This window comes from Odocoileus virginianus, chromosome X (genome assembly GCF_023699985.2).
Source record: "Odocoileus virginianus isolate 20LAN1187 ecotype Illinois chromosome X, Ovbor_1.2, whole genome shotgun sequence".
In the NCBI taxonomy this organism is placed as follows: domain Eukaryota; kingdom Metazoa; phylum Chordata; class Mammalia; order Artiodactyla; family Cervidae; genus Odocoileus; species Odocoileus virginianus.
The window spans coordinates 31409484-31986199 of record NC_069708.1 but is presented as its reverse complement, the minus strand read 5'-3'; the positions used below and the strand labels follow the sequence as shown (position 1 = coordinate 31986199).

Genomic DNA, 576716 nt, shown 5'->3' with positions numbered 1-576716 from the left:
TATTTATAAAGAGTTCAATAAATTACAAAGAGTTGCTAATACATCATTTAACTTTTACAACAACTGCAAGTTATGTTGGATGAGTATTATTAAAATCTCACTTGAGGAAACTGAAGCTCAAAGAGAAATTAAATTGACCTCAGATCACACTGATGGTGACAGAGCTGAGATTTCAAAGTTTTCCTCAATATATCCATAGTCCTCTGTGAAAGCAAAATCATGCTAGGATTGAGACTATGTATAAAATGTAAAAGGTCAGGCATCAATTGAGTTCAGTCACTCAGTTGTGTCTGACTCTTTACAATCCCATGGACTGCAGCACACCAGGCTTCCCTATCATCATCTCCCAGAGCTTGCTCAAACTCATGTCCATTGAGTCAGTGATGCCATCCAACCATCTCATCCTCTGGCATCCCCTTCTCCTCCTGCCTTCAATCTTTTCCAGCATCAGGGTCTTTTCTAATGAGTCGGCTCTTCGCATCAGGTGGCCAAAGTACTGGAGCTTCAGCTTCAGCATCAGTCCTTCCAATGAACATTCAGGACTGATTTCCTTTAGGATGGACTGGTTGAATCTCCTTGCAGTCCAACAGATTTTCAAGAGTCTCCTCCAACACCACAATTCAAAAGCACCAGTTCTTCAGCACTCAGCTTTCTTTATGGTCCAACCCTCACATACATACATGACTACTGGAAAAACCACAGCTCTGATTAGACAGACCTTTGTCAGCAAAGTAATGTCTCTGCTTCTTAATATGCTGTCTAGGTTGGTCATAGCTTTCCTTCCAAGGTGCAGGTGTCTTAAAATTTCATGGCTGCAGTCACCATCTGCAGTGATTTTGGAGCCCAAGAAAATAAAGTCTGTCACTGTTTCTACTGTTTCCCCATCTATTTGCCATGAAGTGATGGGACCAGATGCCATGATCTTCACTTTTTGAATGTTGAGTTTTAAGCCAGCTTTTTTCACTCTCCTCTTTCACTTTCATCAAGAGGCTCTTTAGTTCTTCTTCGCTTTCTGCCATAAGGGTGGTGTCATCTGCCTATCTGAGGTTACTGATAATGATATCAATAACCTCATTTACAGGCATACCTCAGAGATGTTGTGGGTTCAGTTTCAGACCACCAAAATAAAGTGAGTCACAAGAATTTTTGATTTCCAAAAGAAGGTAAAAGTTATGTTTATACTATACTATACACTGTGTGTGTGTGTGTTAGCCGCTCAGTCATGTCTGATTCTGCAACCTCATGACAGTAGCTCACCAGGCTCTTCTGTCCATGGAATTCTCCAGGCAAGAATACTGTAGTGGGTTGCCATTCCCTTCTCCAGGGGATTTTCCTTACTCAGGGATCAAACCCAGGTCTCCTGCATTTCATGCAGATTCTTTACCAACTGAGCCACCAGGGAAGCCCATACTGTACACTATACTGTGGTCTATTAAGTATGAAATATCATTATCTCTAAAGAAATAAGTCTGGTGTTGGTTTAGTCGCTAAGTCATATCTGACTCTTGCAACCCCATAGATGGTAGCCCACCAGGCTCCTGTGTCTATAGGATTTTCCAGGCAAGAATACTGGAGTGGGTTTCCTTTTCCTTCTCCAAGGGATCTTCCTGACCCAGGGATTGAACCCATGTCTCCTGCACTGCAGGCAGTTTCTTTACTGACTGAGCTAACAGGGAAGCCCCCAAAAGGCCAAAGAAATATGTATATACCTTATTTTAAAAGTAATGCTGTTGTAAAATGGCATCAATAGACTTGTTCGACACAGGGTTGACACAAACCTTCAATTTGTAAAAAACAAAATATCTGCAAAGCGCAATAAAGCAAAATGCACTAAAACAAGGTATGCCTGTAGTTGCTTTTGGAAAATCACAAGTTATAATGAAAAAAATCTTTCCAAAAGGAAATCATTTATGTCTAGAGAAATGCAAAAGTTATTCTTATCAGCTTCTCACTCCAGTTTGTTAAAGATACCAGTAATTATTAAAGTTATTTCCAAATTAATTACTTATGCAAAAGATTCACAAATTGTTTTATATATGATAAAGAGATGTTTATAAGTCACTCACGGGAAAGTAGGTTTCCACGATTTCAAAATTCAGAAATCCAATTATAATCCAAACCAAAAGGGTAGCAATGGAAAGAATAACAATAAAAGGAACAAAGTAGCCACTGAGTTTGTCTGCAAACTGCTGGATAGGAGCCTAGAATTAAAAAATAATAATAATGATATGTATGTGAAAGTCTCTTGTTTTGATAATGAATACAGAGTATGTGTAGTATTGAGCAGAAATATTTTAATAAACTCCATATTAATATAACTGGAATTAAACAAAGGAACCTATCAAAACTAGCCCAAGATTTATACTGAGTGGGCTTTAATGAAAATGCTTTCTGTTCCTAGGGAGTTAAGTTACCTTTGACGTTTGTGCCTCTTCTACAAGTTTGACAATTTGAGAAAGGGTTGTGTCTGCTCCAACATGGGTTGCACGGATAAGGAGTGACCCATTCTGGTTAATGGAACCAGCAATCACTGTGCTTCCAGATTTCTTTGCCACAGGCATTGCCTCTCCTATGTAAGGAAAAAAGATAGATTTAGGGAGCATAAGTAAATACTATCTTGAAATACACTATTATTTGTTAATTATCAAAAAATCATCTAGAAAGGAGATTCTTCCTTCATGCAACAGAATCTGGACAAACACCTAGGTGAAAATTGCCTGACTTTTTCCTTATACCAGTTCTGGGCCAAACCCCAGGGATATATATCTTAAACTAGAAAAACCTAATGTGCTAATTCTTTTGGTAAATACTTTTGGAACTCCACACTAGTCTTAGATCATTGGTTCTCAACCTGTTCCCAAGGAGCATTTATAAATGTAAGAGAGTTTTGTCTGTAATAACTATGGATGGGGCACAGGGTATTGCTACTCCAACCTAGTGGGTCAGGATCAGGGATACTAAATGTACCATAATGTACAGGATAGTCAGACGGAACTAAGAACTGTCCCATCCAAATGAGCAATAGCACCCCTACTGAGAAACGAAGAATCCTAAATTATTTTCACATGCAGTTCATAAGCTGAGACTCTTCTGGTACTATGATAAGGATTGAGGTAGGAAAAGTGTTAGTTTGGTTATACTTTGGACTGGCCTTAGTTATCTAAGATCTCTAAAACTACTCCAGGTCTATCCTCTTTAGAGCTGACCCTGATGTTGAAAACCTGGAGTCCTATCCCAGCTAACACTAGATGGGTCTTTAGGGCAGGAACTCAGGAAAATCTGCCAAAGTCTATTGGGCTCTACAGCAGGATATGACAACTTCTTCTGGTTATACATTCTAGTAATTAACAATCTTCTGTGAAAAAGAGCCTTCAGTAGCATAAGTAATATCACAAAGTAAATCTGCAGAAATTGATTCAATACGGTCTTAAAAAGAACTCATATTCTCTATGCTTATTATTTATTCAGTCCACAGTTTCTATGAAAAGCTCTTCACCTTTCATGTCTATTTTTAATAAATACTTTGGATTCACTTCACCTTAATGTCATGATCCTCTGAAAGAACATACCTGTGATGAGGGATTCATCTACCATAGAATGTCCTTCAATAACACGCCCATCTACTGGAAATTTGCCTCCTGGAACCACTTTAATAATGTCTCCACGTTGTACAAGTTCCACATCCACTTGCTCTTCACTATATATGAGTTAAAATAAAAAGCACTGTGAAAATCTGCTTTTTCCTCTGATCTTTCCATGCAAGCTTTATAGTTCACATCATGCTTGTGGCCCCATAACTGCTACCAATGGAAGTTAGAACCAACACTTAAGAACTACAATGTTAGTCAGTCCTTTTCATTGTTGGGGAATAGCTCAGTACCTGGCACAAAGTAGCACTCTAAATATTCATTGAATAGTCATTGAACAAATACATGAAAGCTTTAGAAATAAAGTAATAAGTTTTATTTAACAAAATAACTTATTTACACAATTTTATAAGGACAGAAATGAGAAATACAGAAGAATGAAATCTAATTGAGTCTTCAGCTCTAACTTTCAGTTTACAGGTAATAAAGGAGTTACAGAACAAGTTAAATGATTCCAGAAGGAAACAGAGACAAATGGACTGTGGGATATTTTCAGGGACAACTGACAGATGTGTCTTTAACAAGTTAAATGTATGGAGAGAGGGAGGAGCAGCAAGAAATGAGGGAGGGAGAACTAGAGAGAGGAGTCGTTCTAGATTAAAGCAAACATGTCAGGAGAAAGACAAATACTGTATGATGTGTGTGCATGTGTTCAGTTGTGTTCAATTCTTTGTGACCCCATGGCCTGTAGCTTGCCAGGCTCCTCTGTGCATGGGATTCTCTGGACAAGAATACTGGAGTAGGTAGCCATTTCCTTCTCCAGGGGATCTTCCTAACCTAGGGATCAAACCCACATCTCCTGTACTGGTTGTGCTGTGCTTATTCACTCAGTTGTGCCCAACTCCCTATGATCTTTACCACTGCACCACAAGTTTTTATACTGTATGATATCACTTATTATATATGTGCAATCTAAAAAATACAACAAACTAGTGAATATAATAAAAAAGAATCAGATTCACAGATACAGAGAACAAACTAGGGGTTATCAGTGGGGAGAGGGAAGGGTGAAGAGCAACAGAGGTAAGGGATTAAGAGGTACAAACCATTAGGTACAAAAAAACCTACAAGAATATATTGGTCAATATGGGGAATATAGCCAGTATTTTATAATAACTACAAATGGGGTATATAACCTTTTAAATTGTGAATCACTATACTATATACTTGCAACACATAATATCATACATCAACTATAACTCAAAAATAAAAAAAATACATGTTAGTCAAATGCAATAACACATGGACTTTGAATTCCATTTTAAACAAAGAAACTCAAAACATTTTGGAGACAACAGGAGAAATGTTAATAAGGACTGTGTATTAGACCATATTAAAGAATTATTGTTCATTTTCTTAGATGAATTATATTAAATTATATAAGAATATGTCTTTTTTTAAAGATACAACAGGAATATTGGCAGTAAAACCATATGACTGGGATTTACTTTAAAATTCTACTACAACAAAAGAAAGAAAGATCATACAGATGAAGTAAAGTGTGGCAAAATGTGAATAACTGTTAAATCCTGGAGAAAGATTATGTGGGTTCATTATACCCTGGTGTGTGCTCAGTCACCAAGTCATGTTTGACTCTTTGCGACCCCATGGACTATAGCCACCAGGCTCCTCGGTCCATGGAATTTTCCAGGCAAGAATAGTGGAGTGGGTTGCCATTTCCTACTCCAGTGGACCTTCCCAACCCAGGGATAGAACCCATGTCTCCTTCACTGCAGGCAGATTCTTTACCACTGAGCCACCAGTGAAGCCCCACCCTTCTCTCTACTTCTGTGTATATTCAATATCTTTCCTAAAAGTTAAAAAAGAGTAGGAATAATGAAGGTAAATACCTCAAGAGGATATTATCAGAGTCAAGAGTTACAATAGTTGCTTCTGTAGCTTGTAGTGAAATTAGTTTGGCAAGAGCCTCTGATGTTTTGCCCTATAAATTAAAACACACATGTAAACAATGCCAAGGAAGAAAAAAAGTCTTATGTAAAATAAAGACAATCTTTAACATTTACCTAAGAGACCACTTTAGGAATGTTAATTAATTCATATCAGAAGACGTCTGACTTCGAAAATAAAAAATACACAAAATATAAAATATATTAGGTATAATTCATAAAAAATATTGTAAATTAATGAGAAAAACATCAGAACCCAATATGTACAAAGGCAAAGAACATAATAAAGCAATTCATTTAAGAAGAAATATAATACCTGATGTGTAGAATAATGTTTATTCCTGATATTAATAGAAGAAATGAAAACTAAAGCCAACTCTATGATACCATTTAATACCTACTAACTTGGCAAAAATTTAGATAGGAATCAGTGCTGATGAAGTTGTAGTAAAACTACTTACATACTCTTGATGGCAAAAATTGTTAAGATTAATAGCATGAGCCATAGAAAAATTTATGTCCTTTAGCCATATCTTTTGTAATTTATCCTAAGATATTAATTCAACAGAAATAACTATTAAACATGAATCTGTTTGATGCAGGATTATCTAAAATTAAACACTGGAAACAATCTAACTTAGAACAAAAGCAGAATGGTTCAGTAAATTATAGCACAAAGACTTGAGAGAGTATTATTTAGAAATACTGAATAATTATCTAGACTGCAAAAATAGGGGAAAAACTTTAAAATGTAAAGGGTACAAAGTGGTATATATACCATATTTGCCACTCTGTAAAATATAAATGAATATGGAATAGGATTGGAAAGTTATTTCCATTATAGCATGGGACTGTGGGTGAATTTTTTTCCATCGTTATTTTAAATCTTGTGGTCACATCAATTTTTCCATTAATAATGTCATGTAAGTAAAATGTGCTTGTCTTGTGCTTGTGTTTAGTTTGCTCAGTCGTGTCCAACTCTTTCGACCCTTTGGACTGTAGCCCATCAGGCTCTTCTGTCCATGTGATTTCCCAGGCAAGAATACTGGAGTAGGTTGCTGTGCCCTCCTGCAGAGGATCTTCCTGACCCAGGGATCAAACCATTGGCAGGAAGATTCTTTACCACTGACCCACCAGGAAGCCCTCCAAAGGAATACTTAACCTAAAATACTGCTAAAATAAGAATATTTATTTTAGTACATGGTTAACAACATAAATCAATGTATACTTCCAATAATTGGTCTAGAAAATATCATAGTCATTTATCTACCCAAGATTTTTAACAAATGTCACCCTTTTTTACTTTACCTTTGCTACATGTTCCAGCCACCGGCCTAGTGCAATAAACACAAATAGCATAGGAGGTGTGTCAAAGAAAGTAACAGGGTTCACTTTGGCTCTCTCATACATTGCAACCAGAAGAATAACCAAAGAGTAAGCAAATGCAATGGTGGTTGCCAGCACAATCAGTACATCCATATTTGCAGTTTTATGCTTCAGTGCTTTGTAGGCCTGAATATAGAAGTGCCAGCCTCCAAAAAACTGTAATACAGAAACACTGATCAGTGCTATTTTAAAAAAAAGCTGAAATTCATGTTTATACCACAATAACTAAGATAAAGTATCAATGTTAACTTCCTTCGGCTTTTATCCAATCCATAAACAACCAAGGAGAATTTTGTTTTTTTAGCCACACCACGTGGCTTGTGGGAACCTTAGTTCCCCCATCAGGGATCGAACCCAGGCCATGGAGAAATTCCCCTAGGGCTTTTTTAAAGCTGAAACAAAAGTGTTTGTAGTTGAGCAGATACATGTGTGTAGGGATTCAAATTGCTGTAAAGCCCTTGGCAGCCTTCCTCTATGATTCAATGAATATCCCATAATATAAAGAAAGTCAAATGATTCTTGGATTTTTCTTTTGAAGCTAGCAAAAAACAAGAACTAGGGAAAGAATTATATTCTTTGACAATGATTCAGAATTCAACCCAATGGTACACCACAAGCTACTGGATCTGTCCACTGTTTTCATTAGAAATATAACTGAAAAGCTTATTTTTCACTAGTTAGAGAAACATAAAAGGATGTTTTAAAAATCATTATTGCTTTTTATGAGGATCAGAAAAAGGAATAAATCTATTAGAAGTGTTCCACAGGAAAAATCTATCTGAAAAGAAGAACTGAAAACATACAGAAAATAATGAACTTAAGTGCCATGGAAAAATAATAAAAATAATATCACTGTTATGATTATTTAATAGAATAAATAATAAATATGCTAAAATAAAATATATAATATAAAATAATTTTAATGAAAATATAAAGAAATAAAATAACATTTTATTATTATAACTTTAAATATGAAATTATACAGAGTGGCAGATATGAATGCCAAATTCATATCTAAATATGAATTGAACTCTTATTATTTGCTCTGTCGTTAAACAGTATCCTTTAGGGATTAAAATGCAATTCATATCTACTTTAACCCTCTGTTTAAAATTATTTTTGTAAAGCATCCAGCATAAAATGATCATACTTTCGGCCACTATTTGTCATACAGTTGAACATAGCCTCACCTACTAGTTTTGACTAGTTTTCATTATTAACAAATATACTTGCTAACATTTCACTTGCCTGTACAGGAACACACAATAAAAAAGATAGCAAATTCATAATGGACAATCCTGGCAGGATCTGGCGTTCCAGGAACATAGAAGAATGAATGCTGATCATTTCTTCTTGGCTCATGTTCTGATTATGGTGAAGACTTGCAAGATGGTGGTCCATAACCATCATATATATCATCAGTCCCATTACAGGTATACAGAAAAACAGGCTCACAAGAAAGGCCCGTCGCCATCTAATATAGAAAAGAAAGATCATTTAAGTAAACATCTAATGGTTAAAGATTCTGTGTACCATAGCAAAATATAACTTGTGACCAATTCCTACCCAGTGTAAGGATGCTACTGAAAAAATAACTGACGTGCTAACAGTATGTTAAATTTGTAAACATAAATCAAAATCTGTTTTTTACTGACACTCCAAAAGTACTTACTGTCTTATTTCTCGTTTATGATCTAGGTGGCTTGCTGACCGGTCCTTCTTGACCAAAGAAGCTTCAAAACCTAAGCTCTAAGGAAATTCATGAAAAACAATTATTTCTCTGAATGTATGAACATTATGTACAGAAATTTTAAGCTGTGGTATTGTCATTAAGAATAATTCAAGTGCAAATCACTATGGGGAATATAAAGATGAAGATGTGCTTCCTTCTCTTGCATGCTCAGTCGTGTCTGACTGTTTTGACGCCTCAGACTGTAGCCACCAGGCTCCTCTGTCCGTGGAACTCTTCAGGCCAGAATACTGGAGTGGGTTGCCATATCCTTCTCCATTCCTTCTCTTAATTATCTTTGTTTCTAGTCTTTCATCAAAGAAATAAATGTTTCCTCAATTCTAGTTAATATCTATCCTATTATTCTCAAACTATTGATTTAATTCAAGTGTAGTTGTCCTCAGTAGAGGTTCTTCTATCAAGAAGTAAACTAAAGCCTCTAATAAGTAATTTTGGAAAAAAGCAGAAATCTATTACTCAGTCTAGCTGACAGACTGTATGATGATCTAATAATGACAGAATTCAGCAGTAACATCATAAATCTAATACTTGGACAAGCACCTACTAGTACTGATGTATATTAATCAGTTTAATTTTACTTTTAATTTTGACATCTATCTATCCATCCATGCATCCCCGAGAGCACAGATAACTGAATGATAGGCCATAAAAGTTAGCACCATGCTAAACATATTATTCAAGGCTTTGCATATGTAGTCTTTACTCTTGTTCTAGCAGAAATAAATAACAAGAATGAAAATTTTCCTCAATAAAGTACTGAAAGAAAATTATACCTAAAAAATATTCATATGAACATAGACAGTAGCATACACTATATTTTCAGCTGCTAGGGAAAATGCTGCCTTCTTATATTTCTTGACTGTGTAGCACAGAGAAAAGAGCAAACATGAACACTGGAGTCAGGAAGATTAGGCTCAAATCCCTGGCATGACACTTACTAGCTTATGTGACTTCGGGGAAGTAACTTAACATTACATAACCTGAGTTTCCTCACCTACAAAATGAAGATGACAGTACTGTTGTGAGAATTAAATCAAGAGCTGAAGCTTTTCAATTTGCATAACTGGCACATAGAAGATACTCAATAATGCTAGTTTCACAAATATGTTAATGGTACTACTGTCCACATTAACAGGATCTTATCTAAATGATTAATATGCTTTTTAGGTCATTAGAACAACAATGCTACACTACACTGAAACAATACATGCTATACTTCACATGTATTACCATTTACGAGTTACTGAAGAATACAGGATGAATTTGTCACAATGAAAAAGGTTTGGTCTTTTATATTTCTTACTTTAACTAAGGTATCATTTGCTTTGACCTAACAAACAATATAGCATCTAGCAGGATGTTTCACTTTTATAATGATTAATATGAATTTTACTCAGAAGAAATTATACTTTACTTACATTTTCTAAACATTTTAAATGACCTGAGGTTCTACTTCAAGTCTGATCCTGATTAATACTATCAATGTGCCTTTAGCTAATTCCTCCTGACAAAGTCCAAAAAATAAAAAAATAAAATGGTAACATATGCTTATTAAATGTTGAGACAATTATTACCTATAAACAAAGGAATCAGATGTTTTTCATCATTTCTTTCTGATACAAACCAGAAGTGATCTGAGAGAGAGTCCTGACTGGATAGGTAAGAACATGGAAATGCAAAGTCTTGGCACTTACTTCAATTGTATGAATAATATCTCTGGGACCAATAATTTCTGGATCATATTTAATATGTGCTTTGTTGGTTGCCAGGGCCACAGAGCAGTAGAAGATGCCTCTGTGCTTTGTGAGGGTAGATTCTATTTTATGGACACAGGAGGCACATGTCATTCCTCTCACCTGTTAAAGACAAAGGCTTTGTTACTCAGAAATGCACTTATTTCCCTCCATTAAACGTGTTATTACTTTAAACTGAAAGAACTCCTGTAACACGGTATTAACACACAAAATCTTATCTGCACTATTAACATGCTTTAGATATGACCATTAGATCACTGTTTTTATATCACATTGAACAAAGATATGGTCTCAGCTACAAAAAGTTAAGGGATTCCCAGGTGGCGCTAGTGGTAAAAGAACCTGGTTGCCAATGCAGGAGACGAAAAAGATGCAGGTTTCATCCCTGGGTTGAGAAGATCCCCTGGAAAAGGAAATGGCACCTCACTCCAGTATTCTTGTCTGGAGAATCCCATGGACAGAGGAGCCTGGTGGGCTACAGTCCATGGGGTTGCAGAGAGTCAGACATAACTGAAATGACTTAGCAACAGGTTAAACAGAAGAGGATCTCATTAAAAGTCTCCCTCTTCCTGTTACACTCAGTGATAAAGGATTTGACAACTATCACTGTTTCTTGTATTCAGTGCCTTGTTTCCCTCTAAATTTTTCTCACCCTGCTCAGTTCAGCTCAATTCAGTGACGCAGTCGTGTCCAACTGTTTGAGCCCCATGGACTGCAGCATGCCAGGCTACCCTGTCCATCACCATCTCCGGGAGCTTATTCAAAGTCATGTCCATCGAGTCGGTGATGCCATCCAACCATCTCATCCTCTATTGTCCCCTTCTCCTCCTGCCTTCAATCTTTCCCAGCATCAGGGTCTTTTCAAATGAGTCAGCTCTTCCCATCAGGTGGCCAAAGTACTGGAGTTTCAGCTTCAGCATCAGTCCTTCCAATGAATATTCAGAACTCATTTCCTTTGGATGGACTGGTTGGATCTCCTTGTAGTCCAAGGGACTCTCAAGAGTCTTCACCAATACCACAGTTCAAATGCATCAATTCTTTGGTGCTCAGCTATCTCTATAGTCCAACTCTCACATCCACACATGACTATTGGAAAAACCATAGCTTTGAGTAGACGGACATTTGTTGGCAAAGTAATGTCTCTACTTTTTAATATGCTGTTTAGGTTGGTCATATCTTTTCTTCCAAGGAGCAAGCGTCTTTTAATTTCATGGGTGCAGTCACTATCTGCAGTGATTTTGGAGCCCAAGAAAATAAAGTCTCTCACCCCATCTATCTGCCCTGAAGTGATGGGACCAGATGCCATGACCTTAGTTTTTTGAATGTTGAGTTTTAAGCCAACTTTTTCTCTCTCCTCTTTCACTTTCATCAAGAGGCTCTTAAGTTCGTCTTCACTTTCTGCCATAAGGGTGGTGTGATCTGCATATCTGAGGTTATTGATATTTCCCCCAGCAATGTTGATTCCAGCTTATGCTTCATCCAGCCCAGCATTCCTGATGATGTACTCTGCATATAAGTTAAATAAGCAGGGTGACCATATACAGCCTTGATGTACTCCTTTTACTATTTGGAACCAGTCTGTTGTTCCATGTTCAGTTCTAACTGTTGCTTCTTGACCTGCATACAGATCTCTCAGGAGGCAGGTAAGATGGTTTGGTATTCCCATCTCTTTAAGAATTTTCCACAGTTTGCTGTGATTCACAAAGTCAAAGGCTTTAGCGTAGTCAATGAAGCAGAAGTAGATGTTTTTCTGTAATTCTCTTGCTTTTTTGATGATCCAACAAATGTTGGCAATTTGATCTCTGGTTGCTCTGTCTGTTCTAAATCCAGCTTGAACATCTGGAAGTTCAGGGTTCACATACTGTTGAAGCCTGACTTGGAGAATTTTGAGCATTACTTTGCTACCGTGTGAGATGAGTGCAAACGTGCGGTAGTTTGAGCATTCTTTGGCATTGCCTTTCTTTGGGATTGGAATGAAAACTGACTCTTTCCAGTCCTGTGGCCACTGCTGAGTTTTCCAAATTTGCTGGCATATTGACTGCAGCACTTTCACAGCATCATCTTTTAGGATTTGAAATAGCTCAACTGGAATTCCATCACCTCCACTAGTTTTGTTCATAGTGATGCTTCCTAAGGACCCCTTGACTTCGCATACCAGGATGTCTGGCTCTAGGTGAGTGATCATACCATCGTGAATATGTGGGTCGTGAAGATCTTTTTTGTATAGTTCTTCTGTGTATTCCTGTCACCTCTTCTTAATATCTTATGCTTCTGTTAGGTCCATACCATTTCTGCCCTTTATTGTACCCATCTTTGCATGAAACAGTCCCTTGGTATTTCTGATTTTCTTGAAGAGATCTCTAGTCTTTCCCATTCTATTGTTCTCGTCTACTTCTTTGCATTGATCGCTGAGGAAGGCTTTCTCATCTCTCCTTGCTATTCTTTGGAACTCTGCATTCAAATGGGTATATCTTTCCTTTTCTCCTTTGCTTTTCACTTCTCTTCCTTTCACAGCTATTTGTAAGGACTCCTCAGACAACCATTTTGCCTTTTGCATTTCTTTTCCATGGGGATGGTCTTGATCCCTGTCTCCTCTACAATGTTACAAACCTCCATCCATACTTCTTCAGGTACTCTGTCTATCAGATCTAATTCCTTGAAGCTGTTTGTCACTTCCACTGTAAGGGATTTGATTTAGGTCACACCTGAACGGTCTAATGGTTTTCCCTACTTTCTTCAATTTAAGTCTGAATTTGGCAATAAGGAGTTCATGATTTGAGCCACAGTCTGCTCCCAGTCTTGTTTTTGGTGACTGTATAGAGATTCTCCATCTTTCTGCAAAGAATATAATCAACCTGATTTCAGTATTGACCATCTGATGATGCCCATGTGCAGAGTCTCCTCTTGTGTTGTTAGAAGACGGTGCTTGCTATGACCAGTGCGTTTTCTTGGCAAAATTCTATTAGCCTTTGCCTTGCTGCATTTTGTACTCAAAGACCAAATTTGCCTGACACTCCAAGGTATCTCTTGACTTCCTACTTTTGCATTCCAGTCCCCTATAATGAAAAGGACATCTTTTTTTGGTGTTAGTTCTACAAAATCTTGTAGGTCATCACAGAACTGTTCAACTTCAGGTTCTTCAGCATTAGTGGTTGGGGCATAGACTTAGATTACTGTGATACTGAATGGTTTGCCTTGGAAATGAACAGAGTTCATTCTACCATTTTTGAGATTGCATCCATGTACTGCATTTCCCTGATGGCACAGAGGGTAAAGTATCTGCCTGTGATGCGGGAGACCCGGATTCGATCTCTGGGTCAGGAAGATCCCCTGGAGAAGGAAATGGCAACCTACCCCAGTATTCTCGCCTGCAGAATTCCATGGGTGGACGAGCCTGGTAGGTTACAGTCTATGGGGTCACAAAGAGTCGGACATGACTGAGTGACTTCACTTTCTTTTCTTTCACTGGATTTCAGACTCCTTTGTTGACTATGAGGGCTACTCCATTTCTTCTAAGGGATTCTTGCCCACAGTAGTAGACACAATGGTCATCTGAGTTATATTCACCCATTTCAGCCCATTTTAGTTCACTGATTCCTAAAATGTTGATGTTCACTCTTGCCATCTCCTGTTTGACCACTTTCAATTTACCTTGATTTATGGACCTTACATTCCAGGTTCCTATACAGCATTGTTCTTTACAGCATCGGAATTTACTTCCATCGCCAGTCACAATCACAACAGGGTGTTATTTTTGCTTTGGCTCCGTCTCTTCATTCTTTCTGGAGTTATTTCTACACTGTTCTCCAGTAGCATATTGGGCACCTGCTGGCCTGGGAAGTTCATCTTTCTGTTTCCTATCCTTTTGCATTTTCATGCTGTTCGTGGGGTTCTCAAGGCAACAATACTGAAGTGGTTTGCCATTTCCTTCTCCAGTGGACTACTCTGCTGAAGCATATGTATGTATGTAGACATGTATGTACATATATATGTATGTATGTTCATATGTATCCTCTAGTATTAATTCTAGGGAAGGTTAATAAATGACAAAAGTGTTCTACCTTTGTCCAAAAACATATTTTGCCCTATGTCTTGAGTAAAGTTACACTTCATTTACACATAAATTCTATAGTGGAAGGGTAGGACTGCTGGAATGACTGTGCAAGGAGTTCAGCAAATCCTTGACCCAAATGGCAATGATTAAACTGTGAAAGTTTAATCATTGGACAAAAGTTTCAAAAACCAACCACTGAAATATTATGAGAAATAACCAAAAGGAGTATACAACAACTTACAGAGTATTTATTCAAGAATATCTACTAAAAGAACATCATCAGTAGAAGAGGAAGGATTTCTGAAAATTCTCCCCTCCCTAAAAGCAATGAGAAAATCTGAAAAAGTTGTCACCACTAACTATTTCAGAAGTTAGAAAGTTGGTGGGAATGAAAATTGCTGCAGCCACTATGGAAAACAGGATGGATCTTCCTCAAAAACTAAAAATACAACTACCATATGATCCAGCAATTCCACTTTTGGGCACAAATCCAAAGAAAGCAAAAATACTAGTTCACAAAGATACATCTCAATGTTCACAGCAGCATTATTTACAATAGCCAAGATATGGAAGCAACCTAAGTTCCATCAGTAGATGAATGGATGAAGAAGATGTTGTATGTGTGTATATGTATACGCACACAGGAGAATACTACTCAACCACAAAAAGAATGAAAATTTGCCATTTGCAACAGTATGAATGGAGTTGGAGTGTATCATGCTTAGCAAAATAAGTCATACAGAGAAAGATGAATACTGCATCTTATCATGTATATGTGGAATCTAAAAAATAGAACAAATGAATATAATGAACAGGAACAGACTCATAGAGAACAAACTAGTGGTTATCAATGGGGAGAAAGTAGGGAAGAGGGACAATATAGGGGTAGGGATTAAAAGGTACAAACTACTATTTACAAAATAAGCTACAAGGATATAGCATAGGATACTTAGCATAGGATAAGGTACAGCATAGGATATAGAGCCAATATTTTACAATAACTTTAAACAGAATATAATCTGTAAGAATTCTGAATCACTATGCTGTATACCTGAAACTAATATAATATTGTAACTCAACTACACCTCAATTTTAAAAAACTGATTAAAAAAGAAATTTGGAAATTAAAAGCTTACAGCAATGCAGGAAGCATTTATTCAAGACAATCAGACAAATTCCAGTAAAACAGTAAGCTATGTGGCATTACAATTTACTGTATTCCCATCCCCTCTCCTCCAGCTCGGTGGTAGCTATGAAGACCAACAGGCCACAATCATGGTGAAAAACAGCATCAGGGAAGCCACTAGAGAGGAAAAAAAAAAGGACTGGCATGTCTTCAAAGTCTCATTCCCATAGAACTGTCATTATTTGACCTGTCTGATGGTTCTCTGAAATATTCCACTTGCAAAGCTGTCTGTCTGTCCCCAACGATAGTGCATACAAAAAGCCTTTTCCCCAGGAGAATTTGTCAAAACAACTAGGGGAAATTATTTAACCTTATGAGCCAATGGATAACAGCAGGGGAAAACAATAGACTAACAAAAGACCCTAAAAGGGAAAAAGCTGGGAAGGAAGATGTCCATAAGAATTCCAGCACATTCTTAGGAATCTAGAAGACCATGCACATGAATAAGGCTATGTACATGTCCAGGGCTGTGTGTATCTTCAGAAAAGAACTGAAAGAGCCCTAAGTTCTCACCTCAGGCTGACCTTTAGGCTCTGTAGGAGCAGGAATTGAAGGTTAAGGCGAAACTGACAACGGCTTGGCTGAGTGTTCAAGGCATGCCTCAACATTTACAAAGACCTCTTCAGCAAAGACTTGGATACTGCTTTTTCTTTTTTTTAAAAAATTCATTGATTTTTTTAATTGAAGGTAATTGCTTTACAGAATTTTGTTGATTTCTGTCAAACCTCAACATGAATCAGCCATAGGTATACATATATACCTACATGTCAGCTCCCTCTTGAACCTCCCTCCCATCTCCCTCCCCATCCCACCCCTCTAGGTTGATACAGAGACCCTGTTTGAGTCCCCTGAGACATATAGCAAATTCCCATTGGCCATCTATTTTACATACAGTAATGTAAGCTTCCATGTTACTCTCTCCATACATCTCACCCTCTCTCCTCCCCTCTCCCCATGTCAATAAGTCTGTTCTCTAGGTGTTTCTCCATTGCTGCCCTGCAAGTAAATTCTTCAGTACCATCTCTCTAGATTCCATATGTATGCATTAGTATATGCTATTTATTTTTCTCTTTCTGACTTATTTCACTCTGTATAATAGGCTCTAGGTTCATCCACCTCATTAGAACTAACTTAAATACATTCCTTTTTATGGCTGAGTAATATTCCATTGCGTATATGTGCCATAACTTCTTTATCCATTCATCTGTCAATTGACTTCTAGGTTGCTTCCATGTTCTAGTTATTGTAAACAGTGCTGCAATGAACACTGAGGTACAAGTGGTTTTTCAATTTTGGTTTCCTCAGGGTATATGCCTAGGAGTGGGATCGCTGCATCATATGGTGGTTTTATTCCTAAGGACTGGGATACTTATTGGTTCCAGATATTTAAGGAAATCACTGTGGAATTGTTAGTTGACTATTGAGATAACCAAACAGAGACTTCAGAGGACACACAGAACAGAGAACATTGACTTTATATAATCAGTTCAGAAATCACTAAACAAACAATAACAATGACAAATAACGACAAACAACAAGCCATAAGGCTAACAGCCAATCTTTCAACAGAAACTCTGCAGGCCAGAAAGTAGTGACAGGATATACTTAAAGTGATGAAAGGAAAAAAACCTACAACCAAGATTACTCTACCCAGCAAGAATCTCATTCAGATTCGAAGGAGAAATCAAAAGCTCTACAGACAAGCAAAAGCTAAGAGAATTCAGCAGCACCAATCCAGCTCTTCAACAAATGATAAAGGCCCTTCTCTAGACAGGAAACACAGAAAAGGCCTATAAAATCAAATCCAAAACAATAAAATAAATGTTAACAGTATCATACTTATCAATAATCACCTTGATATAAATGGATTAAATGCTCTAACCAAAAGACAAAGACTGGCCGAATGTATTAAAAAAAAATCCCTATATATATACTGTCTACCAGAGACTCACCTCAAACCTAGGGACAAATACAAACTGAAACTGAGGGGCTGAAAAAGCTATTTCATGCAGACAGAGATCAAAAGAAGGTGGGAGTAACAATAGTCATATCAGACAAAATAGGCTTTAAAATAAAGACCATCATAAGAGACAAAGAAGTGAAGTGGAAGTCTCTTAGTCGTGTCTGACTCTTTGCAACTCCATGGACGATACAGTTCATGGAATTCTCTAGGCCAGAATACTGGAGTGGGTAGCCTTTCCCTTCTCCAGGGGATCTTCCCAACCCAGGGATCAAAGCCAGGTCTCTCGCATTGCAGGCAGACTCTTTACCAGTTGAGCCACAAGGGAAGCCCAAGAATACTGGAGTGGGTAGCCAATCCCTTCTCCAGCAGATCTTCCTGACCCAAGAATTGAACCAGGGTCTCCTGCATTGCAGGCAGATTCTTTACCAACTAAGCTATCAGGGAAGCCCTAAGGATACTTCCCTGGTGGCTCAGACGGTAAAGCATCTGTCTATGATGTGGGTGACCCGGGTTCAATCCCTGGGTCAGGAAGATCTCCTGGAGAAGGAAATGGCAACCCACTCCAGTATTCTTGCCTGGAAAATCCCATGGATGGAGGAACTTAGCAGGCTACAGTCCATGGGGTCGCGAAGAGTTGGACACGACTGAGTGACTTCACTTTCATTTTCAAGGATGCTACATAATGATCAAGGGATCAACCCAAGAGGATATAACAATTATTAATATATATGCACCCAACATAGGAGTACCTCAACACACAAGGCAAATCCTAACTACTGTTAAAGGGGAAATTGACAGTAACACAATAATAGTGGGGGACTTTAATACCCCACTCACACCAATGGACAGGTCATCCAGACCAAAAATTAATAAGGAAACACAAGTTTTAAATGATACATTGGACCAGTTGGACCTAACTGATATCAACAGGGCATTTCACCCCCAAACAATGGATTTCACCTTTTCTCAGGCACACATGAAACACTCTCCAGGATAGATCACATCCTGGACCACAAATCAAGCCTTTGTAAATTTTTTAAAAACTGAAGTCATTTCAAGCACCTTTTCTGATCACAATGCTGTAAGATTAAAAATCAGCTACAGGGAAAAACTATAAAAAATACAAACACATGGAGGCTAAACAACATGCTTCTGAACAACCAACAGATCACTGAAGAAATCAAAAAGGAAATTAAAATATGCCTAGAAACAAATGACAATGTAAACACGACAACCCCAAATCTATGGGATTCAGTACAAGCAGTGCTAAGAGGGAAGTTCATAGCAGTACAAACCTACTTCAAGAAACAAGAGAGACATCAAATACACAACCTAACCTAACACCAAAAGCAACTAGAAGAAGATGAAAAATACCCCACCAAAGTTAGAAGAAGGAAAGGTATCATAAAGATCAGAGCAGAAATAAATGAAAAAGAAATGAAGAAGACCATAGCAAAGATCAATAAAACTAAAAGCTGGTTCTTTGAGAAGATAAACAAAATAGATAAACCATTAGCAAGATTCATCAAGTAAAAAAGGGAGAAGACTCAAATCAGTAAAATTAGAAATGAAAAAGGAGATGTTACAACAGACAACACAGAAATACAAAAGATCATAAGAGACTACTATAAGCAACCATATGCCAATAAAATGGACAACTTCAAAGAAATGGACAAATTCTTAGAAAAGTATAACCTTCCAAAACTGAACCAGGAAGAAATGGAAAATTTGAGCAGACCAATCACAAGCATAGAAATTGAAACTATAATGAAAAATCTTCCAACAAACAAAAGCCTAGGACCAGATGGCTTCACAGGTGAATTCTACCAAAAATTTACAGAAGAGCTAACACCTATCCTACTCAAACTCTTCCAGGAAACTGCAGAGGAAGGCAAACTCCCAAACTCATTCTATGAGGCCACCATCACCTTAATACCAAAACAAGACAAAGATGCCACAAAAAAAGAAAACTACGGGCCAATATCACTGATGAACATAGATGCAAAAATCCTCAACAAAATTCTAGCAAACAGAATCCAATAACATTAAAAAGACCATACATCATAATCAGGTGGGCTTTATTCCAGGAATGCAAGGATTCTTCAATATACGAAAATCAATCAATGTGATATACCATATAAACAAAAGATAAAAACCATAAGATTGTTTCAATAGATGCAGAGAAAGTCTTTGAAAAAATCCAACAGCCATTTATGATAAAAACTCTCCAGAAAGTAGACACAGAAGGAACATTCCTCAACATAATAAAAGCCACATACAACAAACTTATAGCAAACATTATCCTCAGTGGCAAAAAACTGAAAGCATTTCCTCTAAAACCAGGAACAAGACAAGGGTGCCCACTCTTAACATTACTTGCCTTTTGACTTTGTTTATGATGTTTTTCTCCAAACATGAAATTTTTATGTACCCGAATTTATCAATCTTGTCTTTTATGGATTTTATATGACACTTAAAAAGACTCTTCCTACTCTAGTATTATTTTTTAAATATTAAATTAGGTGTTATCATTAGGAAAAGCTAGGTAGAGGCTACAAGGAAATCCTCTGCACTATTTTTGCAACTTCTTTGCGATTTTAAAATTGTTTCCACAATGGACTGATGGACTAATGTATGATAAAACAGAGTAAAATGTTAATTGTAGAATACATGCAGTGTGTTTAAGAGTGTTCAACTGCACAATTCTTTTGACTTTTCCAATGTCTGAAATTTTTATAATAAAATATTGAAAAAAACTACGTCTTCTAGTAATTTCATGGTTCCATGTTTTTACATTCAAATTTTTGTCTGAGCTGGAACTTACTTTGGTACAAGGTTAAATTTTTTGTTTTAATTATTTAAGTTATACAAATAAAATATTTTCTGGGTTGGCAAAAATGTCATTTTAAACCAATATACCTTATACGTAGCTTTATGACTTTATTTATAAAATTTAAGTCTTTGATGCATCTAGAATTTATTCTTTTACATGTTACTAGGTAGGAATCATACTATATTTTTAAAGTTACTTTTCATTTATTCATTCAAACCCAATTCCTGTTTATTGGTTCTTAATAGAGATGATGATTATTTTTAACATTCTGCACTTGAAGGTCACCATTATCAATATCTTTCCAGTTTCCTTCATTTTCATTTTATGTTTTACTTTCCCAACATTTTAATTATTTCTGGATCTTTTTTCTGAATTCTTGCCAAGTTTTTCCTGTTAATTCTATTAACCACACAAACTTCTTACTTACAATAAGTTCCAAAACACCATCTCCTTCATCAGCATTTTCTATCACAATGGCTCCAAATCCAAGCTCTCGGATTAACTCGGCTATCACTGGGGGTTGTATGACAGCAGGGTTATACCTCACTTCTGCCTTGCCAGCCATCAGAGCCACAAGTACAGAATATATTCCTAGGAATATTGATAAGAAAAACAAGTCAAATAACATTTCTCATAAAAAGAGTAATCTTTTAAAAAAATATTTATTTATTTGACTGTGCCAGGTCTTAGTTGCAGCATGTGGGATCTAATTCCCTCACCAGGAATTGAACCCAAGTCACCTGAATTTACAGCATGTAGTGTTAGCCACTGGCCCACCAGGAAAGTTCCCAAGAATAAGTTTATAATAGTCTTCTTTTCATTTGACTGTGAAAGGGTTAAGTGAATCTGGAAAAAATTATTTCTTTACTTTTATACAATCTTGAACCCAAATAAAACTATTTGAAAACTAGGCCTCATTTAAAAAAATTTTTATTATGGAAAATTTCAAATACACACACACACTCAAGAGAGAACAACATAATAAACTCAATGTACCCATCTCTCAGCTTCAATAACTATCAGTAATACTGGGTTGCTCAGGAGAAGGCAATGGCACCCCACTCCAGTACTCTTGCCTGGAAAATCCCAGGGATGGGGGAGCCTGGTGGGCTGCCGTCTATGGGGTCGCACAGAGTCGGACACGACTGATGCGACTTAGCAACAGCAGCAGCAGCTCAGGTTTCATGTATATTCCTACCCACTCATCCCTACCCTCTACCCTGATTATTCTGAAGCAAATCCCAGATATCATATAATATGTAAAATTTTAAATATGTATCTCTAGAAGATAAAGACTCCTTTCCTTGGACTTCCCTGGTGGTCCAGTGGTTAAGAATCCACTTGCCAATGCAGAGGATATGGGTTCAATCTCTGATCCACAAGGATCCCATATGCTACAGGGCAACTAAGCCCATGTACCACAACTACTGAGCCTGCGAGCCTCACTACTGAAGCCTGTGTGCCTAGAGCCCGTGCTTCACAACAAGAGAGGCCACCACAATGAGAAGCCCTCGCACTGCAACTAGAGAGCAGCCCTGCTCACCACAACTAGAGAAAGGCCACACACAGCAAAAAATGAAAACCCAGCACAATCAAAATAAATAAATAACCTTTTTAAAAAGACTTTTTTCTTTTAAAAAATAATAATACCATTATCAAACCTAAAATAATTATTCAATATCATCAAACATCCAGGCAATATTCACATTTCCACAACTGTCTTAGAACTGTTTAACACTGTTTGAATTGTGATCCAAATATAAAGTATTTTTAGGAAATGAATATAAAGTATTTTCAGAAACCTGTAAGACAGAGTCCTAGAGAAAAGAACTCATTTACTTAGGAAATTAATGTAATTGTAGCAAAAAATCTAAGAATATACCAACATACACATTATAATATTATCAAATAACAGTCATTTCTCTCTCAAATTGTATTGCCTGACACACACTAATTGAAAATGCTCTTATTCCCACCCTCCAAAAAAAGTGCCACACGACTTAACAAAGCAGTTCATTTTATGGCAGTCATGCTGTTATCTGGTATCAGTATTTTGTTAACAACCACTCCACTTCTCTAGGTCAGCTACTGCTGTCACTTCAAGGAAGAAAATTAATTACATGCAGCAGAAATGGCAGTTCTTTCTAGGAATCTGTGGCACTTGGTTGCTACCTGACAGGGAATAGGAATCAACAGTCCATAGGTCAGCTCCGGGGTTTGATAAAAAGAAAAAAATATCCAAATACTAATTTAATAACAGTTTTTAATATGAAAATAAACTAATATAATCTAAGCTTTCTATATGAAATTGGTTACCAAAAAAGTACTCTTTTCTTTGGAGAAAAAAGGTAGTTATACACTGGGCTTTGTGAGTACCAAATAATTCAGAGGATTGGATCATAGGAAAGTATTGGTGATAAGATAAGGGTATAGGGAAAGGAAAAAAATCTTTTCACTTCAGTTGAATGTAATCTATAGCCAAAAAGAAACAGAAAAATCTGTTTTTTCAAGTTTCAAAAACATTTTATACTTATATAAATTATGGACAATTTTTAAAATTTTTACTTCAAAACACAATTAGAACTTTTTTCTATTCATTTTTAAAAATATAATTCAGGTGAAACTGAGGGAAGACCAGTGCCACTTAATTAAAAAAACAGAAGTGAATATAGGTACACTGTGAATGTTGACCCCAGCTAGGCCAAAGATATTTCTAACTAGGTTAAAAGGTGGTAAAGGAGCAGTAGAAAGTAATTGGAACAATCAGTTTTAGGGATTAAAAAAAAAATCTGTAATTGTTATCTGTAGTAGTCATTGCTTGTCTCATGAGAAAGGCTATATCTGAACTGCTCCTAAAATAGTTGGTTCTAAAGTTAAACAAGCCCCTTGGAAACTTCTTTTTGATTTCATTTTCTTGTAACCTTCCTCCTGCTCTTCTTAATCACTCAAACAAAGTATAATTTAGCCCAGACTGCATTCTAATTAGATATAATGCAAGATGAAATGAAGGATGTAAAAATGACAGAATGTGGACAAGGTAATATTGAACTTAAGATGGCTCTAGTATGTAACAATAAATTTTGTTACCATAATGTTCTGATCTTTACATATAAGGTGAGTCTACTAGCCACAGGTCTGTATTATTACTCTACATAATTTATTTCCCCAATAGTGATGATAAGCTTATACTAATCATATTTATTCAGCCCTTGTGACTATCAGTAAGATACCTAGGGCTAGGGCTACCTGAGTACCAAACCTATGACTTCAGGCTCATTAAACATAATCATCTATCTCTATGGTTAACAAATCTACTACACTATGCTGTGAAGTCCATTAATGTGAGTGCAAAATTAAAAGCTAAAACATCTGAGTGTGACTAAATAAAAAAACGTATTGCAGATTTTCTAAGAATTTGTAACCCAAAATGAAAACTTGTACACAATATTGAGCAACTTTTGAACACTTTTACTGCAAGCAAAGATCAGTGATCAAACTGCTGGAAGAGAACAAATCTAAAACTTGGCTTTGGTCCAGTGCTTGCCCTGGGTATAGTACTACTGAAACTCTGAAACTTACAGATTCTAGCTGTTAGTTTGTTTTTTTTTTTTTTTTAGTTCTACCAGTTTATTGCTACCAACCCATCTCCCTCCACCCTCGTGCACACATGCTCAGTCATGTAATCCCATGGACTTCAGCCCGCCAGACTCCTCTGTCCGTGGATTTTTCCAGGCAAGAATACTGGAGTGGGTTGCCATTTCCTTCTCCATAGCTGTTAGTTTTAAGCATAGCTTTATCAGAAAATTTAGTTTCTTAAAATCCACTGCAGACAAGGTCCATAAAGAATAGTAATCTTATGTGTTTCCTTCTGCTGCTGCTGCTGCTAAGTCACTTCAGTCGTGTCCAACTCTTTGCGATCCCATAGACGGCAGCCCACCAGGCTCCCCCATCCCTGGGATTCTCCAGGCAAAAACACTGGAGTGGGTTGCCATTTCCTTCTCCAATGCAGGAATGTGAAAAGTTAAAGTGAAGTCGCTCAGTTGTGTCCAACTCTTAGCGACCCCATGGACCCAGCCTACCAGGCTCCTCCCTCCATGGGATTTTCCAGGCAAGAGTACTGGAGTGGGATGTCATTGCCTTCTCCTTTCCTTCTGCTATTTGACTACAAATTTCACTGATATTAAAGTGCAGCCATGAGATAAATGAGACAAGAACTATATCTAAGGAAACAAAAACACTAACAAAAACTGGCTATCAGGAAGTCAAGGTTGTCCTGTAAATCACTGATAGTCTTTATGAGGCCTTGGCAAGAAAACTGGCTATCAGGAAGTCAAGGTTGTCCTGTAAATCACTGATAGTCTTTATGAGGCCTTGGCAAGAATCATAAACATGGTTACAAAACACATAAGAGGACAAAAAGGACAAAGTTCTCAAATTAGTACATAAAATAGCAAGTTTTAAGAGTGTCTTACCTTCTTCTCGTCTTAAATTCCGTTCAATGTTTGCTACACAGGAAGCACAAGTCATACCAGTGACCTGTATATAACACTTAGATGAAGTCTTTGGCTCCTCCTTGTCATGAATTGGTGTCATCATTTTGGTGTGAAATTCATTAGTTGAGGTCAAAAGTGGCATTTCTGATGAGGACTGAGCTATTACTACCAATGGCTCATTTGTATCTGGTGGACAGGGAAAGATTCGTTTCATTTGAGGTATTCTCCAGCTGCATCCTCATCACTTATCACAATCCACACCTCCTAGCACTGTCAACGCTGTTGCAGCTGCTGCTGCTAAGTGTGACCCCATAGACAGCAGCCTACCAGGCTCCTCTGTCCATGGGATTCTCTGGGCAAGAATAATGGAGTGGGTTGCCATTTCCTTCTCCAATGAATGCATGCATGCTAAGTCGCTTCAGTCATGTCCAACTCTGTGTGACTCCATGGACAGCAGCCCACCAGGCTCCTCTGTCCACGGGATTCTCCAGGCAAGAATACTGGAGTGGGTTGCCATTTCCTTCTCCAGGCACTGTCAATCCATTCCTTTAAAACTGTCATGGACCTAGCCCTGTGCAATGCTATCTTTACACTTTCCAGGAAGTGACTTCCAAGTTCAACACTGCCCATCCCAATTCTTGGGAAAATCGGAACTAGCTGAATAAACAGAACTTTATATCAAGATCTTCAAGCCCATTATCTCTACCCCAAACTCCAGTAGACAGTGGTTTATTAATAGAAAGCTCTTAGTTTTATAATGAATTTCTATCATTATGTTAATGATTTACATACTGGCAGTAAAGCAATTCGTGTAAGTGGGACAAAAAGCAATCTGCAAAACAGCAATGCAGTACAATGTCATTTAAAAATTGTTAGAGTGCATAGATGAGAACATGCATAAGGAAGCCTAGGAGGGTACATACCAAACTACTAGCAGAGGCTATTTCTGGGGAATGAGGTTATGGCAGGAATAGAATAACAGAAAGATGAACAAATTTCCTCTATAGACATTGCTGTATGTTTGAATTTTAACAATAATACATAGTGTTCTTTAAACTAAAATGTCTTTGGTGGACAATGGAAGAAGAGGCAAGGAGTAAGTCAGCAATAATCTTCATTTTTCACAAAGTATTCAGAGAATTTTTCTGTAGAACGTTTATGGACTGTGAAACAGTGGAAAGCATCTTTCATCCCAGAAGCTCCCCTGCAGTCTTAGCAGAGACTTAATTTATCCATTTCAGTATTAATTACCTCCCAAGAAGGGAGAAAGTATTCTTTTTAGGACATCCATGTACCTGCAAAAAAGCTAAAGATTTTCAACTCTACTGCAGAGATAAGGAGGAAAAGAAGTGATGTGGAAATTTCCACTAACGTGTTACTTCTTTCCCTTGGGCAAAAAACTGATTCAAGTCTATTTGGCTAGTCCATAGAGGAAATCCTGCATAGCAGAGCTAGTTTTTAGGATACTGAAAAAAGGCATCTTTCGAAGAAACTTTAACAAAAGTCTGACCACTTCCATAACAAAAGCCTGACTTCTCAAATCAGTTATAATAAAGGCTCTTAAATTTTGAAATAAAATCACGTGGGGGATCTTGTTAAAATGCAGATTCCTATTCAGTACATTGAGGGTGAGGCCTGAAATTCTGTTCCAATAAGCTTCCAAGTGATGGCAGTATTGCCAGTCTGGGTATAGCAAAGGACACTTTGAATAGCAAAGGATGAGATTCTCCTAATTCCAAAATTAGACAGTCTCTGATCTTATATGTGAATCAATTCAGAAAATGATATTCATTCAGATTATGAGAGTATTATTTAGAACAAAGAGGATAAAATTTACCAAACAGTACCAAAAATTCAAAAAGGAGGCTCATTTGCCCAAAGGAAATAGCTTTGGCTTGGGGGAAAAAAAAAACATTATTTTAGTCTAACCAGGAGCTTATTCATTCTATCATAATTATTATGAAGATTTAAAATTCTGAACTTGGACAGTGAAAAGAAAGATTATATTACCAATTACTTTAAGTCTTATTCCAGAGTAATTTAGTTATTTCAGGTACCAGAAGTAACCAAAACACCATCTGCAATTTCACACTCTAGAAGTACAGTACTGAGTTAAAATAAGTCATAGAGGTAACCCTTTTAGTTACAATGGCATGATTTCTCAACAAAGATTCACAAAATTGTGACCTTTATCCCAGTGAATGTGGCAAGAAGAGCAAATGCTTCCATCTTCCACAGAGGCAGTACAGGTGTTAAAAAGCCAGAGTAAATTAAATGGCTAGTTTCTTTAAATTGGCTTTTCTATAAACTGAAGCAACACTGCTACTGCTGCTAAGTCGCTTCAGTCGTGTCCGACTTCATGCGACCCCATAGACAGCAGCCCACCATGCTCCCCCGTCCCTGGGATTCTCCAGGCAAGAACACTGGAGTGGGTCGCCATTGCCTTCTCCAGTAGCAACACTACTTATGCATAAATTAATTCAAAAGAAGACTGACTCTCCTGCATGTGAGGCAACAATCAGAAAAGAATCCAAAAATTTCAAGAAATGGTTTCCAGTTTGATCCTCAAAACTGGCAGGTTTAGTCTAAAGCAATATGAATAAATATATAATCAGAAAATGGCTTAAAAACAACTATGCTTATGTTTAACTATAAACATCATGTCTGCAACTTACTCTCAAATGATTCAGAAAAAGATACGTGTGTGTGTATTGTGTGTTTGAATATATGTCTATCTGTTGATAGAGAAAAAGAATGATAAATGTGGCAACAGTATTAACAATGGAATCTGAGTAAAATTGGTAAACAGGAATTCTTTGTACTGTTCTTGCAGTTTTTCTCTAAGTTTGAAATTAAAGTTACAAAAAAGGAAAAGGAATTTAATCGAGTATTTCATTTGCTTTAATTGGTTAGTGAAGACAACTTCATATATTATATATCTTTTTATGATAACGATTATATTGGTGGTCATGATAAAAAGTACCTCCTATATTTCTCACTATTTCCTTTATTACCATTTATGGTCCACCCGGGACTGGTATGACATGAGGGTGAAATGCAATGATCCCTCTAAGTCTATAGGAACAGGTTTCAGAGTGGTAGACTATGAAACCTAGACCAGCATTGACACTAGCATTCAGAAAATGGGCAGCCACAATTCTGGTGGCATTTTAAACTCTGAATGATCTATAGCAGAAACACACAATGCAGTCAATTGATATCAACTTTTTACCCCAATAATATGGGTTACTGTAGTCACAATTCATAAGTTATTTTATGGTCACAATCACTTTGCCAAGGTTTTCTACCTTGGCTTTTAACATCATGGCTTTTAACATGTTTGTTATTGTTGCTGCTTAGTCACTAAGCCGTGTCTGACTCTCTTGCAACCCCACGAACTGTAGCCTACCAGGCTCCTCTGTCCATGGGGTTTCCCAGGCACGAATACTGGAGTGGGTTGCCATGCCCTCATCCAAAGGATCTTCCTGACCCTGGGATTGAACCTGTGTCTCTTGCACTTCAGGTGGATTCTTTACCGCTGAGCCACCGGGGAAGTCCAATGACATTGTCTAGAAATTATTCAACTTTTCCATTATATTCACAGCAAGAAATTTCATTTAGGGAATTTCCAGTTTAATTCAAGGCTAGATTCAATTCTAGTGCAAAACAAGTTCACATGGGCAAATTCCATTGGATATACATCTCTGGTTTCAGTTCAAGGTAAGAGCTACCAGAAAACAGGAAGACTTTGAGCCAGTTCTAGAGTCAGGTTAATTAGAATGCCTAAATTTGAAACTACAGCTTAAATTCTACTATTTATCTCTACTATTTTCATTTTATTTTTAAAAGTTTTTGTTTGCAATATAGTTGATTTACAATGTTATATCAGTTTCAAGTGTACAGTGTAGTGAATCAGCTATACATATACATATATCCACTCTTTTTAAGATTCTTTTCCCATATAGGCCATTATGGAGTATTGAGTAGAGTTCCCTGGGCTATTCAGCAGGTTCTTATTAGTTATCTGTTCTATATATAATAGTGTGTATATGTCAACCAAATCTCCCAATTTATCCCTCCTCGCCCTTATCTCCTGGTAACCGTAAGTTTGTTTTCTACATCTGAGGCTCTAATTTTTCCTTTAAAATAACATTTGCTTCTCCCATATTATATATACATAAATACATACAAATATACATATAACCCTGTCACAAAAAACTTAAAATACATAGGAAAGCACAATGAAAACAAATTATCATCTTTATCCTACCACTCACAAATTGTTCATATTCTACCAGGAATTTTATTCATACACATAAATAACATATACATGGCATAAATCCTTATACATGTGTTTATAAGATTTTGACCATATGACTTTTTCACTTGCTTTTTCATTTAACAAAATATCTCAAACACTTTCTCGTGGCATTAAGTATCTTCAACACCATAATTTTTATGGCTTCAGAGCATTTCCTCATATGGAGGTATCATGCTTTATTTAATGATTCTAGTTTCTATGTAATTATGTAAACATCTTTATGCATCCTTATATACGCTTCATATATGCTGCTGACATGTCATATTTCCAAAAAGTGGAACTGCAGTGCCTATTACTCATTTTTCACTGATAAAAGCCAAAAGAATTAGCAAAGTGTAAATAAAAGAACATTAGAAGAATCAAAGGACAAAATGATAATTACCTGACAAGGAAGCATCAAATCCCATGTTTTCTATTGCTTCTCTCAAGGTTTCTGGAGAGGTTAGTAAAGGATCATACTCAACAGTCCCTTTGCCATCGGCAAGTGATACTTGTATGGATTTTACACCTGCCTTTTTTGATATGACACCTTCAATAGACTGCACACAAGAATTACAAGTCATGCCATCAATGTTTATCACAGTTTCTTGAGTTAGAGGCTGGCTAACTACATTCAAAGGACTCTTTTGAAGAGACGAGCTGGAGGGAGAGTTTGAGGTACTCTCAATTTCACTCGCACTACTAACTCTATATTGTCCTTGTGATATGGCCTCTATTGCTTTTCTCAGTGTTTCTGGAGTGACTAAACTTGCATTGTACTTTACTATGGCAGATTTATTCTCTAAAGAAACTACTACACTGCTTACATGTTGGAGTGCAGATAAAGCACTTTCAATATTTGATACACATGATTTACAATGCATGCCATCTATGGTGAAAATGACTGTTGAATTACTGGTGTATGATGGACTCCTTTGCTGTGATCCTTCTGAGGATTTGACTGGTGTGTTCTTTAGACGTTCTATGTCAATAGCTCCCAATTTGAGGTATTTGGGCTGTTTTTTGATGAATGCTGTGAAGCCCACAACTTCAATCTGCTTTTTTATTTCCTCTGCTGTGATAAGATGAGGTTGATAAACAACAGTAGCTTCTTGATTGTCCAAGGAAACTAGTTAATAAAAAGAAAAATATTTAATTCAGTTATTCCTGGGCCACTTCAGAAAACATTCTGTAGACCAAATTAATACCACACATAATTGTTTCTCTCTCATTGTTGTTATTATCCTTTCTTAAAATAATTCTGTTCTTTTCATAATATGTTACTGATGTGGACTAGCAAAAAGCAAAATATGTGACCACTGTATCTGTGGTCTCCAAGTTTCTGCATGCCTGAATAGAAACAGAGGTCAAGAGGACCCTAGGCATGTTGTGTTAAGAACCCTGAACTCCATGAATGCCACCTTGGCTGCCTTTTATGCTAGTTCAAGATTCATGTAACTTTTAATTATAATCATTAACTTTACTTGACATTAATCCTGGGAATACACTGTTTCTCAGACTTCAATGAAGCAGTAACATTCTAGTCCCACGGATTCAAAACCCATGCTTAAAGGAAAATGCTAAAGTTAAAAGACCAAAACAGAAAACCAAGCCTTACAAAGCAATCAAACAAACAATATCAGTCATACTACCTTTAATTCGCTGAACACCTTGCAGTTTCCCAATTTTTCCTTCAATGGTGCTGGTACATGAATGGCAGGTCATCCCTTCCACCTTCATCTTCAGCATGACTTCACCTGGTTGAGCCATACTATAATCTTCACAAGTTCCTAACTTTTTCTCCAGAGTTCCAGTATCTAAACTGAGATCAGGAACCAGCTCTACTATCTGATTGGCATTCACTATAGAAGGGATTATTGTCACCAGTGCAGTTCTCTGCTGAGGGGAAATTTTAATATCTGTTACACCCTTGGTCTTGAGCAATGTGCTTTGGATATGGTCCCATGGCGGAACCAGTGAAGCAGTAACAGTCAGAAACACAGTTTCAGTTAAAACAGGGAGAGGCTTAGGATTATGGAGAAGAGCATCAAAGCCCATGTCATCAATAGCTTCCTGCAGGGTCTTTGGAGTTTGTAGTTTTGGGTCATAAATAATAGTTGCATTTTTTTCTTCCAGTGAAACCTTTTGGAAGGAAATTGCAGAAGTCATTTTAATTAAATTTCATAATATGGGACTTAAAATTATCAATCATCACACCACCGTCAAGAATGAAACAAATAATTAAATCAAATAGAGTTTCTTTATTAGTTCTCATCTTTCCTATTCTCTTTAGAAAGCAGCACATGTCTTGTGTACCTACAGGAATGGTAAAGCTCTATGTAGGTGTACTTGACTCAGGTAATGATCAGGCATTTGAAACGTGCTCAAACACACCCTAGAATTTCATAACAGAGAACAAACTACTCTTCATCTCCCTTCACAAAGTATTCCAACACTCAGCACTCTACCAATTCAAAAGATAATTTCAGGAAAGAGGATCAGCTACATAAAACAAATTGGAAGTCAAGTTTAAAGTTTTTAAAATGTTCAGTTAGGATAAACTTGTTGCAAGAAGAGGTATAAATATGCTGGTTTATGAAAGCAATATTCATAGGGTTTAGTAGCAATATTTCTATAACCTTCTAAGTCACTATAGTCTAGTATTACTTTTGTGCAAAATAAGAACATCTTTATCATTTTTCCTGACTTGATTATTAAAATAATGAGTGTATTCTTAAAGCTCAGCAACTGAATATAATTTAACTACTACCTGGACATCTTACCCTGCATCTTTTTGGGTAACACATGGATTATAAAGATTTATGAAGTAGTCATATACACACACAAATCTAGGTTAAGAGTCAGAAGATTTGAGCTCCAGGGTCAATTCTCCACTTATTAGTTAACCACACTCACTAGCTCTACCATCAGAAAAATGAAGGAATGTGCTCTATTCTCTTCCAGGGTTATTATAAGGATCATATGAGTAAACAGGAAAGAAGTTCTTTGAAGCAGTAAGTCATATAAAAGTAAACACTGAAAAACTAATATTTATCAAACACTTATTATATGTGCCAGGAACTAAGATTCTCATGATACAAAGATGATCATGACATAGTCACAGGGAGCAATGCTAGAACAGAGGACAGAGAAAAAGAACACCCATTCATCCCTGGGAATGTGTGTCAAAAAGGTTTCTTAGGGGAGATAATGCCTGAATGTTAAAGGAATAACAGAAATTAGCAAGGACATTTGAAGCAGGGAACTCATGACAAATGTAAACACAAAGGTAGAGAAAAATGAAAGGCTGCATAATTAGGCAACTGCTTTATCATGGGGGCTCTTGTATGCCAATAATCATTTGTACTTTATTCCATAGGTAATAGAGAGTCATGGAAAAGTTAAGCAGGGGAATGACATAGCTATATTTGCATTTAGAGAAGAATCATTTTGGAGTGATGTGGGTGATGGAACTGTGCTGTCCTGGCTTGGGGTAGTTAAATTAATCTAAGTGTGTTAGTCGCTCAGTCGTGTCCGACTCTTTGCGACCCCATGGATTGTAGCCCACCAGGCTCCTCTGTCCACGGGATTCTCCAGGCAAGAGTACTGGAGTGGGTTGCCATTTACTTCTCCAAATTAATCTATACATGTGTTAAAATTAACCAAACTTAAAACAAGCAAGCAAGCAAACAAACAAAACATTCATAGAACTGTACGTAGAAGTCAATTTGGGGGTATAATTTTAAAAACAAAAATGAAAAGATTAAAAAATTCAGTTCCTCAATTGCATTAGCCACATTTCTAGTGTTCAATGGCCAATGTGGCCGCCACAAGGGACAGAGTAAATACAGAACATTTTCATCATTACAGAATGTTCCATTGGACAGTACTGCTCTATGTATTACTCTACTTTTTCTGATCAAGTGCCAAACTTTTAAAAAAGGGAAGGGGATTTTCCCCCACTCACCCTGCCAAATTTCAATTTACCGAGGTACCCAATAAGGAAGTGCTCTGAAAATTAATTTTTAAAAGCAAAAATCACTTTATCACCCGATGATTTGCTACACTTTTTATTGCCATAGCCTGAACATAAAAAAACAAGGAAACTATGTATACAAAATACTATACAAAAAAGTTGTATTATCCTATGTTGTTTTCATGCTGTAAACCAGAAAGTTCAGTTCAGTTCAGTCGCTCAGTTGTGTCCGACTCTTTGCGACACTTCCTTATTTAGTAACTTCTATTTGTGTGTTTTAAAGCCAGGTCAACCATACCTAGCACAAAAAAATGTTCCCCTTTGGGATAACAGCACTTGACTTTTCCTCTGAATGTTAGATATCAGAGATTTTTCAAGCCAAAAGTCTCAAAGGAAACAAAAACAGGCAGCACCTTTGTGTAAGAGGAAATTCAGTGTTTATCACAGAACTATTCTGGATGCCAAATCCTTGAGCAGGAAGCTAAAATAGCACTTATTTATTTAACAAACATTTACTGAATACCCATTATGTGTTAGCTGCTAGGGATCCAATGGTGAGTAAAAGCAAGCACAGACTCCAAACAACTGGAAATTGCTGGGAGCAGTCTGTCTGATTCTGGATCTGTGCCACTCTCCCTGATCACCACCAACGCAAACCACCTTCGCCTATTCCCCACAGTGCTCCGAAGTTTCAACTGCTTGTTTTTCTTCTCAGAATCTTTCATTAGGAATCAATGTGGTTTGGTTTTGTTTTTTTCCCAGAGGAACTATGTTTCTATTTTATCAATAGTTCCCCTGAAAAGAAACATCCAAAAGTCTACAATCTATAAATGTGGCTCCTATGAAGGACTCAAGAGGGAGCACTGTTCACTATATTTAGATGAAGGTAGGAGTGAAAGAGAAGAAAAGAAACCAAGCATACCCTGTGGCCTCAACAGTATTAACAGTGGTGTAAACGATGCTGTCCATAGGTATTGTAAAGATCCATTATTTTAATGCATAAGGAGTTATTTGTCTACTGAAATGTCTAAAACATGAAATTCAAGCATCGTATACTTTATCTGTATGTAATTTCTGTATAATTTGCATAAATATAAAAAGGTTGCATCATCTATTCTCAAGCAAGAAACTTAAGACAAATCTAAGGGCTTAGGTTTCTTGAAAGACAGTTCTTTTGAGCTCTACCTTTCTATAAAAGGTGTTATAAAAACTGTGTTATTACCACTTCTTGGATTGTTATTAGTATATTTTCTTTTGTGTATTCCTTCTCATCTGATAATAAAAGGTGATCCAATTTCCTATCTGAAGGCTAGGACACTGAATAAATTGCCCAAGAAGCTCAGCAAGAAAATGAAAGAGCTAGAATTCAAATGTAGGTCTCTGTAACTCCAAAGTCCATACTCATTCCATTTATAAATGATGAAGCTAGATGATCTTTGATCTCCTTGAAAAACCAAAATTCTATGCCTGTGATTTGAGAGATTTGTGACTTAAAAATACCTGAAAAGTATGAAATATTTCTAGTGTGTGAACTAAATTTTAGTTCTATGTTTACTTTTCCCCTCTACATTTCATATCTTCTCAAAATAAAAAATGACTAAGAGAATGCATTTCTTTAGGATTTTAGCAAGATTTGACAATTAGTATATTCTAACATTTCCCCATTTTTAAAAGTCACTTTGGGAAAGGTACTTTGCTTTAGCACACTGAAATTCCCTTTTATCTCCCCAGGAGTTGATTGATACGTCCCCATAATAAATTCAGATTAGCATGCTACTAAGCCAATGGGGAAATCTTCAAATGGTTTAAAGCCTACTTTCTAACATTTTCCAAACAACTCAATATAGAGGGATTCAGAGGTTTTGCGGGAGCTTGAAACGATCCTGTCCTTCTACAGATACTAAACTCAGAAAAGTAAAATGATTCATCAATAATCTTGAATTTCTAATATGTCTGATTCTTCTTGCACAACATATTTTGCCAAATAAATATTATATAAAATACATAATAGGAATCCCATTTATATTACATATGTCTTAATACAAATTCTATCACTGTTTGCTGAAAAAAAATATACATATTTTAACTGAGTAACACTCTGATGTTTCAATAAAGGATACTGAAAATTAAAGTATAAGAGTATAAGAGGGAAAGCGGGGCGTTCGGCTTGTGAGCGGGAACTTCTCGGTCGCCCACAGAGAAAGAATGATTTTAAAATGGGTGATGTTGAGAAGGGCAAGAAGATTTTTGTTCAGAAGTGTGCCCAGTGCCATACTGTGGAAAAGGGAGGCAAGCACAAGACTGGGCCAAACCTCCATGGTCTGTTTGGACGAAAGACAGGTCAGGCTGCTGGATTCTCTTACACAGATGCCAACAAGAACAAAGGTATCACCTGGGGAGAGGAGACACTGATGGAGTACTTGGAGAATCCCAAGAAGTACATCCCTGGAACAAAGATGATCTTTGCTGGCGTTAAGAAGAAGGGAGAGAGGGAGGACTTGATAGCTTATCTCAAAAAAGCTACCAATGAGTTAATAGTTGGCCACTGCCTTATTTATTATGAAACAGAAGTGTCTCATGACTTTTTATGTGTTCCATATTTAAATTGATCTCATACACTAGAATTCAGATCATGAACAGCTGATGGAATAATTCTGTTGGACAGTCCTGTTTTAAATAAGATTGGTTTGTGGCTAAACGAATATGGTCAGCTTTTTTAATTTTGATAGTAATTCCAGTTCAACAAGTACTATCACTTTTCCCATTCTAAAGAGATGATTGAACTTGAATAAGGAATATTAAACTTTTTAGGGAGATGGTGCATTCCTTCTCAAACCCTGTAAGAGATTGGTTTTATATTTAGATTTCTATAACTGGTTATATTAATATATTTAAATACTAAAAAAGGTCCCTTCACTGTCTCATAGAACAGAGGAGGATTCACATGTGTTTGAAGTTGTGTTCATTAGCCTGTTAAGGCAAGGATTGAAAATACACTGACAAATTCCACTTTATCTTTTTGGTTTTATAAACTATGCCAATTTAATTAAAATTCTCTATCTAAAATTTAGCCTTTTACTTAATGAAAGACATTTTAGTGTGGTTTATGTATAGCATCAAATAAAGAGTATTTAGCACCTCAAAAAAAAAAGAGTATAAGAGGAAGGCATCAAGTTCTATTGATATTTATTCAATTTGACCAACCTAAATAAAAGTTAAAACTTAAAAACTTTATTTTTTTTCCATTTAATTTTATTAGTTGGAGGCTAATTACTTTACATTATTGTAGTGGTTTTTGTCATACACTGACATGAATCAGCCATGGATTTACATGTATTCCCCATCCCAATCCCCGCTCCCACCTCCCTCTACATCCGATTCCTCTGGGTCTTCCCAGTGCACCAGTCCCGAGCACTTGTCTCATGCATCCAACCTGGGCTGGTGATCTGTTTCACCCTAGATAATATACATGTTTCGATGCTGTTCTCTCGAAACATCCCATCCTCGCCTTCTCCCACAGAGTCCAAAAGTCTGTTCTATACATCTGTGTCTCTTTTTCTGTTTTGTATATAGGGTTATCGTTACCATCTTTCTAAATTCCATATATATGCGTTAGTATACTGTATTGGTCTTTATCTTTCTGGCTTACTTACTTCACTCTGTATAATGGGCTCCAGTTTCATCCATCTCATTAGAACTGATTCAAATGAATTCTTTTTAATGGCCAAGTAATATTCTATGGTGTATATGTACCACAGCTTCTTTATCCATTCATCTGCTGATGGGCATCTAGGCTGCTTCCATGTCCTGGCTATTATAAACAGAGCTGTGATGAACACTGGGGTGCATGTGTCTCTTTCAGATCTGGTTTCCTCGGTGTGTATGCCCAGGAGTGGGATTGCTGGGTCATATGGCAGTTCTATTTCCAGTTTTTTAAGAAATCTCCACATTGTTCTCCATAGCAGCTGTACTAGTTTGCCTTCCCACCAACAGTGTAAGAGGGTTCCCTTTTCTCCATACCCTCTCCAGCATTTATTGCTTGTAGACTTTTGGATAGCAGCCATCCTGACTGGCATGTAATGGTACCTCACTGTGGTTTTGATTTGCATTTCTCTGATAATGAGTGATGTTGAGCATCTTTTCATGTGTTTGTTAGCCATCTGTATGTCGTCTTTGGAGAAGTGTCTGTTTAGTTCTTTGGCCCATTTTTTGATTGGGTCATTTATTTTTCTGGAATTGAGCTGCAGGAGTTGCTTGTATATTTTTGAGATTAATCCTTTGTCTGTTGCTTCGTTTGCTATTATTTTCTCCCAATCTGAGGGCTGTCTTTTCACTTTGCTTATGGTTCCTTTGTAGTACAAAAGCTTTTAAGTTTCATTAGGTCCCATTTGTTTATTTTTGCTTTTATTTCCAATATTCTGGGAGGTGGGTCATAGAGGATCCTGCTGTGATTTATGTCAGAGAGGGTTTTGCCTATGTTCTCCTCTAGGAGTTTTATAGCTTCTGGTCTTACATTTAGATCTTTAATCCATTTTGAGTTTATTTTTGTGTATGGTGTTAGAAAGTGTTCTAGTTTCATTCTTTTACAAGTGGTTGACCAGTTTTCCCAGCACCACTTGTTAAAGAGGTTGTCTTTTTCCATTGTATATCCTTGCCTCCTTTGTCGAAGATAAGGTGTCCATAGGTTCGTGGATTTATCTCTGGGCTTTCTATTCTGTTCCATTGATCTATATTTCTGTCTTTGTGCCAGTACCATACTGTCTTGATGACTGTGGCTTTGTAGTATAGCCTGAAGTCAGGCAGGTTGATTCCTCCAGTTCCATTCTTCTTTCTCAAGATAACTTTGGCTCTTTGAGGTTTTTTGTATTTCCATACAAATTGTGAAATTATTTGTTCTAGTTCTGTGAAAAATACCATTGGTAGCTTGATAGCATTGCATTGAATCTATAGATTGCTTTGGGTAGTATGAACTAGCAAAAGACAATTTTTAGAGACTATGATAACAGCCCAAAACCACTCTAAAAATTCAAAAGTCAAACGTTTTAAAATGAAAAAGACATGGTTATTTTGTTAGTTTAAGTTGTCGTATAGTTTTTCTGTAAATTGAGTGTTTTTTCCAAATTTTCATTGCTAATTTCATTTTATTCAAAAATTATGTAACTACTGCATGATTATTCATTATAAAAATTTATATACAAAGAAAGGATATAGTAAAAGTCCCTCTTTACATGATTCTTCTACTGCTAGTTTTAAACCTTGGATTTGATATTTCTTTGATCCTTGGTTCAACTAAATCAGAAGCCTAAGCCTGTTTGAATAACCAATTCTACATCTTCATGGATGGCCATTTATTACCTAAGAATTTATATAAGGCAAAATGCCTATATTACTCTAATATAGCATTTGAAAAACAGAAATGTTCAATGCACTATCATCATTTGCCATACCAAATGTTAGAGGGAAAAAGTTACAACTAGAAATAAAGACGGATTTCTATACGCTGACAGGAAACAATAAGATGTATTTGCCAGGTGAAAAAAAGCAAGGTTAGAACAGTATGTATATAGTATGCTTCAGTTCAGTTCAGTCGCTCAGTCGTGTCCAACTCTTTGCGACCCCATGAACCACAGCATGCCAGGCCTCCCTGTCAATCACTAACTCCCGGAGCTTACCCAAACCCATGTCCATCGAGTCAGTGATGCTATCCAACCATCTCATTCTCTGTTGTCCCCATCTCCTCCTGTCCTCACACATATACACACACATATATACACAGTTAAACCTTAAACAACAAGGAGATGGGGTGGGGGCACCCACCTCATGTATAACTTTACATTTGGACCTCCATATCCTCAGTTCCACACCCTCAGATTCAACCAACCACAGATGTGTAGTACTAAAACACATATTTATTGAAAAAATGTGTATAAGTGGACCTGTGCAGTTCAAACCTAGGTTGTTATATCTAAGTATATAGATCTACAAATGTTACTCATCTTATATTCAGTCTATTTCTAGGAGAATTCATACATAGGAAACTGATAACTGGTTTCTTTTGGAAAGGGGATTTTACTCTGGACATATGTTACTTTTCCAATAATTAAAAAAAAATAGTTAATTTTAAGGGGAGCAAGGAATGTATTGATCCACAGGATGAATTTGGTAACTGCTAGCATCTAGATTGTTTTTTTTTTTTTTTTTTTTTTTGGCCACACTGTGCAGCTTGTGGGATCTTAGTTCCCTGGCCAGGGATTAAATCCAGGCCCTCAGCAGTGAGTGACGAGTCCTAACCACTGAATTGCCAGGGAATTACCTAAATGACCATTTTTGTAAAGGATAGTCTGTTAGGAAATGGACTGCAGCCTTTATCTAAGTAAAGGAAAAAGCACACAAAACGCAGTTAAGTTTCAAGGACAAAGTAATCTGTAAATAAGGCATTAGCCTTTAGAGCCATTTGGTGCTTATATCTAAATTTAATTTTACATTACCACTTTCAAAAAGGCCAATCTCAGAGAAAGACCTTCACATTATCTACCCATTTTATTTTCCTGCTGAACTGACCACTGGGGTGATTAAATAAAGCTTCAAGTTAATCTCTTTAAAGTCTACAGTCTTGGCAGAACAAGAGTATAACACTCATTTATAAACTTTGCAATTTAAGACATAATACCCAAACTATATTTAAATGCTGAAGCTGCCAAGGGGTATAATCATATTCATTCTATTTATTTCAAAGTTAGAGACTTCTTGATAATTCACTTGCCTTGAATCCTGTGAATTAAATCTCTAATCTGTTCCACTGCAACATTTTTTAAATAAAACAATCATACTCAATTTAACATCACAATTATATCAATTCATATCAGAGTTTTATTCCAAACACAACAAACAGCTCCTTGACTTAGTTGAAACGATGTCCTCTTGAAATCTGGTTTCTTAATTGACTACACATTAGTCTTAATTATAATCTCAGAAACTATGATCCAGAAATTTTAAACCTTAACAGTCTTTAAGAAGTGACCAATATTTATGTGTTAAGCTGCATTCTGACTCTAAATTATGTTCAGACAGGGACAATTTTCCATACAGTGCCTAGAAAGAGGTGAATCCACCTTTTGTGGCCTCTGAAATGTAACATCTGTACAGATGTAAATATTCTAAATGAGGCTGGATGCATGAGACAAGTGCTCGGGCCTGTGGCACTGGGAAGACCCAGAGGAATCGAGTGGAGAGGGAGGCGGGAGGGGGGATCGGGATGGGGAATACTTGTAAATCCATGGCTGATTCATGTCAATGTATGACAAAAACTACTACAATATTGTAAAGTAATTAGCCTCCAACTAATAAAAATAAATGAAAAACAAATAAATGAGTAACAAAATTACAAGTTATAAAGTTTTGAAACTTACCAAATACCATAAAATCCATTAAAGTAACTTTTTTATTAATAATACCTCCTACACCTGTATAATATTTTCTCTTTCTACATGTTTGGCTATATATGTACTCTGCTGCTTCATTTAACAGTGATTTTGTAAAATCATTTTATATGTGATTGTCAAATTTGGGAAAACTATCAAGTTTCTTTCATATAGGAGCAATAAGATCTCAGGGCATTTCAGAAGTTTACTTGTGCAGTGAACTAGTTTTAAATACTCTTTGAATTGATAACACTCATTTATCACTTTTACACTAGGCCCTACTCCTTTATGCCATGACCCTGGTGAGTTGGCATCATGAGTGGTAAGGACATTATTCTATCAGAATCTGTAGCACAAATTTCATTATACACAGAAGCAACTAAGAACCGTGTGTGTATATGTGCATGCACGCGCATGCGCACATGCATGCTCAGTCGTGTCTCACTCTTTGCGACCCCATGGACTGTAGCCTGCCCGGCTCCTCTGTCCATGAAATTCTCCAGGCAAGAATACTGGAGTGGGTAGCCATTCCCTCTCCATTCTCTTCTTCCTGACCCAGGGATCGAATCCATCTCTCTTGTGTCTCCTGTGTCTCCTGCATTGGCAGGAGGATTCTTTACCACTAGCACCACCTGGGAAGCCCTTTACAGCCAAATATTTTACTAACCCCAAACTAAACATATCCTCAATTCAACCTATTAATCAGATCTCCAAAATGCCTGTGGCACATACAATACTACCTACATAAAAGGGAAGTCTAAAAGAGGTGGGTCAAAGTGGAAGTAGACAATGGATTTAAAGGATTGTGGTTAAAATATTTTACTTTCACAAAAACATATAACCATGGGAACATTGCTATGATTCCTTCCAGGTCTTAGAAGGGGTCGATGCAAGTGGAAGGCTCTGAAACTTAAGCTTAGCTTCACCATAAACCTGTCTCTGGGCCTAGAAAACAACACTTAGTAATATACATTTTAAAGGAAGGAGAAAAGAAGAAGGATTACTAGTACACTCTGTATCATATGGGCTTCTGACTGTAGAGGCAGAGGTGGAAAAGGCAGAAAAAACATGTCTACCTTCATTTTTAGCAAACAAATTATGAATGTACTCAGCAAATTATAGCCTTAAATATCTGTCACTAGGATCCATATAAATCACTGTTGATAACACAAAGTGCTTTCATGTTATACTTCTGCTACTTTTCTTGTACAGCTTAATCCAACTTAAATGCATTTTTCTGACTTTCAGTTCAGTTCAGTCGCTCAGTCGTGTCTGACTCTCTGTGACCCCATGAATCACAGCACGCCAGGCCTCCCTGTCCATCGCCAACTCCCAGAGTTCACTCAAACTCATGTCCATCGAGTTGGTGATGCCATCCAGCCATCTCATCCTCTGTCATCCCCTTCTCTCCCTGCCCCCAATCCCTCCCAGCATCAGGATCTTTTCCAATGAGTCAACTCTTCGCATGAGGTGGCCAAAGTATTGGAGTTTCAGCTTCAGCATCAGTCCTTCCAATGAACTGATGCTGAAACTGAAACTCCAATACTTTAAATAGGTCATATTAAGCAGTGGTGAATGCAGTCAAGTGGAAGATGCAGCCTTATATATGAGTAGGGTGCAATAAGTCCCTAGGAGAAAATTTATACAGGAATGTACTTGCAAATGTCAAAAGAGAATCTCATCTTTTAGTTTTACATAGATAACTAGGAAAAATTTAATAATTTAAAACAGTTTGTCAGAGAGTTGAGGGTTTTGTAAAATGCATTAAGTTGTCAGGAGACAATAAGAACCTAAGTAATTTGAAGAAAAACTATGTGAACTAGTTTCTAGATGGTTAAAACAGCTTTACTGAAATTAGCACACACTTAATTAGTAAGACTTAGCTTCTATTCTGGCCCCTAGCAACAGCCATTTTAGCTCAAGTGGAGAAGTTTAATTGGTTTCACTTGAGGATAAATCAAGTACAGATGTCATACTTATTCACTGAAATTATTCATTTTTAAAGTTTTGGAAACGAAGGTTGCAGAGCTATTTTTGCCATCCTCTTTTCTAATCAGCAAATTGCAAAAATATCTCTCTGATTTTTGGACAGTTACAATTAGTGAAAAATTGCAAAATGTTTTTAGAAATTTGAGTATTCTGAATACAAACACTTTGGAGGAAACTTGTAGTAGAGTTAATAAAAGTTACCTGTTATCTCTCAGATTTTCCAATTTGGTTCTCTCCTCAAAACAAATTAAAGGCAGAAATTTCCTTAGGGTGGGGAGGAAGGGAGGAGGCAATGAGGAAGCCTCTAAGACTGTAGTTATGCCAAGGTAGATGGTAAATGGGGCTTCCCAGGTGGCATTAGTGGTAAAGAACCTGCCTGCCAATGCAGGAGACATAAGAGATGCTGGTTTGATTCTTGGGTCAGAAAGATCCCCTGAAGGAGGGCATAGCAACCCACTCCAGTATCCTTGCCTGGAGAATCAGAGGAAACCCCACATTTGGAGCATGTGAAAGTGAAAACTTCATATGTAAGTATTCACATGGATACCTATAGGACAGAAAACTCAACAGAAGGCATATTACACTGTAATATGTAAAGGAATATTTTCCTGCCACAACCATCAACATAAGTTTCATCTGACCAGAGTGTATAGTTTAGTAAGCAAATGAGAAACACTACTTTCTTCCCAAACAAATAGTAAAAGGGATACAGTTTACTTTGTCTTCTCTGGCCAAGATGAATATGAGATTCAGACATGGAAAAAAACACGTAGAGTTTCAGATATAGAAAATAACTGTCAACATATTGGCACCACAACATGTGGTGAAATTTTGTATCAAATTTCATGATGAATCACTATGTGCCAATTAGCCAATTTTTTGGTAATAAAAACAAGGTAAACTGAAGCTAATTTGCTTAAGATCTTATGAGATGCATGAATCACAGACAAGAACACTGTAAGGACAAGAAAGCATGAATCCCCTACTTCGCTGAAAAGCTAAAATCCATTTGAAATCTCTGAAGAATGGGTAAAAGCTTAATGTTTAGATTAAGATTAAAAGACAGAACTCCCATAAGTATTTGATGTGGAGATACACAAAACATTCTGGTTTCAATTTAATGATTTGAGCACTTAAAATATGTAATGAGTTTCTGATTATTAGAATCCATCAGATTCCTAATTCTAAATCCTGCAGTAAATCTGATGTCCAATTAGATAAAGCTCCCTTTAGAATATTTACATCTACTCTGGGCAGCATGTCTAAAATTTATCTTTTGCATATGGATCTGAACTAGTCAAAGAAAAACCTTTTTAGGACTGATGCAAGCTGATCAAATTCCAAAGCTGCATTAACTTTCTGTCATCATTGTAATGAACACTGAATAAAAGAAAAATTACAGAAATCTTCCAGTAAATAGAATCACCACCAGTATAAAGTTGCTTTAATGATTTGAAAGCTTGAACAATATATTAAAACAATAAGTATATTATACAAATGAAGACACAACTCAGTTAAAATTACACATTGACTCATTAAGCCCTGGCAATGAAAACAAACATGCTGAAGAGTCAGCAATTCACAGTATATTTAAGAAAAAGCATCCATATATTACCATCATTATAGTAGAAATCCCCAAACTTTTGGCAAGGAGGTATCGTTAATGTCCTTGGGCCCTCGGATACAAGTTGGAGAGAAATTGGTAAGAACAAGTGGGGAACCAAACTGAATGAAGCATGGGAAAGAGCACTGAAATTATGCTCCAAACAATGCTGAGAATTCTGAAGAGTGACAAGAAAAAAGGTGGACAGAGGGCAGCAAAAAGGCTTGAAAATGGCATGGAGATATACTAGGAATTTCCAATCCATTAGTCAGGGCTTTCCTGGTGACTCATATGGCAAAGAATCCTTCCACAGTATGGGAGACCTGGGTTTGATCCCTGGGTTGGGAAGATCCCCGGAGGAGGGCATGGCAACCCACTCCAGTATTCTTGCCTGGAGTATACCCATGGACAGAGGAGCCTGGCATGCTGCAGTCCATGGGGCTGCAAAGAATTGGACACTACTGAGCAACTAAGCACAGTCAGGGACCTCTACCTTAAACAAAGTACAACAGGCAGGAAGGCCCAGATCAAATCTTCAAAGCATCAGCAAAATACATGATCAAAATCAAATGATGCTGTCATGAAAATAAATAGCAAGGAATTCCATGGGTGACAGGTACAAGGAGATTCCTTGTACTTCTGTGTATGTTTGCAATTTTTCATTAAAAGTATTCTTTGACCAAGTTGGGCTTATCCTGGGAGTGCATGGCTAGTATAACATTTGAAAATCAATCAATGTAATTCACCATATTAACAGCCTTAAAGAAGAAAAACAATATGATCACCTCTAGATGCAGAAAAAGCACTTGAAAAAATTCAACATCTATTCATGATTACAAATAAAAGCTCTCAGAAAAGCAGGAAGAGGAAAGAATCTCCTTAACCTGATACAGGGCATCTACAAAACCCTACACTAACACAATACTTAAAGGTGAAGGACAATGTTTTCCTCTTAATCAGAACAAGACACAGATGTTCACTTTCATCACTCCTATTCAAAATCATAATGGAAGTTCTAGACAGAAAATGAATAAAAGACATACAGACTAGAAAGGAAAAAATAAAATTATTTTTATGCCCTGATGATATAATTGCTTATGTGGAAAATCTCAAAGAATCTCCAGAGAAGCTAACAGATTTAATGACAGTTTAGCAAAGTTCAGGATACAAAGTCAACATACAAAAACCAACTGCATTTCTGTATGTTTGTAATGAACAACTGAAACTGAAATTTTTAAAAAGTACCATTTAAACATCATTTAAAAACAGAAAATAATTAAGTTTAATAAAATATATGCAGGATCTGCACAATAAAAACTACAGATCCCTGATAAGGAATACCTAAATAAATGGAGAGTAATATCATGTGCAAAGGCTTGAATACTTAATATTATTAAGATGTTAATTCTATCCAAATAGATCTATAGAATCAACACAATCACAGTCAAAATCCAAGGCGATATTTTTGTAGAAACCTATATACTGATTCTAAAATTTATGTGTATATGGAAAGAAAATAGAATAGCCAAAACAATTCTGAAAAATAACAAAGTTGAGAAATTATACTACTTGATTTTAAGGTTCATTACAAAGCTACAATAATCAAGATTGTGTGATATTTACAGGACAGACACACAGATCAATGGACCAGAACAGAGTATACAGGAATATATCCATAAGTATATGGTAAATTGAGCTTCAACAAAGGTGCAAAGGCAATTCAATGGAGAAAAAATAAACTCTTCAACAAATAGAGATGCTTAGCAAACTAGATATCCATATTTAAGACAATTAACCTCAATTCATACCTCATAATGTATACAGATTAATTTAAAATGGATAATATATCTAAATGTAAAATCTTTTAGAAGATACAGGTGTAAAATCTTTGTGATCTTGGGTAAGGTCAAGATTTCTTAGCTGTGACACCAAAAGCATGCTCCGTAAAAAAAAAGTGGATAAATTAGAATTCGACAAAATTAAAAACTGCTGCTCTGGGAAAGACACTTTTAAAAGATTAAAAAGTCAACCCACGGACTGGGGAAAAAAATTGGAAGACGCATATCTAAGAGAAGACATATTCAGAATATATAGAAAATGATCAAAATTGAATAATAACAAAACATGCAGCTAAAAATTTCACAAGAGGTTTGACAGACATTTCACAAAGAAGGTATACAAATGCCTAAGAAGCACAAAAAAAGATACTCAATATCATTAGTCATTAAGGGAATGAGAATTGAGATACCACTACATACCCATGAGAATGTCTAAAACTAAAAGGACTGGTAATACAAAGTGTTGTAGAGAATGTGAGAAAAGTGGAATCCTCAAACATTGCTGGTGGGAACATAAAATAGCACAGCCCCTATGGTAAATTACTTGCCAGTGTCTCAAAAAGTTGAACATACACTTAACACGTGATAGAACAAATCTAATCCTAGGAATCTACCTAAGAGAAGTTAAAACTTATATCTACACAAAGACTTGGATGTGAACATTCAGAGCATTTTTCATAATCACAAAAGAAAGTGAAAACAGTCCAATGTCTCTCAATAGATGAATGGGTAAACAAACTTTGGTACATCCACACAAGAGAATAATGCCTCAGAAACAAAAAGGAAAGAGCCAGTGATACATGCAACAACATGGATGAATCTCAGATCCACAATGTTAAATCAAAGAAGCCAGGCTCAAAAGGCTACATATTATATGATTCCATTTATATGGCAGTTTTTAAAAATTAAAGCTATAGGAACAATAAAAAAATCAGTGCTTATGAGGCTCTAAAAGTAAAGGGGAATGATTTCAAAGTAGGTTACCAACTAGATTTAGTAAATGAAAATATAGGATAGACCCAGTTAAATTTAAATTTCAAACAAATGACAAATAATCTTTAATGTAAGTATAGCTCATGCAATACAATGGTTCTTAAACTGTGGTCCCAGGACCACAGCTTTAGTCAAGTTCTTAGGCCCCATTCAGATCTACTACTAAAACAGAAACTCTGGGTGTGGAACTCAGCAATCTATGTTTTACAAGCCTTACAGGTGATTCTCATGCTGTGGTTTGAGAAACACTGTTCACTATACCTGTCACTGGCAAAAAAGAACCATAAGAAGCTAATATGAAGAGAAAGGGGCACATTAGCCTGTTTGAAAATCAATTTACCATCATCAAATAATAACTGAAGAGCCAAAGGGTATACAATAGAGGTTCTCTGAGAAGGGACTCCAGGAGTGATCTCCAACTGAAGGTAATTTCATCCCTAGGCAACACTGGCAATGTCTGGAGACATTTTTGGTTGTCACAAGTGGAAGGAGAGGCTACTGGCATCTCATGGTTAGAGGCGAGGGATGTTGCTAAACATCCTTCAAAGCACTCTCCTAAGACAAAGAATTATCTGGCCCAAAATGTCAACAGTGTTGAAACTGAGAAAGTTGGACTTCATCAAAACATATTTTTAACCCCAAAGACTTTAAAAGATACTTTTATGAACATGGAAATAGAAAGATTAAAAATACAGTGACAAATAAAATACAATTCAAAGCATCTCATGCTAAAAATATTCGAATTATTCTGAGAAGAATTTATATAAAGAATAGTGACATAGAGCTAAAACAGCAATTTCGTGGTAGGAAGCAAGTCGATGATGAAAACACCAGGCTGCTTTTTTTTTTTTGGAAGTTATATGACAGAATAAATTGGAGATCACAAGTTTAAGAACCATATGCAAATTAAAATGCATCTGTAAATACTGTATGACCAGAAAACATTCTGGCCCAGGAATCATGGAACTTGAGTCCTAGTTTTATTTGGTATTAGGTAGCTGTGTAATTTAGCACAAATCACTTCCTTATCTGGGCTTCAGTCTGTCCATGTGTAAAATGAGGGGGTTAGACTACTTAAGTCATATCTAAGACCCCTTGCAGCTTTAACACACTATGCCTAGTCAAAAAAAATGAGCACAGGAAACATCCAAAGACATTTTTTTACAGGATATAGGGGGCATGGTATCATTTTGTTTCCTTTGAGGTAGTCCTGTGTTGACTTTGCTACTTTTGGCTTTTGTGTTTAAAAGGTGTTAAACAGGTGGAGGAGCCAAGATGGCGGAGGAATAGGATGGGGAGACCACTTTCTCTCCTACAAATTCATCAAAAGAATAACCGAATGCAGAGCAAACTTCACAAAACAACTTCTGATCGCTAGCTGAGGTCATCAGGCGCCCAGAAAAGCAACCCATTGTCTTCGAAAGGAGTCCTTTATTACTCCTCTACTACTCCTTAATCTTCATTTTCATTACACTATAACCTTACAAAAAAAAAAAAGAGAGAAGCCTTATTTTTAAACCAAACTTCATATATATTTCTAAAATTTTTTTGTGTGTTTTGGTTTTTGTTTTTAATATAGTATTTTTAAGAGTCTAACCTCTACTCTAGATTTTTAATCTTTGTTTTTCAGTATATGATATAAATTGTGGACATTTAAGAATCCAAGATTCAGTTTCCATTTTTATTCAGGAGTGTGTTGATTATTCTCTCCCAATCTTGACTCTCCATTTTCTACCTCAGAACACCTCTATTTCCTCCTTTCCCCTTCTCTTCCCAATCCAATTCTGTGAATCTTTGTGGGTGTCTGGGCTACAGAGACCACTCTGGGAACAGACAACTGCATAGATCTGTCTCTCTCCTCTTGAATCTCCCTTTTTCTCCTCCTGCTCATCTCTATCTCCCTCCTCCCTCTCCTCTTCTTCATGTAACTCTGTGAACCTCTCTGGGTGTCCCTAATGGGGGAGAATCTTTTCGCCATTAACCTAGAAGTTTTATTATCAGTGCTGTATGGTTGAAGAAGTCTTGAGACTATTGGAAGAATAAAACTGAAATCCAGAGGCAGCAGACTTAAGCCCAAAACCTGAGAACACCAGAAACCTCCTGACTACATGGAACATTAAGTAATAAGAGACCATCCAAAAGCCTCCATACCTACACTGAAACCAACCACCACCGAAGAGCCAATAAGTTTTAGAGCAAGACATACCACGCAAATTCTCCAGCAACGCAGGAACATAGCGCTGAATGTCAACATACAGGCTGCCCATGGTCACACCTAACACATAGACCCATCGCAAAACTCGTTACTGGGCACTCCATTGCACTCCAGAGAGAAGAAATCAAGTTCCACGCACCAGAACACCGACGCAAGCTTCCCTAACCAGGAAACCTTGACAAGCCAATCGTCCAACCCCACCCACTGGGTAAAACCTGCACAATAAAAAGGAACCTCAGACCTCCAAAATACAGAAAGCCCACTCCAGACACAGCAATCTAAACAAGATGAAAAGGCAGAGAAATACCCAACAGGTAAAGGAACATGAAAAATGCCCACCAAGTCAAACAAAAGAGGAGGAGATAGGGAATCTACCTGAAAAAGAATTTAGAATAATGATAATAAAAATGATCCAAAATCTTGAAAACAAAATGGAGTTACAGATAAATAGCCTGGAGACAAAGATTGAAAAGATGCAAGTAATGTTTAGTAAAGACCTAGAAGAAATAAAAAAAGAGTCAATTAAAAATGAATAATGCAATAAATGAGATCAAAAACATTCTGGAGGGAACCAAGAGTAGAATAACGGAGACAGAAGATAGGATAAGTGAAGTAGAAGATAAAATGGTGAAAATAAATGAAGCAGAGAGGAAAAAAGAAAAAAGAATCAAAAGAAATGAGGACAACCTCAGGGACCTGTGGGACAATGTGACACGCCCCAACATTCGAATCATAGGAGTCCCAGAAGAAGAAGACAAAAAGAAAGGCCATGAGAAAATACTTGAGGAGACAATAGCTGAAAACTTCCCTAAAATGGGGAAGGAAATAGCCACCCAAGTCCAAGAAACCCAGAGAGTCCCAAACAGGATAAACCCAAGGCAAAACACCCCAAGACACATATTAATCAAATTAACAAAGATCAAACACAAAGAACAAATATTAAAAGCAGCAAGGGAGAAACAACAAATAACACACAAAGGGATTCCCATAAGGATAACTGCTGATCTATCAATAGAAACCCTCCAGACCAGAAGGGAATGGCAGGACGTACTTAAAGTGATGAAAGAGAATAACCTACAACCCAGATTGCTGTACCCAGCAAGGATCTCATTCAGAAATGAAGGAGAATTCAAAAGCTTTACAGACAAGCAAAAGCTGAGAGAATTCAGCACCACCAAACCAGCTCTTCAACAAATGCTAAAGGATCTTCTCTAGACAGGAAGTGCAGAAAGGTTGTATAAACGGGAACCCAAAACAACAAAGTAAATGGCAATGGGACCACACCTATCAATAATTACCTTAAATGTAAATGGGTTGAATGCCCCAATCAAAAGACAAAGACTGGCTGAATGGATACAAAAACAAGACCCCTATATATGCTGTCTACAAGAGACCCACCTCAAAACAAGAGACACATACAGACTAAAAGTGAAGGGCTGGAAAAAAATATTTCACGCAAACGGAGACCAAGAGAAAGCAGGAGTCGCAATACTCATATCAGATAAAATAGACTTTCAAATAAAGGCTGTGAAAAGAGACAAAGAAGGACACTACATAATGATCAAAGGATCAATCCAAGAAGAAGATATAACAATTATAAATATATATGCACCCAACATAGGAGCACCGCAATATGTACGGCAAACGCTAACAGTATGAAAGAGGAAATTAATAGTAACACAATAATAGTGGGAGACTTTAATACCCCACTCACAACTATGGATAGATTAACTAAACAGAAAATTAACACGGAAACACAAACCTTAAATGAAACAATGGACCAGCTAGACCTAATTGATACCTATAGGACATTTAACCCTAAAACAATCAACTTCACCTTTTTCTCAAGTGCACACGGAACCTTCTCCAGAATAGATCACATCCTGGGCCATAAATCTGGTCTTGGAAAATTCAAAAAAATTGAAATCATTCCAGTCATCTTTTCTGACCACAGTGCAGTAAGATTAGATCTCAATTACAGGAAAAAAATTGTTAAAAATTCAAACATATGGAGGCTAAACAACACGCTTCTGAATAACCAACAAATCATAGAAGAAATCAAAAAAGAAATCAAAATATGCATAGAAATGAATGAAAATGAAAACACAACAACCCAAAACCTATGGGACACTGTAAAAGCAGTGCTAAGGGGAAGATTCATAGCATTACAGGCTTACATCAAGAAACAAGAAAAAAGCCAAATAAATAACCTAACTCTACATCTAAAGCAATTAGAGAAGGAAGAAATGAAGAACCCCAGGGTTAGTAGAAGGAAAGAAATCTTAAAAATTAGGGCAGAAATAAATGCAAAAGAAACTAAAGAGACCATAGCAAAAATAAACAAAGCTAAAAGCTGGTTTTTTGAAAAAATACACAGAATTGACAAACCATTAGCAAGACTCATTAAGAAACAAAGAGAGAAGAACCAAATTAACAAAATTAGAAATGAAAATGGAGAGATCACAACAGACAACACTGAAATACAAAGGATCATAAGAGACTACTACCAGGAGCTCTATGCCAATAAAATGGACAACTTGGAAGAAATGGAAAAATTCTTAGAAAAGTATAACTTTCCAAAACTGAACCAGGAAGAAATAGAAGATCTTAACAGAGCCATCACAAGCAAGGAAATCGAAATTGTAATCAGAAATCTTCCAGCAAACAAAAGCACAGACCAGATGGCTTCACAGCTGAATTCTACCAAAAATTTAGAGAAGAGCTAACACCTATCTTACTTAAACTCTTCCAGAAAATTGCAGAAGAAGGTAAACTTCCAAACTCATTCTATGAGGCCACCATCACCCTAATTCCAAAACCAGACAAACATGCCACAAAAAAAGAAAACTACAGGCCAATATCACTGATGAACATAGATGCAAAAATCCTTAACAAAATTCTAGCAAACAGAATCCAACAACATATTAAAAAAATCATACACCATGAACAAGTGAGCTTTATCCCAGGAATGCAAGGATTCTTTAATATCCGAAAATCAATCAATGTAATACACCACATTAACAAATTGAAAGATAAAAACCATATGATTATCTCAATAGATGCAGAAAAAGCCTTTGACAAAATTCAACACTCATTCATGATTAAAACTCTCCAGAAAGCAGGAATAGAAGGAACATACCTCAACATAATAAAAGCTATATATGACAAACCCACAGCAAGCATCACCCTCAATGGTGAAAAATTGAAAGCATTTCCCCTGAAATCAGGAACAAGACAAGGCTGCCCACTCTCACCACTACTATTCAACATAGTGTTGGAAGTTTTGGCCACAGCAATCAGAGCAGAAAAAGAAGTAAAAGGAATCCAGATAGGAAAAGAAGTGAAACTCTCTCTGTTTGCAGATGACATGAACCTCTACATAGAAAACCCTAAAGACTCTACCAGAAAATTACTAGAGCTAATCAATGAATATAGTAAAGTGGCAGGATATAAAATTAATGCTCAGAAATTCCTTGCATTCCTATACACTAATAATGAAAGATCAGAAAGAGCAATTAAGGAAATGATACCATTCACCATTGCAACAAAAAGAATAAAATACTTAGGAGTATATCTACCTAAAGAAACAAAAGACCTATACATAGAAAACTATAAAACACTGATGAAAGAAATCAAAGAGGACACAAACAGATGGAGAAACATACCGTGTTCATGGATTGGAAGAATCAATATTGTCAAAATGGCTATACTACCCAAAGCAATCTATAGATTCAATGCAATCCCTATCAAGCTACCAATGGTATTTTTCACAGAACTAGAACAAATAATTTCACAATTTGTATGGAAATACAAAAAACCTCGAATAGCTAAAGTAATCTTGAGAAAGAAGAATGGAACTGGAGGAATCAACCTGCCTGACTTCAGGCTCTACTACAAAGCCACAGTCATCAAGACAGTATGGTACTGGCACAAAGACAGAAATATAAATCAATGGAACAGAATAGAATGCCCAGAGATAAATCCACGAACCTATGGACACCTTATCTTTGACAAAGGAGGCAAGGATATACAATGGAAAAAAGACAACCTCTTTAACAAGTGGTGCTGGGAAAATTGGTCAACCACTTGTAAAAGAATGAAACTAGAACACTTTCTAACACCATACACAAAAATAAACTCAAAATGGATTAAAGATCTAAATGTAAGACCAGAAACTATAAAACTCCTAGAGGAGAATAGGCAATACACTCTCCGACATGAATCACAGCAGGATCCTCTATGACCCACCTCCCAGAATATTGGAAATAAAAGAAAAAATAAACAAATGGAACCTAATGAAACTTAAAAGCTTTTGCACAACAAAGGAAACTATAAGTAAGGTGAAAAGACAGCCCTCAGATTGGGAGAAAATAATAGCAAACAAAGCAACAGACAAAGGATTAATCTCAAAAATATACAAGCAACTCCTGCAGCTCAATTCCAGAAAAATAAATGACCCAATCAAAAAATGGGCCAAAGAACTAAACAGACATTTCTCCAAAGAAGACATACAGATGGCTAAAAAACACATGAAAAGATGCTCACCATCACTCATTATCAGAGAAATGCAAATCAAAACCACAATGAGGTACCATTACACGCCAGTCAGGATGGCTGCTATCCAAAAGTCTACAAGCAATAAATGCTGGAGAGGGTGTGGAGAAAAGGGAACCCTCTTACACTGTTGGTGGGAATGCAAACTAGTACAGCCACTATGGACAACAGTGTGGAGCTTTCTTAAAAAACTGGAATTAGAACTGCCATATGACCCAGCAATCCCACTCCTGGGCATACACACCGAGGAAACTAGATCTGAAAGAGACACGTGCACCCCAATGTTCATCGCAGCACTGTTTATAATAGCCTGGACATGGAAGCAACCTAGATGCCCATCAGCAGATGAATGGATAAGGAAGCTGTGGTACATATACACCATGGAATATTACTCGGCCGTTAAAAAGAATTCATTTCAATTAGTTCTAATGAGATGGATGAAACTGGAGCCCATTATACAGAGTGAAGTAAGCCAGAAAGATAAAGAACATTACAGCATACTAACGCATATATATGGAATTTAGAAAGATGGTAATGATAACCCTATATGCAAAACAGAAAAAGAGACACAGATGTACAGAACAGACTTTTGGACTCTGTGGGAGAAGGCGAGGGTGGGATGTTTTGAAAGAACAGCATGTATATTATCTATAGTGAAAGAGATCACCAGCCCAGGCTGGATGCATGAGACAAGTGCTCGGGCCTGGTGCACTGGGAAGACCCAGAGGAATCGGGTGGAGAGGGTGGTGGGAGGGGGGACCGGGATGGGGAATACATGTAAATCCATGGCTAATTCATTTCAATGTATGACAAAAACCACTGCAATGTTGTAAAGTAATTAGCCTCCAACTAATAAAAATAAATGGGAAAAAAAAAACAAAGCTTAGCTTTTCTTATTTATGTATAATAATTATAATAACAATTCATGTTCACTACAGAGAAACTAGAATATACAATAAATCACTCTTTTACACTAAGTAGGATTCTGAGATGAATTATAGCAGGAATGTGTTAAGATAGTCTAACAAAAGTCTATTTTAGTTTTGCAATTAAAAACTAAAGTGAAAATGTTTAGAAAATTAGTTACACTTTATATGCACGTTCTTAGGGAAGACTACATTATTACTAAACATACTGTCATGATATAAAAGAGAAAGAAACCCCATAATCCTTCCTTTGTGAACATGTATTTTAGTTCAATATGACATCAACAGTAACAAAAAATGCTGTTGTTGTTCAATCGATAAGTTGTGTCTGACTCTTTGCACACCAGGATTCACTGTCTTTCACTATCTTCCAGGGTTTGTTCAAACTCATATCAGCACCTATACTCACAAAATATAAACTGATACAACTATAACATCAAGACTCAATCTTCAGATGCTTTTAAATTTTAAAAATATATAATTTATTATTGTCTTTAACAAGAAAATAAGTTAATGGGCCAAAGAAAACTTACTCAGCTTCAAGGTTTGAAGTATGACAGTCTTTATGTCCTACATGTTAGTGTTTCTGCATCTATTTCAGTGTTAGAAGTATAATTTCCCAGAAGAATTCCAGTCAACAGCACTGATTTCCAAGGAATAACTTACTTTAATATGATGTACACCATTCAGTTTTCCAATGTGCTGTTCAATGGTCCAAACACAGGAACTACATGTCATTCCCTCAACAGAGATGGTGACAGAATTCACACTCATACTCAGATCCATTTTGATTTCTTCTTTACATTCCTATTAGAAACAATAAACTTATTAATATCAGCCATGGAAATAACCCTTCCTCTTACATGTACCCCAGTGTTCATTGCAGTGCTGTTTACAATAGCCAAGACATGGAAACAACCTAAATGTTCACCAACACATGAATGGATAAAGATGTAGTATATACAGTGGAATATTACTCAGCCATAAAAAAGAATGAACCAGGTCATTTGCAGCAACATGGATGGACCTAGAGATTATCATACAAAGTGAAATAAGTCAGACAGAGAAAGACAAATATCATAGGATATAATTTATATGTGGCATCTAAAAAATGATACAAATGAACTTATTTACAAAGCCAGAAGCAGACTCACAGACTTAGAGAAGGAACTTAGGGTTTTGGGGGGGAAGGTGGGAAGCAGGGATAGATTGGGAATTTGGGATTGTCACATATACACTACGATATTTAGGTCCAACAGGGACCTATTGTTTAGCACAGGGAGCTCTGCTTAACAGTCTGTAATAACCTAAACAGGAAAAGAATTTGAAAAAGAATAGATCCATGTATATGTATAACTCAATCACTTAGCTATACACCTGAAACTAACACAACATTGCTAATCAAGTATAATATAGAATAAAAACTTAAAAAACAACAAAATTTAAGTTAAAAGAAAAAGAAAAAATAATCCTTCAACATTCCCACCTGCTCAACTGAAAATATACTACTAATATAATACGGTTGGCATTCTTTTCTCTCACCTCATTTTACTCCCATCCCAGCTCTTTTAGGTTACCTATTCCCTTGATTTAGTGCTTTCTTCTCTTAGATATCTGCTTAGCTAACTTCTTCATCTCTTTCAAGTCTTTACTCAAATCTAATCTTCCTAACGAGCCTTACACTGACCACCTTGTTGAAAATTGCAACCTACATCCCTTCCACACAGACACATACTCTGATTCCCCTTATTTCTTCTGTCTTTTCTTCTCATTTTCATAGAACTTAAAACCTTCTAATAAGCTCCATAATTTACTTGCTATGTTTATTACTTATTATCTGTCTTCCTGTTGTTGTTTTAAAATATGTTCATGAATTCTTTGTCACTCCTTCGTTCAAGAGATCAAATTTAACACCTTTGAATGTGGCCTCAATTCAGTGACTTGCTTCCAAATCACTAGTGGAAGTGACAAGGTGTGATTTCCAAGATAAAAGGCACTGAAGTTGGGGGGGAAAATCATTGTGGCTTGCTCCTTGTCCTCTCTTTTCAATCACCCCATCTAGGGGAAGCCACCTACTATGTCATGAGGACACTCAAGCAGCGTTATGGAGAGGCTGACATGGTGAGAAACTGAGGCCTACAATCAATAACCAGCAAAGACCCTAAGGCCTCCTGCCAATAAACAGGTGAGTGAACTGTCTTGGAAGCTGATTCTTCAGACTCAGTTAAGTCTTTAGATGCCTGCAGCCTCAGCTGACATATAGACTTACAACCTCATGAGAGATCTTGGGCCAGAACCACCCATCTATACCACTCCCCAATTCATGACCCACAGAAACTGTCAGATAATAATTGTTGGTTTTTTTAAGCCACTAAATTTTGGAATAATGTTATACTGTAATAAACTCCTCACTAAAAATAACTCCTCACTAAAATGAAAATTCTATGAAGGCAGGAGTCTTTTTTTTTCCACTGATAATTAGTTTGAATCACATGAAATTTCCATTTTATTGATATAATTGATATTTAATGTATTAGTTATAAGTGTATAATACAATGATTTGATATGTGTATATATTGCAAAAGTACCACCAAAAGTTTAGTTAACATCCATCACCACACATAGTTACAATTTTTTCCTATGATAACTTTTAAGGTCTACTCTCTTAGTGACCTTCAAATATACAATAGAATATTTCTAACTATATTTACCATGCTGTACATTGTATCCTCAGGGCTTATTTATCTTATAGCTAGGAGTTTACATCTTTTAACCACCTTCATCCATTTCACCCACTCCCTACCCCCTACCTCTGGTAACCAACCCATCAATCTGTTCTCTGTGTCTATGAGTTCAGGTTTTTTCAGATTCCACATATAAGTGAGTTCATACAATATTTGTCTTTCTCTGTCTGACTTATTTCACTTAGCATAATGCCCTCAAGGTCCATCCATGTTATTACAAATGGCAGGATTTTCTTTTTATGGCTGAATAATATGTATATGTATATCACATTTTATCTATTCATCCATAGATGGACATTGGTTGTTTCCATGTGTTGACTGTTGCAAATAATGCTGCAATGAATATGGGGGTGCAAATATCTTTGAGATAGTGATTTCATTTCCCTTGGATAAACACCCAGGAGTTAGTAGATCATATGATAGTTCTGCTTATTAATTTTTTAGAACATCTATACTGTTTTCCATATCCATTTTTAAAGTGTAAAACTCTTCACAAAGCTGAAAGAAAAATTCAACACTAGCTGCATCTTTCTCAGTCTTAATTTCAACTAGCACTAATTATGGAACTGTACTTTATAGTGTGATTTGATCTGAAATAAACTATTTTTGTTATTTACTTTCAAAGTTAGAGCCAAAGTTATTCCAAATGCAACACTTAACAATTCAGTTATGTCCACTAATTCTTATGAAATTAGCATTAAATTATCAATTTTTACATAGATTATAATATCCATTCAACATAAAAGAATATAGTTTATCTAACTTTCATTTTTAATGACTTGAAACAGCCTTTATTCAAAGTAAAAAAAAAACAACAATCTCTAATGAACCACACTGCCAGTGATATTCACATTCTGGTAATCTATGACTTATAATCTATATGTAAAAATAAGCTGTCATCACCCTGAGAAACTTCATCTTCCTTCCTCTAGCTCAAGCAGCTGCTGTCAACAGGACAAAATCTGAATCTATGAATGAATGGTAAGTGGAATAGGGAAGAAGCAGTAGAAATGAGGGCTTCCCTGGTGGCTCAGTGATAAAGAACCCGCCTGCCAATGTGGGAGACGTGGGTTTGATCCCTGGGCCAGGAAGATGCCCTGAAGAAGGAAATGGCAACCCACTCCAGTACTCTTACCTGGGAAAGCCCACGGACAGAGGAGCCTGGCAAGTTACAGTCCACGAGGTCGCAAAAGTCTTGGACACAACTTAGCGACTAAACAACAACAGTAGAAATTTAGAGGAGCCAGAACTAGCTACTCCAGCTCAAGAAGTTCTTCATGCTGTCTGAATTCTCCATTGCATGAAATTTACAATTTAAATATTACTGTATTAATGAATAGCTTTCCTGTTTTCCAAAACTTTATTATGAAAAATTTCAACATGCATAAAAGCTGAAATAGTACAATGAACATCTACCTGTATATCCTCTGCATGAATTCAACAACTGCTAACATTTTGCTGTATTTGCTTTATTTTTCTAATCTAAGTTTTAGACATCATAATACTTCAGCATGCATTTCCAAAGAATTAAGGACTGCTGCATAACCACAATACTATGATCACAGCTAAGAAAACTAATCATTGTACATCCCTGAATACAAATTTTCTATGTAAACTGTCCCAAATGTCCCAAGAACATCTATTCAGTTCAGTTCAATTCACTCAGTCTTGTTCGACTCCTTGTGACCCCATGAACTGCAGCACGCCAGGCCTCCCTGTCCACTACCAACTCCCGGAGTTCACCCAAACCCATGTCTGTTGAGTTGGTGATGCCATCCAACCATCTCATCCTCTGTCGTCCCCTTCTCCTCATGCTCTCAATCTTTCCCAGCATCAGGGTCTTTTCCAATGAGTCAACTCTTTTCATGAGGTGGCCAAAGTATTGGAGTTTCAGCTTCAGCATCAGTCCTTCCAATGAATACCCAGGATTGATCTCCTTTAGGATGGACTGGTTGGATCTCCTTGCAGTCCAAGGGACTCTCAAGAGTCTTCTCCAACAACACAGTTCAAAAGCATCAATTCTTCTGCCCTCAGCTTTCTTTACAGCTTTTATATTTTTCCAAATCAGGATCCAGACAAGGTTCACACTCTGTATTTGGAAGTATCTCTTTTGTCTCATTTAATCTAGAACAGCCTCTCTCCCGTATATCTTTGCCGCTAAGTAACTTTTTGAAGAACCTAGGTCAGCTGTTGAGACATTGTATCCACTTTCTAAAATACAAGCTCCTCTTTGAGAGTTTAAGACACTGACAGCTGGAATTACATCTCCTAAAAACTGCTGCTGCTGCTGCTAAGTCACTTCAGTCCTGTCCGACACTGGGCAACCCCAGAGACGGCAACCCACCAGGCTCCCCTGTCCCTGGGATTCTCCAGGCAAGAACACTGGGGTGGGTTGCCATTTCCTTCTCCAATGCATGAAAGTGAAAAGTAAAAGTGAAGTCACTCAGTCGTGTCCAAGTCTTAGCGACCCCATGGACCACAGCCTACCAGGCTCCTCCGTCCATGGGACTTTTCAGGCAAGAGTACTGGAGTGGGGTGCCATTGCCTTCTCCATTCCTAAAAACTAGGTAAGATCAATTACTACAATAGAACAGAAGCCCAAATGAAACAGGAAAGGCAGGTAATTGTGAACAAAGAATTCTTGGGATGTAGGGAATTCGTAGGCCCAGGTTAAAAGTCCAAGGTGGGGTACTTAAGGCAAGCGTGAAGGCATTAGGGCTACCACTAGGGAAAGGGTCACTGGGAAGCACAAATATATATGAAAAGGTAACTAGAATAATGTCTAAAACAAACAGATATTATCAAAATTTTGCCTATCATTATTCTTTTCCTTAAAGAAGAATACGTTTCCTCTTGTAGCACATGGCTGCCTGCCTCTAGGTCAAAACAGTCACACTTAGTACCTATATGGCTCAAATATGTTATGGGTCAAAATAGAGCTTTTCAGGGCTCATTCAGGTATGTTACCAAAACTGACTAAAATTGTTTTATAAGAAACTGTCAAGTTCAAAAAACAGAACTGGTAACAAACTTCTGGAATACAATATACTCAGCATATGAAGGCTAGTTTACCTGGTTAGTTAGGAATGTAAAACTGAAATACAGTTTTATTTTGGGCTTTGTCTCAGGCCAAAGAGGAACTGATAGAGACTAGTTAAGCAGCAAAGCGCTTTTTAAAGTGACTGGATTATTTACCCTGGAAATATGTGTGTGTGTGTGTGTGTGTGTGTGTGTGTGTGTTAGTCACTCAGTCATGTCTGACTGACTCTGTGACCCTGAGGACTTTTCCTCGCCAGGCTCCTCTGTCCATGGGATTCTACAGACAAGAATACTTGAGTGTCAAGCCAATTCCTTCTCCAAGGGGTCTTCCTGACCCAGGGATCAAACCCAATCTTGCATTGCAAGCAGATTCTTAATCGTCTGAGCCACCAGGGGAGTCCCGGAAATATGTATTAGGGAGCAAAGAAATTCTGAGCATGAATGAAAATTACATTAATAACAGCCACTTTTCCCACTATATCCTAATTTAAGCATATCAAATCATCTATGAATAACATATATTTCCCCTGCCTTCATAATTACCTGCATTTTTCTCCAAAACTATATTTAAAGTGGGCCTTACACTCAAAACCTGACAAATTCCATCCCCTTCATACTATTTTATTTTTTCATATATTGTACATATATTTATACATAATATGTAACACACAACTCACTGATTTTGTAAATATATGCTATGCCCATCTTTTGAATTTTAAATGTCTCAAAGATAGATACAAAGTCAAGAACACCTTTTGTAACTCTCACTGCATTTAGCAAAATGACTCAGAAAACAAAGTAAGAGTATAAATAATTGCATACAGTGTCAGTATCAAAGAAACAAATCTGGCATGCAGCTATTAGTAATGAGGTGACTGAGAAAAAGAGCATCCAACAACATTGAGGGAAATAACTTCTAGTTATTAAAGTATTTTTAACCACTCCCTAAACACAGATGGTAATCACTATCAGTAATAACATTTTCTAAGAGGAAGAGTATTATGACTAGATCATCATCTCTGGTTTGGAAACAGAAACTGTAGAAGTTGAGTACAAACAAGCATTATATGTATGAAGTCTGAGGGCTCAAAACCACTTCTTAAAGCTGATCAAAGAAGGTCAAACATTAGTTTTAAATCCACCTAAAATAACGAGTCCTCATAATTTGAGAAAGGTGTCTGGGTTCTAAATAAATTATATGGTAAACTTAATTTTTTTGGATACAGCTCCACCTGGGTAATTTTTGATCACTGCAGTAATCAAGAAAATGCAAATTAAAACTACAATGAATATCATTTACACCCATCAGGTAGACAAAAATTTCAAAATCTGACAATACCAAAGTGTTAATGAGAATGTGGAGCAACAAGATCTCCCTTATTCAGCTGGGAGTGTAAATTAGTACAACTATTACAGAACATGGTTGGCAATATCTGGTAGAGTTAAAGATATGCATGTATTAGAACTCAACATTTTCACTCCTAAGCCTATTACCCTACAGAAAATCTCACACTGTGTAAGAAAACATGAAAAAAAATATTCACCGCGGGAAAAAAAAAAAAACTTTAGAAATAATCTAAATGTCTATTAACTGGAAAATAGAAAAATAAGTGGTGATATACATCATGAAGCATGACAGAGTAGTTAAAATGAATGAAGTAAAATAATGGTTCTCACTAGGAGAAGGGAGATTTCGCCATGAAAGGGACATCGGCAATGTCTGGAGACATTTTTGGTTATCACAACTGGGGTGGGGAATGGAGGGGAAAGTGCTACTGGGATACTGCTAAACTTCCTATAATGGACAAGAAAAGGCCTCACAACAAAGAAATAGCAACAAATGGCAACAAAACAGATTGAGAAACTGCAAACTAGGGCTATAAATAGCAACATGGAAAAATCTCATAAACATAGTTGAGGAAATAAAAAGTTTCAGAAGGATACAAAAGCCTAAAAGTGTAAAATAATACCAAATATTGGTTTTGCATACATTCATATATAGTAGTGTTAGTTAAAATATTAAAATATGCACGGGAATAATAAACTCCAAATTCAGAAGTTTGGGGAGGAGGGAAGGGATGCAATTGTAACACAAAGGGAAACTTCAACTATATATGTAATGTTTAATTTCTTAGGCTAAGGACAGGATACCCACATATGTTTCAGGGTTTCCTATACTCTTTGTAGGTCTAAGCTATTTCATTATAAGAATTTTTAAAAGGAAAATAAATGAATAAACTGGGAGGACATTGTGCTAAATGAAATAAACCAGACACGGAAAGACAAAAACTGCATGATCTCACTTACATGTGGAATCTAAAGTCTGAGTCTTAGAAGCAGAGACTAGAATTGTGGTTTTCAGGAGCTGGGGAGTTGGGGAAATTATGCAGGATGAATAAACTCTGGAAATCCAATACACAGCGTGATGACTACAGTTAATAATACTGTACTGTTTACTTGAAATTTGCTAAAAAGAGATTTTAATTGTTCTCAAAAACAACAAAAAAGGTAACTATGTGAGGTGATGGATATGATAATGAGCTTGATTGCAGTAATCATATCACAATGTATATCAAAGCATCACACTGTACAACTTAAATATAAACAGCTTCTATTTGTCAATTATACCTCAATAAAGATGGAGGAAGAAAGATTCTTTAAAAACACAGCCCACTTTAGGGGGAAATGAAGAAAAACTGTAGGGAATGTGCAGCAATTAAGAGAAAAGTTAACAAAATTGAAATAATTCAGTAAATGAGACTAATAATAAACTGAAACATATAAACAGACAAAAATTACCCAGTCTATTACACCAGGGCCATAAAAAATACCCCTATTTTGTTAAGCAAACTGATAATTTTTAGCTATGCAAACAACATTGAACTAGCTGTCTCCAGAGTATGTATTTCTAAATCAAATTTTTAATTTAGTTTTTTCCTATTTGCTTTTATTTAAAATATACTACCTCTAAATCGAAAACAAAAGGGAGAAAGTATTGGCTTCTTTATTATTTTATATAACACATCTTGTTTAACTTGCATGAACATTTAAAATGAACACATCTTACTTCTTAACTTGTTTTCAAAATATCAAGTGCCTAATCTCTTTCATCAGACAACTGTCATTATACAAACAGAAGACTAAGATTCCAGATGAAACAGGTGGAGTAGACAAATGTATATTTCAAAACATAGTTGTTCTACTCAATTGACGATTCCCAAAATTGACGCTAGTGATAAAGAACCCGCCTGCCAATGTAGGAGATGTAAGAGACGTGGGTTCGATGCCTGGGTCAGGAAGATCTCCTGGAGAAGGAAATGGCAACCCACTCCAGTATTCTGCCTGGAGAATCCCATGGAGAGAGGAGCCTGGCACACTACAGTCCATAGGGTCACAAAGAATTGGACACAACTAAAGCAACTTAGCATGGATGCACAAAAGATTAGGAGTCAGGAAAAAAAAAAAAGGAGTCAGGACTTCAGACATATTAGTTAAGGTCAAAAAAGATCAAAACATTCAAATTAGGAAAAGGCAATGTGCTCTGCTGGCTATTTTTGTGACTCCTAGATAAATCACTGCCTCTTAAAAAAGTGTTATTCTTTGTATAACTACAGATATTTCAGAGTCCTATAGCATTGCATAGTTGACAAAACATTCATATACATAATTTCACAACAATTCTGCAATATAAATAAGGTAGTAGCCTCCTTTTATTTTAAGGAAGCTAATACTCAGACTTCATTGTTGTTGTTCAGTCAATAAGTCATGTCTGACTCATTGCAACCTCATGGACTATAGCACGCCAGGCTTCCCTGTCCTTCACTATCTCCTGGAGTTTACTCAAACTCATGATCATTGAATCGATGATGCCATCCAACCATCTCATCTTCTGTTGCCCCCTTCCCCTCCTGTTGTCAATCTTTCCCAGCATCAGGGTCTTTTCCAATGAGCAGGCTCTTCACATCAGGTGCCTGAAGTAATGGAGCTTCAGCATCAGTCCTTCCAATGAATATTCAGGGTTGATTTCCTTTAGGATTGACTGGTTTGATCTCCTTGCAGTCCAAGGGGCTCTCAGGAGCTATCACCTCCTCCAGTGGATCATTTTGTCAGAACTCTCCACTATGACCTGTCCATCTTGGGTGGCCCTGCAACACATGGCTGATAGCTTCACTGAGTATACTCAGACTTACCTATGCTCATACAGGCAATACAAGCTAGAATCTAAAGCTAACAATAGCCTCAAAGGAATTAACTTAATAGGGTAACGTCTGCAAAAGGCATAAAAGAAAACCAGCCAAAGATGCTCCCATCTTTGGAGTTGAGGAAAATGCTTGAAAAAATAGTTACTCTGCAATGAACACAGGTGAGGGGACAAGTTACTCAGAAACTGAGAAACAGACCTCAAGTTACTATCTGCCTTTCTACCAGGAACTGAACATTTGCTGCCTTGTCAATAATAGACTAGAGAAAAATGTTTTTGGGTGAAACTTTTCTTGCCTCAGACAAGGCCATTTTTATCCCAGAAAAAGTAGAGGCAAATAGTTTTCAACAATCTGACATCGAAATGTGTCAACTATTTTTCAATCATATTATGGGTTAAATATGGTCTTGGTGCAGTGATCTAACTTAGATTCTAAGATTATTTAGTAGCTGAAATGCTTTTTTCCCCCATGAAAACAATCACCTGTTTCAAGCTTGTCAGATATAATCTGTAACTAAGTCATGGTCCACTTGTAATGCTATAGCTCTTTTTGCAAGGAAAAATCCATCTTCTAATTTTAGTTCTAAGACAAAACTGTGCCCCAAACCACTGATGAAAAAACATTAAATACCTATGAAAAAGAAAAACAACTGACAGTACTTAAACACTATATACAGTAAGTTGAAAAAGCACTTATTTTATATTTGCTATAACTGATTAAGAAAAAATAAACCATAAAATAAATGATAGAGGTTTGATGATGTTGAAAATGGCAATTCTGTTTGACTAAACTTTCCAAGTATGTCATGAATTTTATAAAAACCATCACTAAAAATGATAATAATGCTAACTACCCTACCACACATTAAAATGTTTTTAGAAGTTTTATTTTTTAAATTGGCTTATAACATTATATAAGTTTCATGTGTATAATATTACTAATGTCAGAACAAACAGGTTCTTGGTAACAGAACAGAAAGTACCAGAAACAGACATGTGTGTATATATAAGAATTTAGTATATAATAAGGGAAATATTCAAATTAATGCAGAAATAAGTGGTGTTGCCACAACATGCTAACCATGTGAGGTAAACATATTTAGACTCCATATCATTTCAAAATTAATTCTAAATGAATTAAAGACTAAACTGTAAAAAAAATTAATGCTATTAAAAAGTGGATAATAACAACAGCAACAACAAAACTTGGCATGGGAAGGCCTTTCTAAGCCTAAGCCAAAAGCAGATAGAAAAAATTTTTAAATTTAACTTTTATGAATTTTAAAACATTTCATGTGGCAAAAAAAAACCCATGTGTTGATTCATGTTGATGTTTGGCAGAAACCAACACAATTCTATAAAGCAATTATACTTCAATTAACAAAAAACAATTTTTAAAAAGTTTTAAAAAATAAAAGAAAAAATATCCATGTAAGCAAATTACAAAAATATATATGCATGGAGTTTCTTTCTGGGGTGATGTTCTGGAATTAGGTAGTAGTAATGATTGCACAAGTCTGCAAATACACTAAAAACCCCAGAATTACACATATAAAATTATACTGAATTTTATGACATGTAAATTATATTTCAAAAAAGCCCATATATGTAATATATGTCAGGCAATTAACAAAATAAGAGTTTTATAGGTTCTGGTTTTATGTTGAGGTCTTTAATCCATTTTGACTTTATTTTTGTGTATGGAGTTTGTGTATGTGTTTCATTTTGTGTATGTATTTCATTATATGTAGTTAACCAGTTTTACCAGTACCATTTGTTGAAAAGATTGTCTTTTCTCCATTGTATATTTTTGCCTCCTTTGTCAAAGATGCCCAAAGGTAAGTGGATTTATTTCCATGCTGTTTATCTTGTTCCACTTGTGCCAGTACCATAATGTCTTGATGACTGTGGCTTTGTAGTATAGTCTAAAGTTAGGAAAGTTCCATTCTTCTTTACCAAGATCGCTTTGGCAATTCAGGGTCTTCGGTGTTTCGATACAAATTGTGAAATTATTTTTTCTAGTTCTGTGAAGAATAGCATTGGTAGTTTAATAGGGATTGCATTGACTCTACAGATGGCTTTCAGTAGTATAGTCATTTTCACTACATTGATTCTTTCAATCCAAGAACATGGTATATCTGTCCATCTGTTTGTGTGGTCTTTGATTTCTAAACCTAAGACCAGAAACTATAAAACTCTTAGAGGAAAACAGAGGCAGAACACTCTCTGACATAAACCACTGAATTGATGCATTGATTTGTTCCCCACTGAAGACTCAAGGGGGACCCTCCACAGATTTTGGATATCTCCCCAGCCTCCATATATGAGATTCTCTATGACCCACCTCTGAGAGTAATGGAAATCAAAACAAAAATAAACAAATGGGACCTAATTAAACTTAAAAGCTTTTGCAGAACTAAGGAAACTATGGGCAAGGTGAAAAGACAACCCTCAGAATAGGAGAAAATAACAGCAAATGAAACAACTGACTAAGAATCTCCAAAATATACAAGCAGCTCATGCAACTCAATACCAGAAAAACAAACAACCCAGTTAAAAAAGTGGGCAGATCTAAACAGACATTCTCCAAAGAAGACATACTGACAGCTAATAAACACATGAAAAGATGCTCAACACTAGTCAATATTAGAGAAATTCAAATCTAAACTACAACGATCAGCCATTAAAAAGAATTCATTTGAATCAGTTCTAATGAGATGGATGAAACTGGAGCCCATTATACAGAGCGAAGTAAGCCAGAAAGATAAAGACCATTACAGTATACTAACACATATATATGGACTTTAGAAAGATGGTAACGATAACCCTATATGCAAAACAGAAAAGGAGACTCAGATGTATGGAACAGACTTGTGGACTCTGGGAGAAGGCGAGGGTGGGATGTTTCAGGAGAACAGCATTGAAACATGTATATTATCTAGGGTGAAACGGATAACCAGCTCAGGTTGGGTACATGAGACAAGTGCTCGGGCCTGGTGCACTGGGAAGACCCGGAGGGATCGGGTGGAGAGGGAGGTGGGAGGGGGGACTGGGATGGGGAGTACATGTAAATCCATGGCTGATTCATATCAATGTACAACAAAAACTACTGTAATGATGTAAAGTAATTAGCCTCCAACTAATAAAAATTTAAAAAAAAAAGAAAAAACATTTTCAACTAAAAAAAAAAAATAAACTACAACGAGATATCATCTCACACAGGTCAGAATGGCTATCATCAAAAAGTCTATAAACAATAAATGCTGGAGAGGGTGTGGAGAAAAGGGAACCCTCTTACACTGTTGGTGGTAATGCAAACTGATAAAGCCTCTATGGACAACAGTCTGGAGATTCCTTAAAAAAACTAGGAATAAAAATACCATATGACCCAGCAAACCCACCACTGAGCATATACCCTCAGGAAACCATAATTGAAAAAGACACACGTACCTCAATTTTCATTGAAGCACTATTTATAATAGCTAGGACATGGAAGCAATCTAGACATCCATCAACAGGTAAATGGATAAAGAAGCTTTGGTACATATACACAATGGAATGTGACTCAGACATAAAAAGGCATGCATTTGAGTCAGTTCTAATGAGGTGGATGGACCTAGGGCCTATTATACAGACGGAACTAAGTCAGAAAGAGAAAGACAAATATTGTATATTAATGCATATATATGGAATCTAGAAAGTCAGTATTGATGATCCTACTTGAAGGGAAGCAAAGGAGACATAGACATAAAGAACAGACTTTTACACACAGTGCAGGAAGGAAAGGGTGGGATGATTGTAGAGAATAGCACTGAAACATATACAATACCATATGTAAAACATACAATCAGTGGGAGTTTGCTGTGTGACACAGGGCATCCAAAGTCGTTGCTGTGTGACAACCAAAGGGGTGGGACAGGGAGGGAGGTGGCAGGGGGGTTCAAGAGGTTGGGGACATATGTATACCTATGGCTGATTTGTGTTGATACATGGCAAAAACCATCACAATCTGGTAAAGTAATTATCCTCTAATTCAAAATAAAATTAAAAAAAGGAAAAATAATATAAGAAATCTAAAATTCCAATAAACATATGAAACTATATTTGAAGTTATAAATTAAAACAACTAAGATACAATGTTTTCTACCTATTGGATTAGTAAAATGTGTCTATTACCATGTAGCTTAAATCAGCAAAATAGGAAACAACCTACATTTTTTTTTTACAGTAGGGCACTGGTTAAATAAACTCTAGTATATTCACACTTTTACAGATGGTTGTCATATTTTTGGCTACCCAGCATCCAAACACACACCCTAGGTTAAGGAAATCCCCTGCTGTGAGTGAGCGTCTTGGTGATAGGCAGTAGCACTGGGCCCTAACTACTGAAGCCAAAGTTTGGAGGAGGAGATATTCCTTTTCCCTTCATCCTTGAAGCTAAATAAGTCTAGATCTGAATGGGCAGATGCTTCTGCCCAGGCTTTTGAATTCTGAGAAAGTGACACAAATACACAATGATAATTTAAAAGAATTTGCAGCAGCTGCAGCAACACAGTCAAGATGCCAGCAGTGGTGGTCGCAGAAGTCCTGAGAAAGCTAGTGCCACTGCAGATGACTACCAGACTGTTGTGGGGACCGTGACCTTGGCTGTTTTAGCCTCCCTGGGCTTCTACCCATTTTTCCAAGCGTGGGTGATCATCTTTCCTGTTGACTCTATAAACAGTCTTAATAGCTTACCAATTAATTCCTTGTCTGGTTAAGTGAGTCAAGCTGCTTCATGTTGCTTGCCAGCAAAAACTCATCATAATACATGTATAATAAATACCATGTGGCCACTAAAAACAATGATGTAGATCTCCATTTACTGATGGGGAAAATACATTAATGTTCAGAATACATTAAGTAAGAAAAAGCAAATTTTCACTCTGCAAAAAGTTCTCTTAACCAACCATCAGTGGATTAACTGATAGTCTCCACTCTATCACTAAAATATTCAGATGCCCACAGCATGCTGAGGTGCGCTCCTTGTCCCACCAGCAGTGTGGACATGCTTAGTTTCAACTGTGTTTGTTCCCAAGCCTGTGTATGCCCACTGACCTTTCTTTAATGTGATTTAAATATTATGTAAACTGATGAAATGTGAGTATAAAAGAGTTATTATTTCTATGAAAACAAAGGTGAATGCTTCAGAAACATTCAATAAAGGTGAACAGTAACTGCCAAAATAGCTGTACATGAAGCAACTTTAACAGAATGGGGGGGGAGATCACAAAAATCTAAAAATTCTAAAAAGTCTCTACTTTCATGAAAGCAAACTAGAAACTGGAAATTTGGAAACCTGGAATGAAACAATATGGATGTGGCTATACTAGAAAGAAAAGGAAGATTTCAAAGGACCATATACAAACAAAACCCTTGGGCCTACATATAAATATTGGGGAATGAATGAATATATGTTCCAGGTTTTTACAAAATGAACAGGGTATATATACATAGTTAACACGGTTCCTTTCTTCAACTGACAAACCACTGGATGGTTTAGGAGTTTCCAACTTCTGTGAGGAAGTCTCTAGAATATACCACAGAACAAAGAGGAAAAAATACCTGATTCCATTTTGTCTCAGCCTTGACTAAAGCTTTTATAAATAGTTGAATAACAAGGTAGGTCTCAGAGTGTATATCCCTAACAAGGACATCACTGAAATTGAGACTTAAAGAATTTTCTTCCCATCATGAATGTCCTGTTTGTCCTCTAAAGACATGAAATGTTACAATTGTCTATTGCAATAGTTATGTCCACTACATTATGCTATTTTTTGTTTCCCACTCAGAATCCTCAGTGGAAGCCAGAGATGATTTTCCTCACATAGTTTTATATAGCATTTCTTTTTCCTCTACAAGTATTTATGGGCTTAGCAAAATTACTGTTTCCTGATAAAGGCAGATACTTTGTAAAAGTTTGTGTGTGTGTGTGTGTGTGTGTGTGATAAAATATACATAAAATTGATCGCTTTAACTATATTTTAAATTATAGTTGATTTACAATATATTAGTTTCAGGTAATACAGTAATTTTATATTTTCATAGAATATATTCCATATATCATAAAATATTATGTTCCCTGTGCTATACATTACATCTTTGTAACTTATTTACTTTAAAGCTAGTAGTCTGTGCCTCTTAGTCCCCTTCAGCTCTTTTGCCCCTCCTCCCACACTTCTCCCTCTGGTAGACATTAGTTTTTTCCCTGTATCTGTGTTATCTGTTTCTATTTGTTCATGTTTTTTATTTTTTGGATTCCAAATAAAATTAAAATAGACAATATCTGTCTTTCTCTCTGAATTATTTCACTAAGCATAATACACTCCATGTCCATCCATGTTGTCACAAATGCCAAAATTTCATTTTTAATGGCTGAGAAATATTCCATTTTGTGTGTGTGTGTGCGCGTCTTCAGTATCCATTCATCTGCTGATGGCCACTTGGGTTGCTTCAATATCTTTGCTAACTGCAAATAAAGTTGCAAAGAACAATGAGGTGCACATATATATATAGATATAGATAATTGGTGTTTTCATTTTCTTTGGATAAATACCTTGAAGTGGCACTGCTGGATCACATGGTAGTTCTATATTTTAAGGAACTTTTATATTGGTTTCTATAGTGGTTGTACCAACTTACATGCCCACCAGCAGTGTATGAAGGCCCCCTTTTCTCCACATCCTCGGCAATATTTATTTCTTGTCTTTTTGATGATAGCCATTATGACAGGTGTGAGGTGATATTTCATTGTGGTTTTGATTTCTGTGATGGTTAGTGATATTCAGCATCTTTTCATACATCTGTTGGCCATCTATATGTGTTCTTTGGGATGAAATGCCTATTCAGGTCCTCTGCCCATTTTTTAATCAAACTTTTTTAATATTGAGTTGTATGAGTTCCTTATATATTTTGGATTTAACTCATCAGACATATTGTTTGCAAATGTCTTCTCCCATTCAAGGTTGTCTCTTCATTTTGCTGATGGTTTCCTTTGCTGTGCAAAAGTTTTTAAGTCTGATTAACTCTCATGTTTAAATGCTTGCTTTTGTTTCTCTTGTCTGAGAAGACAGATGCAAAAACTATTCATAAGACCAATATCAAAGAGCATGCTGCCTATGTTTTCTTTTAGGAGTTCTATGGTTTCAGATGACACCATCCTTATGGCAAAAGGCAGAGGAATTACAGAACCTCTTGATGAAGCTGAAAAAGGAGAATGAAAAAGCTGGCTTAAAACTCAACACTGAAGAAACAAAGATCACAGCATCTGGTCCCATCACTTCATGGCAAATAGATGGGGAATAAATGGAAACAGTGACAGACTTTGTTTTCTTGGGCTCCAAAGTCACTGTGAATGATGACTACAGCCATGAAATTAAAAGACACTTGCTCCTTGGAAAAGCAGTGACAAACTAGACAGCATATTAAAACAGAGATATTACTTTGCCTACAAAGGTCCATATAGTAAAAGTGAAAGTTGCTCAGTCATGTCCAATACTTTGCAACCCCATGGACTATACAGTCCATGGAGTTCTCTAGGCCAGAATACTGGGGTGGGTAGCTGTATAGTCAAAGCTATGGTTTTTCCAGTAGTCATATACAGATGTGAAAGCTGGATAATAAAAAAGGCTGAGCACTAAAAAATTGATGCCTTCGAACTGTGGTGCTGGAGAAGATTTTTGAGAGCCCCTTGGACAGCAAGGAGATCAAACCAGTCAATCCTAAAGGAAATCAACCCTGAATGTTCATTGGAAGGACTGATTGCCGAAGCTGAAGCTCTAGTACTTTGGCCACCTGATGCAAAGAGCCAACTCACTGGAAAAGACCCTGATGCTGGGAAAGATTGAAGGCCAGAGGAGAAGGGGACGACAGATGGTTGGATGGCATCACCGACCCTTTAGATATGAGTTTGAGCTACCTCCAGGAGATGGTGAAGGACAGGGAAACCTGGCATGCTGCAGTCCATGGCATTGCAAACAGTTGGACACAACTGAGCGACTGAACAACAACAATGGTTTCAGATCTTACATTTAGGTCTTTAATCCATTTTGAGCTTATTTTTAAATATGATGTGAGGAAACGTTCAAGTTTCATTATTTTTATGCAGCTGTCAAACTTACCCACTACCACTTACTGAAGACACTATTTTTCCCCACTGTATATTCTTGTCTCCTTTGTCATAGATTAACTCACAACATAACTGTGGATTTATTTCTGGGCTGTCTATTCTGTTCTATTGACCTATGTGTCTTTTTGTGCCAGTACCATGCTGGTTTTGATTCCTGTAGCTTTGTAATATTCTCTGAAGTTAGGGAGTATGGTTTCACAGGTCTTTTCTGTTGTTTCTTTGGTTTTTATTTATTTCCACTCTTATCTTTATTATTTGCTTCCTTCTGACTTTTTGGCTTTGTTTGTTCTTCTTTTTCAAATTCCTTTAGAATTAGAGGGCTGGAGCCAGGTATGAGTCAGGGCCATTTTAACCATTTTTTAAGTATACAGTTCAGTGGCATTAAGTACATTCACACACTTGTGCAACCATCACCATCATCCATCTTCAGAACTTGCTCATGTTTGTAAACTAAAAATGTAAACACTAATTACCCACATCCCCTCTACCTACCCCCAGTCTACTTTCTGACTCTATTAATTTGACTACTCTGGTTTCCTCATATAAGTAGAATCATTTGTCCTTTTTTATCTGCTGTATTTCATTTAGCATCATATGTTAAAGGTTTATCCGTGTTGTATCACATGTCAGAATGTTATTCCTTTTTAAGGCTGAATAATATTGCATTGTATGTGTATACTATATTTTGTTTATCCACTCTTCTAATACAGCAGTCCCAAACCTTTTTGGCACTAAGGACAGGTTTCATGAAAGACAATTTTTCCACAGACCATGGGGCAGGGAATGGTTTGGGGATGATTTTAGTGCACTACATTTATTGTGCACTTTATTTCTAATCTAATTCAGTCACTGATCTGACAGGAGGTACTGGTCCACAACCCAGAGGTTGGGGACTCGTGCTCTAATAGACTTTTGCGTTGTTTCTACTTGTGTGCTATTGTGAATAATGCTGCTATAACCACTACTATAAATATACCTGTTCAGTTCCTTTATTTTAATTCTTTTGGCTATATACTCAGACTTGAAATTGCTGGATCATTTGGTAATTCCATAGCCAATTTTTTAAGGAATCACCATAATGTTTTCCACAGTGACTGTACCATTTTCATTTCTACCAACACAGGAGTTTCAATTTCTCTACATCCTTGCCAACACCTGTTGTTATTTTCTGCTTTTTAAAAAAAACAATGGGTGAGAAGTGGTAACACATTTCATTACATCTCAGAAATTTCAATAAAGAATTAGTGAAAAAAAAAGAATTTGTGAATAAGGGACTTCTCTAATGGTCCAGTACTCCACACTTCCAATGCAGGAGGTCTGGGGTTGACCCCTGGTCAGGGAAGTAGATCCCACATGCCACAACGAAGAGTTCACATGTCACAACCAAAAATCCTGCATGCTGCAATGAAGACTGAAGATCTTAAGTAGTGAAACTAAGACCAGGTGAAGCCAAATAAACAAATAAATGCTTTTTAAAAAGGAATTAGTGAATTAATGCTAAATTATGAAGTAGATAGAAAGCCATAATCTTTCATTATCAGCTATTTCTTTGTTATTTTATTTCATTTACAATGTATTCTAATACTATTTCTTAACAATTTCTCCTACATTCTGATTTCATGGCAAGAACTGGTTACAATACATACTTTTTAAAAAATATCTATTTATTTTTGGCTGCATCAAGTCTTAGTTGCAGCATGTGGGCTCTTCCTTGTGGCACTCAGACTTCTCTCTAGTTGTGGTGCATGGGTTCCAGAGTGCATGGGCTCTGTAGCTGTGGCACACAGGCTTAGCTGCCCCATGACATGTGGGATCTTAGTTCCCCAACCAGGCGTCAAACCTGTGTCCTCTGCATTGGAATGCAGATTCTTAACCTGAACTACCAGGGAATTCCCTACAATATATACTGTAAATGTGAAAGATTATGTTTCAATCCTATGTTATGAATGATTAGCTTAATAAATTAGTACAATAACTTGGGATGAATTCAAAGGGATCAGGATAAGAAGATGTGGGAATTTCCTGGTGGTGCAGTGCTTAAAACTCAGTGCTTTCACTGCTGTGGGCTGGGTTCAATCTCTGGTCAGGGAACTAAAATCCCTCGAGTTATGTGTCATGGCCCCCAAAACAGGAAGATGTAACAACTGGTCACTATTAAATGTTCTTGAATCAATGTGTGCTTATTTTTGTAGTGTATATAAAAAGAGAAAATGTTGCAAATTTCATTTACATCAGTTCTTCGGAAACCTAACTTTCAGATTTAAGCACATTTCTCTAAAGTTTTTCCTAAAGCTAGTAACAGTATACTAAAGGGTACAATATTGGGCTTTCAGCACTATAAATGAATAGCTAAATAATAATGAAGCAATACTAGGTACAATTACGAAAGCAAAGTAGACTGACCAGTGAAGAGGATGTGGGCAGTATCTAGAATCTAGGAACGTATTACTCTATCACCCTCCACAACTTCTTTGTTATATCCACTTTGGAAAGTATTAGCAGAAGGACTGAATTCTATCATTAAAAGTTACTTATTCAGGGACTTCCCTGGCAGTGTGGTGGTTAAGACTTCATGCTTGTACTACAGGGAGCATGAGTTCAAGATCCTGTATGCTGCACAGTGAAGTTATTTATTTAAATACTTGTTCTTGGGGCTTCCCTGGAGGCTCAGTGGTAAAGAATCCACCTGCCAATGCAGGAGACATGGGTTTGATCCTTGACCCAAGAAGATGCCACATTCCACAGAGCAACTAAACCCATGAGCCACAATTACTGAGCCCACGTGCCGAAACTACTGTAGCCCATGTGCTCTAGAGCCTGTGCTCCACAACAAGAGAAGCCACCAAAATGAGAAGCCCATACACAACGAAGAGTAGCCTTGAAATTAGAGAAAATTAGAGAAAATCCTGTGCAGCAATGAAGACTCAGCACAACCAAAGACAAATAAGTAAAATTATGAAACAAAAAAATACTTAAAAAAAATAAATATTTTTTCTCAACCCACCTATGCTTTGATATAAATGTCTCCCACAGAAGAATAAAATAATTTGTAACACATTTAGGGCCAATTAAATGCATGAAATCTCAGGAAAATTTAAGTAGGCAATTATACCTATTTTAAATTAGGCAAATGTATATAAACAGCAACCTAGTACTAGTTATTGCTATATGTGTTATAGTTATATAGTAAGTATTATTACTATACAATAAAAAGTCAGAGATTAATGGCATGAGCCAAAATCACATATACTTAGCCAAACACTGATCCAACATTAATCACTTTTTTGCTTCTCCATAGGGACTCCCAACTAGTGGCAGATACAGCTACAGCATATACATGTGCCTCTACTGTTTCCCCTCTTGCTTAGATGAAAATCATCTATTTCAAATATTCTAAATATGAACTAGGGAGAAAACCAGACTGGAAGGAGAGACACCCAAAGAAAGAGTAACCCAAAGCAGTTTTTCAATAAACACTTTTTTGTTATTGGGTGGATGGTCAGTTGACTTGCTGGATAGACAAACCAACTCTGAACTCTCCCATGAGATAAGAAAGATGAATGAGGGAAAGTGATTTCTTCTTAGTCAGAGGCCCAAATATGGTGGGAAACTACTAACATCCTGAGATATTTTCCAGATACTCTTTACCTTTCTTCTGACTGCAAAATGAAAAGGAACAAGTTTACCTTAACTCAGTAATCAATATTAGTTATCACTGATAGTGAAACAACCAGGCATTGTATGCCTTCTATGTACCACCTGTTAAAAGTATTCTCACCAAAAATCCTTAACTGACATTGGCAGTGAGAGGTAACCTAACCTAGTTACCTCTAATTTCCAATGTACAGGAAATAAGAGGGAATAAAGGATGAAGTTAGTGACAACATGAGGAAATAATCAGAAAATTCCAGAAGGTGGAGCAAGAGCAGCACTGTCCAATAGAACTTTCTGCAGTGTTGGAAATGTTCTGTATCTTTGCTGTCCAATGCAATGTGTCTATTGAGCACCTGAATTTTCCTAATCAAAAATGAGATGTACTATAAATGAAAATATATATACTGGATTTAAAAGATGTAGTAGAAAAAAAGAATGCAAACTATCTCAATAAGTATATATTGATTAAATATTGAAAGATAATAACTTGTATATAAAGTTAAATAAAATATATTATGAAAATTAATTTCCCATTTGCATTTATTTTTATTGTGGCTATTAGAAAAATTTAAGTTACATGTGTGGCTCACATTTCTATTGGACAGTGCTGTTCTAGATCACTGCACGTGCAGGCGTGCATGGGTGCATGATAAGTCACTTCGGTCAAGTCCGACTCTGTGCAACACTATGGACAGTAGCCCACCAGGCTCCTCTGTCAGTGGGATTCTCCAGGCAAGAATACTAGAGTGGGTTGCCATTTCCTCCTCCAGGGGATCTTTCCAAACCAGGGATCAAACCCACATCTCTTATGTCTCCTGAATTGACAGATGGGTTCTTTGCCACTAGCACCACCTGGGAAGCCCCTCTAGATCATTATTTTACCTTTGAAAGTTAGGCCTGTGATCCACTTGGAATTATGTTTTGTATATAATATGAGGTAGGAGTCCAGCTCATTTTCCCCATAAGGATACTGAATTGATCTACTACCATTTATTGAAAGAGATTTTGCTTACATATAATGTTCTTCTCAGTCTTTGGTATAAAGGTTACAGTTATTCAATAAAAAAAAGTTGTAAAATATTCATTATTTTTCAGCTCTCTAGAAAATTTGGTGTTAGATTGGTATTAGGGCTTTACTAACTGGAAGAATTCACTGAAGAAGCCACTTGGACCTTAAGTTTTCCTTGTAGAAAGGCTGTTATATCAGTTATTGCGAGAAGTGTATTAAAATCTCCAATTATAATTATAGACCCACAGTTCTGCCAATGTTTGTCTCATACATTTTAAGCTATAAAATTGGTTACATAAAAAGTTAAGAATATTATACCTATCTGTTGAATTAATCTTTTTATCATTATAAAGTATTCTCCAGTAGTATGGCCACACTAGTTATCTTTTGGAAGTATTTGCCTAAGATGTTTTTCATATCGTTATGTTCAACCTTTTTATGAATGACACACAATTTGTATGTTATGTCTCTGAATAGCATTTAGTTGGTTTTTTGAATCCTCATAAGTAATACTCTGAAATGTAATACTGGATCAATTTACATTTAATAAAATTACTAATATTTTAGGGTTTATATCTATCTCCTTGATAGTTTTCTAACTGGCTCAAGTATTGAGTCTTTTTTTCCTTTCTTGCTTTATTTTGCATTCATCAAGTATCTTTCATTATCTGCTTTTCCCATGTAATAGGGCTTCTTAGCACAACACAGCACACCCATGTAATAGCTTGATATGTTATAGTTGCTAAACATTACTCTCATAGTACCCAAGAGATTACAACATGTATCCTTGATTTACTACAGTCTACTTTAAATTCAAACTTTCATTCTCTGCCTACATAGTGTAAAAACTTTTTTTTTAATTTTTATTCATTTTTAATTTATTTTTGGCTGTGCTGGGTTTTCACTGATGTGCGCAGGCTTTCTCTAGTGGTACGGAGGCGTCTCATTGCAGTGGCTTCTCTTGTTGCAGAGCATGGGTTCTAAAATATGAGGGCTTCAGTAGCTGCAGCACCCGGGCTCAGTAGTTGTGGTCCATGGGCTCTAGAGTGTGCAGGCTCAGAAGTTGTAGCACAGGGGCCCAGGGGCCCCATGGCATGTGGAATTCCCCTGGACCAGGGATCAAACCCATGTCACCTGCACTGGCAGATGAATTCCCAACCACTGGACCACCAGGGAAGTCATGAAAAACCTTTAAAACATGTTAACTCCATTTAACATCCCCCCTCCATCAGGTTCTTATTGCTGCTATTAAAAAAAACTGCAATAAATGCAAATGTATTATCTTACAATTTTGAGGTCAGTAATCCAAAATAGGTCTCACTGGGTGAAGTAGAGCGAAGGGAGCAAAGTCCACCTTCACTCAGTGATCAATATTATCATGATAATGTCGTTTGCAGCAACATGGATGGACCTAGAGATTGTCATACTAAGTGAAATCAGTCAAAGAAAAACATCATATGAGATCGCTTATAGGTGAAATCTCTTGAGCAAGCTCCAGGAGTTTGTGATCGGCAGGGAAGACTAGCATGCTGCAATCCACAGGGTCGCAAAGAGCTGGACACAACTGAGTGACTGAACTGAACTGAACTGATAGGTGGAATCTTTTTTAAAAAAAGAAAAGGTACCAATGAACTTATCTACAAAACAGAGAGTTACAGATATACAAAACAAACTTATGGTTACTGGGGGTAACTGAGGGGGAGGGATAAATTGGGAGATTGGGGTTGACATATACACACTACTACATATAAAACAGATAACTAGTAAGGACCTGCTGTATAACACAGAACTCTACTCAATACTCTGTAATGGCCTGTATGGGAAAAGAATCTAAAAAAGAGTGTGTACACACACACACACACACACACACACACACACACACACACACACATAACTGATTCACTTTGCTATATACCTGACACTAACATAACATTGTAAAGCAACTATATGCCAATCAAATTTTTTAAATATTAGTATCATGCATATTATGCACCACCTATAGGACATTTTTGCCAAAAATCTTTTTTGTTGTTGTTGTTCAGTTGCTATGTCATGTCCCACTCTTTGTGACCCCATGGACTGCAGCATACCAGGCTTCCTGGTCCATCACTATCTCCTGGAGTTTGCTCAAATTCAAGTCTATTGAGTCAGTGATGCCATCCAACCATCTCATCCTCTGTCATCCCCTTCTCTTTCTGCCCTCAATCTTTCCCAGCATCAGGGTCTTTTCCAATGAGTTTGCTCTTCACATCAGGGGGCCAAAGTATTGGAGCTTCAGCATTAGTCTTTCCAATGAATATTCAGACCAATTTCCTTCAGGATTGACTGGTTTAATCTCCTTGCTGGAGATTAAGGGATCTTAACTCTCCAAAAATCTTTAACATGTTCCTAATCAAGCCTTTAGAGCTAACTTCTAATATACAGGAAATAATAGGAACTAAAGGATTTCATCTTGTAGTCAAGAGGGAAATGGAAAAAAATAAAGATATTGGCAGATTGTATCCATCTGGAGGCTCAAGGGGAGAATCCACCTCTCTGATTTTTCCAGCTGCCTACATTCCCTGAAGGTCATGGCATCTGGTTCCATCACTTCATGGCAAATAGATGAGGAAACAATGGAAACAGTGACAGACTTAATTTTCTTGGGCTCCAAAATCACTGCAGATTGTGACTGCAGCCATGAAATTAAGATGCTTGCTCCTTGGAAGAAAAGTTATGACTAACCTAGACAGTATATTAAAAAGCAGAGACATCACTTGGCTGACAAAGGTCCATCTAGTCAAAGTTACGGTTTTTGCGGTAGTCATGTATGGATGTGAGAATTGGACTATACAGAAAGCTGAGTGCCGAAGAATTGATGCTTTTGAACTGTGGTGTTGGAGAAGACTCAAGAGTCCCTTGGACTACAAGGAGATCAAACTACTCAATCCTGAAGGAAATCAGTCCTAAATGTTCACTGGAAGGACTCATGCTAAAGCTGAAGCTCCAATACTTTGGCCACCTGATGCAAAGAACTGACTCATTGGATAAGACCCTGATGCTGGGAAAGATTGAAGGCAGGAGGAGAAGGGGATGACAGAGGATGAGATAGTTGGATGGCATCGCTGACTTGATGGACATTAGCTTGAGCAAGCTCTGGGAGTTGGGGATGGACAGGGAAGCCTGGCATGCTATAGTCCATGGGGTCACAAAGAGTCAGACATGACTGAGCAAATGAACTGAACTGAACATTTCTTAAATACAGCCCCCAACTGCACAACTCTGACCTCAGCTTCTACCTGCACATCTCATCTGACTCTCCTGATATCCGTTTACTTTACAAGGACCCTTGTGATCACATTGGACCCAACCATATAATCAAGGATGCTTTCATCTCAAGATTCTCAAATCAATCACATCTGCAAAGTCCTTTTTACCTGTAAGGCAGTCACAGGTTTCAAGGATTCAGACATATACATCTCTGTGGGGCTATTATTCTGTGTACCACAACCCTCCTACATTTTGTGTTAGTGGTGGTGACACACATTTTAATTCAATATGTTTACAAATACTTCAGAAAGGAAAGCTCTACCTCTCAGAATGCCAACTAATGAGTGTAGACAAAATAATGAATTTAGAATAATCACCACTTGGTAAATGTCACAGTAATAACTGACTATGGAAGAAATCATTCATGAATGCTAATACTAGTGAACAAAAGTTTTATGAGAAAAAGGATACTTACACAATCACAAAGTATCACCCCACAAAATACTTAACAATTAGCAATAAATAAGTACAAAATACTCCTAAATTGGGCTTCTCTGGTGGCTCAGTGGTAAAGAGTCTGCCTGTGATGCAGGAGACACGGGTTCAATCCCTGGGTTGTGAAGATCTCCTGGAGAAGGAAATGGCAACCCACTCCAGTATTCTTGCCTGGAGAATCCCATGGACAGAGGAGCCTGGTGGGCTATAGTCCATGGGGTCGCAGAGAGTCAGACATGACTGAGCGACTAAACAACAACTCCTTAATTAACCTTATAGGAAATAAATCTTTTTTTAAAAGTTTATCATCACAAATTATCACAATTAATAAGACAAAATTGACATACCATGCTAACTCTATTCAAAAGAAAGCTAAGAGGTTATATTAATACATAAGTATATTTCAGAGCAAAGACTATAAAGCAGAGATAAAAGGCATTTCATAATGACAAAGGGACCAATTAATGAAGAGGACATAATAATTCTAAATGTTTATGCAACTAATGACAGCTTTGAAATTCATGAAGCAGTGAAAGAAATGCAAGGAGAAATAGAAAAAACCTACAAGTATAGTCAGACATCTCAATACCCCTTTCTTAATGATTGATGCACTTCCCTGGTGGCTCAGATGGTAAAGAATCTGCCTACAATGCAGGAGACCTGGGTTCAATTCCTGGTTCAGGAAGATCCCCTAGAGAAGGGAATGGCAACCCACTCCAGAATTCTTGCCTGGAGAATCCCATGGACAGAGGAGCCTGGCAGGCTGTATTCCATGGATCGCAAAGAGTCGAACACAACTGAGCAACTAACACTTATGTACTTACACTAAATGACTGATAAAACAAGTAGGCAGAAAGCCGAGGAGGACAGAGTAGATTTGATACACACTACCAACCAATTTCACCAGATTCACAAGCACAGAATAGTCCACCTAACATCAACGAATGATACTTTCTTCTTAAATTCAGAAAGAACATTAACCAAGACAGACCAAACTTTGAGTTACAGAATGCCACGCCATGTTAAGTAGCTTCAGTCATGTTCGATTCTTTGCAGCCGCATGGAATGGAGCTCGCCAGGCTTCCATGTCCATGGGAATCTGCAGGCAAGAATACTGGAGTGGGCTGCCATTTCCTTCTCCAGGAGATCTTTCTGTCCCAGGGATCAAACCCATGCCTCTTAAGTCTGCTGCATTGGCAGGTAGGTTCTTTACCACTAGATCCACCTGGGAAGCCTGAGTTTCAGAGTAAGTTTCACCAAATTCAAAAGGATGCAAGTCAAAGAAAGTATGTTCTCTGGCTACAATGGAATTCTAGCAGAAATAAAAAAACAGAAAGATTTCTAGAAAACCCATAATTATTTGGAAGCCAAATACACATAACTATGGTCAAAGACAAAATCAAAAAGGAAATCAGAAAGTATTTTGAACAGCATTAAAATGTGACATAGCAGAATCTGTACTACGACACTAAAGCAGTAGTTAGGGGAATTTTATAGTACTAAATGTTCATATGAGAAAAGAAAAAAGGTTTCAAATCAATGACCACAGGTATCACCTCCAAAATCTAGAAAAAGAAGAGCAGTTGAACCTAAAGTAAGCAGAAGGAAAAAAATAATAAAGATGACAACAAAAATCAACAAAAGAAAAAGAAGAAAAACAATAGAGAAAATAAATAAGTGCTGGTTCTTTGAGAAAATCACTAGACTTAACAAATCTCGCTCCAGACTTATAAGGGAAAATATGATGACAAAAATTACCATTATCAGAAACAGCAGAGGTGACATCATTACAGATTCTACAGACATGAAAAGAACATTAAGGAGTAGTATAAACAACTTTATGTCAATGAACTTAACATTTAAACAAAATGGACCACTTCACTAAAAGATTCAAGTGCATCCAAGAAGAAAAAAATAGGCTTAAAATTCCTAACCTATTAAAGGAATCTAAATTACAGTAAAAACAAAATTTACTTTATACGAAAAACTCCAGGCTCCAATAACTTCACAAGTAAACAGTACCAAACATTTAAGGAAGAAATCATGAACATCCTTCACAAACACTTACAGAAAAAAAGGAGAAGAGGGAAATACTTCCTAACTAAAGTCTATGAGCCAATGTTAGCCTGACACAAAAACAAGATAAATGTACCACAAGTAAAGAAAAGTACATACAAATATTGCAAGAATACAGACAGAAAAATCCTCAGAAAAATCCTAGTAATCCAAATCTAGAAATAAATAAAAAGGATTATGCACCATGATCAAGTAGAATTTGCAAGGTTGACTCAACATACAAAAATCAATCAATGGTATACACCATGGTATTAGAATAAAGGACAAAAAAAACAAACTATCTCAGTGGATGCAGAAAAGACATTTGACAAAGTTCAACAGACTTTCATGTTAAAAAAAATCTCAGAAAATGGAAAATTGAAAAACTGAAAGAAGTTCTTCAATCTGAAAAAGGGTATCTATGAAAAGTCTACAACTAACATCATACTTAACAGCAAAATACTAGAAAGCTTTTCCTCTAAGTCAGGAATAAGGCAAGGATGTTGAACCTTGCAGCTTCTAATTCATATAGTAAAGGAAGTCCTATCCATAGTAATTAGGTAGGGAGGGGTGCGGGGAGTGGGGAAGTCATCTAAGTTGAAAAAGGAAAAGTAAAATGATCTCTGTTTGCAGATGACATGATCTTATATCCCCAAAGACTCTACATCAAAAAAAAAGTTAGAGTTAATAAAGAATTCAGCAGTGTTTCAGGATATAAAGTCAACAGACAAAAATCAGTTGTGCTTCTGTACGCTGACAACAAACAATCTGAAAATTAACAATTCCATTTATAACAGCATTAAAAAGAATACTTAGGAATAAACTTAACCGAGGATATGAAAGATCAGAATACTGAAAACTACAAACCATTGCTAAAAAGAAATTAAAGTAGATGCCAAAAAATGGAAAGACATCCTGTGTTCATAGATTGGAAGACATAAAATTAAGATGCCAATACTATCCCCAACAATCTACAGATTCAATGCAATCCCTATCAAAACTCAAAGAATATTTTTTTGCAGAAACAGAAATAAACCCATCCTAAAATCTATATGGAATCTCAAGGGACCCCAAGTATCCAAAACAATCTTGAAAAAGAAAAAAATTAGAGGTCTCATAGTTCCTGGTTTTAAAATACATTACAGTGCTACAGTAATCAAAACAGTGTGGTACTGGCATAAAGATGAACATATAGACCAATGGAATAGAAGCCCAGAAACAAACCCTCTCATATAAGGTCAAATAATCTCCAACAAGGGTGCCAAGACCACTCAACGGATAAAGGACAGTGTCTTCAACAAAGGGCCTGGGAATACTGTATATCTACATACATAAGAATGAAGTTAAATCTCTACTTACATCATACAGTAAAATTAACTAAGAGTGGGTTAAAGACCTAAACTTAAGAGTGAACTCTATAAAACTCTTCAGAGAAAACATAGTAGGAAAGTTTCATGACACTGGATTTGGCAATGATTTCCTGGATAAGACAGCAAAAGCACAAGTAACAAAAGGAAAAATGGGTAATCTCAGTTCAGTTCAGTTGCTCAGTTATGTCCGACTCTTTGTGACCCCATGAATCGCAGCACACCAGGCTTCCCTGTCCATCACCAACTCCCGGAGTTTACCCAAACCCATGTCCATCAAGTCCGTGATGCCATCCAGCCATCTCATCCTCTGTTGTCCCCTTCTCTCCCTGCCCCCAATCCCTCCCAGCATCAGGGTCTTTTCCAATGAGTCAACTCTTCGCATGAGGTGGCCAAAGTATTGGAGTTTCAGCTTCAACTTCAGTCCTTCCAATGAACACCCAGGACTGATCTCCTTTAGGATGGACTGGTTGGATTTCCTTGCAGTCCAAGGGACTCTCAAGAGTCCTCTCCAACACCACCGTTCAAAAGCATCAATTCTTCGGCACTCAGCTTTCTTCACAGTCCAACTCTCACATCCATACATAACCACTGGAAAAACCATAGTCTTGACCAGATGGACCTTTGTTGGCAAAGCAGTGTCTCTGCTTTTTAATATGCTATCTAGGTTGATCATAACTTTCCTTCCAAGGAGTAAGCATCTTTTAATTTCATGGCTGCAATCACTATCTGCAGTGATTTTGGAGCCCCCAAAAATAAAGTCTGACACTGTTTCCATTGATTCCCCATCTATTTCCCATGAAGTGATGGGACCAGATGCCAATGAAAAACTTTCATGCATCAAAGGACACTATCAAGAGAGTGAAAAGACAACACCTACAATGGAAGAAAATATTTACAAAATAGTTATCAGATAAGAGATTGTATATTTAGAATATATAAACAAATGGTACAACTTAACAACAACAAAAAATCAGTTGAAAAATGGGCAAAGGACCTGAATAAACATTTCTCCAAAGATAAAGAGCAAAAAAATACATGAAAAGATTTCAACATTTCAGCCATCAGGGAAATGTAAATCAAAACCTCAAGGAGATACCACATCATACCTACTGAGGATGACTATAATTTTAAAAAAAAGCATTGGTGAAGATGTGGAGAAATTGGGACACTTGTGCATTGCTGGTAGGAATGTAAAATGGTGTACTTTAGCTGCTATATAGCACAGGAAGCTCAGCTCTGTGCTCTGTGATGACCTAGAGGAATGGGATGAGGTTGAGGTGGGAGAGAGGCTCAAGAGAGGAGGGATATATGTATACATATTGCTGATTCACATTGTTGTACAGCAGAAACTAACACAACATTGTAAAGCAATTATGCATGTGTGTTAAGTTGCTCAGTCGTGTCCGGCTCTTTGCAACCCCATGGACTGTAGCCCGCCAGGCTCCTCTGTCCATGAAAATCTCCAGGCAAGAATATTGGAGTGGGTTGCCATGCCCTTCTTCAATGGATCTTCCTGGCCCAGGGATCAAACCTGGGTCTCCTGAATTGCAGATAGATTCTTTACCATTTGAGCTAACTTGGAAGTCCAAAGCAATTATACTCCAATTAAAAATAACATAAATACTACAAAAAATAAAATGCATAATAAACTTGTATAATATATAATGCATATAATGTATAATAAACCATTCTAATAAATAAATTAAATTAAATAAGATACTGCACTCACTGCAGAAAAGTTTAGCAGCAGTTCCTCAAAAAGTTAAACATAGAATTACCATATGATCCAGAAATTCTGCTTCTAGGTCTATACCCGGAAGAACTGAAAGCAAGCACTCAAACAGATAATTGTATACCCAAGTGTTCTTTTTAGTGTTTAGCAATATAACAGGTAAAAATATTTCATTCTTTATGTGTTTCTTAGATTAATGAGGTTGGTTATCTTTTTATACATTTCTTAATCATCTACTTTTCTTCTCTTGTGTACTGATTATTTGACCATTTTTCTGTGTTTGTGTGTGGGTGGGAGGATATTCTAAATGAAAAACAAGCACTTTGAAAGTTCTTGATACATGCTGACAAATTTTAATAGCTAACATTTATGCTTTTATAATAAATCTGATTCACTCAGCATTTACTGAATTTTTACTCTACACAGGCATTAGAGGATATGGGAAGAAATAACCTGTGTCTTCAGGGATTTATAAATCAGAACTATTTTCCTATTAATACATACTAGTATAAGTTTGAATATCTCATCTTTTTTGACAAAAATGTTCATGATTGAAATGCAAAATCTAATAGGAAAAAGTTTTAGCATATATGAACATATCGGATGACCTTAGAGGTTGGAACTACTCATCAACATATCTTGAGGTTACAAGACTATAACTCATCATCAAAAAAACAAGAGATAATAAATCTTGGCAAGGACACAGAAAAGAGGGAACCCTTACGCATTGCTGGTAAGATGCAAACTGTTAAAGCCACTATGGACTATAATAGGAAAGTTTCTCAAAAAATTAAAAATAGAATTACCATATGATCTAGCAATTCCACTCTGGGTATATATCCACAGGAAATGAAATCACTGTGTCAAAAAGAGATCTGGACTTCCATGTTCACTGCAGCATTATTTATAATGGCCAAGTTACAGAAACAACCTAAGTGTCTATCAATAGATAAATGGATAAATAAAATGTGATACACACACACACACACACACACACACACACATATATTGGAATACTATTCCACCATAAAAAAGAAGGAAATCCTGTCATTTGGGACAACATGAATGGAACTTGGTCGCATTATGCTAAGTGAAATAAGTCAGAGAGAGAAAGATAAATACTGTATGTGGAATCTTAAAAAAAAAACAACAACTTAGAAAAAGACCAGAGCTGTGGTTACCAGAGGCAGGGAGTAAAGGGTAAGAAAATTGAATGAAGGTGGTCAAAAGGTACAAATTTACAGTTATAAGATAAATAAGGACTAGGGAATATAGTGTACAAATGATGATTATAGTTAACACTGCTGTATGATATATCTGAAAGTTGCTAAGAGAGTAAATCCTGAAAGCTCTCATCACAAGGAAAAAAATATTTTTCTTTTTTCTAGTATCTATATGAGGTGATGGATGTTATTAAACTTATTGTGATAATTATTTTGCAATATATGTAACTCAAGTCCTCATGCTATCCTCCTTAAACTTATACAATGCTGTACATGTATGATACCTCAATACACCTTTAAGAAGAAAGACTGCTAACTTCAGTCCACCTTATTATATCTATAAATTTATTTTAAATCACACCTCTTGATGGACGTAAAAGTCAGAATTAAATCTGTATCTGTTCTGGGCTTCCTTGGTGGTACAGTAGTTAAGAATCCACCTGCCAATGCAGGGGACATGGGTTCGATCTCTGGTCCAAGAAGATCCCACATGCCCATGTCCCACAGCTACTAAAGACCACGAACCCTGGAGCCTGTGCTCCACAAAGAGAAGCCACTGCAACCAGAAGCCCATTCACCACAATTAGGGAAAGCCCCCATGAAGCAACAAAGACCTAGCACAGCCAAAATTCAATAAATGAATCTTTTAAAAAATCTATATCTGTCCTTTAAAAAAAAATATATATATATATATAATTTGTAGCCTTAGAAATATAACAATATAGAATCACAGAAGTCTTAACAAAGGTCAGCAAATAAAATCTCTCAGGTGAAGGCAGTGTTATCACAGTTATACATATATATCACTGAAGAGAGAAGAATCTGTCCAATTTATGAAGTTTCAATGAAGACCACAAATCCCAGTGACTCACAATTTATCATTTCAGTGTCAACCTACAGAGATTATTTGGCAAATTATACTTCTACTGCCTTTTGGCTCTGTGATTTTATTGTGTAATGCTGGTCAATTTAGTGCATATGCCTACAGGGACTTAGGCCTATAAGCATAAAGTAAATAAACAGGTGTCCTAGCAGGTTGATGTTAAATAGAAGTGAACTAATCAGTTATCAGGTTAAAAAAGATGTATAAAGTAAAAAAAAATTAGACCACAATCAGGAATGACATAACTGTCCACAAAGCTAAGTCACCCTCACTGACAGACTTGAGCAGTGGCCTATTCAGGGAGATAACAGGTGAGAGGGCAGCGTAGGAAAGAGACAAGCCATCAGCCCAACACATTCTGAAATCTACCAGTTGGGATTTCTATATATGCACCTGAAAAGATGACCAATTCATACAAAATTCATGCATTCATTACTTCATTCCCACCATATGCAAGAAATGAGAGGATAAAGACTGCATGATTTCTTCCAACACCTACATTTTTTCTTACTGAGTGATCATAGTGTATGCTTACAATCCCTTTTATTTAACATATAATGTAATTATTAAGGGCTTCCCTTGTGGCTCAGCTGGTAAAGAATCTGCCTGCTATGCGGGAGACTGGGTTTGATCCCTGGCTTGGGAAGATCCCCTGGAGAAGGGAAAGGCTACCCACTCTAGTATTCTGGCCTGGAGAATTCCATGGACTGTGTAGTCCGTGAGGTTGTTATTAAATGAATAACGATATTAAATGGGGTAGTTATTAAACTACTTATTAACTTATTAATGTTATTCAATGAAAAAATGTTAAAACTAGCTAAAAATAATATTTGGGAAATATAAATTAGATATTAACTAAAACAGTAACATCATATATTTTGCTTATCATGGTGGCAAAAACTTAAAAGACCAATGTATCTATTCAATATGATCAAGGATGAGAAAAATGCTTTATCATCCTGTCAATCAAGTATAAAACACTATGGGACTTTCCTAGCGGTCCAACGATTAAAACTCCATGCTCCCACTGCAGTGGGCTCAGGTTCCATCCCTGGTCAGGGAACCAAGATCCCATATGCCGCACAGCACAATCAGAAGAAAAATATGTATAAATCACTATAGCTTTTTTTGGAGGGCAGTTTTGCAATGCCTATCAAGATTATCACATGAATATAACCCTTAGCCAAGCAATTTTACTTAAAAGACTATAATCTACAAAAATACGTACACAGATGTTCAAAGCTATAGGGTAAGCACACCTAAAATAGTTAAAACTTGGAGATTCTCTAAACATCAATAAAGAAATAGATTATGATGCATTCATTCTATAGAAGACTACAAAGCAGTTAAAGAGAATAAGCTAAATCTGCATATACTGACATGGAACCATATCCATAAATAGAAAAAGGTCTAGAAAGAGACAAACCATTAAAAGTGATTACCCATATTGTAAAGTAATTAACCTCCAACTAATAAAAATAAATGAAAAAAACAACAAAAAAAGTGATTACCCTTTGCGGGGATGACTTTCTGTTTTGTTTTGTTTTTAATTTATATACTTATAATTTCATTAAAATAAGCATGTATTACTTTAGTATTCAGAAAAAAGCTAAAATTAGCTAAACATACTTTCTTTGCTTCAACTGGATATATCTATTTTTTTCTAGAACTTTAGACATCTGCAGATAGTGTTTTTCCAAACACTAGAGGAAGCAGGTCACATACAGTTCCTGTTTTTGAAGACAAAAAAACGTTAAGGGTGACAAAGAAAAAGGAGACTGTACAAAATAAAGGAAGTGAGGGAAAGAACAGTAAAAGATGGTTGATAGAGAAGTGTGGGAAAAGGAATTCTTTTAGTGCTGGGCCTGAAAATAATGAACAGAATATAATGCTTTAACCTTAAATTAAAAAGAGAAGCAAAAAAGAAAAACTGAAAAATAGGTTTCTTCAGTCACAGACAGTGTAAACAGCAACAACAAATCTCACTACAATCAGTTTTAAAAGACTAGAAAAATCCAACTGATCAGGAAATTTTACATACTTTCAGAAAAAGACAAACAAACTAGTTACCAAACTGGTTGAGAATCTTTGGAATAGCAAGGAAAACACACAGAATGTTCTAATAATCTGACTTTAGGGATGGATTTGGGACAAAGCAATTTGCAAAATTTCCACAAGCAAAACGAATCGTTTTCTTCAATCCTAGTAATATCAACAGTCTATCAAATTAGAAATGAGACACATATAAATTAGTTAAGTCCCCTACACACTAACCTTCAAGTTGCAAACTTTCAAAGATATGAATCTGCATTCACATGTCCAATCACATTAGTTCATATGTATGGCATACATTGTCACATGCATGCGTCCTCTACAAGTCGTTGTCCTTTTGTGTACAAGCATGAGCTAGAGCAGCAAAAGGATGACTTCACTGAACTCCTTGCCATGCAACATGAGAAGCTTACTAATGAAGACATGATGAAATCAGAGACTGAGAGAAAGGATGAAGAGACACAACAGGAAGAAGAAGTAACTGAAGAAACAAACAGATTCACAGTGCAGGAAACGGCAAGATTTTCTTTATTTGAGGAGGCACTGTTAGTTTCTGAGGCACAGGACCCAAACGTTGCAGCAGCCATTCAGAATGCAAATCCAGTGCAACTATGTCATCTATGATGAGATAAAAAGAGCTACTACCCAGACATTACTGGATCATTTTTTCAAGAGGATAGATAGAATTGAATCCAGCAAGGAACCAGAAACTGTGCCATCTGCATTAGGCATGAATGAAATTGCAGCTTGCACTCCGTCCCCTACTGTTGACAATCCTTCAGCTCTACCATCTCCCACCTCCTCTCCTTCCTCCAGGAAGTAACTCTTCTTACTTGTTCACTTGATGCCAGCACCTGTATGCTAGGTTTTGTACTGTGCATGCATGCTAAGTCACTTCAGTCGTGTCTGACTCTGTGAGACCCCATGTACTGCAACCCGCCAGGCTCCTCTGTCCATGGTATTCTCCAGGCAAGAACACTGGAATGGATTGCCATGCCCTCCTCCAGGGGATCTTCCCAACCCAGGGATCAAACCCACGTCTCTTATGTCTCCTGCACTGGGAGACAGGTTCTTTACCACTGGCTCCACCTGGAAAGCCCTGTTGTACAGTACTACTGTATTTTTCAAGGTACTTACTGTAAGATTTAAAATGTTTTCCTTATTATTGTTTTTATGTATTATTTCTGTGAAAAGTACTATAAACCTACTACAGTACAGTACTATACACCAAGTGCATTAGTTGGGTACCTAGGTTAACTTCATTGGACTTAATTTTTTAATTGGACTTATGAACGCACTCTCAGAATGGAACTCATTCATATACAGGGGTCTTACTGTATTTATAAAACTCTATGAATAAGCAGTTACAGAAGGTTGCATGTTAAATGAAAATTTTGACATTAGGAGATAATATGGTGGTTTGATTTTGAGAGAATCTTTCATTTTTTAGGCTCAACAACAAATAACACCAATAAATCTGCCCTGGGCAAAATAATTTTAGAGGTTATACTGCCTTGGTAATTAAAACATTAGTCATTTCAACCTGCCTAAAAATGGTATCAATAAAACTAATAAAACACTTTTCTGAACATTCTCTCTACTCAAAATGCTGAAAGACCTGGATCTCTACCCTGTCACATCCTTCCTATTCTGAGACTTACAGGTTGACATTGTTCCCAGAGAAAAAAATTCTTTGTGCAATATACTATAAGCAAAGGAATGCAGTAATTTATTCTCATAACTTTTAAGGTATCTAATATAAATATATTTTATATTTAAAGTATATAGCATGTGATGTTAGTTCTCATGTCCAGTCAACAGAACTTTTAACGCAAATGGAAACAAGTGAAAATAACTTATTCCTGAATTACACTCTAAGGATACAAATGAACACTTTATTATTATTTTAGGAATCACGCAGACAGAGCAGACAGACATGTGGTGAGCACTAAAGGTGGAGTCAGGAAACACGGGGTCAAGAATAAATTATCTATGTGAATTTGGGGAAGTCATTTAATGCTCTCATAGTCTCAGTCTTTGCTCCAAAGGTTCCCAGACTTCAAGGTACTTAATTATCTAGGGGAGAATTTTTAAACTCTGGATTTCGAAGCTCTCCACCCAAAGATCTTATTCATTAGGAGAGAAATGATGTCAAACAATCTGCACTTTTAAACAAACACCTCTGAAGATTCTAACACAGTAACGCAGAGACTATACATTAACAAATACAGTCCTAAATAATATGGGAATGATAGCTACTTAACCTGTATCATAAAGTTGTTATTTGGATCTACTGAAAAAAGCAAGTAAAATAAGCAGATATGTTCATAAAAATGTATACATTTTATAGAAAATTTATGTGTATTAGATGAAACACTTGATTTCCTGAAATGTAACTCTAACTACAGAGTTTATTATGGTTTAGTTACTATAGAGAGGTATTAGTGAGTATAGTAGGATTAACAATTAAATATATCAAATCAATTGCTTATACACTGACAATGAAGTGAAAGTGAAAGTTGCTCAGTCATGTGTGACTCTTTGTGACCCCATGGACTGTACAGTCCATGGAATTCTCTAGGCCAGAATACTGGAATGGATAGCCTCTCCCTTCTCCAGGGGATCTTCCCAAGCCAGGGATTGAACCCAGGTCTCCCGCATAGCAGGATGATTCTTTAACAGCTGAGACACAAGGGAAGCCCAAGAATACTGGAGTGGGTAGCAGAACAATCAACTAGAAAGTAGAATGGTAAAAGATCTATTCATATAGCACTCTACATTTCCCTGAAGAAAATATTTTAAACACTCAGTAATAAGCTTAATAAGAAATATGTAGGAAGATATTGTTAAAAGAGGTTAATTCTATGCAAATTGGTCTATAAATTTAAGAGAGTCAGTGGAATTTTGAGGTGGGGAGAACCTTACACAATAACCCTAAGGTTCAAATGAAAGAATAAATATTTGAGGACACACTAATTTTGAAAGAGAGATAAGGAGGGTGTCTCTATATATACAACTTTATATCACTATATATAAAACAGTGACAGCATTTCAAGTAGGTGAATAAACAGTGGTTCACTTAACAAATGACCTTGGGACAATCAGTTACTCACTTTGAAAAAAAAACAGAAGTTAATTCTCTATATAATATACTTAAACTAAACTAAATTCTATATCAGGACTTCCCGGACAGTCCAGCAATTAAGACTCCACACTTCCACTGTAGAGGGTACAAGTTCAATTCCATGAATTTAGTGGAATACTGTACAGCCAGGAAGTTTAAATATTCTGACATACAAAGACAGTCAAGAGTACACTGAATAATAAGTCTTTGTTTTCAGAGGAGACACAGACAGACCAAAGTGTATGTTTGCATAAGAAAAAGCTTGAAAGACTATATAAAGTTATCTTGGAGAGTAGTAATACTAATAGTACTGTCTAACCACACTTAGGCAGATACTGTTAGAAGTACCAGGGCTTCCCTGATAGCTCAGCTGGTAAAGAATCCACCCGCAATGCAGGAGACCCTGGTTCGACTCCTGGATGGGGAAGATCCGCTGGAGAAGGGGTAGGCTGCCCACTCCTGTATGATTAGACAGACACACTTCTACACTGTTAGTGAAAGCATGAAATTATATTTTTCTGGAGGACAACTTGGCAGTATGTATCAAAAGTCTTTCAAAGTACTCACCACTTTTATACGCTGTTAGTGGCAGTATAAATGTGTACCACTTTTCTGGAGGGCAATTTGGCACTATTTACCAAAATTTAGAATGCACATGCGCTTTGATCTAGCAATTCCACTTCTAGGAATTTTATCTAGAAGGTAGGGACTAGGAATTTAATCTAGAAAATAGGTTCATAAAGATATATATACAAGAATACTCATTGAAGCACTGTTTATTATAGAACAGAACTGAAAACAACTTAAATGTTAACCAAAAAGGAAATAATTAAATAAAATACAGCACATCCACATGATGAAACATCATACAATCATTCTATAAAATGAGGTAGGTCTATATTTCTTCATACAAGATGAACAAGATATGTTAAATGAAACCTGCAAAGTGAAAAATAGTATATGTATAGTATAATCCCATGTGTGTAAACAGGAAAAAACAGAAATAGGTATTGCAAAGGCGTGAAAAAGCACTGAAGTGTTTTAGAATACACAAGAAAGTGCTAACACTTTCTCTGAGGAGGAGCTGGGAATTCAGAGCATTTTACTTTTTGCACCTTGTGACTTTTTATTATTATGAACATATATATTATTTTTGTTATGAAAAAGAAGCTTTCAGAAAAAGAAGATTTCCATTTATTTCCTTACAGTATATTCCTGAAAGCAGTACTGCCATGTCAGAGTGGTAGTTGTAAGGAAATAAATGGAAAGACAATTAGAGATACTGTATAAACATAAGAATACTCTTCACAATAAAAAACTGGATACAGGTTAAAAGACTAAAAAAAAATGAGGATTAGTAAAATAAATGGTGATCCATGTATTTAGTGGAATACTGTACAGCTAGGAACTTTAAATATTCTGACATAGAGAGACAGTCAATAGTATACTGAATAATAATTCTTTGTTTTCAAAGGAGACACAGACAGACCAAAGTGTACATTTGCACAGGAAAAAGTTTGGAAGACTATATAAAGTTATCTTGGAGAGTAGTAATACTGATAGTACTGTTATGATTTTTTGCTGTGCTTTATGAAGTTTTCTACAGTTAATATATTCTTTACTGAAAGAGAGTGACTGACAACACATGTGAGGTCAACCCCATGCCTGCCTGTGCTATGTGCTCAGTCATGTTTGACTCTTTGTGACCTCATGGACTACAGACCACCAGGTTCCTCTGTCCATGGAACTTTCTAGGCAAGAATACTGGAGTGGGTTGCCATTTCCTCCTCCAGGGGATCTTCCTGACCCAGGGATTGAATCTACGTCTCCTCTGTCTCCTGCATTGCAGGCAGATTCTTTATCCACTGAGCCATAGGAGAAGCACTGGTCAAACCCATAAATCCTAGGAATTAGACAATTCAATCCACAGCCCATGTATATTCTTCAAAGTTCAAATTCCACTTTGATTAATCCAATCCTGTTAGAATACTGGGCTATGTCTAGCTCTAGCAAGCTGTTTCACAAGGGTCATATGATTCCTGATGTTTATGAGAAGATTTTAATTTAAGCACTAAAACTAAATAAGCCTTTTGAAAATGTATGTTAAAATCTTGCTCTCTATAATATTTAAAATTTCAGGATACTTGTGAAAGAAAAGTACTTATCTCTTGTTAGCACCTTCCATCTTGGGCTGCCTAGAGCGCAAGATAAATGCTTTTCTGTAAGAGTCCAAGAAGCTCAAGTAGATATACTATGCTCACAAAATTTATCATTAACTTACACAAATGGTCTACTGAATGACCTAGCAGTGGTAAAAGTTTTTCTGGTATGATCAGTAAATACCAGTGAAGTGAAAAGGTTTTTTTGTTAATATATGATTTCCCATTTTTAATTGAAAAGGACATTTCTATGACTTTCTACATGACTTGAGAGTTAATAAAGTTACATTTACTTTCATTAATTGTAGTATATATGCTACCAACTTGACATACATCTTAAGGGAATAAATAGTTCCCTTTATTTCTTCAGAACAAATATTAACATTAACCAACAGCATGTCTATTGATTTGGTGAGAACTGGCAAGAAGGGTATGTGGGAGGGGTGGGAGGGAGAGAGAACCATTCCATTACTTCCAAACTTTTCTCATGCTGCTCCTATAAACACTTCCCTATATCCCCAAACCCTGGCACCCACTAATCTCTTTCCCTTCCTATAGTTTTGCTTTTTCAGATCATATAAATGGAATAAGACATTATGTAGCCTTTTAAATCTAGCTTCTTTCACTTAGCTAAATGCATTTTAAGATTCACCTGTGTTATCGCATGAATCAATAGGTAGTTCCTTTTTTATCATAGAGTAGTATTCCACAGTGTGGATATATAACAATCTGTTTATCCACCAGTTGAAATAACTGAGTCTTTTCCAATGTGGGGTGACTGATGCTGAATAATACTGCTATAAATATTCATGTCAGGTTTTTGTATGAACATAAGTTTTCAGTTCTCTTGGATAGATAGCTAGAAATAAGACTGCTGAGTCATATGATAGAAATACATTTAATTTCATAGGAAACTAACAAATTGTCTTCCAAAGTGGCACTAGCAATGTATGAAAGTTTCAGCTGCTCTGATTGCTAACCTTTGGTATTGTTGGTTTTGTTCTGACATTCTAATAGGTGCAATACAGTATCTCATTGTGATTTTTTTTAAACTTTATTTCTCAGAGCATTTTTTTTTCCTCAGAGCATTTTTATTTTTTTCATTTATTTTTGTCAGTTGGAGGCTAATTACTTTACAATATTGTAGTGGGTTTTGTCATACGTTGACATGAATCAGCCATGGAGTTACATGTATTCCCCATCCCAATCCCCCCTCCCACCTCCCTCTCCTCCCGATTCTTCCCTCAGAGCATGTTTATTTTTATTTTTTTTTCATTTATTTTTATTAGTTGGAGGCTAATTACTTTACAACATTGCAGAGGTTTCTGTCATACATTGAAATGAATTAGCCATGGATTTACATGTATTCCCCATCCCGGTCCCCCCTCCCACCTCCCTCTCCACCCGATCCCTCTGGGTCTTCCCAGTGCACCAGCCCCGAGCACTTGTCTCATGCATCCAACCTGGGCTGGTGATCTGTTTCACCCTAGATAATATACATGTTTCGATGCTGTTCTCTTGAAACATCCAACCCTCGCCTTCTCCCACAGAGTCCACAAGTCTGTTCTATACATCTGAGTCTCTTTTTCTGTATTGCATATAGGGTTATCGTTACCATCTTTCTAAATTCCATATATATGTGTTAGTATACTGTAATGGTCTTTATCTTTCTGGCTTACTTCACTCTGCATAATGGGCTCCAGTTTCATCCATCTCATTAGAACTGATTCAAATGAATTCTTTTTAATGGCTGAGTAATATTCCATGGTGTATATGCACCACAGCTTCCTTATCCATTCGCCTCAGAGCATTTTTAAATCAGATAAAAACTGAACAAAAAGTATAGAGATTTCCCATTTACTCCTTTCACCCCCACATGCAACCTTCCCCACTATGAACATCCTGAATCAGACTGGTATATTACAATCAACACTGTGATTTTAATTTGCATTTCTCTAATGATTTTAATTTTCATTTCTTTTATTTTTTATTTGTATATCTTCTAGGTGAGGTGTTTATTCAGATCTTTTGCCCATTGGATTCTCATTAGTTTTTTCTTTATAAATCATTTTGCCTTGCTTTTTTTAACATTTGTTTTTAATTGGAGGATAATTGCTTTAAAATATTGTGTTAGTTTCTGCCGTATGACTGTGAATCAACCATGAGTATACATATATCCCCTCCCTCTTGAGCCTCCCTCCCTCCCTCCCCCTATTGTTGACACTTAAGGGTTTTAAAATTTTATTCTGGATATAACTTTCTGTCAGAAATGTGATTTGCAAATATTTTATCCCAGTTTGTGACTTGAATTTTCACTTTCTTTCACAGTTTTTTTTACTTTAATAAAGTCCACATATCCATTTTTTCACTTATGGACTATACTTTGGGGATAATATAGATTTTTAATCACATTTCTTTATGTCTTTCTTTATATGAGTAATGTTTCTCCTAACTACCAGCCTCAGTCATAAAGTTGAGAACAAATAAAAACTGCCATCAATTTTGTTTAAATGGGTACAGAGTTTCAGTCTAGGAAGATATAAAAAGTTCCGGAGATGGATGGTGGTGATGGTGTCATAACAATGTGAATATATTTAATTTCAACAAACTGTACACTTAAAAATGGTTAAGTTGGGACTTCCCTGGTGGTCCAGCAGTTAAGACTCCGTGTTTCCACTACAGGGGGTGCAGTTTCAATCCCTGGTCAGGGAACTAAGATCTCACATGCCGAGTGGCCGAAAAGAAAAAAAAAAAATTATTAAGTTTTGTTTTATAATTTTACCATAATAAAAAGAAAAAACTGCCATCAAGCAACAGTATGTCAGGAAAGTATCTGTTCTACAGCTCATGGACACTGTATGGCAGTGGTGAACCAAGGTAATGGAACCAAAGCTTCACTTTACATGGATGATGAATGAGGGTCCATTTCCAGGATGAGAGGTAGCCAGCCAAAAGGGACATTGCCCAGCACTTTATAGAAATGTTCCCTCATTTAGTCCTCATACTTACAAGGAAGATACTACACTATGCTTATTTCACAATTAACAGAGCTGAGGCTTGGAAGGTAAAGTTGCCTATTCAAGTACAAGTCAGTAAATCAAGGAATGAAGATGAGAGAACAATCTGACCCCAGTGCTCTCACTCCAGACCATTCCCTTATACGGTTTCCAAATCCATGAAGAAAAAGTCTCTATTCAGCTTTTGTTTTTAGATATATGAAAGTCTTAGGAAATTACAAGTAATTTAACAGACATTCCTTGGGGATTGTTAACTGTAATTTCAATATATTGATTTCATAAGGTACACTGAAAAAAGAAAAGCTATCTGCTATCTTTTTTAAAAAATTAATTTATTTATTTTAATTGGAGGCTAATTACTTTACAATATTGTAGTGGGTTTTGCCATACATTGACATGAATCAGCCATGGATGTACATGTGTCCCCCACCCTGAACACCGCCTCCTACCTCTCTCCCCATCCCACCCCTCAGAGTCATCCCAGTGCACTGGCCCTGAGCACCCTGTCTCATACATCAAACCTGGACTGGTGATCTATTTCACTTATGGTAATATACATGTTTCAATGCTATTCTCTCAAATCATCCCACCCTTGCCTTCACCCAGAGTCCAAAAGTCTGTTCTTTACATCTGTGTCTCTTTTGCTGTCTCACATATAGGGTAATTGTTACCATCTTTCTAAATTCCATATATACGCATTAATATACTGTACTGGTGCTCTTCTTTCTGACTTACTTCATCCTGTATAATAGGCTCCAGTTTCATCCACCTCATTAGAACTGACTCAAATGTACTCTTTTTCATAGCTGAGTAATATTCCATTGTGTATATGCACCACAGCTTTCTTATCCATTTGTCTCCTGATGGATATCTAGGTGGCTTCAATGTCCTAACTACTGTACACAGTGCTGCCATGAACACTGGGGTACACATGTCTCTTTTTTTTTATCATTTAGTTTTAATTGGAGGGTAATTGCCTTACAATATTGTATTGGTTTCTGCCATACATCAGCATGAATCAGCCATAAGTATACATATGTCCCCTCCCTCTTGAACCTCCCTCCCCCCTCCCAGCCCATCCCACCCCTCTAGGCTGTCACAGAGCACCAGATTTGAGGGGAGCTCACATTTTAATGACTCAGTGGACTAGCCAATACCTAAGATCCTTGTCAATTTGTATTTTCTATGAACAATTCTTCTGGGTAATCTGTAGACATATCCCTCTCAACTCTTGCCCTCTGTCCCCCACCCCCGTCCAGCTCCGCTTACTTTCTCGATTTATCAAGTCACCAGGGACTTCTGCTTTGCCAAATTCAGTGAGCATTTCTCCTTCCCCTACTTAATGACATTGTAGAGCATCCCTTCCCCTAAACACTTTCTTCTCTGGCCTCTGGGATGCCCCCGCTCACCTTGTCAGGACTCCTCTTCTGTCTAAAGGCTGATGACTCTTTTTTTTTTTTTTTTTCATTTATTTTTATTAGTTGGAGGCTAATTACTTTACAATATTGCAGCGTTTTTTGCCATACATTGACATGAATCAGCCATGGATTTACATGTGTTCCCCATCCTGAACGCTCCTCCCACCTCCCTCCCCATCCCATCCCTTTGGGTCATCCTAGTGCACCAGCCCCGAGCACTTGTCTCATGCATCCAACCTGGACTGGCAATCTGTTTCACACTTGATAATATACATGTTTTGATGCTATTCTCTCAGATCATCCCACCCTTGCCTTCTCCCATATGACTCAGCAATCCCACTCCTGGGCATACACACCAAGAAAACCAGAACTGAAAGAGACACGTGTACCCCAATGTTCATCGCAGCACTGTTTATAATAGCCAGAACATGGAAGTAACCTAGATGCCCATCAGCAGACGAATGGATAAGAAAGCTATGGTACATATACACAATGGAATATTACTCAGCCATTAAAAAGAATACATTTGAATCAGTTCTAATGAGATGGGTAAAATGAGATGGGTAAAATGGAGATGTGAACACCAGACCACCTTATCTGCCTCTTGAGAAATCTGTATGCAGGTCAAGAAGCAATAGTTAGAACTAGACATGGAACAACAGACTGGTTCCAAATTGGGAAAGGAGTACAACAAGGCTGTATATGGTCACCCTGCTTATTTAACTTATATGCAGAGTACATCATGAGAAACGCTGGGCTGGATGAAGCACAAGTGGGAATCAAGATTGCTGGGAGAAATATCAATAACCTCAGATATGCAAATGACACCACCCTTATGGCAGAAAACAAAGAGGAACTGAAGATCCTCTTGATGAAAGTGAAAGATGAGAGTGAAAAACCTGGCTTAAAACTCAGCGTTCAAAAAACTAAGATCATGGCATCTGGTCCCATCACTTCATGGCAAATAGATGGGGAAACGGTGGAAACAGTGACAGAATTTATTTTCTTGGGCTCCAAAATCACTGCAGATGGTGACTGCAGCCATGAAATTAAAAGATGCTTTTTTCCTAAAAGAAAGTGTTGGGGATGATGGAGAGGGACTGGGGTAAGTTACCTACTGTGAGGTCAAAGCCTCTGTTCAGGTATCATCTTCCACACTAAAGAAAAAAGTCTGCTGGTCACTGTGGAATATCATTTAAATTCTAGAACTGCCTTTGGCAGCTAGGGAAGTCTCTGAATGCCACCTCTTTCCTCAGCTAACATTTATTGAGTGGTTACTATGAGTAGTACTTAGCATGTATTAACTCTGAGCCCTTACAATAACCTTGAGGTAAACAGTACAATTACTCCCATCTTACAAATGAGAAAACAAAGACACAAATATGTTAAGGAACTTTTTCAAGGTCACACAGCTAATAAGTAGCTAAGCCTGAATTTAAACTCAAAAAGTCTAGTTCTAGAGCCCAACCTTTTAGCAACTAGCTGGTTGTTTTTTTTTTTTTTTTTCATTGTAAAACACTGACATGTTAGTGTCTGGAATTCTTTTCTATAGGGTCATTTGTTTTTCAGAAGAATAATTCTCCAATCTCCTGCCTGGGAAGCATATATCAGGACATTAAATTTAAAACAAGGTGAGGGGAAGAGGCTAACCACTCAGTCTGAAGACTTCCACTCAATCTCCCTGTTCTCGGTCCTTTGTTTCAATGCCCTTCACCCTGCTCACTGTCCAAGAGTTCAAAGCCTGTCAGGTTCACTTAGGTCAGAGACTTTCCTCTGGGTCTCCTACCACTCAAGGTGGGTGGAAGTGGTGGGGGTGGGCAGGGGCAGGTGGATGGATCACCTTACTGCAGCATGAAAGGGAAGAGACCTAAGGGGTCCAATCCCATTCTGTCAGTTTTTAAAACATTTCCCTTATTTTCAGCCCTCGATCACCTCCTTACCTTTTAGGAAAAACCACTTACCTTCAAATTCTAAGCCTCTCATGTGTCCTGTGAGATAAAAGAACTCACTTCTCCAATGGAACAAGATAGAAAGCCCAGAGATAAACCCACACACCTATGGGCACCCTACCTCTGACAAAGGAAGTGAGAATATACAATGGGAAAAAGACTCTCTTCAGTAAGTGGTGCTAGGAAAACTGGACAACTACGTATAAAAGAATGAAATTAGAACACTTCTTAACACCATACACAAAGATAGACTCAAAATGAATTAAAGATCCCCAATTTTCATTGCAGCACTGTTTACAATAGCCAAGACATAGAAACAACCTAAATGTCCACTGACAGAAGAATGGATAAAGAAGACGTGGTACATATATACAATGGAATATTACTCAGCCATTGAAAACAATGAAATAATGCCATGTGCAACAACATGGATAAACCTGGAGATTATCACACTAAGTGAAGTAAGTCAGACAGAGAAAGACAAACAGCATATGGTATCACTTACATGCACAATGTTTTAAAAAATGACACAAACAAGTTTGTTTCCAGTGGCAGAGTCTGGGGAAGGGCTGGCAGGTGCCACATTGGGCAACAAAGGTGGCAAGAAGCCCCTGAATCAGCCCAAGAATCAAGCCATAGAGACAGACGAGGAAGATAAGGTATTCAAGCAGAAACAGAAGGAGGAGCAGAAGAAACTCAAGGTTAAAAGCCAAGGCTGTGGGGAAAAGTCCCCTGGCCATAGGTACAATTAAGAAATCTGGCAGCAAGTAAGCTGTTCCTTGTGCCTGAGGCAATGATGATGATCCTTAGTTTTATTCCTAATTAAATATCTGAATCCCGTGTCATAATATCTGTTGACACCTATAGCTAGAATGTAGTGTTGTCTTGGAATCCACTGTACATTTAAGAATAAACTTTTGGTACTTCCCTTGTGGTCCAGTGGCTAAGACTCCAGGCTCCCAATGCAGGGAGCCCAGGTTCAATCCCTGGTCAGGGAACTAGATCCCACATGCCACAACTAAGACTTGATACAGCCAAATAAGTAAGTATTTTTTTAAAAAAGAATAAACTTTTGTGCAAGAAATTTAAAAAACATGATACAAACAAGCTTACTTACAAAACAGAAGCAGACTCACAGAGTTTTTTGGCCATGCTGCATGGCATGCAGAACTTCCCCAACCAGGAATCAAATGCATGCCCCTGCACAGAAGTGTGGAATCTTAACCACTAGGCCACCAGAGAAGTTCAAGACTCACAGACTTAGAGAAGGCACTTATGGTTATTGGTAGAAGCTGGCATGGGGAGGGGGGGAGGTAGTAGCTTAGGAGTTTGGGATTGACATGTACACACTGCTATATTCAAAATGGATAACCAAAGACTTTCTTGGTGGGCCAGCAGTTAAGACTGTACTTCCAATGCAGGGAACATGGGATCAATCCCTGGTCAGGGAACTAATCCCACATGCCACGTAGTGTGGCAAAAAAAATTAATTAGTTAATTTAAAAAATAAATAAGATAACTAACAAGGACCTACCTACCTATTATATAGCACTGGGAACTCTGCTCAATATTCTGTAATAACCTAAATGGAAAAAGTATTTGAAAAAGAATAGATACATATATATCTGTAACTGAATCTCTTTGCTGTACACCTGAAACTAATACAACATTGTTAATCAACTCCAACAAAAAAAAATTTAATGGTAAATAATAATGAATTGAGTGCTTTATGTTCAAAAAGTAAAATAAAATAAAAGCTGCTCTAGGAGAGCAAAAATGTGCTTTACTACAAAGGAGCTTTTTTCCCCATTTTAAACAAGCAGTTTTCACAAAGTAGATGCTTCCCTTCAGTTAGTTAACTAATATAAAGGGGGTTTAGGAACTTGCCTGGTGGTCCAATGGTTCGGAGTCTGTCTGCCAATGCAGGCGACATGTGTTTGATTCCTGCTCTGGGAATATTCCATAGGCTGCAGGGCAACTAAGCCTGTGTGCCACAACTGATGAGCCCATGTGCCGCAACTACTGATGCCTGAGCGCTCTATGGCCCATGCTCTGCAACAAGAGAAGCCACCACAATGAGAAGCCTCAGAGCACTGCAACTGGATAAAGTCCACTTACAGCAATGAAAACCCAGTGAAGCCAAAAATTTAAATAAATAAATAAAAATAATTAAAGGGGGTTTACCTTCTTAATCCTTAAAAATCTGTGGGCCCATGCTCTGCAACAAGAGAAGCCACTGCAATGAGAAGCCTGTGCACCACAGTAAACAGTAGCCCCCATTCACCACAACTAGAGAAAGTATGCATGCAGCAATGAAGACCCAGCATAGTAAAAAATAAAAAGATTAATAATTAATTTTTTTAAGAAACCTAAATTCTAAATTATGGCTTAGTATATTCTGTTAGGTCTTTGAAATAAATTATTAAAGCACCTCTTCTCTTGCCTTATCTGCCCTTTTTTGCTACTTCTGATGAAGGGTTCATGTGCACAAACACACACAGACATATATATACACACACACATATATATATACACACATATATACATATATATACACATATATATATACACACATATACATACACATATATATATACACACACATATATATATACACACATACACATAAGACATAGATTGAACTTATTAACATCTTCCAGCTAAAAACTAATTCTGACAACACCTTTTTTTGAAAAAAGTATAGCTATGAATGCAGGACAGAAAGGGAATTGAACCCAGGCCGCGGCAGTGACAGCACCAAATCCTAACCACTAGACCACCAGGGAGTGTCTGATTCAATATTGGATCCACTTAACTCCTTGGGAAAAGTACGTGAAATAAAAGCTTTAGGCAATGCTTTATAATAAACTAGACTATCATTTTTCTCTCTCAGTAATTCCTCCGGTATCCTATTTATTCCATCTTTGCCTCCTCCTCCTGACTTACTACCAAGTGATCAGAATGTTATAAAATAACAGCTGAAAAGGAGGAAGAGTTTTAGGATCTCCCAACTGCTTGAACCTATAAATATTTATAAATATTTTGAAATTTACAGGATTGTTCCTGCATGCTAGCTGATTAAAGGGAGGGTATGTGCTTTCTTCACGTATCTCAGTGTCAGCCATGAAAAAGGATCTGATCCCCAATGCAGACTCTCCCAACAGTATTGCTGTTGGGAGCAATATGATGTGGGGGTTTCCTAAACCTTTGTAGAACCAAGTGACAAACTTTCTCTGGGTTTTAGCAACAGGTGAATTATGCATCTTTTTTCTTTTTAAAAAAACTATGTGTGTGTGTGTGTGTGTTAGTCAGTTGTGTCTGACTCTTTGCTACCCCATGGAATTCAGCAGGCAAGAACACTAGAGTGGGTTGTCATTCCCTTCTTCAGGGGACCTTCCCGATCCACGAAGAACAAACCTGGGTCTCCTGCACTGTAGGCAGAGTCCTTACCATCTGAGCCACCAGGGAAGCCCTTCTAAACTATACTGGCTTTTAAACTTACCCCAATAGCTGCTAAGACTGGGGCTTGATAATCTACCTGATGTCTCCCAAGATTCCAGCATCTAACACATGAAAAAACTCCCACAAATAAATCAGCAAAGCAAATAAGCACTGAGAATTAAGTAGCATTTTAAGGTTTACCAAAAACTCCAGAAGCAGGCTTTTGATTAAGAAACAAGTAGAGAAAAGACCTTTTAAAACACACAAACCAGTAAAAAATGCATAACGGGTCCCAGTTTCCATACTATTAGCTACCCCTTTGGGAATAAGTAGAATATTATAAATAGTGGTGTATTAGTTTCATAACATGAATCAAGTCAATGTTTCCAGAGCCACAAAAAATGTTGTCTTCTAAATGTGGTATCATTGATACTTTATTTTTTATCACTGAAATGAGCCATTGTCTTCTAGAATATACTCCACAGGTTGTAGAATACTGACATTAATGCATTCTTATCCACAAAAATGCAACAGAAAACTGACAATAATGCAAAAGATTCTTTTTGATAGGAATGTAAAAGAATATTGAATGTGGGGACTTCCCTGGTGGTCCAGTGGCTGAGACTTCGTGCTCCCAATGCAGAGGGCCTGAGTTTGATCACTGGTCAGGAAACTAGATCCCACACGCCACAACTAAAAGATCCTACATGCCACAACTAACACCCAGTGCAGCCACATAAATAAATAAATAAAAATAGTTTAAAAAGGAAAACTGAATGCAAAAGAATGATTTTTGCCCATGGAAAGTAAAGTTAGCTGTATTTGGCAAAATGTAATTGATTAGTACTATATGACTATTGACCAGTTTTTACATTTGTAAATTTTTTTTCTATGAACATATACCAAATATAAACATGTGATTCTTTTATTTCACCTTTGAACCAGTTATAACATCATACTGTTTCATTCATTAATTAGTGAGCTAAAAAATCTTGATAGGTAACTCCTTTTATACTTGCATAATATCAGGAATTTATCTTCTCTTTAAAAAGTTAGTTTTTAATAGTACTTTATAAAAACACTACATAATTTTTTTAAAAAGGCTACTGCCCAACAATGGAATATCATTCAGCCATAAGAAGGAATGAAATTCTCACATATACTGCATCATGAATGAAGCCTAAAGACATTATGCTAAGTGAAATAAGTCAGATACGATAGGACAAATATTGTAAGATGCCATTTATAAGAAGTACCTAGAAGAGGCAAATTCACAAAAACAGAAAGCAGAACAGAGCTTATAGGGGGTGGGAGGAGAAAGAATGAGAAGTTATTGTTTAATGGGTACAGACTTTCCACTCAGGATGATTAAAAAGTTCTGGAAATGGACAGAGACGACTGTTACACAACATTGTGAACATGATTAATGCCACTAAACTGTATACTTAAAATGGTTAAACTCATAAACATTACCTTACTTATATTTTACAGTAACAAAAAGAAAAAAAGCTCTTGCTCAGAAGAAAAATGATTAGGAACTGAATACAAATGAAAGGAAGGAGAAATTTTGAGAAATATCAAGAATTAGATAACATACTTGGTTACTGAATGAATGAAGGGGTAAGGAAAAAGAACAACTCTTTGAGTTTCTGGATAGAGAAGAGCAGCATTATTAACTTCCTTTTCCACATAGGGACACAAAGGCCCAGAAAAAGAAATTAATTTGTCAAAAGTCACAGGCTGTTAATAGCAAACCGGAACTTAACACACCGAACTCCTGACTCAAATTCTGTGCTCTTTCCACTAAAATGAGATGAGTGCAATTGTGCGGGAGTTTGAGCATTCTTTGGCATTGCTTTTTAGGGATTGGAATGAAAACTGACCTATTTTAGTCCTGTGGCCCCTGCTGAGTTTTCCAAAATTGCTGGCATATTGAGTGCAGCACTTTCACAGCATCATCTTTTAGGGTGTGAAATAGCTCAACTGGAATTTCATCACCTCCGCTAGCTTTGTTCATAGTGATGCTTCCTAAGGCCCACTTAAAGGATGTGAAGTCACACTCACTGGCTCTAGGTGAGTGATCACACCATCATGATTATCTGGGTCATAAAGATCTTTTTTGTACAGTTCTTCTGTGTATTCTTGCCACCTCTTCTGAATATCTTCTGCTTCTGTTAGGTCCCTACCATTTCTGTCCTTTATTGAGCCCATCTTTGCATGAAATGGTCCCTTGATATTTCTAATTTTCTTGAAGAGATCTCTAGTCTTTCCCTTTCTATTGTTTTCCTCTATTTCTTTGCACTGATCTCTGAGGAAGGCTTTCTTATCTCTCCTTGGTCTTCTTTGGAACTCTCCATTCAAATGGCTATATCTTTCCTTTTCTCCTTTGCTTTTGGCTTCTCTTCTTTTCACAGCTATTTGTAAGGCCTCCTCAGACAGCCATTTTGCTTTTTTGCATTTCTTTTTCTTGGGGATGATCTTGCTCCCTGTCTCCTGTCCAGTGTCATGAACCCCAATCCATAGTTCATCAGGCACTCTGTCTATCAGATCTAGTCCCTTAAATCTTTCTCACTTCCACTGTATAATCATTGGCTAAAAGCTCAACATTCAGAAAACTAAGATCACAGCATCCGGTCCCATCACTTAATGGGAAATAGATGGAGAAACAGTGGAAACAGTGGCAGACTATTTTGGGGGGCTCCAAAATCACTGCAGATGGTGACTGAAGCCATGAAATAAAAAGACGCTTACTCCTTGGAAGAAAAGTTATGACCAACCTAGACAGCATGTTAAAAAGCAGAGACATTACTTTGCCAACACAGGTCCGTCTAGTCAAGGCTATGGTTTTTCCAGTGGTCATGTATGGATGTGAGAGTTGGACTATAAGGAAAGCTAAGTGCTGAAGAACTGATGCTTTTGAACTGTGGTGTTGGAGAAGACTCTTGAGAGTCCCTTGAACTGCAAGGAGATTCAACCAGTCCATCCTAAAGGAGATCAGTCCTAAGTGTTCATTGGAAGGACTGATGCTGAAGCTGAAACTCCAATACGTTGGCCACCTGATGCAAAGAACTGGCTCCTGGGAAAAGACCCTGATGCTGGGAAAGATTGAAGGCGGGAGGAAAAGGGGACGACAGAGGATGAGATGGTTGGATGGCATCACCAACTCAATGGACATGAGTTTGAGGAAACTCCGGGAGTTGGTGTTGGACAGGGAGCCTTGGTGAGCTTCACTCCATGGGGTCACAAAGAGTCAGACACAACTGAGCAAGTGAAATGAACTGAACTGAACTCCACTAAAATGCAAAACATCAAGAAAGAACATTATCTTATATTTGAATATCACTTTATAATTTACAAAGTGTTTTTATATACATTATTTCACTCAATACTTATAACAACCTTGTAAGTTAGACAGGGAAGGTACTGTTTTACTGAGTACACTTACATAAACTGAGAAAAATGATGCAACTCCTTAAAATCCTCAAAGATCTAATTTCATCTGTTGGACTTCAGGAGACCCTTAAAGTGGGAAGTGGGACTACCACAGCTGTTTCACATAGTAAACACTGAGGGGAAAGGGGGAGTTTGGGTAGGTTTCGGGCCACCACATTGCATAACTCCATGTCACAATTTCTACAGATAACAATATGACTACTGACCATTCGAGTTGTGTAAGACAGTTGTATTGGATGAAATAAAGTAGGAGTCTCCAACCTGCAGATCAGGATCTGCTGGCAGATCTAGAAACCTTGCCTCATAGAGCTGCACCCTGGTTCCCAATAATGTCTTCTCTCTACTACTCTTCTTTCTGTCACATGTCCCAGCTGACTTCCCCAAAGTGAAGAGAACAGCACAACCAGCAACTAGTCAAGGACTACAATTTTGGTATCTGCCCTGATCTAAAGACTCAGATTAAAAGAAGTTCCTCTGTATAATAAGGTTGGAGATTACCATAATAAAAGACTGGGAAGAAACAAAAAAGATGGCCTTGTGTAATCATTCCTATTTGTCCAGTGGGGGAAAAAATTCTAGGAAGTGCCAGGATAATGCTGTTAAACCTTAGAACATCATCATACTTACATTAAATCTAAAGGTAATGAGAGAGAAAAGGCAGATCATAACAGGCATTCATTTGGTAATCCACTCATGCTTTAAGCCAACAAGAGAATACTAACACAGATTACAAACAAAACAATATTTAAGCTTCTGATCAAGTTGTGTTTAGGTACAACACAAAACTAGGACACAAATGGTCTAGCCAGATGCTTCATGTTGAAGATAATCAAAAATTGACCAGATGCTTCAAATGTAGAAGAGAGGGACTTCCCTGGTGCTTCTGTAGCTAAGATTCTGCACTCCCAATGCAGGGGGCCCGGGTTTAATCTTTGGTCAGGGAACTACATCGCACATGCTGCAAGTAAAGATCCCGCATGCCACAATGAAGATCAAGGGTCCCGTGTGCCACAACTAAGACTCAGCACAGCCAAATAAATAGAAAAATATATAAATATTTTCTAAATTGTTTAAGAAATGTAGAAGAGGACCTAAAACAAGCAATGGAAGACCTCAAATGGCCATGTGAATTATATGCAGCTAAGTTTCTCTTCCTCATGTTTGGACAAAGATAACACGCTATTCTTACAGAAACATAACTGAAAACAAAGGCTAGGCAAATGCACTCTATTTTGCTTGAAGTCATTTCTGAATGTTTTCTTCTAACCATCACAGAACATATTTCTTTCTCTTTCCTTGCCTAGCTTTCTTCTACTTCTCCTGACTTCTCCTTAGACTCCCCACTGGCACTTCATGTACACACTGCTCTCTCTATAGAGTTACCTATTGCTCCTAGGGTGACCCCAGCTGCTCTGTGTAAATACCATTTTACTGCCCATATAATTGTGTCACTAAGAAAATTTAATACAAAATGCTAAACTTAGGAAACAAAATGGAGATGGAATCAAATTGAGATAGTATGGCTCCAAAGTCCATGCTCCTGACTCTCTCCAAAATAAGTGTATCCAAAGGAATTTACCACAGTATCAGTATCAGTTCAGTCACTCAGTCATGTCCAACTTTTTGTGACCCCACAGACTGCAGCACACAAGACTTCCCTGTCCATCACCAACTCCCAGACTTTGCTCAAACTCATGTCTATCGAGTCAGTGATGCCATCCAACCATCTCATCCTCTGTCGTCCCCTTTTCCTCCCGCCTTCAATCTTTCCAAGCATCACAGTCTTTTCAAATGAGTCAGCTCTTCACATAATGTGGCCAAAGTATTGGAGTTTCAGCTCCAGCATTAGTCCTTCCAATGAACATTCAGGACTGATTTTCTCTAGGATTGACTGGTTGGATCTCCTTGCAGTCCAAGGGACTCTCAAGAGTCTTCTCCAACACCACAGTTCAAAAGTATCAATTCTTTGGCACTCAGCTTTCTTTATAGTACAACTCTCACATCCATACATGATTATTGGAAAAACCATAGCTTTGAGAAGCATTAACCCCACCATAGAGTCACCAAGCAGATGATGCACAAACTGCAGAACAATTATACCAAATAAATTTTTTCAGTGTTAAGAAAGTCCTAGGACCCACAACATATTTCCCAACCTGTGGATCTGGGAAGGGACTGAGAACCTCCAGGGAATTTGACTTTGTAGACCAATGGGGTTTGATTACAGAACTTACACAGGACTGGGGAAACAGACCCTTGGAGGGCTCAAACAAAACACTGTGTGTGCCAGGACCCAGGAGAAAGGTGCTGTGATTCCACAAGAGACTGACCCAGACCTGACTGTGAGAGTCCAGCAGTCTCCAGCAGAGGCGTGGGTCGGTGATGGCCTGCTGCAGGGTCAGGGGCACTGAGTGCAGCAGTGCATGCACAGGACCTTTTGAAGGAGGTTTCCATTATATTCATTACCTCCACCATAGTTTGGTCTCAGGTCAAACAACAGGGCCCATCTACAGAAAATTGGATTAAAGATTTACTGAGCATGGCCCCGCCCATCAGAACAACACCCCGTTTCCCCTACAGTCAGTCTCTACCAAAGCATTCAAAAGATGACTGTATTGGAAAAATCTTGTGTTCCTCTTGTGTTTCTCCTGTATTCTTACCCTGCTACCACACTCAACACTTCTGACACCAGACACGTGGAGATTTTTCCCCACAAAGCAATTCCCTGCAACACCAGCTAGGTGGCCTACAATTTAACTAAATTCTAACACTATCCACAAGGAAATGGAGACAGATCCCACAGGTTAAGGCCTCAGTCCCGCAAGACTGTTTTCACCCCACTTCCCATAGACTAAAATAGCTGTTCAGAGAGTTACAAAAGAATGCCCACATCTATCACATTCAATACTCCTCCCAGAAATAAAATCTCTACTACAATCAGGCAACTGCCCTCACTGCCATACAGTCCATGCTTGCCATTTCCACAACTCTGTTTAGACTGTCCCCTCACCTTCCACATGCTTAAATCCTATCACCTCACTCATCTGTAAACTCCACAAAAATGGGATCATATGTGTTACGTTCACTATCATATCCTAGCACCCTGTACATGATAGCTATTCAAAATAACTGAGTGAGCAAATGAACCAAAATACCACCTCTTTCATGAAAAACACTGTCCTAAACTCATATCCCATAGTAAAAGCCATAAATGATAAACCCACATCAAACATTATCCTCAATGGTGAAAAACTGAAAGCATTTCCCCTAAAGTCAGGAACAAGACAAGGATGTCTACTCTCACCACTACTATTCAACATAGTTTTGGAAGCTTAAGCCACAGCAATCGGAGAAGAAAAAGAAATAAAAGCAATAAAGACTGGAAACGAAGAAGTGAAACTCTGTTTGCAGATGACATGATTCTCTACATAGAAAACCCTAAAGACTCCACCAGAAAATTATTAGAGCTAATCAATGAATACAGTAAAGTTGCAGGATTTAAAATTAACACACAGAAATCCCTTGCATTCCTATACACTAACAATGAGAAAACAGAAAGAGAAATTAAGGAAACAATTCCATTCACCATTGCAACAAAAAGAATAAAATACTTAGGAATAAATCTACCTAAAGAAACAAAAGACCTATATATAGAAAACTTATATAAAACATTGGTCTTATATAAAAGACCTATATATAGAAAACACTGATGAAAGAAATCAAAGAGGACACAAATAGATGGAGAAACATACCATGTTCATGGATTAGAAGAATCAATATTGTGAAAATGACTATACTACCCAAAGCAATCTAGATTCAATGCAATCCCTATCAAGCTACCAATGGTATTTTTCACAGAACTAGAACAAATAATTTCACAATTTGTATAGAAATACAAAAAACCTCAAATAGCCAAAGAAATCTTGAAAAAGAAGAATGGAACTGGAGGAATCAACCTACCTGACTTCAGGCTATACTACAAAGCAACAGTCATCAAGCAACTGGCACAAAGACAGAAACATAGATCAATGGAATGAAATAGAAAGCCCAGAGATAAATCCACACACCTGTGGACACCTTATCTTTGACAAAGGAGGCAAGAATATACAATGGAGAGAAGACAATCTCTTTAACAAGTGGTGCTGGGAAAACTGGTCAACCACTCCTAAAAGAATGAAACTAGAACACTTTCTAACACCATACACAAAAATAAACTCAAAATGGATTAAAGACCTAAATGTAAGACCAGAAACTAAAACTCCTAGAGGAAAACATAGGCAAAACACTCTCTAACGTCAATCATAGCAGGATCCTCTACAACACACCTCCCAGAGTAATGGAAGTAAAAGCAAAAATAAACAAATGGGACCTAATAAACTTAAAAGTTTTTGCACAATGAAGGAAACTATAAGCAAGGTGAAAAGACAGCCTTCAGAATTGGAGAAAATAATAGCAAATGAAGCAATTGACAAAGAATTAATTTCAAAAATATACAAGTAACTCCTGCAGCTCAATTCCAGAAAAATAAGCAACCCAGTCAAAAAAATGGGCCAAAGAACTAAACAGACATTTCTCCAAAGAAGACATACAGATGACTAACACATGAAAAGATGCTCAACATCACTCATTATCAGAGAAATGCAAATCAAAACCAAAATGAGGTACCATCTCACGCCAGTCAGAATGGCTGCTATCAAAAAGTCTACAAATGATAAATGCTAGGGAGGGTGTGGAGAAAAAGGAACCCTCTTACACTGTTGGTGGGAATGCAAACTAGTATAACCACTATGGAGAACAGTGTGGAGATTCCTTAAAAAACTGGAAACAGAACTGCCATAGGACCCAGCAATCCCACTGCTGGGCATACACAGCGAGGAAACCAGAACTGAAAGAGACACATGTACCCCAATGTTCATCGCAGCATGGTTTACAATAGCCAGGACATGGAAGCAACCTAGATGTCCACTGGCAGATGAACAGATAAGAAAGCTGTGGTACATAAACACAATGGAATATTACTCAGCCATTAAAAAGAATGTATTTGAAACAGTTCTAATGAGGTGGATGAAACTGGAGCCTATTATACAGAGCAAAGTAAGTCAGAAAGAAAAACACCAATACAGTATATTAATGCATATATATGGAATTTAGAAAGACGGTAACAATGACCCTGTATGCAAGACAGCAAAAGAGACACAGATGTAAAGAACAGACTTTTGGACTCTGTGGGAGAAGGCGAGGGTGGGATGATTTGAGAGAAGAGCATTGAAACATGTACATTATCATATGTGAAACAGATCGCCAGCCCAGGTTTGATGCATGAGACAGGGTGTTCAGGGCTGGTGAACTGGGATGACCCAGAGGGATGGGATGGGGAGATAGGTGGGAGGGTCAGGATGGGGAACACATGCACACCCATGGCTGATTCATGTGAATCTATGGCAAGAACTACCACAATATTGTAAAGTAATTAGCCTCCAATTAAACTAAATTAAAAAAAAAACTCATATCCACTTTCTTATTGAATTCTGAATATCGTCAGAATCAGCATCACAGTTTTAGTACCTAATTTCTATGCAATTGTTTGGTATTAGACTTATTTCTTAACTACACATTCAATGTATATTTTATGCTTCTATGCATATCTCATAGGGTCTATATAAACACTAGACATACAACAATCACAAGTAACATTTATTCATTGGAGTCCTGATGTTTTTTATAAAAATTCAATTTATATACAACTTTGTAAGATAGCAGGTATTCTGCAGAGTAGGTTAGACATGCATAAAGCCTTTTCTGTTGCCTACATTTTATATTTCTGAAATCATTCAGCAGAAGTAAGGCTCACCATTTGGCAGAGAAATAATCTAGAAAATCTGATGTCCCAAAATCTGCAGCTCATTAATTGCACAAAGCAGATTGCTTTGAGTTTTCTTGGTGAAGAGGTACAAAAGGAGAATGAATATATCAGGGTGATTTGACTTGCTAGCTGTCGAGTTTTGAAATGCTATGCTTAGCATACTATAGGTAAACTGTAGGTTACTGTGCCCTCCCAATCTGAGTTCCCCATTTTCTGTGGCATAATTTAGAAATTAAATATCTCATTCAGATACTGACTAGTATGCTATTCCTCTAGTGCACCAAATTTATAGTACAGTAAAACTATCATTTAGGCCTTCCCAGGTGGCTCAGTGATAAAGAATCTGCCTGCCAACTGAGGAGACAGAGAGATACAGGTTTGATCCCTGGATCAGAAAGATCCCCTGGAGAAGGAAATGGCAACCCACTCCAGTATTCTTTTTTTTAATTAATTTATTTTTTAATTGAAGGATAATTGCTTTACAGAATTTTTGTTGTTTTCTGTCAAACCTCAACATGAATCAGCCATAGGTATACATATATCCCCTCCCTTTTGAACCTCCCTCCCATCTCCCTCCCCATTCCACCCCTCTAGGTTGATACACAGCCCTTGTCTGAGTTTCCTGAGGAATTTATTTGAAGGACAGCAATGGAGAAACAGACATAGAGAATAGCTTTATGGACATGGAGAGAGGGGAGGAGAGGATGAGATGTATGGAGAGAGTAACATGGAAACTTACACTCCAGTATTCTTGCCCAGAAAATCCCATGGACAGAAGAACCTGGTGGGCTACAGTCCATGGGGTTGCAAAGAGTGAAACACTACTTGGCAACTAAGCATCACACACTGAACTATAACTTACAATCTTATGTAAATGAGACAATATAATTTACAATTTTACAGTAAACCTATAATATACAATTTAGTGGTTGCTAAAAACATCCTAAAGACAATATATACATAAAGACAATTTCCTGGTTCCAAATAGGAAAAGGAGTACGTCAAGGCTGTATATTGTCACCCTGCTGATTTAACTTATATGCAGAGTACAATCATGAGAAATGCTGGGCTGGATGAAGCGCCATCTGGAATCAAGATTGCCGGGAGAAATATCAATAAACTCAGATATGCAGATGACACCACCTTTATGGCAAAGTGTACAAGAACTAAAGAGCCTCTTGATGAAGGTGAAAGAGGAGAGTGAAAAAGTTGGCTTAAAGTTCAACATTCAGAAAACAAAGATTATGGCATCCAGTCCCATCACTTCATGGCAAATAGATGGATAAACAGTGGAAACAGTGGCATACTTTATTTTGGGGGGGGGCTCTAAAATCACTGCAGATGGTGACTACAGCCATGAAATTAAAAGACTCTTGCTCTTTGGAAGAAAAGTTATGACCAACCTACACAGAATATTAAAAAGCAGAGACATTACTTTGCCAACAAAGGTCCATCTAGTCAAAGCTATAGTTTTTCCAGTAGTCATGTATGGATGTGGGAGTTGGACTATAAAGAAAGCTAAGCACTGAAGAATTGATGCTTTTGAACTGTGGTGTTGGAGAAGACTCTTGAGAGTCCCTTGGACTGCAAGGAAATCCAACCAGTCTATCCTAAAGAAAATCAGTCCTGAATATTCATTGGAAGGATTGATGCTGAAGCTGAAACTCCAATACTTTGGCCACCTGATGTGAAGAACTGGTTCACTGGAAAAGACCCTGTTGCTGGGAAAGATTGAAGGTGGGAGGAGAAGGGGACAACAGAGGATGAGATGGTTGGATGGCATCACCGACTCAATGGACATGAGTTTGAGTAAACTGCGGGAGTTGGTGATGGACAGGGAGGCCTGGCGTGCTGCAGTCCACGGGGTCACAAAGAGTCAGACACAACTGAGCGACTGAACTGAACTGAAAGACAATAACAATTACTAAACTTCCTTGTGTATTTACTACCTGCAAGGCACTGCTTAGGGTGTTACATGTATTAATTCATTGACAATCCTACCATTATTGTTGCTGTTTTAGAAATTTGAAGAAACTGAGGCACAAAAGTAAGAGACCAGTCCAAGGTCATATAAGCAGTAAACAGAGGAGCTGAAGTTCCAACCAAGGCAGTCTGGTCCTGAAGTCCCACTCTTAACTCGATATTCTACTGTCTCCCTCAAAAAGCAGATTACAGTACAATGGTTAAAAGTTTAACAGCCTTGAAATTATCAACAGAGTAATATCCAATAATCCACAAAAATGTAACTAGCAATGTCTCAATTTATGCTTGCTTATTAACTTTTATTATATGTTCTCTTAGTACAGTTTACATTCTAAGCATGTGATAAATATCAAAGTCTTGCCAAGTTCAAAGATGTGCTCACTGTAAAGATAAAAAAACACATAAACCATTTCTTTTCCTGAGAGACTCTGAGAATACAAATCAAATAAGACTAACACCATTTTAAGTATTAGGTTATTTAGCATATCTTTTAAAAATGTATAATTAGCCAAAAACAAAACTATGAGTCTTTACTTTTGGAATTTCATTTGAAAGTACTAAGGAAATTTTGAGCTAACAATAATTTTTAACCATCAAATCAGTTTGAGCATTCATACTTTCAAATAAGATAAATAAGTGTTTCCCTTTTTAGGATAAACAAGGAACTTAATTACAATAGACCTAATTTTGCTCAAATGTTATGTATTCTTTTTAAAATTTCCCTGGTGGTCCAGTGGTTAAGAATCTGCCTTCCAATGCAGGCAACTTAGGTTTCATCCCCGGTGGGGAACTAAGATCCTACATGCCACAGGGCAACTAAGTACCCGTGTCACAACTAGTGAACCCATGCCTGCAACAAGAAGCCCTTGTGCTGCAACTAGAGAGAAATCCTCAGGCACTCCAACTTGAGAAAGTCCGCATGTCGCAACGAAGAGCACATGTGACACAATGAAGACCCAGTACAGTAAAAAATAAAAATAATAATAATAATAAATTAAAAAACAGGGGTAGGAAGGAGGTTCAAGGGGAAGGGGACATATGTATACCTATGGTTGATTCACGTAGATGTATGGCAGAAACAGAAACAACACTGTAAAGCAATTATCCTCCAATTAAAAGTAAATTAAAAAAAGAATGCTAGGATCATAAAAACTTTTTTAAATAAATAAATAAGTATTTATTTATTTGGCTGCACCAGGTCTCTGTTGTGGCATGCACAAGGGATCTTTTAGTTATAGCATGCAAACAGTTGCAGCTTGTGGGACCTAGTTCCCTAAACAGGGATTGAACCTGGGACCCCTGCATTGGGAGTACAGAGTCGTAGCCACTGGACCACCAGAGAAGTCCCATCAAATATCTATGTATTTCTAAAAACTACAGTTCCTTTATGTTTGAAAAGAACATAGTTTCTGAAGCCAGACTGACTGGCTTTAAAGCTCATTTTAGCCACTTGCTAGGTCTAGGAATAAAATTTGGCCCTAAGAATGTGTCAACTTTTACCAAATTGCAAACAATAGACAAAGTAAAAGATAAATTTTTTTCCACAACAGAGGAACAGTTTGGGCTCCTTCACTTTGTTGTTATTGTTGTTCATTCTGAGCTTGTCCAACTCTGCAATCCCATGGACTGCAGCATGCCAGGCTTCCCTGTCCTTCACTATCTCCTGGATTTTGCTCAAATTCATGCCCTTGAGTCAGTAATACCATCTAATCATCTCATCCTCTGCCACCCCCTTCCCCCTTTGCCTTCAATCTTTCCTAGCATCAGGGTCTTTTCCAATGAGTCGGCTCTTCACATCAGGTAGCCAAAGTAATGGAGCTTCAACTTCAGTCCTTCCAATGAATATTCAGGGTTGATTTCCTTTAGGATTGACCAGTTTGATCTTGCAATCCACAGGATTCTCAAGAGCATTCTCCAGCACCACAATGTGAAAGATCAAATCTTTGGCACTCAGCCTTCTTTATGGTCCAACTCCCACATCCTTACATGACCACTGGAAAAACCACAGCTTTGACTATAGGGACGTTTGTCAGCAAAGTGACATCTCTGTTTTTTAATACACTGTCTAGGTTTGTTGTAGCTTTCCTTCCAAGGAGCAAGTCTTTTAATTTCATGGCTGCAGTCACTGTCTGCAGTGAAATTGGAGCCCAAGAAGATAAAATCTGTCACTGCTTCCACTTATCCCCCTTAACGTGCCATGAAGTCATGGGACCAGGTGCCACGATCTACGGTTTTTTAACATTGAGTCTTAAACAAGCTTTTTCACTCTCCTCTTTTACCCTCATCAAGAGACTCCTTAGTTCCTCTTCACTTTCTGCCATTAGAGTGGTATCATCTGCATATCTGAGCTTGTTGGTATTTTTCCTGGCAATACTGATTCCAGCTTGTGATTCATCCAGTCTGGAATTTTGCATAATGTACTCTGCATATAAGTTAAATAAGCAGGGTGACAATATACAGCCTTATCATACTCCTTTCCCAATTCTGAACCAGTCAGTTGTTCCATGTCTGGTTCTATTGGCTGCTTCTCAACTCACACACAGGTTTCTCAGGAGACAGGGAAGGGGGTCTGTTATTTCCTTCTCTTTAAGAATTCTCCACAGTTTGTTGTGACCCACACAGTCAAAGGCTTTAGCATTGTCAGTGAAGCAGAACTAGATGTTTTTCTGGAATTCTCTTACTTTCCCTATGATCCAACAAATGTTGGCAATTTGATCTCTGGTTCCTCTGCCTTTTCTGAATCCAGCTTGTACCCCTGGAAGTTCTCAGTTCACCTACTGTTGAAGCCTAGCTTGAACAATTTTGAGCATAACGATTGCTAGCATATGAAATTGGCACAACTGTATGATAGTTGGAACATTCTTTGGCATTGCCCTTCTTTGGGATTAGAATGAAAAGTGAACTTTTCCAGTCCTGTGGCCACTGCTGAGTTTCCCAAATTTGTTGACATACTGAGTGCAGCACTTTAACAGCATCATCTTTTAGGATTTTAAATAGCTCAGCTAGAATTCTATCACCTCTGCTAGCTTTGTTTGTAGTAGTTTTTCCTATGGTCCACCTGAATTCACATTTCAGCGTGTCTGGCTCTAAGCAAGTGACCAAATCATCGTGGTTAACCTGGTCAATAAGATCTTTTCTGTATAGTTCTTCTGAGTATTCTTGCTACCTCTTCTTAATCTCTTATGCTTCTGTTAGGTCCTTAACTGTTTCTGATCTTTATCACACTCATCCTTGCATGAAATGTCCCCTTTATATCTCCAGTTTTCTTAAGGAGATCTTTAAGTAAGTATTAGTCGCTCAGTCGTGCCCAACTCTTTGCAACCCCATGGACTGCAGCCCACCAGGCTCTGTCCATGAGATTCTCCAGGCAAGGATACTGGAGTGGGTTGCCATTTCCTTCTCCAGGGGATCTTCCCAACCCAGGGTTTGAACCCAGGTCTCCTGCACTGCAGGCAGATTCTTTACTGACTGAGCTACAAGGGAAGCCCAAGGAGATCTTTAGTCTTTCCCATTCTATTATTTTCCTCTATTTCTTTGCAGTGTTCATTTAAGAAGGGCTTCTTATCTCTCCCTGCTTTTCTCTGGAATTCTGCATTTAACTGGGTATATCTTTCCCTTTCTCCATTGCTTTTTGCTTCTCTTCTTTCCTCAGCTATTTGTAAAGCCTCCTCAGACAACCACTTTGCCTTCTTGCATTTCTTTTTCTTGGGGGTGGTTTTGAACACTGATTCTATATAGTGTTACGAACCTCCGTCCATAGTTCTTCAGGAATTTTGTCTACCAGATCTAATCCCTTGAATCTACTTGTCACCTCTACTGTATAAGCATAAGGGATTTGATTTAGGTCATACCCAAATGGTTAAGTGGTTTTCCCAACTTTCTTCAATGTAAGCCTGAACTCTGCAATAAGAAGCTCATTATCTGACCCACAGTCAGCTCCATGTCTTGTTTTTGCTGACTTTATAGAGTTTCTCCATCTTCAGCTACAAAGAATATAATCAATCTGATTTCAGTATTGACCATTTGGTGATGTCTGTGTGTAGAATCATCTCTTATGTTTCTGGAAAAGAGTGTTTGCTATGACCAGTGTGTTCTCTTGACAAAACTCTGCTAGCCTTTGCCATGCTTCACTCTGTACTCCGAGGCCAAACTTGCCTGTTATTCCAGGTACCTCTTGACTTCCTACTTCTGCATTCCAGTCCCCTATGATGAAAAGGACACCTTTTTTTGGGTGTTAGTTATAGAAGGTCTTGTAGGTTTTCATAGAACCAGTCAACATCAGCTTCTTTGGCATCAGAGGTTGGGACATAGACTTGGGATTACTGTGATGTTGGTTTGCCTCGAAAACAAACCGAGATCATTTTGTCGTTTTGGAGATTGCATTTAAGTACTGCATTTCAGATTGTTCTGCTGACTATGAGGGCTACTGAATTTCTTCTAAGGGTTTCTTGCCTATAGTAGTAGATACAATGGTCATCTGAATTAAATTCACCCATCCCCGTCCATTTTAGTTCACAGCTTCCTAAGATGTCGATGTTCACTCTTGGCATCTCCTGCTTGAAGATGTCCAATTTACCTTGATTCATGGACCTAATATTCCAGGTTTCTATGCAATATTGTTTATTCTTTATAGCATCAGACTTTACTTTCACCACCAGACACATCCACAGCTGAGTGTGATTTCCGTTTTGGCCCAGCCACTTCATTCTTTCTGGAGCTATTAGTAATTGCCCTCTGCTCTTCCTGTAGCATATTGGACACCTTCCAACCTCGGGAGCTTAGCTTCTGGTGTCATCATATCTTTTTGCCTTTTCATACTGTTGATGGGGTTCTCACAGCAAGAATACTGGAGTGGGTTGCCATTTCCTTCTCTAATAGACCCCATTTTATCAGAACTCTTCACTACAACCCATCTATCATAGGTGGCCCTACAGGGCATGACTCATAGCTTCAGTGAGTTACACAAGCCCCTTCGCCACCACAAGGTGGTGATCCATGAAGGGATCATTTATGCACAACAGAAAGAAAAAGTAAAGATTCAAAATCCCATGACTTATCATTTGCCCTAAAGTTAAGAAACAGGAATTCACAGGTTAGTTTTATGATAAACAAAGTGGACAAACTCTAAGGCAATCTTTTTTCTCTTACTGAGATATAGTTGATTTACAGTATTATGTAGGTTTCAGGTATTACAATATAGTGATTCACAACTTTTAAAGGTTATATTCCTTTATAGTTTTTATGAAATATTGGCTTTATTTCCTGAGTTGTACAATATATCCTTTATAGCTTCTTTATTTCATACGCAATTGTTTGCACTCTTAATGTCATACCTGTATCTTGCCCCTCCCTTCTCCCCTCTTCTCACTGGTAACCACTAGTTTGTTCTCTATTATCTATGAGTTTGTTTCTTTTTTGTTATATTCACTAGTTTGCTGTATTTTTCAGTTTCCACATATAAGTGATACCATACAGTATTTGTCTTTCTCTGTCTGACTTATTTCACTTAGCATAATACCCTCCAAGTCCATCTATGTTGTTGCAAATGGCAGGATTTCATCCTTTTTTTATGGCTGGGTAATATTCCACAGTGTGTGTGTGTGTGTGTGTGTAGTTGCTTTATCCATTTATCTGTTGATGGACGCTTAGGCTGCTTCAATATCTCAGCAATTGCAAACAATGCTACTATAAACATTGGGGTACACATATCTTTTCAAATCAGTCATTTTTGTTTTTTCAGGTATATACCCAGGAGTAGAACCGCCAGGTCATATAGTAGTTCTATTTTTAGTTTTTTGAGAAGCTTCTATACTGTTCTCACAGCGGCTGTACAAATTTGTATTCCCACCAACAGTGTATGAAGGTTTCCTTTTCTTCACATCCTCATTAGGCAATCTTAATCATACTGTGACAATCAAGGTCAAATATTAATTTATTCCTTTATCATCATACAATGAATTTAAGGCTTTAAAACAATCTGAAGGATACAAAGGATTTTATGACTAAAATAAATCCTATTATTACCTAATTAGAAACAAATGAGCAAGATAAAATACCTTGCTTTAGATGGACAATAATGACATATGACACCAATTTGATTGCTAATATTTAAAAAAAGGTATTTACAGTTATGATAAGTAATTATTACCAAGATACTATGGCTATAATTCTGGACTAAAAATTGATATTAAGAACTAACAGAAAAAAAAAGAACAGTAAAATGCTATAGTAAAATAAGAGAAAGCATTTATTGGTCAAAATGAAATCAGCTGTATACAAATAATTGAATATTAATATTACTGTTTTAATAATATTAATATACTTACCAATAATCAACACAATATACTTTCTATTTTAATACTATTATATTAATGATTAGTAGTTCAATTAGAATTCTTAGACCAAATAATTTTATCATTACCAAAAAAGTCATACACCTTTTTTCCCTACCATTTTAAGTGAAAGGATCAACAAAGGAAATTACATGTTGAACTCTTTAACAACTAAGCTCTCTTAAGCTTTGGTTAGCTCAATATCAACTCTTAGTATCCTAATGACCCTAAAGATCAGCTACAAATTTATCCTAAATACACCTGACAATTTTGTTTAGCAGGCTCTCCACTGTGAAATTCTTCCTTTCCATTCTTCTACCTTTGTTGACAGTGTTTTAGGTCTTAACAGAAACCCTCTTAATACCCTTTTCTCCTGAGTGGCAGGTAGCATGCTTCAAGTAAACATTCAGGAGTTGGGAAACAATTTTCTCCACATTTCCAAGAAATATACAGTGTTCTGCAAACTCAGGTGGGATCACGGGAAGGAAGTAATTCCAGTATTATTCCCTCCCTATCTGCTTTGGTTGTGACATCAAATCCACAAGCATATCAGGAGCAATTACAATATCAAACAAAACACTTTAATTGTTTAGAAACAAATTAACTAAGGTAAATAATTTCCACAAGATGTGGAATAACCCATTTATTCCAATTAGTATATTGTTAAAATGCTCTCCTGATTACAGGTCTGGAAAAATCTCCTGATTATAGGTCTGGAAAACTGAATGTCTACACTAGAGAACTATAAAGCAAAAATAGGTTAAAAAATTTAATCCTTCAGCCATAGCTGTATAATTCTAAACATAGATGGGCAACATGGGACAAAGCACAGGTAACTGGCTTACCTTATATTCATTTCCTTCAAAGATAGAAGTATCTGTGGAAACTGATGTAATCTACCAATATCAACACATTTGAGCCCACAAAGATGATGAAATCAATTTTCTAATAGTGCTAGAACATATTTGTGAAACCAGAAACACCTTACCCTTTCACTTTAATGCAACATATTCGAAAAGTATTGTGACACTATTTCTGCCATACTATCTCAGCAATTAAGTAAACAGATGATATGAAAGCCACCTGAAGACTGAGCTCTATAAATGAAACACATGGTTGCTGGGATAACAGACTGAACTGAAATAGGCCAATTGTCACCTGTTTCTCCCACCCTGCACCCTCATTGTGATTTACATCCTAAGAAAGATTTCTGTTTAAAAGCAAAACTGTAAAACCTTTAAAAGGTGAACTTCCCTTAAATAAAGATGAGTAGAAGAACTTTTGAGACAAAACCTCCAAATATTTTTCTCATTTATGCCAATGCCTGTATCATGACAGACAAATCTCTCCTCACAATTTACTTTCCCAACTGGCAAGAGAAAATTATTTTCACTCACTGGAATGTCAAAAGTCTAGATGAAAGTTTGCCATGCATTTTTAAATATGTAGATAAAAGCAGTTATAATGAGGAATTTATAAGAAAGAATATGTTGCCTTAGATCTCTCACAGAAGTAAAGCTTGTGGTATGTTCGGGTTATTTTTGCTTGCTCTTTTTGAACTCAAATTCAATGTAAACTCTCTCAAGGCCAGGTACTTTGTCCTGTTTCTTGTGTATACCCCTACCACACCCCACACCTCAATATTACCTAATTCAGTGTTCTGCACATATTCTCAATACAAAGCCATACTACTGTAGATGAAGAGGCTGTAATTAAAACAAATATCAGATGCTGGAAAAAAAAAGGCTTTTGAAACGATAGAAGAGTTGCTAGTGCTTAGGATAAACCTCAACATACACAACAAAAAGTGTCAAAGACAAAGATGCCACGGAGTACAACAAGGATAGAGAGTAGCTTTACTGGGGAGGGGACAGAATAAACAAAATGAAATGGAAACAAAAGTGTTCTCGCAGTTTAGTGCATACTCCCAGAACGAGACAAGAAGGAAGATATATAATTTCTTTACATTATTTCATTAACGATGATCAGTTCATGTGAATTCCAATACAGGGCGCAGATCTTGTATCATCAATTAATTAGGTAACATGGGCTATGGACGACCAGGACACTTCCTCAGGAGGGGACAAGAAAGCGACAGGGGGTCAGAACCTAATCTTCCCTCCTCTATACTCTGCTAAGGGACGTAAAACAAGACTGTAGTAAATTCCTGGCTTGTGAAGCAGAGAGAGTTTGGAAACACCCTCATATTAAAACAATATTGTCCCACTCAGTAGTACAAACAGTACAGAATACCCCTCTAATAGAAGGGGACTGATATAAGACTTACCTGTATTTTTTTCTGTCCTATGGTTAAACCTCCGGAGCTACGCAGCCGGTGGCGGCAACAAATCCACACGCGTGGACTCCGATCTCACACTCCGGCAGAAGTCACAGAAGCGGCGACGGCGACGGCAGCGGCGACCACCGCGACTGCGGCGGCAGCGCCAACTCCTCCCTCTGGTGCTTCTCTTGCTCCACCCCACGCCGCCAGGCCGCCGCTTGGACCCAACCCTCCCTCCCCTCGACTTCCGGTTGATGCCCCGACCGGAAGCAGCCAGCGAGGCGGAGGGACGCGTCACGTGAAAGGAGAAAAGCGCAGCAGAGAGGCAAGCGTCTCCCGCCCCCTACTGCTCTCGGGCTGACGCACAGCCTCGGTTGGAAGTTTTCCTTTTTGGTGCTGCGAGGCCTTTTCCCATTTCGCTAAGAACAAAACAACGCCCACCCGCCACCAAAATCCGTAGTTTCCTAACCTGAAGCCAAGAAATACTTTAGACCTTCTTATAAATCTTCCTCTAGGTAGTTCAGCCTCTCACAGCATGAAATTAACGTGCTCCTGTCTGATTGTGTAGTGTAACCCCGAATGTGAATGTCAGAACTATGAACTTATCCCTCCATTGAGAAATGATCTCTGTACGCGCTCTGGTTAGGCCTTGGGAAAACACGTTCTTTGCGCGAAGTGGAATTCGCTTTGCTTCACTCCCGTATTTCTCCAACAAAAAGGTGAACAGTTGTGCCTCAAAAGTTTAAAAAAAATCCATGGCTGGGGCTTGAAAAAGTGACGTTAGATTCTGAGTGCGAATACCACATGTATGTGAACTTGTACGGCCCAGGAAATTAAAGCTTTCTTGCAAAACAAATGCGGGGGACAAGGAGGGATCTGTTCCAGCTCAGCACCCAGCTGAGAAACCTTGTAAATGGATTCTGCCCTGCTTTTCTCCATGCCAATGTAGTCAGTCAGGCTGGGCGGCAGAGCCTTGGGTTTTGCTCTCCGAAGAAATCCGCTTGTCTTGGGCGGGCCGGAGAAAACCCAAACATTGGAGCAAAACCAGAAACAGAACCAGAACACACTATTTCCTTTTGAGGAAACTGGTGAAGTCACTAGTGGGCTTCCCTAGTATCTCCGCTGGTAAAGAATCCTTCTGCAACACAGGAGACCATGGTTTGATTCCTGGGTCGGGAAGATCCCCTGGAGAAGGGATAGGCTACCCACTCCAGTATTTTGGGGCTTCCCTGGTGGTTATGACGGTTAAGAATCCGCCTGCAATGCGGAAGACCTGGATTCGATCCCTGGGTTGGGAAAATATCCTGGAGGAGGGAATGGCAACCCACTCCAGTAGTCTTTGCTCGAGAATCCCCATGGACAGAGGAGCCTAGAGGGCTGCTATCCATGGGTTCGCAAAAGAGTTGGACACAACTGAGCGACTAAGCACAGCACACAGCAGTGAACTTACATGATTGTTAGCATTCAAGGAAAAGCTGTTTTATTCCCTGACATTGTATAGCAGTTGTCTAGAATTTATTCATCCTGCATAACTGAAACCTTATACCGATTGATTAGCAACTCCTCGTTTCCCTTAAGCTCTGACCCAGGCAACAACCATTCTATTCTCTGCTTGTAGGATTTTGACTATTTCAGGTTTCTCAGCTAAGTGGAACCATGTAGTAGTATATGTCCTTCTGTGACTGGTCTATTTCACTTACTGTTAAAAGTTCATCTATTAAAAAAAAAGTTCATCTATGTTGCCACATATTGCAGAACTTCCTTCTTTTTTAAAGTCTGAATACTATTCCATTGTGTGTGTGTGTGTGTGTGTGTGTATGCATTTTCTTTTTTCATTCATCTGTTGATGGGCATTTAAGTGCTTTCCACGTCTTGGCTGTTTCAAATAGTGCTGCAGTGATCATGGGTGTGCTAATATTTCTTCAGTTCTTTTGGAAAAGTACTCAGAAGTGGAATCAGGGGATCATATGGTAGTTCTATTAATTTTTGGAAGAACTTCCCTACTGTTTTCCTTAGCAGTTGCACTGACAATATATAAGGGTTCCACTTTCTCCATATCCTTGCAAACACATGCTTTCTTTTGGGGTTTTGTTGTTGTTGCTGTTCATAGCCATTCTAACATGTTTGAGGTGATATTGTGGTTTTGATTTGTATTTACCTGATGTTGAATATCTTTTCATATATTTGTTTGCCATTTGTGTATCTTTGAGAAATATCTAATCAAAGCTATAGCCGATTTTTAAATAGAGCTATTGCTCCCCCCCAAAAAAATATGGAGTTGTGGGAATTCATTATATATTTTTGAGCATAACCCTTATGAGATATATAGCTTGCAAATATTTTCTCCCAATCCTTAGATTGCCTTTTCACTCTGTTGTTTCCTTTGATATGCAGAAACCTTTTAGTTTGATATTCTCCAATCTGTTCATTTTTGCTTTTGCTTCTTACACTTTTGGTATCATATCCATAAAATCATTGTCAAGACCAATGTCATGCAGTTTTCCCCCATGTTTTCTTCTACAAGTGTTAATTACATTTAAGTCTTTAATTCATTTTGAGTTGATTTGTGTGTGCTGTGCATTCTCAGTCACTCAGTCATATCTGACTCTTTGAGACCCTGTGGACTGTAGGCCACCAGACTCCTCCTCTATGAGATTTTCCAGGCAAGAATACTGGAGTGGGTTGCTATTTCCTACTCCAGAGGATCTTCCTGATCAGGGATCGAACCCATGTCTCCTGCACCAGCAGGCAATTCTCTACCACTGTGCCACCTGGGAAGCACCTGTATGATGTTAAGATAAAGGCCCAAGTTCATTCTTTTGAGACTATCCATTCCCCATTGTGTATTTTTGTCACCCTAATTCGGTACAGTTGCAAGTTACAAAATCAATTATAAAAATCAGTTTCATTTTTATATTTTAACAATGAATCATCTCATTTGTTGATTGACAAAAAAACGTTTATGAGAGAAGGGAAAAAAAAATGAAGAGAATGGAGACAAATATGATGTCCGTTGACTGGAAGACTCAATATTGCTAAGATGTCAGTTCATCCCAAATTGATAGGTATATTTAATTAAATAACACTCTAAACACAGTCAACTGGGGGCTTCCCTGGTGGCTCAGTGGAAAAGAATATGCCTGCCAATGCAGGGGACACAAGTTTGATCCCTGGTCTGGGAAGATCCACATGCTGCAGAGCAACTAAGCCTGTGTGCCACAACCTTTGAGCCTGTGTTCTAGAGCCTAGGAACTGCAACTACTGAGCCCAAGTGTTGCTACTATTGAAGCCTGTGCACCTGAGAGCCCGAGATCCGCGTCAAGAGAAACCACCACAATGAAAAACCTGAGCACCACTAGAGAAAAGCCTGAGCAGCAATGAAGACCCAGCACAGCCAAAAATAAAAATAAATAAATAAATAAAATTTAAAAACAACACAGCCAAAAAAAAAAAACAACGTAGCCAACTGTGTGAAAAATGGTACAAATGACTTGAAAAAGAAACTATTTGGCAATTTTTCATATAATTAAACATACCCTACCATATGACTCAGCAATCCCATTCTTAAGTATTTATCAAAGATTAATAAAAATATACATCCACAAAAAATGTACAAAATGTTGTACAGAAAATGTTTAGTGACTTTATTTGTAATAGTCAGCAACTGGAAAAAGCCCAAACATCTATCAAAGGAAAATGGATAAATAAATGATGGTGTATTCAGACAATAAAAGGAAAATTTTAAGATGCATGCAATAGCATGCATGAATATCAAAAATATTGTATTGCATGAGGGAAGCCAGCAACAAAAGAGAACATGTGCTGTGATTCCATTTATATGAAGTTCAAAAAAGGCAAATAAACTGTGGTAATAAAAATCAGAAAAGAACAACAATAAACTATCTGAAAAGGGAATTAAAAATCCCATTTAAAATAGCATGAAAATATAAAACACTTAAGTAAACTTATGTAAGGAGTTGAAAGACCTTGTATACTGAAAACTTCAAGATACTGATGAAAGAAATTTGAAATACAAATAAATGGAAAGATATCCCCCAAAAAAGCTCAAAATTTTTTAATTCATAGCTTTTTTTTATTCATGCTTTTAGTTTCATAATTTTTACATGTGTGTTATTTGGAGTTGGGACAGAGATCTCACCTCACACTCCCTTCATATCACTGTTCTAAGCCCTCAACCACTTCCCCATTCATTCATCCATTTGCCCAAGATCTTAAAAATCTACAAAACTCCAAAGATGCAAAGAACATTAGAGTATCTATTACCCTGAGTTTAGACAGAATTGAGATGTCTAAAATGTAGCAATACAATAAATGAGTGGTACAGAAAGCATTTCAGAAAAAAATGTATTTTTTATTCCTGAATCTGTCATTTTAAAAAGCAGCCAAATGCTAAAATTTTTTAAACTATAAATATTAAAAGTAAAAGGGAGAGGCTCTGAGTTGCTAATTTTGAAGCAACATGTGGTCTTTTCATACTTTCTCTCATTAAACATCAGTCATAAGATGTTGGGGGAAAATAATCACAGGATTATTTATATTTTCATCTTGAACCACTTAACCCAGTTACCATAAACAGTATCAAGTTAAACAGTGTTGCAGAACTAAGTACACAAAATGGAAATATTATTGTAAAAGTGGCAAACAGTATCTGTATTTACATGTTTATAATAATTTTCATCCTGTTTCAAATCCCTGTTAAGCCTTGACAGGCAATACTTTAATAACTGCCAATAGAGCATATACTGAGGAAACCACAATTGAAAAAGACACATATACCCCAATGTTCACTACAGAACTATTTACAATAGCTAGGACATGGATGCAACCTAGATGTCCATAGACAGATGAACAGATAAAGAAGCTGTGGTACATATATGTATGATGGAGTATTACTCAGCCATAAAAAGGAACACATTTGAGTCAGTTCTAATGAGGTGGATGAACCTAGAGCCTATTATACAGAGTGAATTAAGTCAGAAAGAGAAAAACAAATATCATATGCTAACACATATATATGGCATCTAGAAAGATGGTACTGATGAACCGATTTGCTGGGCAGCAATGGAGATGCAGACATAGAGAACAGACTCATGTTCTGTTCTGGACAAGGGGGGAGGAGGAGAGGTTGGGACAAATGGAGAGTAGCATGGAAACATATACTCTACCATATGTAAAATAGCCAGCCAGTGGGAATTTGCTCTATGACTCCAGGAGCTCAAACTGGTGTTCTGTGACAACCTAGAGAAATGGGATGGGGTGGGAGGTGGGAGGGAGGTTCAAGAGGGAGGTGATATATGCATACATATGGCTGATTCATGTTGATGTATGGCAGAAATCAATACAATTATCCTTCAATTAAAAATAAATATTTTTTAAAAACTGCCCATAGATTTAAAACTTAGGCCTACTATTTATTTCAAAAAGGATCACTCTTTGTCTCTCTTCATGCGTGCTCAGTCACATTCGACTTTGTGACCCCATGGACTGCAGCCCACCAGGTTCCACTGTCCATGGGATTTTTCCCAGTAAGAATACTGGAGTGGGTTGCCATTTCCTCCTCCAGGGCATGTTCCTGACCCAGGGATCAAACCTGCATCTCCTGTGTCTCCTGCATTACAAGTAGATTCTTTTTTGTTGACCACTGAGGAAGCCCTTGACCCTCTACACCCATCCACATAAAAATTCACTTCAGGACTCTACCTCCCTGTGTATTCAATTGTAGTTGTCAATCAGTGTGCATAGCCTTAACTATTAAGATACAAATTCAGACCCAGAGAGATGGGATGGGGAGGGAGGTGGGAGGGGGGTTCAGGATGGTGAACACATGGAAATCCATGGCTGATTCAGGTCAATGTATGGCAAAAACCACTACAATATTGTAATTAGCCTCCAACTAATAAAAATAATTGGGAGAAAAATTACTGTATTAAACTGAGCTTTCAAATAGAAGGGACTGTCTTTAAGCACATCAGTTTTCCTGGCATTGAGCAGATAGTAGGTGTCCCCCAAATACTTATGAAGTGGTTATTGAAATCACCAGTAATGTTAAGTCACGAGGGTGAGAACTCAACATGTATCTCTACAACCACAGAATCTAGTTCTATGTAAGCTTAATTAAAATAGAATGTGTGCTAAAATAGTTTGAGTCTAAGAATGGCATTTATGACCTTCACCCTAATTTATCTAAATTCTTCAAACATTTTATAGGGGAACTAATTGGATAATCTTCACACAGAATGAGTGCATCTGTGAGAGAATAAATCTTTGAATACACTAAGAAAGCAGTAAGGTCAGAATACTGTGATAAGACAAATCAATTTAAACTACAGCTTCATTTCTGGTAGTGGCCATAGTAGTTTTATAACTACTCATCAGGCCAAGACTAAAAAGTTTTAAAAAGTATTTTCAAAGATGCCAACTACCACCACCAGACTTGATCACATAGGCAACACATGCTGGTAAAAGTCATACTATTTCTTTTTGCCTATTAGAATAGGTGACAATTATCACTTATCTGACAGAAGTGGTACTAATTATACTGAAAATTACATTAGAAACTCTCAGTGCTAACTTAGGAACAAAGGTTGAAACTTCCTTAGACATGTTTATTTTGCTTAATCATGTTGGTTACATGCATTTGAATACTTTTAACATTCTAAATATGACATGTTCAAATTTAATCAAACAGTGGCACTATATAGTTACTAATATTGGAATCTTTTATTAAAATGATATTCAAATAATTTTTCCTACTTACAACTTGAAATTACTGGCTTTGGTACATTTAATGAGAAAACAGGACATGTTGCCATAAGAGCAATTCTTTTAGTATTTCATCTATTAAGTAAACATTCTTCAAATGTTTGCTTAAATATAAATCCTTATCTGCATCAGGAAATTCTGGAGATTCCTAAAAGTCACTTATCTGATAACCTACATTATAAATGAATTTTAGAAATCTTTTAATTTAGCCAATGGGCTTCCCTGGTGGTTCAGTGGTAAACAATCCACTGCCAACACAGGAGATGCAGGTTCAGTCCCTGGGTTGATAAGGTCCCCTGGAGAAGGAAATGACAACCCACTTCAGTATTCTTGCCTGGGAAATCACATGGACAGAGGAACCTGGTGGGGTACAGTCCATGGGGTCATGAAAGAGTTGGATGCAACTTGGCAACTAAACAATTAAGCAATACAGATAGGTTACTCAACTCAAATTTCATTCTCTGCTTACCTGAGAACTATAAACAAACCACTACAAGAGGCTTACTTCACAGCCTTTGAACAAGGAGTAAAGCAGCACATAGTTTAAGATATTGTGCTTTATTCAGTTACTATCTTACACATAAAATCCAATGTTATAATGAACTCAGGACAATGCACAAATCCAGACGTTGGTATAATTACAGAAAGCCAACAGCAGAGGTCACTAATAGATAAGTGAAAGTAAAACCATATCTCACAGATCCTTCAATATCATGAACATCTCAAATAAATATGCTGAAAAGGTTATTAAGGTAAATGTACCAAGGGAGCCAAGGAGCTAGCTAGTCTTCAGACATCTTAGGAGTTCATTTAATAGGACCAGTTTTCTCATGGATCTGGTGACAACTTATATTCTCTTGGCAGGTGACTTAATGGCAATTCCAAATATAAACACAAACGAGACTAAAAAGTAGATATAACCAAGATATGGACACCAAATTTTGAACTCAAAAATGACCTAAAGTAACTCTGTGATAAGTTATTCATGAACTGTAATTTCAGCCTACCATAAAGTTGACTTCCAGGTTATAGCTAAACTTTCCTTTCAAACTACCTGAGACAGAAAAGCTATTCAAGAAGTTGTACAAACCCCCCTGCCCTGGCCCCTCACTCACCTGCACACAGAGGTGCCATCAGCCTGGCCTCCACCTCAGGCTCATGTCAGCAGGAAGGAGGCAGCATAGGGCATTAAAAAAATTGTACAGTGTTTTGACCTTAATATTAACACAAAGGTTAAATAAATAAAAGCAATCAAGCTTAGTTTCACTTACAAAAGAAACAAACCTACAATGAAGGTTTCAAGTATACTTTATTTTTTCAAACATGCCATATTTTAATGGGTACATAGTACTTTCACTTGGCATCAATTATGAGTTGATTTTGAAACAATTTATATTAAACCAGCTGGGATGATTACTGTTCTCTCCATTCCTTTGGGGTGACTCTGCCAACAGGCGATGGGTTCCACTCTATTCCAATTTGTGTTGCCGTCTGTAAGAATTAAAATGCTGTCAGTTATCAGTTATGTTTAAATCAGAGTCCATGCTCCCTTGGGAGATTATTTCCTAAAGTGGCAAAGGTATTCTGCTCTATAGGTTAAAAACACACAGTGCCCTCCATGTAGGCCAAACCTAATTGCTGTTCTAATTCTCTTGGGTAGTGCTGTTCAACAGAACTTCCAGAGATGACAGATATGTTCTGTCTCTGCACTGTCCAATACAGTAGCCACTAGCCATATATGGCTAGTGAGCAACTAAGATGTAGCTAGCATGACTGAGCAAGTACATTTTAAAGTTTTTTTTAATTAATTCATATTGATATTTCACGTTTCTATACTACCTCCTCAAAATATTGCTTCACTCAACCACAACTACCTAAGTACTGCCAAGGAAGACATGTGTAATATCCCTTCATCAAGGAGAACTTCACCTCCAAAAATGCCCGATAACACATTAGTTCAACATCTGTTTATTCTTCTAATTAAGTACACACTTATTTTAATAACATACCTAATTTCAGGAAGATCAAAACAAGAATGAAAAAGGCCTATTAATAAAGTGTCTTTAATTATTAAGGCAAGGGATATCTTTTAAAATCAATTTATATATTTATTATAGCTTCAAGACTCCTACTTGAACCAGCAAGTATGGTAACTGGTAAACAAGACTGGTAAATGTTAGATGTAAAAAACTAAAATATTCAGTTCCAAGGGTAGAATGCAGAAGACTGACTAAGCAAAGAAAGGTGACCCAAGATGGTGAAAACTCTGGAAACCATATAACAAAATGACTGATAGAACTAAGAATGTTTAATATCAAAGAGCAGATCCAGGAAACATAGAGATTTTCCAGTATCTAATGGCTGATACATGGAAATATGATCAGAATTTGTGTTGCAATGGAATGATGGGTAAAATGTGGAGGAGGCAGATTTTAACTCAATATAAGATCTTTTCAACAGCTACACAATATGGAAAAGACTGCCTTTTGATCCATAAGTAACTTGTTATTGGAAATGTTAAGAACAGATGATGATCTAATGCTCAATGCTGAGGAAAAACTCCTGCAATGAGTGGGTAATTACGTTAGAAAATCTCTAAAGCCCCTCCTAACTAGAAATGTACACAACTGTGTGAAAACATTTTGAATACATAAACTAAATGGCAATAAGAAAAATCTAAAACAGAGATTATCAGTCAATAGTACTTACATATACCCATACAGCAACACAGAAAGTGGCTCCACTAGCTAATACGGCATTACCATATTTGTCATGGAAATCAGGTGCCCGCTTCTGGTGGATCTGCCTTGCCACTGCTTGCTGAATGGTTTGAACTTCAAGAGAAAAAAAAGAATACAGGAGAATATCTACTAATTATCAGGAAAAGAGAACATTTGTAATTGATATTGCCACTTGCGAAAACCAAGGAAGTTACTCTATAGTATTATGAAGTATAATAAAATGTTAAAACATTGTAGCTAAAAGCAAAGTTGCATACTTTGAAATGCTTCACAAATAAGATGAATTGACAAATGGATAATATGTGATATAACAAATAGTGCAAAATGTTAGTTGCAGAATCTACATGCTGGGTATGTGGGTGTTCATTAGACAATTATTCCAACTTTTCAATATGTCTGAAATTTTCCCCAATACAATGTTGAGTGGGTAAAACAAAGAACAAGTGATGTCAGTAACATCCATGATAAATTGGTATTTGTATAATCCTTGAACTTGGCTCCTACTTCATTAATCTGAGTATTTATGATTTTGATTTTCACAAAAGTTTACTCAGCAGTGCTTAACAACTTGAAAAGTATAATACATAGACACTGTTCCCAGGTAACTTCCAGTCTAGAAAAGGCTATTATATACATAGACACAAACCATTATAATACAAGGAAGTAAAATGTTAGCTAAGCACTTTGAATAGCAGGTAGGATTTGGATATGCAGATATGGGAAAAGGAAATCTGAAAAAAACAGAAACAGAAAACCCAATGTACTATAAAACCAATCACGTTTGAAGGACAAGTTGTATAGATTAGTCCACGTGTGCTAAGTCGCTTCAATTGTGTCTGACTCTGCGACCCTATGGACTGTAACCCACCAGGCTCCTCGGTCCATGGGATTCTCCAGGCAAGAATACTGGAGTGGGTTGCCATGCCCTCCTCCCAGGGATCTTCCCGACCCAGGGATCGAACCTGCAGGTTTCCTATGTCTCCTGCATTGGCAGGCGGGTTCTTAAACACTAGCACCACCTGGGAAGCCCCTATACATTAGTAAGAGGACATGAAGCCACTTTTTTGGTAGAGCTAAGTTTCTGAGCAGAATGACAACATTAAAACTTTGCCATTACTGTTATTTTAGTAGAGTTTTCAAACTGCCTCTGGAGGCACTTGCGGGGCTTGGGAAAGAACGAAGACTAGAAAATGCTTATTTCCAGCTGCTTTTTTTCTTCCTTTCCAATCTAAGTAGCAGGTCCTTATTGTTTCAGAGCCTCAAAAAGTATTTGAGTATGCAGTGAAAATCGTATTAAATAGCAACGTTGCCCATTCATTAGCACTTATGAATATGGCTTCTATGTGATACAATGGGTTATTTCTAGAGTTATTTGACCATTTAATGGTTTCTTAAGGGCCTTACAGGTTTTTGTCACCTTTGGTTACATTTCGAATGGGCAAATCTACATTTCACAATATTCACAATAGAGCAGTTAAAAGTGAGCATGTGAATTCCGCATTGAAAGTAAAACCCCCAAACACCCTTCCCTGAGGTCCAAGGCCCCACCTTCTCAAAAGGCAAAGAAAATAAGATTACCAAACAGTTCTGCAACACCTCATGACCTCAACACTCACGTTAGACAAGCGGATTTCTTTAGACCTCTTCTCTGTGACAAAAAACGGTTCAGTTACCACCTATTGATAATTTTATATAAACGTCAACAACTCCATGAGGTAGGTATATTTACTAAGCCCCTATTTTACAAAAGAGGAAAATGAAGTTCAGAGACATTAAATTATTAGCCAAAGTGAAAGGGATAATAGACGTGGCTTTTGAAATATGAAAAACCAGTCAGGCAACTATTTTTTCGTTATTGTCAAAGGTGCTTCAGTGTTTCGTACACAATCTAGTAATACTTCTAAGGACTTTGAGTTGAAAATAAAAAGGTAGCTAAAGAACTAAATGGTAATTGCTTAAAGTCACTTTCATTGTAAAACTGTTCACGTTACTCAAGGTCACCTTCAGTGCAAATGAAGTATGGAAAAGACTTTACTTCTCCCATCTAGAGCATTATCAATACATAACTCTGGTTTCAAAATTTCCCTGTACTTATCTAACTTTTAGGTAAGAATAAAAACAACCACAATTATTCACTTAATAATCCACAAAGAACATAAAAGGTAAAGTGCTACCATTTAGCAGGTAGCAGCACTGCAATGAAACCAGGAACTGGATAAGAAGCTCTTTTGCGGGTAAATTGTATCCCCAAAGCTAAAATTTACGAAATTATTTAAGGAAAAAGAAGTGTTCACTGTGTCCCCCTTGAAATCGTAGGCTACCGAATAATGAAACAGAGCAGGGTTATGACTCCAGTAACAGAAATAGAGCTGGGAACCCAAACAGAAACGCTGTGCGATTAGGCTAATGCCAAGGACATCTTCCCAATTACTTAGGGTGAGGTGGGAGACCGAGCCTTTAGAATTACAAGGTCGGGCTGCAGATGAAAAGAAAGGTCAAGAGAGACCACGAGCAAAAATGGATAAAAGTTGGTTGGAAATGATCCGATCACAATTTTTGCTCACCTCTCAGACGACTTAGTGCGTTTTTGGCCAAGGGAAACATCCTGAGGTTGAACACAAAACGGCTGCAACTACAGCTGCTGGCCTCTATCAATTCGTCGTCTACTATCCTTGCAGACTCCTGAAAAACAAAATGGCTCTCGGCTGCGCTCTTTAAAGAGATTTGATGAAATCTCTCGCGAGACCTGTAAAAACCTATAGAATTTGCCCTCTTTACCGCACGCAAACGTACGCGCCTTTTGGGAAATGTAGTTTCGCGCTTCATAAATGACTCATTAGGGTATTTATTGAACAATGAGAAAATCGCTGGTCTTGAAGCCAGGTTTAGGGCTCTTTAGAGGAGAACTGAGACATTAATCTTAGACTAGTCATCAAACGCATAAACTTCAAGGTAGTGTTCAGAGGCTTGGGCTTGTATCTCGCTCCACACTAGCCAGTATTTTCAGTTCCCCCCAAACTTCCTTTGTTTCTTTAATTTTTTGTTTCCTAATACTACCTACTAATATTTTGAATTTTGAAATGATTTTAAGTTATGAGGGACGTTGCAAAAACAGTAAAAGGAATTCTTTTTATTTTTTTGACTTCAAGATAGTCTATCTTTATTTTTTTCCTTTTTTTTTTTTTTTTTTTGCCTTTTTTTTCCTATTCATCTCTATCACTCCACAATATTGCAGTGGCTTTTGCCACACACTGACACGAATCAGCCATGGATTTACATGTGTTCCTCATCCTGAACCCCCTTCCCACCTCCCTCCCCACCCCATCTCTCCTCCCTCCCCATCCCATCTCTCCTCCCTCCCCATCACATCGCTCTGGGTCATCCAAGTGCACCAGCCCTGAGCACTTGTCTCATGCATCCAACCTGGACTGGCAATCAGAAAACAGTAAAAGGAACTCTTAATATGTAGAACAATCTATGATAAAGCAAATTTAACAAATTGTTGATCATAGAGTCTTGGCCGTGTGTGTTCAGAATACAATTATTTCAATATTTCTGTATGTTTGGACATTTTCATAATAAAATATTATCAAAACCGTGTTTCTTATGTCTCTTGCATGGCAGGCAATTGCCACCTTTAGTCTCCTATAACTGAAGAGTTCCTCTGCTGTCTTTCATGGTATTAATTTTTTTTCTTAAGTTTCAGTTCAGTTCAGTCACTCAGTCGTGTCTGACTCCTTGTGACCCCATGGACTGCAGCACACCAGGCTCCCTATCCATCATCAATTCCCAGAGATTTCTTAAACTCATGTCCATGAAGTCGGTGATGCCATCCAACCATCTCATCCTCTGTCATCCCCTCCTGCCTTCAATCTTTTCCAGCATCAGGGTCTTTTCCAGTGAGTCAGTTCTTTGCATCAGGTGGCCAAAGTATTGGAGTTTCAGCTTCAGCATCAGTCCTTCCAATGAATATTCAGGACTGATTTCCTTTAGAATTGACTGGTTTGATCTCCTTGCAGTCCAAGGGACTCTCAGAGTCTTATCCAACACTACAGTTCAAAAGCATCAATTATTCGCTGCTCAGCCTTCTTTATGGTCCAACTCTCACATGCATACATGACTACTGGAAAAACCATAGCTTTGACTAGACAGACCTTTGTTGGCAAAGTAATGTCTCTGCTTTTTAGTATGCTGTGTCTAAGTTGGTCATAGCTTTTCTTCCACGGAGCAAGCGTCTTTGAATTTCATGACTGCAGTCGCCATGTGCAGTGATTCTGGAGTCCCCAGAAATAAAGTCTCTCATTGTTTCCATTGTTTCCCCATATATTTTCCATGAAGTGATGGGACTGGATGCCATGATCTTAGTTTTTGAATGTTGAGTTTTAAGCCAGTTTTTTCACTCTTCTCTTTCATTTTCATCAAGAGGCTCTGTAGTTCCTCTTCACCTTCACTTTCTGCCATAAGGGAGATGTCATCTACAAATCTGAGGTTATTGATGTTTCTCCCAGCAATCTTGATTCTAGCTTGTGCTTCACCCAGCCTGGCATTTCACATGATGTACCTTGGTGGCTCAGACGGTAAAGAAGCTGCCTGCAATGCAGGAGACACAAGTTTGATCCCTGGGTCAGGACGATGCCCTGCAGAAGATAATGGCAACCCACTCTAGTATTCTTGCCTAGAGAATTCCATGGACAGAGGAGCCTGGTGGGCTACAGTCGATGGGGTTGCAAAGAGTCGGACACGACTGAGCAACTAACACTTACTTACTCACTTACTCTGAATATAAGTTAAATAAGCAGCCTTGTCATTCTCCTTTCCCAGTTTGGAACCAGTCTGTTGTTCCATGTACAGTTCTAACTGTTGCTTCTTGACCTGCATACAGATTTCTCAGGAGGCAAGTAAGGTGATGTGGTATTCCCATCTCTTTAAGAATTTTCCGCAGTTTGTTGTGATTCACACAGCCAAAGGCTTTGGCATAGTCAATAAATCAGAAATAGATGTTTTTCTGGAACTCCCTTGCTTTTTCAATGATCCCTTGGATGTTGGCAATTTGACCTCTGGTTTCTCTGCCTTTTCTAAATCCAGCTTGAACACCTGGAAGTTCTCAGTGACATACTGTTGAAGCCTCACTTGAAGGATTTGGAGCATTACTTTGCTACCATGTGAGATGACTGCGATTGTATCATAGTTTGAACTTGCTTTGGCATTGCCTCTCTTTGGAATTAGAATGAAAACTGACTTTTTCCAGTCCTATGGCCACTGCAGAGTTTTCCAAATTTGCTGGCATGTTGAGTGCAGCACTTTAACAGCATTATTTTCTTACTATAGGTAAGCTTATTCTATTTTACATATGAAGGAAGTGAGTACTGTATCAAGATTAGGTAATTTTAAGCAACGGAACAGGTAATGGATCTTCTGACTCCACAAGTTTGTGCTCTGTAATATATTTGAAGAGTACAGGCCAGTTATTTTGTAAAAGTTCCCTCAACTTTTGTATACTTGATGTTTTGTAATTAGATTCAGTTAAGGCACTTCTAACAGAAATACTACATAACAAATGTGTTTTCTTAGGGTGTCTTACCAGTAAGTCTATATATAATATTCGTTTGTCTCATTTTTTTAATTTTAATTTTCTTTTTTTTTATTTTTGGCTGTGCTGGATCTTCATTGCTGTGCGTGGGCTTTAGTTTCCGCGACTGAGGTTGAATGGGGGCTACTCTGTAGTTGCGGTGCACATGCTTCTCATTGTGGTGCCTTCTCTTGTTGCAGAGGGCTCTAGGGCACTCAGGTTTCAGTCGTACAACACTGGCTTAGTTGTCCCGGGGCAAGCAAAATCTTCCCCAAGCAGGGATGGAACCCACGTCCTCTGCATTGGTAGGTGGGTACTTAACCACTGGACAACCTGGGAAGTCCTTGTCTAATTATTGATAATGCCAACTTTAATCATTTGGTCAAAAGTGTGGCCTCCAAGTTTCTATACTAAAAAGTTACTGTTTATCTCTTTCCAATTATTAAGTAATATGAGAATACATTGAGACTATGTGTATATCCTATTCTTTATCAAACTTCCACCCACTAGTTTTTGTATTCATTGATGATTTTTCATCCTGGATGAAGCACTATCTGGAATCAAGATTGCCAGGAGAAATATCAATAACCTCAGATACACAGATGACACCACCCTTATGGCAGAAAGCAAAGAACTAAAGAGCCTCTTGATGAAAGTGAAAGAGGAGAGCAAAAAAGTTGGCTTAAAGCTCAACATTCAGAAAACTAAGATCATGGCATCCAGTCCCATCACTTCATGGCAAATAGATGGGGAAACAATGGAAACAGTGAGAGACTATTTTCTTGGGCTCCAAAATCACTGCAGATGGTTACTGCAGCCATGAAATTCAAAGACGCTTGCTCCGTGGAAGAAAAGCTATGACCAACTTAGACACAGCATACTAAAAAGCAGAGACATTACTTTGCCAACAAAGGTCTGTCTAGTCAAAGCTATGGTTTTTCCAGTAGTCATGTATGGATGTGAGAGTTGGACTATAAAGAAAGCTGAGTGCCGAAGAATTGATGCTTTTGAACTGTGGTGTTGGAAAAGACTCTTCAGAGTCCCTTGCAGTGCAAGGAGATCAAACCAGTCAATCCTAAAGGAAATCAGTTCTGAATATTCATTGGAAGGACTGATGCTGAAGCTGAAACTCCAGTGCTTTGGCCACCTGATGCGAAGAACTGGCTCATTGGAAAAGACCCTGATGCTGGGAAAGCTTGAAGGTGGGAGGAGAAAGGGATGACAGAGGATGAGATGGTTGGATGGCATCACTGACTCGATGGACATGAGTTTGAGCAAGCTTCAGGAGTTGGGATCGACAGGGAAGCCTGGTGTGCTGCAGTCCACCGGGTCACAAAGAGTTGGACACGACTGAGTGACTGAACTGACCTGAACTGATGATTTTTGCCTAAAAGAATTATTAGTATGAAAGGTGCAAAATGATGATTTTTCTAACTCTATCATTCCTTCCATATTTAACACCAGGTATTCTCTTGTAAGGAGAAATTTTATCTTCTACCCTATTTATTTGTTTCTTATCAGTGTGGATTCATGGATTCCAAAGGTTATAATCTATTGCTATCATCATTTGTTTTAAGGCTCAGTAGTCTCAGATGTAGTCAGTAGGATTTCCTTCTGACTTATATAAGACATATTGCTTAAAATTGCTTAATCTTGATACTGTACTCACTTCCTTCATATGTAAAATGGAGAGAATAAGCTTATCTATAGTAAGGCTTATATGTCTTTTTTTTTAGGTCTCCATCATTTTATTTTTTGAGGATTTCTTTATTTTCTGACACAACGCTTATCTTGTACTTTCTTTACCCCAGAACTGGAATATATTTTCCTAAGGAGCCTTGATTTCTTTTAGGGATGGCATTTATCAACCTACATTTGGCATTAGGTTTGCTCATTTGTATTGGAGTGTCATTGCTTCTAGTCATTTCAGTGAACAGAGCTAGAAATATATGTTATGAATGATAAATTTATGGAAATACTGCCAATTCCAGTCCAACCCCCAGAAGTTCTTTTTCACTTTTCCTTATTTCATATTTGTATCTCCCTTCTTACACAGTGAGAATCCTAGCTCTCAACGTCAATGTTTTTACATATTACATTATATATATTTCCAGATTTGTTATATCACTACAAAAAACAAATCTACTTAGTAGAGTTTAAGATTTGCTTGCAGTTATTTTTTTTCTTTAGACTAATGGTATATAGTCAAAGTAGTGTGTTCACAAATTATTCAGATTAGTTCTATTTTCTTTAGTGCAGTTGTTTTTCTTCTGAAATAGAGTTGTGCTCTCTTTTTTCTGTTTTGTATTTAATTTCAGTTTTTTAACCCTTTCTTACTGATGTGATTTTTAAATGTTTAACTTATTTTTAATTATGGTAAAATATACATGACATAAAATTTACCCTTTTAACCTTTTTAAAGGATACAGTTCAGTGGTATTAAGTACATTCAGATTGTTGTATAACTATAACTACCATTCATCTCCAGAACTTTTTTCATCTTGCAAAACCACATGATTTGCTCTTATATTTTTATTTTAAAAACATTAACATTATTCCAAAGGTCAAAACTATACAAACTGGTATACTTAGAGAAGCGTCATTTCCTTCCTTAACTGTTCCACTCCATTTCCTCCAACTCCTGTAGAAAACCAATTTCATTAGTTTCTGATTTAAGCTTTCTGTGTTTCCTTTTGCGAAAATGGTTTAACATGTATATATTTTCTTATTTCGTCTTCTATTTCATACACATGTAGCATAACATGTACATACTTTTCCATTGGGCTTTTTCACTTTAACAATAGATCTTGAAAATCCATATCATTTACACAGTTCTTACTCATTTCTTTTCCTTACAGTTGTGAAAAACTCCAAGGTATTTATGTGCTATAGTCATTCTCCTACATTTAAATATTTAAGTGGTTTTGAGAATATTTCAATTACAAATAGTGCTGAAATGAATAATTTTGTGCACATATATCTTCTTCTTATTGGAGTAGATCCCCAAAAGTGGGATTGCTGAATCAAAGGATAAATGTATTAGATATGTTATCCTCCATTTTGTATCGCTACCAGCAATGATTGAGGGTGCCTGTTTCCTCATAGACTCAATGACAGCACATATTGAATTTTGCCAAAATGATAGTTGAGATTTCTCCGTGTACTTAAAAACCTTAATTTTTTATTTGTTAAACTTACATGCAGTAAATTTCACTCTTTTTTTAGTGTAATAATCTGAGTTCTGACAAATGCAAAGAGTATGTAACCACTCGAACAATTAAGGAGAGAAACGTTGCACCCTCACAAAAAATCTCCTTGTGTGACCCTTTTGTAGTCAATCCCTTTCCCACCTTCAGTCCCTGATAGCTACTGATCTGTTCACTTTCTAGAATGTCACATAAATGGAATGATATGGCATGTCCAAGTGTTTTTTTTTTTTTGTATTTTTCACATTATGTGTGTCTCTTAACGTTTTAATTTTTTTTCACCTCTCTATATCAAATGAAATCTCTTCAGAACCAGCTCTTTTCCCTTTCATGCCCATCTCTTTGTCTCTCCAGCTTAACGAAATTATTTTCCTCTCTGTGTGTGTATGTCCCATCAGGGTCTAAAAGAATGGTCATATGATATTCCAAAGCATGAAAATAAATCCAAATTACAGGCGATTGATTTTGTTGGTGGTTTTCCTCTTGAATATATTATTTTTCTTCAATAAAATCATTCCAGTTTTACAACTCACTATGATAAACAGAACTGGGACAAATAAATGGAAAGTTCTGCTATGTAGGATATTTGTTATTTTTTAGAAAAGGGATTTGGATATTTAAGACAACCGATTATGACACAAAAACTTTAAAAAGACGTAAGTGCTTTCTTACAACCTTAGTGTGGCATCCACCCCTCAAACAAACTAATGACAAGTAAGAAAAAAAAAAGCATTTGTTGTCTATAATCAAAATTTAACTCCTTGTTGGTGCCTGCCTCATACATCTAAAACATTGCCATGAATAAGCACTTTAGAAAATAACTTTTGACATCTGCTCTGTTCAGCACACGTGGCACCGTCTTAAAAAAAAAAATCTCCTTCAGCAATCTTGCTTTACCTTTCTTGCTTTTTTACCTTTTTTGGATTTGAAACACTTTGGAGGCCAAATGACGGGCTTGGGATTGGTGTCATCAATTATACGGCTGGGCAAAATTTTCTAGAATAGTACATGAAAGAGGTGGGTTTCTTTTTTTGAAATTAATTTAGTTTTTTCTTTATTTTTGGCTAGGCTGAGTCTTTGTGTCTGCCTCTCTGGGCGGGGGTGGTGAAACAGGCGGGGATCTAGGGCGCTTTCTCTGGTTGAGGGGAGCAGGGACTACTCTCTAATTGCGATGCCCGGTTTCTCATTATGGTGGCCTCTCTTGCTCTGGAGCACGGACTCTAGGGCCCGCCGGCTCAGTAGTTGTGGCCTGGGGCTTAGCTGCCCTCGCAGTATGTGGAATATTCCCAGATGGGGTAAAATCAAACCATGTCCCCTGGATTGGCAGGAGGATTCTTAACCACTGGACTACCAGTGAAGTCCGGTCGATTTCAAAGACTTCTAGAAGAAACTGAGGAGAAAAGATCCTGTTTTATCTCCAACACGGAAAAGCCGCAATGCTTCACAACTGCGCAGGCGCGTTTCAAGAGCCTACACCCGCCATCTTTACGTTTAATGAAAGGGGTGGTCCATCACCCTTAGCGGACCAATGTAAAACCTCCAGATTATCGTTTTTGTATTGGCTAACGGAGACCAATTAGAAGTGAGCCGTCTTTTAGCGGGCGTTTGGCAGTACAGCGTCGTGACGTTTTGTGAGGGGACTACCGACAGGGCTGAGCGGGGCCAATGAGAAGGGGAAAGGGGGCTGGTTTGCCTGTTCTCACGCCCAACCAACCCTCAGACCCAGCCCTAGGAAAGTTTCCCTTCTAGGCGGGAGAGAAGGCTAACATGGCAGCGCGTTGGTGGCGTTGGTTTGTCTCTGCAATCATGGCGGTGGCACTGCTGCTCGTTTTCGGGGTTCCCTCAGCCTCTGCCCAGAGAAAGAAGGAGGTGAGGACGCTGTTTCCAGCAACATGGGCTTTTCCGAACGAGAGGGGCTTGAGAGAATCTGTTTTGTTCTTCCCGATCCCTTTCCCCGCCAGTTCTGTGTCTTTGGTGGCTTCATTTCTGCCGTTTTTAGAATTGTGGGGTTCGCAAGAGAAGAAATCGTAACACTTTGTCTTCTGGGATTGTCGAGTCTGAGAGTGGGGCGGAGTAGGTGACAGCCTGGCTTCTGTAGGCCTGTGGATAAACAAAGCTACGAATTTTGACACTTCTTTGATTATGGGTCCCATCAGGTGGTGGAGGAAAGTTCGACTTTAGGTTCAAGGGGTAGAATATCTGACTCTGCTGTCAATAGATGTGACTTCCTTTTAGACGTGTAAGGACTATATATTATGTAGCATTTTCACTTCAGGAATGAGAGGATTAAACAGAAAAGTGGAGCTATGCCAAATTTTTTCATTGTCCAAAAAATTGATTGAAAGCAATTTCAGTTCAGTCACTCAGTCCTGTCCGACTCTTTGTGACCCCGTAGACTGCAGCATGCCAGGCTTCCCTGTCCATCACCAACTCCCGGAGCTTACTCAAACTCATGTTCATAGATTTGGTGATGCCATCCAACCATCTCATCCTTTGTTCTCCCCTTCTCCTCCTGCCTTCAATCTTTCCCAGCATCAGGATCTTTTCCACTGAGTCAGTTCTTCGCATCAGGTGGCAAAAGTATTGGAGTTTCAGCTTTAGCATCAGACCTTCCAATATTCAGGACTTATTTCCTTTAGGATGAATTGGTTGGATCTCCTTACCGTCCAAGGGACTCTCAAGAGTCTTCTACAAAACCACAGTTCAAAAGCATCATTTTTTACATGCTCAGCTTTCTTTATTTACCGGAGTGAAGTTCTTAAGCCATTTTCAACCATTTACCAAATATCAAGCGCGCCAGCCATTATTCTGGGAACTTAGTATACATGAGTGAACAAAACTAAGGTCCCTCCTTGTGGAATTTACTGGCTTTGACAAGTGGAGGAGATACAATGTTCTTTACTCACTGTTAAGCAATCCAAGGTGAGGATTTTTAACATTATTGTTTTGAAACATTTGTGACTTAGAGCTGTTTGCTCTTAAGAGCTTTACAAATTACTAGCAATTGTTTATGCGCTCTAATTTTATAAATGAGGAAACCTAAGGCCTAAGCTTACATGGTTAACCGTTGAAGAACAAAGACTAAGATCTTTGGTTAGTCTTATGCTATTTCCTGTACATTTTGTGCTTCCTTTTGTACACAATACCTGTGTGTGCGTGCCTGCTAAGTTGCTTTAGTCGTGTCCAACTCTTTGTGACCTCATGGACTGTAGCCCACCAGGCTCCTCTGTCCGTGGAATTCTCCAGGCAGGAATACTGGAGTGGGCTGCCATGCACTCCTCCAGGGGATCTTCCCCACCCAGGTTTTGGACCCCTCATCTCACATGCACTTTTAAAATGCCATTTAATCGGCTCAGATGCTTGTCAATTCGAACTGAATTTTAAAAGAATCTGCCTTCTCTGTTGCTGAATATTTGTCCTATGCCATAAAAAAGGTAGCATATTAAAACGAGTTACTTATTAGATTGGCAAAAAGTGAAGTTAAAAATATACAATATACAAAGTGTACAAAATGAGCAAGCTCCTATACTGGAGCTAGAAATCGAGGGGCTTTTTAAGGAGGATTCCAAGCCATTTTTTTATGTGGAAAACAAAATGTAGAGCAATACATAGTTTTATATTCTGGAGACCTTTTATGTTAAAAAAAGACTACAAGTTATGTATACATAGAAAGCTTTGTAAGAATATAGAACAGTGGCTACTCTGGATAGTTGGGATTGTTCATTAGGGGAACACCTACTTTTTACCTTGTATGCTGGTATTGTCTACATTTCTACAACCACCACTTGCCCTTTTTAAGTAAAAAAGTGTAGATTTTTAATAGCCAGTATTTCTACTAATTAAATTATTTATTCGTTTAACCTCCCACTAAACTAGAAGCAGAAGAGCCTAGCAGGGGATAAAATACATTTAAAAGGGATCAGCAATGAATTGTGCACTTTAAAATTGTTAACATGGTAGGTTTTATGTTATGTGAATTTTATCTCAATAAAATTTTTTAAGGAATCAGATTCTAACTCCCCTCTCACCATGCCCACTGTTCAAGACTGTTATTGCTCTTGCAGATTTATTGCCATAACTGTCTAACTGATCATCCTTGAACTCATCCTTCATAGTGTTGCCAGAGATGCTAAGGAGAAAAACTGAAAACCAAAAGGTTAAAAAAATGTATTTTGCAAAGTACAAAAGAACTTATATAATCTGTTTCTTCGCAGACTCATCTCAGTTCAAGCTCCTCCTTATACTGGCTGCAAGTCATGTGGGATCTCAGTTCCCTGACCGGGGATCGAACCTGGGCCCCATGAGTGAAAGCACTGAATCCAAACCTACGGGCTGCCAGGGAATTCCCTGGAAAAGATTGAATGCGCAAAGCATGCAGAAACATTAAAAAATGGTCTTAATAATGCTAGGATGGCAGATAGTTTTCCCTCTTTTCTCAGTTTTCAAAATATTGTGTAAAATTTTAAAGAGCATGTATGTTAATATAATCCAAGTGATCTTTAGCCAGTTACTCTGAGTCTCATTTTCCTTATCAGTAGAATGAGAAAATGCCTATTTATTTTCATATTGTGAAAATTAAAGGAGATAGAGCCTGTAAAGTGCCTAATGTAATATCTGGCATGTAGAAGACATTAGATGAATATTAGAAAATAAAATAATATTGTGTTCCTCTGCAGTATACATTTTTAAAAATTTATTTGGCTGTGTTGGTCTTAGTTGTGGCCTGTGGGATCTCTATTGCGTTATGTGGGATCTTTCATTGAGGCAAATGGACTCTAGTTGTGGGAGCTGGCTCAGTAGTTGCGGCGCATGGGGCCAGTTGCTCCACAGCATGTAGGATCTTAGTTCCCTAATCAGGGATCAAACCCACATCCCCTGCATTGCAAGGTGTATTCTTAATCACTGAACCACCAGGGAAATCCCAATATAAAATATTTTTCAATTGATCTTTTTGTGTCAAGATTTTATGAAGATTATTCAGAAAATAAAATTATCTGCATATTTTGACAAGGCAGGCAATACTGAAAAAACTTCTATATTCTCTGACATTGCTTTGAGAACTGATACATAAAAGTGTCACATGCACAAAATCCCAGCAATTCCTTAGAAAATACCTTATTAGCAAGAACCAAAGGCTCAATAGCATTGCAAAACAAGCAAATTGAGACATCCTCCATAAATAAAACATCTAGTGGAATATTTTAGCCCTATCCAGGAAATATGTAAACCGAGAATGGAGCAGATAGCATTTAAGGATTACAAATACTGTCTTCTCTGTTCACTGCCTTTCTCCTTCAGTCACTATCTGCCAAATATGTTTCCAGATCTGTTCAGTCTCACTCTTAATTTAAGGATAGAATTGGAAATTTATTCCTTAACCAGGAGTTTTTTAAACTAACATTTTTAGACTAGTGGATTATTAGGAAAGCTAAAAAACAGGAATTTTTATGAGTAAACCCTGATGGTCTAGAACACAGATACAATGAAGTAAGTTTTGAGTGAAAAGGAGGTGCATATTAGAGGAATTCAGACCAGTGATGCTTAGCTTTATTCTGAAATTTAAAAGTAATCTTAATGGCAGGATCAGAATTTAAATGATAGTGAATTCTTATATGCTATCTTTGATAAGTGATATTCAGTGATATGAGAATTTGTGATTGTTAAAGCTTAATCTACTTTGCTAGAGCTAATTGAGATATTATGCAAGGAAGTAGAATAAAATTAAACTGTCGTTACTGCAATTTCTTATACTCCTAAAAGTTCATCATACTTGATTATTACTAACAGGATTAGAGGTATTAATTGACTTCCTGTTAGTGGGATTAATTTACACATTTCAAGAGGAGAGAAAGACTTTAAGCTTACTTAACTTTGTTGGTATTATATTTTGAATGTGAATATTATCACTCTTCTTTTTATTTGAGTACTTTAAAGTAATGTACTCCAAGAAGGGGAGAAACAAATCTAATGTTTTTTCATAGTAAACTTTTGTTTTGAATAAATAGATCCAGTGCAAATTTTAAAACTGGATGGATATATTTTCTCAAATGTTTTTTTAAAACAATTAGTAGAAAAAGTATTTGAAATAGAGATGGTTCCAAATCAGTTACTACTTTGAGTTGCTGAGTTCAGTTGATAAATCTCTTACTTCATGTACTATCATCCTTAGAAAGTGAATTTCTTACTAATAACTCTAAAGTATTAACTAGTAAGTAGAAGGACCTGAAGGGCCCAGGTGACATTTTAACTGTTTATGTTTTAAATATATGTGTGTGTGTGTGTGTGTGTGTGTGTGTGTGTGTTTCTTCTTTTTTTTTTTTTTTTTTTTTGCTGTACTGAGTCTTCGTTGCTGCCTGGACTTTTTCTCAAGTTGTGGAGAGTGGGGGATACTCTCTAGTTGTGCTGTGTGGGCTTGTCATTGTGGTGGCTTCACATTACAGAGCACAGGCTCTAGGGTGCACAGGCTTCAGTAGTTGTGGCAAGTGGACTCACTAGTTACAGCTCCTGGACTCTAGAGCACAAGCTCAATAACTGTGGTGCACAGGCTTAGGTGCTTCCTGGCATGTGGGATCTTCCCCGACCAGAGATCAAACCCGTGCCTCCTGCATTGGCAGGATGGATTCTTTACCATTGAGCCACCAGGAAAGCCCCTTAACTGTTTACTTTTGATTATTATGACTTTGAAAGATAAAGGAATATCTAGAGAGTGATTAGTGGGACTTAATGTAGAGGCTATAGGAAAATGAAATTTTTGTTTCTGAGCCATAGCTTTCAGTAACAAAGAAAGGGCTCTTAACGATGGATGAGAGGCACCCCTAAGGAAGAAGTTTCTTCATTACTAGAGATTTACTCCAATGAAGAAAACTTTTAACTCAAATATTAAAAAAAGAGATATTCTTTTATAAAATCAAAAAAGATGAGAGGAGTAGCAAAAGAAGTGTCTAGGAATTATTAAGGCATTATATGTGTTATATTTGAGTTATCTTGACTATATCACATTCTTCAATCATTTCAGAAACATCATGTGGAGGTTTATTTTTAGGAATGGTGTATTTTTTCCTATTGTTTATAACTTAAATTGCTTAATGCTTGTTTAATTTGTGTATATAGTTGCATAAAAATTATATAACATGGGATCCTTGCTCATAAGAATTTTTTTAAAATATAAATTTATACATGTAAATCCATGGCTGATTCATGTCAGTGTATGGCAAAAAAAAAAAGTCATTCCAAAGCAGTAAAGATTGTAAAGAGCAGGAAAAAAATAAACAAAACAAAACAAAACAAAACAAAAAATAAAAAATAAAATATAAATTTATTTATTTTAATTGGAGGCTAATTACTTTACAATATTGTAGTGGTTTTGCCACACATTGACATGAATCTTCCACGGGTGTACATGTGTTTCCCATCCTGAACCCCCCTCCCACCTCCCTCGGGGCATCCCAGTGCACCAGCCCTGAGCACCCTGTCTCATGCATTGAACCTGGACTGGCAATTCATTTCACATACGATAATATACATGTTTCAATGCCATTCTCCCAAATCATCCCACCCTCGCCCTCTCCCACAGAGTCCAAAACACTGTTCTATACATCTGTGTCTCTTTTGCTGTCTCACATGTAGGGTTATCGTTACCATCTTTCTAAATTCCATATGTATGCGTTAGTATACTGTATCACTCTGTATAATAGGCTCCGGTTTCATCCATCTCATTAGAATTGATTCAAATGTATTCTTTTTAATGGCTGAGTAATATTCCACTGTGTATATGTACCACAGCTTTCTTATCCATTTGTCTGCTGATGGACATCTAGGTTGCTTCCATGTCCTGACTATTATAAATAGTGCTACGATGAACATTGGGGTACATGTGTCTCTTTCAATTCTGGTTTCCTTGGTGTGTATTCCCAGCAGTGGGATTGCTGGGTCATATGGCAGTTCTATTTCCAGCTTTTTAAGGAATCTCCACACTGTTCTCCATAGTGGCTGTACCTAGCTTCCATTCCCACCAACAGTGTAAGAGAGTTCCCTTTTCTCCACACCCTACCAGCATTTATTGCTTCTAGACCTTTGGATAGTAGCTATTCTGACTACCTCATTGTGGTTTTGATTTGCATTTCTCTGATAATGAGTGATGTTGAGCATCTTTTCTTGTGTTTGCTAGCCATCTGTATGTCTTCTTTGGAGAAATGTCTGTTTAGTTCTTTGGCCCATTTTTTGATTGGGTCATTTATTTTTCTGAAGTTGGGCTGCAGTAGCTGCTGGTATATTTTTGAGATTAATTCTTTGTCAGTTGCTTCGTTTGCTATTTTCTTCAATTCTGAAGGCTGTCTTTTCACCTTGCTTATAGTTTCCTTTGTTGTGCAAAAGCTTTTAAGTTTATTAGGTCCCATTTGTTTATTTTTGCTTTTATTTCCAATATTCCGGGAGGTGGGTCATAGAGGATCCTGCTGTGATTTATGTCAGAGAGTGTATTGCCTATGTTTTCCTCTAGGAGTTTTATAGTTTCTGGTCTTACGTTTAGATCTTTAATCCATTCTGAGTTTATTTTTGTGTATGGTGTTAGAACGTGTTCTAGTTTCATTCTTTTACGAGTGGTTGACCAGTTTTCCCAGCACCACTTGTTAAACAGATTGTCTTCTCTCCATTGTATATTCTTGCCTCCTTTGTCAAAGGTGTGTGGATTTATCCCTGGGCTTTCTATTTTGTTCCATTGATCTATATTTCTGTCTTTGTGCCAGTACCATACTGTCTTGATGACTTGCTCATAAGAATTAAAATGTGGAACAGCAGTATTGAAACTTTAATGCATACAGAATCACTTTGGGTACATGTTAAAACTCCATATTCTTGGAATCCACCAGAAGCTAAAGAACCGCCCCTCCCCCAGAAAGAAAATGGGAAATCACAGCCTTGATTAAAGACTTAAAGGCATCAGAGATGGTAAGTGATGTACTATCTCAGCCCTTAATGCCAGTTAAAAAAAAGACTAATAGGAACTGAAGTCTTATAGCAGCTTATTACCAGCTGATTGCAATTGTTGCTCCCAGACATTGTGACTGCAGCTAAATCCATTACACAGTCTGATGACAGGTGGTATACAGTCTTAGACATCACTAACACCTTCTTGTGCCATCTTACTGACATGTGAGGATCAAGCTCCATTCATATTCAGGTAGCAAGTCCTCCTATATATGTTTATAGTCTCCCCTGGGAATACCAAAGCTCTCCTGCCATTTGCTACTAGCTGGTGAGTCAGGGTTTAGCATAACTTCCTCTCCCCTGTCATGTTTATTTATTTATTTATTTTTCCCTTCCATGTTTAAAGCATTCACTATATGGATGATGCCTTGTTGGCAAATAAAAGCCTCAGTGTCAATGATTAATGATGGTGCTGTCTTACCACAGAGGTAGCCAGGAGCAGTAACTGATAAACCCAACAAAATTCAGAGGCCTGCTCACCAAGCAGTTTCTTAGAACTAAGTGAATGGATTTGTAACACTCAATTCCTATTGGGTTCATGGAAAAACATCTGTGTTTTTGGCCCACCAAACCACAGGAAACTCAGCACGTTACAGACGTATGTCTTACTCAGGCATGCTGCTAAGTCTTTTATATCAGCTAACCTACTAATCAGCATCCTTTGAGTGGGGCTTATGTAGATCTACTGAATCAGATTTACTGGAGGATGAAACCTAGAAGTCTGCACTTTTAATAGGCTCCTTTACACTAGGCACACTTTGAGAAACACAGGCCTAGGAAGTTTATTATCTGTCCTGCTAAGGGCTTGCTCCAGGAAGTTTTTACTTACTTTTATTACCAAATCTTTCTTTTATGTTGTGTTCTGATCAGCAATTAATAAAAATATTTTTGAATACATAATAAAATTATAAAAGCTTGAGCTGAGCTGTTAAAATCCTTTTCAGTTTAGAACAATGTTTCTCAATGAGGGAGTGGAGAATTTTACTTCCCAAGGATTACCTGGCAATGTCTAGAGACATTTTTGGTTGGTGGCAGCTGGTAAAATGGTATAGGCATCTAACAGGTAGAGGTCAGGAATGCTGCTTAATAAGCAATGTGCCAGACAGCTCCCCACAACAAAGAATTACCTGGTCCAACATGTTAGTAATGCTGCTATTGCTTGATTTAGAATGATCTGTTTGAATCCTAGCTTTGTGTCTTACTAACTGTGACACTTTGTTCAAGTTACTTAACCTCTCTGATCTTGTTTACTCAACATTTAAATGAAATAAAAATAGAGTATTTAACCTCACTGTGTTGTTGTAAGGATTTGTGACCCCATGGACTGTAGCCCGCCAGGCTCCTCCGTCCATGGAATTCACCAGGCAAGAATACTGGAGTGGTGGGTAGCCATTCCCTTCTCCAGGGGATCTTCCCAACCCAGGGATGGAATCTGGGTCTCCTGCATTGCAGGCAGATTCTTTACTTGTCTGAGCCACCAGGGAAGCCTCCCATTGAATTGAATATTCATTCTGTAAGGAGAGAAGTTGCTGCCTGACACATACATGGAAGGCATTCTAAATAGTAGCTTCTATTTTCTCAATAAAACCCATTCAAGATAGGCTTACCTTATGACATATTATATTTTTAAAGGTTAGATCATTGTGAATAAGGATTATAACTTTTAATTATCATGCTCCAAGCTATCTTTATGTGCTTTTTTGTAAAAGTTTAAAACTAGTTCATATTTTGTTGTGATCTGTCTTCAGTTCATTTTTCAAAAATGGACTCAGATCTGTACATCTGTGTCTCTTTTTCTGTTTTGCATATAGGGTTCTCATTACCATCTTTCTAAATTCCATATATATGTGTTAGTATGCTGTAATGTTCTTTATCTTTCTGGCTTACTTCACTCTGTATAATGGGCTCCAGTTTCATCCATCTCATTAGAACTGATTCAAATGAATTCTTTTTAATGGCTGAGTAATATTCCATGGTGTATATGTACCACAGTTTCCTTATCCATTCGTCTGCTGATGGGCATCTAGGTTGCTTCCATGTCCTGGCTATTATAAACAGTGCTGCGATGAACATTGGGGTGCACTTTTGGACTCTGTGGGAGAAGGCGAGGGTGGGATGTTTCGAGAGAACAGCATCGAAACATGTATATTATCTATAGTGAAACAGATCACCAGCCCAGGTTGGATGCATGAGACAAGTGCTTGGGCCTGGTGCACTGGGAAGACCCAGAGGGATTGGGTAGAGAGGGAGGTGGGAGGGAGGATCCGGATGGGGAATACATGTAAATCCATGGCTGATTCATGTCAATGTATGGCAAAAACCACTACAATATTGTAAAGTAATTAGCCTCTAACTAATAAAAATAAATGAAAAAAAAATGAACTCAGAAAGTAATTAATTGCCTCTGTATCAAGCAGTGCTTTGAGGTGATAATCCCATTTTGTTGTTGTTGTTGTTCAGTCGATGAGTTATGTCTGACTCTTTGGGAACCCACGGACTGCAACATGCCAGGCTCCTCTGTCCTCCACTATCCCCCGGAGTTTGCTCAAATTAATGTCTATTGAGTTGGTGATGCTATCTAACCATCTTATTCTCTGTTGCCCTCTTTTCCTTTTGACTTCAGTCTTTCCCAGCATCAGGGTTTCTTCCAGTGAGTCAGCTCTTTGCATCAGTTGGCAAAAGTATTGGAGTTTCAGCTTTGGCACCAGTCCTTCCAATGAATATTCAGGACTGATTTCCTTTAGGATTGACTGGTTTGATCTCCTTGCAGTCCAAGGGACTCTCAAGAGTCTTCTCCAGCACCACAGTTCAAAAGCATCAATTCTTTGGCACTCAGCCTTCTTTACAGACCAACTCTCACAACCATACACGACTACTGGAAAAAAACCATAGCTTTGACCAGATGGACCTTTGTTGGCAAAGTGATGTCTCTGCTTCTTAATACAGTCTAGGTTTTTCGTAACCTTTTTTCTAGGGAGCAAGCATCTTTTAATTTCATGGTGGCAGTCACCATCTGCAGTGATTTGAGAGCCAAAGAAAATAAAATCTGTCACTGCCTCCACTTTTCCCTTTCTATTTGCCATGAAGTGATGGGACCAGTTGCCATGATCTTATTTTTTTAATGTTGAGTTTCAATCCAGCTTTTTCACTCTTCTTTTACCCTCATCAAGAGGCTCTTTAGTTCTTCTTTGCTTTCTGCCATTAGGGTGGTATCATCTGCATATCTGAGGTTGTTGACATTTCTTCTGGCAGTCTTGATTACAGCTTGTGATTAATCTAGTCCAGCATTTGGCATGATGTACTCTGCATATAAGTTAAATAAGCAGGGTGACAATATACAGCCTTGACAAACTCCTTTTTCAATTTTGAAATAGTCAGTTTTTCCATGTCTGGTTCTAACTGTTGCTTCTTGACTGGCATACAGGTTTCTCAGGAGACAGGTAAGGTGGTCTGGTATTCCTATCTCTTGAAGAATTTTCCACAGTTTGTTAGATATGATCCATACAGTCAAAGGCTTTAGTGTAGTCGGTGAAGCAGAACTAGATGTTTTTTCTGGAATTTCTTTGCTTTCTCTATGATCCAACGAATGTTGGCAATTTGATCTCTGGTTCCTCTGCCTTTTTTAAACCTAACTTATACATCTGGAAGTTCTCAGTTCACCTCCTGTTGAAGCCTAGCTTGAATGATTTTGAGTATTACCTTGCTAGCATGTGAAATGAGTACAATTGTATGCTAGTTGGAACATCCTTTGGCATTGTCCTTCTTTGGGATTAGAATGAAAACTGACCTTTTCTAGTCCTGTGGCCACTGCTGAGTTTCCCAAATTTGCTGACATATTGAGTGCAGCACTTTGACAGGATCATCTTTTAGGATTTGAAATAGCTCAGCTGGAATTCCATCACCTCCACTAGCTTTGTTTGTACTAATGCTTCCTAAGGCCCACTTGACTTCACACTCCAGGTTATCCATCTCTAGGTGAGTGACCACACCATCGTGGTTATCTGGGTCATTAAGACCTTTCTTATGTAGTTCTTCAGAGTTTTAAAGTGTTTGTAATTCCTTTGAACTAATCTCTTCTACTTGGTAAGTTACTTAGGGATTGTAAAGCCAGATATCTGGTCTCTCCAGTCTGTTAATAAACAGAAAGAGGAATATCACAAAATTTTACACAGACCTATTTGAGACTTTGTTTAAGAAGACTCCACCTGTTTATCGCTAATTCAAAGCACATTTTTTTTATTGGAATGGTCATGTATTTATATGACTAAATAGAGATAGACAGACTATATGAAACTATATCTGCTGTTGCTTTACTTTTTCTTTTCTAAAATAGCTCCAAATAGCCAAATTATGTTTCAATTTGCTGGTAACTGTCAAATTTAATTTGAAATATAAAGAAATTGATGACTGCTTTAGAATATTGAATGTGTATTTTTAAACTGTGAACTAATATTGTTCTCTCAGCTAAGAGTATCATTAATTCTGTATCAAATAACAATTCATTTGTTTTGAAAAACTGAGTTTAATCTATGCAGCCTTATTTTAAATCAAATATCCTGTTCTTGACAATTTTTCATAACTAATTCTATTGTTGAACTAGACTCCACTTGTTCCTTATCCTGTCTGCCTTCTGTTTCACTCTCTTCCACTGTCTTTACCACCAACCTGTTTACTTTTTTAAAAAAATTGAAGTATAGTCGATTTACAATGTTGTGTTACTTTTAGGTGTACAGCACAGTGATTCAGTTATATATATATATATAGTATTCCTTTTCAGATTATTTTCCCTTGTAGGTTATTTTTTTTTCATTATCTAAATAAGCAGTGTAATTTATTTCCAAGTCACTTGCCTTGTGACTTATCTTTTTTTTTCATTTATTTTTATTAGTTGGAGGCTAATTACTTCACAACATTGCAGTGGGTTTTGTCATACATTGACATGAATCAGCCATGGAGTTACATGTATTCCCCATCCCGATCCCCCCTCCCACCTCCCTCTCCACCCTATTCCTCTGGGTCTTCCCAGTGCACCAGGCCGGAGCACTTGTCTCATGCATCCCACCTGGGCTGGTGATCTGTTTCACTACAGATAATATTCATGCTGTTCTCTCGAAACATCCCTCCCTCGCCTTCTCCCACAGAGTCCAAAAGTCTGTTCTGTACATCTGTGTCTCTTTTTCTGTTTTGCATATAGGGTTTCCCTTGTAGGTTATTACAAAATATTGAGGATAGTTCCTTGTGCTACAGAGTAGGTCCTTGTTGGTTATCTATTTTATACTATGTGTATGTTAATCTCAAATTCCTAATTTATCCCTCCCTCACAGCCTGTTTCCTTAGTATCATTCATTGTTCCACAAGTCTTGTTAATTATTTGTTATACCAGTCTTTTCTCTGTGGGCTTGTTAAAGACTATATTCATTTTTCCCCATGTGACATATTCATTTTGTGACTCCTACTGGAATTATCTTTTATCTGCTAAAAAACTATTTTCATTAAAATTTATTTATTTATTTTTTACTGTACTGGGTCTTCTCAAGTTGTCACAAGTGGGGACTACTCTCTCGTTGTGGTATACATTGCAGTGACTTCTCTTGTGGAGCATGAACTCTAGGCTGCACAGTTTTCACTAGTTGTGGTACATGGGTTTGCCCCATGGCATATGGAATCTTCCTGGACCAGGGGTCAAATCGAACATGTATCCCCTGCATTGCAGGCAAATTTTTAACCACTGGACCATCAGGGAAGTCCCAGCTGCAAAACTATCTTTCTGTGCTATCTTTCTCTATTGTTGATAAAAGTGTACTCATGAAATAAATATTTTTTTCAGTATTGGTTGAATTCAGACATGCTTTATTTTTTTTTAACAACTTAATTTTTTATTTCCCAAAATGTCATGAATAGATTCCTAATCCAGTAATTATAGACATAAATTATCGTTTTTTTTTTCATTTATTTTTATTAGTTGGAGGCTAATTACTTTACAGTATTGTAGTGGTTTTTGTCATACATTGACATGAATCAGCCATGGATTTACATGTACTCCCCATCCCGATCCCCCCTCCCACCTCCCTCTCCATCCGATTCCTCTGGGTCTTCCCGGTGCACCATACGATAACCCTATATGCAAAACAGAAAAAGAGACACAGATGTACAGAACAGACATGCTTTAAAGGTCAGTCAGTTCAGTTGCTCAGTCATGTGAGCAGTTGTGACCCCGATTCTTTGTCACCCCATGGACTGCAGCACACCAGGCTTCGCTGTCCATCACCAGCTCCTGGAGCTTTCTCAAACTCATGTCCATCAAGTCAGTGATGCCATCCAACCATCTCATTCTCTGTCATCCCCTTCTCCTCCTGGCTTCAATATTTCCCAGCATCAGGGTCTTTTCCCCATGAGTCAGTTCTCCGCATTGGGTGGCCAAAGCATTGGAGCTTCAGCTTCAGCCTCCGTCCTTCCAGTGAATATTCAGGACTGATTTACTTTAGCATTGACTGGTTTGATTTCCTTGCAGCCCAAGGGACTCTCAAGAGTCTTCTCCAACCACAGTTCAAAACCATCAGTTCTTCAGTGCTCAGCTTTCTTTATGGTCTAACTCTCACATCCATACATGACAACTCAAAAAACCATAGCTTTGACTAGATGGACCTCTGTCAGCACAGTAATGTCTCTGCTTTTTAATATACTGAAGAGACTTAGCATGCATACAGTGACGTCTGTCTTTCAAAGAGTGCTGTTTCTCTATTAGATTCCTGATCTACTTTCAGAGTGAAAAGGCACATCCTAACATCTGTTCCTTGATGATTGAGTTTAATGGGAAGGAATTGTTTTTACAGTGTGAATGCCAGTGCCCTCGCCAAAGTTTAGTGTAAATAATGGGAAATGTAATTGGTCAGATGCTTCTGAATAGTGAACCACTCCACAATTTACCAACCATTAACAAACATACCCCTGTCTTGTAAAGAAGAACAAAACCATGAATTAGCATTAACCCTGCACTGAGATTCTTGTCTTCTGCACTTCTTTTTTATCTTTTCCCTTCTTACTACTTTTGCAAAGTTTGAACATAAAGGTAGAGGTGAGAGGAATGATAAATGAATATGATTGCATTTATTTCCAACTGAAATTCTCATTGACTAACCATGCTTTTTCTCCATTGCCTCATGATGACTGACAAGCAAAATTTAGCTCTTTCTTTGTATAGACATACATTTTCATTTCTCTGAGATGTATGTTTGGGAATGCAGTTGCTGGATTATATGGTTAGTTCCCTGATAGCTCAGTTGGTAAGGAATCCACCTGCAATGCAGGAGACCCTGGTTTGATTCTGGGGTGGGGAAGATCCTCTGGAGAAGGGATAGTCTACCCACTCCAGTATTCTTGGGCTTCCCTTGTGGCTCAGCTGGTAAAGAATCCAACTGCAATGCAGGAGACCTGGGTTTGATCCCTGGGTTGGGATGATCCCTTGGAGAAGGAAATGGCTACCCACTCCAGTATTCTGGCCTGGAGAAATCCATGGATTGTATAGTCCATGGGGTCGCAAAGAATCAGACATGACTGAGCAACTTTCACTTTCACAAGTCACTTGCTTACTTTTTTAAAGAAACTGCCAAACTCTTTTTCAAAGACTGTACCATGGTATATTCCTACCACCAATGTAGAATAGAGAGCCAGTTTCTCTACATCCTTGCCAGCATTTGGTATTGTGGCTATATTTTATTTTAGTAACAGATGTGTATTGGTGGCTCATTGTGCCCTTAATTTGCATTTCAGTAATGACTGATGTTGAACATCTTTTTGTGTGTTTATTTGTCATCTGTAGATCATCTTTGATCTAGGTGTCTCTTGATGTCTTGCCTATTCTGTTTGTTTTTCTGAATTTTGATGGTGTTAAAATATATTCAAACTACTAATCTGTTTTAGGTGTGTAGTTTCAAAATATTTTCTCTCACTCTATAGCTTGTCTTCATATCCTCCTTACAGGGTCTTTCACAGAGCAAAAGTTTTTAAGTTTGATGAGGTCCAGTTTATCTTTTTTTTTTTTCTTTTTTGAATCATGCTTTTGTTGTCAAGTCTAAGAGCTCTTTGCATACACATTGATCCTGAATATTTTCTCCTAATTTTTAATAATTTTCATTTTTACATTTAATTTTGTGATCCATTTTTAAATTAATTTTTGTATAAGGTGTGAAGTTCAGTTTGAGGTTCTTATTTTTGACTATGGATATCCAGTTGTTTCAGTACCGTTTATTGAAAAGGCTGAGTTAATTTTGCACCTTTGGCTATAATTGTGTAGGTCTATTTCAAGGTCTTATTTCTGTTCCATTGATCTATGTATCTATCCTTTTATCAGTATAACCCTGCCTTGCTTACTGAAGCTGTATAATAAGCTTTAAAATTAGATAGAGTAGCTCTTCCCACTTTCTTTGGAATCATTGGCCAATGAAAATTTTTATGATTTTTATCTTATTTTATTTATTAGGAAATAGTAAGTCATGCACATAAAAATGTAGTATATGCTTAAATCTCATCATGAAATAATATAATTTTAAGAATAATTATCATCATCAGGCCCAAGTACCAATTTTAATTTTTAGTTCTCTTATATTTTTTGTGTACCTCTGCTTATTAGTCTTGGTTTTCAGTTGCCTAGTTAAAAGAAACTTTAAATTCCAAGTTGAGAGTATTAATGGCATGCTTTCTTTATCTTTTTTTTTTTTTAGATGGTGTTGTCTGAAAAGGTTAGTCAGCTGATGGAATGGACCAATAAAAGGCCTGTAATAAGAATGAATGGAGACAAGTTCCGTCGCCTTGTTAAAGCCCCACCGAGAAACTACTCCGTTATTGTCATGTTCACTGCTCTCCAACTTCATAGACAATGTGTCGTGTGCAAGTATGAACTTTCAACTACACTTTAAAAATTAAATAACTCAAAAGATTTTAACCATTTTTCAATCTCAGAAGAATGAGATTAGTTCAGTGGGTACATAAACAATTAATGTGTATACTTTCTTAGCATGTCTGTAGTAACACATAATGTGCTGTGCTTAGTTGCTAAGCCATGTCCAACTCTTTGTGACCCCATGAATTGCAGCTCACCAGGCTTCCCTGTCCATGGGGATTCTCCAGGCAAGAATACTGGAGTGGGTTGCCATCCCCTTCTCACTAACATATAATAGTATTACTCTTTTATAGTCTTTTTTTAAAGGTTTTGTTTATTTATTTATTTTGGCTGCAGTGGGTCTTCATTGTAGCTCAGCAGCTTTTCTCTATTTGTGGTGTGCAGGCTTGGTAGCCCTGAAGCCTGTAGCATCTTAGTTCCTTGACCAGGGGTCGAACCTGCATCCCCTGCATTGGAAGGGAGATTCTCAAGCACTGGACCACCAGGGAAGTCCCTAGTCTTTGTCCATATTAGTGGGGGAGGGACAAAAAGCAAGGATAAAGTATGATGGTAACCATCATAGAAATAACAGAAAATCTAAAAATAAAAAATTGATATCAAGTTATATAAATGCATGTCAATAGCATTGATGTAGTACTTATGTGCTCTTGTTTTATGACAACAGTCCCAGAAGTTATGTAAAACAAATATTCTTTCATTTTTGGAAGAAACAGTTTCCAGTGTTTTAAATGGTATAGCAAAAGCTAGAGATATTTATTAATGCAATAATGGTGACTATATCCAAAATTTGGAATTACAGGAGAACTTTTTTAGAAAACAAAGATTCATGATGTAGAGGTATTTCTTTTTTTCTAGATTATTTTGTAGTAATTTTAAACCTTAGAAATGGAGATTAATCTCACTTAAACTTTCATCAAACAATGCTTGTTTAATTTGATTTTATTATTTATGAATGCTTTTAGGAAAAAAGGTATTTCTTTAAACAAAAACATTATAGATAATTAAAAATAGTGGATACTAAAAAATAAAATAGCTTTTGCTTTTTGTTATTCATTTACTTATATTTTTAAATCATATATGTGGTCTGGGAAATCACTTTAAATGAAATGATACAGCTACCTTGTGAAAAACTAGTAAAATCTTGGGAGGTTTTCCAAGTTCTGATAGCCTGAGCCCATGTGAAGGAACAGACAGCCTTCTTTCAAAATGGTGTGTTATGCTTCCCCAAGCCTTTATAACTCTTCTTAAAGATTTCCTCCCCAGAGGTAGGAGATAGGCCAGGTATTTGGTCCCAGAGTGCTGTTCTTCTTTTTCAGGGATGGGATTATGCTGATATAAATTAAAAGTAGGTAGAAGAAGGAAAAAGAATAGTAAGCGTTAACTATGAATAAACTTAAATTCTACAGTTACTCATAATTCAGTCAGTTTACTCACTGACAATCATGAGTATACAAAAATGTCAGAAAACAAAGTCCTTCATAATTATGCATTAAATGCAAATTAATGGAATTCTTAATGTTTTAATAGTATATTTTTACAAAACCAAATTTTAAATTAGCTCACATTTTCCTAAACTCATTCAAATAATTAGAATTAAGCCACAGTAATTTGTATAATACTATGTAGTTGGTGCTCTTGGGATGAGAAGTATAAGAGTGCTTGGTCCCAGAGTGCTGTTCACTCTTATCTGGCTAGGGAAATGAGTTCCACATATGAAAATTTATCTGTCAGTATGACACAGTTTATGATTAAGTACTAAATGAATTGTGTACATAATAAATGCTACGGAATTTCAGGAAGGACATATAACAGGAATGGTTAGGTTTGGCCTAATAGAGAAGGTAGGACTTGTACTAGGGCTAGACAGATGGATCAGATTTACATGGCGGTAGGATATTCTGTTTAGAAGCAATGATGTGTGGAAAGGTACAAAGATAGGAGTAAAGTGCTGGAATTAAGAGATCCTGTTTGAGATTGAGTAATACCAACCTAGATAGCATATTAGAAGGCAGAGACACTACTTTGCTAACAAAGGTCTGTCTAGTCAAGGCTGTGGTTTTTCCAGTAGTCATGTATGGATGTGAGAGTTGGACCATAAAAAAGCTGATACCAAAGAATTGATGCTTTTGAACTGTGGTGTTGGAGAAGACTCTTGAGAGTCCTTTGGACTGCAAGGAGATCAAACCAGTCCATCCTAAAGGAAATCAGTCCTGAATATTCATTGAAAGGACAGATGCTGAAGCTGAAGCTCCAATACCTTGGCCACCTGATGCAAAGAACTGACTCATTTGAAAAGACCCTGATGCTGGGAAAGATTGAAGGTGGGAGGAGAAGGGGACAACAGAGGGTGAGATGGTTGGATGGCATCACCGACTCAATGGACGTGAGTTTGAGTAAACTCTGGGAGTTGTTGATGGACAGGGAGGCCTGGCGTGCTGCAGTCCATGGGGCTGCAAAGAGTTGGACATGATTGAGCGACTGAACTGACTGAAGGTTGTGTAAAAGCTAGATGCATTATTTGGAAATAGATGATAAAGGACCTTGAATAACCATTGAAAGAGCTTGGAGATTGTGTTCTGAAGGTAATAAAAAAGCAACAATGGTTTCTGAGAAGAGGAAGAGTATCAAGAAAGTGGTTATTTAGAAAGATTGATGTATATTGCAATGTTCAAGGATTGGAGGAGGAGAAAGTAGAGTTAAGAATTTTAATATCCAAATGTCAGATATTAAAGATCTAACTTTAGGTGACAGCAATGAAAATAAATGTGGAGGGATAGAATTAAAAGATAATCACATCCTGGAGAAGGAAATGGCTACACACTCTGGTATCTTGCCTGGGAAATCTCATGGACAGAGGAGCCTGGCAGGCTACAGTCCGTGGAGTCGCAAAGAGTCGGACATGACTTAGCGACTAAAACAACAAACAACAATTGGAAACTGTAGAATAAACTTTAAGGTTTACTTCACAATCATGTAAATTCCATTTTGAGGGGGAAAGCTATTTTCTTGTCTATTAGAATTCAGTGAAAATATTTTTTCTTATACTGTTACTCATCTTTTCACTTAATTTAATATTATGATTCCTATTTATGAAGTGAAAATGTATGCTACTATTAAATTCAAATTTAAGATAAACCAAAAAAAGATGATCACAGATGAGAAAATGTCAGATCTTAGAACTAAAAGCATATGGAAAATCAGGGAAAAGTAAAATATGGCTTGAGCTTTCAACTAATCTCAATTCTTTGTCTTTGAACTCTTAGAAGTAATTTAGCCTATTAAAAATTGTAGCTAGATTTTTTTTCCAGTGAATTTAGAAGGAGCTTTTTGATAAGAAACAGGCACAAAGTATGAAGCAGAGTCGGATAATCACTACTTCTTGTTGAAATCCCCAACTCTTGATATAAGATTTCTCTTATGCCAAAACAGTGGCTGTTTTCCAAGATTTGTCCTAACCCTATCAACAGAGCCTGACTTGCATTAGATTGCTTTTAAAAATGTTTTATATGTTATCTTTACCAATCCAATTGCATCCAGGCAAGCCGATGAAGAATTCCAGATCCTTGCAAACTCCTGGCGATATTCCAGTGCATTTACCAACAGGATATTTTTTGCTATGGTGGATTTTGATGAAGGCTCTGATGTATTTCAGATGGTAAGCTATTTGGTTATTCTGTTAAATAGAAATAGGTAAACTATATATAATGTGGAATACCTCTTTTTCAATGGCTGCAAGAAGTTAAATAGGACCTGTCTTATGTAAGATCTAGAGTAGTTAGTGAAATAAAAGCTGAACTTAAGCTAAATGTGACATATGCTGGTCAATACTAACTTATTAGAATGTGGAAATTGGGTAGAAATCATGTAAACTTTTGTATATTTTTTGGTGGTAAAATATAATTTAAAAAGTACCACTTTGTTTTTAAGTGAACAATTTATCAAGTAACTTTAATTCAGAACAAGAATCCCACTATTGTGTAATACTGTAGTTCTTGGTAAGAGCTAGGTACCTGTTTTTAACCTCTTGCTGCTTGTCTTAGTGGAAAAGCTCCTTCTTGTTCAACACTTAGCTTTTTCCTGTGCCCTGTATCCCATACCTACTGGCTGTACCAATCATGACCTCTCTTACCTGTTTTTTTTTTTAATTAAAACTATTCTTTGAGGAGCTTAAGGTTCACAGCAAAAATGAGAGGTAGATACAAAGGTTTCCTGTTATGTCTTATGCCTCTGCACATGAATAGCCTCTCCATTATCAACATCCCCCACCAGAGTGGTATGTTTGTTACAGTTGGTGAACCTCCATTAATACATCATAATCACCCAATGTGCATAGTTTATATTGTAGTTGACACTTGGTCTTGTACATTCTGCTGATTTGGACAAATATATAGTGAGATGTATCCATCAATATGTATTCATAAACAGTATTTTCACTGCCCTAAAATTCTCTATACTCTACTAATTCCTCCCTCCACACTAACCCTTGGTAATCACTGATCTTTTTGCTGTCTCCACAGTTTTGCCTTTTCCAGAATGTCATATACTTGGAATCATACAGTATGTAGACTTTTCAGATTGACTTCTTTCACTTAGTAATATGAATGTAAAGTTCCTCCATGTCTTTTCATGGCTTGATAGCTCATTTCTTTTAAGAGCTGAATAATTTCCCATTGTCTGGATATACCAGATTTTGTGTATTCATTCATGTACTGAAGAAATCTTGGTTACTTCCAAGTTTTAGCAGTTATGAATAAAACTGTTACAAACACCTGTATGCAGGTTTTTACGCAGACACAAGTTTTAACTCCTTTGCATAAATACCGAGGAGCACAATTGCTGGAATCATATAGTATGTTAAGGGCTTCCCTTGTAGCTCAGTCAGTAAAGAATCTGCCTGCAGTGCAGGAGACCTGAGTTCGATTCCTGGGTTGGGAAGATCCCCTGGAGAAGGAAATGGCAACCCACTCTGCTATTCTTGCCTGGAGAATCCCATGGACAGAGGAGCCTGGCAGGTTACATACAATCTATGGGGTCACAAGAGTCAGATACGACTGAGCAACTAAGCACAGCACACACATAGTAGGTTAAGTTTTGTAAGAAACTTCCAGACCATCTTCCAAATTGGCTGTACCATTTTGCATTCCCAAGAGCTGTGAACAAACGTTCCTCTTGCTCCACTTCCTCATTAGCACTTGGTGTTATCAGTGTTCTGCATTTTGACCATTCTAATTCCCAGGTAGCTCAGTGGTAAAGAGTTAACCTGCCAATGCAGAAAACATGGGTTTGATTCTTTTATCGGGAAGATCCCCTGAAGAAGGGAATGCAACCTATTCTAGTATTCTTCCCTGGGAAATCCCAGGGACAGAGGAGCCAGACAGGCTGCAGTCCATGGGATTGCAAAGTCAGACACGACTTAGCAACTAAAACAACAACAGTTGTGTAACAGTATCTCGTTGTAATCTGCATTTCTTTGATGACATATAATGTGGAGTATCTTTTCAACTGTTCATTTGCCATCTGTGTATCTTCCTTGGTGAAATGTCTGTTAAGGTCTTAGGCCTATATTTATTTATTTTTGGCTATGTTGGGTTTTCATTGCTAAACATGGGCTTTCTCCAGTTGCAGTGAGTGGGGGCTATTCTCTAGTTGTGGTGTACAGGCTTCACATTGCAGTGGCTCCTGTTTTTGTAAAGCATGGAATCTAAGGTACTCAGGCTTCAGTAGTTGTGGTTGGAGGGCTCCAGAATGCAGGCTCAGTAGTTGTGGTGCACAGGGTTTGTTCTTCCATGACATGTGGAATCTTCTTGGACCAGGCATCGAATCTCTGTCCCCTGCTTTGGCAGGCAGATTCTTTACTGCTGGACCACCAGAGAAGTACCCCATTTTTAAAATTGGGTTATTTGATCTCCTTGTTGAGTTTTAAGTCTGTGCCTTGTCATCTCACTCTCTTACTTTTTGTCTTTTGCACAGCAAAACTTTTAAATTTAATGAAGTACAACTTATCAGTTATTTCTATCATACATTGTGTCTTTGATATTGTATCTAAAAAATCATCACTATATCTGATGTCATCTATATTTTCTACTATGTTGTCTCTTGAGCTTTATATTTTGTCTTTTACTAAGGCCTTTGATCCATTTTGAGTTATTTTCTTTCTTCTATTTTTGACCATGCTTTGCAGCATGTGGGATCTTATTCCCCAACCAGGGATTCAACCCATGTCCCCTGCATTGGTCAGAGTCCTAATCACCAGACTGCCAGGGATGTCCCATTTTGAGTTATTTTTTGTGAACAGGATAAGGTCTGTGTCTAGCTTTTGTGGGGTTTTTTGGTCTGGTTTTTTTTTTTTTTTTTTGCTCATGGATATCTAGTTATTTTAACACCTTTTGTTAAAACTATACTTTCTCCATGTAATTGCTTTTTCTCTTTTGTTGACAATCAGATGACTATATGTGGTTATACTTCTGGGCTTTTTATTCTGTTCCTTTGGATACCACACTGTTTTGATTGTTGTTGTTCAGTTGCTAAGTCATGTCTCACTCTTTGCGACCCCATGAACTGCAGTACACCACGCTTCCCTGTCTTCACTGTCTCCTGGAGTTTGCTCATTTCTGTTAGTCATTTCACTTATTTATAGGCACATACACACATAAAATTGAATACATTGCTGCTATTATTTTGAACAAACTGTTATATGTTAGTTAATTAAGAATAAGAAAAACAAGTTTGTTTTTTTTGAAAAACAAGTTTTTATTTTACCTTCACTTATTCCCTCTTCAGTCCTTCTCTTTCTTTATGTAGATTCAAGTTTCCAACCTACCTTATTTCCCTTCTCCCTAAAGAACTTTTAACATTTCTTGCAAGGGATTCCCTCAAGCTTCGTTTGTCTGAAAGTCTTTATTTCTCCTTCACTTTTTTGGGGAAGAAGTTTATTTTTAAAAATTTTAACTGTGCTAGGTCTTCATTGCAGCACACAGGCTCTTTGTTGGGCATCGAGTTGCAGTGTGCGAGGGCTTCTCTAGTTGTGGCACATAGACTTTAGAGTGTGCAGGTTCAGTAGTTGGTGCACACAGGCTTAGTTGCCCCACAGCATGTGGGATCTTAGTTTCCCAACTAGGGATTGAACCTGGATCCCATGCATTGGAAGGTGGATTCTTAATCACTGGCCCACCAGGGAAGTCCCTCTCTTTCACTTTTGAAGAATAATTTCACAGGGTACATAATTCTTTAAGTTGGTGGTATTTTTTTCTCTCAACACTTTAAATATTTCACTCCACTTTCTTCCTGTTTGCATGGTTTCTGAAAAGAAGTTAGATGTAATTCTTATCTCTCTTACTTTATGGGCAAAGCATTTTATTCCTCTGATTTCTTTAAGAGTTTTTTCTTTATCTTTGATTTCTTTGAGTTAAATTATATGCATGGGTATAATGTTATTGGCATTTATCCACTTCTTATTCTTAGAGCTTCCTGAGTCTGTGATTTAGAGTCTGACATTACTTTGGGAAATTTCTCAGTCATTAATATTTCTTCTGTTCCTTTCTCTTTCTTCTGGTATTCCCATTATGTATATGTTACACCTTTTGTATACCCACAGTCCCTGGATATTCTGTTCTGTTTTGTTTTTGTCATTGTTCTCTTTACTTTTCAATTTTCAAGGATTCTATTGATAGATCCTCTAGCTCAGAGATTCCTCAGCCATGTCCTGTATACTGAGTCCATCAAAGGCATTCTTCATTTCTGTTACAGTGGTTTTAATCCCTGGTATTTCTTTTTGGTTCTTTGTAGGATTTCCATCTCTCTACTTATGTTATTTATCTGTTTTTGCTTGCTGTCTACTTTATCCTTTAGCCCTAGGGTTGCTTGACAACCCTTCTTAGAGTATACTTACTTATGGACAGAGCCAGTATCTTGTAGCTATTAGTGCTAAGCACATACTAGATGTTCAAGTAAATGTCAGACGAGTGGCTTAATGCTCCACTTTACGGTGTGTTACTGTGCTGGTCACATTCTAGTCTCACACGGTGCCGTAAATCAAAATCAGTGTGTTCATAAAACATACTGCAACCTAAAAGATTAGTGCATTTAGGCTTTTTTAGACCAAAGGAAACAGTTTTTAGAGTTTCAGAAATTGCTTTCTTATTCTCTACTATTGAAGCAAGGATTGTTTTGGAAATTAAAAATTGTAATTTCGTTTATTTTACCAAGATACACATAAAGTTTTCTTCTACATCAAATACCTTTTAAAATCAGTGTCCATTTTATTTTTTTTTTCTTCTTTCCATTTATTTTTATTAGTTGGAGGCTAATTACTTTACATCATTGCAGTGGTTTTTGTCATACATTGAAATGAATTAGCCATGGATTTACATGTATTCCCCATCCCGGTCCCCCCTCCCACCTCCCTCTCCACCCGATCCCTCTGGGTCTTCCCAGTGCACCAGGCCTGAGCACTTGTCTCATGCACCCAACCTGGGCTGGTGATCTGTTTCACCCTAGATAATATACATATTTCGATGCTGTTATCTTGAAACATCCCACCCTCGCCTTCTCCCAGAGTCCACAAGTCTGTTCTATACATCTGAGTCTCTTTTTCTGTTTTGCATATAGGGTTATCATTACCATCTTTCTAAATTCCATATATATGTGTTAGTATACTGTAATGGTCTTTATCTTTCTGGCTTACTTCACTCTGTATAATGGGCTCCAGTTTCATCCATCTCATTAGAACTGATTCAAATGAATTCTTTTTAATGGCTGAGTAATATTCCATGGTGTATATGTACCACAGCTTCCTCATCCATTCGTCTGCTGATGGGCATCTAGGTTGCTTCCATGTCCTGGTTATTATAAACAGTGCTGTGATGAACATTGGGTGCATGTGTCTCTTTCAAATCTGGTTTCCTCGGTGTGTATGCTCAGAAGTGGGATTGCTGGGTCATATGTCAGTTCTATTTCCAGCTTTTTAAGAAATCTCCACACTGTTTTCCATAGTGGCTGTACTAACTTGCATTCCCACCAACAGTGTAAGAGGGTTCCCTTTTCTCCACACCCTCTCCAGCATTTACTGCTTGTAGACTTTTGGATAGCAGCCATCCTGACTTGCGTGTAATGGTACCTCATTGTGGTTTTGATTTGCATTTCTCTGATAATGAGTGATGTTGAGCATCTTTTCATGTGTTTTTTAGCCATCTGTATGTCTTCTTTGGAGAAGTGTCTGTTTAGTTCTTTGGCCCATTTTTTGATTGGGTCATTTATTTTTCTGGAGTTGAGCTGGAGGAGTTGCTTGTATATTTTTGAGATTAATCCTTTGTCTGTTGCTTTGTTTGCTATTATTTTCTCCCAATCTGAGGGCTGTCTTTTCACCTTGCTTATAGTTTCCTTTGTTGTGCAAAAGCTTTTAAGTTTCATTAGGTCCCATTTGTTTATTTTTGCTTTTGTTACTAAAATTCTGGGATGTGGGTCATAGAGGATCCTGCTGTGATTTATGTCAGAGAGTGTTTTGCCTATGTTCTCCTCTAGGAGTTTTATAGTTTCTGGTCTTACATTTAGATCTTTAATCCATTTTGAGTTTATTTTCGCGTATGGTGTTAGAAAGTGTTCTAGTTTCATTCTTTTACAAGTGGTTGACCAGTTTTCCCAGCACCACTTGTTAAAGAGGTTGTCTTTTTTCCATTGTATATCCTTGCCTCCTTTGTCGAAGATAAGGTGACCATAGGTTCGTGGATTTAATCAGTGTCCATTTTAGAGCTATATTTAGAGTTAGTGGTGTAAGGATGGTAGTGTGTCCATCTGTGGAATAAATTCAAATCTTTCTCCAAAGAATGTTGTTATGTGCCACAGCATACAAAGGCCATGCATGGATAAAAAGTGATAACCTACCAAAAACCATACATCTATTTTGGCTCTTTAACATCTAAGGATTGTCAAAGCCTATAAGATTTAAAAACAAATTTTAATTGTGAGAAAATATGTGTGTGTGCATGCTAAGTTGCTTCAGTCGTGTTTGGCTCTCTGTGATCCTGTGGACTGCAGCCATTAAGCTCCTCTGTCCACGGGATTCACCAGGCAAGAATACTGGAGTGGGTTGCCATGTCCTCCTCCAGGGGATCTTCCCGACCCAGAGATTGAACCTGCGTCTCTTGTATCTCTGGTATTGGCAGGCAGGTTCTTTACCACTAGTGCTGAAATATACTATCTTAACCACTCTTGAATGTAGCTCAGTAGTGTTTAGTACATTCACATTTCTGTATAACCAATCTCCAGAACTCTTTTCACCTTGTACAATGAAACTGAAACTCTTTACACATCAAATAACTCTTATTCCCTCTTCCCTCAGCCCTTGGCAACTATCATTCTGCTTTCTGTCTCAGTGAATTTGACTGTTGTCACTACCTCATATAGGTGGAATCATACATACTTGTCTTTTTGTGACTGTCTTATTTAACTTAGTGTACTGTCCTTGAAGTTGATCCATGTTGCATGCATCCAAATTTTCTTGCTTTTGGGACTTCCCTGGTGTGTCCCAGGGACTTTCCCAGTGGCTAAGACTCCATGCCCCCAATGCAGGGAGACTGAGTTTGATCCCTGGTAGGTGAAGTAGATCTCACCTGCCGCAACTAAAACTCAGAGCAGCCAAATAAATAAATAAATATTTAAAAAAGTTTTTCCTTTCTTTGAAAGGCTGAATAATGTTACATTGTATGCATATACCACATTTTATTTATTCATTCATCTGTTGATGGACACGGGTTGCTTCCACCTTTTGGCTATTATGAATAATGCTGCTATCAACATAGGTATGCAGATATCTCTTCAAGACCCTGCTTTTAGTTCTTTTAGATTTAAACCCACAAGTGGAATTCCTAGATCATATGGTAGTTCTATTTTTCATTTTTGTAGTAACATTCATATTGTTTTCCATAGCAGCTGCACCATTTTGCATTATTTTTTATTTTTTGATGGTAGTTATCCTAATGAGTGTAAGATGGTGTCTCATTGTGGTTTTGATTTGTAATTCTTTAATGAATAGATGTAGAACATATTTTCATGTGCTTGTTGGCAGTTTGTGTATCTTTTTTGAGAAATGTCTATCCATATCCTTTGGCCATTTTTAAAAAAAATTTATTTATTTATTTTTAGTTATGATGGGTCTTCATTGCTTTGTATGGGCTTTATCTAGTTGCAGTGAATGGAGGCTACTCTTTGTTGTGGTGTGTGGATTTCTCATTGTGGTGCTTCTCGTTGCAGAGCACAGGCTCTAGGCACACAGGCTTTAGTAGTTGTAGCACATGGACTCAGTAGTTGTGGCTCCCCGGTTCTAGAGCACTGGCTCAATAGTTTTGGCTCATGGGCTTAGTTGCTCCGTGGCATGTGGAACTTCCCAGACCAGGGATCAAACCTGTGTTTCTTGCATTACAAGGCAAATTCTTATCTACTCTGCCACCAGGGCAGTCCCTTTGCCCAACTTTTTTTTTCCTGTGCCCAATTTTTAATGTGTGTTTTTTAGTTGTAGGAGTTCTTTATGTTGTCTCAATATTAGCCCCTTATCAGATATATTATTTTTTTCCCATTGCTTTTTCACTGTTGATTGTGTCTATACACTACAAGTTACTTTTAAAGAGCTGATTTGGTGTAAAGATGTTATATTAGTAATCATGGAAATACAAATTATAATAATGGTGTTATTATATAAATTATATATTATATAAATGTTATATGATTATATGTATTATATAAGTTAAATTATATATATTATATACATTGTTACAATATTTACCCATTAGATCAACTTTTGGCAAGAATGTGAGGAAACATAGCTTCCTGTGTTGCTGGGTAGGAGTATAAATTGGTACAGCCACTTTTGAAGGCATGTTGGCTCTATCTATCTTCATTTAAAATGTTTCTACTCTATGAACTAATTATTCCATTTCTAGAGAAACATTCTCACATATATACAGGAAAATAAGTACATGACTATTTCTTTTTTTGTGTGTGACTATTTCTTTTTGTGTGTGTGACTATTTCTTAAAACATCCTTTTTAATTGGGAAAAAACTGAATTGCCAACAATAGCATAATTATTTAATAAACTATGAGAGCATATATCTCAACCTCTCTCTCTCTCTCTCTCTCTCTCTCTCTCTCTCTCTCTATATATATATATATATATATATATATATATATATATATGCTGTGCTTAGTCACGCAGTCGTGTCCAACTCTTTGTGACCCCATGGACTGTAGCCCTCCAGGCTCCTCTGTCCATGGAGATTCTCCAGGCAAGAATACTGGAGTGGGTTGCTATGCCTTCCTCCAGGGGATCTTCCCAACCCAGGGATTGAACCCAGGTCTCCCGCATTGCAGGCGGATCCTTTACCATATGAGCCACCCATATATATATATGGCGCTTCCCTGGTGTGTATATATATACACATATACTGTTATGGATAGATCTCTCAAACATGGTTGAATAAAAAAAGCAAAATGAAATGCAGAATGTTTCAGTTAATATGATACCATTTTTTTAAAATAAGGCAGACACAAAACAATATTATGTTTTCTGTTGGTATATACACATGTATGTGAATAAATTCAGAAAGGTCTATAAATGGTAATAGTGGCTGGCAGAATGGACTGGAGTTGGTCTGTATAACCCTGTAATTTTTTGTTTTTAATTTCATACAGGAAATGGATTTCATATATTACATAGGTCTTTTAGACACATATGTATATATGTATGTTTTAAATCCAAAGGTGGTATAGTAGTGGCTGCTTATCCACAGGGGATACATTCTAAGACTCTGAAACTGCAAATAGTATAGAACCCTATATGTAACTTTTTTTTCCTATACATACATATGTACATACCTACTTATGATAAAATTTAACTTATAAATTAGGCACAGTAAGAGTATCAATAATAATAACAAAATAGAAGAATTAAAACAATATAGGCTCAGATGGTAAAGAAGGTGCCTGCAATGCAAGAGACCCAGGTTTGATCCCTTGGTTGGGAAAATCCCCTGGAGAAGGGAATGACAACCTACTCCAGTATTCTTGCCTGGGAAATCCCATGGATGGAGGAGCCTGATGGTCTACAGTCCACGGGGTCATAAAGTGTCTGGATGACTGAGCGACTACAGATTCACTGTAATGAAAGTTATGTGAGTGTGGTCTCTCTCACAATATATTATTATACAAATTTATCTTTTCTATCTTGATTAAGCACTTACCACTTACTGTAATTTTTGCAGTGGAACAGCAAAGTTAGCACAGATTTCTTTTCCTTTACGATTTCATGAATATAGCAACCTCAGCAAGTGATTTTTTTTTTCTGTCCTTATTGAGAGCTTTCACCTTTCCACTTAAAGGAAGCACTTTATGGCTTCTCTTTGGCATATCTGAATTTCCAACATCACTATTCTTGTGTTTTGGGGCATTATTAAGTAAAATAAGGGTTACTTGAATACAAGCATTGTGATATCACAACAGTTGATCTGAAAACCAAGACAGCTACTAAGTGACTAATGAGTGGGATATGCTGGACAAAGGGATCATTCACATCCTGGGTAAGATGGTGAGAGATTTCATCACACTGCTCAGAACGGCTGCAATTTAAAAATTTTGAATTGTTTATTTCTGGAATTCTCCATTTAGTATTTTTAGACTGCAGTTGACCACGGGTAACTTAAACTTTAGAAAGTGAAACTGTGGACAAGTGGGGACTACCATATAAATAAACAACTATTGAAGAGTTTGGTTTAAAATTTGGGAAGCACTTTGGCGGCATGAACACTACTCAGGGTCTGGTTCTTAGTTTTGCGGACTCAAACTGAATTTTTAACAGCGTAGCCAGAATTTATCTAGCTCTGCAGACTTTGTGTACACTCGCCAAACCATAAAAATCCATGGACATTGGTAACCAAAGAGCTAATTTTTAAATTCACTAATTCAGCATCTTTTACTGCCCAGAAAGCCAAACTAATCATATACCTAATCAGTATACCCTCTAAAACTACTTTTAGAAGGGTTACTCTTAAGTATAGAATCAAAGCAAGGGAGTGGGTTATTTTATTGGTTGATGTCTTCAAGTTATAGTTATTTTATAGAAGCCAATCTCTGTTAAAGGGTTACCTGCTGAGGGTACCTGAATGCTTGCATCTGTTGGTGAACATCTTTTCCCTGTTAACATTTTCTATTTTCTACAAGTATTATCACATCAGGAAAGATACAATGCAAATGAGTAGGTCATAGATCCTTTACCTTAGCAATTCCAGTGTTATCTTAAGAAAACCATGGTCTCATGACAGAGAAATGTTATGTTTATCACTAAATACTTATTAACTTTTTAGAATTGACTATTTCTGCCAGTTGGCTACCATTTTGTATTGGTTTTCCCTACAATAGAGCACTCTCTTACCCCGATCTTGTTTCCTCCACATTAAGAATGTGCTCTATTTGAAGCTTACCTAAGCTGCTGCTGCTGCTGCTAAGTCGCTTCAGTCGTGTCTAACTCTGTGCGACCCCATAGACGGCAGCCCACCAGGCTCCCCCGTCCCTGGGATTCTCCAGGCAAGAACACTGGAGTGGGTTGCCGTTTCCTTCTCCAATGCATGAAAGTGAAAAGTGAAAGTGAAGTCGCTCAGTCGTGTCTGACTCTTCGCGACCCCCGTGGACTGCAGCCTACCAGGCTTCTCCGTCCATGGGATTTTCCAGGCAAGAGTACTGGAGTGGGGTGCCATTGCCTTCTCCTCTTACCTAAGCTACATGAGACAATTTTAGTTCTCATAAATGTATTCTTTTTTTGCATAATCTCTGAACAGATTAAAGTAATTGTGGTATGGGAAATTTTCCATTTTAAAGGAGTAAAATGTAGGTTTCTTAGCTAGGAATTTATATTTTGTCAGTAAAGTGTACTAGTTAAGGTCACAAGCAGCCTTGGGTTTGACTCTTGGCTCCATAACTTACCACTTTCCTTAGATGAATCACTTAACCCACCTAAACCTGGGCTTATTTGTCTTTGTAAAATGCCTAAATTTCAAGATATTTGCTGTTAAGATTATTTTTTTGGTAATTTGTATTTTCATGAACTACTTTTTGTTCAGCTAAACATGAATTCAGCTCCAACTTTCATCAACTTTCCTGCAAAAGGGAAGCCCAAACGGGGTGATACATATGAGTTGCAGGTGCGTGGATTTTCAGCTGAGCAGATTGCCCGGTGGATTGCTGACAGAACTGATGTCAATGTAAGTTTCCTTGCTTTGTAGAAAGTTACTTTGTCATTATCCACTTATTCTTCTGGGAGGTCCTAATTGGTCTCGTCCTCATATCACTGAGATGGTGATAGTTTGTCAGTCCCTTTATAAGTAGCATTTAACAGAATCATCCTGATGAAAGAGTGATGTTAAAACATCCTCTATTACTTAGTCAACTCAGCATGGAAACCACTCTTTCATCCTTATTAAATCCATGGTGTATCTAGTTGTACTTGGCAAATACTTCTTAATCTAAAAGATGTATATGTGTGCTCAGTCGCTTCAGTCGTGTCCAGCTCTTTGCAGCACCATGGACTGTAGCCCGCCAGGCTCCCCTGCCCATGGGATTCTCCAGGCAGGAATACTGGAGTGGGTTGCTGTTTCCTCCTCCAGGGGATCTTTACAACCCAGGGTTCAAACCCTTGTCTCCTGCATCTCCTGCCTTGGCTGGTGGATTCTTTACCACTAGCGCCACCTGGAAAGTCCCTAAAAGATGTTATGTTGTGGTTAAAAAGAATATTGCATCCATTCCCTTTTAGGATACATTGTAGGCTATTTTAATAAGGATGAAAAGAAAAAGTGTGATTTTTCATGAAAGTAACCACACTAATTTTGATTGTTTTCATTTCAAATTATTTTGATCTATATACTTAATGAATAAATTTCATACTGTAAAATGTTTTTCTCTCCTTTTCATTAGATTAGAGTAATTAGACCCCCAAATTATGCTGGTCCCCTTATGTTGGGATTGCTTTTGGCTGTTATTGGTGGACTTGTGTATCTTCGAAGGAGCAATATGGAATTTCTCTTTAATAAAACTGGATGGGCTTTTGCGGCTCTGGTGAGTGAATGTTGGAAGAAAAATTGTTTAGATAAAACTTCTAATATTACATTGTTATGTGGCATTTTATTTATTTCTTACCTGTGGAAAAAGATTTTATGTATTGATATTTTTATTTTATACCTTAAAAACAGTTTGTTTCCTCCATTATCTCATTAGGATGGCAAGAACTTGAAGTAACTCCTTGTACCTAGTTTTTATTCAACCTGAAAGACTGTCACCCCTATGAAAATCTCCATTTTTTTAAACCATTCTTCTAAAAGGCTTTTCAGTATTCAATTTTAAACTTGTATCAATTTGTTTATAATTTTGAAACAGTGTTTTCCTTTCAAAGTAAATATTGATTCTTGTGATCCTTATGATGAAATATAAGCTTTTTGTCATTTATCTGGAAATTTTTTTTTCATATATTACTTGAGAGGATATATTTTTCATATACCTGTTAATCTAATTAAAATGGGACCATACCATATTATATGAGTATTTCGTTACTTTTTGTTTCCTAGTGTTTTGTGCTTGCTATGACATCTGGTCAAATGTGGAACCATATAAGAGGACCACCGTATGCTCATAAGAATCCCCACACGGGGCATGTGGTAAGGGAAGTCCAGGATTTCTTTACATTATATACCAAAGTTAACCTTAATGATTAATATCCTGTGAGATCAGTGCTAGTATATGAAGGAACTAGATTTAGTTTTGACTTTTGAATCGCTCTGTATTAATGAATTTTGATTGCTAAAAAGACTGTGCCATACTCTTAAACGGGGGAAGTTTTTTTTTTATCCCTTTTGGTGAGTTCTTTTGAGTAAGCTGGCTAAGAGTGAAAGTCAGTCTTCAGCTAAATAGAATAATTGATCAAGTACTTGATGATTTACTGTTTCTAGGCACTGTGCTAGGTATTATTAGATACAGTGATAAGAAAAATGTAGTCCCTGTTTTCATAGAGTTTATATTATTTTACCTCATGGTCTTGTACACTAAAATACTAGTTTTCTCATATATTCTGTTGTGGAAAACGTAGTATAAGTATAGTGAATAAATACAAATATATATAAGTATGAGTAAATAATAAATAACACAGAGATAGCTTTTATTTTAGTCAAACTTTTTACTGGTGAATTCTACAGATCCAATGTTTACATACATCAGATGAATTAATAATTTCATAGTGTTTTAAAATAGCCAATTTTAGGGTTACATTACCAAATTTTAACATTTATTTAAAGATTAAATTTTGTCTTCTTTTCCCCCAGAATTATATCCATGGAAGCAGCCAAGCTCAATTTGTAGCTGAAACACACATTGTTCTTCTGTTCAGTATCCTCTTTATAATAAGTTCTTGATGCCACATTTACTTTGTCTATTTTCTCACTTTCCAATATTTTCTCTGTAACATTTGGTTGAGGCTGCTGTCTTATTAATGCAAGTCATAATATCTTTGGAATTATATTACTGTGTCACTTGCCCTAGCCCAATCAACTGAAGACCTCTAGGGACAAACCTGCAGTCTGATAAAGCCAAGTTTATTGGATCATTGCTACAAGGGAGACTATAAATCAGAGGAATCATGGGGTTTCTTACCTAAGGAAAGATAGAGTTGTTATAGGACTTAGGAAAAGATGGTGCTTAGATGAAATGTAAATGAAGCAATGTTTTGATGAGCTCAAAGCAAAGCCAGGCTAAGTGTAAAGGAGTCAGTGTCAAGTCTGGACTGAGGTGGATCCAGGATTTTGTTTCCTGGAAACTACAAAGTTCAGATAAATGTACACTTTGTTTTCAGAAACTCCTTTTTTTTCATTTATTTTTATTAGTTGGAGGCTAATTACTTTACAATATTGTAGTGGTTTTTGCCATACATTGACATGAATCAGCCATGGATTTACATGTGTTCCCCATCCTGATCCCCCCTCCCATCTCCCTCCCCATCCCATCCCTTTGGGTCTTCCCAGTGCACCAGCCCTGAGCACTTGTCTCATGCATCCAACCTGGGCTGGTGATCTGTGAAACTCCTTTTTTGAAGCTCTGTCACTTTGGTTCTGAATTGAGGCTACTTAGAAATTGTACTTGTAGATCGTGTGACTTAAATCCTCCAGGTAAGAATGGAATATTTCCTTCTTACTGATGTAGTTCAAATCAGTTTATAATTTTAGATTACAGTGTTCCTCATTGAGTAGGAAAGCAGTAGTTACTCAAAGATGGAGTTTGTTTTGACATTTACAGCTGCAGTGTGTCTTAGGGAAAAATATTATTTCCCGTGAATTATGCAGCTACTTTATATGTGTGTTTTCCCGTCCTCTGTCCCATAGGACAGATTTTTACTTTCTCACATCTGAAAATAGATGTCTCTGTAAACTGCAAAGGTAGATAACAGTGATATGAGATAGGTAAGAGTATACATTTCTTAGTATTACTGAACATAGTTTACCTACCTGATTGCATAAGCAGTGACTCTGTGAAACAGATCAACAAGGTGAACAGATGTAATGTTCTTTTAAGTTGTGCGAACAGGCAAGGGGTCCTGGTATTGACATATTGTAATCAGTTGTAGCCCAGACGGTTAGAGAATCTGCCCAGTGACTTGATGGTAATGTCATTTGCCCTGCTTTGTGTCATCTGGATGGTTTAGAGGAATTCCAGTTTTTTGTAGTTATAGACATACTTTTCATACAGTTTAGCTTTTTAGTGTATTATAAGCATTTAATAAATTTTGTATGGCCTTCATAGTTATGAAATGCATGAGAATTACAGAAAAATAAGAAAATATAAGCAAGGAAAAGGAAAATAGTCACCATTATCAAATGTCCTCCAGGGGATCTTCCCAACCCAGGAATCAAACCCAGGTCTCTCGCATTATGGGCAGATTCTTTACTATCTGAGCCACCAGGAAAGTCCATAATGGATATATCATAATTCAGTTATTCTCTATTGGTGAATATTGCAAAAAATGTTTTCTTGCACATAAAAATAATTGATGGACTTCCCTGGCAGTTCAGTGGTTAAGACTCTATGCTTCCATTGCAGGGGGCACAGGCTTAATCCCTGACCAGGAAACTAAGAAATCTACATGCCTCACAGCACAGCCACCCCCCAATAGAGGGTAGGAAATACATATGTGCCAGAAATACATATGTACTATGCTATCCCTGGCAAGTCCTAATTATTGTTATGTATTATTTTTTTAAACTGCTATTTCAGTAGGAAAAGAAATTGTTTAAATATAATTTGGACAATAATAATCAAAGTAACTTAAACATTTCTTCACAATTCTATAATTATGTTTAATTTTATGCAAATATCTTTGTCTTTATCATCTATGATACACTTTATTTTACTGGCTCTTTTATTTTTATTTTTTATTGAGGTATCATTGATTTACAATATTGTGTTGGTTTCAGGTATACAGATAGTGATTCAGGTTTTTTTAGGTTATATTCCATTGTAGGTTATTACAGGATTTTGAATATAATTCCCTGTGCTATAAGTAAATCCTTGTTGCTTATCTATTTTATATATAGTAGCTTGTATTTGTTAATCCCATAGCCCTAATTTGTCCTTCCCTCCCTCTTCCCTTTCATAATCAAGTTTGTTTTCTATGCCTATGAGCCTGTTTCTGTTTCATACATGGATTTATATATATATATATAATGTACCATGCTCATGCTTAGTTGCTCAGTCATTTGTGACTCTTTTTGCGACCCCACGGACTGTAGTCCACCAGGCTCCTCTGTCCATGGGATTCTCCAGGCAGGAATACTGGATTGGGTAGCCAGTCCCTTCTCCAGAGGATCATCTTGGTCCAGAGATCGAACCTGGATCTCCTCCATTGCAGGCAGATTCTTTACTATCTGAGCCACCAGGGAAGCCCTATATACATATATATATATATATATACACCCATATATGTGCATATACTCCCTTCCCCCACATTTTGTGATTTTGATGTCCTGTTTTACATCTTCATGCTTATCCTTTTACTGTTCATTGTAGTTATAATCACTTTTACAATTTTTAAATTGTTTTTTAAATCCATATACTGGTTTATTTAAGTGATCTCTTTTTTTTAATTTAAGTGATCTTAAATCCTTCTATATATTTGCCTTTCCTAATGTGATTTTTTTCCCCTTTCCCATATATACTTGCTTCTTTTCTATTTAGAGAAGACATGTCAATATTTCTTTTAGGGTAGGTTTAGTATTGCTGAATTCTTTTAGTTTTCACTTGTCTGAGAAATTGTTTCTCTCTCCTTCCATTCTAAATGATAATCTTGCTGAGTATCGTACCCTAGGTTTCAGGTTTTTCCTTGACAGGACTTTGAATATATCATGCCACTCCCTTCTAGCAGTGTTTCTACAAAGAAATTAGCTAATAGCCTTATTGGCATTCTCTTGTAACTGACTCTCTTTTTCCCTCTTGCTGCCTTTAGAATCCTCTCTTTATCTAGTTCCTTGTTATAATGATCTGCATTTCTATCCATCATCTTTCTTAAATCAGTTCTTTTTATTACCACCTTTTTGAACTTGGGGTCTAGTAGACTGGTGAGATCTATTTCATTGTTTTTTCTTTCAGGGGATTTCTGTTGTTCTTTAATTGGAAGTAGTTCCTCTGCCTTTGTGTTTTTGGTTGGTTTTTTTTTTTTTTTTTTGGCCGCACTTGCTGTATGCAAGATCTTACTTCCCTAGCTAGGGATCAAACCTGTGCCCCCTGCAGTAGAAATTTGAAGTCTTAACCACTGGACTGCCAGGGAAGTCCCTGCCTTTACATTTTACCTTTCTTACCATTTTACCTGCCTTACCATTCTCTGTCTCTATGACTTCAGGAGAAAAAATTATCTAATGTGATTTTAAAGGGGTGTTTTTAAGTGGGAGCATCCCTGTATAGACTGTGTATGTCCAGTGTTTCTGCTGCAAGGTAGTTTTGGTATGGAAGCCAGCCACGTCTTCCCTCAGGGTGTGCTCGCCATTGTCCCCTTGATAGGGGATGTGATTGGCGTTGGAGTATCTGGAGCCTGGCTAGACTGAGGCGGAGCTTCCTCTCTGCTCTGTGGTTGTCACTGTCCTGTCAGGGATAGGGTCTGCTCCTCAGTTGCTGGAGTAGAAGCCCTGAAGTTCAGGTTCAATCAGGCTCTACTGCCCTTAAATGCATGCCCTGCCCCAAAAGAGGTGATTGCTGAAGCAAGTGAGGCCTGTGCAGTCACAGAGGACTTATATGCTGTCTGTGTAAGTGTCTATGGTTCCACTCAGAAGCAGCACAAGGTTGCGTCCCTTTGTTGTGTTTGTCCTAGATCTAGTGCAAGGCTGTGGTGAGGAATAGGCTGAGGACTGGGGCCTTGTTGCAGCAGGAATTGAGATGGCTGCACTGCCACAAGAGATCTGGGCTGCCTCTGTGGCAGTCATCTCCCAGGACCTGTCTGTCTCAGATCAAGGGCTAAGCTGGGGTGTGGAGTGGATGGAGGCTGAGCACAGCTGGGATAGAACCACTGTGTACACCCAGACCACACCCTCGGCCCTCCAGTCTGTCCTACATGAGTCCTGTCCCTGAGTCTCTCTGCCTGGTATTTCAGCACTTAGCTGCTGCCTGTCTTTGTAGTACCAACCCAGGCAAGCTGATATGTCTCTGTATAGTTAGGCCGAGTCTTTCCCCAGGTCTCACGCCAGGCTGTGGTGTGGAGTGAGCACAGCCAGTGTCTCCTCCGCCCCTTCAGTTTGGAGTTGTGGTGAGGTGGCAGACAGCAGCGCAAGGCTCTGTCCGCTCTGCCATCATGTGTGTACTCCTTGCAGGCAGAGTCTAGGCTCCTCTCGCCCTTTTGTCTGTCCCAGTGGATTTCCCAGAAGGCAAGGACTGGGATACTCAGATTGTGGCTCCACGTGATCACTCCCCAGAGTGAGGATCTGCCTTTGTGGACCTTCTCTTCCTTACAGATCCCTCTGAGATGGGTAGGTCCTAAGCTGACACTTTGCTGGTTACATGGAGATCTTTCTTGCAGTTTTGGTTGTATAGGATTTCTTCTACCAGTATCCAGTTAGTTTTCCATGAGAATTATTCCAGTATAGATGGTTTTTTGGCATGTGTGTTGGGGAGAGGTGAGCTCTACATTCTCCTTCCTACTCTGCCACCTTGTACCACAAATCTATTAGCTTGTTTAATAGCCTAGTTCCTGTTTGTTATGTAATAACACCTCCTCTATTTTCTATTCAGTTCTCTCAGGGTAAGATGATTATGTAAGTATTTATTGTTTGTATCCCCTACTAGAGTGTAAACTTGTTCAAGGAATGGTCTATATTTCCTCTAACTTTGTAACTCCAACTAATAGTGCCTGCCTATAATAGACAGTGTTAGTAAAAGTTTAAAGAGTCTATAAATGAAATAAAGCAATACATATGGAAGTGCATCATAGCTCTTGATAGCTAAGAACAACAGCACACAAAGACCTTGATGGTATAGTGTAAGATGGAAAGCTCTAGACCATGATACAGAAGCAAACCAGTCCAGAAACAAGTCTCGACCATTAATCAGAGTATCTATAGCCAGAGCCTTTAGAAATGATCAATCTTCATGCATGTGTGTGTATTAGTCACTCAGTTGTGTCCAACTCTTTGTGATGCCCACCAGGCTCCTCTGTCCATGGGGATTCTCCAGGCAAGAATACTAGAGTGGGTTGTCATGCCCTCCTCCAGGGGATCTTCCCAACCCAGTGATTGAACTCAGGTCTCCCACATTACAGGCAGATTCTTTACCAGCTGAGCCACCAGGGAAGCCCAAGAATACTGCAGTGGGTAGCTTATCCCTTCTCCAGGCCATCTTCCCAACCCAGGAATCCACCTGGGGTCTCCTGCATTGCAGGCAGATTCTTAACCAGCTGAGCTACCAGGGAAGCCCATCTTTATGCATACCTGCATATAGGTATGCAGAGGTGTATAATATACAGAATCCTAGTAAGGTGTATAATAAAGAATCCTAGTAAGAAAAAAAAAATCACTGGAGAAAACAACTTAGCTAAGCACAAAACCATGAATGAGTATCATCCCTAAAAAAGACTTAAAAAGAGTGTGTAAAATGGTAATGAAAGGATGAACAGACAAATTTAGAGCCAATTATAAATTCAGGCCTTATCTGAACACCTATTTTTCCCTTTCTGCTTAATTTTACCCACATGAGATAGCATACATTGTGCATGTGTATATGAATAATTAATATGAGCATTTTAAATTAATCTTTGTATTCACCAAACTCCAGAGTGAATCTCTCTTTTCTACTTGAACACATTCTATTTTGTTTCAGAATTTTATTTTTCTTATTTTACTGTTCAGCCAAGCCATGTACTACCTATTTGCAAGAGTATGTCTATTTTGTATTTATGTAGCTTCTATATTCGGAGAAGACAATGGCAACTCACTCCAGTTCTCTTGCCTGGAAAATCCCATGGACTGGAGGCGCCTGGTGGGCTGCAGTCCATGGGGTCGCGACGAGTTGGACACGACTGAGCGACTTCACTTTCACTTTTCACTTTCATGCATTGGAGAAGGAAATGGCAACCCACTCCAGTGTTCTTGCCTGGAGAATCCCAGGGACGGGGGAGCCTGGTGGGCTGCCGTCTATGGGGTCACACAGAGTCAGACACGACTGAAGTGACTTAGCAGCAGCAGCAGCAGCTTCTATATTAAGCTGAATAAAAGTGAAGTCATGGCTCATAGGATTCTCTTTTTTTTTAAAAATAGGACAATTTAAGTAGTTTAGTAGTAATTTGTGCTTTGAGGTTAATTGTTGAAATTCTAAAAAATATTTGCTAAGTTATTTTTCAAATAAAAGTTGCTGTTCTCTCTAAATGGTGTACATTTCAAATGTGTTCTTTTTCGGCAAGTAGTTGAAATATTCAAAATGGCTACTTAATTTATTTTAATGTATACAAAATTGACTCAGTAGTTGGAAGAATGTTTCAGAAGTTTATTTCAAAGTACAATTTTAGAGGAAAACTCATGTTTTATCTATAAGTTATAGTGGGACATTTGTTTAAAATATCAGTTTATTTGTACAAATTAAGTAATTTTCTAACCTTAATTTTTTATTACATCTTCATAGTAAATAATTGTCATACTATATAGGCACACAATTACTTGGTTATGGGGAGGATAAATTGGAAGATTGGGATTGGCATATACACACTACTATATATGAAATAGATAATAGGGACCTACTGTATAGCACTGTATGGGCTTCCCTGGTGGCTCAGCTGGTAAAGAATCTGCCTGCAATAAAAGGAGGCCTGGGTTTGATCTCTGGGTTGGGAAGACCCCCTGGAGAAGGGAAAGGCTACCCACTCCAGTATTCTGGCCTGGAGAATTCCATGGATTATATAGTCCACGGGGACACAAAGAGGTGGATGTGACTGAAGGACTTTCACTTTCACTGTATAGCACAGAGAGCTCTACTCAATGCCCTGTAGTGGCCTATATGGGAAAAAAGAATCTAAAAAAGAGTGGATATATGTATAACAGATTCACTTTGCTGCACACCTGAAACTAACACAACATTGTAAATCAGTTCTACCTGAATACAATTTTTTAAATGATTACTTAGTTATGATTTTTGTAATTGAATTGAAGGTTTATATATTCATTCTATATTATTCTAGGAATATTAAAGTTTGTGTTATTTCTCTCTGTGAATTTCTCCTTAAACAATTTTTCTAAGATGGTGGGGTTACCTTAGGAATGGTGCTTTTATGTGAAGCTGCTACATCTGACATGGATATTGGAAAGCGAAAGAGTAAGTCATATCATATGCCAAGATGTGGCAGTTCTGCCTTTATACAGAAAAAAGAATGTCCTCTTACTCACTTCTCCTCTTATATTATTTTACTTTACTATAGTAATATGTTCTCATTGTAGAAAATGTTGGGGGAAATAAGAGAATGAAACATTTGGAGGGAGAGTAACCCATTATTCCTCCATTGAAAAGCTAATAATTTTAACATTGTAGTACAAGTTTCTTCCATTTCTAAAAACATCTTTTCAGCTGTATGTATAATATTTTGAATCTTATACATCCCTTTTTAATTGGAGTTAAAATATTTCACTAATATTTTCCCACACATAATTTTTAATTTATTGTTTATGCTATTTATTTAACCAGTCTGATTTTGTTAAACATTTAGTTTTTTCCTTTTGTTATAATGAATAGTTATTTAGTGACTATTATGGTATAGATTAAACTTTATCCTCTTTTCATATTAATTCCTTAAAGTAGTATCACTGTATGGTCCTATGTATGAGTATTTTCAGTTATCTTGATGTTTTAAGCTGATGATGCAAATTCTTTACCCAAATGTTTAATAGTTTAGATTCCTACCAGTGGCATTTCAGTATGCTTGTTTTCACTGTAACTTTTTATCAACATTAGAGAACTTTATTAAAAATATGTATGTAAGTGTGTATTTGCTAATCAGATAAAAGGGAAATGTTATATTATTTTGTACTTCTTTGTTTATTATTGTAGTTGAATATTTTCTTACATGTTTATTGGCTGTTTTGTTTTCCTTTGTCTAAAATACCTTTTTGTCTTTTGCCATTTATGTATTAGAATGTTACACTTTTTCCTATTGGTTTGCATGGACTTTTTATTTATTAGAATATTCACATGCTGGTATTTGTTACAAAGAAATGCTAACAATGTAATTTACTTAACATGAAATCAGTTTGAGTTTTTATTTTATGGTTAAAGAGTTAAATGTCATCAAAATTAACCTAGGTTAATAAATCTATCTACTTTCTCCTTCTAGAAAAAAGGTGATATTGGATTTTAAATTTGGAAGATAATTTTTTTGTTGAAATGAATTTTTACATATTAGAAAAATAGAGCTAATGTAGCAATTTTTCATCCAGTCAATATACAACCTTTAATTCCTGACTTTTGAAAAAATGCCTATTTCAGTATTCATTTTTGGGGAAAGGCCATCTGGGTACTACTGCAATGCTGGGATTAATTTAAGTTGTAAAACATTTTGGTGACATATATTAAATTAGTCACAATTAGATCTATTTCTAAGATTCTAACCTAATGAAATGATCACAAATATTAATAGTAAATATTTCTTTAGCACTTATTATGTACCAAGAACTTTCCTAAGCACTTTTAGATATGTGAAAAAATTAGAATACAAATATATATTTGGAGTGAAGCTATATATACTTGTATATGTGCATTTGATTAGGAAGAAAAAAAGACTTCTACAAAGAGCATGTGTTAATACTCGTAAAAAATTGTTTAAGATTTTCATTCTGGACCCCTAATCATATTGTATGAAAATTGTAAAGGGAAAATGGATTATTCTCTAAATGTCAGTTCAATTCAGTCGCTCAGTCGTGTCCAACTCTTTGCGACCCCATGAACCGCAGCATGCCAGGCCTCCCTGTCCATCACCAACTCTTGGAGTCCACCCAAACTCATGCTCATTGTGTCGGTGATGCCATCCAACCATCTCATCCTCTGTCATCCCCTTCTCCTCCTGCCCCAATCTTTCCCAGCATCAGGGTCTTTTCAAATGAGTCAGCTCTTCACATCAGGTGGCCAAAGTATTGGAGTTTCAGCTTCAACATCAGTCCCTCCAATGAACACCCAGGACTGATCTCCTTTAGGATGGACTGGTTGGATCTCTTGGCAGTCCAAGGGACTCTCAAGAGTCTTCTCCAATACCACAGTTCAAAAGCATCAATTCTTCAGCGCTCAGCTTTCTTTATAGTCCAACTCTTACATCCATACATGACTAATGGAAAAACCATAGCCTTGACTAGACGAACCTTTGTTAGCAAAGTAATGTCTCTGCTTTTCGATATGCTGTTTAGGTTGTTCATAACTTTCCTTCCAAGGAGCAAGTATCTTTTAATTTCATGGCTGCAATCACAATCTGCAGTGATTTTGGAGCCCAAGAAAATAAAGCCTGTCAGTATTTCTATTGTTTCCCCATCTATTTGCCATAAAGTGATGGGGCCGAATGTTCTTCTGTGTATTCTTGCCACCTCTTGTTATCTTCTGCTTCTGTTAGGTCCATAAGGTTTCTGTCCTTTATTTTGCCCATCTTTACATGAAATGTTCCCTTGGTATCTCTAATTTTCTTTTTTATTATTATTTATTTTTTTCCTTTTATTTTTATTAGTTGGAGGCTAATTACTTTACAATATTGCAGTGGTTTTTGCCATACGTTGACATGAATCAGCCATGGATTTACATGTGTTCCCCATCCTGATCCCCTCTCCCACCTCCCTCCCCATCCCATCCCTCTGGGTCTTCCCAGTGCAGCAGTCCCGAGCACTTGTCTCATGCATCCAACCTGGGCTGGTGATCTGTTTCACCCTTGGTAATATACATGTTTCGATGCTGTTCTCTCAGAACATCCCACCCTCGCCTTCTCCCACAGAGTCCAAAAATCTGTTCTGTACATCTGTGTCTCTTTTTCTGTTTTGCATATAGGGTTATTGTTACCATCTTTCTAAATTCCATATATATGTGTTAGTATACTGTATTGGTCTTTATCTTTCTGGCTTACTTCACTCTGTATAATGGGCTCCAGTTTCATCCATCTCATTAGAACTGATTCAAATGAATTCTTTTTAATGGCTAAAAATATGGAACGCTTCACGAATTTGCGTGTCATTCTTGCGCAGGGGCCATGCTAATCTTCTCGTATCGTTCCAATTTTAGTATATGTGCTGCCGAAGCGAGCACTCTCTAATTTTCTTGAAGAGATCTCTAGTCTTTCCCATTCTGTTGTTTTCCTCTATTTCTTTGCATTGATCACTGAGGAAGGCTTTCTTAATCTCTCTTTGCTATTTGGAACTCTGCATTCAGATGGGTATATCTTTCCTTTTCTCCTTTTCTTTTAGCTTATCTTCTTTTCTCAGCTATTTGTAAGGCCTCCTCAGACAACCATTTTGCCTTTTTACATTTGTTTTTCTTGGGGATGGTCTTGATCACTGCCTCCTGTACAATGTCACGAACCTCTGTTCATAGTTCTTCAGGCACTGTCTATCAGATCTTATCCCTTAAATCTATTTCTTACATCCACTGTATAAATCGTAAGGGATTTGACTTACGTCATACCTGGATGGTCTAGTGGTTTTCCCTGCTTTCTTCAATTTAAGTCTGGATTTGGCAATAGGGAGTTCATGATCTGAGCCACAGTCAGCTCCCAGTCTTCTTTTTGCTGACTGTATAGAGCTTCTCCATCTTTGGCTGCAAAGAATACAGTCAATCTGATTTTGGTATTGACCATCTGGTGATGTCCATGTGTAGAGTTTTCTCTTGTGTTGTTGGAAGAGGGTGTTTGCTATAGCCAGTGCATTCTCTTGGCAAACCTCTTTTAGCCTTTGCTTTGTTTCATTTTGTACTCCAAGGCCAAACTTGCTTGTTACTCCAGGTATCTCTTGACTTCCCACTTTTGCATTCCAGTCCCCTATGATGAAAAGTACATCTTTTTTGGTATTAGTTCTAGAAGGTCTTGTAGGTCCTCATAAAACTGTTCAACTTCAGCTTCTTCAGCATTAGTGGTTGGGGCATAGACTTGGATTACTATGATACTGAATGGTTTATCTTGGAAATGAACAGAGATCATTCTTTCATTTTTGAGATTGCACCCAAGTACTGCATTTCGGACTTTTTTGTTGACTATGAGGGCTACTCCATTTCTTATACAGGACTCTTGCCCACAGTAGTAGATATAATGGTCATCTGAATTAAATTTGCCCATTCTGGTCCATTTTAGTTCACTTATTCCTAAAATGTCAATGTTCACTCTTGCCATCTCCTGTTTGACCACTTCCAATTTGCCTTGATTCATGGACCTAACATTCCAGGTTTCTATGCAATATTCTTTACAGCATCGGACTTTACTTCCATCACCAGTCACATCCACAACTGGAGTTGTTTTTGCTTTGGCTCAGTCTCTTCATTGTTTTTGGCGTTATTTCTCCACTCTTCTCCAGTAGCATATTGGGCACCTACCAACCTGGGGAGTTCATCTTTCAGTGTCATAATCTTTTTGTCTTATCATACTGTTTATGGGGTTCTCAAGGCAAGAATACTGCAGTGGTTTGTCATTTCCTTCTCCAGTGGACCACGTTTTGTCAGAACTCTCCACCATTACCCATCCGTCTTAGGTGGCCCTCCTTGGCACGGCTCATAGTATCATTGAGTTAGACAAGGCTGTGGTCCATGTGATCAGTTTGGTTAGTTTTCTGTGATTGTGATTTTCATTCTGTCTGTCATCTGATGAATAAGGATAAGAGGCTTATGGAAGCTTCCTGATGGGAGAGACTGACTGTGGGTGAAACTGGGTCTTGTTCTGATGTGTGGGGCCAGTAAATCTTTAATCAAGTTTTCTGTTGATGGGTGGGGCTGTGTTTCCTTACTGTTGTTTGAGGCCAAACTGTCAACTGTGTCTCTACTGGAAACTCCTGGACACTCACAGGCAAGTCTGATTCAGTCTCTTATGGGGACACTGCTTCTTTCTCCTGGCTCCTGGTGTGCACAAGGTTTTGTGTGTGTCTGCTCCATTATAGTGTAATAGAGAAAATTAAAGGTGAAGGCAGACTCCTGAAGATATAAGAATGGGAATGAAATTTGTTGTAGTTTAGATTTACCAGTAGATATAGCCCTTGCATTTTACTCTTAGAAGTGTAGCCTAAAATTTATGTTCTTACTCTACTATGTTTAACATGCTCATTTTACTCTCCTTTTATTTTTCTGCAGTAATGTGTGTGGCTGGTATTGGACTTGTTGTATTATTCTTCAGTTGGATGCTCTCAATTTTCAGATCTAAGTATCATGGATATCCATATAGGTATTATTTTTCATTTGTATAGTGATTACCTATGCTTTCAATGATTAGAATTGATGTGCTTTATAATTTTTTTTTACTTTACCTCCAGATTACTCTAGCTTCTGACATAGAGATAGGCTTTAATTTAGTTATGTTGCATATAGAAATTATAATAATTATGATATAGTGAATAAAACTATGTGATTTCTCAGGAAAATCATTCAGTACTATTCTGACATCACTTAATTTAACCTAGAAATCTATCAAACTCATAATGATTAGAACATTTTTTACTCTCGCACAGTTCCTTATTTGCATACGTTACATCTTTTTGAGGACAAGTTATTTTTTAATGTTTTTTCCAAAACTTCTCAGTCTACTTTTCAGGCTGTTTAGGTAGAATAAACAGAACATTTAAGTAGAATCCAATTTGTATACTGTAGAATAAGAAAGAGTGTTTAAGAAGGTCTAATTGACTTGAAATATTCATAGCGATCTCTAAAGCTCAGAGAAGAAATTATTCTCCTAGTTATAACTTCTTCATTTTATTCCGTTAATAGCCAAAAGAAATGTACCTGTACACAACAGGCAATATCATGAGTTAGTTTTATAATCTGAGTGCCATTTACTACAATTCTTGTTTTAATTCAACATTGCCCTGTTTTATAAAGGACCATGAATACTAAACGTAAAGTATATCAAGTGATATTTTTGAGACACAAATTCATTCTTCGTATTTTTAACAGAAGTTTTTAGTAGATAATTTTGAATAATTCCCTGGGTGGTTCATTATATTGTAACATTTCTAAATGTTTTTGATCAGTGAACAACTTAATCTCCTTTTGCATTTCTTGCAAACTTGTTTAATTCTAAAGATTAAAACCTACTAGAACTTTGATCCTTGACTAATAATCCTCCAGCTCTATACTTTTATTCTTCTGTCTATATGTATTTTAAAATAATTTATCCCCTATAGAATACTAACTGGGATGCAAGGGTAATCTTACCAGTACTTCTATTACTTATTTTATCACCATGGTTGATACAGTTATTAATTGGCATCTCTTCAGGAGATATTTTAATTTGAGGTTATGTCTACTTCCGTTTCTCGTAAGACTCCCTCAGCATCTCAGTGTCTCTTACTTTTTGTTATTGGTACTCAAAGTTTATTATACATGTACCCAGATGTTCTTTGATCTGATATGATAAAATCAAGATATTTATTAGAGGTAAAGACCACTTTTCTTTAAGATATTAATAGACTGGTATATATTTTTGTTTCAGCTTTCTGATGAGTTAAAAAGGATTCCGGAAATATGTAGACACTGGAGTAATGGAAATTGAAAAATGAAAAATAATGTGTGTGAAAAGAAGAATGCAATTTATGTATTTTGGATTACCTCTTTTTTTTCCAAGTGATTAAAATAGTTAATCATTTAACCAAAGAAGATGTATAGTGCCTTAACAAGCAATTTTCATGAAGTATTTGGATACGATTCTTCTCTTAACCTTCCCTTCCCAGTAAACTTTCTGGAACATTTAATTTAGTGGAATTTTATAAAAAATTTAAAACTACTACATTTTAATTAGAACAGGGTTCAAAACTGTGTTGCTTAACGTTTGGCCATGTGATTTTTTATCTTATCCAAAGGTAGTGGGGACTTGTGACCAGGTGTTCTTGCATATGCCTGTTACTAATAACAGCATCAGGAATCTATTCTAAGCTTTTCCATCATTGCATGGATGTGTATACTTCACACATCTTTCCTTTTGAGCAGAGAAATCATATATACTATGTGTCTTCTGAAAATGAAACACCATTCTTCAGCGTACACATCTAGACTTTAGAAAAAAATGACTAGCCAGTCCTCCTCCATCTTCCCTCCTGAAATATTGTGCAGACTCTGTTTCTTGGTAGCTGTAGACATTAAAAAGTATTCGTAAATACAGGATTATGATTTCTTCCTGAGTGTGGTTGGAAAGATTTCAGGCTCATTCCGTTTCCCTAATTTATTTAAGATGGGCCTCTCTCTAATAAAAATGTAGCTTAGTATTAAAATCAGTGTAAGTTTAGAATGGACTAAAATGTTCCTGCAACTCAGAGATTATCACTTATTTCATTTGTACCTAAGTGAAAAAAATGGATTTATCTGGCTAAATCAATTTCTGTATTACAGTGACAACATATTTTATTAACCCTTGTGGTTAGGAAAAGGACTCCCCTAGATTGGGAAAATAAAATCATGAAACATTAAATTGTTGCTTATGAATAGAAAGTAAATTTTTCTTGTAAACTGTTGTTTTCTTGCTATTATTTTAACATTTGTCCTCTCACATTATGTGGAGAAACAAAGTAATCATTTGAAGAAGTTCAGTTTGAATTTGATATTTTTTCTGTCAATGAAAATAACCATATGTGCTAACCAAATTTCTGTGAAGAATGAAAGTTGATGGTTATCAGTAGATATAGCTATAATCTTCTCCATGGCTGTAAAGAGTATCCAGAAATGCCACTATTATAGAAATATGCAAATTCTGGTTGTGAAAAAATTTTAAGAAACCTTAGAAGTATTATATTAAGATAATATTGTGACTGCCTACTACTATTTACCATCTAATAACTCTCCCTCATGGTCTAGAAATCTTACATAATAGACGTTTGAAGAAAGAGATGAATATAGTTACCTAAGAAGAAATGTTCTATGTGGGGCTTTTGGTTTGTTTTTTTTTTAAGTAGATTTGGTGGGTGAGGTGATATTTACTCTCTAGTGGAGCCCATTTTTGTTACTCTACTATAAACTGTGTGATTCTGGATTCCTTATCTGCTGTTTTTGTACTTGTCTCAGGCCAAATAAATTTATGCTGTGATTCTTATGAGACTTGTATGAATATGCCCTGATTTGTACAGACTAACCAGGGGAATATTACTGCCATGTAATCTATAGCTCCAGATACTTTGCAATGAGCATTGAAGAATGACAGTTCTTTGTATTTTTTGTGTCTCTCTTAAGAGCACATTCTTCTTTAAGGAGAGAAGTTGTGTTCTGGCTAAAATCTGTAGACAGCAGATTTACTATACTTAGAATAGTGTTACTTTTGTGGAAATGTTGAAAGTAGCTTTCATCTGAAGTGCCTTAAGTAGATTCTTAAATTTACTTTTCTAGTATTGATTTAAATATTATTTGTTATGCATTTTAAAATACTATTCAAACTTATACATTGTAGTGGCAAAGATAACCAAATGTCTGGCTGTTTGCTTTTTGATCATATCAATAAACTTTTACAATCTAAATTCTGAGTTTTTGGTTAACATCAAAAGGAGGGTTACTAACACTAACACTAAAATAGAAGTATAATATTAGAATATTCCATTTTGAAATTATAATTAAGATTACTATTGTCCTAATGGCAGTAAATTTGGTAGGCCAATTTACTTAGGCATTTCTCAATTTAAATACATTCTTCCAGGATTCTATTCATTATCCTTTATTAATGCTGTCACCCTCTAGATTAGTCAGAACAATCAAGATATGTAAATGAATGACTGTTTTCAATGGTTCATTACATTTTGTCCTAGTCAGTCAATATTGTGACTAGGTAAAGAATGGGAAAGACTAGAGATCTCTTCAAGAAAATTAGAGATACCAAGGGAACATTTCATGCAAAGATGGGTTCAATAAAGGACAGAGATGGTATGGACCTAACAGAAGCAGAAGATATTAAGAAGAGGTTGCAAGAATACACAGAAAAACTGTACAAAAAAGATCTTTACAACCCATATAATCACAAAGGTGTGATCATTCACACTCATCTAGAGCCAGACACCCTGGAATGTGAAGTCAGGTGGGCCTTAGGAAGCATCACTATGAACAAAGCTAGTGGAGGGGATGGAATTCCAGTTGAGCTATTTCAAATCCTTAAAGATAGAAAAAAAAAAAATCCTTAAAGATGATGCTGTGAAAGTGCTGCACTCAATATACCAGCACATTTGGAAAACTCAGCAGTGGCCACAGGATGGGAAAAGGTCAGTTTGCATTCCAATCCCGAAGAAAGGCAATGCCAAAGAATGCTCAAACTACCACACAATTGCACATCTCACATGCTAGTAAACTAATGCTCAAAATTCTCCAAGCCAGGCTTCAGCAATGCGTGAACTGTGAACTTCCAGATGTTCAAGCTGATTTTAGAAAAGGCAGAGGAACCAGAGATCAAATTGCCAACATCCGCTAGATCATTGAAAAAGCAAGAGAGTTCCAGAAAAACATCTATTTCTACTTTATTGACTATGCCAAAGCTTTTGACTGTGTGGATCACAATAAACTGTGGAAAACTCTGAAAGAGATGGGAATACCAGACCACCTGATCTGTCTCTTCAGAAACCTGTATGCAGGTCAGAAAGCAACAGTTAGAACTGGACATGGAACAACAGACTGGTTCCAAATAGGAAAAGGAGTATGTCAAGGCTGTATATTGTCACCCTGCTTATTTAACTTAAATGCAGAGTACATCATGAGAAACACTAGGCTGGAGGAAGCACAAGCTGGAATCAAGATTTCTGGGAGAAATATCAATAACCCCAGATATGCAGATGACACCACCCTTATGGCAGAAAGTGAAGAAGAAGTAAAGAGCCTCTTGATGAAAGTGAAAGAGGAGAGTGAAACAGTTGGCTTAAAGCTCAACATTCAGAAAACTAAGATCATGACATCCGGTCCCATCACTTCATGGCAAATAGATGGGGAAACAGTGGCTGACTTTATTTTTCTGGTCTCCAAAATCACTGCAGATGATGATTGCAGCCATGAAATTAAAAGACACTTGCTGCTTGGAAGGAAAGTTATGACCAACCTAGACAGCATATTGAAAAGCAGAGAGATTACTTTGCCAACAAAGGACTGTCTAGTCAAGGCTATGGTTTTTCCAATAGTCATGTATGGATGTGAGAGTTGGACTATAAAGAAAGCTGAGCACCAAAGAATTGATCCTTTTGAACTGTGGTGTTTGAGAAGACTCTTGAGAGTCCCCTGGACTGTAGGGAGATCCAACCAGTCCATCCTAAAGGAGATCAGTCCTGGGTGTTCATTGGAGGGACTGATGTTGAAGCTGAAACTCCAATACTTTGGCCACCTGATGTGAAGAGCTGACTCATTTGAAAAGACCCTGATGCTGGGAAAGATTGAGGGCCGGATGAGAAGGGAACAACAGAGGATGAGATGGTTGGATGGCATCACTGACACAATGGACGTGGGTTTGGGTGGACTCTGGGAGTTGGTGACGGACAGGGAGGCCTGGCTTGCTGCGGTTCATGGGGTCACAAAGAGTTGGACACAACTAAGCAGCTGAACTGAACTGAATTTCCTTTTGATACTAATTAATTTGAAACAGTTACCCAGACAGATTATCAGGTTATATAAGACTGGGCTGCATATATTTGCAAACATGGAGTAGAAACACTGGATAAAAAGTAAAGAAATCTGGCTTTTAAACAACTTTTATTCCTTACTTTGTTTCTGTCTAGCTCTGTGACCACAGGCAAGGCAGTGAACCTCTGGACCCATTTCTTTATTCTGATATGAGTGCATTGGATTAAATCACCTCAGTGTTACTTCTAGCACTGCTGTTCCATGATGTAAAATATTAAAGATGCATTTAAATCTGAATGGATATCATTTGTGATATTCAGGGTTGGTGTTGAATTAAATCAATTGAAATGTAGGATGTTTTGTAGTCAGATTTCTGAAGATGCTGTGAAATGCTTGTGGAGGCCATTAATACCTGAAAACTGTTTAATAATATGCACTGAAATGTTTTAGGAAGAATACACTTGAAACGGTTATGGTAATATCAGATCTTGATTTAAGTGGGCTCTATTAAATTTTGAGCAAGAATGAGATGAACAAGTGTAATAGTATGCGAATATTATAAAATATCAAAACTAAGGGGACCTTAGATACCATTCAATCACTACCTTCCTTTTGACTACTAAAGAATATGTGCTCTAGAGAGGTGAAATGATTTACTGAAGGTTATTCCACGGAAATGTCTACAGGTTTCCTATTTTGTTGCAAATCCCCTGTGGATTAAATTTCACTTCAGGTTGCAGATTATTCCCTGGTGAAATGGAAATCATAGTGAGTCTATCTTGATTGCTTCCTGATATCTAGATTGTTTGGACTTGGGGAAGGGGGAATGGGAGTTGTTTATAATTAAGAGTTTCAGTTTTGCAGGATGAAAAGAATTCTGAAGGTTGGTCATACAACAGTGTGAATAAACAATGGTACTGAACTGTGCATTTAAAAATGGTAAAGAAAGTATATGTTAGGTACGTTTTACCACAACTCAAAATGAAAACAAGTGCTAATGCCTTGGTGCCAACGTCACATTAACATATCCTTACTGACACCACTTTTCATTTGATCATTGTCCTGAAAATTGAGTACACCTGAATAGAGTGTTACTCTTGGTGGAAATGTTGGAGTATGGTCTTTAGGCTCTTTGTGTGACATTTTTAAGGACATACAGGTAAACTCTGCCTGCAGAATCAGTGATTAGTATGTTCCAATGAGTGCTCTTTAAACAATGACTTTCAACTGGAAAAAAAAAACTCACTAAGATATGTTGGCTCCACCAAAATATCCAGACTCAAATGATGCATTTGGTCTGAACCTTCCAATTTATTAACATCATGCCTGGCTGTAGCTCTGTGATCAGCAGTTGTACCTAGAGAACTTTGGGTCTGAAGTTCTTTTCATGATCTTCAAACAAATCCAAACAGCTCAAAAATTATAATTTCCAGGAAGAGTTTTATACTGCTCCTGTCTTCTTCAGTGCATCTCTGTTATCCTGTCTTGTAATCTGTCCCTCCCATAAACTGTAAGTTCCTTGGGAACAGAGGTGTTGTCTTTCTCATCTTTGTATGTTCCTTTTCAAAATACGTGTGGTAAATTTTCACTGATTGAATAAAGAAAAAAAAGCCTTTACTTTCAAGTTGTTTGCAGTCTTGTGGTGGAAACAAACATAAACAAATGTAATCCCAGTGGGGAAAATCTGTGTTGTATCATGGATACAGAGAAGGGTTAGATCACTTTTTTGAGGTTAAGAGGTAAAGGAAGGGAGAGGTTTAAGTACAAAAATGCCAAATTATTCTTATCAGTATAGTATCATTTTGTTGTTCAGTCACTAAGTCATGTGTGACTTAGCATGTCTCTCCCAAAGAGAGCACAGCAGACCTTGTTTCCAAGAAATTGTGTTTGTTTTGACCTGTCTGTGGGTTCCCTAACAAATGACACAGAGGCTTGCCTTAGTTTTGTCTAACTCCGAAGTCATTCAGGACAGGAAAGCAGCTGTTCACACAGTGTGTTCCTCAAAAATATTAAAAGACAAATGAACAAGCCACTGCTGCTCAGGGAAAAACATTGCTGTTGTGGTACATAATAGATGTGTCAAAAGTCTGGGAGCAAAAGCTGAGGAGAGACTTAAATTTGGGAAACAAAGCTTTGTATCCCCATAATAGGATGCATGCCCAGAATAAACTTGATAGTTCTATAAGCTTTCACCTCTAATATTTATGCTCAGTTCTAGCAGGAAGTGAAAGCTAAGGCAGAGTTGTAAGCAGACTGGCTGTGTTACAGGACTGTACCAAAACAGGGCCAATCTGCAAATACTGAAAGACATTTTTTTTGTTTTGCCTCCACATGTTTAAGGAAATCACTCTCATATCATTAGATGACTGCTAAGCTAGTGAAAGAGATTTCAATGTCCACATATGATGAAGAATACAGTCTTTACAAAAGCAGTTTAGGAAGTTCACTAAGCAAAACCTATAACTTGCAACGTGCAGAAACAATGGGAAAGGAGGAGAATCTGATTTCAAGCATTATCACATAATAATACTCAAAATGTCCAATTTTGAACAAGAAAAAATGAGATACATGAAGAAATAGGAAAGTATGGCATATTCACAGGGAAAAAAGGAAATTAATAAAAACTATACCTCAAGAAGCCAAGACAATCAATGGACATACAAGAGAAGTATTTTAAATCAGCTACCTGCAATCCCACTCCTGAGCATACACACCAAGGAAACCAGATCTGAAAGAGACACGTGTACCCCAATGTTCGTAGCAGCACTGTTTATAATAGCCAGGACATGGAAGCAACCTAGATGCCCATCAGCAGACTAGTGGATAAGGAAGCTGTGGTACATATACACTATGGAATATTACTCAGCCATTAAAAAGAATACATTTGAATCAGTTCTAATGAGATGGATGAAACTGGACCCCATTATACAGAGTGAAGTAAGCCAGAAAGAAAAACACCAATACAGTATACTAACACATATATATGGAATTTAATAAGTGGTAACGATAACCCTATATGCAGCACAGAAAAAGAGACACAGATGTATAGAACAGACTTGTGGACTCTGTGGGAGAAGGCGAGGGTGGGATGATCTGAGAGAATAGCATTGAAACATGTATATTATCAAGTGTGAAACAGTTTGCCAGCCCAGGTTGGATGCATGAGACAGTGCTCAGGGCTGGCGCACTGGGAAGACCCAGAGGGATGGGATGGGGAGGGAGGCGGGAGTGGGGATCAGGATGGGGAACACATGTAAATCCATGGCTGATTCATGTCAATGTATGGCAAAAACCACTACAATATTGTAAAGTAATTAGCCTCCAACTAATAAAAATAAATGAAAAAAAAAAATCAGCTACCTAAAATATGTTCAGAAAGCTAAAGCAAATCATGTCCAAAAAGCTAAAGGAAACAAGGCAAACAGTGTCTCATGAAACAGAATATCAATAAAGAAATAGAAATAACAGCAAAATGGTAATTATGTGAGGTAAGGATGTGTTAACCTTATTGTATTTCATAATATATATGTGTGTATCAAATAATCATGTTGTACACCTTAAACTTACACATTATCTGTCAGTTATATCAATAAAGCTGGAAAAAAGTAAAACACATTACTCGAGGTAAAAAGAGATATAAAAAATAGAAATTCTTGGTCTAAAAGATACATTAATGAAAAACAATTTACTGCTGTTGCTGCTGCTGCTAAGTCACTTCAGTCGTGTCTGACTCTCTGTGACCCCATAGACAGCAATCCACCAGGCTCCCCCATCCCTGGGATTCTCCAGGCAAGAACTCTGGAGTGGGTTGCCATTTCCTTCTCCAATGCATGAAAGTAAAAAGTGAAAGTGAAGTCGCTCAGTCGTGTCCGACTCTTCGCGACCCCATGGACTGCAGCCTACCAGGCTCCTCTGTCCATGGGATTTTCCAGGCAAGAGTACTGGAGTGGATTGCCATTGCCTTCTCCAAAACAATTTACTAGAGGGCTTCAAAAACACATTTATGCTGACAGAAGAAATAAATAGTGAACATGAGTATGAGTCAATTACAATTATCCTGTCAGAGAAACAGAATGAAAAAACGAGAATGAAGAAAATGGACAAAACCTAAGAGACCTGAGGGAGAACATCAAATACACCAATATACAAATAATTGAGAGTCCCAGCAGGAGAGGAGAGAGAGTAAAGGCAGAACGAAAAAAATGAAATGATGGCCAAAACCTTTCAAAATTTGATGGAAGACATGAATTTACACATCTAAGGAGTTCATCAATCTAAGTAAAATAAACACAGAGAAAGACGGAGAATCTTGAAAGTACCAAGGGAGAAGTGATTTTTCACTTAGACCCTCAAGATTAATAGCCAATTTCTCACATGAATAGCTGTTCAGCATCGCTAATTATTAGAGAAATGCAAGTGAAAACTACAATGAGATATCACCTCACACCAGTGAGAATGGCTATTAGCAAAAAATTCACAATAAATGCTGGAGAGGATATGGATAGAAGAGAACCTTTCTACACTGTTGGTGGGATTGTAAATTGGTACAGCCACTATGGAGAACAGTATGAAGGTTCCTTAAAAAACTAAGATAGAGCTACTATATGACCCTGCAATCCCACTCCTGGGCATATATCCAGAGAAAAACATGATCCTAAAGGATACATGCACCCCAATGTTCACTGCAGCACTGTTTACAATAGCCAAGACACAGAAACAACCTAAATGTCCATCGACAGAGGACTGCTAAAGAAGGTATTGTTCAGTTCAGTTCAGTCGCTCAGTCATGTCCGACTCTTTGCGATCCCATGAATCACAGCATGCCAGGCCTCCCTGTCCATCACCAACTCCCAGAGTCTACCCAAACCCATGCCCATCGAGTTGGTGATGCCATCCAGCCATCTCATCCTCTGTTGTCCCCTTCTCCTCATGCCCTCAATCATTCCCAGCATCAGGGTCTTTCCCAATGAGTCTACTCTTTGCATGAGGCGACCAAAGTATTGGAGTTTCAGCTTCAGCATCAGTTCTTCCAATGAACACCCAGGACTGATTTCCTTTAGGATGGACTTTGACTGGTTGGATCTCCTTGCAGTCCAAGGGACTCTCAAGAGTCTTCTCCAACACCATAGTTCAAAAGCATCAGTTTTTCGGTGCTCAGCTTTCTTCACAGTCCAACTCTCACATCCATACATGACCACTGGAAAAACCATAGCCTTGACCAGATGGACCTTTCTTGGCAAAGTAATATCTCTGCTTTTTAATATGCTGTCTAGGTTGGTCATAACTTTCCTTCCAAGGAGTAAGCGTCTTTTAATTTCATGGCTTCAGTCACCATCTGCAGTGATTTTGGAGCCCCCCCCCCAAAAAAAAATAAAGTCTGACACTGTTTCCGCTGTTTCCCTATCTATTTCCCATGAGGTGATGGGATATTGTACATATCTACAATGGAATATTATTGTTTTAGTAGCTAAGTCGTGTCTGACTCTTGTAGCCCACCTGGCTCCTCTGTCCCTGGGATTTCCCAGGCAAGAATACTGGAGTGGGTTGCCATTTCCCCCTTCAGGGGATCTTCCTGACCCAGGGATTGAACCCATGTCTCCTGCATTGGCAGGCAGATTCTTTATACTGAGCCACCAGAGAAGCCCAATGGAATATTACTCAGCCATTAGAAAGAATGAAATAATGCCATTTGCAGTAACATAGATGAACCTACCTAGGGATTGTCATACTGACTGAAGTAAGTCAGACAGAGAAGGAGAAATATCATATGACATCCCTTATATGTGGAATCTAGAAAGAAATGATATAAATGAACTTACAAAGCAGAAAGAGACTCACAGACTTAGAGAATGAATTTATGGTAACCAGTGGGACATATGAGGGGAAGGGATAGTTAGGGAGTTTGGGATGGACATGTACACACTGCTATATTTAAAATGGATGACCAACAAGGACCTACTTTATAGCATATGGGACTCTGATCAATGTTATGTGGCAGCCTGGATGGCAGGGAAGTTTGGGGGGAAATGGATACACGTATATATAAGGCCAAATCCCTCTTCTGTTCACCTAAAACTATCAGAACATGGTTAATCAGCTATAACTATATAAAATAAAATGTTTAAAGAAATAAAGATTAACAACCAATTTCTCATTAGAAACCAAGGAAGTCAGAAAGCAGAGAGATGACATATTTAAGGTGCTGAAAGAAAAAGATATTCTATATCTGGCATAATAATCTTTTTTAAAATATGTGTTTATTGACTGATTTGGCAACATTGGATTACAGTGGCGGCAGGAGAGATCATTGCATCGTGTGGATCTTTCACTGCAGCACAAGGACTTTCTAGTTGCCTTGCATGGGCTTCAGTAGTTACAGCACACAGGCTTAGTTGCTCCCCAACATGTGGTATCTTAGTTCCCCAACCAGGGATCAAACTTGCCTCCCCTGTATTGCAAGGTGGATTCTTAGTCACTGTACCCCTAGGGAAGTCCCTCCTTAACAATCTTTTAAAAATGAAAGAAAGAATTTCCCAGGTGGTCCAAGTGGTTATGACTCAGTGCTTCCACTGCAGAGTGCTTTGGTTTGCTCTCTGGTCTGAGAACTAAGATCCCACATGCCACAAGGTGCAGCCCTCAAATAAATAATTAAATGAAGGAAAAATGAAGACACTTACAGATAAAGAAAAGCTGAGAATGTTGATTTCCAGTAGATTTGTTCAACAAGACTTGTTAAAACAAAGCCTTCAGGCTGAAATTAAAAGCATACTAGACAGTAACTCAAAGCCATTTGAGGAAATAAAGGACACTGATACACAGGTAATTATAAAAGCCAATATTATTGAATTCTTGTTCAATAACTATATTCTTATATGATTTAAAAGAATGTGTATAAAACAAAAATTACAAATTAGTTAATGAACACACAAAGTTTAAAGACATAAGTTTGATGGTAACAACATAAAAGGGGAAAAATGGAGCTGTATGGGATCAGTTTTACACACTGTTGAAGTTAACCTGGCATTCATTCACACTAGATTGTATAAATTTCAGAGATTTACTGTAGTTCCCAGGACAATCACTATGAAAATAATGTAGAAGTATAAAGAAAAGGAAATGACAGAGGAATTAAAATGATGCACTCCAAAAAAAATCAATTAAATACAAAACTAAGACATAATGGAGGAACTGAAGAAGAGTATATATGACATATAGAAAACAAATAGCAAAATAGCAGAAGTTAGTTTTTCCTTATCACTAATTACTTAAATGTAGGACTTCCCTGGCGATCTAGTAGTTATGAATCTGCCTAGTAATTCAGGTTAGGGTTAGGGTTCAATTCCTGGTCTGGAAAGATTGTATATTCTGTGGGGCAACTAAGCCTGTGTGCCACAACTACTCAGCTCATGCTCTAGAGCCCACATGCTGCAGGTACTGAAGCCCATGTTCCTTAAAACCCTCACTCTGCAATGAGAAGCCACCGCAGTGAGAAGCCTGTGCACTGTAACTAGAGAGTAGTCCTCACTCACCACAACTAGAGAAAGCCCATGGGCAGCAACGAAGACCCAGTGCAGCCAAAAATAAATTTAACAACAAAACCCACTATCCAATATAGGCTGTCTACAAGACACTCTCATTTTTTTCTTCATTGAAGTATAGTTGCTATACAACATTAAATGTTGTTATTATTGTTGAGTCTCTAAGTCATGTCTGACTCTTTGTTACTCCGTGGACTGTGGCACACCAGGCTCCTCTGTCCTCCACTATCTCCTGGAGTTTGATCAAATTCATATCTTTTGAGTCGATGATGCTCTCTAACCATCTCATCCTCTACCACCCCCTTCTCTTTTTGTCTTCAATTCCTCCTAGCCTCAGGGTCTTTTCCAATGAGCCAGCTCTTTGTATCAGGTGGCCAAAGTATTGGAGCCTCAGCTTCAGCATCAGTCCTTCCAATGAATTTTCAGAGTGATCTCCTTTAGGATTGACTGGTTCGATCTTGCTGTCCAAGGGATTCTCCAGAGTATTCTCCAGCACCACAATTTGAAGGCATCAATTCTTCAGCACTCAGCCTTCTTTAATGGTCCAACTCTCACATCTGTACATCTGTACATGACTACTGGAAAAACCATAGCTTTGATTATATGGACTTTTTTTTTGTCATTGTGATGTCTCTGTTTCTTAAATCTGTCTACGTTTGTCACAGCTTTCCTTCCAAGGAGCAAGTGTCTTTTTATTTCATGGCTGCTCCACAGTGATTTTGGAGCCTAAGAAATTGAAATCTATCACTGCTTCCACTTTTTCCCCATCCATTTTCAATGAAGTGATGGGACTGGATGCCATGATCTTTATTTTTTAAATGCTGAGTTTCAAGCCAGCTTTTTCACTCTTCTCTCACCCTCATCAAGAGGCTCTTCAGTTCCTTTTCTCTTTCTGCCATTAGTGGTGTTATTTGCATATCTGAGGTTTTTGATGTTTCTCCTAGAAATCTTAATTTTAGCTTGTGATTCATTGAGTCTGACATTTCCCAATGATGTACTCTGCATATAAGTTAAATAAGCAGGGTAACAATATACAGCCTTATCATACTCCTTTCCCAATTTTGAACTAGTCAGTTGTTCCATGCCTGGTTCTAATGGTTGCTTCTTGACCCACATGCAGCTTTCTCAGAAGAAAGGCAAGGTCCTCTGGTATTCCCATCTCTATTACAGGTGTGTAGAATATAGTGATTCACAACTGTTAATGCTTATACTCTATTTATAGTTATTATAAAATATTTGCTATATTCCCCAAGTTGTAAGATATATTCTTGTAGCTTATTTTATACAGAATAGCTTATACCTCTTAATCCCCTAGCCTTGAAGTGCCCCTTTCAGCTTCTTTCTCCCCACTGGTAACCACTAGTTTGTTCTCTATATCTGTGAGAAGAGACTCTATTTATTTATTTTTCTAAACTTTAAACTTCCTATTAATGTTTTGTATTGGTGTATAGCCAATTAAAAATGTTGTGTTAGTTTCAGGTGAACAGCGAAGGGGCTCAGCCATACATATACAGGTGTTAGGGGAAGTACACTGACTGAAACCGCTCACCCTGGCCAGGCACCATAGTTACCATGTGCATGAGTTGTTTTATGACAGGAGGTCCTGGTAAGGAACATGGAACTAATAAGCCACCACCAACTGGAAGAGTTCAGGAAGTGTCAAAACATGACACCACGTATCCACCCACCTCTCAGAATCCTTCTCACTGGCGTCCATCTCGGCTGAGCAATGCGTGGGCCACCAGGAAGACCTCTGAATGAGAATGATTGGCCAAAGACAACCTGGAAACTAACCCCATCACCATAAAACCTGAGACTGTGGGCCATGTGGCAGAGCAGTTCTCCTGGGTTCCCTTAACCTACTGCTCTCTGCCTGGGTGCCCCTCCCCAATAAAATCTCTTGCTTTGTCAGCACATGTGTCTGCTTGGACAATTCATTTCTGAGTGAGTTTTTGGGCCCTGGAAGGGGGCCCCTTCCTGCAACAAATGTATCCATTCTTCCCCCAAATCCCTCTCCTATCCAGACTGCCACATAACATTGAACAGATTTGCACGTGCTATACGATAAGTCCTTTTGGGTTATCCATTTTAAATATAGCAGTGTGTACATGAGCTTCTCGAAGTCCATAATTATCCCTTCCTCCTTGCAACCATAAGTTCTTTTTCTAAGTCTGTGAGTAGAAGACTCACTTTATTTTTTAAATTAATTTATTTTTAATTGGAGGATAATTGCCATATATCAACATGAATTGGCTATCAGTATACGTATGTCCTCTCCCTTGAGACTCATTTTAGAGTCAGACACAAATAGATCAAAAATTAAAGGATGGAGAAAGATATTCCATGTAAAGTATAGTAACCAAAAGGAGCTTGTATAGCTGTAGATATCAGGAAAAATAGACTTTAAATCAAAAATTGTTATAAGCCCCCCAAATGACATTATATGTTGATTAAAGGGTCATTTCAGAAAAACAGTATGGTAATAATAAACAGAAATTTTAAAGACTGAGATCATACTAAATATCTTCCATGATTACAATGTAACAAAACCAGAAATTAATAACGAAAGAAAATTTGGAAAATTCATGAATATGTGGAAATTTAATAGTATAATATTAAACAATCAATGAGTCAAGAAGAAACCACAAAGGAAATTAGAAAATACTTTGAGATGAGTGAAAACAAGAACATACAAAAGCATGGAATACAGTGAAAGCATAACAGAGGGAAAATTATATCTGTAAATGCCTACATTAAAAATAAGAAAAATATCAAATCAATCTCAAACCAATAACCTAACATTACAGCTTCTAGAAAAGAGGACATAATTTGACACAAGTTAGCGACAGAACAACAACAAAGAAATTAAAAAACTATAGGTATAGTAGAAACTAGATATAGAAGATCTACAGAAGAAGTTATACCCAAATTTAGCAGAAGGAAAGAAATGCTAAAGATTAGATTAGAATGCAGATACACAAAATAGAGAAAAGAAAAACAACAGAGAAAATCAGCAGATGAAATACTAGCCTTTTTAAGACACCGACAAATTATTAAATTGCCTTAGGTTTAGATTCTTCATAAAATATTGAATAATTATTCAACTCCCATTGGTTTATGAGAAGGAAACGTTATTTCCTTTGGAGATATAAGATTAATCTTGTCTGGCATACTTCTTAAAATTGAGGTAAAACTGACATATGATATTAGCTTCAGGTGAACAATATGATTTGATATTTTGGGATATCATAAAATGACCACCACAATAAGTCTAATTAGTATCCATCAACATACATAGTTACCATTTCTTTTCATGTGATGAGAACTTTCAAGATTTACTCTTAGCAAGCTTCAAATATGCAATACAGTATTATGAACTATAGTCATCATGGTATACATTACATCCCCATTACTCATTTATTTTATAACTGGAAGTTTGTCCCTAGTTTACTTTTTTTTTTTCCATTTATTTTTATTAGTTGGAGGCTAATTACTTTACATCATTACAGTAGTTTTTGTTATACATTGAAATGAATTAGCCATGGATTTACATGTATTCCCCATCCCAGTCCCCCCTCCCACCTCCCTCTCCACCCTATCCCTCTGGGTCTTCCCAGTGCACCAGGCCCGAGCACTTGTCTCATGCACCCAACCTGGGCTGGTGATCTGTTTCACCCTAGATAATATACATGTTTCAATGCTGTTCTCTTGAAACATCCCACCCTCGCCTTCTCCCAGAGTCCACAAGTCTGTTCTATACATCTGAGTCTCTTTTTCTGTTTTGCATATAGGGTTATCGTTACCATCTTTCTAAAGTCCATATATATGTGTTAGTATACTGTAATGGTCTTTATCTTTCTGGCTTACTTCACTCTGTATAATGGGCTCCAGTTTCATCCATCTCATTAGAACTGATTCAAATGAATTCTTTTTAATGGCTGAGTAATATTCCATGGTGTATATGTACCACAGCTTCCTCATCCATTCGTCTGCTGATGGGCATCTGGGTTGCTTCCATGTCCTGGCTATTATAAACAGTGCTGCGATGAACATTGGGGTGCACGTGTCTCTTTCAGATCTGGTTTCCTTGGTGTGTATGCCCAGAAGTGGGATTGCTGGGTCATATGGCAGTTCTATTTCCAGTTTTTTAAGAAATCTCCACACTGTTTTCCATAGTGGCTGTACTAATTTGCATTCCCACCAACAGTGTAAGAGGGTTCCCTTTTCTCCACACCCTCTCCAGCATTTATTGCTTGTAGACTTTTGGATAGCAGCCATCCTGACTGGCGTATAATGGTACCTCATTGTGGTTTTGATTTGCATTTCTCTGATAATGAGTGATGTTGAGCATCTTTTCATGTGTTTGTTAGCCATCTGTATGTCTTCCTTGGAGAAATGTCTGTTGAGTTCTTTGGCCCATTTTTTGATTGGGTCATTTATTTTTCTGGAGTTGAGCTGGAGGAGTTGCTTGTATATTTTTGAGATTAATCCTTTGTCTGTTGCTTCATTTGCTATTATTTTCTCCCAATCTGAGGGCTGTCTTTTCACCTTGCTTATAGTTTCCTTTGTTGTGCAAAAGCTTTTAAGTTTCATTAGGTCCCATTTGTTTATTTTTGCTTTTATTTCTGAAATTCTGGGATGTGGGTCATAGAGGATCCTGCTGTGATTTATGTCGGAGAGTGTTTTGCCTATGTTCTCCTCTAGGAGTTTGATAGTTTCTGGTCTTACATTTAGATCTTTAATCCATTTTGAGTTTATTTTTGTGTATGGTGTTAGAAAGTGTTCTAGTTTCATTCTTTTACAGGTGGTTGACCAGTTTTCCCAGCACCACTTGTTAAAGAGGTTATCTTTTTTCCATTGTATATCCTTGCCTCCTTTGTCGAAGATAAGGTGACCATAGGTTCGTGGATTTATCTCTGGGCTTTCTATTCTGTTCCATTGATCTATATTTCTGTCTTTGTGCCAGTACCATACTGTCTTGATGACTGTGGCTTTGTAGTAGAGTCTGAAGTCAGGCAGATTGATTCCTCCAGTTCCATTCTTCTTTCTCAGGATTACTTTGGCTATTCGAGGTTTTTTGTATTTCCATACAAATTGTGAAATTATTTGTTCTAGTTCTGTGAAAAATACCGTTGGTAGTTTGATAGGGATTGCATTGAATCTATAGATTACTTTGGGTAGTATAGCCATTTTGACAATATTGATTCTTCCAATCCATGAACACGGTATATTTCTCCATCTGTTTGTGTCCTCTTTGATTTCTTTCATCAGTGTTTTATAGTTTTCTATGTATAGGTCTTTTGTTTCTTTAGGTAGATATACTCCTAAGTATTTTATTCTTTTTGTTGCAATGGTGAATGGTATTGTTTCCTTAATTTCTCTTTCTGTTTTCTCATTGTTAGTGTATAGGAATGCAAGAGATTTCTGTGTGTTAATTTTATATCCTGCAACTTTACTGTATTCATTGATTAGCTCTAGTAATTTTCTGGTAGAGTCTTTAGGGTTTTCTATGTAGAGGATCATGTCATCTGCAAACAGAGAGAGTTTCACTTCTTCTTTTCCTATCTGGATTCCTTTTACTTCTTTTTCTGCCCTGATTGCTGTGGCCAACACTTCCAAAACTATGTTGAATAGTAGTGGTGAGAGTGGGCACCCTTGTCTTGTTCCTGATTTCAGGGGAAATGCTTTCAATTTTTCACCATTGAGGGTGATGCTTGCTGTGGGTTTGTCATATATAGCTTTTATTATGTTGAGGTATGTTCCTTCTATTCCTGCTTTCTGGAGAGTTTTAATCATAAATGGATGTTGAATTTTGTCAAAGGCTTTTTCTGCATCTATTGAGATAATCATATGGTTTTTATCTTTCAATTTGTTAATGTGGTGTATTACATTGATTGACTTGCGGATATTAAAGAATCCTTGCATTCCTGGGATAAAGCCCACTTGGTCATGATGAATGATTTTTTTAATATGTTGTTGGATTCTGTTTGCTAGAATTTTGTTAAGGATTTTTGCATCTATGTTCATCAGTGATATTGGCCTGTAGTTTTCTTTTTTTGTGGCATCTTTGTCTGGTTTTGGAATTAGGGTGATGGTGGCCTCATAGAATGAGTTTGGAAGTTTACCTTCTTCTGCAATTTTCTGGAAGAGTTTGAGTAAGATAGGTGTTAGCTCTTCTCTAAATTTTTGGTAGAATTCAGCTGTGAAGCCATCTGGTCCTGGGCTTTTGTTTGCTGGAAGATTTCTGATTACAGTTTCGATTTCCTTGCTTGTGATGGGTTTGTTAAGATCTTCTATTTCTTCCTGGTTCAGTTTTGGAAAGTTATACTTCTCTAAGAACTTGTCCATTTCTTCCAAGTTGTCCATTTTATTGGCATAGAGCTGCTGGTAGTAGTCTCTTATGATCCTTTGTATTTCAGTGTTGTCTGTTGTGATCTCTCCATTTTCATTTCTAATTTTGTTAATTTGGTTCTTCTCCCTTTGTTTCTTAATGAGTCTTGCTAATGGTTTGTCAATTTTGTTTATTTTTTCAAAAAACCAGCTTTTAGCTTTGTTAATTTTTGCTATGATCTCTTTAGTTTCTTTTGCATTTATTTCTGCCCTAATTTTTAAGATTTCTTTCCTTCTACTAACCCTGGGGTTCTTCATTTCTTCTTCCTCTAGTTGCTTTAGGTGTAGAGTTAGGTTATTTATTTGACTTTTTTCTTGTTTCTTGAGGTAGGCCTGTAATGCTATGAATCTTCCCCTTAGCACTGCTTTTACAGTGTCCCATAGGTTTTGGGTTGTTGTGTTTTCATTTTCATTCATTTCTATGCATATTTTGATTTCTTTTTTGATTTCTTCTATGATTTGTTGGTTATTCAGAAGCGTGTTGTTTAGCCTCCATATGTTTGAATTTTTAATAATTTTTTTCCTGTAATTGAGATCTAATCTTACTGCACTGTGGTCAGAAAAGATGACTGGAATGATTTCAATCTTTTTGAATTTACCAAGACTAGATTTATGGCCCAGGATGTGATCTATTCTGGAGAAGGTTCCGTGTGCACTTGAGAAAAAGGTGAAGTTGATTGTTTTGGGGTGAAACGTCCTATAGATGTCAATTAGGTCTAGCTGGTCCATTGTGTCCGTTAAAGTTTGTGTTTCCTTGTTCATTTTCTGTTTAGTTGATCTATCCATAGTTGTGAGTGGGGTATTAAAGTCTCCTACTATTATTGTGTTACTATTAATTTCCTCTTTCATACTCGTTAGCGTTTGCCTTACATATTGCGGTGCTCCTATGTTGGGTGCATATATATTTATAATTGTTATATCTTCTTCTTGGATTGATCCTTTGATCATTATGTAGTGTCCATCTTTGTCTCTTTTCACAGACTTAATTTGAAAGTCTATTTTATCTGATATGAGTATTGCGACTCCTGCTTTCTTTTGGTCTCCGTTTGCGTGGAATATTTTTTTCCAGCCCTTCACTTTTAGTCTGTATGTGTCCCTTGCTTTGAGGTGGGTCTCTTGTAGACAGCATATATAGGGGTCTTGCTTTTGTATCCATTCAGCCAGCCTTTGTCTTTTGGTTGGGGCATTCAACCCATTTACATTTAAGGTAATTATTGATAGGTATGGTCCCGTTGCCATTTATTTTGTTGTTTGGGGTTCACGTTTACACCACCTTTCTGTGTTTCCTGTCTAGAGAAGATCCTTTAGTATTTGTTGAAGAGCTGGTTTGGTGGTGCTGAATTCTCTCAGCTTTTGCTTGTCTGTAAAGCTTTTGAGTTCTCCTTCATATCTGAATGAGATCCTTGCTGGGTAGAGTAATCTAGGTTGTAGGTTATTCTCTTTCATTACTTTAAGTATGTCCTGCCATTCCCTTCTGGCCTGAAGGGTTTCTATTGATAGATCAGCTGTTATCCTTATGGGAATCCCTTTGTGTGTTATTTGTTGTTTCTCCCTTGCTGCTTTTAATATTTGTTCTTTGTGTTTGATCTTTGTTAATTTGATTAATATGTGTCTTGGGGTGTTTCGCCTTGGGTTTATCCTGTTTGGGACTCTCTGGGTTTCTTGGACTTGGTTGGCTATTTCCTTCCCCATTTTAGGGAAGTTTTCAGCTATTATCTCCTCGAGTATCTTCTCATGGCCTTTCTTTTTGTCTTCTTCTTCTGGGACTCCTATGATTCGAATGTTGGGGCGTTTCACATTGTCCCAGAGGTCCCTGAGGTTGTCCTCATTTCTTTTGATTCTTTTTTCTTTTTTCCTCTCTGCTTCATTTATTTCCACCATTTTATCTTCTAACTCACTTATCCTATCTTCTGTCTCTGTTATTCTACTCATGGTTCCCTCCAGAGTGTTTTTGATCTCATTTATTTCATTATTAATTTTTAATTGACTTTTTTTTATTTCTTCTAGGTCCTTGTTAAACATTTCTTGCATCTTCTCAATCTTTGTCTCCAGGCTATTTATTTGTAACTCCATTTTGTTTTCAAGATTTTGGATCATTTTTATTATCATTATTCTAAATTCTTTTTCAGGTAGATTCCCTATTTCCTCCTCTTTTGTTTGACTTGGTGGGCTTTTTTCATGTTCCTTTAGCTGTTGGGTATTTCTCTGCCTTTTCATCATGTTTAGATTGCTGTGTCTGGAGTGGGCTTTCTGTATTCTTGTGGTCTGAGGTTCCTTTTTATTGTGGAGGTTTCACCCAGTGGGTGGGGTTGGACGATTGGTTTGTCAAGGTTTCCTGGTTAGGGAAGCTTGTGTCAGCGTTCTGGTGCGTGGAATTGGATTTCTTCTCTCTGGAGTGCAATGGAGTGTCCAGTAATGAGTTTTGCGATGGGTCTCTGTGTTAGGTGTGACTTTGGAGAGCCTGTATGTTGACACTCAGGTCTATGTTCCTGCGTTGCTAAAGAATTTGCGTGGTATGTCTTGTACTGGAGCTTATTGGCTCTTGGGTGGTGGTTGGTTTTGGTGTAGGTATGGAAGCTTTTGGATGGTCTCTTATTCCTTAATGTTCCGTGTAGTCAGGAGTTTTCTGGTTTTCTCAGGATTTGGGCTCAAGTCTCCTGCCTCTGGATTTCAGTTTTATTCTTCCAATAGTCTCAAGGCTTCTCCAACTATACAGCACTGATAATAAAACTTCTAGGTTAATGGTGAAAAGATTCTCCACCGTGAGAGACAATCAGAGAGGTTCACAGAGTTACATGAAGAATAGGAGAGGGAGGAAGGAGATAGAGGTGAGCAGGAGGAGAAAAAGGGGACTCAAGAGGAGAGAGACAGATCTACGCAGTTATCTGTTCCCAAAGTGTTCTCCGTAGCCCAGACACCCACAAAGATTCACAGAGTTGGATTGGGAAGAGAAGGGGAATGGAGGAAATAGAGGTGTTCTGAGGTAGAAAACAGAGAGTCAAAAGTGGGAGAGTATCACCACACTCCTGAATAGAAATGGGAACTGAATATTGGATTCTTAAATGACCAAAATTTATATCACATACTACTGAAAAACAAAGATTGAAAATCTAGTGTAGAGGTTAGACTCTTTGAAATACAATATTTAAAAACAAAAACACACACACAACAAAAAAATTTAGAACTGTATATGAAGTTCAGTTTAAAAATAGGGTTTCTCTCTCTCTTTTTTTTTTTTTTTGGCAAGGTTATAGTGAAATGAAAATGAAAGTTAAGGAATAATAGAGGAGTATTAGAGGACTCTAAAAGGAAATAGGAGAGAAAAACAAGAAAAAGAAAAAAGAAAAAAAAAAAAAGAAAAAAAAATTTTTTTTCCCTAATTAAAAAAATCGTAAAAATATATGAAAATGAAAGTTGAGGAGTAATGGGGGAGTAATAGGGAATTATAAAAGAAAATACAAGAGAAAAAATTAAAAAACAAAAACAAAAAAAAAGGGAAAGAAAAAAAAATTTTTTTTTTAATTAAAAAAAAAATATGTACATATATATCAAGGAATTTCTCTGAGGTTGTTGCGGTCAGCGTAGGTTCAGTTCAATTTCAGATAGCTCCTCTTTCCAGCTTACACTTCTCGATATCTGTAGGCCCCTTCCCGTGTAGTTGGTGTTACCTTCAGGGATTTTAATCTGTTGCACCGGTCCTTTCTGAAGCGGTTCCCTTTGTTTATTTGGCTTCTGTTTGCCGTCTCTTTGGTGTCTAATTTCCGCCCTGACACAGGCGGGCGGAGGTGATCTCTTATTTAGGTTCTCTAGTTCAGTTCAGTCCTGCTACGGGGAGGGCGGGGCGCTGCAGACAGATACCGCTCTGTGTGGATAGCACTCACCGTGTTCCGGCCACACTGGGTTTGCCCCACTCACGGGTGTCAGTGCTTTCGCCGTCTACACTGCTCAGGCTCCCGGCTGCTCTATATGGAGCGGGCCCTGCGTTGAGTGCGGTTCCAGTTTTCGGGTACTCCACAAAAGCGCAGATTCGGTTGCTCCTGCGTTTTGTGCCTTCCCCGGCCTGAGCGGTTCAGGCAGCCAGAGGCTTGGGCGTACTCTCCCGGGTGCAGCACGCCTTTTCCCTCCGCGGCGAGCGGCCCAGGCAGCCAGAGGCTTGGGCGCAATCTCCCGGGTATGGCGCGCTTTTTCCCTCCGCGGCCCCAGCGCGCACCACCAGTCGGGTCTCAGGAAGTCTTTAGCTAGAACCCGGAGGACTGTTTGCAGTGTGGGAGGGGGTGGCTTCTCAGGGGCTGAGTTTGCCCTTTTCCCCTCCCCCCTGCCTCCTACCTCCAGCGGGGATGGGCCGGCTCTTCTCTGGAGATTCTCAGTCCCTTTGTTTTGCGAACCGCCGGCAGTGTGTTTGGGCCAGTTAATTTTGTCCCTTGCTATCCCACAGTTTAAAAAAGCTCCCTCCGATTGCTCTCAGGGTCTTCGGGCCGGTCCTCACCCTAAGCAATGCCGCCCGCTCCTCTCCGTTCCGCCCCGCTTGTTGCTGGCGGGTACGGGCGTCTGGGGTACTTTTCTGCTGGGAGTTGCTTTTAGGCACATAATCTGTGGGCCTTGTTTAATTTTTCCTCCCAGTTAGAATGCCGAAAACTTCCCCCAGTCCCGCCAGTGAGAGGGTTTCCTGGTGATTGGAAACTTCCTCTATTAAGACTCCCTTCCTGGGACGGGTCTCTGTCCATAGCTCTTTTGACTCCCTTATTATCGTTTATATTTTGTCCTACCTCCCTTCGAAGACAATGGGCTGCTTTTCTGGGCGCCTGATGTCCTCTGCTAGTGATCAGAAGTTGTTTTGTGAAATTTGCTCAGCATTCAAATGTTCTTTCGATGAATTTGTAGGAGAGAAAGTGGTCTCTCCGTCCTATTCCTCAGCCATCTTCCCTAGTTTACTTTTAAATATTCTGTTCTTCCATATAATTTTCATAATGTGAATGGAGAGGTTATTTTAATTTATTTTATGTTAAAACAAAAAAAACCAAAAACCAAAAACTAGACAAGGAGCTTCCCTTGTGGCCCAGTGGTCAAGAATCTGCCTACCAATGCAGGAGACACATGTTCAATCCTTAGTCCTAGAAAATCCCACATGTCAAGAAGCAACTAAGCCCATGCCCCGCAACTACTGAGCCTATGGTATAAGTCACCGCAATAAGACTGCACACCACAACTAGAGAGTAACCCCTGCTGGCCACAGCTAGAGAAAAAGCCATGGAGCAATAAAAACCAAGCATAGCCAAAAATAAATAAATAATAAACTAGACATATCTATGAGAAAAAATGAATTTCTACTTTATGATTTTTAATTATATTCATTTTAAATGGAATGTATTTATCAAGAAGTTTTAGTTTTACAGGAAAACAGAGCTTTGTCACACATCACCTTACCCCCTCCCCCAGTTTCTCCTATTATTAGTTGAATTAGTGTGATATTCTTGTGATAACTGATAAACCTACACTGACACATCATTATCACCCAGAATCCATAAGTTACATTAGGGTTCACTCTTGGCATTGTACATTCTATGGGTGTGGACAAATGTATAATGACATGTATCTACTATTATAGTCAGTCAGTTCAGTTCAGTTGCTCAGTCATGCCCAACTCTTTGCGACCCCATGATTCACAGCACGCCAGGACTCCCTGTCCATCACCAACTCCCGGAGTTTACTCAAACTCATGTCCATTGAGTCAGTGATGCCATTCAACCATCTCATCCTCTGTCATCCCCTTCTCCTCTGCCTTCAATTTTTCCCAACATCAGTGTCTTTTCGAATGAGTCAGTTCTTTGCATCAGGTGGCCAAAGTATTGGAGTTTCAGCTTCAGCATCAGTCCTTCCAATGAATATTCAGGACTGATTTCCTTTAGGATGGACTGGTTGGATCTCCTTGCAGTCCAAGGGATTCTCAAGTGTCTTCTCCAACACCACAATTCAAAAGGATCAATTCTTCAGTATTCAGCTTTCTTTATAGTCCAACTCTCACATCCATACATGACTGCTGGGAAAACCATAGCCTTGACTAGACGGACCTTTGTTGGCAAAGTTATGTCTACTTTTTAATATGCTGTCTAGGTTGGTCATTACTTTCTTTCCAAGGAGTGAGCGTCTTTTAATTTCATGGCTGCAGTCACCATCTGCAGTGATTTTGGAGCCCCCCAAAATAAAGTCTCTCACTCTTTCCATTGTTTTCCCATCTATTTGCCACGAAGTGATGGGACCAGATGCCATGATCAAAGTTTTCTGAATGTTGAACTTTAAGCCAACTTTTTCACTCTCCTCTTTCACTTTCATCAAGGGGCTCTTTAGTTCTTCTTCACTTTCTGCCATAAGGGGGGTGTCATCTGCATATCTGGGGTTATTGATATTTCTCCCGGCAAACTTGATTCCAGCTTGTGCTTCATTCAACCCAGCGTTTCTCATGATGTAGTCTGCATATAAGTTAAATAAGCAGGGTGACAATATACAGTCTTGGCATACTCCTTTTCCTATTTGGAACCAGTCTGTTGTTCCATGTCCAGTTCTAACTGTTGCTTCCTGACCTGCATACAAATTTCTCAAAAGTCAGGTCAGGTAGTCTGGACCATCTCTTTAAGAATTTTCCACAGTTTGTTGTGATTCACACAGTCAAAGGCTTTGGCATAGCCAATAAAGCAGAAATAGATGTTTTTCTGGAACTTTCTTGCTTTTTCGATGATCCAGCGGATGTTGGCAATTTGATCTCTGGTTCCTCTGCCTTTTCCAAAACCAGCTTGAACATCTGGAAGTTCACTGTTCCCGTATTGTTTAAGCCTGGCTTGGAGCATTTTGTGTACGACTTAGCTACCATGTGAGATGACTACAATTGTGCGGTAGTTTGAGCATTCGTTGGCTTTGCCTTTCTTAGGGATTGGAATGAAAACTGACCTTTTCCAGTCCCATGGCCACTGCTGAGTTTTCCAAATATGCTGGTATATTGAGTGCAGCACTTTCACAGAATCATCTTTTATGATTTGAAATAGCTCAACTGGAATTCCATCCCCTCCACTAGCTTTGTTCATAGTGATGCTTCCTAAGGCCCACTTGACTTCACATTCCAGGATGTCTGGTTCTAGGTGAGTGATCATACCATTGTGACTATCTGTGTCATGAAGATCTTTTTTGTACAGTTCTTCTGTGTATTTGTGCCACCTCTTCTTAATGTTTTCTGCTTCTGTTAGGGCCATACCACTTCTGTCAGGTCCATACCACTTCTGTCCTTTATTGTGCCCATCTTTGCATGAAATGTTCCCTTGGTATCTCTTTTTTTTGTTTTGTTTTATTTTTTTTCACTTATTTTTATTAGTTGGAGGCTAATTACTTTACAATATTGCAGTGGTTTTTGTCATACATTGACATGAATTAGCCATGGATTTACATGTATTCCCCATCCCGATCCCCCCTCCCACCTCCCTCTCCACCCGATCCCTCTGGGTCTTCCCAGTGCACCAGGTCAGAGCACTTGTCTCATGCATCCAACCTGGGCTGGTGATCTGTTTCACCCTAGATAATATACATGTTTTGATGCTGTTCTCTTGAAACATCCAACCCTCGCCTTCTCCCACAGAGTCCAAAAGTCTGTTCTATACATCTGTGTCTCTTTTTCTGTTTTGCATATAGGGTTATCATTACCATCTTTCTAAATTCCATATATATGTGTTAGTATACTGTAATGGTCTTTATCTTTCTGGCTTACTTCACTCTGTATAATGGGCTCCAGTTTCATCCATCTCATTAAAACTGATTCAAATGAATTCTTTTTAATGGCTGAGTAATATTCCATGGTGTATATGTACCACAGCTTCCTTATCCATTTGTCTGCTGGGGGGCATCTAGGTTGCTTCCATGTCCTGGCTATGATAAACAGTGCTGCGATGAACATTGGGGTGCACGTGTCTCTTTCAGATCTGGTTTCCTCAGTGTATATGCCCAGAAGTGCTATTGCCGGGTCATATGGCAGTTCTATTTTCAGTTTTTTAAGAAATCACCACACTGTTCTCCATAGTGGCTGTACTAGTTTGCATTCCCACCAACAGTGTAAGAGGGTTCCCTTTTCTCCACACCCTCTCCAGCATTTATTGCTTGTAGACTTTTGGATAACAGCCATCCTGACTGGCGTGTAATGGTACCTCATTGTGGTTTTGATTTGCATTTCTCTGATAATGAGTGATGTTGAACATCTTTTCATGTGTTTTTTAGCCATCTGTATGTCTTCCTTGGAGAAATGTCTGTTGAGCTCTTTGGCCCATTTTTTGATTGGGTCATTTATTTTTCTGGAGTTGAGCTGGAGGAGTTGCTTGTATATTTTTGAGATTAATCCTTTGTCTGTTGCTTCATTTGCTATTATTTTCTCCCAATCTGTGGGCTGTCTTTTCACCTTGCTTATAGTTTCCTTTGTTGTGCAAAAGCTTTTAAGTTTCATTAGGTCCCATTTATTTTTGCTTTTATTTCTAATATTCTGGGATGTGGATCATAGAGGTTCCTGCTGTGATTTATGTCGGAGAGTGTTTTGCCTATGTTCTCCTCTAGGAGTTTGATAGTTTCTGGTCTTACATTTAGATCTTTAATCCATTTTGAGTTTATTTTTGTGTATGGTGTTAGAAAGTGTTCTAATTTCATTCTTTTACAGGCGGTTGACCAGTTTTCCCAGCACCACTTGTTAAAGAGGTTGTCTTTTTTCCATTGTATATCCTTGCCTCCTTTGTCGAAGATAAGGTGACCATAGGTTCGTGGATTTATCTTTGGGTTTTCTATTCTGTTCCATTGATCTATATTTCTGTCTTTGTGCCAGTACCATACTGTCTTGATGACTGTGGCTTTGTAGTAGAGTCTGAAGTTAGGCAGGTTGATTCCTCCAGTTCCATTCTTCTTTCTCAAGGTTACTTTGGCTATTCGAGGTTTTTTGTATTTCCATACAAATTGTGAAATTATTTGTTCTAGTTCTGTGAGAAATACCGTTGGTAGCTTGATAGGGATTGCATTGAATCTATAGAGTGTTTTGGGTAGTATAGCCATTTTGACAATATTGATTCTTCCAATCCATGAACACGGTATATTTCTCCATCTGTTTGTGTCTTCTTTGATTTCTTTCATCAGTGATTTATAGTTTTCCATGTATAGGTCTTTTGTTTCTTTAGGTAGATATACTCCTAAGTATTTTATTCTTTTTGTTGCAATGGTGAATGGTATCGTTTCCTTAATTTCTCTTTCTGTTTTTTCATTGTTTGTGTATAGGAATGCAAGAGATTTCTGTGTGTTAATTTTATATTCTGCAACTTTACTATATTCGTTGATTAGCTCTAGTAATTTTCTGGTAGAGTCTTTAGGGTTTTCTATGTAGAGGATCATGTCATCTGCAAACAGATAGAGTTTCACTTCTTCTTTTCTTATCTGGATTCCTTTTACTTCTTTTTCTGCCCTGATTGCTATGGCCAACACTTCCAAAACTATGTTGAATAGTAGTGGTGAGAGTGGGCACCCTTGTCTTGTTCCTGATTTCAGGGGAAATGCTTTCAATTTTTCACCATTGAGGGTGATGCTTGCTGTGGGTTTGTCATATATAGCTTTTATTATGTTGAGGTATGTTCCTTCTATCCCTTGGTATCTGTAATTTTCTTGAAGAGATCTCTAGTCTTTCCCAGTATATTGTTTTCCTCTATTTCTTTGCAATATAGTACTCTACCGAATATTTTCATTGCTCTGAAAATCCTCTGTGGTCTTCCTATTCATATATCCCTCCCCCAACAACCCCTGACAACCACTGATCTTTTTACCGTCTCCATACTTTTGCCTTTTCTAGAATATCAGATAGTTGGAATTATACAGTATATAGCCTTATTATTTTTTTGATAATTTTTATACAGTTAAAAATTGTTTAACTTTTATTTTTCATTCTTTTATTTGGCCATGCCCCAAGGCATGTAGGATCTTAATTTCCCCACCAAAGATCAACCCCATGCCCCCTGCAGTGTAAGCATGGAGTCTTAACTACCAGACTGCCAGTAATGTCCCAGTATACAGCCTTTCCAGATTGACTTCTTTCCCTTAGTAATAGGCTTTTAAGTTTCTTCCATGTATTTTCATTGCTTGATATCTAATTTCTTTCAGGACTGAATGATATACCACTGTATTGTTGCACCACAGCCTAGTGAAGGACCTCTTGGTTGCTTCCAGGTTTTGGCAACTATGAATAAAGTTGGTATAAACATCTGTGTGCAGGTTTTGGTCTGGATGTCAGTTTTCAATTCATTCATGCATTCATTCTCGCAAGTATGGGATCATATGGTAAAAGTATTTTTTTGTTGTTATTGTACTAGTTTTAGGCTCTTCATGACCTAAAATTTGTCTTACAGCAGTTAAAATAATCAAAAGGTCTGATCTGGAGAGGGCAAGGGGCACAGTCCTCAAATGTGACATTCTAACAGAATAGGGTTGATTGCCTAACCAACATCAGTCTCAGTAAAAGAAATCTTGAACTGATTATAGTGACAGTGCAGTGATCATAAGTCATTAAATATTTCCTGCAGACTGTGGTAACTCCAGTTCCACACAGGATCCATGGAAAAATCCAAGCAGGATTAAAGGCTGCTTATTGTTTCAAGCCAGTAGCATCTCAGGAGTCCATGTATCTGTCTTCAGGGCCATCCCAAAAGCATACCCAAGAGGCTCAAACAGCAAGTCTACTCAAGTAAGCTTCCCAAGCAGCTTTTCTGTGCATCTTGGCTGCTTCCAGATGATTAGCTGATGCTATTATGCCCCGGCCCACAATGATGATATCAGAGCCTCATTTGCCGATGACTTCTTGTGGGCTGTGGTACTGCTGGCCGAGATTATCACCTCCTGCTTCTAACTGAACTCCTGGAGTCAAGTGAAGAAATTCTGGTTTCATGCTTACTCGGGAGCCAGAAATAAAACCAACCACAAATTCAGAATGTTCTTCAGCCATTTTCACTGCTGCCTCCGTGTAGCTCCCAGTAGCCAGGGTACCAGCAGAGCTCATCTCTACAATAAGCAGGCATGCCCGGTGCAGCGGTAGGCCGACTTCTCCCAGGCCTTTCACAACTCCTGCGCCTGGCACGACATGAGCATTGACAAGATCTGCCCAGGAAGCTATTTTAAAGACCCCACCTTCATACTGCTCTTTCACTGTGTTTCCTATATCTGCAAATTTCCGGTCTTCAAATATTAGAAACTCATGGCGTTTCGCCAGAGTGGTTAATTCCTTCATCACATCCAGAGTAAAAATCATTCAAAATATCTACATGAGTCTTAAGCAAGCAGATTCTGGGTCCCAAAGCATCTGCTAGCTGCAGTAGCTCTCTGGACTCTGAGATATCAGCAAACAGGCACAGATTGGTCTCCTTCTTTTGCATAAGCCTGAGAAGCTTTGATGCAACCAGATGGATCCCAGGCAGCTCTGCACGTGCACCAAAACTTAGTTCTTTGGGTTCTTTCTTCAGAGAAGGGAGAGAACCATTAGGATTAGCTGCCACAAAAACATTCTCCTGAATAAATCTCTTCACTCTCTCCACCATCTCAGCATCAATTTTTTTTCTGCTGCTCAAGAATATCCAGCATTTTGGACAATGTACACACTGGGTGGAGACGAATCCCATGGGCCTGCAACTTGTCCTTGCCTCCCTGCTCTCTGTCCAGCATCAGTGACCTTCAAGCCTTCTTTCTGAAGAACCTCAGCAGTTTCCAAAACACTAGATCCGCTGGTGACATCTTCAATAATCAAACAGGTTTCTCCTGGATTAACAGCCCCTTCTATAAGCCGTTTAGTACCATAATCCTTTGTTTCTTTCCTTCTGATAAGCATTGGAATTTGGTGGGTTGAACAGATAACTGTAGCCAATGGTAAAGCTGTATAAGGTACTCCACACACAGTGTCAAAATTGATCCCTGCATTTTGGGCAGTTTGAAATAAAATTTCTGCAACCTGACTCAGAATACGCGGTCAAGACACGGTGCCCCGCAGATCGATGTACACGGGGGAAGAGAACCCACTCTTCAACATGAAGTTCCCAAACTTGAAAGCCTGCACGTCGTACAGACCCGTTACCAATGATCCCAAAGGGGCATCAGCCGCCGCCATCGTCCAGGTCTCCCAGCTCACTCCTAACTCCCGTAAAAGTATTTTTAACTTTAGTTTTAGTAAGAAACTTTCCAAAGTGGCTGCAACATTTTCCATGAATGGGAATTTCTGTTGCTCCATGTTGTCATTAGCTTTTGGTGTCATCAGTGTTTTGGAGTTTAGCCATTCTAATAACTGTGTAGTGGTATCACATTGTTCTTTTAATTTGCAATTCCCTAATGTTATATAATGTTGAGCATTTTTTCATAAGCTTTTTTGCTATCATTATATCTTTGATGAGGTGTCTCTTTGATTCTTTTGCCCATTTTAAAATTGGGTCTTTATTTGCTTACTGTTGAGTTGTAAGAGTTCTTAGTGTATTTTGTATACCAGTCCTTTATCAGATATGTTTTGCAAATATTTACTCCCAGTCTGTGGCTAATCTTTTAATTCTCTTAGCAGTGTCTTTTGTAGAGTAGAAGGTTTTAGTTATAATAAAGTCCAAGTTGCCAATTTTTCTTTCATGAATCATACTTTTCCTGTTTTATTTAAGAAGTCATTGCCAAACTCATGGTCATCTAGAGTTTCTAGTTTATCTTATAGACACTTGATAGTTTTGTGTTTTTAATTTAAATTTATTATCTACTTTGAGTTCATTCTTGTGAAATTTGTAAGGTCTGTGTCTGCACTCATTTTCTTTGCATATGAATGTTCAACTCCACTAGCTCCTTTTGCTGAAGACTGTTCTTTCTTCCACTCTGTTGCCTTTGGTCCTTTGTCATCTATCAGTTGACTCTAGTTGTGTGGAATTATTTCTAGGCTCTCTGTTCCTCCCTTGATCTATTTGTCTGTTCTTTTACCAATATCACACTGTCTTCATTTTCAAATAACATTCATTTTTTGAACAGGAAATATACTCATATGTAGTGATAAAATATAAAGATACAAAGAGCATATAGTGAAGTATAGTGAAGTTTCATCCTGTCCTGGTCCCCCTGCTCCCAGATTACCTTCCCTAGGTAATCACTATTATTAAGTATAATTTTCATTCTTTCAGAGTTATTTTGCTTCTTATCCTCTCTCACTGTCACTCTGTGGTTCTTTCTCTTCTTCTCACCTTCATACATGTGCTAAGTCACTTCAATCGTGTCCAACTCTTTGTGACCCTATGGACTGTAGCCCTCCAGGCTCCTCTGTCCATGGAATTCTCCAGGCAAGAATACTGGAGTGGGTTGCTGTGTCCTCCTCCAGGGGATCTTCCCGAGTGAGGGATCAAACCCACATCTCTTGTCTCCTGCATTGGCAGGCAGGTTCATTACCACTAGTGCTACCTGGGAAGCCCCCTCATTCTCTCTCCAACACAAGTATTAAAATACAGCTTTATGCAACTTGCTTTTTTTTAATTTAACAATATAACTAGAAAAAATCAGATGTATGTACATGTATATCTGCCTTTTTAAAAAAGTATTTTATTGTGGTTTAAAAATCATAGAATATTAAATTTACCATTTTAAGTGTAGCATTCGGCAGTGTTGAGTATACTTAGATTGTTGTGATCTCTAGGACTATTTAATCTTGAAAGATTGAAACATTATACCCATTAAAAACTAACACCCCACTCTCCTACCCATCTCCCCAATCCTTTTCAATCACCTTTCTACATTCTATTTATTTGATTTGACTATTTAAAATACTTCATATGGAACTTCCCTGGTGGTCCAGTGGTTAAGACTCCATGATTCCTCTGCAGGGGATGCTGGTTCAATCACTGCTTGAGGAGCTAAGATCCCACATGCCAAATAGTGTGGCAAAAAAATAAAATGAAAAAAAATTTAAATACTTCATATGAGTGGAATCACACAGTATTTGTCCTTTTATGACTGACATTTTGCTTAGCATAATATCATCTATGTATCATCTCAAGGTTCATCTATGTAGGGTATGAAAAAAATTTCCTTTTTAAGGCTGTATAATATTCCATTTTCTTTATCCATTCATCTGTCAATGTGCATTTGCACTGCTCACACCCCCTAACCATTGTGAATAATGCTACAGTGAACATCAGTGGGCATTTATCTCTTCAAGATCCTGTTGATTATTTTGGATATATACCCAGAAGTGAAATTGTTGGATCATATGGTAATCCACTTTTAAACTTTTTGAGGAGCCTCCATACTGTTTTCAATAACAGCTTCACCATTTTATATAAGCAGTAACAGTGCACAAGGAGGATCTTTTTACTACATCCTTACCAGCATTTTTTAAAGGAGTTTTGACTATACATACAAAATTTTTTATTTATTTGTTTTCACCTGGTCTTTTAGTTTCAGCATGTGAGACCCAGTTCTCTGACTAGAAACTGAACCTGGGTCCCCTGCATTGGGAACACAGAGTCCTAGCCACTATACTATCTGGGAAGTCCCTTGAATTTCTCTTATGATTAGTGGTGTTGAGCATATTTTCATGTTTGTTGGCCATTTGTATATCTTCTTTAGAAAACTGCCTATTCAATTACTTTGTTGTTCATTTGCCAAGTTGTGTCTGGCTCTTTGTGACCCCATGGACTAAAGCATGCCAGCTTCCCTGTCTCTCACCATCTCCTGGAGTTTGCCCAAGTTCATGTTCATTGCATCGGTGATTCCATCCAGCTATCTCATCCTTTATTGCCCTCTTCTTTGCTTTCAATCTTTCCCAGCATCAAGGTCTTTTCCAATAATTCGGCTGTTTGTATCAGATGGCCACGGTATTGGAGCTTCAGCTTCAGCATCAGTCCTTCCAATGAATATTCAGGGTTGACTTCCTTTGAGATCGACTGGTTTGGTCTCCTTGCAGTCCAAGGGACTCTGAAGAGTCTTCTTCAGCACCACAGTTCAAAAGCATCAGTTCTTCGGTGCTCTGCCTTCTTTATGGTCCAGCTCTCACAACCGTACATGACTACTGGAAAGACCACAGCCTTGACTATATGGACCTTTGTCTGCAAAGTGATGTCTTTGCTTTTTAACATACTGTCTAGGTTTGTCATAGCTTTCCTGCCAAGAATCAATCATCTCCTAATTTTTCATGGCTGCAGTCACCATTTGTAGTGATTTTAGAGCCCAAGAAGAGGAAACCTGTTATTGCTTCTACATTTTTCCCTTCTATTTGCTATGAAGAGGTGGGGCTGGATGCCATGATCTTAGTTTTTTTAATATTCAGTTTTAAGCTGGCTTTTTCATTCTCCTCCTTTACCCTCATCAAGAGGCTCTTTAGTTCCTCTTCACTTTCTGTTGTTAGAGTAGTATAATCTGCATATCTGAGTTTGTTGATATTTCTCCTGACAATCTTGATTCCAGCTTGTAACTCATCCAGCCCAGCATTTTTCATGATGTGCTCTGTGCATAAGTTGAATAAACAGGGTGACAATAAAAATAGCCTTGTTATACTCTTGTCAATCCTGAACCAGTTGTTCTATACAGGATTCAAGTTGTTGCTTCTTGACCCACACACAGGTTTCAGAGGAGACAGGTGAGATGGTCTGGTATTCCCATCTCTTTGTCTTTTGCTTCTCTTCTTTTCTCAGCTATTTGTAAGCCCTCCTCAGACAACCATTTTGCCTTCTTGCATTTCTTATTTTGGGGGTTGGTTTTGATCACTGCTTCCTGTACAGTGTTACAAACATGAAATTAAAAGATGCTAGCTCCTTGGAAGAAAAGCTATGACAAGCCTAGACAGCATATTAAAAAGCAGAGACATTACTTTACTGACAAAGGGCCATCTAGTCAAAGCGATGGTTTTTCCAGGAATCACGTATGGATGTGAGAGTTGGACCATAAAGAAACCTGAGTGCCAAAGAATTGATGCTTTTGAATTGTGGTGTTGGAGAGTCCTTTGGACAGCAAGAAGATCAAACCAGTCCATCCTGAAGGAAATCAGTCCTGAATATTCGTTGGAAGGACTGATGCTGAAGCTGAAGTTCTAATACTTTGGCCATCTAAAGTGAAGAACCGATTCATTGGAAAATACCCTGATGCTGGGAAAGATTGAAGGCAGGAGGAGAAGGGGATGACAGAAGATGAGATGGTTGGATGGCATCACTGACAGGAGTCTGAATAAGCTCCGGAAGTTGATGATGGACAGGGGAGCCTGGCATGCTGCAGTCCATGGAGTCGCAAAGAGTTGGACATGACTAAATGACTGATCTGAAATGATTCCTATCTCTTACTGAGCGTTCTCCACAGTTTGTCATGATCCACACAGTCATAACTTTACAAGGCTTTAGTGTAGTCAATGAAACAGAGGTAGATGTTTTTCTGGCATTCCCTTGCTTTCTCTATGATTCAGTGAATGTTGGCAATTTGATCTCTGATTTCTCTGCCTTTTCTAAAGCAAGGTTGGACATCTGAAAGTTCTCAGTCCACCTAATGCTGAAGCCTAGCATGTAGGATTTTGAACACAACCTTACCCGCATGGGAGATGGGTCAACTGTGCGGTGGTTTGAACATTTTTTAGTACTTCCCTTCTTGGGAATTGGGATTAGAACTGATCTTTTCCAGTCCTGTGGCCACTGCTGGGTTTTTCAAATTTGCTGACATATTGAGTGCAGCACTTTGATAGTATCATCTTTTAGGATTTTAAATAGCTCTGCTGGGATTCCATTGCCTTCATTAGCTTTATTGACAGCAGTGCTTCCTAAGGCCCACTTGACTTCACATTCCAGAATGTCTGGCTCTGCGTGAGTGACCACACCATCATAGTTAAACAGGTCATTAAGATTTTTTTTGTACAGTTCTTCTATGTATTCTCTCCATTTCTTCTTGATTTCTTCTGCTTTTATTATCTTTATTATCTTTACTGTTTCTGTCCTTTACTGGGCCCATCTTTGATTAAATGTTCCTTTGATATTTCCAATTTTCTTGAAGAGATCGCTAGTCTCCCTTTCTATTGTTTCCCTCTATTTCTTTGCATTGTTTATTGAAGAAGGCCTACTTGTCTTCCCTTGCTATTCTCAATTCCTTTGACCATATTTTTGAAAGTTTTTTAAAAACCACTTTATTGGATATGATTGACACAAAAGGCTGTATATATTTAATGTATACAAACTCAGTAAGTTTGGAGATAAATATACATCTGTGAGGCTACGATTAAAGCCATAAACTTATTCATCACCCATAAAAGTTTCCTTTTGTGTCTCCCACCCCACTTTGTTTTTAATTAAAAATGTTTTTGTGGCAAGAGCATGTAACTAAGATCTACCCTCTTAGCAAAATTTAAAGCATATAATACACTACCATTAACTATAGTCTTCTGAGGACTTAAAGTCTAATTCCACCCCCCCACATAAAAAACCACCAAATGTCCCTCTGGTCACATAAGCACTCTACAGCAATCCCAGGTAGTTGTGACTCAGAGAGCTGGGAACAATCAAAAGATTTGGTTGGCCAAAAGTGGATGACAAAAGAATATAAAAAGTTTAAAATGATAACCATCTATACAAAAAAAGAGATAAATTTGTGCATAGTGCTTCTTGCCTTTGCTCTACTTCCTGTACTGCTACATTTCCTCACATATTAAAAATGAAAGCATACATGTAGATGTATCTAGCACATGCCCAACAGAGTAGAAATTTAATAAATGTGAACTGCCCCAGCCCTGCCTTACCTCCTTCCCTTTACTCAGTGGATGATGAGTAGCTGCAAGTAATATTTAGGGTAGTTACAAAACTCTGTAAGCTCATCATAATGTCACTGTATCAATAAATTTCTTCCACCTTCACAAGTTCCAGCTAGAACAGAAAGGCACCAATCTAACTTACGTTATTGCTCATTTTGAACAGTAGAGATTAAAATGCACATAAATTATAATTCTTTGCTATAAGATCTCCACACTACCAGGAATAAAACAGTTATGTGTGCCTGTGTGCTCAGTCACTCCATTGTGTCTGATTCTTTGCAACCCCATGGACTGTAGCCTGCCAGGCTCCTCTGTCCATGGAATTTTCCAGGCAAGAATACTGGAGTGGGTTGCTTTTTCCTCCTCCATCCTTTGAACATTTAAAATTTTTTATTTGTTGTTATTGTTTAGTTGTAGAAGTTCCTTACATATGCTGAATATTAAACCCTTATTGCATATAGGATTTGCAAATATTTTCTTCCATTCTGTAGGTTGCCATTTCACACTGTTGATAGTTTCCTTTGATGTGTATAAATTTAAAAATCTGATATAGTCCCATTTATCTATTTTCCTTGTATTGCTTGTGTTTTGCTGTCACATTTAAGAAATCAGTTGCTGAATCTAATGACCTGAAGCTTCCCCCCTATGTTTTCTTTTAAGAATTTTACAAGTTTAAGTCTTTAAGCCATTTTGAGGTAATCTTTGTATATGTTTTAAGTTAAGGGTACTACCTCACTTTTTGCTACTGGGTATCTTATTTTCCCAGCACTGTTTATTGAAGAGACTGTCCTTTCTTAGTTGTGTAATCTTGGCACCTTAGTTGAAAATCACTTGGCTATACATGCAAGGGTTTATTTCAGGGCCTTCTTTTCTGTTCTGTTTTCGATATATTTATGCCAATACCACACTGTCTTGATTACTGCTGCTGGGTAGTAGTATGTTTTGAAACTGGGAAATGTATGGTCTCCAGTATTGCTCTTCTTTTTCAAAATCAAGTTGACTATTTATGTTGAGCTTCCATGTTAATTTTAGGGATTTATTTTTCTATTTCTGCAAAGAAAGACACTGAGATTGAATACAGATTTCATTAAATCTGTAGCTCTCTTTAGCTAGTGTGGACATTTTAATAACAGTATATCTTCCAATCCAGGAGCATGGGATGTCTTTCCATTCTTTTTATCTTTCTCTGAATTCTCTGATTTCTTTAAGCAATGTTTTATAGATTTCAGTGTGCAAGTCTTTCACCTCCTTGTTGACCTTATTCCTAAGTATTTTATCCTTTTTGATGCTATAGTAATCAAAATTGTTTTCTAAATTTCCGATTGGTTGTTTTCAGTGGATAGAAGCACAAGTGATTTTTGAAAGTTTTTTTATATAAAGGAGCTATGTGGTATTATGTTGTATGAATAGCATTGTTTATCTAGTACTCTACTGAGGACTATCTATGTTGTTTCTAAATCCTCAGTGTTACAAACAATGCTGCAATGAGTAGTCTTGTCAACATCTCATTTTTCACATGTAGACTGTATCTGTTAGATAAATTCCTAGAAGTTAAATTTCGGGATTAAAGGCTATATACATTGAAAAATTTCAAAGATATTGTCAAAGCATTATGATTTTGACATATAATAGTCAGGATTTGTGATGGTATTTAAAATTATGGGAGTATCTATTTTCTCATTTAATTTGCACTTTTAAAGATAATTTACCTTGTCTTCCTTCCAAAGCAAATAAACAAATTCACAAATTACACATTATGGCCAAGAGTCCAAGAAAGAGCTCTATGTTGATTTCTGTAGCGATTTAATGAAAAAATGTGAAAGAGATGTGTAGCAGTGAATTTCTTTCTAAAATACAGCTGAAGGAAACTCATTGAAAATCATCTATTGAGGGGGATGCTCCTATAAAAACATCAATACAATGTTGCTAGTCATCTTTTAATTGCAAAGATACTCTCTTTATGATTCACAGACAGTGAGTTATATTTTGAAAATTCTGTGATTATAATTTTGTTATTAAGGTATTTTCCATTTGTGGAATTTGTGATTAAAAGCTGCTTTTAGTGTTAAGTCTTATCCCCAAGAGCTCATTTTAAAAGTTGTATGCTGTCTTCTTTTTTTTTTTAACTAATGTATTTATCTTAATTGGAGTGTATGCTGTCTTCTAATGGAGTGAATCTTTTTTTCAAATTAACTGTATTTACCAATGAGGGAAATAAAACTTAAATAAATAAATTAAATTAAATTAGAGATACCAAGGGGACATTTCATGCAAAGATGGGCACAAAAAAAGGACAGAAACCTTATGGACCTAACAGAAGCAGAGATATTAAGAAGACATGGCAGGAATACACAGAAGAACTGTACAAAAAAAAAAATCTTCATGACCCAAATGACCACAATGGTATGATCACTCACCTAGCATCAGAAATCCTGGAGTGTGAAGTCAAGTGTCCTTTAGGAAGCATCAGTATGGACAAAGCTAGTGGAGGTGAAGGAATTCCCGTTGAGCTATGTCAAATCCTGAAAGATGATACTGTGAAAGGGCTGCACTCAATATGCCAGCAAATTTGGAAAACTCTCAAGTGACCACAGGACTGGAAAAGGTCAGTTTTCATTCCAACATAAAAAGGCAATGCCAAAGAATGTTCAAACTACCACACAGTTGCACTCATCTCACATGCTAACAAAGTAATGCTCAAAATTCCCCAAGCCAGGCTTCAACAGTTTGTGAACTGAGAACTTCCAGATGTTCAAGCTGGACTTAGAAAAGGCAGAGAAACCAGAGATCGAATTGCCAACATCCTTTGGATCATAGAAAAAGCAATAGAATTTCAGGAAAACATTTCTTCTGCTTCATTGATGCTAAAGTCTTTGACTGTGTGGATCACAACAAACTGTGGAAAATTCTTAAAGAGATGGGAATACCAGACCACCTTACTTGCCTCCTGAGAAATCTGTATGCAGGTCAATAAGCTACAGTTAGAATCAGAAATGGAACAATGGGCTGGTTCCATGGGAAAGGCGTATGTAAAGGCTGTATATTGTCATCTTGCTCATTTAACTTATATGCAGAGTACATCATGTGAAATGCCAGACTGGATGAGCCACAAGCTAGAATCAAGATTGCAGGCAGAAATATCAATAACCTCAGATATGCAGATGACACTACCTTTATGGGAGAAAGAGAAGAACTAGGAGCCTTTTGATGAAAGTGAAAGAGGAGAGTGAAAAAGTTGGCTTAAAACTCAACATTCCTAAAAAGAAGATCATGGCATCTGGTCCCATCACTTCTTGGCAAATAGATGGGAAAACAAAGTAAACATTTTCTTGGGCTCCAAAATCACTGCAGATGGTGACTGCAGCCATGAAATTAAGAGACACTTGCTCCTTGGAAAAAAAAAGTTATGACAAATCTAGACAGCATATTAAAAAGCAGAGACATTACTTTGACAGCAAAGTTCCATCTATTCCCAGCTATGGTTCTTTCAGTAGTCATGTATGGATGTGAGAATCAGACTATAAAGAAAGCTGAGCGCTGAAGAATTGATGCTTTTGAACTGTGGTGTTGGAGAAGCCTCTTGAAGATCCCTTGGACTGGAAGGAGATCAAACCAGTCAATCCTAAAGGAAATCAGTCCTGAATATTCATTGGAAGGACTGATGCTGAAGCTCCAATACTTTGGCCATCTGATGCGAAGAACTGACCATTGGAAAAGACCCTGATGCTGGGAAAGATTGAAGGCAGGAGGAGAAGGGGACAACAGAGAATGAGACAGTTGTATGGCATCACAGATTTGACGGACATGAGTTTGAGTAAGCTCCAGGAGTTGGTGACGGACAAGGAATCCTGGTATGCTGCAGTCCATGGGGTCACAGATTCGGACCCAACTGAACCACTGAACTGAACTGATAGTGCTGGGTGCTCAGACAGTAACTAATCTGACTGCAATGCTGGAGACCCAGGTTCTATCCCTGCATCAGGAGAATCCCCTGGAGAAGGATAAGGCAAGTACTCCAGTATTCTTGCCTAGAGAATTCCATGGACAGAGGAGACAGGCAGGCTAAAGTCCACGGGCTTGCAGAGTCCCACATGACCCAGGGACTAACACACATAGTGCTGGGTATATATTAAACGCTCAATAAACGTATGTTGTTGTTATTGTTTTGTCAATATGTCAGGGAAAAGAGGATGGATTAAAAAGCATTTTCACAATAAAGTCAAAATACGTCACTAGCACTTTCAAGTCAATGGGACTGAATTGGACCCCCTATGAAAAGGCGGAGGGGATCAAATGACGTAGAGCCCCTTAGCAACAGGCCCCCAAAGAAGGTGAATTTCTGTAGCCAATGAGAATCTGCACTGCAGATAAGGCAGCCAATGGACGACTGAAAGAGGAAGAGGGAGGACGCGCCAATTCTGCTGCCTGAGCCTCGGCCCAACAAAATGGCGGCGGCGGCGGCGTCGCTTTGTTTCCGCGGCTCCTGCGGCGGTGGCAGCGGTGCCGGCCTTTGAGCTGTGGGGAGGATCCAGCGCCAGATCTAGTGACGACTAAGGGTCCAGTGTATTTCTATCCTCACTGCACGCCGGGGAGCGCAGAGTGGCGCCCTACGGTCGCTGAATCCTACAGGGCGTAGAAGCGAAAACATGACTGCTGAGTCCATGAGGTAAAACACAACCCCGTCTTACGGGTCCCAGCTGTCTCGGCCTACGCGTTTTCTGAACCCGGTGTTTGGGAAAGCTTTGGCTTGGTGGGTTAGGCCTGTGTTTTGCTGAGCGGAAAGAGGCATCGTTTTCTCTTTAGGTGAGGAGGGTTCGGAAGTAGGCTCCAGCCCGGGGTGAGGGTGGAGGGGGTGTAGGGGTTGAGGGGGGGCGCGGCCTGGTTTGTCGGACGCTTTCTTAAGCCTCTCCAAACCCGCGGAGCTTAGTTGAATTCCTCTGTTTATTCTTCGCTGCCTGTGGAACTGAAACCCTCAAGTGGGAGGCGGTTTTTGGTATCCTGATAATTCTTTCTAATCTTTGGGCCTAGAAACCGCGTGGGGAAGAAGAGAGGGTAGGGGGTAGGCAGAAGCAGGGCGAGAGGTGGGAGGAGGGGGAGGGGCGGTGGGGAGGATGTGAGATCCTGGGAAGACTCAGTGGCGGTTGTACTGCTGGAGACGGGAATACCCCGGCCTTGCGGAATTTTATTTTTTTCTGCAAACCCTGGGGACAAGCCCATTTTGTGGGGTGAATGGGTGGGTCTTGCCAGTGTTCCTTCTCTACTCCAAATCCTGAAGCGTAGCCCTGGATTTATCTCGGAGGCAAAGGGATACTAACGCGGGGTTTTGCTTCCAGAGGACCCCAGTGTACTACTTTTTGTGTGGTCCAGCTTTAATGGGTGGTAAGTCAGTCATCAGATGTTTCTCCATTTTATGGGCAAATTTTGAGCAAAAATAATTAGGCCTTATTTTTGTTTATTTATTTATTCCAAGAGGGATGGGGAACACGTTAACTTGGTTTGATGGGAAGTAAGATGTATTCCAAGGAAGCAGTGCCTGGCAGGCCACCTCTTACTAATCAAGCACGTTTATATTAGGTTGAGGCTGCTTTTCTCTTGTGCTTCTAATTTGGCTTTTGATAGTGTCTAAAAATATGGGTTGTTAATATGAAATGTATATCACTTTTACATAGGTGAATGGCTTGCTTTTCAGGCAGGTTGATATTTGACTTTTCATCCCTTGTGAATGCAATAATTTTTTTACTGTTGTATTCTTGGCGCCTAATGGCAAAGTAAAATTATAGGGAGGATAGATCAGAAGTTCACATGTAGTTGGCAAAATGTGATTTTGAGTAACTATTAGGATCGTATATATTTACATATGTGTATATATATGTGTGTGTGTATCCACCATCTTAATAGTATACAGGTATGTATGTTTTTATTTCCTTGGTGTCTCAGATGGCAAAGCATCTGCCTACAGTGCGGTAGACCTGGGTTTGATCCCTGGGTCGGGAAGATCCTCTGGAGAAGGAAATGGCAACCCACTCCAGTACTCTTGCCTGGAAAATCACATGGACTGAAGAGCCTGGTAGGCTACAGTCCATGGGGTCGCAAAGAGTCGGACACGACTGAGCGACTTCTCTTTATCTTTGTATGTATGTTTTTGGGCTTCTCAGGTGGCGCTAGTTGTAAAGAACCTGTCTGCTAATGCAGGAGACATAAGAGACGCTGGTTCAATCCGTGGATGAGGAAGATCCCCTGGAGGAGGGCATGGCAACCCACTCCAGTATTCTTGGCTGGAGAATCCCATGGACAGAGGAGCCTGGTGGGCTACAGTCCAAAGGGTCGCAAGAGTCGGACACGACTGAAGCCACTTAGCACACACACATGCATGTATGTTTTTAGAGCATTTTAGCTAGTGTATAGAATTTGGGAATGAACCTATGATACTTATTATGTCTGTTTTCTGCATTAACAAGCAGGAGATGGAAGATGTTTTCCTTCCTTTGAGGGGAAAAAATGGACTTTAGTTCTCAGATTATAGATCCCTAGTTGTGTAAAGATTGTGGCTTTGTTTTCTGACTTTGTGTTCATTGTTCCAAGTGCAGTAAGCCTTTATTTAATTGATACTGGGCACATTAGAGGTACCCAGTACAACTTGTTGGCTAGTTATTATCAGGTAGCCATGTTGTTATACATGAAGGGTGTTAAATACGACCTTTAGATTTTACTAAATCTCACAAAGTCTGCATTTAAAACTGTAGATTGACCTTGGATTTTCTCCCTTTCTTTTAGGGTGAACAAATTAATTATGTATAAACATTGTGAATAGAATTATTTTATGCAAGGGTCAGTTTTTCTTATGGGCCTTGAATTTTTGTATATATTGGTGTAAGAATAATAATCCCAACTTAAATCAAGTGCTTATTGTTGACCTTTACCCGTGTAATTTTAATGAATTAAGTTTAATTTTAATTAATTTTCAAAACAGCTCTATGGAATAAGTACTTGGTGTTCCCCATTTTACAGACGAGGAAAGTGAGGCATAGAGAGAGCAAAGAAACTGATTAGTTATATAAATTCTAACTGATGGAGCTGAAATTGAACCCAGTCTTGACTCCAGAGCTTATGTTCTTAACCACAAGACATTAATACCTCCTTGAGCTACCAGAAAGAATGTGATTATGACCATTTTAATTTAGTTCAAGTATTACAATGGAAGAAGTTCATGTTAGCTGCTATTGTTATTTGTTGTAGGTCTTTGAGTTTGTAGGTGTTTATAATATTTTGCCTTTTATGTTCATATGAGATAGTAAGATAACTGAAACATTTAATTTCAGGAGAATCTTAAGCTATGTGAACCCCCCCCCCCCTGCAAAGAATACATATAATAGATAGAAAGAATTAGTTTTAAAAAGTGTGATGCTGTCTGATTATTTACTATGAAAGAACTCAAAGTGGGTGTTCATAACTGTCTCAGTCTGAAGTGTTATTCATCTCAAGTCATAATCATAGGTGAAGGATAATCTGACAGGTAAAGCTTGAGTGAGTTAAATCCATAATACCACTCTTTTAAAAAAAGACTTTTATTAGAGTATAGTTGATTTACAATGTTGTGTTAGTTTCAGGTGTACAGCAAAGTGAATCAATATCCATATACATATATCCACTCTTTTTTTAAGATTCTTTTCCCATATCAGCCATTACAGAGTATTGAGTAGAGTTCCCTGTTCCTTACAGCAGGTTCTTATTAGTTGTCTATTTTATATCTTAAATCATTCTTGATTTTCTTCTAATGTGAGGCAGAAATAATATGAACAATTCTATACATTGTCATTAATGTTATATTAGGGAATTGTTCCACATTTTTTCTTTAATAGAGCCTCTGTCTGGAACTTAAAAATAGGAGCAAAGATTAGTTTCTGATTTTTACTTATATTTTATAAAAAGGAACATTTCTGGGATTCTGTGGTGAAAAAGTAGCCAAAAGGCAAGAGGGAGGAACATGAATTGGTGATTTGGCTAAATCTTATGTTGGCCCTGTGTTCCTCCATTCAGTACTGGGGATTTCAGTCTGTGGTTGGTTGAATCCCAGGATGCAGAACTGAAGATATGGAGGGCTGACTATGGGACTTGAGCATCTTCAGATTTTGGTATCTGCGGTGGATCTTGGATCCAAGTTACCCACGTGGATACCGAAGGGCAAATAGACACTGAAAAATCAGTGGCTGGTCTTTAAAGTTTTTGTTACTGTTTTTAAAGTATTTTTTATTATTTGTTTTTGTTTTCAGTAAGATTGTTTCTTCAATTTTTTGGCCTGAAAAATCAGCCTCTGATTGACAGATAAACTTTCATTTATTTTCATGTAAAGATCTTGGAGATTTGATGGACTTGTCATTCTGAACTGTATGGTAATTTCTTACTTGAAAAGCTGAAAGCAGTATAACTAGTCTTAAATTTTAAAAAGTAGAAGTTGTCTAAATTGAGAGATGTTGAGAAAATGACTTAGAAAGTGTCTGTTATTGTGGTAGTCTACAGTGAGTTGCATACTAGCCTAAGTTTTGAAAAATGTTATCTGTGAAATATGTGCATTCCCACTGTGTGGAAAGCATTAAGCCAGGCCTGTGGCAGGGGAGTACATGCAAATTTTATAAAGGGTTTAAACAATTTTTAATTAATTTTTTATGAAGTATAGTTGCTTTACAATGTTGTGTTAGTTTCTAAGTGAATCAGTTATACATATATCCACTCTTTTTAAGATTTCTTTCCTATCTAGGTCACCATGGAGCATTGAGTAGTGTTCCCTGTGCTAATGAAAAGTATTGTAAATGTCAGCTCTTTGGTTATGTTATTGCTGGGTGTGAAAAGAAAGACATTTTTGATTTTAATCGTGGTCAGGCCACTTCCCATTATTGGCACCTCTTGGCATAGTTGATCATGAGCTTTCAGTTTTATATTGTATTTCTAGAGATAAGATAAGTGTAGTACTTAAAGGTATTTTTAGATAGATTTAGGTATGTGAAATAATTTTTTTGGTAAGAAATTGTGTTTATTTATGTGCCTATTTCACTTTTGAAATCTGAATAAGCTTACAGATTGGATGACAGAATGCAGGCAGTTCTTGGATTTGCATGAAGTCTGTTTTCTCCAGACCTTGAATGTTCTCTTGGACATTGGCAGAAGCTGTTCAGATGGGTTAAGCCATGGGAAATGAAATATAGATCATCCTTTAGGAATGCTGAATATAACAGGGCAGTAAAAGGAGTGTCTAAGTAGGATCTCTCTGCACATGGTCATAACAGTGGTTCTTACAAGACAATAGACTAAAAGCTCTTTGGGGATCTTTGTTAATTTTTAAGTGTTTCAGGAGTGTAAAGAGTTCCTGAGACTAGAACTGCTGGTTGTAGAGGAATGAATGCTTAACTCTGAGCCAAACCTGAGTTTTCTAGTTGCAGCTCTATTGCTCAACTGATTGTGAACAAGTCATGTATCCTTTCTAGGCCTCTGCTTTGTCATTTGCAGAATGAATTTGTACTAGATGGTCCATAAAGTTATTAAAAGTCCTATTTATGTTAGTGTCTATCATTTTTTGACTTTACCTTTTTTGGGGGTAGCGAGAAGTGATGAGGGAAAATATCTTTCTTGAATTTGTTTGCTTTAAAACTTACACAGTTAGGATGCAGGTGTTTTGTTGCTAATATAATGTCATATTATGATGTACACAAACATTGGAAAGGAAAAACGTTGCTAATTATTGTGGCTCAGATTGTTTTTATTTTGAAGGATTACTATATCTATTATTTTTCTGCTCTTTTCTGATTGGAGATGATACATCTGAAAAGACCTATATTCTAGTAAATTGTGCTTTTTGCTCTGCAAAATTGTCAATTTTGCTCTCTAGCCACTGTTTTCAGATTATGTTTCTGAGTTTTGGCTTCAAGTAGCCATTCTTGATATCAGTAGTCCAGTTTTCTTGTCAAGTGTTACATACAATATTTGTTTCAGAAATCATTGTATGGCAGTGGTATTCATGTGTATATACTCCATGCTCCATTTTTTTTTTGGAATGCTTTATTCATTGATCAAGTACGTGAGTATCAACTAGGTTCTGTTCTAGGCACTGTTCTAGCATATGCAAAGGGTAAAAGGCAAAATTCCTGCCTCCTTAAAGCATTTTTAATCTAAGGAGGGAAATAGTAAATAAACATTTACAGAGCAGTGCTAAAATGGAGGTCTGTTGGTTGTGCTAGGGATCAGAATGAAGAAAAGCCTAATTTGGGGGATGTCTAGCAAAATTTTGCAGAGGAGATGGTATCTGTATTGGGTCTTGAAGATAAGTTAGCAGTTAAGGGTCGACTATGAAAAAGGGCAGTCCAACAGGGGGATTAGTAGGGCTAAAGATTAGTCTTATTTTCTACAAAGCAGAGGAAATAAGATATGTTCACAAATAAATTTGAAGCAAGATATAAAGGGCTAAATGCTGTGTTGGGTAAAAACTAAGTTCCTGTGGGAGTTTAGAGTAGGAAGACATTTTTAATGGGGTCCAGGAAAGGCTTAGAGATAGTATTTCAATGTGCCCTTGGAGGATACATACACTTTTGACAAAGAAGACTGGAGAAGGATTTCAGATGTGAGGTATAGCAGCTCAAGCAAAGAAATGTTATGTATATTAGAGTTTTCTAACTGGAAGGAGGTCAACTTAGAATCTTTAACTCAATTCCTGGGCAAATAATTGTATAACCATTGGCAACTAGTATTTTTTTCCAGCTTTATTGAGATATAATTGACATACAGCATTGTGTAAATTTAAGGTATACAGTGTGATGATATGTTATGCATATATACTTTGAAGTGACTGCCACAATAATTACCTTTTTTAAAATTATTGTTGTGGAGAGAACATTTAAGATCTACTCTCTGGCAACTTTCAAGGATATAATACAGTGTTGTTATCTATAGTCACCATGCTATATGCTGTATATCAGATCTTTAGAACTTATTTATCTTATAGTGAAGTTTGTATGGTAACTTTTATGGCTCGATGATCTTGTAAAAGCTTGTGACTGAACCTGATAATTTTAGTTCAGCAGAGCTGTTAAAAGCATAACCCATTTTTCTTTAAGATGGTGTAGAATTTAATGCACAGATTTTGAATGACAAGCGTTCAAAATGTATCACTAGTTGTCTTTATTTTGGTCATTTGTCAGTTGACTTTTGGGTAACATTTGATTTCTAAAATCCAAAATCAAAAATTTTTTTTTTGTAATATTGGATTTATTTTGCTTATTTGAATGTATCAGTTATTTTTTGGTTTATTTGATAGCATTCCAAATTTAGCTCTGCTATAATGCTTGTTTTGGAAAAAAAAAGTGCATTTGTTCCAACAAGATTGATATATTGGGTATCAATTTGAGCATAAGACAAAATTTGTATTTGCTTATTCAGGATTTTGTTTACAAGGTCAAGGTTCAGCAAACTATGGCCACCACAAGGACCTGTTTTTGTAAATAAAGTTTTGTTGGAACACACCAAACTCATTTGTTTACATTGCCCTGTGGCTGTTTTTATAGCAGAGTCTCAGAATTGGATAGTTGCAACAGAGACCCAGTGACCCACAAAGCCTAAAATATTTACTCTCTGGCCCTTTATATAAAGTTTGCCCTAGGTGAATGCAGGAAGCTGGACCCAGCTGAACTGAGCTGCATTAAAATACATGCATATACAGGCACATGCCTCAGACCTCTATCAGCTACCTCAGTTCACCTCTTGTGTTATGAGCCACACCCATCCACATCTATTGTTACAATTTTCCATCCGATTTCAGATAACCCTCCTTCCATCACTTCACAATAATTCATGAGCTGCAACCCTTCTGATGCCCACTTCCACAAGCAAACTTCAGGTCTTTTTCAAGGTAAAGTGCCATATTTATTGTTGTACTGTGTATTTCTTAATCACTTAATGTGTGTAAACTGTAAAAATGTGCTACCATTTCTATTAGGTTTTTGTCTTTTTTAAAAAATGTGTCACCGATGACGTTTTTGGAGTATTGTGCTTCTAACCCCATTTTCCCCGAGTCCTATGGTGTTCATTGTATAATTTTGCATTACCTGGTGATTTTTAGGAGCTCATAATCATTGCAGAACTGACTAATTGTCATCCTGCAAAAAGTATTGATTCATTCCCCAAATATTTCTTGGACTGTGTGAAGTTTAAGTGAGTGTTAATGGACCCAAAACACTTAGGTTAGTGTGACATGATAATTACTCAAATATTAGTTGTTACTAATTACTATTACCATGTGTCAAGAACTGTTCTAAGTGCTGCTTATGTGAACAAGACAAGTTAAGGCTCCCCATGGAGCTTACATTATACTTTAAAAAAATCTGTACTAATTTGCATTTTGACTTGTAACTCCCCCCCTCAAAAAAGATGTTTTGGTGTTTTTATAAATGATATTTTAAAAATGTCTATCCATGGATCAAAGATACTTAAAATAACTTTCTAGTCAATATATTATTCATCTCATGTACTGTTTTATTGAATGATTTTTGAAATGTTTTTTATAACTGTAATCTTGGGTGATGAATTTGATCCTACCTGCAAGCAGATAAAGAATAATCATCGCCTTTTTACTCTATTTCAAAATTAAAGTTTCCCCCAAATAGGAGTATTCTCCTATATAACCTCATTATAGTTAGCGAAATTAGAAATTAACCTTGATACAATACTATTTCTGATCTACAGACCTTATTCACATTTTGCCAGTCGATTCTTAATGTCCTTCATAGTGAATTCACATTTTGCCAGTTTATTCTTAATGTCTGCCATAGTGAAAGACAACGGTTTCTTTTCTCTGGTCCAGGATCCAGTTCTGGAACAGGCATTGCGTTTTGTTTTCATGTTTCTTTAATCTTTTTTAATCTGGAGCAGTTGACTTTACCTTTTTATCCCTTTCTTTCCCATTTTTTGAAGAACACTGGCCAGTTAATTTGGGTTTGTCTGATGTTTCCTTGTGGCTGTGTATTTTGCTAGAAATAGTATGAAGCGATATGCTTTTCTTGGCACATTTTATCAGGGGGCACATCTTTGCTTTTACTATATTTTAAAATGTTTTTACTTTTAATACGAATATTATCAGCCCAATTTACAGATTTTAAAGTTAGTTTGGTTAATTTCTATAGAGTTAGAGATAATTTGCCCACCTCTTTATTTTTCTTGCCTTTCCCATTTCTAACTTTCCTCAGGTACCCCCAACATTCAAATCAAAACACCCTATTTATGAATTTTCACTGTGCTTTCTGAGTATCTACTAAAAATAAAGAATTAAGAATATGTCTCATATTAAAGTGACTGGACCTGTTAAGTATATGAAATAATACACTTCTCCTGAAGGCTGAATGTAGAGCATCCAAGAGAGCTTATTGAATATTCCAGTTTAGAGATATAAGAAAAATATTTGATGGTACTGAATGATTTGAGAGCTTTTAAAAAATACTCAACAAATCACTGTTCTTTTCTTTTAAGGAATCCCTCAGCAAGCATTATCATCATTTGTATAAACATTTATTATTCCTCTGTTCAAGGCAATTTGTTTTTTCTCATATGGAAAAAAAGAGATGAACTCAGACCAGTTTCCTCCTTTGAGGAGTTTATACTCCAGTAGTGAGTACTCTTGAGTTTTAAAGAAGAAATTATAAGGAGAATGTGTTGCTGTTAAAGAGAAGTAAAAGAATGTTCAGTGGGTAAAGAGGGGAAAGTGAACCTTCTTTGAGGTAAGAGTTGTGGTTAGATAAGATTGGGAAGTCATGTGTGAATTATTTTGCAGAAAGCTTCAAATTCTTGCTTAGGGGTTTGTACCTTATCCTTATATATAAATATGGGAAGCCTCTGAATGTTTTGAGCATCGGGGTGACAGAGATTTGAATCCGTGCTCAACTGTGCCAAATCTGTGGATTCTGCATCAGCAGATTTAAACAAACTCGATTGAAAGTATTTGGGGAAAAAATTCCAGAGTACCAAAGAGCAAAACTTGAATTTGAAACACATAGGCAATTACTTAGATACCATTTATATTATATTAAGTATTATAAGTAATCTAGATAAGATTTAAAGTATAGGAGAAGAAGATCATAGGCTATATGCAAATACTTTGCCATTTTATATAAGGGTCTTGAGCATCCTCAGATTTTGGTATGGGGAAGTCCTGGAACCAGTCCCCATAGTTACTGAGGAATGATTGTAAATTTAGGAGAATATTGTCATATACCTCTAATTCCCACCTCTTACCCTCCAAAATAATAGCACAAGCTAAGTATCAACTGAGACATTTTAGGTATGATAATATAGTAGTTTAGTACTTGAATTGAGGTAGAATGAACTTGGGCAAAGATGGGATTTCAAGGCAGATAATAATGACTTTTAGGTATACTTCCCCCCCTCCTTCCCCATTCCAAATATAATATTAAAAGATTTAAATAAGTTTTATTAGTTAAGTATTGCCATCCACTTAATACTGTTTTCCATGATTTGTCTCTGACATCTGAATTCTAAACATTGACCTGATTATTCTGGATGGGAGCTAGGGCTACATGACTTGAAGAATGAATTTTGGAATCAGGTCTGATTTTCTGACTTTCTGCCTGTAAAATCTAAACTTTTAAAAATTGTAACTTTTGCAGAGAGAGAGAATGCCAGTTCTCTCCTAAAGACACTTTTCTTGTAACCTCTCACAACAGAATAAAACTTTTTGCTTTGCTTTCTTGCTCTTACCACATTTTTTGCGTTCTATCTCCATTTGAAGACTCTGCCTTTGAGTGGGGATTGGATATGGCATATTGATGAAATGAACTCTATTAAATCACTGTGCCAAACAGAATGAAGCATTTCTTGAAGTTCCTTCTGGGAATTACTGATTTGGCCCACATGAATGTGGTTATTGTAATTAAAAATTTTTGAATGTTTCTTAGAGATCACCATTTATACATATTAAGGTAAAATGTAGGTCTTGTTCAAATGTTGCTGCTTTATTACTCACATTTGTAACTTTTATCTGCATTAGAGCATTTATATCTTTGTATTTAAAACAATAGGCTGTAATTTGTTCAGTCCTCTATTCTTTCTTGGACATTTTAGCATTTTAACCACTCAAGGGTGTATAATTTAGTGACATTAAATATAGTGTTGTGCAACCATCATTATCTAATTCCCAAACATTTCTTTTACCCCCCGCAAAGAAACCATGTGTCTGCCAATACTACTTCTCCATTCCCCTTGCAAACACTAATGTACTTTCTTTCTAGCTCAATGGATTTGGGTATTCTGAAGTTTTCATATAGAAGAGACCATACAATATGAAGATTTATCCATATTGAATCATGTATCAGCACTTAATTCCTTTTTTATGCCTGAATAATATTTTATTAGGATATCCTACATTTGTTTACCTGTTCATCAGTTGATGGGCCTTTAGATTGTTTTCACCTTTTGGATATTGTAAATAGTGCTACTGTGAATATTTCTGTATATGTTTTTATTTGGACTGTGTGTTCATATCTCTTGGGTATATGCCAAGGAGTAGAATTTGCTGAGCCATATGGCTACTCTCTGTTTAACTTACTGAGGAAAGTCAAACTATTTTCTACAGTGGCACATCTTAACATTTCCACCACAATGTATGAAAATTTTAATTTTGCCACATCCTTGGCAGCATGTGTTATTTTCTGTTTTATTTAAAAAACTATGGCCGCTATAATGGGTGATATATATTAAAGTGATATCTCACTGTGGTTTAGTTTATTTTTTTTTATTTAAGCAAGTTTATTTGGAATCTGTTTAAAAAGGTTTTGTTCTTGTTTAAAAAGACCAAACAGGTCAAGAAGCAACAGTTAAGAACTGAACATGGAACAACTGACTGGTTCAAAATTGGGCAAGGAGTACGTCAAGACTGTATATTGTCACCCTGCTTATTTGACTTATATGCAGAGTACATCATGCACAATGCCAGGCTGGATGAAGCACAAGCTGGAATCAAGATTGCCAGGAGAAATATCAACAACCTCAGATTTGCAGGTGATACCACCCTTATAGCAGAAAGTGAAGAAGAACTATAGGACTTCTTGATGAAGGTAAAAGATGAGAGTGAAAAAGCTGGCTTGAAACTCAACATTCAAAAAATGAAGATTATGGCATCCACTTCCATCACTTCTAGCAAATAGATGGTGAAACAATGGAAACAGTGACAGACTTTATTTTCTTGGGGTACAGAATCACTGTAAATGGTGACTGTAGCCATGAAATTAAAAGATGCTTGCTCCTTGGAAGAAAAGCTATGACAAGCCTAGACAGCATATTAAAAAGCAGAAACATCACTTTGCTGACAAAGGTCTGTATAGTCAAAGCTATGGTTTTTCCAGTAGTCTCGTATGGATATTAGAGTTGGACCATAAAGAAGGCTGAGTGCCAAAGAATTGATGCTTTTGAACTGTGTTGTTGGAGAAGACTCTTGAGAATCCCTTTGACTGCAAGGAGATGAAACCATTAATCCTAAAGGAAACCAACCTTGAATATTCATTGGAAGAACTGATGTGGAAGCTGAAGCTCCAGTACTTTGGCTATTTGATGTGGAGAACCAACTCATTGGAAGAGACCCTGATACTGGGAAAGTTTGAGGGCAGGAGGAGAAGGGGGTGACAGAGGACGAGGTGGCCTCACCGACTCAATGGACATGAATTTGAACAAACTCTGGGAGATGATGCAGGACAGGGAGGCCTGGTGTGCCACAGTTATGGCATTGCAAAGAGTCGGACATGACTTAGTGACTGAACTACAGACTACTCAATATAAAAAATAGATTCAACCAAGACATTTTCAGTATTAGATTATAAACTGTAAAATGTGATTAGGGACAGGCGATGAATATGATAAATAATTTCTACTAATAGTGAATGAAATTTACTATGTACTGTTTATTAACAGTTTTGTGGATTCTTCTACACATTTGCAAATATCTGTGCATTATGGGGAATAAAGAAAGCTCTGTCATAGCATAAAAGTCAGTATTTCTTAATGGTAAGAAATACTCTGTTAAAATCTTAACTCAATTCCATGCTTACTTTGGAAACTTATTCAGTCTCTGAATCTTGATGATTACCTTCTGAAAAATGGATGTTAAAAGTAGAAGAAATTGAATCAGTCAACATTAAACAAGATGCTATTTCCATTTTAAGTATTCAGTGATATTGATCAGGGCAAATGCCCTAAGGTGGAACATTAAAATTTTTTACAAGACTCTATCTTAGTAGGAGGGAAGGCCGTAGCAAATAACAGGGGCTAAGATCTTGTAGGATCTGCAAAAAAAAACCTCAAGATTTTGGCTTTATTTATTTAACTGTGATAAAATTAACAAACTGTACTATTTTAACCATTTTTAAGTGTACAATTTAGTGGCCTTACATAAATCACACTGTTGTACAAACATCACCACTGTTTTTCTCCAGATCTTTTCATCCCAAACTAAAAGTCCGTATGTATTAAACAATTCCCCAGTCCCCTCTCCCTTAAACCTTGGTACTACTGTTCTACTTTCTGTGTGAATTTGACTGTTCTTGATACCTCTGAATAAGTGGAATTGTACAATATTTGTCCTTTTTTGTTTGGTTTATTTCACTTAGCATAATGTCCTTAAGGTTTATCCATTTTGCAACGTGTATCAGAATTTCATTTCTTTTTAAGGCTGAATAATATTCCATTCATTATATGTATGTACCACATTTAGTTTTTATCTGTTTATATGTTGATAGGCATTTGGGATGTTTCTTATCTTTTGGCCATTGTGCATAGTGCTAAATGTAAACTGGTGTACAAATGTGTGTTTGAATCCCTGTTTTTAGTTCTTTCAGGCATATACCTTGAAGTGGATTTCTATCTTTAATCTCTTGGGGAACTAGTAAACTGTTTTTCTCTGTGGCTGCACTGTTTTACATTCCTACCTGCAATGTATAAGGGTTCTAATTTCTCTAGATTCTTTCCAAAAATGACTTCTATTTAAAAATTTTTTTGATAGCAGTCATCCTAATGGATGTGAAGTGTTTTCTCATTGTGGTTTTGCTTTGCATTTCCGTAATACAGATCATCTTTTGACATGTGCTTATTGGCCCTTTGTTTGTCTCCTTTGGACAAATGTCTATTGAAGTCTTCTGCACATTTTATGGTTTTTCTTTAGGTGTTCAGTCGCTCAGTCATGTCCAGCTCTTTGTGACCCCGTGGACTGCAGCACACCAGGCTTCCCTGTCCTTCACCATCTCCCGGAGCTTGCTCAAACTCACGTCCATTGAATCAGTGATACCATCCAACCATTGTGTTCTCTGTCGTCCCCTTCTCTTCCTGCCTTCAATCTTTCCTAGCATCGGGGTCTTCTCTAATGATAATTCTTGATAGTAACCCCTTGTTGTTTAGTCACTCAGTCAAACCCCATGGACTGCAGCATGCTAGGCTTCCCTGTGCTTCACTATCTCCTGGAGTTTCCTCAGACTCATGTCCATTGAGTTAATGATGCCATTCAACCATCTTATTGTGTGTCGCCCTCTTCTCCTGCCCTCAATCTTTCCCAGCATATAAGGGTCTTTTCCAGTGAGTCTCTTCCAATAACTCCTTATTAGATAGATAATTTATGAATGCTTTCCCCCGTTTTATGGTTTGCCTTTTCACTCTCTTGGTAGTGTTCTTTGATATACAAAAGTTTTGAATTTTAGTAAAGCCCAAGTTATCTATTTTTGCTTTTGTTGTGTGTTTTTGGTACTGTCCAAGAAATCATTGCCAAATCTAAAGTCATGAAGTTTTATCTCTCTGCTTTCTTCTTTTATTTTTAAAACTTCATTTATATAATTTTGGTTGCACTGGGTCTTTATTGCCACACACATGATTTCTCTGATTGTGGCTAGTGGGAACTACTGTCTAGTTGTGGTGTGCGGGCTTATCGTTGCAGTGGCTTCTCTTGTTGCAGAGCACAGGTCTAGGCACATGGGCTCAGTAGTTGTGGCACACTGGCCTAGTTGTTCCATGGCATGTGAAATTTTCCTGGGCTAGGGATCAAACTTGTGTTCCCTGCACTGACAGCCAAATTCTTATCCCCTGTAGCACCAAGGAAGTCCTTTGGAATGTTTTTGATTGTCAATTCAATTAGGGAGATTGACTAATTGCCCCCGCTCCCTCCATCTGCTGAATGCTGTCTTTGGCATTTAACCATGTAGTAACTTTTACCATTGTTGTTTATTTTGTAGTATAGCTCTGAGTTACACTGTGGTGTTCTTTTATTTCAGCCTAATGGACTCTGTAGCATGTCTTGAGGGCAGGTATGCTAGCAGTGAATTCACTCAGCTTTTGTTTTTTTGACACATTTCTTTTGCATTTTTCAAAGATACCTTTACTAGATATAGAATTCTTGGTTGACAGTTTTTTCCACAGCATGTGAAATATATTATCTCACTGTTCTCTCGTTTCCGTGGTATTTAACTATTTATGTTAATGAAAATCCTGTGTACTTATCATTCTCTTGTTGATTTCAAGCTTTTCTTTAGCTTTTGGCAGTTTAATTATGTTTTGTCTCAGTGTGGATCTGTGTTTATCCTACTTGGAGTTAATTGAGCTTTTTGGAATCCTGTATTTCATGAAATTTGGTAAGTTTTTGGCAATTATTTCTTTAAATATTCTTTCCATTCCTTTTTCTCTATCCTCTCCATCTGTGACTCTCATTATGAATGTGTTGGTAGGCCTGATGGTGTCTTAAAGGTCTCTCATGCTCTTTTCATTTTTCTTTATCCTATTTTGTTTCAGCATCTCATACTAGGTAATCTCAATGGGGCTGTGTGTAAGTTTACTGAATTTTTCTTCTATTCAGATCATCTGTTCAATCTCTATAGTGAGTTTTTCACTATTGTACTTTTTCAGTCCCACAATTTTATTTGGTTGTGTTTTGTAGTTATTTTTCTGAATATTCTTTCCTTGTTAAGACTTGTTTTCCTTTAATTTTTCTTTTCTTCTTCTTTTTTGCCATGCTGTGAGGTGTGGGGATCTTAGTTCCTTGAACAGGGTTTGAACCTGCACCCCTGCATTGGGAGTGTGGAGTCTTAACCATTGGGCTGCTAGGGAAGTCCCTCCTCTTTTTTTTTTTTTTTTTTTTGTTCATGGTTTTCTTTAACACTGTGAGCATATTTAGGACAGTTGTTTTAACATCTTTGCCTACTAATTCCAGCATCTGGGCTTCCTTAGGGGCAATTCTGTTACTGTCTTCTTTTTCCTCTGTGAATGGGCCGTACTTTCTTATTTCTTTGCATCCTTGTAACTTTTTGTTGAAAATGGACATTTTGAATATTGTAACATGGTGACTTTGGAAAACATTCTTCTCCACAGGATTTGTTCTTGCTATTTGTTATGGATTGTAGTTTTTGCTTAGGGAATTTTATAACCTATTTTTATTATGACTATTCTTTGTCACGTGTGGACACTGAAGTGTTTGTTCTGGTAGATTATTCATCATTAGTGGTTTGACTGAACTTTCCATAAATGCATCAAAGCAAAAAATACAGACAAACTACAAAAAAAAAAAAAAAAAAATAGCCCAAATCCAGACAAAACTACTCTCTCAGTCTTTGGAGATTGACTTGGTATTGGGGCACTTCTCAATGCTTGGCCATTTCATTTAAAACTCTTGCCTAGCCCTCCCTGCCTGATTGTGTGGAGGCTAAAGGTCAGCCATAGATGAACATTATGGCCTTCTGTCTTTTCTGAGCATGTGTCCAGCCCTGGGTGTGTGTGACCTTCCAAATTCCCTGGTATATATAGGAGTTTTTCAGAGTCCCCATTCCTTCCATGTATGTCTTTCTTTCTCCATCCAGCTTTTTCCTTCTCATCCTGTAATGTCTGTCTAGTGTCTGGCCCGCTTGTTATTCCTTGCCCCAGGTGGCTGTGGATAGTATATTTTCCTTTAAATGCTTTGTATAAAGGTTGCTCATCTCAGGAACTTGCTTCTCCTCCTGAGGTGGGTGAAAGAAAGGGAAACCACCAAACAGGTGAGAACACACAACTACCATTCTTTAAGAATAAGGTCCGTATTACTCCTTTTGACGTCTGCAGGTTGTGCTAGAATTGTAGGCCACTGTCTTCATGGCCACCACCTAGCTGAGAAGTGAGGCATGGTAGGTGCATAAAATAAAATACCACAGTGCTCTCATTTCAAAGCAGCTTTTTCTATTAAGTGCTCCCCTGGTGGTTGTAATGTTTCGATTACAAGATTCTAGAGTTCCAAAAAAGTTGATTCTGATGATAGTTTTTACCAGCATAATTGTTGCCATAGTAGAGGGACAGAATTTTGGAGTTACTCCACCATTGTGTATAATGTTGTTCTTGGTCTGTTTGTTTTAATCCCTATGCAATGGCACATTTTCTTTAAAATTAATTTTTTTTAATTGAAGTGTTGGGCTTCTCCAGTAGCTCAGTGGGTAAAGAATCTGCCTGCATTGCAGGAGACATAGGAGATGTGGGTTCGATCTCTCAGTCAGAAAGATCTCTGAGAGAAGGGAATGGAAACCCACTCCAGTATTCTTGCCTGGGAAATCCCATGGACAGAGGAGCCTGGTGGGCTCCAGCCTATGGGATTGAAAAAGATTTGAATACGACTGAGCATGAGCCAGGACAGATGGATAGTTGATTTATAGTGTTGTATTGGTTTCAGGTATATAACAAAATGATTCAGTTATCTATCTATATTTATTTTCAGATTCTTTTCCCATATGGGTAATTACAAAATATTGAGTGTAGTTCCCTGTGCTATAGTAGTGTGTATATATTAATCCCAGACTCCTAATTTATCCCTTCTGCCACATTTTCTTAATAAGTGTAGCTTTTTTGAAGTCTTGATATCTGCTAGGGCATGAATGCCCACATTGTTTGTACTATCTTGGTTGTTCTTGTATTGTTCCATGTTATGTATCTTTTTCTTGTATTTCTAAATGCTTTGATTGGTGTTTAATTCTATTTTGATAAACACTTTAAAGGCCTACTGTGAGCCAAGCATTGTTTTATATCAACATTTCTCAAACTTGGCATTATAGACATTTTGGTCCACATAATTATTTGTTGTGGGAGGCTGTCCTGTATGTGTTTTGACTCTCTGGCCTCTGCCAATAGATACCAGTAACAACATCCCCCACCCCACCCTCCACCAGTTGTGACAAGCAAAAAATGTTTAAAGATGTCAGATAGTCCTGTGGGAGGTGGTGGTATGGGGGTGACACAGTCCTCCCATTTGAGAACTGCTATTCTAGATGATAGGGATTCACAGATAATTAATACTGAGCTAAGGGGAGGCGTAAATGGCTGAAATACTCTGTGATATGGTTAAGTATGGATACGAACCAAGAAATGTGGAAGAACAGTAAAAATTGCCATGGAGTTGGGTCTTAAGGCTAGATAGTGATGTTACTTAGTAAGGGAGATGTTCTAGGTGGTAAGAAGTCTAGAGACTTGATAAAAGGGCCCTTACTTGAGCCTTGAGAGCAGAAAGAAATTGTGTGATTGGAGAGGATATCTGGAATGTAGACTTGAAGAAAAGGAAGGGAGTTGGGGTCAGATTTGAAAAGGCTTTTCATGCTATTCTGTTTAATTTTTTGTCTTTTCATTATAGAAAACCAAGAAATACTTTAAAGTCTTTAGAGTAATATGTTCAACTTTTTTGAAGCAACAATAATGAAATGATAAAAAGTGTATGGTGAATGTTAAACTCAAGAAGATAACACTAAAAAGGGAATGTTTGTACACTGTTGATTGGGATGTAAATTGGTGCAGCTACTATGGAAAACAGTGTTGGGCTTACTTGAAAACTGAAAATAGAACTATCATCCAGCAATTCCACCTTTGAGTATATATCTAGAAAAAAATAAGATGAAAGTGCACATCAGCAGACGGTTCGATTAAGAGGATATGTGTGTGTGCATGTGTGTGTGTGATGAAATATTACTCAACCATGTAAAATGTTGAAGTATGGCCATTTGCAGCAACTTGGATGGACTTACATAATATGATGCTAAGTGAAATAAGTCAGAGAAAGACAAATACTATATGATATGTTTATATGTGGAATCTAAAAAAATAATAATACAAACTAATGTATATAGCAAAAGAGAAAACAGATTTAAACAGAAAACAAACGAGTTGTTACCAGTTAGGAGTATGGGATTAACAGATACAAACTACAGTATTTAAAATAGATAACAAAGATATACTGTATATCCATTATCGTGTAATAATCTATAATTGAATATAATCTGCAGAACTACTGAATCACTATGCTGTGTACCCTAAACTAACACAGTATTGTAAATCAGCTGTTTGTTGTTGTTCAGTTGCTAAGTAGTGTCTGACTCTTTGCGACCCCATGGACTGTGGCATGCCAGGCTCCCCTGTCCTTCACTATCTCCCAGAGTTTGCTCAAATTCATGTCTGTTGAGTCAGTGATGCTATCTAACCATCTCATCCTCTGCTGCCCCCTTCTCCTTTTGCCTTCAGTTTTTCCCGGCATCAGAGTCTTTTCCAGTGAGTTGGCTCTTCCCATCATGAGGCCAAAGTATTGGAGCTTCAGTTTCAGCACTGGTCCTTCCAGTGAATATTTAGGGTTGATTTCCTTTAGGATTGACTGGTTTGATCTCTTTGCAGTCAAGGGAACTCTCAAGAATCTTCTCTAGCACCACAATTCGAAAGCGTCGGACACTCAGCCTTCTTTATGGTCCGACCCTCACAGCCATACATGACTACTGAAAAAACCATAGCAGCTTTGATTATGTAGACCTTTGTTGGCAAAATGATGTCTCTGCTATTCAATTTGATGTTTAGGGCTTCTAGGTGGCACTAGTGGTAAAGAACGCGCCTGCTGATGCAAGAGGTGTAAGAGACCTGGATTCAATCCCTGGGTCAGGAAGATCCCCTGGAGGAGGGCACAGTGACCCACTCTGCTATTCTTGCCTAGAGAATCCTATGGACAGAGGCGCCTGGCAGGCTACAGTCCATAGGGTCTCAGAGTCCAACATGACTGAAGTGATTTACCATGCATGTACAGGTTTGTCATAGCTTTTCTTCCAAGGAGTAAGTGTCTTTTAATTTCATGGCTGTAGTCATGGTCTGCAGTGATTTTGGAGCCTTAGAAAGTAAAAACTCACCATTTCAATTTTTTCCCCCTATTTGCCATGAAGTGATGGGACCAGATGCCATGATGCTAGTCTTTTAAATGTTGATTTTCAAGCTAGCTTTTTCACTCTCCTCTTTCACCCCCATCAAGAGGCTCTTTACTTACTCTTCACTTTCTGCCAGTAGAGTGGTATCATCTGCATATCTGAGATTGTTGATGCTTCTCCCAGCATCTTGATTCCAGCTTGTGATTCATCCAGCCCAGCATTTTGCATGATGTATTCTGCACAGAAGTTAAATAAGCTGGTGACAATATAAAGACTCATCATATTCATTTTCCAATTTTGAACCAGTTCACTGTTCCATGTCCAGTTCTAACTGTTGCTTCTTGACCCATATACAGGTTTCTCAGGAGACAGGTAAGGTGGTCTGGTATTCCCAACTCTTTAAGAATTTTCTACGGTTTGTTGTGACCCACACAGTCAAAGGCTTCAGTGTAGTCAATGAAGCAGAAGTAGATACTTTTCTGAAGCTCCCTTGCTTTCTCCATGATCCAATGAATGTTGGCAATTTGATCTTCTAGTTCCTCTGCCTCTTCAAAACCCAACTGGTACGTCTGGAAGTTCTTGGATCACATGCTGGTGAAGCCTGGCTTGAAGAATTTTGAGCATACCCTTGTTGGCATGGGAATGAGCACAGTTGTATGGTAGTTTGAAAATTCTTTGGCATTACCCTTATTTAGGATTGGAGTGAAAACTGACCTAGTCCAGTCCTGTGGCCACTGTTGAGTTTTCCAGATTTGCTTACATAATTGAGTGCAGCACTTTAACAGCATCCTTTTTAAGGATTTGAAATAGCTCAGCTGGAATTCCATCACCTCCACTAGCTTTTCATAGTAATACTTCCTAAGGCCCACTTGACTTCACACTGCAGGATGTCTGGCTCTAGGTGAGTGATCACACCATCATGGCTATCTGGGTCATTAAGTCCTTTTTTCTATATATGTATTCTGTATTATTCTGTGTATTCTTGCCACCTGTGTTTTTTTGCTATAAAAATAGTTTATTGGTTAAGAAGAATATTGTATTTGAGAAGTACCTTCCTTCTGGGATTTTCAGATAAATTTGCAGATATCATTTTATTCATCCACACAGCAGAAATTTTGGAAACCAGAAAAATGGAAAAAAGTATGGCTTTTTGTATATTTAACGCTGCACAACCAGCTCAACTATTTCCTCATTCTGGTGACTCTGAGAATACAAAGGAGTCATTTACTCTCTTCCCTTCTGGCATCACTCCACCTCTTGGGGAAATTTGTGGTAGGTGACTGTAGTTTCTTGGTCATATGATTCCTAGGGACAGGACGGGAATTCAGTGAGGGAGTTTAAAATGTTTCGGATAACTGTCAACATTCCATGGTTGCCACCTCTCTTTAATTTCTTCTGCTTCTGTTAGGTCCTTACTGTTTCTCTCCTTTATCATGCCCATCCTTGCATGAAATGTTCCCTGGATATCTCCAGTTTTCTTGAAGAGATTATCTAGTCTTTTCCATTCTCTTTTTTCCCTCTATTTCTTTGTATTATTTAAGAAGGCTTTCTTATCACTCCTTGCTATTCTCTGGAACTTTGCATTCAGTTGGGAAAGTCTTTCCCTTTCTCCCTTCCCTTTCACTTCTCTTCTTTCCTGAGTTATTTGTAAAGCCTTCTCAGACAACCACTTTGCCTTCTCACATTTCTTTTTCTTTGGGAAAATTTTGGTTGCCACCTCCTGTACAATGTTACGAACCTTCATCTATAGTTCCTTAGACCCTCTGTCTACCAGATCTAACCCCTTGAATGTGTTTTAGTCACCTCCACTGTGTAGTTGTAAGGGATTTGATTTAAGTGAAAAGTGAAAGTGAAGTCGCTCAATGGTGTCCGACTCTTTGCGATCCCATGGACTGTAGCCTACCAGACCCCTCCCTCCATGGGATTTTCCAGGCAAGAATACTGGAGTGGGTTGCCATTTCCTTCTCCAGGAGATCTTCCTGACCCAGGGATTGAACCCAGGTCTCCTACATTGTAAGCAGTTGCTTTACCATCTGAGCCATCAGGGAAGTCATACCTGAATTGCCTAGTGGTTTTCGCTACTTTGCAATAAGGAGCTCATGATCCGAGCCATTGTTAGCTCCAGTTCTTGTTTTTGCTGACTGTATAGAGCTTCTCCATCTTTGGCTGCAAAGAACATAGTCAGTCTGATTTTGATATTGACCATTTGGTGATGTCCATCTGAGAGTCATCTCTTGAGTTCTTGGAAAAGGGTGTTTGCTATGATAGCATGTTCTCTTGGTAAAACTCTGTTAGCCTTTGCCCTGCTTCACTTCACTCCAAGGCCAAACTTGACTGTTATTCTGAGTATCTCTTGACTTCCTACTTTTGTATTCCAATCTGCTGTGATGAAAAGGCATCATTTTTTGGTGTTAGTTCTAGAAGGTCTTGTAGTTCTTCATAGAACTGGTCAACTTTAGCTTCCTTGGCATTAGCGGTTGAGGCATAGACTTGGATTACTGTGATGTTTAATGGTTTGGCCTTGGAAACAAACAGATCATTTTGTTGTTTTGCAGATTGCATTTAAGTACTGTATTTCAGACTCTTCTACTCTTCTGCTGACTATGAGGGCTACTGCATTTCTTCTAAGGGATTCTTGCCCATAGCTGTAGATATAATAATGGTAATTTCAAACAAAAACTGAATTAAAAATGTTTATTTATTTGGTTGCATTGGGTCTTAATTGCCACATGCCAGCTCTCCGTTGTGGCACATGGATTTAGTTGTCCCAAGGCATGTGGGATCTTAGTTCCTAGATGAGGGATTGAACCCACATTCCCTGCATTGTGGATTCTTAACCACTGGACCACCAGAAATGTCCTGGTCATCTGAATTAAATTTGCCCATTACCTTTCCATTTTAATTCACTGATTCATAAGATATTGTTGTTCCATCTTGCCATCTTCTGCTTGACCACATCCAATTTACCTTACTTCATGTACTTAACATTCTATGTTCCTATGAAATATTGTTGTTAATAGCATGGGACTTTACTTTCACCACCAGACCCATCCATAACTGAACATAGTTTCCACTTTGGCTCAGTCATTTCATTCTTCATGGAGCTATTAGTAATTGCCCTCCACTCTTCCCCAGTAGCATACTGAACAGCTTCTGACTTGCGGGGCTCATCTTCCCATGTCATACTTTTTTCCCGTTTTAATACTGTTCATACGTGCCCTGAATGGTATGGCTCGTAGCTTCATTGAGTTAGGCAAGCCCCTTCACCACGACAAGACTGTGATCCATGAAGGAGAGATGGAGATAATAATATATATTTGAGGTGGTTCTGAGGATTAAATGAGATCATGCATAATAAGCATTTAGAAATAGCACTTGGGAAATAATAGATACTCAGTAACTGTTAGCTATGTTTTTTGTTTATATCAGCACGTGTGTATATTGATCATGCTTGAATCTTCTGTAGGAACACCTAGTGAGGTGTCAGGGCAAGGGACACTTAAATGAATGCCTTGGATGTGTTTATGAAGTGAATTCATAAATAAGCATTAATCCATTTTTAATTGTATATAACCAGAAATGAGGTTAAACTCCAGATTTCTTTCTGTTTTTACTACTGTTGTAAATACTTGTATACAAATTTGAGTCCTTATTGTCTACAGGCCACTATTCTAAGGTATGACCCTGAACTGGGTATTAAAGTAATAGTCTCTGTATATTTAACTTCTTTTATTCTGGACAGTTGCAAGCATATTCAAAAGGAAGAAAATAGAACCTTATAAGTACGTGATACCATCTTCAATAGTTATCATCTCATGGTACATGAATTAGTTGAACTTTCTATTTCTGTTTAATACATACTGACCTAAGTACCCCCTCACTGGATTAGTTTTAAACAAATTCTGGATGTCACATTATTGTATTGAAGTTTTTCTTAAAAAACTATACTATGATGTATTTACCTGAAACCAGCTAGTATTTGCAAAAGGACAAGTGGATGCTTTTTTCTTTTGATACTAATACAAAAATCAGGTTGCCTTCCTGACTTCTGTTAGGTGATAGTGTTTTAGATGTTTGGAGTTCATCCATACTTGACGTTTAGAAGCTAGTATACTCTCACATTATTAAGGTATAAAATTTTCAACATTTTCTTCTGAAATATTTTAGACTTTCAGGAATGATTTTACATATATTCACCACCTAGATTCTACCTTTAACATTTTACTACACTTGTTTTATCACATATTTTCCATGTATCTAACTCTCATGCAGCAATCCATCTTGTTTTTTTTACTCATTTCAAAGTAAATTCCAACAATTGGTATAATTGAAGTTCAATTTTTAAAGCTGTTTTTTCAACTTTTTTTTTCAGATTTCTTTTTGTGTAAACTTTATTTTTGTGAATGATCTGAAGTTCTGAATTGTGGCTGCTCATAGTCTCTGGTTTCAGTGCTTCTCATTTTGAACTGCTTTCATATACTGTGAACCTTTATTAGAATATTTAGGTTATGTACCAGTAATTCATATTTAACCAAAACTAAAGTAGCATGAATAATGAGAATTTGGCATATGTGTTTTCACTGGTCTTTAAAAAAATTTATTTTAGGAAATAATTGTGTGTCCCATTGTGGTACATTAAACTGATACGTAATTTTAGTTATCTCTTTTAAAATTTTCCATTTAACAGTTACTGTCAGGGTCAGATCCCCTGGAGGAGGGCACAGCAACCCACTGTAGTATACTTTCCTGGAGAATTGCCTGGGGTCACTGAGAGTTGGACATGACTCAAGTGACTGAGGGCCATAAGTCACTGTTTCAGTGTTTAGCTGTTTTTCTTTGATCTTGGTGTGTAAATATTGTTTGTTCTCCATATGACTACATGACTCGTGATAGAAAAATCTATTTACCACATTATTAACTTTTTGAATGCTCATAATAGCCATGTGGGGCTTCCTAGGTGGTGCAATGGCAAAGAATTCGCCTGCCAAAGATGCAGGGTATGCCGGTTTGATCCCTGCGTCGGGAAGATCCCTTGAAATAGGAAATGGCAACCCACTCCAGTGTTCTTGCCTGGAGAATTCCACAGACAGAGGAGCCTGGAGGGCTACAGTCCATGGATTTTCAAAGAGTTGGACACAACTGAACACACACTCAATAGCTATATAGTAAATGCTGTTGAGCAAATAAATGAGATGATTTTTTTTTAATAAATGAGATAATTTTGTCAATTCATACCTTAAATTTGTTGAAGTTTTTCTTGCCTTTTATTATCAAACTTACTGCATAAAGGACAGAAGTATGTTTTTGCTCTGTGTATATCAAAGTGAAGTATGACGTTTACATTCTAAATACTTCATTAGCATATTTCAGACTTAAGTGATTGAATGTAAATAGAAATAAGAAAAGAGAGTTTTGGAACATGCATATCCCAAATTAATTATAATTTGGAAACATTTCAGATAAGATTATAGTATGAACGAACACCTCTGCATCTATTACATTCCTTTATGAAATCTTCTGTCATGTTTGCTTCAGATTTCTTTTAAAAAAATAAAAACAAAAAACAGCCAAACAAGAAAAGAAATAAAACATCAAAGGTAGAGGTGAGGTCTCATGGAATTTTTAATACTTTTTACATAATATATATGTATACATACATGTAGATAAGTTTCTGCATATCCTTAACCAGAAAGATTATTTAGAATTTTTTAGCTTTATAGATTATTTAAGTGATAGGATATAGCATATATGATTTTTTTCCATTTATTTTTATTAGTTGGAGGCTAATTACTTTACAGTATTGTAGTGGTTTTTGTCATACATTGACATGAATCAGCTATGGATTTACATGTGTTCCCCATCCCGATCCCCCCTCCTACCTCCCACTCCATCCCATCCCTCTGGGTCTTCCCAGTGCACCAGCCCTGAGCACTTGTATCATGCATCCAACCTGGACTGGCGATCTGTTTCACACTTGATAATATACATGTTTTGATGCTGTTCTCTCAGAACATCCCACCCTCGCCTTCTCCCATAGAGTCCAAAAATCTGTTCTATACATCTGTGTCTCTTTTTCTGTCTTGCATGAAGGGTTATCATTACCATCTTTCTAAATTCCATATATATGTGCTAGTATACTGTATTGGTGTTTATCTTTCTGGCTTACTTCACTCTGTATAATGGGCTCCAGTTTCATCCATCTCATTAGAACTGATTCAAATGTATTATTTTTCATGGCTGAGTAATATTCCATTGTGTATATGTACCACAACTTTCTGGATGTAGCACATAGGATTTTGCAACTTTGTTTTTTTGGTTCAGTATTTTGGGGATTTTGAGGTAGCTTTAGATATACACTGTTCAGTATAATAGCCACTAACTGTCTGTGGCTATTGAGCACCTGAAATGTGGCCAGTGTGCATTGAGATGTGCTGGAAGTGTATTTGCACACAGGATTGAAGACTTATTATGAAAAAAAAAATCTCATTACTAATTATTTTATATTAATTATATATTGAAATGATAATTTGGATATATTGGACTAAATAAGATTAAAATTAATTTCACCTGCATTTTAAAAAATATGACTTCTGCTGCTAAGTCACTTCAGTTGTGTCTGATTCTGTGTGACCCCATAGACGGCAGCCCACCAGGCTCCTCTGTCCCTGGGATTCTCCAGGCAAGAACACTAGAGTGGTTTACCATTTCCTTTTCCAAAATGGCTTCTAGAAAATTTTAAAGTATATTTCTGGCTTATATTATATCTCTGTTGAACAGCACTGATCTAGATTGCTCGTTTTTCATTTCATTAGTTTTGAGTTGAATGGGTATACTACAATCTATCTGTATACCATTGGTAGATATTTAGAATGTTTTTCTAATTTGATACTATTAAAAAATGTTACTGAGAACATTCTTAAATCTTTCTCTGCACATGTGCTAGAGCTTCGTTAGGAGGTCAGTTCTATTTTTTTTTCTTTTCTTTTTTTTCCCCATTTATTTTTATTACTTGGAGGCTAATTACTTTACAATATTGTAGTGATTTTTGCCATACATTGACATGAATCAGCCATGGATTTACATGTGTTCCCCATCCTGAACCCCCTCCCACCTCCCTCCCCATCCCATCTCTCTGGTTCTATTTTTTATGAGATAATTGCCAAATTGGTATCCATAATGGTTTTACTAATTTACACTTCCACTGGCAATTTGAGAATTTTCTTATTCTATATTTCTGCATCCTGGCCAATGTGTTTTTATAGACAATTTTAGCTTAACCCTTAAATTAACAGCTTAAGCAAGCACTGGTAATTCTTTTAAGTTTCTCTTAGTGAATCTTTTGTAATAGTCAGTGCACATAGCCCTTTTTTCTGTACTACTTATGTTCTGAGTAAATAAAAATTGATTTTAAAATTTAGCAGCCTTAATACAGACCCTATTAGTAGGCAGCTACAGTTCTTGCAGCAAAAACATATCTATCTTTTTAAGTGCTGTTAGCTTGAGAAAAAGCTTCTGGCATCTTTCTTTACATGATGGGATACTATACTGACATTAAAAATTGTTTTAGAAAATAATAATGCAGAAGATTATTCACTGTATATTAATGGAAAGGAAAGGTTGCAAAACAGTAAAGTAACCATTCAATTTTGTTAAAAAAAAATACCCCAACATGTATGCTAACATTAGCTGACATTATATTGTGTACTTTGCACTTCTTTATATTCCATTTTCTCTAGTGGACTTATTAGGGACAGAGGATGTGGAGGGTGTCGACAACAATAAGCTAAAACTTCCATGCCTGGAATAATATTATAGGCTAGAGAGAGTGACTAAATGTGCTGTAATCGTTCCCATTTTAGATGTTAAATATCAGGCTTTCCTTAAGGTACAAATGGAGCCAAACTATATTATTCTTTATCTGTTGTTTTTTCAACATTAGAGAAACTTTTCCAAGAATTAGAAATTGTCGTTTAACTTCAGTAAGAAGTCTATTTGCATTTGATGTTTTCTACTCTTGGGGAAAGGAAATAGTGGAAAATGGATTAATCTTCAATCCTTTGGAATAAAGTTTAGACGGTTTGAGCTCTGGTCTCAGATTAGTTTCATTTGGAATTACCTGATAAAAGGTTAGATTTGGGTTCAAAGCCAGTTCTGTAACCTTTGAAAAGTTAGCAGCAACCAAGTTGTTTTTTTTCACTTATGCACTGAACATGGTAATACCTACATGAAAATCTTTATCAGCTATCAAGCATAGTGTAAACACTTAATAAAATTGAGTTGCTTTATCTCTTCCTTTTCTGTTTTTCAGAGTGGATGCGTTTAATAGCTGGAGACAGAATTGATTAGGTATCAATTTCATGAAAAGAACTATGAATAGTTTTGATGTACATATCAAAAAATAGAGAAGTTACCATGTAAGTTGATTCTGATTTTTCATACCTTCCCCCTCAGGTATCTATCACCTGGAGTATTGAGTTTATTACATTCTAACGATAAGCCAAACACTGTGTTTTCAAAGATGATCTCATCTGTTTATATATCTTTTGCTTCTGGAATGATAGCTTTGCTCCTGTAAGAAAGTTAATGCTATCCCAGACCTTAATCAGCAGTTAATAAAAACTCCTTTTAGCTAGTGCTTGCATTGTAGATTTTATCTGATTCCATTTTTATTGATTAGGAACATAAGCTATATACTTTATCTGGAGAGATTTTCTATGACTCCCCCAGAATTGAGTAGGGGTCCATAAACTAAATGATTGCCCTAGTAGGTTGTAAATGGATTTTGTTAAAGCACTGAATATTTAGTTATAGATACAGGAGTGTGTATGTGGCTTTGTCTTTTCTCAGAAAACCTAAATTTTGTTTTTCTCCTCTTTCCTCTTTACCAAAAGAGAAATGAAAATTTTATTTAAACTAAGTTTAAGTATTGTTTGCGTCATAATATATAGGGATATAGATTCACTCTGATTCAAGTTCTAGGGGAAAATAGGTTTTGTTACAATGGGCAAAGTAAAATGGCATTTCTGCTTTATCAGAGGATAGTTTGTATTTTATCCTATTTAAATCTAAATTCATTCCCTTTGGCTAAAATATGCTTCATCTTGATAAAAACCTTCCAAAGGTTTCTTCTTTTGAAAAATTTTAGTATGTTTTTGTTAGAAAATACTGTGATACTTGTACTTATTTTTCTGTTACAGTGAATAGAATATATTGAATTTAAATAGATGTACCTTGAGTGGAGTAAATTTAAGCTTTTCAAATATTTATGCATATTTCTCATCCTCAGTTCTTTATTTTCCCTTGATTCTGTATAAAAGCATTACAGTTTTCTCTTTTACTGCAGGAAACATCCATGGTTCAGTGTTTGCTTTCCAAGGTATCCATCAGGAAATTCCTGATTCTATAGCAAAATTTGATTTTCACAATAGAGGTTAGCAGGTATTGGAAACAAGGTTAAGAGATTTAACTCTGAAGGAACCTATATAAAAATTAGGTGGAAAATAATTACACATACTAGAGATTTAAAAGTATTAGGGAATTCACAGTTATAAGCATGTTTCCCCTTTCTTCCATAGATTATTCCTGGGAATTTAACAGCCTTTTTTTGCCATTAGAGTTTTAATTCCTTAAGGTCATGTCTTATGTATTTATTTTTTATTGCAGTACTAAGTACTCAGAATAAATATATTCAGCATTTGGTAAATATTATAAAATGAAATAAGTGAATCTTATTCCTCCTGAGTAAAAAGTGAAGTCTGACTTGATTTATGTTTAAAACTCTTTATGTCAGTTTGGGAAGAGTTTAAATGGAAGTTTTTTAGGCAAGAAGTATTTCTGAAGCTAACCTGAATTATCTTTGTACTTTTAATATATCTTGTTTTTGGACTCAAAAGAATGTCTTGTATTTTACTAGTGCCTTGTTTGTTGTAGTGCATTTTGGATACTGGTTTTCAGAAGAATAAAATTTGTTTTATAAGATGATTATTCTATGGTGTCAGTGATAGATATGACCTGTCATCTCATATACTTAATTTTTATATCCTTAGATTGCTGGGAGGCCTGAATGGTTTCTTGAGATGATATAAAAGAGATAATCTGTGTTATTTCCTGTTTCAGTATTTTTTGTACGCCTCCCCTTTTTTGGCAAAGTAACATTATATCTGGTACTGTGGGCAAGAATCCCTTAGAAAGAATGGAGTAGCCATCATAGTCAACAAAAGAGTCCAAAATGCAGTACTTGGATGCAATCTCAAAAACGACAGAATGATTTCTGTTCGTTTCCAAGGCAAACCATTCAGTATCACAGTAATCCAAGTCTATGCCCCCGACCAGTAATACTGAAGAAGTTGAAGTTGAATGGTTCTGTGAAGACCTACAAGACCTTCTAGAACTGACACCCAAAAAAGATGTCCTTTTCATTATAGGGGACTTGAATACAAAAGTAGAAAGTCAAGAAATACCTGGAATAACAGGCAAATTTGGCCTTGGAGTACAGAATGAAGCAGGGCAATGGCTGATAGAGTTTTGCCAAGAGAACGTGCTGGTCACAGCAAACACCCTCTTCCAAAAACGCAACAGAAGACTACACATAGACATCACCAGATGGTCAATACCAAAATCAGATTCATTATATTCTTTGCAGCCAAAGATGGAGAAACTCTATACAGTCAACAAAAACAAGACCAGGAGCTGACTGTGGCTCAGATCATGAACTCCTTCTTGCCAAATTCAAGATTTAAATTGAAGAAAGTAGTGAAAACCACTAGACCATTCAGGTATGAACTAAATCAGATCCCTTAGAATTATACAGTGGAAGTGAGAAATAGATTCAGGGGATTAGGTCTGATAGACAGAGTGCCAGAAGAACTATGGATGGAGGTTTGTGACATTGTACAGGAGGCAGTGATTAAGACCATCCCCAAGAAAAAGAAATATAAAAAGGCAAAATGGTTGTCTGAGGAGGCCTTACAAATAGCTGTGAAAAGAAGAGAAGCAAAAGGCAAAGGAGAAAAGGAAAGATATACCCATTTGAATGCAGAGTTCCAAAGAATAGCAAGGAGAGATAAGAAAGCCTTCCTCGGTGATCAGTGCAAAGAAATAGAGGAAAATAATAGAAAGGGAAAGACTAGAGATCTCTTCAAGAAAATAAGAGATACCAAGGGAACATTTCATGCAAAGATGGGCTCAAAAAATGACAGAAATGGTATGGACCTAACAGAAGCAGAAGATATTAAGAAATGGCAAGAATACACAGAAGAACTATACAAAAAAGATCTTCACAATTCAGATAATCACGACAGTGAGATCATCAACCTAGAGCCAGACATCCTGGAATGTGAAGTCAAGTGGGCCTTAGGAGCATCACTACAAACAAAGCTAGTGGAGATGATGGAATTCCAGTTGAGCTATTTCAAATCCCGGAAGATGATGCTGTGAAAATGCTGTGCTCAGTATGCAAGCAAATTTGGAAAACTCAGCATTGGCCACAGGACTGGAAAAGGTCAGTTTTCATTCCAGTCCCAAAGAAAGGCAATGCCAAAGAATGTTCAAAAACCACACAACTGCACTCATATCACATGCTGTCAAAGTAATGCTCAAAATTCTCCAAGCCAGACTTCAACAGTATGTGGACCATGAACTTCCTGATGTTCAAGCTGGATTTAGAAAAGGCAGAAGAACCAGAGATCAGATTGCCAACATCCGTTGAATCATAGAAAAAGCGAGAGAATTCCAGAAAAACATGTACTTCTGCTTTATTGGCTACTCCAAAGCCTTTGACTGTGTGGACCACAACAAACTGTGGAAAATTCTGAAAGAGATAGGAATACCAGACCACCTGACCTGCCTCTTGAGAAATCTTTATGCAGGTCAGAATGCAATAGTTAGAACTGGACATGGAACAACAGATCGGTTCCAGATAGGGAAAGGAGTATGTCAAGGCTGTCTGTTGTCACCCTGCTTATTTAACTTATATGCAGAGTACATCATGAGAAACACTAGGCTGGAGGAAGCACAAGCTGGAATCAAGATTGCTGGGAGAAATACCAGTAAGCTCACATATGCACATGACACCTTTATGGCAGAAAGCGAAGAAGAATTAAAGAGCCTCTTGATGAAAGTGAAAGAAGAGAGTGAAAAAGTTGAAAGCTCAACATTCAGAAAACTAAGATTGTGGCATCTGGTTCCATCACTTCATGGCAAATAGAAACAGTGGAAACATGGGAAACAGTGGAAACAGTGACAGACTTTATTTTTGGGGGCTCCAGAATCACTGCAGTGATGAAATTAAGACATTTGCTCCTTGGAAGAAAAGCTGTGACCAACCTAGACAGCATATTAAAAAGCAGAGACTGTTAGTTTCCCAGCAAAAGTCTGCCTAGTCAGGGCTATGGTTTTTCTAGTAGTCATGTGTAGATGTGAGAGTTGGACTGTAAAGAAAGCTGAGTGCTGAAGAATTGATGCTTTTGAACTATGGTGTTGGAGAGGAGTCTTGAGAGTCCCTTGGACTGCAAGGAGATCAAACCAGTCCGTCCTAAAGGATATCAGTCCTGAATATTCATCAGAAGGACTGATGCTGAAGCTGAATCTCTAATACGTTGGCCACCTATTGCAAAGAACTGACTCATTTGAAAAGACCCTGATGCTGGAAAAGATTGAAGGTGGGAGGAGCAGGTGACAACAGAGGATGAGATGGTTGGATGGCATCACCGAGTCTATGGACATGAGTTTGAGTAAGCTCCGGAGTTGGTGATGGACAGAGAAGCCTGGTGTGCTCTAGTCTATGGGGTCGCAGAGTCGGACATGACTGAGTGACTGAACTGAACTGAACAAGAGTGTGTTGTATTCCCAGACGTTTTTCAAGGATAAGATATTAATATTTCTGAAGCTTCAGGAGAAGCATGTGGCCTTAAAAAATCGATCTTTTAGAGGATACCTAGAGGAATGTCTGAAGAATTAAGAGGGAAGATAGCATTTAATTCCCTTATTTGTGGCACAAGATCTTTACCAGACTGTTTGATACATTGATCCTTCCTATGTCCCACTATAAAATTACTATTAAAAATTAATCTTAAATGGAAAGAATAATAAAATAATAAGATTCAGCTAGGATTCAAGACCAAAAATGTCTTATCATAGAGAATAGAGATTGTAAAACCATATTGTAAAACCTTGTGCTCTGTGTGTACATAAAGTATGGACGCTTGGTTTTTCTTCTTAATACTAAATGTGGAATTTTTCATAAAGCAGAGCTTCACGAAAGGCTTGATATTCTAGTGTGAGATCCTGGGTAGAGGAAACTTGTGCTTTTTCTACCTCATTTTTAATATAGTCAATCCTTGTTCACTGCTACTTGGCCTCAAAAGCACCAAAGTAATTATCTAGTTTGACAGATAATAGTTTAAAAAAGGTTGAGAGATTTATTTTAATTTCTGTTTCCATCCCATAGTTTCATAATCTGTGCTGAACCAAAAAATTCAAGCATTAACGGATTGATTACTTTGTAATCACTGCTTTTAAAGCTAAAGAAATCGAATTAATATCCTCAGATCATGTTAAAACTTCTAATGAGTCAGTTTTTTTCCTAGTTTTTGTTCAGGGTAAAAATTATATGAAAGGTCTAAATTCTAGTGCAATTCTGTCAGAAGATCTCTAAACAACTCAGTCAATGTCCAAGTCACTTTTTAAAAAATAACAAATTTATTGATATAAATCACATACCACAGTCCATTCATTTAAAGTGTACAGTTTGGTGGTTCTAGTGTACTGTCAGATCTGTATAGCCTTCACTACAATATTCATCACTTTAACAGAAATCCTCTACCAATTAGTAGTTACTCCTCGTTTTCCCTTATATCCCTACCCCAGTTCCTGTCAACCACTATTTTACTTTCTATCACTATGGATTTGTGTATTTTGAACATTTTCTATGAAAAGAACCATACAGGATGTGATCTTTCATGACTGAATACATTCATTTAGCATATTTTTAAGGTATATCCATATTGTAGTATGACTCAGAACTTTATTCATTAATATTGCTGAAAAATATTCATTTATTTAATGGATATTTGGTTTCTATTTTTTGGTTATTATGAATCATGCTGCTGTGAACAAATGCATATAAATTTTTGTATGTTTGACTTTCTGAGGAGCTGTCAAAACTTTTTCAGTTTTGTATTATTTCACAAATAGTATAGTGCTTATCTGTTTTATATTTACATCAGCAGTGTGTGAGGGTTCCAATGTTTCCACATCCTCACTAATAACCTCATAATATCTTTTAAATCTTTTAAATGATACCCATTCTTGTGGGTGTGAAGTAGTATCTTGTGTTTATTTTTACCGTGGTGAAGTATACGTATTATGATATTTATCATTTTAACCATTTGTAAATTTGCAGTTCAGTGGCATTACATTGACAATATGTAACAGCCACTACCATCTACCCAGAACTCCATCATTCCCCCAAAAAAGCTCTGTACCCATCTTGATACTGTCATTAATAAATGGTGCTGTGTCCATTGAATGTCTCCATGTGAAAGAAAGAAGGTGGAACTGTTACCTTACACCATATACAAATAAAAATGAAACAAATACCTAAATTTCAGAGCTAAAGCTGTAAAACTCTTAGAAAACTTAAGGGCCTTGAATTTGTCTATTCATTCCATTCAGTTGCTCAGTTGTATCTGACTCTTTGCGACCCCATGAACCGCAGCATGCCAGGCCTCCCTGTCCATCATCAACTGCCGGAGTCTATGCAAACCCATGTCCATTGAGTTGGTGATGCCATCCAACCATCTCATCCTCTGTTGTTCCCTTCTTCTCCTGCCCTCAATCATTCATGGCATCAGGGTCTTTTCTAATGAATCAGCTCTTCGCATCAGGTAGCCAAAGTATTGGAATTTCAGCTTTGATATCAGTCCTTCCAATGAACACCCAGGACTAATCTACTTTAGGATGGACTGGTTGGATCTCCTTGCAGTCCAAGAGATTCTCAGGAGTCTTCTCCAACACCACAGTTCAAAAGCATCAACTCTTCGGCACTCAGTTTTCTTTATAGTCCAACTCTCACATCCATACATGACTACTGTAAAAACCATAGCCTTGACTAGACGGACCTTGTGGACAAAGTAATGTCTCTGCTTTTTAATATGCTGTCTAGGTTGGTCATAACTTTCCTTCCAAGGAGTAAAGCATCTTTTAATTTCTTTGCTGCAGTCACCATCTGCAGTGATTTTAGAGCCCCCCAAAATAAAGTCAGCCACCATTTCCACTGTTTCCCCATCTATTTGCCATGAAGTGTTGGAACCAGATGCCATGATCTTAGTTCTCTGAATGTTGAGCTTTAAGCCAACTTTTTCACTCTCCTGTTTCACTTTCATCAAGGGGCTCTTTAGTTAGTCTTTACTTTCTGCTACAAGGGTGGTGTTATCTGCATATCTGAGGTTATTGATATTTCTCCTGGCAATCTTGATTCCAGCTTGTGCTTCCTCCAGCCCAGCATTTCTCATGATGTACTCTGCATATAAGTTAAATAAGCAGGGTGACATATACAGCCTTGACGTACTCCTTTTTCTATTTGGAGCCAGTCTGTTCTAACTGTTGCTTCCTGACCTGCATACAGGTTTCTCAAGAGGCAGGTCAGGTGGTCTGGTATTCCCATCTCCTTGAGAATTTTCTACAGTTTATTGTGATCCACACAGTCAAAGGCTTTGGCATAGTCAATAAAGCAGAACTACATGTTTTTCTGAAACTCACTTGCTTTTTCGATGATCCAGCGGATGTTGGCAATCTGATCTCTGATTCCTCTGCCTTTTCTAAATCCAGCTTGAACATCAGGAAGTTCACAGTCCACATACTGTTGAAACCTGGCTTGGAGAATTTTGAGCATTACTTTGATAGCATGTGAGATGAGTGCAGTTGTGTGGTAGTTTGAGCATTCTTTGGCATTGCCTTTCTTTGGGATTGGAATGAAAACTGACCTTTTCCAGTCCTGTGGTCACTGCTGAGTTTTCCAAATTTGATGGCATATTGAGCGCAGTATTTTCATAGCATCATGTTTTAGGATTTGAAATAGCTCAACTGGAATTCCATCACCTCCACTAGCTTTGTTCGTAGTGATGCTTCCTAAGGCCCACTTGACTTCACATTCCAGGATGTCTGGCTCTAGGTGAGTGTGAGTGATCACACCATCGTGATTATCTGGGTTGTGAAGATCTTTTTTGTACAGTCCTTCTGTGTATTCTTGCCACCTCTTCTTAGTATCTTCTGCTTCTGTTAGGTCCATACCATTTCTGTCCTTTATTGAGCCCATGTTTGCATGAAATGTTCCCTTGGTATCTCTTATTTTCTTGAAGAGATCTCTACCCTTTCCCACTCTATTGTTTTCCTCTAGTTCTTTGCATTGATCACTGAGGAAGGCTTTCTTATCTCTCCTTGCTATTCTTTGGAATTCTGCATTCAAATGGGTATATCTTTCCTTTTCTCCTTTGCTTTTCACTTCTCTTCTTTTCACAGATATTTGTAAGGCCTCCCCAGACAGTCATTTTGCTTTTTTGCATTTCCCTTTCTTGGGTATGGTCTTGATTCCTGCCTCCTGTACAGTGTCACAAACCTCTGTCCATAGTGTCCATAAGCTCTGTGTCTATCAGATCTAGCCCCTTAAATCTATTTCTTACTTCCAGTGTATAGTCATAAGGGATTTGATTTAGGTCATACCTGAATGGTCTAGTAGTTTTCCCTACTTTCTTCAATTTAAGTTTGAATATGGCAATAAGAAGTTTATGATCTGAGCCATAGTCAGATCCCAGTCTTGTTTTCACTGACTGTGTAGAGCTTGTCAGTGGTCTCTAAATAAGATGCTAAAAACAGAGGCAAGAAAAGAAAAATAGATAATACGGACCTCATTAAAATAAAAAATTTGTGTGTTAAACCACAGTCTCCAGAGTGAGAAGACAACCTACACAAAAAATGTTTGCAAATCATTTATTTGACAAGGGTTTGATATCCAGAATGTATAAAGAAATTTTACAACTCAGCAGCAAAAACATAATTCAATTAGAAAGTGTACCAAGAACTTGAATAGACATCCATTTACTTTAAAAAAAAAATGTGATAAAATACCCATAACATAAACCTTTTTAAAGTTTACATTTCAATAGTGTTATGTACATTTTTGCCATTTTTAGATTGTTGTGCAGCCAATCTCTAGATCTTTTTCATCTTGCAAAACTAATCCTCTATACCCTATAAAGAATAACTGCGTATTTCCCTTGGCTTTCCTTTTTTTATAGTCAGTGTCTTTAAAGTGGTGTTTTTAAGTATATATAAAGACAACATATATATTGGTCTTGGTTTAGTCAATTCTGACATCTGACTATATCCACCTCATGTTCTTGACATTCTCTGACTCTTAGTTTGTGAATTTAGATCATTCACATTTAAAGTGAATTTTGATGTAGTTGGTTTAATACCTGCCATGTTTATAACTTTGTTCATTGTGCTTGTTTTATTTTTTATCTTCTTTTTTGGCCTTTTGTTTTAATTGAACATTTATATGATTTCATTTTCTTTCCTCTTATAAATTATACTTCTTTCAACATTTTTATTGATTGCCTTATAGTTTGCAATATACATTTATAACTAGTCTAAGTTCATTTTTAAATAACACTATACCACTTCATGAGAAAGGCATGGCAGTCCATTCCAGTATTCTTGTGTGGAGAATCTAATGGACAGAGGAGCCTGACGGGCTACAGTTCATAGGGTCACAAAGAGTTGGATATGACTAAAGTGACTTAGCACACACGCATACCCCTTCACAAGTAGTGTAGATACCTTATAACAATATTCACAATTCCTTTTCTTATCCATAAGCTATAATCACCCAATGCATTTTTTGCTATTACTAGTTTGGACAGTTGACTATTAAGTCAGTTAAGGATAAGAAAAATGAAAGATGTTATTTTACCTTCACTTATTTCTTCTCTAATACTTTTCCTTTTTTTATGTAGGTGTGTACTTCTGACCTGTATAATTTTCTTTCTCTCTGGAGAACTTCTTTCAACATTTCTTGCAGGGAAAAGCTACTGTCAACAAATGCCTTTGGTTTTTGTTTGAGAAAGTCTATTTTTCTTTTACTTTTGAAGAATCATTTTACTGGATACACTAACCTAGCTTGGTGAGGTATTTCATTCTGCTGTCGTCCTGCTTGTATGGTTTTGGACAGCATGTAAGATCGAATGCTTATCCGTGATCCTCTATAGGTAATTTTTTTTTGTTGTTGGCTTTTTAAAAGATTTTTCTCTTTGGCTCTGTTTTTCTGCTGTTTGCATATGAGAAAACTAGATGTAGATATTTAGTATTTACACTGCTTGATATCCTTCTTCTCTGGTATCTGTCATTAATTTTGGAAGCTTTTCCACTGTTCTTTTATTTCAAACATTTCTTCTGCTATTTTCATTCTTGTCCTCTGTATTTCAATTACATTTATGTTACAACTTCTGTAATTGTCCTACAGTTATTAGTTTTTCTGTTCCCTTTTGTTATTTTTTCTCTTTAGATTTCAGTTCAAAAGGTTTATATTGACATATTATCCTCACTGATTGTCTCTTCAGTCTCATTGATTCTTTCATTGGCTGTGTCCATTAAAGGCATTCTTTCTTTTATAGTGTGTTGGATTTGTAGCATTTTCTTTTATTTATTTGAGTTTTCATCTGTGCTTACATTACACATCTATTCTTGCAAGCTGCTCACTTTATCCCTTAAGAATCCTTATTGTCCAGTTATAGTTATTTAAAATTTACCTATCTGATAATTTCAGAACTCTGTGTCTTCTCTGAGTCTGGTTCTAATGCTCTCTTTGTGACTTTAGATTGTGTTTTTTCTTGCCTTTTAGTATAATTTGTAATTTTTTGAAAGCTGTGTGCAATAAGAAATGAGGTAGTCAGGCTTTTAGTGTGAACTTTTATGTTAACATGGCAAGAAATGGGGCTGTGTTTAAAGTTTGCTGTAGCTGTTTGTGCCAGAGCCTTTAATTTCTTCTAGTTTCCTTGTTTTAGTTTTTTTTTTCTTCCCTTTTGTCTTTGGGTATTCTTAAGAATTCTTTTTTAAACAGAATTTGTATCTTATAGCTTTCCTATTTGTAATTCTAGTTTATTATATTGAATCCCAGGAGTTGGAGAGGGAAAGTGATATTATGAATCACGTTTTTTTTTTTTTTTTTAAAGTAGGCCCTTGTCCCTGGGCTGTGATCTTCAGAAATGTTTCTTAGGGTTTCCCCTCCCTACTTAGGTGAGGTAGGAAAGCTGGAGGAGGCTGAGGTTGTCTAATTGCTCTTCCTCCAGGTAGAGAACACTATGGTGTAGTAGTTTACCTTGAGAGCATGACTTTGTTAAAATGAGAATGTTCTGGGTGTATTTTAATATGGTTACTTTCCCCTCCTCCTACTTAAGGTGCAGTAGGATTTTTTTTCCCCTCAGATATTTCTCATGAAAACCTGAAAACCTTTTGGGACTCCTATAGGTAAGACCCAGGAAAGTATGCCTCCCATTCCAACTTGGAACCCAGGATTTTTTTTTTAAACTCTCAGGCTAATCCTTTTTGTCCTCTGGTAATTCATCAGTTACTGTTGAAGTGTTCTCACTTCAGATAAAATGTGATTTTCTGTATCTGCCTGTTTTCCATTTTTTTTCTTTCTTGGTGATTTGTTTTGTGTCCTTGGGCTTCCCTGGTGGCTCAGCAGTAAAGAATCTGCCTGCCAATGCATGAGACACAGATTCAATCCTCGGGTGGGGAAGATCTCCTGGGAAAGGAAATGGCAACCCACTCCAGTATTCTTGCTGGAAAATTCCATGGACAGAGAAGCCTGGCGGGGTACAGTCCATGTGGTTGCAAAAGAGACACAGTAACTAAACAACAGCAACCTGTGACCTCAGTTCTCTAATGGATCTAAGAAAACTTGCTGATTTTCAATTTATCTTTTTTCTTGTTATGAGTATAGTAGTGAGACTTCTAAGCTGCTTACTTTTTGTAGCTCACTGGTTCTTTTCTGTTTGTTTTTGGCTTTTTAAAATAAATGAACCCATGTGAAATAATGTAACTTGCTTTCCCGGATGCTCTCCTTTGTTTGAAATGCTTGTGTAACATCTTTCAGGGCTTGGTCTTTGTGAGAATCAGGTTCCAATTTCAATTGGAAGTTTTAGAAATTGAGTTTAAAATGATTTGTTTTTCTTACTGTTAGCACCTTATGTTTAATTGCTGCTGCATCCAAATAAGGATAGTATGGTAAGCTCAGTGGATTAATCATGCATAGTAAAACTAGAGAACTTAGGTAATTTAATGTATTCATAGTGTTTTTATTAAAAATTAAATGAAAAATTAATGAATATATGCAAAATAATAAAGCAATGAACAAAGATGAAAAATTTAGGGAAAGTATGCTATAGTAATTGAAGGTATCAATACTTTTGTAGACATCTTAGTTTACCCTTAGTCCTTTGAAATAGTCTGAGTTTTGAGAATTATCTATTAGCATAACTACTTTTCCTATTCATTAAGTTAATTAGTCACTATGCCTTCACTTCTCTTAAGGAATGCAGTATAGGGTGGGCTTTGATTAGAGATAGAATTCCTGATTTTCCATTACAAGTGCAAATTATTTAACTCACTTACTGCATTTATCAAATAAATGTCTTTTTTTTTTGGTATCCAACAGACTTTTTTACAAATGTTAAAAGCAATGACCTGGAGAGAGTCCTGTCTGTGGAATCACCAGTTAACAGGATGATTATCCTTTGGGGCCATAGGCATGGTGCTAGCCTCCACTTTTCTTTGTTTTGCTTTCTGGGGTTTGAGGATGGTGTAGTTTGCATGCACTGACAGGAAGAGACATAGAACTTTGAAGATCTGGAAGCATCAAGGAATGATCTGTAGGCCAAGTTGATCCATTCTTTTCTATTGGATAAATATTTTGGCTCCTAGTTTGTTACTCTCATGGTGTCCAAATCCACTAACATTTACTGATGTCAGTATATCTGGATGGCTCCTCTAGGTTCTGGTCATTCATATCAGTAGGAACAATATGTAGGCCAGTGTTCCCTCTGCAGAAGGTTTTGGTAACTGGCCTCTGAACTCTGATGGAATGAACTGAAGCTGCCAATTATTGGGCAGAAGGAAGCTGCTGGGAAATCTATACCATTTTTTTCCTATACAGACATTAACAGGTTGGCCTTCTGGGACACTGTGGATGGTTGGGTCTGTGGCAGTTCAGTAAAATTCTGGATACAAATCAAGGGGCCCAGGATACCCTCTGAACAGTGCCACAGAGTAGGAAGAAGGTAAGAGTCTAAACAGGAAGAGTGTTCATAACACCAGCCAATTTGATGTCAAACAGTATCATGCTCCAGGCGGTATTGCTGAACCACGAAGTGGTAACATTTCAGAAGTGCAGAAAATGCTACAGTACCACAGAGACATATAAATGGATATACAGGGAAAAGAACTCTCTCTTCTTTATGAGGCTGGATGAAGAAAATTATAAATGAAATATACATTGGAACCAAGTCTTAAGTTACATAGTCGTGTCTGACATTGCGACCCCATGGACTGTAGCCCATGGTTCCTCTGTCCATGGGATTTTTCAGGCAAGAATACTAGAGGGTTGCCATGTCTTTCTCCAGGGGATCTTCCCAACCCAGGCATCGAACCCATGTCATCTGTGTCTCCTGCATTATAGGCGGATTCTTTATCATCTGAACCACCACATAAGGCAGTGTCAGTGGTCTAAATTCTGATCATGAAATCTCTGCAGTCGGTATTCTATAAAAAGAGTCAGTGAGCAAAGACTACACTAAAATTGAGAAATTCATTAATTAAATAAAAACACCAGGATTCTATACCATAAAGATCAGGTCCATGAAGAATAAAGACGTTATACAAAACAATGTTGAGTGGTGCAGTCACCAACTTTCTGTAATAGTAGCTGTCAGTGACTACCACAGTCACCAGAAAGAGCATTAGGGCAACCAGCAACCAATGAAAGAAACTCTTCCAATCTGTTTCATGACTAGCAAATCAGAGGCAGTAGGTAAACCAAGAGCTACAATGAATGACCAGCCTAAGATAGCCCCAGCTGCTAATCTGATTATATTAATGGAAGTTTGTCCATATCCCAGCCAGTCATAACTATCAAGGTAGTGTACAAACAGAAACTTCTAGGAAGGAATGAATGCTGATAATGAGCAAAAGATGTCAGTGCTGAGAACCAAGAAGGCTAACATTTGATGCACATGCAGCCCAAACTTCTTACACACAGCCTTGTAAAAGTAAAGTGAAAGTGAAGTCGCTCAGTTGTGTCCGACTCTTTGTGACCCCACGGTTCCTCCATCCATGGGATTTTCCAGGCAAGAGTACTGTGAGTGGGTTGCCATTTCCTTCTCCAATAAGAATCTTAAAGATAAGCTGGGGAATATCCCCAAGCCTGAAACCCCTTCCCATAGATGAGGTAGTGTGTTGGTTCCCAGTATTTGAGTGTTTCATCACAGTCAGAGATGTTCTCTAGAGAGCAGCATGTAACCTTGTTGAGAGCAGATACTTGAGAGCAGTAGATCCTTCTGGTACCCAGACTTGTCCTGTTTTATTCCCATATGACCTGCACTCTAGGGTTTCTTCACTAACAAAATGAGACCTGAGCTGGGGCATCTGTTTAAGTCTGATGAAGATCCAATATCCACCCACCCTGGTGGAGAAGGAGCAGAACGAAGAGGCTGTGGGCCCTCCTAGCTGGAAGACTGGATCAGGCACAGCCCCTTATTTTACAGGCATAAGCACCTTTCTGAGCCTTGGTTCCCTGTAATAAAGTTTTCATGAAGTTTAAATCAGGCCAATGTGTATAAAACGGATGTTAAAATTTGTCATGGTTATGTAAGGAAACCCGAGACAGTGTGGGCTAAGAAAAATTCCACCATTTACCCTAACGTTTGATTTTCCAGTGATTGGTATTCATTGGCATAGTAGCAACCTGTTTGGACTTTTATCACATTTGAGAGTAAAATCAAGGCATACAAAGTTTATAGAAAATTAGGCTTTATTTTATATGTTTACATAGTTAATACTTGCCAACTGTTGAAAGGACTTCTTATAATTTTACTTGAATAAGGACATAAGTTAGAAGACATACTTGAATGAATGGTAAACTTGTAGTAAGTGAAGTGTGGAAAATCTGTTGGATTAGTGAAAAGTCAATTGTGAATTACTATTTAATTTAAAACCTATATCTCCATGCACTTAGGAGTAATGCAATGAATTTATTATATCACAAAAATGTAGAAGAAAAGGTATCACAATCTTATCATACAGGTAACATTAATTTTTTTAGTGTACTTTTTTGCAATATTTTTATTTATTTTGAAACATAGTTGTGGTTATACTTAATGTTCAGTTTTTTTTTAACATTGTAGCATGAAGTATTTTTTATGTTGTAATTGAACTTTTTGGAATTTTAATGGCTGGTATGATATTGTATGACTTAGGCATGACTGTTTAGCCATTATTATACATTTAAGTATTCATAGTTTTTCTGACTATTGTAAATAGCTCATAGATAAATGTGATTAAAGTTATTTCTTTAGAATTATTTTATTTGTGTAGATAAAAAAAGGCAGAATTATTCAAGAGAATATCAAAGACTTACTGCTAAGTTGTTTTCTAAATCCTTGTATTACCATTGGCTATATATGATAGTGTATATTTCATAGCATATTATTCTACAATGAATAGCATTTTCTGTTGAATATTTGATAAATTAAAAAGAGGTATTGCATTTAACACTTTTAAAAAATTTTATTTATTTATATTAATTTTTGGCTGTGCTAGGTCCTTGTTGCTGCTAGGGCTTTTCTCTAGTTGTGGTCAGTGCTTGGGTTTCTCCTTGGCTTCTCTTGTTGTGGAGTACGGGCTCTAGAGCACAGGCTCAGTAGTAGACGTAGCTGCTCTGGGGCATGTGGCATCCTCCCAGATCACGGATCCAACCTGTGTCTCCTACATTGGCAGGTGGACTCTTCACCACTGAGCCACCAGGGAAGCCCCATTTAACACTTTTTATAGCATCTAGTAAGTTGTACTGCCATGTTTATTTCTTTATGCATTTTGCTTACTTTTTAAAGGAAAATGTTAACAATTTTTTCAAATTTCTATAAGGGAAATGGAGCAAAGTATTATGTTTTGCATTGCTTTATTTATTTTTGTTAGCTATAAATACCTCTATCTACTAATCAAAGGAATGTTCCTGTTTTTTTCTTACTGAAGTATAGTTGATTTATAGCTTCCCTGGTGACTCAGTGGTAAAGAATCCACTTGCCATTGCAGGAGATGTGGGTTCAATCTCTGGGTTGGGAAGGTCCCCTGGAGAAGGAAGTGGCAATACACTCCATTATTCTTGCCTGGGTAATTCCATGGACAGAGGAGCCTGGCTGGCTACAGTCCATGCAAAAGTTGGACACAGCGACTAAACAACAACAACATAATTGATTTATAATGTTGTGCCAGTCTCTGCTGTACAACAAAGTGACTCAGTTATACTCATATGTACATGTTTTTTAAAAAGTTAATTAATTTGGCTGCTTCAGGTCTTAGTTGCAGCAGGTAGGATCTTTGTTGCATCATGCAGGATCTTTCCTTGTGGCATGTGGACTCAGTTGTGGCACACAGACTCAGTGGTTGTAACCTGTGGGCTCCAGAGTGTGCAGGCTTCAGTAGTTGTGGCACATGCATTCTCTAGTAGTGGCTCATGGTCTCTGTAGCACGTGGGCTTAGTAGTTTTGGTTTGTGGGCTTAGTTGCTCCCTGGCATGTGGGATCTTAGTTCCCTGACCAGGGATTGAACCTGTGTCCCCTGCATTGCAAGGTGAATTCTTAACCACTGGACCACCAAGGAGTCCATATACATGCTTTCAAAATGTTCTTTTCCATTATGGTTTGTGTCAGGAGATTGGATATAGTTCTTTCTGCTAAACAGTAGAATCTTGTTTATCCATTTTAAATGTAATAGTTTGCATCTACCAACCCCAAGTTCCCAGTGCATCCTTCTTACTCCCCCTCCCCCCAGCCTTGGCAACCAGAAGTCTGATGTCTGTGCCTTTGAGTCTGTTTCTGTTTTATAGATAGGTTCATTTGTGCCATATTTTAGATTCCTTATATAAGTGATATGATAAGGTATTGTCTTTCTCTTTGTGAATTCACTTAGTATGATCATCTCTACTTGCATCCATGTTGCTGCAAAAGGCATTAGTTTGTTCTCTTTTATGGCTAAGTAATATTCTGTTGTATATATGTACTGTGTCTTCTTTATTCATTCATGGGTCAGTGGACCTTTAGGTTGTTTCTGTGTTTTGACTATTGTAAATAGTGGTGCTATGAACATAGGGGTGCATGTATCTCTTTGAATTATAGTTTTGTCTGGGTATATGCCCAGGAGTGGGATTGCTGAATCATATGGTGATTTTAATTTTAATCTTCTGAGGGACTTCCATATTGTTTTCCATAGTGGCTGCACCAATTTACATTCCCACCAACAATGCAGAACAGTTCCCTTTTCTCCACACACTCTAGCATTTATTGTTTGTAGACATTTAATGATGGCCATTCTGACTGGTATGAGGTGATACCTCATTTTAGTTTTGATTTGCATTTCTCTAATAATTAGTGATATTGAACATCTTTTCATGTGCTGTTTGACCATCTTTGGAGAATGGCTATTAAGGGTTTCTGCCCATTTTTTAATTGGATAGTTTTTGTTGTTGAATTGTATGTGCTGTTTGTATATTTTGGAGGTTAAGCTCTTGTTGGTTTTATCAGTTGCAAATATTTTCTCCCATTCCATAGTTTTTTTTTTTTATTTTTTAAAAATAGTTTCTTTTGCTGTGTAAAAGCTGGTAGGTTTGACTAGGTCCCATTTGTTGATTTATTTTTTCTATTACCTTGGGAGACTTATATTTAAGTCTTTAGGCTATTTTGAATTTATTTTTGTGCACGGTGTGAGTGTGTTTTCTAAATTCATTGAAATACATGCAGCTATCCAACTTTCCTGGCAACACTTGCTGAAGAGATTTTTTTTCCCCCGTTTTATATTCTTGAATCCTTTGTCAAAGATTAATTGACCAAAAGTGTGTAGACTTCTGGGCTCTGTATTCTGTTATTTTGATTTGTACGTCTGGTTTTGTACCAATACACTGTTTTTTAAATTACTGTAGCTTTGTAGTATTGTCTGAACTCTGGGAGAGTTATGCCTCCTGTTTTGTTTTCATTCCTTAGGATTGATTTGGTGGTTTTGGGTCCTTTTTGGTTCCATATAAGTTTTTGGATTATGTATTCTAGTTCTGTGGAAAATGTCATGGGTAATTTGATAGAGATCACATTAAATATGTAAATTTCTTTGGCTAGTCTTGGCTATTTTAACAATATTAATTCTTCCAATCCAAAAGCATGGCATATCTTTCCATTTCACTTAATCCTCTTTAACTTTCTATATTAATGTTTTATAGTTCTCAATGTATAAATCTTTCACTTCGTTAAGTTTATTCCTAGATATTTTATTATTTTTTGTTGCAATTTTAAAGCAATTTTTTTAACCTTCTATTTCTGACATTTCATTGTTTGTGTAAAGAAATGCAAACAATTTCTGGATGTTAATCTTGTATCCTATTACTTAGCTGAGTTCATTTATTAGATCTAGTAGTTTTTGTGTGGAGTTGTTAGGGTTTTCTATATATTCTATTGTATCATCTTCATGTACTGACATTTTTACCTCTTCCCTTCCAAATTGGATACCTTTCATTTCTTGTCTGATTGCTGTGACTGAGATTTCCAATGCTATGTTGAATAGAAATGGGATCCTTGTCTTGTTCCAGATTTTAGCAGAAATGCATTTTGCTTTTCCCATTGCATATTGTATTGGCTGTGGGTTTGTCATAAATAGCTTTTATTATGTTGAGATATGTTCCCTATATACTCACTTTGCTAAGAGTTTTTTTCGTGAATGGATGTTGAAATTTGTCAAATGCTTTTTCTGCACTTAATTGAGATGATCATGTCATTTTTGACTCCAGATTTTTGTTAATATGGTGTATTACATTGACTGATTTGCATATGTTGAACCATCCTTGTGAACTTCAGATTAATCCCACATGGTCATGGTGTATGACCCTTTTTTTTTAAAAACAGGTTGTTTATTTATATTTATTTTTGACTGCACTGGATGTTTATTGCTGTACTTGAGCTTTCTCTAGTTATGCCAAGTAGAGAAACTCTTCTTGCGGTGTGCTGGCTTCTAATTGCGGTGGCTTCTCTTGTTGTAGAACACAGTCTCTAGGGCATGTGGGCTCAGCAGTTGTGGCATGTGGGTTCAGTAGTTGTGGCACATAGGCTTAGTTGTTCCGTGGCATGTGGAATCTTCCCAGACCAGGGATCAAGCCTGTGTCCCTTGCATTGACAGGCAGAGTGTTAATCACTGAACCTCCAGGGAAGTCTCTGTATGAGTTTTTTATGTGTTGTTGGATTCAGTTTGCTAATATTTGTTGAGAATTTTTTTCATCTAGATTCATAAAAAATATTGGCCTATAATTTTCTTTTTTGGTGGTGTCTTTGGTTTTGGAATCAGTGTGATGGTGACTTCATAGAAATATTTTGGTATTGTTTCCTCCCCTACAGTCTTTTTAGTAGAGTTTGAGAAGAATTGATATAAGTTTTTTGTTTATTTGGTAGAATTTGCCTGTAAAGCCGTCTGGTCCTGGACCTTTATTTGTAGGGGATTTTTTTTTTTAAATAGCAGATTCTGTTTCACTTCTAATTATTAGTCTGTTCAAATTATCTATTTCTTCCTGATTCAGTTTTGGTGGGCTGTATATTTCTAGAAAGTTGTCCATTTCTTCTGAGGTGTCAAATTAAATTTTTTTTCAGTTGCTTTTAATCTAAGTTTTTATTATATGTGGACTTCTTAACCCTTCTTGTTTATTAATTTTTGGCTCTGCTGGTTCATTGTTGCTGCTTGGGCTTTCCTCTAGTTGTGGTGATTGGTGGCTTCTCTTGTTGCCAAGTACAGGCTCTAGAGTGTGTGGGCTCAGTAGTTGCAGCTCCTGGGCTCTATAGCACAGGCTCAGTTGTTGTGGCACGTGGGGTTAGTTGCTCCACCACATGTAGAATCTTCCCAGATCAGGGATTGAACCTGTGCCTCTTCCATTGGTGGGTGGATTTGTTACCACTGAGCCACCACAGAAGCCATAACCCTTCTGTTTTGTAGAAAAAATTATTTATCTGCGCTGGCTCTTAATTGTGGTAGTAGGATCTTCAATCTTCATTTTTGGCATGAGAGATTTTTAGTTTTGACTTGTAAACTCTTTGTTGGAGCATGTGAACCCTTGCAGCCTGTGGGATGTAGTTCGCTGACCAGAGATTGAACCTGGGCTCCCTACATTGGGAGCACAGAGTCCTAGCTACTGGACCACTAGGGAAGTTCTTTGGTTGTCCAGTTTGTTGGCATATAATTATTCATAGTATTCTCTTATGTCTTTTTGTATTTCTGCAGTATCACTTGAGATTTCTCCTTTTTCATTCCTTATTTTATTTAGGTTCTCTCTCTTTTCTTCTTGGTGAGCCTAGAATCTTGTCAATTTTGTTTACTTTTTCAAAGAACTAGTCCTTGGTTTTATTGATTCTTTTCTATTTTTTAAATCTCTTTTTCTTATGTCCTGCCTGATCTTTATTATTTCCTTCTGTTGACTTCAGGTTTTGTTTGTTCTTCTTTTTCTAATTCTTTTAGGTGGTAGGTTAGGTTGTTTGTTTGAGATTTTTCTTGTGTTTTTGAGTAAGGCCTGTATTGCTATGAACTTCCCATTTCTTTTCCTCTGGTTGATTTCTAGTTTCGTTCTTTTGTGGTCAGACATGTGATTGAAATAATTTCTGTATTCTTAAATTTGTTGAGGTTAGTTTTGTGCCATAGTATGTGGGCAGTCTTAGAGCTTGTCCCATGTATTTTGAAAAGAATATGTATCTTGGGTTTCTTTTTGAATGTAGTGTCCTGAAAATATCAATTAAGTCTAAGTGTTCTGTTGTATCATTTAGGATCTCTGTTGCATATTTTCTGTCTATAGTATCTGTTTATTGATGTGTATGGGGTGTTAAAAGTTTCTTACTGTTATTCCCATCAGTTTCTCCCTTATGTTTGTTAGTATTTGTTTTATGTATTTGGGTGCTCCTGCATTATATGTATATATGTTGATGAGTACAAAACTCTTTTCTTGTATTGATCTTTTTATCATTATATGGTTTCCTTGTTTTTCTTTATAACAGTTGCTTTAAACTATATTTTGTCTGATATGAGTATTGCAACTCCCACTTACTTGTCATTTCTGTTTGCATGAAATATTTTTATTCATTCCTTCACTTTCAATCTGTGTATGTTCTTTGCCCTAAGGTGGCAGCATATTATAGGCTTTTTTTTATCCAGTCTACCACTCTATGTCTTTTGATAGGAGTGTTTAGTCCATTGAGATTTAAGGTAATTTTTGATACATATGTATTGCCATATTAAACCTTGTTTTCAAGTTGATTCTTTGTTTCTTTTGTTCCTGTTTTCTTTCCGTTTTTCTTTTTGTGGTTTGATGATTTCCTTTTGTCTTAATTCTTGTGTTCTCTTGTTTTTGGTTTTTGTGAATCTGCTGTATGTTTTCTTAATTTGTGGTTACCTTGTTTTTCAAGTATCTTAACTCCTTCCTGTATCTGCTTGCTTTAGACATATAGGTTAAACACATTCTGAAAAAAAGAATGTATTTTCTTACTCTTTCCCCACATTTTATTATTTTGATGTCCTTTTTTACATTTTCATGTTTATCCTGTTGCTCCTCCTTGTGTTTACCATTACTTTCACTAATAGGTTTTTTATTCTCTCTTTTTGATATATGTACTGGCTAATTTAAGTGATTTATTTTCAAATTTTTATTTCCTCCTTCTTATATCTTCTTTTCTATTTAGAGACGATCTTTCAATGTTTCTTTTAAGATAGATTTAGTATTTCTGTAGACTTTCGGTTTTTGCTTGTCTGAGAAATTCTTTATTCCCTACTGTTCTAAATGATTATCTTTCTTGTTTGGTAGAGTATTCTAGTTTGCAGGTTTTTCCCTTTCAAAACTTTGAATATATTTTACCAGTTCCTTCTGGCCTGCATTGTTTCTGTAGAGAAGTCCGTTGATAGCCTTAGGGGGATTCCCTTGTAAATACCTATGTTTTTCTCTTGCTGTCTTTAGAATTCTTTGTTTATCTTTAACTTTTGCCATTTTTATTATCATATGTATTGGTGTAGGTTTTTCGGATTCATTTGTTTGGGATCCTCTGTGCTTCCTATATCTGGATATCTGTTTCCTTTAGGTTTGGGGAATTTTCAGTCATAATTTCTTCAAATACATGTTCAATCTCCTTTTCTCTTTCTTCTTCTAGAAATCCTAGTATGCATAGATTGGGATGGTTTATATTATCCTACAGGTTTCTTATACTGCTTTCATTTTTTTTTTCATTTGACTTTCTGAATGTTATTTTGCTTTGGTGATTTCTATTATTATGTCTTTCAGGTCACTTATTCTTTCTTCTGCATTATTCATTGAATTATTCATTGCTTTTAGCTCAGTTTTCATCTCAGCAAATGAATTTTCTAATTTTTCTTGGTTCCTCTTTATACTTTCTAGCTCCTTTTCAGTAATTTGCATTTCTGTCGATAACCTTTCTTAATTCCTTCAGTATTTCCATTACCTCCATGTTTCCTGGAGGGTAGGGCCTGTGACATGCAGGATCTTAGTTACCTGACCAGGGATTAAAACGGTGCTCTCTGCATTGGGAGTGCAGAGTCTCAACCCCTGGATCACCAAGGAAATCCCATTACCTCCTATTAGACTGAAAAAGAATGTTTCATTGTTTGTTCCTTCTGGGGAATTTTCTTGGTCTTCAACTGAGAGTGGTTCATCTGCTTCTTCATCTTCCTTTTATTTATTTTATTCTGTGAGTTTAAGAGAAACAGTTATCTATTGTAGTCTTGGAGTGCTGTTACATGCTGGAGCATTCCTGTGTAGCTTTTTTGGCATGAGGGAAGTTTTTGGTTTGGATGTTGGCCACTTTTGCCATCTCTTTCCTCAACATGTGCTAGCCATTATCCCCTTGATAGAGGGTATGCAGGTGTGTTACCAATGCATGCTTCCAGGAAGGCATGGGCAGTGGTTGGCTCCCAGTTGTGGGATGCTTCGCAGCAGTGGTCTGTGTTTGCCTCTGGAGTCTGAGGTAAATCATGCCTACCTCCAGAGCTCATATAGGCCACCTGAGAGTTTCTCATCTGAGTTAAATTCACCCATTCCAGTCCATTTTAGTTCACTGATTCCAAGAATGTCGGCATTCACTCTTGCCATCTCCTGTTTGACCACTTCCAATTTGCCTTGATTCATGGACCTAACATTCCAGGTTCCTATGCAATATTGCTTTTTACAGCATCGGACCTTGCTTCTATCACCAGTCACATCCACAAATGGGTATTGTGTTTGCTTTGGCTCCATCCCTTCATTCTTTCTGGAGTTATTTCTCCACTGATCTTCAGTAGCATATTGGGCACCTACTGATCTGGGGAGTTCCTCTTTCAGTATCCTATCATTTTGCCTTTTCATACTGTTCATGGAGTTCTGAAGGCAAGAATACTGAAGTGGTTTGCCATTCCGTTCTCCAGTGGACCACATTCTGTCAGACCTCTCCAGCATGACTCGTCCGTCCTGGGTGGCCCCACACGGCATGGCCTAGTTTCATTGAGTTAGACAAGACTGTGGTCCATGTAATCAGATCAGCTAGTTTTCTGTGATTATGGTTTCAGGGTGTCTGCCCTTTGATGCCCTCTCGAAACACCTACTGTCTTACTTGGGTTTCGCTTACCTTGGACGTGGGCTATTTCTTCACGGCTGCTCCAGCAAGGTGCAGCCACTGCTCCTTACCTTGCACGAGAAGTATCTCTCAAGTCTGCCCCTCCTGACCTTGAACGTGGAATAGCTCCTCTTAGCCCTCTTGCTCCTGTACAGTCACCACTCCTTGGATGTGGGGTAGCTCCTCTCGGCCACGGCTCCTGACCTCAGCTTGGGGTAGCTCCTCTCGGCTGCCGCCCCTGACCCCGGATGTGGGGTAGCTACTCTCGGCAGTTCCTGCGCCGTGGCAACCTGGCACTCTCGGTCTCCACCCCTGACCTTGGGCGAGGGGTAGCTCCTCACGGCCGTGCTTCTGTGTGGTCCATTGCAGCTGGAATGGGTGAATTAAACTCAGATGACCATTACATCTGCTACTGTGGGCAGGAATCCCTTAGAAGAAATGGAGTAGCCATCATGGTCACCAAAAGAATCCGAAATGCAGTACTTGGATGCAATCTCAAAAATGACAGAATGATCTCTGTTTGTTTCCAAGGCAAACCATTCAATATCATGGTAATCCAAGTCTATGCCCCAACCAGTAACGCTGAAGAAGCTGAAGTTGAATGGTTCTATGAAGACTTACAAGACCTTTTAGAACTAACACCCAAAAAAGATGTCCTTTTCATTGTAGGGGACTGGAATGCAAAAGTAGGAAGTCAAGAAACACCTGGACTGACAGGCAAATTTGGCCTTGGAGTATGGAATAAAGCAGGGCAAAGGCTAATAGAGTTTTGCCAAGAGAATGCACTGGCCAAAGGAAACACCCTCTTCCAACAACACAAGAGAAGACTCTACACATGGACATCACCAGATGGTCAACACAAACATCAGATTTGATTATATTCTTTGCAGCCAAAATGGAGAAGCTCTATACAGTCATCAAAAACAAGACTAGGAGCTGACTGTGGCTCAGATCGTGAACTCCTTAATGCCAAATTCAGACTTAAATTGAAGAAAGTGGAGAAAACCACTAGACTGCTCAGATATGACCTAAATCAAATCCCTTATGACTATACAGTGGAAGTGAGAAATAGACTTAAGGGATAAGATCTGATAGACAAAGTGCGTGAAGAACTATGGGCGGAGATTCATGACACTGTATAGGAGACAGGAATCAAGACCATCCCCAAGAAAAAGAAATGCAAAAAAGCAAAATGACTGTCTGAGGACGCCTTACAAATAGCTGTGATACGAAGGGAAGTGAAAAGCAAAGGAGAAAAGGAAAGACATACCCATTTGAATGCAGAGTTCCAAAGAATAGCAAGGAGAGATAAGAAAGCATTCCTCAGCGATCAATGCAAAGAAATAGAGGAAAACAACAGAATGGGAAAGACTAGAGATCTCTTCAAGAAAATTAGAGATACCAAGGGAACTATTCATGCAAACATGGGCTCAATAAAGGACAGAAATGGTATGGACCTAACAGAAGCAGAAGATATTAAGAAGAGGTGGCAAGAATACACAGAAGGACTGTACAAAAAAGATCTTCACAACCTAGATAATAACGATGGTGTGATCACTCACCTAGAACCAGACATCCTGGAATATGAAGTCAAGTGGGCCTTAGAAAGCATCACTATGAACAAAGCTAGTGGAGGTGATAAAATTCCAGTTGAGCTATTTCAAATCCTGAAGGATGATGCTGTGAAAGTGTTGCAGTCAATATGTCAGCAAATTTGGAAAACTCAGCAGTGGCCACAGGACTGGAAAAGGTCCATTTTCATTCCAATCCCAAAGAAAGGCAATGCCAAAGAATGCTCAAACTGCCACACAATTGCACTCATCTCACACGCTAGTAAAGTAATGCTCAAAATTCTCCAAGCCAGGCTTCAGCAATACGTGAACTGAGAACATCCAGATGTTCAAGCGGGTTTTAGAAAAGTCAGAGGAACCAGAGATCAAATTGCCAACATCCACTGGATCTTCGAAAAAGCAAGAGAGTTACAGAAAAAACATCTATTTCTGCTTTATTGACTATGCCAAGTCTTCAACTGTGTGGATCACAATAAACTGTGGAAAATTCTGAAGGAGATGGGAATACCAGACCACCTGACCTGACTCTTGAGAAACCTGTATGCAAGTCAGGAAACAACAGTTAGAACTGGACATTGAGCAACAGACAGGTTCCAAATAGGAAAAGGAGTACGTCAAGGCTGTATATTGTCACCCTGCTTATTTAACTTATATGCAGAGTACATCCTGAGAAACGCTGGGCTGGAAGAAGCCCAAGCTGGAATGAAGATTGCCAGGAGAAATATCAATAACCTCAGATATGCAGATGACACCACCTTTATGGCAGAAAGTGAATAAGAGCTAAAGAGCATCTTGATGAATGTGAAAGAGAAGAGTGAAAAAGTTGGCTTAAAGCTCAACATTCAGAAAACTAAGATCATGGCATCTGGTCTCATCACCTCATGGGAAATAGATGGGGAAACAGTGGTAACAGTGTCAGACTTAATTTTTTTGGGCTCTAAAAATCACTGCAGATGGTGACTGCAGCCATGAAATTAAAAGACGCTTACTCCTTGGAAGGAAAGTTATGACCAACCTAGATAGCATATTAAAAAGCAGAGACATTACTTTGTCAACAAAGGTCCATCTGGTCAAGGCTATGGTTTTTCCAGTGGTCATGTATGGATGTGAGAGTTGGACTGTGAAGAAAGCTGAGCACCAAAACTTTGATGCTTTTGAACTGTGGTGTTGGAGAAGACTCTTGAGAGTCCCTTGGACTGCAAGGAGATCTAACCAGTCCATCATGAAGGAGATCAGTCCTGGGTGTTCATTGGAAGGACTGATGCTGAAGCTGAAACTCCAATACTTTGGCCACCTCATGTGAAGAGTTGACTCTTTGGAAAAGACCCTGATGCTGGGAGGGATTGAAGGCAGGAGGAGAAGGGAACGACAGAGGATGAGATGCTTAGATGGCATCACCGACTCGATGGGCATGAGTTTGAGTAAGCTCCGGGAATTTGTGATGGACCAGGAGGCCTGACATGCTGTGATTCATGGGGTCGCAAAGAATCAGACACGACTGAGCGACTGAACTGAAGTGACTAAGGTTCACATATTTGAAAGTTCACAACTCGAAGGTTCGTGTGTAGAGGATGTGCTGTATTAAATAATATTTCTTTCCATTTCTCACTTCACTCAGTATGATAATCTATAGGTCCATCTATGTTGCTGCAAATGGCATTATTTCATTCTTTTTATGGCTGAGTAATATTCCATTGTGTATCTGTACCGTATCTTCTGTATGTGTTCATCTGTTGATGGACAGTTAGATTGCTTCCATATCTTAGGTATTGTAAATCGTCTTGCTGTGAACATTATGGTTCATATATCTTTCCAAATTATCGAGTTTTTGTCTTTTCTAGATATATACCCAGGAGTGGGATTGTTGGATTGTGTGGTAATTTTAGTTTTGATTTTTGAAGGAACCTCCATACTGTTTTTTATAATGGCTGCACTAGTTTACATTCTCACCGTCAGTATAGGTGAGACCCACACCCTCTCTAGCATTTTTACTTGTGGATTTTTTGGTGATGGCCATTCTGATTGGTGTGAGGTTCGCTGTGGTTTTGATTTGCATTTCTCTAGTAATCAGTGATGTAGAGCATCTTTTCCTGTGCCTGTTGTCCATTTATTTTTTGAAGAAATGTCTTTTGGTCTTCTCATTTTTTCGATTGGGTATTTTTTTTTTTTACATTGAGTTGTAATCCTGTGTCAGTGACATTATGTGCAGATATTTCCTACTATTTCTAGGTTATCTTTTTCGTTTGTTCATGGCTTCCTTTGCTGTGTAAAAGCTTTTAAGTTTGATTAGGTCCCATTTATTTTTTTTTCAGAAGATTCTTTTATTGAAACTGGGTGATATTGATAAGGGGACAGTTCCAAAAAATTTTTTGGTCCATGAAAAAACACGTAATAATTCAGTTAATAAAAACAGTTATCTTCAACAGGGACACTGTAGGAGTGCTGAGCTTCCTTCTCATGGTTTCAGCCCCAGGGACAGAGGATGTCCAGTGTCACTCTGGGGAGAACTTTTCAGGGAGTGGGACAATAATGACAGGAAGGAGAAGATGAGAAAGTCCTGTTCTCCCCAGCGTGAAACAGGCAGGGATACAGGGCTGGGGGATGTGCTTGCAGGAGTCTGAGGTAGGGGTGGGGAAGCAGGGGCTTTGTCAGTTGTACAGGTTTACCACCCATGCTGAACAGAATTCCCCCTCTGTGCCCAGCTGTCTACCACCCTGCTGTGTTGAGTGTGTGAGCCTGGGATATGCTAACTTGAGGGTGATACAACCTGGAAGAATCTGAGACTCTCCTGGAAAGATATGAAACCATCTCAGTTCCAAGGGGCCAAGATTGCACAATAAGGTCCTGCTGCTACCTGAGGGGTCTGAAGCTTTGAGGGTGTAGGCTGGGGAGTCATAATCCTGTGAAGCAGGGAGAAGGGTTAGTCACAAACCCAAGTCAGAGCTCTCTCTAGCCCTAGGCGCTTTCACTCCTCAGTGCCCTAGAAGTCACCAGTGGGTGTCAACTGGGCAGACAAGGGACAGAAAGTCTGGGATGGCCCAGCGCTTTTACCTATTTGATTGCAGGCCTGTTTCTCCATGAAAGGATGGGGGAGGCAGGGTGGAGTAAATGAATGAGTCACACTTCCACGCAGGAAGGAACAGCCTCTGCTGGCAATGACAGCACTCTTGGTTAGGTCCCCAGGGCTCTGATAGGGTAAGGCAAGATTCCCCCACCTGAATGCCCTCGGTTAGGACAGACAGGAGGGAATCCTTAACAGCAGCTACAGGGAGTGTGCTGGGAGGGAGCAATATTACGAGAACAAACTCCAGTACTGGTGTGGGCCCTGCTCCGAGGGAGTAGAAAAGCACTGAGACAGCAGGCCAATCCAGAGGGCTGTGGACTGACCTGGGGCTCAGTGGAGCCCAAGAGCCAGGGTTCCTTTAGTGCTAGAGGGCAACAAGTGAAGGGAGAATTTGCTCCAAACCTGTGGAGGGAAGGAAGGAAATTGGATTCTGTTACCAGGAGAGCCAAGCTGAACTAGCTTATAGAGTGCCCCCAGGCCTGAGTTGTGGAGAAAGGGCTACAGCTCCTAACTCCTGGGTCTCTGAAGGGCAGGATCAGTGTAGTTGGTCTCCTTGAAGACCACTTGGCCTTAGGCCCAGTTCATTCACTGCACTAATTACCAAACTATGGGTTCTCTCTCTAATACTATCTAGAGGTCCTATGCAGACCAGGGGAGGGGAGAGACACATGGGAAATTTGTGGGGCAAAGGGAAGCTTGGGACAGGAAGGAATGGGGTGGGAGAAGAGGATAACCGCTGTCATGTGATACCCTCTTTATTCTGGTGTTCTCCTAGAACCGACAGCATCCCCTGGAAGGCCCCAGACAAGAGTATGAGGCACACAGCACAGGGCCCAAATAAAGAAATTAGTGCAGCCAAATCAGGGCTTTGTGGGCGAAGCCCTATGTATTTCAGATTCCCAGGGCTTGCTCAAATTTTTGTCATATCTGCTGTACCTTGGAGTAGAAATATTAGCACACAGCCTCCTGGACCCAAGGTTGGAAGTAGATCTCTGCTCAGTGTTCCTCCTCTGGGTTACCCACCACATCAGTCATGGTCTTGAGGTCCCAGCACTGGGACTGAAGCCAGTCATTGATGAAACCTTGAGGGTCTCTGGCAAAGCTCAGCAAGAACTCTTGCTGGGTCTTCAGCAGATTGATAGTTTCTGTTGGCTCATGGATCTTGTTGTCTAGAGTAGCAATCTCCTGCTTGCTAGCAGTAGACAGCAGAAAAGAATTCATCTGGGTCTTCAAGGTGTCATCCACTTTTACATCAGTGTCATAACAAGCTGTCTTTTTCTGATCATTTGGGTCAACACTGATGACATGATTAATGATGATGGGCTCAGGTGTCATAAGCAAGGCATGGAGCTGTTGGGGAACCTCTGAAAACTTCATAGAACTTTGAGAATCAAAGATCTGCTGGAGGTACTTGTCAGAGATGACAAACTCCCGCTCATGTTGGTCCTGGAGCTTGCGTGTCTTAATATATTGCCACAGTGCTTGAATGATCACTGGATGGGTCTGGGTGTGAATGCCCAGGAGCCAAGCCAGATAAGGGTCTAATTTAAACTGAGGAGGCTGGTAATTCAGTATCAGCAGGACAGTACACTGTACATTCACATCTCCTGGCTATTTCACCTGGAAACCATCCGTCTCCTGTGTAGTGGTGGTCCTGTGCCATTCTACCAGATGGTTGTCTGGTCCATACAAGTCTTTGTCCAGTTCGATTACTGAGGACTTAAAAGAAGAGAACATCCTCTTTTGTTTGGTGGCATCATATTTGGACAAGGCTGAATCCTCCAGGGACTGTCCTGAAGCTCCCGGGAAGCCACCGTCCCTTCCCCATCCTCAGCATCTGATTTAGCCAGATTGGAAGTGTTAGAAATGAAAATTCACAGCTTTTGTTTTTGCTGATGGGTCGTTTCAAGGCTTCCTGGATATCTAGCCGTTTGCTCACGATAGTCTGGTCCAATTTCCTTTCAAAAGCCAAGAGATCCATTTAATAGGATTCTGGTACCATTTCACGAATCCTTTGAGATAGAATTTTGTCAGTCATCATTTTTTTTGCACTGTGATTCCGATTTTGGAATGCCTTCTGCTGGACCTGCTGGATCTGCTGAGGCGCAGGTCTCTTGTGGGACTGGTCCATTCCTGAGCCAGGCCAGGTCAGACTGAAGGGTTCCCCCCATGGCCAGGGGGTCCCAAGGAGGGTCCCTGAGGTGTCATTTAGCTGTTTGGTAACATACCTGGTCTCGGATAGGCTGCTCTGGGCACCTAGGAGTGGAACAGCCCTTGACTCAGTGTTGGGTCTCTTTGCACCAGACTCCCCAGTGCCTTGCCCAGGCCCAGGGCAGCCACCATGCCCACCCCTCCCTGAGGCTCTGGTGCCCCTCTGGGAGCCACAGATTGGAAACCCACCCAGGCTGCCATCTTTCCCAGAGCTGCTGCTGAAGCTGCACAAAGAGCCAAACTGGAACTCTTATCTTTATTTCTATTGCTTTGGGAGACTGACTTAAGAAAACCTTAATATGATTTATGTCAGAGAATGTTTTGCCTATGCTTTCTTCTAGGAGTTTTATGGTGTCATGACTATGTTTAGGTCTTTAAACCATTCACTGATTTACATGAGGTTGTCTAGCTTTCCCATTGCCACTTGTTGGAGAGACTGACTTTTCTCCATTGTTTATTCTTGCTTTCTTTGTTGAAGATTATTTAACTGTAGATGTTTGAGTTTATTGTTGGGCTCTCTATTTTGTTCTGTTCTTCTATTTGTCTGTTTTTGTGCCAACGGCATGCTGTTTTATTACTGTAACTTTATTCTGTTGTCTGAAGTCTGGGAGGGTTATGCCTCTAGCTTTGTTCCTTTCCCTCAGGATTGCTTTGGCAGTTCTGGGGTCTTTTGTGGTTCTATATTAATCTTATGATTATTTGTTCTAGTTCTTTGAAAAATGTTATAGGTAGTTTGATAAGGATTGTATTAAGTCTATAGTTTGCTTTGGATAGTATGACCATTTTACCAATATTTATTCTTCCAGTCCAAGAGCCTGGGGTATCTTTCCATTTTTCTGAATCATCTTCAGTTTCCTTTTTCACTGTTTTATAGTTCTCAATGTATAGCTGTTTTACCTCATTGGTTAGGTTTATTCCTAGGTATTTTATGTTTTGGGGTTCTATTATACTATTTATTAAAATTCTTTTTATATTTATTTATTTATTTGGCTACACTGTGTGGTTTGCAGGAACTTAGCTTTTAGAACAGGTATTGAACCCAGGCCCCAGCAGTAAAAGCACCAAGTCCTAACCACTGGACCTCCAGGGAACTCCTTGGATGCTATTTTAAATGGGATTCTTTTTACTTTTCTCTTTATGAGATTTCATTGTTAGTATAAAGAAATGCAACATATTCTGTATATTAATCTTATATTCTTTTACCTTGCTAAATTCATTTATTAGTTAATAGTTTTTGTGTGGAGTCCTTAGGAATTTCTGTATAGTATGTCATATGCATATAGTCAGAGTTTTATCTTTCCCTTCCAATTTGAATATGTTTTCTTTCATTTTCTTTTTTGATTGCTGTACCTTTGCTCAGTTTTGAATTTGGTTGTTTGGTTTTTTTCCTAGTTGAATTGTAGGATTTCTTTATGTTTGCTGACTATCAGTACTATTCCTGATATATAATTTAGAATATTTTCTCCCGTTTTGTGGGTTGTCTTTTTGTTCTGTTGATAATAGCCTTTGATGCACAAGATGTTTTCATTTTGGTGAAATCCAGTTTATTTTTTTTGTTGTTGTTGTTGCCTGTGCTTTTGGTATCATATTCAAGAAAGCATAGCCAAGTCCGACATCCTAAAGATTCCCCTTCTATTTTCTATAAAGAGTTGAGTGGATGGTTTTAGCTACTCTTTTTAGGTCTTTGATGAATTTTGAGTTAATTTTTGTATGTGGTGTCAGGCAAGGGTCCAGTTCAATTTTTTACATGTGGATGTCCAGTTTTTTCCACATTGTCCTTTTCCTGTTCAATTGACCACATATATGCAAGGCTTTATTTCTAGGTTCTCTACTCCATTGTTCTATATGTTCTTCTGCCAGTACTACACTGTTTTGATTATATTAGCTCTGCAGTTAGATTTTTTTAAGTTTAAGTTTAGTTGATTTACTGTATTGTGTTTGTGTATATATATATGTTATATACATCAAAGTGATTCAGTTACGCATATATATTTTACACATTATGTTCCAGTATAAGTTATTGCATGATATTAAGTATAGTTCCCTGTGTTATATGGTAAATTCTATTGGTTTAGTAGTTAGTTTTGAAATTAGGAATTGTGAGTTCTTTAATTTTGTACTTTTCACAATTGTTTTGGCTATTCAAGATTCCTTGAGATTCCTCAAGAATTTTAGAATTGATTTTTCTGTTTCTGCAAAAATATGTTGTGATTTTGATAGGGGTTGAAAAGAATCTGTAGACCATTTGCCATCTTAAAAATATTTGTGCTTTTAACTTTTTCCAGCTGTGAAAAGACTGCTGTTTTGCAGCTTACCAGAAGTCTTTTACCTCCTTGGTTAAATTTATTCCTAAATATTTAATTCTTTCTGATGCTATTGTAAATGTAATTGTTTTCCCAGTTTCCATTTTGGATTGTTGGTTGTTAGTATAGAGAAATACAGCTGATTTTTGTGTGTGACTTTTGTATCCACCAGCTTTACAATTTGTTTATTAACTGTGTTAAGAATTTTTGTTGTGAATTCTTTTAAGATTTCCTACATGTAAGTTGTCATTTGTGAACAGAGATAAGTTTACTCTTCCTTTCCAGTTTGGATTATAATATGCTACTTTAAACAATTGTTAAGTGATCATGAAACCATTTTGTTAAGTGATCATGAAATCATTTACCTCAGATTGGGACTTGAACCCATTTGGATAGGACTCAAACCCAGCCAAAACCCATTGTACCTGGTTTCAGGGCCAAATAAAGCTCAGGTTCTTGATGTTTCATCACAGAAAGAATTCAGTGAGAGACAAAGTGATAGGTAAGAAATAGATTTATTCAGATTCAGAGAGAAGCATACTCCATAAACATAGTGTGGACCATTGCAGAGGGCTTGTGCAGCTGCAAAATGTGGTGTGGTTAGATTTTATAGGCTGGGTAATTTAATATGTTAGTGAGTGGGAGGGTTATTCCAACTATTTTTGGGAAGGGACGGAGATTTCCAGGATTTGGGGAACTGCCCAATCCTTGGTCTTTTAACAGTGCCTTGGAACTGTCATGGTACCTCTGGGTGTGTCATGTCACTACTGATTGAGGACCAAGGTCTAGTCTTTTCTGCTATTTGGTCCCACTTAATTCTAATCGACTTAAGTTATGTCCTTCAGTTCAGTCACTCAGTCATGTCCTACTCTTTGTGACCTCATAGACTGCAGCATGCCAGGCTTCACTGTCCATCACCAACTCCTAGAGCTTGCTCAAACTCATGTCCATTGAGTTGGTGATGCCATCCAACCATCTCGTCCTCTGTTGTCCCCTTCTACTCCCGCCTTCAATCTTTCCCAGCATCAGGGTCTTTTCAAATGAGTCAGTTCTTTGCAACAGGTGGACAACATATTAGAGCTTCAGCTTCAGCATCAGTCCTTCCAGTGAATATTCAGGACTGATTTCCATTAGGATTGACTGGTTTGATCTTCTTGCAGTCCAAGGGACTCTCAAGAGTCTTCTCCAACACCACAGTTCACAAGCATCAATTCTTCGGCACTGAGCTTTCTTTATAGTTCAGCTCTCACATCCATACATGACTACTGGGAAAACCATAACAGACTAGATGGACCTTTGTCAGCAAAGTAATGTCTCTGCTTTTTAATATTCTGTCTAGGTTGGTCATAGCTTTTCTTCCAAGGAGCAAGCATCTTTTAATTTCATGGCTGCAGTCACCATCTGCAATGATTTTGGAGCCCAAGATAATAAAGTCTCTCACTGTTTCCATTGTTTCCCCATTTATTTGCCATGAAGTGATGGGACCAGATGCCATGATCTTCATTTTTTGAATGTTGAATTTTAAGCCACTTTTTTCATTCTCCTCTTTTACTTTCATCAAGAGGCTCTTTAGTTCTTTGCTTTCTGCCATAAGGGTGGTGTCGTCTGTGTATATGAGATTATTGATATTTCTCTTAGCAATCTTGATTCTAGCTTATGCTTCATCCAGCCTGGCATTTCACATGATGTACTCTGCATATAAGTTAAATAAGCAGGGTGACAGTATACAGTCTTAACGTACTCCTTTCCCAATTTGGAACCAGTCTGTTGTTCTGTGTCCAGTTTTAAATGTTGCTCCTTGACCTGCATACAGATTTCTCATGAGTCATATAAGGTGGTCTGGTATTCCCATCTCTTTCAGAATTTTCTGTAGTTGTGATCCACACAGTCAAAGGCTTTGGAGTAGTCAATAAAGCAGAAGTAGATATTTTTCTGGAATTTTATTGCCTTTTGATGATCCAGTGGATGTTGTCAATTTGATCTCTGGTTCCTCTGACTTTTCTAAATCCAGCTTGAGCATCTGGAAGTTCATGGTTCATGTACTGTTGAAACCTGGCTTGGAGAATTTTGAGTATTACTTTGATAGCATGTGAGATGAGTGCAGTTGTATGTTTTTTGAACATTCTTTGGCATTGCCTTTCTTTGGAATTGGAATGAAAACTGACCTTTTCTAGTCCTGTGGCCACTGCTGAGTTTTCCAAATTTGCTGGCATAATGAGCACAGCACTTTCACAGCATCATCTTTTAGGATTTGAAATAGCTCAACTGGAATTCCATCACCTCCACTACCTTTGTTCATAGTGATGCTTACTAACGCCCACTTGACTTCACATTCCAGGATGTCTGGCACTAGGTGAGTGATCATACCATTGTGATCGTCTGGGTTGTGAAGATCTTTTTTGTATAGTTCTTCTGTGTATTCTTGCCACCTCTTCTTAATATCTTCTGCTTCTGTTAGGTCCATACCATTTCTGTCCTTTATTGTGCCCATTTGTGCATGAAATGGTCCCTTGGTATCTCTAACTTTCTTGAAGAGATCTCTAGTCTTTCCCATTCTGTTGTTTTCCTCTATTTCTTTACATTGACCACTGAGGAAGGCTTTCTTGCTATTTCTTGCTATTCTTTAGAATTCTGCATTCAAATGGGAATATCTTTCCTTTTCTCCTTTGCCTTTAGCTTCTCTTCTTTTCTCAGCTATTTGTAAGGCCTCTTCAGACAACCATTTTGCCTTTCTTTTTTTTAGGGGTGTTGTTGATCACTGCCTCTTGTACAATGTCATGATCCTTCGTCCATAGCTCTTCAGGTACTCTGTCTGTCAGATCTAATCCCTTGAATCTATTTCTTACTTCCACTGTATATTTGTAAGGGATTTGATTTAGGTCATACCTGAATGGTGTAGTGGACTATGTCATTCTTTCAAAAGTTGTGTCCTGAACCTTTCCCTCCTGTTACAAGCAGATATTTAATTACCAATGATTTGCTTATAGAGAGACCAGTTTTGGTCACTATATTCATGATTCAGTTCAGTTCAGTTCAGTTGCCTAGTCGTGTCCAACTCTTTGTGACACCATGAACCACAGCACGCCAGGCCTCCCTGTCCATCACCAACTCCCGGAGTCCATCCAAACCCCTGATGATGCCATCCAACCATCTCATCCTCTGTCTTCCCCTTCTCCTCTTACCTTCAATATTTCCCTGCATCAGGATCTTTTCCAGTGAGTCAGCTCTTTGCATCAGGTGGCCAAAGTATTGGAGTTTCAGCTTCAACATCAGTCCTACCAATGAACACCAGGACTGATCTCCTTCAGGATGGACTGGTTGGATCTCCTTGCAGTCAAGGGACTCTCAAGAGTCTTCTCCAACACCACAGTTCAAAACCATCAATTCTTTGATGTGCGGCTTTCTTTATAGTCCCACTGTTACATCCATACGTAACCACTGGAAAAACCATAGCCTTGACTAGATGGACCTTTGTTGACAAAGTAATGTCTCTGCTTTTTAATATGCTGTCTAGGTTGGTCATAACTTTCCTTCCAAGGAGTAAGTGTCTTTTAATTTCATGGCTGCAATCACCATCTGCAGTGATTTTGGATCCCAGAAAAATAAAGTCAACCACTCTTTCCACTGTTTCCACATCTATTAGCCATGAAGTGATGGAACCAGATGCCATGATCTTAGTTTTCTTAATGTTGAGCTTTCAGCCAACTTTTTCACTCTCCTCTTTCACTTTCATCAAGAGGCTCTTTAGTTCTTCAGTTTTTGCCATAAGGGTGCTGTCGTCTGCATATCGGAGGTTATTGATATTTCCAGATTTCAGACATACTGTGTGATCCGTTGCTGTGTTTTAAAGATAGCCTCTTATCTGTTGGAGCAAGTAGGTGAATGGGTGAAAATTAAAAATGAGAGTTTTGGTTTTTTTTGTGTGTTGTTTTTTGGCCAAACCATGAGGCTTGTTAGTTGCCTAACAAGGTATTGAACCTGAGCCCATGGCATTGTGAGCACAGAGTCCTAACCAGTGGACCACAGGGAATTCTCAAAATATAGTGTTAGATGTTTCCATTGTGAAATGCTAGGTAACACATACACAGAATCTTTCTTTCAACTACATGTAAATCTGTAAATATCTCAAAATGAAAAGTTTAATTTAAAAAAGGCTAGCTCCTTTACACATATGCTCATCCAGTTAATAATACAAAAATGGTGAAGCACTAGTAATTTTTAGATCTCCAGAGTTCCTCATGAAAAAAAAGTTGTAAAACATTCAAGGTAAAGAACATGGCCCATAGTTCAAAACACTGATATTAGAACTTAAAAATTTTCAGAAATTCAATCATGTATGATATGGTTATCTTACATTATTATCACTTTAGATTTTTATTTTGGTCTACTTGAATATAGGTAGATTAGATCTTACTGGTTATTTACATCAAGCCTGTTTTGTCAATTGTGTATTTGTAAGTATAAAGGGTGATCACATTCCTCTAAAATAGATTTTTAACTACTCTTTTTTTTTAAGGTTTATTTATTTATTTTTGATTGTGGTAAGTCTTTGTTGCTTTGAGGCTTTTTCTAGTTGTGGTGAGGGTGGGCTACTCTTAGTTGTAGTATGTGGGCTTCTCATTGTGGTGGCTTCTCTTGCTGTGGAACACAGGTTCTAGGGTGTGCAGGCTTCAGTAGTTGCAGCTCTTGGGCTCAGTGGTTGTGGCTTGCAGGCTCTGGAGTGCAGGCTCAGTGGTTGTGGTGCACAGGCTTAGCTGTTCCACAGCATGTGAAATCTTCCAAGACCAGGGATCAAACCTGTGTCCCCTGCATTGGCAGGCAAATTCTTACACATTGTGCCACCAGAAAAGTCCTTTACTCTTAGAGGATCACTTTAAAGATTTTTATCTAGGACCTTGAATGATACAATGTTTAGTACTGGTTGAGTAGGTTTCCCATTTTGGTGGAGGAGGAGTAGAATGACAACCACATCTGGATTTAATAAAAATAACTTAAAATAGTTTACAGTTATAACACTGATAAGTTAATGCATGCAGTTTTGCCTTAGGAAAAGATGTTTGTTTCAATTTACAAAAGGGTTGATAAGTACTATCTTTTTTTTTTCATTTGTATTTTTTGCACTTTTATTTATTTTTATTTTTATTGGAATATAGTTGCTTTATAATGTTGTGTTTCTACTGTACAGCAAAGTGAATCAGCTATACATATACATACAGCCCCTCATTTTTGGATTTTCTTCCCATTTAGGTCAACACAGAGCATTGAGTTTAGTTCCTGTGCTATACAGTAGGTTCTCATTAGTTACCTATTTTATATATAGTATTGATAGTTTATATACGTCAGTTCCAATCTCTCAATTCATCCCACCATCCTCTTCCCCCTTGGTATCCGTTTTGTTCTTTAAGTCTGTGTCTCTGTTTCTCCTTTTAAATAAGATTGTCTATACTATTTTTTTTTCAGATTACACGTATATGTGTTAATATGGTGTTTATATTTTTGACTTCACTCTGTAATGCTCTCTTAAATAGATTTCTGAACAATTTAAAAGATATTCAAGAAAATAAATCTTAAGGAATACTTTGGAATTTGTCAAAAACTTATTTTAGTGCACCTGGAAGTCTTTCATTATTCACCATACTTTACTCTATATGACATTTGTCTAATTCCAAAATTTACATCTGCCCTTGAAGAGAAAAATTTTCGAATGAATGGGCAAAATTTTTACCATTGGACTTCTGGCTGGTCTTGTAATTCAGGCTCTTCTGTCAATGGGATTCTCCAGGCAATAATACTGGAGTGGGTTGCCATTTCTTTCTACAGGGAATCTTCCCGAACCAGCAATTGAACCCGTGTCTCTTATGGCTCCTGCATTGACAGGCAGGTTCTTTACCCACTGAGCCATCAGGGAAACCCTAGTTTATAATATGACACAGATATGTTTATAGCTAAGAATGTTATCTTTCAGAAAACAAAAAAGTTCTCCTGATTGTGTCCTCTTGTTTTAATTTTTACATATAATTGTACTGTTAATGAGCTGTATTGATTTATCCATAGTCTTGACATTGTTCAGCTACAGCATGAATTTATGTGATAGCCGGTTTTGTGGTTGGATTGCTGTGAGTTCTAAGAATGAATAGGATAATCATCATTATGCTATATCATTTCTACATCATTTGCTATACTTCTTTCATTTCTAAAGTACAACTTTTTCAATGTTTGCTAATCTGTTGATGGAACAAGATGTAGAATGACATTGTGCCTTCTTGTCTTTTCTTCTGGTTCCATTCTCTAATTGAAGATTTAAGGACACTGAGTGACTTGATGATAGTATTTTTGGACATCTGACTCATTTCCAAAGAAAGGTTATGACAAAAATAGAAACCATACCCTTTTGGTATCTATATTCTAGAGTCAAGTTTGTTTAAAGATTTTTTTTAAAACAACCCTCTCCACCAACAACCGAATCTCACACAAGATCTCTAATTGCAGTATGCCTGTTACATTTAATTTCTTTTTCATTCCGTAAATATCTTGGATCTTCCCAAGCAAACATAGAAGAACGGTACAGAGGGGCCACTGGCTTTGGAGCCCAGCACCGTGCTTAAATCTGGGAGGTGTCTGGCCTATGAAGGCCTCACAGATATTACCTGATTTCTAGTGTTTTTTCTTTTTTTTAAGGTCTTTTATTTATTTATTTTTGGCTCTGCTGGGTCTTTGTTGCTGAGCCTTCTCTAGTTGTAGAGAGTAGGGGCTACTGTTTGTTGTGGTGGGCAGGCTTCTGGTTTCAGTGATTTCTTCTGTTGCAGAGCACAGGCTCTAGGCACAGGGCTTCAGTGGTTGTGGCATGTGGGCTCCGTAGTTGAGGCTCGAGGAGTCCAGAGAGCAGGCTTAGTAGTTGTGGTGCATGGGCTTAGTTACCCTGTGGCACATGGGATCTTCTTGGACTAGGGATCAAACCTGTGTCCCCTGTATTGCAAGGCAGATTCTTAACCAGTGGACCACCAGAGAAGCTACACCTTAGTGTTTTAATGTACATTCTTTTGATGATTAGTGAGATTGGAGTGCTTTTTCTCCCAATTTTTTTGTTACATAGTTATATTCCATTTAAAAAAAAATTTTGTCTTTTATTCATTTATATACTCATCGTGTCACTCAGTTGTGTCTGACTCGTGCGACCCCATGAGATTGGAGTACTTTTTCTCTCAGTTCTTTTTTTACATAGTTATATTCCATTTTTCTTAAAATTGTCTTTTATTCATTTATATGCTATTATTATTATTGGTCACACTGTATGGCTTATGAAATCTTAGTTCCCTGACCAAGAATGATGAATCCATGCCCTCTGCAGTGGAAGCCTGGAGTCCTAACCGTTGGACCATCAGGGATTCCCAGTGTTATTTAATATAATAAGAATCTATGGATTTTTTGGGGGAGATGCGTGCACAAGTTTTATGTCTTATGTTTTATTATATACATTCCTAAATCCCATCCTCTACTTTTTATTTTCCATTGAGGTAAAATTCACATAAAACACAATTTACCATTTAAAATCATTTTAGTATATAATTCAGTTAAAAAATTTTTTTTTTTACTAAATTCACAATATTGTACAACTGTTACACTTTCTAAAACTAGAATATTTTCATTGTCCCCAGAGATAACACATACCTCCCAATTTCCCTCTTCCTCCATCCCCTGGGCACCCACTAATCTACTTTCTTCCTCTGTAGATTTGCCTACTTGGACATTTTACATGTATAAATAGAATCATCGGAATTTGTGTCTACCTTTTTTATCATAAAGTTTCCAAGGTTCATCCATGTTTAGTATGTATGAATATTTCATTCCTTTTTATTGGGGTATAATATCCCATTGTTTATTTATCAGTTGATGGATATTTGGATACTTTTCACTTTTGGCTTTTATAAATATTCCTACTATGAACTTTGTATAGTTTTTTGAGCATGGGCATATGTTTTCATTCTCTTGGGTATATGTCTAAGAGTGGAATTGCTGACCACTAAAATGTTTTTCATACTGCCTGTCCCATTTTACATTCCCACCATCAGTGTATATGGGTTCCAATTTCTTTACATCCTTGCCAACCCTTTAGTTTTAAAATATAATTATCATATTCATCCTAATGAGTATAAAATAGTATCTCATTGTGGTTTTGATTTATATTTTGTTCTAATGACTAATAATCTTGAGCATTTTTTCATGTGCTTCCTGGCCATTTGTGTGTATTCTTCGCAGAATTGTATATCTAAGTTCTTTTTTTTAAATTGAAGTATAGTTGATATACCAGACCACCTGACCTGCCTCTTGAGAAACCTATATGCAGGTCAGGAAGCAACAGTGAGAACTGGACATGGAACAACAGACTGGTTCCAAATAGGAAAAGGAATACGTCAAGGCCGTATATTGTCACCCTGCTTGTTTAACTTATATGAAGAGTACATCATGAGAAACACTGGCCTGGAAGAAGCACAAGCTGGAATCAAGATTGTTGGGAGAAATATCAATAACGTCAGATATGCAGATGACACCATCCTTATGGCAGAAAGTGAAAAGAACTAAAAAGCCTCTTGATGAAAGTGAAAGAGGAGAGTGAAAAAGTTGGCTTAAAGTTCAACATTCAGAAAACTAAGATCATGGCATCTGGTCCCATCACTTCATGTGAAATAGATGGGGAGACAGTGGTAACAGTGTCAGACTTTATTTTTTTGGGCTCCAAAATCACTGCAGATGGTGATTGCAGCCATGAAATTAAAAGATGCTTACTCCTTGGAAGGAAAGTTATAACCAACCTAGATAGCATATTAAAAAGCAGAGATATTACATTGCCAACAGAGGTCTGTCTAGTCAAGGCTATGGTTTTTCCAGTGGTCATGTATGGATGTGATAGTTGGACGTTGAAGAAAGCTGAACACTGAAGAATTGATGCTTTTGAATTGTGGTGTTTGGGAAGACTCTTGAGAGTCCCTTGGACTGCAGGGAGATTCAACCAGTCCGTCCTAAAGGAGATCAGTCCTGGGTGTTCATTGGAAGAACTGATGCCGAGGCTGAAACTCCAGTACTTTGGCCACCTGGTGCAAAGAGTTGACTCATTGGAAAAGACCTGATGCTGGGAGGGATTGGGGGAGGAGGAGAAGGGGATGACAGAGGATGAGATGGCTGGATGGCATCACCGACTTGATGGACATGAGTTTGTGATGGACAGGGAGGCCTGGCGTGCTGCGATTCCTGTGGTCGCCTCAGACACGACTGAGCGACTGAACTGAACTGAATTGATGTACAATGTTGTATTAATTTCTGCTCTACAACAAAGTGGTTCAGTTATATATACATTCTTTAAAAAATATTCTTTTCCATTGTGATTTATCATAGAATATTGAATATAGTTCTCTTTGCTATACAGTAGGACCTTGTTGTTTATCCATTTTGTATATAAAAGCTTAAATCTGCTACCTCCAATTTCCCACTCTAGCCCTCCCCCTACTCCCCCACCCCATTTAGCAAACAACAGTCTGCTCTCTAGAGCTGATTCTGTTTCTAATAGGTTCATTTGTGTCATATTTTAGATTAAACATATGAATGATATGTGGTATTTGTCTTTCTGAGTTACTTCCCTAGAATGATAATCTCTAGTTGCATCCATGTTGCTGCAAATGGCATTTTTTCGTTCTTTTTATGGCTGAATGATAGTTCAGTGTGTGTGTGTGTGTGTACCACATCTTCTTTTTAAAATTTTTATTTATTTTTAATTGAAGGATAATTGCTTTACAATATTGTGTTGGTTTCCACCATACATCAACATGAATCAGCCATAGGTGTACATATGTCCCTCTCACTCTTGAACCTTCCCCCCACCTCCCACCCCATCCCACCCCTCTACGTTGTTTCGGAGTACCAGTTTGAGCTCCCTGAATCATACCTCAAATTTCCACTGGCTATCTAGTTTACATATGGTGATGTGTATAGATATACCACATCTTTATTCATCTGTCAGTAACCATTTAGGTTGTTTCCATGTTTTGGCTATTGTGAATAGGGTTGTTATGAACATTGTGGTGCATGTATCTTTTTGAATTATAGTTTTGTCAGGATAAATGCCCAGGTGTGGGATTGTTAGATCAAGTGGTAACTCTGTTAGAGTTTTCCATAGTGGCTGCACCAACTTACATTCCTACCAACAGTGTCGATGGGTACATTTTTCTCTACACCCTCTGTAGCATTTGTTATTTGTAGACTTTTTAATGATGATCTTTCTGACTGGTATGGTATTTTATTGTAGTTTTGGTTTGATTTCTCTAGTAATTAGAAATGTTGAACATCTTTTCTTGTGCCTGTTGCCCATCTGTATGCCGCCTTTGGAATACTGTCTGTTTAGGTCTCCTGCTCATTTTTTGATTGGGTTTTTTGTTTGTTGTTGAGTTGTTGTATAAAACCCATTTTACAGTTGGGTTTGTCTTTTTATTGTTCAATTTTAAGAAGTCTTTATATTATTAAAAGGATATATATTATATAAAATGATATTAATGCCTTTTCAGATAAATGATTTGAAAATAATTGTCCCCAGTTAAATGGGTTGTCTCTTCACTTTCTTGATGGTATCTTTTGATACACAGAGGATTTGAAGTTTTTGCATTTTATTTTATTTTAATTTTTTTGTGAAGTTTTTGCATTTTAAACTTTTATTCTTTTGTAACCCTGTTGGATTACAGATGTACCTATTATATAACTTAGTAGGATATACTGTAATAATACACTTGCATAAATATTTCCATGGCAATCTGTGAACTCTAAATCCCATTCTATGTTTTATTCATCTTTGTGTTTGTCATTTATAAAATTATTCTGTTCTAAGCAGAAAATAGTGTAATAAACAAAAAAGTACTGAAGGTTTCCAGAGAGTAAGTGCTCAGGAAATATATTTGAAAAATGAATGAATTATTCATTTACAATGAATTATTGTAAATGGTGTAAAGCAGAATCTCATATTATTAATATTTCCTTGAATTATACTTTTTTATTTTAAATATCTGTTTTATTCACATATAGAGTTTTTAATTTCTGTCATACAGCTCAGTGATTCAGTTATATATATATATATATAATATATATACACACACACATTCTTTTTCACATTATTTTCCATAATGGTTTATCACAGTCCTTGAATTATACTTTGTAGATAAGTGTACATGTAGAGTTTGTTACTCATGTTTTCATATCCTCAGTGAAATAAAATATATTTTAAATTTTATTTTGAGTACACATTCTTTCAGACCACTTACAGTGTAGATAGCTTTTCAGTTTACTAAACTATATATTTAATTCAATATATGACCTGGTAAATAAGGATATTCTTAAAACTTTTATTTTAACAGCGAAAGCAAGTTGAATACATTGGTGCAGAAGCTTCATGACTTTCTGGCACACTCATCAGAGGAATCTGAAGAAACAAGTTCTCCTCCAAGACTTGTGATGAACCAAAGCACAGGTAAATTGGAAAAAAGAATTGCAATATCTTCTAGTCTTATTTACCTTTTATTTTTAAGGAACTGAAGCTATTAAAGTTTTTAATAGCCCCTGTGTTTCTAGGAGTTAGATAATATCTGATATTATAGACTTTGATTCAGATAAGTAAAAAATGTGAGGTTTTGTGGTTTTAGGTGCTTAGAGAAGCATACACTGAAGATTTTATTTTTAATGGAAGTGTTTTATAGAAGTGGGTGATGAATGTTAACCTTAAAATAGATAGTAGTGGGAGCAGTACAGAAATATGTTATTCTAAAAGTTATTCATGTATTATAAGTTATATTTTTATGTTGTTTGTTAACTTTTCAGCATACATTTGGTCCATACATTTTTAAAATACAAAACAACGTCTTCTTCCTATGTCCCTTTTTCCTTTTTGAAAGTATCTTGTATCATGTGATGATTACCATCATTTGTTTTCAAGTTTTTAAGGGTAGGTGCATATAGAAGAGGTGAACATGCGCACAGGCATGCACACACACAAACATACATAGGCGTACTTGCACACGAACACACGTACATACAAACACATACATACAAACACAAACATACAAGAAGTATGGAGAGTGGTTGATCACAATGAAAAGTTCAACTGTATGTGTAATTAGAGTCCCAGAAGGAAAGAAGAGAGAGAATGGTTCAGAATCTGAGTTTGATGAGATACTCACTGAGCATTTCCTAAAAGTGAAGAAAGACATCATGTAGATTCATGAAACACTGTGAACCTCAAGCAGGATAAATGGAAAGAAAACTACAACTAAGAAAATCATAATAAACTCCTAAAGAACAAAAACCAAGAGAAAAATCTTAGGAGCAGCCGGAGGAAAACAGTCATTGCTTTTTTAATGTTGAATGTTTTTGAACAGTAACACTGATAGCTCATTTGACAACAGTAATGTTAGAAGCTGGATGATAAAGAAATGATTTATTTAAAGGGCCAAGTGAAATTAATTGCTAGCATAGTCTGCTCAGTGAAAACATCTTTCACAAGTGAAAGTGGATAAAGATAGAGGTGAGAACTTTAGACTTTTCCTGACAGTCCAGTGGTTAAGACTCTGCCCTTTTACTGTAGGGGGCACGGATTTGATGCCTGATCAGGGAATTAAGATTCAGCATGCCATGAGGCATGGCCAAAAAAAACCCCCAAAAAGTAAGAATGATGTCAGCATATGTACACTAGGGGAAATACCAAAGGGTTTTCTTAAATCAGAAGGAAAATAATTTGAAATGGTAGCATCAAAATACAGGAAGTTATGAATAACAATGGGATCGATAAATAAGTGGAAAAAATGAAATATGTACTTTTATCTAATCCACAATCTCTAGTCTTAATTCATAAATTGTCCAACAGTGTTTTGATAGGTAAGTCCCCTACCCTCCCAAGACCAGGATCCCATTGAAGAGCCCACAGTGTATATAAGTTATTTGGTCTTTAGCCTTTTCAAATCTCAAACAAGGTGGAACCATGACATTTTTCAAATGTTTAGATATATTATTTGGTGATGGTCCCTCAGTGTTCGTCTGATTAGTTATAAAATTAGATTGAGATTTTTGATTTTTGGCAGGATTGCCATGTAAGTGGTGTTATGTCCATACATCATATCACAAAGCACATGATGAAATTTCCTCCTTTATTGGTGGTGTTAACTTAGGTTATTTGGTTATGGCTGTTTTTCTAGATTAAACCACTGTAAAGTTATGATTTATTCTTTTGTACCCACCTAAAAAGTAATTTGTTGAAGATTACTTTGAAACTGCTTAGATATTCTTTTCATCATCAAAAATTAGCTTTTATGTTTTCTTTATTGTAAAGTATCACAAATTTGGCAGCTTAAGACAAGCCAAATTTATTATTTCACAGTTCTGTGGATCTGGAGTCCAGGTGGGCTTTGCTGAGCTCTGCTCAGGGAATCATAAGGGCTATGTCAAACTGATAGTAAGACTGTGTTCCTTTCTATAGAATCTGGAAGAATCATTCTCATGCTCATTCAGGTTGTTGGCAGAATTCAGTTCATTGTGGTTGTAGGTCTGAGGTACTCATTTCATGCTAACTATTGGCCAGGATCCTCTCAGCTCCTTAATTTCCTCTCACATGGCCCCTTCCAACTTTAAAGCCAGCAGTAGTGCATTGTGTCATTCTCATGCTTTGAGTTTCTCTGACTTAGCCTTTTGCTTGCTTCTTTTGCATCTTCTGCCATGAACTAGAGACATTTTTCTATTTTAAGGGACGCATGTGATTACATTAGGTCCCTTCCTGCTCACCTCTCCTAAATGAGCTCCCATTTTTTAAAGTCACCTGTGCCATTTTATGTAGCAAAACAATGGGAGTGTTATTTCCTCACATTCACAGGTTCTGGTGATTAGGGGCATGAAATCTTGGGGGCCATTCCTCGAAATTCTGCCTGTCACCACATCCATTTATGATTCTTGGCTCAATGGTATGTTACTATGATGGTTCAAAATGGTGATGTCCTATCATTACTTCTGTCTTTTCTGTAAGGGAGATGTTTACATTTCTATGGTCTCTATTTATTTGTTTATATTAGTGTATGCTAGCATTTTTTTTTCCGTGAACATTTTCTTACTGTCATTATTTTAATGTTCAAATTGTACCAATATTGGCTAGTAGGAACCCCTTTTGTATGGCTCTTGTAGACCTTTTCATAAGTCTTCATCAACCTTGAGCACTTTTCTTACTTTCTGCCCTCACAAGATGTTCATTGTTTACTTTGCACTGTCTGTTCCCCAGCCCTGGAGTCAGTTATTTCTCCAAGAAGTTCTGATTCCTTTTAGTGAGGTATAGTATTTAGAAAGCAATATATGGGTGTATGATGTGTTTATTGCTGTTAGGATGTCTTCGCTTCCAGGCTCGTTAGTAGGGAAAGCCAATATATGTGAAGAATTTCCATGTGTTGATATTGATACTTTTAGTTTTATTTGGACTGCAGACATCATTCTGATCATCCTCTTTTCATATTGTAACTTCTTACTGCAACAGAGAGAAAGGTGGTTCCCATTATCCTCAGTTTATGTACTCAAGTTGCTTAGTCTTCATTGTGTCTACAGTTTCAACTTTGCATGCTAAACTGTCACAATAAAGAAACCTAACTAGTGTTAAATACTTACTTAAAGTTCTGTCTTTAGAGTGAAATTATGTTGTCACAGTTCTAAATTCGGTAGTTAGTTAGTTGGGGAGTTTTGCTTCCAGTAGTGGCAGAGTAGCTCTTTTTGGATAAGCAGGTTATCTCCCACAGATACCAGTTATAAATTCTGGCCAAAATACTGAAAACAGTGATGAAGGAACTGATTAGTGACACAAACCAGACACACACTGGAATAGAATCAACATATGGAAGAAAGTATTTTTTGCACAATTCCCAATTGTTAAGCCTTTTTCCTTAGGAAAAGTGCCAGTTAGCTCCAGCAATGGAATTTCACACTTGGATAGCCCTCTTCTTCTGGATATGCTGTGTGAGCTTGCAGCCCTATTAATTATGATAGTCTCCTTGTGACTAAGGTTGAACGAGCATAAAACTCAGCATTTGGTCCAAGGTGGCAGTATAGGAAAACCATGATCTCACCTTCCCCCACAGACACACTGAATTTACAGCTATGTAAAGAGCAGTTCCTTCTACAGAAGAACTGAGGTGTGATTAAACAGCTTCTGCACAACAAACAGTACAAGTTCCACATACAGATTGATAGAGAAAGAGACACAGTACTGATGGGAACCCCACTTGAATGTGGTGTACAGCAATAGAGAGGGATCATTAAGGGGCCTGTGTGCACACTTGCCTGGCTGGGGCACAGAGATAAAAACAGTGGTTTAAAAGGGACCTAGACTATGCATGAAGGAAATACTCTTACTAACCCTACCTGGTTCAGTCGCTCAGTCGTGTCCAACTCTTTGTGACCACATGAATCGCAGCATGCCAGGCCTCCCTGTCCATCACAAACTCCCGGAGTTTACTGAAACTCATGTCCATCGAGTCGGTGATGCCATCTAGCCATCTCATCCTCTGTCATCCCCTTCTTCTTCTGCCACCAATCCCTCCCAGCATTAGGGTCTTTTCCAATACGTCAACTCTTCGCATGAGGTGGCCAAAGTATTGGAGTTTCAGCTTCCAGCATCAGTCCTTCCAATGAACACCCAGGACTGATCTCCTTTAGGATGGACTGCTTGGATCTCCTTGCATTCCAAGGGACTCACAAGAGTCTCCTCCAACACCACAGTTCAAAAGCATTAATTCTTCAGTGCTCAGCTTTCTTCACCGTCCAACTCTCACATCCATACATGACCACTGGAAAAACCATAGCCTTGACAAGATGGACCTTTGTTGGCAAACTAATGTCTCTGCTTTATAATATGCTATAACCCCTAGGTTGATTATAACTTTCCTTCCAAGGGGTAAGCATCTTTTAATTTCATGGCTGCAATCACCATCCACAGTGATTTTGGAGCCCCCAAAAATAAACTCTGACACTGTTTCCACTGTTCCCCATCTATTTCCCATGAAGTGATGGGACCAGATGCCATGATCTTAGTTTTCTGAATATTGAGCTTTAAGCCAACTTTTTCACTCTCCTCTTTCACTTTCATCAAGAGGCTTTTTAGTTCCTCTTCACTTTCTGCCATAAGGGTGGTGTCATCTGCATATCTGAGGTTATTGATATTTCTCTCAGCAATCTTGATTCCAGCTTGTGCTTCTTCCAGACCAGTGTTTCTCATGATGTACTCTTCATATAAGTTAAATAAGCAGGGTGACAATATACAGCCTTGAGGTACTCCTTTTCCTATTTGGAACCAGTCTGTTGTTCCATGTCCAGTTCTCACTGTTGCTTCCTGACCTGCATATAGGTTTCTTAAGAGGCAAGTCAGGTGGTCTGGTATTCCCATCTCTTTCAGAATTTTCCAGTTTATTGTGATCCACACAGTTGAAGGCTTTGGCATAGTCAATAAAGCAGAAATAGATGTTTTTCTGGAACTCTCTTCCTTTTTCAATGATCCAGCAGATGTTGGCAATTTGATCTCTGGTTCCTCTGCCTATTCTAAAACCAGCTTGAGCATCTGGAAGTTCACGGTTCAGGTATTGCTGAAGCCTGACTTGGAGAATTTTGAGCATTACTTTACTAGCTTGTGAGATGAATGCAATTGTGTGGTAGTTTGAGCATTCTTTGGCATTGTCTTTCTTTGGGATTGGAATGAAAACGGACCTTTTCCAGTCCTGTGGCCACTGCTGAGTTTTCCAAATTTGCTGGCATATTGAATGCAGCACTTTCACAGCATCGTCTTTCAGTATTTGAAATAGCTCAACTGGAATTTTATCACCTCCACTAGCTTTGTTTTTAGTGATGCTTCCTAAGGCCCACTTGTCTTCACATTCCAGGATGTCTGGCTCTAGGTGAGTGATCACACCATCATGATTATCTGGGTAGTGAAGATCTTTTTTGTACAGTTCTTCTGTGTATTCTTGCCACCTCTTCTTAATATCTTCTGCTTCTGTTAGAAGATTGATTGCATTCTTTGCAGCCAAGGATGGAGAAGCTCTATACAGTCAGCAAAAACAAGACCGGGAACTGACTGTGGCTCAGATCATGAACTCCTTATTGCCAAATTCAGACTTAAGTTGAAGAAAGTAGGGAAAACCACTAGACCATTCAGGTATGACCTAAGTCAAATCTCTTATGATTATACAGTAGAAGTGAGAAACATATTTAAGGGACTAGATCTGATAGACAGAGTACTTGATGAACTGTGGAGGGAGCTTTGTGACTTTGTACAGGAGACAGGGATCAAGACCATCCCCATGGAAAAGAAATGCAAAAAAGCAAAATGGCTGTCTGAGGAGCTGTGAAATAGCTTACAAACAACTTACAAATAGCTGTGAAAAGAAGAGAAGCCAAAAGCAAAGGAGAACAGGAAGGATATTCCCATTTGAATGCAGATTTCCAAAGAATAGGAAGGAGAGATAAGGAAGCCTTCCTCAGTGATCAGTGCAAAGAAATAGAGGAAAACAACAGAATGGGAAAGACTAGAGATCTCTTCAAGAAAATTAGAGATACCAAGGGAACATTTCATGCAAAGATGGGTCCAATAAAGGACAGAAATGGTATGGACCCTACCTAGAGTGTCTGCTAAATGCGCAGAGAACTGCTGGAAGTCTCTTCAGTGTTGAAGGTGCTCGAGAGCACCATTTTTGTGTTCTCCTGTCACCTTGATGAGATCTTCCCTCATAGCTCAATTGGTAAAGAATATGCCTGCAGTGCAGGAGACCTAGGTTCAATTCCTGGGTCAGGAAGATCCTCTGGAGAAGGAAATGACTACCTACTTCAGTATTCTTCCCTGGAGAATCCCATGGACAGAGGAGACTGGCAGGCTACAATCCATGGGATCGCAAGAGTTGGACACGACTTAGTGATTAAACCACCACCGTCACTTGATGAGATGAGTGGAATGTAGTCCAGGTTCTCTAGCTGGCCTGCCAAGGCACTTCAGCCTGCTCCTGGCCCACACAAGTTATAGCCATAGTGCCAAGGCAGCCCAAGTGTGCAGTACCCTAGGATCCCCCTGGCCTATGATATATTAGGCTTTAGCCAACCTGCCAAAACTGCCTGGTACATTCAGACTACACAGGAGATGCTCTTAGCAGAGATTATGCCTTCAAGACCAAGAGAGTTACCTGTTTTGCCAGATGTGTAGAATGAAACACAAAGTTAAACAGAATGGGGACAGAAGAGTATGTTCCAAATGAAAGAGCAAGATAATACTTCATAAAAAATCTTAACAAAATGGAGATAAGTAATTTATCTAGTAAAGAATTGAAAGAAATTGTCATAAAGGCTTACCAAACTGGGGAGAAGAATGGAGGAATAGAGTGAGAAGTTCAATGAAGAGTTCGAAAATATAAGAAAGAACCAATCAGTACTGAAGAACACAATAACTGAAATGACAAATAGAGGAAACTGATAGCAAATTAGATGATATAGTAGGACATATCAACCATCTGGACACACAGAATAGTGGAAATCACCCAATCAGAATAGGAAAAAAAGAGTTTTTAAGAATGAGAGTTTAAGGGAACTCTAGGACATCAGGAGTACTAACATTCTCATAGTAGGGGTAGGGGGATTGCAGATGGAGAAAAGAGGGAGAGAAGGAGACAGAGACTTACTTAAAGAAATGTTTGAAGACTTCTCTAATCTGGAAAATGAAACAGATATCTAGGTACAGGAAGCACAGAGTCCCAAAGAAAATGAACCCGTAAAGATCCACACCAAGACATGTATGTAAAATGGCAAAAGATGAAGACAGTTTTATGGACAGCAGGACAAAAACAACTAATCATATACAAGGAAAACCCCATAAGATTACCCGCTGATTTTTCAACAGAAACTGTGCAAGCCAGAATGGGGTGGCATGATATATTTAAAGTACTGAATGTAAAAAACTTCCAACCAAGGGTACTCTACCTGGCAAGTTTATCATTCAGAATTGAAGGAAAGATAGAGTTTCCCAGACAAGCACAAGATTAAAGGAGTTTAGCATCACTAAAATGGCCTACTAGAAATATTCAAGGTTCTTCTCGAGGTAGAAAAGCAAAAGCAGTAGCTTGTTGTTGTTCAGTCTATATGTCGATAAGTAGTGTCTGACTATTTGTGACTCATGGACTGCAGCATGCCAGGTTTCCCTGGCCTCCACTATCTCCCGGAGTTTGCTCAAACTCATGTCCATTAATGTCTAAACATCTCACCCTCTGCCACCTCTTTCTCCTTTTGCCTTCAATCATTCCGAGCATCAGGGTCTTTTCCAGTGAGTCGACTCTTCTCATCTGGTAGCCAAAATATTGGAGTTTCAGCTTCAGCATCAGTCCTTCCAATGAATATTCAGGGTTGATTTTCTTTAGGATTGACTGGTTTGATCTCCTTGCAGTCCAGGGGACTTTCAAAAGTCTTCTACGACATCACAGTTCCAAAGCATCAATTCTTCGGCACTCAGCCTTCTTTATTGTCCAATACTCACATCCATTCATGACTACTGGAAAAACCAAAGCTTTGGCTAGACGGACCTTTGTCAGCAAGGTAATGTCTCTGCTTTTTAATATGCTGTCTAAATTTGTCATAACTTTCCTTCCAAGGAGCAAGCAACTTTTAATTTTGTGGCTGCAGTCACTGTCAGCAGTGATTTTAGAGCCCAAGAAAATAAAATCTGTCACTGTTTCCACTTTTACCCCTTTTATTTGCCATGAAGTGATGGGAGAGATGCCATGATCTTAGTTTTTTGAATGCTGAGTTTCAAGCCAGCTTTATCACTCTCCTCTTTCACTTCCACCAAGAGGCTCTTTAATTCCTCCTCACTTTCTGCCATTAGTGTGGTATCATCTGCATATCCGAGGATGTTGATATTTCTCCTGGCAGTCTTGATTCCAGCTTGTGATTTATCTAGCCTGGTATTTCTCACGATGCACTCTGCATAGAAGTTAAATAAGTGGTGTGACAATATACATCTTTGTCACACTCCTTTCCCAGTTTTGAACCAGTTCATTGTTCTATGTCCAGTTCTTACTGCCACTTCTTGACGTACACGTAGGTTTCTCAGGAGATAGGTAAGGTGGTCTTGATATTCCCATCTCTTTAAGAATTTTCCAGAGTTTGTTGTTATCCACACAATCAAAGGCTTTAGCATAGTTAATGAAGCAGAAGTAGATGTTTTTCTGGAATTCCCTTCCTCTTTCTATGGTACAGCAAATGTTGGCGGTTTGGTCTCTGTTTCCTCTGCCTTTTCTAAACCCAGCTTCTCAATTCACATACAGCTGAAGCCTAACTTGAAGAATTTTGAGTGTAACCTTACTAGCATGTGAAATGAGTGCAATTGTATGGTAGTTGGAATATTCTTTTGCATTGCCCTTCTTTGGGATTGGAATGAAAACTGACCTTTTCCAGTCGTATGGCCATTGTTGAGGTTCCAAATTTGCTGGCATATTGTGTGTAGCACTTTAACTGCATCATCTTTTATGATATGAAATAGCTCTGCTGGAATTCCATCACCTATGCTAACTTTGTTCATAGTAATGCTTCCTAAGGCCCACTTGACTTCACCCTCCAGGATGTCTGGCACTAGGTGAGTGACCACCCCTTCTTGGTTATCCGGATCATTAAGACCTTTTTTGTATAGTTCTTCTGTGTATTCTTTGCCACCTCTTAGCTAGAAATAAGAAAATATATGAAAAAAAATCTCAGTGGTAAAGGTAAATATATAGTAATGACAGTGAATCAGCTACATATAAAGCTAGTAGGAAGGTTAAAAGACAAAAGTAATAAAATCAACTGTAAGTAAAATAAGTAGTTAAGAAATGCATAAAGTATAAAATTGTAAAACAATATCAGAAAAAAATTTGGAGGAGTAGTAAAAATGTACTTTTAGTATATATTTGAACTTAAGCAGCTATCAGCCTATATTAAATCATTATTTGTGTGTTTCAACCTGATAGTAACTGCAAACCCAAAACCTACTATAGATAAAAAATGAAGAGAGAAAGGAGCCCAAACATAAAGAAAATCATCAGACTGCAAGAGAAGAAAGGAACAGAGAACTATAAAAACAAGCAGAAAATAATAATATTGCAGTAAGTACATAGTTATCAATAACCACTTTAAATGAAAATTTACTAAATGCTCCAATCAAAATAGAGATGACTGAATGAATAGAAAAATAAGACCTATTTATATGCTGCCTATAAGAGACTCACTTCCAATCTAAAGATAGATTGATATTAAAGGGATGGAAAAGTACATTCCGTGCAAAAAGAAACAAGAAAGCTGAAGTAGTAAATAAAATGCTACAAAACGAGTGCATCAGGGAAGAACTCAAAGAGGAAACTCAAAAATACCTTGAGGCACATGAAAATGATAACACAACTTTCCAATATCTATGTCCGACTCTTTGTAACCCCATGGAATGTACTCTGCTAGGCTCCTCTGTCCCTGGGATTCTCCAGGCAAGGATACTGGAGCGGGTTCCCATGCCCTTCTCCAGGGGGTCTTCCCAGCCTAGGGATCGAACCCACATCTCTTACATCTCCTGCATTGGCAGGGGGGTTCTTTACCACTAGTGCCACCTGGAAAGTCCTCTCATATCTATGAGATGCAGCAAAAGCAGTTCTCAGAGGGATGATCATAGTGAAACAGGCCTACCTCACAAAACAAGAAAATTCTCAAATTAAAAAAAAAAACAGATCTGGTTTCCTCAGTATGTATGCCCAGAAGTGGTATTGCTGGGTCATATGGCAGTTCTATTTCCAGTTTTTTAAGAAATCTCCACACTGTTTTCCATAGTGGCTGTACTAGTTTGCATTCCCACCAACAGTGTAAGAGGGTTCCCTTTTCTCCACACCCTCTCCAGCATTTATTGCTTGTAGACTTTTGGATAGCAGCCATCCTGACTGGCGTGTAATGGTACCTCATTGTGGTTTTGATTTGCATATCTCTGATAATGAGTGATGTTGAGCATCTTTTCATGTGTTTGTTAGCCATCTGTATTTCTTCTTTGGAGAAATGTCTGTTTAGTTCTTTGGCCCATTTTTTGCTGTGGTACATATACACCATGGAATATTACTCAGCCATTAAAAAGAATTCATTTGAATCAGTTCTAATGAGATGGATGAAACTGGAGCCCATTATACAGAATGAAGTAAGCCAGAAAGATAAAGAACATTACAGCATACTAACACATATATATGGAATTTAGAAAGATGGCAATGATAACCCTATATGCAAAACAGAAAAAGAGACACAGATGTACAGAACAGACTTTTGGACTCTGTGGGAGAAGGCGAAGGTGGGATGTTTCAAAAGAACAGCATGTATATTATCTATAGTGAAACAGATCACCAGCCCAGGTTGGATGCATGAGACAAGTGCTCGGGCCTGGTGCACTGGGAAGACCCAGAGGAATCAGGTGGAGAGGGAGGTGGAGGGGGGATCGGGATGGGGAATACATGTAACTCCATGGCTGATTGATGTCAATGTATGACAAAGCCCACTGAAATGTTGTGAAGTAATTGGCCTCCAACTAATAAAAATAAATTAAAAAAATAAAAAACAACAACAAAACTTTATACTTAAAGGAGCTAGAAAAAGAACAAACAAGTCCAGGTTAACAATAAAGGTCAGACTGGAAATAATGAAACTGCTAGCTTGTCTTCTTCCTCTTATCAGGGTCTTTTGCAGAGTAAAAGTTTCAAGTTTTGAGAAAGTCCAATTTATAGATTTCCTTTTGAGGACATGCTTTTCTCCTATATAAAGGAACCAGAAAAAGAACAAGCCAAACTCTAGGTTACTAGAAAAACATAAACCATAAAGATCAGGGAAGAAATAAATGAAATAGAGACTGAAAAAATTCTAGAAAAGATCAGTGAAACTTATGAATGAGTTTTTTTAAAAAGATGAACAAAATTGAAAAATCTTTAGTGAGATCCATCATGATAAAAAGAGAGAGGGCCCAAGTAAATAAAATGAGAAGTGAAAGAGATTTATCAACTTGTATCATGCAAGGAATCATAACAGACTACTGTGCCAACAGTGGGGGCTCCCCCGGTGGTTTGGTGATAAAGAATCCACCTGCCAATGTAGGAGACGTGGGTTTAATCCCTGGGTTGGGAAGATCCAAGGAAGATCCAAGAGAAGGAAATGGCAACCCACTCCAGTGTTCTTGCCTGGAAAATTCCATGGGCAGAGGAGCCTGGCGGGGTATTGTCCATGGGGTCACAAAGAGTTAGACATGACTTAGCGACTGAGCACCCACCATGCCAACAATGGAGAACATCAAAGAAATGGACAAATTCCTAGAAACATACAATCTTTCAAGAATGAATCATGGAGAAATACAAAAATCTGACTGATTACTAATAAAATTCAATCGGTAATGAAAAAGCTTCCAACACGCAAAAGTAAAAAACCAGATTGCTTCATAGGTGAATTCTATCAAACATTAAAGAATAATTATACTCAACAATATTGCAGTAATTTTCTATGGTGACAGATGGTAACTAGCCTTGTAGTGGTGATCATTTTGTAACATATAAAATATTGAATCACTATGTTGTTCACCTAAAAAGAATACATTGTCAATTTTATGTCAAAATGAAAGAATTGAATGGAAATTTGCATTCTTGATGAGGCATAATGGAATTTAAGAGATCCCAGTAGGTTTTGTAAAATGGAGAAGGACATCCCACTTAGAAGAGAGCTACAGCTTGGGAGCTCCAGGACCTGCAAAAATTCTTGCCATATCTGCTTGTATTACAGGTGCAGGCCAGTTAGGGCTAAAAGAACAGAATAAAGCTTTCAGCTGCTTACACCAGAGGGTATATATTAATATTTTGGGGTTTGATCTCAGCTAAGTTAACTGTCTGCTTTTAATAGAATCATCAACTAGAATGGCATGCAGTGTTTTCACTATATCTTATAAAATGTCCAGTATCCAATCTGAAATACTGGATAGATATAAAGAGGAAACTGTGACCCATGCTGAAAAGGAAAGGCAATCAATAGACACAATCCACATGTCTTAAATTTTGAAATTAGCAAACAAGAATATTAAAAAGCAGCTATTGCAACTGTGCTTTAGTATAATAAAGAAAATACATTTGTTAAGAGTGGACAGGTAAAAAATCTCAGTACAAACATGGAAAATGTAAAAAAGGACCAATTTGAAATTCTAGAACTAAAAATGTAATTTCTGAATGATTGTACTTAACAGGAGATTAGAGATAGCTGTAGTAGCGTCAGTGAAGTTGATGTTATTCTAACAGAAATTATCCAATCTGAGAATAGAAAACATTGAAAAATTAAAAGCATACAGAACACTTGCTCTTCAGATCCTTTCCACAATTAATTTGTATCATTATCAATCAAATACATGTAAAGAATAAGAATGCTTAACAATAGAGAAAAAAATGTTGATAGAAACTCTCACTTGGCCCAGTGTTTTATAGTTTTTGTTGTAGTGATTTTGTTGTTATCCATATACAAATTTGTTATATTTTTACCAAATTACTTCATTTTGGGGGTGCTATTTTAAATTCCCTGGCTTTTAAATTTCAAGTTCTAATTGTTCATTGCAATAATCCAGTTATGTTTTTTATGTTGACCTTGTATTTTGTGAAGTTGCTTTAGGTAGCTTCTTTTTTATCTTTCAGATTTACTGAAGTTTTCTCCCTAATCTGGTTGTCTGCAAATAGGGTCATGTTATTTCTTACTTTCCACAGTATGGCTTTTAATTCCTTTTCTTGTCTCGTTATGCTGCGTAGGACTTTCTGTATTTTCTGTTACAATGTTGAAGAATGATAATAGACATCCTCTTGGTAGTTCTGATATTAGTGGGAAAGCATTGAACTATTTCACCATTAAGTATGATGGTTCCTTTATAAGATTTTTGTAAATATTCTATCAAGTTGAGAAAGTTCCCCTCCCCTAGCTTTCTAAGTTTTCTTTCCTAAAGTGATATTTTTACTGAGATAGATGTAGATTCACATGCAGTTGTAATATATGCACAGCCCTTTTGTACTTTGCCCAGTTTCTCATAATAGCAACGTTTTACAGAAGTATATTATCAGTTAGCCATGTTACTGATATCTACCAATATGACTCAGATTTCCTCAGTTTTATTGTACTTTTGTATTTGTGTTAAGTTCTACACAGTTTTATTACAAACGTGTTGGTTCATGTTTGCACCACCACAGTCAACCTGCAGATTTCTCATCTTGCCCTTTTGTAATCATGTTCAACTCTCTACCCATATTCCTACCTGTGCCTAATACCTGGAAATCACTAATTTATCCTCCATTTCTAAAATTTTTTTTCATTTGAAACATTTTCTATAAATGGAATCACATAGTTTGGGATCAGACATTTTGGGATTATGTTTTTTCACTTAGCATGATTTCCTTGGGATTCACCCAGGTCATTGCATGTGTCAATAGTTCTCTCCTTTTTATTGCAATGTAGTGTTCTATGGTATGGATATACTACATTTGGTTTAACCACTTACTTGTTAAAGGACATTTTGGATGACCCCAGACTTGGGCTATTACAAATGAGGGTGCTGATAAACATTTGTGTACAGGTTTTTGTGTCAGTGAAAATTTCATTCCTCTGGGATAAATGCTCAGGAGTGCAGTTGGTGGGTCATTATGATGGTTGTATTTTTTTAAGAACTCTCCTAAAACATTTTCCAGAGTGGCTATGCTGTTTTATAGTCTCACAGCAATTTAAGAATGATCCATTTTTCTGTATTCTCTCCAGCATTTGATTTTACCATTGTTTAAAAAAAATTAAAAAAGAAATTAGACCTTCTGATAGATACCTAGTTATAACTCAGTGTGGTTCTAATTTGCATTTCCCCAGTGACTAATAAAACTTTTAACACCATTATTGAGATAAAAATCACGAGTTTACAGTGTACAGTTCAGTAGTTTCTAATATGTTCACAGATACATGCAGCCATCATGACAAAAAATTTTATAATATTATTACCTGAAAAAGAAACCCCATATTCTTTAGTTATCACCTTCTACGAGCAGCCTTAATCAACCACTAATCTACTTTCTTATGGTTTTCCCTATTTCAGACTTTCTTATAAATGTCATTCTATTACATGTGGTATTTTGTGACTGACTTCTTTCATTTAGTATAAAGTGTTCAAGGTGTATTTATGTTGTAGTGTATATTAGAATTTCATTTCTTTTTATGACCAAATAACATTGTTTTATATAGATATATCACATTGGTTGTTTTGTTGATGGAAAATCTTGTTTCTACCTTTGGCTATTAGAATAGTGCTACTATGAACATTTGTGAACAAGTTTGTGTGTGGCTATATGTTTTCATTTCTCTTGGTTATGTACCTAGGGGTAGAATTGCTGAGTTATATGGTAACTCTGTTAAATCCTTTGAGGAAATATCAAACTGTTTCCCAAAGTGGCTACACCATTGCATGTTCTACCCAACAGTATATGAGGATTCTGATTTCTCTGCATCCATACCAACAGTGGTTGTTATCTGATTTTTTAATTTTAATTTTAGTCAACCTAGTACATGTGAAGTTGAGTCTTATGGTTTTGGTTTTCATTTTGCTTGATGGCTAGTGACATTGAGTATCTCTTCATGTACTTATTGGTAGTTTGAATATACTCCTTGGAGAATTATCTACTTAGATCCTTTGTTCAGTTTTTATTGGGTATTTTGTCTTTTTTATCATTGACTTATAAGGATTCTTTATATCTGCTATACTTCTATTATGACAAAATATATATAATGTAAAGTTTACTCTTTCAAACAGTTTTTAATATACAATTCTTTGGCATTAAGTACATTCACATTGATGTGTGTGTGTGAATCACTACCATCCATCTCCAGAACTTTTTCATATTCTCCAGCTGAAACTCTGTACCCTTTAAAGTCACTAACTTCCAAATCCCCTTTACCCGTAGTCCCTAGTGGCCACTATTGTACATTCTTTTTCTATGAATATGACTACTTTAGGAACCTCACATATGTGGAATCTACAGTATTTGTCCTCTTATGTCTGTCTTATTTTACTTGGCATAATGCCTTCAAAGTTATAGTCAGTGTTATAGCATGGATCAAAATTTTCTTCCCTTTTAAGACTGGATAGTATTCAGTTGTGTAGATGTATGTGTTTCTTTAATTTTATTGATGATTTCCTTTGAAGCACAAATGCTTTCAGTTTTGAAAATGTCGACTGTATCTATTTTTTTTGTTGTTGCTTATACTTATGGTGTCATGTCTAAGAATCTATTTCTAAATCTGGGGTCGCAAAGATTTACCTCAATATTTTCTTCTAAGAGTTTTATAGTTTGATGACTTTAGAGTTAATTTTTGTATGTGGTGTAAGACAGGTCTCCAACTTAAGGTTTTGCATGTGAATACATAGTTGTTCCAGTGCCATTTGTTGAAAAGACTATTTTCTCCCTATTGAATGGTTGTAGCATCCTGTTGAAAATCATTTGACCATAGGCATATGGGTTTATTTCTGAACTTTCAGATCTTTTCAACTGATTCTTATGTCTGTTTCTTTTGCCAGTATCACACTGTACTGATTATAGTTGTTTTACACTAAGTTTTAAAATTTCTAAGTGTGAGTCTTCCTATTTTGTTTTGACTATCCTGGGTTCATTTTAATTGTACATGAATTTTAGAATTAGCTTATCAGTTTCTACAAAGAAGCCAGTGGGATTCTGACATGGATTGCCTTTTTTAAAATTGTAGATTCATTTGGGGAGTATTGCCATCTTAATGCTGTTTTCTATTTAATGAACATGCATTGTTTTTGCCATTGATTTAAATCTTTAATTTATTTCAGTGATGTTTTGTACTTTTCAGAGTATAAGTTTTAAACTTCTGTAAGTTTTTTCCTAAGCATTCTATTCTTTTTGATGCTATTATAAATGGATTGTTTTCTTAATTTATTTTTCAGATCATTCTTTGCAAGTGTATAGGAATGTATTTGACTTTTGTTTATTTTTCTCATATCCTTCAATCTTTCTGAACTCTTTTATTAGTTCTAATATTTTTTAGTTGATTCCTTCCTTAGGACTTCTATATGCAAGATATATTGTCTTCAAAGATAAATAGTTCTCCCTCTTCCTTTTCAGTCTTGTGGCCTTTTATTTCTTTAACTCCTGGTTACTTGTTCTGGCTGAAATCTCCATTACAGTGTTGAATGGAAGTGCCAAGAGTGGATTTCCTTCTCTCATTCTGCCCTTAGGGGGAATGCATTCAGTCTTTTACCATTAAGTATGATGTTACCTGTAGGTATTTTGTAGGTAGTTGAGGAAGTTCCATTTGTTAAGTTTTTAATAATAAATTTTATTTTTTAGAGCACAGAAAAATTTAGGTGCACAGAAAAATTGAGTAGAATGTACAGAAATTTCTATTATGCATCCCCACACATGCACAGGCTCCCCCTTTGTAAATTTCCTGAACCACAGTTGTACATTTGTTACAGTTGATGAATCTACAGTGACAGTCATTATCATCCAAACCCATAGTTTGCATTAGATTTTACTCTTTGCGTTGTACATTCTAGGAATTTTGACAGATGTATAATGACATCTATCTATCATTATAGTATCATACAGGTTAGTTTAGCTGTGAAACTGTATACCCCAGATTGGGACTTGAAACCAATCCCACCTCAGATGGGACTCAAACCCAGTGGTGCCTCAGTTGGAACTTGGACCTACAGTCTCTGACTTAGGAGGAAACCTGAACCTTCCAAGCTGAAACCACATACCTGGTGTCAGAACTCAATGAAACTCAAGTTTTCTATGTCTCAGCACAGATGGAATTCAGCAAGAGGCAAAGTGATAGACAAGAACTAGATTTGTTAATATGTTTGTGAAGGGTACAAGCAGGCAGGCAAGAGGACTCTGCCCCCAGAACTTAGTGAGTCATATTTTTAAAATCAAAGGAAAAGTGAGGAGAGAGAGAAGACCACTTTCTTCTGCTTACTTTGTAAAGATGTTGCAGGAAAATGGGATACGAGAGGATGGTGACATCCCAGGTCTTGGGTGAGTTCCTGGGATGAGCTGCCAAGTGAGGGTCCTTGGCTTTGCGCAAGAAAGAATTCAAGAGTGAGCTGTAGTTAAGTGAAAGCAGGTTTATTGAGAGAGATACACATTCCATAGGCAGAATGGTGTCTGTCTCAGAAGGTGAGAGCGGCCCTGGGAGACCCTCCATTAGAGTGTGGTCCATCTCAGAAGTTGAGAGGCTATGGGGTGTGAGGGTGGTTTGTTTTTATGAGCTTGGTAATTTCATAGACTAACAAGATTATTCCAACTATTTTGGTGAAGGGTAGGATTTCTAGGAATTGAGCCATCATCATTTTTTGACCTTTTATGGTTAGCCTAAGAACTCTTATGATGCTTGTAGGTGTGTCATGTAGCATGCTAATACATTACAATGAATGTATAATGAGACTCAAGGTCTACTGGAAGTCAAGTCTTCCACCATCTAGGGCCTGGATAGTTCTTACCAGTTTTTACTGTATCCTCAATGGCAATGTCATTCATTTAATGGTTGTTTCCTGCCACCTTCCCTCCTGTCTCAACTTCACTGACACTAAAAATCCTCTGTTCCATTTTTCCATTCTCTCCCATCCCCCAAATCCTTGGCAACCATTGATCTTTTTACTGTCTCCATAGTTTTGTCTTTTCCCGAATGTCATGTAGTTGGACTCATACAGCATATAACTTTTTGAGATTGGCTTTTTTCACATCAGTCAGTTCAATTCAGCTGCTCAGTCATGTCTGACTCTTTATGACCCCATGAACCGCAGCACTCCAGGCCTCTGTCCATCACCAACTCCCGGAGTCCACCCAAACCCATATCCATCGAGTTGATGATGCCATCCAACCATCTCATCCTCTGTCATCCCCTTCTCCTCCTGCCCTCAATCTTTCCCAGCATCAAGGTCTTTTCAAATGAGTCAGCTCTTCGCATCAGGTGGCCAAAGTATTGGAGTTTTCAGCTTCAACATCAGTCTTTCCAGTGAACACCCAGGACTGATCTCTTTTAGGATGGACTGGTTGGATCTCCTTGCAGTCCAAAGGACTCTTTAAGAGTCTTCTCCAACACCACAGTTCAAAACCATCAATTCTTCAGTGCTCAGCTTTCTTTATAGTCCAACTCTCACATCCATACATGACCACTGGAAAACCATAGCCTTGACTAGACAGACCTTTGTTGGCAAAGTAATGTCTGTGCTTTTTAGTATGCTATCTAGGTTGGTCATAACTTTCCTTCCAAGGAGTAAGCATCTTTTAATTTCATGGCTGCAGTCACCATCTGCAGTGATTTTGGAGCCCAGAAAAATAAAGTCAGCCACTGTTTCCATTGTTTCCCCATCTATTTGCCATGAAGTGATGGGACTGGATGCCGTGATCTTAGTTTTTTCGCATAGTAATATACATTTAAAATTCCTCCATGTCTTTTCATGGCTTGGTAGCTCATTCCTTTTTAAAGCTGAATATTATTCCATTGTCTAGATGTACCACAGGTGGTTTATCCAATTCACCTTTTGAAGAATATCTTGGTGTTTTCACATTTTGGCAATTATGGAAAAAGCTACTTATGAAGGTGTTTATATAAATAAAAAATACTGATAAACATTATCAGTGTGCAGTTTTTTAAGCGGACTTTGTTTTCAGCTTATTAGATTTAATATTAAGGAATGTGATTGCTGGATCAGGTGGTAAGAGTTTGGTTAATTTTGTAAGATATTGCCAAAAGTGGGTAGATCATTTCACATTCCTACCAACAGTGAATAGTTACTGTTGTGCCACATCTGTACCAACATTTAGTGTTGTCATTATTCTGTATTTTGTCCATTGTAATAGGTGTAGAGTGTTATCTTACTGTTTTAATTTCTGATCCCCTAATGAGATATGATGATGTGGAGCATCTTTTCATATGCTCATTTGTCATTTATATATGTTCTTTGGTAAAATGTCTTCACGTCTTTTGCTTAGTTTTAATCATGTTATTTACTTTATTATTGTTGAGTTTTGAGTTTTTAAAATTTATTTTAGATAATAATTCTTCATTAGATCTATCTTTGGCAAGTATTTTCTCTCAGTCTGTAGCAGAAAGACATGTCTTATTCTTTTGAAGTTTGCTAGTATTTTATTAAGGGCTTTGGCATTTGTATTTATAAGTGGTATTGGTCTGTAGATTTCTTATGGTATCTTTTCTGGTTTGATATGATGCTGGTCTCACTGAATGAGTTGAGATGTATTTCCTCCGTTTTTATTAGAAGACTTTATGAAAAAATGGTGTTCTTTTTTTTTTTTTTTTTTTAATGTTTGGTGTAATTTGGTGGTTATACCATCTGGACTTTTGTTTTTCTTTGTGGGTAGATTTTTGATTACTAATTCAGCCCTTTCAGTTACAGATCTGTTCACGTTGTTTATTTATTCTTGTGTCAACTTCAGTAATTCATTTAGGTTATTTTTTGGCATACAATTGTTCATGATATTCCTTTATAATCTTTTAATTTCTTTAAGGTAAGTAGTAATATCTCCTCTTTAACTTCTCGTCTTGTGTCCTTTTTTCTTGGTCCATGTAGCCTAAGTTGCTTTTTTGTTTTTGTTTTTTTTCCATTTTTTCTCATCTTTTTAAAGAACTTATTTTGATTTCATTGATTTCCCTCTATTGTTTTTCTGTTCCCTGTTTTACTAGTTTCTTTTCTAATTTTTATTATTTTCTTCCCTCTGCTTTCTTTAGGTTTAATCTACTAAAGTCTTTACTGATAAAGGAAAATATATTGGGTTTGTCAAAAAGTTCATTTGGGTTTTTCTGGAAGATGTTATGGGAAAACCTGAATGAACTTTTTGGCCAACTCAATGCAATTAATTAATAGTGTGGTTTTATTTTTAGTAGAAGATGGAACTTAAGTTTTCTTTTAAGAGAAAATCTTTAAAAGGTTACAATAGGAAATGTTTTGATTACAAACTGCTCCTTTCAGAAACGCGGTTTTAAAAAGGGATTGGTGTGTCAAAAGGGTAATTATAGTCAGAAAACGTTTTTTAACCAAAGCAGTATATTAAAAATATTTTTACTGGAGTATAGTTGATAGAAAACTCTTATATTTTAATGTGAGTAAAGTGTTATCAATACTGCCATGCAACATAGATTGAAAAATGGGTTCATAGAATTGTAGGTATTGGTGTTCTGTTTGATAATGCACCAAAGAGATAAATAATGTTTTCATTTTTTGTCTTTTAAGATAAAGTCATTGGTTCTGGCAATAACTCTGATATGATGGAAAACAGCAGGGAAGAGGTAAGAATAACTTGGAGCATTTAAAAGATATTTATTACATACTACTAACCAACTAGAGTAGGTGTCATCAGTTTGCTTTTATTTAATATATGCTTGTGTTTGATTAGATATTTGAATGTTATTATATTGTAACAGTGATGACTCAAGGTGGTTGTTATGGGCATAAACTTATGGTTCTGAGATGTATATTCAGAATCTCTTCAGCATTATTATCAGAACCCGTCCTGAGGTCCTTCACCTGATGATGCCAGCCTACACTGTGTTTTAGGATTCTTTCTACCCAGTGTGAAAAATTGAATCCAATTAAAATATACTGTTTGGCATTGAAACGTATATTATCTAGGGTGAAACAGATCACCAGCCCAGGTTGGGTGCATGAGACAAGTGCTTGGGCCTGGTGCACTGGGAAGACCCAGAGGGATCGGGTGGAGAGGGAGGTGGGAGGGGGGACTGGGATGGGGAATACATGTAAAATCCATGGCTAATTCATTTCAATGTATGACAAAAACTACTGTAATGATGTAATTAGCCTCCAACTAATAAAAATAAATGGAAAAAAAAGGAAAAAAAATAAAATATACTGTTTGTATGGCAAAATGGAGGTAAATTTAGTATCTCTGAGAAAATTGTAGAAGGTACTCTGTGCCATGTATTAGGATAGAGAAAATGACACATTTTTAGATTCTTAAAACTGTCTATTGGGATCTGGTTACCTCTACATCTTTGTTTTGTCTTTGTCGGCATAGGCCAAGTTCATGGTACTGCAGTGTATCATCTTCTATTCCTCAAAATTCAAAAGTAATATTTTAACAAAAAGAGATAGTCTTAAATCAAGGAAACCTTGAGAGTAAATGAGAATTAGTTATTGATGTTCCTTTTAGAAAAATGTTTTAGGCATACAAATTACGTCTCATTCTACCATTATATTATAGATGTTGGTATAGGGAAATAATTGTAGGCATGTTTCTCAGTTTTACTAACTTATGTACTTATTTCTTGCATTTAGGGAGCTAGCTCTGCAGAAAAATCCAAATCATCAGGATCATCACGATCAAAGAGGTTGGTTGATACTGAAGGGAAAAAAGTTACTTTCTTTTTCAGGTTGTTTTATTTCCTTTTTATTAGAATAATCTGTTTTTTCCTAAACTTCAAGCAGTCTTGTTCTAAGTAAACTATTTTACACAAGCATATATATTTTAAAAAGGGCAGTGTAATATAATGAATCCTCTTGTATCTATCACTTTTAATTTTAACTAAAATTTTCCCAGGGGAGGATTTATTATGTACTAGTGGCCCTGGCAGTATATAGGTAATTCCTTTCAGATAATATATGTGCTTTAAAAAAAGGAGAAAAGGGGAAATGAAATGTTAAATGTTTCATGAGGCAATATGAGTTTTTTAGGGTTATACGAAATTGTCTAGGATGGGAAATGGTAGCCATAATAGTTATAAGGAAGTTATAAGAAGATCAAAGAGTGGTTAAAATACTTATCTGTGTTAAATTGTTAAAGTGAATTGTACATAAAGACTGAAATTACTTCCAAGCATAATGTAATGTGTATTATACTATGAAATATAGTTTTTATTAGAAGTTTGCAGTTTATTCTGTTGGATTTTGGTTTTTATTTTAAACTAGTGGAAATAAATATCTTTTAATAATCACAGTTTGCTTGTTATTAACTTATTCCCTAAGGTAGTGATTCTTAAATAAGAATTCCCCTCTAAATACTCTTTACTTTTTTTAGAATGTGCATGCCTTGGTCCTGCTCAAGACCTACTAAATTGTAATGTGGTATAGAGATGTATGCTTCCCTAGGTGATTTTGATATGTATCCCTATGTTAAGCAGGGATTAAGGGATTAAGCTGTTAAGAGCCACTGCTTAATCTAAACATGTTATTTATGTTATTTTGGTGTTTTTCAATTGTCAGAAATGTCTGTAATTCTATGGACTTAATTTTTTCATAGGAAACCTTCAATTGTAACAAAGTATGTAGAATCTGATGATGAAAAACCTTTGGATGAAACTGTAAATGAAGATGCTTCTAATGAAAATTCAGAAAATGATATTACTATGCAAAGCTTGCCAAAAGGTAAAGTGTATTAATTTTTCATATGAAGTTGAAGTTGAAAAATATCTTTAAATGTCATTACTATAAAATTAGAAATTGATTATTGTAAGCTGTGTGTCAAGCACCAAACCTGACATTTAAGTAGCAATGGTTTCGAAATGTATTAGTATGGTAATGATAATGTTTGTTCCTGAGGTTAAATATTTAGAATATATAGTCAGGTTTGAAAAGAAAACTTATTTTCTCTTTCCATTGGCTTTTAGTTTCCAAATTATACTTGAATGTGGAAGTTGGTTTAAATGTTTAGTATGTTAAGTTTTGGTTCAGTGAATTTTATTGTGCTTGCTTTACAGAAAAACATAATGAATGCTCTGAAAACGTCTTAAAAACATTTAAAGTCTAATTTATTCTTACTGCATTCTTAAATTCCCTAAGATTAAAAGTGAAGTTACCTGTTAAATTTGATTTAGGTATATTTCTTGTAATTATCCTTTTTAAAATGCCTTGTCACATTTCCTCACAACTGTTATGTTTCTAATCTTAAAAGTTGCATTGATTAGATTGGGGCCAGGGTAGGGGTGGGTAGGGGAGAAGCCAAATGAAAATCTTGGACTTTTCATATTTCAAGTCTAAGAGCAGTGTGATTACATGATGAGAGAATGACATGGGTCTTGGTAATTTCATGGTGTTTCAGAATCAAAAGTTTTGATTTGTTTCTTTATTGAATAATATGTTCAAGGCTCTTAGATTTTTCAGATTTGTTATCACTGATCATTTACAGCAATGTTTACTACTTTATTCTCTGTCTCTACTTATGTGTATGTGACACATATTTTGATTATGGAAGTTTAAGAAAATGATGAGTAGGAGGATAATATATTTCTTGACTAGGAAAAATTAGGAGTTACAATAGATAAGAAATGAATGAAGAAAATAAATGAATGAGAGGAGGAAGAAAGAAGAAAAATTGATGGGCCTACCATTTACTTGGCTTTGAAAATCATTTTATGTAATAGTTTTGGTGGCCTAAGGCAGAAACAGCTAACATGGCAGTCTGAGTTTCATAGGTAGTGATTCACTTTGGATTATTATATTCTCAGTGGTTGTTACTGCAAGTCCTTATGATGGCCACTGGGTGAGCTAAGAACTAGGAATTCCAATCTTTCTTTTAGTGATATTATATAAGGAAGAAAGTTAATATGGGATGTTACTAACCTGAACTAAGGGTAATTCTCTTCCACCAAACCAAAATAGACCTGTTTCATAAGGTCAAATTTGGTTGATTATCACTATTGTTATAATACTGAGTATGTATAAGTACTGGACTCTTAAAAAATTAACTCATTTAATTCTCAAAGCAATGCTGTAAGGTAGTTATTGTTTCTACTTGTAGAGATGAAGGAACAAATTCAGAGCTCAAGGAACTTTTTCAGCTTTAAATTGAGAAGCTAAGATTTGAACCCAGGTCTGCCTGAATCCAAAGCTAGTGAGTGCTCTTTCCACTCTGCTGCTTTGCTTTCATTTAGAGAAGAATCTTCAGAAAGAAATCTGTTTTTTTTCCCCCCAGTGTGTGTGTGTGGGGTGGGTGGGTGTTACCTGTAAATCTTTAGCTTTTTTCAAATGCCAGGGCTTCTCTGAGAGTATATATGTGAAATGGTTGTTGTGAATAAAGGTTTTTTTTTGTGTGTGTGGAAATTGCTTATATTTACCAGCTTGTAAAAAACTCAATCCTTTGTGCCCTATTTCCCCCCGTTTTTTCAGAGACTCAGAAATTCTTTTAACCTCGTTAAACCTCACTGCTGACTAACATAGACCTATGTTTCAGGGAAACAGCCCCTGACAACTACCAGGTTTTACAGTTCGCCCTCCATATCCGTGGGTTCTGCCTCTGCAGATTCAACCAATCTCAGATCAGAAATATTTGGGGAAGAAATTCTGGAAAGTTCCAAAAAGCAAAACTTGAGTTTTCATTTGGCAACTGTTTATATAGGGTTTACATTGTGTTAGGTAGTGTAAGTAATCTAGAGATGATTTAAAGTATACAGAAAGATGTGCATAGGTTATAGGCAAATACTATGATGCTATTTTATATAAAGGACTTGAGCATCCACGGATTTTGGTATCCCAGGGGGTCCTGGAACAAATCCCCCATGGATACTGAGGGACGACTATACTTTCTTAATTGTTGTCAGTAATACCCAGTTGGGCTTTTCTGGTGGCTCAGTGGTAAAGAATCTGCCTGCTAATGCAGGAGAAGTGGGTTCAATCCCTGGATCGGGAAGATCGCCTGGAGAAGAAGATGGCAACTCACTCCAGTATTCTTGCCTGGGAAATCCTATGGACAGAGGGGCCTGGTGGGCTACAGTCCTTGAGTTCACAAAAGAGTCAGACATGACTTAGCGACTAAACAACAATGCCTAATTACTAAGCCCAGCAATATAGGTAAAGTGAGACCTGGACCCTTTTTACCATGCCTCTGCTTTATTTGCTCTTGAGAGATTAAAATGAAAAATTAGCAACCTCTCTCCTCAGTTCACATGTTTTTTAGCTAAGAGAGTACATTGTTTCTAAAAGATTCCATAGGGACCAACAATTGACTTCATTCTGCAATTTATTGTTATAGCACTTGAGCTTAAGCACCTAAGGCAGTATTTGTTTAAAACTCTTTAGGGGGGAAAAAAACTCTTTAGGGACTTTCAGGGTACTGAAACTTTGACTTAACTATTTAGGAAATGGTACAGAATAGTACAGCAGTAATAGCAGAATATAAAACAACACTTAAGAATATTTTGCTGCCTTTATGGTTTGGCTTATGAGAAGAATAGGATGTCTTTAAAACTTTCTTTTCTGATCCTTTTATTTTTTAAACTGTAGAACTTAGTGTAGATATTCATAGTCAAAAAAGCTTTTGTGATAGGCAGTATAAAAATTGAGAACTGGGCTAAGGCTTTTTAACTTTATTCACACATTTCTGTTAACAAATCAGTTCATAATACTTCCCCCCTGACACACCATTTTTTATGAACTATATTCCAACAAGTAATTTGATTGTTGACACTTGGCCCTTTTACTATTTCCCTGTTTTATTTATTCTTGAGAGGTCCTTATATAAATATTGAAAGCTTGAAAGAAACAAAACTATGTTCCAGCAATGTTGGCTTTATCTGGAGTCTTGTACTTCACTTGCACATTTAATATGTGTAATGGTTTTTTAAATGAAATCATTCTAGGTACAGTGATTGTACAACCAGAGCCAGTGCTGAATGAAGACAAAGATGATTTTAAAGGGCCTGAATTTAGAAGCAGAAGTAAAATGAAAACTGAAAATCTCAAAAAACGCGGAGGTAAATACAAGTGAAAATGAAAACATGAGTTTAAATTGCTGTTTATGACCATATTGGAAAATCTGATGTGCTTACTAAAAATACCTCCACTTTTCTGCCCATTGTTTTTTAAAAGCACTACTTAAAAATAACTTCTGTTTCTTTCTGAGCTCTGAAGCAGAAAAGGTTAAACACCATTGATTAAAATACCTTTGCCTTCAGTGGCTATTAAGTTATCTCAAGAAGCTTAGTATTTCCTTCTTACACATGTTAGTTCTGTAATGCCAGAATACCATGTGTTTCCTCTCACCTGAAAGAATTTTAGATTTGGACAAAGTCTTGCACGTGGCCTTCAGATAACTTTATACATATCTAAAACATTGTTTCAGAGAGTGATGGACATCTGCATTAGTGTCACCTCGGGTACTTATATTAAAAATGCAGTTCCCTTGACTCCACTCATGACAATTTAGAATTTCTGGGGATGATGTCAAGACCCTGCTCCAGTTTGTTGTTATGTGTATTAAAGTCAGACATCTGTTGGTCTAAGGATATCAGTGTAGATATGAATAGGAAGGAGAAGGGAACTAGAGCTAGGAACCTCCCTTCATCTGTCTCAGTCACCTCTTCCTTTGTCTGTCCACCCTCACTTATACACACAACCATTGACTAGATCTGTAGAAAGTGAGCATGAGGAAGATTCATTTAAAAATTCACTACAGTGAAGTTTGTGTCATACTTGTTTGTGTGTGAGTTTAAAGTAGTGCCTGTATGTATTTTTTGGGCAGATTAACAGAGCCAGAATCCGTTATGGTAGAAAGAATCAATCTCTAAAAGATAGAAATGACACTAAATTTCTAAATAGAAGTGTAATGGAAGCCTGTCTGTTTAATATTTATCATTTTAATTGTGAAATTATAGAGTAGTTTTTATCTTGCTGACATTTTGTGTAGATTTTATTCCAGTGCTATATGATATCTTGGTGGTACCAGTAAATATATCTGTATATTATATTAGATGTGTGTATAATATATATGTAAATTTTCAGATTGAATTCATTAGGTTTAGAGATCAAGAACATGTAGTTTAGTCTTCTGTCCACCAGGGGGTGTTCTACCCCTTTCAAGCGTAAGGAAGATTTTTTTGAGAATAATTCATAGTTGGGAAATTGCCTTTGCAGCAACAGAGCTCACCAAAGCTGAGTAGTAGTCTTTAAAATAAGAGAATCAGCAAGTAGAAGATGATGATAAAGGACCAGCAGTAAGAGTTATTTTTTCTCATTTCTGATTATGGATCCTCTAGGAAGACAGATAACTAAGTATACTGCATTGTGTCAAAATTAATATCTAGTGGTGTCTTTTGGGGAGGGACTCTGGAGTAGTCAGTGCCTCAGATATGGATAATGGCTAAAAGGAGAATAAAAAAGAGCTACAATTATCGGGGAGGGTGTTTTTAGTGCTAATTTACTATGCTGCTGGTATTTGGTCTGAGCTGATATGTCTCTGGAACATTTTATTGAGTGTTCTGTGTAAGGATGTTTATATTGTGCTTAAGGGAATATGTGTGTTTATAGCTATATGATAGCTAAATCTTGTTAATTTTTGTCTTAATAATTTGCTACATCTTTAAGCTGTCGGAAATCACACAGGATTTTAACCGTGTTTACCTATATACACATGTATGGATGAACTAGTGATCTGAGGTACTGAACTGTTGGTTAATATTCAAACTCCCTAGGAAAGTTAGTTTTAAAATTGAAGTCTAATTTAGGAAACTGTCAAGAAGGTAAACTTTATACATAAAATAGTCTTATAATGATTTGAAACAAAATTAGACACAAAGATATTGACCATTTAAGGAGCCATTGTTTTTTTAAATACCATAGCTGATTTTGACATCCTTTCCCTAGTTTAGTTGTTAGAAAACATATTTTACATTTAATTTTTCTATATGACAGAATAATTCTCTCCTTAAGATTGATAAAATGTATTGAGGTCAGAAATGAAAATGCCTCTTTTCCATTTATATGCTGTATTATAACCATTATGATATTTCATAACTAAAAAAATAAAACATACATCCATAGAAGCAAGTATGTCTAGTGAAGTACCACCTAACTAGTTTACAATATTTGCTTCAGATCTCACTTAATAAAGTATTGGTTTATTCCTATTTCCTCTTTCTTTTGCACTTCAGGTTGTGATTATTTGAAGTTTGTGTGCATTTGTGCTGTTTCCATGCATGTTTTTATATTTTTTTTACCTAATTTTGCTCAAAAAGTATTTGTTTTTCATTAAAAAATATACAAAGTAGTAGATATCCTTTTGCAACAATTTTTATTCAACTTTGATTTTGAAATGTATTCATATCAGTAAATGTATAATCTGGTTTTTTACTTTTCACTGTTCTATAGAATTCAGTTATATAAGTAAAGCACTATTCATTTCCTAAATGTGAAATTATTTCTAATTTTTTGTTTTCAAATTTTTCCCAATTGCTAGTTAGTACTGCAATGAATATCCTTTATGATTCCTTATGCACATTTGGGGAAAATTCTCCATTGAATCACCTAGCTTTTTAAAATTCTTGAGTGATATATGTGCAAAAGCATAAAGAAGATGCTTAATAAATATTATCTAACACTGGATGAACATTTATACTCTAGCTTTTCATTACCTTGTCAGCTTATATGAATATAATTATTTGATATGAAAAAACACACTGTATATTTATTTGTGTTTCAAGTAAAAAATATATCAGTACTCACAATGAAATACTAATGCAGGATGGTATGATTTAAAATAAAATATAAGCAGCTTTATAGAGTGTGGTGGTGCCCTTATACTTTTGTTAACCTTTTCTAACTTCTGCAAGTAAAAATATTTGTGCTAATACTTGGGTCCCTGGTGCTTTGGACCTTAAAACTAAGAATAACACAAAATAGAAAATTAAAAGGTGAGAAATACATGTGTTGTTTTGTCTTTTTGTTAGGGATAGAGACAATTTTTTTCATTTTTTTTAAGTCTTATTCCCCCGCCCCCCCTTTTTTTTCCCTTCAGTGAATGCAGGCATTTTCACTGGCCTCTTTTGAGTCATATTCTACCATCTTATTTGGATAAGAGTTGTTTGCACATCAAGAGTCACCTGTAAAACTTTCAGTGCGTTAGGGATGGGGATGGCTGTCCCTGTTTTTAAAAGATTCTTTGTCTGATTCTAATTTTCAGTTCAGATTGTGAAGCACTGTGCAGAACTAGAGATGAGGGTGAGGCAGAAGTTCCCTTTATTCTTGTGTAGGTTGTCTTCAATCTGTTTTTCTGCAGAAACCGTGGCATGGGGCTCTGTCAAAATCCAGCCATTCTGAGGTTTTCCTGCCAACATAGATATACCTGCAAATCTTATTTGTCCATATTTGGAAATAGTGGACAGTGCTGATATGGACTTGACAATGGAGTAGATATAGAAAAAAGGCAGGTTAATGGGGATCGTGGATAGTATTGAAGGGACTCTGAGGAGGGAAATTGGTAATATAAAGTTATCAGGTTTTTACATACTTTTGAAAGGATCTATATAGACAATTCCATTTTGAGAATAAAAATTTTATGGCATACCTAACTTAAGTATAGGGTTCCAATAGAATCTATTTCATGTATTTCACTTGCTTCTCCATTCTTTAAGAACTGATGCTGAATTTATTTGTGAAGTAGTAGCAAAACGAAAAGAGCTCTTGACACCTATTTTTAGAACTTCGTTTATGGAATCTCTTCATGTTAAATCAAGTTGTTGTGAGAAATAGGGTTTGCATCTGTAAAAGGGAGCAAGTTAGCTCTGTAATTTGTCAAGGTTGTCATGTTTTTAGTAAGTCCATAAAATTATTAACCTTTTTATTTGTGTCTAAAATGTCATTTTCCCAAGGATTATGAAGTATTTAATTTTCAATTTGAATGTTGGGAAATGCTAACTAAAATATATATCTTTTTGCATGTGTGTCTATGTGTGAATAATGTTCACTCTTTTCTTCTAGAAGATGGGCTTCATGGGATTGTGAGCTGTACAGCTTGTGGACAACAGGTCAATCATTTTCAAAAAGATTCCATTTATAGACATCCTTCACTGCAAGTACTTATTTGTAAGGTATGTAATGATATGTTGATAATTCCACAGATATTTGAATGCTTAACATGCATTCAATGCTTTTTGATTTTGATGCACAGTGATGAAGATGGAAATGGTTTCTGCCATTGGAGGCCATATACTGTAGTGGGGAAGACAGCCATGAAAGGGCCAATAAGTGCTATGATAGGGGAGATACTGTGTACTTTAGGAACACATGAGAAGCCATTGTAATTTGGAGTTGGTATATAATGGAGATGATGCAGCTGATGTCTGAAATATAAATAGGAATTAGCTTGGTAAAGTGGGTTTGGTTCAGTATATTTTAGGCCAGAGGCAACATGATATTCAAAGACTCATAGGTGAGGGACAATGTGGTGTGTTGGAAAACTGCAGAGTACATGTGTGTGCACACATATGTTTTATTTTTTTTTCATTTATTTTTATTAGTTGGAGGCTAATTACTTTACAATATTGTAGTGGTTTTTGCCATAGATTGACACGAATCAGCCATGGATTTACATGTGTTCCCCATCCCGATCCCCCCTCCCGCCTCTCTCCCCATCCCATCCCTCTGGGTCTTCCCAGTGCACCAGCCCTGAGCACTTGTCTCATGCATCCAACCTGGGCTGGCGATCTGTTTCACTCTTGATAGTATACTTGTTTCAGTGCTATTCTCTCAGAACATCCCACCCTTGCCTTCTCCCACAGAGTCCAAAAGTCTGTTCTGTATATCTGTGTCTCTTTTTCTGTTTTGCATATAGGGTTAGTGTTACCATCTTTTTAAATTCCATATATATGTGTTAGTATACTGTATGGTGTTTATCTTTCTGGCTTACTTCACTCTGTATAATGGGCTCCAGTTTCATCCATCTCATTAGAACTGATTCAAATGAATTCTCTTTAATGGCTGAGTAATATTCCATGGTGTATATGTACCACAGCTTCCTTATCCATTTGTCTGCTGATGGGCATCTAGGTTGCTTCCCGCACATAACCTTCCCTGTTTACATACCCTGATTACTCAAATCTAAACTCTCCATTTAGAGCAGTGTTTTGACTTAATTTGGAGATCGTAGATTTAAAAAATATTTCATATGTATTGAAGATAATTTTAACAGTCTATGTAAACTTTTTTATAAGTAATACCTTGGAATTAATTTTAAATGTCTACTTTATCAAACATCATTTCCCCAACTCATATTATTGCTAAATTAATCCTGTAATAGTTTGTTTTCCAATAAAATATCTACTTGAATTGTAGGGGCAGACCAGACTTTCCTTAATCAGAGTTCCATTTGTAGATCTTGCATGAATTTTTGATAGATGTAGACCAACTTAAGCTAAATTTTATGCCTCTTAGTAATTTGTGTCCTTCCTTTCTTTGAATTCAGTTCAGTCAGGCTTCTAGTTTTAAACACCGACAGCTGAATTTTGCATCTATTGGGTTTGTAATGTGCATTCCTTTTTTCTTGTATATGTGATTGGTTTTTTTCAAAGGCCAGTCTGTTGAGCCCAGGTCAGTAATCAGTAGTTGTTATCAGTGGTCATGGAACATTCCCTTTTCTTTAGTTCCAGTGAGAAGGAATTTAAAGTCAGTCAGAAAAAAAAAAAATAAAGTCAGTCAGATTTGGATTTGAATACCAGTTTTGCCTTTGTAATTGTATGACTTTTGGAGATTTATTTACATATTAATGAATCAAAGCCTTTTCTCTCAAATTGGGCAGTAATACTGCCTATCTTACACAGTAGGTATTGGAGATTTAAAGATAAAATAGGGCGGAAAAGGATACTCTTGCTCAGCTCTACACACAATAGCTGTTTATATATGATGACTATTACATTAGTATTAAGTAACAACAAATCTAATACATTTTTATGTAGATCCTTGGTAGCTAGCCATATGAGATCAGAAATTTGCCTTACCAAAATCTTCTATCAATTTTTATATAAGGAACAGTGGTGCTTGATGATATGGAAGTCTGTTTTAATTTCTTGAGCTATTCCTGTGTCTCTAAAGTACTAGCTGGGGTGGCACAGTGTTTTTGCTTTGATTCTCTAAAACACACACACACACATATACATAGATACATTCCATTTAGTTTTTTAATGACTTAAAAGTGAAGTTTTTCTCCTTTATGAATGTTAAAAATTTTGAATAAATTTTCCCTCTCTCTCTTTTTTAATAGAATTGCTTTAAATATTACATGAGTGATGATATTAGCCGTGACTCAGATGGAATGGATGAACAGTGTAGGTAGGTAATAAATCAAGATGAACTAAAATTCAGTGTTGTCTACTTTTTGAGGGAAAATTCTTACATAGTCTGTTATTAAATCTTTTCTTTTTTTGTGGTATCATCATTGATATCTTTAATGGAAGGTTGTTCTTTTCCACATAGCCCTTGATTTATGTCTTAATTTTCTAACAAAGAATAAGTAAATGACCTAAATTACTTTGCTATTAAAATTGTTGGCAAGAAATTTTAATTGCTTTAATACTATAAAGATTTTAAAAGAGTTTCATTTTGGAATAATATTTTAATCTTTAAATAATTGCAGATGGTGTGCAGAAGGTGGAAACTTAATTTGTTGTGACTTTTGCCATAATGCCTTCTGTAAGAAGTGCATTCTTCGCAACCTTGGTCGAAAGGAGCTGTCTACAATAATGGATGAAAACAACCAATGGTATTGCTACATTTGTCACCCAGAGCCTTTGTTGGACTTGGTCACGGCGTGTAACAGCGTGTTTGAAAACTTAGAACAGTTGTTGCAACAAAATAAGAAGAAGATAAAAGTTGACAATGAAAAGAGTAGTAAAGTATATGATCATGCACCCAGATTTTCTCCAAAGAAGAACAGTCCAAATTGTAATGGAGAAGAAAAGAAGTTAGATGATTCATATTCTGGTTCTGTAACCTACTCTTACTCAGCACTAATTGTGCCCAAGGACATGATTAAGAAGACAAAAAAACTGATTGAGACTACTGCCAACATGAATTCCAGTTACGTTAAGTTTTTGAAGCAGGCAACAGATAATTCAGAAATCAATTCCGCTACAAAGTTACGTCAGCTTAAGGCTTTTAAGTCTGTGTTGGCTGATATCAAGAAAGCTCATCTTGCATTAGAAGAAGACTTGAATTCAGAGATTCACACTTTGGATGCTGTAAACAAAGAGAAAAATACCAAAGAGCATAAAGTCATAGATGCTAAGTCTGAAACAAAAGTAAGAAAAGGAGAAAAACCTTGTGTTTTGGAAAGGAAGGATATTTCAAAATCAGAAGGTAAACTGTCAAGAAAGCAGGTAGATAGTGAGCATGTGGGTCAGAGTGTTGCAGTAGAGGAACAAAGAGCACATAAAAATGCCAGTACTGAACATAAGAAATCTGATAAAAAAGAACCTCAGTATGAACCTACTAACACTTCCGAAGACTTAGACATGGATATTGTGTCTGTTCCTTCCTCAGTTCCAGAAGACATTTTTGAGAATCTTGAGACTGCTATGGAAGTTCAGAGTTCAGCAGATTATCAGGGAGATGGCAACAGTGGAACTGAGCAAGAACTGGAGACTTCTGTAAAATTAAATATTACTTCAAAAGACAACAGAGGAGGTATTAAATCAAAAACAACAGCTAAAGTAACAAAAGAATTATATGTTAAACTCACCCCTGTTTCCCTTTCTATTTCCCCAATTAAAGGTGCTGATTGTCAGGAAGTTCCACAAGATAAAGATAGCTATAAAAGTTCTTGTCTGAACCCTAAGCCAGAGAACTGTGAACTTGGACAGGAAAAGAATGATAATGAGCATTTGGCTAAAAGTGAAGTTCCGTTACTTTCAGAAGAATCTGATCTTCGAAGATCCCCGCGTGTAAAGACTACACCTTTGAGGCGACAGACAGAAAACAACCGTACAACATCTAATTCGGATGAAGAAAATAATGAAACACTTAAGGAGCAGCAAAAACTTTCGGTCCCAGTGAGAAAAAAGGATAAGCGGAATTCTTCTGACACTGCTATAGATAATCCTAAACCTAATAAATTGCCTAAATCTAAGCAGTCAGAGATTGTGGATCACATTTCAGATTCTGATGAAATGCTGGCAATCCTCAAAGACGTGCCCAGTATGAGTCACAGTTCTTCAGATACTGATATTAATGAACCTCATACAAATAATGAGAAGACTTTTTATTCAAAGATTCAAAGAGGGAAAGATGATAAAAGAAAAAGGAAACGAAAAAGTTCTACTTCTGGCTCAGATTTTGATATTAAGAAAGGTAAATCAGTTAAAAAGGCTATAATTTCTAAAAAGAAACGGCAAAACCAGTCTGAATCTTCTAATTATGACTCAGAATTAGAAAAAGAGATAAAGAGTATGAGTAAAATTGGGACTGCCAGAACAACCAAAAAAAGAGTTCCAAATAAAGAAGATTATGATTCTTCTGAAGATGAAAAACACAGCAAAAAAGGAATGGATGATCAAGGTCATAAAAGTTTGAGGACTGCACAGGAAGGATCATCTGATGATGCTGAAAGGAAACAAGAGAGAGAGAATTTCTCTTCAGCAGAAGGCACAGTTGATAAAGACAAGACCATCATGGAACTGAGAGATCGCCTCTCTAAGAAGCAGCAGCCCAATGTTTCCTTAGAGAGTGCTGATAAGCTTTGTTCTGGGAAAGAGGAGAGTTTTAATTCTTCAGAAGATAAAATGGTTGCTGAATCTAAAGGAAAGAGTAAGCACCAGCGAACCAGAATGGGTAAGAAAATACTGGGTGGCTTATGTGATGTTGCTGAGAAGTTCTCAGAGAAAGAACAGAGTGATGAATCCTCTGAAGATGATAACAAGCAGAGCAAAAAGGCAGTGGAAGAAAAAGAAAAGAAAACTGCAGACTTGAATAAAAAAGTAATTAAGATGGAACAAGAGTATGAATCATCATCTGATAGTACTGAGAAATTACCTGAGGGAGAAGAAATTTGTCACTTTCCTAAAAGCATAAAACAAAATAAGAGCTCAGCTGATGGGGAAAAGAAATGCAAAAAAATAAAAGATAAAGCTTCTAAAAAGAAGGGTGAATTATCTGATAATTCTGAGAAGTTACCAGGAAAAAGAGAAAGTTGTGACTCTTCAGAAGATAAGAGAAGTAAGAATGGAACATCCAGTAGAGAGAAGAAAAGGTTCAACTTGCCTGAAAAGAGTTCGAGGAAGAGACAGGATTGTTCATCATCTGATACTGAAAAATATTCCATGAAAGAAGATGGTTGTGATTTTTCTGATAAGAGACCAAAAAGAATAGAATTAAGGGAAAGAAGGAATTTAAATTCAAATAGAAATAGCAAGGAAGTACAAAGTGGCTCATCGTCTTCTGATGTTGAGGAAAGTTCTGAAGATAATAAAAACCTGAAGAAACAAAGAACTTCAGCTAAAAAGAAGGCAGGCAGTATGAAGGAGAAAATGAGAAACTCCCTGAGAACAAGCACCAAAAGAAAGCAGGCTGACATTACTTCCTCATCTTCTTCTGATATAGGAGATGATGATCAGAAATCTGTAGGTGAGGGGAGCAGTGATGAGCAGAAAATTAAGCCTGTGACTGAAAATTTAGTGCTGTCATCACATACTGGATTTTGTCAATCTTCAGGTATGGGAAAATAAATAGAAAATTTATACTTTTTCCCTGTTGAATAACTACATTGTTTATTTTCTCTGTAGTCAGTCAAATGCAAGGTTACTTATTCTGTAGGAAAACACCATTTAAAAATTCTTTAGAGATTTTCTAGAACCTCTTTCTCCAATTTTTTTTGTCACCATTGGGAGGTATTTGAAACATTATTAGTGTTCTGTGTCATGTGTACCAAATTTGTTGGGTAAATCTCTTTATTAATGTTTAATGCTTTTCTTTGGACTAATGAAAAGTAATTTATGAAGGAAAATCAGACTGTTGATAGTAGTTCAGTAGACATTTACTCATGTAATGGAGATGAGTGCTTGTTATGAGTATGACATGTTATGTGAAAGTTTTAACTGCTTTGCCGTGCATCTGACTTTTGTTGATTTTTTTAAATTTAATTGGAGGCTAATTACTTTACAATATTGTGGTGGTTTTTGCCATACATTCACATGAATCAGCCCTGACTTTTAAATTGGACACATTAACTTTGTGTCTATGAAATCCTCTGAAAAACTTAAATTTACTTTATTGAAACCCATTGCTGATGCTCATCATTTTTTTTCTAATAACATGAACAGATGTTTCCATTTTTAACATTAACAAAATAGAAAAAGAAAAAAATCCAGAAAGTAGATGGATTACTCTACCCTGATGAGATAGAGCACTAGGACAGTAAGGGTGTGGGTCAATGATACCCCTCAAAAAATTAAAAATATTTATCATTATGGCAGTTCTTAAAAAAAATAGTTGTATAATAAATGTATGCTTGTTGCTCATATTGTCTTTTTTTTTTAAGTCAATAAAACCTGTCAGTTAACCAAGGACACTTAAAGTTTATTTAAAAATTTTTGTAAAGGAGATTGCACTTACTATTGTGTTCCCAGCAGAACATATGAACATTTACATGTAAGAGGAATAAGCAGTTCAGATTAGATATTGCTGCCAAGTAAACTTTGGTACCACCTTACAAAATTTTAAATTTTGAGAACTTCTTAGATTTTTGAATTGCATATAAGATTGTGAACTTGTATTCAAAACATAATATAATAGTTGCTTTGATATCAATTCAATGTTTTGGTTATCAGGTTAGTCGAAAAAACTCTTATTAGGATTAGAATGTGAGAATAATAAATTGTGGTTAGTTACATAGAGTATTCTCATTTGCAAATTCTAGACTGTTAGACTAATCAAACTTTGTAAAATTGGTTTCCATGATAAAACAGCCTCCCTAGGGAATTCCGCATGTTTGATTTCAGATACTAATTTTCAACTCCCCAAATCTCACTGACACATATGAGGGTTTCTATGAGAATTATAATTCTCATACTTAGAACTGTTAATAACTATTTTAATAAATAATATATATTGATTAGCTCTTAATAAGAGATGGCAACATATGGCTACTACCCAAGAGGGTTCATTTCCCTTTTTTCATGTTTATATCCAGAAAAGCCTTGAGAATTTTGCACTTCAGGCAAGATGCCAGTTCCGCAACTGTTTGGTGGAATAAACTTTGTTGTTCAAATTTTCTTCAGTCTGGGTATTTCTTGGACTGATTTTACTTTTAGATGTAAAAAAGGAGGATAAATTTGCTAGGGAATGAACTCATCTAACAATTGGACTTTGTCAACTATACTTCAATAAAAAATTAAATAAAAATTGGACTTTATTGATAGAAATACTTAGAAAAAATATTCAAGGAATTGCAAATAAGCACTATGTTAAAAGCCCTGATTTCCAGGATAAGTTTGGGTGTGAGTCAATGATAAGTGGCATTCCTTAAGAATTTGCATGCTTGTATACAAAGCATGCTCAATTTATCTGTTCTCCTAATATATCCAACTTAATTCAGGTGACAATTTTTATGAGCTCTTAAAAAGCCTCCCCTGCTCCCATGAATTTAGAGGGTTCCAATTTATTCAGCAATAGTTGGGGGTCGATTACAGCATACAACATTTTCTAGTTGGTCTTGGGAATGGCATGACTAACCATGATAAGGAACATGGTCCTAGGAGATTGCAGTCCAATGAGCAAGATAGACATAGATAAGTCATTATTTAAAAAAAAAGAATACCAGGAGAAAGATGTAAAACTAAAATGAGTCTGTGTGATAAATAGTAGGTGAGCCAGTTATCCAAATATTGGAGGAAGACTTAAAAGAACAGGTAGTATTTGAACTCATATTTGAAGAATGGGTCAAATTTTCAAAGATGTGGTAAGGAGGAACAGCAGTAATATCACTAGTACTATTTAATTTGAGGATTGACCTGTTTGAATGAAGTATTTATGTCAGTTTGCTAAGGTTAATTGGGAGATTTACTTTTGCCTTTCTACAGTTAGCATATTTCTATCCTGAACCTGTAGGTGTCTGTGTTCCTTGTGAATTTTTTTCTTCAACATTTTCACCCAGTATTTTTTTAGGAAAAAATGTTAAATATACAGAAGGGTTTCTACTGTTAACATTGTGCTATATTTGCTTTATCACATACTTTAATTTATATATCCTATCTATCCATCAATGAACCTAACTTTTGCCCCCTGTTTTATTTATTTTGAAATAATTATAAATTCACAGGAAGTTGCAAGAAAGTGTACAGGAGGTCTTGGATGTCTTTCATTAATTTCCCTCCAATGGTATCAATCTTTCATAATTATAGTACAGTGTCATAACCAGGAAACTGATGATTTATTCAGATTTCATCAGTTTTACATGCATTCCTTCATGTGTGTGTATGTGTGGGTGTGTGTGTGTAAGTATAGTTCTGTGCAAAATTTGTATCATGTAGCTTTATAGCTACCACAGCAACCAGTATATTGAACTGTTTCATTACCACAAGTTTCTCTTGTGCTACCCCTATGCACACTTCCTTGCATATCCCTATTCTTAACCTGTGGCAACTGTTAATCTGATTTCCATCTCTGTAATTCTGTTATTTTGAGATGGAATCATGAAGTGTATAGCTTTTGAAATTGTCTTTCTTCACTCAGTGTAATTAATGCCCTTGAAATCTTTGATGCGTTTGAAAAGAAATGATAGAAATTAGCATAATTCTCCCTGATTACTTCAGCATATATAGTGTTAACTAGGGTACAATGTTTGTTTTTAAGTAAAAATTTACATACAATGAACTGTACAAATTTTTTAAATCTCTTTATGCTACTGCTGCTGCTGCTAAGTCGCTTCAGTCATGTCCGACTCTGTGCGACCCCATAGACGGCAGCCCTCCAGGCTCCTCTGTCCCTGGGATTCTCCAGGCAAGAACACTGGAGTGGGTTGCCATTTCCTTCTCCAATGCATGCATGCATGCTAAGTCGTTTCAGTCGTGTCCGACTCTGTGCGACCCCGTGGACAGCAACCCACTAGACTCCTCTGTCCACGGGATTCTTCAGGCAAGAATACTGGAGTGGGTTACCATTTCCTTCTCCTAATCACTTTATAGTTTTAATCAAAAGATAGAAATGTTACTTTTTGTAAGGAAATAAGTTTTACTGTATTTTAATATATCTCTAGGTGATTCTATTCATGAATACTGTATAAATTCAAGTATATTTTACAGTTACTTGGTATCACCAAGTATTGGTAGCATTTTAAAAAAATTCTTCAATGATACAGAAAAAGTTAGACATCTGTTAACTTTAAACGGGTCAGTACAAAGCCTACTTTAGTGAGAAACTTATGCTAATATGATGGTGAATGATAAAATATTTGTTACTAGGAAAGATGAGTTTTAAAATTCTTGTGCTGTGGGAAGAAACTTTGAAATATATAAGATCCAACTATTTATTATTTTGCTGCTGACACTTCTTAAATTCCCCATTGTACTTTTTTTATAAATTCTTTTTATTCATGTTTTGGATCGCAGAGTGTAGTTTAGGACTCACTAGTTATTTTAAAGTTTTTGACTTTCAGTTATATTTTACATGGTTTTACTTATGTAGATAATTTTAAGTACACTTTTGTTCCTTCAAGGAGACGAAGCCTTATCTAAATCAGTGCCTGTCACAGTGGATGATGACGACGATGACAATGATCCTGAAAATAGGTATGATTCCATCTGTAAGGATTTCAAAAAGATTATAACACACCCTAGGCATGGGCACAAAGAGCAGCATCGGAATTGCAAGCAGGTTGTACAAACCAGCAGTGCCAGCTTTAGAAAGACTCACTCACAGTCTTCCTCCAAGTTTCAAAGAAAGGCCAGAAAATGGGGAAAACTCAGAAACCTTAAGAGAAAATAAATACTAGCATAGGGTGTGTTATAAATACAGCACTGTCAATTTTTATGTCTCATGTAAACTGTGATAAGTTTTTGAGAATATTTTAATTTTGACAGATTATTTTTTAGTGAAAGTAAAACATGTCTCAAAAATTGGTGACAACAGAAATCTCTATCCTCAATATTTGATTATTGTTTTAAATTGCCATCCAATGTGGTGATCCTATTCATTAAAACCTGTTTAAAGTGGAAAAAAGGAGACTGCTCAGATGTTTAAGATTAAGAAATTGCTTTAAAAATAAGTATCTATTTGCACAGTGTCTAGACTGATTTAGATTTTAACAGTTTTTCAAATAAAATAGAAGTAGACAGTTTGATAGTGTTAACATTAATAATACTTAAAGAACAGGTTTAAATGTGAACATTGTAGTCTGTACAGATTGACTTAACTAAGGGATATCTGGGAGAAGAAAAAAAATAAAGTTACACCCATATCCTAGCAATGAGGAATAAAGTGAAGATATTAAAAAATTTATGTTTTTATATATCTTTTAAACCCTTCCTGAACTAGAAGATCCCCCACACTCATAATCTTCACCATGGAGACAATGTGGTGTAATGGATGGAATTTTGGAATAATGGGCATAAGAATATCTGGCTGCTAGTTCTGACTTTTTTGTGTGATCTTGGGCAAGTGATTTAACTACTCTTTGCCAAAATTTTCTGTTCTCTAAAATGAAAAGATTGGATGAAATGTTCTTTGATTAATTCTGGCACCAAAAATCTATGATAGGCTTGAGATTTTACTACAGAGTACTATATTAATCACCCATTTATTCCTAATAGTAAGCTCTAATAACTAAGAAACCATGAAGATAAACATTAATTTTTGTGTCATAATTTTGTAAGGAATTAACTGAATTATTAAATGCTATGGGGCCAGCTGTCACTATCATTCTGTTACATCTTGCTGATGCTGATAAGTTTTTCTATTTCAAAGATCAGCATTCTCCTAATTAATAGGACAGCATTTTTATTAAGGTGAATGAACAAAAATTTTTATTGTGTAGTTTTGAATAGAGCTTCAGTTCAGTAGCTCAGTCGTGTCTGACTCTTTGTGACCCCATGAACCGCAGTACTCCAGGTCTCCCTTGTCCATCACCAACTCCTGGAGTCCACCCAAACCCATGTCCATTTTTTGGAGCCCCCCAAAATAAAGTCAGCCACTGTTTCCACTGTTTCCCCATCTATTTGCCATGAAGTGATGGGACCGGATGCTATGATCTTAGTTTTCTGAATGTTGAGCTTTAAGCCAACTTTTTCACTCTCCTCTTTCACTTTCATCAAGAGGCTCTTTAGTTCTTATTCACTTTCTGCCATAAGGGTGGTGTCATCTGCATATCTGAAATTATTGATATTTCTCCCAGAAATCTTGATTCCAGCTTGTGCTTCTTCCAGCCCAGCGTTTCTTATGATGTACTCTGCATGTAAGTTAAATAAGCGGGGTGACAATATATAGCCTTGACATACCCTTTTCCCTATTTGGAACCAGTTGTTTTTCCATGTCCAGTTCTAACTGTTGCTTCCTGACCTGCATATAGGTTTCTCAAGAGGCAGGTCAAGTGGTCTGGTACTCCCATCTCTTTCAGAATTTTCCACAGTTTATTGTGATCCACATAGTCAAAGGCTTTGGCATAGTCAATAAAGGAGAAATAGATGTTTTTCTGGAACTCTCTTGCTTTTTCGATGATCCAGCAGATGTTGGCAATTTGATCTCTTGTTCCTCTGCCTTTTCTAAAACCAGCTTGAACATCTGGAAGTTCATGGTTCACGTATTGCTGAAGGCTGGCTTGGAGAATTTTGAGCATTACTTTGCTAGTGTGTGAGATAAGTGCATTTGTGCGGTAGTTTGAGCATTCTTTGGGATTGCCATTCTTTGGGATTGCCTTTCTTTGGGATTGGAATGAAAACTGACCTTTTCCAGTCCTGTGGCCACTGCTGAGTTTTCCAAATTTGCTGGCATATTGAGTGCAGCACTTTCACAGCATCATCTTTCAGGATTTGAAATAGCTCAACTGGAATTCCATCACGTCCATTAGCTTTGTTCTAATGGAGCTTAGTCACAGATAAACTCAGGTGCTATTACCTACTTATCTTTTGATTAAGCATATATATCCAGTTTTTTTTTTCAAATTTCATTAAATTTTATGTTACAGGTATTTAATTTTTTTTCTTTTAACATGCTTTAATTCCTCTTCATTTATTTATTTGTTTTCTTGTAAATTATATGGTCTCAAATGTTATTGAAAGGCTAATAATGTTTAAAACATTCTATATCCTAATTTACTTATGGTTTATGAACCTTAATTTCATATTTAACCATCAAATAAGTGTCATTAAGATGCAATAAATTTTTGTTGTAGAGTTTGTCAAAATATAATTTTATCTTTTAAGTTACTTGATCATATCTCTCTCTAACTGGCAGGTATTTATTGAAAGACATCTTTAATTCCATCTTTTATTTGTGTTTAAAAAAGTGCAACCATGTTGAGTACTTTTCAGAAAAATTTTATTTTGAGCATATTTTTCTTTATATCCAGTTTAGTGTGCTTTTATAAAATATGCCATTATTAGCTTGTTTCATATCCAGTATACCAAAGAGGTATGCAATACCCATGGGTTATCTAATGATGGGGATACAATACCTTTTTGAATTATTTTAGTATAGACAATGTACTTGAGCATATTTAAATATGCACTAAGCAACTTTTAAAACTTTGTTTTCAGATCGATAAAGTCTCGGAGTTATTTTTTACCTTTTACATTTTTGAGTAGGATGTATTTTAGTAGACAGCATATTGTAATGATGTATAAATTTGAACACAATTGTGTATAAATTTCATATGCTTTGCCTTTTTAGCTATATTGTAACACATTTTCACTGTTGATATTTATGGACAGGTAAATAGTGTATTAATGCAAATGGTTAATTATTTGGATGCAATAAATATCTGTAAAACTTTTTTCTTGTTCAAGCATTTAATTTTAATTATAATCCCTCTTTTCATTAGAGTTGAAAGAATTTGTTAGAACCAAGATATGCAAGCTACTTCATAGTCAACAAAGTTTTGATATTTCTGAAATTGCGGAAGTGAATACTTCATCATTCTTAAAACATATGTTCTTATATATAACATACAGATTTCATTTAATTTATCTTTTTCGTTTTAAAGTTACAGTAGGTTTTGAGGTAATTTAAAGAACTTAGTCATGTCCTGAATATTTTAGTAGGTGTGAATAAATAAGTTTGTTATTTTAGCATGCTATTATGTAGTATCACTTGTATTTGAAAGTAAATGTATGCTATTGTGAGATAGAATTGTCTAACTTGTAAAATAATATCTATTTAATTCCATTTAGTAAACAATGATAAAAATTACAGGTTGAGCAACAGTTTAACTTTTATTATACTTGTTTCAGCTTTGTAGAAAAAATATAAATAGACTAACTATATTTTGAATTTTGTATAGCAGAATTTACTTCAGATTTTATAACTTAGACTTTATATACTTTTTGAAAGGGAAAATGATATCCATTTGTCAGATTATTTAAATTATACACGTAATTTAAAGTCATTTATTTGAACGTGCCATTATGTTAATGTTGCCTTTCAATTATCTGTTATGTTATTCTTTCATTAAAAGGATATTTAATGTTGTTTATTTTAATACCTGCACTGTGGATTAGCCTCAGTCATAACATAGTAGTGTATTTAAGTTCAGTAGTGATGGTGTTGAGGATTATTAAATCAGGCTTTTCTTTAGAGGTTGCATGTTAAACTATCACCAAAGAATCCATTCCCCTCCAAAAGAATTATTTTCAGAATATTCTTTATTTGTATTTTTTTACAAGGTGTGGAAAATATTTAAAACTAAACTTTTAAAGGAAAAAAACTAGATTGTCAGAATTTTTCCTAAATCCACATTTTTTAAAATCCCAACTTTGCTTAAAATTGGGGCTTTTTATATGTATATCCTCTGCTGCCACACATATGTGTATATATATATACATATACATAAATATATATATGTATATATTTATAGTTGAAAAATGCTTAGTTAGGTCGACTAATACTGCATAGTTTTTCTCATAATTTCTGTCTCAGTGGGGCTAATTTTTTTCATAGAAGCAAAATTTGATGAGGAGATTGCTTAAAGAAATTGCCATTGTTAATAGAATTTCTGCTTCATTATTGTGGGACTATGTTGTAGCCCTAGATTTTCTAGTTATATCATTTGGTACTACTTTGCTTTTCAGATTGGAAAACATACAAAAGATTATTTTTTTTCCCTACTTGCTTGGTGTATTCTGTTGATGCAGGCTCTGTGCTATTAATCAAGCATATTTTTGGAAGTGATTAATGATTCCTGGATGTTTTTCATGCTAATAAAGATATTTGATGATTGTTTACTTAGTTTCAGCAAAGATTATTGACTTGAATATATGTCAAGTCCCTTTGACATATGACTTTGGTTTCCATTTTAAGCACGTTTACAAATGTTCATCTTCTGTATAAGTCTTTAGCTGTTCTCTACAAATTTGCTTAATCTGGAATAATTTTTTTCTGTGAATTTTTTTTCATAGTGCTCCTATTTGATTAGCAAGATTGCTTTAGTTTTCATTGAGCTTGATAAACAAAGATAGGTTTTAAATGAATATTTTACTTGTTTCATGTTTGAATAAGGGTTTTAAATATCTGGCAATTTTAAGGCAGTTTTTTTTTCAATTTGCTTTGTCTTTTCCAGTGCAGGTAAGTATTGTAAGTCAAGTATAATACAGGTGGTCTAGCCACTAGATAGAATCTATCTGAGATATAAACATTATGTTCAGCCTTTTTTTTCCTATTTTCTATTGTTTGGTGATATTGGGACTTTCAGAAAATGAGAAAAAGCTCCCATCCCCACTCCCCAAAAAAGAGAGAGTTTGAATTTTCTAGGGTGAGCACAAAAGGTTCATTTTTATGACTATATAGTCTTTGGATTTTGAAAATAAAATTAAGGCAAATTCTTTGTTTTTACTTTTCAAGTATTGAATATAAAAAATTGAACTAGTTCTTTAGTATGATCAAATTTCCTAAGTTAATATCAATGTTAATAAATTTCTTTTTTTTTTCCATTTATTTTTATTAGTTGGAGGCTAATTACTTTACATCATTACAGTAGTTTTTGTCATACATTGAAATGAATTAGCCATGGATTTACATGTATTCCCCCGTATTAAAATTTTATCTAAAATTGGCTTAGATTTTTATATAAAATCAGAGAATACACGTTTTGTAATTTGAGCCCATGTATAAATTATTAATAAACTTTGAGTTCTTAATTTCATACAGCTTTTATTTTTCTACTCCTAAGATTTTTTTAAAAAGTTAATTTGATACTAATTTTAAGTAAACGATGATGTTTTTCATTAAGTGCAAACATTATAGAACATGTGACTAAAATATTTCAAGCTGTTGTTTAGCTTTTTGGTTATTTAGTGACTTCGTCATTATTTCATCAATAGCACTCTCTTTAGGTATAAATCATTATGCCTTGGTTATATTTTTTTCATAGAAAGGGTCATATCAAGATACTGGGTTGGTCAAAAAGTTCATTCAGGTTTAACCCAGTATCACTTTTGGAGCCTTCTCTGGTTGTCCAGTGATTAGGACTCTGCTTCAACTGCAGTGGGGTTGGATTTGATCCAAGCCTAGCCAAATGGCCAAAAAATATATATATACTAATTTTGAACTAGAGTTTAAAAAAAATACTAATACAAATTTTGAAGATGAGGAATTCCTTTGTAGTTCTATGAAATGTTATATTTTATTCTCAACCCGAAGTATATAATATTTGTTAAAACAAAGCATCCCTCCATACGAGAGGGATATGTGTTCCTCACCCTGTTCTCACAAAAAATTTTTATTGTGAGAAATTTTATTTATTCAACATTTTTTGACTGTAGTCATTTGAATTGTTTTATAGATCAACCTTTTATATATGGTGTGTTGTTTTAGTATTGCATTTACTTAGACAGGTTTTTTTATCTCTAAAACTATAATCTTATTCAGAATTCTCTGTTTTAACTATTCTATTGTGATATTATGCACAGAATGTAAAAAAAATTAAATAATTTGTCACCTTTGTGTATGGATCCACAGTATTTTTGCCTTCTAAAAATGTGGTCTCATTTAGCAATTTTCTTCAACCCTATTTTCAGAATCTTTTGAAAGATAAGTCATAGACTGTTGGGGATATCTGAAATGGTCTATCAATATTTTAAAGATAGTGCATATGAGATAAAAGATGTTTACAACTCTTTTTAAAAAAATCTTTAAAAATGAAAGCTTGAATTCTTTCACATCTAAATATATAATCTTAAAATCAGTGAAATACAGATATCTTTAAAAATGTGACTTTAGTGTATTGCCCTAAGCACTCATTAATTAGCACGGTAGTAATGAATGAGTAGAGAATATAGGACTAACATAGTAAAATTAGTAGCAGATTGGGATTTAGGAGCTTAGGTTGTGCTTCTGGCTTTGCCACTAACTAGCTTTGTTTCTTTGGCCAAGTCATTTCCCCTTTTTAAGCCTGTTTCCTCATCTATGAAATGACAAACTTGGACTCTCAGGTCCTTTCTTCAGCTCTAACATTTTGTGTTGCTTTTGTAATGGCTGTTTCTCTAAAATTCCGTGGTACAAGAGATTCTCTTGATTATTCCTTTTTAAGAAACTCAGTGTTTTGAATAATCGATTTTTCTACCAGCCAAGAGGTGGTTTACTTTCTTTTCTTGTTTGAGTGCTGAAACAAGAGGCATTACTGATTTCCTTTCTAGGTAGGATCAGAATTACTAAAGGCTTTCTTGGCTCGCTCGCTCTCTGTGTGATTGCTCATTTGTCTTTGCATTGTTGGCCTCATTATTTTATTTTTGCTTTATTTTAGTAGCTGATGGTGCAAGGATAATAAGGCATTATCTTATCTTGGTGTTCATTATGTGATTTAGAAGACTTAGCTTGTTTGAGTTTGGGGTTTTATTATTTATTCTTTCATGCTACCAGTTCGATCATTGTTTGTGGGTTTTTACCCTCCTTTCCATATTGTTTTGCCTTCTTCCCCTCTCGTTTCCCTCCCTTTCAGGAAAATGGAGAAGTGGCTCCATTACTTCTGGCTCTGCCAGGTTTTCTGCCACAAGTGTGGCACAACTAGTGCCTCTGATGCTTCTGATAGAGTTGTGACTGCTTTGGATGCTATATCTGCCCCCAAGATGTAATGTCGAGCATTGAGATTCTAGGGGCAGTACCTTGTTGCCTGGATGATTTTCTCAGAAACATCCTGGAAAACCTCAAGAAAGGAAGCTTCAGAGCAAACAGAATCAACTAGGGATCATGACTATACATCTGTCACCTGCATTCTAGCACGGGTCCAGTTGAGACCTCCAAAATGATGCTTTCCCAGCCTGAGCTGGTTCTCAGGTGATGATGTCCTTGAAGTTTCTGTGGCCCGTGACTCAAGATTTAAGGTAGTGGAGTTTCCCTTAAAGAATCTCACTGCAGGCTTTGTAGATGAGACACATCTCACCTCAACATGTTTGAATACTCAGGTTGAAGGTCACCTTCAGCCCTTAGGTCCTTCAAATTAAGTTCTAACTTTGAGTTGTAGGTTATGTGATGGGCTAGTTGTATGATATATAAAGTCTTTGACCTATTGGACTAGAGCCATCAGCCATAATTTATGCAAAATAATTTTATTATTCTTTTTAGGGCTTAATGTATATGGCTATTCATTAGGCTTTCCTTTGCTCAAAAGGGCAAATCTAAAACATCTTAGTGAGGTAAAGCTTAGGGAATCTCCATTACTCTGTATAACTTTCAGTTTGGAGAAAAATGAGGATTCTCTGAAGTTTGTAAATTTTTTTGCTTCTGAAGTGTCCTTGATTGTTCTGCATATTATGACTTTATTGAAGGTTGTTGATTAATCAAGTAATTCTTCAGTGTGTGGATCTCATTTCATTTTCTATGATTTATTGTGTGATTCTTCAGTTGTATAGAATCTTACTATCTTACGTATTTCATATTTCTTAGTTTCTTCATGACAACTGAGAATTTTAGTATTTGTAAGTTTACATGTTTTGACTTTTCATTTAGTAGACTTCTTAGGAATCTAGAGTTTGAAAGAAGAAATATGTGGTTTCCTAAAATTAACAACCAAGTCTTTATAGATTATATGGAGTTTATGACATTTTTTTAAACTTGTAAATGCAAACTAAAATCAGGTGATTGAACTAACCTTTAGAGTAACTAAATTAATAATTATATTCTTGTTTGCTCTTATACCACTCAAATGGTGATATAAGATCTTGTAACTGCATGTAAACTGTTTTTCTATTTATAACCTAGTATCCAGTGCTTCATATTATATGTACACATATGTGCACATACACTTATTCATTCCAAATCTGTGGTTTTACTCAAATTGGCTTGAAAAAGTCTTTCCTTGTTCATGGGAAATGATGATGTGGTATGTATAAAAGATAATTATAGAGAGTTTTTCCAGAAGGATGCTTTAATTAATTTAAAGAGCCACCCTTTATTTTGAAACTGTTTCCTAATTCGTGGAGGATATGTCTGTACTTTACTTTATAAAATGATGAAATAAATGATATTTGGGTTTAATTTTTTTTCTTGGCGAAATGTAAGTTGTCCCCATTTTAAAAACCTTTACTGTGTACAGTCCAAACCATGTACAGTTAGCAAACCACTGGTGTAGAAATTTAAAGTTAGTCTCTCAGTTGTGTCCAACTCTCTGTGACCCCATGGACTGTAGCCCACCAGGCTCCTTGGTCCAAGGGATTTTCCAATCAAGAATAATGGAGTGGGTTGCCATTCCCCTCTGCAGGGAATCTTCCCAACCCAGGGGTTGAACCCAGGTCTCCTGTGTTGCAGATGGATTCTTTGCCATCTGAGCTACCAGTGCAACTCCAGTAGGATTTAAATTGGAATGATCTAATCACCATTTCATTAAAATGCAAATCAAGTTAGAAATCCTCAGAAAAGCTAATTTATCTGCGGTTTCCTCTTGCAATTTGTAGCTCTCTCTGTTGTCTAAATGTTCCTTATCTATCTGTTTAGGAAGGAAGGACTAAAGAGCATATCAGCATTTATGAAAGTGATTAGCTATTTTGTTTGCTTTAGTCTGTCTAGGTGCCTTTGCTATATATCTTTGAATATAAATTGCAATGAGCAATCTATCTTTCAAATAAAATTAAGAAAACATTAACATACATTAACACCTCCTACCATTGAATGAATTCTTTTTTTTTTCACTTATTTTTATTAGTTGGAGTTTAATTACTTTACAATATTGTAGTGGTTTTTGCCATACATTGACATGAATCAGCCATGGATTTACGTGTGTTCCCCATCCTGAACCCCCCTCTCACCTCCCTCCCCATCCCATCCCTCTGGATCTTCCCAGTGCACCAGCCCTGAGTGCTTGTCTCACGCATCCAACCTGGGCTGACGATCTGTTTCACACTTGATAATATACATGTTTCAATGCTATTCTCTCAGAACATCCCACCCTCGCCTTCTCCCAGAGTCCAAAAGTCTGTTCTGTACATCTGTGTCTCTGAATGAATTCTTGATTTAATGTGAGTTCATGTTAATAAATAAAAATAATTTCAAATCTAAAAATAAAAAAAATCTCCTAATTTCAGCTCCAAGATTTTGACTGAGCTAGAGTCATTCATGATTACAGAGTAGATGTTTATCCACATAGAAGCTAGTTCAGGGAAAACCAAGGATCATGTCAACTTTTGAGCCTTTTTATAAGGTATCCCTTTGTTATAGTGATTTATGAATTTATATCTAAAGGTGCAAATTACCTCATATTACACAAAAATTGCTTTTATCTTACACTTTTTGATAACATGAAAATTTATTAGGAATATATTTTAATTTAACATAAGATGGTATTAAATATTTTCTCATGCCTTGAGCAGTTTATTTTTTCATTGGCAAATTGGTCTTTGAGGAGCATCTGGAAAAATTTTGGTATGCTTTAGGCTAATGCATTATCTACTTTTTTGGAAAGTAAAAACTTTTTGATAGTAATTTGTTTTCTTTATGTACATAGTAAATAGCACTCTTGCCTCTTTTCTGCCCTAGTTTGAATATTATTAGGGATTTTTTATTGCTTTAGTATTTTAATATATGTTGTATACTTTCATTTGATTAGAAGAATTTATGCACTACATTGAAATTTAAGAGCCAAAAATGTTATTCACTAGTTTGAGGCACTGTTGCACAATAGTGGTTTATTACACACTGATTTTCTAAGAATATGTTTTACTGTTGAATAAATCCTTTCATGTGGAGTTTTGTGTTGAAATGCCATTTGTTTGAATGAACTGATTTACTATTGTGGGCCTGTCTGATACTGTAGTTGTCAGATGGTGGCAGCAGAGCAAGTATAGGATTGGAAGGATATCCAGCATGAAGTTGCAATTGGTGAAAATAGTAGAAACATCCCTGAGATTTTTCAGTATATTGTGAAATTGAACAGAACTGGGAGAAAATCAGTGCTAAGAGCATTTTCAAAAGTTTTCATTGGTACTTTAAATTAAAATAGACTTTGATAGACTTATATAATAAAAATCTTTTGGCACAATTATTTCTATTTTGATACATATAATTCCATTTGTTTTTAATTTGTAATACTTCACCACCAAATATATAGTTTTTATTGTCTTTTTACTCTCGAGAATTGCCAAGAAGATGCTTTTAGAAGAAATTAAAGCCAATCTTTCCTCCGATGAGGATGGATCTTCAGATGAGTCAGAAGAAGGGAAGAAAAGAACTGGAAAACACAATGAAGAAAACCTTGGAGATGAGGGTGAGTTCCCCAGAGAGAAGTATGAAGTGAAGTGAAGTGAAGTGGTAGTTGCAGTCTTGTCCAATTCTTTGTGACCCCGTGGACTGTAGCCTGCCAGGCTCCTCTGTCCATGGGATTCTCCAGGCAAGAATACTGGAGGGGGTTGCCATTTCCTTCTCCAGGGTCTTCCCAATCCAGGGATTGAACCCAGGTCTCCCACACTGCAGGCAGATTCTTTACTATCTGAGCCACCAGGGAAGCCAGAGAGAAGTATAGGATGTCATAATTTGGTTGTTTGACCAGTTCAGTCTTTGAAGACTGTCTAACCATGAAATCTCTTAATATACATGTTTGAAGTTTATTAAAATGTTTAAAACGTTGCTACCATTAATCCTTTTGAATATCTGGTAATAGCTGTGCAGATTTTGTCAGTCACTGCCAATAAACAGATGGTTTGCAAAGCAACATGTTTTTTATGTTTTAAAAATCTATATATGTATAATGGTGATATTTAATTACTACTTAATGATTGTAATAGATCAAGTGTAATGTATGAGATTGCTTGGTATCAACAATGGAACAAGGTAAGTATACAGCTCTGATCAGTTCCATAAGTCATGATAATTATCTACAAACAAAATACATAGTTGTACAGCATTTTAAAGGAAAAAAAGCTGAAGGTTTTAGTGATTTGTTTTCTCCATTTAGAAGTAAAAAATCAAGCCAATTCTGAATCAGATTCAGATTCTGAAGAATCTAAGAAGCCAAGATACAGACATAGGCTTTTGAGACATAAGCTGACTCTGAGTGATGGAGAATCTGGAGAAGAAAAAAAGATGAAGCCTAAAGAGCACAAAGAAGCCAAAGGCAGAAATAGAAGGAAAGGTAAGACATTTTAATTCTGATGGTGAACAACATACTGGTTCATACTGGTAAAGAGCATATCTGCTCCAATGATTGACCACCTATATTAGGTGAGTGTCTGCACACTGACAACAGCTATTCTGAGAGTGAAATAAAGAATTTAGAGTGGGAAGGTAACCCAGAAACTTGAGAGATGACAAAGAATATTTTTGACCTTTAGTAGTCATATACACTTAGATTAAAAAGATAAATATGACAATAAATAAAACATGCATTAAGGTCATGTGGAAGATATAAGACTGCCTGTAACTACAGGAAGAAATAATGCTTTCCTGAGGAAAGATAGAAAATATAGTTAATTTGGATAGATTTATGCAAGCTTATGTGTAAAACTTATATGTAGCCAGATTAAATTTTTATTACATTAAATTATGTGTCTTTCTGTACTAAGTCAGTTACATGTTTCCATCATGGTAAACATTGAGGATATAAAATAAATGAAGAAATCACTGTTTTATATGATAGTTTTCAACCTGGCTACACATGTAGATCACTTGGGGGATTTAAAAATATGCCTTCCTATAGCAGGCCTCCACCTCAAGCCAATTGAAGCATAATTGGTGGTGGTGGGAACCTAGGTATCCATGTGTATTAAAAGCATCTCTGAAATGATTTTGATATGTAGCCAGTTTTGGCAGTCACAGGTTTAATAAGAATTATTGACATTAGTGTTAATAAGAACTTGTAGTACCATAAGGGGTTGTCTTGTAAGGTATGGCATAAAGAGGAATTCTTTAGCTTTTTGGGGGGTTGGGGTTATCAACAGAGATGACTTGACAAAGATGGAGAGTTTCATCCAGCAGATAAAGTTCTAAATGGGGAGAAGGTAGATTTGTTGTTAAAATTTATTATATAAGCAGGGGAAAAGTTTTAAAAACCTCTGCAAATTGTTTAGCACATGGTGGAGGGGATGCAATTATTGTGATATAGCTGGAGTATAGAAGGGAGTAAGGAAAGGAACAGCAGGAAATTAGGCTGGACCAATAAGACAGAGATCAGATACTGTAGATCTTTGTAAGCCTGTTCCTCAAATTGGGGTACTTGACAGTACTCCTCATGGGTACATGAGGCTGTAGAGTAAATATGGTACATCTCTTTGGTGTGTTCATTTTACTTGAGAGTTGGTGGAGAACATTCTTATATTAAATAATATATATTGAGCAATTAAATGTGAAATTTTCCTGAGAATTTGGCTAACAAGAAGTTCAAAGAAAGTTTTTTCTTCTTTGGGACAGACTTTGAAGAATTTATTACCCAGTTCCTGTCAGGCAGATTAACTCTTTGTGCCACCAGGAATAAGAAAGCATTTTTGGAAATATCTGAGAAGTACATTGGCTTTATAGAGTGGAGAGCCATTGAAAAGTTAAAAAATTTTTTTTTATTTTAAAAATTATTTTCATATCATAGCTATCTGAGACATAATTTAAAAATCACACAGTTTACCTGCTTACAGTGTACAGTTTGTTTTTTAGTATATTCACAGAGAGGTGCCACTATTTAAAAAGCTATTTAAGGTGTGTGTGTGTGTGTGTGTGTGTATATATATATATAAATAAAAGCATGTATTTCATAAGTGGACAGCTTTTAGAAAAATTATTTATTTGGTTGCACTGGGTCTTAGTTGTGGCAAGCAGAGTTTTTTACTGGTTGCAGCATTTGAATTCTTAGTTGTGCCTTGTGGGATCTAGTACCCTGATCAGGGATAGAACCCAGGCCTCCTGCATTGGGAGCATGGAGTCTTAGCCACTGGACCATCAGGGAAGTCTCTGTAAGTGGAAATCTAGATGAACATGTTTGGCACCTAGATAAAGGCACAAAACATTGATTAGCAGCATTGAAGATTCATAACTTTAGTACAACCACTCACTATTCCATTGAAAGATTTCAACTAAGGATGTAATATGGTCAGATTCAGTTCAGTTCAGTTAAGTCGCTCAGTCATGTCCGACTCTTTGCAACTCCATGAATCGCAGCACACCAGGCCTCCCTGTCCATCACCAACTGCCGGAATTTACTCAAACTCATGCCCATCGAGTCGGTGATGCCATCCAGCCATCTCAACCTCTGTCGTCCCCTTCTCCTCCTGCCCCCAATCCCTCCCAGCATCAGGGTCTTTTCCAGTGAGTAAACTCTTCCCATGAGGTGGCCAAAGTATTGGAGTTTCAGCTTCAGCATCAGTCCTTCCAATGAACACCCAGGACTGATCTCCTTTAGGATGGACTGGTTGGATCTCCTTGCGGTCCAAGGGACTCTCAAGAATCTTCTCCAACACCACAGTTCAAAAGCATCAATTCTTAGGCACTCAGCTTTCTTCACAGTCCAACTCTCATATCCATACATGACTACTGGAAAAACCATATCCGTGACCAGATGGACCTTTTTTGGCAAAGTAATGTCTCTGCTTTTTAATATGCTATCTAGGTTGGTCATAACTTTCCTTCCAAGGAGTAAGCGTATTTTAATTTCATGGCTGCAGTCACCATCTGCAGTGATTTTGGAGCCCAAAAAAGTAAAGTCTGACACTGCTTCCACTGTTTCCCCATCTATTTCCCATGAAGTGATGGGACCAGATGCCATGATCTTAGTTTTCTGATTGTTGAGCTTTAAGCCAACTTTTTCACTCTCCTCTTTCACTTTCATCAAGAGGCCTTTTAGTTCCTCTTCACTTTCTGCCATAAGGGTGGTATCATCTGCATATCTGAGGTTATTGATAGTTGCCTGTTATTCTGTGAGACTGAGGGCTTTGATCCAATAACTGAGAGAAATATCAATAACCACAGATATGCAGATGATACCACCCTTATGGCAGAAAGTGCAGAGGAGCTAAAGAGCCTCTTGATGAAAGAGGAGAGTGAAAAAGCTCACTTAAAACTCAACATTCAAAAAACTAAGGTCATGGCATCCAGTTCCATCACTTCATGGCAAACAGATGGGGAAATGATGGAAACCATGACAGACTTTATTTTCTTGGACTCCAAAATCACTGCAGATGGTGACTGCAGTCATGAAATTAAATGACGCTTGCTTCTTGGAAGAAAAGCTATGACCAACGTAGATAGCATATTAAAAAGCAGAGACATTACTTTCCTGACAAAGGTCCATCTAGTCAAAGCTGTGGTTTTTCCAGTACATGTATGGATGTGAGAGTTGGACCATAAAGAAAGCTGAGCACTGGAGAATTGATGCTTTTGAATTGTGTTGTTGGAGAAGACTTTTGAGAGTCTGTTGGACTGCAAGGGGATCCAACCAGTCCATCTTAAAGGAAATCAGTCCTGAATATTCACTGGAAGGACTGATGATGAAGCTGAAACTCTAATACTTTGGCCACCTGATGTGAAGAACTGACTCATTGGAAAAGACCCTGATGCTGGGAAAGATTGAGGGCAGGAGGAGAAGGGGATGACAGAGGATGAGATGGTTGGATGGCATCACTGACTCGATGGACCTGAGTTTGAGCAAGCTATGGGAGTTGGTGATGGATAGGGAAGCCTGGCATGCTGCAGTCCATGGAGTTGCAAAGAGTCGGACATGACTGAGTGGCTGAACTGACCTGAAGGCTTTGAACCTATTTGGAGGATATTGCCATAGTTGATGTCAAGTTCAGTTGTCGTAGTATATGTATAATAATGAGATTACCCAGCAGAGCTGTAATGTTGTTCAAAAAGAAGGCTAGGGAAAGAATCTTGGAATCCTGAGCATTTAAAGGGCCATGGGAAAGTAGCTATCCATTAAAGAAGATGAGGAAGGTACCCCTTCCCCCCACACACATATACTTAATATGCCTTGGACATTTTCATGTAAACAAATAAATAATAGTACCTCATTTTGTGAATGCATTTTTCATAAATTTTTTTGCAACATGACTGCAAGCTGGTCTTTCAGATTCTATAAAGGAACTGAGTGATTTAACATATTAGGAAACAGCATGATTTCCTGTGCATCTTCAAAAGGAGAAATACTAATTTTGCCTTTGAGGCTTATTAGCTCAGTAATACAGAGCCGTTTACTATGCCAAATAGGACTTCCCAGGTGGCTCAGTGGTAAAGAACCCATCTGCCAAGCAGAAGACATGGGCTTGATCCCTGGGTTGGGAACATTCCCTGGAGAAGGAAATGGCAACCCACTCTAATATTCTTGCCTGGGAAATCCCATGGATGAAAGAGCCTGGTGGGTTACAGTCCATGGGTTTTCAAAGAGTAAGACACGACTTAGCAACTAAACAGTAGTGTTGGCAGCAGCTGTGGGCCAAATACATTTGAAATGTTTTATTGAAACCTAAGTTTTCTGTGACCTGTGTTTCCACTGTCCTTTTCTGTGGGTAACTTATAATCCAACTATTTTTTTGGTCTGTTTGTGTAGAAGGATGTAAACTAAAATTCCATCTTATTTATGTTTCTAATAAAGACTAATGTAATAGTGACTGATACTACATTTGGAATCACACCATTTTCCAAGTTTTGCAAACTCTTGTGTCTCTGTATTGTCTGGAAACTTATGATGGGCAATAGGGAAAAATCAGAAGCTAATAGCTTAATTATTAAATCGAGTGTAGCATGTCAACATTTTCACCTAAATTTGAAAAAGGTTGTAAAAGTTATTTTGGTGATAATTTCAAAAATGCAGTGATTGCCATTATAGTAGATTATATTAGGTTCATGTTATTTTTCTCATGTATTTAAATGATATTCAATTATGTAGGATAGTGCCCTTATACTTAAGGGTGAAGTGTCATGATATCAGCACTTAAAGGGTTCAGGGCAAAAAAGGATGTGCATATATTTAGACAGAAATAAAGCAAATGTGGTAAAGCAAATCCACTTTAAGTGGATTTAAGAGTAGGGATACAGGTGTTCATTTGGCGATTCTTTCAAATTTTTGGTAGGTGTGAAAATTTTCAAAATAACATTTGATGAAAAATTAATACTAGGCTTAAAATTGTATTTAATCACAGAATTTGTGTGTGCATGTGGACATCTTGTTCTCCCAAATTCCCAGTTGCTTAGCAGTTCTTCTTCCTTTTTTTTTTTTTTACAATATTTTTATTTATTTATCTGGTTGCAGCAGGTCTTACTTATGGCACCCAGGATCTTCGATCTTCCTTGCAGCATGTGAAATCTTTAGTTGTGGCATGTGAACTCTTAGTTGTGATATGTGGTATCTAGTTCCCTGACCAAAGTTGAACCTGGGCCCCCTGCATTGAAAGTGTGGCATCTTAGCCACTGGACCACCAGAGAACTCCTTTATTATTGTTTTTTGTTTGTTTGTTTTTTTACTGTGGCAAAATACACATAACATAATTTTTAACCATTTTTAACTGTTTGAAGCAATTCCATGGCAGTAATATATTTGCATTATTGGGCAACCATCAACACTGTCTGTCTCCAGAATTCTTTGATCATCCCAAACTGAAACTAAACAGTAACTCTTCACTCTCCTCTTCTTCCATAACCAATCTTTATATTATTTATGCTTGTCTGTATTTTTAAAGATAGACCAGACCTTTGATTTTTATGTCAGATCATAATAGATATTCTAAAAATATTTTATTTTGAAGTAATTTTAGATTTATAGAAATGTCACAAAAATACCCTTTACCTAGCTTTCCTAATTTAACACCTTATACTTATTATAGCACAATAATCAAAACCAGGAAATTAACATTGATACAATAATATTAATTCAGCCAGTGTTTGACAAACTACACCTGAGGGCTAAATCTAACTTTCATGTTTTTATAAATAGTTTTATTGGTACACTGTCATACTTACTCAGTTATTGCTTTCATGTGTTTACAGTGGCAAAGCTACATTGACCTTATAGCCGACAAAGTTGAAAATACCATCAGATCTCTGACCTCTGATGAAAACTGTAGATTTTATTTGGTTATCATTATTTTTCCCACTTGTGTTCTTTTTCCACTTTGGAATCCAGTCTAGGATCCCACATTGCATTCAGTTGTCTCCTTAATCTACTCCAGTCTGTGACAGTTCCTTTGTCTTTTCTTTCATGACCTTGACACTTTTGAGGAATATTGATCAGATATTTTCTAGAATGTCGATCTGTATGTATTTGTCTAGTGTTTTCTTGTGGTTAGATTTAGGTTATTAGACATTGTGACAAGAATACTGCAAAAGTTCTATTGAATCCGTCTTGGTGTGTTGTACTGAGTGTGTATGATGACAGTATGTTTCTTATTATTGGTATTGTTAACCTGATTAAGTTACTGAAGTTGGTATCTGCTGAGTTTTTCTACTGTTAAAAAAAACCCTATTTTTTGTTCATATTTAATAAATATCTTGTGGAGAGATACTTTGAGACAATGCAGATATTCCATTTCTCATCATACTTCTACCCACTAATTTTAGCATCCAACTGCCTAAGCAGTTTTTACTGTGTTGTATGTTTAAGTGGTGATTTCCAATTTCTTTCATTACTTCTAGGAAGAGTTGTTTCCCCCTATTTATCTGTTTATCACATTACTTATATTAATATGGACATATAGATGTTTTATTTTATTCTATGAGTTACAATCCACGTTTTCATTTTATTGCTCAGATTGTTCCAGCTTTGGTTGCTGGGAGCTTCTTCAAGTTGCGTCATCTATCCATTGAATATATCCCCATGTTTTTGAGCAATGCTTTACTTTCTGGTACTAGTCCAGGCTTATCTTGTATTTTCCCTGCCTGACTTCCTCTGACCAGAAAAAGACAGGTATTCTTCTGGGGTTTTAGATGCCTGTGTCTTAGTGGCAATTTTGGTACAGAAAAATAAAATTTTGGAGAGAAAAAATAAAATTGGGTATTCATCTTATTTTCTTGTGATAGGCAGGACTCAGCTGCCTTTTCCCAGTTCTGTGGCTAGAAATGAGGTTCTCCTAGAGTTTTGTAGTCAGTACCCTTGCATAATTTGCAATTCAGCTGGCCTTACTGTCAAAACCAGGAAAGGAGTGGGGAAAAAAACCCCATGACATTCATCCTCCCACACAATTTTATCAGGATCATTATTTAAGTTTTGATTTCAGTCCCCAATCTGCCTTCTCTTATTCCCTTTGCAGAGTCCTTAGGTTGCTTATTTATGTATTCTGTCCATAGTTTTTAGTTGTTATAAGTGGCAGAGTGTGTAATCACCCTTAATCCACCTTGGCCAGCCTACTTAGCTTGCTTAAAATAACTAGAATTCTTGTATTGACTGATAATTTTTCATTTTGTCAGTTTACATACAGTTAATATATTTTAATGTAGAATCATAACCATTCTTGGTTTTCATTTGGATTTTTATAAATACCAATTGAGTCATTAACTGGTCTAATCTGTATGATGTCATATGTACTAGAGATATTATTCTCATAATACTCTTAGATGTTAATGTGATGTTATTGACAAAGGGAATTGAATTTCTATTGGAAAGCATTTAATAACCTTTAATATTTTTTATTCAAGTGAGTAGTGAAGATTCTGAAGATTCTGATTTTCAGGAATCTGGAGTTAGTGAAGAAGTTAGTGAATCTGAAGATGAACAACGGCCCAGAACAAGGTAAGATTATTTTTTTAAAAATTTTAAGAATTAATAACCATGCTTCAAATTATTTGTAGAAAGTTTGCTGTTGTTAATAGTGATAGTCACTCAGTCATGTCAGACTCTTTGAGACCCCATGAACTGTAGCCCACCATGCTCCTCTGTCCATGAGATTCTCCAGACAACAATACTGGAGTGGGTTGCCATTCCATTCTCCAGGGGATCTTCCTCACCCAGGGACCGAACCTGGGTCTCCTGCATTGCAGGCGGATCCTTTATCGTCTGAGCCACCAGGGCATAGCAGTAAGTAAAATATTTAACATTTTGATTTGAAACTGTTAAAATCATTTAGAAATAATATATAAACATTATATATAGTTGAATTTTATGTTCTGAAGTAGGTGGACTTTCAGTGTGCAAAAACACCTTTTAAAAAAAAATTATTATATATTTGGCTGTATCAGGTCTTAGTTGCCGCATGCAGGATCTTCATTGCAGCATGCGAGATCTTTCCTTGCAATGTGCACAGGCGTCTCTTTAGTTATAACACATGAGCTGTAGAATGCACGGGCTCAGTAGTTGCCCTGTGGCATATGGGATCTTAGTTTCCTGATCAGGGACTGAACCCATGTTTCCTCCAGCCCCTGCCATTGGAAAGCAGATTCTTAATCACTGGACCACCATGGAACTGTGATTTTTCATTTCTGTGGTGGAAAATTGTAGTGTAGTAGTTATGAGGCTCTGTAGACCAACTGCCTCAATCTTAACTCCTAGCTTTACTATACTTCCTATTTGTACGAATACTCTGTGGTTCAGTTTCCTCATCTGTAAAAGAGGAAATTAACATTATTATTTTCCTTATTGATTATTGTGGGCATTAAATGAGATTAAAGGGTTTATAAAATAGTGCCTATTTTGTAGATAGTAAGTGCGCCATGAATGCTAAGTATTGTTCTTTCATAGCATTACTAAACACAACTTAGCCACGGAACAAAAACAACACTACTAGTATTCTATTAATTAACATGTGTTTGTTCTTTCAATATGCATAGATAACTCATCTAGATTACTAGCTGATTAAAATTTTGCTTCCTTATTATCATAGTATTTAATAATACTGACCATTCTAAGAAGATTTTTATTTCCTCTGGAATAATATGATACATATATCAATTTGTGTTTGTGTGTATGTGTATATGTAAATCTATATGGGTATTTGCATGTGTAAATTTTAAAACATTTGAGATTGTTTTAGATTAATAATTACCAGGTTGTGCCTGGAGTATATCAGAATATTGTACTTTTAGTTCAGTTCAGTCACTCAGTCGTGTCCAACTCTTTGCAACCCCATGAGCCACAGCACACCAGGCCTCCCTGTCGATCACCAACTCCCAGAGTCCACCCAAACCCATGTCCATCGAGTCAGTGATGCCATCCAGCCATCTCATCCTCTGTCGTCCCCTTCTCCTCCTGCCCTCAATCTTTCCCAGCATCAGGGTCTTTTCAGATGAGTTAGCTCTTCACATCAGGTGGCCAAAATATTGGAGTTTCAGCTTTAACATCAGTCCTTCCAATGAACACCCAGGACTGATCTCCTTTAGGATGGACTGGTTGGATCTCCTTGCAGTCCAAGGGACTCTCAAGATATTTCTACAACACCACAGTTCAAAAGCGTCAATTCTTCAGCACTCTGCTTTCTTTATAGTCCAACTCTCACATCCATACATGACCACTGGAAAAACCATAGCCTTGACTAGATGGATCTTTGTTGACAAAGTAATGCCTCTGCTTTTTAATATGCTGTCTAGTCAAGGCTATGGTTTTTCCAGTAGTCATGTATGGATGTGAGAGTTGGACTATAAAGAAAGCTGAGCACTGAAGAACTGATGCTTTTGAACTGTGGTGTTGGAGAAGACTCTTGAGAGTCCCTTGGACTGCAAGGAGATCCAACCAGTCCATCCTAAAGGAGATCAGTCCCGGGTGTTCTTTGGAAGGACTGATGTTGAAGCTGAAACTCCAACACTTTGGCCACCTCATGCAAAGAGTTGACTCATTGGAAAACACACTAATGCTGGGAGGGATTGGGGCAGGAGGAGAAGGGGATGACAGAGGATGAGATGGCTGGATGGCATCACCAACTCGATGGACATGGGTTTGGGTAGACTCCAGGAGTTGGTGATGGACAGGGAGGTCTGGCGTGCTGCGATTTATGGGGTTACAAAGAGTCAGACATGACTAAGCGACTGAACTGAACTGAACTGAGGTTGATCATAACTTTCCTTCCAAGGAGTAAGTGTCTTTTAATTTCATGGCTGCAGTCACCATCTGCAGTGATTTTGGAGCCCAGAAACATAAAGTCAGCCACTGTTTCCACTGTTTCCACATCCATTTGCCATGAAGTGATGGGACAGGATGCCATGGTCTTAGTTTTCTGAATGTTGAGCTTTAAGCCAACTTTTTCACTCTCTTCTTTCACTTTCATCAAGAGGCTCTTTAGATCTTATTCACTTTCTGCCATAAGGGTGATGTCATCTGCATATCTGAGGTTATTGATATTTCTCCCAGAAATCTTGATTCCAGCTTGTGCTTCTTCCAGCCAGTGTTTCTCATGATGTACTCTGCATATAAGTTAAATAAGCAGGGTGACAATATGCAGCCTTGACATACTCCTTTTCCTATTTGGAACCAGTTTGTTGTTTCATGTCCAGTTCTAACTGTTGCTTCCTGACCTTCATACAGGTTTCTCAAGAGGCAGGTCAGGTGGTCTGGTATTCCCATCTTTTTCAGAATTTTCCACAGTTTATTGTGAGCTACACAGTCAAAGGCTTTGGCATAGTCAATAAAGCAGAAATAGATGTTTTTCTGGAACTCTCTTGCTTTTTTGATGATCCAGTGGATGTTGGCAATTAAATCTCTGGTTCCTCTGCCTTTTCTAAAACCAGCTTGAGCATCTGGAAGTTCACGGTTCACGTATTGCTGAAGCCTGACTTGGAGAATTTTGAGCATTACTTTACTAGCGTGTGAGATGAGTGCAATTGTGTGGTAGTTTGAGCATTCTTTGGCATTGCCTTTATTTGGGATTGGAATGAAAACTGACCTTTTCCAGTCCTGTAGCCACTACTGAGTTTTCCAAATTTGCTGGCATGTTGAGAGAAGCACTTTTATAGCATTATCTTTCGGGATTTGAAATAGCTCAACTGGAATTCCATCACCTCCACTAGCTTTGTTCGTAGTGATGCTCCTAAGGCCCACTTGACTTCACATTCCAGGATGTCTGGCTCTAGGTGAGTGATCACACCATTGGGATTATCTGGATCGTGAAGATCTTTTTTTGTACAGTTCCTCTGTGTATTTTTGCCACCTCTTCTTAATATCTTCTGCTTCTGGTAGGTCCCTACCATTTCTGTCCTTTATTGAGCCCATCATTGCATGAAATATTCCCTTGGTATCTCTAATTTTCTTGAAGAGATCTCTAGTCTTTCCCATTGTATTGTTTTCCTCTATTTCTTTGCGTTGATCACTGAGAAAGACTTTGTTATCTCTCCTTGCTATTCTTTGGAACTCTGCATTCAAATGGGTATGTCTTTCCTTTTCTCCTTTGCTTTTCGCTTCCCTTCTTTCACAGCTATTTGTAAGGCGTCCTCAGACAGTCATTTTGCTTTTTTGCATTTCTTTTCCTTGGGGATGGTCTTGATTCCTGTCTCCTATACAGTGTCATGAACCTCCGTCCATAGTTCATGAGGCACTTTGTCTATCAGATCTTATCCCTTAAATTTATTTCTCACTTCCACTGTATAGTCATAAGGGATTTGATTTAGGTCATATCTGAATGGTCTAGTGGTTTTCTCCACTTTCTTCAATTTCAGTCTGAATTTGGCATTGAGCAGTTCATGATCTGAGCCACAGTCAGCTCCCGTCATTTTTTTGTTGGCTCTATATAGCTTCTCCATCTTTGGCTGCAAAGAATATAATCAGTCTTATTTCAGTATCAACCATCTGATGATGTCCATGTGTAGAGTCTTCTCTCGTGTTGTTGGAAGAGCGTGTTTGCTATGACCAGTGTGTTCTCTTGGCAGAACTCTATTAGCCTTTGCCCTGCTTCATTCCATACTCCAAGGCCAAATTTGCTTGTTACTCCAGGTGTTTCTTGTCTTCCTACTTTTGCATTCCCGTCCCCTATAATGAAAAGGACATCTTTTTTGGGTGTTAGTTCTAGAAGGTCTTGTAGGTCTTCTTAAAACTGTTCAACTTCAGCTTCTATAGCGTTAGTGGTCAGGGCATAGACTTAGTTTAACGTGATATTGAATGGTTTGCCTTGGAAACGAACAGAGATCATTCTGTCATTTTTGAGATTGCATCCAAGTACTGCATTTCGGACTCTTTTGTTCACCATGATGGTTACTCCCTTTCTTCTAAGGGATTCCTGCCTACAGTAGTAGATATAATGGTCATCTGAGTTAAATTCACCCATTCCAGTCCATCTTAGTTCGCTGATTCCTAGAATGCTGATGTTCACTCTTGACATCTCCTGTTTGACCACTTCCAATTTGCCTTGATTCATGGACCTGACATTCCAGGTTCCCATGCTATATTGCTCTTTACAGCATTGAACCTTGCTTCTATCACCAGCCCCATCCACAAATGGGTGTTCTTTTTGCTTTGGCTCCATCCCTTCATTCTTTCTGGAGTTATTTCTCCACTGATCTCCCATAGCATATTGGGCACCTATAGACCTGGGGAGTTCAGTTTTCAGTGTCCTATCTTTTTGCCTTTTCATACTGCTCATGGGGTTCTCAAGGCAAGAAAACTGAAGTGTTTTGCCATTCCCTTCTCCAAGTGGAACGCATTCTGTCAGACTTGTCCACCATGACCTATCCATCTTGGGTGGCCCCACACGGCATGGCTTAGTTTCATTGAGTTAGACAAGGCTGTGGTCTGTGTGATCAGATTGGTCTGTTGTCTGTGATTGTGTTTTCAGTCTGTCTGTCCTCTGATGCCTTCTTTCAGTGCCTACTGTCTTACGGGGGTTTGTCTTACCTTGGATGTGGAGTATCTCTTCACGGCTGCTCCAGCAAAGTGCAAAGAACTACGTTGCGTAGCTCCTCTCGGCTGCGCCTGTGTGCCGTCGCAGCTGCCGAGCTTTAGGGGAATATAAAATAACAATAGGATATAATGAGAATTTTAAAGAACTGAGATGGAATTCAGGTAACAGAAAATTCACTATTTCAAAATATAGAATATAGGGCATTTTTGGAATATTCACAAAGTTGTGCATCTACTACCAGTATCTAATTTCAGAACATTTCCATCATTCTAGAAAGAAACCCTATGGCCCTTGCTCATTTTCTGTTCTTCCTGCTTCTCATTCCCTGGCAGAAATGAATCTGCTCTGTGTATAGATTTGCCTATTCTGAGCATTCATATGAAAAGTTTTGTAAATATGTGTCTTTCTATGAATGGAATCTTTCAGGTAGCATGTTTTCAATTTTGATCCATGCTATAGCTTGTTTCAGTACTTAATTCCTTTTTAAAAAACTTTATAGAAATGTAGTATATTTACAGTGTTGTGTTAAATTCTGATATATAGCAAAGTGATTCAGTTATACATATTTATGTTGTTCTTTATATTCTTTCCATTATGGTGTATAAAAGAATGTTGAATATGGTTCCCTGTGCTATACAGTATGACCTTGTTTTTTATCCATCTGATGTATATATCTAAAATATATTTTATATATAGATATATGTATATATAATCCTTTGAGTCTGTTAATCTGAAACTCCCAATCCTTTTTTCCTTTACTCCTCCTTCCCCCTTGAGAACCAAAAATTTCTTCTGTCTGTGAGTCTGTTTCTGTTTCATAGATATGTTCATTTGTGTTGTATTCTAGATTCCATATATAAGTATGTATGATATTTATCTTTCTCTTTCTGACTTACTTCATTAGTATAATCTCTAGGTCCATTCAAGTTGCTGCTAATGGAATTATTTCATTCTTTTTATGACTAATATTCCATTGTGTACATGTGTAGCACATTTATCCATTCATCTGTCCATGGACATTTAGATTGTGTACATGTCTTGTCTGTTGTAAATCGTGCTGTTTTGAATATACAGGTGCGTGTATCTTTTTGAATTTTAGTTTTGTTTGAGTATATGCCCAGGAATGGAATTGTGGATCATTTGGTAACTCTACTTTTAGTATTTTGAGCACACTCCATACTGTTTTCTATTGTTCCAATTTATATTCTTACCAGCAGTGTATGAGGGTTCTCTTTTTTCCACCCCTTCTCTAGCATTTATTATTCATAGAATTTTTGATGATGACCATTCTGATGGTTGTGAGGTGGTACCTTATTGCAGTTTTGATTTGTGTTTCTCTAATTATTAATGAATATGTGATTATCTTTTCATGTGCTTTTTGGCTTTATGTCTTTGAAGAAATGTCTATTTAGATTTCCTGTCCATTTTCTTGATTTTGTTGTTGTTGTTGTTATTGAGATGCAGTGAGCTCTTTGTATGTTTTGAAGTTTAATCCCCTGTCAGTTGCACTGTTTCCAAATATTTTCTCTCATTTTGTGGGTTGTCTTCTCATTTTGTTTGTTGTTTCCTTTGCTGTTGAAAAACTTTTTGGTTTAATTAGGTCCCATTTGTTTATTTCTGTTTTTATTCTCATTACTCTATGAGGTAGATCCAAAAAGATATTTCTGTGATTTATGTCAAACAGAGTTCTGCATATGTTTTCCTTTAACAGTTTTATAGTGTCTGGTGTTACATTTAAGTCTTTAATCCGTTTTGAGTTTATTTTTTGTATGGTGCTATAGTGGAGAACGGAGGAGGCAATGGCACCCCACTCTAGTTCTCTTGCCTGGAAAATCTCATGGACAGAGGAGCCTGGTAGGCTGCAGTCCATGGGGTCGCGAAGAGTCAGACATGACTGAGCGACTTCACTTTCACTTTTCACTTTTATGCATTGGAGAAGGAAATGGCAACCCAGTCCAGTGTTCTTGCCAGGAGAATCCCAGGGATAGGGTCGCACAGAGTTGGACACGACTGAAGTGACTTAGCAGTAGCATAGTGGAGAAGGAAATGGCAACCCACTCCAATACTGTTGCCTGGAGAATCCCATGGACAGAGGAGCCTAGTAAGCTGCAGTCCATGGGGTCGCAAAGAGTCGGACACGACTTGGCAACTTCACTTCACTCACTTCATACTTTATCACTGGAGAAGGAAATGGCAACCCACTCTAGTATTCTTGCCTGGAGAGCCCTATGGACAAAGGAGCCTGGCTGGCCATGGTCCTTGGAGTCACAGAGAGTCATACAGGGATGAAAGACTAAGGATGCAAGGTGTTATAGAATGTTCTAATTTCATTTTTACATGTAGCTGTCTAGTTTTACCAGCACTATTCACTGAAAAGATTGTATTTTCTCCTTTGTATGTTGTTGCCTCCTTTGTCATAGGCTGACTGACCGACCATAAGTGCTTGAGTTTACTTCTGGGCTTTCTATTCTGTTCCATTCATCTATATTTCTGTTTTTGTGCCAGCAGCATACTGTTTTGATTACTGTAACTTTGTAGTATAGTCTGAAGCCAGGAAGCCTGATTCCTCTAGCTTTGTTTTTCTTTCTCAGTATCACTTTGGTTATTCGGGATCTTTTGTTTTTCTATACAAATTGTAAATTTTTTTATTATACTTCTATTAAAAATGCCATTGGTGATTTGATAGGGAGTGCATTGAATCTGTAGATTGACCTGAGTAGTATAATCACTTTGAAAATATTGATTCTTCCAATCCAAGATCACAGTATATCTTTCTATCTGTTTCTGTCATTTTTGATTTCTTACATCAATGTCTCTCATGATTTGCCAGTTACCTTTAGTGTTGTGTTTGGATTGCTTTTTCTTTTTTGTGTCTAAATCGTAGATTTTTAGTTTGTGGTTTCCATGAGGTTTTGGTACAGCAGTCTGTGTATTAACAGAATTGTTTTAAATTGCTGGCCTCTTAATTTCCAAGCATTTCCAATAACCTGCATTTGTACTCTTCTCATAATGCTGATTTGATACCATATTTGGGTGTGGATGATTTCCTACCTTTACTGTATATTTGCCTTTACCAGTGAGGCTTTCCATTTATAATTTTCTTGTTTCTGGTTGTTTCCTTTTCTGCTTAGAGAAGTTCCTTCAGCGTTTGTTATAAAGCTGGTTTCATTGTGTTGAATTCTCTTAGCTTTTGCTTGTCTGTAAAGCTTTTGATAGCTGTGTTGAATCTGAACGAGAGTCTTACTGGGTAAAATATTCTTGGTTGTATGTGTTTTCCTTTCATCACTTTAAATATATTGTGCCACTCCCTTCTGGCCAGAGAAGTATCTAATGAAAAATCAGCTGATGCCTTATTGGGATTCCACTGTACGTTATTTGTTGCTTTTCTGTTGTTGCCTTTAAAATTTTCTCTTTGTCTTTAATTTTTGTCAGTTTGAATTCTATGTGTCTCATTGTGTTCCTCCTTGGTTTCATACTACATGGGACTCTCTGCACTTCCTGGACTTGAGTGAGTGTTCCCTTTCCCATGTTAGGGGAGTTTTCAGCTCTTACCTCTTCTGATCTTTTCTCATGCCCTTTCTCTCTCCTTTGCCCTTCTGGGACTCATATAATGTGCAAGTTGGTACATTTAATATTGTCTCTAAGGTCTCTGAGACTGTCCTCCTTTCTTTTCATTCTTTTTTCTTTATTTGGTTCTGTAGCAGTGATTTACACCAAATTGTGTTTTAGCTCACTTATTTGTTCTTCTGCCTCGTTTATTCTGCTATTGATTCTTTTGAGTATATTTATTATTTTAGTTATTGTGTTGGTCATCTGTTTATTTCAATCTTGTAGCTCTTTGTTAAACTTCTCTTGTATCTTCTTGTTCTGTGTCTTCATTCTTGTTACAAGATCTTAGATCATCTTTACTATCTTTACTCTAATTTTTTTCAGATGCATTGCCTATCTCCAATTCACTTGTTCTTTTGGGGTTTTATCTTGTTTCTTAATGTGGAACATACTTCTCTGCCATCTCATATTGTCTAACTTTCTGTGTTTGTGTTCTCCATTTCACAGGCTGCAGAAATATAGTTCCTTTTGCTCTGGTGTCTGCTTCATGGTGGGTGAGGTTGGTCCAGGGACTTGTTCAGCTTTGCTGTTGGACGAGACTAGTGCCTGCCCACTGGTGGATGGAGCTTAACCTTGTCCCTCTGGTGGGGTGGACCATGTCAAGGGGTGTGTTTTAGAGTGGTTGTGTGCTAAGGAGGACTTTAAGCAGTCTGTCTGCTGATGACTGGGGCAGTGTTCTCATCTTGTTTGTTTGGCCTGAGGCATCTGAACATTGAAGCCTGCAGACTGTTGGGTGGGTCCAGGTGGTGTTTGCCCAAATGGCAACCTCTCGGGGAGCTCTTGCTGATGAACATTCCCTGCGGCCTCTGCCACCGGTGTTCTTGCCTCCTACAGTGAGCCACAGCTGATTCCTACTTCCTCAGTTGACCCTGAAATACTCACAGGTTTATCTGGCTCAGGCTCCTATGGAGTCACTGCTTTGCCTTGCAGCCCAGTGCATGTGAAACCACGTGTGCACCCTCCAAGAGTGGAATCTGTTTCCGCCCAGTCCTGTGGAGCTCTTATACCCAAGCTCCATTGGCCTTCAAAGCCAAATGTTATCCTCACGCTGATGAGCTTGACGAGGGTCTCAGAAGTCTCACTCCTGTGGGAAATCTTTTGTAATATAATTATTTTCTAGTTTGTGGGTCACCTTCCCTTTCATTATGGAATTTTATTATATGGTAAAAGCACCCCTTCTACTGTCTCAGTTGTGGCTTCTTTGTCTTTGGATGTAGAATATTTTTGTAGTTTCTAGTGTTTTTTTTTTTTTTGATGGTTATTCAGCAATTCATTGTGATTTTGATGTTTTCTTGAGAGGAGGTGAGCGCAAGTCCTTCTACTGTGCCATCTTGTCTCCTCCCTCATACCTAAATCCTAGAGTAAATTTCTAAAAATGACATTATTGGGTTAAAGTTAACACAGTTTTAGGACCTTTCATATATATTTTCACACTTATAGGAGTCAATATTTTCTTCCCCCAGCTGAATATGTAAATAGCCATTGTCTCACTGGTTCAGCAATAAAACAATGAGCAATCTGTTAATTAGAACACATGTTGGGGGAACTGCAATCCATTTGAGTTAATTTTTTTATGTCTTAAGATAGGGGTCCAGATTCACCCTTTTGCATATAGATATCAAGTAGTCTGAGTACTATTTGTGAAGACTGTTGTGCCTATTGATTGTCTTGACCATGTGGAAAATCAATTGACCATAAATGGTCAATTATTTAATTATTATTATTGTTATTTAATTATTATTTATTTCTGGGTTCTCATTTCTCTGCTGTTGATCTTCATGTCTGTCCTTTATGTAGGAACATATTGTCTTGATTAATGTAAGCTTATATACCAATTTCTAGCCACAGAAGTATTCACACTACAAATTGTTACTTTTTTTTTTACTTTGTGTGTGCTGATATGATGAAAATTGTATCTAACTTTTATAATCTATTTTTTAAAGAGATGGTGAATATTTTTCACATGTATATTGGCCAGTTATATTTCTGAAGGCGCTCCATCCATCTTACTATTCATATGCTACACCTCCCTCTTGAATAACTTAGAATGTTGATCACTGAATTTATTTTTTATTTTTTTGTTCACTGAATTTCATTTTTTTTCATTTATTTTTATTAGTTGGAGGCTAATTACTTTACAATATTGTAGTGGTTTTTGCCATACATTGATATGAGTCAGCCATGGATTTACATGTGTTCCCCATCCAGATCCCCCCTCCCATCTTCCTCCCCATCCCATCCCTCTGGGTTTTCCCAGTGCACCTGCCCTGAGCACTTGTCTCATGCATCCAACCTGGGCTGGCGATCTGTTTCACACTTGATAATATACATGTTTCGATGCTATTCTCTCAGATCATCCCCCCCTCGCCTTCTCCCATAGAGGCCAAAAGTCTGTTCTATACATCTGTGTCTCTTTTTCTGTCCTGCATATAGGGTTATCGTTACCATCTTTTTAAATTCCATATATATGCATTAGTATACTGTATTGGTGTTTATCTTTCTGGCTTACTTCACTCTGTATAATCGGCTCCAGTTTTATCCATCTCATTAGAACTGATTCAAATGAATTCTTTTTAATGGCTGAGTAATATTCCATTCTGTATATGTACCATAGCTTTCTTATCCACTTGTCTGCTGATGGGCATCTAGGTTGCTTCCATGTCCTGGCTGTTATAAACAGTGCTACGACGAACATTGGGGTACACGTGTCTCTTTTAGGTCTGGTTTCCTGGGTGTGTATGCCCAGGAGTGGGATTGCTGGGTCGTATGGCAATTCTATTGTTCACTGGATTTCAAATTAAGTGCTCTCCTTTGTGAACCCAGAGAAGATTTTTTGCTTTTTATTTTTTCCTTTATCATTTTATTAAAGAATGTATGCAAAGGTAAAGCAGTTCTAAAATAGTACATAATTCATGTAAGAAAGTTTACCATAAAGTATTTTATTTTGCATTTTAAATATTCTTTAGGTCTGCGAAGAAAGCAGAGTTGGAAGAAAATCAGAGAAGTTACAAACAGAAGAAGAAAAGGCGACGCATTAAGGTTCAAGAAGACTCATCCAGTGAAAACAAGGTAATAAATAATGAGATTTACTGTGTACTTGGATTTATCACTGGTATAGTAGACCATAATAAATATGTTATTACCTCATTTGCATTCTATTCATAAGTTGAATTCTACTAGTTTATTTACATTTTAAGCTTTGTGGAAGAATTGACTAATTATTAAATATATAAATATGCAGAAGTGTTTAATATATTTTCAATTTTTTTCTTTTCCTTCACTGAATTTGATGGAAAGTTTAAGCTTTCTAATTCATTATTTATATTCTTACGGCTATGGAACTGATATGAAGTGTTCTGTTTGATTACATAAAACATAATAACTCATTAAATGAATAAATTTCTTCTAGCAGTGAAATTAGTCAATTTCAGTTTCTTGTATATAAGCAGAATTATTTAGAGTACAAGTTCTCCATAATGTTTTATCAATTCTATTCTCTTTTAGAAGAGTTCATTTTTGTAATCACCCTTTTTACCATTTCTAGTGTACAATGCAATGGCCTTAATTACATTCATAATTAGGAACTCTGTGCCCATTAAACAGTAACTCCCAATCCCCGCCTATCTGCAGCTCCTTGGTGATGTCTAATTCTAATTTCTGTCCCTATAAATTTGCCTCTTTTAGGTATTTCATATAAATGAAGTCACACAATATTTGTCCTTTTTTTCTAACTTATTTCACTGATATAATGTTTTCAAGGGTCATCTACCTTTTAGCATATATCTGAATTTCTTTTCTTTTTAAGGCTGAATAATGTTCCAGTGTATGTATGATAACATGTTGTGTTTATCCATTCATCTATTGATGGACATTTGAATTCTTTCTACCTTTGGCTATTTAGTTCCAATTTTAGTATATGTGCTGCTGAAGCCAGCACACCTTTGGCAAATTAGAATAACATTGTTGTATACATGGTTATAGAAACGTCTTTTTGAGTCCCTGCTTTTCTTTTATGTGCATAATCTTTTTTTGCCACTTTTTTTTTTAACTGAAGGATAATTGCTTTAGAATTTTGTTACTTTCAGTCATACATCAACAGTAAGTCATGGGTGCACTCATGTCCCCTCCCTCCCATCACTCTCCCCTTCCCACCCTTCTAGATTTGTCACAGAGCCCCTGTTTGAGTTCCCATACAGGAAATTCCTGTTGGCTATCTATTTTACATATGGTATTGTAAATTTCCATGTTCCTCTCTCCATACATCCCACCCTCTTCCTCTTCCCCTACCCCCGTGTCCATAGATTTCTTCTCTTTTTCTGTTTCTCCATTGCTGCCCTGAAAATGAATTGATCAGTACCATCGTTCTAGATTCCATATCTATGCATCAGTGTACGACATTTATTTCTCTTTCTGACTTACTTCACCCTGTATGATAGACTCTAGGTTTGTCCACCTCATTAGAATTGACTTAACTGCATTCCTTTTTATGGCTGAGTAGTTTGTATATATGAACCCCAGCTTCTTTATCCATTCATCTTTTGATGGACATCTAGGTTGCTTTCATGTTCTAGCTATTGTAAACAGCACTGTAGTGAACATTTGAGTACATTGTCTTTTTCAATTTTGCTTTCCTCATGGTTTATGCCTAGTAGTGGGATTGCTGGGTTATATAGTGGAGATCCAACCAGTCCATCCTAAAGGAGATCAGTCCTGGGTGTTCATTGGAAGGACTGATGTTGAAACTGAAACTCCAATACTTTGGCCACCTGATGCAAAGAGCTGACTCATTTGAAAAGACCTTGATGCTGGGAAAGATTGAGGGCAGGAGGAGAAGGGGATGACAGAGGATGAGATGGTTGGATGGCATCACCGATTTGATGGACATGGGTTTGGGTGAACTCTGGAAGTTGGTGATGGACCGGGAGGCCTGGTGTGCTGCGGTTCATGGGGTCACAAAGAGTCGGACACTACTGAGCGAGTGAACTGAACTGAACTGAATAGTGGTTTTATTCGTAGTTTTTTAAGGAATCTCAGTACTGTCTTCCATAGTGACTGTATCAATTTACATTCCCACCAAGAGTACAAGAGGGTTCCCTTTTCTGTACACCCTTTCTAGCATTTATTGTTTGTAGACTTTTTGATGATACCATTCTTACCGCTGTGAGGTGATATCTCATTGTAGTTTTGATTTGCATTTCTCTAATAATGAGTGATGTTGAGCATTTTTTTCATGTATTTGTTAGCCATCTGTATGTCTTCTTTAGAGAAATGTCTGTTTAGGTCTTTTTCCTACTTTTTGATTGGGCTGTTTGTTTTTCTGGTGTTGAGTTGTATGAGCTGCTTCTGTATTTTGGAAATTAATTCTTTGTCAGTTGTTTTCTTTGCTATTATTTACTCCCATTCTTAGGGTTGTCTTTTCACCTTGTTTGTAGTTTCTTTTGCTATGCAAAAGCTTTTGAATTTAATTAGGTCCTGCTTGTTAATTTTTGTTTTTATTTCTATTACTCTAGGAGGTGGGTCATAGAAGATCTTGCTTTGATTTATGCCATCAAGTGTTCTGCCTATGTTTTCCTCTAAGAGTTTTATAGTTTGTGATCTTACATTTACATCTTTAATCCATTTTGAGTTTATCTTTTTGTATGGTATTAGAAAGTGTTCTAATTTCATTCTTTTGCATGTAGCTCTCCAGTTTTCCCAGCACCACTTATTGAAGAGGCTATATTTGCCCCATTGTATATTCTTGCCTGCTTTGTCAAAAATAAGGTACCCATAGGTTCATGGGATTGTCTCTGAGCTTTCTGTCTTTTTTTTTTATTTCTTTCTGTCTCTAGGCTTTCTATCTTCTCTCTTTTTCCATTGGTCTGTATTTCTGTTTTTGTGCCAGTACCATACTGTCTTGATGACTGTAGCTTTGTAGCATAGTCTGAAGTCGGGAAGGTTGATTCCTCCAGCTCCATTCTTCTTTCTCAAGCTGGCTTTGTCTATTCAGGGTCTTTTATATTTCCATATGAATTGTGAAATTTTTTGTTCTGTGAAAAATGTCATTGGTAATTTTATAGGGACTGCATTGAATCTGTAGATTGCATTTAGTGAAAGAAGTGAAAGTGTTAGTTGCTTAGTTGTCTCTGACTCTTTGTGACTCCATGAGCCTGCCAGGCTCCTCAGTCTATGGGATTCTCCAGGCAGGAATACTAGAGCGGGTTGCCATTCCCTTCTCCAGGGATCTTCCCAACCCAAGGATTGAACCCTAGTCTCCAACATTGCAGACAGATTCTTTACTGTTTGAGCCATGAGGGAAGCCCTTACATTTGATAGTATAGTCTTTTTCAGAATATTGATTCTTTCTACCCAGGAACATGTAATATCTCTCCATCTGTTTATGTCATCCTTGATTTCTTTCATCAGTGTCTTATAATTTCCCATATACAGTTCTTTTGTCTTCTTACATAGGTTTATTCCTAGATATTTTGTTCTTTTTGTTGCAATGGTGAATGGGGTTGATTCCTTAATTTCACTTTCTGATTTTTCATTGTTACTATATAGGAATGCAAGTGAGTCCCTGATTTTAATACTTTTGGTTGTAATCTGAGATGTGCAATTGCTTGATCACATGGTAATTCTATGTTTAACTTTTTGAGGGAGTTTACACTGTTTTCCCAATGCCCCAGCCTTCTAGTTTTTCCCCATCCTCACCAACACTTGTTATTTTGTTTTTTTTTATAGCTATCATAATGGCTGTGAGATTGTATCTCATTTGTGGTGTTGATTTAAATTTCCCTAATAAGAAGTGATGTTCAGTGTCATTTTATGTGCTTATTTGACATTTCTGTGTCTCCTTTGGAGAATTTGCTGTTCAGTCCTTTGCCCCCCTTTTAGAGTTCTGTTTGTAAAATTCTGTTCTATATTGCAAAGTATAATACTGAAGCTTTTCAGTATGTCATCTTCTACCTTTTCTTGGCATATTAATTGGAGTGAGAAATGGATAAATCAGAAAACTTTGTAGGATTAATGTTTTGATCATTTAAATTCCATAGAGCAATTCTGAAGAAGATAAAGAAGAAGATGAAGAAGATGATGAAGAAGAAGATGAAAATGATGATTCCAAGTCTCCTGGAAAAGGCAGAAAGAAAATTCGCAAGATTCTTAAAGATGATAAGCTAAGAACAGAAACACAAAATGCTCTTAAGGAAGAAGAAGAGAGGCGAAAACGTATTGCTGAGCGAGAGCGAGAGCGAGAGAAATTGAGAGAGGTAAACCACTTTTTATTTATAATTTCTTTTTAGTGTGTGACTTTCATAGATTCATAGATTATAGTTCAGTCATCCAAGAAAAGGATGTTGTAATCAACCAGAGATTTTTTGTAAGTTACTTTTTCCTATTGGCAGTATTTGATGCAACTTAAAAATTTTCATTAGGTACTATTAATAGAATTAGGTACATGGAAAGGATTTAGATTCTTGAATGATCACCAAAGTGATTGTTTTTTATTTGAGGTAGAGAAACATTAAAAAATTATTCCTTAAATCCATAAATGATTTCAATGTTTTGAATAAACTTTTCATTATGTAATAAAAGTCAAAGCTATGGTTTTTCCAGTAGTCGTGTATGGATGTGAGAGTTGGACCATAAAAAAGCTGAGTGCCAAAGAATTGATGCTTTTGAACTGTGGTGTTGGAGAAATCTCTTGAGAGTCCCTTGGACTGCTGGGAGATCAAATCAGTCCATCCTATAGGAAATCAGCCCTGAATGTTCATTGGAAGGACTGATGCTGAAGCTGAAACTCCAATATGTTGGCCACCTGATGCTAAGAACTGACTCATTTGAAAAGACCCTGATGCTGGGAAAGATTGCAGGCAGGAGGAGAAGGGGATGACAGAGGATGAGATGTTTGGATGGCATCACTGACTTGATGGACATGAGTTTGAGCAAGTTCTGGGAGTTGGTGATGGACAGGGAAGTCTGACATGCTTCAGTCCATGGGGTAGCAAAGAGTTGGACACGAGTGACTTAACTGAGCTGAACAGGCAAAAGGAATAGTATTATAAATCTCCATATGTACAATACCCACCTTCAATAATTACCAACATGTTCTGGAGAAGGAACTGGCAATCCACTACAGTATTCTTGCCTGCAAAGTTCCATGGACAGAGGAGCCTGGCAGGCTACAATCCATGACTTCTCAAAGAGTCAGACACGACTTAGTGACTATACAGCAAATGACAATTTAGCACCATTTTGTAGAAGGAAAAGCAAGGAAAGGGAGAAGAAAGATTATATTGGCACTGTGGGAGTGAGAGAGGAAGGAGCAAACAAAAATAAGCTGGAATTTTTACTGACACACATGTAAAACAGCTTGCTCTGATCTAGTCAGTGTGTTGCAGTTCAGTTACTGACTAGGGTCTATTTTTTATGACTTTCTGAGTGGCCAGAGCCAATCTTCATTTCTCATTGTGCTCAATTCATTTATTCAAGAATTATTATATATTAGTAATTGTGGGTCTTTATTTTGTTAAGTGGTACAGGAAGAAAAGACTAGATACATATTCATATTCAGGTGTTTTAATTCTTTGACCCAAAGCAGTTTGCCTAATCCTTCAAATCTCTTTACTCATGTGTGAAATAAGGCAAATTATATCTTCCTTATAGGTGTCATCAAAAGATTTAATGAAATAATACAGATTAAATATTTAGCACAATACCAGGCATATGGTAATAAAAAAATAATAGTAGATTTTAGATGATGATGATGATGATGTTATGTGGTTAGGGATTGCAAATAAGTAATTTAGTGAACTTTCAAAAAAAATTAGCAACATGTGACTAGTTTTTTTTCCATCTGTTCTCTGAACTGAACTGAACTGAACTGAACTTGTTCTGTTGCTCAGTCATGTCCGACTCTTTGCAACCCTATGGACTGCAGCCCACCAGATTTCCCTGTCCTTCACCATCTCCTGGAGCTTGGTCAAACTCATGTCCATTGAGTTAATGATGCCATCTAACCATCTTTTCCTCAGTCGTCCCCTTCTCCTGCCTTCTGTCTTTCCCAGCATCATGACTAGCTTTTTTTTTTTTTCATCTATTCTCTTGCCTTCACAATATTTTGGAGAAGTCTCAGAAATCATATCATTTTGATTATATATGGTTCAGAATATATTGTTGAAAGATAAGAACTTTTAAACATTACCACAGTATCATTATTACACTTAAACATTAACAATAATTTCATAATATCAAATGTCTAGTTAATATTAAAAATTCTTTCATTTACATCACAAGCATTATAGTGGTTTATAAAAATATTTGTTATGAATCAGTTACCTGAGAAAGTCTCACTGCATGTTGTGTTACATTTGGATACTTAGGTTCATCCTTAAGGTATTCCTACACTGTCTTGATTACTGTAACCTTATAGTAATTCTTAGAATGAGATACTGTAACTTCTACAACTTGGTTCCACATTTTTAGAGTTGTTTTGGTATACTCAGTTATTCACATTTCCATATGAATTTCAGTATTCTGTCAATTTTTAATAAGAATCTTCCTGGAACTTTTATGGGGATTTTGTTGGATCTCTAGTGACATCTTAACAGATTTTGTTTACAGTTATTTAAATACAGTATATTTCCCATTTATTTAGCTCTTCTTTGATTTCTCTTAGCAGCGTTTTATGGTTTTCATTGTACATAACTAGCACTTATTTTTCTAAATTTATCCTTAAGTAATCTATGTTTTCTGTTGTCACAGTAAATGAAATTTCAAATTTTTTAATGACCTTGCATTCTGTGAGCTTACTATATTCTCCTACTAGTTCTAGTTACCTTTTTAGTTGATTCCTAAGGATTTTCTACATATTCAATCATGTTGTCTATACATAAAACACCATCACCGCCAAAAGGATGGTTAATTTTTTCAAATGCATTTTAATGTATTTGTGGGATGATCTAGAAAATGTCTTGCACTGCTAGAATAAGCCTCACTGGTCATCGTATATTACTCTTTGTATGTATTGTTGTATTTCTTTTCTTATATTGTTTCACCAGGAGTTTTACCTCACTTTTAAGTAGGCATGTTGGGTTGTAAATTCCTTTACTTGTGTATCTTTCTGAGTTTTCTATTACAGTAATACTGTTCTCATGTAAAATGAAAAGGGAAATACTCCTGTCTCCTCTACTTATAAGTATTTTTATAAGATAGATGGTATTTCATTCTTAAATATTTGCTAGAATTCTCCAGTAAAGCTACTGCCCTGAGTTTTCTGAGTTTTTTTAAATTTTTAAACAGATTGTATTTAATAAGTTATTACTATTACTTTGATAAGTATAGGGCCATTTAGATGATCTGTTCTCTTTTGAGCTCTTTTGGTAAATTTTTCTTTGGAATATTTGTCCATTTCATTTAAGTAGTCAAATGTATTGGTTCAAATAAATTTGTTCATAATATTCCTTTTTTAGGTTTTGTTTTTTTGTAGACCCTGTTATGATAGCTCATCTTTCATTTCTGTCAATGATAATTTATCTTTTTTTTCTTGATTAGTCTCTTTAGAGGTTTAGAGATTTTGCTATCCTTTCAAAAACACCAGCTTTGGATTTAGTGATTTTTTTTCTTATTATTTCACCTTTTGCTATTTCATTGGTTTTCACTCTGATTTTGTGTTGTCACTTTTTCTCTGGGTATAGTTTGCTTTTTTTTATATAGCTATTTAAGGTGGCTTTTGGATGTTGATCCTTTTTTAATCTATAAATAATATAAAATTCCCCAGTGGGCATACTATTTTAAATGTTAAACTTTATGAACTTTGATGTTTTGTGTTTTGCTTTTACTCTCTTCAGATTTTTTTCTATTTTTCTTATGACCCAGAAAATGATGGTCCATGCAAATATTTTGCTTTTGTGGTGTGAAATATCCTATAAATTTCAGTTAGGTTATGTTGATTTATTACATTCACATCCTCTATATCCTTAATGATATTTTGTCTCATAGAGCAAAGTTGAGGTCTGCAAGTTTAATTGTCAGTTTGTCATTTTCTCATTGCACTTCTCTGTTTTTTCTCAAAGTTTGTTAAAGCTCTGCTAGGTACATCTACTTGTGGGATTATTATGTCTTTCTCATGAATTGACCCATTATCAGTATGCAATATCCCTTTTTAACACTGCTAATTTTTCATCTGAAATCTAATCTATTTGAGTATAGTGCAGTCACACCATCTTACTTTTCAAGCATTTTTCTATGAAAAGTCCCAACATACTGCTAGGTTTACAGAATTTCACAGTGATTTCCCATAAACTCATGTCCTACATTGTTCTGTTGATATTTTACAATACTTGGTTTATGACATTTCTATTTATCTACTAAGCTCTCTATCCTTCATTATATTTTAAGTCAGTTGCAAACATTATTTCACTTAACCTAAATGCTTTAGCTTGCATATTATTAATTAGAATGGATATTTATTTAAAATTTTTCTTCTTATGAAAAATTTATGTAGAGTGAAATGTACCCATCTTAAGTTTACATTTTGTTTTTGACATACTATGGAATTGGGAAATGTGTATATTTTCATGGTTTTCTTCACATTGCCTTTTTTTCTTTTTACTTAATATTTGGAGAGTGTTCTTTCCTCAGTAGGTTGTGTCTGCCCTTAACTGTGGCAAAACTTATCTGTTGAATGGACATATCACTGTCAACTTTGCCCTCCCCAAATCTTCTTTTGAGGTACAGTTAGGTTGTTTCAAAGTTTTCACTAAACTGGAGTATCCTGTTACATACTGGAATGACTTATTTTGTTTGTGCTTCTTTGGGTTATTTTAAAAATTTTTCTTATTATTTCAACTATTTTTAAGTACACAGGTAAGTGAAATACATGTTGTGTAATCATCATCACCATCCTTTTTTATGCCTTTTTCATCATTCCAAACAGAAACTCTGTACCCATTTAAAACTAGACCCCATCCCCCTTTCCCACTAGTCTCTTGTAATCTCTCTTCTACTTTCTGTCTCTTATGAATTTGCCTATTTATTTACCTCATATAAGTGGATTTATTCAATATTTGTCCTTTTGTCTTATTTCACATGACAGAATGTTTTAAGATTCATTCATGTTGTATCAAAGAATTTCATTTGTTTTTAAGGATGAACATTGCATTGTATGCATATACTACATTGTATTTATTCATTCATCTGTTTTTAAAAAATTGTGCTTTTTTAATTTTAAATTTGTTTATTCTTTATTTATTTTTATTTTTTTTTGTTTATTTTTTAATTGGAAGATAATTGCTTTACAGAATTGTGTTGGTTTCTGCCAGCCATTAACATAAATCACCGATAGATATACATATGTCCCCTCTCTTTTGAACCTCCTTCCCATCTCCTTCCACATTCCACCCTTCCTCAGTTTGAGTTTTCATAGTCATATAGCAAATTCCAATTGGCTGTCTGTTTTATATATGGTAATATAATTTTCCATGTTACTCTCTCCATACATACCACTCTATCCTCCCTGCCACCCTTGGTGGTCCATAAGTCTTTGTGTCTTTGTCTCCATTGCTGCCCTGCAAATAATTTCATCAGTACCATCTTTCTAGATTCCATATATATGCATTAGTATACAGTATTTGTTTTTCTCTTTCTGACTTACTTCACTCCACATAATAGGCTCTACATTCATCTACCTCATTAGAACTGACTCAAATGCATTCCTTCTTATGGCTGAGTAGTATTCTGTTGTATATATGAACCACAGCTTCTTTATCCATTCATCTGTTGACATCTGGATTTCTTCCATGTTCTAGCTATTGTAAACAGTGCTGTTCTAGCTATTGGGATACATGTATCTTTTTCAGTTTTGGTTTCCTCATGGTTTATGCCTAGTAGAGGGATTGCTGGTCATATGGTGGTTTTATTCCTAGTTTTCTAAGGAATCTCAATACTGTCTTATATAGTGGCTGTATCAATTTACATTCCCACCATGAGTGCAAGAGGGTTCCCTTTTCTCCATACCCTCTCCATCTGGGCTCACAGAATCCCTGGATTCCCTGTGTTATATAGCCACTTCCCACTAGCTATCTATTTTATACTTAATAATGCATATATGACAGTGCTACTTTCTTAATTTGTCCTACCTTCTTCTTCCCCTGCTGTGTGCACAAGTCCACTCTTTACATCTGGGTATTCATTCATCTGTTGACGGATATTTTAGGTTTCTTACACTTTCTGGCTGTTGGAATAATAGTGCTAGTAACATGGATGTATGAATATCTCTTCAAGTCCCTGCTTTCCGTGCTTCTGGGTATATATATACAAAAATGGAATGATGGAACATTGAGGAGTCATCACATCGTTTCCTCAACAGCTGCACCACTTTACATTTCCACCAGCAATGCATACAGGTTCCAATTTCTCTACATCTTTACAACATTTCTTTTCTTTTTCTTTTCCTTTCTTTCTCTTCTTTCTTACCTGTTCCTGCCCCCCACCCCATTTGTAATAGCCAACATTATGGAAGTGAAGTGGTATTTCATTTTTTTTAAGAAGTCAAGCTTTATTTGTGGCAAAATTAGGACTGCACCGAGGGAGGCAGCACCTCAGATAGCTCTGAGACACTGCTTTAAGAGGTAGTGGGGTAAGATGGTGAAGGGAAACTTCATGAAATCCAGCACTTATCTTACAAAAAGTTTTTCTGCTTTTCATGAGGAGATGATGTCACTATGAAGGGATTTATTGCTTTTCTAGATAAGAGGAGATGCAAGAATTTGGATAATTAAGGTTTTGATTTGCGTCTCCTTAATGACTAGTGATGTTGAGCATGTTTTCATGTGCGTATTGACCATTTGTACATCTTTGGAGAAATGTCTATTCAAATCCTTTGCACATTTAAAAATTGTGTTGTTTTTGTTATTGTTGTATTGTAGGGGTTCTATATATATTCTGGCTATCAATCTATTATCAGATATGTGATTTGCAAATATATTCCTCCATTTCGTGGATTATCTTTAATTCTGTTGATAAGTATCCCTTGCATAAAAGTTTGAAATTTTTATGAAATCCAGTTGATCTATTTTTTTCTTTCATTGCATGTGCTTTTTATGTTTTATTTAAGGCATCATTGCCAAATCCTGTGTCATAACAATTTCTTTCTTTGCCATTTTGTATAATTCTGTGTAATATGCACTGTTGAATTTTGTTTGCTCGTACTTTGTAGAATAATTTTGAGCCTATATTCACAGAGAATCTATAGTTTTCTTATAGTTGATCTTTTAAATTTTAAATTAGGGTAATGCTGGTCTCATTGAATGAATTAGAAAATATTCCCTCATCTTTAGTTTTCTAGAAGAGTTTGAGAAAAATTGGCATTATTATTATGTCTTCTTTGAAGAAATGTCTATTTAAGTCTTATGCCCATTTTTTGGCTGGGTTGTTTGTTTTCTGATGTTGAACTTCATGACCTGCTTGTATATTTTGGAGATTAATCCATTGTCAGTTGCTTCATTTGCAATTATTTTCTCCCATTTTGAGGATTGTCTTTTCATCTTGTTTATGGTTTCTGTTCAAAAGCTTTAAGTTTAATTAGGTTCCATTTGTTTATTTTTGTTTTTATTTCTATTACTCTAGGAAGTGGGTCATAGAAAGTCTTTTATTTATGTCAGAAAGTATTCTATGTTTTCCTCTAAGAGTTTTATATTTTGTGGTCTTATCTTTAGGTTTTTAATCCATTTTGAGTTTATCTTTGTGTATGATATTAGGAAGTGTTCTAATTTCATTCTTTTGCATGTAGCTGTCCAGTTTTCCCAGCACTACTTATTGAAGAGACTGTCTTTTCTCCATTGTATAGTCTTTCCTTCTTTGTCAAAGATAAGGTGCCCATAGGTGTACGGGTTTATATTTGGGCTTTCTATCTTGTTTCAATGGTCTATATTTCTATTTTTGTGTCAGTACCATACTGTATTGATGACTAGCTTTGTAGTATAGTCTGAGTTAGGAAGGTTGATTCCTTCAGCTGTATTCTTCTTTCTCAAGATTGCTTTGGCTATTCGGGTTCTTTTGTGTATCCACACGAATTTTGAAATTTTTTGTCCTGGTTTTGTGAAAATTGCCATTGGTAATTTGATAGGGATTGCATTGAATCTGTAAGTTGCTTTGGGTAATATAGTCATTTTCACAATGTTGATTCTTCCAATCCAGCAACATGGTATATCTCTCCATCTATTTGTGTAGTCTTTGATTTCTTTTAAAAATGTCTTATAGTGTTCTGTATATGCCTCTTTTTTGTCCTTGAAGCTCTATACAATCATCAAGAACAAGACCTGGAGCTGACTGACTCAGATCATGAGCTCCTTATAGCAAAATTCAGGCTCAAATTGAAGAAAGTAGGGAAAACCACTAAGCCATTCAAGTATGACTTAGATCAAATCCCTTTTGATTATACAGTGGAGATGATTTATAGATTTAAGGGGTTAGATTTGGTAGACAAGTGCCTGAAAATCCATTTTGGTTTTAGATTCATAACTTTGTACAGTAGGCAGTGCCAAGAAGACAAAGCATTTGTCTAAGGAGGCTTTAGAAATTGCTGAGGAAAGAAGAGAAGTGAAAGGCAAGGAAGAAAGGAGAAGATATACCCAACTGAATGCAGAGTTCCAGAGACTAGCAAGGAGAGGTAAGATCTTAAATGAACAATACAAAAAAAAAAAAAAATAGAGGAAAATAATAGAATGGAAAAGACTAGAGGTCTCTTCAAGAAAATTGGAAATATCAATGGACCATTTCATGGAAGGATGGGTACGATAAAGGACAGAAATGGTGACCTGACAGAAGCTGAAGAAATTAAGTAGAGGTGGCTGGAGTACACAGATGTATACAAAAATGGTATTAATGACCTGGATAACCACAGTGGTGTGGTCACTCACCTAGTGCCAGACGTCCTAGAGTGTGAAGTCAGATGGGCCTTAGGAAAAATGACTATGAGCAAAGCTATTGGAGGTGATGGATTTCCAGCTGAGTTATTTCAAATCATAAAAGATTATGCTGTTAAAGTGCTGTACTCAATATGCTGGCAAATTTGGAAAACTCAGCAGTGGCCACAGGACAGGAAAAGGTCAATTTTCTTTCCTGTCCCAAAGAATAGCAATGCAATAGAATGTTCAAACTACCATACATGCTGTCATTTCACATGCTAGTAAGTTTATGCTCAGAATCCTTCAAGCTAGGCTTCAACCGTATGTGAATCGAGAACTTCCATATGTACAAGCTGGGTTTAGAAGAGGCAGAGGAACCACACATCAAATTGCCAGCATTTGTTTGATTATGGGGAAAGCAAGGGAATTCCAGAAAAACATCTACTTCTGCTTCATTGACTACACTGAAGCCTTTGACTATGTGGATCACAACAAAGTCTGGAAATTTCTTGAAGAGATGGGAATACTAGACCACCTTACTTATCTCCTGAGAAACCTGTATGCAGGTAAGAAACCAAGTTAGAACCACATGTGGAACAATGAACAGGTTCAAAATTGGGAAAGGAGTATGAGAAGGATGTATATTGTCATCCTGCTTGCTTAACTTCTCTATAGAGTTACCTCATGGGAAATCCTGGGCTGGATGAATCCGAAGCTAAAATCAAGATTGCCAGGAGGAACATCAACAATGTCAGATATGCAGATGATACCACTGTAATGACAGAAAGTGAAGAGGACCTAAAGAGCCTCTAGATGAGGGTGAAACAGGAGCATGAAAAAGCTGGCTTAAAACTCATAAAAAAACTAAGATTATGGCATGTAGTCCCCTCACTTCATGGCAAATAGAAGGGGAAAAAGTGAAAGTAGTGACAGATTTTATTTTGGGGCGCTTCAGAATCACTGCTCCCAGTGACTGTAGCCATGAAATTAAAAGATGCTTGCTCCTTGGAAGGAAAGCTGTGACAAATCTAGACAAAGTATTAAAAATCAGAGACATCACTTTGCCAATAAAGATCCATAAATAAAAGCCATTATTTTCCAGTAGTCACTTACAGATGTGAAGGTTGAACCATAAAGAAGGCTGTGTGCTGAAGAATTGATGCTTTCACATTTTGGTGTTTGAAAAGATTCTTGAAATTCCTTGTACAGCAGGAAGATCAACCCAGTCAATCCGAAAGGAAATCAACCCTGAATATTCATTGGATGGATTGATGCTAAATCTAAAGATCAAGTACTTTGGCCACCCGGTGCAAAGAACTGATTTATTGGATAAGACCCTGATGCTCAGGAAGATTGAAAGCAAAAGGAGCAGGGGGCAGCAGAGTATGAGATGTTTAGATATTGTCACCAACTCAATGGACATTAATTTGGCCTAACTCCGGGAGATAGTAAAGGCAGAGCAGCCTGGCATGCTGCAGTCCATGGCATCTCAACAATTAGGACCCAGCTTACCCACTGAACAATAACAACAACAACAACAAAAGTGCCCTTTTTTTCCTTAAGTACATTCATTCCTAGGTATTTTATCTTTTTGTTTCAGTGGTGAATGGGATTGTTTCCTTAATTTCTTTCTGAGTTTTCATTGTTAGTGTATAGAAATGGAAGAGATTTCTATGTATTGATTTTGTATTTTGAATTTTTGTATTTTGTATTTCTATGTATTGATTTTGTATTTTGAATTTTTGTATTTTGTATTTCTGTGTATTGATTTTGTATTTTGAATTTTAATAAATTCATTGGTTAGCTTTAGTAATTTCCTGATAGCATCTTTAGGGTTTTCTATTTATAGTATAATATCATCTCAAAACAGTGAGGATTTTACTTCTTTTCTAATCCCTGAATTCCACAAGCTTTAGTATTCTATTTTTATTTTAATTTGAAGGTGTTTTCTAATGTCTCTTGTGATTTCTTATTTGACCTTTTTGTTATTTAAGAGTGTCGTGTTTAAATGATGCATATTTGCATTTTTCCCATTGTCTTTCTGTTACTGATTTCTAGTTTCTTTCCATTGTGATTGGAGATTTTAAGTTTTTATTTTATTTTTAATAAGTTAGTAAACTTTTTCATTTTATTTTTAATTTTATTTTATTGAAGTATTGTTAATTTTATGTTTTTAATGTTTTAAAATTTATTAAGGCTTGTTTTGTGCCCTATCATGTGGTCTGTCCTTAAGAAGTGTTGTGTGAAGTTGAGAAAATTTGTACTCTGCTGTTGTTGAATGGAGTGTTCTTTTTGATAGGACTTACTGGTTGACATTGTTGTTAAAGTTCTGTGTTTTCCTGTTGATCTTCAGTTGGCTTATTCTATGTATTACTGAAAGTAGGGTATTATGTCTCCAAACTGTTTTTTTAGAACAGTCTATTATTTCTCTTTTCAATTCTGTTAGTGTTTGCTTCATATAATTTGGGACTCTGATTTTGGTATATTTATCTTTATGATTGTTATATCTTCTTGGTAATCTATAGATATTTTCTTTGTAGTTAACATGGGATTAGATGTAAACTCCTAAAGTCATAATGTTATAGTTTGAATTTAATGAACTTAACTTTAATCATGCAGAACATATTGTAGTCTTATACAACCCCATTTCCCCTTGTATATAATTCATGCTACACATTTTGTTTTTATATATTTTATGCCCCAATAACATATAATTGTTCTGCCCGATGTCCGAATCCCTGAGCGGGAAGAGAGAACTTCCAAGACAATGCAATTTACAAAAAGGGAAGTTTTCTTACTGACTCGAGTCAGGGCTTTCTGCTGCAACCAACACAGTGGCGCAAGGTCAGAAAAGCCTTGAGCAGAGGCTGTTATCCAAATTTATAAGGTATGCATAAGCGGTTAGTAGCTGGCTTAAGCGGATTGGTTACATGTTTGCAAAGCAATTTTATTGGTACAAACTTTCACAGGCTTTTTCAAACCTGGGCATTCGCGGGCTTTTCAGCTCTTCCTTTGTTTCTTACTGGGCGCAAATTGGCTGGCTCCAGGTTACCTGATGGGGGTAGGGAATCTTATCATTTCGGGGGAAGCCAAAACTTAGGTCCAGGCCACCTGTCATGGTATTAACCCTGGCAGCCTCACAATAATTACTTTTTATGGTTTGTCTTTTAAATTCTATAGAAAGTAAACTTGGAGTTACAAACTAAAACGTCAATAATACTGGGTTTTGTGTTTGGCCATGTGTGTTTTCCATACATATGGATAGTTCTTTATCCATCTTTCAGTATTCTTTCATTTCAACCCTAAGGCTTCACTTTAGCATTTCTTGTTGCATAGGTCTATTTTTAATGAACTGTCTTGGTTTAAGAATGTATTAGTTTCTCCCTCTATTTTTAATATAAAATTCTCAGGTGACAGTTACTTTTTTTCAGTAGTTTAAAATATATCATTGCACTGCCTTTTGACCTTTAGGTTTCTGATGAGAAATAAACTGGTAATGTTATTGATGATCCCTGTTGTGACAGATCACTTCTCTCTTGATACTTTCAAGATTCTTTCTGTCTTTGTACTGTGAAGGTGTAGCTATAATGTGGTTAGTCTGAGTCTCTCAGTTTATCTCAGTTCAAGTTTGTTGTGTTTCTTGGATTTGTAGATCCTGGTCTTTACTCTAATTTGGGAGTTTTGGCCATTATTTCCTCAAATAACCTTTTGCCTGTATTTTTCTTCTCCTTTGACCCTCATAATGTGTATATTGGTCTACTTGATGATATCCCACAAGTCCCTTGGTCTCTCACTTTTCTTAATTCTGTTCTCTTTCTGCTACTTAGACATGATAATTTCAGTTGACTCCTTCAGGTTTAATGATTCTTCTTCCTGCTCGTATCTGAATCGTTTTTAAAGTTATTTCACTTTTTTCTTTTTCAGTTCCAGATTTTCTGTTTGGTTCTTGTTTGTAATTTCTACTTCTTTGTTGGTATTCCCATTTTGTATCTTTTCTTGATTTCTTTTAGATTGTGCCCAGTTTTGCTTTGTGTAATGAGTCCATTGTTGAGGACCTCTTAGGGATGTTTTCTGTTATTTTAATTTCTTCTTTTGAATTGGCCGTGTTTTTCTGTTTCCTTGTTTGGGTTGTGGGTTGTTTTTTTTAATTGCACATTGAGGGTTTAGTTATTATAATGTGATAACTCTGGAAGTTAAGTTCTCTCCCTTCCCAAGAATTTTTTTGTATTTTTTTCTTTAGTTGTTACTGTCTGATTGTTATGAGACTCTCCTCATTTATTTTTACAAAATTTGTTTATGGTTTTACATCATTACTGAATGCTCTTTTCCTTTCACCAGTGTTCTGTTAATGTTTTGAGAGAGAGTTCCTTGAATGCTGATTTCTTTCCAGTCTTTTTAGGTTAGCTCTGTACTGGGATACTTCTCTAGTACTTAACTAGGCTTACAATTAAGCTAAGGATCCCTCTGAGGTTAAAACTTGAGGTTTGCTCAGTTTTTTTTTTTCCTGGGGAAACATGGCTTTTTAAATTCTTCTGTATGTTTTGCTAGTTTCAAATTCCCTAAATTCCAAGAGTCTTATCCTAGCTTCTTTTCTGGGCCTTAGATGGTCAGTTGTATTTCTCCATGTATAATGTCTTGGCCCTGGCATCTGTGGGTTTACAGTTGCCTTGTAACTTTTTTTCTCTTTATGCATTTCCTTCTGTTTCTCCCATTAGAATTTAAGTTAGGTGAAATAGCAGTTAGAATTTTATGTAATTCCTTCAGTTATCCTCTGGCAGGTTAGAATAGTACAATAGAATAATACAATAATTAGCAAATAATTTTTACTGTACTCCCTCTGGTTTGAGGGAAGAAACTGTCCACAAGGCTACTGCTGCTTCAAGAATAAGACTATCACTTCACTAAGAGGTAGTGGGCTAGGAGCAAATAAAAATACTATAAAACTTTCCTACCAGTTTTAAAATGGCCTTTTCTTGACTGGTCATTTACTTGGTTGCTATAAACCTTTGACTGTTTTCCAGAACTCTGACAGTTGGTTCAGTTTCAGTTTTTTAAAGTTTTTTCCTTTTACATTTTTTTATATTTCTGTGTGAAAAAAGGAGCTTAGAGCTTGTTTTTTGTCATTTTGTTGACATCTTTTCACTTAGTTTTTGAACGTTATAATCCATGGGTATAGAATTCTAAGTTATTAACTTTTTCTTTCATCTGTGTAAAGATGTTGCTTCTTCATGACATGGTTGTTTGTTGTCTATTTTTGCCCCTCACCCACCCATGTGTACGTAATGTGTCCTTTTTTTCTTCCCATTTATTTTTATTAGTTGGAGGCTAATTACATCATTACAGTAGTTTTTGTCATACATTGAAATGAATTAGCCATGGATTTACACGTATTCCCCATCCCGGTCCCCCCTCCCACCTCCCTCTCCACCCGATCCCTCTGGGTCTTCCCAGTGCACCAGGCCCGAACACCTGTCTCATGCACCCAACCTGGGCTGGTGATCTGTTTCACCCTAGATAATATACATGTTTCAATGCTGTTCTCTTGAAACATCCCACCCTCGCCTTCTCCCAGAGTCCACAAGTCTGTTCTATACATCTGAGTCTCTTTTTCTGTTTTGCATATAGGGTTATCGTTACCATCTTTCTAAAGTCCATATATATGTGTTAGTATACTGTAATGGTCTTTATCTTTCTGGCTTACTTAGCTCTGTATAATGGGCTCCAGTTTCATCCATCTCATTAGAACTGATTCAAATGAATTCCTTTTAATGGCTGAGTAATATTCCATGGTGTATATATACCATAGCTTCCTCATCCATTCGTCTGCTGATGGGCATCTGGGTTGCTTCCATGTCCTGGCTATTATAAACAGTGCTGCGATGAACATTGGGGTGCACGTGTCTCTTTCAGATATGGTTTCCTTGGTGTGTATGCCCAGAAGTGGGATTGCTGGGTCATATGGCAGTTCTATTTCCAGTTTTTTAAGAAATCTCCACACTGTTTTCCATAGTGGCTGTACTAATTTGCATTCCCACCAACAGTGTAAGAGGGTTCCCTTTTCACCACACCCTCTCCAGCATTTATTGCTTGTAGACTTTTGGATAGCAGCCATCCTGACTGGCGTGTAATGGTACCTCATTGTGGTTTTGATTTGCATTTCTCTGATAATGAGTGATGTTGAGCATCTTTTCATGTGTTTGTTCGCCATCTGTATGTCTTCCTTGGAGAAATGTCTGTTTAGTTCTTTGGCCCATTTTTTGATTGGGTCATTTATTTTTCTGGAGTTGAGCTGGAGGAGTTGCTTGTATATTTTTGAGATTAATCCTTTGTCTGTTGCTTCATTTGCTATTATTTTCTCCCAATCTGTGGGCTGTCTTTTCACCTTGCTTATAGTTTCCTTTGTTGTGCAAAAGCTTTTAAGTTTCATTAGGTCCCATTTGTTTATTTTTGCTTTTATTTCTAAAATTCTGGGATGTGGGTCATAGAGGATCCTGCTGTGATTTATGTCGGAGAGTGTTTTGCCTATGTTCTCCTCTAGGAGTTTTATAGTTTCTGGTCTTACATTTAGATCTTTAATCCATTTTGAGTTTATTTTTGTGTATGGTGTAAAAAAGTGTTTTAGTTTCATTCTTTTACAGGTGGTTGACCAGTTTTCCCAGCACCACTTGTTAAAGAGGTTGTCTTTTTTCCATTGTATATCCTTGCCTCCATTGTCGAAGATAAGGTGACCATAGGTTCGTGGATTTATCTCTGGGTTTTGTATTCTGTTTCATTGATCTATATTTCTGTCTTTGTGCCAGTACCATACTATCTTGATGACTGTGGCTTTGTAGTAGAGCCTGAAGTCAGGCAGGTTAATTCCTCCAGTTCCATTCTTCTTTCTCAAGGTTCCTTTGGCTATTCCAGGTATTTTGTATTTCCATACAAATTGTGAAATTATTTGTTCTAGTTCTGTGAAAAATACCGTTGGTAGTTTGATAGGGATTGCATGGAATCTAGAGATTGCTTTGGGTTGCATAGCCATTTTGCCAATATTGATTCTTCCAATCCATGAACACGGTATATTTCTCCATCTGTTTGTGTCCTCTTTGATTTCTTTCATCAGTGTTTTATAGTTTTCTATGTATAGGTCTTTTGTTTATTTGGGTAGATATACTCCTAAGTATTTTATTCTTTTTGTTGCAATGGTGAATGGTATTGTTTCCTTAATTTCTCTTTCTGTTTTCTCATTGTTTGTGTATAGGAATGCAAGAGATTTCTGTGTGTTAATTTTATATCCTGCAACTTTACTGTATTCATTGATTAGCTCTAGTAATTTTCTGGTAGAGTCTTTAGGGTTTTCTATGTAGAGGATCATGTCATCTGCAAACAGAGAGAGTTTCACTTCTTCTTTTCCTATCTGGATTCCTTTTACTTCTTTTTCTGCCCTGATTGCTGTGGCCAACACTTCCAAAACTATGTTGAATAGTAGTGGTGAGAGTGGGCACCCTTGTCTTGTTCCTGATTTCAGGGGAAATGCTTTCAATTTTTCACCATTGAGGGTGATGCTTGCTGTGGGTTTGTCATATATAGCTTTTATTATGTTGAGGTATGTTCCTTCTATTCCTGCTTTCTGGAGAGTTTTAATCATAAATGGATGTTGAATTTTGTCAAAGGCTTTTTCTGCATCTATTGAGATAATCATATGGTTTTTATCTTTCAATTTGTTAATGTGGTGTATTACATTGATTGACTTGCGGATATTAAAGAATCCTTGCATTCCTGGGATAAAGCCCACTTGGTCATGATGAATGATTTTTTTAATATGTTGTTGGATTCTGTTTGCTAGAATTTTGTTAAGGATTTTTGCATCTATGTTCATCAGTGATATTTGCCTGTAGTTCTCTTTTCTTCGTGGCATCTTTGTCTGGTTTTGGAATTAGGGTGATGGTGGCCTCATAGAATGAGTTTGGAAGTTTGCCTTCTTCTGCAATTTTCTGGAAGAGTTTGAGTAAGATAGGTGTTAGCTCTTCTCTAAATTTTTGGTAGAATTCAGCTGTGAAGCCATCTGGTCCTGGGCTTTTGTTTGCTGGAAGATTTCTGATTACAGTTTCGATTTCCTTGCTTGTGATCGTTTTGTTAAGATCGTCTATTTCTTCCTGGTTCAGTTTTGGAAAGTTATACTTCTCTAAGAACTTGTCCATTTCTTCCAAGTTGTCCATTTTATTGGCATAGAGCTGCTGGTAGTAGTCTCTTATGATCCTTTGTATTTCAGTGTTGTCTGTTGTGATCTCTCCATTTTCATTTCTATTTTTGTTAATTTGGTTCTTCTCCCTTTGTTTCTTAATGAGTCTTGCTAATGGTTTGTCAATTTTGTTAATTTTTTCAAAAAACCAGCTTTTAGCTTTGTTAATTTTTGCTATGATCTCTTTAGTTTCTTTTGCATTTATTTCTGCCCTAATTTTTAAGATTTCTTTCCTTCTACTAACCCTGGGGTTCTTCATTTCTTCCTCCTCTAGTTGCTTTAGGTGTAGAGTTAGGTTATTTATTTGACTTTTTTCTTGTTTCTTGAGGTAGGCCTGTAATGCTATGAATCTTCCCCTTAGCACTGCTTTTACAGTGTCCCATAGGTTTTGGGTTGTTGTGTTTTCATTTTCATTCATTTCTATGCATGTTTTGATTTCTTTTTTGATTTCTTCTATGATTTGTTGGTTATTCAGAAGCGTGTTGTTTAGCCTCCATATGTTTGAATTTTTAATAATTTTTTCCTGTAATTGAGATCTAATCTTAACTGCACTGTGGTCAGAAAAGATGACTGGAATGATTTCAATTTTTTTGAATTTTCCAAGACCAGATTTATGGCCCAGGATGTGATCTATTCTGGAGAAGGTTCCGTGTGCACTTGAGAAAAAGGTGAAGTTGATTGTTTTGGGGTGAAACGTCCTATAGATGTCAATTAGGTCTAGCTGGTCCATTGTGTCCGTTAAAGTTTGTGTTTCCTTGTTCATTTTCTGTTTAGTTGATCTATCCATAGTTGTGAGTGGGGTATTAAAGTCTCCTACTATTATTGTGTTACTATTAATTTCCTCTTTCGTACTCGTTAGCGTTTGCCTTACATATTGCGCTGCTCCTATGTTGGGTGCATATATATTTATAATTGTTATATCTTCTTCTTGGATTGATCCTTTGATCATTATGTAGTGTCCATCTTGTCTCTTTTCACAGACTTAATTTGAAAGTCTATTTTATCTGATATGAGTATTGCGACTCCTGCTTTCTTTTGGTCTCCATTTGCGTGGAATATTTTTTTCCAGCCCTTCACTTTTAGTCTGTATGTGTCCCTTGCTTTGAGGTGGGTCTCTTGTAGACAGCATATATAGGGGTCTTGCTTTTGTATCCATTCAGCCAGTCTTTGTCTTTTTGTTGGGGCATTCAACCCATTTACATTTAAGGTAATTATTGATAGGTATGGTCCCGTTGCCATTTATTTTGTTGTTTGGGGTTCACGTTTATACCACCTTTCTGTGTTTCCTGTCTAGAGAAGATCCTTTAGTATTTGTTGAAGAGCTGGTTTGGTGGTGCTGAATTCTCTCAGCTTTTGCTTGTCTGTAAAGCTTTTGAGTTCTTCCTATCTGAATGAGATCCTTGCTGGGTAGAGTAATCTAGGTTGTAGGTTATTCTCTTTCATTACTTTAAGTGTGTCCTGCCATTCCTTTCTGGCCTGAAGGGTTTCTATTGATAGATCAGCTGTTATCCTTATGGGAATCCCTTTGTGTGTTATTTGTTGTTTCTCCCTTGCTGCTTTTAATATTTGTTCTTTGTGTTTGATCTTTGTTAATTTGATTAATATGTGTCTTGGGGTGTTTCGCCTTGGGTTTATCCTGTTTGGGACTCTCTGGGTTTCTTGGACTTGGTTGGCTATTTCCTTCCCCATTTTAGGGAAGTTTTCAGCTATTATCTCCTCGAGCATCTTCTCATGGCCTTTCTTTTTGTCTTCTTCTTCTGGGACTCCTATGATTCGAATGTTGGGGCGTTTCACATTGTCCCAGAGGTCCCTGAGGTTGTCCTCACTTCTTTTGATTCTTTTTTCTTTTTTCCTCTCTGCTTCATTTATTTCTAACATTTTATCTTCTAACTCACTTATCCTATCTTCTGTCTCTGTTATTCTACTCATGGTTCCCTCCAGAGTGTTTTTGATCTCATTTATTTCATTATTAATTTTTAATTGACTCTTTTTTATTTCTTCTAGGTCCTTGTTAAACATTTCTTGCATCTTCTCAATCTTTGTCTCCAGGCTATTTATTTGAAACTCCATTTTGTTTTCAAGATTTTGGATCATTTTTATTATCATTATTCTAAATTCTTTTTCAGGTAGATTCCCTATTTCCTCCTCTTTTGTTTGACTTGGTGGGCTTTTTTCATGTTCCTTTAACTGTTGGGTATTTCTCTGCCTTTTCATCTTGTTTAGATTGCTGTGTCTGGAGTGGGCTTTCTGTATTCTTGTGGCCTGAGGTTCCTTTTTATTGTGGAGGTTTCACCCAGTGGGTGGGGTTGAACGATTGGTTTGTCAAGGTTTCCTGGTTAGGGAAGCTTGTGTCAGCGTTCTGGTGCATGGAATTGGATTTCTTCTCTCTGGAGTGCAATGGAGTGTCCAGTAATGAGTTTTGCGATGGGTCTCTGTGTTAGGTGTGACGTTGGAGAGCCTGTATGTTGACACTCAGGTCTATGTTCCTGCGTTGCTAAAGAAATTGCGTGGTATGTCTTGTACTGGAGCTTATTGGCTCTTGGGTGGTGGTTGGTTTTGGTGTAGGTATGGAAGCTTTTGGATGGTCTCTTATTCCTTAATGTTCCGTGTAGTCAGGAGTTTTCTGGTTTTCTCAGGATTTGGGCTCAAGTCTCCTGCCTCTGGATTTCAGTTTTATTCTTCCAATAGTCTCAAGACTTCTCCAACTATACAGCACTGATAATAAAACTTCTAGATTAATGGTGAAAGATTTTCCACCGTGAGAGACAACCAGAGAGGTTCACAGAGTTACATGAAGAATAGGAGAGGGAGGAAGGAGATAGAGGTGAGCAGGAGGAGAAAAAGGGGACTCAAGAGGAGAGAGACAGATCTACGCAGTTATCTGTTCCCAAAGTGTTCTCCGTAGCCCAGACACCCACAAAGATTCACAGAGTTGGATTGGGAAGAGAAGGGGAATGGAGGAAATATTGGTGCTCTGAGGTAGAAAACAGAGAGTCAAAAGTGGGAGAGTATCACCACACTCCTGAGTAGAAATGGGAACTGAATATTGGATTCTGAAATGACCAAAATTTATATCACATACTACTGAAAAACAAAGATTGAAAATCTACTGTAGAGATTAGACTCTTTGAAATACAATATTTAAAAACAAAAACACAAAAAAGATTTAGAACTGTATATGAAGTTCGGTTTAAAAATAGGGTTTCTCTCTCTCTTTTTTTTTTTGGCAAGGTTATAGTGAAATGAAAATGAGGCCATTTTAGGGTTCTGCCCTCCACACCTTGCAAACAGAACAAGACATTCAGATAACTTTCCAGTTTGGCGTATGTCTTTGACATAGCAATATGAAGCTGGAATACATCCAAGCTAAAACACAATAAAAATTTGTTGAATACTTAGTCTGTGCCTGATACTTTGTATTCTTTGCCTCATTTAATCGCCACAGCAACCTCATAAGAGTTATTTATAAGCTTTCCTAGTTTCCACATGGACAAACTGAAGCTAAGAGAGTTTAAGTAAGTTGTTGAAATGGAGCTGGGATCTAAATGACCAGTGCTATTTATACTCTACCACATCTTGATTTGTATATAATTTTAGTTTTATCAAGGTAGTATATTACAAATTTGTGACTTGTTTAAATAATTTTTACATGTAATAATGATACTGTAGTTATGATTTTAAAAAGAGATAATGTCCTTTTAAAGAGATATTCTAAAACATTTACAGATGAAATAACATACTTGCTTGGGCTTACTTCAGAATCATTTATAGGCTCCGAGGAGTTGGAGAATGGGTGAGAGGCTGCCAGTGAAACAACTGGCCAGAGGTTGATAATTTTTGAAGCTGAATAATGGGTAATAGGGCTCATTATGCTATTCTATATACTTCTATTCATGTTTGAAAATGTCTATAGTGAGTATCAAATAATCAGTCATTCCTAGTTACAGTTCTAAATAAGGAAAAAAAGTACCAGTTAACATTTTATTCTTAAATATCATAATGTCCGTAGTTTAAAGTCATGGCTCTTTATTGATTTTCATGGAACCATAAACCTGTTCATACAAGCATTTTCTTTATTAAAGTATTAACACATAGTGGTTAAGTTCATGGACTCTGGAGCCTAGCCCTCTTGGTATAAGTCCTAGTGTTGTGTTACTTAAGCGTTGGTTGACCTTGTATAAGTTATTTAACTTCTCAGGCTCAGGGTTTTTTTTTTTTTTAATTTGTAAAGTGGCAATACTTGTACCTAGCTTATGCAGTTCTTGAGTATACTATGTAATGGATAGACATAGGGATGAGATAGCAAAAAACGTATTCAGACACAAATATTTGTATTTATGTATATGTATTTAAGTTTTCTTTCAAATAGTAAACTTGAGGTGATTGTTTCCCTTTTGCAATTAAAGGGTGTTATATATTCTTGTTATGCTTCTGATCCTTAGGTTCTCATACCAGTGTTTCTGAAATTTTTTCCCTTTCATAACACATATTTACAGTGGTTTTCAGCGGGAGCCTTGTGGAATCTTGGGTGGGACAGTTCTTGTTTGGGACTGTCTTCATGCACATTGTAAAACATTTATATTTACCTTCGCTACTGCCTGAATTAAGTACTAGTTATGACCAGCCAGTGTGGTAACCATAAGTTTCCTTGCACATTTTCACATGTCTTCTAGAAGAATAGAACCAGTCTATTTAGATTTTAATGGTGATGCCATGGATTAATTTAGAGTGCTCCTTTTCTCACATCTCTACCTATCACATGTTAAGGTGTTCAAGGTGAAAACCGATGAGCTATTAATAAATTACCAACGTTACCACAGTGATTTAGAAACTTGTAGAGGTTTTTTTTATTTTAGAAAACGTGTAAACTGGTGATCCATTCTGGTCTTACTGAACAAAAAATACTGGATTTTAGTATGGAAGTAGACATGTCTGTATTTTGGAAAACTTCCCTTAGTAAGATTCATATTCCACCATTGCTTAAAAGGTTTCTTTGAGCTTAACTATCTATAATTCCCTTTCTTGTAGGTGATAGAAATTGAAGATGCTTCACCGACTAAGTGTCCAATAACAACAAAGTTGGTTTTAGATGAAGATGAAGAAACCAAAGAACCTTTAGTGCAGGTTCATAGAAATATGGTTATCAAATTGAAACCACATCAAGTAGATGGTAAGAAACTATTAGATCGTTAAATTTTACCAATATTTGATGGCCCTAGTGTGCCTCACATTCTGCTAAGACCTGGAGTTACTTTTGCTGGTGAGCATAACAGATATGATCCCTGCCCTTATAAGCAAATGAGAAAGAACAAAATTGAACATTGCACAAAAAATGAGTTTTGTGAAACAGGAAGTGTGTGCCACTCACAAATGAGTATATATAGCAAGTAGATTTCACCTAATCTGCAATGGTTAGCTAAGGGCAGTGGTGTGGTAGGGAATGGTACAGTTAGCTAAAAGCCTTCTTTAGGAAATGCTTTTTCAAGTATTTTTGTTAATTATATTCCTTTATTGGTTTTGGAAAGATATCCAATTATCCCTATCCTCTGCTTTGTCCGAGTGGAATCAGTAAGTCAATTTTGAGTGTGTATGTGAATGAATTCATAAAGGAAATTCTACAGTTCCTACTCCTTAGGTAGCAAGCCCATTTCTTGTGCAGTTTTTAGTGTTGAATAAAGGGAGAAATGATAAAATAGCTCCTGAGGTCCGCCCCCCTCCCCCCAGCCCCGGATTGACTCAATAAACCTGAAAGTATATTTGATAGGGATCTGTTCTCTCTTTGGATAAATTTTCTATTAGATTATTTATCTGTCTCTTTGGACCATCCCAGGGAATGGATCAAAGGTCTGCTGTGATACCTGAGAGGACTGAAAGTCACCCTGTTGTGTGCCTGTGTTTTTTTCTAATAAACCTTAGGGGTTGGTGGAGGGGTTGTATGTAAAACAAATCTCATTTACGTTAAGAGATTTTTATCTCTCTCTTTTTAAAAAATTCTGTTTCTTAGAAGTTTTAGTTATGTTTTTGATGTATTTACGAAGGAAGATTTTTTAACTTGCACCTTTAAATTTGAACTTAAGAAAGTTATCATTTTTAGGTGTTCAGTTTATGTGGGATTGCTGCTGTGAATCTGTTAAAAAAACAAAGAAATCTCCAGGTTCAGGATGCATTCTTGCCCACTGCATGGGCCTTGGTAAAACTTTACAGGTAAGAACATGAAGGTATTCTGTTCTTGTGCATTCGTGAATTAAAAAATATATATTATGTTCTGTTAGGTTCCAGACACGGTTGTAGGGGCTAGAGATAAAGCAGTGAATAACAAAATTTCTCCCCCAAGAAGCTTATATTCTGGTGGGAGAGAGAGATTTTAATCAAATAAAATAAGAAATATGTACTTTCAGATAATGTTAAAGAAGCATAGAGAGGGAAAGTATCTTTTAGGAAGTGATGTTTGAACAGAGATCCTAATGAAGTGAAGCAGTGGGATTATAGGCATAGCCAGTAAAACTGCAAAGATTCTGAGGTGGAAATGAACTTCGTTTACAACTTTTTTTTTGTCGTGCTGTGTGGCTTCCAAGATCTTAGTTCCTCTATAAGGGATTGAACCAGTGTCCTCAGCGTGAAAGCACAGAGTCCTAACCAGGGGATTCCTGACTTTAATAGTCTGTGATCTTGTAGTAATGAGAACATAATGTATTTTCACTATTAAAATACTACATTTCTGAATGCAGGAAGTTGCAAGAAGACTGCAGGAGTTGTAGCAGAGGTGTGGAATTAGTGAAAAGATGTGTGTGTGTGTGTGTGTACCTATATAGATATACACACAAGGAAATGGCAACCCACTCCAGTACTCTTGCCTGGAGAATTCCATGGATGGAGGAGGCTGGTAGGCTACAGTCCATGGAGTTGCAAAGAATCAGACATGACTGAGCGACTTCACTTTCATATATATATATATATATAAAATTCCAAGTCATAAGACAGTAGATTCAGTGAGTCAGAACACTTTGCAGTGGAAAAATACTCTATGATATAATTCTCTTCTACATGGGAAGTAGTATTTTCTAAAGATCGTAGGAATGTTCTCTGGGGACTAGGGACTTAGTAGCTATTTTGCTGTGGTTATTATTTATTATATTCATATTATTATTACTGATCATAAAATCACGGAGCTTTAGAGTTGGAAGGACCTTATGTATCATCTAGTTGAATTTCCACCTTTTACATGTTATATCTCTTTCTCTGTACTTTTCCTGGTTTGGAAATTGTGACCTTTGCCTGCTTGCTTTATTGTTTAAACAGCAAAAAAAATCCCAACTATTGTAAGTTTACTCAATATATTTACTTTTTGAAGATATTTAAATGAAGGTGGCAACTTAATTTGTTTTCTTGTAGGTGGTAAGTTTTCTTCATACGGTTCTTTTGTGTGACAAATTGGATTTCAGCACAGCTTTAGTGGTTTGTCCTCTTAATACTGCTTTGAATTGGATGAATGAATTTGAGAAGTGGCAGGAGGGATTAAAAGATGATGAGAAGCTTGAGGTATATTTAAAATATTTTCTCTTATCAAAATAACTGCATAAAATTCATATAGTAAAAAATAAGATTTTTAATTGTCAGTGATGCATGTTTAAGTGGGGATATTTAGTATTTATGCATTCCTACCTTTAAAAATCTTTATTTTCCCACAAAAGGTCTCTGAATTAGCAACTGTGAAGCGTCCTCAAGAAAGAAGCTACATGCTACAGAGGTGGCAAGAAGATGGTGGTGTTATGATCATAGGCTATGAGATGTACAGAAATCTTGCTCAAGGAAGGAATGTGAAGAGTAGGAAACTTAAAGAAATATTTAACAAAGCATTGGTTGATCCAGGTAAGATATTGACAGACACTAAGATAACAAAGCAAGTTGAATGAAAATTGTGCTTATGTTTTATTTAACAAATACTAATTGACCAACTATTAAGTAGCTGGTTATTGTTTATCATTCAGGTTTTTGCTTTCTGTTTGTTTCTTAGTATAATTTCATTAAGATGAAATCACCCTTAATGTTGCCAGATGTTCAGAATTCACTTGCTGAGTCTGAAAGTGTTTGAGGTTAATAATGAGGTTAATAAGCAGTTAAAAATGTACCAGGTGTGTCACAATTGCAAATTCCTCTGACTGAATATTAGACAATCACAAGAGCTCTCTCCATTCTCTGAAAATAGTTCTTTATATTTCTTTTCCAACTTTATGTCATTAGAAGAATTGCTGCACTTTTTCCTTTTTTTAAATGGTCATCACTGTGGAAGGTTAATATTTGCAATGCTATTGACAGTATCCTCATGATGCAAGACCCAAATATTTAATTCTTATTTGTGACTTGGAAACGCAGCAAGTTGTACTGTCCCAGAGCCAATCAATATTTAGTTATTTGTATTCTGTACTTTTTTCTTTTTAAACTTTATCTTGTTATATCTAATTACTTTAAGACACTGTTGAGACTTTAGATGTTTGTTGAGAAAGTCTAATTTTTCACTGCCAAAATAATAGTATTATTTTGAATAGGATTGTTTGAGTAGAATAATTTGAATTTGAATAATAGAATTATTTGAATAGAATCCATGGCTTTGCCCCTTTTTAATTTTATTTTTAATTTATTTTTTCAGCTTATTGGGGTTTAATTAAGAAGTAAAATTGTAACAGTTAAAGTGTACAATGTAATGATTTGATACATGTATACATTGTGAAAGGGTAACCCCCTTTGTGTTACACATCCATTATCTCATGTAGTTTTCGTTTTCTTTTTGGTCATGACATTTACGCTCTACTCAGTTTCAGATTTCAGTTATATAGTGCGTTGTTATCAGCTATAGTCACATTGTTATCACCATGTTGTTTATACATTAGATCCTCAGACCTTATTCATTTTATAACTGAAAGTCTGTACTCTTTTGCCTTTTTTTAAAAAAGTAATGATGTAATCAACATGTACCAAACTAACTGCTATTGTAAATGTTAAGTTTGTCCTTTTCTCATGATTAAAATAGTTGTCTAAAAGTCCTGTGGTTGTTTTGTTGTCAGAGAGGTATACGCTAGTGAATAGTATTGCAGCGTATTTTTCAGAAGATTTCCTTGAAACAGTTTAAAACAAGTTTCAGATGTTTAATGTGATCATGAGGAAATAAAAAGAAATGAAAGCTTATAACATAATGAGTAATGTTTGTTTTTCTATGTAAGCTATTTAGTGACATTAAAAAAACATTATTTTGGAATTTTTGTTTGTTTGTTTACAGAAAAGTTGAAATGATAGTAAAGAAAGCTCCCGCTTATCCTGGACCCAAATCCCCCACTGTTCATCTTACATTACCATGGTAGATTTGTCAAAATTAAGGAATTGATATATTAGTAACTAGACTCCAAACCATATTTGAATTTTACCCGTTTACTATTACTGTCCACTTTCTGTTCCAGGATCCTATCCAGGGTACCACATAGCGTTTAATTGTCATGTCTCCACATTCTTCTCTGGTCTATGACAGTTTTAGTCTTTCTCTTATTTTCTGTTACCTTGTCAGTCTTGAGGAATGTTATTAAAGTATCCTGTAGGATGTTCACTAGTGTCTGTTGTTTCTCTTGTGATTAAACTGATGTTGTAGTGACAGTACACATGGAATATTGCCAAGCAGGTATACTCATCCGAGCATCGGTGTCTGAAGTTTGGGCTTGGTCACATAGACATGGTTGACCACTCTTGTGGGTCATCTTAGTTTCTAGTCCCTCCAGAAGTTGAGAAGATGCTACATGCCCAGAGCTGATCTCCCTTCAGCCCCATCACATTGTTAGCATAGACTATCTCTAATGTTTCCCAAGCCATCCAGATAAACAAATTTTTATCAAGTTAGACATTCCTGGAATTTAGAGGTTACTACCCTAGAGCTGGAGGCAAAGGCTAAACTCTTTTTTGGGCCACGTTAATCCTTTACTTCACTACATATATGTGTATATAGATAAAAATTAACCCTGTTTGAGGTGGTTATTTAAATAAAATGGGATCATACTATAGATTTTGAAACTCTCTTCCTTTTGTTTAGTAACATAATACATTTAACATATCTTTGAAGGATAGTACAAAGAAACGTACATCATTAATTTTAAGTTCTGCAACATTCCATCATAGCATAGTTTTATTAACCCCTTTGACCAAGCTTTTAAGTTGTTTCAATTTTCCACCATAATAAACAATGCTTCAGAGAATATTTCATGTATCTTGTGATACTTGTGGAAGTATATCTTTAGGATAAATTCCCAGAAGCTAAAATTTGGGTCAAGGGTGCAACATCTTTTACACTTTAGTAGATATTATGAAATTGTCTTCCACAATGTTTGATTAACAGCTTGTGAAAAGTGAAAGTGTTAGTCGCTGTGCTGTGTCCAACTCTTTGCAACCTCATGGACTATAGCCCACCAGGCTCCTCTGTCCATGGAATTCTCCAGGCAAGAATAGTGGAGTGGGCAGCCATTCCCTTCTCCAGGGGATTTTCCTGACCCAGGGATTGAACCCAGGTCTCCTGTATTGCAGGCAGATTCTTTACCATCTGATCCACCAAGGAAGCCCTGTTGATACTAGCTTAGACTTCCACAAAGAATGTATGAGTACCTACTTCACCACACCCTCATGAACACTTAATATTAGGTAGTAGTAATCATTTTAATCACTTGTATAAAAGATAATTTTTCTATTTAGAAAACTTTTTAGGATTCAAAATAAATAATAAGTAGTTTTTACATATAAAGCAAGATACATATTTTCATTTTTAGAAAGTTGATTAGTAATTTAAAAATAAATCTTATTATTCATGTAGCCCCATCTGAACATTGAATAGCAATTGTGTTATTTGATCCATCATACTGAAGCAGTTACTTCTGAAATCATGTAGAAGATGCATTCTCTGTAATGCCTAAAATATAGGGGATAATTCGACAATTGCTATTGTTTAAATCAGTGTTTAAGTAATTTATGTGTATATTAACCTGCAAGCAATTTGTGTTTATAGGATACTGTAGCCAAGAATGTATATGGTTATTTTCATAAAACAAATCATATGTATTTCTTTTGAAAGAGCCACTCTCTGGTATGAGATCTGTAGCTTGGAAAATGTTTTTCTCCCTACCTCCATACCCATGTAACAGTCAGTTTAGCTGTCCGTTATCAGTTAAAATTTTTCCCAGCAATGAGTACTAGTTATTTGAAGTAAGTCAAATGGGAAGTACTACTTGGTCTATTGTGATTTCTACAGTGTTTCTTTAAATGTAGCTTTTGAATTTGTCTTTTCACGTATATATAAGTTACTCTTAATCTCAAGTGATAGTTTAACTTATATTGTACTCTTATTCAGAGGCCCTTAAGTACCATCATAATAGTACTTTAATAAACTTAATACTGTTAGTATCACATTAACCAAATATAGCAGCAGATAAAATATAACTGTTCTTATCAGGATGTTGTTTCCACAGCATCTTTCCATAAGAGCAGCACTGTAAAGTGATTAGTTTTACTTAAATGGATTGTGCTTTTAATTTTATTATGTATTAAATGTTGTTTTTCTAGGACCTGACTTTGTTGTTTGTGATGAAGGCCATATTCTAAAAAATGAAGCATCTGCTGTTTCAAAAGCTATGAATTCTATACGATCAAGGAGGAGGATTATTTTAACGGGAACACCACTTCAAAATAACCTAATTGAGTGTGAGTCAATGTGTAAAAGAATGTATCCAGTTTTGGAGGAGTTACTGATAGGAACTTGGAAAGAAATGCTATGCTAAATGAAAGTTTTAGGAAGGTGGAGATTGGAGGAGAGTTGTGTTGAATTGATGTTAGGATACAGTTTGCTGAGGCTGAGGATAAATGATGTGAACCCAGAGAAGTGACTTGTGAGTTTCCCTCATTTTCATATGTGTGTGGTGACACTAAAGAGGGAACATGAGTTACTCAGCAAATAACAAATTGAAATATCCCATTGTAATCTGTTCTAATAGTTTTTTGTTATTTTTATGTTATTTCCATTCTCTTAGAATTTTTATAGTTACTGTTTTCTGTTTTATTATTTGAATACTGGCTATTGTTTCACTTTATCTTTCTTTACATTTATCTATAATATATATCTATATTTTATCTTTATTTTTGTCTGTCCCAGTTTTCCCCTTTGTTCTTGCCCCATTTATAGAATGTTGCCCTGTTTCACATTGTGGTTCTGTATAGCATAGGTCAACTATTTAGGACTTCTTGAACTAAATCAGTTAATTCAAAATTTGATCTAGTGGCTTATTACTTGATTTTATTATTTTGGTTCAGTATCTATGTTGTTTTCACAAGATACCCTTGCTGATCATAAAGTCATGGTTAGAATTACAGAGCGGTTGTTTTATACTCAATATCTATTAGAAAGACTAGTGAGTTAGAATAAAATGTTCTAGGTGTTGTTTTTCCTAAACATTCATTTCCTAGACAGTCTAGAATTTTGGATTGGGTTTTTTTTTTCATTTATTTTTATTAGTTGGAGGCTAATTACTTTACATCATTGTTGTTGGATTGGGTTTTATTTGAATTTCTCATCTGGTTTAGGTAATCCATTTCGAGATCAGACTGATAAACCAGTGTTTAGTCTACACTCAGTTTTGTGTTCTTTCTTTGTATCTTAATTCTAATGCTGCCATGGCATGCATTTTTGACATGAGCATTTTGTCAGAGAATTTTTCTCAGTTCTTTTAGCTATTACTGTTGTTAATGAACTAATATCTTCTTTCTTAGATCATTGCATGGTTAACTTTATCAAAGAAAATTTGCTTGGATCCATTAAGGAATTCAGGAATCGGTTTATAAATCCAATCCAAAATGGTCAGTGTGCAGATTCTACCATGGTAGATGTCAGAGTAATGAAAAAACGTGCTCACATTCTCTATGAAATGTTAGCTGGATGTGTTCAGGTACAAGTACATTCCACAGTAATAATATATTGTTACTTTGTTATATTGTAATCTCAAAATGTTTTCTGAATTTAAACTTGAATTATTTTGTGTTTCTGTCTCCTTCTTTCAGTAGTTTTAGAGTTAAATCTTCTTGCACTCTTTTCCAAAGTTTATTTAGTATTGCAATACAATGTTGTAAAGTAAAATAAATAAATAATTTTAAAAATTGCATTGAGAAGTTTAGAACATACTTGATTAATTCATTTGCTGGATGTGTAGCTTTATATGTTTATATGTTAATGTTTAGACTTTTCTCAATCTTAAGATAGGGGATATGTAAAAGGAACACAGCTATTATGATTAAGAAATTTCTGTGCTCACCAGATTTTATAGTATAGTATTCCAAACCTCATTTGTTTGAAATGGTTGTAGGAAAGGCACTTATGAATTATGAAAGAAGTAATCCTGAAGAAACAGTTTTGTTAATTCCAAGTACATACAATAATTTTAATGGACTAATAGTGTTCTTTACACATAGATCTTCAGTAAACCATTGTTAATGAGGAGATAAGTATGTAGAGACTGACCAAGCAGTTAATAGATCTCAGTTCTTTATTTTTATTAAGACACCAGCTATTAATGGATGCAACAGGTGAGATAGGCTATCCTTTGGACTGACTGTACTACCGTTATATAAGGTAAAGTCATTCTGTTTGTTCAGGTTACCCATAGGTACTAGCGGGTACTCTTATTTCTGTATTACTGCTACTACTTAGGTGGCATTTTTCTGATTTAGGTAGTCATTAGTATCTATCACATTAGTGTTCTTTCTTTTCTGTTCCTATGTTATATGGTTTTAAGAATGCCTATACATGGCTTATTTTCTCAATTGGACAAACATTCCCCCTGATGTTATATGTTATCCTCTGGCATGTTGGCACATTTTACCCAAAGGATAACCCAGACTGCATTGGACTTTGATTCATCCGTTTTACTGTATGATTAAAGCAATTTTTTTTTGCTAGCACTACCTACTGTATCCCCTCCCCACCTTTTTTTTCTTTTCTTTTTTTCTATATAGAGGAGACCATTTGAAAACCTAAATTGCTCACTTGGTAGTATGGCCACTTCAATTTAAAACCTGCCTGGTGTGTTGCAGTATCTTTTTACCAGTGAGTCATACTGTGTAGTCACATGAAATACATTAACTGCAATTAAATGGGATCATTGTGTGATTAAAGAGGGTAAATATATTTAAGTAAATGTTTTCTTATATGTCTGGTACCTTTTATTTGTGTGCACTTTTTAGTTGCAAGCAGTGATGATTCTTAGAGCAGTTAATTCCTGTCATATATTTAACTAATTTTCCTTCTGTTTATTATTAATTACAGAGGAAAGATTATACAGCATTAACAAAGTTTTTGCCTCCAAAGCATGAGTATGTTTTAGCTGTGAGAATGACTCCTATTCAGTGCAAACTCTATCAGTACTACTTAGATCACTTAACAGGTAACAAATACACTTAGTTTATTGTTTTTTTTCTTTCTTAAGACATTCTTTTTCTGAAGAATGCTGTCGTGGTAATTTTACCACATCAGTTGTTCTTCTGCAATTTGGATTTGCGTAAAATGGTATGTTTATATTGTAAAAACAAAAAATATTTCTAATTAAAAAACTAATATTCTCAAAATAAAACTAAGGAACAAACTAGTGAAAAAATATATAGAATATATCAATAATGCCTTAATTTGTAAAGAGCTTTTATTTCATAAAATATTATGTATTTGACTAAATTCATAAAAGAAGATACATAAAATTCCAGTGTATTATTAAAAATATTCAACCACATTAATAAAAGACCTATAAGTCAAACTCATGAAATTGCTTTTTTAGGTATCAAATTGACAAATGTTGAAGGGAAAAAAGGGCAAAATACAAAGCAGGGCACATATTATGTCCCAATGTTACAACAAAAGTACACAGAAATGCCTAAAATACACAAATATGTTAATAACAGGTTATTTTCAGAATGATTACATTATGAGGAACTTATACTTTTTTCCATGTGCTTTTTTAAAATTGTTGTTATTTTAAAATGCTTATTTTTTTATCTTTGACCATATTGGGTCTTAGCTGCGGCATATAATAGCTTTTGTTGGTGTACACAGGCTTCCCTTCACTTGTGGCACGTGAGTTCCAGAGCATGTGGGCTCTGTAGTTGCAGCATGCTGGCTTTTCTCTAGTTGTGGCTTGTGGGCTGAGTTGTCCCACAGCATGTGGGATCTTAGTTCCTGGACCAGGGATTGAACCCATTTCCCCTGCATTGAAGGCAGATCTTATCCACTTGGACTACCGGAAAAGTCACTCTATGTGCTTTTAAAACATACATCAGATAGATACTGTTTCATCATCAGTAAATTCAGGTGTTCGTATGTGTCTGTTTGTCCAAGGTTGTCATCATTCACAGAGCAAAACGTTAGTTTCTGTTTGGTCTGGAGTGAAATTTTTTACTTGTTGGTCACTTTATTCTGGTACCTTTACCCAGTTGATACGCCAGATTTATTTAGGGGCTATAGGTTAGAAGGCACTCTTCAGCCATTTTTGATACAAGAATTGATCAAAAAATAATAGAGAGTGGAGGTTTATACATACACATTACAGTGATGCTTCATATTAGTAATTAAAGTAACACTCTTTGTGACAGATAATTTCTGTTTTAGAAAATAGAATAATGATGATGGTCCTCAACAGTTGTTCTACTTTGGGGAAAACAGGTTTCTAATGTTTGTATTTTATAGAGATTTTTTGCTTTATTTTTAAAACGATTTTCTGACTGACTTTTGAAAGGAGATCATTTCTAATAAGGTGCACATTTTCATTTGTATATTAATCATAAGCTATTAGATTTATTGTACCATTTGGATTTGAATGACAAAAAGTGCAGACATCATTAAGTAACTAAATATAGTCATTCCAGTGAGAAAGAGAGAGAGGGATATTGAGACCTGTCTTTCTTTAATCTCTGAATAATAAAAGGTGCTAAATTTGGTCACTTAATATTTTCTCCAAAATATTTAAAATTTTGTCTCATTGTGGGGAATGTGCTGTTATAAAATATTAAAGAATCAGTTGTGTTTAATAACCAACAGCAAAATGTTAATAGCTCATTTATAGATATTAAAACATACTCATTCTAAGAGCAGTGCAATATTTAAGATTTAAGGGGACCTCATTTTTTATAACTTTAATTGTTAGGAGTAAATATCTAAAGTACTAACTGCTATAGCTTCTTAACTAAGAAAGGTATGGTTGTTAATTTATCTGGTACCATGAATCTTTCAGTCATGAGAATGTCTTGGAATTTCCCCCCTACTAAATGTGGTGTTTTATTTTCCTTAAAGTAGAATAACCTGAGTTAATAATCCCTTGGAAAAAACTTTCATAAAAGGCCAAATGGATTATATTAAAAGCTGCTTTATCTTGATTCTCACTAGGAACCATCAAAGTGTTTCTCCCAAAATGTCACCTATCTCACTTGCAATTAAAATCTTTGATACTTTATTGATTACATAGTCCAAAAATACTTTTGTTTCTTTATTTGACTCTTTTTATATTCAACTTAGCTTTAAGAAGTTCACATAATTTTTTTCTTTTAATACTAGCAACAATTTGATGGTAATTTTAGTAGTAGTAATTTATGGTATATTTAATATTAGCAGAATTAAAGTCATAAAAGACTAAATTTAATGAATTTCAAGAAAATTAATATCTTCGTAATTTTCCTTCATTCTCTAAAAAATGCAGTTCTTTTCTTTCCTTTTTACCATCAAATTCTCTGGTGACTCAGACAGTGAAGAATCTGCCTGCAGTGCGAGAGATGCAGGTTTGATTCCTGGGTCAGGAATTTTCCCTAGAGGAGGGCATGACAACCCACTCCAGTATTCTTGCCTGGAGAATTCCATGGACAGAAACCTGGTGGGCTGCAGTCCATTGTGTCACAAAGAGTCAGACACAACTGAGCAGCTAACACTTTCACTTTCCATCAGAAGTTTCTATTTATATGTAAGCCTCTGCCTTCAGTAAACACTTTAGGTTTTATACGTATGAATACTTAGTTTTAAAACAGCCTGATTTTTAGCTTAAATCACTGTTAAAATCCATACATTGTCTTAGGCATGCTGAAATGGAGCACATACAAAAACAGTCTACAGAATGGAAGAAAATATTTGTAAGTCATTTTCCTAAAAGGAATTAATATCCAGAACACATAAAGAACTCTTACAAATTCTGTGTGTGCATATGCTCATTTGCTTCAGTCATTTTTGACTCTTTTCGACCCTGTGCACTGTAGCCCACCAAACTCCTCTGTCCATGGGATTCTCCAGGCAAGAATACTAGAGGGTTGCCTTGCCCTCCTCCAGGGGATCTTCCTGTCCTAGGGATCCAACCTGTGTTTCTTATGTCTTCTGCATTGGCAAGCGAGTTCTTTACCCCTAGCGCCACCTGGGAAGCCCCTTACAACCTAACAACAACAAAAACCAAACCTAACAACAACAAAAACCAAACAAGTCAATTCAAAAACGGACATAGGGGTTTTCAATAGACGTTTCTCCAAAAAAGATATACAAGTGACTAACAAGCACATTAAAAGATGCTCTATATTATCACTAGTTATTCAAGAAATGCAAATAAAACCAAGAGATACCATATCACACCCAATAGGATGACTCTCAGATAAAGATAACAAGTATTGGAAGTGATACGGAGGAATTTGAACACTTGTGTAGCTGCTGTGACAAAAGTGTGGCAGTTGCTCAAAGGGTTGAGCAGAGAATTACCATGTGATACAGCAATTGTACTTCTAGGTAAAATTCTACTTTCAAAATAATTGAAAGCAAGAATTCAAAACAGATAGTTACCAATTCATGTTTATATAGCAGCATTATTTGTAATAGCCAAAAACATGGAGGCAATCAAAGTGTCCATCAAGTAATGAATAGATGAACAAAATATGATATATGCAAACAATGGAATATTACAATCTTTTAAAGAAATTCTGATGTGAATGGAACTTGGAGACATCATGTTAAGTAAAATGAGTCAGAAACAAAAGGGCAAATACTGTGTGATTACATTTAGAGTTGACTAGAAGAGTCAGATTCATTTAACCGGTACAGAGTTTCTGTTAACAATCATGGCAAAAGTTTTAGAAATGTAGAGTGCTGATGGTTGTACAATGTTTTGATTATACTTAATGCCACTGAATTGTACTCTTATAAATAGAGAAAAATAAAATCCTATTATCTTTAAAAATAAATGGATCTGTGTACTACACATTACAAGTTGATTCAGTGGTTCTGGAGTAGGGCTTAGGCAGCTGCATTTTTATAATTCCTCTGGGTGATTCTGATGTACCCTCTGCCTGAGAATCACTTCTCTAAATGTTGCTCAATATGATTAGCCATCAGGGAAATATAAATCAAAACCAGAACAAGATATAGCCATACCTTAGCCTCTTTAAGTGTTCAAGTGTAAAGAGACTCATTTATGTCTTTGTAGAAATAAAAGGACTATAAGAGAATGCTATCAAGAAATTAGATGCCTCATTTTCACAGCAATGATTTCTATCATACACAGTGGCAATACCTCTAATCAGACAAAATAGCGAGTACTGTATTTTTATGCTTTTTTATTCTTATTTCATATCATTACTGAATATACATCTTGTCCCTCATGGAGTTGTGAATTTAGATCTTTTAAAACTGTGGACAGAAAAATGTTATTGTTTAAATACCATTCTTTTAAAAGATCAACTTTGTTCTTTTGTGTTTTACCCCCTTGATAATTTTGTCATATTAGTGAAATGTACATTCATTTCATTTTTACTTCATTTTCATTTAAAAAATATATTGTTGAAGTTTCTCTGGGCAAAATAAATAATTTTTTCAACTTGAAAAACAACTTTTATAAATACTGGGTTTTTTACATAAGAGTTTTGCTTAAGTACTGTATATAGAGAGTGGCTTTATCTAAAGCAGGAATTTGTAATCTAGAGCACATGGATAGAATCTAGGACCTGAATAAGAAAATACTGCCTGTTTTCACTAACTTCTATCAAAAATATGGCATTTTTCTAGTTATTAATTCAGGCAATAAACCATAGTAGTATTAGTGATAACGGTGACTTTGTTACCAATAGAAATAAGAAATATTTCTACATATTATTGTTGTTACTGATATCTCAAACTTATTTACCTTTATCAGTACTTCAAAATTTCAGGCCATTGTTAAACTTACTACTATATTTGTTATTTAATGCATTAATAAGGTATGCATATCACTATACCACAAGTTTGTTTTTTTAACATTTTGATTATTTCTGTATGATGGCTTTCTTTTGTAATCCTGTTTATTTTATGTGTTTTGAAATAGTCTAAAAATGAGGGCCTATTAGCTTCTCTACAGGGCCAGAGTATTCTGATGCACAGATCAAGCTAAGGTCCTAATACAGAAACACCTTGGTTGAACTAGAGAATTCTTATGTCTTAACATTAGCTCTTTTTTTTTCCTTTTGATCAGGCGTAGGTAATAGCAGTGAAGGTGGAAGAGGAAAGGCAGGTGCAAAACTTTTCCAAGATTTTCAAATGTTAAGTAGAATCTGGACTCATCCATGGTGTTTGCAGCTGGACTACATTAGTAAAGAAAATAAGGTAAATTAACTAACCTAAAATTGATCAAAAGGTATCTGTAGTAAGTAGAATAACTTTGGAAAAAGGTTGATCTGTATAGACTTAATGTATATTCAGATTTCTTTTTCTTTGTGGTACAATTCAGCCTATTTTATTTCTAGTTAATTACTCTATGTTTCAGTGAATTGTGATTATGGAAGGAGTGTTAAATGTTCATCTTTTAAAAAAATTTTAGTGGCATATAGTTAGTTTACAATGTTGTGTTACTTTCTGTTGTATAGCAAAGTGAATCAGTTGTACGTATATCCACTCTTTTTTAGATTCTATTCCCATATAGGTCATTACTGAGTATTGAGTAGAGTTCCTTCTGCTAGACAGTAGGTCTTTACTATAGTATTGTGTACATGTCAATCCCAATCCCCTACCCCCTTCCTGATGGTAACCATAAGATTGTTTTCTACACCTGTGACTCTTATTTCTGTTGCTTAAATAAGTTCACTTGTACCCTTTTTTTAGATTCCACATACAAGCAATATACAATATCTGTCCTCCTCTGTCTGACTTACTTCACTCAGAATGATAATCTCTAGGTCCATCCATGTTGCTGCAAATGGCATCATTTCATTTTTTATGGCTGAATAATATCCATTGTATATATATATATATATATATATACCACATATTCTTTATCCATTTCTCTGTGAATGGACATTTAGGTTGCTTCCATGTCCTGGCTATTGTACACTTTTTGAATTACAGTTTTTTCCAGGTATATGCCCAGGACTGGGATTGCTAGACCATGTGGCAACTCTACTTTTAGTTTTTTAAGGAACCTCCATACTGTTCTCCATATTGGCTATACCAATTTACATTCCCATATTCCCTGGTGGCTCAGACAGTAAAGAATCCACCTGCAATGTGGGAGACCTGGGTTAGATCCCTGGGTTGGGAAGATCCCTTGGAGGAGGGCAACACCACCCACTCCAGTTTTCTTGCCTGGAGAATTCCCATGGATAGAGGAACCTGGCAGGCTACAGTCCATGAGGTCACAAAGAGTCAGACACGACTGAGCGACTAAGTACACACACACCAACAATATAAAGGGTTTGCCTTTCTCCACACCATCACTAGTATATATTGTTTGTAGAGTCTTGATGGTTGTCATTCTGACCAGTGTGAGATGGCACCTCACTGTTTTGTCTCTGGTTTCCTTTGCTTTGCAAAAGCTTTTTAAATTTTAATTAAGTCCCATTTGTTTATTTTTGTTTCTATCTTCATTACTCTCAGATGTGAGTCAAAAAAGATCTTGCTGCGATTTATGTCAGAGTGTTCTGCCTATGTTTTCCTATAAGGGTTTTATCATATCCAGCCTTATGTTTAAGTCTTTAATCCATTTTGAGTTCATTTTTGTGTATGGTGTTAGGAAATGTTCTAATTTCATTTTTACATATAGCTGTCCAGTTTTCCCGACACCACTTATTGAAGAGACTATCTTTTCTCAATTGTATATTCTTGTCTCTTCTCTCATAGATTAACATCTTTCATAACCATAGTAAAATAGTCAAAATTAAGAAATTCAAATAAGTACTAGTAACTAAACAATAGATGTTAATTGGATTTCATCAGTTTTTGTATTTACATCCTTTTTCTTTTCCATGAGTCAATCTAAGACTTCACGTTGCATTTATTAGTCATGTCTGTGATGTTTCCTTTATTTTTTCTAATATATTATAGTTCTTCAGTTCTTTCTTGTAACAGTGAATTTATCCTTAAATGAAACAGACATCATCATCATAATTTCCAGTATAAATTGAAATAAATTCTTAAAATGTTCATTTTTTTTTCCCTAGGGATATTTTGATGAAGACAGTATGGATGAATTTATAGCTTCAGATTCGGATGAAACCTCCATGAGTTTAAGCTCTGATGATTATACAAAGTAAATTGAATACTTTTTGTGCCCTGTGTTGACGTGTTTAAAATCCCAGCTTGCTGATTGTCTTCTAATAATTGGCACTTGTATTTTTCCTGTGTTTCCCTAATCATTTGGATTTGTTCTCTTTTTTAGAAAGAAAAAAGCAAAGGGGAAAAAGGGAAAAAAAGATAGTAGCTCAAGTGGAAGTGGCAGTGACAATGATGTTGAAGTGATTAAAGTCTGGAATTCAAGATCTCGAGGAGGTGGTGAAGGAAATGTGGATGAAACAGGAAACAATCCCTCAGTTTCTTTAAAACTGGAAGAAAGTGAGTCTAATAAATTTTGCATATATCATGGAACATTGATTTAGAAAATATCATGTCATTGTAAAGTCATGCTTCTTTCCAGTTATTAATTATCCTCACCAATGGGCTCAAAGGAATATCTTTCCACAATTGGTAAGCATCTAGGATAATCATATGCACATAATAGCAACAAATGTTTAATGAATGTTAAAGTAGAAGCAAACCATTGTGCTCTCTCTGGTATTTAAGAAGAAGGGAAAAAAGAAAAACTAACATTTATTTACACATATATGCCTAAATTCTATATTATTTTCACTCCATGTGTTAGCTAACTTAATTCTTGAACAGCCTCACAATATTGTTATATCTTTATAAATGATTGGTAGAAGAGGATTCAGACCTAGGTATATCCTATTTTAAACCCACCATGGTGATTTCACTTAACTACATATAAATAACTGTAAGCATTTCAGGTAATAAACTATGATTGTCATTCATTTTATACAGTAAAGCTAGTTTTGATGTTTTAGTCTTTTTCCTTTGTAATTCTTCATAATGTATATTTATTGACTATTTTAGATTTCCCTTGTATCAGGTACAGTTGTGTCATCTACTTCGCTTTCTCTTTCTTTCTTTCTCTTGTGCATGAGTATAAACTCAATGAAAGTCTTCCATTGAACTTCCCAGTGGCTTAAGTTCTCTTTACTCATATCTACATTTGAAGGATGAATACTCAGGCTCCACATTCTCCTAGAGCAGTCTGACTAGATGTTTAGAAACTCAAGTGCTAGGAACAGATAGCTGAATATTTAAAATATCTAGAGACACAACAGTATAAATAACTCTAAATATGTGGCATTTGTGAATCATGGAGCAAAGTATAGACCATCTGTGAAGAGAAGGGAGATGTGGCTGCCAGCTCAGTGAATGATCCTATGAACAGACAAGCTTAGCTGGTCTCAGGCCTGCAGCTGTACAAATTTGGTGATTCCCTGATAAACATTTCTCCCTCAGTACCTCCTTGGAATAGACAGATGGCAGCCTAACAACAGACCTTGGCTTACTTCTCTGAGAAATCAGAGGAGTAGTATAAATTAAATTACAAAATTTCTTTTCTTCTTATTTTTGAAATTTAGTTAATTTATTTATTTTTATTTTTGGTGACATTGGGTCTTAGTTGCGATGCCTGGGCTCTGTAGTTGTGGTGTACAGGCTTAGTTTCCCTGCAGCATGTAGGAACCTAGTTCCTTGATTAGGGCTTGAACCCATGTCCCCTGCACTGGGAGGTAGACTCCCAACCACTGGACCACCAGAGCAGTCCCTCTTTTCTTGTTTTTGTCCCCTGCTATCCCATAAAGACAGCTTAGCAGTGTTCATCTTCCAACTAGATTTAAAGTATATACTTAAAGGAATAGTTGGGCTTCCCTGGTGGCTCAAAGGTTAAAGTGCCTGCCTGCAATTTGGGAGACCTGGGTTCGATCCCTGGGTTGGGAAGATTCCCTGGAGAAGGAAATGGCAACCCACTGCCGTATTCTTGCCTGGAGAATCCCATGGACAGAGGAGCCTGGTGGGCTACCGTCCATGGGGTCACAAAGAGTCGGAAACGACTGAGCGACTTCACTTTCACTTTTCACTTTCTAAAGGAATGGTTAAAGTTTAATTTAAGATAGTGGGAATCTCCTGCTATTTTCTCCTCTGGTCTCCTGATCTGCATTTCACTTAAATTTTCCTTAGTCTCTCATCTCATAATTAGAAATAAATAGCTCATAGTTTATGTGTTCCTGGGAATGATTTTTCCTAAAATACTCTTGTTGAAGTTTTTCTTATAACTTATGGTTAAGAGAAAAGAGAGTAGACCAACCAGTATGTATCATACTGTGCTCTAAATCGGTTGCATAAAAGTATGTTGAGGTATAGATTCCTTCATCAGTTGGAAGTACAGATGGGGTCTAATGCAGCTGGGTTGCTTTCAGAAATGAGGAGCTTCTTCCAGTTTTCCTGTTGTGCTATTATAAGTATTAGGTTGGTATAAATGTAATTAATGGTTTCAGACAGTGATTTTTAAATTATTATAACAAGGCTCAAACATATTTTTATTAATCAAAATAGGAACCATTAAAATCAATGCAGTTTTGCCAACAAGAAGTAAGTTTCTTCCTGTAACATAAAGAATCCATGCTTCAGGATTCAACAATCTCTTGGAAAGCATTTTCTGCCTCCTGCTGGTTATGGAAGCATTTTCCCAGGAAAAAGTTGTTGAGATGCTTGAAGAAGTGATAGTCTGTTGGCAAGAAGTCAGATGAATGTGGTGGATGAGGGAGAAACCTCATAGCCCAGTTCATTCAACTTTTGAAGCATAGGTTGTGTGATGTGCGGTCGGGCATTGTCATGAAGAATTGGGACATTTCTGTTAATCAATGCTACCTGTAGGCATTGCAGTTTTCGGTGCAAGTGATAAACTTGCTGAGCATACTTCACAGGTGTAAATGGTTTCTTTGGTATTCAGAAAGCTGTAGTGGATCAGATGGGCAGTAGACTGCCAATCAGTAATCACGACATTTTTTTGGTGCAAGTTTGACTTTGGGAAGTGCTTTGGAGCTATTTCTTGGTCCAACTGCTGAGCTGGTTATCGTCAATTGTCATACAAAATCCAGTTTTTGTCCCATGTCACAATCTGTTCGATTAATGGTTCATTGTCATTGCATAGAATGAGAGAAGATGATGCTTCAAAATGATTTTTTTTTACTTTCGGTCAGCTCATGAGGCACCCACTTATCGAGCTTTTTCACCTTTCCAATTTGCTTCAAATGCTGAATGACCATAGAATGGTCGACAGTGAGTTCTTTGGCAACTTTTTACGTAGTTGAAAGAGGATTGGCTTCAGTGATCCTCTCAGTTGTTCGTTGTCAATTTCTGATGGCCAGCCACAGTGCTCATCATCTTCAAGGCTCTTGTCTCGTTTGCAAAACTTCTTGAACCACCACTGTACTGTACATTCATTATCAGTTCCTGGGCCAGATGTGTTGTTGATGTTGTGAGTTGTCTCCAATGCTTTATGACTCATTTTGAACTCAAATAAGAAAATCACTTGAATTTGCTTTTTGTCTAACATCATTTTCCTAGTCTAAAATAAATATAAAATAGTAAGTCATAACCCATTAGCAAAAAAGCATAAAGCAAGAAATGCACACAAAAATGATGACCACACTTATTTAGAATGTATTCCAGTATCAAAAGGCAAATTTCAACAATGCAAAAACCGCAATTACTTTTGTACCAACCTAATGTCACTTTCCATATTTGCTGAAATATGGAAAAGACTATAAAAGAACTGGAGCAAAGAGTAGGTTGCTACATGTTATGAACATAAACGCAGACAGGGAAAGCTGTGGGTTCCAAATGACAAACTTCACCTATTCCTCTAGTGTGTAGCTCTCTGTGGTCAAATAGAAGTCATTCATATATGGGTGTATTTCATTTTTTGCAGCTCTCTGCATGTATAGTTGATCAGAAACATTTTTTAGAACAAATAGATGATAAAAATCCATTTTTGTTCTTTAGATCTAGATCTATATAAGGCCGAGTAGATCACAGCATATGGTCATATATACCTTGTATATATCATTCATTTTTCTGCCATGCTTTGTGACTTGCAGGATCTTAGTTTCCAGACCAGGGATCCAACCTGGGCCCTGGCACTGAAAGTACCAAGTCCTAACCACTGGATTGCCAGGAAATTTCCCTCCAAAATCACTTTCTTATAGTAAATGTAAAACCTAAATTGTAAGTATTAAGGAACCAATGTGTTGCACCTGGAAATGGAAACGGATACTATTAATAAATAAGTAGGTGGCTGTAATTGACCTATCATTTTTCACTACATATTTCACTTTCCTTTAAAGAGTTGATATCTAATTCATTTGCATTAGCCTTCTGATCTTTCTGAGAAACAGGATCTTGAATAAGTCATTTAAGTTTACCTTACAGCATCTACATCTTTGTGTTTTAGTTTAGTATCATATTAGGATACTTTGTGAGGAGGAAATGACTGTATATAAACTACTTCAAAATATTTGAATTATTATTATTTCACAGCAAGCATACCTTGTTTTATTGTACTTCACAGATACAGTGTTTTTCACAAATTGAAGTTTGGTGGCAACTCTATGTTGAGCACATCTGTTGGCACCATTTTCCCAATAATATTTGTTCACTTTGTATCTGTGTGTCATATTTTGGTAATCTCACAATATTTCAAACTCTTTTGTTACTGTTATGTTTGTTATAGTGCTCTGTGATCAGTGATCTTTGATGTTAAAATTTTAATTGTTTTGGGGAGCCATGAGCCACACCCAGGTAAGATAGGCAACTTAATTGATAAATATTGTGCTGTTCAGGTTCTGACTGATCTACCCAATGGCCTTTCCCCTGTGTCTCTCCCTCTCCTCAGGTCTCCCTGTCCACTAAGACACAAAATATTGAAATCAGGCCAATTAATAACCCTACAATGGCCTCTAAATGTTCAAGTGAAAGAAAGACTCATTTGTGTCTCACTTTAAATAAAAAGCTAGAGATGATTAAGTTTAATGAGGAGGACATGTCAAAAGCCAAGATAAGCCAAAACTAGGCCTCTTGCACCAAACAGCTAGTAGCCAGGTTGTAAATTCAAATGCAAAGTTCTTGAAGGAAATTAAAAGTGCTACTCCAGTGAACACATGAATGATAAGAAAGTGAAACAGCCTTATTGCTGATATGGAGAAAGTTTTAGTGGTCTGGATAGAAGATCAAACCAACCACAACATTCTCTTAAGCTAAAAAGCCTAATCCAGGGCTTGACCCTAACTCTCTTCAATTGTAAGAAGCGTGAGAGAGGCAATGAAGCTGCAGCAGAGAAGTTTGGAGCTAGCAGAGGCTGGTTCAGAGGTTTAAGGAAAGAAGCCATCTTCATGACATAACAGGACAAGGTGAAGCAGCAAGTGGTGATGTAGAAACTGCAGCAAGTCATCCAGAGGATCTAGCTAAGATAATTCATGAAGGTGGCTGCACTAAACAACAGGCTTTCAGTGGAGACAAAATGGTGTTCTATTGGAAGAAGATGCCATCTAGGACTTTCATAGCTAGAGAGGAGAACTGAATTTCCAGCTTCAAAGTGCCAAAGAACAGGCTGACTCTTTATTAGGAGCTAATGCAGCTGGTGACTTCAAATTGAAGACAGTACATTCTGAAAATCTTAGGCCCCTTAAGAATTATGCTAAACCTACTCTGCCTGTGTTCTGTAAATGGAACAACAAAACCTGCATAACCTCACATCTGTTTTCAGCATCGTTTACTGAGTATTTTAAGCTCACTGTTGAGACCGACTGGTCAGAAAAAAAGATTCCTCTGAAAGTATTACTGCTCTTGGTCACCCAGGAGCTCTGATGGAGATGTACAATGAAATTAATGTTGTTTTCAAGCCTGCTAACACAGCATTCTTTCTGCAGCCCTTGGACCAGGGAGTCATTTCGACTCTCAAGTTTTATTATTTAAGGAGTACCCTTTGTAAGTCTTTAACTATCATAGATAGTGATTCCTCTGATGGATCTGGGCAGTCAGTTGAAAACCACCTGGAAAGGACTCACCATTCTAGGTACCATTAAGAACATTTGTGACTCATGGGAAGAGTCCAAAATATGAACATTAACAGGAGTTGGGAAGAAGTTGATTCCAACCTTCATGGATGCCTTTGAGGAGTTCAAGACTTGAGTGGAGGAAGTTACCGCTGATGTGGAAATATCATAGCAAGAGAACTAGAATTAGAATTGGAGCCTGAAGATGTGACTGAATTGCTGTAGTCTCATTATAAAACTTTAAGAGATGAAGAGTTGCTTCTTGTGGATGAGCAAAGAGAGTGGTTTCTTGAGATGGAGTATGCTCCTAATGAAGATGCTGTGAAGATGGTGGAAATGACAACAGAGACTTGAGAACCTTTCTTAAACTTAGTTGATAAATCCATGGCAGGGTTTGAGAGGATTGGCTCCAATTTTGAAAGAAGGTCTACTGTGAATAAAATGGTGTCATACGGCATCACATGCTACAAAGAGATCGTTCATGGAAGGAAGAGCTATTATTGATGCAGCAAACTTCATTTTTTAAGGAATTGCCACAGCCACCCCATTATCAGGAACCTGACTGTCAGCAGCCATCAACATGGAGGCAAGACTGTCCACCAGCCAGAGCAATTATGACTCGCTTCAGTGAGATGAAGGTTAGCATTTTTTAGCAGTAACTACTTTTAAGGTATGTGCATTGTTTTCTTAAGACATAATGGTATTGCATACTTATAGACTACAGTATAGTATATAAGGGCTTCCTAGGTGGAGCTAGTGGTAAAGAACCCATCTGCCAGTGCAGGAGACGTAAGAGATGCAGGTTCGATCCCTGGGTCAGGAAGATCCCCTAGAGGATGGCATGACAACTCACTCTAGTATTCTTGCCTGGAGAATCCCACAGATAGAGGAAGGAGCCTGGTGGGCTATGATCTATAGGTTTGCACAGAGTCAGACACGACTGAAGTGACTTAGCAAGCAAGCATAGTATATAAACATAACTTATAAGTGCTGGGAAACCATGAAGTCATGTGACTCACTTTATTGTGCCATTTGCTTTATTGTGATGGTCTGGAACTAAACATGCAATATCTCTGAGTTATGCACTTGTTTTCAGAGTAAGCTTTATCAGTGAGCATTTATATGTGAAAACATAAAGTAGATTGAGGAATACGGTGGCACAAGAACACCCTGTCTTTACCTACTCCCCTGAGCATACTGATCTACACCTACATATAGCACACTTCTTGAAGAAAATCTGAGGGCCCAATATGCTGGTGCTGCCAATAGAAGAACCACATAGAAACTAATAGGAAAGTCAGAGATACAGTATCCATGGGAATCTCTCCTCTTTCAGGATGATCTACAGTAGAAAGATATATTGCTGAGGCATCCAAATGCAGACACACTCGCTCTGGGACACAGTGAAAAAACTTTAAAGGCACCTAGAGTATATGTAAAGGGAATGTGTTTACTAACCCTGAAGTTGCTGCCAAAATGACAGGGAACTGCTGGAGGTCTGGCTTGGGTAGGAGGCACTGATGATCACAGTTGTCTGGAGTTGCCCCCCAGGACTCCTCCTGGCCTGTGACTGCTGTACCTCCAGCTGCCCCAAGGTAGCATACAGCCCAGCACTCTTCAGGGATTGTTCCTGGACCATGTCCTCTCCAGCTCCAGCTCTCCTTCTAAGGCAGCCTTATACACAGTATTTCCCAGGGGGCTGCCCCTGGACTGGGCCTGCTCCATGCTCTTTGGTCCCACCACTGGAGTATTGGGCGTAGTGTTCCCCAGGGATTAACCCCTGTTGGTGCCCACTGCAGCCCCAGCCAGCCTGCCAAAGCCTCTAGGCCCAAGTGGTCTACACAGGGAATGATCCCATATAAGGCCTTTTCAAGATTAGGAGAGGTAGTTGTTTCTCTTAATTTATAGAAATGTAAAGGAAATAAAAATAATGAGATACAGGAATGTGGTCCAAATGAAGGAACAAAATAAAACCCCAGGAAAAAACAAACCCCAGTGTTTACCTGATAAAAGATTTTAAAGAAAGAAACCGTGCTAATGGTGCTCACCAGACTCAGGAAAAGATTGGAGGAACTCATTGAAAGCTTTAACAAAGACTTAGAAAATACAAGAAAGAATCAATCAGAGCTCAATACTGAAACTGAAATGAAAAAGTTGCACTTTATGGAATCAGAAGCAGATGAGATGACATAAAGTGACAAGCAATCTGATAGATAAAATAGTAGAAATTATCCCCATAAGAATAGCAATAAGAAGGAAAGGATTTTTATGAGCCATCTGTGAAACATCAACCATATTCACATTATGTGGTTCCCAGTAGGAAAGAAAGTAACAAAAAACTTTCTTGAGAAATAATGGTGGAAAATATCCATACCGAGGGAGGGAAACAGATACCCAGGTATAGGAAACAGAGATCCCAAATAAGATGAACCCAAAGAGACTCATACCAAGGTACATCATATTTAAAATGGAAAAAGGTTAAGATAAAAAAGAGAATTTTAAAGACAAGAGAAAAACAACTAATCATATATCAATAGAAGGGAACTCCCATACCAAAATACATCATATTTAAAATGGCAAAAGTTTAAGATAAAAATAGAACTTTAAAGACAAGAGAAAAACAGCTAATCATATATCAATAGAAGGGGACTCCTATAAGCCTATAAGCTGATTTTAAAGCGGAAACTTTGCAGTCCAGAAGGGAGTGCCAGGATGTATTTAAAGTGCTGAAAGGATAAAAATTTACAATCAAGAATACTCTGCCTAGCAAGGTTATGATGCAGGCTTGAAGGGGGCAATAAAGAGTTTCTCAGACAAGCAAACAACTCTAAAGAAGTTCATAACTAGTAAACTGGCCTTAAATATTAAAGGGTAAAGGAAAAGGTCACAACTAGAAATAAAATATATGAAAGAAAAAAATCACTGGTGATGGAAAATAGATGGTAAAGGAATTAGATCAGTCACTTTAAAAAGCTAGTATGAAAGATCAAAGAAAAAGTAGTAAAAAGAATATCAGGTATAAGTAAATAGTTATGGGATACACAAAATAAAAAGAAATTAAATATAACAACAAAAAATAAAATGTGACAGGCAAGTGAAAATGGAGTGCTTTTTTTGGATTGATTGATTGACAGACTGGAAAGGAGGATTTAATGGTGGGCATGAACAAGCAGTGGAGAAGCCAAGGCTGTTGTGATTCTGTGACCTGCCATGTGTCCAGGGGGCCATAATTAATGATGTATTTGACCCCACAGCCAAGTGGGGTGAGTTGATTTTCTGCCACCATGTGTTCAAATTCACTGACTTTAAACTTAGTAAATCCTCACCTTTTGGACAGGTGAATCTTCTGTTGGCCAGAGAACTAGAACTTGGCCCTGTGTAGGGCCTCAGTCATGTGTTCCTTAGTCTTCAGCTTGGTGCTGATGGACATGATGACTTGACCAATGTGTACTGTGGCACTGTGTCCTGGGGTGTTCCAAAGGCACCCTACATACCTTCTTAGAGCTTGTCAGCCTCAGCACAGGACACTGTCTTGTTGATGCAGATGTTGTGGAAAGGTGATGTGTTTGGATGTGGAAACCATCTTTGACATAGCTTTTCACCATGTACTTAGCACAAGTAGGGGCAGCCTCCAGTGGAGAACTGCTGATACTCATCTGACACCATATGACCACAGAGTGGGAACTTTTGCCTCATGGTAACCACAAATCAAAAATAGCTACAATGGATACACAAAAAAATAAAAGAATCCAAATGTGAAACTAAAGAAATCCATCAAAAAACAAGGGAAGAAACAGAGTAAGACTGGAACAGAGAAGAACTGAAAACATAACCAGAAAACAAGTACCAAAATGGCAATAACTACATGCCTTCCATAATTATTTTAAATGTACATTGACTAAATGCTTTAATCAAAAGACATAGGGTAGCTGAATGGATAAAAAAGTATGACCCATCTATATGCTGCCTGTAGCAGACTCCTGAGATCTGAAGACACACATAAACCAAAAAAGAAGAGATTATAAAAATACTCCATGCAAATGGAAAAGTAAAGAATGCTGGAATAGTAATACTTATATCAGACAAATAGGCTTTAAAATAAAAACTATAAGAAAAGACAAGGAAGGGCATGCCATTGTGATAATGGGGTCAATCCAACAAGAGGATATAACATTTATAATTATTTATGTACTCAACATAGGAGTACCTAAATATATAAAGAAAATATTAATAGAAATAAAGGGAGAAATGTACAGTAATATAGTAATAGAGGACTTAATACCCCACTTACTTCAATGGATAGACCATCTAGACTCTAAATTGGTAAAGCACATATTTGGCAAGATGTATTTAATCGATATAGATCATTTCATTCAACAGCAGCAGAATACACATTCTTTTCAAGTATACATGGAATATTTCTCAAGACAGATCACATATTATGTCAAAAAACAAGCCTTAATAAATTTAAGAAGATTGGAATCATATCAAGCATCTTTTTATATCACAGTGGTATGAAACTAGAAGTCAAGTAGAAAAAGAAAACTAGAGAAAAACAGTAACATATGAAGGCTAAAAAACATGCTACTAAACAAGTAGTAGATCAACAAAGAAACCAAAGAGGAAACTAAAAAATGCATTGAGACAAATGGAAATGGAAACACAACATTACAAAATCTATGAGATGAAGCAAAAGCAATTCTAAGAGAGAAGTTCATAGTGGTACAGGCCTACTAGAAGAAATAAGAAAAATGTCAAATAAATCATGTAAATATACATTTAAAGGAACAAGAAAAAGGACAGGCAAAGCCCAGTGTTTGTGGAAGGAATGAAATAATGAAGCTTAGAGTGGAAAGAATGGAAATTGAGACCAAAAAAGTAAAATTAAATGAAATTTAGTGTTGTTTCTTTGAAAACATAAAGAAAATCAAACATTTAGCCAGACTTATAAAAAATGAGAGCCCAAATAAATTAGAAATGAAAAGAGAAGTTACAACCAACATCAACAAAATAAAAAGAATAACAAATTAGACAACCTAGGAGAAATGGATAAATTTCTAGAATTGCACAATCTACTAAGACTGAATCATGAAGAAATAGAAAATCTGAATAGACCTTATACTACTAACAATATTGAAACTATAGTTTAAAAACAAAAGTCCAGGTACAGATGGTTTCACAGGTGAATTTGTGGGTTCGATCGCTGGGTCGAGAAGATCCCATGAAGGAAGGCATGACAACCAACTCCAGTATTCTTGCCTGGAGAATCCCATGGATAGAGGAACCTGGTGGGCTACAGTCCATAGGGTCACAAAGAGCTGGGAGCGACTTAGAACACCGACAACAACAAATGGTAATTTTACGTTTTTTGTTTTTTGGTTTTTTTTTGAGGAACTTCCATTCTGTTCTCCCGTGACTAAAACAGTTTACATTCTTGAAACATCCCACCCCACCAACAGTGCAAGAGGTGTTCCTTTTCCTCCCATCGTCTCCAGCACTTACTGTTTATAGATTTTTTGATGATGACCATTCTGACTGGTGTGAGGTTGTACCTTATTGTCATTTTGATTTGCATTTCTCTAATAATTAGCACTGTTGAATTATCTTTTCATATGTCTATTGGACACATGTATTTCTTCTTTGGGAAAATGTCTATTTAGGTCTTCCACCCATTTTTTGATCGAATTGTTTTTCGATATTGAGCTCTATGAGCTATTTGTATAGTTCGGAGATTAATCCTTTGCAAAGAGCATTGGGGTGCATGTATCTTTCTGAATTAGTTTTCTCTGGATATATCCCCAGAAGTAGGATTTGAGAGCCATATGATAACTTTAGTTCTAAGTTTTTCAAGGAACATCCATACTGTGCTCCAACCCTGTTTACCAGGGCTTCCATGGTGACTCAGATGGTAAAGAATCTGTCTGCAGTGCAGGAGACCCCGGTTTGATTGCTGCATTGAAAAGATTCCCTGGAGAAGGGAATAACTACCCACTCCAGTACTCTTGCCTGGAGAATTCCATGGACAGAGGAGCTTGGCAGGCTGTTGTCCATGGGGTTGCGAAGAATCAGACATGACTGAGGGACTTATTGAACTTACATGCAGAGTACATCATGAGAAACGCTGGGCTGGATGAAGCACAAGCTGAAATCAAGATTGCCAGGAGCCTCTGCAAGTAAAGCCTGTTAAATCAATAACCTCATATGCAGATGACACCACCCTTATGGCAGAAAGTGAAGAAGAACTCAAGAGCCTCTTGATGAAAGTGAAAGAGGAGAGTGAAAAAGTTGGCTTAAAGCTCAACATTCAGAAAACAAAGGTCATGGCATCCGGTCCCATCACTTCATGGGAAATAGGTGGGGGAAACAGTGGAAACAGTATCAGACTTTAATTTTGGGGGCTCTAAAATCACTGCAGATGGTGATTACAGCCATGAAATTAAAAGACGCTTACTCCTTGGAAGGAAAGTTATGACCAACCTAGACAGCATATTAAAAAGCAGAGACATTACTTGGCCAACGAAGGTCCATCTAGTCAAGGCTATGGTTTTTCCAGTGGTCATGTATGGATGTGAGTTGGACGGTGAAGAAAGCTGAGCACCAAAGAATTGATGCTTTTGAACTGTGGTGTTGAAGACTCTTGAGAGTCCCTTGGACTGCAGGGAGATCCAACCAGTCTATCCTAAAGGAGATCAGTCCTGGGTGTTCATTGGAAGGACTGATGTTTGAAGCTGAAACTCCAATACTTTGGCCACCTGATGTGAAGAGTTGACTCATTGGAAAAGACCCTGATGCTGGGAGGGATTGGGGGCAGGAGGAGAAGGGGACGACAGAGGATGAGATGGCTGGATGGCATCACCAACTCAATGGACAGGAGTTTGAGTAAACTCCAGGAGTTTGTGATGGACAGGAAGGCCTGGTGTGCTGTGATTCATGGGGTCGCAAAGAGTTGGACACGACTGAGCAACTGAACTGAACTGAATTGAAGAAGTATCTCTGATTCTTTAGTTCTGGTAGTCTTTTACTTTGGGATACATTTTGAAGATAATGATGATGATGACTGATTGATAGGTGAATTTATAGCCTAATTCTTTGTCATTCTCTAGAATCAAAAATATCTGGTGTATATCTAATATGCTGATACCAGGAATCAAAAAATAAGCAAAGGGGCGTGGTCTTTCAGGGATGCTCAGTCTGGTGGGGAATGTTCTTCACTAGACTGGCAAATATGCTGCATTTCCGATAGAACCACTGAGTTTAGTAAGCATAGAAACACCTGTGCTACCAAAACGGGATGGAGAGAATATTCTTTAAGTTGCATTTAACAATAATCTACATTTCCAATGACTTCTCCCAATATTTATGTGTAGTAGAATTCTGGTATAAAATGAAGTTCTAAAGAGTAAAACAACTATAGTGTATCTTGCTGCAGATATGGTGTTTAAATATATATTTGTATTGCTTCAAGAAAGAGAGGTAAAAGTTTTACTTTCTATTTGTTTGTATTTCCTTTGTACCATACCTTGTAAGCATTTTTTGATAGCCAGGGTGGATATTTAGGATTGGCTTTGATTTATTAATTCACTGTTAATTGTCATATATGCCTATACAATACAAAATTATAACAGAAGGAATGATTATTCTGTGTCGTGATGAAGTAAGAATATTCTGCATATAATATCTATTTGTAGGTTTTAATTATATATTCAGGATAATTATTAACTGGAGTATCCCATGTTTTGGGGGCCAGTTTTAATTTTTTAGAGATTAAATATTGTCATTATATCCAATAGAATTAAAATTAGTATGAATCTGTTGTCTTTGCTCAGAAATTTTCACCTGTGCTAAGTTTTGAGACTTCTTATTTTCTGTCACGTTTGAACCAGCTTTTTAATTTAATTGTTGACACTTTTACCATATATAAATTGCCTTTATTAAATTTGGTAGCCATTGCTGAAGTTGTTTGCACATCTGTCGAAATGTAAAATTCCCAAAGGCACTGATTATTTGCCAGTTGTCTAATTGTAGAAAGGAATTTTAGTCAACATGTGCTTGATAAGCTATGTGTCAGGAGTCTTCCAAACCACCCCCAGGTTTGGGAACTCATAGGACTTTGCAGATACTCATATTCAGGACTATGGTTTATTACAGCAAAAGGGTGTAAAGCAAAATCAGGAAAGGGAAAAGGCATATATGGATCAAAGTCGAGAGGAAAACAGGCATAATCTTCCAAGAGTCCTCTTCTAGTGCAGTCACACTGGATGTACTAACTTCTGCAGCAGCATTTTATGGCAGTATGTGTGAAGTGTTGTCTACCAGAGGAGATCATTAAAAGCTAAGTACCCAGGGATTTTTACTGGGGACTGGTGACAACGCACCGTCTGCCTGGCTTTTAGCAAATACCAGACTCCTGGAACAAAAATAGGTATTTTTTTCCTAGAAGCCTAGGGCCAATGATCCCTTCTTTTTCAGGGAAAATTTTACATTAGTACAAGGGTCACTCTCTTAAGGAGGCTGTTCTAAGATGAAAGTTTTGTTGACTCTTGAAGGATAGTAAAATATGCATGGAAGTTTGTCAAGAAAAGAGGGAGGAATATAGTATAAGATACTCAAGTTAAGGCATAGAATCATATAAATATATGACACATTAGGTAGTAGTTTATTGTGGTTTAAATATAAATGCATAATGAGATCTGTAAAAGTAATGGAAATGCCAAAGAATGTTCAAACTACTGCACAATTGCACTCATTTCACATGCTTTCAAGGTAAAGCTCAAAATCCTCCAAGCTAGTCTTCAACAGTATGTGAACTGAGAACTTCCAAATGTACAAGCTGGATTTAGAAAAGGTGGAGGAACAGAGATCAAATTGCCAACATCCCTTGGATCATAGAATTAAGAGAATTCCAGAAAAACATCTATTTCTGCTTCATTGACTACTCTAAAGCCTTTGACTCTGTGGATCACAAAAACATGTGGGAAATTCTTAAGGAGATGGGGATACCAGATCACCTTACCTGTCTCCTGAGAAACCTGTATGCATGTCAAGAAGCAAAAACACCAGACATGGAACAACAGACTGGTTCCAAATTGGGAAAAGAGTACATCACGGGTGTATATTGTCACCTTGCTTATGTAACTTATATGCAGAGTACATCATGAGAAATGCTGGGCTGGATGAAGCACAAGCTGGCATCAGTATTGCTGGGAAAATATCAGTAACCTCAGATATGCAGATGACAGCACTCTTATGGCAGAAAGAGAAGAGAAACTAAAGAGCCTTTTGAAAAAGGTGAAAGAGAAGAGTGAAAAGGCTGGCTTAAAACTCAACATTCAGAAAACTAAGATCATGGCATCCAGTCTCATCACTGCATGGCAAATAGATGGGGAAACAATGGAAACAGCGACTGATTTTATTCTCTTGGGTTCCAAGATCACTGCGAATGGTGACTGTAGCCGTGAAATTAAAAGACTTCTTGGAAGAAAAGCTATGACAAACTTTGACAGCTTATTAAAAGGCAAAGACATCACTTTGCCAACAAAAGTCTGTATAGTTAAAGCTATGGTTTTTCCATTAGTCATGTATGGATGTGAGAGTTGGACCATAAAGAAGACTGAACGCCAAAGAACTGATGCTTTTGGAGTGTGGTGTTGGAGAAGACTCTTGAGAGTCCCTTGGACTGCAAGGAGATCCAACTAGTCAATTCAGAGGGAGATCAACCCTGAGTATTCATTGGGAGGCCTGTTGTGGAAGTGAAGCTCCAGTAGTTTGGCCACCTGATGTGAAGAAACAGCTTATCAGAAAAGACTCTGATGCTGGGAACGATTGAAAGCAGGAGGAGAAGGGGACGACAGAGGATGAGATGGTTGGATGGCATCACTGACTCAATGGACATGAGTTTGAGCAAGCTCCGGGAGATGGTAAAGGACAGGGAAACCTCGTGTGCTGCAGTGCATTGGGTTGCAAAGAGTTGGAGATGACTTAACGACTGAACAACAATAACAATGAAAGTAATGGAAATTACTAGGACCCAGACAAAAAGAAGAAACCGAATTTAAACAGTAAGGTCAAGAAGATATGATATGGAAGCTCTGGGCCTCCATGGGCTAGTCTTGAGAGTAACTTTGTTTTTTACCTATCCAGGGTAAGATTCAAGCCCTCTATGAGGTGGAGAGTTCTTAGAACTCAGATTAAAGCTGAATCTATTTAAAGGGTGTGTACTCCACAGAAGAATAGGATACAAAAAAATTTGCCCATCAATTCAAGGAGATGGCAAGAAATCTTATCTGTGTCACCCTGGGCTGAGTGTTTCAAAAGTAGTTCCCTTGGATTCATGATCATGGGCTTTCCCTCACATAGTTTATGGTTTCAATTTATATTATCTACATAGTCCAAAAATCTCAAGCTGAAATACTAACCTCAAAAGTAATTCTGGGTTGGTGATCCTCTTAGAAGACCTGACAGATGCAGATGCAGAATCACTGTGGAATTGTATGATGTTAACCCAGGCTTAACATAACCCATTCTGGTCCATTTTAGTTCACTGATTCCTAAAATATTGATGTTCACTGCTGTTTGCCCACTTCCAGTTTACCTTGATTCATGGAAACATTCCAGGTTTCTATGCAATAGAGTTCTTTGTAGCATTGGACTTTACTTCCATCACCAGTCACATCCATAACTGAGTGTTGTTTTTGCTTTGGCTCTGTCTCTTCATTCTTTCTGGAGTTCTCTACTTTTCTCCAGTAGCTTTTTGGGCACCTACTGACCTGGGGAGTTCATCTTTCAGTGTCCTATCTTTTTGCCTTTTTATACTATTCATGGGGTTCTCAAGGAAAGAATACTGAAGTGGTTTGCCATTTCCTTTTCCAGTGGACCACATTTTGTCAGAACTCTCCTTAATGACCTGTTCATCTTGGGTGGCCCTACACGGCATGGCTCATAGCTTCATTGAGTTAGACAAGGTTGTGGTCCATGTGATTAGTTTGGTTAGTTTTTTGTGATTGTGGTTTTCATTCTGTCTGCCCTTTGAGGGATATGGATAAGAGACTTATGGAAGCTTCCTGATGGGAGAGACTGACTGAGGGGGAAAATGCATCTTGTTCTGATAGGTGGAACTATGCTCAGTAAATCTTATATCCAATTTGCTGTTGATGGGCATAGCTGTGTTCCCTCCCTGTTGTTTGGCCTGAGGGAACTCCTGCCTCCACTCACAGGCATATCTGGCTCAGTTTCCCACTGGCCTGTAAAGTCAAATTCCCTGGGGGTTCTTGGTCCCTTTGCAAGATCTCCAGGTTGGGAAATCTCTTGTGGGTTGTAGAACTTTCTTAATAGTGGGAGAATTTCTTCGGTATAATTGTCCTGCAGTTTGTGTGTCCTTTTCTCGGCAGCTGTATGGTGGGGCTAGTGGCAACCTCCTCCTAGAGGGCTTATGTCACATTCTGTGTGACCCAGGTCTGCTGCAGCCAGAGCCCCTGTCCCCATGTCAGGCCACTGTTGACCCCTGCCTCCACAGGAGACACTCAAACACTCAAAGGCAGGTCTTACTCAGTCTCTGAGGGGCCTCTGGGTCCTGGTGCACTCAAGGGTTTGTTTGAGCCCTTCAAGTGTCTCTGGCGGATGTGGGGTCTGATTACACGTGATTTTGCCCCTCCTACTGTCTTGTTGGGGCTTCTCCTTTCTTCTTGGACGTGGGGTATCTTATTTTGGTGGGGTCCAACATTCTCCTGTCAATGGTTGTTCAGCACTGAATTGCAATTTTGGAGTTCTTGCAGGAAAAGATGAGCACCCATCCTTCTACCCTGCCATCTTGTTGTCAGGAAACTGGTAAAAGGTCAGTTTTCATTCCAATCCCAAAGAAAGGCAATGAGAAAGTATGTTCAGACTACTGCACAATTGCCCTCATCTCACACGCTAGCAAAGTAATGCTCAAAATTCTCCAAGTGAAGCTTCAATAGTACGTGAACTGAGAACTTCCAGATGTTCAAGCGAGATTTAGAAGAGGCCGAGGAACCAGAGATCAAATTGCCAACATTCGTTGAATCATAGAAAAGGCAAAAGAATTCCAGGAAAACATCTGCTTTATTGACTACGCCAAAGCCTCTGACTGTGTGGATAACAACAAACTGTGGAAAATTCTTAAAGAGATGGGAATACTGACCTTACCTGGCCCCTGTGAAATCAAGAAGCAGCGGTTGGAACCTGACATGGAACAACAGTTTGTTTCCAAATTGGGAAAAGAGTACATCACGGGTGTATATTGTCACCTTGCTTATTTAACTTATATGCAGAATACATCATGCAAAATGCTGGGCTGGAAGAAGCACAAGCTGGAATCAAGATTGCCCGCAGAAATACCAGTAACCTCAGATATGCAGATGATGCCACCCTTATGGTAGAAAGAAAAGAGGAACTGAAGAGCCTCTTGAAAGTGAAAGAGGAGAGTAGAAAAAGAGTAGAAAAACTCAACATTCAAAAAACCAAGATCATGCCATCTGGTCCCATCACTTCATGGCAAATAGACAGGGAAACAATGGAAACAGTGATAGACTATTTTCTTGGGCTCCAAAATCACTGCTGATGGTGACTGCAGCCATGAAATTAAAAGATGCTTGCTCCTTGGAAGGAAAGCTATGACTAATGTAGACAGCATGTTAACAAGCAGAGACGTTACTTTGCCAACAAAGGTCCATCTAGTCAAAGCTATAGTCCGTCCTATAGTCGTGTAGGGATGTGAGAGTTGAACCATAAAGAAAGCTGAGTGCTGAGGAATTGATGCTTTTGAACTGTGGTGTTGGGAGAAGCCTCTTGAGAGTCCCTTGGACTGCAAGGAGATAAACCAGTCAATCCTAAAGGAAACAGATCACCAGCCCAGGTTGGATGCATGAGACAAGTGCTCGGGCCTGGTGCACTGGGAAGACCCAGAGGGATGGGGTGGAGAGGGAGGTGGGAGGGGGGACCGGGATGGGGAATACATGTAAATCCATGGCTAATTCATTTCAATGTATGACAAAAACCACTGCAATGTTGTAAAGTAATTAGCCTCCAACTAATAAAAATAAATGGAAAAAAAAAATAAAGGAAATCAGCCCTGAATATCATTGGACGGACTAATGCTGAACCTGAAGCTCCAATACTTTGGCCACCTGATGTGAAGAGCTATATCATTGGAAAAGACCCTGATGCTGGGAAAGATTGAAAGCAGGAGAAGGGGACGACAGAGGATGTGATGTTTGGATGGCATCACCAACTCGATGGACGTAAGTTTGAGCAAGCTCCAGGAGTTGGTGATGGACAGAATATTCTGGCATGCTGCAGTCCATGGGGTTGCAAAGAGTTGGACATGACTAAGCGAGTGAACTGACTGAACTGAACCCAGGCTACCATGGATTCTCACCTATTCCAGCTACGTTGAAAGTGACATGACAGTAAAAAGTCATAGAATGCCTGAAGAAACAGTGAGCATTAGGAAAAGTTAGCAACAAAAGTTATTAGTTAACCTGACAAAGTTCACACAAAAATCAAACAGCATGATCAGAATATCAAGAACCTGAGATAGTAAACAATTTATAAAGTAGGATTGTTTAATGTCATATTTTATAAATCATAAGCATAACTTTATACCAGAAAATTTTAAACTTCCATGAGATATATACATTCTAGAAAAATAGAATACTGAGTGGTTTATTGCAGTTATTTCATAGTAAAAAGAACCTAAATGTCTGTGACCAGGAGAACTAAAAAATTATAGTATAGTCATGTAGTAGAATACTGTATATGGCAGAATTATTGAATCAGTCTCACTTTGAATGGAAAATGAAAACTATATTCAGTGAAAAAGTATATTCAGTATAAAAGTATGTATCTGTTCAGTTCAGTCGCTCAGTCATGTCTGATTCTTTGCAGCCCCATGGACTGCAGCACTCCAGGCCTCCCTGTCCATCACCAGCTCCCGGAGTTTACTCAAACTCATGTCCATCAAGTCAGTGATGCCATCTAACCATCTCATCCTCTGTCGTCCCCTTCTTCTCCTGCCTTCAATCTTTCCCAGCATCAGGGTCTTTTTCCAATGAGTTAGTTCTTTGCATCAGGTGGCCAAAGTAAAACTATACATGTATAATTACACATATGTACCATTTACACGTAGTTTAAAAACATGAAGTATAATATAGAGTTTGGTGACATACATTAGTGAAAACTTAAAAACATACACATAAAAAGTAACATGCACATATAAAATTTAGGGTTATTTACCTCTCAGAAAGAAGGGTGGCAAATAAGAGAATAGCATTGGGTAGGGTCATGTATTATGCTTCAACTGCATCAGAAGCAGATTTAACAAGTTTTAAAATTTGACAAAGATGCAATGTGTGAACACTATTGTTCTTTATATTCTATATACTTTTGTGAATATGTAGAATACTTTATAACAAACAATGTAAAAATTTAAAGTACTTTGCATTAAATGGTATCTGAGAAGGCACAGAAATGTGTTAAACCTGTACATTCTGTATTTGAAACTTAACTGTTTATCTTTCATAGGTTATTTTGTTACTTTCTTCTCATACCTTTTATATTCAAAGTTTATGGGGAAAATAAGAGCAAAATAATGTTTTCTTCTTTTTTTAAAGAGCAAAATGATTTAACATGAGTTGGTGATGCTGGGATCAGTCCTTGTTTGAGTTTTCCAGAATTCTAGCACAGTGAAAGTTTTCCTGCCCCTAAGATCTTTTCTCTCTTGATCTCCGAGTCAGTCTCTCTTCCCTTCTCTCCCTCTCTCTTTTGGTCTCTAGGTCTTTTTCTCCTGGTCCCTGTCTGTTAGGGTGTGCTTTGGGATTATACTGTCTCAGGGTCTGGGGGACTTAATTTCTTTCGATCTCTGTCTTTCTGAACCCTTCCCCCCACCCCAAATTCTGTTTCTCATACTTACACTTTCTCAGGGTCTGTCTCTTGCTTACTCTGTATTTGGAGGCCCTCCCCCATGTCTGGGTGCATATGTGTGTATTTTTATGTGCCTTTGTGTATGTCTGATTCTCTGTCTCTTTACTTCCTTTTCCCAGAGTCCTCTCTGCCTCACCTCCCCCACCTCTTGTCTTTCTCTTGGAGTGTAGATCTCTTTTTCTCCTATGGTTGTCTTTTTTCCTCTCTCTCGATACCAGTCTCTTTCTTTCTCAGTCTCTCCCTGAGTTGGTTGGTCTATATCTGTTTCTCTTAATCTCTTTCTTAATCCCACTCTGGAGTCTTTCAGTTTCTTCCCTTATTTGCCTACTTATTTATGTTTCATTTATTTTGTTTAGGTAAAGCTACTTCTTCTTCTAATCCAAGCAGCCCAGCTCCAGACTGGTACAAAGATTTTGTTACAGATGCTGATGCTGAGGTTTTAGAGCATTCTGGAAAAATGGTACTTCTCTTTGAAATTCTTCGAATGGCAGAGGAAATTGGGGATAAAGTGTAAGTTCTTTCCTATTTCCTATTTTTATTATATTAAACAAAATTTTGATAACCTTTTTATTGTTTGAACTACTTAAATCTGTTTTGTTTTCTTCCTTTTTAAAAATGTAATTTCTTGGTTAGTGTAGTAACAACTATCTTCCTTCTAAAGCCACTATTTCTGAGTGCATATTCTGGATGTTCCTTCAGTGCCGTTTTCCCCTTCTGGCTGTAGAATCTTGAACTTATTTCCTTGAACCAAGTGTCTAGTTGGTATTTATATTTCATCATTTTCAGAATCTTTTTTCAATCCATGCGGTGTGGTTTCTACACTGTTACTTTACTGAGATTTCCCCCACCTAAGTCACTTTGTTGTTGTTATTGTTTAGTTGCTAAGTTGTGTCTTGACTCTTTTGCCACCCCATAGACTATAACCACCTGGCTCCTCTGTCCATGGGATTTCCCAGGCAAGAATACTGGAGTGCATTGCCATTTCCTTCTCCAGTGGATCGTCCCAACCCAGGGATCCAACCTGCATCTCCTGCATTGGCAGGCGGATTCCTTACTGCTGAGCCACCAGGGAAGCCCCCAATGTCACCTGTTGACCTTCTAATTTCCAAATCTAGTGGATACCTCTCAGACTTTATTTCACCCCTTTTTGACTACTTTCTATAATTTCTCCATTGTTTTTTGTTCCTGTTTGTTTTACTTCTAGCATTTGTGCCCCTGTTCTCTTCCCTAGATTCCATCCCCCAATCTTATCTTTCATTTTATTATTTAAAAATGTGCTTTTAAAGTTTTGAACCACGCTTATCGTTTAGACTGTTATAAGGCCCTATATTCTGGTCATAAAATATTTTAAAAATATAATGCTTGTAATATAACATTTTTTTTGTTAAAAACTTTAAGCACTTTAACATAAGGCTAAAATAAAAAAATCTCCTATCTTAAAAAAATTTAATTTACTTTCTTTAACTTTCCTAGAAAGAGGTAGATTTCTGTTATATTTTCATACCACCTTTTAATATACTTCTACTCTACTCTTAGCACATTCTAATGTATTTATCTTTTTGCTGGATAGTGAGTTGTTTGAGTTAATAGTTAATTATAAAAATGTTGGTTTTTATTAACCACTGTACATGACACCAAGTAAAGTACTCACTGAAAGTTATTTTTGTTATATATTGCCACTTGCACAGAAACAAGTAGTTCAGATGAGGGAGGATGTTGGCATGGAATGGAATGGTAGTAGTGGAGATAAAAGAGTGTGTTTGGGGGTAGACAAACAATACTTGGTAGATTAAATGCAGGACAGTAAGATAGAGTAGTCAAACATGACTCCCAGGCTTTCCCCCTAAGTGCCTGTGAATTACATTGTTATTTACTAAAATGGAGAAGACTAAGGGAGAACTAAGTTTATTAGAGGTAGTAAAGAATTCTGCCGTGGTTTTGTTAAGTTTCTAAGGCATATTATATGTCCATGAGAGATGTCAAGTAGAAAGTAGATATTTGAGCTCCAAGTTCCTGAAGGTTCAGAAGAGACTGATGCTTTAGACATGCTCATGCTTTTTTTTTCTATTAACTTTTATAGTTTAAAGTTAATTTTTATTGGATACCAAATAAGAATTTTATGAGTGTATAGGAGATTTTTAGTAGTCTTTTAATTTCCTAACAAGGAATATCTTCTACCATGTTCATCATAGATGTTCTCCTAGCTTCTCCTGAGTAGAATATTTTCCATTTCAGAAGGCTCCCTAGAGTTGAATACTTCAAAGTGTTAGAAAATGTATGCTTATCTTTAGTTTGTACTGTATTCCTATAGCTATTTTCCCCTGGTCTAAAATAGAGTATATCTATTGCTTTTTAAAAATACTGTTAAATGATCATTTTTAGTTATTAATGCAAGTGATAAATGTTATCAACATTAAGACATAAAACTGTGCAATGGAATACCACTATTCTTTGTCCAGTGTTTCATTATGGAAATTTTCAAACATAACAAGCAGAAAGAATAAATAGAATACCTACATACCTGTCACCTAAAATCTATACTATATTTTATCATACTTTATTATATACCTATCTATCAATCCCTCTATCCATCTTATTTTCCTGATACTTTTCAAAGTAGGTTGCAGACATCACTACTACTATTTCAATTGTCTCCCCTTCAGATAATGACGGGTTTATCTCTTGTCACTGTAAGCTTTTTCTTCTCAGTTGATTGTTTTATTCTTTGTATGGCTTAATTTCAGTCCTGAATGGTCATGAATATGCTTCAGTTTTTTAGCACTCATCTCAAAATATTGTCACAGTAAACAAAACACTACAGCTGAGTTTTTATTAACACATAATTATAGTGAGTCTGATTATTATTTACTCTGGATCCTGTCATTCCATTCCTGCAATCTGATAGAATGGTTTTCCAACTTCGAAATAACATTATTGGTTCATATTGACTTATGGTCAGCTAAGACTTTTTTTTCTTTTAAAGAAAAACTTGTCAAATTAGATTCTTCTGTTCCCTGTTTATGCAGCTGAGGCTTAGACAGAAAGTTGTATTTTAGCATGTGAATGTCCAGTTTTGCCAAAACTATTGTTAAAAAGACTTCTTTCCATTGAGTTGCTTTTGCCTCTTTGTCAAAAACCAGTTAACTGTAGTGTGGCTTTATATCTGGATTATATTCTGTTCCATTGATTTGTGTTGGTTTCTTTGTCAGTACTATACTATTTTGATTATACTAGCTTTGTGTTGAAATCATGTAGAGTTATGCTTCCAACTTTTTTCCTTTCAAAATTGTTTTGGCTACTCTTTGTGCTTGGCTATCCATATAAACTTTAGAATCAGCTTGTTAATTTCTGCCAAAAAAGTCGTACTGAGGTTTTGATTAGAAATGTGTTGAGTTTGTTACTCTTTTAATCTATGAACACTGATTTGTTTTTCAGCCTTGTTTTCAGCCAATCTCTCATATCTCTGGACTTGATTGAAGATTTTCTTGAATTGGCTAGTAGGGAGAAGACAGAAGATAAAGATAAGCCTCTCATTTATAAAGGTGAGTTACATTTGTATATCATAATTTTTAAAATGTTCATTCAGACATATAAACATTTTAACAGTAGAAGAAGAAAATTACCTGGACTCACAACCCTAATATATATGTATTTTTTCTGCACTTTCTTTTTGTCCTTATCCCTATAAATATGGTCTTTGTTGCTGCTGTTGTAGCAAATGTTTTCTTTTTTAAACAGTGTTGTTGAGATATACTTCACATAACATGCAATTTACCTACTTAAGGTGTACAGTTCAATGGTTTTTTAGTATATTTTCAGAGTTGTGCAGCTATCACTGTAGTCAATTTTTGAACATATTAATCACCAAAGAAATACTGTACCCTTTAGCTATCACTCTGCTAACCTCCGTTCTACCACTTTACCTTTAAGCAATCACTAATCTACTTTCTCTTTATATAGATTGAGATTGACTTATTCTGGACCTTTCATATAAATAGAGTCATATAATATGTGGGTCTTTTGTGACTGACTTTCTTTCACATAGCATGTTTTTAAGGTTCATCCAAGTTGTAGCAAGTGTCACTGCTACATCCAAGTTGTAGCAAGTGTACAACCTTTTTTGACCTAATAATATTCTGTTTTATGGTTAATACCCACATTTTGATTATCCATTCATTAATTCATAGGTATTTGAGTTGTTTTATCTTTTTGGCTATTGTGAACAGTGCAGCTATGAATGTTTGTATACAGGTTTTTATTTCTTTAAAAATCTGTTTTTACTTGTTTGGGATATATTGGATAGTTACAAATGGAACTGTTGTGTAATATGCAATTCTAAGTTTAATGTATTGAAGATCGACCAAACTGTTTTCTATACTGACTGCACTCAAGAAGCATTGTACAAGGGTTCTCATTTCTCCACATCTTTATCAATGTTTGTTTTCTGTTGTTGAATTACAGCCATCCTAGTGGCTGTGAAATGGTATCTCATTGTGATTTTGATTTGTATTTCCTGACTCGATGGACATGAGTTTGAGTAAATTCCGGGAGTTGGTGACAGACAGGGAGGCCTGGCGTGCTGTGATTCATGGGGTCGCAAAGAGTCGGACACAACTGAGCGACTGAACTGACTGACTGAGTGACTAATGATTTTGACCGTTGTTTCATGGCCATTTGTATATCTTCTTTAGAAAAATGATTATTTGGGTCCTTTGCTCATTTGAAAGACCTTTTTTTAAAAAAAAAATTTTTTTTTAAAACATTCTGCTTAGGAGGCTGTTTTCAGATATATGCTTTGTAAATATTTTCTCCCATTCTTTGGGTTGTCTTTTCACTTTCTAGGTAGTATTTCATTTTGATGAAGTCCAATTTATATTTCTTTCTTTTGTTACTTATGCTTTTAGTGTCATATCTAAGAAACCATTGCCAAATCCAAGTTCATGAATATTTACTCCTGTGCTTCCTTCAAAGAATTATATAGTTTTAGCTTTTGATGCATTTAGCTTTGATGCATTAATTTTTATATATGCTATGAGGTTAAAGATCCAACTTCAGTCTTTTGCTGTGGCTATCCAGTTGTCAAACACTATTTACTGAGAAGACTGTTCTTTCTCCATTCATTGTTTCTGGGCACCCTTGTTGAAAATTAGTTGACCAAAGAGACAGATTTGTATTTTGACTCCCCAAGTTTTGTTCCATTTATCTATGTCAGTCCTCATGCCAGTAGCACACTGTTCTGATTACGTTTGCTTTGAAAGTAAGTTTTGAAAGTGTGATTCCTTCTATATTGTTTCTGTTCAACATTTTTTTGAGGGGGGCTATTCTGGATCCCTTGCAATTTCATATGAATTTTAGAATTAGCTTGTAAAGTTTACCAAAAAGTCAGTTTGAATTCTGATAGAAATTGCATTGAACTTGTAAGTTCATTTTAGGAAGTATTGCCTTCTTAACAATATTAAGTCTGCTGATCTATGAACATGGGATGTTTTAACATTTACTTAAGTCTTGAATTTCTTTCACCAATGTTTTATAGTTTTCACTGTATGCAGTTTGTATTTCTTATGTTAAATTTATTTTTTTCTTTTTGATATTATGAGTGGAATTGTGTTCTTTTAGTTTTGAATTTTCATTGCAAATGTATGAATTAAGTTTTGCGTATTAAATCATTTATTAGTTCTAGTAGTGTTTTGTGGATTTTAAAGGATTTTCCTTATGTAAGATCATGTCATCTGCAAATGATATACTTCTTCCTTTCCAATATGGATTACTTTTATTTCCTTTTCTTGACTATTTCCCTCGTTAGAACTTCTAGTACAGTGTTGAATTGATGTGACATAACCAGACATCCTTTTCTTGTTCCTAATCTTAGAGGGAAAGCATCTGATCTTTCACCATTCTGTATAATGTTATTTATATTTTTTAGTAGATAGCATTTATGATGTTGAGGAAATTCTCTTCTATTTCCAGTTTTTTGAGTGTGTTTTTCTTATCATGAATGTGTATTGAATATTGTCAAATGATTTCTTTGTTGTCTATTGAGATGATCATGTGGGATTTTTTTAATTAATTTGTTAATTTAAAATTTTTCTCTGGGAATAATTTATTCTTATATACCTTAAGATGTGGAGCTTCCCACTTGGCTCAGTGGTAAAAGAATCTGCCTGCAAATGCAGGAGATGTGGGTTGGGGAGATCCCCTGGAGGAGGAAGTGGCAACCCACTCCAGTATTCTTGCCTGGAAAATCCCAAGGACAGAGGAGCCAGGTGGGCTCCAATCCATGGGGTTGCAAAGAGTAGGACACCACTGAGTGACTGAGCATGCATACACCTTAAGATATATCCTAAGACTTTTAAACTTTTAATGTTATTTAAAAATTAAACAACTAAGGATTTCCCTGGTGGCACAGTGGATAAGAATTTGCCTGCCAATGCAGGGGACATGGATTTGATCCCTGGTCCTGGAAGATTCCACATGCTCTGGAGCAACTAAGCCCATGTACCACAACTACTGAACCTGCACTCTAGAGCCCACCAGCTGTGATTACCAAGCCTGTGTGCTACAACTACTAAAGCCTATGTGTCCTAGAGCCTGTGCTCCACAACAAGAGAAGCCACCACAATGAGAAGCCTGCATGCTGCAATGAAGTGTAGCTGCAACTATAGAAAGCCCACACAAAAGCAACAAAGACCCAGCACAGCCAAAAATAAAGAAACACATCCTATTTGTGGGAATCATTAATACAGTTAGATCATTTATTCCAGAAATCCTTAATATTTGAATCTTGTTTACAGTCCTTAGAACATAAACAAAATTTGACTTGATAAGACATACTTTGTTCCTTTGTTTGTTTTAGTCTAAATTCTCAAAGGAATGGATGTGTTAATTTTTCTAATGAAAATACAGTTGGTTTATAACTCTATTAATTTCAGGTTGGGTCTCTGATTTGGCAAGATCCCCTGGAGAAGGAAATGGCAGCCCACTCCAGTATTCTTGCCTGGAGAATTCCATGGACAGAGGAGCCTGGTAGGCGACAGCCCGTGGGTTCACAAAGAGTCAGCCACAACTGAGTGACTAACACTTACACTTTTATACAGCATAGTGATTCAGTAGTTTTGCAGATTACCCGCCACTAAAAGTTTTATAAAATAATGACTATTATTCCCTGTGCTATACAGTATATGCTTTTTAAAAAATCTATTTTATACATAGTAGTTGGTATCTTTTAATCGCTTACCTCTCTCTTACCCCTCTCCTCTGCTTCTCCCCCTTGGTAACCACTAGTTTGTTTTCTGTATCTCTGAGTCAGTTTCTGTTTTGTTATATACCTTTGTATGGGTAATTTTTTGTATTTTGCATGTAAGTGATACAGCATCTGTCTTTTCTCTATCTAAATTATTTCACTAAGTAGAATATTTCCTAGGTTCATCCATATTGCTGAAAATAGAAGAATCAAAAGTTATGACCAACCTAGATAGCATATTAAAAAGCAGAGACATTACTTTGCCAACAAAGGTCCGTCTGGTCAAGGCTATGGTTTTTCCAGTGGTCATGTATGGATGTGAGAGTTGGACTGTGAAGAAAGCTGAGCGCCGAAAAATTGATGCTTTTGGACTGTGGTGTTGGAGAAGACTCTTGAGAGTCCCTTGCACTGCAAAAGTTCCACCCAGTCCATCCTAAAGGAAATCAATCCTGAATATTCATTGGAAGGACTGATGCTGAAGCTGAAACTCCAATACTTTGGCCACCTGATTTGAAGAACTGACTCCTTGGAAAAGACCCTGATGCTGGGAGGGATTGGGGGCAGGAGGAGAAGGGGATGACAGAGGATAAGATGGCTGGATGGCATCACTGACTCGATGGACATGAGTTTGAGTAAGCTCCAGGAGTTGGTGATGGACAGGGGACCCTGGTAGTCCTGGGGTCCCAAAGCATCAGACATTACTGAGCAACTGAACTGAATAATAGTGATGTCAAACATATTTTAATGTCCCCGTCAGCTCGTACAGTTTCACTCATCTCCCATGATAGTAAGGTCATGCTTAAACTCTTGCATGCTAGGCATGAACCAAGAACTTCCAGGCATCCAAGCTAGGTTTAGAAAAGGCAGAGGAACCAGACATCAAATTGCCAACATTTGCTGGATCATAGAGAAAGCAAGGGAATTCTAGAAAAACTCTACCTCTCTTTTATCAACTACACTAAAGCCTTTGACTGTGTGGGTCATTTTAAACTGTGGAAAACTCTTAAAGAGATGGGAATACCAGACCATCTTACCTGTCTCCTGAGAAGCCTGTATGCAGGTCAAGAAGCAACAGTTAGAACCCTCTATGGAACAACAGATTAGTTCAGGATTGAGAAAGGAGTGTGACAGGGCTGTCTGTTTGTCACCATGTTTACTTAACCTATATGCTGAGCACATCATGAAGAATGCCTGGCTGGATGAAACACAAGCTGGAATCAAGATAGGCAGGAGAAACATCAACAACCTCAGATATACAGATGATACCACTATAATAGTAGAAAGCAGAGAGAAACTAAAGAACCTCTTGATGAGGGTGAAGGAGGAGAGTCAAAAACCTGGTTTAAAACTAAATATTAAAAAAGCTAAGATGATGGCATCCAGCCCCATTATCTTGTGGCAAATAGAAGGGAAAAAGGTGGAGGCAATGACAGATTTCCTCTTCTTGGGCTCTAAAATCAGTGCGGATGGTGACTGCAGCCATGAAATCAGAAGATGATTGCTTCTTGGCAGGAAAGCTGTAACAAACCTAGACAGCATGTTGAAAAGCAGAGACATTACTCTGCTGACAAAGGCCCATATAATCAAGGCTATGGTCTTCCCAGAGGTCACGTACGGTTGTGAAACATGGACTGTGAAGAAGGCAGAGGGCCAAAGAATTGATGCCTTCAAACTGTGGTGCTAGAGAAGACTCTTGAGATTCCATTGGCCAGCAAGGAGATCAAACCAGTCAATCTTAAACGAAATCAACCCGGAATACTGCTTGGAATGATTGATGCTGATGCTGAAGCTCCAGTATTTTGGTCATCTGATGCAAACAGCTGAGTCATTGAAAAAGTCTTTGATGCTGGGGAAGGTTTAGTGCAGAAAGAGAAGAGGGCATCAGAGGATGAGATGGCTGGATGGCATCACCATTTCAAAGGACGTGACCTTGGGGAAACTTCCAGAGATGGTGAGGGACAGGGAGGCCTCGAATGCTGCAATCCCTGGGGTTATAATGAGTTGGACATGACTGGTTGACTGAACTACAACAATGCCCATCTGTATGTCCTCTTTGGAAAAAATATCTGTTCAGGTCTCCCCGTTTTTTGAACTGTTTGTTGATATTTAGCTGTATGAACTGTTTGTATATTTTGGGTATTAACTCTTTGTTGGTCATATCGTTTGTGAATATTTTCTCCCTTTCCATGGATTTTCTTTTCATTTTGTTAGTGGTTTCCTTTGCAGTGCAAGAGCTTTTAAGTTTAATTAGGTCCCATTGATTTATTTTTGCTTTTATTTGTTTCACCTTAGTAGATCATAGAATGTTTTTTGGCACATAAATAAGTATTCAGTAATTATTTATTCAGTGAATGAATAAATACATTCTATGTCTTTGGTTTTTATCTGTTTAGTATCAACTTGTTAATAACAAAGGGGGAAACCTGGTCATTTTTAGACTTAATTAAAAAGAATTTTCATGCAGCTTAATTATATTCTTTTGAAAGTTTTATAGGATTCTAATCAGGGATGAAATTTACATGTAAGTGAAATAGCTTTGAGAGTACCTTTGCTGTTCAATATGTGTTAGAAGGAAATCTGTGGTGAATTGTACTAGTAATACAATGAGTTATCTCTTGAATAAAAATTTGTCTTGCTCTGCACATAGAGTATATATAAACAGCTCTTAAATGGCTAGCAAAAAATCTTTTACTACTAGGATAATATATATATATATATACATATCTTTTTGGTTTTTTTGTTGAATTTTCAGGTGAAGGGAAGTGGCTCAGAAACATTGACTATTACCGTTTAGATGGCTCTACAACTGCTCAGTCAAGGAAAAAATGGGCTGAAGAATTTAATGATGAAACTAATGTGAGGTAAGAAGCATTTTCTTAATGTATAATTTTTAAAAAATCATTCTAAATCTGCAGATAATAAAATTTACTCTTTTATTGTCTACTACTGTAATTTTTGACAAATACAAGATAAAGTCCAGATATAAAATGGTTTCATCATCCTTTAGGAAATTCACTCATGGGATCATGAAGTTTGTAGCTTTTTGAATCTTACTTTTTTCACATAGCAAAATACATTTGAGATTCATCCACATTACTGCATGTCAATAGTTAGTTCCTTTTTATTGTTGAGTTGTATTTCATTATAGTATTCTGTTGTGTGGGTATAAGGTTTGTTACCATAGTTTTCATTGTTTGAATGTGTTCATTGTATGGATGAGTGGTTTGTTTAACCACTTCTGTTCGAGAGACCTTGGAGTTGCTTCCAGGTTTTGAAATTAAAATTGAAGCTGTTTTAAAGATTCATGTGTAAGTTTTGTGTGACCGTAGATACTTGTCCAAGTGAAATGAAAATCTAGGAGTGCAGTTGCTGGGCTACATGGTAAATTTATTTTTAACTTTGTAGGAAACTGCCAAACAGTTTTCCGAAGTAACTGTATAGTTTCGCATTCCCACCAGCAGTGTATGAGAGTTCTAGTTGTTCTACGTCCTTGGTATTATATTTAAAAATAAAGATTTACCCATTCTAATAGGTGTGTAATGGAACCTTACATGGTTTTAATTTGCATTTCCCTAATGATAGTTGATGAGAAGCATTTTTTTTCATGTGTTTATCATCTTTGGAGACACAACTGTTAAAGTTAAGAAGGTATTCTTGATCTCTTTATTATAGGAACTTGAATAATATACTTCAAACCACTGTAGGTAGACGTTGTGTTATATATGTGTTACTGATGTTGCTTTTAACTGTTAGCAATTAATATACTTGAACTGAATTTGTAAAAGAAAAATATATGTGTATATGTACATATAAATATTTGCACACACACATGTGTGTGTATGAAAACATTGCCTTTAAGAAAGTAATGAAGAGATGGGGTTAGCTTTTCTTAAATTGTTTTGTATTGGAGTATAGCCATTTAACGGGGCTTCCCTAGTGGTTCATGTGGTAAAGAATCTGACTGCAATGTGGGAGATCCAGGTTCAATCCCTGCTTTGGGAATATCTCCTCAAGAAGGGAATGGCAACCCACTCCAGTATTCTTGCCTAGAGAATTCCATGTACAGAGAAGCCTGGTGAGCTACCTCTATGAGGTCTCAAAGAGTTGGACACAACTGAGCATCTAACACACTCACACATAGACGATTAACAGTGTTTCAAGTGGACAGCAAAGGGCCTGATGAGATTAGTTGAATGAAAGGATGGCTGAGATATGCCTTAATAAATGTTCTAAAGTTTGAGAGGTAGTATATTGTGTGTAAAACATGTTGTAATTTTAGCAGAGCCCTAAACTACGTGTGTGCGTGCTAAGTTGCTTCAGTCGTGTCTGACTCTTTGTGACCCTGTGGACTGTAGTTTGTCAGGCTCCTCTGTCCATGGGATTCTCCAGGCAAGAATACTGGAGTGGGTTGCCATGCCCTCCTCCAGGGTATCTTTCTGACCCAGAGATTGAACTTGCCAATCCTGCATTGCAGGCAGATTCATTGCAGGTAGCACACTGAGCTACCAGGGAAGCATGTCCTGAACTACACTAGGGTTATAACTAGGGAAATTCCAGTTAGACCATCAGTTCAGTTCAGGTCAGTCGCTCAGTTGTGTCCGACTCTTTGTGACCCCATGAATCGCAGCACACCAGGCCTCCCTGTCCATCACCAACTGCCGGAGTTTTTCTCAAACTCATGTCCATCGAGTCAGTGATGCCATCCAGCCATCTCATCCTCTGTCGTCCACTTCTCCTTCTGCCCCCAATCCCTCCCAGCATCAGGGTCTTTTCCAATGGGTCAGCTCTTCACCTGAGGTGGTCAAAGTACTGGAGTTTCAGCTTCAGCATCAGTCCTTCTAATGAACACCCAGGACTGATCTCCTTTAGGATGGACTGGTTGGATCTCCTTGCAGTCAAGGGATTCTCAAGAGTCTTCTCCAACACCACAGTTCAAAAGCATCAATTCTTTGGCGCTCAGCTTTCTTCACAGTCCAACTCTCACATCCATACATGACCACTGGAAAAATCATAGCCTTGACCAGATGGATCTTTGTTGGCAAAGTAATGTCTCTGCTTTTTAATATGCTATCTAGGTTGGTCATAACTTTCCTTCCAAGGAGTAAGTGTCTTTTAATTTCATGGTTGCAGTCACCATCTGCAGTGATTTTGGAGCCCCCAAAAATAAAGTCTGACACTGTTTCCACTGTTTCCCCATCTATTTGCCATGAAGTGATGGGTACCAGATGCCATGATCTTAGTTTTCTGAATTTTGAGCTTTAAACCAACTTTTTCACTCTCCTTCACCTTCATCAAGAGGCTTTTTAGTCCCTCTTCACTTTCTGCCATAAGGGTGGTATCATCTGCATATCTGAGGTTATTGATATTTCTCCCAGCAATCTTGATTCCAGCTTGTGCTTCTTCCAGCCCAGCGTTTTTCATGATGTACTCAGCATATAAGTTAAATAAGCAGGGTGACAACATACAGACTTGATGTACTTCTTTTCCTATTTGGAACATAGGAAAGAGTATATTTTTATTAGGTATTTAAAATCTATAGAGTCTGGAAAGCTTACAAAGGGATTGAGTACAGTAAAGTTATTTTTTAATGGTTATAAACTATATAAAGATAAATACATTTTTGTATTCTGTTTGCAGTGTTTTAAAAAGTTATTATTTGTGCATGAATGTGAAGAAAGAATTCTAACTGAGTAATCCTACTCTTGTCAAATTTAATCTGAACCTTTGACTTGTTCAGTTTCCCAAATTTGTAAATGTCATAATAGCATATGATTTGTCCCGTAAAAGTCATATTTGATAACTAGTAAGGTAACAATGTTGAAATATGGTTGGTGAGCAGTCACCTTGGCTTATTCACTAGCAAATTGAACCCCATAAACATCTGCCAGAAAGTGTCTCTGATTCAGATTCTTAATGTATGTGCATGTGTGTACATACACACATACATAACACACACACAAACACCCCATGGATTTGAGGGGTTACTCTTAAGTATCTAAATCTGTCTGGATTAAATTCACAAATGTGAAAGATTATGTCTGTTTTTCTACCTATCCATCTTCTATTTTCTCATGACTTGTTAATTTTCAGAAAATAAATATAATTTTGTTTATTGTTAAGCCATTAGACACTTTAAGATAAGCTTTAAAATTGTAACATAATGCCTTGTATGACCAGGAAGCACTTTTAACAGTCTCGGGGTCTTTGGTTAGCTTGATACTGTTTTTTTTTAACTTATTTATTTTATTTATATTTATTTATACTATTTAGAGTCAGAGGTACCCACAATGATAGAGAGGTACTGTGACCTATTTCTGCTAATGGGTACGTCTTGTAGTTGTTCAATTGCTCAATCATGTCCAACTCTTTGGTACCCCATGGACTGCAGCATGCCAGATTTCCCTATCCTTCACTATCTCCCAGAGTTTGCTCAGATTCATGTCCTCTGAGTCAGTGATGCCATCCAACCATCTCATCCTCTGTCGCCCCCTTCTCCTTTTGCCTTCAGTCTTTCCCAGCATCAGGGTCTTTTCCAACGAGTTGGCTGTTCTCTACTGTTGAGCTCATCTGTTGAGTTTTTGTTGTTGTTGTTGTTACTGTATTTTTCAGTTCTGAGATTTCCATTTTGTTCTTCTGAGTTGTGGTATAATTCCTAATTGTCCACCTGACTTCTTCTGATACTAATCCAATAGCAGGGGAGTGGGTTTTTCTTACAACCACTTGGTGGGAATGGATATCCTAGTTCCCTACAAGGTCTTCACTGACATTGCTGGATTGATGAGAGGACTTTGTTAACTCAAACTTATCTGACACTGTTTTGGCTATGCCTTGTTGCAATTAGGTGAGGATAGAAGCTTGGGCTTCCCACTCAGCCTTTAGTGACAAGGGTGAAGGTACACCACATTTTGTCTGTACTGTTTGACTGGAGTCGAATGATTGTTGTTGTAAAGTTTTCTCTCTTGCTGGTCTGCCCCTTTTTCGGTCCTTTTGCTAGAGAGCAGGCTTTTTGTGGAGATTTTGATAGCACCCACTGGTGTTTTCAGATCGCTTAGTTCTTTACCACTCAGTCTGGGATATACAAGGCAAAAAGAAAGCCTATGAATGTTGCTGCTATGTTATGTGTTAGGTCTCAAGCCCCTGTGCTTCCTTCTCACTTTTAAGAAACTTCTTGTTTGTTTTATATATAGTATCCAGGCGTTTTAGCTGTATTTATGGTGGGAAATAGGACTTCCCAGGTGGTACAGTGGTGATGAATCTGCCTGCCAATGCAGGAGACACAGGGTTGGGAAGATCTCCTGGAGTAGGAAATGGCAACCCACTGTAGTATTCTTGCCTGAGGAATTGCATGAACAGAGGAGCCTGGCAGGCTACATTCCATAGGGATTGCAAAGTTAGACATGACTGAGTGACTGAGTGTGCACTTGTGTGCACACACACACACACACACACACACGGTGAAGAATAGGGAACAACACGTCTATTTTATCTTTCCAGAATTAGAAGTCCAAAGATTACACTTTTTCAAGAATTTTATCTTTTAGTGAACATAGAGATTGCTTATGTTGTGTGTATGTCCAGAAGTGGGATTGATAGGTAATAGGTATGTGCATGTTCAGCTTTAGCTTATACTGCCAAAACATTTTTCCCTAATGGTTGTACCAGTTTACACTCCAGCTCGTAGAGTATGTGTTTCATTTTGTTATCTGTCCTAATCATTGCTTGATGTCAGTTTTCGTTAACCCATTGTCATAGATATATAGTGGTAAGACTTCATAGTCTTTTAAAAAGTATTTATTTATTTGGCTGCACCAGATCTTAGTTGTGGCATACAGTATCTTTCTTGTGTTATGCAGGATCTTTCATTGCATGGCATAAACTCAGTAGTTCCAGTTTGTGGGCTTAGTTGCCCTGCAGCATGTGGGATCTTAATTCCTGGACAAGGGATCGAACTTGCGTACCCTGCATTGCAAGGTGAATTTTAACTGCTGGACCACTAGGGAAGTCCCAAAGGTTCATAATCTTGATCTGTATTTTCCTGATAACTAATTCCAAGTAGTTTGTAGATTTAAATATTGAAATTAAAGCATAAAGGTTTTAAATGGCAATAGCACAGAGTATTTTCCTGATTTTGTAGTAAGAATTTTTTTGTAAATAGAACACACAAAGTACTGACCATAAAAGGGAAAACTGATAAATTGAGCATGATTAAAATTAAGAACTTATATTCATCAAAGGCATTTCATGCTAAAATGAAAAGGCAAACCATAAGCTAGGAGAAGCTATTTTCAATAAAAAGATTCAAAAAGGACTCTTATCCAGAATATGTAAAGAATTCTTAAAAATCAGAATACTAAACCAGACAAGCTCATTGTTAGATAAGCAAAAAGCCTGGAAAAGACTTTACAAAAGATAATATCCAAATGACCAATACACATAGAAAAATGTGATCATTTTTGTTAATCATCAGAGAATACAAGTTAAACACATATTTGTCAAAGATGCAAAAAAATGTTTCAATGAAGGGAAGATAAGCTTTTCAATAAATGGTGTTGAAACAATGGGGTATTCATAAGCTGAAAACAAACCTTGAACTAAGCCTAACCCCCATTCAAAAATCAAGTCAAAATGGATCCTAAATCTAAGTGTAAAAATTATATGTAAGAAAACATAGAAGAAAGTCTTCAGGAACTAAGATTAAGCAAAGATGTCTTAGCTGTGACACCGAAAGCATATAAGCCATTAAATAAAAAAATCAATGATTGAACAACCAAAATTAAAAACTTTTGTCTATGAGAGACTATGTGAAGAAGAGGAAAAGACAAGCCACCAACTTAGAGAAAATATTTGAAACTGCATATGTAACAAAAAACTCATATGTAGAATATATGAAGAATTATCTAAATGTAATGGTAAGAGAAGTTGTTTTTTTCAGTTAGAAAGTTAGTCAAGGACTTAAACATAAACGCTTCACTACAGAGAATCTATATCTGGCAAAAGAAAAGGAAAAAAACACAAGAAAAGATGTTCAACGTGACTAGCTAATGGGGAAATGCAAATTAAAACCAAAAGATACCATTTCATATCTATCAAAGTAACTAAAAATAAAAAAATAGTAGTACTTCCAAATGCTGGTGAGGTTGCAGAGAAACTGGATTTCTCCTGCAGTGCTGGTGAGAAAATGAAATGGCACACCCACTCTTCCTGAAAAATAGGTATTTTTTTTTTTTTAAACTAAACCATCAAACATTTACTTAAGCATAAAATCCTGCAGTCACAGTCTTGGAAATTTATGCCAGAGAAGTGAAAACTTTCTATGTGAAAATTTTCACATAGAAACCTATACACCTCTTTATTTGTGATAACCAAAAACTGGAAACAACCCAAGTGTCCTTTAACATGTGACTGGATAAACAAATTGTGATATGTCCATATAATGGAATACCGCTTAGCAGTGAAAAGAAATGAACTGTTGGTAATGATCCAGACAACAACTTGGATGGATCTTGAGGGTATTATGCTGAGTGAAAAATGCCAGTCTCAAAAAGTTACATATTATATGATTCCATTCATATGGTATTCTTGATGTGAGATAATTATAGTGATAAAGAGCCCGTTAGTGGTTGCCAGGGATTAGGGTTAAGGGGATAGTGTAAATACTAAGGGATAACATATGGGAGGTTTTTTGTGGTGATGGAATGGTTCTGATTCCTGCTTGTGGTAATGGTTATATGATTCTGCATATGTGATAAAATTTCATGGAGCTATACACCAAGCAATAAAAATACATATAAAAACTGGTGAAATCCAAATAAAGTCTGTGATTGAGTTCATAGTATTGTACCAGTACCCATGGCAGTTTCCTGTTTTTGACAACATATTGTAGCTATGTAAGTTGTTGCCATTTGGAAAAGCTGGATGAACCAGTACACAGGAACTCTTTGTACCACCTTTGCAAATTCTTGTGAATCGTTATCTATTTTTTAAAGGTTATACTTTATTAAAAGACAATACCATGAGTTATCTAAGATCTGAAACATTTGAATTCTCATACTCTGCTGGCAGGAATGTAAATTGGAATGACCACTTTGGAGAACTATTCAGTTTTAATAGTGCCATGTATATACCATGTGATCCAGCAGTTCTTAGGTATATACCTAAAAGTAATGCTTGCAGGTTTTTAACCAAATACATACAAAAACGGTTTATAGCAACACCATCCAAATATGGTTCATATTTTAATTGTGTCTTAGTGTGTACCTTAATACTAAGAAAATCTAAAAATATCCTGGTTAAGTTTAATTTAGTACGGGCTTACATATTCCAGACTGAATAATATTAAAGGTTAAAGAGTTGTAAAATAATTCTTGATACTGGTTCAGTCACTTGAATCTCTGTTTCTTTATTTTTCTTTTGAGGACAAAATTACACGTTTGCTTCCCACTTGTGTGCCTTTAAAAACCAAAATATGTCACTGACTGCATCTTTATCATGTAAATAAGTACCTCTATTATTGCAAACTAGACTGTATTACAATTGTTTATATGTCTTTTTTTTTTTTTTTTTTTTTGTAGTTAGTGGTCTCCTTTAGTGCAGTTACCAGATTTTTTTTCCATCTTTTGTATTCCGAGAGTAGTTCAGTACTTGGAATTGATAGCAGTTTGATAAACATGCTTATTAAACCCATTCAAATCTTCATTAGTGGATAGATTACCAAAGAGTTTTGAAGTTCTCTCCTCGGTTTTCTCGTCTTATGTGTGTGTGTTTTTAACTCGCATAGTCCATACTGTTTTATATGCTTGATCCTTTAGCTGGTGTGGAATAGATATAAGTAACTGAAGTAATTTTGGAGCAGCATTTGCCCATAAACTTTTAAGTATATCCACTAATTAAAGAAAGCACAGTTCATTCTCTGTAATGAGTATGTTTTATAGATAAGTATAAAGAAGAAAATAATGATCATCATCCTAGTGACCGGAGGTAACCACTGTTTTAGCGTTGTATGTATGTATGTATATGTTTTATTTTCTAATGCAGTTGCAGTTATACTTAATGAAGTTCCATATCCTGCTTTCCCCCCCCACATAACATAATATTGTAGCTTTCTTTCTTTCTTTCTTTCTTTCTTTCGGGCCACACCACATGGCATGCAGGAATTTTAGTTCCCCAGCCAGGGATCCAACCCATGCCCCCTCAATGGAAGCATGGAGTCTTAACCACTGGACAAGTCCCTATATTGTAGATTTTTATGGTAATGTACCTTGTTGAATAGCCAGAGTGTAAGTTAGTCTTCTGTATCATACACGTTTTTTCCCCCAAACTTATGCCCTTGTAAATAACACTGTGATGAACATATATTCTTGTATTTCTGGTAATTTCTATCATTTATATTCCTAGACATGGGATAGCTCCAAGATGATATAAAACATGACTAGTACTGCAATTCATCTTGTACCAGAATTTTTTTAATTATCAGTTTGTTCTTATTAGTTAAATTTTGAGCTTCTTTGCATTCTGGTTTATAATACTATACCTATAATAGGTATGAAATTTTAGTTACTAATTTTCTGTCATGAAATTGTAGAAAGCAAGGCTTGGTGTATAATGGCATTTTGTGGAGATTGTTGAGAGCCTTTCTCAGCTGTCAACAGTAAACAAATTGTATAGTCATCTAGTGAAATATTATGCAGCTACCAGGGCTGATGATTACTAAGAAATTTTAGAAAATGCTCATAATAAAAACTGTATATACAGATACTATATTATCTTGGCTGAATAAGACAAAAATATATACACTTAGAAAAAGAAACCTATAGGAAGTGTACTATGCTTTGAATGGAGGTTGTTTCTATGGAGTAGAATGGAATACTTTTTTTTTCTTTAAACTTGTTTATATATTTTTAAAATGTTATCTATGATCTTTTAAAATTAGATTTCTGTTTATATCAAATTAATATATTTACATATATAAAAATTAGTCTGTTGACCAACCTCTTCCAACTCATGACCTCCACACTCTGTAGATAACAGTTTCAACTCTTAGCGGTTCTTCTGATTAACATCAATAAAGCCATAAAATCTTATTTCATGTACTCTTTTATTCTATTTACATATATCATTTCTACAATTTAAGGTGGCAGTTTACTCATATGCATATACATACTTTTCCACATTCATTTTCTCAATACCCTTTTCCTTGGTATTTGCCTAAATCAGTTTGGAGTGTTTGCTTAGTTGTGACTATGTAAATATTCACAGTTAAGCCGTTTAAAATACTATGATTACTTTTCCTTTTTTTTCTGCACCTGTTCATTTTTGTTGAAGTAATGGTTTGTTTTTACCATTTGCTTAGTTTTCTTTGACTATTGCTAATTCATTCCCAAATTCTGTATAGAAATATAAATTATTATGTTCCAGTGTAGCAGGTAATCTATCAGTTTTGTTTACTTTTTTCTTGAGTACATTCTTCTTCCTTGAGCCCTCTGTCTTCTTGATCCTGTTTTTGTTACCTTGTTGTTGTTCAGTCGCTAAGTCATGGACAGCAGCACGCCAGGCTTCCCTGTCCTTCACTATTTCCCAGAGTTTGTGCAAACTCATGTCAGTGATGCCATCCAACCAACTCATCCTCTTGTCCCCTTTTCCTCCTGCCCTCAGTCTTTTCCAGCATCAGGGTCTCTTCCCGTCATGTGGCCAAAGTATTTGAGCTTCAGCTTTGGCATCAGTCCTTCTAATGAATATTCAGGGTTGATTTCCTTTAGAATTGACTGGTTTGATCTCCTTTTTGTCAAGGGGACTCTCAAGTGTCTTCTCCAGTACCACAGTTCAAAAGCATCAATTCTTTGGCACTCAGCCCTCTTTATGGTCCAACTCTCACATCTGTACCCTTCCCTGGTGGCTCAGATGGTAAAGAGTCTGCCTGCAATAGAGGAGGCCTGGGTTCAATCCCCAGGTCAGGAAGATCCCATTGAGAAGGGCATGGCAACCCACTCGAGTATCCTTGCCTGGAGAATCCCATGGATAGAGGAGCCTGGTAGGCTACAGTCCATGGGGTCGCAAAGAGTCAGACATGATTGAGCAATTAACACAACGGCAACTCACATCCATACATGACTACTGAAAAAACCATAGCTTTGATTATACAGAAGTTTGTCAGCAAAGTGATGTCTCTGGTTTTTAATGTGCTGTCTAGGTTTGTCATAGCTTTTCTTCCAAGGAGCAAGCGTCTTTTAATTTCATGGCTGCAGTGACTACCTTCTGTGATTTTTGAGCCCAAGAAAATAAAATCTGTCACTGTTTCCACCTTTTCCCCATCTATTTGCCCTGAAGTGATAGGACCAGATGCCATGTTCTGTGTTTTAAATGTTAAGTTTCAAGCCAGCTTCTTCACTCTCTTTCACCCTCATCAAGAGGCTCTTTAATTCCTCTTTGCTTTCTGCCATTAGAGTGGTATTATCTGCATACCTGAGGTTATTGATATTTCTCCTGGCAATCTTGATTCCAGCTTGTAATTAATCTAGCCCAGCATTTCATGTGATGTACTCTGCATATAAGTTAAATGATCAAGGTGACACTACACGGTCTTGACGTGCTCCTTTCCAAGTTTTGAACCAGTTCATTGTTCCATGTCCAGTTCTAACTGTTGCTTCTTCACCTGCATACAGGTTTCTCAGGAGGCAGGTAAGGTGGTCTAGTATTCCCATCTCTTTAGAATTTTCCACAGTTTGTTGTGATCCACACAATCAAAGGCTTTAGTGCAGTCAGTGAACCAGAAGTAGATGTTTTTCTGGAATTCTCTTGCTTTTTCTGTGATCCAGGCATTGTTGGCAATTTGATCTCTGGTTCCTTTGGCTTTTCTAAATCCATCTTGAACATCTGGAATTTCTTGGTTCAGGTACTGCTGAAGCCTAGCTTGAAGGATTTTGAGCATTACCTTGCTACCATGTGAAATGAGCACACTTGTACAGTAGTTTGAACATTCTTTGGCATTGCCTTTCTTTGGGGTTGGAATGAAAACTGATCTTTTTCAGTCCTGTGGCCATTGCTGAGTTTTCCAAATTTACTGACATATTGAGCACAGCACCTGTTACCTTATACCTTGCATCTATCTAACTTCTGTTTACGTTTGGTACATCATATTGCAATTGCAGGGCTTCCCTGGTGACTCAGTGGTAAAGAATCTGCCTGCCAATGCAGGAGATGTGAATTCGATCCCTGGTCTGGGAAGATCTCCTGGGGAAAGAAATGGCAACCCACTCCAGTTTTCTAGCCTAGAAAATTCCATCAACAGAGGAGCCTGGTGGGCCGAAGTCCATGGGGTTGCATAGAGTCAGATAGGACAGCTACTTAACAACAATTGTAATTATATATCAGCCATCCCTCCTACACTCAGCTCCTTGAGCAGTGTCCTTCATCTTGATATAGTTAATGCTCATAACACTACTGAACACATTTTTTGAGTTGTACATAAATTTTATCCATTTACTGAGAAATCTATAAATAAATATCTTGAATACATTGTAAACATGTGATTTCCATATTTATCTTTATTCCTACATCAGACTATCTCATTTTATAGCACTACAATTCTTTTGAGGCACATAAATCATAACTCCAACTCCTTAGACTTGTCCTTTTCTTCAGTAAGCAAATAATGAATTCTCTGAACTCATGATTGTTCAAAAAACTGCCTTAGGATTAAAAAGTCATACCATAAATAAAGTATCTGTGAATCCCTCATCTCTAAACATTTATTCTGTGTTTTCATTTTCAGAGGGCGATTATTTATCATTTCCACCAAAGCAGGATCTCTTGGAATTAATCTGGTAGCTGCTAATCGAGTGATCATATTTGATGCTTCTTGGAATCCATCTTATGACATCCAGAGTATATTCAGAGTTTATCGCTTTGGACAGACTAAACCTGTGTATGTATATAGGTTCTTAGCTCAGGTAGGCTTATAATTTATATTCTTTTTCATATTGAAAGGTTGGGTGAAACTGACAATATTTTTGAAATTCAGAATATACATGCATTGTAGAGAGGCAAACAAATTTGAAAATATCATTCCTGTTCTTAAAGCAATATAAGTTAATTTTGACCTCTCATGATTTTCTGTTTTATAGTTTGTCCATGTCTCTAATTTCTCAGATTGAGGTGAATTTGCATAGGTATACAGATTTAGCAATTTCATGCTAGTTTAAGAAAGTTAAACTTTTATAATTCATTTACTTACTATGCATAGAAAAGCCAGTAACTAAATCTAATTTGCCTCTAGATGTGTAGGTCAAATGATCATTGTTTTCAGTGGCACCAGATGCTCTCTTAGTTTGAAGACTGTGGTTATAATTAGATATATTAATATATATAAATTTATATATACATATAAAATTATAATTTATATTAATTATAAAAGAAATAATCAATGTATTATAATAACAAATAATCATTACAAGGAATATTTAATATTTCTAATCAAGAATATTAATTTCCTTTGAATGTAAACTCAGGTATTAAGAAACAGAAACTGATATTTAAGGCAAGTAAATGAAATCAAGAAGTAGATGCGGTTCAATGTTATACAGGTTTATAGAATCAAGTTGCCCTTTTAACTGTTACATCTTCTTTGGGAACAGATGCTACCTTCTCTACCATCCTTCAAATCTGGGCTTCTCAACCAGAGACAAGGTTTTATTGGTAGATCTTTGGTCATACATAAGAGTACATAATATAGTTGGTAAACTACACTGTAAACTCTTTCCTGTTATTTAGATTAAGACCTCCTTTCCATTCTACTTCAGAATGTTTTATAGAATATATAATAGATATGGCATTGTAGTTCATTTTTTGTCCTGAAGTTATAGAAAGTAAGACTTTACATAAAGTCAGTTTATAGTGATTGTTGAGAGCATGTTATATTCCACTGAAAAAGAATTAAACTGCCCTGTTGGATTCTTACATCAATAACCCCCTAAAATTTGATTTCATGTACTCTTTTATTCTGTTTACCTTGGTATCTGACTGCTCTCATTCTTTCACCAAGTACAGAAATATATAAAGCAATACATGAATGCATACTGGTCAGAAATTTTAGGATGATTACCAGTAATATAGTTTTATTTCTCATCAATATAAACTACTCTGAACAGGAAAAAAAAATCTCATGAATTAAGCAACATTGCTCATAAAATTTGCTTCATGGCAGTATATTGCTATCAAGTTTTGCTATTTCATATTAACCAATAACTATATTTCTTCTTGATTAAGTTTCATGTTTACAAAATTTGTGTATTGTGCATTCTTTTTTACGAAGGGAACCATGGAAGATAAGATTTATGATCGGCAAGTAACTAAGCAGTCACTGTCTTTTCGAGTTGTTGATCAGCAGCAAGTTGAACGTCATTTTACCATGAATGAGCTGACTGAACTTTATACTTTTGAGCCAGACTTACTAGATGACCCTAATTCAGAAAAGAAGAAGAAAAGGGATACTCCCATGCTGCCAAAGGTAAACGTCTTAGAATATTAGCTTTAAAAAAAAAGCTTAATATAAATCAAGGAAATTTTATTACTACTATGAAAGTTATTCATCTGAATAAGGCTATATTTCAGAATTCTTCAAAGAGAATAAAGTTGTATGTAAATGAGAGATCAGTTCTCCACATAGTACCACAAAAGATAGTGTAATCTGAAATACGTATTTTATGCCAAATAAAAAATTCAGCCCTGCAGAAAAGGATTTCTGAGTAGAAACCTTAAAGACATAGTATGGTTCTCTTTTAATAATCTCCAGTAGAGGGCATACATAATTTTAATAATTATATATGAGATTTAATTTTTTCTTCCTTAGCATTTTTTGTTGTCATATAGCAGTTAAGAACCAGCAAATAAGTGTCTCTTACTTGATATTTTTCACTGTCATAACACAAGACTTTCATACTTGGAAAAGATACCTCTCTCGTTTTATAGATGGAGAAACTTAGTGTCAGAGGCATTCAATGACTTGCCAAGCTCTCAGCTAATAAGTGACAAAGCCAGGAATAGTATCTACATCTTTCTTCTGGTCCATTGTTCTAATAAGAGCCTATTATACATAAGAGAAAACCTATTCTGATTATCTAAAATGTCATTTTAGGGGGGATTATAAGGGGAGGTTCTTTTCCTATTGTCTTGGTTTCGAATTTAAGCATGTAAAGTTCCATGTAGCTGTTAAGAGAATTGGGAAAGCAGCTAACAGGTTACAGTGTCACTTTACCAAAGTCACTTCAATCATTTGTAAAAAAAAATATTCAACAGTTTCTGAGTTCTTCATATGACTGGACCAGTTTCATTTAAAAAGGTAGTAGGAATAAATATTTCAAATGTTAATATAAATCAGTGATTTCTTCAGTTAATTCTCAGTGTTACATATGTCAGTTAAAGTAACATGAATATTAAGCATTTGGGAATATTTTAATGACCTTTGTCTATATTAGCAAATATTTTGTTTTTGTCTTTTTTTTTTGAATGGCCAAGTTGTGCAGCATGTGGGACCTTAGTTCCCCAACCAGAGATCGAACACATGCCCCCTGCAGTGGGATCATGGAGTCTTAACCACTGGACTGCCAGGGTAGTACCAGTATTTTGTTTTTCTAATCAGTGAGCTGTTTTTCCACTTAAAGTTCACTGATGGAGCATTTAGAAAAGAGTTTTTGTGACAGTCTCTATCAAATCTTTGATAATAGCTTAGGGCCTCATGGGCTTCCCTGGTGACTCAGGTGGTAACAAGTCCGCCTGCAATGCAGGAGACCCAGGTTCTGTTCCTGGGTCAGGAAGGTCCCCTGGAGAAGGGAATGGCAACCCACTCGAGTATTCTTGCCTGGAGAATCCCATGGACGGAGGAACCTGGCGGGCTACAGTCCATGCATGGGGTTGCAAAGAGTTGGACACTGCTGAGCGACTTTGACTTGACTTCACTTTGCTTAGGGCCACATGAAGGTTAAATCTGTCATTTTTATACTTTAAAGAATCATTTCAATTTCCATGTTATTGAATATTAAATTGATAGCAGTTTGGCTTCCTTTCTTAATTATATAACAGAATGTGAGTAGGGATCTTGAATAGTCTTTGGAAAATTTTCTGTGTACAAACAGGTTTGTATATCTTTAAAAACACACAAACTCAAATGGACTCATACCATACACACTCTTGAACTTGCTCTTTTCACCTAGATGTTTCTTGTAGCTCTTTCCATATTGGTACATATACCTCTACTTTAAAAAAAATTGCATAGTGATACTTGCCTTGTTTTATTTAACTCATATCCCTTTGCTATCAGGTACTTAATTTTGTGTGACAAAGAATATTCTTTTAAGGACTTGCACATATTTATGTTTATAATTTTAAAGATAGTGAAGTTTCCCTTTTCAGTTGACTTCATGTTTAATTAGCATTTTTCCTAAAATTACACTTAAACTTCAATTTTTTTGAGAAATAGCCCATAATTAGCAATATTTCTCATAGGAAGCCACCATTCCAATTTGCAAAGGGATAGTTGCTTTGAAGTTATTTGTTATGTGGTAAATTTCTGATTGTAGGAAATCTGTTTAATTTGATAAACATTTGCTGATAATTTGATGACTTTGAAGTACATGGGGAAGGGTGTATTTAAAAGAACAAGACAGGAAAGAAATGCTGTTTAATTGTTAGAGGATGTCTGGAAAGAAACCATCTGTTTTATAACTTGGCACTCTGAGTTGTGAAAGGTGTCATGTTTTTTCATCTAGATTTTACTTACTGTGTTTTGTTTTTAGCGCTATGACCCCTTGCCCAAGAAAAAAAAGTAATGCTACTTTAATGCAAAGTGCTTCAAGTCTCCCATGGCTCTTCCCAAGAGGAAAATAATTGTTAACTTACTGGGTTTCGTACTCTACTAAATAATTTTGTTCAGATTATTTTTCTTAGTCTAGCAGCAACTAAAAAGCTGATAGTGCTGTTTTCATTTTTCTAGAGGAGGAAATTAAGGCTTGGAGAGAATTATGTAACTTATCCAAGTTTACACACCTAATTAGTACTGAAGCTGGTCTTCAAGTCTGCCCAACTCGAAAACATATCCTTTAATCATTACACTTTATTGCCCCCAAATCAAGATTAAAAAGGAAGAGGACCTGGGATTCCCAGAATTGAATGATATTTAGAATGCTTTATTTTATTTTAAATAAAGCTGGATTTTAAAATATAGAGTGCTTTCTCAGTCAGTACCATTATGTCATGCAACTACTGTTAACATTGTATAATATAACCAGTTTAACTCATGGCTTGTGAAATTGTAAATTACTCAAATTTACATATATGGCCTTCAAGTTTACAAAGACTTTTCTCATGCATATTCATTATCTTGGGAAACTGAAGCTTAGAGAGTCTGTGATTACCTCAGGGTACATGGCCAATAAGTGTCAGAGCTAGAACTTGAACACAGTAGCTTTCAAATTATATTCCAAGGAGCTCCAGAAGATTTATAGAGGTGTTCCAGGGCTACCCTGTGGCTAAGCGAGTAGGGGAAGGCCAGACAGGCAGCACTCCAAGCCCTATGCCTCATTTCAGAGTCCCTCCCCTTTTATTGCTTTTATGTATTGGGCTGCAACATAAGATTTCATTTAAAGAGAGGATGTTTTTTAGTTTAAAAAAAGCTTTGGAAAAGTTTTTTTAAAAAACTGTACCATATTATGATGGCTTGCTATTCACAGCAACTAAGACTTGTCAGGAATCTGAAAGGAAATATGATAAGATGTATGTGTGATTTACCTGAAGGAAATGATAGTCTACTTGGGGAGAAAAAGTAACATTCTTAAAAGCAAAAGTGCTGATGTGACTGGTACTGAATGTATTTGGTTTAAAAATGAAGGGGAAAGCATTTGGGTAAAGTTTAATGGAAAAAAATTAGACTGATTGGCCTATAAATGATGGTTAATATTTAATTGCATTAGGTAAGAATAGGTATGTAATAAGAATATAGGATGAAACAATTGGGGTGAAAATAAAGGTAAGAATTTAAGTGCCAGACTCAAGATATGATGAAGAAATTGACCAGATGAGTTGAAATTGGATAGATAAATGTAGGGTCAGCTTATGGAGAACCATTAACGGAGGCATTTGGATTTAAAATATCATTCACTATAAGTTCATGGATGGGGCTTTGATATGATGAATGTGGCTTCTGGAAAGTCAGTGTGGCATTAAAATGCAGGATGAGGATGTATAATAGGGTGATGATTGTGGAGTTAGACATTTCAGGTAAATAAATGATGGAACTCAGTTACTGATGATCGACTGTAGCTTTTGGTAGACTGTGAAAAAGCTTTAACCTAAATAATGAAGCTTATTCATTAATTAGTTAACATCTTTGCAAGTATCTACAACATGCCAATTATTATGCTGGTTAGTAAGGATATATTGATAAATAAGACTAGGTTCCTGCTCCCAAGGAGCCTACAGTCTAATAAGCATTTTTCTGTCTGTTTGTTTAGTCACTGAGTCAATGTCTCTTTTGCAGCCCCGTGGACTATAGCCCGCCAGGCTCTTCTGTCCTTGGGATTTCCCAGGCAAGAATTCTGGAGTGGGTTGCCATTTCTTTCTCCAGGGAATCTTCCCAACCCAGAGATAGAACCCTCATCTCCTGCATTGCAATCTAATTCTTTACCACTGAGCCCCCAGGAAGCCCCTAATAAGCATATCTTCACAATAAAGAAAATATTTATTTATTATATATTGTATGTATATATATATATATTTATTTATATATTGGGGCTTCCCTGGTGACTTAGACGGTAAAGGGTCTGCCCACAATGCGGGAGACCTGGGTTCAATCCCTGGGTGGGAAAGATCCCCTGGAGAAGGAAATGGCAACCCACTCCAGTACTCTGGCCTGGAAAATCCCATGGACAGAGGAGTCCATGGGGTCGCAGAGAGTTGGACACAACTGAGCGACTTCACTTTCACAATAAAAATTATGGATCCTGTAATAGAAATCTGTATAGGCACCCTGTACAGGATGGAATATTCAGTTCTTTCTTGGAAAAGTTGGGGATGGGGAGTTGACATTAGGAGGACTTCAACTGATATTGAAAATAGACGTGTTAGCTGTTTGCATTGCTGTGAGGGCAAAAGATGAAGGCCCTTCAAGAGGATGAGCAGGAAAAAACAAACACGTGCATAAAACAGCATTGCAAGTTTCAGGAACATCAGGTAGTTAAAAATAAATGGAGTGTAAAGATAGAATAGTATAAAGTAAGGGTGGTCATGGGAAGAGGTGAGAGAAAAGACTGGAAAGGAGGATGGGAATCAGATCATAGAAGTTAAGAGAGTTTTGGACATTTTGTTACAGGCTGTGGGATCTATTTAATGATTCTTAACAAAAGACCAACATCAAATTTTCATTTAAGAAAAATCATTTTGAGTGTCAGTGTGCAGAATGGATTGGAGAAAAGAAAATGAATGTTAATGTGTAAAATGGATAGCTAATGGGAAGTTGTGGTATAACACACTGAGACCAGCCTGGTGCTCTGTGACAACCTAGAGCAGCAGGATGGGGTGGGAAGTGGGAGGGAGGTTCAAGAGGGAGGGGACATGTGTATACCTATGACTGATTCATGTTGAGTCATGGCAGAAACCGACATAACATTGTAAAGCAGTTATCCTCCAATTAAAAACAAATAAGTTTTAGAAAAAGAAAAAAAAAATGGTTGTTAAGATATTTGTTACCGTGCAATGATCCAGATGAGAGAGGTAATGCAGGCCTGAAGTAAGGTGGTAGCAGTGGGGGTAGAGAAGTACCAGGCATGATGTGGGTACTTAATAAATGTTAACTTTGTTCCATGGGCTTGTATTTTGAATTTCATTTAACTTTGTGCAGCACTGTTTGGTTTTCATTTCCTTTAACAGGATTTTTAAAATTAGTCCTATCTGAACTGGGTACAAGTAGGTGTTTTTTATATTTGCAGTAGTGTTTGAACCTGCTTTTATTAAAGACATTTCAAAGTTGGTTCCTATTATATTATAGTACAATTGCAAACACCTGTCTTTACATATATGTATTTTTTTAGGATGAAAGACTGCTAAAAATGATACATTTTCATTTCCCCTTCAAATTGCTATTATCTAACAAATGATTAAATTGCATGCCTTTTTGAGTTAACTTTTTTTTTGTCCTTCAGTAGCTCTGTAAGTGGTCACTTTCAACTTACTTGATATGGGATTATTACATCTCATTCTGCCTCATCATTTCCTCTTAAAGTCAATAATAACTCATTTTCTGTATTTCTGTTCTTGTATACTTTTACTTCTTCATTTTCTAATTAGATTTACTATTTCATTTTATTAACCACTAGATTTTTTCTTGTCTTTTTATCTCTGCAGTTCTTTAAAGGCAATAACTGTATTTTCTCCTTTCTTCTATAGTGAATAAAACAGTATTAATACAGTTTTATATGGTCCTTTTTGAAACTCTAGTCACCTTTATAGTGATATTTAACTGTATTTTTATAATTCCATATTGTTCCATATATCATTGAAAATCAGTGTTAGAATTTGCCTTAACTTTTGCAAGCAGTAAAAATGAAATGAAGCAGGTGTGTAAAGGGAGGAAAATTAGAACTTTAATTCATGTCTTCAGTTCTATATTCAATCAGCTATCTTAGTCAGCTCTGTTCATCACCTCATCCCATGGATTATATTCTGTTAAATACCCTGATTGATTTATTGCTGTTGTTGGTGCTGCTGCTTTTTCCTTTTTGAAATATAATGGTCTTGTAGTTCTGTGGAACCATTTTTAAAATATATTGATTTTAGAGTCTACTGTGTCATGTCTACCAATGCATTTCTTAAGTTGTTCAGAGTAATAGTGTTCCTCAGACATTTTGCAACTTCTTAATGATCCAAACTTATAAACCATTTAACACAAATTTCTAGTGATAAAGATTTATTCATATTCTTTTTTTAATTTATTTTTTAATTGGAGGAAAATTGTTTTACAATGCCGTGTTGATTGATTCTTAACTGTTTGTGTTTTGAATATCAAAGTAATATCTGACCTCTGTAAATTTTTTTTTTTGGTGGAACCTCCAGCCTCCTGGAGCAGACAATGGATTTATTTTTTTTTTCCATTTATTTTTATTAGTTGGAGGCTAATTACTTTACAATATTGTAGTGGTTTTTGCCATACAGTGACATGAATCAGCCTTGGATTTACATGTGTTCCCCATCCCGATCCCCCCTCCCACCTCCCTCCCCATCCCATCCCTCTGGGTCTTCCCAGTGCACCAGCCCCGAGCACTTGTCTCATGCATCCAACCTGGGCTGGTGGTCTGTTTCACCCTTGATAGTATACTTGTTTCAATGCTGTTCCCTCTGAACATCCCACCCTCGCCTTCTCCCACAGAGTCTAAAAGTCTGTTCTGTACATTTGTGTCTCTTTTTCTGTTTTGCATATAGGGTTATCATTCCCATCTTTTAAAATTCTTTTTAAATTAATATATGCATTAGTATACTATATTGGTCTTTATCTTTCTGGCTTACTTCACTCTGTATAATGGGCTCCAGTTTCACCCATCTCATTAGAACTGATTCAAATGCATTCTTTTTAATGGCTGAGTAATATTCCATTGTGTATATGTACCACAGCTTCCTTATCCATTCATCTGCTGATGGGCATCTAGGTTGCTTCCATGTCCTGGCTATTATAAACAGTGCTGTGATGAACATTGGGGTGCACGTGTCTCTTTCAGATCTAGTTTCCTCGGTGTGTATGCCCAGGAGTGGGATTGCTGGGTCATATGGCAGTTCTATTTCCAGTTTTTTAAGAAATCTCCACACTGTTCTCCATAGTGGCTGTACTAGTTTGCATTCCCACCAACAGTGTAAGAGGGTTCCCTTTTCTCCACACCCTGTCCAGCATTTATTGCTTGTAGACTTTTGGATAGCAGCCATCCTGACAGGCATGTAATGGTACCTCGTTGTGGTTTTGATTTGCATTTCTCTGATAATGAGTGATGTTGAGCATCTTTTCATGTGTTTGTTAGCCATCTGCATGTCTTCTTTGGAGAAATGTGTGTTTAGTTCTTTGGCCCATTTTTTGATTGGGTCATTTATTTTTCTGGAATTGAGCTACAGGAGCTGCTTGTATATTTTTGAGATTAATCCTTTGTTGCTTCATTTGCTATTATTTTCTCCCATTCTGAAGGCTGTCTTTTCACCTTGCTTATAGTTTCCTTTGTTGTGCAAAAGCTTTTAAGTTTAATTAGGTCCCATTTGTTTATTTTTGCTTTTATTTCCAATATTTAAATTTTTATTTAAATATTTAAATATTTCCAATATGTAAATTATATTAGGGGAAAGTACCTTTCCTTGTGATAAACTTATAAATTATATAGATATCAGAGATTAAAATTCTTGATTAAGGTCATATTTCATAATATGCTTCAGTGGGTATACAGCCTAAGCTCTGTACCCTTTATTAAGAAAACAAAAGACAGTAAAACTGGCATAGAAATTTTTTTGCACTTTCCTTTTCCAGTATTTACTACCTATATCTTTTTAAATATGGACTGCATGTTGATAATTATAGGGAAAATAAAATGGGGATTTAAAGTAAAGTACTGAAAGTGAGGCTTTACTTCCTCTATGCAGGTGTTGTATACAATTTTCTCCCTTTGTCTTTAGTCCTTTATTCAAGTTTTAATACCTCAAAGCATAGTTTGCTGAACAGAGATGTTTTTGTGTAGTTTTATCAGCCAGCAGATGGTAATATAAGGTTTTACCTTAGTCATTCCTAACATTAGAGAGAAATATACTCCATTAAAATAATTTGATATGAAGTATAAAATAGCTAATTAACTGATTTCAGGAACTTGCTTGCATTTACCCTTTGAGAATAAAGGTTCAAAAGGACCCATTTAATTGTAGAGCAAGTATTAGTAACCTGTAGCATATTAACCTCATGTTGGCATGTGAATGCAGTTTTTGTTGACATGTACCTCTATGGGATCTTCCCAGGTGGCACTAGTGGTAAAGAAGCCACCTGCCAATGCAGGAGACATAATGAGATGCAGGTTTGATCCCTGGGTGGGGAAGAGCCCCTGGAGGAGTGCATCATGGCAACCCACTCCAGTGTTCTTGTCTGGAGAATCCCATGGACAGAGGAGCCTTGTGGGCTACAGTCCATAGGTTTGCAAAGAGTCAGACACAACTGAAGCAACTTAGCATGTGTGCACATACCTCTAAGGAGCCATGTTCATAATTAGCATATATATGAGGTTTGATGTCATTGTCTCCTACTTTGCTGCCTCTTTGATCACAAGTGTAGTATGTTTATTATTTAATACAGCAAATTTTAATGTTTTTCCTATATTTGTATTTACTGGCATAAAATTATTATTCATCTGCATAAGAACAGACCACCAAAAATCATAATAAACTATAGAAAAATTGTTGTAATTTTACCATTTCTTTGTAGGCTGTAAGAGTCTTCTACTCAGTGTTTGCTGGGATAGTTGATGCCCAGTAAAAAGAGCAAACGGTTTAAGCCCTGTCCCTTTTGCAAGTAATGTGCCAATCACACTTTTTGGGTGTAATTTTAGGCAAGCTGCATGTTTTCCAAGCCTTGCTTCCCTTAAGAAAGTAAGAAAATAGTAGTACATGCCTCACAGAAGAGAGAATCTATGTAAAGCTCTCTGCCTAGCACATAGTAAGCGCTCAAATGTTAGCTGCTATTTTTGTTTCTATAATTGTCATTAATAATGCCATTAAACTGGTTCATTTTTCTGAAACAAGTATAGATGTAAATATTTGGAGTTTTAGAGGAGTCATATGAGATTTTGATCCTTAGAAGATTTAGCTTGACATATGACAGATCAGTAGAAGACTAAAACATTTAGAGAGCAGAGGCAATCTCAGCTAGACTGCAGAAGAGATGAGTATTTGAGGCTTTAACTCTCCTAGAGATCAGTTATAATCAAGAAGAGATTATATGATAATATTTAATTACTAAACACTGATAATCACTTCCCATAATGTTATCATGCATTTGACTACAAACTATTACTCTACCACTCAAGGATTTTTCCTCCTAAATAATACATACAACTTTAAAGGAATTGTCTACCTTATAGCCGGCTGTGATACCAGTGTAGTAGTAATTTTTAAAAATGAAGGGATGTTTCTAGTATTTTATTAATACAAACTACAAAATAAATACATGTTTATAGACCGATCTTTTTTTTAAAAAAAAAAAAACAGTGCTGCTTTGTATCTTACTTTGATTGTATCACCTTATAACACAAGAAAAACTTAAGGAGCTCAAGTCAACCAGCATTTTAGGGGAAACATTTGGATTTAAAGAGATCATGATACCAATGGTGTCTCTAAATGGCAACCTCCCTACTTTAGCAAGCTGTCTTACAAATCACTGCTAATGGAAACATCAACAACTTACTGGCACAGTTGAGGGTGGAATGTGAGATTCCATTGGAAGTGGAGGGTGGGGATTGGGGGCAAACTTCCAGAAATGTCTCCTTTTGAAGCACTAGAAATACCTACCACTATGGATCATGGAAATTCTGAAATTGAAAATACCAGGTTTGTATTTAGTAAATGTGAATTAAGTGGCATAACCTCTTTGGATTTATATACACATTAAAAGATACATCTCTTCTCTCCAGGTTATGTGCTTCTTACTAGCTTATGTGGTCAGGAATTGTATCATTGTATCTTTATCACTGTATCCCCGGTACCTGGCATAATACCTAGCACATAGCATGTATGCAATAAAAGTGTAACAATGAACAAATACATTTTTGTCCTAAAAGTAAGCTAAGGCAATGGTTGACATGCCTTGAACTAACCTGCATCAGAATCGCCTGACAGCTTGATAAAAATGCAGATTCCTGGCTTATCCAAGACTGACTGAATCAGGGACTTCCCTGGTGGTCCAGTGGTTAAGACTCTGTACTTCCACTGTAGGGGTACAGGTTCAATCCCTGGTGGGTGAACTATGATCCCACCTGCCATGTGACACATCTCTCCCTAACCACGCCATCACCACAAAAAAGCCAATGGTCAGACTTCCCTGGTAATACAGTGAATAAGAATCTGCCTTGCAATTCAAGTGACACTGGTTGGATCCCTGGTCGGGAAGATTACACATGCCTCAGGCAACTAGGCCCATGTGCTCTAGGGCCCATGAGCCACAACTATTGAAGCCTGTGTGCCTATGGCCTGTGCTCTGCAACAAGAGAAGCCACTGCAGTGAGAAGCCCGTGTACCACCGCTACAGAGTAGCCCAGGCTTACCACAACTAGAGAAAAGCCCACAGGCAGGCAGTGACTAGTGCAACCAAAAATAAATACTTTTTTTTTTAAGTCAATGATGAAGACTTACTAAATCAATTTCTGAGTGTTGGACCTGTATTTTTAACAAGGTCCACTGCTGTTGTGAGTACAAGGTATATAGGAGTATGGTTCACCAAGTTATTATCAGCTAAACTTAAGAATAATAAAGAACAGTAGCAAATGTTTATTTGAGTGTTTTTTATGCCAAGTACTACTTTTAATAAAAATTTGACTTTTATTATTGCTTCCAGTGTCAACTAAACATGGGAATTTGAAAATAGGTTGAGCACAATTTTTACGTAAATCATCAAAAACAAAGGCATTTTAATCTGACAGCTGGCATTTTTAAAAGTCATTCCTTCCCCTCCTACCGACTAAGGAAAAAGTCCTTCCACTACCAGATCAGGGGCAGTGTTTCTGAACTTGCGACATTTGCCCTTAATTTAGTTAAAAGTGAGAACAAATTAATTCACGGTTCCTTAATTCCAAACAAGGATGTGAAGCAGGCTGGTGACTATTTAATGCCTAGCTCTAGGTTGGAATTTTAAAAAATTAGGCAGAAGGTGGGTGTGTGTGCATCTAATCTGTCTTAAAGAGCCCGAGTTACTCCTAGCTTTCAGAAATTATGAAAGAAGTAAGTGAAAACAGAGTTTAAACCCTCTATTCATAGGATAAGAGCAGGGAGGGAGGAAGCTGACTTTCATTCACTTTCCCAAAATGTATTCTGTACCTATTATGTGCCAGGCACTGTTCAACATCCTGGGGCTACAGCAACACATAAAGCAGACAAAAAGCCCTGCTTTTATGAAGCTTCGATTGCAGTGTGAGTGGGGAGAGACAGATGACAAAGAAGGTATTAATAAATGCATATGGAGAAGGAAATGGCAGCCCACTCCAGTATTACTGCCTGGAGAATCCCGTGGACAGAGAAGCCTGGCATGCTACAGTCCATGGGGTCCCAAGAGACGGACACGACTTAGTGTCTAAACCACCACCAATAAATACATAAAATCTAAAGTATGATAGTGATCAATGCTATGAGAAGAAAAATAGGCACATGGTTCTGAAATGTGTATATTTGAGTGTATGTCAGAGTTTTTCTTTTTTATTGAAGTATAGTTGATTTACAATATTGTATTAGTTTCAGGTGCACAGAGTAGTGATTGAGATATATATATACACACAGACACACACACATATATATGCACACAAGCACATACATATACATATTCCTTTTCAGAATTTTTTCCCTTGTAGGGTAGATTATTATAAAATATTGAATATAGTTCCCTGTGATATACAGTAGATCCTTGTTGGTTACCTATTATGTGTATATGTTAAACCCAGTCTCCTAATTTATCTCTTCCCCGGTCCCCCTTTCCACTTTGGTAAACATAAGTTTGTTTTTTAAGTCTTTGAGTCTCTTTCTGTTTTGTAAATAAGTTCATTTATATCATTTTTTTTAGATTCCACAAATAAGTGATATATATTTGTCTTTCTCTTCCTGGTTTAGTTCACTTAGTATAATCTCTAGCTCCTTCCATGTTGCTGCAAATGGCATTACTTCATTCCTTTTATGGCTGAATAATATTCCTGTGTGTGTGTGTGTGACATCTTTATCCATTCATCTGTCAGTGAATGTTTAGGTTGTTTCCATGTCCTGGCTATTGTAAACAGTGCTGCAGTGAACATTAGGGTGTGTGTATCTTTTCGAATTATATGGATATATGCCCATGTTTTTCTCTTGATATATGCCCAGGAGTGGAATTGCAGGATCATATGACAGCTCCATTTTTAGTTTTTTAAGGAATATCCATACTGTTCTTCATAGGAACTGTACCAGTTTACATTCCTATCAACAGTGTAGGAGAGTTTCTTTTTCTCCACACCCTCTCCAGGATTTATTGTTTTTGCATTCTTTGATGATAGCCATTCTGACCAGTGTTAGGTGACACCTCATTGTAATTTTGATTTGCATTTTTCTAGTAATTAGCAGTGTTGAGCATCTTTTCATGTGCTTTTTGGCTATCTGTACATCTTCTTTGGAGATATGTTAATTTAGACCTTTTGCTTATTTTTTGATTGGGTTGTTTGTTTTTTTGATGTTGAGCTATATAAGCTGTTAGTATATTTTGGAGATTAATACCTTGTCAGTTGCATCATTTGCAAGTATTTTCATTTTGTATGTCATCTTTTCATTTTGTTTATGGTTTCCTTTGCTGTGCAAAAGCTTCTAAGTTTAATTAGGTCCCATTTGTTTATTTTCATTCTTATTTCATTGCTCTCAGAGACGAATCCAAAAAGATATTGCTGTGATTTCTGTCAAAGAGTGTCCTGCCTGCATTTTCCTCTAGGAGTTTTATAGCATCTGGTCTTAACATTTAAGCCATTAATCCATTTTGAGTGCATTGTACATGGTGTTAGACAATGTTCTAATTTCATTCTTTAAACACGTAGTTGTCCCGTTTTCCCAGCAGCGAGGTACGGTATTAAGGGCTTTACTAGCATTGAATTCTTAAAGCCATCCTACAAAGCTGGTAGAGTTTATTTCTGTTTATAGGTGATGAAATTATGACAGAGAGAGGTGGTTTCACCTGGATTTGATCTCAGTGTAGTGACTCTAGACCCCATATCCTTTAACTGCCACATTCTGCTATGCTATATATGTTACATAAGTAAACTTGTGAAAACTTAGTGAATTGGGGCACTCTACCTTGATAGGACATCACACTTTTTTTTCCTTTTTTATATCCAGCTTTTTTTCCATTGAGATATGATTGATATATAACATGTTAGTTTCAGATGTACAACATACTGATTTGATATATGTGTATACTGCAGAATGATCACTGCAATAAGTCTAGTTAACATCCATTAGTGCACACAGTTAGACTTTTTTGAAGAGAAGTTTTAAGATCTTCTCTCTTGCAACTTTCAAATATACAATACAGTATTACTAACTGTGTCCTTTTATACACTTCATGAGGCTCTCACGTCAAGTATACTGGGGTGGTTTGCCATTCGCTCCTCCATTGGATCACATTTTGCTAGAACTCTCCACCATGACTTGTTCATCTCCAGTGGCCCTACACCGTTCAGTTCAGTCTCTCACTCGTGTCCAACTCTTTGTGACCTCATGAATCGCAGCACGTCAGGCCTCCCTGTCTGTCACCAACTGCCAGAGTCTACCAAAACGCATGTCCATTGAGTCAGTGATGCCATCCAACCATCTCATCCTCTGTCATCCCCTATTCCTCCTGCCCTCAACCTTTCCCAGCATCAGGGTCTTTTCAGATGGGTCAGCTCTTTGCATCAGGTGGCCCAAGTATTAGAGTTTCAGCTTCAACATCAGTCCTTCCAATGAACACCCAGGACTGATCTCCTTTAGGATGGACTGGTTGGATCTCCTTGCAGTCCAAGGGACTCTCAAGAGTCTTCTCCAACACCACGGTTCAAAAGATTCAATTCTGTGGTGCTTAGCTTTCTTCACTCTCCAGCTCTCTCATCCATGCATGACTACTGGAAAAACCATAGCCTTGACTAGACGGACCTTTGTTGGCAAAGTAATGTCTCTGTTTTTTAATATGTTGTCTAGGTTGGTCATAACTTTCCTTCCAAGGAGTAAGTGTCTTTTAATTTCATGGCTGCATTCACCATCCACAGTGATTTTGGAGCCCAGAAAAATAAGGTCAGCCACTGTTTATTTTTTCCCATCTACCTGCCATGAAGTGAAGGAACCGGATGCCATGATCTTTGTTTTCTGAATGTTGAGCTTTAAGCCAACTTTTTCCACTCTCCTCTTTCACTTTCATTCAGAGGCTCTTTAGTTTTTCTTTACTTTCTGCCATAAGGGTGGTGTCATCTGCATATCTGAGGTTATTGATATTTCTCCTGGCAATCTTCATTCCAGCTTGTGCTTCCTCCAGCCCAGCATTTCTCATGATGTACTCCGCATATAAGTTAAATAAGCAGGGTGACAATAGTACAGCCTTGATGTACTCCTTTTCCTATTTGGAACCAGTCTGTTGTTCCATGTCCAGTTCTAACTGTTGCTTCCTGACCTTGCATACAGGTTTCTCAAGAGGCAGGTCAGGTGGTCTGCTATTCCCATCTCCTTCAGAATTTTCCAGTTTATTGTGATCCACACAGTCAAAGGCTTTGGCATAGTCAATAAAGCAGAAATAGATGTGTTTTCTGGAACTCTCTTGCTTTTTCTATGATCCAGTGGATGTTGGCAATTTGATCTCTGGTTCCTCTGCCTTTTCTAAAACCAGCTTGAATATCTGGAAGTTCATGGTTCATGTATTGCTGAAGCCTGGCTTGGAGAATTTTGAGCATTACCTTACTAACATGTGAGATGAGTGCAATTGTGCAGTAGTTTGAGCGTTCTTTGGCATTGCCTTTCTTTGGGATTGGAATGAAAACTGACCTTTTCCAGTCCTGTAGCCACTACTGAGTTTTCCAAATTTGCTGACATGTTGAGTGCAGCACTTTCACAGCATCATCTTTCAGGATTTGAAATAGCTCAACTGGAATTCCATCACCTCCACTAGCTTTGTTCGTAGTGATGCTTCCTAAGGCCCACTTGACTTCACATTCCAGGATGTCTGGCTCTAGGTGAGTGTGAGTGATCACACCATCATGATTATCTGGGTTGTGAAGATCTTTTTTGTACAGTTCTCTATATTCTTGCCACCTCTTCTTAATAGCCTCTGCTTCTGTTAGGTCCATACTATTTCTGCCCTTTATCAAGCCCATCTTTGCATGAAATATTCCCTTGGTATCTCTAATTTACTTGAGGAGATCTCTAGTCTTATCCCATTGTATTGTTTTCCTCTGTTTCTTTGCATTGATCGCTGAGGAAGGCTTTCTTTTCTCTCCTTGCTATTCTTTGGAACTCTGCATTCAAATTAGTATGTCATTCCTTTTCTCCTTTGATTTTGGCTTCTCTTCTTTTCACAGCTATTTGTAAGGCCTCCTCAGACAGCCATTTTGCTTTCTTGCATTTCTTTTTCTTGGGGATGGTCTTGATTCCTGTCTCCTGTACACTGTCACGCACCTCCGTCCATAGTTCATCAGACACTCTATCTATCATATCTAGTCCCTTAAATCTATTTCTCAGTTCAGTTCAGTTGCTCAGTCGTGTCCAATTCTTTGCGACCCCATGAATCACAGCACGCCAGGCCTCCCTGTCTGTCACCAACTGCCAGAGTCTACCAAAACCCATGTCAGTCGAGTCGGTGATGCCATCCAGCCATCTCATCCTCTGTCATCAACTTCTCCTCCTGCCCCTAATCCTTCCCAGCGTTAGGGTTTTTCCAATGAGTCAGCTTTTCACATGAGGTCGCCAAAGTATTGGAGTTTCAGCTTCAACATCAGTCCTTCCAATGAACACCCAGGACTGATCTCCTTTAGGATGGACTGGTTGGATCCCCTTGCAGTTCAAGGGACTCTCAAGAGTCTTCTCCAACACCACAGTTCAAAAGCATCAATTCTTCGGCACTCAGCTTTATTCACCATCCAACTCTCACATCCATACATGACCACTGGAAAAACTATAGCCTTCACTAGATGGACCATTGTTGGCAAAGTAATGTCTCTGCTTTTAGATATGCTGTCCAGGTTGGTCATAACTTTCCTTCCAAGGAGTAAGCGTCTTTTAATTTCATGCGTACAATCACCATCTGCAGTGGTTTTGGAGCCCAAAAAAATAAAGTCTGACACTGTTTCCCCATCTATTTGCCATGAAGTGATGGGTACCAGATGCCATGATCTTAGTTTTCTGAATGTTGAGCTTTAAGCCAGCTTTTTCACTCTCCACCTTCAGTTTCATCAAGAGGCTCTTTAATTCCTCTTCACTTTCTGCCATGAGGGTGGTGTTGTCTGCATATCTGAGGTTATTGATATTTCTCCCAGCAATCTTGATTTCAGCTTGTGCTTCTTCCAGCCAGTATTTCTCATGATGTATGCTGCATATAAGTTAAATAAGCAGGGTGACAATATATGGCCTTGATGTACTCCTTTTCCTATTTGGAACCAGTCTGTTGTTCCATGTCCAGTTCTAACTGTTGCTTCCTGACCTTGCATACAGGTTTCTCAAGAGGCAGGTCAGGTGGTCTGGTATTCCCATCTCTTTCAGAATTTTCCAGTTTGTTGTGATCCACACAGTCAAAGGCTTTGGCATAGTCAATAAAGCAGAAATAGATGTTTTTCTGGAACTCTCTTGCTTTTTCTATGATCCAGCGCATGTTGACAATTTGAGCTGTGGTTCCTTTGCCTTTTCTAAAACAAGCTTGAACATCTGGAAGTTCAGGGTTCATGTATTGCTGAAGCCTGGCTTGGAGAATTTTGAGCATTACCTTACTAGCATGTGAGATGAGTGCAGTTGTGTAGTAGTTTGAGCATTCTTTGGCATTGCCTTTCTTTGGGATTGGAATGAAGACTGACCTTTTCCAGTCCTGTAGCCACTACTGAGTTTTCCAAATTTGCTGACATGTTGACTGCAGCACTTTCACAGCATCATCTTTAAGGATTTGAAATAGCTCAACTGGAATTCCATCACCTCCACTGGCTTCCTAAGGCCCACTTGACTTCACATTCCAGGATGTCTGGCTCTAGGTGAGTGTGAGTGAATCACACCATCGTGATTATCTGGGTCATGAAGATCTTTTTTGTACAGTTCTTTGTGTATTCTTGCCACCTTTCTTAATATCTCCTGCTTCTGTTAGGTCCATACCGTTTCTGCCCTTTATCGAGCCCATCTTTGCATGAAACGTTCCCTTGGTATCTCTCATTTTCTTGAGGAGATCTCTAGTCTTTCCCATTCTTTTGTCTTTCTCTGTTTCTTTGCATTGATCGCTGAGGAAGGCTTTCTTATCTTTCCTTGCTATTCTTTGGAATCCTGCATTCAAATGGGTATATCTTTCCTTTTCCCCTTTGCTTTTCACTTCTCTTCTTTTCACAGCTATTTGCAAAGCCTCTTCAGAAAGCCATTTTGCTTTTTTGCATTTCTTTTTCTTGCGGATCATCTTGATCCCTGTCTCCTGTGCAATGTCAGGAACCTCTGTCCATAGTTCATCAGGCACTCTGTCTATCAGATCTAGTGCCTTAAATCTTTTTCTCACTTCCACTGTATAATTATAAGGGATTTGATTTAGGTCATACCTAAATGGTCTAGTGGTTTTTCCCACTTTCTTCAATTTCATTCCAAATTTGTCAATAAGGAGTTCATGATCTGAGCCACTGTCAGCTCCTGGTCTTGTTTTTGCTGACTCTTTAGAGCTTCTCCTTCTTTGGCTGCAAAAAATATAATCAATCTGATTTTGGTGTTGAACATCTGGTGATGTCCATGTGTAGAGTCTTCTCTTGTGTTGTTGGAAGAGGGTGTTTGCTATGACCAGTGCATTCTCTTAACATAACTCTATTAGCCTTTGCCCTGCTTCATTCTGTACTCCAAGGCCAAATTTGCCCATTAATCCAGGTATTTCTTGACTTCCTACTTTTGCATTCCAATCCCGTATAATGAAAAGGACATCTTTTTGGGGTGTTAGTTTTAGAAGTGCTTGTAGACAGCATGGCCCATTGTTTCATTGAGTTATGCAAGCCCCTTCGCCACAACAAGGCCGTGATCTTGATATTAATAGAGCTAGAGGATGAGATAGAATTTCAGTAGAGCTATTCAAAACCCTAAAGGATGATCCTATCAAGGTGTTGCATTCAGTGTGTCTGCAAATCTCGAAGACCCAGCTGTGGTCACAGGACTGGAAAAGATCAATCCTTATCCCAATTTCCAAGAAGGGTAATACTAAAGACTGCGCTAACCATCAGACAGCTGCACTCATCTCCCATGCTAGTAAGATCATGCTTAAAATCTTGTACGCTAGGCTTTAGCATTATATGAACCAAGAAATTCCAGATGTTCAAGCTGGGTTTAGAAAAGGTAGAGGAACTAGTGATCAAATTGCCAACATTTGCTGAATCATCGAGAAAGCAAGGGAATTCCAGCAAAACATCTGCCTGTCCTTCATTAACTACACTAAAGTCTTCGACTCTGTTGATCATAACAAACTGTGGAAGGCTCTTAAACAGATGGGAATTCCAGACCATCTTACCTCTCTCCAGAGAAACCTGTATGCCAGTCAAGAAGCAGCAGTTAAAATCCTGTATGGGGCAACTGATTGGTTCAAGATTGAGAAAGGGATAAGACAGGGCTGTCTGCTGTCACCCTATTTGTTTAACCTATATGCTGAGCACATCATGAGAAATGCCAGGGCGGATGAGTTACAAGCTGGGATCAAGATAGGTGGGAGAAACAACCAACAACCTCAGATATGCAGATGATACCACTCTAATGGCAGAAAGGAAAGAGGAATTAAAGAGCCTCTTGATTAGGTTGAAGGAGGAATGTGAAAGAGCTGGCTTAAAACTAAATATTAAAAAAACTAAGATCATGGCATCTGACCCCATTACTTCATGGCAAATAGAAGGGAAAAGGTGGAAGTAGTGACATATTTCCTCTTCTTGGGCTCTAAAATCACTGCAAATGGTGGCTGCAGCCCTGAAATCAGAACATGATTGTTTCTTGGCAGGAAAGGCACGACAAACCTAGACAGTATGTTGAAAAGCAAAGACATTACTCTGCCAACGAAAGTCGGTGTGGTCAAGGCTATGGTCTTTTCAGTGGTCACGTATGGTTGTGAGAGCTGGGCCATAAAGAAGGCAGAATGCCGAAGAATTGATGCCTTCGAACTGTGGTGCTGGAGAAGACTCCTGAGAGTCCCTTGGACAGCAAGGAGATCAAACTAGTCAATCTTAAGGGAAGTCAACCCTGAATACTCGTTGGAAAGATTGATGCTGAACCTGAAGCTCCAATATTTTGGTAATCTGATGAGAATAGCCGATTCATTGGAAAAGTTCTTGATGCTGGGGAGACTGAAGACAGAAGAAGAGGACATCAGAGGATGAGATGGCTGGATGGCATCACCGATCAATGGACATGAATTTGGGCAAACTTTGGGAGATGGTGAGGGACAGGGAGGCCTGGCATGCTGCAGTCTGTGGGGATGCAAAGAGTTGGACACCACTGGGCCACTGAACAACAGCAGCAACATTATTAACTGTGGCCAATACACTGTACAGTATATCACCAGAACTCACTCAGCTTATAAGTGTAAATTTGTACCCTTTGGCAAACATCTCTCCATTTCACATACACTTCAGCTTCTTGTAGCCATCACTCTACTCTGTTTCTATAATTTCAGCTTTTTTATATTCCACATATAAGTGAGGTTGTACAATAGTTTTCTTTCTCAGTATGACTTATTTCACTTAGCATAATGACTTCTCCATCCATCCATCTTGTTACAAATGGCAGGATTTCCTCTTTTTTTTTTTGTTCAGTAATATTCAATTGTGTGCACCATTGTATGTACCCATTTTCTTTATTCATTCATTCATGGATTATACTTAGGTTGTTTCCATGTCTTGGCTGTTAGAAGCAATGCTGCATTAAATTTGGATTTGCAAATATCTTTTTGAGTTAGTATTTTAGTTTTCTTTGGATAAATACCCAGGAGTGGAATTGCTGGATCATATATATGGTAGCTTTATTTTTAGTTTTTTCAGGACACTCCATACTGTTATCCATAGTGGTTGTACCAATTTACTTCCCACCAACAGTGCATTCCCTTTTCTCTACTTCTTCACCTTTCTTCTTAATCAATACTGTGAGTTTATGGAAAGGCATTTGCAGTGTTATAGAGGTGTGTAATATTGGAGAGTCTTGATTTTATCTTTTAGTTACTGCAAAATCCTAAAGTGGCACAGCTAATGCTAGTCTTCCTTAATTATCTTTGATGCTGAATATATTGATCTTCAGTTAAGGGCAAGAGCTCTCAGGCAAGACTGAGGTTTGAATCTTGACCATATCAAGTTACTTGACTTCTCTGTGCCTCATTTTCTTGATCTGTCATTCTGGGAAATTAGTATCCATTATAATAAAAAACTCATTCTCTCCATTTTTATTTGCCTCTCCTTCTGAGACTGTTATTACGCTTTTAGCTTCCATATCTTTTAGTTTTTCTTTTGCATTTCCTATTTCTTTATCCTTTCCTGCTTTCTTCTGGGAAAGTGTCAGTATGATCTCCTAGCTAAGTTAGCTGTACTTCTGCTACTTAAACTATCCATTGAGTTATTTATTTCAATGATTATTTTTTATCTGAAATACTTCATTTTTGACACTTTTAAGATATGTTTCATTTGAATTTCATATTGCTAATATCTTCCCTTATTTCCTTAAGTGCACCTATCATGCTTACTCTGAATTATTTTTTCAATAACTCTGCCTCAGGTGGCATATGATACCCATTTTGTCACGCTAGTGATGCTGTACACACACGTGTATCTCTCTAAGTTCCTGGACTATATGTTTCATTTTTCCTTCTGTAGTTTTTTTCTGCAGGTTGATTATCAGGAAGGGAACCAGCACCCCATGATGAATTACGACCTTAGAAATCTCATCAGTAATAAGGGGGTTAAAAATAGTGTGTACTTCATAGAGTTATTATGACTAATTAGATAATTCATATGAAGTTCTTAGAACAGCATCATCATGCATTTATGCATTCGGTTTAAGTTTTTAAAACATCTGTAGAGAGGTAACTTGGATTCAGACTCCATCTTAAGGAAACTGATTTGCTAAAATAGAGAGCTAACTAGGACTAAAATGTATACAGACCCATCTTTTCAACTTTTGTCTGTACCAGAATTCTGCCATATAGTCTACTGTTTCCCTTATCACAGAGAAAATATGTTTAAAAAGTTAATTAAAAATTATTCCTATTGTGAAATTTTCAAACCAGAAAAATGTAATGTGTACCCATATACCCATCACCTAGATTTAATTGTTAATATTTCACCACATGTGCCTCTATTTTTCTAAAATACTTTAAATTATAAGAATATATTTTGGTTGTAAATATTTTAGTGTACATCTAAATTATAATCACAATACCATAAAATTAATAATTCTTAATTTCCTAGCATCATCAAATGCCACATCCATATTAATATTCAGATTAACCCACTTGTCTTAAAAATGTTTATTACAATTTCTTTGTTCAAACCAGGATCCATTCAAGGTGTACAGCACTTGGTTGTGGTGTCTCTCTATATATTTCTTTAATTTAGTGTAGTCACCTTCCCTCCCTTCATTCTGGATTTATTCCCTAATGGTGAATTTGAATTTCTATATCTTATATAGTCTGTAAACTGAAAATTAGATCCAAAAGTTTTATTAGATTCATGGCAGATATTTTCTGGCAAGAATGTTTCATAGATGCTGTGTAAAATGAGATTAGTATTCTTTAAGAAAAAGATACAGCGAGTTATGGGGAAAAGGAAGTAATACATATCAAGTGCTTGTGCTATGTTCCTTTTAAAAACATAATCTCTTTTAATCCTTACAATAATCCTATGAGTTACAGGTGGTATTACCCCTTTGTAGTAAGGGAATTGGTTCTGAGAGATTACCCAGTTATTAAAGAGCAAAGTTAGAATTCCAAAAGAGGTTTCTTAGAAAACTAAGATGGAACTACCAGATGACCCACCAATTGTACTTTTGGGTATATATCCCCAAAAATGAAAATAGTAATTAAAAAAATATATGTGTACCTCAGTGTTCATAGCAGCATTACTTAAAATAGCCAAGATATGGAAGCAACCTAAGTGTTTATCAACAAGATGTGGTAAATTATATATACAATGGAATACTGCTCAGCCATAAAAAATGAAGTTTTGCCATTTGCAATAACATGGATGGACTTGAAGGCTATTTTGCTTAGTGTAATAAGTCAGCCAGAGAAAGACAAATACTGTAGGATGTCACTTATATGTGGAATCTAAAAATACACCAAGCTAGTGAATATAACAAAAAAGAAACAGACTCACAGATGTAGAAAATGAACTAGTGGTTACAAGTGAGGAGCTGGAAGGGAGGAGGGGCAAGATAAGGATAGGGGATTAAGAGGTACAAACTATTATGTATAAAATAAATAAGTTACAAAGATAAATTGTATAGCACAGGGAATATAGACAGTATTTTATCATTATAAATGGAGTATAACCTTTAAAAATTGTGAATCACTATGTTGCACACTTGAAACATATATAATATTGTATATCAGGTATACCACAATAATAATAATGAAATTAAAGTTCTTTTAAAGAAGGGAAAAAATTCAACAAGGTACTTTAAATAAGCATAAGAAATTTTACTAACAAATCACTTGCTCTTTGTACTTCAGTCTCTGGTAAAATAAGAGCAATAAGTTGATTTGATCCTCAAATAAATTGCTTTGGCTTATTATGCTTTCATTTTAGGTAATGAGAGGTATCCTTTAAGCATCAGCTAAAATTTATTTACATAGGTATATTCTTAGAACAGGTAATAACTTACTGGTCCTTCTATATACTCACTCTTTTTTTTTTCTTTTTTTTTGTATTCCCCATCCCTATCCCCCCTCCCACCTCCCTCTCCACCCTGATTCCTCTGGGACTTCCCAGTGCACCAGGCCTCACTCTTTTTTTTTTTTTCTGGTCCTTCTATAATTTTGACAGCCATATATCTAGAATTTTCTAGGACAATTCTGACATCAGATAATTTGTCTTGTTGATTTTGTCCAATGAATTTTTCATTAGAAAGACTTGGTTAAGGTGTAAAAACTACTCTCTGTGTATGGGAATACATTGTTAGTTTTTTAAATTGAAAGTCTGCTTTAGACCTTTAGAAAAGGTGTTGAAAATAAGAGAAAGTGGTAAATAAAACCTGATAAGAGTCTTTTCTTGATCCCAGTTAACTGACCAAGAAAAAAATATTAAAATCTTAGTTCCTCAGACACATTAGTCACATTTCAAGTTCTCAGAGGCTACATGTGACTAGTGGCTACCAAATCAGACAGTGCAGACACAGCACATTCCATCATTGCCCAGAATGCTGTTGGAGCAGTACTCTAGACCCTGTGATCTTTACTACTACATATAAAGCCTCCCAACTAACAAAGTTATATAACTCTGTGTGTGTGTAGACACACGCACAACACACACATATATGTTGTTGTTTAGTTGCTGGGTCATGTCTGACACTTTTGCGACCCCATGGACTGTAGCCCACCAGGCTCCTCTGTCCATGGGATTTTCCAGGCAAGAATACTGGAATGGGTTGCCGTTTCCTTCTTCAGGGGATCTTGCTGACCCAGGGATTGAACTCGTGTTGCTGACCCAGGGATTGAACTCGTGTCTCCTGCATTGTAGATAGATTCTTTACCACTATTCTGCCATTAAACTTTCCTCTAAAATTAAAAAGGCTGTCTTTTTTTTTTATCAAATCAGTTGATTCCTGCAAAATTATACTGATGTTTATACATAAAATGGTTGTAGAGAGAAACATGGTAAGCAAGGCTATATGTCCTCTCAGTTTTTTTTTTTTTTTTCGTTTTTATTTAGAGGAGTTCAGAAGGCTATAACTAACATGTTGACATGACAGTGATTGTGAATTACTATAGATACTTGAGTGCCACAGTATTTTAATATCCTAAAATATGTTATTGAGGTTGACTGGTTCAAATGTGTCTTGTAACACTTCCAGGAATAGGGACAGTGGAAAACTGAAACTGTATTACTTATAGAGGAATTAAGTAGGTAAATGTCTCTTCATTTACTGAGGTTTTCATGACTGAGGTTTTCAAATTTATTACTTTAGAACCTTAAAAGGAGTATAAATTGTGGGAGAGATTTGATCAGAATAAGAATCACTAGTTGATCTTATGTCATTTTTTAAACCATTTTAACTTTTACATTTTAATGTTTTCTTTCTTTAAATGTAATTTGAACTGCCAAAAAAGCTACTTTCCCTTCTATTTTCATATACCTTTTATAGCACACCTATGGTTGAGTTAGAGGATGTAACACTGTTAATAAACTAAAGAAATAATGTGAACTCCAGATTGTATAACATAAGAATTGAGTTCCAATTCAGGCTTTTCTTGGAAAGCTGCAACCTCTAGAAAGTCACTACAGTCATATAAAAATATAGAATGGCACTCTTTACCTCACAGTGAATGGCATATGTCATGTATAAGAATTGTAATGGATAACCAATTTTTAAGGGTTAAATGCAGTGGCAGCCCACTCCTGTACTCTTGCCTGGAAAATCCCATGGACGGAGGAGCCTGGTAGGCTGCGGTCCATGGAGTCACTAAGAGTCGGACACAACTGAGCGACTTCACTTTTACTTTTCACTTTCATGCATTGGAGAAGGAAATGGCAACCCACTCCATTGTTCTTGCCTAGAGAATCCCAGGGACGGGGGAGCCTGGTGGGCTGCTGTCTATGGGGTCGCATAGAGTCAAACATGACTGAAGTGACTTAGCAGCAGCAGTATCTAGTTCTTTAAATGTTAAATTGAGTATCAAACATTCTTATCGAAGGAAATTCTAGCTTTTAATCTCCACCAGTTCAATCCCTGGGTCGGGAAGATCCCCTCGAGAAGGAAATGGCGAAACATTCCAGTATCCTTGCCTGGAGAATCCCATGTACAGAGGAGCCTGGTGGGCTACAGTCCATGGCGTGATAAAGAGTTGGGCTCAACTGAGCAACTAAAAAGGACAAGGAAGTGTCAGTTTGGCAGGCCTGCCTTTTCTTTCATTGAAAGTTACAAGTTCTACAGTTGTCACTACCTTATTCTTACCTACAATTTGAGAATCTGGATTATATTTATAAATGCTCTTTGGCAAAGTTTATGTGCTCTTGACCTCAAATCTGATATGAGGTGGTATGTGAACTTCATTTAGTAGCTCTCTAGTTATTTTCAAATATGTTGCATTTTTTTTTCCCTTGAGTAGTTTGGGAAGAAATGGGCTTTAAATTTGAAAGTAGAAACTTTTTTGACTAGGAATATTGAGTTTCTTTATTAAGAATCTATACTTATTTAATAAAAGGAATTTTTTTAATAGCTTTTTGAGTGGGTCCTGTGGCACATAAGTATTCTAGTGATATTTCTAGATATTATAATACTCAAATTCAAAGTGATAGCAAGCGAAATATTTTGAAACATGGCAAACCCCTGCCTCCACCCCTAGGCAAAGCTTGTTTTTTTAAATTTTTATTTTCAAGGTTGAATTTCATAATTAATTAAATGGAAATTTTTGTCAGCTTGCCAAATACTTTAAACTTCTAAGTAATTAACTTAAACTTGTAGTTTAGCATTAATTTTCTTTTATTAATTGGACTAGTCATTTTAAAGCTCAAACTAATTTAGATTGTTAGCTAGAATATAGACCATGGTTTTCCCAGCTTATAAGTTTTTCACTTATTTAAGGAGAAACAAAGTTTAGACAAAGAAAAGTAAAGGTACACATTTGGATATAATTTAAACCTCATTTTGATGACTGTTGGCTGAGTGATTATAGATTCTGCTCCAGTATTATTTTCAATAATAGTGTTACTATAGCAACTAATATAAATGCATGGTTTAAGGGGGAAATAACAAAAAACCTCTCTCTGATCATATTGTATATTGGGATAAAATTTTTCTTTATTAGTTTTTATTACTTACACTAGACTTTGCAAAAATTTTTTTCCCAAAGAAATACTCTGAGGATTCTGTTGCAGATATTTTTGCCCTGTTCATTTCATCATCTATTTCTTGTGTTGACAGTATGCTGCAATTAATTTAAATGGGAAAGTTGTAGAAACAGTTTGTATCAGAAATCCTGTATCTTTTTTCTCTTACTGTGTCTTATACAACACTCTCGAAGAAAGATTTCTGCTTTCCTACTTCTGAAATGTATAAATGAATCTTGTTCCTTTAAAAGTCAGTTGGCTTACATGTAGTCTTTTCTTTGTTAAAATGAAAATAATGGTAAAGGTACTTGTCTAAGTCCCTGAGTATTGTTAGCATATTATTGTATGAACAAGTGGTTGATATACATTAAAATTTATCCATTAACCTATTTCATTGCAGATTTGGTAATAATTAAAAACTAGAAGTGGCATAAACACATAATAAACTCTTAAGAGAATAATTCAATAGATGCTAAAGTATATCTATATAACATACACAATTAAAACCAATGACTGTTTTGTATTTTGTGTAAAATAATGTTCATGGAAAGATATTAAGGCAGAGAAGTAGGTTTTAAAGTATAGTACAATCCCATTTTTATGTGAAAATTTATATACACACACGTGTGTAAAATGTAAATGTGTGGAGGGATATACACAAATGTTACTGGTAGTTATCTCTAGGTTTTATAACAGGAATTATAACATCATTTCCATTAAAATTTTTAAAAATTCTGAAAAGAAGGGAGTGTTGTGGCTAGTAAAAGGAATATGGTTATTTGGCTTGATGTTAGGAGGGAGGTAATGTTTTAGGAAAAGGGTCCAAAAGTTTTTAATGATACAAAAGTAAGTCACATGTACTTTACCTCTGATTTGTTGACATTTTAATTGACTGTGGGTCAAAATGAAAGTTATTGCATGGGTGGAAGCCGAATCATAATCTAACCATAATTAGGCAATCATGTTTGACTTAATAGCATAGATCTTAAATCTGGTGGGGAGAAGACATTTAAGGGTTTCAGAAGTGGGATTTCATAAAATGACTACCTCTGAAGATAAAATGGTAAAATAGTTCATATCAGGTTCAGGCTAAGCATGAACTGGCCTTTTATAAGTTTGTGTCTATGTATTGTTTTTATTTCAGCTTTTATATTTTCTTTTATTAAAAAATTAACATACTTGTTTTTAAAAACTTCAAAAAGAACAAAAGTGTTAAAAGTGAAAAAAATAGACCTACCTAAGTTTCTCCTTCCTCCTTTAGGGAATCCTTTAGGGAATTCTTTTTGAAAGAGAATAGATCTGGGAAATGGAGGAACCATGCCTCAAGAAAACAGTCATTCTTTACAGTGTGATAGAATGATCACTGGATAGGAGTCAGGAAATCTATCTTCTAATCCCAGCTAGTCTTTAGCTCTGTGATTGGAAAAAAAGTTACTTTGCCTCTCTGAACATCATTTTCTACCAATTTCAAGATGATAAGTTTGGACTTTGAAAATCAGGATACAGACACTTTTTAAAAAGGGTGTATATGAGCGTTGTTTGTGTGTTTGTATGTGCATGCATTTCTGGAAAGGCTTTTTCTCTAATCATAAAAAGTAGTTATTATATGAATCATGGCATTTATAATTGAGAAATAAATGCTATACTTAATTGACATAGTGTTAGTTTCCAGAGAATTGGGTATTTCATTTATTCCTGTTATTCTTATATCACCCTGTTACACGTAACTGTAGAGCATTTTATCCATGTTTAACTCACAGTCATAACTAGATTAAGTTATTATCCACTGTTACAGAGAGAAGCATACAGCTGAAAAATAAATTCGGTTTCTGCTGCTCTTTCCCTTAGGTTACTGTCTTAGAGAAATGAAGTGATTTTTGATTACAGTTCTTTTAAGAACATCACTTATTGTCAGACAGAAGTAAAATTGGGATTATCCATAGGACATTTCTGTCTTGTAATTTATTTGGTATTTTGTAGAACAGCTGACTTTCCTAATTATATTTGGCATGGTCACTTGCTAAAAATATTAGTCAGTGTTATCTGGTTTTATTACATACCTCTCTTCTGAGTCATGCTTGGGGTGGGGTGGGGTAACCATGGGAGACACACATCTAAGGAAGCATTATCTTTTAACAAAATTTAATTCAGATTGCCCTATCTCTCTGCCTGCCTGGTTAGTAACTCTGAACTTTGGAGATCTATCTAGTTGTGATAAACATGTTCTGTATGCCATAGGCCAGAGAAAGTCAGCTTTGATGGCAGATTTCTCTACTGGTACAGAAGAAAAATGTTTAGTTAACATTTTAAAAGAAATAAACCAAAAAATAAAGAACTAAATCTATTAGCATATATTCATTCCACCAGTAGACTTTCTTTCTTGAACCTTGTATGGTCTTTCAGTGTTTTCAACCAAAGAAATAGCACATGCATTCAAAATTAATTGCAAAATCTTAATTACAGATGTATCCATTAAAAAAATTCATTTTCTTTCATGAAATTATGAAGTGATTCTTTTGAGTGTTTATTGATGTGGCAAGATAAAAAGTTTGTTAACATAATACCAGGTATCAAAATGGTTGGAATTGGTGTCAGCATTTGCTGTTGTACAGAAAAAAAAAAAAAACTTAGGGCCTTATGAGTTGAATTTTTCATCTTGAGTTATATAACAAACATTTGAGCTCCTACCCTGTGCTGGATTGTATAGTCTAGATATGGTTGAAGATATAAAGACAAAATTCTTTGTAAGTATGGGCTTTGTCTATGCTAAAACTTAAGGAGGCATTAAGCATTATTGAATATAGGTTAAATTTAATGTGCTATATGCTTCCCTGTGCCTTCCTTTGACCAGTCATTATTTACATTCCTTCATTAAATTCACTCCGTTTAGAAAGTGTGTTCTAAGGAAACTTGCTGTTAGAAGCTGTGGAAAGTCCTTTTGCAAAGTGAATTAATTTGCCTTCTATATATCCAGGTTTTCATCTTTAATTTTAATAAACAGCTTCTGAATATTTAAAATTTTTTGTTAGCAAGTGACATATCCATGGTTCACTTTAACCCCCACCCTCCATGATCTCCATTTGTGTGTGTCTCTTTTATAATCATAATCATACAGCGCAGGAGTTTGGGGTTCTTACTGAGTATATAAGTGATTCCAAGTTTTAAGCTTTTTGTTTTTTAACCTTAAAAGACTGACATAAGACATCATGACTTTAAAAAAAAAGACACTTTGATAATAAAATGATAAATAATGTATATCAATTTAAATTTGATCCTAGGTCCTTATAGTGTAATTTATATTTGAGTTTCTTACAATTGAAATATAAGGACTGTATGTTCCAGTTAAACTGTTCTGTAGCTGTTTTGATTAATTTAGACTCGGTTTTTGTTCGTATAGTGGTTGGTAGCTAAAGGGATTATGAAAGTAAAGTTATTAAGGGACTTCCGTGGTGGTTCAGTGGCTAAGACTCTGGTGCTCCCAGTGTAGGGGGCTCAGGTTCAATCCCTGGTCTGGAAACTGGATCCCACATGCTGCAACTTAGAGTTCTCATGCTGCAGCTATAAAGATGCCACATGCTACAGCGAAGATCAAAGATCCTGCATTCTGCAACTAAGAGACCTGGTGCAGCAAAATAAATAAATACAGGTGTTAAATAGGTATGAACAGGAGTAGCCATGATTTTTAGCACAAGCATCTCTGAATTTAGCAGACTTATGTTAGCCTTTTTTTTAATCAACTCTGAAAAAAGCACAAAACAAAATGCATATGAAAAAATTAGAAAAATGTTGGAGGAAGAGAGCTTGAAAGATGAAAAGTAGCCATTAAAAATTAAACTCCTAAAACATGCTGTATAAATATGACATTCTTACATAAGAGGCTGGTATTGCATGTATTGTGAATGTTTTCTAGTTAATTTATCATATATATCAGAAATATGTATAGTAGCGTGAGTTTCTAGACTAACAGTAGGTCAAAGAACTATGGAAATATGATCAGAGGGAGAAAATAACTATTATTTCAACCCTTCTAAACAGGACACCATACTTGCAGAACTTCTTCAAATACATAAAGAACACATTGTAGGATATCATGAACATGATTCTCTTTTGGACCACAAAGAAGAAGAAGAGTTGACTGAAGAAGAAAGAAAAGCAGCTTGGGCTGAATATGAAGCAGAGAAGAAGGTAGTTCATCTGAAATGCTTTTTGTTGTTGTTTTTGTTGTTAGTCATTTAAAAGAACAGTGGAGGAAGAAAAGGGTCACATTTGGAACAGGTAATAATATACTGAATCTTCAGGAACAGAGTCCCCCAAGTTTGGGTGTCTGTTTATGGGCTTTGGCTGCCTTTGGTGGTAGACTCGAAGGAGAGGAGAGAAGAAAATGTTTGCCCTTAAAGAGTAGTAACCTCATTTCTGATTAGCACTTGCTAAATTGAGAGATTAGTGGGAAGCTGTATATTTAGCATCACTTAACTTCCATCAACACCCTTACTGTAGTAGCAGACATATAGGAACTTGAGTTTGGAGGTAGGGGTAAATGTTGCTTTAGCATGTGTACCAAACTCAAAGTTTTGACCAATTATCAGAACACAAAAATACTCTGTTATTGGACATTAATGTCAATCTCCAGCAGCAACTTTATTTAAAATAGTTCCACCTCTGTTTTAAATACCACCTCATTGAGCAAAAATGTGCCTGAGCATGGGAAACCTTATCCTAATACCTGAATCCTTTTTAAACTCCTAATTCATTGTACTAAACTTCTTTAACATTGTGATTTTAGGAGTCTCATCAGAATTCTCTGAGTTGCCCCATACTGTGGGAATTATCAGAAAAGAGTACACCTTTAGGGGTTAAAGCTTTCTATGTAATAAGATCTTGGTTTCAGATGAAAAGGGTGTTTTGTTTGTGTGTGAAGGAGTGTTAATAATTTCCTAGATCTGAGAATGTGGATTTTTTTCTCAACCAGTAGGTGATGTAGAATTTCAAGTTTTAAATCACAATGTGGAAAGTGCATAATTTTTTGTTTGTAGGGACTGACCATGCGTTTCAACATACCAACTGGGACCAATTTACCCCCTGTCAGTTTTAACTCTCAAACTCCTTATATTCCTTTCAATTTGGGAGCCCTATCAGCAATGAGTAATCAACAGCTGGAGGTAAGTTGTGAAGTACGAAAGTATTTTGCCTTGAATTAAAGGCAATTTCAAGTGCCTTGTTGTTGAGGGTTTCCTATGCAGGAATATCACATTCCCCAAAAGATTACCTCTGAATAGACCTAGAAATTTTTCTTTTATTTGTTGACCTTTTTGAACCAGCGTAGTTATAATAAAATGTGGTTTGTTCAGAGCACAAAGAAATCAGGCCTTGAATTAATATAGTTTGAATTATTTTAATTAAGAAACAATAGGGTAGCTGACTGGCTAGAGAAATAGCACTTTCTTCAGTTATAAAATATTTTGAATAAACAAATTATTTAGTGTTTGAAAGTGGGAGAAATACACACATTGATCTACATTCTGAAGTAGTGTAGATGCAACTTTAAGTATATGATAATGTATAGTATTATGAAATAATTTAAAAATAGGATCAATGATGAGTTAAATAAGAAAGACTAGGTTTTAATATACCAGTAATTAAATAATGTAATTGAATCTGTGATTTTCTTTTTAAAATGTGCTTATGGAGTCATTTAAATTATTAAATTATTGGCACAATAGAACCCAATTTTTATCTTCCTAACAAGGCCCTCACTGATGAGTTTTACTGCATTTTATTGATGCTGAATTTTGCTGTACTTTTCAATTACTTAAAGATTTTTAAGGCCACATGCTGTAGATTGTCAAGAGAAAGGCTCCCTATACTTTTAAAACTAAGCTGTCTTTTATGTGCCCTGATAAGGTTATTTCTTGCATTCTTCTAGGACCTCATTAATCAAGGAAGAGAAAAAGTTGTGGAAGCAACAAACAGTGTGACAGCAGTGAGGATTCAGCCTCTTGAAGATATAATTTCAGCTGTAGTAAGTTAATTGGCAATTGTCGTACACCAACTTGCAATTCTTATTCTCACCATTCATTCTGACTTTTGTTTTTTACTTCACTACTTCTGTGGGGGAAAGACCGTAATTCTTATAACTTGATTTACAACAGTAAAATACTAGTAGACTATATAATAGTGCCAAGCTATATATCTCAGTTTTATCTAGATGTTGGTACAAAAGAGAAATATAAAATCAAAGAATTGGAAAATCAGTTAATCATGGAAATGTATGTGTTGTTTATATAAACATATTTTGATTATTAGTTGCATGAATTAAATCCAAATAGTTTCTCTCCAGGCATAGCTAACCCTTGTACAACAGTGGACAGTTTAGTACCTTGCTTTTACATCATCATCTTCTTTAGAAGAGAGTAAAGGAAAAGGAGGAAAGAAAACTTTAAAAATCCTGAATATCTTTAAGGACTATAAATATTTTAAATTATTTTCTTCAATTCTACTGCAATAAGGAGTAAATAGAAATTTTTCTTCTAGTGGAAGGAAAACATGAACCTCTCAGAGGCCCAGGTACAGGCATTAGCATTAAGTAGACAAGCCAGCCAGGAGCTTGATGTCAAACGAAGAGAGGCAATCTACAATGACGTGTTGACAAAACAACAGATGGTAAGAATTCAGAGTATCTCTAGGTTATGTTTAATTTTCTTGAATTTATAATAATGAGTTTGTGTGACATCTATGTTGATATCTGTTCCCATATGTGGTTGGATGGATGGTCATTGGTTATTCCCAGAAGAAATTTTATTCATAAACCTAGTAATGTCAAATAAAGGTAATGTCTTTTGTTGCAAAGGAGCAACAGCTTCCCAAATGAATCTCCTTGAAGTTTACATAGCATCTCTTCCATATAATTTTACTTTTGTATATTCTGCACATCTAAAAAGGAATTTTTGCCAGACTTTTCTTACCACATTTACTATTTTTAAACAACTTTCACAAATAAGTATACTTTTTAATATATTTGAGATAACAAGTGGAGCTATAAATGATATATGACACAGGTTCCTACTAAATTATGTAATTCTTTGTAAGACTAACATATTCCAGAATCCTTGATTATCTTTGTTAGCATGGTTGTTTGGCAGCCATCTACCTTGCACTGGGAAATTTCAACTCTTGACACCAGGGAATCAATTTCTGTGGCATGAATTTTACTTAGAAAGCAGTGTAGAATTATGTGGTTTTAAATTATCTTAGGAAATCTGAGACATTCTAGGTAGGCAGGTAGGAATTACTCCCACTGCAAGTGCCTTTTCCCTTTGGTGTTTGTCACTAAAAGTGTTTATTTGTCTGTCATCATGTGAAATATTCAAAAGAAGGACAAAGAAAGAGACTTGATAAAAAAGTGCTGTAACTAATACTTGAGACTAATCACAGTGCAGGACAGGTTACTATAGCAACCAACTTAAATGCTGCTTGCACTACAATAGTCAAGTCATTAAGAGAATTTAGCCCTAAATGGTGTTACTAACTGGTTTCTACAGTAATGGTCCTGTGAATGCCATCAAATTAGTAATGGTGATAACAATAATATGTTTTTCTTTTGGTATGGTACCCCCTTAACAAATTGATTTTAACTCAAAATTTGATACTGCCTCTTTGGAGACAGGTCATGCACTTGTAACAGCTCCCTTTTCTCTCCTTAGTTAATCAGCTGTGTTCAACGAATACTTATGAACCGAAGGCTCCAGCAACAGTACAATCAGCAGCAGCAGCAGCAAATGACTTATCAACAAGCAACACTGGGTCACCTCATGATGCCAAAGCCTCCAAATTTAATCATGAATCCTTCTAACTACCAGCAGATTGATATGAGAGGAATGTATCAGTCCGTGGCTGGTGGTATGCAGCCACCACCATTACAACGTGCGCCACCCCCAATGAGAAGCAAAAATCCAGGACCCTCCCCAGGGAAATCAATGTGATTTTGCACTAAAAGCTTAAAAGATTGTTAAAATCATAGAAAGATCTTTTATTTTTTTAGGAATCAATGACTTAACAGAACTCAACTGTATAAATAGTTTGGTCCCCTTAAATGCCAATCTTCCATATTAGTTTTAAATTTTTTTTAATAGGGCATACCATTTCTTCCTGACATTTGTCAGTGATGTTGCCTAGAATCTTCTTACACACATTTGGTACAGAAGATCTTTCAAATTGTTTTCAGTGAAAACAAGTCCTTCCATAACAGTAACAACTCCACAGGTTTCCTCTCTAAATTTTTATGCCTGCTTTTAGTGACCATAAAATTGTCATAAATTATTGAATTTATGAAAGAATACTGATTTATATATTCATTCTTTACATATAAAAACACACAGCTGAGTTCTTAGAGTTGATTCCTCAAGTTATGGAATACTTTTGTACTTATCCATTTCTTGACTAAAGTGATTGAAATGGTTTTAATGTTCTTTTGACTGAAGTCTGAAACTGGGCTCCTGCTATATCATCTCTGTGACTGAAAGTTAGAAACTAAGGGTTGGTTATCTTTGACACAGAATTGTGTGCAATATTGTTAAATACTACTGCTCTAAAACTGGGAGGAGTCTTACAGTTATCTTAGCATTGTATAAACAGCCTTAAGTACAGCATAAGAAGAGAATTCTTTTTCTTCTTTAGTCTTTTCTGCCATTTTTATTTTCAGTTATATGTGCTGAAATAATTACTGGTAAAATTTCAGGGTCGTGGATTATCTTCCACACTTGAATTTTCTCTCTCCTGGCACTAATATAAGGCACATCTCTTAACTGCTTGGTGCCAGTGCTAGTGCTTCATCCTGTTGCTGGCAGTGGGATGTGGACTAACAAAATCAAGTTCTAGCATTTTAGGAAGTTAAGGATGACATTGTGGTTGTTAGCTTCACACCCTGTTTTATAAACAACATCAAAATGGCAGAACCATTGCTGACTTTAAGTTCACATGGGGAATATGCTTTAAAACAATTCCCAGTACTGTCAGTATTGTGAAGTAATTCCTCCTAAAGATAAGGATCACTGGCTTCTATGCGCTTCCTCTTCTTTTCTCTCATCAGTATGTTCTTTTTCCCCAACTGTATTTTCTTACATAAATTATGTTTTAAAGCTCAATTTTTTTTTTTAGTTTAGATCTGTGAGGCAATTTTCTAATCAAAATTCACCTAATGCCCTTTTATGAGGTTTTACATTGTTGTTTTTCTTAATCCAGGCTTGTAAAAATGACCTATATGCTTATTCATGTACAAATTTGGTTGCTTGAGTTTCTTAAAGAAAAAGATTGTTAGACTATGAGAGTCAACTCAACATGGCGAAACCATTTTTGAGATGGCGATGTAACATGTAGTGGAAATGGCTAACAAATTCCAAAAAAAAAAAAAGCTGGGTGGAGGATTTGCTTGAGGTATCACTGAGTTAGAATGTGTTTAACATTAGCTAAAACTGTTTTGAGTTGTTTGGACGATTAAGAGATGTCCACTTTTATCTTGAAAGAACTAGTGGTAGAACATTCAAGAGTACTAAGTTTGTCATATAGAATTTTGAGGTTTGGTGGATCCACCCTCCACCTTCCCATATTTGGATATTATGCCAGCCATATAATCAAACTTATTTCACTAGGGGGATGTGTTTTTACTTTAGAAGAAATGAAAAAGACAAGATTTATGAAATAAATATTTGAAGACAATATACTCTGGCCAGCTGTTATCAGTTGGTATTGCTAGAAGTCCAGAATATTTTAAACCTGATTTATTCAACCTGGGAACTTTCACCACGGTCTGATTACTTGCTCAAAGACATAGATGTCAAAATTTTAGGCAACCTTCTAAACCTTGAGTGAAATCATAAATGAAATTATTACTTAAAGAGTAATACATAGAAAGGTTAATTGGAAATAGTTTGGGATAAAACTTGGATCACTTTGCATACAATCTTCACTTGACATTTTAGCTACATAATATGTACTTTGAGTATAACATCAAGCTTTAACAAATATTTAAAGATAAAGTCATGTCAATAAGATACTAAAAGGCTCATTTTTATATTTGTTTTAGATGTTTTAAATAGTTGCAATGGCTTAAAAAAATGATGATTTAAAATGTTGCTTGTAATACAGTTTTGCCTGCTAAATTCTCCACATTTTGTAACCTGTTTTATTTCTTCGGGTGTAAAGCGTTTTTGCTTAGTATTGTGATATTGTATATGTTTTGTCCCAGTTGTATAGTAATGTTTCAGTCCATCATCCAGCTTTGGCTGCTGAAATCATACAGCTGTGAAGACTTGCCTTTGTTTCTGTTAGACTGCTTTTCAGTTCCGTATTGAGTATCTTAAGTACTGTAGAAAAGATGTCACTTCTTCCTTTAAGGCTGTTTTGTAATATATATAAGGACTGGAATTGTGTTTTTAAAGAAAAGCATTCAAGTATGACAATAATACTATCTGTGTTTTCACCATTCAAAGTGCTGTTTAGTAGTTGAAACTTAAACTATTTAATGTCATTTAATAAAGTGACCAAAATGTGTTGTGCTCTTTATTGCATTTTCACAGCTTTGAAAATCTGTGCACATAATGTTTCATAGAAAATGTATAGCTTTTTATGTGCTATTTAATGGTGGTTCTTTTGCACATTTAGTTATTTAATATTGGGAGGTCAAGGAGTTTGGTTTTTGAATCTGTTATATACTAAATTCTGTAAAAGGAGATCTTAAACCTCAAAAATAATTTACATACCAGGAAGCTTATGTGTGTTTGTTAGTTTTGGTTGTCTGTGTGTAATCCAGCACCATTTCTTGCTTCCCAACAGCTGTGTCACTCATTTAAGTGAAGCAGACCTACCACTCCACAGTTGATACAAAAGCTGCTTATCATCCTGAAGCACTAGCAGGTTGATGGAAATCATCACCTGGCCTCCAAAGAAGCTGAATATTTTGCAGTCTTCCCTTAGCTATGCCCATTCTCCCTCTAACATCATAAAATCAGATACATATTTCTGTACCCTAAACAAAACTTTCAAAACAGTTACATATCCCAGTAAAAATTTTCCTTTGAGGGTGGCATGTTGTGAGATGTTTTAACAGTAAAATAGGTCATCCTTTTACATGCTTATTTCACTAACAATTACATTCAGGTTATTCCCCACCATGTTTCACCAGACTTAGTCTCAGTGACTTTTGGCTATTTCCAAATCAAATCTAGCCTTAAAAGAGAGGAAAATTCTTCCACCATTGATTTTTTTGAAAAGTATATAATCTGTGCCAATCTAAAAGGAGTGACCAAGTTTCAGAAATGCTTTTTTGTCTGTGCAACATTTTATATATGCTGTTATATGGAAGTGAATAAAAATTAAAAATCCAAAATATATACTGTTTCTAAGCTTAATATCTGTCAGGAACCAAACTGCCCACATCACTCATGTTGGATCTAATAAAAGAATGGTCCTTCTTGCCCCTGCCGAAGAGTTTTACTCCTCAAGAGTATGTGCTGACGTAAAATTTCATTACATATACACTGCCACCCTCTCTTTGTAATAACCTTCCTGATATGTTGTGCCCACTTCACTAACTATGGGAATCACTCTTCCTCCCCTCACTAGGGATCTGATAGTGACCACTGCATACCTTCACCAAGGGAGGTGTGACAAGGAAAGCAGCATATCAACTGAGGCCTTTGTTAAAAACAATAAAGATAAAGCTTTAATTGAAGGAATGAAAGAATGAGACGGATCCTAAAATACTGAAGATCCTCTTAATATTCAGAACTGCCCAATATTTCAAGCAGTCTCTGCCCAGCAGCATTCTTCCACATTCTGCTCCTGAGCATTATGCCCTCACTTCTCCTCCCTGATAGAAACAGGGAGGGGGAGCTTGGCGCCAATCTCCTTTTAGACTTGGCTACCCCTCCTGCAGACCTCACATCAAATATGTGTTGATTTTCAATAAAGGTGAAGAAAGATGACATATGCAAGGATGGGGGTTTGTTTCAGGTATATGAGGAGAAAGTGTATGAAAAGGAACAAAGGTAGAGAAGGATCAGGAAGAGACTAAATTGGAGTGCATTGATGGAGGGTCTTGAAATCCTGAATGGGTAATTCAATACAGAGGATAACAAGGCATTGTGAGGCAGCTGATGTGTTCAAAGTAGCAGGTAAAGATAGTGATTTGGGCAGGGGTAATTTGAATGGTTTAGAACGTAACGTGAAGAAAGAGTGCAGACAGGAAGATAGATGATTAGGCATTCAGTGACCAGACTGCTAACAATTTTAAGGACAAAAGGCAAAATCATTAGAAGTTGTATAGAAGTGAACTTCTTAAATTGTGAGAAAAACCTTATTTCCTTTTACCCTTCCCCAAGGAGCCCGCTTTGTTCAGGATTTCTGACTTTACATGCAAAACTTTACTTACTCTTTGTTTACTTTCTCAAACCTAGTGGTAAATCCATAGTGGCGTTCCTGTTTCACAGTTTTTCATTACTCCTAATTATCCTGTATACATATTTGCAGAAAGTAAGTTTGGTCCATTTAACTAAGCTAAGTATATTTCTACTTTCTCAAGCTAATCTTCAAAGGGCTAAATCCATTCTTGTTACTTTTTCTTGAGACCCATCTAGTCCAAGGGCTAGTGTCTCTGTTGGTAATGTTACATTCACAAGCTTCCCTTTGTATTTTCAAAGTGCTTTGTGGTTATTATGTGTTAAACTGTATACCACATATGAGAAAAGTGAGGAGAATAACTACATTTTCCTCATGACAGTTAAGCTAAAAGACCAAATCTATTCCATTGAGGAGGCAGAAGATAAATTATAGTCAAATTATCTGAGTCTTTCATGTCTCATTTGGAAAATGGGACTATAATAATACCTTACTTTGTTGAATGCAGGAGACCCGACCAGGTGATTTCTTGAGGTCCTTTTCAGCTCTTAACGGTTTAGATGTGAGAAAACCACAGTTTGAAGCCAAAAGGCGATGTGTTTGTCTAAGGTTACACAGTAAGTTTGAACAGAATTAGAAATCCCTTTCCTTTAGCTAGCCCTCCCCCATTAAGCTATACCTTTTCTTTTCCTCTGTTTAGAAAAATGAGAGGTCTGACAGGCATTTTAATGACAAAGCAGGTAAGTCAAGTTGTAATTGGCTCTAATTACTACTTCTACAAGCTGTAACCTCCTTTATCTTTTGCCCAGGGGTACTCAGCATTGTTTCTTATTTCTTCTGGAACTCTGCAGAAAAGGAAAAAAACATGTTTAAGGATCTGATTCTTACAGCTTGGTTACTTGATTGAGTTATATACATGACAAAACATCAAGGTAAATATAAATCAGCTTTTGTTAAGTCAACTTTTAAGCAAATAATTGGTAGCCTCCCATTTGATTGTTCATAACTGTAAAGCCCAAATTAGGCCAATATTTAAATTGTCTGGTCTGGGTAAAGTTTATAGTAAGTAGAAGGCAATATTGTCTTCTATTGACTCTTATGTAACAACACATATGACATTTTTTGAGATGTAGGTTTTATAATGGTTTATTCTTGTGATGAAAACTACAAAAGCTAACAGAAGAGTGAAAGGGTGATTATTTTCTTTGTAGCTGCTTGTTCCTACATGCCAGTAGCAAAGCAGGTAGAAGCTTGTGCCTAGTTCGCTGAATACATTTCAATGGGGGAAAAAGTGGTTAATATAATCATTTGCAGTCTTGTTAGTTCATTCTCAGTTCTTGGTAGGTTTTCAATAATAAAACATGGAGGTTGGCCTTCAAAGGCTTTAGTGATACAGGCTTGCTTGGACCCTATCCTTAGCAAAGTAAACCTTTTATTATGTGTTTCTGCTCTCTCTTTGTATATCTTCCACACTCTACTAGATGTGCTAAGCTCAAACGTACCTGCCTGCAATTTTTTCCTCTTCTCCAAACTATCATTTAACTACCCATACATCCCTTTATATTCTGATACCTCAATGTGTGTGTGTATATGTGTGTGTGTGTACAGGAGGCTTATAGAATCACACAATGCTAGAGGTGGTACCGGTCTTAGAGACCCTGTAGACTATCCTTCTGTAGTCAGAAAATAAAGGTCCAGAGAGGAAAAGAGATACACAAGGGCACCTATATCTTCTAGTTTTCATTCCACTCTGTTCAGATGCCCCCTATTACACCGGTATCCCAATTAATTTTTTTTCAATCTGCCTGACCACAATAAGCAAATTTTCAGAATAATTGGTATTGAACTCAACTTTAAAATGAGAACCGTTTGTGGAAAATAGAGGGGTATGTGGACCAAAATGACAGGGAAACAAGTTCCTGTGTGGTAACTGGAAAATGGGATATTTATTTTTCTTTTTTCACGACACTCAGCACAGTTTAGACCAATAGATCTAGAAGCACTGTTCTGGTTTCTGGATCTTTGCGTCCTTCCGAGTCAAAGATGGAATAATTCAGCCTTCCTCAGACGAGGTAAGTTGATGTACCAAGTACTTCAAAAAAATGAGAAATGCTGCTGTATTCACAAGGAACAAAACAAAGCTCTGTGTTAGTGTAGTGATGTCTGTCAGGATAGGGGCAACTAATGATTATTGAGTATAGATATGTGCCAGAAGGATCATGAATAGTTTACATATTTCCAGAGAACTAAAACAGCAAAATGATTTTAATATGCTAGAATTTGGGGGTCTCGTTCTAGATTTATAAAGTTGTACAAGTTAGTTCACCTCACTGAATCTTCTTTTGCACAGCAATAAAGATTTATTGAATGCCTATTATGTGTCAGGCACTATGACTAGTCACTATCCTGTTTTACCGATGAGGAAATAGGTTTAAAATAATTAAATTATTCACTCAGTGTTACATGACTAACTGGAAGAGGCAGAATTTAAGAGCATGTATCTGATTCTGCTTTTGCCATTAAACAAGCTTGTTTTCAAGGTACTTCCTTCTGTGTCTCTTCAGTGGTGCCTAGAGAATTTGGCTTTATCCTCTCATTTCCTTCTGTGATCCAAATAGAAGTGTCTGAAAAATCCAGTGTGAGTACTTCGAAATATGTTTTAAGATACCCAAATTCATTTTTAATACAGTGGCTTCCTTACAAATTCTTTTAGGCACCAACTGAGAATCCTAAAGATAGAACTATTCTGAACTAAGTTTACTTTTCATTTTTTCCACCTGATAAAGTGTAGGTACTATTCAAGCAAGGCCTTAAATGAGCTAGAATATGGACATGTAGAGATAAAGGAGAAGGGTATCTCAGAGGAAACAGCAAACACAAACACGTGTAAGCAGCAAAGAACAGAATTCAGAATAGGATAGTTCTAGAAAATGCCGTGCTTCTGTACTTGTGCACAGAAGGTCAAAGTCTCATTTAAGCCAATAGTTTCTGTAATACATAAATAATAATAGTGTGGTAGGCTGAATAATGACCCCCTAAAGATGTTTACCTCCTAATCACAGAACCTGTGAATATGTTGTTACATGGCAAAGGAGAATTAAGATGACAGGAATTGTTTGCTAATCAACTGATCTTGAAATGTGAGAGTCTCCTGAATTATCTGGCGGGCCCAGTGTCATCACAAGTGTCCTTAAAAGTGGAAGAGGGAAGCAGAGGGAGAGTTACAGGCAGGTGTGACTAGAGGTTCAGAGAGATGCAGTGCTGCTGACTTTGAGGATGGAGGCAAGGGATGTGGGTAGCCTTTTCCCTGTTGGTGCTCGGAAAGGATAAGGAAAAGAATTCTTACCTAGAATTTCCAAAAGGGAATACAGCACCATGATTTTTAGCCCAGTGAGACCTGCATCAGACTTCTACCTACAGAAATGTAAGATAATAAACACATGTTGTAAACCACTAAATTAGTGGTGATTTGTTACAACAGAAATAGGAAAGTAATACCAATGGTTATTTGTGTGATTGCTTGATTAATGTCTTGCTCCCCTGCTAGATATGTGAGCTCTTTAAGGGCAGAACCCTGTATATTTTGCTCAATTTAATATCCTCAGCACCTGACACAGAAAAAGTGTGAGATAAATATTTGATGAATCAGTGTGTGAATATCTTGGTGATCATATATCATCTGAGAAAATTATGGCAATGTTAGTACTATCAAATTTTGTTTCCCTGTCCCTAAGTGTATATGCATGTCTATTTCTCTGCCTTTTGGTTTGGGTCTCTTTGTCTTTCTCCTTCCCCTTCTTTAGTCTCTTCTCTTTTCCTGACTTCTGTCCCTATTTCTTAGTTGGCCATAACAAAGGACTGAAATACACCTTGTAATTGTCTATTATGTTTATGGAATAAGATAATATTTTCTGTTTTTTTAAATTTTTAAATATTTATATATTTCTTCACTGTCAGATCTTAGTTGCAGCATGCTGGATCTTTCATTGCCACATGCAGGTTTCTCTCTAGTTGTGGCACACAGCCTTAGTGGTTGTGGTTCATGGGCTTAGATTGCCCTGTGGCATGTGGGATCTCAGTTCCCCGACCAGGGATGGAACACAAGTCCCCTGCATTAGAAGTCAGATTCCCAACCACTGGACCACCAAGGAAGTCCCTGTTTATGGTTTTTAAAAAGAAGTTATATAGTTTATTGCACTGAAAAAGATTGCTTTCCACGCAAGAGCCCCTTTAGATATTACCTATTTAATCAACATCAGTGGGTGAGTGATCCTTGAGAAGTTACTCATTTCTGACTTAGGCTGTTACATAGAAACCAGTGGCAGGAACATTCCACAAAGCTATGCCTTTGTGCCTACTGGTGGGAACTTGTTCCTTGATTGCATGGCCCACATTAGCCAGATATCACAAATTTCTCTCTTCTGAGAACATTTTGATACTGTCTGTTTAGAAGAAATTGAATCTTCTCTTAGGACCAGAGAAGTCTTTTTCCTGGTACTGGCCACTGAGTTTGATCACAAAGATGTTTAATGTTTGAATGCTATGCACTGGAATCCCAAGAAAGGCGCTGAGCCTATTGTTAACCCACAATGCTTAGCCTGTTCCATGAAGCAGAATGGCGTAAGGAACGGTGAGTATTTTGGTGAGAATGTTCATGAAATTTCTAGTGTTCAAGAACATTTAGGTAAATCTTCATTCCTCACATTGAAAGGACCTGTGCTTCTCAAACTTTAATGTATGTGCAAATCACCCAAGAAGCTCATTAAACTTTAGATTCTGATAGAGTAGGTATAGGGTAGGGTCCAAGAATTTGCATTTCTAACAAGCTAGCAGGTGGTGTTGATTTTGCTGGTTCAGGGACCACACTTTGAGGAACAAGAGGACTCTGAATTTAGGTCAGTCAGAGCCAGAGTATCTGCATTCTGCACAGGAGAATCAGAAGGTGATAATTTCTAGAACCAGAGCCTCAAGGAAGGTGTCTGAGCTCCGCATTCCTTTCAGATAAATGGAGAGTCTAGGTCTCTCATGTATTGGGCTCCCCAAAACCAGGGCTGGTGCAGAGTACAGTGAGTCTTGCCTTCTCTGGGTGTGTGTAGGGGGTTGAGGAAAATGAAGCAAACATATATTTGGGTAATTAACCCTAGCTACCTCAAACACAAAGCTCAAAAGCTTAGTCAAAGTACTTGCCTGACCACCATGTTGTATGTGAACACACATACCAAAATACATTTGAAAACTATTATTGGATGAATAGAAAAACCTCCAGAATGATGTACACCAGAATGTTAATGATGATACGAAATGAAGATAGTTGTTTTGTTTTCTTCTTTTTGTTAATCTTTATTTTCTGATTTTTCTGTAGCAAAAAAGTCTTCAAAAGATACTTTAAAAAAGCATATATATCACTTTTATGATAAGGAAAAAGGTTTTCCAAAATCAAAACAAACCTGATCATATCCTACATGTACCTTTTGCTTAAATAATAACAATATTTAACACTTATCAAGTAGTTACTATACTCTAATTGCTGTTCTAAGTTTTTTACAAACATTATCTCATTTATTACTTGCAAGAAATGCCTGAGATAGGTACTGTAATTTCCCCCATTTTTCCATTGAGAAAATTGAGGCAGAGAGAGGTTAACTGACTTGACATAAGTTTAAGTAAATGGCAAAGCCAGAATTTGAACCCAGGCACTGATTGCTACAGAGCCGGTGCTTTTTTTTTTTTTTTTCAAACACATGACTATATTTTAATAACACAACCAAAATACAAAGCACCATAGTAAAATTTTTAACATTTATAAGTTGCTTAACTGATGATATGCCTTGCAGTTTTGCAAATTCCTAGGTGTTTCTGATGTGTATACCACAGCTTGGTGAGACCTTGGCATTGTAAAGCTTTGATTATTGTTGTTTAGTTGCTAAGTCATGTCTCTCTTGTGACCCATAGACTGTAACTTGCCAGGCTCCTTGGTCCATGGGATTGTCCAGGCAGTATCAAACCCACGTCTACTGCTTGGCAGGTGGTTCCTTAACCACTGAACCACCTGGGAAGCCCAAAGCTTTGATTAGTCAGAACTTAATTAGAACCTTTAAAGGAATTTCTTTTGATACATGTTCCAGCTATCAGTTTATTTCTTCTCAGCTCAAATCCACCCTTCACTTCCCTGCTTTGTGGAACTAGACCCTATAAACATTTCTCCTTTGCAGCTGTCATGATGTTTCATCAGTAAAGAGCATTGGCGGACCACTGCAGGAGGAAAGTGCGTCTCATCTTTGTTCCGATGTGGCTTTCCTCCTGCTGCAGTACATGGCAGCCAGTGGGTGCCAGAATCCCAACCATACCCAACTCTCCAGCAAGTCTCACAGGAACCCCACGAGGTGATTTCTTGCTTCCCTACCCTGACTGTAGCACCTCAGTGAATTTCTCTACCATCCAATAGGTGACAACTATACCCTCTGCAATAAGGTCAGAATCTCAACCTTGGTAAGAGAAAGGGCTCTTTCACATTTGCTACTTTTGTATCATTTCTTTTTAGATTCTACATATAAGGGATGTCATATGATATTTCTCGCTTCTCTGTCTGACTTACTTCACTCAGTATGACACTCTCTAGGTCCATCCATGTTTAAAGCACCATAGTAAGTTGATGGCAATAGAATATGGTATTTCATTCATTTTGCATGACAAAAGGTTAACAAATGGTTATAAATGAGTTCTTAGAAACCATTAACAAAGACATTGATATACCAAGGGAAATGAAAAAAAAAAACAACACAAGGAAATGAAATAACACAAGTGATTAGTAAGGATTAAGCATATATGAAGATAACTGAGTTACCTGGGCTCTTAAACACTACCTTATATGACCTCCATTAGAGTACATGCATAGCATCTTTTTTAGACCTCAGAGTCTCTCCTACCTAAAAATAAGCACAAAGTATCTTTTATTTGCTTCTTTTTCAAGCCATGGCCTTATCTCTGTTCTCTTTTCTGCTAAACCTCTCAAAAGTGTGGTCTGTACTTGCTGCTTACAGTTCCCCTCACCCTTCTCTTCATTCCTTAGCTTCCTCAGCAATATGCTTTCTGCTCCTATTCCTCCACAGACGATACTTTCTTGACAGCAACCCATGATATCCTAAAAAGAAAAGACCACAACTCTATGTACTGGAGCTGCAACAAAGTTATGATCTCTAAATTCAGCTGCCTAGAAACCCTTCTAAGTGTCCCTAATCAGCTGCCTACTATCTTCCTCTCCAGGTTCAAGGAGATGACCTTGCTCCTAGTTCTCTTTGAATGACAAAAACATCAAGTCAAAAACCTCACAATCTCCTTTCCACCCAGTCCCCTTCACAAAATTACCTTTCCTTCCGCCTTCTCTTGAGTTTCAATGTCAGTGTCTCCCTTCTGCCAATAAATGTATTCTTCCACCTGTGCTAAGGAGCCAAGTTCCTCCCTCCTCCTTAGAGATTCGGCTCCATCCATCATCATCCCCTCTTTCTCCTATACCTTTGACCTCCAACTCCCCAACCCTGATCCCTTCCTAATGCTATAAAGTGCAGTAGCCTCTTAGTTTGTCTCCCCATCCATACAATACATCTTTCACACTGCAGTCAGAATGATGTTATTTAAACACAAATCTGATCATGTTACATTTCCTTAGGTTGCTTCCCACCATATAGCAGCAGCTCATATAATACATTCGCCATAAACTCCTAAAAGTTATCAAAACGGCCAGAAGACTTGGCCTTATTAGCCTAGGACTTCTGCCCTCCCCATCTATATTTGCCTTGAGGAATAGTGTGGGGAGAGGGGAAACGTGATTGCTTTCTCTGTCAGTTAGCTACAAGGTTTTGAGTCATTACTGTGCAGTCAATCACTGAGTGTGGGGACAAACAATAGACTTCTGGGCAAGAGGATAGCAGGCTACAAGAAAATAGGATTTCTCTCTGCTTTTTCAACCTCTATTATACTAGAGGCCCCCTCAAGTCAAGTTCATGAAAATTTCTTAGCACCTACTAAGTATTGTGTCAGGTATGATAAAAAAATTTATAGAGAACTTGCTGGTCTGGATCCTGGTATTAAGAAACTTGTGTATGTGTGTGTGTCCAACTTATGAAGTATCTTTGTGCCAGGCACTATCCTCGGTTATTTACACCCATATTGTCATTTAGTCCTATATTATTGCCACCTTTTTGTAGATGAGGAAACTGAGCCTTGCTAAAGGGTCACAGAAGAAGATTGTGGAACACACAGTTTGCAAATCCAAGTATGCCATCTGCAAAGCCCCTTCTTTTACTTTTATGGCTCTTCTTGCAACCCATTTGGGAAGATAGAGCTGATGATCCTGATATGAAGGGAGCACACTGGAGCAGTGTATGATCAGGTGGTAATTTGTGATACAAGTAAAGACAAAATGATGTGATACAAAGAGTCTAGGATTCATGTTCAGTAAATTATGGAGCCAGTTTTGATTCTGTCACTAATTAGGCATGTGCCCTTAAATATATTACCCTCTACAGGTGTCAGTCTTTTTTTTTTTAATAAAGAGGCTGAAGAAATGCAAATGGTTTTTAAGCAAATAGAAAGTCACTATCTGAGTCATAAAATGCAAATGAGCCAAACAAATATAATTTTCATTTTCACCAGGAAAATGCAAATCAAAACTACAGTGAGATACCATTTCACAACCACTAGGATTGCTACAATAAAGAAGATGGACAATAAAAGTGGTAGTGAAGATATGAACTGGAACCCCCACATTGTTGGTGGGAATGTAAACTGGCACAGGCTCTTTGAAAAAGTGTTTGGCAGTTTGTTGACCATGGTTGACCATAGATGTACCATATAACTCAGAAATTCTATTCCTAGGTATACACCCATGAGAAATGAAAACACATGTTTACAGAAAAACTTGTACACAAATGTTCATAGCAACATTATTCATAATAGTCCCAAAATTGAAAGAACCCAACTGTCCATCAACTGATTAATGGATAAACAAAATTGGTACATTCCATACAATGGAATACTATTTAGTTATAAAAAGAAATGCAGTATTCACACATCCTAAAATATGGATGAACCTTCAAAACATTGTTACATGAAAGAAGCCAGTCATAAAATACCACATATTCTATGATTCTGTTTATATGAAGTGTTCAAAATAGGAAAATACATAGGGATGAATTAGATTATGGTGTCACCAGAGGCTAGGAGGAGAAGGTAATGAGGATTTATTGCTTAAAGGTTTCAGAGTTTTTGTTTGGGGTGATGAAAAATTTCGGAAATAGATAGTGATGATGGTTCTATACATTGTAACTATAATTGTTGTTGTTTAGGTTAGTCGGACATGACTTAGCAGCTGAACAATAACAAAACTTGTTCAGTTGGTAAGTTGCATCTGACCTTTTGTGACCCCATGGACTGCAGCACACCAGGCATCCTTGTTCTTCAGTGTCACCCAGAATTTGCTGAAATTCATGTCCATTGAGTCACTGATGCCATCCAACCATCTCATCCTCTGTCATCCCCTTCTCCTCCTGCCCTCTATCTTTCTCAGAATCAGGGTCTTTTCCAATGAGTTGGCTGTTCATGTCAGGTGACCAAAGTATTGGAGCTTCAGCATCAGTCCTTCTAATGAATATTCAGCATTGCTTTCCTTTAGGATTGACTGGTTTCATCTCCTTGCTGTCCAATGGACTCTCAGGTGTCTGTCAAGTATCATAACTCTAAAGCATCAATTCTGTGGCACTCAGACTTCTTTATGGTCCAACTCTCAAATTCGTACATGACTACTGGAAAAACCAGAGCTTTGACTATATGGACCTCTGCTGGCAAAGTGACATCTCTGCTTTTTAATACTGTGTCTAGGTTTGTCATAGCTTTTCTTCCAAGAAGCAAGCATCTTTTAATTTTGTGTCTGTAGTCACCATCCACAGTGATTTTGGAGCCTCCCCAAAATAAAATCTGTTACTGTTTCCACTTTTTCCCTATTTATCTGCCATGAAGTGATAGAACCAGATGCCATGATTTTTGTTTTTTGAATGTTGAGTTTTAAGCCAGCTTTTTCACTCTCCTCTTTCACCCTCATCAAGAGACTCTTTAGTTCCTTTTTGCTTTCTGCCATTAGAGTGGTATCATCTGCATATCTGAGGTTGCTGATATTTCTCCCGGCCATCTTGATTCCAGCTTGTAATTCATCCAGCTCGGCATTTTGCATGATGTACTCTGCATATAAATTAAATAAGCAAGGTGACAATATACAGCCTTGAAGTACTGCTTTTCGAATTTTGAACCAGTCCATTGTTTCATGTCCAGTTCTAACTGTTGCTTCTTGACCTGCATACAGGTTTCTTGGGAGGCAGGTAGGGTGGTCTGGTATTCCCATCCCTTTAAGAATTTTTCACAGTTTGTTGTGATCCACACAATCAAAGGCTTTAGCTTAGTCAATGAAGCAGAAGTAGATGTTTTTCTGGTATTCCCTTGCTTTTTCTATGAGTCAATGGATGTTGGCAATTTTATCACTGGTTTCTCTGCCCTTTCTAAAAATCCAGCTTGTACATCTGGAAATTCTTGGTTCACGTACTGTTGAAGCTAACTTGAAGGATTTTTAGCATTACCTTGAGTGACTATAATTAATGCCCCAGAATTATACACTTTAAAATGGTTAAAATGGCAAAAAACATGTTTTCTTTAAAAGAAAAAAGGCCAAATTAAGCAATATTTAAAAAAAAAGATTTCTAGGAAGCCAGTACTAGATTGCTTGTTATTGTTGTTTAGTTGCTATTGTTGTTTATTGCTAAGTCGTATCTGACTCTTTTATGAGACCCCATGGACAGAGGGTAGGTCTTAGTAAAACATGAGGGAGGTTTATCTACAGAGACAGACCAGAGAGTACCTTATCTGGAACAGTCTGGAGCTGAGGGCTAGAGACAAATGAAGTTTCATAACATCTCACATGAACTAATTCAGTGATTCATGTTAAGAATCACTAGGCGACTTAAATATACAGATCAGTGATTCTCAAAGAGTAGTCTAAAGATTCTTGGGGGTTCATGAGGTCCTTTGTTTTGTAATTACAGATCTAGGAGAGGCCAGATTTACTCCCTATACTTCAGGCAAAATAACATATATTAATAGTTAACAGACTGAATGCAGAAGCAGATATAAGAATCCAGCTGTCTTCTATTAAGGCAGACATCAGAGAGGTTGGGGAAAATGTAAAATATTACCACTCACTAAGTTTTTGAGAATAATTTTTTCATAAAAATGTAATTTATGTTAATGGTTTGTTATTATTTTAAATGAAATAATAGATAATTAAAATTTATGAATTTTAATTTCTAATATGTTAAATACAAATAACTATAACCCACATAAATAAAGCTCTTTGAGATCCTCCATAGTTTTTAAATTTGTAAGGACTCCTCAGATCAAAAATTTTGAGAAACATTGATATAGATAACCAAGTCTTTCAGTTGGAAATTCTGATTTAGGAAATCCTATAGAGCCTAGAGTCTGTATTCTTAGACAATTATACCAGGTGCTTACCAGAGAAGTTTGGTTAACACTGAACCAAAATAAAGGTGTTTAGATATTGGGGATTTTTATGATGGGCTGTGGTGAATGCAAGATAGAATCAAGATTAAATGTATAAAAAGATATCAAGTAGGGAAATGTTGGTCTGTTTGAGGTCGATAAGACTATATTTATAGTGGAGTCATTTGATGACCCAATTTTCATAGCTTTATCTAGAAATGTTGGCAGTCCAGAAGCAGAAGCAGAGAAAGTGGGCACTTTAAGCTGAGTTGGATGGGGCTTTGGGTGTGGACTCTTCAAGTACATTTGTCTTAGTTATATGCATGATGTTCAGATTGTACATTGAAGAGGCTGTACCCTGAGTTTATATTGGAGGAGAGTTGAGGAATTTATTGGGTGTGAGTATAATAGCTTAAGGTGGGAGCCTGGAGAAACCTATAGAATATAGTGTTAGGTGGTTAGGATGGTATAATGGATTTTGGAAAGTTGGAGCATTTACAACTGGTATGATGACACAGGGAGATTGAAAACAGACAGGGCAAACATGCATCTGCCACCACAGGTTTATTAGGAGTCTCAGTATGTAGCATGTTAAAGAGGACTGGGATGGGGCTCACAGTGGACAACTATAAGGAATAGAAATGAAGATGAAGGGTTCTGGATATGTGGGACCCAGGTGATACCATTTATTCATGATATGGTCATGGGAACCTGTAGAAGGGAGGCTTCTGGGACCTCAGAATGCACTGCTAAAATATAACTAAAATAGAAGTTGGGTGAGGGCTGACAGATTCTGCTGGTTTGCTTCATACCAGGTGCATTAGATGGTGGAGTTTCCAAGTGGGTGCTCCCATTTTGTGTTCTTAGTAGGGTGCCAGCATTTGCACAGCATGGCTGTCTCATATACCTTACTTTTATGGTATTTGTCCTTTGTAAAATCCCAGCAGAATCATACATAGAGGGGATGGAGTGATACATATGTTCATTCAGAAATATGTCTTCAAATTAATACTACTGATAACAAATAATGAACTAAAGATAATAGCAATAGCTACCATTTATTGAACACTTACTATGCACCAGGAATTGTGCATAGTAAGCACTTTACACTTTCCATATATGGTCTTATTTAATCTTCACAGCAATTGCCCTTGAGCTTTTTTGTTGTTCAGTTGCTCAGTCCTGTCCAACTCTTTGTGACCCCATGGACTTCAGCACGCCAGGCTCCCCTGTCCTTCACTACCATCTAGGAGTTTGCTCAGATTCATGTCCATTGAGTTGGTGATGCTCTTATTTATCACAGCAACTGCCCTTGAGGTAGGTTCTATGATTATTTTCGTCTTACAGCTGAAGACCTTGTGGCTTATTACAATTTAGCAATATCATGTTCTTGTAGTTTTTTTTTTTATCATGCCTGACTCCTTCCTGACTCTGGGCTTCTACATATTCCTGTTCTCTCTGCCTGGAAAGCTATTCCTGCCCTCAACTAAGTTAACTCCTACTCATCCTTCAGAGCTCACCCTAAATATCATTTTTCAAGAAGCCTTCCCCCAACCCCGTTAATAAGTTGTCTGCCTTGGTATATACTCTCATAGCACCTTGTATTCCTTCTTTACAGAACTTATTACAATTTGTAGGTTTAACTTGTTTACATTTGTCTTATCGACTAGACCATGTGAGGAGGAGCATAACTACATCTGTCTTATTTACTGTAATGTTTCTGAAGATGTAAAAGTTCTTAATAAATACCAGTTGAATTAATGAATTTATTCAGGGTCAAAGAGGAAGTAAGGGAATCTGGATATAAAACAAGGTTGGTCTGACTTCAGGACCTGCAGAACAAGTTATTGTGTGTCTTTTGCTACATTGCCAATGATAAGGAACAGAGTTGACCCCATACTTCATCTGGGAATTGGAAAGAGATGTAGAGGGGCAATAGCTTGTGCTGGGTTGGAAGAGTGGAAAGAGACTATGAGGGTCAAGGAGAGAGTTGGCTCTGCAATTAACACCAGAGCCCTTGTGTAGAGGCCTATTAGAAAAGTCTTCCATTTTCTGTTTTGAGAACAGAAGGAGTTCTAGGAATGACAATCTAAATTATGTTCTGTTCCTCCTGCTAAACAAGTAAGTTGCTTAGATGACTGACCATGAATGTGTGTTTCCAAAACACAGTGTCTTTCCTCACTCGTCCCTTTTCCCCTAACCTTCCACATTCCTCCTCAACAGCTCCCTGTTCACGAAGTGCTGGGGAAAGGCAGTGTAGCTCCAGCTACTCCAGAGAGAAGGAAAGCAGCAGTCCCCAAAGATCAGTTGAAGAGTCAGGAGGAGGAAGGTGAAGCCTGTGCTCTAGGCAACTTGGACAAAGCCTGTGTCACTTGCGGTCCCACTAGAGCCTGGAACCTGAATTGGATTTCTATGTAGCCAGGGATGCAGTGGCAGAGCACTACAGTGACCTGAAGGTAATATAAACTTGGGTTATTTTATTATTTTAAGCCTTTGATTAAATTCCTTTGAAGAGGGAGTTACCTCTGATGGCTCTGATAAGCTCCTTGTGTCTGGACCTGGTGGGTTCAGTCTCTCATTGTTTCTTAACCATGAACAACATTTGGCTGTAGCAGTCGAGGTGAAAAGAGGGCTGCACAGGGAGGGGCAAGAGTCTTGTTGCCATCAGAAATGTTGTCAGGGCTGGTCCTGGGTTGAACTTTGTTCAGAGCCACTGGGCAGTGAAGCCCGCCCAGCTCCTCCCTCCCCTCACTCCCACCTCTCTGTCGCCAAACTTAAGTGTAGTGGTTCCTAACATTTGCGAGGAAACTTTGAGAACTAATGGAAGATTAAATGTATGTACACATAAAAATTTGCATACTATTCTGGAAGTTCAGGCCCAAAGGGCCTTCTGTGGACCTTTAAGGACCTTGTGAACTCCAAGTTTGGAACCTCTGGTGTACCGTCTTTTTCTTGGTCTGGAATAGCAGTTGTGTATAGAAGTTGTAGCATTCCTAGGTCTTATAACACTCTTTCTTGAAACATTACAGGTGCTTATGAGAAATCTGGGGGTCCCATGGAATATGTAGTTCATAAATAATGCCACCACATTCTGTCACTTGTATCTAACATTCACCTTGTTCCATGCAAATGATAAAATATCCTTGTCAAAAGTTTGTCTAGCCTCAGCTTAAGCACTTCCAATGACAGGGAATTCACTATCTTTCCTAAGATAGAGTCTAGTTTGTCACCCTGCATATTTAAGTGTACTGGAAACTTAATAGTTCAGATGATTGTTATATAATGCATTTGCTCTCTCTAGCCCGGCATTTGCATCATATACCTCTTTGCTAAAAGTTTCTGTGTCTTTGTCCATTCACTCATTTACTCATTCATTCTTTCAACCAACCATTTGTTTATTCAACAAACATTTCCTACATGTTTGTTTTGTTCCAGGAACACCCTAAACACTGGGAGGGGATGAAAAGAAATCATCTCTGTGCATGTTTCATCCAAAACCAGAGGTCCAGAGCTTATGACTCTACAATCCCCTCTAGGTTGGCACAAAATCCATTACTTTAACACTTAGGGGATATGGTGTCTTTAGCTGCCGATTGATCTAGTGGTACTAGGTCATCCATCTTATACTTTCATTTCCAGAATTTATCTTTTCCCTCTTTCTGACCAGGAGAACAGATGCCTGTTGACATTTTCTAGCAACGTGCCCTATTCATTGTTATTCCTAAAGTTCCAAGAATGCCTCCCATATGACCTCCTTCTGCATCTTGGGATCCTTCTGTTCTTTTGCCCTCTACTTCCACACAGAGGAAAAAGGTAAGTCCTGACCCTAGGATTTGGAATATTTTCCTTTTCATTACATTGGCATTTTCCTTGTAAATCCCACCCTGTAGTATGGTGCTTGTGGCCTTGCCAGGCCCATGTCAAGTGCCTTGCTAGAGTAATACTCACTCTACTCACAGGGAAGTGCCTGCTTCCTATTGGTTAAAACAGATCTCACTTATCTCACAAGCCCTCAGAAGTTGGGGCTATGTATCTAGGTAGCTGACCATAGAGAATATAGGTAAAATTTTGGCTTTAAAATAAAGGTGTGATGCACATTAAAAATGTGATAAAAAATGTCACACAGCTGATTTTTACCCTCTCCCAGAGACCTCTAGAGGTGGTGTTTCTTCCCTGTAGCCCAACACAGACATTGCCATCAGCCTCTTGGCTCTCCAAACCCTCCTGTTGGTTCTTCAAAGCGGGGCATTACCCCTTTTAGGAAACTTCCCCTACTTACCCTAGCCCTGTGAGATCTCTGCCTTGTTGGTTCCATTGGCAAGCACTCTAGTCTGTAATCACATACATGGTGCAACTTAGCACTTTCTATCATACAGCCTTATTTGCTCTTTCATATATGTATTCTCTTTCGAGTACTTAGATTTGAATGAACTTCTGTAGAGTTTATGGTTTTGACTTGAAGTGAGCTGCTATCTAAACTATTTGTTTCACCAATCAGTTGGGAAAATAGTAGATGTCACTGAGGAGCATCAGGAGAAACTATCCTAACTCCAAACCTGCTACCACCAGTACTTCATGGTGCCAGGGTGCCAATGAGACTTTTATTCCTTCGGTTCTTGTGTCCAGACAGCATTTACTTTGAAAATGCAAATAGCCCTATACTCCCACCTCAGTAATTATCAGTAAAGGGGTCAGGGATTTTAAAGCAAGATATCTAAGAGGCTGTTCTGAAGAAGGGAGAGCTCCAGGAATACCTTCCCCACTTCAACTACAGCTACTCTTCTTTTATGGACTGAAGTTATCCTAAAACTTCATGTATAAGTCATTCAGATACAAAAAGAATTCTTTCTGAAAATTATTCTTTTAGAGTACTCGGTTTCAAACTTTGTTGTGCACAGGAATCCTCTGGAAGGCTGTTAACATGCAGATAGCTGGGCCTCACCCCCAGAGATTCTGACTTGGCAGGTCTGGGGTTGCTGCTGCTGCTGCTGCTAAGTCACTTCAGTCATGGCTGACTCTGTGCGACCCCATAGACGGCAGCCCACCAGGCTCCGCTGTCCCTGGGATTCTCCAGGCAAGAACACTGAAGTGGGTTGCCATTTCCTTCTCCAGTGCATAAAAGTGAAAGTGAAGTTGCTCAGTCGTGTCCGACTCTTCGGGACCCCATGGACTGCAGCCTACCAGGCTCCTCCATCCATGGGATTTTCCAAGCAAGAGTACTGGAGTGGGTTGCCATTGCCTTCTCTGAGGTCTAGGGTAGGACCTGATAATTTCCATTTCTCACAAGGACCCAGATGATATTGCTGGTGAAAAGACCATATACTCTAAGAACTGTTGCTTTAGGAAAATGTGTTAACAGGTTCCCAGAACTCTCTAGGAGAAACACTGGAGGAGGATAGGGGTAGGGGTTTAGGGAGAGAGTGGGAGAACAACTCTGGAAGGGAAGGTTGACTGGTTCAAAAGATCATTGATTGCTGTTTATTTCAAATTACCTCATCTTCATATGTTAAGTAAGAAGCCACCAATTAGGGTTTCTGACCTTTGGGCTTTGGGCCCTAACCTAATTCCAAAGGAGGGTTTCTCTATGCTTAGTCCTAAGCACAAATGGGAGCTTCCATAAGAGCTAATGGTCCAGGCCTTTCTGAAGCTTTGATTCACCACTAAATGTAAAGTCACAGAACCAGAAAGAACTTCAGATGGGGCTCCTAGATAATGCTAGTATTGTAGATAGTGAGTCACCTAGGCTAGGCAGTGTGATGCCAACATTAAGAAATTCTAATGAGTAGCAAAAGAAGCCAACAAACCTTCTAATCTTACTAAGTGTACAAATCAATAGAGTTAGACAGTGGTTACAATATAAAGACAATTTTATTGCCAATAAAAGCCTTTGATAACTCATTTATCCTGTTTCAGTAGGACCTTATTCTTTCTGATGAAAATCCAGTCATAGCATCTCTCATTAAAAATAAAATTATTTTGAAATAAATAAATATATAAAATAAATAGCATATACATTTCATAAATAGTTTGTCTTTATGCACAGTATCCATGCTTACATTTTAATGTCATTTTCTTACAACCTACCCCATCTCCCACTTTCAACGTCAGGAAAACTGCATGTCAGGACAGATGATAAATCTGCAGAGCCAATACAGGAATGGCTTGCAGTAGGGCTGGAGCCCCAAGGATTTTCTTAATGAGACTTCTCCAAAGCTCTGTAGGTAGCATCTATGGCAGATTCCTTGGTCTTTCATTTACCCACTTTAAGGTATTTGGGTAGATTGTGGGGCAAGACACCTCTGGCCCTTGGTAGGGGGCCCCATTCTTTCTTGTGCCACCTCAGGGGAAAGAACATGAGTAAAGAAAAAAGTATATACAAGATTCCCTCTAGACCTCCCCATCCCCCCACACCCCTCCCCAAAATAACCCAACCTTGATATATACTTTTGAACAATGAAGGAACAGCTGGGTCGAGTTGAACAGTAAGTGCTTCTTTGTTATCTAAATTGATAGGAAAGAGGATTGAAAAGCTATGAGTATAGTGCTTCCAGGGACAACTGTGGCCGCAGAGTATATGGGTCACAGAGGTCACACTAGGGGTCTGTTACCTATAGCGGAAGAGGTCTCTGGACATGGTGGGCAACTTAGAAGGATCTACTGGCCTGGGTAAAAAGTGGGTGAATTTCTGGTGTCGTTTAGTCCGGTATCCCTCCCGGGGTGAGCCGTCTTTATTCAGGGCCACATAATACTGTCTCTCCGAGTCCGAGTGTTTGTACAAGGTGGAGGCATAGGTGTTGTACCAGTTTTCTTCAAACTGTTCCCGGAAAACACATTCACGTGTGAGTTTCTTCTGTGAGGGTGAGAAAATAAAGCAGAGCCCATTATATGACTATTTCTCCCATCCCAGCTTGCTGGTGGAGAAACTAAAATAATAAATAGCACATTTATATTAGAAAATTTCAGGCCTATCTCCCGGTATTACTGAGGCATCTTCTTCCCAAATACTATGAAACAGTCTTGTTTGTATTGCTTTCACCCTCTTTCATGAGCCATGCAAAAATGTTTCAGGTGAGATCTTTTCTGAAAGCAAGAGACTGGAAGAGATGGGCTCACCTGGCACTCTGAGCCTGAGAATTTCTGCCTCCCAATGCCAACTGACACCTCTGAGCTTTCTCCCTATTTAGGGCTAAAGATGTTCAAATCCATTGAGATTGCCGTCAACCACATCAACTGACAGGCAAAGGCCTCAGATCTATATAAAGCTCCATGGGAGGCGAGCTGTGATCTCTCCTAATGAAGGGTCTCAGGGCCTGTCAGTTGGAAAGCTCAGGAAAAAAATCTCCTTGAGAAGTTCCTCCAATCTGGCTACTTCAAGCTGGCAGCTCCTGGGTCTCTTGCCTCTATCCCTTCTCACACTTGATTCAGCCACAATACTACTTGCTGGGGTTGCCGATACTGAGTGCTGGGGACAGGCCTATCTCTTAGGTGTCAGAGAAGAATGTGCTCTGATTTCATGGGATGCAGGCAGCCAAAAAGTATGCTCTGTGACTCAAAAGCCAAAGCCAGGAGTTGGGATCCCCCAGAAGGGTTAAGATCAGCAAAGTCACTCACCATTCCCCAGCTCTGGGCTGGATTCCAGAATAGAGAACATGTGCTGCAGCCAATCCAGTCCTAGCTGGGGACTTAGGGCTGTCACCAGACCCTGGAATCCTCACTCTTCATTTGTTTGTTTGCTTCATTTGGCCTTTGGGATTCAGCTGAAGCAATTTGGACATCAAAGACTTTGTTCTTTATTTCAGAATCCTCAATCTCAAGGCCAGCTCTCACTGCCTATTTTTGTGCCAGCTAGTTGGCTACTCCTCTGAGTACCCATCACAAGTCAGATATACTCCTTGGGAGGGTTAATGCTTCAAACCCTTACCATCTACTGACAAACCAGTACAGCTTCCTATTATTATCAGATGAGCTGACACTCTAACGGAGAAGGCAGAAGCAAATATACCACAGAAAAGCTTCTGTTTTCATGGGGACTGAATGAGTGAGAGTGTTATGTAGCAAGTGTCTGGGCAGTCAAGAATTGACTAGAAGACACTAATCCTTTAAAGTTGACAAAAGTGCTTTTAAATGCTAGATAAATGTTTTGCCTTACATTATCCAAACACTGGTGGTAATAGCTTCTGAGAGAAAAACAAACAAACAAACAAACAACTTACCGACCCATAGAGTTCTCCTCGCTCGTTCATTCCTAAATACAGGCCAGAGTCCACTCCCCGGATGCTGATCAGCCCTACAGCCAGGCTGATAAACTCCAGAATTCCTAGAGCAAAACAGTGAATGCCATTTCCATCACTGATATCAAGCTAACAGAAAGCTGTCCGGGTGACATGAGCTGGTCTTTTATCCCCAACTGAAGGCCAGCACCATGTGCCTTTGGTGAATTACCTGATGAAACCATCTTTTGCAGCAAGGACGGAACCTCAGAGAAGAAACTGAGTCTCTCTGGGCCTCAGTCAGTCCATATGTAAAATGGGGGACAATCTCTGCCTCTACTCAACACTCTTAGGCATATAATAAGGAAGAGACTGTGAGAAGACTTTGGCTACAAAAGCTTCATAATTTCAAGGTACTGTTAAACGCCACCATTTCAAGAAATAGGAGGGCAGCTTTTGAAATGAAACAATGTGGCCAAGTTTCTGTATCTTCCCAAAGTCACTTTCTGATTCCCCAGAGCTCACAGCATTACCTTGCTGTCCTCTAGGCTGAACTTGTTTTGTACCCTCTTAGCTCCCATGTCCCTAAAGCCACATGAGGCTGTCAACTGCCTGTAGCTGACTCTAACAAAGGCCACACAGGCCACTCACTAAATTTGTTCCTCTGTCCTATGGCAGGAAGCAAAACTTGGCCTGGTGAGAGCTTTCTCCTCAAAAGTACTTTTGGCCAGTGCAGCTGCAGGCCGACAAGCCTGTCATTTTCCCCTTCTCTCTTGTGGATTTTAAATCTATCTATGGCAAAGAGTTGGCAGGTAGTATTAGACTTGATACTGATTTGAGATGTTGCAACTTTAAGGGGAAGAGGAAGATATTCAGAAATGTTCCTCTAGTTGACAAAGTTAGAGGTGAGGATTTGAAAACGTTTTCATTTACCCAGCAGTAGCAGGGGGGAAAAAAGACATTGAGTACTAAGAGGGAAAAAGGAACCAGAACTGAAATCCTGGGGATACTAATGACTTCACAATTTTGTTCTAACGTAACACATCTATTATATGGATACAGATGCAATGGTCAACTAGATTTCTTTTTGATATTCTCTAATCATGATTTTCAACATATAGGTTAAAACTTGATACAACTGACTCCAGAGGCATCCAAAAGTATGAAATGAGCTCATATCTGGCTGTCTTTCTTATCCAAAAATGTAATTCTTAAGGGTAGTAATATTCTATGAAATCTACACAGGGAGTAGGACTGATTCCTTAAAGATCTCCTTAAAAAAATTAAGTGGTCAATTTTGAAATCAGGTTCAAGAGTCCAGCGGGAAGTCTTCTGAAAAGCCCCAGTGATTCGGGCCAGTGGGTGGGTATTCAGGTATGGAAGCTTTTAGGGCACATACAGACCTTTTCAAAGAATGTAACTCTCTTCTGCTCCCACTGTACAGAACACTCAAAGCATAGCCTCTGGCCTCTAGCATTGACATCCTCCAAGTTTTATTCTCAGTCTGGTGGTTACTAACTCTCATAGCACATACACACACAAGAGTTTTGGAAAAGGAGATTGACACAAGATTGTAGGAGGGGAGGGGAAAATTACCTGGTGCCAAGTAGGGGTTAAGCAGATACTGATTTAGTGGGCCAAGACTTTTAGTTACACTGAACAGGGTTCTGATTTTGGTTCTGCCCTGTTTAACATTTTAATAAATGACTTATAAGAGGACATGGGGACTGTTTACCCTAGTTCCAGAAGACATACAGCTGAGAGGGTAACAATAAAAATCCAGAGATTTTAAGAGAATGGAAAAATGGGCTGACTCAAACAAAATAAGCTTTGATTAGAATAAATGTAAAGTCCTGCACTTTGGTCCAGAAACCAGTTAACCAAGATGTTTTGTGTTTGGAGTTGTGTTGAGGGAGGGTGAGCCTCAAGTATTAATCATGAATTTATCTATTTCTTTCTTTTTATTTCCATACTCCTCCTCCCTCCAGGAAGCTATGTATATTTTCTTGAAAACATTGGACTGTTGGACTACTCTTGTATTCCTGTGCATTTTTATTAACTATATCTTGGGATGGGGAGATGTGGCTTAGCAAAACATACACAACAGCAGCTTATGGAATCTGATTGAACAAGGTAAGCTCAGTATGGCTGAGTCACGAGATTTTAAAAAGATAATGTTAAGTTAGTCATGTAAAAATTAAAAATTACTAAAAAGCCAATAAACAAATAGAAAAAAGGAAATAAAAATTAATATGATTTAAGACTGTATTGATTGAGATCTAGTAACTGGCATAAGGGCAGGGGTTGCCCCATTCTACTCTGCCTCAGATCACAGTAAGAATGCAGTTTTGAATTCTACTGTGTTTAAAGAGGGCCACAGAAAGCCAGAAGGGTGTTCAAAGGAGAGTGGCCAGTATGGCCAGGAAATGAGAAGTCAGGTCATGATTCAGTTCTGGGTGATAAACATTGAGGGATACCAACCTGCTGGAGCCTTCAGTTCTTTGCTTTGCTTAGGCAGTTTACTTCTGAGCTTTGAGTCTTGGTTCCCTCATTCTCTAAGTATCTCATGTCTCTGACCACCCTGAGCTCATTAAGTAGCAGAGGGCAGCTTGTGATCTCACCATCCAAGACCTGGTGTGAGAACAAATCATGAAACCCAAGAGGTGTGGCCTTTGAGTCACCACGGTTTTTCTCCAACTCTGTTAACCCTGGTGCCAAAGGACAGATCATACAGGAAGTCACTTGGGTTGTGTCCAGTAACCAGGGGTCTCTAACAGTTGGAATCATCCCTGCCCAGCTGTCTTTGGGCATCATTTCCCTTTGCCAACTTTCCTATTAGCTGGATTCAAACTGTGGGAACCCAGTGGCACATGATGATGGAACAGATATTCCTAAACCTTCTCTTGAATTCCAGCCAGCATGAAGGGAGAGAGAAAATAAGCCAGTTTCACATTTTCCCAACTACAGCTGGAGAGGGGTGTTAACAGCAAAATGTTGAAGCGAAGTATTAAGTAGACAAAGTTTGTCCTCAGTGCTTTCACCCCCTTCAAAGCCCAGGACCTCCCTCTACTCTGCTTCATCTTGACCTGCCCACCTCAGGCTCTGGCCTGTGTTTGATAATTTCCAGACTCTTCTTATACCTTCTCTCCCATGGCTTCATTCAAAATGAATCTGTTCTGGGTCCCACTGCTTTAGAACTTAGCTAGATGACTGGCTAATATGTCATTTAATCTAGTCCCATAACTCGCCTGAATGCCCTCAGCCATCCTTTCAGCCCTTCAGGGCCAAGGCAGTGCTGTTTTGGTACCTGGCCAAATAAGAACCAGATAGCTCAAAAACCAAAGCAGCTGCATGAGCCTGTTCCATCCCACCTGGCAAGAGGCCTCTCCTCCAATCTGGCTCCCAAGCTCTATTCTGCCAGCCCACAGGTGCCCCTCAGGAATGTCAGTATCCTTGTGAACCTCATGTAAACGCCACCAGCCAGGCAGAGACTGAAATACTCCTGGCTACTGATTGCAGAATGGGGGATGGGTGGAGAGGGGGAGCATAGGCTGTGCCAACAGGTTATTATTTGGAGTCGAGGCTGCTCTTGGGCTCAGCCTGACTCTTTCTGAATGCATGGATTCCAGGGTAATCCTTGGGGGCCCTGCTCTCCAATTACAACAAATAGCTATTTACTTTACATGGCCTTTGGAGACTACCTCTTCCCCCCAAGCAGAAATCTATAATATTTTATATCTTAAGTCTGGCCTATTTTACCCTGCTGGAATGTTGACTGCTAAAGCACTTATGGAATGTTAAAGTTTCGATTTATTGAATACCCTGGCTGATTAACTCAAATGTGGAGCGAGGAAAGAGTCAGCAAACTCAAACACCACCTCTTTCTTTGCCAAAAACTAAACTGAAGAAGAGTAAATGTGTGCTTGAAAGTTGGTAAGGGATGTTAGTTACAAAGAGACAGCTTTGACCACTTATCATTTCCTTTACAGGAAATACACGGATCTGCCAGGAAGCCAGGGAAGGAGGGAAGGGAAAAGGTGATGCAGAGGTGGTCTCTGTGAGTGAGTGAGTGAGTGTGTTTTAGGCAAAACCCAAAAATGAAGCAGTCAGTTAAACAGCAGTGAAAACACCCCTTCCTCCTGCCAGTTTTATTTCCTTTGGTTTCTCCTTAAACTTAACACCCTTAGCAGTTTGAGAGAGAAAAGAAATCAAGATGTGTCCTTAGGGAGGTAATTAAAGACCACTTATCCCAAGAGCCTATTATGATTTACGTTGACCTTGGAGGTTATTGGGCTCAGCTTAGGCACAGAGTCAGACAAACACTTGTAGCTGCTGGGAGTCAAAGTCATAGTTTCTCCACCTCTGTGCCCCCCCCTCACATTTCTCCATCATTTCAGGATTTTTCTTCTATAGCTCAGGAATGAGCTACCCCAATATCTTTAGGCCATTTCTGGGAGCTATGGGGGGGCTCTGAGGCCAGGGTGGGAGTCCCATTCCTTCTGAAGAGGAACAAAATGGGACTACAAAGTCACTGGCAATGGAAGGGAAAGGAGCCAAGTTAACCCTCCCTCTCCCCTCACCCCACCCCACCTTATCACCCTTTTGAGGACCTGCTGCAAGTTTATACAGACACCTGCACCCCTCCATTACTCCCACCCCACACACAACCTACTGTACTCCAGCTCTCCAAGTACATTTTTCTAAGATGACATAGACCTCATAAGGGTTCCTGCTTGCTCCGCAAGGAAGACCAGCCCTGGCCCAAGTTGTCTGCTAGACTTAGCCTTGCCCAGCTACAGGCCTCCGTCCCCCCCCCCCCCCCGCATCCACCCCCAACTTCTTACCGTGGTGCTCTTGGAGGCAGCTCTAGCAAGACATGGGGAATAGGAGGATGAGGCGGTTTAGGGGGAGTGGAGGAGGATTGGGGGGGTGGGGGAAGGGAAGGGTGTCAGACCTGCCAGTAGCAAAACTTCTCACTGGCTTAGGAACAGAAGGTATCTTTGGCCTATATGGTCCTTGGGGAGGAAATGAGGACATTGGGGGATGCTGGGACCCAAGGAAGGGTAGCTGTCACAGCACCTGAATAGTTTAGTAGAGGACAGGAAATTAAAAATAAAAACGGCCAAATTATTGAGGAGTGAACACATTTGCTTGGTAACACAATGATCTCTGTCCCAGATCAAGGTTTATATTAATTGTGTTCTGCATGTGAGACAGGCAGCTGTGCCCTTTGAACAGGCAGAGAAAATCCTTGATAGAGGTAAGGTGTTTTCTGCTCTGGGCCCAGGAGACACCTGTCTGGGGGGCTGGGAGTGGGCCCAGGATCGTTTCCTCACTGAGACAAGGAGTCCAGAGGTAGCTCCCAGGCAAAATGTGCCCCAGGGCTTATGCCCTTACACACTGGCCACTGGGAGGCTTTCCTAATTTCTCTAATACCCAGCTCCCGCCGTGCTGTCTGGGTTGGCCCCTAACCCAGGCAGAGCAACACAGAGGCAGGCAGGTGCCAAGGCTGTCGCGTCCCCATAGGCCAAAAGCCACTTGGGCGCGGGCCGTCCGCACACAGGGTCCAACAGCTGACGAAGGCTCCTACTACCGGTAATCTGCCGCGACAACCTTGCTGCCGTCGAGGCTCAGCCTCTCGCTGTAGCCACGTTCCCCGATCTCCTCGGTGGATGCTCCTACCGCCCCCCACCCGGCCACCCAGCTCCACCTGCTTTCCTTGAAAGGGGAAGCGCAGCGTCCAGGTCCTAGAACAATCCCTCTAGCTCCCGGAGGAGGTAGGGTGGGGTGGAGAAAGGAGAGGCCGCATCTCAAGGTGCCCCCGCCTCCTCCCGAGAGCATCCGAGGGTGCCAGGCGCCCCGACGCCACAGCCCTGCTTAAGTCCGCACCCTCACTTCCCGCCTGCCCGCGTCTTCAGCGGCCTCCCGCCTCGAGGAGCCCAGACAGCGCCGGGCGGGGCGGAAACGGCTGGTCCGCCGGCCCCAAGCCGCAGCCTCGAGCCGTCGGCTCCCCAGCGCGCCGTCCGTTCGCCTCCTGTCCCTCCCCCCCGCGTCCTCACCGAAGCGGCTGTGGTCGTGGCGGGTGCCGTGCACCGTGCCGTTGGGGAAGATCTCCAAGTGGAAGCCGGTGCGGCAGTACAGCTGGCGGCGTCGCAGGATCCCCTTCAGGTGGGCGAAGTCGGTGGGCGAGCCGCGCTGCAGTTTCCCCTCAATCTGGCCCAGACGCTCGTTCAGGAAACCCGGGGAATCAGCTAGAGGCACGTTCCCCAGAGACGAGGAGAAGCCGTGCAGATCCCAGTCCAAGGAGGCGAAGACCCCCCCCACCTCCGCCATGGCGGGGCGCGCGGGGCCGAGCCTGACCGCGGGGCGCGAACTGCCTCTCCCCGCCGCGGGCGCGGGCGACTCGGCGGCGCTCGCTCGCTCGCTCGCTCCGAACTCTGCGGAGCTGCTGTCGACGTCTGTTCGCGTCCAAGGAACTTCTCAGCGGCGGGGAGCGTGGGGCAGCGCGCTCCTGACCTTGCACTCAGTCAAAGTGCCGCTTCCCCTCCACATCCATCTCCCCAGGCCTCTCATAGCTGGCTTCGTCGAGCTATCAGATATGCAAACGGCACTTTATATACATACCCACTCCCCTTACATTGACATATTGGATATTTAAATACAAGCCACACCTCAATGGCATCCCCTCGGAGATTGGTGTGTGTGTGTGTGTGTGTGTTTTCCCCTCCTCGTATCCTTTTGGCTCTTTTTGGGAGAGGGGGGTGGAGGGGGAGAGAGCGAGCAAGCTTCACTCCCTCTTTTATTATGAAAAAATGGCAGGAAAAAGCTACACATTGCAGTGAGGCATAACTGCTTTTGGCAGGTTTTTCTGAAACTGCTGATGAAATAACTGGAGCCCAGTGCGTGGAGGCTGTTGGCGTCCACTGCCACTCGGGCCTGTTGCGTGGAAGTCTGTCTGTTGCGCGGGGGCAGCACCCACCTCCTGCGCGGCCTCCGGCTGCTTGCCTTTCGAAAGTGGTGTGAGACCTGGGGGGGGGGGGGTGTTCACTCGTTCGTGAGTCCCCTCTTGTTCCCCGACTGGTCAGAGGCTGCAGAGGGGCACCTGGCCTGGGTCCTTGGTTTCTTTGTTCTGTTGACCCCCAGGCCCACTCCCCACCTGTATGTCGGCAGGGGGCTGAGGAAGTGAAGAATCTGGAAACGCATGCAGTTGCAAAATGTGAGATCTGGGGGGTGTTCGCGGTTCCTGCAGCCACCCAGGCAGGGGGCCTTAAGGGGTCTGGGAGGAGCGGGAAGCCCCACAGAGGAAAGAAGGCATTTTTTAAAAAGGGACGTTACAGCTTAGGAAAAGGAGGGGGGGGCAGTAAGAAATAGAAAGCGATCTTTTTGAAAAATGATCTCCTCTGGCTTTCTGGGCGCGCTTTTACAAGGCTCTCGAGAACAAGCTTGATGAGAGGCCACTGGAAGTCTGGTGGGGGTTTCCCTCCACCTCTTTTCTTGTTGGAAACAGGTGTTTCCTCGCTCTGTCCTGTGCCCTCCTTAGATTCTCTCAGGAAGAGCGGTAGTTGGGGCGGGGGCTAGAGGCACCCAGGGCAACAAGCAGCACTGAGAAGGCTTGGGGGGCTGGTGCCTGGCCTGCCCCACGCCCCTGCCTGGCACCTGAACCCTGGGGCCCCTCTCAGGGTCTGGCGCTCAGCGTCCGGCTCGCCAACTAAACTGCGTTGTCTACAGTTCGCACCCGCGTGGGTGCTCTGTCTTCTCCGGCTCCGGCTGCAGCAGGAGAAAACTGAACTGAGACAGCACCCCATCCCCGCCACTACTTTGCAGCGCCTCCTGCTGGAGAACCTGTGTCTCCGGGCGAGTTGGAATTTAGTTTCTGGAAGGGAAACCCTTTGTTTAATTGTATGTGTGTTAGTCACTCAGTCGTGTCCGACTCTTTACAACCCCATGAACTGTAGCCCGTCAGTCTTCTCTGTCCATGGAATTCTCCAGGCAAGAATACTGGAGTGGATTGCCATTCCCTTCTCCAGAGGATCTTCCTGACCCAGGGATTGAACCCTGGTTTCCTCCATCACAGGCAGAATCTTTACCACTTGAGCTACAGGGAAGTTCTGCAGTTCAATTGAGTTAGTGCAATTAGAGGTCCTGCTCCTGGGCTCCCAGTGTTCACTCTCAAGAACGAGAGAAATTCTTGGTTTGGGACATTGAGGCTTGGTCGTGGTGTGCCTCCCTAGCTCAGACAGAACCTCCACAGAGGAGCGCAAGGTCTGGCACATGGTATGTGCTCAGAAATCGCCTTCTGATATGCACCGAGTAGTGGGGAACACAGATACAAATAATCTTCCGACAGTACAGGACACAGAAATGCAAAAGACAGCGGCTGTATTGGAGTACATACGGTTGAAATGACAAGCTATCTGTGATTTGTTTTAAAGTAATCTAGAGTGAGAAGGTAGAGGGAATGGAAGTTTAGATGAGATAATAATATTGTTCATGTTACTAATTATTGAAGCTGGGTGATGAGTACATGGGTGCTCATTATATATTTCCTCTATTCTCTCAGTAAACACACAAACGTGAAATTTCCATAATGAAAGCTTTTAAAAATGGGACTGCTATAAAACAACAAAGAAATCCGTCTTTCCTTCTTCATTCTTCCCTTCAAAGAGTTTGTGGATTTAGTGAGAAGGTGGGGGAGGTGGGGCAGAGGTTAAGACAAGAATACAAATGGCTAGAATACAAGGCAGTTTAAGGTGTACAGTGCTATATGGATTCAGAAGGCAGAGAGACTATTGTTCTGGGGGTTTAGAGGGGGTTCTGGACCAAAGAGGCCTTTGTGATGGGTGGGCCTTGAAGGGAAGATGGGGAAGATTTTGCAAATTCAGATGGGCCACTTCTAGAAAGAGTAAAATAGTGATAAAGCAAGTGGAACAAATTTAGTTGGTACACACTAATTCTTGGGGGTTTTGGTGAATGTCATATGAAACAGTGTTGATAAAATGGCTTTGAGAAGTATGTGATGTGAAGGAGTTAGATGTCTCTATGATTATATAAATCACACATTGATAATGATCAAAGGCAATTTCTTTAACAGTCACTTCAGGGAACTTCTACATTCTTTATCCCCTAACATTTTCAAAGTCACCAACCCCAGTTGCAGATCTGGAGTCTTACCTGTTCGAACGTCAGCATTACATTGTCCTTCTAGGGTTCTTTTGAGATTAAGCTGACTGATAATTCTCTTTTAAGTAATGTTTCCATGAAGTATCCCAATTGACAGAGCCCTTTCATGAAAGTTATTTAATATTCACAACCTTGTGGAGTAGGAGATACCACTCTCCCTATTTTAGAGGTGAAGTTAAGTGATTAGCACAAAATCATATAGCTAATAAGAAGCAGAGTCATCATTTAATCTCGGATCCACTGGGGGCAATTTACTCTCACTGTATGGGCTTTGGGATTATGCAAAGATTGGCATGTGAAGGACGGTGACATTTCAGAATATTTTCGTTTTACAGAAAATCCTCAGCAGGACACAACCTTAGGGCAGCATTGTGCTGGATGTATGGAATGGGAGGAAAGTGTACATAAAAAAGAAGCAGCCATCTCTGGATTCAGGATGTTACTTTTAAAGTGAAGTTAACTGTACCTCTTCACAGTGGTATTGTGAAGAAGAAATGAAATCACTGGTGGAAAGTGCCCAGCATTCTGTCTGGCACACGGAAGATACTCAATACATCTGAGATTACATTCTCCTTTCCCAACACCTCACAGGGAAAATGTGAAAAATTAAGCAACCTATGTGAAAAGGACATGGAAAAACAAAACTCTTTAAGAAAAAATGGGAATTCTGACCCAGGCTATAAGTGACCAGAGGCTGAGGGCAGCCTTTTGGGATCTGTTCCTTGAGGAAGGAGATGCTGAAGCTAATACTGCTGATGCTCACTTCTGCCTCCCCCTGCCCCAACACACAGCTAGGAAAGGGAATAAGATGTGTGAAATTGTTGGTCTACCCACTTTTTCATTTCCGTGACAGCTTATAAATGTTTTTTCCCTTCCTAATGTATTTTTGCTGATAAGGGGCAGTGAGAGCTGTACTGCTGGCAGATCCAGCAGTTAGCTCCATCAGTTGCTCCTGTTTATGGAGTCCTAACCACTGGACCACCAGGAAATTATCCTCTAAGAAATAGTTTTTCTTTAAAAAATTTTTTTATTTATTAATTTATTTGACTGAGCTCGGTCTTCATCATTGTGTGCAGACTTTTCTCTAGCTGCAGCGGGCAGGGGCTACTTTCTAGTTGTGGTGTGAGGGCCTCTCATTGCAGTGGCTTCTCTTGTTGCAGAGCACAGGCTCTAGGGCATGCAGGCTTCAGTAGTTGCAGTATGTGGGCTCAGTAGTTCTGGCTCATGGGCCCTGAAGTGCAAGCTCAGAATTTGAGGTGCATGGGCTTAGTTGCTCCGTGACATGTGGGATCTTAGTTCCCCAACCACAGGTTGAACCCGCATCTCCTTCATTGGAAGGTGGATTCTTTACCACTGAGCCACCAGGGAAGCCCCTAAGGAATAGTTTTATTCCCATTTTACTGATGAGGAAACTGAGGTCCGGAAATATTCAGTAACTAGAAGCAGAGGTAGGACCTCTGATCTTAAGAGATAAAACTTTGATCTTAAATTCAGATCTAATCTGGACACTATGCTGCCTCAATCTATATACTTCAAATGTATTGCTCCTTTGTCTTTTGTTTCTTTCTCCCATTTCCTGCTTTCCTTGTAGGCAGCAGTATAATGCAGCAGTTGCACATTCTATCTCTGGTGTCAGACTGCCTATGTTCAAATCTCAGCTTAAAGCCATTCTAGCTGTCAGAGCTTCAGTTTTCCCTTCTGTAAGATACTGATGGTAATGATCATCATAACCACATAGAGGTACTGTGAGGTTTAAGTGAAATAATACACAGAATGTACTTAATATGTGCCAGGTGCATATTAAGTGGTCATTGTTCTTAATATTATTTGCATCCTATCTGTCCCCAGTCTTATTTCCTTCCTGTGCTAAGTTGCTTCAGTTGTGTCCAACTCTTTGTGACCCCATGGACTGTAGCCCGCCAGGCTTCCCTGACCATAGAGTTCTCCAGGTACGAATACTGGAGTGGGTTGTCATGCCCTTCTCCAGGGGATCTTCCCAACCCAGGAATCGAACCTGTGTCTCTTATGTCTCTTGCACTGGCATGAAAGGTTGTTGCTGAACCACAAAAGACACAGGGATTCTTGGCCTCCAGAGGAGAAGAATTCAATATGGGGCCAGAGACGAGGCTTGATCACTCAGAGTTTTTGTGTAATAGAGTTTTATTAAAGTATAAAAGGATAGAGAAAGCTTCTGACATAGACATCAGAAGAGGCAGAAAGAGTGCCCCCTTGCTAGTGTTAGCAACAGAGTTATATACCTTTTAATTAGTTATTACAATGAATCAAAAGAATGTCTGGAGGTTGTAAAGACCTTACTAGACCCACTCCCATAATTTACATTTAAAGATAACAGGATTAGCCAGAAGGTATTTTCCAGAAACTGTCCTCAGGCAGGATACATTATTGTTATATAATCCTAAGGAAGGTAGAGGAAAAAAAAGTTTGTCCTTTCCTCCTCCTTGAGAATTCCAGACCCTTCTCTCCTTGGGAGACTTCTTATCAACCTGCCTAGGAACTGACTCTCTCATTCCCCCCTTTTCTTTTGGGCGAATTATGTTGCCAAGGGAAAGGGGCATCTTTTTTGTTCCATAATTACTTCCTGCTGTTGAGGGGCATGGTCCCTAAATTGTTGAGGCAACATATTCTCCTAACCCTCATACCGAGGGTCTCTGATTCAAGGGCCCCAATAATAGTTGGAGGAGTCTGTGGCACTCGTAGGAGCTTGGACAACCATTTGTAACTTAAAAGCTTTCAGGCAGTTAGAAACAAACCCTGTTTTTTTTTTCTTCATTTATTTTTATTAGTTGGAGGCTAACCACCTCACAATACTGTAGTGGGTTTTGTCACACATTGACATGAACCCTGTTTTACAGTTACAGATGTCATTAAGCCAAGTTAAAACCTAATCAAAATTAAAAGTTACATTATACCCATAGTTACATCAGTCCAACAACCCTACATCTTAAGGTTGTTAGATGTCATCACAGAGTTGAAGAGAGTCCTTTCCTTGAAGTGGAGAAACCCACCAGGGAAGTCTTCAATTGATGAGGAGGGGAGTGCTCTGCAGACCCAGCAATTAGATCGATTGTGGAATGCCGTGTAGGAATGAGCCCAGGACAGGAAGGTGTTGTCTTGAGGGTCAAATGCCAGACTCAGGACCTTTGGAGTCAGCAGAAGTAGGCTCACATAGATTATCAGGCCCATCTGAAAAGTGCAAAGTCAGAGCATAGAAAGTAAACGCATAAAATGACATGACTTAGTTCTGGTCAGGGTGCCACCTCTTAACTCGAGTGTGATGCACCCATGAATCAATTCCTGGCACTTTGACAGATGTGGGAAAAGAAAGAATAACCTGGTAAGGGCCTTCCCAGAGGGGCTTGAGGGATTGGCCCCCAGATCCCAATGTTTTTATCAGGACCTCAGTTCCTGCCTCAAATAGAGGCTTGCTTGACTCAGAGGCTGGGTCAGGAGTCACCTCCCAGAGTTCCATTAATGCCTGTTGAAAAGCTGAGAGCTAAGTTACATAATTAGTTAATTCCAAGGCTTTAGGAAAACTTTTCCATTGAGCATTTTCAGGAATTAGTAATCATCCATCTGTGGACTGTAACCATCCTTTATTAGTAACTTTCGCTCCTCTTTTCTCATATCTTTCTAATTCTTCCTCAGTATATTGTGGTTTTTCTTGTTCCACAGGACCTGTTCAGATCAAAGACTTCTGCAGTGAAGTGCTGCTTTTCTGGCTTGACAGTCAGCCAGCTGATTACATTCAGCTACTTTACTCCCATCCCTTTGCAATGCGTAACAGCTACTTCTTTAGGACAATATATAGCAATTTAAAGTCTCTCTATCTCTCTGAAATGCTTAGTAGGTTCTCCTGTTGCCAACTGATTTCTTTATACCCAAAATAGGAGTGTTGCATGGGCTGTTACAGGGAATTAATAGCCCCTGCTCCTTTAAATTCTCAATGATGGGTTTTAACCCTTCCTTAACTTCAGGTTTCAGTGGATACTGCTTCTTAATGTGGAAATAACTGTGGGTCTTTAAGCTTGACAACCACAAGAATAGCACTTTGTGCTTGACCCACAGATTTTTCCATCAGCCCACACTCTAGGATTTATATTTTGTTCAATTAAAGGGAGAGAAAGGAAGGGCTCCATATTGATGAAAACAGAGATATAGACCTTGCTCAGTATTAGTTCAGTTGCTCACTCATGTCTGGCTCCTTGCGACCCCATGAATCGCAGCACGATTCAACGAACCAGTCTGTTGTTCCATGTCCAGTTCTAACTGTTGCTTCGTGACCTACATACAGGTTTCTCAAGAGGCAGGTCAGGTGGTCTGGTATTCCCATCTCTTTCAGAATTTTCCACAGTTTATTGTGATCCACACAGTCAAAGGCGTTGGCATAGTCAATAAAACAGAAATAGATGTTTTTTCTGGAACTGTTGCTTTTTCGATAACCAATAGATGTTGACAATTTGATCTCTGGTTCCTCTGACTTTTCTATAACCCGCTTGAACCTCTGAAAGTTCACAGTTCATGTATTGCTGAAGCCTGACTTGGAGAATTACTAGCGTGTGAGATGAGTGCAATTGTGCGGTAGTTCAAGCATTCTTTGGCATTGCCTTTCTTTGGGATTGGAATAAAAACTGACCTTTTCCAGTCCTGTGGCCACTGCTGAGTTTTCCAAATTTGCTAACATATTGAGTGCAGCACTTTCACAGCATCGACTTTCAGCATTTGAAATAGCTTAACTAGAATTCCATCACCTGCACTAGCTTTGTTCATAGTGATTCTTTCTAAGGCCCATTTGACTTCACATACCAGGATGTCTGGCTCTAGGTGAGTGATCACACCATCGTGATTATCTGGGTCATGAAGATCTTTTTTGTACAGTTCTTCTGTGTATTCTTGCCACCTCTTCTTAATATCTTCTGCTTCTGTTAGGTCCATACCATTTCTGTTCTTTATCTAGCCCATCTTTGCATGAAATGGTCCCTTGGTATCTCTAATTTTCTTGAAGAGATCTCTAGTCTTTCCCATTCTATTGTTTTCCTCTATTTCTTTGCATTGATAGCTGAGGAAGGCTTTCTCATCTCTCCTTGCTATTCTTTGGAACTCTGCATTCAAATGGGAATATCTTTCCTTTTCTCCTTTCCTTTTTGCTTCTCTTCTTTTCACAGCTATTTGTAAGGCCTCCTCAGAAAACCATTTTGCCTTTTTGCATTTCTTTTCCATGGGGATGGTCTTGATGCCTGTCTCCTATATAATGTCACAAACCTCCGTCCGTAGTTCATCAGGCACTCTGTCTATCAGATCGAGTCCCTTAAATCTATTTCTCACTTCCACTGTTTAGTCATAAGGTATTTGATTTAGGTCATACCTGTATGGTCTAGTGGTTTTCCATACTTTCTTCAATTTAATTCTGAATTTGGCAATAAGGAGTTCATGATCTGAGCCACGGTCAGCTCCTGGTCTTGTTTTTGCTGACTGTAGAGAGCTTCTCCCTCTTTGGCTGCAAAGAATATAATCAGTCTGATTTCGGTGTTGACCATCTGGTGATGTCCATGTGTAGAGTCTTCTCTTGTGTTGTTGGAAGAGGGTGTTTGTCCCTCCCCAAAAGGGGTGAGGGAGACTCTAGCACGATCAGAAACTCGTGTCAAAATAGCCCAGAGTCCCAGTTACAGCTTAAGGAACAACTGAAGTAATACCTTTTGGCTCGTCCAGAGAGTCCCACTACGGAAGTGGATCAGGAAGAAAGTGGGCCAGGGGCTTCAGTAGGCACAGAGTAAGTTGCCCTGATATCTAAAAGGAAATAGATAGATTGGCCCCCCACAGTTATTAATACCTGGGGTTCCTCAGGTGTAATTAGGATGGCAGTATGTGTGGGGACCTCTGGGCTCCTTCAGTCCTGATTGTTTTGAGAGTCTGACCCTTGAGACTTACACCTCTGGGGACAGTCTCTCCTCCAGTGTGGTCCCTTGCAGACTGGACATGGAGCCGGGGGCAGCTTAGATGCCTGAAGGCACTCCCACTTGAGGTGCCCCTCCTTTCCACAGTAATAGCAAGCCCATCCTTTTTCACTTGGGTCCCTCTGGGCACTTTTCTCAGGCTGTTTAAGAATGGTTCTGACATCCATTACAAGGGCTTTCACCTGTTCCTTTGTCTTTTTCTGCCTTTCTTTGTTTTCTTCATATTCCCTACCATAATAGACTGTTTGAGCCAGTGGCAACAGATTATCTGAAGACTGATTTGGTCCATATGCCTGTTTTAATAACTTATGGAGACTATCTGGAGCCGATTGAGTGAGAAATCTATCTTTTAAGATCACTCGGCAGTGGCCACAGGACTGGAAAAGGTCAGTTTTCATTCCAATCCCAATGAAAGGCAATGCCAAAGAATGCTCGAACTACCGCACAATTGCACTAATCTCACAGGCTAGTAAAGTAATACTCAAAATTCTCCAAGCCAGGCTTCAGCAATATGTGAACTGTGAACTTCCAGATGTTCAAGCTGATTTTAGAAAAGGCGGAGGAACCAGAGATCAAACTGCCAACATCCACTGGATCATAGAAAAAGCAAGAGAGTTCCAGAAAAACATCTATTTCTGCTTTATTGACTATGCCAAAGCCTTTGACTGTGTGGATCACAATAAACTGTGGAAAATTCTGAAAGAGATGGGAATACCAGACCACCTGACCTGCCTCCTGAGAAGCCTGTATGCAGGTCAGGAAACAACAGTTAGAACTGGACATGGAACAACAGACTGGTTCCAAATAGGAAAAGGAGTACATCCAGGCTGTATATTGTCACCCTGCTTATTTCACTTACATGCAGAGTACATCATGATAAATGCTGGGCTGGAGGAAGCACAAGCTGGAATCAAGATTGCTGGGAGAAATATCAATAACCTCAGATATGCAGATGACACCACCCTTATGGCAGAAAGTGAAGAGGAACTAAAAAGCCTCTTGATGAAAGTGAAAGAGGAGAGTGAAAAAGTTGGCTTAAAGCTCAACATTCAGAAAACTAAAATTATGGATTCTGGTCTCATCACTTCATGGCCAATAGATCGGGAAACAATGGAAACAGTCAGACTTTATTTTTTGGGGCTCCAAAATCACTGCAGATGGTGATGGCAGCCATGAAATTAAAAGACACTTACTCCTTGGAAGGAAAGTCATGACCAACCTGGATAGCATATTTAAAAGCAGAGACATTACCTTGCCAACAAAGGTCCATCTAGTCAAGGCTATGGTTTTTCCAGTGGTCATGTATGGATGTGAGAGTTGGACTGTGAAGAAAGTTAAGCGCCAAAGAATTGAATCTTTTGAACTGTGGTGTTGGAGAAGACTCTTGAGAGTCCCTTGGACTGCGAGGAGATCCACCCAGTCCATTCTAAAGCAGATCAGTCCTGGGTGTTCATTGGAAGGACTGATGCTGAAGCTGAAACTCCAGTACTTTGGCCACCTCATGGGAAGAGTTGACTCACTGGAAAAGACCATAATGCACGGAAGGATTGGGGGCAGGAGGAGATGGGGAAGTCAGAGGATGCTGAATGGCATCACCGACTTGATGGACATGGGTTTGGGTAGACTCTGGGAGTTGGTGATGGTCAGGGAGGCCTGGCGTGCTGTGATTCATGGGGTCCCAAACAGTCGGACACGACTGAGCGACTGAACTAAACTCCCCTCTTCACTTTCAGGTTCAATTGCAGTGAATCTGCAAAGGGCTTCTCTCAGTCTATCTAGGAATTTACCAGGATCTTCCTTCTCCTCCTGTTCTATGTTTGCCAATTTGGCATAGTTTAAAGTCTTAGCACGTGCTTGCCTGAGTCCTTCAAGAATACATCTGACAAAATGACTCTGATCCCATCTTCCTTTAGCTGTGTTATAGTGTCAATCTGGTTCTATAGTTCCTACCACCTGAATCCCAGTGGAGAAGGTGGCTATCTCATCCTCCCACTTCCCTACTGATTCATTACTAAGCCATTCATCTCCATAAGCAACAGCTTTCCCCAAAACTCAAGTTTTTGTGTTGGGAGTCAGCATTTGTCTCAAGATATACATCACATCCTTCCAAGTAAGGTCATAAAGCAGAGTAACACCTTTAAAAGCTCTAATTTATTTTTCTGGGTCCTCTAAATAGTCTCCCATATCCTCCTTGATTCTTTGTATTTCTTGATAAGAAAAGGGCTTATTAACTCTCACAGACTGATTATTTCTCCTGGTGGGTGCTTCATGAAGAGGCAACAGCTTGTTTGCCTGTTCCTCAGCCTCTCTGGCTGCTCTGTGCATATGATCCCAGGGATAGATTGGAGAAAACTGCTTTTCTTAATCTGTCTCCTGTCTTCCATCTCATCTCTTACTTCGAAGGTCTGAGTTTCTATTTAAACCCGAGTAGTCTGAGGTCGTGTTAAGACAGGGGTTGTTTGGACATCTACTTGGGCAGTTTGAATCTCAGTTTGGGTTTCTCCTGAGTCCAAGGCAAGCCTTCTTGGGGTGGTGGTTTCTCTGACTTTCAGTTTGCTCAGTTTGGAGCCCCGGGTACAGGGGCAAAGTAGGAGGACAGGAGGGAGCTGGAGGTTTCACAGTCAAATCTATACTCTTAGGACATAAGTCTGGCATACCTCCAGGAGAGAAAAAGGGCAACACATATGCTACTGCTAGCCATTTTCCTTGTTTTCTACAGAACCAGCCTAATTGTAAAACAGTAATAATTGAGATCCTTCAACAGGTCTGCATTTCCCATCTTCTAAAGGATGCTGTGGCCATTCAGTATCACAGAAGAAGGTCAGGAGTACATTCTTTAAGCTCTGGGGATCAAATCTATCCCAGTTTTTCAGGATACAGTTCCAAGGAGTGAGGCTGGAATTGTTAGCTCCCATCTGTAAGAAGTGACTTCCCTGGTGGCTCAGATGGTAAAGTGTCTGCCTACAATGTGGGAGGCTCAGGTTCGATCCCTGGGTCGGGAAGATCCTCTGGAGGAGGAAATGGCAACCTACTCCAGTATTCTTGCCTGGAAAATCCCATGGACAGAGGAGCCTGGTAGTCTACAGTCCATGGGGTCACAAAGAGTCATACATGACTGAGTGACTAAACTTTCACTTTCACTTTCATCTGTAAAAGAGAAAAAAAGTGACAAGTGCCATCTTTCTACCAGAGGTGTCCCTCCCTGCTCTAGATGGGGGTGTAGACAGACTTTACACCAAAGCTTTCCTTCCTTGATCGAACTTAGTCTGTCCCTTACCGATGCAGGTGCTGTACTCGTCCCTCCCGGTCATACCACTGAGATGGGGTGGAGATGCACCAGGGGTATACCTGATGGCATCCCAGACTGATGTCCAGTTCCTCACCATTAAAACCTTGCTTGCCTCCGATGTCACCTGGGGTGCAGTCAGAGTGACTTTCCGGAATGCCTCCCAAGCTAAGACTGCTGGGGGAAACATTCATCACCTGAGTGCCTGTGCACGACCCTGAGTATATTCCTGACCACAATAAGACTGGTATGAACATAAAACTGAGATGTCCTTCCAAGCGTCACCACACCAGTATAAGTGATAGCAAAAGAGATGGTGAAGGCTGGCCAGTGAGGAAAAAGTGATTTTTGTCCTTGAGTTATTAGGGCCAGTCCTTCCAGTTCATTCCCACAGATTCCACAGAAAGAATATCTAAGGAGTTGGGACAAAAGCCACTGGAAAGCCTCCTGTGGTCCACTAAGAGCTAGTGTTACCAAAGGAAGAAACTCATTGCACTTCCAATCTGAGTAACCTTTAACCTCAGGGATGCTGTTGGAGCTAGAGCTCCATCTAACTTCTGAGCTTTCGACTCCTAGCGAGGCTAGGCACTTCCCAACTACCAATCCAAGTTTGGGACCTAAGTAACAGTACACAGTAACAGCATAGATCACAAGTCCCATGAAAGTCTATGATCCGATGGATAGATTAGTAGTTCTAATTCCCAAGAAGTTATGAAATGATCAAAGAGACCAGAAAGTTTGACCGAGAAAGGAGAGTTCGGTCCACACACTTTGTCCATTTCTGCTCAGTCCCCGAAGGAGACATTGGGTGCCTCTTGGCATTGGCAGGTCAGTATAATCCCCTGACAGGTTTCTGCCATAAGCCATATGAGGTCACCGCGGAACGGCAGATCAGGGCTCCTCACTTGCTTTGCGCAGGGTGTGTCATTCATTTACACAAGCACGCTGTAGGGTTAGTAAAGTACAGCAGAAAATGTGTTTGCTAGGAGAACAAAGAACTAGAGCTCCAAGCATCCCTACCTTGTCCTGAAGAATCCTGGATGAGCCCCAGCATGAAAGGTTGTTGCTGAACCATGAACAACGCTGGGATTCTTGGCCTCCAGAGGAGAAGAATTCAATCTGGGGCCAGAGACGAGGCTTGATCACTCATAGCTTTTGTGTAATAGAGTTTTATTTAAAATATAAAAGGGATAGAGAAAGCTTCTGACATAGACATCAGAAGGGGGCAGAAAGAGTGCCCCCTTGCTAGTGTTAGCAACAGAGTTATATAACTTTTAATTAGTTATTACAATGAATCAAAAGAATATATGGAGGTGGTAGAGACCTTTCTAGACCCACTCCCATAATTTACATTTTAAGATAACAGGTTAGCCAGAAGGTATTTTCCAGAAAATGTCCTCAAGCAGGATACATTATTGTTATATTCAGTTCAGTTCAGTTCAGTTGCTCAGTCGTGTCTGATTCTTTGTGACCCCATGGACTGCAGCATGCCAGGCCTCCCTATCCATCATCAAATCCCAGAGTTTACTCAAACTCATGTCCATTGAGTTGGTGATACCATCCAACCATCTCATCCCCTGTCATCCCCTTCTCCTCCTGCCATTAATCTTTCCCAGCATCAGGGTCTTTTCAAATGAGTCAATTCTTCACATCAGGTGGCCAAAGTATTGGAGTTTCAGCTTCAACATCAGTCCTTCCAATGAACATTCAGGACTGATCTGCTTTAGGATGGACTGGTTGGATCTCCTTGCAGTCCAAGGGACTCTCAAGAGTCTTCTCCAACACCACAGTTCAAAAGCATCAATTCTTCTGCACTCAGCTTTCTATATAGTCCAACTCTCACATCCATACATGACAACTGGAAAAACCATAGCCTTGACCAGACGGACTTTTGTTGACAAAGTAATGCCTCTGCTTTTTAATATGCTGTCTAGGTTGGTCATAACTTTTCTTCCAAGGCATAAGTGTCTTTTTATTTCATGGCTGCACCATCTGCAGTGATTTTGTAGCCCCCCCCCCCCAAATAAAGTCTGACAGTTTCCACTGTTTCTCCATCTATTTGCCATGAAGTGATGGGACAAGATGCCATGATCTTTGTTTTCTTAATGTTGAGCTTTAAGCCAACTTTTTCACTCTCCTCTTTCACTTTCATCAAGAGGCTCTTTAGTTCTTATTCACTTTCTGCCATAAGGGTGGTGTCATCTGCATATCTGAGGTTATTGATATTTCTCCCAGCAATCTTGATTCCAGCTTGTGTTTCCTCCAGCCCAGGATTTCTCATGATGTACTCTGCATATAAGTGAAATAAATGGTGACAATATACAGCCTGGACGTACTTCTTTTCCTATTTGGAACCAGTCTGTTGTTTCATGTCTAGTTCTAACTGTTGTTTCCTGATCTGCATACAGATTTCTCAAGAGACAGGTCAGATGGTCTGGTATTCCCATCTCTTTCAGAATTTTCCACAGTTTATTGTGATCCACACAGTCAAAGGCTTTGGCATAGTCAATAAAACAGAAATAGATGTTTTTCTGGAACTCTCTTGCTTTTTCGATGATCCAGTGGATGTTGGCAATTTGACCTCTTTTTCCTCTGCCTTTTCTAAATCCAGCTTGAACATCTGGAAGTTCACGGTTCACGTATTGCTGAAGCCTGGCTTGGAGAATTTTGAGTATTACTTTACTAGCATGTGAGATGAGTGCAATTGTGCAGTAGTTTGAGCATTCTTTGGCATTGTCTTTCTTTGGGATTGGAGTGAAAACTGACCTTTTCCAGTCCTGTGGCCACTGCTGAGTTTTCCAAATTTGCTAACATATTGAGTGTGCAGCCCTTTCACAGCATCATCTTTCAGGATTTGAAATAGTTCAACTGGAATTCCATAATCTCCACTAGCTTTTTCATAGTAATGCTTCCTAAGGTCCACTTGACTTCACATTCCAGGATATCTGGCTCTAGGTGAGTTATCAAACCATCATGATTATCTGGGTCATGAAGATCTCTTTTGTACAATTCTTCTGTGTACTCCTGCCACCTCTTCTTAATATCTTCTGCTTCTGTTAGGTCCCTACCATTTCTCTCCTTTATTGAGCCCATCTTTGCATGAAATATTCCTTTGGTATCTCTAATTTTCTTGAAGAGCTCTCTAGTGTTTCTCATTCTATTGTTTTCCTCTATTTCTTTGCACTGATCACTAAGGAAGACTTTCTTATCTCTCCTTGCTATTCTTTCAAACTGTGCATTCAAATGGGTGTATCTTTCCTTTTCTCCTTGTTCAAAAGAGGAGGTATTGGGACTTCTTTGGTGGTCTAGTGGTTAAGAATCCACCTTCCAATGCAGGAGATGTGGGTTTGATCCCTGGTGGGGGAACTAACATCCCACATGCTGTGCCGCAACTGAGTCCATGCGCACAACTAGAGAGCCCACGTGCTGCAACTAAGACCTGACGAAGCCAGTAAATAAATAAATGTTTACAAAAGAGAAAGTATTATAATACGATACAATCCTCTTCAAGACGAGGAAAATTCAGGAAAAAAGAGCAATCTTCCTCCCCACCTCCACCTCTGCCCCCACCCCAGGTGATTTGTATCTTGAGTTTGAGAAATCTACAAAAAGCCAGACTACCTTCCAGTCTCCCCATCCCCAACTCTAGGGCCCAGAGAGGAAAGGCAATCTTTTTGGTTCAAATGAGCCCACATCTTACCTTTCCGGTCAGTTTCCTGCAGTGACACTGATCCACAAGTTTCCTTTGTCTCTGCTGTCATTCTTCTCCAGGCCTACCTGTAATGGGGGTGGGTAATGGACCATTTATTTTGGCTGTAACTTGCCATTAGTCAGCAGGTGATGACACCTTTGTGAAATGATCTGTTAGTTCTCTGAGAGGAATGGGACACTGTAGAATGTGGCTTTAACCCTGGCAATCTGGGTCACTTTTTATCCTCATGTATGTGACTGTGAATGTGGGTATAATGGTGGCTGTGTATGTCTGGGGCTGGGTGTTGGAGGAGAAGTATGGACAGAGAGTATGATTGTATTGGTTTTCCCAGTACAAATGTGTGCTTATGTTTGTGTTTATGACAGGATGCAGAAGTGTTTGTATATGTCTGTGTAACAGCAAGAGTCGTGGGTTTAAGGTGTGAAAAAGTAGGTGTAAGTATGTGACTCTACAGGCAGCCCCTGGTAATTTGCACAAAGAATATATATGATGTTTGTGAAGCTGAGTTCACTTGAATCTGAAGTCACTTCCTTTTTTTTTTTTAACCTGAGATGATTGTTTTAGCCTGAGGGCACATTCACCTCAGGAGATAGGAAAGCCAGTTGGGGTACACCGCTGAGGGCCCAGTTTCCTTAGAGCCTTGAGGAGGTGGCTAATATTGTATAATTATGTAATTCTTACATAAACCAAGGAATAAAACAGAGTCTTAAGATCGGCTCTTTGCTTCTTGCCTATGGCCTCTGATTAGCAGGACCTCCTTCCCTGCTTTGCCTCTTTCTCCCTAAAACTATGAACTTTTGTTTCTGCAAGGGATTTTCACCTCATCATTACACTCTGATTTCTGGGAAATGCAGCATTATTCACTGCATTTGAAGACCTAGAAAGGGACTAACAGTTATTGCCTGCTCTCAGAGATGCTGGTGCCACAAAGACAGGTGGTAGAACCCTTGGCAAAGTCTAAAAAAAAATGTTGAAGAGTACAAAGGGTGAAACAGAGTTAGCAAGGAAGTGTAGTTCACAGTCAGTAGTCACCTGAGCAAATCACTGGGAAGAAAGATACATTCTGAGGGGGTGGATTGTGGTCCTAGCTCTCCCTCAACTCACTGTCTGGGGCTTTGGCCAAATTATTTCTCATCTGTGGGCCTCAGTTTTCCTAACTGTGAAAAGAGAGGGCTGGACTAGATCAGTCTTCTCAAACATTTATATCTTAGCTGAAGTAACCAAATAACAGAGGAGAGGGAGAATGAAATCCCCAGCATGGATAGAAGAGAGGGGTGGACTGGATTATCCAAAGCAGCCTACTATAAAGTCAAAGTGTCCTAGAGGTTTCATGTTTTATTCTAAAAATGTGTTCAAGATTTGCATTCCCTACCATGATATAGCCATATTTGTTTTGATATAGAAATGTTGTAAGTTTCTTATGCTCAAGTAAAATTGACACTCTAAGAACATGCTGTGTTTATCCTGTGACTTTGTGGACCCCCTTGGCACACTGCCGTGGACACCCCAGGGATATGCATACCCCAGTTTAAAAGTTTGGGAGTAAATGATTAAGATCCCTTTCTACTCTAACACTGGTTCAATGACCTAGGAATACCTGTGGTGTCTTTGGTAACTGCTCTTCAGGATGCTACAGGGTTTTTTTTTTAATGGCTCCATCTGAGTACTCCATTTGCTAGCCAGTTATCCAAAAAGAATGGAAACCTCTGATTTTGTTTCTAGAATAGGCATCTCCAGTGTTTCTTTCCTGAGCCCCAAATACAGGCCCAGGCTTATGTTAAGTTGTCCAGGGGATTCTTATGGCACTACTGTGATGCTTAGCCTAACTTTCATGAAGCAACAGGGGTTAAGAGTTTGGTGAGTTAAGTACTAAATTGTATGGTGTAGATTTTAAGTGCAGCATGAGACTGAGAAGTAGATAAATATGCTTCCTGGAGGAGTTTTGAAAAATGAGCATAGTTCAGATAAATGGAGTGGAGGAAGAGGGGCAATCCAGCTGGGAGGAGGGTAAGAATAAAGGTCTAGAAGTTGTCAGGATCATAGCCTGGGTCTTGCTCAGTGGCGGGAAGCACAGAAAGCTGAAATGGGGTCTTTCTCCCCCTTGGCATGAATTATTATCTCCTTATCAGTTCACTGTTTTTTTCTTCTTCTTTTTTTTTTAATTATGAAAGTATGATAGCACCCTTATAGAAGACTTAGAAAATACAGAACAAAGTTACATATAGTTCTACTATATATTACAATTATTTTTTAAGTAGATAAGATTTTAATTGGTGTTTTAACATCAAACTCTCAAAAATTAATAGAATGAACAGACAAAAGAGTAGAAGGGTATAATAGACCTGAAAAGCACTAAGAACCAATTCAACATAATTAAAATTTATACAATTTTCACACAACAGCAGAATACAAATTCATTCAAGTTCCCATAGACTACAAACTAGAAGATACTGGAACATAGCCAGAGACATAAAACAAGGAGCAAAAAATTCATGGTCTAAAGATATTGAAATCATACAGAGTTTGTTCTCTTACCACTGTGGAATTATGCTAGAAATCAATATCAGAAGATGTTTGAAAATAATCCACATATTTTCAAGTGCAATGTGATATTTACTGAGAGATTTTTGATTTAGCCATTGAAAGCCTCAATAAATTTAGAAGAATGAAAAAATACAGAGGGTGATTGTAGAGAAGAAAGCATTTAAGTGAGAAATTAATATCAAAATAAGAAATTAATATCAAAGATACTTTAAACAAAACCCTATGTATTTTGAATTTAAATGTCCACTTTTAAATGATGTGTGTATCTAAGAAACCATAACAAGGAAAATTATAAAATATTTGTAACAGAATAAAAATGAAAAGAGAATTTATCAGAATTTGTTGCATGCAGCTGAAGCTGCTCAGTGCAACTAAATATAATGTCAAATCTTATATATGAAAACAAATAATGGACACTAGCATAAAATTTCATGAAATTTCAAAATCTATACTTTAGTTAATGCTATATCACATGTTAATTTCCTATTTCTTTTTTACCACATAATATTTCTTTATATTTTCAGAATTGGATTAGAAGTTTCAAGCCTCATTCTAATTTTTAAAAATCACTAAGATAATAAGCTTTTTAGACTTTTAGCAGTAGTACTAGATGCCAGAATAAATGGAACTATATAAAAGTTCTGAATGGATATAAGTTAGAAATCTAGCATTCTATTCATACTTATTGTAACTGTCTTTTTTTTTTTTAAAGGAAGTTGTGACTAGGGCTGAACCTCCTCTTCTTCAGGGAGTAGGAAATCCCTGGAAAAAAAACCCAAAACAACCTTCCAAAAGGCATCTATGGGAGAGAGTGAAGGATAAAAAGAAATCTAAATGACCTCATATATTGTTATCCCATCCAATCTGTGATTAAATGTATGTTTATAATGTTCTGTAAAACATTAGATTTCTGGTCTTTGGGGTGCATGCTACTTCTTCTGTTCTTTTTTTTTAATTTAGTGGTAAAAATTTACTTCAAGGGGGCCTGGATAGTACCTGCACAGCATCTATGGTACAGAGCAGCCTAGAGCATGGGGGAGCTTCCAGCTCCTATCTGCAATACCTTAGAGCCGAGGGTGTGGGCTGGAGTGAAGGAACCTGCCGAGGATGTGCTGGTGGCTGGAGATGGTGATGCCAGCACTACCTCAGAGCCTAAGGAGAAACACATCCAAGGGGAGCAGAGTTGGTGGCAAGTGGATGTTTCAACAGTAGGTCTGGGTAGAACAAGGTTTTAGGCCAGTGGTCACAGGACCAGGGAGCCAGGCAGCAGGCAGTCACAGGTGGCCCTACAGGGGGCAGAGGCAGCATCCTGGGAGTCTGGTGACAGGCTTCAGATAAGTGTCTAGGAGATGAGCTGGTGTCAAGGAAGTATAGTTGCAAGTGGCAGGGACACATTACCAATAAGTTCAAAATCCAGAAAAAGTAATATTAACAGGACTAGCAGAAATAAGGAGGTAAAGGAAAATAAAATAAGCAGAAATGAATAAGTGCTGATTTTTAGAAAGTACTTTATTGAAGCATGATTGACATGCAAAAACTTGTACATATTTAGATATATATGACTTGATGTGTCTGGAGATAAATATATATACCCATGAAACCACTACAATCTATGCAATAAACCTATCTATTACCTGCAATAATGTCTTCCTCTCCTCTTCATTATTATTATTCTTGCTATTAAGAATACTTAACATAAGATCTATTGTCTTAACAAAAATTTAAGTATACAATATAGTATTATTAACTATAGGTGCTACCCTGTAGAGTTGTCCTCTAGGACTTATTCATCTAGCATAACTGAGTGTGGATTTCCTAATCTTTCCTACTAGGGAACCAATTTATAACATCCAAAATTGAAATATATAAATTTTAAAATTTCAAAGGACTCCAATTCTCAGAAAGGCCCTAGCTTGGGTAGGCATTGAAGGGATTGGCAAGAAAGCCTGCTCTTTCCTAAGTGCTGGAAGAATTTGGAGACCTAGGGAAGTACAGGGCCTCTGATATAGAGAGAATATGACAGGAGTCCAATTGCAGGAACTGGGTACAAGGTAGAAACCTGTACAAGATCCCTGTTACTGAAACTGAAAATATGAGATCAGAGTAAGGCCAGATGCCACTCACTTGAGCTGGTAAGGTATGGATGGAGATATATTTCCCCCCTGATTCAGGGCAGAATGAATCCCACAGTCCAGGCTTTGTAGAAATGGGGGAAAATCTATCAGTTGGGGTTAGGTGGTCCTAAAAGGGCCCTGGAGCTGGACAGTGTGACCCATACTGCTGCTCAAAATCTCTGCTACATGATCCAGAGGCATATGTTTCTTCATAGCCCCCTGCCCCTGCCCCCGTCGATACCACTCCAAGAATGGAGCACCAAACTGTCCTTTCAGGGCGTTGACTTCACTGGCTCTTTCCTGTCTGGACCTCCCTAAACCCAGGCCTTTCTTGATTAGCATCTCAGGCCCACAGTGGAGGATGAGGTCACCCTGGTGTGAGATGAAATGACAGTATCATGACTTGGCTGGCCATAAAACAACTGCTTTTAAAGCTAAATTTTGTAATCTCAAAGTTTACCCAAGGGGTTGTGTAATTCAAAGCAATGACCATGAAGCTATTTGTAAAATTCTGACTTTCTTATGAACCAAGTGTGGATCAGGGGATGGTTATGGTGGTGTGGGAGTGGAAGAGCTGAGAGCTGAGGGAGGCAAGCAAGGCCCAGATAGTTCAAGGTTGAGACCAACACTCATGGTTTCTCCTAATGTGACAAGGGTCTCCTCTTCTGCATATATAAAAAAGTTTTGTCTTTTCAAGTGCGTTGAAGATTTCCAAAGCAGAGGGTGCTTAACCTACTGACCCCAACCTGGAAAAAAGTAGTAAGAGAAAGAGAAAATCCCAGCAGAAATTGCTCAGCCTCCTAAACCATAACTGGGGCCAGCTGGCTGCCTGCATGGGGCAGGATGACTTGCCCTCCAGCAAGGTTTTGGGGCTGGGCCATCCTGGGGGCTGACAGTCTTAAAATTAGATACACATGATAACTGGTGGGTTTCAGGCTTTCCCTGAGTCCAGGAGTGAATATGTGGAAGGTGTGATATATAAGGTAAAGCATTAATAAGCAGTGGAATGTGCAGGATGTAGAATCAGACAGATTTGAGTTTGACTCCTGGTTCTATCACTGACTTGTGGCTTTAGGCAAGGCAGTGAGTCTTCAATTCTGTCTCTTTTTTTCTTTTCTCTTGGCTGCACCTGTGCAGCTTGTGGGATCTTAATTCTCCCACCAGGGGTCAAACCCAGGCCCCCAGCAGTGGAATTGTAGAGTCTTAACCACTGGACCACCAGAAAATTCCTTCCAATTCTGTCATTTGCTGTAAAATTGAAACAATAACTGAAGCTACCTCTTAGACAATATCAAGTCTAAAATATAACTAGATATATTTGTCTGAAGATCTCACAGTGAGTAACACAGTTATACAGGGTTATGTATGCCAGGGACTCTGTGGTTCTACATTAATAGATCTTTTGATTTTTTTTAATAAACTTTTTATTTTGTTTTGGGGTATAGCTGATTAACAGTGTTATGATAGTTCCAGGTGAACAGTGAAGGGACTCAACCATGCATACACATGTATCCCTTCTCCCCCAAACTCCCCTCTCTTCCAGGTTGCCACACAAACTGAGCAGAGTTCCATGTGTGATACAGTAGGTCCTTGTTGGTTATCCATTTTAAATAAAGCAGTGTGTACGTGTCCATCCCAAACTCCCAAACTATTCCTACCCCCTGTCCTTCCCCCTAGCGTACATAAGTTCATCCACTAAGTCTGCGAGTCTCTTACTGTTTTGTAAGTTAATTTCATTTGTATCATTTCTTTTTAGATTCCACATATAAGGTATGTCATATTATATTTCTCCTCTGTCTGACTTACTTCTCTCAGTATGACAATCTCTAGGTCCCTTTTGATTCTTTTTTATTTCCATGATTGCTCACTATTGTGTCTTTTTTTAAAAAAAAAAATTAGCTCTTGAAATTTGTTTCTTTTAAAAAAAATAATTTTATTTATTTATTTTTGGCTGTGCTAGGTCTTCATTGCTGGGTGGGCTTTTCTTTAGTTGTGCCAAGTGTGGGCTACTCTCTAGTTGTGGTGTGCCATCTTCTCATTGCACTGTTTTCTCTTGTTACAGAGCACAGGCTCTAGAGCACCAGCTCAGTAGTTGTGGCACACAAACTTAATTGCTCTGCGGCATGTGGGATCTTCCTGGATCAGAGATTGAACCTGTGTCTCCTGCATTGGCAGGCGGATTCTCTACCACGGAGCCACCAGAGAAGCCCCAAATTGGCTTCTTCTTTTTTTTTTTAAATTGTTTTTAGTATTTATGTGGCTGTACCAGGTGTTAATTGCAGCTCACAGGATCTTTGATCAAAGGCATTGTGTGTGGCAAGGGATCTTTAGTTGCAGCACTTAGGATTTTTTTTTTTAGTTGTGGTATGCAAACTCTTAATTGTAACATGTAGGATCTAGTTCCCCAACCAGGGATGGAACCCAGGCCCCCTGAATTGGGAGGGTGAAGTCTTAGCCACTGGACCACCAAGGAAGTCCCTATAGCAAAGTTTTTGAGAGGTGGGTTAGAGTGACTTTGCAGTTATGGAAGACTCTTTTACAAATGCGAGTTTCTTCCTTGTTTGACTTTTTCCATTCTATTCACCCATTATATTTTCAAAGAATGAGAAGCAGCATGGCGTGGAGCAGAAAGAGTTGGACAAATGGGGCTTGAACCCCAACTGTGTCACTTATAGGCCATATAACCCCAGATAAGTCATGTTAATGTCTCTAAACTTCAGTTTCCTTGAAGGATTTTTTTTTTGAAGAATCAAGAGAGATAATGGGTGTAATATGCCTGGCACTTAAATATACAGAGAAGTTTTTATTCTATCAATCCTTGTTCAGAAATTTTAGATTTTTAAAGATATGCATGTTAGCTAAAACTGTGCAAGGCTTATTGTTATTGTTGAGTCACTCAGTCATGTCTGACTTTGTGGCCCCATGGACTGCAGCACACCAGGCTTCCCTGTCCTTCACTATCTTCTGGATCTTGCTCAAACTCATGTCCATTGAGTCAATGATACCATCCAACTACCTCATCCTCTGCTGTCCCCTTCTCCTCTTGCCCTCAATCTTTTTCAACATCAGGGTCTTTTCCAATGAGGTGGCTCTTTGCATCAGGTGGCCAAAGTATTGAAGCTTCAGCTTCAGCATCAGTCCTTCCAGTGAATACTCAGGGTTGATTTCCTTTAGGATTGACTGATTTGATCTCCTTGCAGTCCAAGAGACTCTCAAGAGTCTTCTCCAGCACCACAATTTGACAGCATCATTTCTTCGATGCTCAGCCTTCTTTATGGTCCAACTCTCACATCCATGCATGACTATAGGAAAAAACATAGTTTTGACTATACAGACCTTTGTTGTCTGCTTTTTAATACACGTCTAGGCTTGGCAAGGCTTATTAGTACTTCATGATTTCGAGGATTTGAAATGTTGATTTTCCAAGAAGATCCACTTTGAGAAATTATGCCACAGAAATGTGCCTCCCAACAAAGACGCAGACTCAAAAGTTGCAGGTCTCCTCCTCATCTGACATCTAGATACCTTAGTTGCTCATGTGACAAAGCCTGCTGTTTGCTACTGAATTCAGTATCTTCCCTTCAGAATTTTTGTGGCTCGTGGTTTTTTCCAGAACTGTATGAAGATCTCCATAAAGCTCTGAAAAAACCCAAGAGGCACCATATGGGCTCCTTCTTCGCATTCTTAAGGTTCTGTGGTGAACTGACCTCAACAAATTTGGTGCTGTACAACTTTTAGTTTTATGAGTATGTCTTGGTAGTTACAAACAGTTGGAAAAAAGCGAAGGATTTAGCTACCTCCCCACAACCTTCCTGCCAGTTTAGAATAAAAGCAAGTGTCATGCCAAAATCTGCCACACATATAAATATTTATTAGCAGGCAGGTACAAAACAGTCATAAAACCTGTTCTAGAAGCTCACTGATATTCAGATCTCTGTCCTTTTTGGTTACTCTTGCATGAAATGTTCACCTGAGGCAAATGTAATAATATTCCAGCCATAGATTCAATTAAAGAATTATTTGGAAACATCAGCAGGACTCAGGACCCTTTAAGAATCAAATCAAGAGTACTCTCCCTAAAACGCAGAGACTACTAGATTTTAATACCCTGTTCAAGGTAAAATATTCTAGTCTGTCCATATATTTTGAATACCACTAATCTCACCAATAACCCATTTTAATAAGCATCATATTAATTAACATGTCTGTGTTTTCTCCAATGAAAGTTTATTTCTAAAACTTTTTTTTTAATTTACTTTTTTTTCCATTTATTTTTATTAGTTGGAGGCTAATTACTTTACATCATTACAGTAGTTTTTGTCATACATTGAAATGAATTAGCCATGGATTTACATGTATTCCCCATCCCGGTCCCCCCTCCCACCTCCCTCTCCACCCGATCCCTCTGGGTCTTCCCAGTGCACCAGGCCCGAGCACTTGTCTCATGCACCCAACCTGGGCTGGTGATCTGTTTCACCCTAGATAATATACATGTTTCAATGCTGTTCTCTTGAAACATCCCACCCTCGCCTTCTCCCAGAGTCCACAAGTCTGTTCTATACATCTGAGTCTCTTTTTCTGTTTTGCATATAGGGTTTATAATAGCCAGGACATGGAAGCAACCTAGATGCCCATCAGCAGATGAATGGATGAGGAAGCTGTGGTACATATACACCATGGAATATTACTCAGCCATTAAAAAGAATTCATTTGAATCAGTTCTAATGAGATGGATGAAACTGGAGCCCATTATACAGAGTGAAGTAAGCCAGAAAGATAAAGACCATTACAGTATACTAACACATATATATGGAATATAGAAAGATGGTAACGATAACCCTATTTCTAAAACTTTTTACGCTAATTTCCATAGCCTCTGGTATTATTAGAAAATAATGATAGTTGAAGCTGGTAGCTGTAGTAGCCATCTCTGGAGTGTGCTTTTTTTTTTTTTTTTAATTTTTATTGGTTGGAGGCTAATTACTTTACATCATTACAGTAGTTTTTGTTATACATTGATATGAATTAGCCCTGGATTTACATGTATTCCCCATCCCAGTCCCCCCTCCCACCTCCCTCTCCACCTGATCCCTCTGGGTCTTCCCAGTGCACCAGGCCCGAGCACTTGTCTCATGTACCCAACCTGAGCTGGTTATCCGTTTCACCCTAGATAATATACATGTTTCAATGCTGTTCTCCTGAAACATCCCACCCTCTCCTTCTCCCAGAGTCCACAAGTCTGTTCCATACATCTGAGTCTCTTTTTCTGTTTTGCATATAGGGTTTATAATAGCCAGGACATGGAAGCAACCTAGATGCCCATCAGCATATGAATGGATGAGGAAGCTGTGGTACATATACACCATGGAATACTACTCAGCCATTAAAAAGAATTCATTTGAATCAGTTCTAATGAGATGGATGAAACTGGAGCCCATTATACAGAGCGAAGTAAGCCAGAAAGATAAAGACCATTACAATATACTAACACATATATATGGACTTTAGAAAGATGGTAACGATAACCCTATATGGAGTGTGCTTTTGAGTGAGAGGTCTTGATCATGCAGAACATCACACTGTTTCTGCTTTAATATTTTAAAGTAAATTATAGACATCATAGCAGGTGTCTCATTCTGATGATCTTGGAATCAATAGAAGATGAAGAAACAGAAAGTCTTTAGGGTTTCAATATGAGTGAAAGGAGAGAAATATGAAATCAGTACCACAAAGACTGCTGGAGTAATCTTCCTCAAGACAACTTGAGAAATCAAGCTCTTGCTTTTGACTTTCCAGAGGATCCTTGGCTTCTGCTGGGTTTTTTTCTTCCCCCAAAGGCAAAACTGTAGCTCAATATGTGGAGAGTTTCTAGAATATTAAGCACTCGATAGTTTCTGCTCTGCTAGTATTAGAGATTTCTTACCTCTGAGGCTTTTCCTCTAGAGAGTGGAGTCTGATCTGGGTGGAACCCCCAAATGCCAAAAGTCTTGTGGTGACAATTGCTGGTGGCTGATTGCTAAAGAACAATACTGTGTACTTTTCAGCTAAAAGAGGGAGCCACGTGCTTAAGTGCAGTTCAAGACTCCAGGCATGTCTTCAAGGCAGGAAGAATTCTACTTAGGCCCATGCCCTCAGCTTCTATAGTTCTTTCACTGTGCTGAAATGCCAGTTCCAGGACCTCTCCTTCAGTATATTAAGCCACTGGCAGATTTCCCTGATTTAAAAGTGAGTGCAAGATAAAAAGGAATGAGCTATCCAAAACACAACAACTTGGATAAATCTCAAGGGAATTAGGCTGAGTAAAAAAAATGTCATTCACCAATGGTTGCATACTGTATAACTCCATTTATATAGCATTCTTGAAATGACAAAGTTGCAAAAATAGAGAACAGATTAGTGGTGGCCAGGATTTAGAGAAGGAAGGGGGAGTAAGGTCAGTGAGAGGGATGAGGGCTACCTGAGGGATTCTTGTGGTGATGGAACCATTCAGTGTCTTGACTGTGATGGTGGATACATGAACCTACACAGGTGATAAAAAAGCATCGAATGAAACACACGTGCAAATAAATACAAATAAAACTGGAAAAATCTGAAAAAGATGGGTAGATTGTACCAATGTCAATGTTCTGCTTGTGATATGGTTCTACAGTTTTACGGGATGCTACTGTTGAGGGGAAACTGGGTAAAGTGTACAAAAGATCTTTTTGTGTTATTTCCTATTACTATACATGAATTTACAATTTTCTCAAAATAAAAGTTTAAAATGTGGGCAATTTGTGGCAATGGTTGGACAACACTGGGCATATACTAAAACACAGTGAATCATATACTTTAAATAGGTGAACTGTATGATATGTGAAGTATCTCAGTAAAGCTGGTAAAGTGGATGCAAGGATTTTCAGAGAAGCTGACTAAGAAATCCAAGATAAATTCCTGACCCACAAAGGATGACCCTAATGGTGGAATTGTTATTTTGCTCAAGAAGACTATAAGTTTCTGCCTTCCCCCAGGCTTTTCTAGTCCCCCTGCCCCGAGTCATTCTTGAATGGGGTATGGGGACTCCTCAGCTGCCGCAGCCCTCTGGTGACTGGAGTGAGCCACAAGAAAGACCCAAGTACCTTGAAGCCCTCTTATAACAGCCATTCTTTATTTCCCACTGTTTGGCTCAGTTCATTTGCCTGGGTTCTGGCTCTCTGCTTGGACTAAGGCCCACTTTGGACCTTAGTTTGGGACCTTAATTCCCTACCTGGCTCTGGTCAAGTTCTTCCTCTGGAGGCTGAATGCTTTTTCCTGTCCTCTCCTGCCAGTGGCTGAGGTTCAGTTGTGAATGAACTCAATGCTACCATCTGTCTAATTTGGAGGTTTGCTATCTGTTGCCTATTTCTCTAGCTGTGATTGGGAGGGGTTGCTCCTGGGCCTGCCTGCCCTCTGCGACCCTACATTCTGCACCTAACAGACACCAGAGATCCACATGCCCTTTAGCCAAGTTGCGTTGTCTTGTTCCACTGCTTCCTCCCCCAGGGCCCAGCCTAAGTGGTCAGGGTGGTGACTCTTAGTTCTCATCTCACCTGCTACTAATGTCTTTCTCCTTCCCACTGTTTGATATTGTGTGTCTCACACCCAAACCCATTCAAGTGACAGTAAAGTGTAATCCTGTTATCCTGCCCTTTCTGCAAAGAGCATACCCAGAAACCATTGATACTAGCTGCTCTGGGTAAGATTCTAGTGCTAAAAGCAACATGGACAAATGTAGAGCAAGTGGAGCTGTTTGGTTCAGCCTTCAGTCCAGCACTTTTCTTTCCAGGGGAAGTCTCTGTGGAAAGCTACAAATCAGCTACAATAATTTGGCAGGACCATTCCAGGGAAGAGACTCAAGTCCTATTTGTGGTAGCTCCTTTTCTAAAGAGTCTGATCCTCTGAATCCCATCCCAAATGTCCTGCAATCACACCTCTGGGCTCCATCATTTCTGACAATGAGGCTGGGATTTACCTTAGCTGGGCTTAAGGAGTTTTATCTATTTTTAATTTTTAAAAACTTTTAATTCAAGTATAAGAAATAAACCCACAGACAAAGGAAACAAGCTTATGATTACCAAAGGGTAAGTAGGGGAGGATAAATTAGGAGTTTGAGATTAACATATATACAGTACTATATATAAAATGGATAGCCAACAAGGACCTACTGTATAGCACAGGGAACTATACTCAATATTTTATAATAACCTCTAAGGGAGAAGAAGCTGAAAATGAATATATATAGTCGGACACGACTTAGAAACTGAACAACTATATATATACATATATGTATACACACACACACACACACACACACACACACACATATATATATATATATATGTCATGTTAGTTACTCAGTCATGTCTGACTCTTTGTGACCCCATGGACTGTAACCTGCCAGGCTCATTTGTCCATGGAATTCCCCAGGCAAGAATACTGTAGTGGGTTGGTGTAGGTTGTCATTTCCTTCTCCAGGGGATCTTCCTGACCCAGAGATTAAACCCTGGTCTCCGGCATTGCGGACATATTCTTTACCATCTGAACCACTAGAGTTGTGCATATATATATATATATATGTATATATATATACATATAAAAATCTGAATCACTTTGCTGTACAACTGAAACTAACACAGCATTGTATTTATTTATTTATTTTGTAAGAAAGAAACTTAGCTGAATTATTATCATCATAACTCATCACCCTCAAGCAAATGGTCAGGCTGAAACGATGGTCTAGAGACAACTAACAGTGCCTAAAGTGGATAGCTGAGCAGGGTTGGCCAATAAAACCTGACAAATTTCTTGTTGCTCAGCGAATTGCTCCATCTTTGACAACAGGAGTCAGTCATGCTGTATTATTAAGAGGACATTGATTCATTGTCTACATCTATATTCAACTCTTACTTCTACTTCCTTACAATTTGCTGATTCTCACTTGTTGTGACTATGAAAACAATAAGCACCCTTGTAAGGATTTAGTCTGAAGTAAGGTAACTTGGCTCCTAGAAAGATTTATGTGTAAATGCTGAAAACGTCACTGTATGGATGCTGACATCTATTTTGATTTCTTGGAGGCTTTTTTCTCCTTCTCACTTCTTTATTCTCTGCTTTGTTCCAGATATATGAGGTTGCCAGAGAAGTAACCTCCAGATGAGTGAGATGTTAGTCAGTTGGGTTCTGGAGAATGGCTCTCACCTTCCTTCAGCAATTTTATGGTTGGCTTTTACCGCTTTCTCCTCTGTGGCCAGTGAAGCCCCACTGCTAAGGGTCAAACCAGCAGTCAGGTTGTAGGGTTGTAGACGTAGTTTTAGTCCAACTGTCTAGGTGAACCTTCCCCAGTGGGGTAGTCTCTAGAGGCATAGAAAAGAGGCCTTTTTCTTTTGGTAGTAGATGGGAGTTATGGGGGATTAGGAGATGTGACACCTTTCCTTTAGAATATAATGAAACCCTTTTTGGTACAGATGTTTTCCTGCTAAGCTGTCTTTGCTCAGGTCCCCTGGGGAATGGCAGAGAGAACTAACATCTGTGAAATACATGGGTCAAGCAGCATACAGGCTGGACTGGCCCAGAAATCCCTTCACTACAGTTGAAGCCCAAGGCTCTAGAGCCTGGGCCAGCATGTCTGTAAAAGAAAGGGGCAGGTCCAAGGGACACCAATGAAAATGAATGTGTGTGTGTGTGTGTGTGTGTGTGTGTGTGTGTGCATGCACCCAAGACAGTGCAGAATATAGAGAGGGAGAGATGAGAAAGGGAAGCAACCTGGGCTATAACTTAGGGCACTAAACCATCCTGGTTGGAGTGTTGTTCTTTTTCAAACATTCTTTCAGCCACCTTTTTTTCTCCCATATCTTTCCCTCAGCTTCTTTCTTCTTTTCTCCCCCACTTCTACCTCTCCTTGTCTCCCTCTCCACCCTTTTCTCACTCCCCTCCTCCATTCTTTCCAGGATAGTGAAGGACATCTGGAAAGTTAAAGTGGCCCAATCCTGGAGCAGCATCTTTGAAAAGTCATCTCGATGCCCATTACCTCTACAATTCTGGATTTCTGGTGTATCCATTCAGGCCTTGTTTGTGTCTCTCCTTCCTGTTCATTTTGGGAGGCTGAATGAAAGCACATGAACTGTAACCTTCTCCTCTGATAACCCTGTTTCTCTCATTTTCCCTGACTCACTGGGGAGAATCACACATCTTTTTTGGATGGAGCACTTGGCTAGAGACAGAGGACCTGGCTCCTGTTACCAAGCTCTACTCTATACTTTTGGTGTGACCTTGAGCAAGTTCCTGCCCTCTTTGAGGTCTTAGCTTCCCTTCCAGTAAATTTGATAAATGGAAAGGAATACCTTTGGAGCCCACACTCAAAAGTGATGCTAATTAGAATACTGGGACTTCTAAGATCTTCCTAGCTCTTGCCCCACCCTGCTCCTTCCTATCTCTCCTCCTCCCAGGAAGCAGTTAGTTAACTGAAAGGCCACACCCAAGGGTATGGTCTGAGTAGAAGGACTGAGTTATTTTTCACTTTTTTACTGTAAATGATATAATCACAGAGTTACCATGCAAGAAGAGGGCAGGGGTAGGATTCTAGGATTTTTGTGAATAAATGCAAATAGTTATCCCCCCTGATCTTTCCTGAGGCCCTCCATTCACAGATCCAGGATGAAGTATTTGGATTGCTGTTAAACTCAAGAGTGAGGTCAGGAAGCTGCCTGATTCTGGGTGGTAGTTGGAGGTAGGTAACTGTCAGTCTAAACAAAACATTCTTAACTGTACTGTGTGGGGATTTGTTGGCCCAGTGACTCTTTACTTATGACTGGGCACCTAGCAGCAGGGTTGTGGGTCTTTCATTTGTCCAACTGTGAAAGAAGAAAGAATGGGAGTCTCCACAAAGGCCTGCAGCTGCCTTCCAAGGAATTTCAGTGTATCTGGGAGCACAGAGGCTGAGTCATATTTTGGGAGAGGATTGTGTTTTTATACCCGCAATACAGGGTGTTGCCATAATATTAATCATTATTATGGTTAAAAACAAATAAACTCATCCTGCAGTTATGACAAATCTGTGTCTTGGCTCTTTCTTGCCCCTGCATTGTCTTTCTTTTAGCTCTTGCCTTAGGGAACTAGAGTTTAACTCCATATTGCCAGAATAGGCCACTGTCTTTCTAATATCATTTTTAGGGATACAGTAAAGCACATAATTAAAAAAAAAACACTTCCACATCTATTTCCTAATTACTTACATTCTCAAAATTCAAATGCCTCATTAGTCACTTTGATCTTAATATTAATGGGCTTTTACTATTGTTTCCTGAGAGAAGGAGATGGGGCTGAAAGGAGAGACCATGAAGGTCCTGGACATCTGGCCAGGTATAGATCACCCTCAAGGGAAGAGAAAGGCATAGAAAGGGGATGTTAGGACACTGCAAACAGGTCACCAACCTGATGGTTTTTCCACAGATTATTTGTTCACAGAGGTCATAGCTACCACTGCAGGGGTTCTGTGCCTGGGGTTGGGGGAGCAAGAAGGGAAGGGGGTAAAATGAAGAGTCACACTTGAGTTTAATGAGCCATTTTCCCCGCATGGGCTTCAGACCCTGGTTCTAAAGTGACAGATACTGGTCTCAAAACAGGAGAGAGACAACTGCCTGCTCATGCATTTGGGCCAGTTTAGGTTGAGCCCCTGGACATTGGGCAATTTCTGTGGATCAGGCTTTGACTGTAGGACCTCTGATTCCCACTGAGTTGAGAGAGATGAACCAACTCGGGAACTTCTAGGTATTCTGGGGGAGGAGGAGAGTGTGTGAGGACTTGGGTTCAGTGAGAGACCCAAATGTTTAGGCAAAGTGTGTCTTTAAATGTAGCCCATTCTGCCAGGCTAAACCTCCAGCCTGACTTTGTCCAGTGACCCAGGGATACATTTTGCCTTTTTCTAGACTCCACTCTATTTTTAACAACAACAACAACAACAAAAAAAAAAACAGGTTCAGTGGTATCCTATGTATCTTTTACCTGGGCTTAAATGAAAGCTAGGGTGAAGAGTCTCCAGTTACAGTCTCAAGGACCATTTTTCCTACCATAGTCTTCACTGCTCTCCTGCATCTACCTTTATTGCAGTTGTGGCAAAAGTGACACCTTTCCAGAGACTTTCCCTCACTTAACAAGTTTGATAGCTCCTCAACACTCAGCAATATCACTCTGTTTATTTTCTTCATAATACCTATTACTACCTCAAATCTCCATTTGGTTATTTGGTTGTTTCTTGTCCCTCCCCATCCTCCTGTCCTAATTATGCACCATGAGAGCAGACACTATGTTTGGTGTCTGCTATGTCCCCTGAAGAAATAGAGGAAAACAATAGAATGGGAAAGACTACAGATCTCTTCAAGAAAATTAGAGATACCAAGGGAACAGTTCATGTAGAGATAGGCACAATAAAGAACAGAAATGGCATGGACGTAAAAAAGCAGAAGCTATTAAGAAGAGGTGGCAAGAATACACAGAAGAACTATACAACAAAGATCTCAATGACCCAGATAATCACAATGGTGTGATCACTCACCTAGAGCCAGATATCCTGGAATGTGAAGTCAAGTGGGCCTCAGGAAGCATCACTATGAACAAAGCTAGTGGAGGTGATGGAATTCCAGCCAAGCTATTTCAAATCCTAAAAGATTATGCTGTGAAAGTGCTGCACTCAATATGCCAGAAAATTTGGAAAACTCAGTAGTGGCCACAGGACTGGAAAAGGTCAATTTTCATTCCAATACCAAAGAAAGGCAATGGCCAAAGAATGTTCAAACTACTGCACAATTGCACTCATCTCACACACTAGTAAAGTAATGCTCAAAATTCTCCAAGCTAGGCTTCAACAGTATGTGAGCTGAGAAATTCCAGATGTTCAAGGCAAAGGAACCAGAGATCAAATTGCCAACATTCGTTGGATCATAGAAAAAGCAAGAGAGTTCCAGAGAAACATCTACTTCTGCTATATTGACTATGTTAAAGCCTTTGACTGTGTGGATCACAATAAACTGTGGAAAATTCTGAAAGAGATGGGAATACCAGACCACCTGACCTGCCTCTTGAGAAACCTGTATGTAGGTCAAGAAGCAACAGTTAGAACTAAACATGGAACAATGGACTGGTTCAAAATTGGGAAAAGAATACGTCAAGACTGTATATTGTTACGTTGCTTATTTAACTTATATGCAGAGTACATCATGAAAAATGCTGGACTGGATGAAGCACAAACTGGAATCAAGATTGCTGGGAGACATATCAATAACCTCAGATATGCAGATGACACCACCCTTATGGCAGAAAGTGAAGAGGAACTAAAGAGCCTCTTGATGAAAGAGGAGAGTGAAAAAGCTGACTTAAAACTCAACATCAAAAAACAAAGTTCACGGCATCTGGTCTCATCACGTCATGGCAAATAGATGGGGAAACAATGGAAATAGTGAGACTTTATTTTCTTGGCCTCCAGAATCACTTCAGATGGTGACTGCAGCCATGAAATTGAAAGATGCTTTCTCTTTGGAAGAAAAGGTATGACAAACCTATCAGCATATTAAAAAGCAGAGATGTTACTTTACCAACAAAAGTCCATATAGTTAAAGCTATGGTTTTTCCAGTAGTCATGTATGAATGTGAAGGTTTGACCATAAAGAAGGCTGGGCACCAAAGAATTGATGCTTTTGAACTGTGTTGTTGGAGAAGAATCTTGAGAGTCCCTTGGACTGCAAGGAGATCCAACCAGGAGATCCAACTGATTTCAAGGAAATCAGTCCTGAATATTCATTGGAAGGACTGAGGCTGAAGCTGAAGCTCCAATACTTTGGCCACCTGATGTGAAGAGCTGACTCAGTGGAAAAGACTCTAATGTTGGGCAAGATTGAAGGCAGGAGGAGAAGGGGATGACAGAAGATGAGATGGTTGGAGGGTGTCACCGACTCGATGGACATGAGTTTGAACAAGCTCCGGGAGCTGGTGATGGACAGGGAAGCCTGGGGTGCTGCAATCCATGGGGTTGCAAAGAGTCAGACATGACTGAGTGGCTGAACTGAACTAATGTCCCTGAATCTGTCAGAATTGAGCAGGTCTCTTCTCTGTCTGCTGAATACAACATGCAGGTCCTCACGTTGTACCTTTGCTCAAACTACTTCCCATCCCTGGAATGTATTCTTACATGTTTGTCCAATCCTTGTCCTGCAATACTGGACTCAAGTCCCACCTCTTCCAGAAAGGCCTCCCTGATCACCTCAGCCCACAGAGCACTTTTCCTTCTCTGACTGCTATAGCCTTGACTGTCTTTGCTATATATTTTACTAACTCTTTGTTTACTGTCATGTATTCCTTCCCAATTGTTTCCTTTGTATTGATGTTACCTCTCCAGGTAGATTGTATCCACAGTAGATTAGATGCAGTCTACAGTATTTTCTGCTTTTGATCTGGTCTAACTCCTGTCTCACTTTGGAATAAAAATGAGTTTGTGCTTATTCAGTGATACAAACGATGCAGTAGGACACAGGAAACAGTTTTATCTTTGTGTGGTCTGAGGACAGCAAGCAGCTCTTCTTTTAATTCAGATTCCCAGATACTCCCTCCACAGGTTCAGAATGAATAGCTTGGGGTGGACCTCTGGAATCTGCATTTGAAAGAAGACCCTTCTGATACACAAAATTTTAGAGCCAATGATTTAGGGAGACTCATCTTCATCCTGGCTCAGTCACTAACCAGCTTTGAATGACTCACTTGTCCTCTCTGGCCTTTTGTTTCCTTGTTTTAAGATGAAGAGGTCAGGAAATGTGACCTTTTTTAAACATTTTTAAAAACCAGCAAGTTTTTATCCTGTGAAATCCTGGAAGGTAAATTCCTTGGCTGATATATCTTAGAATCTCAATTACAACATATTCAAGTGTAGTACCTTAAATGTAGGAAGTGCTTAATAAAAACCTATGAGTGACTGAATGGAGTAAGTGGTGGGAGGCAGGAGAGTGGAATCTTCTGACAATTCAGAGACAGCAGTGTAGTGGACCAGAATACAGGCCTGGGTTAGAGTCCCAGTCTCTGCCAAGTCATGTGATCTCTCCAACACTCCATTTTCTCATCTGTAAATTGGAGGTGTTAATAGTACCTACTGCATATGGCTATTGGAAGATGAAATGAGATAATGTCTACAAAAAGCTTAATATGATGTCTGGCACATAGTAAACACTTAGTACCTTTGTTTTTAATTATGTCATCCCAATGAGGAGTGAATGATTAATTTTCAGTGAGGCAGAACGTGAACTTCAACCATATCCTAGACTCCTCAGGTCTCCCTCTTTCCCACTGACCACAAATCAAAGGGGAAGAAAATCAGTGTTTTGGGGAACTCCTCAGAGGCCCTTACTCTGAGGGCAGGGTCTGGAAGCCTGGCTCTTCTGACAGCCACAACTGTGAGGACCTGAGTTAGGACTTGGGAATGATGGCTTTGGATTTCAGGATGTGCTATACCTTATCTGTGGGCTGGGAAAACCGAAGTGTGAAAGCATCATGATGTTTATCATCAGTGATATGGAGAGAGTATGGAATTTGGAGTGAGAATGTTTGTGTTCAAGTCTTAGTTTTTGCAGGAAGACTTCCTTGACCTTGCTATATCCCACCTCCTTATATGGGTCAGGTACCTCTTCTCTTTGTGCTCACAGTGTCTACTGTTCCCTTATCATTGTATTTACTTTTGTTGTCACTACCTCCTGACTGTCATCCACAGTAGGCTGAACTCCTTGAGAGTGAGGACAATGTCTTGATCATCTCTGTATCCTGGACAAAGAGCTTATTGCCTGAGTGGAGCAGATGTGTAGGAAATGTTTATAGAGCTCAACTCAAGTGATGAGCTGATGTATTGTTGAGTTTTGCCATTGATTAGACTTGGGCAAATTGATTAATTCTTTAAGCCTATAAGAGGAGGATGGATAAACAATTTTCAGTTCAGTTCAGTTCAGTTGCTCAGTCATGTCTGACTCTTTGCAACCCCATGGACTGCAGCACCCCAGGATTCCCTGTCCATCACCAGCTCCTGGAGCTTACTCAAACTCATGTCCATCAATTCAGTGATGCCATTTAACTATCTCATCCTCTGTTGTCCCCTTCTCCTCCTGCCTTCAATCTTGCCCAGCATCAGGGTCTTTTCCACTGAGTCAGCTCTTCACATCAGGTGGCCAAAGTATTGGAGCTTCAGCTTCAGCCTCAGTCCTTCCAATGAATATTCAGGACTGATTTCCTTGAAATCAGTTGGATCTCCTGGTTGGATCTCCTTGCAGTCCAAGGGACTCTCAAGATTCTTCTCCAACAACACAGTTCAAAAGCATCAATTCTTCAGTGCTCAGCTTTCTTTATGGTCCAACCTTCACATTCATACATGACTACTGGAAAAACCATAGCTTTGACTAGGTGGACCTTTGTCAACAAAGTAATTGTCTCTGCTTTTTAATATGCTCTCTATGTCAGAGCTTTTCTTTTAAGTACCAAGGTTACTGTGAGGCCCAGCACTCTGTAACCTGTAAGAGAATCATAGTTACTGCCTTTGAGGCTTCTTACCCACCCCTTCCCTCCCAGTCCTGCTGACTTTACCTAAAACTATTTACATCCTTTTAGAACTCTACTTCCTGTCCTCTAGGTTATTTTGTCACCAAATCCGGAAGAGGATTCCATGCTAATATGTTAATGGGTGTTAACTGGATGATATATTTACATTTCAACAGGGAGCTTTCCCTGCTTCAGAAAGAATGAGTAATGGTGGATTCCAGGTACTCAGGCACAGGAAGGCTGGGTTTTTTGTTGTTATTAGGGGGCCTCTTAAGACATTTCTCAGACTGCCCTGGTAGGGGCCACCTACTTTCCCTCTACACAGGGCTTGCTCTGCAACATATTGTGGTTTGCCTGCAGAAAATGCCTAAAGCCTCTAGGACCTTGTTGGGAGCTTCTCTCTTGTGAGGGCTCCAAAAGCCTAAAGAACCAATTTCTAGCAATTTACCTGCTCCTTTTCTGAGTTTTGAGCCACACCAACTCAAGAGGCCTGATGAGCTCTGTTCCAATCTTGGAGATCAGACCTGGGGCCCAGAAAAGTCATTAGTCTGGAAAGATTATTTCTGCTAATCCCCCTAAGCAGCTCCTAAGGCTTTTCACATGCTCACAGAATAGCCTGGGGGCCTTTACTGGGGTCCAGTTCTAAACTCCTTTGGAGAGAGGTGTAATTCCTGGTTAAAAGTTCCTCTGGTGCTATTAATGTCTAATAGAAATAAGTTTTATGTCTGAAATACCAATGCCAAGGATCTCATGAGTGTTAAGGACCAAGGGATGAAGGTGAGGGGTTTACTGATTGAGGCTAGTTTGTAGGAACGGGCAGGGCAAAGGGGCAGGGGAATGTTCCTTTGTGGGTTGTGGGCCTAAGTGTGTATTATGACTGTGTATGTGCTGTGAAATGATCTGCAAATTTGCCCTTTGGTTCTTTTCAGGATTCTCTAATATAAGAGTTTGCTATGAAAAGAAAGGGTTCATCCTTGCCACCCTATATGTAAGTAAAGTCACTGTCTAGTCTTCTTGGATCATTGTTCCTGATTGTGTTGAGGTCTGAAAATACCCAGGGCATGATAGGTTGCCACTCTGGATATTAATGTTCTCTGTTCAGAATGTGGGGACCTTGGATATATTTTGGGAAAATGAACCAGGAGACACTGGATCAGAGGATCTGACTTTGCCAGGGGCTGATTGTCTTGTGGCTTGGTGGGTTATTGCAGGGCTTGCCTTCCATTTTTACTGGTCTGCTTCTGGTTCACTTCTCTTGCTCAATTACTCAGAGGAAGAGTAAAAAGGAAAAAAGGTGAACATCACCTCCTTTCAGTTGTAAAATATCTCATTTCTGTCTTTGTAGGGTCAGAGGTCACCAGGTTGCCCCACACTTTGGCCCCTTCCAGAAGCGCTGATGAAGCTTCCACCCATATTTGTACTAGAATTGTATCTTCTCTCTGTGGTAGACTCAGATGGATGTATTCTCTGAGTGGGGCAGGCTTAATATGTAAATGTGGATACTAATGTTTTTGATGGGCCAAGAGGGGATTGACAGGTGATTTGCTTTCAGTGTGGTGGGATTGTAGGTTAATTCCTTGTTGTGCCAAAGACATCAGAACAGGAGCTCAGAGCTCTGTCGGCAGCTGGGGTGGGGGTTGGGAGCAAGCTAAGAGGAGCAGGATTTGTTGATGAGAGTAGTAGTCGCCAAGTGGGAACCTGAAGGCCAGCATTCACACACCATGTGACTTGAACAGTGTTTTAAAACATTTGAATTGTTTCCCCCATTTAAAAATTCAAAAACTTGAAAATATTAAGATCACATAATACTGGGCAAGTTGCCTGCTTAACAGTAATCAGTTTTAGTGAGTAATGGCTGCCATATTTGTGCAGGATCTGTGTTTTCCAGTTTGCCATAGTCCACCATTTCCTTACTGGTTGCATTATACCCTGTGTGATTCTCTCACTTAGACTACCTTTCTGGCTCCTCTAGACCAGTTTTTGATCCATGAACTTTCAACACTCATCATGGTGGAATAGGCCTTTGGGGAAGATTCTGCTGCAGGGGGTGAGAGATGAGATGAGTAGCAATGCTGGAAAATAATCAGCCTGAGAGAGGCAGCCAGATGTCATGATTTGGCATTCTGTAAGGCAGAGGGATCATAGTAATAGGGAGCCCATAATGTAGCATCTTGTAAAGACCTGGGTTGGAAGCATTGAGGGAAGGGATATTCTGAAAGGAGGAGGATAGAGCCAGACTGTCTGAGGTCAGTTGACTCCACCATAGTCCTATGTAAGCTACTGATGAGTTTCCTTTGTTCTAAGGATAAAGACAAACAGCCTTACCATGGTCAACAAGGTGCTACATGGTTTGGCCTGATGATGTTGACCTTTATCTTGAGCCTCATACTTCTAGAAAATCCCTTATCCTTTTGCAGCTTTTTTGTGTTTTAAGAAATGGCTAACTGCAAAGGACCACTCCACCCTCATGAATAATGAGACGCTCCTTTACCCTTTCTAAATGACTCAGCTAAGAGCCACCCCAAGTTTTCTCCCTCTCTTTTGATATAATCTTAGTTCATGAACATTATTCCCATTGCAATAACCTAAATAAAATGATCACCTTAATCATCTGTTGCATTTTGTCTTTCATGGTTTTGGTGCTGTGACTTGAATGGGATTGGACCTCACCTTCAAATCCATATTTACTCCACCCAGGTAATAAGACCTCTCAGAACTGCTCATGCTCTTCTGACTGGTGGCCAGGGGACCCAACAGTGACTCCAGCTCCAGATCCTGGATTTCAGACTCTTATCTACTGTTAGCACTCGAAGGATTTGATTTTGGTTATTTTTGAGTGTTTGCATGATTTCTAGTGTTGCCTTCTTTTGGTTTCATGGTCTGACCATTCAGTGATCTCTGTAGTGGATTACAGCTCTTGACTTATGATGGGGTCGTGGTGGTGGTTTAGTTGCTAAGTCATGCCTGAGTCTTGCGACCCATGGACTGTAGCCTGCCAGGCTCCTTTGTCCATGGGATTCTCCAGGCAAGAATACTGGAGTGGGTTGCCATTTCCTTCTCCAGGGGATCTTCCTGACCCAGGGATCGAACCCGGGTCTCCTGCATTGCAGGCAAACTCTTTACTGACTGAGCTACAAGGGAAACCCTTATAGAATGATGGGGTTACATTCTGATAAATCCATCGTAAGTTGAAAATCCATCATAAGTTGAAAATATTACAAGTCAAATATACATTTAATACACCTAACCTTCTGAACATCATAATTTAGCCAACCTTAAAAACATGCTCAAAACACTTATTTCAGAAAATCATCTAATATATCTAAAAAGCCTATACTTTATAATAAAGCCTATACTTTATAATGGAGTATAATTTATTGTAATTTATTGAATACTGTAGTGAAAATGAAAAACATAATGCTTATAAGTGTATCAGTTGTTTACCCACATCATTGTGTGGCTGACTGTGAGCTGTGGTTCCCTGCTACTACGCAGCATCATGAAAGGGTATTGCACCACATATTGCTAACCCAGGAAAAGATAAAACATCAAAATTTGAAGTATGGATTCTTCTGAATGCATACTGCTTTCATACCAAAGTAAAAAAACCATTAAGGCAAACCATTATAAGTCTGGGGCTGTTTGTAATGGTTTGTAGAGATCTTGTCTCTGTTGGGTGAAAGATGATAGTATCTGGTTGGTCTTTTCTATTTTAAACTCAAATCAGTTAAGAATTCCATGCCCATCAGGAAGAGAAGAGCTGTTTAATATGGATCAGTGAGTTTTGTAATCTGTGTTTATACTTGACCAATGGCTAAAATTTTAGAATTAAACCTATAGATTGTCTTTTTATTTATGTCTGTTTGTTTATACATAAATCAAAAAATCTGTATCTTTCATTATGTGACCATGTAATATTTTTCTACTTCTGGATGGTATTACCAAATTAGATTGTAAGATCCCTTTTGTTGTTCAGTCACTCAATTGTGTCTGACTCTTTGCAACCCTGTGGACTGCAGCATACAAGGCTTCCCTGTCTCTCACTGTCCTTGGAGTTTTCTCAAACTCATGTCTATTGAGTCGATGATGCCATCCAACTATCTCATCCTCTGTCTTCTCCTCCTGCCCTCAATCTTTCCCAGCATTAGGGTCTTTTCCAATGAGTCAGCTCTTCATATCAGGTGGTCAAGCTATTGGAGCTTCAGCATCAGTCCTTCCAATGAATATTCAGAGTTGATTTCCTTTAGGATTTATCAGTTTGATCTCCTTGCTGTCCAAGGGACTCACAAGAGTCTTCTCCAGCACCACAGTTCAGTTCAGTCGCTCAGTTATGTCCGACTCTTTGCGACCCCATGAATTGCAGCACACCAGGCCTCCTTGTCCATTAGAAAGCATTAATTCTTCAGTTCTTAGCCTTCTTTATGGTCCAACTCTCACATCCATACATGACTATTGGAAAAACCATAGCTTTGACTATATGGACATTTGTCAGCAAAGTGATGTTTCTGCTTTTGAATACACTGTCTATGTTTGTCATAGCTTTTCTTCCAAGGAGCAAGTGTCTTTTAATTTCATGGCTGCAATCACCATCTGTAGTGATTTTGGAGCCAAGAAAATAAAGTCTATCACTCTTTCCATTTTTTCCCCATCTATTTGCCATTAAGTGATGGGACTGGATGCCATGATCTTAGTTTTCTGAATGTTGAATTTTAAGCCAGCTTTTTCACTCTCCTCTTTCACCTTTATCAAGAGGTTCTTTAGTTCCTCTTTGCTTTCTGCCATAAGGGTGGTGTCATCTGCATATCTGAGGTTATTGCTATTTCTCCTGGCAATCTTGATTCCAACTTGAGCTTCATCCAGCCTGGCATTTCACATTATGTACTCTGCATAGAAGTTAAATAATCACTGTGACAATATACAGCCCTAATGTACTCCTTTTCCAATTTTGAACCAGTTTGTTGTCCCATGCCTGGTTCTGACTGTTGCTTCTTGATCTGCATACAGGTTTCTCAAGAGGCAGGTAAAGTGGTCTGGTATTCCCAGTTCTTTAAGACTTTTCCACAGTTTGTTGTGATCCACACAATCAAAGGCTTAGTGTAGTCAGTGAAGTAGAAGTAAATGTTTTCTTGTAATTCCCTGTTATTTCTACAGTCCAATGGATGGCGGCAATTTGATCTCTGATTCCTCTGCCTCTTTTAAATCCAGCTTGTACATCTGGAAGTTCTCCATTCACATACTCCTGAAGCCTCACTTGAAGGAACTCTATTCTGATTGGCTTAGAGATAAATTAGTGCTTGTATAAATTGACATTATGCAAAATGCCAGGCTGGATGAAACATAAGCTGAAATAAGGTTTGCCAGGAGAAGTATCAATAACTTTAGATATGCAGATGATGACACCCTAATAGCAGAAAGTGAAGAGGAACTAAAGAGCCTTTTGATGAAGGTGAAAGAGGAGAGTGAAAAAGCTGGCTTAAAACTCAATATTCGAAAAATTAAGATCATGGCATCCGGTCCCATCACTTCATAGCAAACAGATGGGGAAAAAATAGAAACAATGCCTGGGCTCCAAAATCACTACAGATGGTGACAGAAGCCATGAAATTAAAAGGTGCTTGCTCCTTGGAAGAAAAGCTATGACAAACCTAGACAGTGTATTCAAAAGCAGAGACATTACTTTGCTCTCAAATGTCCATCTAGTCAAGGCTATGGTTTTTCCAGTAGTCATGTATGGATGTGAGAGTTGGACCATAAAGAAGGCTGAGCACTGAATAATTGATGCTTTTGAACTGTGGTACTAGAGACTTTTGAGAGTTCCTTGGACAAAAAGGAGATCAAACCACTCAGTCCTAAACGAAATCAACCCTGAATATTCATTGGAAAGACTGATGCTGAAGCTGACGCTTCAATATTTTGGCCACCTGATGCAAAGAACTGACTCAATGGAAAAGACCCTAATGCTGGGAATGATTGAGGGCATGAAGAGAAGGGGATGACAGAGGAGGAGATGGTTGGATGGCATAAACAACTCAGTGGACATGAGTTTGAGCAAACTCCAGGAGATAGTGGAGGACAGAGAAGCCTGGAGTGCTGCAGTCCAAGAGGTCACAAAGAGTCGGACATGACTGAGTGAGTGAACAACAACAACAAAATAAATTGAATGTTCCTAGAATTCCCAGAAATTAAGGAAATTGTATTGGACATTTTCAATATGCTAAACAAAATTGTTCTTACAGAAACTAATTCAAATATTCTAAGAATTCAATTTCATAGAATTTAGATAAATATAGCAAATTAAAATAGTTTAATGTTTTTGATTTAATAAAATCATCTATGCTTTTTCTGATTTATCAGTATTGAATATGCTATAAGTATACATTTTTAGTCTACTTGGGTATGTTCTTACTAAATTTGTATAAATTTATGATCAAATAAGCAAGTATGGCTTCTACTAAGATAATAAATGCTGGAGAGGGTGTGGAGAAAAGGGAACCCCCTTACACTGTTGGTGGGAATGCAAACTAGTACAGCCACTATGGAGAACAGTGTGGAGATTCCTTAAAAAACTGGAAATAGAACTGCCATATGACCCAGCAATACCACTCCTGGGCATACACACCGAGGAAACTAGATCTGAAAGAGACACATGCACCCCAATGTTCATCGCAGCACTGTTTATAATAGCCAGGACATGGAAGCAACCTAGATGCCCATCAGCAGACGAATGAATAGGGAAGCTATGGTACATATACACCATGGAATATTCCTCAGCCATTAAAAAGAATTCATTTGAATCAGTTCTAATGAGGTGGGTGAAACTGGAGCCTATTATACAGAGTGAAGTAAGCCAGAAAGAAAAACACCAATACAGTATACTAATGCATATATATGGAATTTAGAAAGATGGTAATGATAATCCTATATGCAAGACAGCAAAAGAGACACAGATGTATTGAACAGTCTTTTGGACTCTGTGGGAGAGGGTGAGGGTGGGCTGATATGGGAGAATGGCATTGAAACATGTAAATTATCATATGTGAAATAAATCACCAGTCCAGGCTTGATGCATGAGACAGGGTGCTCAGGGCTGGTGCTCTGGGATGACCCAGAGGGATGGGATGGGAAGGGAGGAGGGAGAGGGTTTCAGGAAGGGGAACACATGTACACCCATGGAGGATTCAAGTCAATGTATGGCAAAACCAATACAGTATTGTAAAGTAAAATAAATAAAAAAATTAAAAAAAGAAAAAAAAAGTCGAACATGACGGACGCAACTTAGCATGCATGTATGCAAGATATTAGTATTATCTTTGATTCCAATTATTCACTTTAATGTAACCACATATTTTCCATGATCTACTGGTAGTATATGCTCAGTAAATATTGTTCTAATGAAATATTGAAGGTAATTAAAATTTTAAATACAATTAAATCTGTGTCTACGTATTTGAAGATTTGGCTTCAGTATAAAAAACAAATCATGATTAACAACAGCATATCTTAATTCCCCCAAAAAAGATTATGAAGAATGTAAATTTGTGTTTAACCAAATCACATCATTATTCTGACAAATTCTATTTCAAGAATAATAGCTTGAAGATAATTCATAAAATATTTAGGAAACTTAAAATCTTAAAAAAACTTGAAATGACATTACATTGAGTTGACTAATGAATATTCATTAGATACCTCAGATAACTTCTAAGATTGAATACTGAAACATTAATTACTAAGTACAATTTTAAGATTAGATACCTTTTTTTCCCCTTATTCTTACTGATACAGAGAGGCTATACATACTTGGGCCTATTAATAAATGTGTTTGTTTTTGCTACTTTGGAAAGTTGTAATGGTGTTGCATACAGATATAGAAAGTTGTAGAATGTTTGTGCAAAGGAAATTAATTTTGTTGAATTCAAAGTTGGCTGAGGCTGGATGTGCTTATTTATAAGATTTTCAAAAAGAGCTTTTAGTGTTAAATATTTTTCTGATACAAAACTAGAATTGGATTTTCTTTCTGTTAAAACATCAAATTTTTCTTGGATTATTTGTCTGCTCTTAATAAGAGGTTGTAAAAGATTATTCTTTAATTTCTATGTATTGTGCTTAGAAGATAAAGATTCTGTGTCTTACTAGAGTAACCGTCCCTGGTTTATGTTGACTTTTTGAAGTCCTTGATTATCTAAGAAAATAAAGTACTTCTCTTCTTAGGAAAGAGCTATGGTTCTTTACAATCATGTTATATCTTATGTTTACTTTTCAGATCTTTTATTGTCAGTTTGGTCAAATAGGCATCCAAGTACTGTTTTTCAGTAACCCAGTATCCTATCTTAAGTGTTCAAATATCCTGACAACTGTTGATATTTTGGATTCCCAGAGTCTAATCCTAAATGATATCTTTTGCACCTACAATTGTCTTTCAGATTTCCCAGAGGGCCCCTGGGGGGAAATATTGTGTTCTTTTATGTTATAAAATAGAATTTCTAGAGATAATTTGGTTTCTTTGATATAGTGTTATCGATGAGTTGCATGAGGAGAGTGGTTAAATCAGAGGAGATTCTCAGCCCTTCCTAGGTTAAAGTGGTATAGGTAGTTCAGTTCAGTTCAGTTGCCCAGTCGTGTCCGACTCTTTGCAACCCCATGAACTGCAGCACGCCAGGCCTCCCTGTCCATCACCATCTCTAGGAGTCCACCCAAACCCATGTCCATTGAGTCGGTGATGCCATATAGCCATCTCATCCTCTGTCATCCCCTTCTCCTCCTGCCCCCAATCTTTCCCAGCATCAGGGTCTTTTCAAATGAGTCAGCTCTTCACATCAGGTGGCCAAAGTATCGGAGTTTCAGCTTCAACATCAGTTCTACCAATGAACACCCAGAAGTGTTCTCCTTTAGGATGGACTGGTTGGATATCCTTGCAGTCCAAGGGACTCTCAAGAGTCTTCTCTAACACCACAGTTCAAAAGCATCAATTCTTCAGTACTCTGATTTCTTTATAGTCCAACTCTCACATCCATACATGACCACTGGAAAAAATCATAGCCTTGACTAGACGGACCTTTGTTGACAAAGTAATGTCCCTGTTTTTTAATATGCTGTCTAGTTGGGTCATAACTTTCCTTCCAAGGAGTAAGTGTCTTTTAACTTCATGGCTGCAATCATCATCTGTAGTGATTTTGGAGCCCAGAAAAACAAAGTCAGCCACTGTTTCCACTGTTTCCCCATCTATTTGCCATGAATTGATGGGACCAGATGCCATGATCTTAATTTTCTGAATGTTGAGCTTTAAGCCAACTTTTCTACTCTCTTTTGCTTTCATCAAGAGGCTCTTTAGTTCTTCTTCACTTTCTGCCATAAGGGTGGTGTCATCTGCATATCTGAGGTTATTGATATTTCTCCTGGCAATCTTGATTCCAGCTTATGCTTCTTCCAGCCCAGTGATTCTCATGATGTACTCTGCATATACGTTAAACAAGCAGGGTAACAATGTACAGCCTTGACATACTCCTTTCCTATTTTGAACCAGTCTGTTGTTCCATGTCTGGTTCTAGCTGTTGCTTCCTGACCTGCATATAGGTTTCTCAAGAGGCAGGTCAGGTGGTCTGGTATTCCCATCTCTTTCAGAATTTTCCACAGTTTATTGTGATCCACACAGTCAAAGGCTTTGGCATAGTCAATAAAGCAGAAATAGATGTTTTCCTGGAACTCTCTTGCTTTTTCGATGATCCAGCAGATGTTGGCAATTTGATCTCTGGTTCCTCTGCCTTTTCTAAAACCAGCTTGAACATCTGGAAGTTCATGGTTCACGTATTGCTGAAGCCTGGCTTGGAAAATTTTGAGTATTACCTTACTAGCATGTGAGATGAGTGCAATTGTATGTGTAAGTGTTATTAATTTAATGGTTTCAGAAATTGTATGCTCTATAGGAAGTTCCTAGAGAATTGTCAACACCCTTGCTATCTATGAAGTGTTTCTATTTGTCAGAGTCCTAGTGTTGCTTTGCCTGATAATAGAAATTAAAAGTATAGTATTACCAGTACTAATTTCAGTTTTTTTAAAAAATGTTAATTTGGTTGCAACTTTGCTTATTTAGTCTAGCATCTTCCAAGCCAGATTATTTTATTTTTGGCTGCATTGTGTGGCATGCAGGATCTTAGTTCTCAGACCACAGATCAAACCTGTGCCTTCTGCAGTGGAAGTGCAGGGTCTTAACCACTGGACTGCCAGAGAAGTCCCCAAGCCAGTGATTTTTAATGGGGATTCACATTACTTAGATGTGGAGTTTCATTAATATAAGCATGTTTAGGACCTACTCAGTGTGTGTATTGAGTCACTTCAGTTGTGTCCTACTCTTTGCGACCATATAGACTGTAGCCCACCAGACTCCTCTGTCCATGGAATTCTGCAGGCAAGAATACTGGAATGGGTTGTCATGCTCTCCTCTAGGGTATCTTCATGACCCAGGGATTGAACCTACATCTCCTGCATTGGCAGGTGGATTCTTCACCATCTTGGCCACCAGGGAAGTCCAGGAT

General features: G+C 37.5%; 5 protein-coding genes, 1 long non-coding RNA gene, 1 other non-coding gene and 4 pseudogenes across 17 annotated transcripts in view; 4 read left to right on the top strand and 7 right to left on the bottom strand.

The window, feature by feature from the left end:
• The window catches only part of ATP7A (ATPase copper transporting alpha), a 149223-nt gene extending 23319 nt beyond the window's left edge, over positions 1–125904 (bottom strand). The window contains exons 1-14 of the mRNA XM_020881934.2: positions 125688–125904; positions 55455–55595; positions 30926–31415; positions 29677–30402; positions 24953–25159; positions 20908–21071; positions 10385–10546; positions 8613–8689; positions 8189–8414; positions 6863–7096; positions 5498–5589; positions 3570–3697; positions 2415–2569; positions 2067–2201 (exon numbers count right to left, since the gene is read on the bottom strand). Of these exons, the coding sequence (XP_020737593.1) occupies positions 2067–2201; positions 2415–2569; positions 3570–3697; positions 5498–5589; positions 6863–7096; positions 8189–8414; positions 8613–8689; positions 10385–10546; positions 20908–21071; positions 24953–25159; positions 29677–30402; positions 30926–31415; positions 55455–55574 (2916 nt within the window). The 5' untranslated portion in view covers positions 55575–55595; positions 125688–125904. The remainder of the gene's footprint in view (positions 1–2066; positions 2202–2414; positions 2570–3569; positions 3698–5497; positions 5590–6862; positions 7097–8188; positions 8415–8612; positions 8690–10384; positions 10547–20907; positions 21072–24952; positions 25160–29676; positions 30403–30925; positions 31416–55454; positions 55596–125687) is intronic.
• On the top strand, positions 35403–35880 carry LOC110130163 (cytochrome c pseudogene; annotated as a pseudogene).
• A 7102-nt stretch (positions 125905–133006) lies between the features above and the next one.
• On the bottom strand, positions 133007–137912 carry COX7B (cytochrome c oxidase subunit 7B). Its single transcript, XM_020881913.2, has 3 exons — positions 137770–137912; positions 135174–135298; positions 133007–133955 (listed from the first exon to the last, which is right to left on the bottom strand). The coding sequence occupies exons 1-3, from the start codon at positions 137807–137809 to the stop codon at positions 133878–133880; spliced, it is 243 nt and encodes an 80-aa protein (XP_020737572.1). The 5' UTR covers positions 137810–137912; the 3' UTR covers positions 133007–133877.
• Positions 137913–145699: 7787 nt separating this feature from the next.
• Positions 145700–195063, top strand: MAGT1 (magnesium transporter 1). Its single transcript, XM_020881900.2, has 10 exons — positions 145700–145849; positions 161686–161855; positions 165402–165519; positions 176968–177108; positions 177818–177958; positions 178465–178554; positions 179215–179278; positions 186650–186724; positions 191702–191792; positions 193056–195063. Exons 1-10 carry the CDS (start codon positions 145748–145750, stop codon positions 193069–193071), a joined length of 1008 nt encoding a protein of 335 aa, XP_020737559.1. The 5' UTR covers positions 145700–145747; the 3' UTR covers positions 193072–195063.
• LOC139033221 (U6 spliceosomal RNA) lies at positions 189574–189679 on the bottom strand. The gene has a single exon (XR_011485844.1). It is a non-coding gene; the product is annotated as a U6 spliceosomal RNA (small nuclear RNA).
• Positions 195064–221432: 26369 nt separating the features above from the next.
• Positions 221433–223231, bottom strand: LOC110151325 (uridine 5'-monophosphate synthase pseudogene; annotated as a pseudogene).
• Positions 223232–233262: 10031 nt separating this feature from the next.
• On the top strand, positions 233263–501216 carry ATRX (ATRX chromatin remodeler). Of its 11 annotated transcripts, none has more exons than XM_070462050.1 (38): positions 233263–233507; positions 240645–240734; positions 261353–261458; positions 305527–305639; positions 326484–326539; positions 327546–327598; positions 328507–328631; positions 331841–331954; positions 335955–336064; positions 338233–338300; positions 338605–339326; positions 339510–341675; positions 345676–345748; positions 356729–356859; positions 357547–357723; positions 365202–365295; positions 376897–376999; positions 380965–381180; positions 403070–403211; positions 404136–404245; positions 405434–405580; positions 405733–405910; positions 409631–409768; positions 410831–411006; positions 412380–412497; positions 417568–417698; positions 419528–419616; positions 419746–419918; positions 440800–440953; positions 443879–443985; positions 450436–450544; positions 462451–462628; positions 463990–464184; positions 494690–494839; positions 495688–495813; positions 496578–496673; positions 497186–497314; positions 498355–501216. In XM_070462050.1, the coding sequence occupies exons 3-38, from the start codon at positions 261427–261429 to the stop codon at positions 498631–498633; spliced, it is 7278 nt and encodes a 2425-aa protein (XP_070318151.1). In that variant the 5' UTR covers positions 233263–233507; positions 240645–240734; positions 261353–261426; the 3' UTR covers positions 498634–501216. The 11 variants fall into 11 exon arrangements, with proteins under 11 accessions (XP_070318151.1, XP_070318144.1, XP_070318150.1 ...); XM_070462043.1 differs by having other exon boundaries at positions 338605–339653; positions 339741–341675; XM_070462049.1 differs by lacking the exon at positions 261353–261458 and adding an exon at positions 315193–315300 and having other exon boundaries at positions 338605–341675.
• Positions 240746–246041, top strand: LOC139033165 (uncharacterized). Its single transcript, XR_011485785.1, has 2 exons — positions 240746–242595; positions 244684–246041. It is a non-coding gene; the product is annotated as an uncharacterized lncRNA (long non-coding RNA).
• On the bottom strand, positions 273814–275324 carry LOC110151328 (alpha-1,2-mannosyltransferase ALG9 pseudogene; annotated as a pseudogene).
• Positions 290502–292031, bottom strand: LOC110151326 (SWI/SNF-related matrix-associated actin-dependent regulator of chromatin subfamily D member 1 pseudogene; annotated as a pseudogene).
• Positions 501217–521006: 19790 nt separating the features above from the next.
• FGF16 (fibroblast growth factor 16) lies at positions 521007–529131 on the bottom strand. The gene is made up of 3 exons (XM_020878847.2): positions 528858–529131; positions 522802–522905; positions 521007–521438 (listed from the first exon to the last, which is right to left on the bottom strand). The coding sequence occupies exons 1-3, from the start codon at positions 529129–529131 to the stop codon at positions 521193–521195; spliced, it is 624 nt and encodes a 207-aa protein (XP_020734506.1). The 3' UTR covers positions 521007–521192.
• Between the last annotated feature and the right edge of the window lie 47585 nt (positions 529132–576716).

Bases quoted from the DNA above. Each gene is read 5' to 3' on its own strand.
- MAGT1 (XM_020881900.2), top strand. From the start codon at position 145,748: ATGGCAGCGCGTTGGTGGCGTTGGTTTGTCTCTGCAATCATGGCGGTG. The intron at 177,109-177,817 runs GTAAGTTTCCTT...CCTTTTCATTAG, and splicing joins CTGACAGAACTGATGTCAAT to ATTAGAGTAATTAGACCCCC. The intron at 177,959-178,464 runs GTGAGTGAATGT...TTTGTTTCCTAG, and splicing joins GATGGGCTTTTGCGGCTCTG to TGTTTTGTGCTTGCTATGAC.
- FGF16 (XM_020878847.2), bottom strand. From the start codon at position 529,131: ATGGCGGAGGTGGGGGGGGTCTTCGCCTCCTTGGACTGGGATCTGCAC. The intron at 522,906-528,857 runs GTGAGGACGCGG...GTTTTGCTCTAG, and splicing joins CCACGACCACAGCCGCTTCG to GAATTCTGGAGTTTATCAGC. The intron at 521,439-522,801 runs GTAAGTTGTTTG...TCACCCTCACAG, and splicing joins GAGGAGAACTCTATGGGTCG to AAGAAACTCACACGTGAATG.
- ATRX (XM_070462040.1), top strand. From the start codon at position 261,427: ATGTACATATCAAAAAATAGAGAAGTTACCAT. The intron at 331,955-335,954 runs GTAAATACAAGT...CTTTTCTTCTAG, and splicing joins AAATCTCAAAAAACGCGGAG to AAGATGGGCTTCATGGGATT. The intron at 341,676-345,675 runs GTATGGGAAAAT...TGTTCCTTCAAG, and splicing joins TGGATTTTGTCAATCTTCAG to GAGACGAAGCCTTATCTAAA.
- COX7B (XM_020881913.2), bottom strand. From the start codon at position 137,809: ATGTTTCCCTTGGCCAAAAACGCACTAAGTCGTCTGAGAG. The intron at 135,299-137,769 runs GTGAGCAAAAAT...TTTCTCTTGAAG, and splicing joins CGCACTAAGTCGTCTGAGAG to TTCAAACCATTCAGCAAGCA. The intron at 133,956-135,173 runs GTAAGTACTATT...TAATTCTTACAG, and splicing joins GTGTTGCTGTATGGGTATAT to ACGGCAACACAAATTGGAAT.